The sequence below is a fragment of the Capra hircus genome, chromosome 7 (assembly GCF_001704415.2).
Source record: "Capra hircus breed San Clemente chromosome 7, ASM170441v1, whole genome shotgun sequence".
Classification (NCBI taxonomy): domain Eukaryota; kingdom Metazoa; phylum Chordata; class Mammalia; order Artiodactyla; family Bovidae; genus Capra; species Capra hircus.
Window position 1 is genome coordinate 97,440,409 of NC_030814.1, and position 536,538 is coordinate 97,976,946.

The 536,538-nt window shown below is 50.5% G+C and overlaps 7 protein-coding genes and 1 long non-coding RNA gene across 36 annotated transcripts; 4 read left to right on the forward strand and 4 right to left on the reverse strand.

The window, feature by feature from the left end:
* Positions 80,168–331,142, forward strand: CACNA1A (calcium voltage-gated channel subunit alpha1 A). 18 transcript variants are annotated; one of them, XM_018051221.1, is made up of 50 exons: positions 80,168–81,007; positions 81,420–81,713; positions 128,526–128,631; positions 131,681–131,820; positions 195,734–195,825; positions 197,856–198,008; positions 202,697–202,890; positions 217,456–217,559; positions 218,648–218,763; positions 219,960–220,016; positions 221,681–221,773; positions 233,921–234,130; positions 238,169–238,281; positions 239,492–239,604; positions 239,752–239,883; positions 240,187–240,259; positions 242,509–242,626; positions 242,753–242,820; positions 246,470–246,576; positions 248,482–249,300; positions 257,978–258,441; positions 260,126–260,264; positions 261,827–261,956; positions 266,595–266,654; positions 267,434–267,540; positions 273,973–273,984; positions 277,538–277,637; positions 279,509–279,669; positions 282,430–282,567; positions 284,501–284,702; positions 286,487–286,651; positions 289,851–289,961; positions 294,168–294,251; positions 297,291–297,296; positions 302,207–302,323; positions 302,682–302,747; positions 302,922–303,037; positions 305,022–305,172; positions 308,777–308,904; positions 310,176–310,272; positions 313,573–313,678; positions 323,454–323,561; positions 323,679–323,779; positions 325,103–325,212; positions 325,316–325,454; positions 325,624–325,737; positions 327,017–327,052; positions 328,045–328,231; positions 328,553–328,800; positions 329,546–331,142. In XM_018051221.1, the coding sequence occupies exons 2-50, from the start codon at positions 81,421–81,423 to the stop codon at positions 330,257–330,259; spliced, it is 7,518 nt and encodes a 2,505-aa protein (XP_017906710.1). In that variant the 5' UTR covers positions 80,168–81,007; position 81,420; the 3' UTR covers positions 330,260–331,142. The 18 variants fall into 18 exon arrangements, with proteins under 18 accessions (XP_017906710.1, XP_017906709.1, XP_017906711.1 ...); XM_018051220.1 differs by lacking the exon at positions 80,168–81,007 and having other exon boundaries at positions 81,187–81,713; XM_018051222.1 differs by lacking the exons at positions 80,168–81,007; positions 310,176–310,272 and adding an exon at positions 311,119–311,215 and having other exon boundaries at positions 81,187–81,713.
* Positions 333,280–350,128, reverse strand: LOC108636403. Its single transcript, XR_001918362.1, has 3 exons — positions 350,084–350,128; positions 339,263–339,417; positions 333,280–333,424 (listed from the first exon to the last, which is right to left on the reverse strand). It is a non-coding gene; the product is annotated as an uncharacterized LOC108636403 (long non-coding RNA).
* On the reverse strand, positions 367,332–370,408 carry IER2 (immediate early response 2). Its single transcript, XM_018051239.1, has one exon. The coding sequence runs from the start codon at positions 368,977–368,979 to the stop codon at positions 368,305–368,307; it is 675 nt and encodes a 224-aa protein (XP_017906728.1). The 5' UTR covers positions 368,980–370,408; the 3' UTR covers positions 367,332–368,304.
* Positions 371,834–375,318, forward strand: STX10 (syntaxin 10). 3 transcript variants are annotated; one of them, XM_005682266.3, is made up of 8 exons: positions 371,847–371,998; positions 372,248–372,417; positions 372,585–372,679; positions 372,752–372,814; positions 374,361–374,468; positions 374,563–374,669; positions 374,766–374,860; positions 374,934–375,318. In XM_005682266.3, exons 1-8 carry the CDS (start codon positions 371,964–371,966, stop codon positions 375,008–375,010), a joined length of 750 nt encoding a protein of 249 aa, XP_005682323.2. In that variant the 5' UTR covers positions 371,847–371,963; the 3' UTR covers positions 375,011–375,318. The 3 variants fall into 3 exon arrangements, with proteins under 3 accessions (XP_005682324.2, XP_005682322.2, XP_005682323.2); XM_005682267.3 differs by lacking the exon at positions 374,934–375,318 and having other exon boundaries at positions 371,834–371,998; positions 374,563–374,665; positions 374,766–374,854; XM_005682265.3 differs by having other exon boundaries at positions 371,841–372,417; positions 372,574–372,679.
* NACC1 (nucleus accumbens associated 1) lies at positions 377,667–396,246 on the reverse strand. Its single transcript, XM_018051240.1, has 6 exons — positions 396,073–396,246; positions 382,345–383,322; positions 382,080–382,253; positions 381,514–381,619; positions 381,333–381,430; positions 377,667–380,527 (listed from the first exon to the last, which is right to left on the reverse strand). Exons 2-6 carry the CDS (start codon positions 383,309–383,311, stop codon positions 380,265–380,267), a joined length of 1,608 nt encoding a protein of 535 aa, XP_017906729.1. The 5' UTR covers positions 383,312–383,322; positions 396,073–396,246; the 3' UTR covers positions 377,667–380,264.
* On the forward strand, positions 397,357–406,406 carry TRMT1 (tRNA methyltransferase 1). 3 transcript variants are annotated; one of them, XM_005682269.3, is made up of 17 exons: positions 397,357–397,479; positions 397,703–397,987; positions 398,071–398,126; positions 398,597–398,739; positions 398,913–399,100; positions 400,787–400,902; positions 400,986–401,098; positions 402,993–403,141; positions 403,337–403,423; positions 403,507–403,576; positions 403,666–403,800; positions 403,884–403,969; positions 404,305–404,413; positions 404,498–404,574; positions 405,688–405,807; positions 405,899–406,028; positions 406,233–406,406. In XM_005682269.3, the coding sequence occupies exons 1-17, from the start codon at positions 397,382–397,384 to the stop codon at positions 406,380–406,382; spliced, it is 2,112 nt and encodes a 703-aa protein (XP_005682326.2). In that variant the 5' UTR covers positions 397,357–397,381; the 3' UTR covers positions 406,383–406,406. The 3 variants fall into 3 exon arrangements, with proteins under 3 accessions (XP_005682326.2, XP_005682327.2, XP_005682328.2); XM_005682270.3 differs by having other exon boundaries at positions 397,784–397,987; XM_005682271.3 differs by lacking the exon at positions 403,337–403,423.
* On the forward strand, positions 408,074–414,027 carry LYL1 (LYL1, basic helix-loop-helix family member). 2 transcript variants are annotated; one of them, XM_018051250.1, is made up of 4 exons: positions 408,074–408,951; positions 409,895–410,250; positions 410,334–410,425; positions 411,445–414,027. In XM_018051250.1, exons 2-4 carry the CDS (start codon positions 409,916–409,918, stop codon positions 411,861–411,863), a joined length of 846 nt encoding a protein of 281 aa, XP_017906739.1. In that variant the 5' UTR covers positions 408,074–408,951; positions 409,895–409,915; the 3' UTR covers positions 411,864–414,027. The 2 variants fall into 2 exon arrangements, with proteins under 2 accessions (XP_017906739.1, XP_017906738.1); XM_018051249.1 differs by lacking the exon at positions 408,074–408,951 and having other exon boundaries at positions 409,311–410,250.
* On the reverse strand, positions 412,390–510,565 carry NFIX (nuclear factor I X). Of its 7 annotated transcripts, none has more exons than XM_018051241.1 (11): positions 510,378–510,565; positions 482,077–482,608; positions 435,866–435,928; positions 435,438–435,512; positions 434,941–435,061; positions 433,724–433,860; positions 430,686–430,808; positions 428,382–428,557; positions 423,171–423,318; positions 421,016–421,107; positions 412,390–416,664 (listed from the first exon to the last, which is right to left on the reverse strand). In XM_018051241.1, exons 1-11 carry the CDS (start codon positions 510,402–510,404, stop codon positions 416,650–416,652), a joined length of 1,509 nt encoding a protein of 502 aa, XP_017906730.1. In that variant the 5' UTR covers positions 510,405–510,565; the 3' UTR covers positions 412,390–416,649. The 7 variants fall into 7 exon arrangements, with proteins under 7 accessions (XP_017906730.1, XP_017906732.1, XP_017906737.1 ...); XM_018051243.1 differs by lacking the exon at positions 510,378–510,565 and adding an exon at positions 483,623–483,712; XM_018051248.1 differs by lacking the exon at positions 510,378–510,565 and adding an exon at positions 482,969–483,102.

Here is a 536,538-nt window from a genome sequence, read left to right on the forward strand (position 1 = left end):
CAGTTCAGGGGCCTGAGAATCTGCACTTCTCACACGTTTTCAGGTGATGCTACTGCTGGTCCAGGGAGCACACTTTGAGAAGCATGTATTTCATTAAGTAGTTTCCAACTTAAATGCACATTAAGATCACCTGGGAAGGGACTTCCGGGGAGTCCAGCAGCTGAGACGCCACACTCCCAATGCAGGGGTTCGATCCCTGGTGAGGGAACTAGATCCCACATGCCACAACTAAGTTGTATGCTGCAACTTAAAAAAAAAAAAATCCTGCGTGCTGCAAGCAAGGTCCAGCACAGCCAAATAAATGAATGAATGTTGTCATTGTCATTCAGTCACTAAGTCGTGTCTGACTCTTTACAACCCCATGGACTGTAGCCCACCGGGCTCCTCTGTCCATGGGATTTCTCAGGCAAGAGTACTGGAGTGGGTTTCCAGTCCCTTCTTCAAGGGAATCTATTCAAACCAGGGATTGAACTCACGTCTCCTGCATTGGTAGGCAGATTCTTCCCCACTGAGCCATCTGGGAAATCCCCCTGGGAAGCCCTAAATAAAAAAATATTTTTAAAAAATGGTTACCTGAAATGTTTTTTAAAATTCCCAACACCCAGGTGGTACCCCCATTAAATCTCTCTCTGGGGTGGAGTCGAAGCATGGGCACTCTGAAAGTTTCCAGGGGATTCTCACTGGCTATTATGCTTGAGAACCAAAGGGTGGGTCCTCACTCTTCAGTTTGCTCATGACACACTCACAGGAGGCTCCCGGGTTTACCCACAACTAGCATATTAAAAATCTGTTGGGGGGATAAAAAAAAAAAATCCTGTGTCTAATCCATTCCTCAACGTGGAATTATTCTCCTCTGATCCGTGGCTTGGATTCTTACTCTTCTGGCTTCAGTGATCTCCTCTTTGTGTATTCAGTAGAGATGTTCAGCTGGGAGACATTGGTACGGCTGATTGTTCAAATGTTAGCATAGTTCCATACTGGTTGGTAGATAGCTATTGCCTGGAGCCCCCGAGTCAGTTCCACCTCCAGCCACGTGCCTTCCTGGGTTCTCCTATGCCTCCTGGTAAGCCACACTCCAAGGGTGGTGCCTCTTGAATTTAAGTATTTTGAATTTCTCCACAGTGCATTTGACCTGCTTGCCCATCTCTATATTTTTAGGTTTTTTTTGTCTGAGCAAAGGGGTATCTGGAATAGGTAGAAGGTGGGTTTGCAAACTCAGGAATGCATGAAAGTACCTTTATGTTTGGAGAGGGGGTGGTGCTGATTCCAGTCCTGGCTGTGACCTTGACCTGCTGGGGAAGTCCTCTTCGCTCTCTGTGCTTCAGCTTCCCCAGATGGTTGGGGTGAAGCTCAAACGAATTAATGCATGGACAGGTCTTAGAATGGGACCTGCTCTGTAGTTATCATCATTTAAGTGCTAGCTATTTCTGCTTTATTGACTATGCCAAAGCCTTTGACTGTGTGGATCACAATAAACTGTGAAAATTCTGAAAGAGATGGGAATGCCAGACCACCTGACCTTCCTCTTGAGAAACCTGTATGCAGGTCAGGAAGCAACAGTTAGAACTGGACGTGGAACAACAGACTGGTTCCAAATAGGAAAAGGCTGTATATTGTCACCATGCTTATTTAACTTATATGCAGAGTACATCATGAGAAATGCTGGGCTGGATGAAGCACAAGCTGGAATCAAGATTGCCAGGAGAAATATCAATAACCTCAGATATGCAGATGACACCACCTTATGGCAGAAAGTGAAGAGGAACTAAAAAGCCTCTTGATGAAAGTGAAAGAGGAGAGTGAAAAAGTTGGCTTAAAGCTCAACATTCAGAAAACGAAGGTCATGGCATCTGGCCCCATCACTTCTTAGGAAATAGATGGGGAAACAGTGGAAACAGTGTCAGACTTTATTTTTGGGGGCTCCAAACTCACTGCAGATGGTGATTGCAGCCATGAAATTAAAAGACGCTTACTCCTTGGAAGGAAAGTTATGACCAACCTAGATAGCATATTCAAAAGCAGAGAAATTACTTTGCACAAAGATCCATCTAGTCAAGGTTATGGTTTTTCCAGTGATCATGTATGGATGTGAGAGTTGGACTGTGAAGAAAGCTGAGCGCCGAAGAATTGATGCTTTTGAACTGTGGTGTTGGAGAAGACTCTTGAGAGTCCCTTGGACTGTAAGGAGATCCAACCAGTCTATCCTAAAGGAGATCAGTCCTGGGCGTTCATTGGAAGGATTGACGCTGAAGCTGAAACTCCAATACTGTGGCCACCTCATGTGAAGAGTTGACTCATTGGAAAAGACCCTGATGCTGGGAGGGATTGGGGGCAGGAGGAGAAGGGGACGACAGAGGATGCGATGGCTGGATGGCACCACCGACTCAATGGACATGAGTTTGGTTGAACTCCAGGAGTTGGTGATGGACAGGGAGGCCTGGCGTGCTGCGATTCTTGGGGTTGCAAAGAGTCGGATGCGACTGAGCGGCTGAACTGAACTGAACTGAAGTGCTAGTGTTTGTATTAGTTATCTAGTGCTGGGTAACAAATGGCCATAAACCATGTAACAAATTCCCATAAACTTAGTGACCTTTTTTTTTGTGTGTGTGGCCATGCCATGTGGCATGCAGGATCTTAGTTCCCTGACCAGGGATCGAACCTGTGTCCTGTGCCGTGGAAGTGCAGAGTCTTAACCACTGGACCACCAGGAAAGTCCCTTTAGTGGCTTTAAATAACACATCTTTATTATCTCACAGTTCTTATGGATCAGGGATCTCCATGTTACTTCACTGGACCCTCTACTTTTGGATCACTCACAAGGCTATAATCAGGGTGTTGGACAGAGTTGGGTCTCATTCAAAGGCTCGACTAGGGAAGGATCTGCCTTCAAGCCACACCTGGTTGTTGGCAATGTTCAGTCCTTGCAAACTGTTGAACTAAGGGCCTTAGTTCCTAATTGTTGGTCGAGGCCACCCTCAGCTCCTCCCCAATATGGCAGCTTGGTTTGTCAAAGTCAATATAGAGAGTCTGCTAGCAAGACAAGCTGGAATGTTTTGCAGCCTAATTACAAAAGTGACATCTCTTTGATACATGGACACAATGGAATACTGTTGTTATCTTGTGTTAATCGCTCAGTTGGCTCCGACTCTTTGTGACCCCATGGACTGAGCCTGCTAGGCTCCCCTGTCCATAGAATTCTCCAGGCAGGGGATACTGGAGTGGGTTGCCATTTCTTTCTCCAGGGTGTCTTCCTGACCCAGGGATCGAACCCAGGTCTCCTTCATTGCAGGCAGATTCTTTTACTGTCTGAACCACTAGGGAAGCACACAATGGAATACGGCTCGGCCACAAAAAGGAACAAAATAATGCCATTTGCAGGAACACAGATGCAATTAGATATTATCATACGAAGTGAAGTAAGTCAGACGGAGAAAGACAAATACCATATGATATCACTTATATGTGGAATCTAAAATATGGCACAAATGAACTTATCTACAAAACAGAAACAGACTCACAGATGTAGAGATCAGACGTGTGGTTGCCAAGGGGATGGGGTAGGGAGAGGGATGGACTGGGAATTTGGGGTTGGTTCAGTTCAGTTCAGTTCAGTCACACTCAGTCGTGTCCAACTCTTTGCGACCCCATGAATCGCAGCACGCCAGGCCGCCCTGTCCATCACCAGCTCCCAGAGTTCACCCAAACTCATGTCCATCAAGTCGGTGATGCCATCCAGCCGCCTCATCCTCGGTCGGCCCCTTCTCCTCCTGCCCGCAATCCCTCCCAACATCAGGGTCTTTTCCAATGAGTCAACTCTGCATGAGGTGCCCAAAGTATTGGAGTTTCAGCTTTAGATTGGGGTTGGTAGATGCAAGCTATTACGTTAAGAATGGGTAAACAACAAAGTTCTACTGTACAGCACAGGGAATTATAGCCAGTCTCCTGGGATAAAGCATAATGGAAAAGAATATTAAAGAATGTATAAGGTGTGTGCTAGCTGCTCAGCCTGCATGTGTAAAACTGAGTCACTTTGCTGTACAGCAGATGGCACAACAGGAAAGAGAACTCAGCAGAGCTGTGAGTACAAGCAGGTAGAGTCCATTGGTGCCGTCTTAGAAGTTGCCTTCTGCAGTTTTTTTTTTTTGATTCTTGGATATAGGTAATATAACCTTGGCCTTCCTTGGTGGCTCAGATGGTAAAGAATCTGCCTACAATGAAGGAGACTCAGATTCAGTCCCTGGGTCAGGAACACCTGCTGGAGAAGGGAGTGGCAACCCACTCCAGTATTCTTGCCTGGAGAGTTTCATGGACAGAGGAGGCTGGCAGCCTACAGTCCATGGGGTCACAAAGAGTTGGACACACCGAGCAACTAACACACACACACACACACACACTCTCACACTGTAACCTTAGTCATCATTTTTCCCTCTTGGGGCATGGGTATCTTGGGGCAGTATCAAAGCATCCAGAAGCGCCTTGAACCTCACTGGTTACCTTTGAGACCTTCCCACATCCCAGAATGCAGGGCTCCTTCAAATTGGAGATTCAATGCCTTCTGAGACAAGTTGGGGACCTAGGAATCTTTGGGGTTGCCTAGAATTTTTCATGGGGGTCTAGCAACCCTGGATACTCCATGCATCCTTCCGCTCTTGGGGAACTTTTTGTACATGGGGAATCCCCCAACCTCCAGGTCTTCCACTTGCTGACCCTTCAAGGCATCTGGGGACCTTTGGGCACAGCTAATGTAAGTTCCTCGGTGAGTTCAGGATTTCCTAAGAGACAGGGAAGGTATTGACTTGAAAGCTTTTTTGTCTCTTCTGAGGCAGGAGACCACAGCTTTCTGTAACAGAGAGAAAGATGTTCTGTGTTGGAAGAGAGAGTCATACAGCGAATTTCCACGGGCCATCTATCTTACATAAGTTAGTATATATGTTTCCATGCTACTCTCTCCATCCTATGGGGCTTTTAATGTAATGTCATGTGTTCAGTCATGTCCAACTCTTTGTGGCCCCATAGACTGTAGCCTGCCAGTTTCCTCTGTTATGGAATTTTCCAGGCCAGAATACTGGAGTGGGTTGTCATTTTGTCCTCCAGGGGATCTTCCCGACTCAGGAATTGAACCTGCATTTCAACGTCTTCTACATTGACAGGCAGGTTCTTTACCACTAGCACCACCTGGGAAGCCCTATGGGGCTTCTTTAAGGGTCAAATAAGGAAGTATTTGTAAAACACTTTGTAAACCAGCATTGCCAAACTTAGTTGTCAAGTAACAGATGATTGGAGCAGGCTTGATTTAAGGTGAGACGTCTCAGTGAATTCTCAGCTTCCATCCCAGACAACAGGGAATGGTGAGGCCTGTGGCCAACTGGAAAGCTCCAGCCCTGCCCCCCTCCTCCTCCCCAAGGATACGGCCGTCATTTGATAGAAGCTGGTTGATGCCAGATGGGAACATGGCTCAGTGTGACTAAATCTTCTGATTTTATGAGAAGAGGCAAAAATTTCATCTTTATGTGTAATCTCCTGATTTGTCTTTATATTTATATCTTAAGATGTAGGTAGACCAAGGAGGTTTTGGTGAGCTCTCGTTAGCATCTGCCATAAAACCTAGTACTCTAGATACTAGTTATTAATTTCCCAAGGGTTCGTAAAACTGGAAAGCAAGGTGAGCCAGAGGGAGACCTAGAAGAAGGAGATGCCATGTGGCAATGAAGATAAGGTGGATCTGAACTGGGAAGCAGTGTGGAGAGCAAAGATTGGAAAGACCCAGAAATATTTCAGATGGAGAATCAATACCATTGACTAGGGCAGAGATCCTTCACATTTGCTGAGTTATGGAGCCCTATGGGGGCTTCCCTTGTGGCTCAGCTGGTAAAGAATCCACCTGCAATGTGGGAGACCTGGTTTCTATCCCTGGGTCGGGAAGATCCCCTGGAGAAGGGAAAGGCTACCCACTCCAGTATGCTGGCCTGGAGAGTTGCATGGACTGTATAGTCCAAGGGGTTGCAAAGAGTCGTACATGACGGAGCCCTTTGGAGTCCAGCGAAGCCCAGGAACCCTTTCCCAGAATTGTGGATTTTTTTTGTTTTTTTTGGCCATGCTATGCAGCACCCAGAATCTTGGTTCCCCAACCAGGGATTGATCCCTTGACCCATGCAGTGGAAGCGCAGAGTCTTAACCACTGGACCATCAGGGAAGTCCCCAGAGTTGTATTTAAATGCATAAAATCAAACACAAATAAGACCAATTATATTGAAAATTATTTATCAAAATATCCTTAAGTGGTGGGTTTGCATACGTAACTAGTGTGCTTCTTTAATAACCCATGAGAAGCAAGACCTGATGGCAAGCCCAACAATTTCAAGTAGTGATGAGAAGCCACATATTTTAAGATACCTACAATGATTGTAAGGCAACATAAACAGACACGTTCTGTCTATGACAAAGTCACAGGTGCTGCTAACACTGTTAATACGACTATAATTTGTTACCCCTATTTGTAGTTTCGGCTAGAGGTAGGGAAAATTAAGATGTGACTTTTTTTTTTTTTTCCCAACCAAAGTCACAGACTCCTTGAATCAAAAACAAGTTCAGTACCACTTCGTCCTGGAAGTGAAGGAAGAGGTAGGTTCAGAGGGAACTCTGGGGAAGATCATGGTGGAGTTACCCAGCAACCTGTTAGAAATTACAGGAGAGAGCATAGTGGTTAAACCCGTGGGCTTGGGAGCCTGAGTGCCTGGGTTCAGATCCTGACCCAGTTTCTTACCAGCTTTATAATCATAGTGTGTTCAACAGCACTCCACTTCTGGTACCAAATCTAGACTCCGCTGGGTTGTACCTGCATTACCGGCTCAACCTCAGTGGGGTGATAATTGCACCACCGACTGTCCAGAGGTGGCACAGCATCAAACGAGTGAATTCATGCGTGCAGAGCATTTGGCACACAAGTGCTGTAAGTTCTTGGCACGTAATAAGCGCTGTACATGCATGCTCAGTCACTCAGTCATGTCTGACTTTTTGTGACGCCATAGACTGTAGCCCACCAGGCTCCTCTGTCCATGGGATTCTTCAGGCAAGAATATTGGAGTGGGTTGCCATTTTCTCCTCCACGGGATCTTCCCGACCCAGGGATCAAACTTGCAATTCCTGTGTCTCCTGCATCAGCAGGTGGATTCTTTACTACTGAGCCACTAGGGAAGTCCCCAGTAAGTACTCTATAGACATAGCCATTATTATTAAAAGGAATGGAAGTGGATGTTTATTCATTAATCACGCATTCAACACATATTCATTGGATACTTTTAGACAGAGAACAAATCAGACAAGGACCCTACTTTGATGGGGTTTAAATTCCCTAAGGGGAGACAGATGATATGTAAGTAACCAGATAATGGAATAATTTTAGAAAGTGATAAATGACAATGAAACAAGGTGATGGGTGAAATGTGATCAGGACAGGATCTTTTTTTTTTTTTAAGCATTCTTTTTTCTTTCTTTGGCTATGTCACACACTGTGTGACTGTTCCAGTGAAGTCAATGCTTCAAGAGAGGTATAATCAAGAAATTAGTCACAGCTTTTAAAATTTATTTTTATTAAAAAATTTTGTAGGAGTATAGTTGAGTTACAATGTTATGTTAGTTTCCGGTGTACAGAAAAATGAAGCCATTATACATACGCCTATATCTACTCTTTTTTAGATTTTTTTCCCCATATAGGTCATACAGAGTATTGAGTAGAGGTATCTGTGCTATACAAAAGTCCTTATTATTTACCTAATTTTTTATATAGTAGTGTGTATAGGTCAGTCCCAATCTCCAAGTTTATCCTTCCCTGTTACCCCTAGTAACTATAAGATTGTTTTCAACTTCTGTGACTCTGTTTATGTTTTGTAAATAAGCTCACTTTTCTCTTTTTTTTTTTAAAGATTCCACATATAAGCATTATCATATGATATTTGTTTCTCTGACTTACTTCACTCAGGATGATAATCTCTAGGTCCAGTATTGCTGCAAATGGCATCATTTCCTTTTTTATGGCTAAATAATATTTCACTGTATATAGGTACCCCATCTTCTTTAGTCACAGCTTTCTAAAGGACTCCACAATCAAGACCCAAATCGGGAAACCAACTCAAGAACAGAACGAGAAAGATCACAGAAGCTACCTAGAAGAACCAGCTAAAGAGATCACGATCAGCTCACGAAAAGCAAGGGAAGGCAGTGTTTCGAGGAGAATGGGGTCCTCAGGGTCAGATCCAACAAACAGACAGGTAGAGAGACTGGGAAGAAGTCAGGTATTGGCCAAGTGGGGGATTTCCGGGTGAGCCACGGCTGAAAACCAGGTGGTTGACTCATGTGAGTGGAGAGGGAGTCGGGTGAGCTGGGCGTTCTCTCTCCTGATCACTGAGCTTCAGGATGTAGGAGTCATGTTCTGACTCATCTCTTCCTTTCCGTTTTGGTAATCAGTGTGTCATCAAGCACTGTCCATTCTTGCTGGGAAATGTCTTGCTCATCCATCATTGGTGGGTATCGAAGAACCCCACTTCCAACTCCAAGTTCTGTTCTTCATAACTTCTGTGCCGGTGAATGGACCAACCACTTCACTATTTTCTCAAACTCCTGCCTGCTCCATCCATTCATCTTTTGTACTTTTTCAGTATGCTGGGCTTTCGCTTGCTGCCAAACCTTCCCATTTGATTTATCATCAGACATTTACTCTGCTCCTATGTTGTTCCAGACATTGGGATGGGGGTTCAATATAGCAATTGTTACCATTTATTGAGCACCTAACTTTGCAAAGTCAACATGAATAAGGTTCTGACTCATGAGGAGTTTGCAGTCTGATAGGAAGAGCAATTAGGGAAGTGATCATCAACCTAGTTATTGGTGATATTTATCATTAGTGATATTCACTGAATATTATCACTGGTGCTATTTCTGGTCCTCTGATTCTTCTATGTGGAGGATAGGTATGACCATATGACTTGCTCTGGTTAGTAAGATGTAAGTGAAAGTGACTTGAGTCATTTCTAGGTGGGAGTTTTAAAAGCCAGCGTGTGACATGCCACATTCCCTTTTTCCTGCTGTGATGAGATGGAACTTCTGTCATCCTGGATCCAAATTATAACCTCCTGTCTCCTCTGTTGGGAATGAAGCAGGGGAAAAAGGAAACATTTGTTTTGTTACGTCCCTGGGACTTGGAATTCTTTGTTACAGTGGTGAAATTGGGCAATCCTTTGATCAGAGCATTTGTGACTCACCTAGATATTGCATGCTGGTTTCTCCTTCACTATTATGACCGCATTCTTCCTTTTGCTTCTTTTTCTTCTTAAGATTTTTGTTTTATGTGGATCATATTTCAAGTCTTTATTGAATCTGTTGTGATATTGCTTTTGTTGTTTATGTTCTGGTATTTTGGCCAGGAGGCCTGTGGGATCTTAGCTTCCAGACCAGGGACTGAACCCTAACTCCCTGCATTGGAAGGTGAAATCTTTACCACTGGACCATCAGGGAAGTCCCTTCCCTTCACTTCTGATTCCTTTCCAAATCCTATCAGTGTTTAAAAAACAGTTTCGGTGAAGCCTCCTTTTTTGAAAATTGAAGTATAGTTGATTCACAATGTTGTGTTGGCTTCTGGTACAGCAAAGTGATTCAGTTATAAATATACATGTATATTCTTTTTCATATTTTTTCTATTATAGTTGATTACAGGATATTGAATATAGGGTTTCCATGATGGGAATACCAGACCACCTGACCTGCCTCTTTTTTTAAAAAAAATTTATTTTTTTTTAATTTTTCTAATATGTTTTCTTTTCTTTTTTTTTTAATTTTAAAATCTTTAATTCTTACATGCATTCCCAAACACGAACCCCCCCTCCCACCTCCCTCCCCATAACATCTCTCTGGGTTAACCCCATGCCTGACCTGCCTCTTGAGAAATCTATATGCAGGTCAGGAAGCAACAGTTAGAACTGGACATGGAACAACAGACTGGTTCCAAATAGGAAAAGGAGTATGTCAAGGCAGTATATTGTCACCCTGCTTATTTAACTTATATGCAGAGTACATCATGAGAAACACTGGGCTGGAAGAAGCACAAGCTGGAATCAAGATTGCCGGGAGAAATATCAATAACCTCAGATATACAGATGACACCATCCTTATGGCAGAAAGTGAAGAGGAACTAAAGAGCCTCTTGATGAAAGTGAAAGAGGAGAGTGAAAAAATTGGCTTAAAGCTCAACATTCAGAAAACTAAGATCATGGCATCTGGTCCCATCACTTGATGGCAAATAAATGGAGAAACAGTGGAAACAGTGAGAGACTTTATTTTGGGGGGCTTGAAAATCACTGCAGATGGTGATTGCAGCCATGAAATTAAAAGATGCTTACTTCTTGGAAGGAAAGTTATGACCAACCTAGACAGCATATTAAAAAGCAGAGACATTACTTTGCCAACAAAGGTCTGTCTAGTCAAGGCTATGGTTTTTCCAGTAGTCATGTATGGATGTGAGAGTTGGACTACAGAGAAAGCCAAGCACCGAAGAATGGATGCTTTTGAACTGTGGTTTTGGAGAAGACTCTTGAGAGTCCCTTGGACTGCGAGGAGATCCAACCAGTCCATCCTAAAGGAAATCAGTCCTGAATATTCATTGGAAGGACTGATGTTGAAGCTGAAAGTCCAATACTTTGGCCACCTGTTGCAAAGAACTGACTCATTTGAAAAGACCCTGATGCTGAGAAAGATGGAAGGCTGCAGAAGGGGACGACAGAGGATGAGATGGTTGGATGGCATCACCAACTCAATGGACATGAGTTTGAGTAAACTCCGGGAGTTGGTGATGGACAGGGAGGCCTGGCGTGCTGCAGTCCACGGAGTTGCAAAGAGTTGGACACGACTGAGCGACTGAAGTGAAGTGAGCTGAACTGGTAGCTCAGCTGGTAAAGAATTCACCTGTAATGCAGGAGATCCCAGTTCAATTCCTGGGTCAGGAAGATCCACTGGAGAAAGGAACAGCTACCCACTCCAGTATTCTGGGCTGGAGAATTCCATGGACTGTGTACTCCATGGGGTCACAAAGAGTCAGACACGACTGAGTGACTCACTTTTCTTTCCCTTTCACTGAATGTAGTTCTCTGTTCTACACAGTAGGACCTAGCTGTTTATCTGTTTTACATACAGGAGTGTGTATCTGCTGTTTATCCCTCCCCCTGCCCCCCAACGCAACTCTGTTCTCTACGTCTGTTTCTGTTTCATAGCTAAGCTCGTCTGTACTGGATTTTAGATTCTACATATAAGTGATAGCATATGGTATTTGTCTTTCCCTGTCTGACTTACTTCGCTTGATATGATCATGTCTAGATCCGTCCATGTTTCTTCAGAAGGCATCATTTCATTCTTTTTTTTACGGCTGAGTAATATTCCATTGTATATATGTACCGCATGTTCTTTATCCATTCCTCTTGTCGATGGACATTTAGGTTGGGTGAAGCCTCCTTTTCATGGTCATAACGTTTACAGTCCCTCCATCACTGTTTACCACCTGCTTGCTTGCTGTGGAGTTTTTGCCACTGTTTCATAAGTTAGTCTAATTTCACTGTTAGGGGCTGAATCATGTCCCCTGCCCCCCAAATTTACATGCTGAACTTCTAACCCATAGAACTTCGGAGTGTGGCTGAATCTGGCCTCGAAAGAAGCAATCAATGTAAAATGAAGTCATTAGAGTGGGTCCTCCCCCAGCCTGACTGGGAGCCTTATAAGAAGAGGGGCTTAGGACAGACATGCACCGAGGCAAGGTGATCATGAAGACACAGGGGGACGATGCCAGCAGCCAAGCAGGGAGAAAGGCCTCAGACATACTGATCTCAGGCTTCCAGCCTCCTGAGCCGTAAGGAAACACATTTCTGTTGTGTAAGTTGCCCGGTCTGTGGCGCTCTGTTATGGTGCCTCTTAGAGGCGTTTACCATGGAGAGCAAGAACTTCTTGAATGTTGGGACTTTGAACTTTCTATTTCCTCTTCTTGAAATGCTTTTCCCCTAGATGTTCTCATGGCTCCTCCCTCGCCGCCAAGGCTTTCCTTGGATGTCACCTTTCCAGTGAGGCCTGTCTGGCTTCTCTGTCTATAATAGGAGCCCACGCACTTTCCCTATTCCCCATTCCTTTGAAAATCTTTTCTTTCCTCTCTCTCTTTTTTAAGGTAGAAGAGTTCTTTTTTTAATATTTCTTTTTATTAATTTATTCATTCGTTTGGCTGCCCCGGTTCTCCATTGTGGCACACAGGATCTTCAGCCGTCTTTGGGGCGTCTTCTAGCTGCGGCGTGAGGAATCTTTAGCTGAGGCGTGGGATCTAGTTCTCTGACCAGGGTTTGAACTGGGGCCCTCGGCTTTGGGAACACAGAGTCTTAGCCACTGGGCCCCTAGGGAAGTCCCGAAAAATCTCGAACAGTTTGCCCAGTCTAACGTATTATACACTTTACTTATTTATCCTGCCTATTGTTCGTTTCTCTCCACTTACATTCCAGAACATCGGCCCGCCCTAGGTAGGGCTTTTATCTGTTTGCTGTCTCTCAGCATCTAGAACCGTGCCAGGACTCAGTAGGTATTCAGCACTATCTCTGAATGAATGAGCAGATCAATGAATTAAGAATCAGAACTTTTGTGGAACTTCTTTTGAATCCCTCATATTGCCTTGGCAGTGCCAAGTATATAGTAGTTGCATAATAAAAGCAGGCTGATTGAATGAGTGAAATCACAGCTTCTTGCCAGGAATGTAGGTCTTTAATTTTTTTTTTCTTTAATTTGGAGTATAATTGGCTCAGATGGTAAAGAATCTGCTTGCAATGCGGGAGACCTGGGTTCGATCCCTGGGTTGGGAAGATCCTTTGGAGGAGGGCATGGCAACCCACTCCAGTATTCTTGCCTGGAGAATTCCCATGGACAGAGGAGCCTGACAGGCAGTAGTCCATGGGGTCACAAAGAGTCAGGCGTGACTGAGCGACTAAGCACAGCACACAGCACATAATTGCTTTACGATGTTGGTTAGCTTCTGCTGTTCAACAGCATGAATCAGCTATATGTGTACATACATCCCCATCCTCTCGTGTCTCCCTCCCACACTCCACCCCTCTAGGTCGTCAGAGAGCATCCAGCTGAGTTCCCTGTACTACACAGCAGGTTCCCACAACCTATCTATTTCACGCGTGGTAGTGCGTATATATCAATGCTACTCTCTCAGTTCATCCTGCCTTCTTCTTACATTTTTTTTGAAGAATTCTATCTGGAATTTTAGGTAGAGACGTGCTAACAAAAGACAAGATGAATATGGGCTAGCATAAGGAAGAGAGTCTGCAGGTTGTTAATGCAAACAAGTCTGAGAAATATAGACATAGGAAATCGTGTCCATAGGATTCAGGGTAGGAGAGTGGAAAACTCACGACTTTGGGGTCACGGTTACGAAGTTTTGGCTGTGAGTAACAGAAAACTCAACTCACATTTTTAAAAATTGAAGTATAATTCATTTAATATAGGATGAACCACTAGTCATTTAAAAATATGCAATTCAGTGGCACTTAGTACATTCACAATGCTGTGCCACCATCACAAGACATTTTCATCACCCCAGAAGGAAACCCCATATTTATTATGGTGTTTTGTTGGCTCTCATAGCCACGGGTCTAGTGGGATATGGGCTTCAGGCAGAGTTTGATCAAGGATCCAGCTTTGTCTGTCTGGTATTCTTTCAGCATTCACCTTCCCTGAGAGCCGGTCTTGTTTCCAGACTGGGTACTCTCAGGTTTGCACAATGGTTGTGATCCCAGGTAACAAGGTCCTTGCTTACGTCTAGGAAGAAGGAAAGACTGGCTTCCTGGGATGCTCTCTTTAGAACAAGAAGCTTCCTTACCAGAGCCTCCTCCTGCCCTGTAAATCTTTCCTTGGATCACTTTGACCCTTGCTGTTCCCTACCACCTATCCATAAACCAATTGCTAACAATGAGACTAGGGTTCACTATTGTTATCGTCATTCAGTCACTAAGTCATGTCCAGCGCTTTGCAGCCCCATGGACTATAGCACGCCAGGCTCCTCTGTCCTCCTCTATCTCCCAGAGTTTGCTCAAATTCATGTCCATTGAGTCAGTGATTCTATCTAATAATCTCATCCTTTGCCACCCCTTTCTTTTGCCCTCAGTCTTTCCCAGCATCAGAGTCTTTTCCAGTGAGTCAGCTCTTCGCATCAGGTGGCCAAAGTACTGTAGCTTCAGCTTTAGCATCAATTCTTCCAATGAATAGTCATAGTTGATTTCCTTTAGGACTGACTGGTTTGATCTCTTTGCAGTCCAGGGGACTCTCAAGAGTCTTCTCCAGCACAATTTGAAAGCATCATTTTTTGGTGCTCAGTCTTCTTTATGGTCTGGCTCTCATATACTTTTCAGTAGTACATGACTACTGGGAAAATCATAGCTCTGACTATATGGATTTTCGTTGGCAAAACAAGCATCTTTTAATGTCATGGCTGCAGTCACTGTCTGCAGAGATTTTGGAGCCCAAGAAAATAAAATCTGTCATTGCTTCCACTTTTCCCGCTTCTATTTGCCATGACATGATGGGACTGGATGCCATGATCTTAGTTTTTTAAATTATGGTTGACCATAATCCACCTAAGGGCTTTGCTCATAGCTCAGTCGGTAAAGAATCTGGCTGCAGTGAAGGAGACCCTGGTTCAGTTCCTGGGTTAGGAAGATCTCCTGGAGAAGGAAATGGCAACCCACTCCAGTATTCTTCCCTGGAGAATCCCTTGGGCAGGGGAGCCTGCAGGCTACAGTCCATGGGGTCGCAAGAGTCGGACATGACTTAGCAACTAAACCACTGCATAATCCACCTATATTAACTAGTTAGATGGCTTGGCTCTGACCCACTGCTTGAGATGAGCATGAGTGTGGATTCCTAATCTATCAACTCCTAGCTGTGTGATGGTACACCAATGACTCAACCTCTCTGAGCTTCAGTCTCCTAATCTGTGAAGTGGAGATCATAATGGTACCTGTTCATAGGGTTCCTAGGAGGATAAAGTGAGTGACAGATGCAGAACACCCAGTGTAGTCGCTGACAATTTTCCCCACAACCAACATCCTAGCAGATAAAGGCGTTAGCAGTAGCAGCTATGTGCTGCCGCTTTGCACAAGTCCTGGATCACCCTTTACACGAGCTAGATACGCAGCGGTGCGCCCTGGAATTGTACAGCATGGCCAATTTCCAAAATGTTTTCTAAGGATTCACGTAAGGATCTTAGGACTTCCCTGGTGGTGCAACGGACAAGAATCTGCCTGCCAGCGCACCAGACACAGGTTTGATCTCTGGTCTGGGAAGATTTCACATGCCTCGGAGCGACTAAGCCCTGTGCCACAACTACCGAACCCTAGCTCTAGAGCCTGTGAGCTGTAACTACTAGGTCTGTGTGCCGCAACTACTGAACTGCATGCACCCTAGAATTCGCATGCCACAACTACTGAGCCCCTGAGCCTAGAGCCTATGAAGAATCCGCTGCAGTGAGAAGCCTTCGCACAACAGAGAGTAGCCCCCGCTTGCCGCAAGCAGAGGAAGCCTACGTACAGCTATGAAGACCTAGCACAGCCAAAAATAAAGAAATAATGTTTTCTTTAAAAAGAAATCTTACGACAACTCTGTGAGTTAGGTAGTATCATTGGCCCCGTTTTGCACACGGGGACTCTGAGGCAAAGAGAGGTGAGGTCACTTGCCCTGGGTCACACAGGGCACTTGTGACGCTTGAACCCAAGCAGCCTGTCTCCGGTTCTTGTTTCTCTGTAATCACCGAGCTGTTGGTCTCCAGCGCACGCCTGCATGTTCAGTCGCCGAGTCGTGTCTGACTCTTTGCGACCCTATGGAGTGTAACTCACCAGGCTCCTCTGTCCATGGGATTTCCCAGGCAAGAATACTGCAGTGGGTTACCATTCCCTCCTTCAGGGGATCTTCTTGACCCAGGGGTTGAACCCAGGTCTCCTGCGTGTCCTGCACTGGCAAGCGGATTCTTTACCCCTGAGCCACTTGGGCAGCCCCTTGGTCGTCAGTACTTGCCAGCCATTGTGCTCAGCCCCCAACATTTCATCAGTGAGGCACAAATCATCAATACCATTTATGGGTGCACTGAAACAGAATGCCCTAGTGCTGGGCAGGTCCATTGCCGGAGCTGGGATCGAACTCATGTCTGCTTGACGCAAGCGTGCAGCCTCTTAACCCCTGTACCAGGTATCACAGAAGGTTTGCACCAACCTGAGCTCCCAAGAGACAACCAAGATGGAAATCCAAGTCATTACTGTGATGGTTGCAAATAATTTAGTGAGTGGGTTTCAAACACTGTAAACAGGTTTAGTTGTCTTCCACTTTTTTTGCAGTGAGGCCATTTACTCAGCGCAGAGTAACCCGTGCTAAATTTAACCAACCAAAAAGCTGGTGAGCCAGGGCAGGAGCCTGGAGGAGGGACTACCTAGGCAGCACCACATAAGGCAGCTTGGCGCTCTGTGATGACCTAGAGGGGTGGGGTGAAGGGGTGGGAGGGAGGTTCAAGAGGGTGAGGATATATGCTGGCAAAGACTGAAGGCAGAAGGAGGAGATGACAGAGGATGACATGGTTGATGGCGTCATCGATTCAATGGACATGAACTTGGGCAATCTTCAGGAGGCAGTGAGGGACAGGGAAGCCTAGCACATTGCAGTCAGTGGAGTCCCAAAGAGTCAGACATGACTTGGCGACTGAACAACAAATAGCTGATTCATTTTGTGGTAGCAGAAGCTAACACAACATTTAAAGCAATTTTACTCCAATAATAATGATAATAATAAAAAGGCAGCCAGTGCATCCCAGCGCCTTGGAGCCCAGTTGGTGTTGGGGCAGGAGGGGGGTAGTGCTCCCAGGAACTTAACATGGATTGTAGTCACGCTTTTGGACACTGGGGCAAAACCTTTGGCATCACTCCATCACCAGTCTTTCCCACAACTGTGCCTTGTCAGTCCCATTTTACAGATAAGGAGACTGAGGCATGGTGATTGTAATCACTCTATCTCCTACAGATCCCAGTTTAAAAGTTTTTTGTTTTTTGTTTTTTTTTGCCACACCCCGTGCCTATGTAGGATCTTAGTTCCCAGACCTGGGATCGAACATGAAACACCCTGAATTGGAAGCGTGGAATCCTCACCACTGGACTACCAGGGAAGTCCCATAAATGTATACATTTATCTGAAGTTATCTTTACACACTTGTGGCCTGATCAATAACCCTTATCTCTTTATTAGAACATGAGCTCATCGAGGGCAGGGATATTTATTTTGCTCACAGCTGTATCCTCAGACTAGAACAACATTTGGCATACAGCAGGTGCTCATTTGTTGCCTCTCTGACTGGCGTTTTGATTGAGTGACCCAGATAATTCATTAACGTTCACTGGATTCCACCCTGAAGGGGTCCAGAAATGCTGAGTTTTCAAGTGGGGCAAAGCCTAAAAATATGGCCAAAGGAGTCAGCTTGGCTCATTCAGTGTCTCACCAAGGCTAAGACTCTAATGAGAGCTGCTATGTTCATCAGAGGGGAAATGTCAGCTGTCCTGAGAGGGAGGCTGCTGTGTGCATTGGAAGAGCAGAGAATCAAAAATAGTGTATGGTCTTTCTTGTTTCGTGGGCAATTGTGATGTGGTCCAAGGGTTTTGTGGCTCCAAGCCCAGCTGCAGGATGGACGGTTGGCTGTGTGCCTTGAGCAAGGTCCCGGGCCTCTGTGAGCCCATTGCCACATCTGGAAAATGGGGACAAGAGAGTCTCTCTCCCAGTTTTGTTAGAAGAACCCTAGGGAAGACTCTGGCTTGAGTATCTTGTATGCAGTAAATAAACTGTATCCAAATGAGGCAGTGTTACGTTGCTATTAGAATCAACTAATAATAATTATTAGAAATGAATATTCCTGATGGTTAATGGTATTATCATTAGAGTAATCATTAAGACTGTTATAGACACAATAGTCAGGGGGCAGCCGTAACATAGCAGTTCAGAGACTGGACAGTTGGCCCAAATGGTCTGGGTTCGAGTCTTGCTTCTGCCACTTACAAGCTGTGTGACTTTGGGCAAGTCACTTCAGCTCTCTGGGCCTTGGTTTCCTTATCTGTAGGGAGGGATGGTGATCATATCTGCCTCGTAAGGTGAGTTACTATGTGTAAAGTGCTTGGTATGTAGATAACGCTAGGAAAGTATTTCCTATTTAATCTTTTTTAAAATTTTTTATTTATTTTATTTTTGGCCGTGCCGGGTCTTCCTTGCTGTGCAGGCTTTTCTCTAGCTGCAGCGAGCAGGGGCTACTCTAGTCGCAGTACATGGGCTTCTCACTGTGGTGCCCTCTCTTTTTGTGGAGCACAGGCTCTAGGGCATGCACGCTTCAGCGGCTGTGATTCCTGGGCTCTGGAGCACAGGCTCAGTAATTGTGCATGGTGGTCTTAGTTACTCCACTGCATGTGGGATCTTCCCGGACCAGGGATCGAACCTGTGTCTCCTGCATTGGCAGGTGGATTCTTTACCACTGAGCCACTAGGGAAGCCCCCTATTTATTCTTATTCCTGTTCTTGTCACTACTATGAGACCTGTCAAGTTTAGACCTTCCCTGTAATTTGAGATTTCTTCTTTGTGCAGAAAAATGGGTAATAAAATAGCTCTTTCCAAAGTAACCTCTTTGGATGGTGCCTCCACCCCTGAGTGGCTTCCCTCCTCTCTCCTCCTCTCCAGCACTTCCGTCTCTTCCCCCAGTTCTTGCGTATGTGTTAGTCACTCAGTTTGTGACTCCATGGACTGTATCCTCTTTCCGTGGAACTCTCCAGGCAAGAATACTGGAGAGGGTTGCCATTTCCTTCTCCAGGGGATCTTCCTGACCCAGGGATGGCACCCAGGTCTCCTGCATCACAGGTGGAGTCTTTACCGTCAGAGCCAGCAGGGACTCCCACTTCTTAGGAAGATGCTGAAGGTCAGTGAAAAGGTGAGAGAGAGCCAGCCCAGGCTGGATCTATTTGCAGGGCAGGAAGAGAGACACAGACATAGAGGACAGACTTGTGGACACAACGGGGGAACGAGAGGGCGGGACAAACGGAAACAGTGGCGTTGGCAAGTATGCACTACCGTGCGTGAAATAGACAGCTAGCAGGACGCTGTACAACACAGGGGACTCAGCTCGGCACTCTGCGATGGCCAGGAGGGGTGGGATGCGGGGAGAGCGATGAACCTGCAGATAGGTTCATCAGGACCGTTTTTCTAGATTCCATATATGTGCATTAATATACGATATTTCTAACCTTTACCAAGGTGTAAAGATTAGGATCTTCAACGGGCTTGCATTCACACAGTTGATGTGCCAGGAGGATTTTGGTGTGTCTTGAAATGGTCAAAGCGTCCCCGAAGCATTGCCTCTCAAGACGGCCAGTACCATGGTTCCCACATACTAATGACCAAGGATAAAGGCTTTCTTCAGAATGGCTTTCACACAGCAAACACAAGAAGTAGATGAGCAAGGCAGAGCTGAAATTGCCAAGGGGGTCAACTTGAGAGATGGCAGAGAGAGCATCAATCTTGCCCACTTGCTTTCTGTTTTTTATGGTTTATCAGAGGATGTTGAATTCAGTCCCCTGTGCTACACAGTCAGGACCCTCTTGTTTATCCATCCTATATGTAATAGTTGGCAGCTGCTAAACTCACACTCCCAATCCATCTCTCTCCTACCCCCTCCCCCCTGACAACCAAGTCTGTTCTCTGTGTCTGTGAGTCTGTTTCTGTTTTGAAGGTAAGTTCATTTGCGTATATTTTAGACCTCGCACACAAGTGGTATCATATGGTATTTGTCTTTCTGTATCTGACTTCCTTCACCTAGTGTGATAATCTCTAGGTCCATCCGTGGTGCTGCAGATGGCATGGTTTCATCCTTTTTTATGGCTGAGTAATATTCCACTGTGTATATACACCACATCTTTATCCATTCAGCTGTTAATAGACATTTAGGTTGCTTCCATGTCTTGGCTATTGTGAATACTGCTGCAGCGGATAAGGGATGCATGTATCTTTTTGAAATATAGTTTTGTCTGGATATAGGCCCACGAATGGAACTGCTGGATCATATGGTAGCTCTATTTTTATTTTATTTTTTTGAGGATTCTCAAAAAAATACCTCCATACTGTTCTCCATAGTGGCTGCATCCTTTTACATTCCCACCAACAGTGTAGGAGGGTCCCCTTTTCTCCACGCCCTCTCCAGCATTTATTTGTAGACTTTTAAGGATGGCCGTTCTGACTGGTGTGAGGTGCTACTTCACTGTAGTTTTGATTTGCAGTCTCTAATCATTTTGCTTTGCTTCTCTCTCAAAAGAAACATCTTTGAGGGCGAATGAGGGATGCAGAAAAAACAGCCTTGATGAAGGGAGAGATGAAGCCCCAGGATGGCAGCAGGGGCAGATAAGAAAGAGACCAGTTTCTTGAAGCTTCCTCAGCCTGAACATGTCTCTTTGGAAGGCAGAGAAAGAATATGCAGAAGTGGTTGACGAACCACTGGCCACAAACTTTAAATCATGGAAAATGCCAGACAAGGATTGTCTGGATCAGGGGAGGCAAGTGAGGCATTTGGTTTGCATGCAGAATTTGAGAGGCACCCCAAAAACTCAGTCTTCAAGATACATATTTTAATGCAATATTTGAAAACATAAAAATCAATGCAAAAGTCCTTCATGAGCAAAATACCACCATTGTATTTTTTTAGTGTTTTTTTTTTTAAAGTTTTATTTTATTTTTGGTTGCTGTGTCTTCATTGCTTCATGGGCTTTTTTTCTCTAGTTGCAGCAAGTAGGGTGGAGAAGGCAATGGCACCCTGCTCCAGTACTCTTGCCTGGCAAATCCCATGGACGGAGGAGCCTAGTGGGCTGCAGTCCATGGGGTCGCTACGAGTTGGACATGACTGAGCGACTTCCCTTTCACTTTTCACTTTCATGCATTGGAGAAGGAAATGGCAACCCACTCCAGTGTTCTTGCCTGGAGAATCCCAGGGATGGGGGAGCCTGGTGGGCTGCCGTCTATGGGGTTGCACAGAGTAGGACACGACTGAAGCGACTTAGCAGCAGCAGCAGCAGGGTAGTTGCAGTGCACAGGCTTCTCGTTGCGGTAGCTTCTCCTGTTGCAGAGCACAGGCTCTAGGGCGTGTGTTTGCTGTCACCCTGTTTATTTAACCTATACACTGAGCACATCACAAGAAATGCGGGGCTGGATGAGTTGCATGCTGGAATCAAGGTAGGTGGGAGAAACATCAACAACCTCAGATACGCGGATGATACCACTCTAGTGGCAGAAAGCCAAGAGGAACTAAAGAGCCTCTTGATGAGGATGAAGGATAGTGAAATATTAAAAAATATTTTTAAAAAACTAAGATCACAGCATCTGGCCCCATTCAGTTCAGTTCAGTTCAGTTCAGTTCAGTTCAGTTCAGTCGCTCAGTTGTGTCCGACTCTGTGCGACCCCATGAATCGCAGCATGCCAGGCCTCCCTGTCCATCACCAACTCCCAGAGTTCATTCAGACTCACATCCATCGAATCGGTGATGCCATCCAGCCATCTCATTACTTCATGGCAAATAGGAGGAGAAAGGGTGGAAGTAGTGGCAGATTTCCTCCCCTTGAGCTCTAAAATCACTGTGGATGATGACTGCAGCTGTGAAATCAGAAGACGATTGCTTCTTGGCAGGAAAGCTATGACAAACCTAGATAATATGTTAAAAAGCAGAGACATTACTCTGCTGACGAAAGTCTGTATTGTCAAGGCTTTGGTTTTCCCACTGGTCACATATGGTTGCGAGAGTTGGACTGTAAAGAAGGCAGAGCGCTGAAGAATTGATGCCTTTCAACTGTGGTGCTGGAGAAGACTTCTGAGAGTCCCTTGGACAGAAAGGAGACCAAACCAGTCAATCTTAAGGGAAATCAACCCTGAATACTCTTTAGAAGGACTGATGCTGAAGCTGAAGCTCCAGCATTTTGATCATCTGATGTGTACAATTGACTCACTAGAAAAGACCCTGATGCTGGGAAAGATTGAGGGCGAAAGGAGAAGAGGGTGTCAGAGGATGAGATGGCTGGATGGCATCACCAATGCAATGGATATGAACTTGGGCAAACTTGGGGAGACGGTGAGGGACAGGGAGGCCTGGCGTGTGGCCAGGGGGTCCATGGGTTTGCAAAGAGTTGGACGCGACTGAGCAACTGAACAACAACAACTTTCCATTTTAGAGCTTCCCGGGTGACTCAGACAGTAAAGAATCTGCCTGCAACGCAGGAGACCCAGGTTCAGTCCCTGGGTTGGGAAGATCCCCCAGAGAAGGGAATGGCAATCCACTCCAGTATTCTTGCCTGGCAAATTCCACGGACAGATGAGCTTAGCTGGCTACAGTCCATGGGGTCACAAAGAGTTGGACATGACTGAGTGACTAACACTTAACTTCTTTCCTTCCTCCCTTCCTCATTCTCTCCCTTCCCTCCTAACTTCCTCCCTCCTTTCTTTTAAATAACAGCTTTTAAAATGTGATTTACCATATTATATTAGTTTCAGGTGTACAGCAGAGTGTTTCAGTATTTTTGCAGATTGCATTCCATTATAAGTTATGATAAGATAATGGCTATTAATCCCTGTACTATGCAATATATCCTTGTTGTTTATCTATATGTTTATTTAGATATATCATATGTTTATAGATATGTATATCTATATCATATATGTTCATGTATATATTTATACATAGTAGTTTGTATCTGTTAATCCCATACACCTCTTCTGCCCCTCCCTCTTTCCTCTCCCTTTTGGTAAACACAAGTTTGTTTTCTATATCTGTGAGTCTGTTTCTGCTTTGTATATACACTCGTTTGTATTATTTTTTTAGATTTCATATACAAATGATCTCCTACAGTATTTGTTTTTCTCAGTCTGAGTTTAAATGACAACTTTCTTGAATTCACATCCATAGAATTCACATCCATAAAATCCACCCCTTTAAAGTGTTTAATTCAGTGCCTTTTTAGAATATTCATAAGGTTGTCCAACCATCACTAACATCTAATTCCAGAGCATTTTCATCATCTCCCTAAGAATCCCATATGCATTTTAGACTATTGTCTTCTGGGTTCAAAATAAAAACAAAATGACTTAGCTCAGGTCTTACCTGAGCAGCTCACATAAAGCTGATGACAACGTGAGTTTCCCCATCAAGGACTCATCTCTATGATAATCAGATCGGGCACTGGGGTCAGTCAGTCAGAGTTCATAACCCTGGTGTAGGGCCCTGGGTCTCTTGTAGGTACCCAAATCACCTCTTTAAATGCTGGTGTAAGGGGAGGTCCAGGATGGCTTGGAGGAAGCTCCCAGACAGCAGATGGCAGGCCCTCAGGGAGACTAGAAATAGTAGTTATGTATCAACTGGAATAAAAGTATTTCACAATTGTAACAGCCCCGAGGGTGAACAACAACTGCGATTATAACCTCCCAGTTGGAGGTTTCTTCTTTTAAACACTAACTTCCCAATTAGACCTTGAGCTATTTAAGAGCAGTGATCCACAAATCAGTTATCAGTGGCCTCAGTGCATACCTGGCCATTTCGTGTGTGCTCAATAAACGTTTGTCCAGTTGAAATTTAAAGCCTGGAGAGTAACCAAGTTTGTGGGAGGAAAAGATGATAAGACTGGTTTCCCCCACGATGAGCTTGCAAGAGGAGTACTCCCTTTTGGAGGGGTGCAGCTGGTTGGACAGTGATGTGGTTAAAAGGTGGAATCTTGCACTCATCCGTGTTACCTCCTTACTGTGTCACCTGGAATGGCCTTGACCTTTTACGTTTCCAGGTCTGTAAGTTAGAGGTGATATTCCTCCTCTGGCTGAGTCTGGGGTCTCTGGAGGCAGATCCTGAGATAAGAATTCAAGTGCAGGACTTCTGTGGTGGTCCAGTGGTTAGGACTCCGTGCTTCCAATGCAGGGGACGCAGGTTCGATTCTTGGTGGGGGAAGCAAGATTCCACATGTTGCATGTTGTCATTCAGCTGCTCAGTTGTGTCTGACTTTGTCACCCATGGACTACAGTGTGCCAGGCTTCCCTGTCCTTCACCATCTCCTGGAGTTTGCTCAAACTCATGTCCATTGAGTCGGTGATGTCATCCAACCATCTCATCCTCTGTTGTCCCCTTCTCCTCCTGCCTTCAATCTTTCCCAACATCAGGGTCTTTTCCAATGAGCTGGCTCTTTGCATCAGGTGGCCAAAGTATTGGAGCTTCAGCTTCAGCATCAGTCCTTCCAATGAATATTCAGAGTTGATTTCCTTTAGGATGGACTGGTTGGATCTCCTTGCAGTCCCAGTGACTCTCAAGAGTCTCTTCAACACCACAGTTTGAAAGCATCAATTGTGTGGCACTCAGCCTTCTTTATGGTCCAACTCTCACATCCGTAAGTGACTACTGGAAAAACCATGGCTTTAATGATACGGACCTTTGTCAGTTGAAAAAAAAAAGAAAAAAATCAAGTGCACATGCTTATGTGGAAGGTGATCCCAGGAAACACTAGGAGAGAAAGGGGGAGGGAAACAGGGAGAGGAACTAGCTGGTGGATGGTGTGTTAGCAAACCAGTCACCACTGTGGGAACTGGGCTCTGTTCCAACGCGACCTCCATGAGGCAGCAGACAGCATGCTCTTCAGAGTCATCCCGCTTGAGTAGAGATGGAGCTAGCATATTTATCCACCAGTTCCCATCTGGTATTGGTTGAGGACAGTAATTACTTCTGAGGATGTTAACCACCCAGCACTTCTGTCTGTCTTCCCTCCCTTAAAACTCACCAGGGGTGATGTCATCGGTGGGACGTCCAATAGCTTAGGGTTCTTATGAAAATTTGCTGATACAGTGCATGAAAACCACAGGTCCTCAGCGTTGGGTGCTCTTATCTCTGAAGCTGTAGCTCCCAAGCTCAATGTAAAGAAGGCTAATATAGGGCTAGGAGAGGCTGCTGTAACAGTCGTGTCCGACTCTTTTTGACCCCGTGGACTACAGCCCACCAGGCTCCTCAGTCCGTGGGATTCTCCAGGAAAGAATACTGGAGTGGGTTGCCATTTCCTTCTCTAGGGGATCTTCCTGACCCAGGGATTGAACCCCAGTCTCCCGCATTGGAGGCAGACGCTTTAACCTCTGAGCCCCCAGGGAAGCAGCGCTGTAACAGAAGCCAGTACTAATTCAGTGACTGAAAGAGGGTAGGAGTTTAACCCTCTCTTTTGTTATAGACTGGTTTGACGGTGTGGCTCTGCTCCAGGCAATCATTCAGGGACCAGGTTCCTTCTATTCTCTGGTTCTGCCATTGCAGTAGACGCTATTGATGCTTCACCCATAACTCCCCGGCACTTTTGGACCTGCCATTACCATTCTCAACAGACAGCACCTGCACCTCTTTGTCTGGGAGCTTTTCCTGGTAGCTGGAGCTCACTGGGTGTGCAAGCAAGGTAAGCTTGAAGTGCTGGAGAACTTCCCCTCTCCAGGGAGCAACTCCCACCAATGACCACTGAGGCTTGGTGGATAAATACCACAACTCCCTCCCCCTTGAATGGGATGGCTTTGAGTGTGTTCTGTGCTGCCTTCTAGCACTTCTAGCAGGATTGAATCTCAGGCACCCATGGTGGTAACTGGCTGCTTTCCCTACTCTGCTTCATTTTCCCACTCCCTTGCTGTATTTTTTTCTGGGATCACTTCACAAATAAATATTTACACTTGAAACCTTGTCTCAGGGTCTCCTTTTGGGGAACCCAAGCCTAGATAGCATCATCCTCTAGGTATTGTCATTTGCTGGCTCACCAAAGGTGGCAGCTAAGTGGGAAGAGATGTCCTTTTCCTTAAGGTCCAGAATGCATTTCACTGGTTATTTGACCACACTGAATCACAAGGGTAGCTGGGAAATGTAGTCCATCTCCATGCTAGGAGATTGGTGAATATGACTAATCTCTTCTGCAAAGGTGATTGATGGAGAATGAAAACATGACAACCTTTTTTCATAAAGTGCACAATTCACTTGTGGATAGCATCATGTTCATAATCATGTTTTCCTCCCTGAGTTAACCTAAAGTTTTCTTTTAGACTCATTTCCAAGAGCAAAACAAGTTACCTGCCCTGAAATCTTAGTATAACAGCACCTGAAAAGTGAAATGTAGAGAAATCTGCCTTTTTTTTTCTGATTAGATGATACATCTATGGATTAGATGTCTGGACCCTAAATTACCTGCCCTGATACAAGCCTGCCAACCAGGCAGTCACAGAGCCCCAAAATACGCATGCATTTTTTTTAGTTAGGTTGACCTAGTATTTGTACCCAGTTTTCTTGGGAACACTTCCTGGCTAAATATTCTTTAGAGGGCTTAAAAATATTTTTTAAAGTGAGCTCTATTATCATTTTCTGTGGGGGGAAGGGGAAGTTGCTGGTGAAGCTTAAACATCCTGCCTCTTTTCTCTAGAGGAAGCAGGTATGGGTGGGAATGTCTCCAGCCTGGCAATGCATCCAGAGCCCAGAAAAGCTGGTTCTTCATCCTTTTTGCCTTGGAAGCATCCAGAGCCCAGAAAAGCTGGTTCTTCATCCTTTTTGCCTTGGAAGCATTTTTTTTCCACCACCCCAGCATCTTGCCAGCCAGTTCTTCCATGCTCTCCTTTTCCTCCCCCGACTCAGAGCCTTTCTTCAAAGCTCTCAGATTAAAAAGTGCTGAGGCCAGTGTCTCTCAGTGCTCTGCCATCCTGTTGCCATGGCAAAAGGAGCTGACAAAGTCGCACTAACTCATTCCTCCTCGGGACTAGCAACCTGGGACCATGGTTCAACCTAGGGCTTTGGCCCCTCATAATTCCCAATAGCAGCCCTCAACCAGCTAGAGCGTCACCGTTATTTATAATTTACTTATTTGTTTATTTAGTCATTGCATTGAAAAAGTCTTTAAAAATATGAAATGTGCAAAGCATGTATACTTTAACTTCATAGTTTTGTGAATTCTTTTTAAAAATTTTAATTGGAGGATGGTTGCTTTACAATGTTGTGTTAGTATCTGCCATATAGCAATGTGAATCAGCCATAAGTACACATATGTGCCTCCGTCTTGGGCCCCCCTCCCACTCTCCCCCCATCCCACCCTTCCTGACCATCGCAGAGAGCCGAGCTGAGTCCCCTGTGTGGTGCAGCATCCCATTAGCTGTCTGTTTCACGCATGGTAGTGTATACATGCCAACGCCACTCTTGCCGTTTGTCCCGCCCTCTCCTTGCCCCATTGTATCCACAAATCTGTCTTCTATATCTGTTGTCTCTCTTCCTGCCCTGCAAAGAGGTTCATCAGGACCGTTTTTCTAGATTCCATATATGTGCATTAATATACGATATTTCTAATCTTTACCAAGGCCAACATCACTCAGATCCAGATGTAGAACAACCCTGCCCCCCGCAAGTCTCCTCAATGCCCCTTCCCAGTGCCCCTCATTATTCTATTCTATCACTATTGGTTAAGTCTACCTATCTTTGAACATGGAAACCCCCACTGTGTTCTTACTCTTTGCCATAGACAGTTGTCATTTTCCCAGCTATAATTGTAACTAAAAACATGTTTATGAAACTTTGCTATATTTGATTGACTTATGACAATAATAGCAAGTGTTTTCGTTGTTCTTACTGTGTGCTGGACACTGGTCTGAGTGCCTTGCTTATATCAATTCTTTTTTTAAAAAGCTATTTTTATTTATATGGCCATACTGGGTCTTCGCTGCAGCGTGCGGGTTCTTTAGTTGCAGAGTGTGAGATCTTGTTCTCTGACCGGGGATCAAACTTGTGTCTCCTGCATCAGCAGATGGATTCTTATCCACTGGATCACCTAGGAAGCCCTGAATTCCTATTTAAAACAAAAATCAGTGTTTTGAAATGATTGAATTTAGCCTCTAACTCCCACCCCCACCTCAAGATGGGGCTTCCCCGGTGGCTCAGATGCTAAAGAATCCTCCTGCAATGCAAGAGGCCTGGGTTCGATCCCTGGGGTGGGGAAGATCCCCTGGAGAAGAAATGGCAACTCACTCCAGTATTCTTGCCTGGAGAATTCCATGGACAGAGGAGCCTGGTGGGCTACAGTCCACGAGGGCGCAAAGAGTCGGACATGACTGAGCGACTAACACTTTCCACCTCAAGATAGTACCCATTAGTGATGGTAACGGTGCTGTAGAATTTTTTCAGTTTGTGTACTAAAGGACAGTTAGCATAATACATACCTATGGTTTTGAAATGTGCTCTTTTCCACTTTATAAGGTATGATGACGTTGTCTTTATGTTGCGGGTTAGGATTTCTTCCAAACCTTCACTCCGCATTGTTGAATGAGCACCTCCTATGCGCTGATCTGTGTTCCAGGGCTTGGGATCCATCAATGCCTTCCTTTGAAAATATCTAAGCCCCTGCCTTGTCTCCTGCTTTATTTTGGCTCCCCATTCTCACCTGTAAGTTGGGGATCATGCTAGGACCTACCTCACAGTTTGGAGAAGGATGAATTGCGTTACTCTGTAAGTCAGGTTGTCAGCTAAGTGGCTGACGTACAGTCAGAGCTGTATTTATCAGCTCTTGCTATGATCATTTCTCCTTTATCTTTCCCCTTCTTTTCGTCCTCCATCCATTTCTCTTTTGCGTGCCTTCTCCCTTTTCCTTTGCATAGGGAGGAAGGGTGGTTGAATTCCGACAGTATTCTGTGTGGGTCTGTTACCAGTGGCTGGGAAGAGAAGAATGAACTAAATTAGAAGATGCATTTGGCTAGCTCAGGGAGCAGTGGTGGAGAGTTGGAGCCAGCTGGAATGAAATAGACACATCTTCCTCCCTTTTTCCATCCGATCTCCCCCACCCCCTCCTCAGACAAATTATTTCTCATTGTTTCTGGGGATCCAGAGGAGCTGAGCCTGGCAGGTGGGCACGGGGGGCCGCGGCTGGACACTCACAGCAGAAGATGAAAGAAAGGCCGGCTGCTGGCAAGAGCCACCCACTCCTTTATCTGCCTGTCTCCGAGGTCCCTCTGTTCCCTTCCCACACACCTTGCCTGCTGTTTAATCGGGGAGAGAATGCAAGCCTGAGCCCTGAAGCCACCATCCGGCCTTTGTTTTTCTTTCCCTTTGTAAAAATAAATCCATTGTCAGAGGAAGGCGACACTTTACTATTTAATCATTCATTTACTTGTTCATTCAACACAACAGCTATTTACTGGGTGCCGCTGGGGTCAGCACTGTGAAGACAAATGTAAAAAGGCCCTCATACTTTGTTGCCAAGAGTGAGCAGTCTGGTGCAGCTGAAACGCAGATCAACAGTCACCGCGGTGTCAGACAAATGCTGCGGCGGGGAACACGCAGAGTGCGGTGGGAACCCCCTGGCTTTGCTCTATGGAATCATGGAAGCTTACCCAGGGGAGGCAACGCTGAGTGGTCAGCTGAAGTTTGTTAGGCTGATAAATGTGTTGGTCTCGGGGAGGGCATTCCAGATGGACAGGAAAACCCAGAGTTATCGTTCTTTCGGGGCTTCCCTGGTAGCTCAGCTGGGAAAGAATCTGCCTGCAATGCAGCAGACCCTGGTTCGATTCCTGGGTCGGGAAGATCCCCTGGAGAAGGAATAGGCTACCTACCCCAGTATTCATGGGCTTCCCTGGTGGCTCAGACGGTAAAGAATCCACCTGCAATGTGGGATACCTGGGTTCAATCCCTGAAAGTGAAAAGTGAAAGTGAAGTTGCTCAGTCGTGCCTGACACTTTGCGACCCCATGGACTGTAGCCTACCAGGCTTCTCTGTCCATGGGATTCTCCAGGCAAGAATACTGGAGTGGGTTGCCATTTCCTTCTCCAGGGGATCTTCCCGACCCAGGGATCGAACCCAGATCTCCCACATTGCAGGCAGATGCTTTAACCTCTGAGCCTGGGTCGAAGAAATTCCCTGGAGGAGGGCATGGGAACCCACTCCAGTATTCTTGCCTAGGGAATCCCCATGGACAGAGGGCCCTGGCGGGCTACAGTCCATGGGGCCACAAAGAGTTGAACACAACTGAGTGACTAAACACAGCATACCATTCTTTTAGTTGTAAGAGGTGGAAACACAATGCAAACTGACTCAGGTTAAAAAAACAAGAGTGGTGGGAGTGGTGAATTTTATTGATTCAGATAATTTTAAAATAAGGCTTCAGTGGTTGTATTCAGGGACTGAAATAAGGTCGGGTTTTAGGAATGGCTGCATTTGGGGGCTGAAACGAGGTCCTCAACCTGTGGCATATTAATAATAAAATATATCTGGGCTTTGTCCCCAGTTCCAGAATACAGCTTCTAAAACCTCTGGGATCTTCAAAGTGATGAGTGCTTTTGGTATGCTGATAGGGTGACTTTGGGCTGGGGTCTCCTGTTTGTCAGCAACTGTTCCGAATGGAGCGGGCTGCAAAAGATAAGCCGCAAGATGTCCTCTCAGGAGTCTTACGTTCTAGATGGAGCAAGCAGCCGTAGTGAGATAGGGATACGCAGGGACTCCAGGGGCGACTGGTTGGTTCTGTTGAGAACTGTTGCTAAGTTGCTTCAGTCGTGTCCGACTCTGTGCGACCCCATAGACGACGGCCCACCAGGCTCCACCATCCCTGGGATTCTCCAGGCAAGAGTACTGGAGTGGGTTGCCATTGCCTTCTCTGGATTGAGAACTATTAGAAAAGAATTTATAAAGTGTGGGGTTCTTTTTAAAATTCATTCATTCATTAATTTTTGGCTGAGCTGGGTCTTGTTGCTGTGCACAGGCTTTCTCTAGTTAGACTGAGTGGGGGCTGTACTTCCCTGCGGCTCGAGGGCTTCTCATTGTGGTGGCTTCTCTTATTGCAGAACCCAGGCTTCAGGAGTTGTGGCACCCAGCCTTAGTCGCTTCATGGCAGGTGGAGTCTTCCCAGGCCAGGGTTGAACCCATGTCCCCTGGGTTGGCAGGCAGATTCTTAACCACTGGACCACCAGGGAAGTCCCAGTGTGTGATTCCTGATGTGGGCTGGTACGTATCAGACACTCAGGGAGAGAACGGGTTTCCAGGGTGAAGGGAGATTGGTACCCAAAGGCCTAGAGGTCCGATGCATCTTTGGAACTGCTGCGGCTGTGCTGTGCTCACTCGTGTCTGACTCTTTACAACCCCCTGGACTGTAGCCCTGCCAGCCTTCTCTGTCCTTGGGATTTTCCAGGCAAGAATGCTGGAGTGGGGTGCCATTTCCTTCTCCAGATCTTCAGTACTAGAGGAATAGAAAGTGACTGGGCACAGCTGCCCGCGCTTCACCAAGAAGCCTGCTCAGCTGAAGTTCTGGGAAACCTAAAAAATAACACGCCAGTGCCAGGACCATGCTGCAGACCTAACAAAACACTCTCAGAAGGTAGGTTCTGGGGACTCTAATGGGCAACCAGCATCTCTGGGCTAGAATTTATGGTTCAAGAAGGATGCAGCAAGATAATGATCTGGTACACAGAAATAAAATCAAGGCTTTTGATTTTATCCAGTGGGCAGAGGGCAATCTCTGGTAACAGTGTGGATGCTGAGTGAGAGGCATAGAGACCCAGAGCAAAGCCCAACCATGAAGCAAGAGTCATTAAGTGAATTACCATTTGTTGCTGTTGTTGTTCGTTGCTCAGTCACGCCCGACCCTTTGCAACCCTACGGACGGCAGTACGCCAGGGTCCCCCATCTCCTGGAGCTTGCTCAATTCATGTCCATCGAGTCGGCGATGTCATCCAACCATCTCATCTTCTGTCGCTCCCTTCTTCTCCTGTCCTCAATCTTTCCCAGCATTGGGGTCTTTTCCAGTAAGTCAGCTCTTTGCATCAGGTGGCCAAAGTATTGGAGCTTCAGCTTCAGTCCTTCCAATGAATATTCAGGGTTAATGTCCTTTAGGATTGACTGGTTTGTTCTCCTTGCTGTCCAAGGGATTCTCAAGAGTCTTCTCCAGCACCACACTTTGGAAGCATCAGTTCTTTGGTGCTTATGAGTATATTACCCATAAGAATTGAAAGCAGGGTCTTGAAGAGATATTTGTATACCACGTTCCTTGCAGCACTGTCCACAATAGTCAAAAGGTGGAAGCAGCCTAAGTGTTTACTGATGGGTGAATGGATTTAAAAGTGTGATACATACATGTAGTAAAGTATTAATTCAGCCTTTTTAAGGAAATTCTGACACATGGCACGACATGGATGAACCTTGAGTATATTACACTGAGTGAAATAAGCAAGTACAAAAGGACCAATACTGTATGATTCCACTTATATGAGATCTCTAAATTAGTCAGAGTCATAGAGGCAGAGAGTGTAAGACTGTCCTTAGCCACTGAGCTGTATATTTCTGCATGTCCAACTCTTTGTGACTCCATGGCCTATAACCCTCCAGAAGAGAATACTGAAGTGGGTTGCCATTTCCTCCTCCAGGGGATCCTCCCGACCCAGGGATCAAACCCAAGTCTCTTGCGTTCTCCTGCATTGGCAGGCGATTCTTTACCACTAGCACCACCATACACTTAAATGTACTTAAAATGGTAAATTTTATGTTATATGTGTTTTCCCACAATTTAACAAAAAAGAGAGCACCAAAGAATTGTGAACCAGAGAGTCCTTAGTCAGAGGTGTGAGAAAGAGTCCTCTAGGGGCAGTGTGAGAGATGATGGAAGGAAATTAGTAGGGAGGATACTGCAATGGTCCAGGCAATTGATGTCGGAGGCCTGAACTGACTGGTAATGGGGATGAAGAGGAAAGGATGGGCTAAAGGGGCATTTGACAAGTGCCTGGTTGATTATTTGAACAGTGATGGTAAAGAAGGCTTTGAATCTCTTTAGTTCTATCTGTTGTTCAGTTGGTAAGTCTTGTCCAACTCTATGACCACATGGACTGTAGACTGCCAGGCTCCTCTGTCCATGGGGTTTCCCAGGCAAGAATACAGGAGTGGGTTGTCATTTCCTTCTCATGAATTGACAGGCAGATTCTTTACCACTGAGCCAACTGGGGCCCAGAGAACTATATAACACAGGGAACTATGTTGTTGCTATTGCTAAGTCGCTTCAGTTGTGTCCGACTCTGTGCGACCCCATAGATGGCAGCCCACCAGGCTCCCCCGTCCCTGGGATTCTCCAGGCAAGAATACTGGAGTGGGTTGCCATTTCCTTCTCCAATGCATGAAAGTGAAAAGTGAAAGTGAAGCCGCTCAGTCGTGTCCGACTCTTAGTGACCCCATAGACTGCAGCTCACCAGGCTCCTCTGTCCACTGGATTTTCCAGGCAAGAGTGCTGGAGTGGGGTGCCATTGCCTTCTCCAAGGGAACTATATTCAGTATCTTATAATAACCTATAATGGAAAAGAATCTGAAATGAATATTCTGAAAAGATATAGATCTTTATACTTATATTTATTTGTAGCTATAGATATATATGATTGAATCACTTTGCTGCACACCTGAAACCTTGTAAATCAACTATACCTCAAGAAAATAAATAAAAATAAACACACATGATTTAAAAGAGTCCATTAAAAATTGCAATCACAATGCCATTGTTTCAAAGTAAACTTTTAATTTTTATTATTTTTGGCTTCACCATGTGACACGTGGAAATCTTTGTTTCCTGACCAGGGATTGAACCCATGCCCCTTGCCGTGGTAGCACAGCGCTCCCACCACTGGACTGCTAGGAAATTCCCTAAAACTTTTCATTTTAAAATGATTTTAGATTTACAAAAAGTTGAAAAGAAATTCCTGCATGCCCCTTGCCCAGTATCTGCTAATGTTATCATTTTACGTTAGTGTGATCGTTATAGTGGTACATTACTATGGACTGAACCACAGATTTTATTCAGATTTTACCAATTCAAAAATGACTATAGTTTTATAAAATAATTCTATTTATTTTTTGACTTTGCTGGGTCTTTGTTGCTGCTCAGGCTTTCTCCAGCTGTGGTGAGAGGGCGATATGCTTTGGGCCATGGGTTTCTCATTTCAGTGGCTTCTCTTGTTGCAGAGCATGTGGCACATGGACTCGGTGGCTACAGCTGCCTGGCTCTGGAGCACAGGCTCACGAGTTGTGGCGGACAGGCCTAGTTGCTCTGGGGCATGTGGGATCTTCCCGGACCAGGGATCGAACCTGTGTTTCCTGCGTTGGTCAGCAGATTCTTTACCACTGAGCCCCCAGGAAAGCCCCAACTATAGTTCTTTAATATCATCAAATATCCAGTCATTATCATCACCACCCTCGTTGGCTGATACATCTCATAAGTCTCTTGAAATCTGTAAACTGTTCGACTGCCTTTTTGTCTTACTGTCATTTATTTATGGAAGGAACTGGATCATTTGACCTGGAGACCATTCCACACGTTGAATTTTGCTGATTGTATCATTTGTGTGTGTGCTAAGTCACTTCAGTTGTGTCCGACTCTCTGAAACCCTATGGAGAGTAGCCTGCCAGGCTCCTCTGTTCATGGGATTCTCCAGGCAAAAATACTGGAGTGGGTTGCCATGCCCTCCTCCAGGGGATCTTCCTGACCCAGGGATCAAACCAACATCTCGTATGTCTCCCGCACTGGTTCTTTACCACTAGCCGCCAGCTGGCATCCTTTATAGCGCCGGTTTAGCATGTTCCTCTGTCTTCCAGATGCCCTGTGAACTGGTGCCTAGATCAAGCACAGAAAGACAGTATTACAGCTGCACGATTGAGGATAGCTGAGGAAGAGGGGGAAGTTGAGGTTCCCTCCTCCGTCTCACCCACGAATTGCTTCCCTGGTGCCTGAGTGTGATGCAAAGGCAAGCTCACAGCATCCCACTCCCCTGCTCACCGTCACTTGTCTTTCCCGTGCTCCAGACAGCTCCCTTGGACCTCTTCTTTTTGATAGACACATAACTGTGCCTGTTCCCAGGTGCTCCATCATCACCCCTCCTCCCTGACCTGACTACACACACAGGTGCAATGCTACCCAGCTGTGTAATTTGGGCAAGTTACTGACCCTCTCCAGACCTCAGTTTTTTCACCTGTGAGATGGGTTGGCTGTTAGGGTATATCTGTATGGCTGTTACGAGTTAATACATTGTTGTTGTTGTTCAGTCGCCAGGTTGTGTCTGACCTTTGCGACCCTGTGGACTGAAATGCCAGGTTTACTTGACCCTCACCATCTCCCAGAGTTTGCCCAAGTTTGTGTCCATTGAATCAGTGATGCCATCCAATTTGATTGAAATACAGTTGGTCTACAAAGTTGTGTTAACTGCAGGCATACAGCAAAGTGATTCAGTTAAGCATGCTCAGTTACTCAATCACGTTCAACTCTTTGCAGCCCTATGTTCTGTAGCCTCCAGGCTCCTCTATCCATGGAATTGTCCAGGCGAGAATACTGGTGTGGGTTGCCGTTTCCTCCTCCAGAGGATCTTCCCAATCCAGGGACTGAACCTGTGTCTTCTGCATCGGCAGGCAGATTCTTTACCACTGAGTCACCTGGAAATCCTGCTTCAGTTATGCATGTGTATATATCTTACCTGCCTCCTGAGAAATCTGTATGCAGGTCAAGAAGCAACAGAACCGGACATGGAACAGCAGACTGGTTCCAAATTGGGAAAGGAGTACGTTAAAAGTTATATATTGTCACCTTGCTTATGTAACTTATATGCAGAGCATCATGAGAAATGCTAGACTGGATGAAGCACAAACTGGAATCAAGATTGCCGGGAGAAATATCAGTAACCTCAGATATGCAGATGACACCACCCTTACGGCAGAAAGTGAAGAGGAACTAAAGAGCCTCTTGATGAAAGTGAAAGAGGAGAGTGAAAACACTGGCTTAAAACTCAACATTCAAAAACTGAGATCACGGCATCTGGTACCATCACATCATGGAAAATAGATGAGGAATCAATGAAAACAGTGAAAGACTTAATTTGGGGGGCTCCAAAATCACTGCAGATGGTGACTGCAGCCATGAAATTAAAAGATGCTTGCTCCTTGGAAGAAAAGCTATGACCAACCTAGACAGCATATTCAAAAGCAGAGACATTACTGACAAGGTCCATGTAGTCAAAGCTATATGGTTTTTCCAGTAGTCATGTATAGATGTGAGAGTTGGATCATAAAGAAAGCTGAGTGCCAAAGAATTTATATTTTTGAACTGTGGTGCTGGAGAAGACTCTTGAGAGTCCCTAGGACAGCAAGATCAAACCAGCCAATCCTAAAGGAAATCAGTCCTTTGGCTACCTGATGCAAAAAACTGACTCATTAGAAAAGACCCTGATGCTGAGAAAGATAGAAGGCAGGAGGAGAAGGGGATGACAGAGGGTGAGATGGTTGGATGGCATCACTGACTTGATGGATATGAATTTGAGCAAGCTCTGGGCATTGATGATGGACAGGGAAGCCTGGCATGCTGTAGTCCATGGGGTCGCAAAGAGTTGGACACGACTGAGCAACTGAACTGAACTGAACTGATATATCTTTTCTTTTTAAGATTCTTTTCCTTATAGGTTATTGCAAGATATTGATTATAATTCCATATGCTATACAGTAGGTCCTTTTTGATTGTCTATTTTATGTACAGGAGAAGGCGATGGCACCCCACGCAAGTACTCTTGCCTGGAAAATCCCATGGATGGAGGAGCCTGGTGGGCTGCAGTCCATGCGGTCTCTAGGGGTCGGACATGACTGAGCAACTTCGCTTTCACTTTCCACTTTCATGCATTGGAGAAGGAAATAGCAACCCACTCCAGTGTTCTTGCCTGGAGAATCCCAGGGACAGGGAGCCTGTTGGGCTGCCGTCTATGGGGTCGCACAGAGTCGGACACGACTGAAGCGACTTAGCAGCAGCAGCAGCAGCAGCAGCAGCAGTATGTATATATCAATCCCAGACTCCTCATTTATCCCTCCCTCCTCTTTCCCCTTTGGTAACCATACATTTGTTTTCTGTGTCTGTGAATCTACTTCTGTTTTGTAAATAAGTTCATTGGTCACATTTTTTTTAGATTCCATATGTAAGTGATACCATATATTTGTCCTTACTTCACTTAGTATGAGAATCTCTAGGTCCATCAGTGTTACTGCAAATGGCATTGCTTCATTCTTTTTTGTGGTTGAGTAATGTTCTGGTGTGTGTGTGTGTGTGTGTGTGTGTGTGTGTGTGTGTGTGTGTGTATAGTGTGTATATATATCCATTCATCTGTCTGTGAACACTTAGGTTGCTTCCATGTCTTGGCTATTGTAAATAGTGCTGTTATGAACCTAGGGGTGCATGTGTGTTTTCAAATTAAATTTATGTCCGTATATATGCTCAGGAGTGGGGTCACTGGCTCCTGTGGTCACTCTCCTTTGAGCTTTTTGAGGAACCTCCATACGGTTCTGCATAGTGACTGCACCATTTCACACCTCCACCAGCAGTGTCGGAGGGTTCCCTGTTATCCACACCTTCGCCAGCACTTACTGTTTGTGGACTCTTTGATGATGCCCGTTCTGACCATATAATGCATTTAGAATAGTGCCTGGCATGAAGTGGGTGATACGAATCTGAACTATGATTATTATTTTTGGTGGTGGTCCACAACGCATTAAACCGCTGATGGATACAGGGGTTGTTTCCAATACTGTACCATTATATACAATGCTGCAATGAGTAACATTGTACCTCTGCCACTTTGAAAAGGATGTCAAGTGTGACAGGGACATGGGATACATTTGGAGACATCGGATTGCTGGTCAAAGAGTAAAAACCTGGCTAATTTTGACCGACATTGCCAAATGACCTTCCATGAGGCCCACACCAATTTCCATTCCCTCCTGCCCGCCTGGTGCCCCTTAGCCCAGCCGGCAGGGCCCATTATCATGCCTTCAGATTTTTGCCCATGTGCTAGGTGGGAAGTGGCATCTCAGTGCAATTTTTGTTTTGTTTTAAATTTATTTATTTTTTAATTGAAGGATAATTGCATTATAGAATTTTGTTGTTTTCTGTCAAACCTCAATATGAATCAGCCATAGGTATATATATATCCCCTCCCTTTGAACCTCCCGCCCATCTCCCTCCCCATCTCACCTGTGTAGACTGATACAGAGCCCCTGTTTGAGTTTCTTGAGGCATACAGGAAATTCCCATTGGCTGTCTGTCCTACATATTGTAATGTAAGTTTGCATGATACTCTTTCCATGCATCTCACCCTCTCCTCCCCTCTCCCCATCTCCATAAGTCTGTTCTCTATGTCTGTTTCTCCACTGCTGCCCCGTAAATAAGTTCTTCAGTACCTTTTTTTTAGATTCTGTATACATGCATTAGAATATGTTGTGTATCATTCTCTTTCTGACTTACTTCACTCTGCATAATGGGTTCTAGGTTTGTCCACCTCAGTAGAACTGACTCAAATGGATTCCTTTTATTGCTGAGTAATATTCCACTGGGTATATGTACAAGAACATCTTTATCCATTCATCGGTCAATGGACATCTAGGTTGCTTCATGTTCTAGCTATTGTAAATAGTGCTGCAATGAACAATGGAATACATGTCTCTTTTTCAATTTTGGTTTCCTCAGGGTATATGTCTAGGAGTGGGACTGCTGGGTCATATGGTGGTTTTATTCCTAGTTTTTTAAGGACTCTCCATACCATCTGCCATAGTGGTTGTATCAAGTTACATTCCCACCGACAGTGCAAGAGCTTTCCCTTTTCTCCACACCCTCTCCAGCATTTATTGTTTGTAGACTTTTTGATGATGGACATTCTGACTGGTGTGAGGTGATATCTCATTGTGGTTTTGATTTGCATTTCTCTAATAAAGAGCGATGTTGAGCATCTTATCATGTGTTTGTTAGCCATCTGTATGTCTTCTTTGGCGAAATGTCTGTTTAGGTCTTTTTCCTACTTTTTGATTGGGTTGTTTGTTTTTCTGGTATTGAGTTGTATGAGCTGCGTGTATGTTTTGGAAATTAATCCTTTGTCAGTTGTTTGATTTGCTATTATTTTCTCCGATTCTGAGGGTTGTCTTTCCACCTTGCTTGTAGTTTCCTTTGCAATGCAAAAGCTTTTACGTTTAATCATGTCCCACTTGTTTACTTTTGTTTTTATATCCGTTACTCTAGGAAATGGGTCATGGAGGATCTTGCTTTGACGCATGTCATCGAGTGTTCTGCCTATGTTTTCCTCTAAGAGTTTTATAGTTTCTGGTGTTACATTTAGGTCATTAATGCATTTTGAGTTTATCTTTGTGTTTGATGTTAGAAAGTGTTCTAATTTCATTCTTTTACATGTAGCTGTCCAGTTTTCCCAGCACTGTTTATTGAAGAGGCTGTCTTTGCCCCATTGTATATTCTTGTCTCCTTTGTCAAAAATAAGGTGTCCATGGGTGCATGGATTTATTTCTGGGCTTTCTGTCTTGTTCTATTGGTCTATATTTCTGTTTTTGTGCCAGTACCATACTGTCTTGATAACTATAGCTTTGTAGTATAACCTGAAGTCAGGAAGGTTGATTCCTCCAGCTTCATTCTTCTTTCTCAAAACTGTTTTGGCTATCTGAGGTCTTTTGTGTTTTCATATGAATTGTGAAATTTTTTGTACTAGTTCTGTGAAAAATGTCATTGGTATTTTGATAGGTATCTCATTGTATCTGTAGATTGCATTTGGTAGTATAGTCATTTTCACAATATTGATTCTTCCTACCCAGGAACATGGAATATCTCTCCATCTGTTTATGACATCTTTGATTTCTTTCATTAGTGTGTTATAATTTTCTGTGTACAGTTCTTTTGTCTCCTGAGGTAAGTTTATTCCTAGATATTTAATCCTTTTTGTTGCAATGGTGAATGGGATTGATTCTTTAATTTCTCTTTCTGATTTTTCATTGTTAGTATATAGAAATGCAAGTGATTTCTGTGTATTGATTTTGTATCCTGTAACTTTGCTAAAGTCACCGATTAGCTCTAGTAATTTTCTGACACTATCTTTAGGGTTTTCTATGTACAGTATCATGTCATCTGTAAACAGAGAGAGCTTTACTTCTTTTCTGATCTGGAGTCCTTTTATTTCTTTTTCTTCTCTGATTGCTGTAGCTGGGACTTCCAGAACTATGATGAATAATAGTGGTGAAAGTGCACACCCTTGTCTTGTTCCTGATCTTAGGGTGAATGCTTTCAATTTTTCACCATTGAGAATAATGTTTGCAGTAGGCTTATCATATATGGGCTTTACTATGTTGAGGTAGTTCACATCTGTGCCCGATTTTTGAAGAGTTTCAATCATAAATGGATGCTGAATTTTGTCAAAGGCTTTTTCTGCATCTATTGAGATTATCATATGGTTTTTATCTTCCAATTTGTTAATATGGTGTATCACATTGATTGATTTGCATATATTGAAGAATCCTTACATCCCTGGAATAAACCCAAGTTGATCGTGGTATATGAGCTTTTTGATGTGTTGCTGAATTCTGTTTGCTAAAATTGTATTGAGGATTTTTGCATCTATGTTCATTAGTAATATTGGCCTGTAATTTTGTGTGTGTTATCTTTGTCTGATTTTGGTATCAGGGTGATGGTGGCCTTGTAGAATGAGTTTGGAAGTGCTTCTTCCTCTGAAATTTTTGGAAAGAGTTTTAGAAGGATAGGCATTAGCTCTTCTCTAAATGTTTGATAGAATTCTCCTGTGAAGCGATCTGGTCCTGGGCCTTTTTGGGGGGGGGATTTTTGACCACAGCTTCAATTTCAGTGCTTGTAATTGGGTTGTTCATAATTTCTATTTCTCCTGATTCCATCTTGGAAGATTGAATTTTTCTAACAATCTGCCCATTTCTTCCAGGTTATCCATTTTATTACCATATAGTTGCTCATAATAGTCTCATAATCATTTGTATTTCTGCGTTGTCTGTTGTAACCTGTCCTTTTTCATTTCCAATTTTGTTGACTTGATTCTTCTCTTGGTGAGTCTGGCTAAAGGTTTGTCAATTTTGTTTATCTTAAAGAATCAGCTTTTAGTTTTATTAATCTTTACTATTGTTTCTTTCATTTCTTTGTCATTTATTTCTGCTCTGATCTGTATTATTTCTTTCCTTCTACTAATTTTGGGAGGGTTTTTTTTTGTTCTTCTTTTTCCAGTTGTTTTAGGCATAAGGTTAGGTTGTCTATTTGATGTCTTTCTTGTTTCTTGAGGTAGGATTGTATTGCTATAAATTTCCTCTTAGAACTGCTTTTATTGCATCCCATAGGCTTTGAATTGTGTTTTCATGGTCATTTGTTTCTAGAAATTTTTTGATTTCCCTTTTGATTTCTTCAGTAACCTGTTGGTTATTTAGAAACGTGTTGTTTTATCTCCATGTGTTTGCGTTTCTTACAGTTCTTTTTTCTTGTAATTGATATCTAGTCTCATAGCGTTGTGATCAGAAAAGATGCTTGATATAATTTCAATTTTCTTATATTTACTGAGGTTTGATTTGTGACCCAAGATGTGGTCTATCCTGGAGAATGTTCCATGTGCACTTGAGAAGAAGGTGTATTCTTCTGTGTTTGGATGGAATGTCCTGAAGATATCAACAAGATCCATCTCATCTAATGTATCGTTTAAGACTCGTGTTTCCTTATTAATTTTCCGTGTTGATGGTCTGTCCGTTGGTGTGAGTGGGGTGTTAAAGTCTCCTATTATTACTGTTACTGTCAGTTTCTCCTTTTATGTCTGTTAGTGTTTGTCCTATGTATTGAGGTGCTCCTATGTTGGGTGCATAGATTTCACAATTGTCATGTCTTCCTCTTGGACTGATCCCTTGATCATTATGTAGCGTCCTTCCTTATCTCTTGGAATCTGTTTTAAGGTCTACTTTGTCTGATTGCTACTCCATCTTTCTTTTGCTTCCCATTTGCATGGAATATATTTTCCCATCCTCTCACTTTCAGTTTATATGTCTTTAGGTCTGAAGTGGGTTTCTTGTAGACAGCATATATATGGGTCTTGTTTTTGTATCCATTCAGCCAGTTTGTGTCTTTTGGTTGGAGCATTTAGCCCATTTATATTTAAAGTAATTATTGACATATGTGTTCCTATTGCCATTTTCTTGTTTGGGGTTGATTTTGTATATATTTTTCTTCTTTTGTATTTCTTGACTATATAAGTCCCTTTAACATTTGTTGTAAAGCTGGTTTGGTGGTACTGAATTCTGTTAACTTCTGCTTGTCTGAAAAGCTTTTTATTTCTCCATCAATTTTGAATGAGATCCTTGCCAGGTACGGTAATCTTAGTTGCAGGTTTTCCCCCATTCAGTGCTTTAAATATATCCTGCCATCCTTTCTGGCCTGCAGAGTTTCTGCTGAAAGATCAGCAGTTAAATGTATGGGGTTTCCCTTGTATGTTACTTGTTGCTTTTCCCTTGCTGCTTTTAATATTCTTTCTTTGTGTTTAGTCTTTGTGAGTTTGATTAGTATGTGTCTTGGTGTGTTTCTCTTTGGGTTTATCCTGTATGGGACTCTTTGTTCCTCTTAAACTAGATTAACTATTTCCTTTTCCATGTTGGGGAAATGTTCAACTATAATCTCTTCAAAAATTTTCTCATGCCCTTTCTTTCTCTTCTTCTTCTGGGACCCCTATAATTTGAATGTTGGTGCATTTGATATTGTCCCAGAGGCCTCTGAGACTGTCCTCAGTTCTTTTCATTCTTTCTACTCTATTCTGCTCTTCAGAAGTTGTTTCCACCGTTTTATCTTCCAGCTCACTGATTCATCCTTCTGCTTCAGATATTCTGCTATTGATTCCTTCTAGAGTATTTTTAATTTCAGTAATTGTGTTGTTTGTCTCTGTATGCTTATTCTTTAATTCTTCTAGGTCTTTGTTAATTGATTCTTGCATTTTCTCCATTCTGTTTTCAAGGTTTTTGATCATCTTTACTATCATTATTCTGAATTGTTTTCCAGGTAGATTGCCTGTTCTTCATTTATTTGAACTTCTGTGTTTCTAGTTTATTTCTTCATTTGTGTAGTATTTCTCTGCCTTTTCATTGTTATTTTTTTAAATTTATTGTGTTTAAACTTATTGTGTGAAGTCTCCTTTTCTCAGGCTTCAGGGTTGGATTATTTCTTCTTTTTGGTTTCTGCCCTCCCAAGGAGAAGGAAATGGCAACCCACTCTAGTACTCTTGCCTAGAAAATCCCATGGATGGAGGAGCCTGGTGTCCATGGGGTCGCAAAGAGTCAGACACAACTGAATGACTTCACTTTGACTTTGACTTTGAAGGTTAGTCCAGTGGTTTGTGTAAACTTTGTATAGGGTGAGATTTGTGCTGAGTTTTGTTTGTTTGTGTTTTTCCTCTGATGTTGAGTGACATTGAGTGAGGTGGTAATCCTGTCTGCTGATGATTTGGTTCGTATTTTTGTTTTGTTTGTTGTTTAGATGAGTTGTGCTGCACAGGGTGGTTGGGTGACACCAGGTCTTGTATTCCAGTGGTTTCTTTTGTGTGAGTTCTCACTGTTTGCTCCTCCCTAGGGTTAGTTCTCTGGTAGTCTAGGGTCTTGGAGTCAGTGCTCCCACTCCAAAGGCTCAGGGCTTGATCTCCAGCAAATGCTTGTTGCAGGGTCCTGGCCCCACTGGGTAACTGGTCACCAACTGGGTAAGCCTTGGACTATGGTTGTCTTCTTGGATATTTCCCTATGCACAATTCTGATATGAATTCTTTACATCTCTCAGCTGTGGTTTTTTTGTTTTTGTTTTTGCTCATTGGCTTTATTTCCTCCAGATGGTGATCTTTCCTGTACCCCTAACACTGGTGGAGATGGCTGAACCGGAGCTCCAGAATAAGGCTGATTATCCAACAGGAGGGCCTCGGTGCCATTTTAATTGCTTTTCTCTTATTATGAGTGAAAATGGGCCCCTTGTCGTCTATTTCGGGGCCATTTGTATTTCCTTGGGCACCTGGGGAAAGTGATTACTAAAGCAAAAGGCAGGACATGCATAATAGGTTGACTGGTCTATTTTTAAATCCCAGCCTCTGCTGCCAGTCAACAGTGGCAGCCCTGATTATCATTTGGCTTGATTTTTGGCATGGGATTGGCATTCTCACCTGCTTGAGTGCCCGAGGCCTTGGATTAAATGACACCTCCCCAGAACATGTCTTGTGTGTCATCTTCTGGTGCTGCCCAGTTTATTTGTATGTTTTCTATTGTCTTTGCTTGCTCCCTCACCCTCATCTGCTCGCCCCCAAAGAGAATGCAAACCCCATGAAAACGAAGATGAAGGAGGATGTGGTCTCATGGTTTTAGAGTAGTCAAAATGACAGCTGTCTCTGGTTTCCTTTGGTCTCACAGGTTCAAACTCAGCATCTTGAGGAGAAATCCATCCATCCACCTATCCATTCATCTATCCATTCAAGCATCCACCTGTCCATCCATCCTTCCATCCAATTATCCATCCATCCAATCATCCATCCATCTTTCCCTCCAGTCGTCCATCCAGTCACTCATCTATATTTATTAAAACATATTAATACACCTGCTAAATGTTACGTGCCATACTAGACCCTGCAAACACAATAATGAGCTGTACAGACATAGTCCCTGCCAGCCAGCATCCTAGTCAAGCAGGTAATTGGAGTTCTCTGAATGAAGGACAAGGTTTATAATTTCAGGGTCAAATGTAGTTTAATGAGTGAAAAAAAAAAAAAAAAGCTTTCTTGGAACAGTGGTTCAGTTGGTAAAGAATCTGCCTGCAGTGCTGGAGACTTGGGTTTGATCCCTGGGTCGGGAAGACCGCCTTGAGAAGGAACTGGCAACCCACTCCAGTATTCTTGCCTGGAGAATCCCATGGACAGAGGAGCCTGGCAGGTTACAGTTCATGGGTTCGCACACGACCTAGAGACTAAACCATCACCACCCAAGCTGAAGCCTGGAGTGAGCAGAAGCTGGTTGGGGAAGGGAGAAAGTAGGGGAGAATGCTTCTGACTATGAGGATGGTATTACAAAGATGAGAAAAAGTGATGGTGCATTTAAAGAACTGAAAGAAATCCAGGGCAGCTGTTGATAGAATGTAGTGTATGAGAGAGAGGAGGCTGGGATGGACAGGAGGATGTAGGGGCCAGATCATAGAGGGTCATATTAATGGAATTGGAATTCTTGCTAAGAGATGATGGTGGCCTGGAATTTGATGGAAACAATGGTGATGGAGAGAAATGGATGGATTTGAGAGACATTTGGATATAGAATCAATACCTCTTGGCAACTGACTGAACAGAGTGGGATAAGGAAGAGGGAAGAGTTTAAAAAAAAAAAACACACATTACCCCCAGCTCTTCATTTCAGTAACTGAATTACCTTAAAAGCATACATTCTTGGTTTGCTTAGTGGATAGAGAACATTATCTCCAAGGCCAAAGTCATAGATATGTTGCTTCCAACTGGCTTTTAATCTGGACTATAGCAGTAGACAGCATCTCTGCCCATTTAGACTGAAACACATGCTTCAGAGTGAAATTGTTAATCCCTCAGTTGTGTCTGACTCTTTGTGACCTATGGACTGTAGCCCACCAGGCTCCTCTGACCACAGAATTCTCCAGGAAAGAATACTGGAGTGGGTTGCCATTCCCTTCTCCAGGGGATCTTTTTGATCTAGGGATTGAACCTGGGTCTCCCGCATTGCAGGCAGAGTCTTTACCATCTGAACCACCCAGAAGCACATGCATGGTCTGCCGTATGTCTTTTGTATTCCAGGTGGTGACTAGTGCAGGGGCAAAGACACAGAGGTGAGAGACCGGTTGGAGGGGATTGTGACAGAGATGGGGATACCTAAGAGAGGTGCAGGTGCTCCAAGGATGGTCTGAGTCTTGAAGGAGGATGGATTCTCCCTCACAGGGAGGAAAATGAAGGTTGAGAGGCAGAATTGAAGAGAATGTCGACTCTCCTCAAAACCTGTTGGCTACCTACACTGTTATTGAAAAGGTGTATCAGTCATGATAAGTAATGCCGCCTGCTGTAACAAATAAGCCCTGAATGCTCCATGGCTGAATACAGTGGAAATGGCCTTGCTCACTCAATCATCCAAGGTGGATGGTTCTCGTATGTAAACCAGATAGCCAGTGGGAAGTTGCTGTGTAAAACAGGGAACTCAGTCCAGTGCTCTTTGACAAGCAAGAGGGGTGGGATAGGGTGGGCAATGGGAGGGAGGAGACGTATGTATATATGGCTGATTCATGTCGGTGTATGGCAGAAACCAACACAGTGCTGTAAAGCAATTATCCTCCAATGGAAAAAAGAAAAGGTGGATGGTTCTCTTGGGAAGCTTTTATCCAGGTGGTGACTCAGGGATCCAGCGTCCTTCCATATTGTGTTTCTGCTTTCTCCTAGGTGAGCTTTTGAACTCTCTGGTGGGTGCTTTTGTATTTGGCTGGCAGATGAGTAAAGAGAAAGAAGAATCTGGGGGATTATGCTGGGCATTTGTTAGGAACCAGGCTTAGAAGTGGTTTATGTTATTTCCGTTTCAACATTATTGGCCAGAACACAGCTCCAGAGCCCTAACTAACTGCAGTGAAAGTTGGGACATGTAGCCTTGCTGTATGCCCAGGAGAAAAAGGAAATAGGATTTGGCAGATGTGTAGCTTTTTCTCTGCCACAAATGAGACTAGCAAGAGACAGTTGCTGAATAAATAAAAATCCATCTCCATAATTTACTAAACTTGGAGGAAAATGAGTACATACTCATGGTATACAGTTGGTGGTGAAGGGTCAGGAACATGTCCTGTGAAGATAGATAGCACTTAAAAAAAAATGAAACACAGTTGATTTACAATGGTGTATTTGTTTCAGGTGAAAGGTTAAGTGACTCAGTTATACATATGTAAATACATCTATTCTTTTCTTGGATTCTTTTCTATTATAGGTTATTACAAGATATCAAGGGATTTCCCAGGTGGCTCAGTGGTAAAGAACCTGCCTGCCATTGCAGGAGACACAGGAGACCTGTGTTCTATCCCTGGGTTGGGAAGATCACCTGGAGGAGGAAATCGCAACCCGCTTCAGCATTCTTTCCTGGAAAATCCCACAAACAAAGGAGCCTGGTGGGCTATAGTCTGTGGGGTGGCAAAGAGTCGGATGTGACTGAGTACGCACAAGATATCAAGTATAGTCCCCTGTGCTATATAGCAAGTCTTTGTTGGTGATGAATAGCACTTTAGGGTCAAAAGCCTTTTTCATCCTACCAAGATCCCACTGAATATCAGAAACTACTTTAGAAATAGCTTCTCCCTATTTAAATACCCACTTCCTTCCTGACCTCAGAGTCTATTTTGACAGGGCCTTCAGAATATATATATATATTTTTTTTTTCACCAATGCCTAGCTCCTAGGCTGATTTTCCTTTCAAATGTCTCCTTAAGCCCTTGGTCGTTTCCCCAGTACAATTGATTATTTTCTTTGTCAGCCCCAGGCAAGAGAGAGACTGAGCAGTTGTATACTAATTACTAGGCTATTACTGTTATTATTCAGCTGTGGAAGAGAGCATTCAGAAAGCTCCAAATATAATTCACCTTATTGACACCTCTCTCTGTCTCTGTCTGTGTTTGTCTCTCGTGCCCATTCTCTCCTCCATCTTCCCTCTTTTTCTCTGACTCTCTCTCTCTCTGCCTTTCTCTGTGTATTTCTCTGTTTCTCCATCTGCATCCCTCTCCTATGCATACATGTGCGTGCTAAGTCACTTCAGTCGTGTCCAACTCTTTGTGACCCTATGGACTGTAGCCTGCCAGGCTCCTCTCTCCATGGGAATCTCTAGGCAAGAAGACTGGAGTGGGTTGCAGTGCCCTTTCTCCAGGGAATCTTCCCGCCCCAGGGATGGAACTGCGTTTCTGGTGTCTTCTGCACTGGCAGGCGGGTTCTGGGAAGCCCCTCTCTCCTGCACCTCCTGTGACACACTTGCTTCCATCACATGCCATCCTTTCATTACCCTTGTTGTATGATTAAACCAGTGAAGGAACTTTTATTAGTCGTATAGTAGATGAGATTATGATTGGAGAAGAAACTTCTCTACCGTGGAGAGCAAAGAAAATCTGGGGATGAGAAAAAACAAATCTGGGAGTAATAGAAGGGTTTTTGACATAAATGATTTTATTTTTCATGATAACATTTTTATTACTTATTGGAAATTAATTTTTGTTTTGTTCAAAGCACAGAAAACAGAAGGGAAAAACCACCCATAAATGGGACAGTGCTAAATTCTCATACTATTATTGTAATGGCTCTATAAGTTTCGTTTCCTTAGAACCTACCTAACAATTCTGCTATTTGGGGGCCTGCTTTGACATTATAAAAAAATGCTACCACAAAATCTCTATGTACCTTTCCTTTCTTTTTGATTATTTCCTTTGTGTAAGATTTCTAGGAGCATTTTTACTGGGTCAGAATAAAGAACCTATTTAAATTATTTCTGATACCTATGGCCAAATGGTTTCTCTAAAGGCCATTGTAAATTCTCTAAATTTACGTATCTACTACTGATGCCCGACTCTCCTGATCTGAGTGTGCACTGACCAGCACTCAGGTAACCAGCTGACCCCTGGACAATGCAGGCTTGAGTGGCAGGGATTCACGTGTATGAGAATTCTTTCAATAAATAGGTACTACAGTGCTACAAGACCTGGGGTTAGCTGAGTCCGTGAACGTGGACTTGGAAACTCGAATAACAGTGTGGACTGTAGAGTCATACAGGGATTTCTGACTTCCAGGATCAGTGCCCCAACCACTTCTGCGTTGTCCAGGGTCAACTGTATTAATGTCTTAAAATATTTTTGATAATTTAATAGACAAAAAGATATCTCCTGATAATTTTTTCTTTCTAAGCATTTTTTAAAAAATTCCTGGGTTCATTTTATTTTATTATTTAAAAAAAAAAAAAAACATTTTGCCTGAACCCTGCAGCATGTGGGACCTAAATTCCCCAACCAGGGATTGAACCCTTGCCCCCTGAACTGGAAGTGAGAGTCTCAACCACTGGACTGCTGGGGGAAAGTCCCTCCGTATTATTTCCTAACTCTGATATGTTTGATGGGAGGTGAGGTTAGCTATTCCACGAACGGTTGTTAGACTTCTCCATGCCTGGCCAGGTTCTGGGAATGGGGAAATTGATGAGTAAAACAGGTGTGTATTCTTTACTTTCATAGGAGAGAATTTACTGTGGTAGAAAATTTACACGGTAAATTTTCAGGAATTTACCACCTGGTAGGAGTTTCTTTCAAGGTTCACAGAGGAAACAGAATTCCCTTCCCTGCCCATCTCCAACCTCACACCACAGTTCAAGTCAAGAAGTTTAAGGAGGAGTTTCCTTGAGGAGGGGCATGTGTGCGTGTGTGCTCAACCACTCAGTCATGTCTGATTCTTTGGATCCCGTGGACTGTAGTGCGCCAGGCTCCTCTGTCCATAGGACTTTCCAGGCAAGAATGCTGGAGTGGGTTGCCATTTCCTTCTCCAGGGGATCTTCCCGACCCAGGGATGGAACCAGAGGCTCTTGCGTCTCCTGCATTGGCAGGCGGATACTTTTCCTCTGGCGCCACCTAGGAAGCCCCTTGAAGAGGTGTAGACAGAGTTAAAGGGGACCCACAAGGGATGGGGGAGTACCCAGTTGCTAGCGATAGCAGAGAGCCTTGAGTTGAAGAAATGGCAGTGCTGGAGCCGTTAAGAGTTGGAATCACGGAGGGACTTCTCTGGCGGTCCAGTGGTTAAACATTTGCCTTCCGATCCTGGGGGATGCAGGTTCAGTCCCTGGCGTTCTGGAGCAAGTGAGCCACAGTGAAGAGCTTGTGTGCTGCAGGGAAAGATCCTGCACGCCTCAACTAAGACCTGAAGCAGCCAAATAAATAAATAAGTAAAAATGTTTTTTTTAAAAAGGAATTGGAACGATGGAGGAGGAGCTGCTTCATAGGAGCCGTCATTGTGACCCAGCACTGACCAGAGATTGTGACACCAAAGCAAGGAGGGAGTGGGGAAGAAATACCGCGTTCTCTTTCTCCTCCCCTATCCTGAGTTCCTGCTGGTTCCTCCAACTGGCTGAAAGCCGCAGAACCCAAAGGACCCGGAAATTGGATGATGCTCAGAGTAGAAAAGAGCGGAGAATGGGTCTGGCATGGGTGGGGTGGGCAAATGAAGAACAACTTTCTCAGGTGAAGATGCTTGTAAAGTGAATAAATATAGTTGTGCCAAGGACTATGAGGGAAACCAATGAGGTGTTGAGATGTAGAGCAATGATGGGGTTCCAGTGTGGGAGGTCAGATCTACTTTGGCTAGGGCTGGTGGGGTTCATGGGGTCCCAAAGAGTCAGACACGACTGCTCAGAAGCGCACACATACATGCACACTGGGCAAGAATAAGAGCAAGGGCAGAATTTAAGTAGCACTTAGAACAGAACTGTTAGCATTCTTGATCTTTTGGTGACTAATTTGACCCTCACAGAAAGTCCGTCAATAGATACTGCTGCTGCTGCTAAGTTGCCTCAATCGTGTCCGACTCTGTGCGACCCCATGGATGGCAGCCCACCAGGCCCTGCCATCCCTGGGATTCTCCAGGCAAGAACACTGGAGTGGGTTGCCATTTCCTTCTCCAATGCAGGAAAGTGAAAAGTGAAAGTGAAGTCCCTGAGTCATGTCCAACTCTCAGTGACCTTCTCATTGCACAGATGTGGTTTTCCTAGGCTTTAGGAATTCACTGTGGAAGCCTGGGGTAGGAGAGGTCTCAGATGGCCTCCCTGTTTGTCATTCAAAATTTGTCCTGTTGTTTTTTAATTGTAAAAGTAGAGTTGCCTTGCTCACTCAGTAATTCATTCAACATTATTTTTAGGTGACACTGGGCACAGCACGTGGGATCTTAGTTCCTTGACCAGGAATTGAGCCTGTGCTACGGTGGAAGGGCAGAGCTTTAACCACGGAAGCACCAGGGAAGTCCCTTCCTTTGATATTTCTTGAGGGCTTGGAAAGCTAAGTAAAACTAGTTTCTGGACTCAAGGGGTCTTAAGAGGAACAGGTCAAAATACAGCTTGTTCAGGCTGTCTGTATGTATCAGTCAAAAATTTTATTTGTCTATACATAAAGTGCTATAGTAGCCCAAGTATGTCACGGCTGAGGTACTCTTTACCTTCATCTCATGATCAGTCTCAGAGTGGCTTCTGCAGCCCCAGACATCACATCTGCATTCCAGGCAGAAAAAAGATCAAATGGCAAAGGATACTTGGGAACAGTGCCCGTGTGTTTCACTGACTAGCATCGTTAACAGGGCCAAACCTCCCTGCAAAGGAGTCTAGGAAATGTAGTTCTCTTTTATGGCTGGATTCTGAAAGCTAGAGGAGAGTGGATAAAGTGTGGGCAACCAGCTGTCAATGAGACACTCTTATTTCTGTCAATAAGATACTCTTATTGCAGTGCCTGGAACATAGTAGACATAAGTCAATGAACAAGCTAGAATATGGCAGGACCATTACTATATAATACAAACAATAATAGAAATAGAACTGGGGACTCTAATCCAGTGTTGGCAGAGGATAAGAGAGAGAGAGTGTGGCTGCCAGTGGGGGGAAGTAGTTTCCTTTCATTTTCTCCTAGGTTGAGAAGTCCTTATCCAGTCTGTCCTTAAATTGCTAAATATCCATCCCTGTAATTATTTTCTTGTTTTCTTCAGAAAATATTTTCTAGTTCTCTTCAGCTCCATTCGTGGTCTTACAGAAGAGTGGATGAAGGAATGATAACGTTAGATTTCTTTCTTTTTCTTCTTTTTTTTTTTTTATTTTTGGCTGCACTGCACCTTGCAGCATTTGGGATCTTAGTTTCCCAGCTGGGGATCAAACTCATGCCCCCTGCAGTGGAAACACAAAGTCTTAACCACTGGAGCACCAGGGAAGTCCTGATAATGTTAGATTAAAAAAGATTCTCACACGAGGCAGAGACTGCTTTTCTCCATATTCTCCCTGATGGCACTTTATTGGCTTTGATAGCTGTAGAGCTTAGTTTGGGATTCTTCTGGCAAAATTCCCAGAGAGAAGGGTTTATCTAAACTACCTAATATGCAGCATTTGCAAATAATTATTAATAGATGTTTGCACTTTCATTCTTTATGAATGCTGCTGTGGGGTGATTCTGTAATTCAAGGGGGACGTGGCAAGTCAGTGTGAATTGCTTCATCCCTCCCGACACCCGCCCGCCCGCCCCCCCCACCCCGTCTCCTCCATCTTAGCCGATAGCAGCTGTGTCCTTAGGCTGTTCATGTTAAAGTCCCCGAGGCGTCCTTGGCTTCTCTCCGCCTCTCACCTCCCCACGTCTAATCCATAAGCAACACCTGTCTGCTCTGCCTTCATAATAAATGCAGAAATAACTCTGCATGGCACACACCTGGTTCCAGCTCCCATCATTTCCCACCTGCACCAGTGCGGCCGCCTCTCTAGTCTCAGTTTCTGCTTTGCTCTTGCTCTGCTCTCCTGGTCAGAGGGAAATCATGAATGCCTGACTCAGGGCATGTCCCAGCTCTGCTCAGAACCCTCTATAGCTCCCCAAAGCCAAAGTCTTCACTGCAATCCGCAAGACCCTGAACAGTGCACCCTCACCGACTTATCTGTATACATGAAGCATGTGCCTGCCTCAGGACCTTTGCGGTTGCTGCTCCCGTAGCCTTCCCATACCGTCTTCCCTGGTGGCATGGACAGTGAAGAATCTGCCTGCAACGTGAAAGACTGGGTTTGATCCCTGGGTCGGGAAGATCCCCTGGAGAAGGGAATGGCTACCTGCTCCAGTATTCTTGCCTGGAGAATCCATCCCATGGACAGAGGAGCCTGGAGGGCAACAGTCCATGGGGTCGCAAAGAGTCGGACATGACTGAGCCACTAACACTTTCACTTTTTAGCCTTCCCATAGATTTTTAAAAATTAATTTTTATTGGAGTAGAGTTGCTTTACAATGTTGTGTTGGTTTCTACTGTACCACAAAACGAATCAGCCACGCTTATGCATACATCTCCTCACCTTTTGTCCATTAAGTAAAATTCCTTGAGCTATACAGTGCTTTCTCGTTGTTTAGTCACTGAGTCTTGTCTGACTCTTTTTTGTGACCCTCCTTGGAGTGTAGCCTGCCTGGCTTCTCTGTCCATGGAATTCTCCAGGTAAGAATACTGGAGTGGGTTGCCATTTCCTTCTCCAGGGGAATCTTCCTTACCCAGAGATTGAAGCTGCATCTCCTACCGCTGAGCCACCTGGGAAGCCCCCATGTTCTCATTACTTATCTATTTTATACACTGTATCGATAGTGTACCTGTGTCAATTCCAATCTCCCAATTCCTCCCACTCGCCCTTCCCCTTAGCATCCATGTATTTGTTCTCTCTATCTGTGTCTATTTCTGCTTTGCAAATAAGATAATGTACACCATTTGGGGCTCCCTTCCTCACCTCCTTCAAGTTTCTTCCTGAATGTTACCTTACCAAGGAGGCTCTCTGAATCTTGTCTCTCTACCCCACCCTACCTTTACCACCATGCCCTAGTTCATGCTTTGCTACCACATCTGCCATATTAAATGATTATTTATTGTCTGAAAGTGAAAGTGTTAGTTCCGCAGTCGTGTCCTACTCTTTGGGACCCCATGGACTGTAGCCACCAGGCTCCTCTGTCCCTAAGATTCTCCAGGCAAGAATACTGGAGTGAGTTGTCATTCCCTTCTCCAGGGGTACTTCCCGACCTGGGAACTGAACCCACGTCTCTTGTGTCTCCTGCATTGCAGGCAGATTCTTTACCATCTGAACCACCAGGGAAGCATGTTTATTGTCTTCAGTTCAGTTCAGTCGCTCAGTCGTGTCCGACTCTTTGCGACCCCATGAATCGCAGCACGCCAGGCCTCCCTGTCCATCACCAACTCCCGGAGCTCACTCAGACTCACGTCCATCAAGTCAGTGATGCCATCCAGCCATCCCATGCTCTGTCGTCCCCTTCTCCTCCTGCCCCCAATCCCTCCCAGCATCAGAGTCTTTTCCAATGAGTCAACTCTTTGCATGAGGTGGCTAAAGTACTGGAGCTTCAGCTTTAGCATCATTCCTTCCAAAGAAATCCCAGGGCTGATCTCCTTCAGAATGGACTGGTTGGATCTCCTTGCAGTCCAAGGGACTCTCAAGAGTCTTCTCCAAAACCACAGTTCAAAAGCATTAATATTTTGGCGCTCAGCCTTCTTCACAGTCCAACTCTCACATCCATACATGACCACTGGAAAAACCATAGCCTTGACTAGACGGACCTTAGTCAGCAAAGCAATGTCTCTGCTTTTGAATATGCTATCTAGGATGGTCATAACTTTTCTTCCAAGGAGTAAGCGTCTTTTAATTTCATGGCTATCTTCCCCCAATTAAGATATCAGTTCTATGATGGCAGAGATTTGAGGCTCTGTTGTTTAGGGTTGTGTCCTGGGTGCCTAGAACAGCTCCTGGCACACAGTAGGGCCTCAACAAATATGTCTAATATACAAGGAGCAGAATCATCTCAAATGTTTCTCTATGGCCAGGTACATTTGTGCAGCCTGTTTAGAGAAACACTGGAAATATGTATCAAGAATTTTACAAATGCAGCAGTTCCACAGAAGGGACATATCTTTGTGTTAAAAACACCAGGAAACTACATCACTTGTTGCCCTATTATATTTAAAAGCCCCTGAAAGTGAAAATGAAAGTTGCTCAGTCGTGTCCGACTCTTTGTGACCCCATGGACTATACAGAATTCTCCAGGCCAGAATACTGGAGTGGCTAGCCTTTCCCTTCTCCAGGGGATTTTCCCAACCCAGGGTTTGAACCCAGGTCTCCCACATTGCAGGCGGATTCTTTACCAGCTGAGCCACAAGGGAAGCTAAAAGGACCCAGTTGGAGACATTATTAAAAGCCAAGTGGAAATAAGTAAGTGTAACCTTTAAAATGATAGTTATTGTAGGGTATTCAGTGAGAAAGTGATAGAGGAAGCTTCAACTTCAGAATACTTACTACTGGCAAAAGCTTCATGGAGACTTCCTTGGTGGTGCAATGGCTAAGACTCCTCTCTCCCAGCGCAAGGGCCCAGGTTCAAGCCCTGGTCAGGGAACTAAATCCCACATGCCACAACTAAGAGTTCACAAGATGAAACTAAAACCTGGCGCAAGGGCCCAGGTTCAAGCCCTGGTCAGGGAACTAAATCCCACATGCCACAACTAAGAGTTCACAAGATGCAACTAAAACCTGGCGAAGCCAAATAAGTTTGTTGTTCTTTTTTTTAAGCAAAAATCTTCTTAGAGTGAACCCAGTGAAAATAGGAATCCAATTGGGACTTTGTCCTGTACAAGAAATCCAAACTTCATAAACCTGAATTTATTTTTAGATCCTGTTTAACAAAATTTAAGTAATAGTTGCAAATATGCTCTAATTCATCAATTAACAAAGAATGAGTCAAAAATTGATATTTTTGCATGTATATCATTTCCTACTGAAAACTTGTATGGCGGATAATGGAACATCTTTCATTTCATCTTTGGCTTTTGGGAGGTGTTCCTTTTGTTTTTCATTCAAAGTCTGACTCTTTGACTCTTTGCGACCCCATGGATTGCAGCACGCCGGGCTTCCCTGTCCTTCACCATCTCCTGGAGTTTGCTCAAATTCATGTTCATTGAGTCAGTGATGCATCCAACCATCTCATCTTCTGTCATCCCCTTCTTCTCCTGCCCTCAGTCTTTCCCAGCATCAGGTATTCCTTCAGGGGGTCTTTTTTTTTTTTTTTTGGCTCACTTATGCAAGATTTTCATCCATTTTCCCACAGGGCGTTTAAAATCGTTTGCTTGTCAGTTACTGCTCTTTGGAGCATCACTGTTGTCTCTTGTTTTCTGTCTTTCCACTGGTGGGACTTCACAGTTCCTCATTTGTCAGTGGAGTCCTCTGCATTGCAAATGTTCCTCCCACATCACTTTCATCGACTTCAGAAATCCTGCTGTCTTTTGCAAAGACTTCCAATTTTCATGTTACAATCGATTCCCATCATTTTGAATTGTATTGTAAAATTTCAGACAAACATCAACAATCAGGGGTAAACACTGGCAAATACGTTGATTGGATAGGCTCCAAAGTGGTGTTTCTGTTAGTCCAGAATGAATTGTTGTGAAATTGTAAGTTTATTTGTGAATATTTTTATGTTAGGACAATGTTTGCTTCCCGAAACTCATAACTATGTGGGTATCTAGATAATGAATACTCAGATGATAAGGAACTATTGTATATAAAATATCTTTTCACTATAATTACCTCTATATGTAAAATAAAAACACGGGGGGTGAGAGAGAAACTAGACAGAAATACAGTAAAATTCCCACTGTGTTTGTTGTGTTAAGGGTAGTCTGGGATAGAGGCTTAAAATTTTTTTAATGTGAAAATTACTTGACTTTTGAAAACTGTTTAAAAACAAATTATAATTAAGAAAAAAAAAGCATCACACTTATTTGGAATCTGTTTGGTAACAAAAAAAGACTCCAAGTTGAAGGCAGGGAGAAGTAGGTTCTGAGTTTAACCCAGGTTAGACATCCAGGTTCTAACATGATCTGTGGATTATCTCATTTAATTCTCACAACCAGCAATTAAGTGAACACTGTTATCAGGGTTTTCTCGGGTGGAAGGGCCATGCAGTTTGTGGGATCTCAGTTCCCTGATCAGGGACTGAGCCCAGGCCATGACTGTGAAATTGCCAAATCCTAACCACTAGACCATCAAGGAACTCCCTGAATGAACACTGTAATTTCCCTGTTTTACAAATAAATATGCTGAAGCTAGAGAGGTTGGACAACTTGTCCAAAGTCACACAGCTCAATCACACATTACACTGCCTTGAAACAAATCTGTGAGCCCATTTAAACTTCTTTTCCTGGCTTCTGGTCCCAACAGGGTGACTTGGGTTTTTTTTTCTTGATTTGAGACATGTTTGAGACACAACCCTTAAGTGAGTATCTCAGATATATGAGAGTGAAGTTATTTCTCTCAGCATGGGAAAGTATTTTCCACAGCAAAAGACATGGGTGATGCCAGAGAAGGGAATAAAAAAGGCCTAGAAAAGAGGTTTAATGTTGTGTCAAGTCAACCCTCAGTTGGTAAAGAATCTGCCTGCAATGCAAGAGACACCAGTTCAATTCCTGGGTCGGGAAGATCCCCTGGAGAAGGGATAGGCTACCCACTCCAGTATCCTCGGGTTTCTCTTGTGGCTCATCTGGTAAAGAATCCACCTGCAATGTGGGAGACTTGGGCTTGATCCCTGGGTTGGGAAGATCCCCTGGAGAAGGGAAAGGCTGCGCACTCCAGTATTCTGGCCTGAAAATTCCATGTCCATGGAGTCGCAGAGTCGGACACGACTGAGCAGCCTTCACTTTCAAGTCAACCTTTAGGGTGTCTCTATGAGACAACAGACGTTCTAGAAGCCTGAACACAAATACAATTGTGTTTCTCCCTGAGTGTAGTTCTTAGATGGAACTTTGATTGTCTTTTGATGACTTGTTGGGCTCTGTTCCCTGTTATTTTATTTGTCTGTGACTTTGGTGGGTCCTTCCCTGAATTTTGCCTGTCTTGTTTCTGAGGCCTCGGATGCTTTCAGGGAATACTTCCTTTTGACCCAAGGTGCAATTTCACCTACATACAGAAACTGTTATCATCAACACAGCCAACATTCATTCTCTGCTAATCTGTGCCCGGCCCATCATATACAAGGTGTCATCTCTCTCCTGATCACGTAGGGTGGATACTGCCTTCATTCCCATTTTGCAGATGAGAACACTGAGGCTTGGAGAGATTCAATGATGAGTCAAGCCCACAGTAGAACATAGCTTGGACATTAGTGTGGAGAGGTGGTATTATTACTTTGTTATTGTTGCTGTGTTGTTCCTAAATGAGGAAACCCTCTTGATGGGATCAAATGTCTTTAAAAATAATTTTATTTATTCATTTGTTTATGTATAGCTGTGCTGGATCTTCATTGCTGTGCAGACTTTTCTCTAGTTGTAGCAAGCAGGAACTGTTCTCCCATTGTGGTGCGAGAGCTTCTCTTGTTGCAGAGCAAAGGTTCTAGGGTGCTCAGGCTTCAGTAGTTGCAGCTTGCAGGCTCTAGATCACCAGATCAAAAGCTGTGGCACATGGCTTAATTGCCCCGAGCAAGGCATGTGGGATCTTCTGGGACCAGGAATGGAACCCACGAGGCCTGCATTAGCAGGCGGATTCTTTACTACTGAGCCACCAGGGAAGCCCCGGATTAAATGTCTTGCCCTAAGTCATGGAGCTCCGAAGTACAGAGCTGGGTAATCATCCAGGCAAGCGCTGTCCTGTAGAGATATAGCGTAGTCACCTATGCAATTTTAAATGTTCAAGCAGCCACATTAGAAGAGGTACAAAGAAACAGGTTAAGTTAGTTTTAATAATATATTTCAGATAACCGAACATATTGCAAATGCTATCGCTTTCACCTATAATAAATATAAAAATTATTGAATGTTTCACACATTTTTCTTATACCAAGTTTTCAATATCTGGTGTGTATTTTACTTTATTGTGTTTTTTTTGGGATCACACATGTGTGAGGTCTTAGTTCCCTGACCAGCGATTGAACTGTTTGTTGCTTGCATTGGAAGCTCAGAGTCTTAACCCCTGGATTACCAGGGAAGTCCCCTGGTGTGTATTTTATTCTATTTTTAAGTGAATTGTGTCTTTTAAATTTATTTATTTTATTTTATTTTTTGATCTGAAGCCTTAGCTGCACCTTTTATTTATTTTTTTAACAGTTTAGTTTTTTATTTTTTTAATTTTAAAATCTTTAATTCTTACATGTGTTGGGCTTTAGTTGTGGCAGGCAGCATCTTCTTCCTAATGTCACATGGGATCTTTCATTGTGGCACAAAGACTCTCTGGTTGGGGTGCGTGAGATTAGTTGCTCTGTGGCACGTGGGATCTTAGTTCCCCGACTGGGGGGTCCCCGACTGGGAAGTCCCCCTTTGGGAGTGTATTTTAAGACAGCTCATTTTGGACCAGCCACATTGCCAGTACCCAGTGGTCACCTGAGGCTTGTGGCTACATTTGAAGAGGGTGAGTCCAAATCTTCTGACAAGTGGTTCTGTGTGTTTTTTCTCTATGACACAGTGAGGCCAGAATAGCACATATATTGAGGGGTAACTAAAAGTTTGTATTCAAATTTTATCCTACAAGGCTTTCAGACCCTTTTTTGAAGAAGGAAGAGTGGCAGGGGTGGGGAGGGGAGCGAGAGCGAAAGGGAGAAGAGGGAGAGGAGAGGACGGAAGAACGGAAAGGAAGATTTTCCTGTTGCCTAAAGATTTTGAAATAACTAACAGACTCTGTCCAACTCCATTGTCATAGTTTGGATTCCCCCCAGAAGCCGTTTTGGAAGCAAGGATTCACTTGTTTTGTGGTGAGGTCACAGGACACAGTGGCAGAGAAGCCAGGAAGGGAAGAACCAACCAGTAATGAATGGATGTGCCCTCAGACAAGTTATTAATACTGCATTCAATCACTGCTGTATTCTGTATACTGTATGAATACTGTAGTGAATCACTCCTGGTTTTTCCAGTAGTCATGTATGGATGTGAAAGATAGACTATAAAGAAAGCTGAGCACCGAAGAGTTGATACTTTTGAACTGTGGCGTTGAAGAAGACTCTTGAGAGTCCCCTTGGACTGCAAAAAGATCAAACCAGTCAATCCTAAGGAAATCAGTCCTAAATATTCATTGGAAGGACTGATGCTGAAGCTGAAGCTCCAGTACTTTGGCCACCTGATGCAAAGAACTGACTCATTGGAAAAGACCCTGATGCTGGGAAAGATTGAAGACAGGAGGAGAAGGGGACGACAGAGGATGAGATGGTTGGATGGCATCACCGACTCGATGGACATGAGTTTGAGCAAGCTCCAGGAGTTGGTGATGGATAGGGAAGCCTAGCATGCTCCAGTCCATGGGGTCTCAAAGAGCAGGAACCGACTGAGCTACTGAACTGAACTGAGCGAATCACTGGGACTCGGTACCGGTGGAGACCTCTAGGGGGCAGCAGAGAGCACCTTGCTCAGAGTTATCACACCCTAGGACCAAGAACTGATGCCAAAGAATTGATGCTTTTGAATTGTGGTGCTGGACTTGCTTGGGGCAGGTGCATGGGGATGACCCAGAGAGATGTTGTGGAGAGGGAGGTGGGAGGGGGGTTCATGTTTGGGAACGCATGTAAGAATTAAAGATTTTAAAATTAAAAAAAAAAAAAGAACAATTAGTTAATATCAAAAAGAGCTAACCAATGATTTTAAAGTTTGTGAGTTTTTGAAATGGAAGTGAAGGCAAATGGACTTGTTTCTTCAGAGCAAGATGCAAAATGCATTTAAAATTTTTTAAAAAAATATTTTTCAGAGTCTACCATCATGTCTCATATTAAATAAATAAATATTATCTGACAGAGAAATGTATAATAAAAAATGTTGTGATATTAAAAAAAAAAAAAGAATTGTGGTGCTGGAGAAGATTCTTGAGAATCCCTTGGACTGCAAAGAGATCAAACACTCAATCCTAAAGGATATCAACTCTGAATATTCATTAGAAGGACTGTTGCTGAAGCTCCAATACTCTGGGCCACCTGATTTGAAGAGTTGACTCATTGGAAAACACCCTGATGCTGGGAAAAATTGAAGGCAAAAGGAGAAGAGAGTGGCAGAGGATGAGATGGTTGGATGGCATCATCGACTCAATGGACATGACTTTGAACAAACTCCAGGAGGGAGATAGTGAAGAAAGTGTAGCCTGGCGGACATGCTATAGTCTGTGGGGTCAGAAAGAGTCGGACTTGACTTAGCGACTCAACGACAACAAAGACCAAGGGAGCTGAGGTATTTATCCACCAGCGTCCATCAATCACAGGTTGAAGGATGCTCCCAGAGAAATTCCCCTGAGGGCTGGTAGTGGGAAGCCTCTCCTGTGTGCACGGAGGTGGCCAGATCAAGGCTGGACCGTACCAGCGACATCCACGACACAGCTACCTTCTCATAATTCAGGAGGTTTTCTTTTTCATTGCAAACTCTCTTTAACTTCAAGTGCATTAACTTGGTGACAGTCGGGGTGCCATATGGGACATGAAGTTATTTAGCTGTTGTCATCTCAGTGACGGAAAAGCAGAGCGGCTATGGAAGGACATCACAGATGTATGCATATATTTACGTGTAACCTCGTGAACACGTGTACATGTTCCCATTCATGTTGTCGCTAAGCTTAACTCTTACCACCTTCTTTGTTGCGTGTGTGTGTTTCCTGCTCTTTTTTAGTCACTGAGGAAAACAGAAGAAAATAAAAGGAGTAATTCCACATTTTCTGGGGAAATAATTCTGCTTTGATTCTAAGCAGGTGCCAGGATTAGACTTCCCCTCAGCTCTGCCTTCATTCCCCTTCCTCTCCCTTTTGGGAAGTCATTTATATTGGTCTCTGGTTTCTTTTTTAAAAAAATACGAACAAGCACCTTTTATATCTTCATGCATTCCGTCTGTTTATCTCATAAAGACTGTTCACGTTCTACTTCTCTGTAACTTGCCCTTTTCATTGATGAAGACAGTGGGTTTCTTTTTTTAAATTATGCATTTGTTTTTTGGCTGTGCTGGGTCTTCGTTGCTGTGGGGGCTTTCCTCTGGTGGTGGAGAGCGGGGCTGCTCCCCAGCTGCAGTGTGCAGGCGCTGCGCTGCCGTCGCTTATCCCGTTGAGCACGGGCTCTAGAGCACGTGGGCTTCAGTGGTTAAAGCATGTGAGCTCAGTAGTTGCAGCTCCTGGGCTCTGGAGCACAGGCTCAGTAGTTGCGGCACACGGGCTTAGTTGCTCCTCAGTATGTGGGGTCTTTCTGGACCGGCAGACTGTGTCTGCTGCATAGGCAGGAAGATTCTTTATCACTGAGCCACCGGGGAGCCCTGGGTTCCTTTTCCTGGTTTTAATATTTATTTGTTTATTTGGCTGCACTGGGTCCTAATTGTGGCACGGGATCCTTTATCTGGCATGCAGGAACTTTTTTTTTTTTTAAGAGTTGTGACATTCGGAATCTTCTGGCTACAACATGTGGGATCGTTAGCTGCAGCATGCAGAATCCCATAGCTGGGGCATATGGGATCCAGTTCCCCAACCAGGGATGGAAACTAACCCCCCGCACACACATGGGGAGTGTGGAGCCCAGCCACTGGACCACCAGGGAAGTCCCGAGATGGTGTGCTTTAATTTTGACCTTTCTCAGTTGCTGAGGCTGGAGCAGTGAACAGGTTAGGCAAGACCTTGTTGTTCAGTTGCTAAGTCGTGTCCAACCCTTTTGCAACCCCATGGGGTGTCCATGGAGTTCTCCAGGCAAGAACACTGGAGTGGGTTGCTGTTTCCTTCTCCAGGGGATCTTCCCAACCCAGGGATCAAACCTGTGGCTCCTGTCGCATCTCCTGCATTGCAGGTGGGTTCTTTACCGTGAGCCACTGGAGGAGACTTTATATAAAAGGCAAGACCTTGGGGTTCCAGAACTTAAAACACTTTAGGAGCCATGAAGTGACTTTACAAGCGGAAAAGTCTTTTGGGCACGTGTCATAAGATAAATGCATTAACCATGTGTGTTGTAAGGCTTTGGTATCTGGGTGACTCTGCAGGGACTGCTTCTTCCAGGGTTAGCCTATCCTCTGAGACAGGAAAGGATTCAGCCATGAGCATGCATTTCAGATACAAACACACCAGTCCAGAGCTTACACCCCCACAACCTCCTCTATCAGACTCTCATATTCAAACAGGAAGAGCCCCTATGCCCCATAGCCTGCTAACATTATTAACACCAGCCAGTCCTAAGCCTGCTTACCCTGATTTACCCTTTCCTTTCTGAAGAAGCTACAGTGAAGTTTCTTGTCCACTTTCTCATCCTGCTGTCACTGGTTCCTGACCAACCGACCCTGGTGCTTCCCCGATCTCCATTTTGGGATTCTTTTTTTTTTTTTTTAGCTGCCCCAGGTATGAGTTGTGGCATGTGGGACCTTCAGTCTTTGTTGTGGCATGCGGGATCTTTTTTTTTTTTTTTTCTTTTCCAGTTGTGGCATGCAACTAGTTCCCTGATCTGAGATTGAACTCGACAGGCCCCCTGCACTGGGAGCATGGAGCCTTAGCCACTGGACCACCAGGGAAGTCCTCTCTTGGGGTCTCGGAGTAAGACAAGCTGTTTATTCAATGGCAGTTGACTCTTGATCTTTCGGCCTCGTCATGCTGTGTGTTGTGCTTACTCGCTCAGTCATCACCACACCTGAAAAATAATAAATTTTGTTGTTCAATTGCCAAATCACGTCTGACTCTTCGAAACCCCATGGACTGCAGCACGCCAGTTTTCCCTGTCCCTCACCATCCCTGGGGTTTGCCCAAGTTCATGTCCATTGAATCAGTGATGCCATCCAACCTTCTCACCCTTTGTCACCCTCTTCCCCTTCTGCCTTCCATCTTTCTCAGCATCAGGGCCTTTTCCAATGAGTCAACTATTTGCATCAGGTGGCCAAAGTATTGGAGCTATACTTTAAACAAAGCTACATAATAACAGCTGTGTTTTTAAACAATAAAGCCCCAACTGGGCTCCCTCCACCTCCCTTATCTCATCCCCTCTCACCTCTTCACTCTGGCCACGTGAGCCTCCTTGCTGTTTTGAACACCCCAGTCACTGTCTTCACAAGCTTTTGCTGTGGACACTTCCTCAACCTGCAGACTCCTCCCCCGGCATCTGCATCTTTGTCCCTTTCTCTCCTCCAGTCGCTGCTTCAATGTCACCTTCACAGAGAGGTCTTTCCCACATCATTCCCCTTCCCCCTCTAGCTTGACCCATGCCTGCTCCCATTTTTCTTATGAAAACGATCTCTACTTGACACATGCTAGAGCTATCCACGTTCTTTTATTCCTTGTTTCTCTGACCTAAAACATGAGTTTCTTATTTGTTCTATTCATGGGTGTATCTATCCTCAGTGCCTGGGGCTAAGGCCTCGTATTGAGCATAGGTACTCAATAAACATTTATCAAAGGCTCACAGACATAGAATGGGAAAGGGGGAGAGGGATAAATTAAGAGTTGGGGATTTGAAATATACACCCCATCATATACAAAATAGATAAACAACAGGACCTACTGTATAGTACAGGGAACTATACTCAATATCTTGTAGTAATATATAATGGAAAAGAATCTGAAAAAGAATATATGCATATGTATACGCACACACACACACACACACACACACACACACACACACACGTGGGGCTTCCCTGGTGGCTCAGTGGGTAAAGAATTCACCTGTAATGCGGGAGAGCCAGGTTTGATCTCTGGGTCGGGAAGATCCCATGAGAAGGAAATGGCAACCCACTTCAGTATTCACGCCTGGAGAATTCTATGGACGGAGGAGCCAAGCCTGGTGAGCTATAGTTGTTCATGGGATCACAAAGAGTTGGACACAACTGAGTGACTAACAATCTCACTTTCATATATATTCATACACACACACATATATATCTGAATCATTTTGCTGTACACCTGAAACTAACACAACATTGTAAATCAACTATACTTCAGTAAAAGTTTAAAAAAAGAATAGATATTTTTAAAAGCTCATTTGTCAAATGAATGAGTAACTGAACAGATGAAGCTGATTATTTTTCTCAAGTGTGCCAGGTGGAATGACATGCTCTGTTCTGTCACCTGTGACTTTGTCTCTGGGTGTGGTAAACTTATGATTTTGCCGATTGAGGGGATCTAGCTCAGTTCTCACGGAGAAGGCGATGGCACCCCACTCCATTACTGTTGCCTGGAAAATCCCATGGACAGAAGAGCCTGGCAGGCTGCAGTCCATGGGGTCGCGAAGAGTCGGACACGACTGAGCAACTGAGTGACTTCACTTTTCACTTTCATGCATTGGAGAAGGAAATGGCAACCCACTCCAGTGTTCTTGCCTGGAGAATCCCAGGGACGGGGGAGCCTGGTGGGCTGCCGTCTATGGGGTCGCACAGAGTCAGACATGACTGAAGCAACGCAGCAGCAGCAGCAGCAGCAGCTCAGTTCTCAAGAAAAACGGAGGCAGGAGTTTCTATAAGCAGATGTAGTTCATTTGATTAAATTTCCCTTGCTAACTTCTCAGGATACATAGGAATATATAAGTAAGCATTTAATCAAGCTTCTGACTTAACAGAGGGGTTAGATGCTGAATATAATTTGTAATTGCCTGCAAATATAGTAAGCTTAGTACTTTTGTTTCCATAATTGTGAGGTTCTTGTTGCAATATGAATCAAGATTATTTCAAGTACTTTATATGAAAAGAAACTCTTTTTTTTTCCTTTTGGAAAAGCTCAGAAATATACAGAAGAGAGAATAGAATAATGGCCCTCCACGGTGCTATCTTCCATCTTCAACAATTATCAGCTTAGGGTATATCTTGTTACTGTATCTCAACCTTTAGCATAACCTTACTCTGGAAATCAAAGCAAACCTTTTATTTGCTCTATAACCCTGGGTCATGTTAAAGCAAATCTCAGGCATCATGTGATTTCATCTGTAAATATTTTGATACGTACTTCTAAAAGCTAAGGACTCTGCATCTACTGTGGAAAATGGTACTGGGATTCCTCAAAAAATGAAACATAGGGACTTCCCTGGTGGTCCAGTGGTTAAGAATCTGCCTGCCCAAGTAGGGGACGTGGGTTCCATCCCTGGTCTGGGAAGAACCCACATGCTGCAGGGCAATTAAGCCCATGAGCCACAACTACTGAAGCCTGCACACTCTAAAGGCCACATGCCACAACAGGAGAAGCCGCTGCAATGAGAAGCTCACTCACCACAGTGAAGAGTAGTCCTGGATCGCCACAGCTCACAAAAGCCCAAGTGCAGCCACAAAGACTCAGTGCGGCCAAAAGATAAAGAGGTGCTCAGTTGCTCAGTTGCGTCCGACTCTTTGTGACCCCATGGACTGTGGCCTGCCAGGCTCCTCTGTCTGTGGGATTCTCCAGGCGAAGAAGGCTGGACTGGGTCGCCACTTCCTCCTCCAGGGAATCTTCCAACCCAGGGACAGAACCACAGCTCCTGAGTCTCCTGCATTGGCCGGCAGATTCTTCACCACTAATGCCACCTGGGAAGCCTCCCAAAATAAATAAATATTAAAAAAAAAAGAAGTATTAAATTACCATTTGATCCACCAATCCCAATTCTGAGTACATACCTCAAAGAATTGAAAGCAGGGACTCAAAGAGCTATTGGTATACCCATGTTCATAGCAGCATGGGGCAGAATAGCCAAAAGGTGGCTGCAACCCAAATGTGTGTTAATGGATGGTTGGATAAACAAAATGTGATCCATTCAGACAATAAAATATTATTCAGCCTTAAAAAGGAAAGAAATCCTGACACATGCCGTGACATGGGTGAATGTTATGCTGTGAATGTTCACTTATGCTAACGAGTTCACTTATGCTAATGAGTCCATATGGTAATGAGTTCACTTATCCTATGAATGTCCACTTATGCTAATGTTCACTTATGCTATGAATGTTCACTTATGCTAAGTGAAACGGGTCAGTTACAAAAGGACAAGTATTATATGATGCCACCAAGGCAGGTATCTAGAGTGGTCAGATTCATAGAGGCAAAGTAGAATGGTGGTTGCCAGGTGCTGGGGTGGGAGTGGGAAATGGAGAATCAGTATGTAATGGGCACAGAATTTCAGTTTGGGAGGAAGACAGAGTCCCCGGGTTGGCTGGTGCCGCTGCTGTGAGCACTAGTGTGCACGTGTCGTTTCAATTTAGAATTTTCTTCTTTTCTGGATATGTGCCCAGGAGTGGGATTTCTGGATCATATGGTAGCTCTATTTTCAGTTTTTTTAAAGAACCACCATACTGTTTTCTACAGTGGTTGCACCGATTTATATTCCCACCAACTGTGTACACAGGTGACGGAAATGTTCTTGATTGTGCTGTCCCACGAGATGGCCGAGAGACACGTGCGAAGAGTCGACTCCTTGGAAAAGACCCTGATGCTAGGAAAGTTTGAAGGCACAAGGAGACGGGATAGGCAGAGGAGGAGATGGTTAGATAGCATCATCGACTCAATGGACACGAATCTGAGCAAACTCTGGGAGAGAGTGGACAGGAAAGTCTGGGATGCTGCAGTCTGTGGGGTCGCAAGGAATCAGACACCATTTAGCAACTTAACAACAGCAACAAGACACGTGTGGCTTTTGAGTTCTAGAAATGTAGCTTGTATAACTGGGGGCTGGGTTTTCCATTTGTTTAATTATAAGAGTCACATAATAGGCTAGGCACTGCAGCACCAGAGAGATTTACCCTGGCCACTAAATGCTCCAACTTGGAAGCCACCCACTTCCTTCCCACCAAGAGCTTATTGGCCAGAACTAGTTGCATGGCCTCAGCAAACACAAGGGGATCAAGGAATGCCATCTCATCATGTGCTGGAATATGGCAAAAGGGATATAGCTGATGAACAGCTCTAATGCCTCTGCCTGAGGTTAAGATTTTTTGGAAACCAGAAGAAGAAACACAGTTTTTAAAATTTTAGGATGAGAAGGTAAACTTCCCTGGTGACTCAGACGGTAAAGAATCTGCCTGCAATGCAGGAGATGCCAGTTCCATCCCTGGGTTGGGATCCCCTGGAGGAGGAAATGGCAACCTGATCCAGTATTCTTGCCTGGGAAATCCCATGGACAGAGGAGCCTGGTGGGCTGCCGTCTATGGGATCACAAAGAGTTGGACGCGACTGAGAGACTAACACTTTCACTTCACTTTCAGTGTGATAGTTCTCTCTTGCTATGTCACCAGTTATCCAAAACTTAGCATCTTTAAAGAGCAATCATTTAGGACTTCCCTGGTGGTGCAGTGGTTAAGAATCCACCTGCCAATGCAGGGGACATGGGTTCGATCCCTAGTCCAGGAAGATTCCACGTGCCATGGACAGCTAAGCTCATGCACCGCAACTACTGAAGCCTGTGCACCCGAGAGCCCATGCTCTGCAGCAAGAGAAGCCGCTGCTGTTAGAAGCCCATGGGCTGCAACTAGAGAGTGGCCCCTACTCACTGCAACCAACGTGTACCTGCAGCAGTGAAGATCCAGCACAGCCAGAAAGAAATAAAAAGTGAAACAGCAGTCATTTATTACCTTACAGTTTCTGTGGGGCAGGAACCAGGGTGTAGTTTGTCCTCTGTCTCAGGGTCTCTCATGAGGCTGCCAAGAAGGTGTCAGTAGAGGCTTCATCTTCATCTGCAGGCTTAACTGGGGAAGAGTTCCCTTCCCAGCATGAAAATGTGACAGTTGGCAGAATTCAGTTTCTCATGGGCTGCAGGACTGAGGGTCTCTGCTCCTCACTAGATGTTTTCTGGACATTGCTCTTGGTTCTTGGCTACGTGGAGCCCTCCATAAGGCAGCTCGCAGCATGGAACCTGGCTTCCCTCAGAGTAAGCAGTAGAGAGAGCTAGAGAGGGCATGAAATGTGCAAACCACAGTCGCTTTGTAACTTGATCTCAAAAGTGCCATCCCATCACGTTTTCATCTTTTATTCATTAAAAGTGAGTCACGAGGTTCACAGATACAGAAAATGAACTAGTGGTTACCAGTGGGGAGGGGGGAGGGGCAACACAGGAGTCGGGGAGTGGGGGGTATAAACTACTAGGGGTTAAGGCTCAAGGATGCATTGTACCCCACAGAGGAAGGGACTTCCCTGGTGGTCCAGTGGTGAAGACTCCACACTCACAATGCAGGGGGCCCAGGTTCAATCCCTGCATGTTGCAGTTAAGATGCAGCGCAGCCAAATAAATAAATGATTTTTAAAAAAAACCATGGGGGAAACAGTCAATATTTTGTAATAACTGTAAGTGGAAAGTTACCTTTAAAAGTTGTATGTGCTGTGCTTAGTCACTCAGTCGTGTCTGACTCTTTGCCACCCCATGGACTGTAACCCGCCAGACTCCTCTGTCCATGGGATTCACCAGGCAAGAATACTGGAGTGGGTTGCCATGCCCTGCTCCAGGGGCTCTTCCCAACCCAGGGATCGAACCCAGTCTCCCGCATTGCAGGCAGATGCTTTACCATCTGAGCCGCCAGGGAAGCCCTTAAAGTTGAAAGTGGAGTCGCTCAGTTGTGTCCAACTCCTTGCGACCCCATGGACTGTAACCCACCAGGCTCCTCCCTCCATGGGATTCTCCAGGCAAGAGTACTGGCGCGGGTTGCCATTTCCTTCTCCAGGGGATCTTCCTGACCCAGGGATCGAACCCGGGTCTCCTGCAATCCAGGCAGACGCTTTAACCTCTGAGCCACCAGGGAAGCCCTGGTTATATAAAAAAATATTTAAAAAAAATTTTAAAGGCAAAGAGTTTTAAAAAAGTTACTGGGTCCCACTTTCAAGGGGAGGGTGTTGCACAAGAGTGTGAACACCAAAAGGCAAGAATCATCACAGGCCTTCTCGGAAGCTGCCTTCTATATTGAGAAATCAGAATTTAAGTGATGTTCAGTTGACAAGCTCTTATGGGAAGCATATAGTATATATTGTGTGCACGCTTTGTATAAGGTGGCCCAAAGATCTCTTTGACTCTAATTCCCAGTTCCTGTACTCTCTATTCCCCTTTCCTGCGTGTTCTTCTCCTTTTAAAAATATTTATTTATGTATGTATTTATTGGCTGCAGCAAGCGGGATCCTTTGTTTTGGCACTCAGGCTCCGTAGTCGTGGTTTGCAGACTTAGTTGCTCTGTGGAAGTGGGATCTTAGTTCCCTGACTAAGGATGAACCCACATCCCGTGCGTTGGAGGGCAGGTTTTTTAGCTACTGAACCACCAGCGAAGTCCCTGTCCTACTTAGCACTTAATACCATCTGACAAACTGTCTTTCTTTCTTTACTCCATTCCCCCCCCCCCACCACTGTTTCCACCCAGTTCCACAACTGTAGGGTTTTTGTCTGTCTTGTTCTGTGCTTGGAAAAACCACCTGGCACATAACAGGTGCTCAACAAAATGAATGAAGGAATGAATGAAACTTGTACACATGTAACTTTTTGTAGCCACTTGTTTATTTATTTTGACTTTTTGTTTTGACAGAATTTCAGACTCACCAAAGCGTTGCAAGCACGGTGCTAAGAATTCCTGTGTATTCTTCATCCAGATTCCCCAAATGTTGACATATACCGCTTCCACTTTATTCCCTCTCTTTCTCTCTCTCCTCTTGAGCCATTGAGAAAAATTCATAGATGTGATGGCCCTTCAACCTTATATACTTCAGTGTATTCTGAAGGGCAATTGCTTCTGTAACACAGCGCAATGATCAAAACCAGGAAATGGGCATTGATACACTATTGTTATCTACAGAGCTTATTCAGCTGTCCCAACAACATCCTTCGCAGCAAAAGAAGATCCTGACTTCCTTGTTAGATTCAGTCGTCATGCCTCCTTTAGTCTGGAGAAGTCCCTCAGTCTTTATGTGAGCTTCCTGACGTTAACAGTTTCAAAGAATATAGAAAAGTTACTTTGTAGAATGCCCCTCATTTTGAACATGATGGAATTCAGTTTATTCAAATGATACAGTCACGGCAGGAAATCCCCAGAAGTCATGTTGTAGCCTTCGACTTCCCTGGTGGCTCAGATGGCAAAGCGTCTGTCTGCAATGCGGGAGACCTGGGTTCGATCCCTGGGTCAGGAAGATCCAATGGAGAAGGAAATGGCAATCCATTCCAGTACTATTGCCTGGAAAATCCCATGGACAGGGGAGCCTGATAGGTTACAGTCCACGGGGTCACAAAGAGTTGGACACGACTGAGCGACTTCACTTTCTTCACTTTCCTGAGATCACTAAACATCATTCTTCAATGAAAGGAACCAGGGATCCTTGGAGAAATGGCTGATTCTAGTGGTTGGCAGTGAGGGATGATCCTGGAGCCTCGTACGATGCCAGAAAGTAAGGAAGCTTTTTTAAAAAAATGGGAGCACGTCAAAGGAACACAGGAACCAGTCTGAAGGAACTCCCAATGGCCAACAGGAATATTTCAAGCAACAAAATAAGTAACGGTTTGGATGGATAATCCAAAGAAAAAAATAAATATATGAGTCTGTATTGATATAAATAAAAGATTAAATAAGTGGATAAATGAATATGGGAGAAGAGACAAAATTTTTTTACAAAAGAATTCTAAAGAATATAGAGCTACCATATGATCCTGAAATCCCACTCCTGGTCATATACCAAAGAAAACCATAATTCAGAGAGATACATGCACCCCAATGTTCATTGCAGCACTTTGCACAATAGCCAAAAACATGGAAGCAACCTAAATTGATGAATGGATAAAGAAGATGTAGTACATACATACAATGGAATATTATTCAGCCGTAGAACTGAATGACGTAATTCTATTTACAGCAACGTGGATGAAACTAGAGATTGTCATACTAAGTAAATCAGACAGAGAAAGACAGATATCATTTGATATCACTTATATGTTGAATCTAAAAAAAAGGTACAAATAGATTTATTTCCAAAACAGAAATAGACTCACAGACATAGAAAGCAAACTAACGGTTGCTAAAGGGGAAAAGGAGGTAGGGAGGAGGGTTAAATCAGGAGGTTGGGATTAACATATACGTACTACTGTATATAAAATAGGTAGTCAGCAAGGATCTACTGTGTAGCATAGGGAACTATACTCAGTGTTTTGTAATACACTGTAAGGGAGACGAATCTGAAGTGTATGCATGCGTACAGGCTCCGTAGCTCAGTCGCATCTGACTCTTTCATGACCCCACGGACTGTAGCCCGCCAGCCTTCTCAGTCCGTGGGGTTATCCTGGCAGGAATACTGGGGTGGGTTGCCATTTCCTTCTCCAGGGGATCTTCCCGACCCAGGGATCGAACCCAGGTCTCCCACACTGCAGGCAGACACTTTAACCTCTGAGCCATCATACACCTGAAACTAACACAATAATATAAGTCAACTATGCTTCAATTGGAAAAAAAAAAGAATATATGTAAATACTCTTCCCTCCAGGAGATGGAGCTTAATCTCCTCTCTCCTAACCAGTTGGGCTTTCCTTGTGGTTCAGCTGGTAAAGAATCTGCCTGCAACATGGGAGATCTGGGTTCGATCCCTGGGTTGGGAAGGTCCCCTGGAGAAGGGAAAGGCTAATCACTCCAGTATTCTCGCCTGGAGAATTCCATAGACCGTATTCCATGGGGTTACAAAGAGTCAGACACGACTGAGCGACTTTCACTCCTAACCAGTATGGGCTGGGGTTAGTGATCATCCCCAAACAGCTGAGTAGGTAAAGGGGAAAATAGTAACTTGACAGTGGAGAAACCTGATGGAGATCGTTTTAACCAAGGGATCAAGGTCAACATCGTAGAAATAAGTCACCTGGACGTCATGACTCACTGATACGATGCAATGAGGCCATCATTTCGTCTCTCTAGACTTATTCCCCCCAATCCATCATCATATTCTAATCATGAGAAAACAACAGGCAAACCCAGACTGAGAAACATTTTAAATAGTGCCTGACCAGTCCTCCTAAAAATGATCAAAGTTTTGAGAAACAAGAAAAGAAACTGTCACAGACCAGAAGGGACTATGGAGAAAAGTTGATGCAAAAGAATGTGGTATCCTGGATGAGATCCTGAAACAGAAAAGGATGTTAGTGGGAAAACCAGGGAAATCTGGAGGGAAAAAAAAAAAGTGTACAGTTTAGTTAATAGAATTGCATTCCTGTTGGTGTCTCAGTTTTAACAAATGTACCTGCTCCAGCATATGCATGGCCTCCCCATTATCAACATCAGAGCAGTGAATTTGTTACAATTGAACCTACATTGACACATCAAGACACATCATGTCAACAACCCAGTGTATCTACAATGTATGGACACTGTGTAACCAAAGTCCACAGTTAAGGTTCACTCTGGTGTGTACATTCCATGGATTTGGACCTTTATAGTCTGGCAACCTCACTCCAGTACTCTTGCCTGCAATATCCAGCGGACGAGGAGCCTGGTAGGCTGCAGTCCATGGGGTCGTGAAGAGTCGGACACGACTGAGCGACTTCACTTTCACTCTTCACTTTCATGCATTGGAGAAGGAAATGGCAATCCACTCCAGTGTTCTTGCCTGGAGAATCCCAGGGACGGGGGAGCCTGGTGGGCTCCCATCTATGGGATCGCACAGAGTCGGACACGACTGAAGCGACTTAGCAGCAGCAGCATTCTCGTACTGAGTAATTTACTGCCTTAAAATTCCTCTGTAATCCACCTATGCATCCCTCCCTCTACCCTAACCCCTGACAAGCACTGATCTTTTTACTGTCTCCACAGCTTTGCCTTTTTCAGAATGTTGTACAGTTGGAATCATACAATATGTACAGCCTCTTATCTTGGTAATATGAATTTAAGTTTCAACCATATCTTTTCATGGCTTGGATAACTCATTTCTTTTAACACTGAATAATATTACATTGGGGCTTCCCAGGTGGCTCAGTGGGTAAAGAATCTGCTTGTAATGCAGGAGTTGTGGGTTTGATCCCTGGGTCAGGAAGATCCCCTGGAGGAAGAGGGCATGGCAACCCACTCCAGTATTCTTGCCTGGAGAATCCCATGGACAGAGGAGTCTGGTGGGCTATAGTCCACGGGGTTGCAGAGTCAGATGCATGCATGCGTGCAATATTCCATTGTCTGGATATACCACAGTTTATCCACTCATGTACTGACGGATGTCTTGGTTCTTCCAAATTTTGGCAATTATGAATAAAGCTGATATGAGCAACTGTGTGCAGGTTTTCGTGTGGACATAGTTTTCAACTCCTTTGGGTAAATACCAAGTGGCACTGTTGCTGGATTGTATGACAAGAGTGAGTTTAGTTTTCTAAGAAACCAAAGTAGCTGTACCATTGGTATTCTTGCCGGCAGTGAGTGAAAGTACCTGTTGCTCCACATCCTCACCAGTGTCTGGTACTGTCAGTGTTTTGGATTTTAGCCATTCTAATAAGTCTGTAGTAGTGTCTCATTGCCTTAGTTTGCGTTTCCCTGATGACATACCAGGTGGGGATTTTTTTCACATGCTTATCTGCCATTTGTATATCTTCTTTGGCAAGGTGTCCTTTAAGATCTTTGATCCATTTAAAAATCAGGTTTGTGTTCTTATTATTGAGTCTTAAGAATTCTTTTAATATTTTGGATAACTGTCTTTTATTAGTATTGAGTTTTCCTATCCATGAACATGGAATATCTCTCCAGACTCTGGTGATTAAAAAAAAAATCTATTTACCGTCATTCCTGGATTGCTTATTATATATTAGTCATTGTGCATGCTTACTGGCTTGGTCTTAATTAATCCTTACAGTAATCTGTGGCATAAGGAGTCATGTCTCCATTTTACGCAAAGAAACTGAGGTTCAGAGAGGTTAAGCACTCTTCCAAGAACACACAGCTAGGAAGTATTAGAGCTAGGATTTTTACCCAAGTCTGCATCCAGAATTTGACTCTATCTCATTTGTTTCTGGAAATACTGCTATGCAATGTTATGCCTGGAGTGACAGCCACATTTCATCTCTGGATTCACTCTTGAGTGCCTACATCATGGCCTGGAAATGTCTGGATTATCAGATTTGGTTTTTGTGTTTATACTCTTCAACTCCCAAAGACCTTGGTACTCACTCCCAGTGAGTATCCAGACCAGAAGTTGGAGACCAAATGTCTTTTGGCTGATCCATTCTTGCAACTCAAAATGACTGGATTAGTTGCTAATTGTTTTAGCAGTCAAATGAATGTGATTTGCAGTTATTTATTTAGGGCATTTATTCAGAGATGCCTGCACAGTTCAATTGAATATAATTCTCAAAGCTAGTCTGGTAGTGTTGCTGCTGATTGATAAATTAAGTCTCCAGCTTGCAAATGTGTTAAAGATTAGAACCAGTGGCTAAGACTGGATTTTAGAGGCCCACTGTTAAACTGCTTCTGTCTGCAATTCTAATGAGTTTCTAAATCTTTCTACTGGGTCAGTGTTTACTAGTTTGGATTAATGGTGGAAAGAGGACAAGGAACTACCTACTGCTCTAATCTGAGGAGTCTATGATGATTTCTTGCCCATCCACTTCCATCTGCTGGATGGTATGTAAGATTCCAATATTAGAAATTCATTCCTTTGGCTATATAGAAATTTTTGGTCTTTGAAAAGTGAACCCATTAGATCCCTGTCACACTTTAGCATGCGTGAGTTGAGTTCTTTCCAGAAAAGGGAAATAGAGCAATTGAGAGGATTGGAAGACTTTGGAAGATTCTGAGGAAAGAGAGAGGAACTCTACCATGTCAAACTTTAGAGTTAAGCAAGCTTTGGGAATACCATTTGGTGAGATGAAAGCATAGACTCTTCTGCCACTTTGACAGGGGGAGGGTGGATTTGGAAATGTGTGGGGGTATTTTTGCTTTTCACAAGACTGGGATGCTACTGACCCTGCAGTGGGTGTATGCCAGGGGTGCTGAATAGCCTAGGATGTACCAGACACTTAAACGCCAAAAACTGTTACATCAAAAAATGCTAGCATTGCCACCATTGATAATTCTTATTGTTCAATCACTAAGCCATGTCTGACTCTTTGCAACCCCATGAACTGCAGCACACCAGGCTTTCCTGTCCCTCACCATCTCCCAGAGTTTGTTCAAATTCATGTCCATTCAGTCAGTAATGCTATCTAACCATCTCATCCTCAGTCATCCCCTTCTCCTCCTGCTCTCAATCTTTCCCAGCATCAGGGTCTTTTCCAATGAGTCAGCTCTTCACATCAGTTTCAGCATCAGTCGTTCCAATGAACACCCAGGACTGATCTCCTTTAGAATGGACTGGTTGGGTCTCATTGCAGTCCAAGGCACTCTCAAGAGTCTTCTCCAACACCACAGTTCAAAAGCATCAATTCTTCGGTGCTCAACTTTCTTTATGGTCTAACTCTCACATCTGTGCATGACTACTGGAAAAACCATAGCTTTGACTGTATGGACCTTTGTCGGCAAAGTGATGGTCTCTGCTTTTTAATATGCTGTCTAGATTTGTCATAGCTTTTCTTCCAAGAAGCGAGTGTCTTTTAATTTCATGGCTACAGTCATCATCTGCTGTGATTTTGGAGCCCAAGAAAATAAAGTCGGTCACTGTTTCCATTTTTTCCCCATCTATTTGCCATGAAGTGATGGGACTGGATACCATGATATTAGTTTTTTGAATGTTGAGTTTTAAGCCAGCTTTTTCACTCTCTTCTTTCACTTTCATCAAGAGGCTCTTTAGTTTCTCTTTGCTTTGATAACTCTAGAGAATGGCAAGATAGGAATAGTAAGTTTGTCCCTTCCAGAGCAGTGATTAGCAAACCTAGATGTACCCCTACAGTCTGGCTGAATGAAAGTCGGGGCAGAAGGAAGGTCCAGGACTCAAAATTTTTACAACACTTTGCAGGCTGTTCTGACAAGCAGCCAGCTTGTCTCCTGTCTAGACTTGGGTCAGGGCATCTTGGAAGACTTGTCTTTGTCTTCTGGTGAAAAGGCTGCCAAAGTTTGTTGTAGGACTTCAAGGTTCAAGTCCACAAGGAGAACTATCACAGATCACTATAATGAGTAGGGCTCCCTGGAATCTACATTCAGAAGCATGCCAAACATTTTCTATTGAGGTAGAGGACACACAGAAAACCATACAACTCATAGGTGCACAGCTTAATAAAATCTTACCAAATGCGCAATATTTACAAAGCGAATACACCCAGATCAAGAAGCTTCCAGAAGGTATCCCTTGTGCCAGTTTCTCCCCAGCCCTCCGGGGTGACTACTACTTTGACTTCTAACAGCATGGATTCATTGTGCCCATTTTGAGCTTTATGTAACAGAGATCCCACACCATGTTCTATTGTACTCCTGGCTTCTCTGGCACAAAATGGTGTGTGTGAGACTCATCCAAGCACTTGTGGGTGGCTGCTGATTGGTTATTCTCATTGCTGCAGAGGGCTCCTTGTGCAAACACTCCACAGTGCATTGACCTATTCTGTTATTGATAGACGTTTGGGAAGTTTCCAGTCTTTAACTAGTATGAATATGATGCCATTCACATCCCAGGGAGTGGACTTACATCTACTTACATCCTCATTCCTCTTGCGTATATACCCAGGAGTGCCAATCCTGGGTCACAGGGTATTCAAATGTTCAGCATTGGAAAAAATGGCCAGTTTTCCAAAGTGTTTCTGTCAAATTCTCTCCACCCAATAGAGGCAGAAGTAGTTTCAGACCCATTAGTGACCTGGGCATATTTTAAAATTCTCTCTTAGCCTCAGTATTTCCATCTGTAAAGTGGGGCTTCTATGAAGACTTGTAGATGCTTCATCTTAATAAGGACTTTCCCAGTGAGGAGTTAACTCTTTTCTGAAAAGCTCTGGGATCTTTAGAAATGCCTGTAGGTAATGCTTATGCTATGAAACTCAACTGTCTTCTCAGGAAAGTCCATCATAACAAATTATGTGCATAAGTTAGCTTTGCAATGCAGCCTTCTTATATGACTGGCTATTTACATCTGTGCATGTGAGATTACTTCTCAATTCATATTAACTACTTGCCTTTGAATTCTGAAACATTAAGTACAAAAATCTTCAATGCTTATTGAGAATCCTACACAACCCATTTCCTTGCAACTCTGATCACTCTTGGTTTAATCATTTTGTCCATACCTTGACAGATAGAAAATCTCGAAAGTGCTACAGGCAACCTGTAAAGGCTTACCCACAGGCACAGAATGGAGAATTTATGTAAAGATGTATCACCTTGTCTAGTATGTTTCAAATGAACTCAAATACTAATGTTCAGTTCAGTCACTCAGTTGTATCTGACTCTTTGTGACCCCATGACTGCAGGATGCCAGGCTTCCCTGTCCAACACCAACTCCCAGAGCTTGCTCAAACTCATGTCTGTCGAGTCAGAGATGCCATCCAACCATCTTATCCTCTGTTGTCCCCTTCTCCTCCTGGAAATACTGATACAGTATCTGATGCAATATTGATACAAACACTGATGGGAGAGCACTAACTAGCATTCGACCAGCTGAAGCTTGGAAAAATATTTATCTTCTTCATCCTCTTCCCTTTCTCCTCCCTCCCCCCTGCCTTCCAGTCGATGTATTGCTTTTGTGAAAATTAGGTGGTTTCTTGGTAGAAAGAAACCACTTTGGAAGACAGTTTGATGACATGTTACAAATCTGAAGATATGATACTAGGGACCCAGAAATTTCATGCCTAAGGCTCTTCCTACAGAAATGTATACTTATCAGTTCAGTTCAGTTCAGTTCAGTCGCTCAGTCGTGTCCGACTCTTTGCGACCCCATGAATCGCAGCACGCCAGGCCTCCCTGTCCATCACCAACTCCCGGAGTTCACTCAGACTCACGTCCATCGAGTCCGTGATGCCATCCAGCCATCTCATCCTCGGTCGTCCCCTTCTCCTCCTGCCCCCAATCCCTCCCAGCATCAGAGTCTTTTCCAATGAGTCAACTGTTCGCATGAGGTGGCCAAAGTACTGGAGTTTCAACTTCCAAAGGAATCCCAGGGCTAATTGGGATTACTCAAAGAAGGAATTTGTTTAAGAGCCTCAACTGGAAACAACTTGGATGTGTATCAACAGGATAATGGGCAAACAGACTCTGGCTTATTCTTTCATTGAAATATTATACAGCAGTGAAAGTGTGATCAGTTGCAGTTACAGGTGACAAAAGCAGATGAATCTTGAAGACAATTTTAAAAAATCTTATTTTATTGAAGTACAGTTGATTTACAATGATGTGTTAATTTCTGCCATACGGCAGAGTGGCTCAGTTATACATATATATCCATTCTTTTTCATATTCTTTTCCATTATGGTTTATGAACTGTATAGTTCCCTGTGCTATACAGTAGGATCTTGCTCATCCATTCTGTATGTAATAGTTTGCATACACTTATCCCAAACTCCTAGTCCTCTCCTTTGCCACCTACCCTCCATCCCCCTTGGCAACTACAAGTCTGTTCTCTATGTCAAAGACATACTGTTGAACCAAAGAAACCAGACATCATAGAGCATATACGGATGATTATATTCATATAAGGGGCTTCCCAGGTAGCACACGTGGTAAAGAACCTGAAGGCCAATCCAGGAGACATAAAGACTTGGGTTGCATCCCTGGATTGGGAAGATCCCCTGGAGAAGGAAAGGGCAACCCACTCCAGCATTCTGGCCTGGAGAATCCCATGGACAGAGGAGCCTGGCAGGCAGCAGTCCTTAGGGTTGCGAAAGAGTCAGACACGACCGAAGTGATGTAGCACGCACACACATATACTCGTCTAAAATCTAAGGAGATGCAAAGTGGAACTGTATTGTTTAGGAATGCACAAAAAAGTAGTAAAAGTATAAAGAATAGCGAGGTTATTAATACCATAAAGTCAGGATGTGGTTATACTGCTGAGGAGAATGGGTATATGTCTGTTTCCAGAGAGGCAGCAAGGTGCCCTTTCCATCTGAACTTGGGTGTGAGTTTCATGTGTGTTTGTTTCACAGCAAATTCTTAAACTATGTATTTATGCTCTGGGTATTTTTCTGTGTGTTTTCAGTTTCACAGCATAAAAAGGGCCCTGTAGTGGCTCTGGAGGGAAGCAAACACCATGGGACGCACATAAGCCAGAACTTTATCCAGCCAAGCAGGACCTGGTTAGTTATCTGCCCCTGGCCGTTCAGATTTGACATCCCTGAGGGTCTGTCCAAAGATAGGGGTCAATATTTCATTCCAGTTTGCAGGGCCTCGGTGATTTGAAACTTTCACAGAAGTACCATCAAACCATGCTCCCGGTTTTTCAAATTGATGTATTGCTAAATAGAGCAAATTTGGGTAGAGGACTCTAGACTTGCATCTCCATCCTTTTCTGTCTTAAGTTTCTTCTTTCCTCCTTCCTTCTCCTTGCAAGATGCTGGGAGCGTCCGGCTGTCTGCAACCGAAATGGAACCCGTTGGAAAACAAGGTTTCCTCCCAAGGGAGGAGAAATCTGTCGTCCCAACTTCCCCCTTGCCACCCGACCATCCGGCTGTCCCCTCTCTCCCCCACAAAACTCCTCGGAGCCAGGTCCCCTCGCGCCTCCGCGATTGGTCGCGGGCGTCATGTGTCCCCCACTTGGGGTGGGTCTTTCTCCCGTTAAACTCATCAAACGCTCCTCTTTGGAGCTTCGCTGGCCAGTGGTTCAGACCTTTGCGCCCGTTTTCCCCACTTCTTTCCTCTTCCCCCCTCCATCCTTCCACACCAGTCTTATTTTAGCAAAATCTAGAGAAGAAGGAGGAGGAGGCACTGGGGCGGGGAGGGGGGTGGTGGACGCTAGGCATTGCAGCATCCGGAGCAGCTATTGAGTGGCTAAGAGAACCGCGCATCCCTCTCCCCCTCTCTCGTTTTTTTTTTTTCCTCTTGTTGGGAATTTTCAGGATTTCATTGCTGCAATTTAACCCCAAGATGAGGCACGGTTGAGTGAAACGCTGCGCGCACACGCACATTCACACTCCTCCTTGGGCAGAAGAGGCAGCCGCTGGTGATTCAGGAAGGAAAAAAAAATCACCGGGACCCTGCGGCTTCAAGACTCCTTAAGACCTCTTCGGAGTGTTTCCCTCCCCCTTCCCCTTCTTTCCTTTCCCGTTAATACTCTTAATTTAATTTTTTGGCTACAGATCTTTCAGCATTTTTAAGGTCTAGGAACTCAAGCAAAACAGAAAGGGTTTTTTTTTTTCTTTTTTAATTTGGGGGCTGCCTTTCCCCTTCCCCCCAGGAAAGACTTGCTTTTTATTTTTTTTAATAAAAATTTTTTTAATGGGCCGAGCGCACTGCTTTTGCAAGATGCCAGCCTGACCCGGACCCCGGAGGGGATTTGAAGCTTCCACTGCATCCCGAGGGGAGTCCTTTGCAAATCCTTCGAGTCTTAAAGGGGGTGTGCGTTTTTTTTTTTTTTAACTGCCTTCCCCCCCCCCCCTTTTTTTTTTTCCGGAGTGGGTGGATTGGGGATTGCCTGGATTCCTTCCTCGGTTATTTTTTGCCTCGCTTCTCTCTCCCCTCCCCCCTTCCCCGGCCCCCGCGCCCCGCCCCCGCACCCTCCTCCAGCCCCTCCTTCTCCGGGGTCAGCCAGGAAGATGTCCCGAGCTGCTGCTATCCCCGGCTGGGGCCGGGCAGCCGCCTTGTGAGCCCCCGACCCGAGGCGCCGAGCCGCCGCCGCCCGATGGGCTGGGCCGTGGAGCGTCTCCGCAGTCGCAGCTCCGGCCGCCGTCTTCACAGCATCGGCGGCGGCGGCGGCGCCTTCCGCATCGTTCGCCGCAGCGTAACCCGGAGCCCTTTGCTCTTTGCAGAATGGCCCGCTTCGGAGACGAGATGCCGGCCCGCTACGGGGGAGGAGGCTCCGGGGCAGCCGCCGGGGTGGTCGTGGGCGCCGGAGGCGGGCGAGGAGCCGGGGGCAGCCGGCAGGGCGGGCAGCCCGGGGCTCAAAGGATGTACAAGCAGTCAATGGCGCAGAGAGCGCGGACCATGGCCCTCTACAACCCCATCCCCGTCCGACAGAACTGCCTCACGGTCAACCGGTCTCTATTCCTCTTCAGCGAGGACAACGTGGTGAGAAAATACGCCAAAAAGATCACCGAATGGCCATATCCTTTGCCCCGAACCCCGGCAGCTGCGCCTCCCCCTCCTCCCTCGCTTCCCCTCTTCCAGGCTGGGAGAGAGACCCGGGGGTTGATGGGAGGTGGTGCTGGGGGGGTCTTCCAGGGGGTGGGAGAGGGGGCACCGGGGAGGAGTGCGGAGCGTCTCTCCACCCCGATCTGGGTTGAGCTACTTGCAGGCTTGGGGTTGGGGGGTGCCAGGGGGAGTGGATTCCTCCTAAGGACCGATTTTGGAAGGAGGGCTGGGCCCTGGGGGTCGTACAGGGGCCTTTAGAGCCAGTTCCAGGTGGGTCAGAGTTCTCCGGAATGAGCGTGGACCTGGCCAGGGCCTGGGCGCTCTGGCCAGGGCAGGGGAAGGACCTGGGGGAAGGCCTTGGCTGGGTTTCCCTAGCCGCCCCTCACCAGAGTCCATGGTTATCTCTAGAGCTGGGCCCAGTCTCAGCTCTCAGGCCTCTCTACCCCTGCTGGCCCCGAGGTTGGGGGCCGCCTAGGGGCTCCCAGGGCCAAGAGCCATTCTGAGACCATATGGCCTTCATACCGAGGGGCCAGCACTGGCCAGAATGAATATTCCCTAGTGGGCCGCTGGCTGGGGAGGGATGAGGGGCATTCATTCTCCCCCGTGTCTGCAGGCTCCATTGCCTTCTACCACTGATTAGGGATCTCATCATTTTTGGGGGTGTAGAATACATCCCAGTTTGCCCCATCTGGGGCCCTGACCTGAAAGACCCAGAATGAGCTACTTCCATAAGAAAGACAGGACAAGAGAAATAAGGTGCCGGGTCTTTCCTGGGGTGCCGTGTCAGGCCTTGGGTTGGAATCGGCTTCTTCCACCCTAGAGACCCAGGAGGGGACACCAGGAGACTCAGCCTCCATGTGGACGTCTCGGGCAGGTAAATGCCTTTTTTTTTTTTTTTTTTAATTAAAGCTCCAGAGGAAGAAGGTGGAGTCCAGATTTCCCTCTGTGGAGATGCTATTAAAATGCAGATCCCCCCGTGTTTCTTTAAATTCGTGCCTGCTTGAAATAAACCTTGAGGAGGGCTTAACATCTGTTGAGATGTAGGCAGGCAAGGATGGGTAATTAGTCGGGCTTTCTAGCAGTTATCTAAGCATGACCCAGATTCCAAGTGGGGGGAATGCACCCTGCTCCCCAGGCTGGCCGGACACCGTGCCGTGCCCAAGTGTGCCGCTCCTCGGCTGGGTTCCAACTGGCTGCCCTCAGTGTAAAAATGAACAGGACTGGTTGGGTCCTTGGGCTTCACTGATGAGCCCCCCCATCCTCTTTGTGTATGGTTTTGACTGTTATACACCCTATAAGGCTGAGCCCTGGGTGGTCCTGGGGTTGCTTATTGGAGGAACGTGTTGGCTGGTGGATTCACTTTGAGCAGGATTTGGGCTTCTGGGCGCCGAAACTGCAACAGAGGGCTCTGAGCTTTTGGAGTGTGTGTGAACAGTCTACTTGGAGGGTGGTGAAAATTCAGAGGTTCAGCGGCTGTCTTTTGGGAGGGGTGTACCACTAATCACGATGTCATTTTGATGGGTGCCCCAGGCAGGAGCCAGGTCTTTGCCTCCCAAGTTTCAACCTTGTGATGATCTGTTGAAATGGTCCGGGGTCTTGTAATCACATTGCTTGTCTCCCCTCAATCCCTGGAGGAGTAGGGGGGGCACAGAGAATGGCAAGATGTCAGTGTGTGCACGATCAGATAAGTCGGGGGTGTCCAGGAAGGATTCACTGGGCTGACAGGTTTCCGGGTTGAAAATGGCTTTAGATTGCCTTCCGGAGCTTGGATTTAGAGTCTTCTAAGAGGAAAGGAAGAAGGTGGGAGTCCAAATGTGTCCTTAGCTCACCCCAGTCCAGCCTGAGTCCTGCAGATCAGAGGACTGTTGGGGAGGGGATGGCAACAGTCCTTTGGAAGGAGGAGTCTTAAAAGAGAGATGCAGGTGACCTGGGAGCACTCGGTCCTTGAGAGGTTTTCTCCGGCTTTCATGCTCTCAGGAGCTTCGTGATGAGTTTGTGCATTTTGCTGTTTGCAGCCAGTTTCTGTTCACTCTCTGGGCCTGAGGCAGCAAACACATTATACAGTCCCGCTCTCGAAGGGTCAAAGGAGAGAGCTCTCCACTCCCCCAATCTGTCTCCAAGCAGAGTCATCCAGGACTGAGCTTTCTGGGGGGGGGGGGGGGCGGGGGGGCGGGGAGGAGAGAGGATGAGAGGGGAGGGGACAGAGAGATGGGGGCTGGGTAAGGAAATCGGGGCCAGTGCAAAGAGACGGGATGTATGGAAATACCGAGGAGTCAGGGTACCGGGGCAGAACATTGGCTTGAGTATCCAAATATTTCTGCCATTCAAAAACATGTTTAAGTACTTATTTAGAACTTTAAAAATAAAGACTTACGTATATGTATATATTTCCCTGTATTTATATATAGAGAGGAAAGTACCCAAGTCAAGTCCAGCTTAGTAAGTGAACATTGATGCCATTAGCATCTGGGCCAAGGAAAAGAAAGTGACCAGCTCCCCAAAAGTCCCCTCCTGCCCCCTTCCAGTTAATCCCCCTACAAGGGTTACCGCTGCCCTGACTTCTGACCCTATGGGTTCATTTGGACTCCTTTTAAGCCTCTTGGAAATGGAGTCAGAGGCTGTGTTCCTCTGTGTCTGGCTTTCTTTTACCCCCGCTCAACAATCTGCCTGTGAGATGGATCCATGTCACTTCAGGTCATTGTTGGTTTTCCTTCTCAACGCTGTGTGATACTTTATTGTTGACTCTCTGCAATGTAGCTCTCCGTTCTATGGTTGAGGGCCATTTGAGTAATTTCCAAACTGTGGTGCTGGGAACATTCTTGTGTGTGTCTTTGGTGGAACTTTGTGGGAAAGGCATTTCTCTTTGAGTTTGTACCTAAGAGTGGATGACTTGTACTTGGAAGTAGCATTTACTGAGGGTCGCAGGTGAGTGGGCAAAGCAGATTTCTCACTGTCATGTGAAGGAGGAGTCATTACACGTCCCGTGAACTTGGCTGTGGGCTCCTAGGGCCTGAGCGTTACCTCCAATGCAAATTCCAGCATGGTACGCTGGCTGAGGGTGCAGCCTTGCATTCTCCATGCTCACGGGCACTTTGCCACTGTGATCCACCCAGCACCCCCCCCCACCGCCCAGCTCCACTTCCGCACCCCACTGTCCTCGGCAGCTCCAGCTTGAAGCCAGCAGATTTAAAGAGATTCTCAGGAATTTCATTTTTCTCTTCCTAAGTCAGAAAAACCCGCATGGAAATCTTTGATGTTCGGGTTTCCATTGGTTTCCTTCACTCTCGAAGGGGTCCAGGCAGCAGAGCTGTCTGGACCATACACCTGGGTTCCGTGTTCTCGTGGATGGGAAGGCTGATTTAAATATGGCTGTGACGGGCTCTGATGATGACTTCTAAAGAGCTCAAATCTGTCAGCTCAATAAGGCGCATCTGTCAACCTTCCTCAAGCCCCCATTTAATGCCACTCACTCTTGACGCTCTCCCCGGCGCCAGTGTGAATGTCATCTTCCTCCAGCCCTGCTGATGCCAGCAGATCGTCCCCTGAGCACTGTGTAGGAATGTGGGCCGCGGCAAGAGCCGCAGACTCTGGTCTCTGTCTTATCCTGCTCCTTCTCCCGAAGCACATGCAGGATCCCAGGTTTTCAACCCTCGTTTTCGAGAATCTCAGTGAGAAACCCAGAGTCCCCTTACATCAGATGCCCACTTTTTTGTTTAATCAAAGACTCTCTAAAGAGGAATGTTCTGCATCGGAAGCAGACGTCGATACCCTGGGAGATGTTGGAGCATTTATCCGAGCCTTGGCCCACCCGGAAAAGGGCAAGGGAGAATGGCTATTTGATTCTTCTAGATCAGCGTGGCAGATATTTCCAGAACAACAAAACTCTGTGAAGTAGAAATTAGTGTGACTTTTCCCTTGGGATTTTTTTTTTCCCCTTCCACAATCCCCAAATCCTGACAAATAAAAGATCAGCTCATTGAGGAGTTAAAAACCTACCTGGAGCTGACCCCACTGTCTACTCTTAATTTACGGTCTTCATTGATTCTGCTTGCTGTGCATTTTGGGCTTCCCAGGTGGTGCTAGTGGTAAAGAACCCACCTGCAAGTGCAGGAGGCGTGGAGATGCAGATTCACTCCCTGGATTGGGAAGATCCCTTGGAGGAAGATACGGCAACCCACTCCAGTATTCTTGCCTAGAGAATCCCATGGGCAGAGGAGCCTGGCAGGCTTCAGTCCATAGGGTTGAAGAGGGTTGGACATGACTGAAGCGACTTAGCATGGTGTGCATTTTGGTATATTTTACTGAAGAAATTGTAGGTATGCTTGATTCTGGGGTGCTGCTCCAGACACCCCACTGCAAGTGTTATTTATACATTGTAGTACTTTCTAGACTTAACTGAGTGTGAGGATTGCCTTGTTAAAATGGTGAGTCTTGTCCAGCAGGTTTGGAGTGGGGTTTGAAGTCAGATGGGGCTTCCCAGGTAACTCAATGGTAAAGAACTCACCTGCCAATACAAGAGGCATAAAAGACGTGGGTTCCATCCCTGGGTCGGGAAGATCCCTTGGAGGAGGGCATGGCAGCCCACTCCAGTATTCTTGCCTGGAGAATCCCATGGACAGAGGAGCCTGGTGGGCTACAGTCCATGGGGTCACAGAGTCAGACACTGCTGTAGCAACTTAGCACACATGCTGGAGTCAGACAGGCTACCATTGCACCATGAAGTCACTGGGGTGGGGTCTTTTCTAACAAGCCTCCAGGGACTGACCATGCCGTTCGTCCACAAGTTATACTTGGAGCATCCGGGTCACATCATAGGTGCATCCTCTTTTTTTTTTTCCTTTTCTCAAAAACCGGGTTTATTGAAGTATTCAATATAAATTCCTTCCAGTGAAATTCACCCTTTTAAGCGTACAGTTCTGAGTTTTGACAGATGCATGCAGTCATGTAGCCAACACTAGAATCAAAATAGGGAATAGTTTCATCAACCTAGAATATCCCCTGGTCCTCTTTGAGTCAGCGCCCCACTATGCAAGCCCTGATCTTTTCTCCATCCTTACTGCTGTTGTCTAGTCACAAAGTTGTGTCTGACTCTTTTCGACCCCATGGACTGTAGACCACCAGATTCCTCTGTCCATGGGATTTCCTAGGCAAGTATACTGGAGTGGGTTGCCATTTCCTCCTCCAGAGCATCTTCTCAACCCAGGGATCGAACCCACGGCTTCTGCATTAGCAGGCGGATTCTTTACCACTGGGCCATCTGAGAAGACTCTTTCTATTCTTACAGTTTTGCCTTTTCTAGGAGCTCATATAAATAGCAGCAGACAGTACGCAGCCTTTGACATCCATTCATGTTGTTGTATGTATCATTGATTCACTCTTTTGAGTGCTGAGTCGTATTCCACGGGATGGCTGGAGCAGAGCGCTTTCTTCCATTTCCCAGGACATTTGGGGTATTTCCAGTTTGGGCGATTATGAATAGAGCTGCTGCAAACGTTGGTAGATGGGTTTTAGTGGGAACATTTGGGAGTATACATTTTATTTCTCAGATAAATACCCAGGAGTAGGTTTGCTGGGTTATGTGGTAAGAATGTGTTTAGCTTTGTAAGAGAATGCCAAACTGTTTTCCAAAGTGGTTGTGCCATTTTGCATTCCCATCCTGTGATCCCTTTAAAAGCACCATGTCCTAAGCTCCAAAGTGCGTCTGGCCTCAAGGGTTTAGCATAAAGGGTTGTGGATGTGTGGAGAGTAGCGGCAGTGATAGCATTAAGTGCCAGTCGGAGAAATTAGAAGGGGTGAGGATGTCATTTGAAGCTACGTGCCTGCTCTGGTTTGAAGTCTAGCAACGGAGTGGGGTCTTCAGTGTGGCAGAAGGGGGTCTCTGATGGAGAGGGGTGCTTTGGTTTGGTGCCTCGGCAATAAAAACTCAGCCTCTGAGGCTGTGAGACCTATGCCCGCCGCCCTCTTCCCCACTGCCACCCCAGCACGTGTGGCACAAAGTAGGTACTCCATAAATGTTTGTCTCATGAATGACAAAAGTGCCTTTCTTTACCCATTTTCCAAATTATAGGGATCTGATTCACCTATGTACCCACGTTTTAGGTTTTCAGTGGGTTTTAGGTTCGGATGGTGGGATGACGGGAGGCATGTTGTGTACGTGAGATTATTAGACCAAAGAAGATCTCTGAAATGTTAGTGCTTGAGAAATCGGGGAGCGGTGGCCCCTTGAGAGTGGAGTCTTCCCCTGGGGCTTTTGAGGGGACATCTGTTGGGTTGTTGTTCAGTAGCTAAGTCATGTCTGACTCTTTGTGACCCCATGGACTGCAGCATGTCAGACTTCCCTGTCCTGCGCTATCTCCCAGAGTTTGCGCGAATTCATGTCCACTCAGTCAGTATGCCATCCAGCCATCTCATCCTCTACCGCCCCCTTCTCCTCCTGCCCTCAGTCTTTCCCAGCATCAGAGTCTTTTCCAGTGAGTCGGCTCTTCCCATCAGGTGGCCAGGTATCGGCGCTTCAGCATCAGCCCCTTTCCAGTGAATATTCAGGCTTGATTTCTGTTGGGTACCTGGAGCTTATGAACACCCTGCCCCGTTGCTCACTCAGGAGCAAGCACACACATGCACTCCTTCAGCAATGAAAGGCACTACTGGGAAAGTGGAATCAGTCCAGAGATATGGGGTCCATCATTCATCCTGAAACCCCAGTTAATGCATTTCCAGGGATGCTAACTCAACTCCTCATAAGGGATGCAGGTGGTACCGTGAAATGTAACAAGAGAGGCGAGGGAGAGCACTGTGAGCTTTAGGTCAGTCAGGCCTGGGTTCAGACGACTCACGAGCTGCCTTGAGCATCAGAGCCTCAGTTTCCTCCTGCAGTTGATGAGGATGTTGCTTCTGAGTCCATGTTCCTGGGCAGACTCTCAAGGAGGTCACAGGGGATCAGGCATGAGAAATGCTCAGCCCATTTTCCCATTATGGAGAAAGCTCCAAAATGCATGAACCATCATATTGGAGAGTACTTTCTTCTCCTTACGTTCTATTTTGGAAACGTTGTCTAGAAACCAGGCTCTCTGGGTAGGAGTGGGAGAGAAGGGCCCCTCTGTTGACTGGGTGGTTTGGATTTATTAATCTGAGCGTGCACCCTTTTCTTTTAAATTGAAATACAATTGATTTACAGTGTTGTTAGTTTCAGATATACAGCAAAGTGATTCAGTTAGGCATATGTGTTTTTTTTTTCAGAGTCTTTTTCCTTATAGATTATTATAAAATATTGAATATAGTTCCTTGGGCTGTACAGCAGGTCCTTGTTGTTTGCCTGTTTTTTTATATAGTTGTCTGTTTATCTCAATCCCAAAGCCTTAATTTATCCCTCCTCTCCCCCTTTCCCCTTTGGAAACCCATTTGCATTCTCCTTTCTCTCTGGAAGCTTTAAGTTGGGGGCGGGGAGGAGAAATACATGGCTACTTGACCTATTTTTCTATTCTCTTTGGTCTGAGGTAAAATTGTCTTCCTCTCCCCTGATTCCTTCCTTTGTGGGTGACAAGGTGAGGGAGTTTCAAAGTGTATAATTAGCTTCCCTGCCCCGCCCCTTCTCCTCCTTCTGAGCCAAAGGGTCCAACGCAGGATGGAGACCGCAGGCCTAGGACAGTTGCTGTGGCCATCCCAGGCGACTCCTGAGAGTTGGGCAGTAGAACCCTGCTCAGCTTTGCAGTTAGATTACATCGCCCCCTTCCCCCAGTGTCTGTCTTTCTTCTTTCTCCCTTCTCCCTCACTTCCTGGGAGCATAGAGGAAGACAAGGAACATTCCAGGAGAGGAATCCAGGTGGGTGGGCTCAGCAACTCGGGTTTCAAAAACCACCAGGCATTAGTCCTTGCCTGGGTAGGGTGACCAGATGTCCCAGTTTGCCTGGCCCTGTCCTGGTTTTAGCATCTTGAAAAGCCCGGCAGTTTGGGGCTAACAAGGACTTTGGTGACCCTACTGTTGAGTTTCTTGTTGTTGTTTTTTAATTGGAGGATAATTGCATTGCAACGTTGTGCTGGTTTCTGCTGGACAACAATGTGAATCAGCCATAGGTATGCATATATCCCCTCCTTCCTGAGCCTCCCGCCCACCCTCGCATCCCAGCCCTCTAGGTCATCGCAGAGCACCAAGCTGAGCTCTCTGTGCCATTCAGTTGCTTCCGGCTAGCTATCGATCTACTGGTGAATTCTTAACACCCCAGGGATGTAGGGAGCCAGAGATGGTGCCAGTGCCCAGGAAAGACGAAGATAAGTAACTTTTTTTCCTCTGAAAAGCTGAGACTTTGTCTTGGAATGAATTGTGCTTTTGGAAGCTACTTATTTAAGGCAGCTAATGCGAGAGAGATCCCAGTTCTGAAGCGCGAAATTCCAGAGTTAAATACGGATCAAGTTTTGTCGTCTCTCTTGGGTCAGAGGCGGCTTTATCTTCTTTTCAGCTTCGGAACATTCTTGGGTCTTCCTATAAGGTGCTCTTTACTCAAGTTGGACCTGGAACTCTGGGTATTAGCAGCCCTTCCCCCAACAACACTATTTAAGAGGCCCACCCCGCCCCCTCCATGGAGCAATGAAAGAAAACGCAATTTCATCGCCCACCTGCCAGTAAATAATATTCATGCTGTTAAGTTCTGTTCTCATTTTAGGTCTGTGCGTAAAGAATTATATAATTTTAAACCAATTTTAAGGTATTTTTATACAAGCAGCGTTTGCAGGAGGGCGAAGTCTGATCTTAAGAATAAAACTGACAGATTCGTCTTAAACGAGACTTGGATACAGACCTAGAACTTGCTCTGTGAGGGGGTTACCCAGTTTCTGACCTTCTAGAACCTGCTATATCCTTTTTTAAAACTTTTTTAAAAAGTAAACTTTTTATTCGATCCTGGAGTATAGCTGATTAACAATGTTGTGATAGTTTCAGGAGAACAGCAAAGGGACTCAGCCATCCCTATACATGTATCCATTCTCCCCTAAACTCCGCTCCCACCAGGCTGCCACATAACCTTGAAGAGAGTGCCCTGTGCTCTACAGTAGGTCCTTGTTGGTTACCCATTTAATTTTATTAAAAAATTTTTTTATTTTGGCAAGGGGATTTTCTTTATTTGAAGAGGCACTCTTGGTTTGTTTGTTTGTTTTAAAAAGACTTCTTATTTTGTATTGGGATATTTCCCTGTCTTATAAAATAGGTCCTTGTTGGTAATCCATTTAAAATATAGCAGTGTGTACCTGTCCATCCCAAACTCCCTAACTGTCCCTGCTCCCCATCCTTCTCCCGCCCTCTGCCTGCAACCATAAGTTTGGAGAACCTGTTGTATTTTTTTGTTCCATTAACCTTTATTATTTCCTTTATTAGTAATAACGGGCATGGGAACCTCTGCTGATCCTTACTTGCTGTGTTTGTGGTGTCCACGGAGGGATGTGCTTGTTTGAGTAATAGCACCAGGGTTGGAGGCTAAAAGGAGAAGAGATTGGGAAGGGAGGTGATACTGGTGAAGGTGAAGCAAAGGGTTTGGGAATAGGTGGCCCCAGCTGTGCATCTTAGCTCCAACTCCCAGTAGCTGTGCCTCAGTCTCTTCATCTGTAAAATGGGCATAATAGTCCTACAACCAGGAAATCGTGAGAAGATTAAAAGATACCTGAAAGCATGTGGTGGATATGATTGTTTTGTAAAAAGCGTCAGAATGGGGGAGAGTATCAGAATGGATACTATAGATCCATGATTGCCAGCGCTAAGTCTGTTGTGCTCACCCCTCTGGCCCTAGCTTGGCACCTACGGTAGCTGAATACATGACTCTGCGGTGTTTTCTTGCACCTTATTTGAACAGCGACTTGCTTTAATCCTGTTCTGGGTTCATAACACATTCTGAATATTGTCTCTCCTTTCGTTTATTTTTCCTTATTTATTTTAATACTATATGGAAACACACTAATGGATGTGCTACCTGAGTCAAGAACTAGAACAGTGGCTCCCAAAGCGTGGTCCGCAGCCCTGCAGCGTCAGCATCACCTGCTGTAGGGCCGAGATGCTTACCCCTGGGCCCACACCAGTATGCCCTGGAGGGCTGTTGAAACACAGGTGGTTGGACTCTGCTCCCAGAGTTTCCGATTCAAGAGGTTTAGGGTGGAACCTGAGAATTTTCATTTCTAGCAAGATCCCAGGAGCTGCTGATCCTGCTGGTTTGGGGATCCCCTTGAACTAGAACATGCTCAGTAATTTACTTCTACCTATAGCCTCTGACCCTGCCTTGGCTTCCCACCCCTCCCCGACTCACTGCCCCAAAGGCAGCACTGTCTCTTGGATTGGGTGTGTAACTTTATTTGTTTATTCGCCTGTTTACTTAGGCTGTGGTGGGTCTTGTTACTGCGTGGGCTTTCTCTCGTTTCAGGGAGCGGGGGCTGCGCTCTAGTTGTGGTGTGCAGGCTTCTCATGGTGGTGGCTTCTCTTGTATCGGAGCTCGGGCTCTAGGGCCCGTGGGCTTCAGTAGCTCTGGTTCCCAGGCTCTGGAGCACAAGCTCAGTAGTTACGACGCATGGGCTTAGTTGCTCTGCACAACTTGTGGAATCTTCCGAGACCGGGGATTGAACCCATGTCTCCTGCGCTGGCAAGTGGATTGTTTACCCCTGAGCCACCAGGGGAAACCCCTGGATTGGGTGTGTCTCATTCCGTTTCTTTCTTTTTAAAGATGTTTTATCACACATTTACATATGCTTTAACTCTAATATTTTACTTTCGTGGTTTCTGAGCCTTTTTAGCCTTCTGGAACTTGCCCTTGCTTTTTTCACGCAATTGTATGTTTCTAAGATTCATCTCTCTTATTTGACTGTAGCTGGAGGTCATTTATTTTTCTCCGTATAATATTGTATTCTGTGATGATACAACAATTTATCCACTTTGCTGGATGATGGACATTTGGGATGTTTCCAGGTTTCTTGTTTTTTTTTGCTATTATGAACGGTGCTGCAGTACTGAATAAATAATTTTGGAATGAATGAATTCAAGGTGTTAATTTTAGTCTGTGTACTTGGGAATGTCGCTTCAGCTAGAATCAGCTGAGATTCATCAGCATTTATGGAACACCAGCCATCTGACAGGCACCGGCTAAGCCATTTCACAGTCTACCCATCCTTCTCTCTAAGGGCTGGGTCAGCCAGACAGCCTCTGTTCTTCCTTGTCTTCTGAAAGTCAGCCTGTGTTTTAGGCGTTGGTGACTGCTGTTAGTAGAGAAGCATCAGGGCTGATTTGAGAGCATGGACTCTGGACCCAGGGGAATGGGGTTCCAGTACTAACTCTTGCTAGTCACTGGCCGTGTGACCTTGCTCAAGTCATTTAAGTGTTCTATGCCTCAGTTTCCCAGTTTGTCTAAAGAGGGTTCTAATAGCACCTATCTGGGAAGATCAAATTAGTTAATATATGTTACACTTAGAAAATAGTGCCTGGAAATTAGCACTATATGTGTTTATATATGGATGGATGGAACAATGGATCGATGAGAGGGAAGAAGGAAGGATGGGCTTATTCGAGTGGCCTTTCTGCCCCGATGCTTGGAATAGTGCGTGACACATAGTAGGTGCTATGTGAAATTGTTCGTTGCTCAGTCATGTCTGACTCTTTGCGACCCCATGGACTGTAGCCTGGCAGGCTCCTCTGTCCATGGAATTCTCTAAGCAAGAATACTGGAGTGGGTTGCTATTCTCTTCTCCAAGGGATTTTCCCAACCCAGGGATCAAACCTAGGCTTCCTGCATTTCAGGCAGATTCGTTACCATTTGAGCCACCAGGAAAGTCCTACGTGCTGCATAGTATTGGTTATTATTCTGCCTTTGCTTGCCAAGGCTCTCAATCCCCTTGATCTCTGTTATTCTTTGGCATCTATCTTGAGACCCCATCTTCCTGGATTATCAACTGAACCACCATTGCTCCAATGTAGAATTCGAGGGGCAAACAATCAGGGGGGTCATGTTACCAACATTTGTAGATACTAGAATTCCATGATTCCAAGGCCCAGGCAGATTTTTTCTCATCTCAGCAATCCTTGTCTATATCCCTGATCAACTTCCTCTCCCATTCCCCATACCCCACTGCCAGGCTCTTTCCAATGCCAGACTCTTTCCAGTCCGCTCACAACTTCCCCTTCTTCTAACCATACCCTGCTTTCTAAGTGTACCATCTTTGAAGACATCAAGGACTTCAAACCAGTGAGAATAGGCCAGCTTCTGTGCAGGTCTTATAAGGACTTGGAACATTTGGGTCTTGCACAAATTAGAATAGTCAGAAATTTTTGGAAGAGTTGTTAGAATGTAGAATTTTAACACTTTGGCCTGTTCCTAATCACAACAGAGTCTAAAGTTTAGGGTCATTGATGAGTATTTGTGATTTAGAGGGGAGAAGAATCTTATGCAGTTAGTGTTGGATGAGTGGATAGTTGGATAGATTTGTGAATGGTTGGACAGATGGACAAATAGGTGAATGGGTTAGATGGAATGAAGGAAAGCAGGATGGATGGATGAGACAAAGAAAAGATGAATGATACTGGATGGTTGGGTTATAAGTGGGTGGATCAGTAGATTGATGGGTTGTAAGTAGATGGGTGGCGGACAGATGGATGAACGGATGAGGGATGAAAGAAAGAAAGGATGGATGGGTAAATATATGAGCGGGTCATAGATGGCCGGTGACTGACTGGACTGGATTAAGAGTAAAAAGATGAATGGGTGGATCAATAGATAGATGGATGGAAATGGATGGATGGGTGGGTGGATGGGTGCTGTTAGATCTAAGGGTGTGTGGAAGGGTGGGTGTCTGTGTCTGGGTCTCTGATATTTGATGTTCTTATTGGCTTGGAAATGACTGAATCCTTCCACTTACCACCCTCAATGCTAAGTGACTCTTGCTTGCTTTGTGAAAAGCAGTAAGATGGTATGCTTGTGTCTTACCTCTAATTGGAAAGCGCCTTGAGGGCAGGGAACGGTGATTAACCTTCCTCACATCTCCCAACAGTTCCCACATTGTATGATCATGAGTGTTTGTTAATTGAGTAGTGATGAGGAAAGTTAACAGTGTTCTTGACAAAGATTATTAAAATTCTGGAAACAGCACTTTTTTTTTTTTTTTTTTTTAATTTCAGTACTTGGGGCTGGTGCACGGGGATGATCCAGAGAGATGATATAGGGTGGGAGGTGGGAGGGGGGTTCATGTTTGGGAACTCATGTACACCTGTGGCAGATTCATGTCAATGTATGGCAAAACCAATACAGTATTGTAAAGTAAAATAAAGTAAAAATAAAAATTTAAATTAAAAAAAAATTTCACTGCTGGGATTAAAAGTAGAATTCCTTGGATTTTGCTCTTTGGTTAATAGTGGTGGGCTAATGGAATATCTCTCTTCCAAGTAGGTTGGGTAAATGTCCCAGATGCTTACTCACTGGTCAGACACTGCAGATTATAGATGTACTAGGTTCTACAAGGCCCCTCATGATCTAAAAAGTCCCTGTTTTGTCTTTGATCTCATTTCTTCCATTCTGTACCCCTTCCACTCTGTCCCAGCCCCACTGACCCTTTTTGCTCAAATCCAGCTTTTGCATCTCTAGGCATCTGCTGACGCTTCCCGCTGCTTGCATCATTGTTTCTCCAGGTCTCCCAATGGCTGACTCCTTCGCTTTGTTTAAGTCTCAGCCTAAAAGTAACCTCCTCCAGGAGGCCTCTCCTCTTCATTTGTTGAATACCTGAAGTACAAAGAATATGAAATACATGTGTGCGCTCCTATCCAGAGAGAATCTCTGATTTTAATGTATTTCATTCCGTCTATGCTTATGCATTTAAGCTTTTATGAACACATTTCCATGCCGCTAGACACTCTTGGACAACAACATCAGGGCTACCGTGTATAGTTGTACAGAGTGCCTGCTGCACAAGGGTATTGTGTCTCCTATCATAACTGTACATTTATTATTTCAATTTCTCAGATGATGAAAGCTTCAGTATCTTGTTCTAGCAAAATGAAGATATTATGACAATTTTTTGACAGATGGACCTAACAACTTGCAAAAGGGGCGTCTTATTTAAATTCACACAGTGGTGCTGTATGGGTTGGCATCAACTCCAGAAAAGACTGTTGCTAATATCTAATGAGATTCCCCTTTATGGATATACCATACTTCCTGTAACCATCGCCAGTCATTTGTTTTGTTTATAAACAACAGCCCAGTGAACATCTTTGTGCGTAAAGCTGTGTCCACGATGCTGATTATTTTCAGACTGAAAATAATCTGATCTAGAGCTTGCATTCAAGTCTTAAAACTGTTGCCGCCTCTTTCCTTGAATCTGAAAAGAGATTTGGAGACTAGGTGACTTGAAATTTGGAAAGTTGAGGAGGAGTATGGAAAGAACAGTGGATTGGTTTGGAATTTTTCCTAGGCTGCATGTGAACCAGTGCTTTTGAACTGGGGGTGATTTTGCCTTCCAGGGGACTTTTGGCAATGTCTGGAGATATTTTTGGTTGTCACGAATGTGGAGGGTAGGGTGCCACTGGCGCTTAGCAGATAGAAGCTGGGGATGCACTGAGCATCCTAAAATGCGCAGGACAGCACACTCCTGCCCCCATCCATGAAAAACTGTCCAACCCTAGATGTCAATATTGCAGAGACTGAGAAATCTTGATGTAAAAGATGTCACGGATTCCTTGGAAGAGAGTGGGTGGATTTAGGGTTTGGGGGTTACTTAAATTTTACTTACAGTTTCTCTTCCTAGCTGGGTGTCTGAGCCAGCTTTCTCTGAACTTTAGATCCCACACTATCAGCAACAGGCTTGCTACTGACAGATTCGTTGATGTAAATATAGATGAGTATATAGAAGGAAGTCTCAGCTGGAGTTGGAAAATGTTGGAATGAAAGCTGCTGCAACCTTCCTTTCTCTCTCCTTCTCCTTCTGTTGCCCAGTTTCTAAATCGTGTCTCACTTCCTCTGGGCTCCTGGCATGGTGAGTACTGCTGGTGGAGACAGTTGTGTTGTTTCTTTAGCCTCCACACCCACGGCTGGCCTCGGGCATGTCTAGGACTGCCCCGAGACAGATAAGCCTGGAGAAGCGAAGGGGGAGAAGAGTGCGATCACGATAAATTCATTCATTCCAGAATGTTTCCTGAGCACCTACTATGTGTCAGGCAAGTGAGGGGAGGTGCAGGGAGGAAGGTGACAGGGGTCGATTGTGTGGACCACAGAGAAGACTTTTGCTCCAGAGGAAATGGCAGCATCATTCCTGTTTTCCACCTGGCTCATGTATACCTTTTGTTCTCCATAACAGAAAATAGGGTCTTTTGTGTTTACACAATGTTTTGCTGTTTTCCCTCTAATACCAGCCACACTACGAGGACCTCACTGTTTCCTTAGGACAGATTGCTGGAGGTGGCATGGCTGGGTCATGTATCAGGCTTTGGGGCCAGGTTGCCAGGAACAGCTAGACTGTGTCTTTGCAAATTCTGAGGTCCTGTTTCCCTGATCGTGTGGCCCAGCTAGCTGTCCTTCATTTTACATCGTAACCAATCAGATAAGTGAAAGAAATGGACCCTCTTTGTGATGCAATATACATTTTTTCAGTTTCCAAAGATGCAGAGTGTTTTCCAGATCCATACGGGCTGTCTGTGTTTCCTTCATGATGTCCCTGGTCCCATCATTAGCTCCATTTTGTCTAGAGACATTCGTCACAGATAAGCTTTTGGGGAAGTGGCGCCAGGTTCCATAGACACTGAGGGGTTCTTTGGTTCTACGTTGGCTTTGAAGCAGTGTAGTGGCAGCCCACTCCAGTGTTTTGGCTTGGAGAATCCCGGGGACGGGGGAGCCTGGTGGGCTGCCATCTATGGGGTCGCACAGAGTTGGACACGACTGAAATGACTTAGCAGCAGTAGCAGTAGCAGTGGTTAAGAGGGAGGGCTGTAGAACCAGGCTACCTGGGTTAAATCCCAGCTCTGCTTCTTTCCAATCTCTTAATGTTGGACAAGTACTTCACCTTCTGGACCTCAATTTCCTCATCTGTAAAATGGGTATAGCATGAGTTCCTGTCTCATGGGGTTGTTATAAGGCTTAAACATCGCTTAATGCCTGGCACATGGGTGCTGAATAAGAGTTTGCCCTTATTATTGTGTGCTTATGTTGGTGCTGAAAACCCTCTTATTTCAGGGTGCAGTAGCTACCACGTGATTTAGAGCAAGCTCTCCAAAGCATTTAGTGCCAGTCACGGCTCTTCCAACTAACCAAACAGGATCTGCACCTCGCTGTCCCCCCAGAAGCAATGGATCATTTGCCGCATCTATGATAGGGTTCGTCTCTTCAGTCCTTACGCTTGTTCGTGCCTGGAATTTCACTGGAGCTCCAATAAAGAGGAAGTGTTTTTCAAGTCTAGTTGGTAGCTTCTCTTTATGGAGAGCTTATGAATCCTCAGGCTGGGTGGGAAGCTCTTTGACTGATTTAATCTTTATATCAGTCCTGTGGGCTTGGTGGGTTTATTTTTGCCCCCATTTGACATATGTTCACACTGAGGCTCAGAGACTAAACTCGATCCCCGGCTCTGAAAGACAAGGACTTGTTCTTGCTGGAAACAACTTTTACTTTCTTTGGGCATCTTCACTCCACTCTGTTTTTCTGGAAGGTGGTCTCCTCCACTCCTGGCTTGCACCAGTGCCCTGCCGAGGTCACGCATCTAACAAATGCGTGGGAAACCTCATGGGACAGCTAATGGCATGGCAGGAACAAAGGCCCGGATGGGGCAGATGCTCAGGTTATGCCTGGGGAGACGTGTGCTTCAGAGAGGTTGGCATGCCTATAGGAAGAGGTAGTATAAGGGAATAGTTAAGAGACATTGAGGTCAGCCAGGACTGGGGCCCTCTCTGATAGCTGGTGTTGCCTTTGGGAAGATACTGCAGCAATCCTCAGTTTCATCATCCGTACAATAGGCAGAATAGTATTTTCTGCCCAGGGATGTTGTACGGATGAAATCAATATGATGAATGAAAAATATCATGCTTGGCACAGTGTAAATGCTTGACAGGTGGCTGAAGCTCTTTGTTTTCTCCTTAGTACAAGCACTAGAACAAAGACACAGACAGACAGACCCAAACCTCTGCCCTGATGCGGCTAACATTCTAGCTGGGGGACAGACCAAGGACCGTATGAAGGCTCCAGTTTAAGTGTGGTTAAGTGCTACAGTGCAGAAGTAAAGCAGGGGAGAAAAGAGGGTGGTGAAGACAGAGGGTGTTGGTACTGACAGCTGAGCTAGGGAGAGACCTGAGGAGAGGTGTGGGCTTGATTTGGGTCGTTCTAGGGAGCAGGAAAGATGCGGAGCAGGTGTGGTGAGGCTGGAGGTCTCTTTCCTAGAGGACTCTGTCTAGATGGTGAAAGGGGTAGGCTGGGGAGACCCAAGGTAGGGCTGATGAAGGGAACAGGCGGGGGTTTCTGAGCAGGTGAGAGATGCTTTGAAAAAATAAAAAGAATGGAGAAGAATCAACTTTCTGGCTCTTGAAGATGTCTTCTCATCCTTTGTGCCAGGTCTTGGGTCACTTAAAGATGCAGTCAGGGACTTCCCTGGCCATCCAGTGGTTAAGACTCCCAGCTTCTGCTGCAGGGTGTGCAGGTTCGATTCCTGATCAGGGAACTGAGAGCCTGCATGCTGTGTGGTGCAGCCAAAAATTAAAAGGAAAAATGACACAGGCAAAGGGAATGAGCTCTGGGTTATTTTCAAGACTCTACGTTATTTATTCAAGTTCGAGGATATCATTTTTTTCTAACCTGTTGGATGTCTTGCATCTTTCTTTCCTTGGAATTTGTCTAGACTTACACTGCCCAGTAAGGTAGCCACTAGCCCCACAGAGCTATTTCCACTTAAAAATTCATTACAATTAAACAGAGTAAACAAGTCACTCCCTTAGTTGCACCAGCCAAATGTCACGTGCTTAGTTACCATGTGTGGCTAGTAACCATTGTATCAGACCTTACAGATGAGAGCATTCCGTCATCATGGCAAATTCTGTGGATGTGCTGTTGCAGAACCTTCCAGCAGTAGCAGCATCTCCTGGGGGGAGCTTGTTGGAAATGCAGAATCTCTATCCCTCAGCCCAGACCTGCTCAATCCCAGACTGTATCTCAGCAAAATCCCCTAGGTGAGGTTGGCTCTAGTTGCAGTCTACCTGAAAGTTTTAAAGATGCTGATGCCATGAGCCTCACCCCACAGATGGTGATGAGATTGGTCCAGGACTATCCCTAGGCATGGGGATTTAAAAAACTCCCCAGGTGATTCTTAAGTTCACCTGGGATTGGCAGAGAGCACTGGGTAGTTAAGAACACTCAGACAGTAGGTGGGCTGGAGTTGGCGCTGTGTGACCTAGGGCAAGCCACTTACCCTCTCTGAGCTGCGGATTCACCTCTCTGTAAAACCAAGGACCTGTTGGCATCTTCCTCCCAGGACTGTGAGCATAAATGGTATGATGGTTCCTAGTGCTAAGCAGGCGGCCAGGGATGTGGGTAGCAAGCACGTCATACATAAATGTGTTACTTTTTAAGATATTAGTTCATCAGCCTTAGAGCTAAGAGTTGGAGTAGAGGAAACAGAACTCTTTATAATGGGTAATTTTTCCATTTTTTAAAGATGGTAGTAAAATTCACATAGAATTAACCATCAACCATTTTATTTTTTAATCTGTATTTTGTATATTATATAGTTGATTAACTGTTAGTTTCAGGTGTATGACAAGGTGTTTCAGTTTTATTAATACATATGCTTATGACTGTTCTTTTTCAAATAATTTTTCCATTTAGATCATCAACCATTTTAAAATGTACATTTCAGAGGCATTTGGTGCACTCACAATGTTGTACACCAGTCTCGTTCCAGGACATTTTCATCACCCTAAAAGGAAACCCCATACCTATTAAGCAGTCAGTCCCCATCCCCACTTCCTTCCCCGGCTGCTAGTCTGCATTCTTTCTTTATGAATTTACCTCTTCTGGCTGTAGACTTTTATAAGTGTCCTGTCCCTGGCTCCATCACCCCTCGGCATCCTGTGTGAGACTGGGAAAAGGCCCAGCTCTCTTTATCTCTGGGTCTTTCTGGCTCTGGGATGAGGGATGTCCCCGCATGTGGCCCCCTCCGGCACCCTGGGTCTCACCCGTCAGCCACGCTTAATCCCAGCAGCAGGCCCCATGTTCTTCTCTCCTGGGGCTGCCACAAATGAGAGGTTTCATCTCAGCTGGGTTCCTCCTAGTTAAATATTTAATAAATAAGACCTACAACTTGTGATGCTGGGAGTGTTTGATAGTGAAATTAATGAGGAGGAGAGAGTTGCAGGCTGCCCACAGGTCCATCCATGCCTGAGCCTGGCCACAAGCGCCCTGGTGGCAGACATCTAGGCCACCACGATGGACCCTGCTATCCTGTGTTCCCCTAGCTATTGCCTCCCTAGCACTGTGTCTGGCACAGAGTAACTACGTGATAAATATGTGTTAAAGAGAGATCATGTGTTAAATATAAATTATGTGTTAATAAATATGTGTTAAGGAGACAGCGTCTTAAAAAGCAAAGATATTACTTTGCGGACAAAGGTCCATGTATTCAAAGCAATGGTTTTTCCAGTAGTCATGTACAGATGTGAGGGATCATAAAGAAGGCTGAGCGCTGAAGACTTGATGCCTTCAAACTGTGGTGCTAGAGAAGACTCTTGAAGAGTCCCTTGGACTGCAAGGAAATTAAACCAGTCAATCATAAAGGTAATCAATCCTGAATATTCATTGGAAGGGCTGATGCCGAAGCTGAAGCTCCAATACTTTGGCCACCTGATGTGAACAGCTGACTCATTGGAAAAGACCTTGATGCTGGGAAAGACTGAAAGCAAAGGAAGAGGGCGGCAGAGGATGAGATGGTTGGTCAGTGGACATGAGTTTGAGCAAACTCTGGGAGACGGTGAAGGACGGGAAAGCCTGGCACTGTTGCAGCCCATGGAGTCGCAAAGAGTCAGACATGGCTTAGCGACTGAATAACGAAGAGAGGTTGTATGTGATGTGTGTTTGTGTGTTTCTAGAGAAGGTGGAGAAGGAAAAGGAAGAAAAAAATGGAAAGAGAGACATGGAAGGGGAAAGAAAAAGATCTGGAGGAAAGCAAGGAAGACCATGATGGGGGTGGGAGAAAGAGACCCAGAGGGAGATGGAGAGGGAGAAAGATAGAGGGAGGGAGAGAAATAAAAAGAGGGAAAACTCGTACAAAGAAAAAAGAACAGAAAGAAGAGAGACAGTGTCGCTTCATGTATCTTTTCCCCTCCTCATTTTCCTTGACAACCCTCTCCCCCCGTATTTCCCTCTGTCTCCCCTCTTTTCATTTCCTTACTGACGCCTCTTGCCAGTCCCTCGTCCCTTTTCATTTCCTGTGTCTCCGTTATCTTTTAATTTTCTGTCTCATTGTTTGTCCCTTTTCTCTTTCTCTTCATAAACCGGCATATGTGTCTTGTTTTTCCTTAGTCTTTGGCTGACTCTGTGTGTGTGTGTGAGAGGAAGGGACGGGGAGAAAACAAGCTTAGAGGAGAATGTTGGAACATAGATTAGCACTTTAAAAACTACCAGTTCAGTTCCGTTCAGTCGCTCAGTTGTGTCCTACACTTTGCGACCCCATGAACTGCAGTACACCAGGCTTCCCTGTCCATCACCAACTCCTCAAGTTTACTCAAACCCATGTCCGTCGAGTTGGTGATGCCATCCAACCATCTCATCCTCTGTCGTCCCCATCTCCTCCTGCCCTCAATCTTTCCCAGCATCAGGGTCTTTTCTGAGTCAGTTCTTTGCATCAGGTGGCCAAAGGATTGGAGTTTCAGCTTCAGCATCTGTCTTTCCAATGAATAATCAGGACAGATTTCCTTTAAAACTCGTGTCGTGATATAAATGAACTTATTTACAAAACAGAAACAGGCTTACAGACACAGAAAGCAAATTTATGATTACCAAAGGAGGGAGGGATAAATTAGGAGTTTGGGATTAACAGATACACACTACTATATATAAAAGAGAGAAACAACAAGGTCCGAAGTATATAGTGAAGGGAACTGTTTCATATTGTATGATAACCTGTAGTGGAAAAGAATCTGAAAAAGAATGGATACATATTTATAGGTATAATGGAATCACTTTGCTGTACGCCCGAAACTAACACAACATTGTAAATCAACTTTATTTCTTTTTCTAATCAACTGATTAGTTGTTGCTGGTGTTGTTGCATTGGGGTTTTGTTGCTGTGCATGGGCGTTCTCTAGTTGCGGCGAGTGGGGGCTGCTTGTCGCTGGAGGGCAGTGGCTTCTCTTGTTTCAGAGCACAGGCCCTGCCGCTCCGTCTCAGGAGTCGTGCTGTGCAGCTCTGGGGTGCTCAGGCTGCAGTAGTTGTGGCTCATGGGCTCCAGAGCACACAGGCGTGAGCAGTGGTGGCTCGCGGGCTCTGGAACATAGGCTCAGAAGCCGCGGTGCGTGGGATTATTTGCTCTAAGGCATGTGGAATCTTCTCAGACTAGGGATCAAACCCATGTCCCCGGCATTGGCAGCTGTATTCTTATCCACTGTGCCACTAGGGAAGCCCAGCTATATTTCAATTCAAACCATTTTTAAATTAATTTATTTATTTTAACCGGAGGCTAATTATTTTACAGTATTATGGTGGGTTTTGCCATCCATTGACATGAATCAGCCATGGGTTTTTTTACCCAGATCAAAAGCCAGGACACCACCATCTCCTCAGATTTTCCCATATGCCCATCTTCCATCACAACCCCTCCCTCCCTCCTGGATGAACCACAATTGAGGATTTTATGAGGCCCTTTAGCTCGCTTTTCTTCATGGTTTTACCATCGAGGTATGTGATATAGTTAAACGCTTTATGGCTTTGAACTTTATACATTTAAAATTCTGTGATATGACTTGTTTTATGTTTTGACTCCTGGTTACACTGGAAAGATCCATTCTTCCTGTGATCTCTGTGGCTCTTTCCTGGTCTGTTTGTTCGCCAATGATGAACGTGTTAGTTTGTTCTCTTTTTGTTGCTAAGGATAAGCAGTGTTGCCAGTTGTTACGGGTTTTGCTGCATGCGTGCAGGAGTCTCTCAAAGGTACATGCCTCTGCAAAATTGCTGTATATTAAGAGGAGTATGTCTTTAATTTGACTAAATACCTCTAAACCATTCTTACAACGCGTTTGTGCTAATTTACACTCCTGCCAGCAGGAGCTGAGCTTTCAGGTTGCTTCACATCCTCACCAACACTTGGTGTCATTTTTTTAACTGTAGCTTTTCTGGCAGATGTGTGTCAATTTCTTGTTTGTGAACCGAGTTTGTGCTACCCGATAACAAAATGGGTGAATGTATTTTAATGCATTTATGGGCTGTTCAAGTTTCTTTTGTGACATGCCTCCTCATGCCCTGTTCATTATCTTTTTTGTTGGGTTGCTTGGTTTCTGTGATTGATATGTAGGTGATCCTTATGTATTCTGAAAACTAGTCCTTCATCATTATATGCTATGCAGTATCTTCTCTTGGCTTGTCTTTTCATCCTTTTTTTATGACATCTTTTGATCAATAGCAGTTCTTAATTTCAATGTAGTTGAATTTGGAACTCCTCTCCTTTATGATGTGTGGGTGTTGTATCTTATTTAATACAATTGTTTCTACCCTGACACCATATTATTGCTAAACCTTTTACAGTTTTGCTCACTGTATGGCTTTGATCAGCGTGGTATTGATTTTTGTGTACAGTGTGAGGTAGGGGTCCGATTTCCTTTTTATTCCATACGAGTTGTCCCCATACCATTTCCCAAAAAGTCTGTCCTTGCCTTAGTGTTTTGCAAGGCAACCTCCCTCACTGTTAACTTTTACCCCTTTTGATCTTGAGTATTTTCATGCTCAGAAAGTCAAGCCACACGTCTTTATTAAGTGCCAACCATGTCCACGGCACTGGGTTACAGTGATGAGCATGGCAGATGCGTGGAGCTTACAGTACTGCAAGGATGACAGGTAAATAGCTGTGGCCGCTTAATTTACAATTAGAAACGCTATGAGGTCTTAGGAGGGACAGATCTTGCTCTGAGAGGAACAGATAGAACAGCTCGTACCCAAGGAAGTGGTGATAAAGCGAGTCTTTAGTGGAGCTTTGATACAGAGATGGCAGGAATGGTGGGAAATATGTTCTGACTAGAGGGAGCAGCATGTGAGAAGGCTTTGTGGTAGATGCTTAAAAGTTTGATGTTTATCCTAAAGGCACCGTCCAGCCACTGGAGCAGCAATGCAATTAGATTATATCTGTGAACAGCCCCACTAACTGCTGTGTGGAGGATAAATTCTGTGGGGGCAAGAAAGAAAGCCATGAGACCAGCGAGGAAATTACTGTAGTCCTTGAAGGAAGAGACAGTGTGTCATACGCTGGGATGATGCCGGTGGAGATGGCCATCATTGGTCAGATTAAAAGATGTTTTGAGGTAATATTTCAAATGGGTAACCAACAAAAACCTATTGTATAACATATGGAACTCTACTCAAAGGTATGTGCCAGCCTGGATGGGAGGGGGTTTAGGGGAGAATGGATCCATGTATATGTATGGCTGAGTCCTTTGACTGTTCACCTTAAACTATCACAACATTGTTAATTGGCTATACCCCAATACAAAATGTTTTTGGTGTTAAAAAATTAAAATTTATATATATATTATATATATTAACTTTTTATATGTAACTTTTAAAATATATATTATATATATAAAAGAGATTCAAAAAAATCTTGATATGGCAAAATTAAAAAAAATATATTTTGGGCTAACATGATTTTTCCTGGGGGCTTCCTAGGTGGCTCAGTGGTAAAGAATCCACCTGCAATGCAGGAGACGCAGTTTGATCCCTGGGTTGGGACGATCCTCTGGAGAAGGAAATGGTGACCCACTCTAGTATTCTTACCAGGGAAGTCTCATAGACAGAGGAGCCTGGCTGGCTACAATCTGTGGGGTCGTAAGAGAGTTGGACACTATTGAGGGATTAAACAGCAACAGCAATGATTTTTCCTTCTCTGCTCTATCTCTGTTCCTTTTCTGGTTGAGTTTTCTGGGTGAGAAAAGCTGTGTTCCTGCCAAAGGTATGTGCTCTGGAGGATATATCTGCCGCAGATGGTCTTTGGAATTCTAGCCAAGAGAGTCACTGGACAGCCCCTGGACCCCAGGGTTTTCTGGAATTAATTCAACAATGGCCACCTATTAATAGCAATATGTTATTTATGAACAATGAGTGGATAGTTCTTTCTTCAAAACACTGATTAGCCCTTGCATCCTATGTCACCCCAGCTAACGCTAACGAGATAAGTAAGCAAGAGAGGGAAGAGTTTTTATCTGTTTTATTTTGCATTAGGGCATGCTTGAAATCTCACCAAAAAATGTTGGTTTGGGGATTGGAATTCAGTACTTTGACTTCTGGCCCAACCCCATTTATATAAGATCACGAAATACTCTTTTGCAAACCATTTCCTACTAGAGTGCTTCAGGGTAATTAATAGGGTATAAGAATACCCACTCCAATATTCTTGCCTGGGAAATCCCATGGACAGAGAAGCCAGGAGGGCTACAGTCCACAAAGTCACAGAAAAGTCAGACACGACTTAGCAACTGAACAACTGGACGTTTAGTCCATCTATGCGTCTAGGAGGTGGAGGCTTGGTGAGCATATTACATTGTCTATTACATAAGCCCAGGTGGCAAAAAAAAAATCTACTTTTCTACTATTATTAGTGGTGATGGTGGTGATTATTGTTTTTCTCTACATGCTAATACCGCCTTCACTCTTTCCTTGCTCTGAGAGTTCTTTCTCTTTTAGTGGAAATCTTTGGGTGTCCTTGAAAGGTGTTCAGTTCTATGCCAGGTTTGAGTGCGGGGCCCTCTGCTTAAGACACATGATAGTTGGGCTGTCAGCAGGCAATCTGTGCCCCTGGCAAGACTCTTGGCATCGTCTCAGGCTGTGGTGGGGGAGGGAAGGTACGTGGATGGAGTCAGAGAGGGCAGCTTCCTGTCCAAGGAAAGTGATCATCTAGCTGGAGGTGAAAGCTAAGGGAGGTGCCTCAGGCTGAGCCAGGGAGGTGGATTACAGGCAGGAAGCAGGAAGCAGCTCCCCAACACCCCCCATCTGCTCCTCCTTCTCTTTGGCAGCCAGAAGTAGGTACACAGGTGAAATTGTAGCCCGGAGGTGCTAACAATGGCTTGTGCCCTTCCTGCCCCATTTTAGTCCAGCTGTATTATCAGTGGATCCCCCATCTCCAGCCTCCTCCGGGGTCAGCCCAGTGGCTGAAACAATGGCCTGTTCCCTCCCAGCCTTGCCCATTTCTTTGAATCCCTCGAGACTCCGTGTTGATAAGGCAGCACCGTCTTGACTTCCTCCATTCAAGCTCAACTGGTTTCTTCCCACCTCGCGGTGAGCGGAAGAGCAGCCCCTCATTGCCTCTGGCAGCCAACCAGCCAGGTCCCTTCCCACCCCCCCAACAACTCCAAGATCCAGGACAACAGTGAGGAGAGAGGTGGTCAGACCCAGGTGTCCCAGGGTGATGTGTGGCGTCTGCCTCTCCTGAGCTCCATGGCTGCTGATTTTCGTCACCCTCCTCCCAGCTTCGCTGGATCCCTGCTTCTGACCATAACGGCAGCACAGGTTCGTATCTCAGCGGGACCCCTGAACCAGTGGGCAAGTGACTTCCCTTCCCTCAGCTCCAGTTTTCTCATCTGTCAACAAAGACGGTCAGAGGAACAGGAACATAAGCACCTCACTTGCATCAGTTAAGTTTGTCCTCTAGATGCCTTAAGGGGTGGGCACCACTGTCATCAGCCCATGTAACAAAAGAGAAAACCAGGATGGGGAGAGGTTCAGTGGCTTGTCTGAGCTTGTCAGGAGCAGCAGCGGTGGGGTTTGAACCCAGGCTTCCTGGTTCCAGTCTGCGTTCTTTATCAACAGCAGCATTAATGATAACGTCCTAATTTAGTGAGCTGTTGAACAGATTTAACGCAATGACATCAGCAAGAAAAGCTTCATCCAGTGCCCAGCACCTGATGAGTACTTACGGTAGATGAGAGTTCTAATCGTAATTACCTCCTTTTATGTTATAGAGTTATATATTAATATAGAAACATATGCTGTAAGTATGTCATGTTTTAATATGTAGTTCTGCCTTATTGTCATGGTTACAGGGACCACCTGACTTTGTCAGCAAAGGGCCAGGTAGTAAAGATCTGAAGCCTCGTGGGCTGTAAATCTCTGTCAGGGCCACTCAGCTCTGCTGGTCTAGCAAAGACACCCATGGACGATATGTGAAGAAATGGGTGTGGCTGTTTTTCAATAAAACTTTATTTATAAAAGCACACCACGAACATCAGCTTCCAGGTGGCACAGGTAGTATGAAGAACCCACCTTCCAGTGCAGGAGACGTAAGAGACATGGATTCGATCCCTGGGTTGGGAAGATCCACTGGAGAAGGCATGGCAACCCGCTGCAGTATCGTTGCCTGGAGAATCCTATGGACAGGGGAGCCTGGTGGGCCACATTCCATGGGGTCACAGAGAGTCGGACATGACCGAAGTGACTTATCACGCAGGCACGCCCACCACAAAGGGCCATACTTTGCCAAGACCCGATATAGTAAGTATTAATATGTATCAGCAGTTTCTTTTCTTGTTCCTCTGTTTAGATCCTTCTTTTCCCTTCCTTTTTCACCAGGCCAACCTTTCTCTCCTTTGTGCTGATCTTTTAGGAAAGCGCGTCAGGCCACTGGAATGTATTTGCTCTCCTGACACCAGGCTCGTTTGTGTGACAGAGACACGCAGGCTGAGGGTGGTGGGAACTCAGCTCAGGCTGCTCTTCCCTCCCCCGTTCCTGAGATGTAGAAGTCACTGTTCCCTAAACCGTCACTGCGCTTCTGTGCCTCAGAGGAGCCCAGGAGGATCTCTAGGCTCCTTTCCCCAAAGCCCTCACTCCTGCCATGCTGGCCTCTCTCCTGTTCCTCAGACCTCTTACTCAGCACCTCAGTAGCTTCCTCAGACACACCAGCTATGCTCCTACCGCTGGATCTTTGCACTGGCTCTTCCCTCTGCCCGGATCCTCCTTCCCTTCCCCCTGGCAACCTCATGGCTTCTCTGTTATCGCCTCCAGGTCTTTACCAGAAGGCCACCTTCTCAGCACCCACCCAATTTAAAACAAAAAAAATTATTTATTTGGCCGTGTCAGGTCTTAGCTGCGTCCCATGTGGGATCTTCCATTGCGATGCTTGGGTCAGTAGCTGTGATACAGGGGCTTAGTTGCTCTGAGGCATGTGGGATCTTCCCGGACAAGGGAATGAACCTGCATTCCCTGGGGTTCAATTCTTAACCACTAGACTGCCAGGGAAGTCCCCACCCAATCTTTACATTGCCCACCCAGCACTTCCCACTCAGTCCCCTGCTTTATTTCTTCCTTTGGCACACACTAGTTATACGGCCCCCCGCTTTACTGTGGCCTCCACAATGGCAGGCGGTTTTATTGGTTTTGTCCACCAATGTGAACTGGAACCTTCTAGAACACGCATAGTAGGTGGCTAATAAACGTGTGTTGGATGAGTGAGCACTGCAGCTTCCTTCATCTTTATTGCTGAATAGTATTCCATGCTACGGAAGTATCTCAGTCTGCTTAGCCTATTGATGGACATTGGTTTTATTCTTGATTTATTTTATGAACAGAGTCGTTGTGAAAGTCTCTAACCTTCCCCAACTCTTCACTTGGAGAATGCTCATAAATGCTTATAAATCTCCCATTAAATGGTACATCCTTGGAGACCTTTTCCTGGCCCAGGCACCACCGCCTTCAAGTCTAAATTAGGTCTCTCCTCAGCATTCCTCAGAGTGCTTATCAGAGATGGAGAAGCAATGGAAACAGTGACAGATTTTATTTTCTTGAGCTCCAGAATCACTGTGGACAGTGACTGCAGCTATGAAATTAAAAGACACTTGCTCCTTGGAGGAGAAGCTGTGACAGACCTAGGCAGTGTATTAAAAAGCAGAGAAATCACTTTGCCGACAAAGATCCGTACAGTTGAAGCTATAGTTTTCCAGTAGTCATGTATGGATGTGAGAGTTGGACCATAAAGAAGGCTGAGCATCAAAGAATTGATGCTTTTGAACTGTGGTGCTGGAGAAGACTCTTGAGAGTCTCTTGGACTGCCAGGAGATAAAACCAGTCAATTCTAAAGGAAATCAGTCCTGAATATTCATTGGAAGGACTGATGCTGAAGCTGAAGCTCCAGTACTTTGGTCACCTGATGTGGAGAGCTGACTCATTAGAAAAGACCCTGATGCTGGGAGAGGTTGAAGGCAAAGGAGAAGAGGGTGGCAGAGGATGAGATGGTTGGGTGATATCACCGACTCAATGGACATGAGTTTGAGGAAACTCTGGGAGGCGGCGAAGGACAGGGAAGCCTGATGTGCTGCAGTCCATACGATCACAAAGAGTCGGATGTGACTTAGCAGCTGAGCAAAAGAAAAAAAAAAGGGTGGGAGCCGTGGAGGGTTCTGAGCGGAGGAGAGACGTGATCTGACCCAGAGGTGCACAAGCTCCTCTGAACGCTGTTGGGGAGGGGAAATCAAATTGTGGCGGGGGGGAGGGTAGAAACTGGAGATTAGGGAGGAAGCGACAGTACCGGTTCAGGCTGATAGGGGGCGCGACTAGCTGCGGAAATAATGAGTGGGTGGATTCTGGCAACAGCTTTTAGTTTTTTTATTGTGGTAAAATACATATAACAGGTTCCCAGGTGGCTCAGTGGGTGAAGAATCCACTTCAATGCAGGAGATACAGGAAACAGGTTCAATCCCTGGAGGAGGACATGGCGACCCACTCCAGTATTCTGGCCTGGAGAGTCCCACGGGCCAAGGAGCCTGGCAGGCCACAGCCATTGTTGGGTCACAGAGAGTCGGACACAGCTGACGAGGCTGAGCATGCACACACACGTAACCTAATATTTACCATCTTGAGGTGTACGATGTAGTGGCCTTTGGTACATTCACAATGTTGTACAGCCATCACCTCTTTTAGTTTCACAGCACCTCATCACCCCAGTAGGAAACCTTGTACCTGTTGCTGTGTGTCCTCAGTCTAGCTAACTTGTGTCTGACTCTTTGAGACCCCATAGACTATAGCCCACCAGTCTCCTCTGTCCCTGGGATTTCCCAGGCAAGTATACTGGAGTGGGTTGCCACTTCCTTCTCCACTGCTTGTTGCTAGTCACTTCCTATTCTCCTTCCCCTCCTCCCCAGTTCCTGGCAACCACCAGTTCCAGATATAATTTGAAGGTTGACCCGTAGGATTTCTGGATGGATGATTGGTGAGGGCTGAATGAATTAATGTGCAGCAAACACATAGGTGGCTGAGTGGCTTCACTTTCACTTTTCACTTCCCTGCATTGGAGAAGGAAATGGCAACCTACTCCAGTGTTCTTGCCTGGAGAATCCCAGGGATGGGGGAGCCTGGTGGGCTGCCGTCTATGGGGTCGCACAGAGTCGGACACGACTGAAGCGACCTAGCAGCAGCAGCAGCACATACTAGGTGCTCTCAGCTGAAATGGCAGTGGAGAATGCTTTCCTACTGCTTTGCTCTAATGCTAAACTGGCCTCCCTATCTCATTAGAATTCTTGCTTGCTGGCTGAGTGCACAGTAGAGCCAAGATCTCTCGCACTTCCAGTCTGGCTTGGGTAGGGGTGGGGGAAGAGTACTGAGAAAACCCAAGCCAGCACCATTCGTTCTGAAACACCATCCAACTCCGGCCCTGATTTCCCAGCACCGTGCAGGAAAATGTCCAGGGAAGGGACAGTGCCACTGATGGGAGTTCTGGCAAGCCCTGGCCTCGGCTTCCTGAGGCTGCTGTTATACCAATGAGTGGTTGTTGGCTCTCCAGCCAAGATGGTGGCTTTCAGTGCGAGAGCAAGAAGCAAACTCGCTCTCATCATGGTTGTGCCCCCACGTCCTTTCGTGGTTTCACACAGATCCCTACTCCATTCTCTGTTGCTGTTGACATCTCTGAAAGATGCGTGAGACTCTTTGTTGTTGTTTAGTCACAAAGTCACGTCTGACTCTTTTGCAGTCCCATGGACTGTAGCCTGCTAGGCTCCTCTGTTCATGGGATTTCCCAGACAAGAATACTGGAGTGAGTTGCCATTTCCTTCTCCAGGGAATCTTCGTGACCCAAGGATTGAACCCAAGTCCCCTGCATCGCAGGTGGATTCTTCCCTGCTGAGCCACCACGGAAGTCGTGAGACTCTTCATCCCTTTCCTTATGTTGGTGATGTGTTTTGGTTTCTGAACAGGAGACCTCTTTGCTTGGGCTCTGTTCTTAGCTTTCTGCCTCCCACCGTCTCTCCTTCACTTGGTGCATTATCCTCCCTTGTCCCTTCTCCCCCTACCTCCATTGATATTTATCCTCCCTGTTATCTAGATTTTATTGTCAGTTCTTGTCATGTGCAGGATAGTAGAGCTTAAAGAACAGGCCCCATAGGGTCCTGAATTCTGATCCCACTTCTGCCACCTTTGAAGTTGTTTCGATTTTGAGCAAGTCATTTAATCTTCCTAAGTGGAATTTATTCACCTTGCTTAGCTAAGATTTTCTGGTTCTTCTCTGGTTACACAATGGGATGTCTTTTCCCCTACCTCCGTCAAGACAGGCATGGCCATGTAACTTGCTTTAACCCATAGAATATGAGAGGAAATCACATGTGTCTCTTCCGGGTAGAAGCTTTAAGAGGCAGTATATGATTCACCGCGTTTCCTTTTTCCTGCCTCCACCATCAGACACACATGGAGAGGGACCCTTCCTGAGACTAGATGCTGGAGAGAGAATGGTGTAGAACAGAGTCCTCAGCCCAGCTGCAGTGGACACACAGCATGAGCCAGAAAACAGACCTGTGATATTTTCAGTCACTGAGATTTGGAGTTTTTGTTACTGTAGGATGATGTAGAATATTCAGGATGTATCTTCATCATCTGTTCACTGGGGCTAGTGTCTAAGCGCAATATTCTCATGAGGGGTATGTAGACTCACATTTAAATTCCCAGCTAACAAAGATGGTTTCCCTTCTGCTTGCTTCCTGTGGGGAAGGCTCCACTTCCTGTCTCTGTTTTTCAGTCTTTTGAAAAATATTCATTTATTATTTGGCTGTGTTGGGTCTTAATCGCGGCACGAAGGTGCACAGACTCTCTAGTTGTGGCATTGGGCTTAGTTGCTCTGCAGCATGTGAGGCCTTAGCTCCCCGATCAGGGATCGAACCCACATCCCGTGCATTGCAAGGCAGATTTTTAACCACTGGACCACCAGGGAAGTCCCTGTTTTTCAATCTGGAATAAAAAACATTGACAAAGAGTTGACTTTGCCTTTGGGGGAGATGAATGGTTTCTAACCCCCTGGGCATTGATTCAGTCACCCTCAACCTCCTTTTTCTTATGACTTCTTTCTCTCTCCTTCCCTAACCACATTGTAACAGTGGAGGGGTGAAGGAATCTCTGTTTTAACTCATTCAGGTTTTAACTCTTACCATCTTCAGCTTCCTTTTCCCCACCTCCCCTTTGCCTGCTCTACTCCTGCTCACCCCACCAGGGAGTTTATCCTCGGGTTCTAGAACCCGCAGTGTTCCTCCACTATCTTTGATTTCTTGCTTGCTTAGCACCCCCTGGGAATCAGCTGTAGTAGCAAATTAGCAAATAGCACTGAGGTACCTCGAGTTTGAAGACACTTCCTTCTGCTCACCTAAGCAGGATGCTGGAGCAACTGCAAATCCCCTGTCTGCTACTGTAAATCCCTCTTCATCATTGCAAGAGAATCCGTCAGGATCACTGAAGACCCGAGCAGAAGCTCTTGGCCAAGCCCTCTTGCTGTTTCGACTGCACTGGGTGTTGTCATATTGATGAAGCTCCTGGGACCGCTGCCAGCAGCCTCTAGGATTAAATCAATAGAGTTTGCAAAAGTAAAAGCTTCTTTTGGAGGCAGGGAATATATTGGTTTATTTTTTTAATGATAAAGCCTCAAGGAGAATCTTCATGGATGGCAGGGCCAGCAGAGAAAAAGGCTGGGAAGACCCAAATATTTGAAGACGTGCATAGGGGAGCAAATGAAGGAGGTTTCACCTGGGACTTGGGGCTTTCCAGAAAATCTGTTTAACTTGGGTTGCCAATGCATCAGCTGGGAGAGTTGGAAGAGAAGGTGGAAGATGCAGAAGGGCCGCTGCTGAGATGTAGAGAGAAATGAAATAGATGAGGATTCATTTACTCATTTGACCAACATTTATTGGGGTCTTGCTCTATGCTCAGCACTGGGAGGGGTGCTGAGGATGTAGTGGTGAGTGAATTCTGTGACAAGTGTTCTTAGAAGAGATGAGGAGGGGAGAAGATCCAGGAGAAGGTCATATGAAGACAGAGGCAGAGATTGGAGTGATTCTCCTGAAAGCTAAGAAACACCTAGAGGCACCAGAAGCTAGAAGAAACAAGAAAGGATCCTCCCCCAGAACCTTTGGAGGGAACTTCGTCTTGCTGATGCTTGAATTGTGGATTCCTAGCCTGGATAACTGCTAGGGAATAAATTTCTTTTATGGGTTTTTATGGGTGGGTTTTAAGCCACTCAGTTTGGGGTGATTTATTACAGGAGCCATAGAAAAGGAATATAGATGTACCCATGAAGTTTGAGATGTCCCTGGGAAGGTACAACAGGACACAACCATTGCCAGAACCCCACTATGGATCAGGGAGGAAATGGAGGATGAAGAAATAGTCTAACTCCCCATCTTTTCCTCCAATCTCTTGCTTCCCATTGGCCAAACCCACCCAGAAGGCAGGAGATGAGGAAGGCTGGATAATGCCGTTTACCAGAGGAAGTCCTGCTTTTCCCAGGACACAGAACAAAGCAATGAGTAGATAGGTGGGAGGAAAGGGCAGAAGGAGACGGCAGAAGACATCAAAATGCATGAGACCCCCTAGAAAGTGGATCTGGGTAAAAAAATGGGAGAAAACCTAGGACTGAGCCCCAGGGAGAACCAACATTTAGAGATTTAGTAGAAAAGGGGACGTGAGAAGGGGAAACAGAAGTGACAAGAAGTTAATAGGAAGACATAAAAGGAGGGCATGACCAAGTCAGCTGAGCAGAGACAAGTGGCCCTGGGATTTGGCAATCTAGAGGAATTTGGCGACCCTCACTAGGAGAGTTTGAAGAGGGACTTAGTTGTGGCACATGGGATCATCTTTCTGTGCAGTGTACAGGACCTTTAGTTGGCCTTTGAACTCTTAGTTTCAGCATGTGGGATCAAGTTCCTTGACCAGGGGTCAAACCCAGGCCCCCTGCACTGGGAGCTCAGAGTCTTAGCCACCGGATCACTGGGCAAGCTCCCAGGAGGCTATAAATCTTGAATGGCCATACAAGGTTTAGAATCAGAAATGCAGCTGGTTGGGTTCATCCAGAGGTGTACTTTTTCTGGAAGTGATATATAACCATCCTACATGAGACTAACAAGGAAGGTGATGAGGTAGGAGAGAGTGCTGGGAAATGGTGGAGTCAGCGGGGTGCAGGACTTCATAGGATGGATGTTGGTTTGCATTTAGAGAGTTGTTTAGCCAGGAGGAGGAGTGGTTAAAGAGAAAGATGATGGGGGGGGCATTTTGGCATTTTGTTGCTTCTGGGTGTGCATGGCTCAAGTGGCTTGGAGTTGACGTTGGTTATTGAGGAGGAGGTAAAGATGTCCTCCAGTGATCAGGGATGGAAGGGATCAGCTTGGACAATGGTCTCTCCACGTGGAAATTGAAGATCATGGTTATAGGCTCTCCCAGAGTCTTGGGACTTCCCTGGTGGCTCATCAGTGAAACATCCACCTGCCAGTGCAGGAGACACAGGTTTGATACGCGGGTCAGGAAGATCCTCTGGAGAAATGGCAACCCATTTCAGTACTCCTGCCTGGGAAATCACAGGGACAGAGATGTCGCGTAAGAGTTGGACATGACTTAGCAACTAACCAACAGCTGGATTTGCTCCCAGCTTTTGTTTTCCTGTGGACCCCAGCATCCTGGGTGCGAAGGCTTTGACCTTGGGCTTCCTGCTGAGCCCAGGAGGGACCTTTGTGGCCTTGTTTGGTTTGGGAGAGGGGATTTCTTGGCCTTGCTGCCCTTCTCAGGGCCTTCTCATTGGCTGCACCTGGTTTTGAGGGAGCCTTCTTCACCTCAACTGGCTTCTTGCATACCTTTCTCACCTCACCTGGGTTGGGAGGGTCCTTCTTTGATGCTCTTGTGGCTCTTCTTAGGGTCATTGCAGATGTCTCCCTGATTTGGATTTTCCTTTTGTTTGGGGGAACTCATTTGAAGCTGCCACTGGCCCTCTGTGCTTGGAGTTAATTGTTCTCAGGATATTTCCAGGTTTGGATTTAAGCCAAAGGGTACATGGAATGTATAGAGAAGATGCCAAGGAAATGGAGGATCTCGCTGACCACTGCACAGGTGTGACAGTACAGCGAGACAGGAGAACAATCTCCCCTCAGTAGCCTGAACATACTGGGGAACGCGGTTGTAAATTGGACCAGGAGGCAGAATTCTCACATCACTCGGGTGTCCCCAGGGAACTTTTCTGTCCTGACAAAAGAGAGAGAGAAAAACAAAGAGAAGTCCTCAGTCCTTTGGAGCCTTCTTTGGAGCCTCAGATTCCAAGAGGCTCCAAAGTTATTATTATTTAAAAATAACCAACACCTCCTGCTCCAGACGTGCCTTAATATTTTTTTTCCTTTTTGTTTTTCATCAAGGGAACTTCATTGTGATGTGTGTGTGTGTGTGTTGTGTTGTTTTCCATGAGTCGTGTTAATTCTTCCACATCTGAACTTTTTGTTACAGAGCAACTTTTACATTTAAATCAGGGATTTAATTTCAGAGTGAATGCACACACTCACCTCACTTGCTAAAAACAGTGTGAAATAGAACTTTGCGAAGCTCCAGGGTTGATTTGGCAGTGTCTGCAACAAGTGTGCGCCTCCCCCCTCTAACCCAGCAATCTAGCTGGCAGGAACAAAAAATCCTGACAAATGCTCAAGGTTGTATGGTCAGATTATTCATCACAGCTTTGCTTGTAATAGCGACAAACTGGAATCATTTAGGGGAATATTAAATAACTGATGATGCATCCGTTCGTGGTAATACTGCACAGCCTTTTATAAGAGGGACATTCAGTGTACAAAATGCGTCCAGTGTGGTGAGGGGCACAGCAAACCATGGGGCATTCTGTGTCACAGAATGCAGTTTGATACACTTGTTTTCACGCGTTTAATGGTATGTGCTGAGCACCTACTATGTGTCAGTGTTGTCCTCCTTGCTGAAAATACAATCAAGAACAAGTTAGACAAATCCTTGGGGCTCCCCCCCACCTCCCTTTAGTTAGGGCTCATGTTCCAGTGAGGGAGAACTCTGTAAGTAAGATAAAAAAAAAAAAATAAGATGTAATTCGTTTATGTGGAAAATTGTAGCAAACTAACAAGTGAAAAACAACCCGAGCAGAGAGGCAGAAGGGTTGACGGTGTTGAGATTTTAGACCTGGAAGCCAGGGAAGGCCTTACTGTGAAGACTGTCTTTTTTTTACCTGAACTCTAGTTGGTTTACAGTAATTTTTAAAGTAATGTATTTATTTTAATGGGAGAATAATTACCTCACAATATTGTTTTGGTTTTTGCCATACCGCAACATGAATTGGCCAGAGGTGTTAGCTTCAGGTCTACAGCAAAGTGATTCAGGCATATATATATATATACACACACACACACAATCTTTTTCAGATTCTTTTTCATTATAATTACTGTAAGGCATAGAATGTAGTTCTCCAAGCTGTTCACTAAATTCTTGTTGTCTGTCTGTTTTATATATTGTGGTGTGTATTTGTTAATCCCATACTCCTAATTTGTTCATTCCCCCACCCCCTTTCACCTTTGGTAACCATAAATTTGTCTTCTGTATCTGTGAGTCTGTTTCTCTTTTGTAAGTAAGTGCATTTGTATCATTTTCTCTTTTTAGATTCCACATATGAACCACTTCATGCACTTGTCTTTCTGTCTGCCTTGCTTCAGTGAGTATGGTATCTGTAGGGCCACCGGTGTTGCTGCAAATGGCATTATTTCCTTTTTTATGGCCGAGTAATACTCCATATGGAATATTACATCTTGCTTATGCATTCCTCTGTTGATGGACATTTAGGTTGCTTCCATGTCTCGGCTGTTTTAAATAGTGCTGCTATGAATACTGGGGTGCATATATCTTTTCAAATTAGAGTTTTCATGTTTTCCAGATATGTGCCCAGGAGTGGGATCGCTGGATCATATGGTAGCTCTAGTTTTAGTTTTTTAAGGAACCTCCATACTGTTTTCCCATAGTGGCTGCACCAATTTGCATTCCCACCAACAGTGTAGGAGGTGTTTTAGTACAGCCTGAAGGAGGTGAGAGAGAGCAGCCAGTGTGAAGGGTGTGTGTGGAGGAAAGTCTGAAAGAGAAACACCAAACTGCCAGCACTGATTGTCTCTGGGAAGTGGGGTGGTGTAAGGACTTTTCACTTTTCAAGTGACGTATTATCAATTTTAAGGACTAAAAACACAATAAACACATATTCCTATTATAATTAAAACCATTTGTTTTCTAAAAGGGATCTTGAAGGCTGTCTGAGCAAAAAGTTAGCTGCAAAAGTCAGTGAGTAAAAAGCATTTGAGGGGAACTCTGAAAATCAAGGGGTGGGGGAAAAGGAGAAAGATAAAGAACAGAGGTTTTTTTAAAAATTAAGATTCACATATCATAACTAAAGTGTACAATTCAGCAAATCAACTGTATTTCACAACCTAAATGTCCATCAACAGATGAATGGATAAAGAAAATTTGGTGCATTTATACAATGGAATATTACTCAGCCATAAATAGGAGGGAAATGGGGTCATTTGTAGAGATGTGGAAGGACCTAGGGAGTATCATACAGAGTGAAGTAAATCAGAAAACTGAATATTGTATATTAGGACACATATGTGGAGTCTAGAAAAATGGTATTGATGATCTTATTTGCAAAGCAAAAATAGAGACACAGATGTAGAGAACAAATATATGGATACCAAGGGAGAAGGAGGGGAGGGAACTGAGAAGGGGAGGAATTGAGAGGTTGGGATTGACACATATACACTATTGATACTGTGTATAAAATAGATAACTAATGAGGACTTGACTGTATACGCACAGGGAACTCTGCTTAATGCACGGTGGTGGCCTGAATGGGAAGGAAGCCCAGTAAGGAGGGATGTATGTACGTGGCAGATTCACTCTGCTGTAGAGTAGAGACTAACAACATTGTCAAGCAACTATACTCCAATAAAAATTAATTAAAAAACATAAAGGGAGGGAGGTGGGAGGGGGGTTCAGGATTGGGAACACGTGTACAGTCGTGGCGGATTCATGCTGATGTATGGCAAAACCAATACAATATTGTAAAGTAATTAGCCTCCAATTAAAATAAATAAATTTAAATTTTTTTAAAAAAGGCATAAAAAGTAAAATGACAGTTCAGTGGCATTTAGTACTTCTCCAACACCACTTTGATCTAGTTCTCAAATATCTTCATCAGCCCAAAAGGAAACACTGTAGCCATTATGCATGCCCCCTCTTCCTCCCCCCATTCTAGATAAACAGAAGATTGAAACAACCCCAGAGTGGGTAAATGGATAAACAAATTGTGATATATCCATACAATGGAATATTTTTCAGCCATAAGAAGAAGCAAATTATGGATACATGCCAGAGTGTGGATAAACCCAAGAACATTATGCTATGTGAAAGAAGCCAGACACAAAAGGTTGTGTATTATAGGATCCCATTTGTATGAAACATCTGATGGATGTTTTTGCAGCATTTATTTTAAGCTTGATATTCAGGGAGTGGACTCACTGTGTTTTGTTCCTGAAAATACATCAGATTTGAGACACAACCTGATCAGCCATGATGAGAGTAGGTGTTTATACTCTTCAGTGAAGGGAGGGGAATGAGACTACATGACTAAAAAAGAAATTGAAAAAGTTGATAATAGTAGTAGCGGCATTTGAAATAAAAACAATAAACATTGATTGCATGATTACAATGAGATGAACCTCATATTATGTTTTCATAAGCATAGAAAGTTTTCTAATCATCACAAGAACCAGAGTAAACAAGAACAAAATACTCAGATTTACTGAATACATACTGGGTTGGCCAAAAATTCATTCAGGTTTTCCGTAACGTCTTACAGAAAAACCTGAGTGAACTTTTTGGCCAACCCAATGCTATATACCAGGCCCTGTTCTGCATGTATTATTGTATGTATCCACTCATTACATTCTCAATCAGCCCTAGGAGGTAGGTGCTACATTTCACATTATGTGTGTATATATATATATGTGTGTGTGTGGAAACTGATGCTTGGAGAAGGAAACTCCTTTGCCCCAGGCCAAAACCATGTCCGACCCTGAAATCCTTTCAACGCCCTGCTCTGTAATTTCCCATGCAGATATATCCAGTTTTCTGAGCAGAAGCATAATTTAACTGCCCTGGGTAGACTTCTCTTTTCAGAACCAAAGAATTGGAAATCATTGTGTACATTAAAAAATAAATAGCACATAAATCTATTTAAATTTTTATTCATTTATTATTTGGCTGTTCTGGGTCTTCGTTGCTGCACACAGACTTTCTCTAGTTGCAGCAAGTGGGGGCTACTGTCTAGCTGCTGTGTGCAGGCTTCTCATTGCAATGGCTTCCCTTATTGTGGAGCAATAGCTCTAGGCGCACAAGGCTCTGTACTTGCCAGACACCAGCTCTAGAGTGCAGGCTCACTATTTGTGGCATCCTAGCTTAGTTGCCCTGCAGCATGCGAGGTCTTCCTGGACCAGGGATCGAACCTGTGTCCCCCTGCATTGACAAAAGGATTCTTAACCACTGGACCGCCAGGGAAGCCCCAAAACGTTTAGTGTTGGGATTTAAATTTTCTCTTAGATTTTCCTGCTGACATAAAGAATCTTTTGTGTGTGTGTGCCTGTACTGTGTATGTTAAAAGTAGGTCTTTGCAGTTGTCTCCGAGACTTTATTTGCCATGTAATTAAAAGCCCGCCTCGTGCCGCTGGCCATGGTGCTGAAAACATTCTGGGCATCGCTAGAACTGCCCTTGTTAGTGCTTCACATCCATCGGTCTCAAGCCGATCCGCTGGTGGAGAGAGTTCGAGATGTCTGCGATTTCGAGAAAGACCCTTTGGATTGTTGGAAGTTGATATTGATTGATATGATCCATTGGTTGATAATTACTATATTAGATTGTGGAACTCAGGTGAAGACTGATCCAGTTGGCCTCATCATGGTTAAAATCCCAGGTGTACCCCGACTCCAGTTTTTAAGTAAAGGCCAAAACATCCACCTTCTAGCAAGTAGGCGTAAGCTGTTGAGTGGTCTGTGGGGACCCCCCACCAGCATGACTTTGAAGTGAACCCTAGCATATATATGACCTTGAGCAATTTGTTTAGCCTCTCTGAGTCATAATTTTCTTATCTGGAAAGTGGAGCTTGCAGTAGAACCTACCTTGTAGAATTTTTGCAAGGAATTAACTGAAACAATGAGTATATAGTGGTTAACTTGGTGTCTGCCCAACAAAGTGCTCAATAAATTACAGCTGTAATTATGATTGTTGTATCTGTTAATGGCCTCATAATAGTTAATCATATTTCTGAATTAAACCGTGGCATCTGTTTAGTGGAGCAAGAAATATGTGCTATACCCAAGGCCTTGGTACCCCCTACTCTTTTCCTGGTAATGGTGAAAAGCATGGAACTAACATGAAAATAAGACTTGCTTGGCTTCTCCCCACAATCTCAACTGCCTGATTGACTCATTGAAGTATCCGTTTCCTCAGAACACCCCCATCAGGCAGCCCCCGTAGTAGAGACAAGACTTTGATGGCTTAACAAACCTGATTTGATTTTTCACACTAACTGCGGAAGCCTGGAAATGAGATGGGAATGGGGCAAGGTACCACAAAGAGAAGGGTGGATCATTTGGACATTCTGCAAGGTCTTGCTAAGGGGCTGGGATCATCAGCTATGCCAGCTTTACAAATTGATTTTCCTTGGTGCTCTGGCTCCCAAGAACAGCTCCTATTCACAGACACGGCCCTTGTTCCCCGTAAAGAAATCACTAGGTCATGTCCTGTGTACACACAGCCCCTCTCTGGGGCCACTGGGGGCCCTGATCTAATTGTGGGGGAAGTTCTGTGTATCTGTATTCGCCTGCAGGGCTGTTTGCTAGTCTGACTTCCATGAGCCATTTCAGGAGCCAGCTTTTCCTCCCACCAGGGGTGCGTCTCTCCTCCTCATCTCCCTCCCTCTTCTCTTGGCCTCTTCGGCTGGCTGATTAGTCTGGATCCCGCTGACACAGGTGTTTTCTCCCTGAACCAATCTGGGAGCAGGAAGGCTCAGCTCAGCTCACAGAGGCATTGCTCACCGCAGCTGTGAGTTAGAACCCAGGCTTTCTAAATAGGGAGGATCAGGCACAACTCAGGGTTGGGCTGAAAAAGCCTCATCTCCCCCTGCCTGGACAATCTTTGACCTCTACCTGGGGAAAGAATCTCCTGTGCCAAGAACTCAGTACCCCATCTTGGTGTCTATGCACCAGCCACATCACTGCACATTTCGAGTTGATCTGTGTCCTTAACGTGCCTACGGAGACTTGGCAGATGATGAAGTGAGGGGAGAGATGTTGACAGCAGGACCCACCCACCCTTCCTTTCTTCCATAGGTGTTTACTGAGCACCTACTCTGGAACAGATGCTCTCTTAGGTGCTGAGAACAAAGCATCAAACAAAAGAAAGTTTTTTGCTTGTATAGGGCTTAGAGTCTATTAGGCAAAAGAAAAGAGAAACCAGGTAAAGGAAAAAAATATAGCAGGTGTTTGGAGGCAAGGGCCAAGGAAAAAATTAAGTAGGGAAATGGGGTAAAAGGCCTCACTGAGGATGAGAAAAGAGAAAAGACCTAGAAGAGAGGGAGGGAATCTTGTGGGTCTCTGGGGAAAGAGCATTCTAGGAGAGAGAATAGCAGGTGCAAAGGCCCTGGCAGTAAAAGGTGCCTTGTGTGTTTGAGAAAGATGGAGAGGCCAGTATGGCTGTAGGTAAGTGAACCAGGGGGAGAACGGAGGAGATGGCAGCAGGTCGTGCAGGACTGCTGGGGGGACTTTGACTTTTCTTCTGAGTGAGGTGGTAGCCATGGGAGGGCTGTGACTCTTTCTGCGTGCAGTAAACCAGAATTTTTTGTGCTGCTTCTTCATCTCATTCCAACATCACTCTTGTTCCATGAAGGTCTTGGGTTTCACCTTAAGTGGAGGCAGAAGACTGGTCCAGGCCTCGTGAATTCTCCTCCTCTGGGGTCAGAACATGGAGGAGAAGGCTTGGAGCAGAAAGGCGAGCCCCACTTCTTTCTGGATGACTCAAAGCCACAGTAACCTGGGCTCCTCCTTCCCCCTGAAATAGATCTAAGGCAGCACTTTCCAAACTTCAGTGTGCACACAGGGCCCCTGGAGATCTTGCTGAAATGTGTGTTCTGACTCAGCAGGTCAGCATGGGGCCTGACGCTCTGCTTTTTTACTGGGTGTTGGCCTCTGCTGTTTGGTTCGTCGACCACATGTTAAGTAGCAAGGGTGTGGACCACATCTTAAGTAATAAGGGTGTAGGGTCAGTGTTGCAGGTTCCCATTTGGGGTGTGTCTTTGGACACTGGCAGGGTGCATGGAGAGAGAGAGGGAGGTGACATTTGATAGCAGTGTATCTATGCATGCGTGCCTGCTAAGTGGCTTCAGTTATGTCTGACTCTTTGCTACCCCATGGACTGTAGCTCACCAGGCTTCTCTGTTCATGGCCTTCTCCAGGCAAGAATACTGGAATGAGTTGCCATGCCCTCCTCCAGGGGATCTTCTCAACCTAGGGATCGAACCCATGTCTCCTGCATTGCAGGCAGATTCTTTACTGCTAAGCCACCAGGGAAGCCAGTGTATCCATATCTGACCAAAAAAATAAGAATAAGAAATAAGATGGGCATGGGCAGCCTCTTTCTGTTGGTTTGCATGCTGACTAAGACTTCATTGTCATACTGGAGAGCTCTGGGTCTGAAACCCAGGTGACCACGGGCAATTGAAAGCCTGATAATGCAGCCCGTGAAAGTGCAGCTTGCTGCTGGTCTTGTGGGACTCTTCCTGGAACCTCAGCTCGAATCAGATACAAAGGAAGTCACATCCTAGCCATTTAGGGGCAGGAGGCCAGGGGGCCCCAAGAGTGAGGCAGCAGCTTGGTGCAGAGGCAAGCAAGGAGCTAGTTGGCAGAGAAGGAAAGCGAAATCATCAGATTCAAATCATGCCTTCAGAAGCCTCGGCGAGGGGAAGGGCTTGGCATTGCTTCTTTGTGTACAAATATTGTCTCTTATTTTCTGGGCTGCAGGGTGAGGCAGAATGGAGTATTTGTGCAACACAGCCCAGCTTTGTTCTCTGTGCTCCTAATGACCGTCAGCTCGGAGGCAGGAAGCCAATCAGAGATGACCGTCAGCAGGAATGGCTTTTGTTGACTCCCCAAATTGCCCTGAGTCTTGGATTTGCTTTTCAAAGTGTGCGTGGAGCATGGCTCGACCGCTTTCAGCTGGAGGCAAAGGCTGAAGCTGGTGACAAAGAAGACCTGCTTTTCCTTTGTTAGACTCTTACTCCCAGGTTGCCTATTTCAGACTTCATTTTCACACCTGGAAAGTGGGTATATATTCCAACTCCAGCCTGTAAGATCCCTTGGTTTTTATGAAGCTTCCATGATGCTAAATGTAACTCTAGGGCCAAACAGGATACTGAGGCTAGTTAACTTTCCAAGAGAGAAAGCTGGGAGGAGGGCGGTAGTTCATCAACACGGCCAAGTTCAAGAAATGCTATTTGATCCTTCGGCACAACAGTGAATTTCAGTGTTCCCAGGGGACACTGGACAATATCTGGAGATGAATTTTGGTTGTCATAAGTTTTGATTCTCTTAACTGGAGAGGAGGCTGCTATTGGCATCTAGGGTAGAGGCCAGGGATGCTGGTCAACACCCTACAATAATGCAGGACAGCTTCCCTGAAACCCCACCCACAGAGAATTGTTATTGTTGTTGTTCAGTTGCTAAGTCATGCCTGACTCCTTGTGACCCCATAGACTGCCTCATGCCAGGCTTCCCTATCCGTCACTGTCTCCCGGGGTTTGCTCTAAGTCATGTCCATTGAGTTGGTGATACCATCCAACCATCTCTCCTCTGCCATCCCCTTCTCCTTTTGCCTTCCGTCTTTCCCAGCATCAAGGTCTTCTCCAGTGAGTTGGCTCTTTGCATCAGATGGCCAAAGTATTGGAGCTTCAGCGTCAGTCTTTGCAGTGAATATTCAGGATTGATTTCCTTTAGGATTGACTGATTTGATCTCCTTGCTGTCCAAGGGACCCTCAAGAGTCTTCTCTAGCTCCACAATCAGCCCCTCATCATGTCAGTAGTGTGGAAGTTGGGAGACCCCGCTCCAGAGTAACCAATACCCTTTGGTTACTTTCTCCCTCTAGTATCCATTTCTCCACACCTAAGCCTCCTTCTCAGAAATTTCCAGTTTTGTGGTGTTAGTGTGTTAGTCGCTCAGTCGTGCCTGACTCTTTGACACCCCATGGACTGTAGCCCACCAGGCTCCCCTGTCCGTGAGATTTTCCAGGCAAGGATACTGGAGTGGGTCGCCATTTCCTTCTCCAGGGGATCTTCCCAACCCGGGGATTGAACCCGGGTCTCCTGCACTGTAGGCAGATTCTTTACTGACTTTTTTATTTAAAGTAATTATTGATATGTATGTTCTTATTGCCATTTTGTTAATTGTTTTGAATTTGTTTTCCTAGGTCTTTTCTCTTCCTCTTTTGTTCTCTTCCAATATAAAATTTTAAAAATTAAATTAAAAAGAAAAGAAATTGCCTATTTTGTTTATTAAGGCTGTTGGCCTGAGGATGCTTCTGCAGATCTGGCCGGGGAAGCAGGGATATTGTGGACCACCTGCTGATCAGCAGAGCAGGTCCTGATATGAAGTGAACAGGACAGACCCTCCCCAAGGGCAGACCCTCCAGTGGGACTGTCTGGTGGCTGGAGCAGTGTTCCAGGTTTCAGGGAGGTGCTTGTGCCCAAAGAGAGAGGGAATATGCATCTAGAAATAGCCATATGACCTACACCTTCTCTCCTTTGGATCTTGAAAGGGCTGATTCTTGGAGGCTTGACTACCATGTTGTTTTTTATTGAAGTGAAATTCACATAACAGTACTAGCCATTTTTAATTCCTTGGTATTCAGTACATTCGGAATGGTGTTCAGCTATCACCTTTATCTAGTTCCAAAACATTAAGGAACCACTCACCATCGCCCCCTCCCCCAGCCCCCTCAGTCCTTGGCAACCACCAGTCTGCTTTCTGACTGTGGACTTGCTTGTTTTGGACATTTCATATCAATGGAATTCATACGATGCATGGTCTTTTGTATCTGGTTTCTTTGACTTAGCATGATGTTTTTGAGGCCCCTCCACACGGTAGTGTGAGTTGGTGCTTCATTTTTATGGCAGAATAATATTCCATTCTATGGATATATCATATATTGTTTATTCATTCCCTGATGGACGTTTGGGTTGTTTCCACCTTTTGGCTCATTGTGAATATTGCTACTGTGACCATGTATCTGAGTACTGGTTGTCCAGTTCTTTTGGTGTATACCTAAGAGTGGAATTGCTAGATTTTTATGGTAATTCTATGTCTTAACTTTTTGAGGAGTCATCAAACTATTTTCCTCAGTGGCTGCACTGTTTTACATTCTCACTAGCAAAGTACAGTGGTTCCAGTTTCTCACAATCTCACCAACACTTTATTTTTCAAATAAATCAACCCAGTTCTTTTTTTTAAGATTTATTTATTTATAGCTGCGCTGGCCTTTATTGCTGCGTGTGGGCTTTCTCCAGTTGCAGAGAGTGGGGGCTCCTCTCTTGTCGCCAAGCACGGGCTCTGAGGACGTGGGCTTCACTAGTTGCAGCTCACTGGCTCAGCAGCTGTGGCATCCAGGCTGGCTTGTCCTGAACTGTGTGGGATCTTCCTGGACCAGGGATCAAACCCGTGTCCCCTGCATTGGCAGGCTGATTCTTTACCACTCAGCCCCCAGGGAAGCCCACCAACACTCACTGTTTTCTGGTTTTTTCATTCTTATTATCCTACTGGATGTGAAGTGGTATCTCATTGTGGTTTGATTTGCATTTTCCTAATCTTCTTTGGAGAAATGTCTTTTCAAACTCCGCCCGTTATTTAATTGGGTTGTCTTCTTCTTGTCAAGTTGTAAGTGTTTCTTTATCTATTCTGATACTAGACCCTTATCAGATATATGATTTGCAAATATTTTCTTGCATTCTGTTGGGTTTTTTTCATTTTCTTGACAATGTCCTTTGAAGCACAAATGTTCTAAATTTTGGCAAAGTCCGATTTGTCTGTTTTTACTTTTGTTGATCATGCTTTTGATATCAAACCCCATCACTGTATTTTATTTTTTATTTAATTTTTATTTTAAATTGGAATGTAGTTGATTTACAATGTTGTGTTAGTTTCAGGTGTAAGCAAAGTGAATCAGTTATGTACACACACACACACACACACATATATATATGCATTCCTTTTCAGATTCTTTCCCCGTACAGGTGATTACAGAATGTTGAACAGATTCTCTGTGCTATAGAGTAGGTCCTTGCTGATTATCTATTTTATATATAAGTTAATATGTTAATGTTATATATATATTATATATAATAGTTATATGTTAATCCCAAACTCCTAATTTATCCCTCCCCAACCCCACTTTCCCTTTTGGTAACTGTAAGTTTGTTTTCTGAGTCTGTGAGGCTGTTTCTGTCTTGTGAATAAGTTCACTTGTATCATATTTTGGAATCCATGTATAAGTGATATCATATGGCATTTATTTGTATTTATCTGACTTACTTTATATGATAATCCCTAATTGCATCCATGTTGCTACAAACAGCATTATTCCATTCTTTTTCATGGCTCAGGAATAGCCCATTGCATTATGTACCCCATCTTCTTTATCTATCCTTCTGTGGATGGACATCTAAGATGGGCATTTTGTTATCAGATCTGATCACTGTATTTTAAACTGCAACCACCAACCTCCTTTCCTGCGTTTTCTCTCTGCAGCATTCGCCATACAGTACTGTATGCCTCTCCTCCACAAGGGCAGAAATTTCTGTCAGTTTTACTCTCAGCTGTGACCCTGTGCCCAGGACCTGGCACACAATAGGTGCTAAATTGATATTTGTCCAGTGAAGGTTGGAGGTGAGATGGAGGAAGAGCATCTGCATTTTCCTTACGGAATCATCTGCTGGGTTTTCATGGCAGTGAAACTCCTCTGTATGAAGCTGTGTTGGTAGATCCATGTCACACTCACAGAATGTACGACACCAAGTGTGAACCGTAAAGTAAGCTAAGGACTTTGGATGATAGTGATGTGTGTAGGTTCATCATGGGTGACAAATGAACCACTCTGGTGGGGGACGTTCATAACGGGGCAGTCTGTGCCTATGTGGGGCAGGGGACATGTGGGAAACCCCTGTATCTTCCGCTCAATTGTGCTTTGAATCTAAACAAAGCTGGAAAGATTTTCCTTAACTCTGTGATACTCCCTTTGAATATATGATTTTAGCCACCATCATAGCAAACTGCATCGTCCTCGCCCTGGAGCAGCACCTACCTGACGATGACAAGACTCCTATGTCTGAACGACTGGTAAGTGACGTCTCTCTACCGGGGTCTCTGCTTTGCTGGCACGCTGATGTGGTTGTGGGATCTGAGAGCAGACTGGGCTCTTAGCCTTGTTTCCAAGCACCAGATCCTGGGCCCCCTGCCTGTTGTTGTTTAGTTGCTGAGTCCTGTCCGACTCTTTTGCGACCCCATGAACTGGAACCCACTAGGCTCCTCTGTCCATGGGATTTCTCAGGCCAGAATATTGGAGTGGGTTACCATTTCCTGCTCCAAGGGGTCTTCCCAACCTAGGGATCAAACCCGTGTCTTCTGCATTGCAGGAGGATTCTTTACCACTCAGCCACTGTGGAAGCCCTGGGGAACCTAAATTTCATGAATACCAATAATCTGGGGAGAGAGAAGTCCTCGCTGCCCGTCCTCCACTCCCGCCCCCCCCCCCAGCAGACCTCTTGTGAATCTGGAGAGGGATGGAGGGGTCACGTTGTCCATGAGAAGTCACATTCAGAACAAAATTTTGGGGAATTCTCTGGCAATTGGGTGGCAAGACTTGATGCTTTCACTCTTAGGGCCCAGGTTCAATCCCTGGATGGGGAGCTAAGATCCTGCAAGTCTGGTGGCACAGCCAAAAGAATTTAAATACATAAATAAATTTTTAAAAAATAAAAACAAACCAAAATTCTTGTGAAAAATATTGACCATACATAAATACATGGAGAACAGTACCATGAACCCCTCATGAACTCATCATCCAGAGACAACAAATATCAAGATTTTGACTCACTTCACGTTTCCTTTCGTTTTTTATTTCCTTGGTTTGTTTTTCTTGGCCAAAGTATGTTAAGGCAAATCCCAAGCAATACATCAATTCATTGCCATATACTTAAGTCTGGATTGCTCAAAATTTGGGCACTTTCTGGGACTTACCTGGTGGTCCAGTGGTTAGGACTTGGTGCTTTCAATGCCATGGCCTGGGTTCAAACCCTGGCTGAAGAACTAAGATCCCACAAGGCACATAGAGTGGCCAAAAAAGGCGCTTTCTTACATCACCCCAGTGACATGTTGACATCCAACACGCCAGTGGTTCCTGGGAATGATCAGAAACCCAGCCAGTAATCAAATATCCACAATTCCTTCAGAAATGGCATCTTACAGGTTGTTTTGTTTGAACCAAGATCCGCACATGGTCTAGATTTGATGTTAAGGCTTCTAATCTAAGGCAGTTATCTTCTCTCTTGCCATTGACTCTGCAGAAACCAGTCCAGTTGCCCTAAGGAAGGTCCCACATTCTGACTTTTGTGCGGTTGCTTGCTTAGGGTATCATTTAGCTGGTTTCTCTTTTCTCCAGCTTTACTATACATGAATATCAGCTCTGGAGTCAAAATCCAGTCAAAATCCAGTTTGATCTGGTGGAACTCTGCAGAGCTGTAAAGTAGCACTAAGTTCACTCTTGATGCCCCAAGCCATCCCCCAGCCCCCTGGTTTGCCTCCTGGCATTCTGACAACCCCAAGAAGGAGAACTTTTTCCTTCCCATCACCATTTCAAAGCCAGTTTTCAAAACTCAAGTGTAGGGAGAGAGAGAGATGTTAGAAGTCACTCCTTCCTAATCCACATAATATTGATGATCTCAAGGCTCTTACATGTTAATAACTATGTACTGGGCTTCCAAGGTGGTGCTGCAGAAGAGCCTGCCTGCCGATGCAGGAGACGTGGGTTTAATCCCTGGGTCGGGAAGATCCCCTGGAGTAGGAAATGGCAACCCACACCAGCATTCTTGCCTGGGAAATCTCATGGACAGAGGAGCCTGGTGGGCTACAGTCCATGGGGTCACAGAGTCAGACACAACCCAGCACACATGTGTATTATAATGTGTTTCCTAAAAATAGAACTAGTCCAGAAAAACAATGACTTAAAACTTTTTTGTTTGTTTTTGCTTAAGATCAGGCTAAGTAAAAAGCGTTTGTTGAAAGAATAGTGAGCAAATAGTAGTAGCGATGGTGAGCTGGTATGGGAAAGCTCGTGGAAGGAGAATGAAAATGACTGAAGCTTGAGAAGCATTGTCATTAACAAATGAGGGAGACAGCAATGGAGGGGCTCTGATGGAACAAAGCTTGTAGCTTAATTCCAAGTATTAATACTATAGAGTGTCAGCTGGAAGCCAGACATGGCCGGAGGTCTGGCAGGGAGCTGGGAGCTGGAACATTAGCCATTTACCAGCCAGTGCAGAAGTATTCATTCCAATATTTTCTCAACCTGAACTGCTGTACTGGTGCATACCAGCTTAGAATCATCACAAGTGTCAGATTTGGGGGCTTGGAGGAGAGACCAGTGCACAGCGACCAACCCCAGGGTCCTCGATGATGTATGTGATAAGTAGATATTCTAAACCGACGCTTTCTTGTGGAACTTTCTGCAGTGGTGGAAATATCCAACATCTGCACTGTCCAATACGTTAGCCACCAGAAATGGGACTAGTGTGGCAGCAGAGCTGAGTCTTTCATTTTATTTCCCTTAAATTTATTTTTTATTGTATGTTTACTATTCTTGGCTGTGCTGGGTCTTTGTTGCTCTGCGTGGGCTTTCTCTAGTGGCAGTGAGTGGGGGCTACTCTTCATTGCGGTGCACAGGCTTTTCATTACAGAGGCTTCTCTTGTTGCAGAGCAAGGCTCTAGGTGCATAGGCACCGTAGTTGCGGCCCTCAGGCTTAGTTGCCCCACGACATAGGGGATCTTCCCCAATCAAGGATCGAACTCATGTCCCCTGCATTGGCAGGCAGATTCCCAACCACTGGACCACCAGGAAATCCCTTCATTTCAATTTAAATAGTCACACATGGCGGCCTAAGTAGTGTGTAAAGTTGGCCAAATGGAAAGGAGTCGTCTTTTCCATGCTTCTGTTTTTCTCGCAGTAGCCTTTGGACAAGGTTACTCCAGGCAGGATGCCGTGAGGCACGGTAAGGGCTGGAAAGTCTGGAGAGGTGAGGGGAAGTGGGTAGAGATTCTGGGTGGGTGGTTCCCTGTTCATGCTGCCCTCTGCCCAGCCAAAGACACTAATCTTACCTTCTCCCTCTTCCAGGATGACACAGAACCATACTTCATTGGAATTTTTTGTTTCGAGGCTGGAATTAAAATCATCGCCCTTGGATTTGCCTTCCATAAAGGCTCTTACTTGAGGAATGGCTGGAATGTGATGGACTTTGTGGTGGTGCTAACAGGGTAAGTGGCCTGTACAGTGTTTCTTAGAAGTATCTTGAAGGATGAGAACTCTGGAAATGTAAGGATTGGTGTCATCCAGGCTGGGCTCAGAAATGCTGAGCCCCCGTGTTCTTCAGCGTGCTTCTGCCCTCTTACCCAACCCCCCTCACCTCCTCATCTCGGCTGGAGATCACAGCAGATGCTTTCTGTTACAATTAGAATAATAGCTTATTAGAACTGACTGCTTCCAAAGTGCTTTACGTGCATTCTCTCATTTAATCCTCACAACAATCCAATGAATTAGGAAACATTAATATTCCCGTGTGAGCGCTGAAGAATCTGAAGCATAGAAGGAACTTGCTTGCAATCGCCCAGCTAGTAAGTGATGGAGCTGGGATCTGAACCTGAGATGATATCATTCCAGAATTCAAGTTTGTAACTGTTGTGCACACGTGGTCCTTTTGCTTTGCTTGGGGGAATACCCTGCCTTTATTTTAAATTGGTAAATGCTTTTTGAGGACTTCAGGGTGCGAGAGATTGTGGTGGGATTATGGAGAAAACCAGTTGAAGTAAGGTGCAATCAATGCCTCTGAGGAGGTTTCAGATCTGATACAATGAGCCAGAGGTAAAAGGTAAAAGGTGAAAGTGTATACACCGTCCACCTTGTATAAGGTAACTCTAGCTGCTACAACGGCAACAACAAAATCCAAAACTAGGTAATGACTTAAACACAACAGAAGCTTTATTTCTTGCTTGTTGAAAGATCAAAACAGTTGTTTCTCGTTGGCAGGCTTCTTTCCTCTGCACAGTGATTGAGGGACCCAGGCCCTCAATATACATTGTGGCTCCCTATTGTTGACTCACAGATTGGGTCTACGTGTCTACAGGAAATCATAGGAGAGACATGAACGTAGATGGTGATGCTTGGGGCAGGGAGGCGGTTGTGGAGTCTTGGCTAGAACCTGGCTCATAACCTCTTTCACTCATACAGACCTCTGCTCGAATTCAGGCACATGCCCATACATGGCCCAGGGAAGCTGGGAAACAGCACACCATGCTTAGAAGGAAATGGAAATGGATTTGGTGGCTAGTCAGCCAGTCTCCATTACTGACCCCAAAGCCCTTTATCCAGTCCCAGTATAGGCTTTACCATTTTGTGATGATTTCGGACTCCTTTGCTTATTCACTCCTCCCCTCCGAGCTAAGTCTTTTCCTTCTCTCCCAAGAGCCGTATTCACTGGGAGACATTCCTCATAGTTCTCCTATATGAGAGCCCAGTTTTCCTCTATGGGATTATAATCCTCTATGGGATCATTTTGGGGGGGGGGGGCTCCAAAATCACTGCAGATGGTGATTGCAGCCATGAAAGTAAAGGACGCTTACCCCTTGGAAGGAAAGTTATGTCCAACCTAGACAGCATATTAAAAAGCAGAGACATTACTTTGTCAACAAAGGTCGTTTTTTCCAGTGGTCATGTATGGATGTGAGAAGTGAACTATAAAGAAAGCTGAATGCCGAAGAATTGATGCATTTTGAACTGTGGTGTTGGAGAGGACTCTTGAGAGTCCCTTGGACTGCAAGGAGATCCAATCAGTCCATCCTAAAGGAGATCAGTCCCGGGTGTTCATTGGAAGGACTGATGCTGAAGCTGAAACTGCAATACTTTGGTCACCTGATGTGAAGAGCTGACTCATTTGCAAAGACCCTGATGCTGGGAAAGATTGAGGGCAGGAGGAGAAGGGAATGACAGAGGATGAGATGGTTGGATGGCATCACCAACACAATGGACATGGGTTTGGGTGAACTCCAGGAGTTGGTGATGGACAGGGAGGCCTGGTGTGCTGCGGTTCATGGGGTCGAAAAGAGTCGGACACGACTGAGCGACTGAACTGAGCTGAACTGATGGGATCATTTCTGTGTGGGAATCACAGTTCTCTCTCTGTTGTTTAGTCGCCAAGTCGTGTCTTTGTGATCCCATGGACTGAGCTCTTTGTGACCCCATGGACTGTAGCCCGCCAGGCTCCTCTGTCCATGGGACTTCCCAGGCAAGAGTAATGGAGTGGGTTGCCACTTTCTTCTCCAAGTTTTCTTCCCTGGGATTCTATTTCTCCTCTGGGCTCTGTCACTGCTCCAGGTCCTTTCTCTCTTGGCAGACGTCGTGGGTCTTAGTGTCCATGCTGTGTTGGCTGGCCTCTCATAATTCAGGTTTTAAATGTATCTGTCGTTTAAAGCAACGTTGCTTCTCACAGAAGGAGCTGTGTGAGTTGGGCTCTTTTGGTAGAGGCTTTCAGGTTTGAGTGGTCTGTTATGAGGGCCAGCCCTAGTGCTTTCTGACGGGGGCTCTCTTTGCTGTGCCCACTGTCCTTTGCCTCATGACCTTGGAAGGTTCCTTGGACATATCATGGCATCGAGCACTTTTCTCTTTGCTTACTAGGAAACTTGTGTGTGCAACAGCTCAATGGTTGACTTTGTTGTTGTTTAAAAATGTATTATGAAAAAAGATGTGATAGAAATAATCATTTCTAAAAAGGTGTAATAGAATAATTCTAAAAGAAGTGGAGAACCATATAGCAAATCATATAACAAATATTCGTTGGATGAATATTTGCATGAACAATATTGAATGAACAGTAGTCATCCAATGAATATTTATTGGGCAACTACTATATGCTCTGGAACACAGCAGTGGTCAAAACAGACAAAAATCCCTCCTCTTGTAGGGCTAACATTCTAGTGGTGAAGAAAGGCAAGATGCATGAATGAATACAATATCTAGTGTGTTAGATGTTGATGAGATATTTTTAGAGAAAAAATAAAGCAGAGAAGGGATGGGATGTATTATGGGCAGGAGGGCTAGAAGTCAGGGAAGACTAGCATCGGGGAGGTGGTATTTGAATGAAAACCTGGAGGAAGTGAGTGAATAAGCCATGAGCCGAAGGAGGAGCGTGCCAGGCAGAGAGAGCAGCAGTGCCAAGGGCCAGAGGTTGAGCTGCATCTGGTGGGTTTGATGAACAGTGATGAGGCCAGCATGCCTGGAGCAGAGTGAGTGAGGGGGAAGTGGAGGAGGTGAGCACAGGGAGGTGATGGGGCAAACTGCCATCAAAATGAAACCTTTACGTGATTAAGAATTTGATATTCCATTCAAAGACTACTTGTTCAAGTAGATTGATTAACCTTTACACAGATTCAACAATACATCATTTGATTTTCTTTCATCTTTTCCTTTTTTTTTTTCCAATCAGAAACTTTAGGAATATCCAGTAAAAAGGTCTTATCCATATTTCACCGAAGGTTCTTTTTGACTAAGAAAACAGTATATTTCAGCTGTTCCTGAAAGCACAGGAAGTTGCAGTAGAATATACAACCAATAAAAGTAAACATTGGTGACCAAAAAAAGCACACCCTTTATGTACAGCATAGAGAACTCTACAGGCAATACTCTGTAATGACCTATGTGGGAAAAGAATCTAAAAAGAGTGGATGTGTGTATATGCAAAGCCAATTCACTTTGCTCTATACCTGAAACCAACACAGCGTTGTAAATCAACTATACTCCAATAATAACTTTTTTCTTAAAAAATGCAATCTTTTTAATACTGTCTAAGGCCCTGCATTCCCTTTCCTGGCCCCATTCTTTTCTCTCCATCCAGAAGCACTTTCCTGAATTTTGTGCTTATCGTTTCCGTTTATATATTTACACATTTATATAAGAATATAAGAAGTATATGATACTTATGTTACAGCTTAATTAGATAAGTATGTAAGAAGTATGAGCTTAATCTGCTTGACAAGAATGGTCCCATCCATCCGTTTTCACTGCTTCATGGTACTCCGTGCTGTGAACATTCTACCATGTATTTATACATTTGGGTTGTTTCCAGCTTTGTGCTATTTTGGACAAAGCTGTCCCCTCATTCTTGTGAGTGCATTTCTCTAGGGCATATGCCCAGGAGTGGAATTGCTGAGTTGTATGCTCTATGCATTCCCAGCTTCACTAGATCCTGCCAAATTGCTCTGCAAAGTGGTTGTACCAACTTATGCTCCCTGGGGGCTGACTTCTGCTGCTAGAGGCTGGCTTGACCTTGATGGCAGGAAGAAGCCTTCAAAACCCCTGTTTTCTGTAACATGGTTCTTGAAACACCTAGGGAAGCTCATATACTGTTGAGCATATAGTAAGTCTCAATAAGTGATTAGTAAGTTCTTCCTTGGTGGTTCACATAGTCAGGAAACTGCCTGCAATGCAGAAGTCCCAGGTTTGATCCCTGAGTCGGGAAAATCCTCTGGAGAAGGGAATGGCACCCTGCTCCAGTATTCTTGTGTGGAGAATCCCATGGACAGAGGAGCCTGGCAGGCTACAGTCCACGGGGTCGCCAAGAGTCACACACGACTGAGCGACTAAGACACACAGACACATACAAGTTGAAAGGCAGCCATGGGATAGTCAGTGTGCTGCCTGCATGTCTCTGTCCACTATGCAGTTACAGCAGGGTGATCTTTTATTCTCAGTTCCCTGATACTTGATGAGCCTCTAGAGGAGAAAGTCTTCCTCTGGGGCAGATTGGTCCTAAGGATGCAAGCTCGTAGTTGGAATTAATGGGATCCATGAGCCATCTGAAATTTCATGCCAAAATTGTGTGTGTGTGTGTGTGTGTGTGTGTGTGTGTGTGTGTTTTCCTGGTCTGTAGTTTTCAGCAGAGTCTCAGTGGGGTCCTGATTTGAACGCTACCAGGAGCCCCTGCTGTGGATTCTATTCATTTCTTAACCCCTTCTCCTTTCCTTCTTTGTCTTCTCTTTTCCTTTCTCTTGCTTTTGTCTTAACTTCTCCAGTAATCAACCCTTCTTTCTTACTGTCTGGTGGTTCTGTCTCCTTCAGATCGGGCACATAGCTCAAATTTTATTACTTCAAATTCCAAGGGGCTGTTGGATCTCCTCTTGGGTTATAAGTGAGGAACAGAGAGAGAAGACTCTAGTGTCCCTGCACACCTAGACTTCTGTGCAATGTCAGCAATGGGAAATGCAATAAACTCTTAATTTTGTGTTCTTGGGGGAAGGGGACTCAAGTGTATTAATTTGACATTGAAACAAAGATGACTTGAATGTGCGCTTTCTGATTAAAACATTGTGTTCTCATATTTCAAAGCAATCTGCAGCATTAAAATACCATTCACTTTTCAGGGATTACCAACGTTTTGGCCATCTTTTGGTGTGACATTTGGTGAAAAAGATCTTACCCATGGATTTTTGTGTGCTCTGTGTAGCTCAAAGCCTCAGAGACATTTTAACTTTGTAATTGATCAACCCTATTTATAGCATCCTCCACGTATATTTGGAATTTGATCATTAAACTGAAAATATATAAGAGGAAGATTTGAGAAGCTTGGCTATGTTTCTGAGATAACAGAGTTCTTGCTGTAATGTTGAAATATATGTATACGTCAAAGAAGTCAGATAATACACTTGTGCATGTTAAGAAAAGAGACTGCAAATGCTTCCAGGGTAGGAGCAAAGATGATTGTTTTCTTTATTCCTGGGCTTAGCCCTGTACCTGACATATAGCAGGTGGTCAGTAAAATAAATGTTTGCCACGCTGGCAGGTGGTAACATTTCTGATAATCAGAGTGTTCTGGAAAAATCTGTTTTTGCTGTTTAGTCGCTAAGTCATGTCCAACTCATTTGTGACCCCATGGACTGAGCCCCACCAGGCTCCTCTGTCCGTTGGGTATCCCAGGCAAGAATACTGGAGTAGGTTGCCGTTTGCTTCTCCAAGAGATCTTCATGACCCATGGATTGAACCTATGTCTCCTACATTGGCGGATGGATTCTTTACCACTGAGCCACCTGAGAAGCCCTCTGGGAAGTTTACCAAGCTATTTAAGGAGATGGGGACCCCTGCATTGATAGAAATAGTAGAACAGTCCAGGAGTCTAGATACCCTGATAGCCAGATACCCAGTGCAGATACCCTGACATTAGCTAAGGCAGACAAGGGGCAGTTGAGTAGGTCTTTACCTGCTCTCATATTTTGTGACTATAAGAAAACAAAGGTTCCTTTTTTGAAAGGTCCTATGAACCACCCCAGGCTTTGAGCAGTTTTGTGTTAAGGACAGAGGTGAGGAAAAGACTCAAGTACTTGGAGACCAGCAGGAAAGGACGTTGACTTTGTTTTCATAGCATCATTGAATGTTAGGACTCAGTGGACTGTGGCAGGTCCAACCCCTTTATTTTACTCACAGGAAGTAAAGACACAGAGGGAAGAAGTAATTTGCCCAAAGTCATGTTGAGATGGAGGGTGATCAGAAGTCTTCCAAAATCAGAAGATAATGTTCATGTCAAGGAATCTTGGTGTCCCAGTTTGGAGGTCAGTGGGGGTAGTATAGGTAGCTAATGCCACCTCTTGGATTCCACCATCAGAGCTTTGCCTTTTCTTTCCCTCGTCTCTCCAAATACCCAGCCTGTGATCCCTTTCTAGAGAAATAGGGAGCCTCAGAGAGTAATTCCAGTTTCCCATTTTTTTCCTTAAATAGTTAAAGAAACTGAGGACCAGAAGGGTCAAAGTAACTTGGCCAGAGTCACACACCTCTCACATTCTCTTGCTTTTTTGACTAATTGAACAGCAGATGTAATTGTTCCTCGGCCTCTCCTGCATTGCCTGCAAATGAAAACATTCCAAACAACAACAACAAACCACAACTAGCATTCTGACTCACAGGACCAACTAACGGCTCCTATAAATGCCGGCAGCATTTTATTTTAATGTGTCTTTGTATTAATCCCCACCCCACCCCCCAGCAGAGGATCAGTCAGTCACCCCTGGTACCAGAAAGATTCCCCACTGTGACACAAATGCTTTTTATCACTCAAGAGAGTTTTGTCGTTGAGAGAGCATCGATCTTCTTAGTGTTCAGAGCATTTGGTTGTCATGATATTTGCTGAACCGTGTTCCATCAAGAATCGCTTCACTTCCTAGCAGCAGGAGCTTGTTTGTCCATCTTGGAGTGACAGTGATGATAATGATGCTGGCTGCCATGATTTTTGTTCTCATCATTTATTGAGCACTTACTGTGTGCCAGCACTATATTAACAATTTCATGTGTGTTATCACTTTTCAGTTCCACAAGACCTTTCTTTAGAGGGGAATTTGAGGCTCAGAGAGATCAAGCTACTTACAAAGGGTCCCACAGTTAGTAAATGGCAGATTAGGATCTCAGCTGCCCTGCTAGGACACATCCCTAAGTCTAGGATATCCCTGAGTCAAATTAAGTTTAGACAAAGAGCTATATTCAGCCCAGGATCCTTATGAACATAATACTTGTTATTAAGAACAATGATAATATCGACACTCTAGAACTTACAAGGCAGTTATAACATGATATACTGTATATATATAAATATATGCTCAGTTAAGTACCATTGTTATTCCCACTTCACAGATGAAGAAACTGAGGCTCAAAGGACTTCAATAACTTGCCCAAATTCACCTACCTCAAAATAGTGCATCCAGGATTTGAACTCAGGCAGATACGAATCCAGAATCCATTTTTCTTGAGTCCATTTTCCCTAAAGTCAAGTTTTTCAGGGAAGTCGCCAGGCAGTCCTTCATTTTCACCCTCATCTTGGGCTCCATGGTGGCAAGAAAGAACTGGGCAATGTAGGTTTCCAAAAATGGGAAATTGGCATAGTCTACATAGCTAAGACCTGGGCCTCAAAATCATGGGACTGACTGTCTGCCACTGATGAACTTGAGAATGTGAGCTGACCTCTCTGAACCTTGGTTTTCTCACCTGGAAAATATGAGTCATGAGAGTGTCTACCTCTTAGAGCTGTGGCAGGGAATTGTTGTTTAGTCACTAAGTTGTGTCCAACTCTTCTGTGACTCCATGGACTGTAGGCTGCCAGGTTCCTCTGTCCATGGGATTTCCCCAGGCAAAAATACTGGGAAGAGTTATCATTTCCTCCTCCAAGGGACCTTCCCAGCTCAGGAATGGAACCTGCACCTCCTGCTTAGCAGGCAGATTCTTTAACCCTGAGTCACCTGGGAATAGAGGAGGCAAAGTAAGTGGCAGATACTGTGACCTGTGCCCCTGAAGCTGTTTGAGTGCTTCATAAATGGGAGTTGGTGAACTGAAGGGAAAGTTGAAACAGATTCTTTTGGTGGAGTGTGGTTGCTGCACATGTCCCACTCTTCATTAGTTCATCTCACCTCTGGGTTTACTTGCAGCTGTAGTGGGCAGTTCCTATGCAGCTCAGCTCTTTGCACCTCCAGTACACTCATCTTTCTGCATCTCTGATGCAGAGTCTTCTCCAGAATCATAGGAGTTTGTTCAGCCCGTATGACAGACATTGAGCACCAGCCAGGAGCAGCCCTCAGCCAATGAGCAAGGATGCTGATGTCTAAATACCCTCGCTTTCCCATTGTTCAGTGAGAAAACTCAGAGGTTTGTTCTACAGCTTCTTAAAGAATCTTAGCAGGATTGAATTCCAGGTGCTCACAATGAAACCTATTCATTGGTACACACTTTACCAACTTTTTGCTTCACTCTCTTGTAATTCTGTGGCCTCCCAAAAGTCCTTGTCTTGGATCTCCTTTCAGGGAATCCCAAAACAATACAAGGAGTAATAGCCAGACGCCCAATGGGTTAGAGATTTCAGCACCCGGGACAGCGCCCAGCACACTTGCTTGTCTAAAAGTGTCCTCTTTTCTCGCTCTGCCCCCACCTGGGGTGGGGCAGGATTGAGAGAAGGCCAGATGGCCAGGTGACGTTGTTCTGTACTGAGCTTCTTGGCCATTTTCCCTGTGTGGCTGGAGAAGACCTTGCCATCCATCTCTCTGCAGGTTTGGGGGCTGATAGAGGTCTTGTCCTCTTGAATTGCTGTGACAAATGCCAGCCGGCCTCTGAAGAGGCATCTGGTCACTGCTTCTATGGTTTTCAGGGCTGATGACTGCTCTCTTCTCACCAAGGCAGGGAGACAGCTGTCCTGCGGGCAAAGGAAATCTCAGTGGAACAGGAAGCAAGTGGGTGCCTGGGGCCAAGGTGGAGGCTGCCAGCTGAAAAGACACTGTGCTTTGATTTATGCCGGAAGGAACTATAGGACCTGCTGATGCCGTGTTATGACAGAGGTTGTAGGAGCTGGACAGCCTCTCCTCTCTCCAAAAACCTGGGCCTGATCCAGAGACAAAAGGCCGTCACCTTCAGTGGGGTTGTGTAGTAGAAGGATGAAGCTGAGAACTTGGGAAGGGGGAGAAGAAATCGAGGGAGGGGGGTCATTTAAGGAAAACAAAGAACCCATTTTCATGACTTCTCTGGTTACATTCAGCCCTTTGGCTATCTCACCCAACTTTAAGAGTTTAAATACTCCTTCTAGGGATGTCCCTGGTGGTCCAGTGGCTGAGACTCTGTGCTCCCAATGTCAGGGGCCTGGGTTTGATCCCTAGTCTGGGAACTAGATCCCACATGCTGCAACTAAGATCTGGCACACCCAAATAAATAAAAATCTTAAAGTGTTTTAAAATAAATAAATACATACTCCTTCTATGTTGCTGTTTCCCAAACTTACATCTCCAACCCGGACCTCTCTCAAAATCCCACTTTGGAGGAGGAGTTCACCATCCAAAACCAAGCTCCTGATCATCCAGTATTGTCCCTCCATCTCTTCCCCTGACAGTGAACAGCAGCTCTGTCCTTCCAGGAGCTCTAACCAACAATCTTGATGCCTTCTGGCATGGAGATGGCAGTAATGTCTGACTCTTTGAGACCCCACGGACTGGAGCCCACCATGCTCCTCTGTCCGTGGTAAGAATAGTGGAATGGGTTGCCTTTCCCTTCTGTAGGGGCATCTTCCTGATGCAGGGATCGAACCCGAGTCTCCTCTATCCACGGCAGATTCTTTACCGTCTGAGCCGCCAGGGAAGCCCCAATTCTATAGGTTCCAACTTTAACACGCATTCAGTACTTTTTCTGCCTCTGCTGTCTCCACCCTGGGCTGGGCCGTCATCATCTCTTGCCTGGGTTGTTAGAGCAGTGTCTGCCCAGGGCTCTCTGCTTCTGCCCTCTTCCCCACAGTCTGTTATCAACACAAGCAGCCAGAAGGATCCTTTTAACACCTAAATTAGATCAAATCACTTTTCTGCTCACTTTTCTACTCTGGCTTCTCCACTGAGTGAACCATCCCTCCTGTGGTTCACTCAGTGGAGAAGCCACAGTCCTCAGCCTGGCCCACAAGGACCTACCTGCATCAGCTCGCAACCTCATCACTCCCTGTTCTCCTTCTCACTCACTTGGCTTCAGTTCACCAGGCTCCTGTTCTTACTGTTCCTTGAACACTTCAGGCAAGTTTGAAAACTCAGGGCTTTTGCACTTCCAGTTCTTCTGCCTGGTATGCTCTTTGCCCAAATATCTGCTCTATCCATTCTCTTATCTTCAAGACTTTACTCCAGGGTTCTCTGACCCTTTACTTATAATTTTAAAATTCCCAACACTTTCTGTCCTCTCATTTATTGATTTTTTTCCACACACTTGGCGCTTTCTGACAAGTTGAATACTTTACCTATTTATTTTTTGCCCATCTTCTTCACTAGGTCAAACACCGTGAGGCAGGGATTTCATTTCTTCTGCTCAAGGTTGTATTCCCCAGTGCCTGGAGTAGTGCCTGGCACACAATAAGTGCTCAATAAATGTTTCTGAATGAATGAACCAATCAATGGTTCTTATGACCTACCACTGTTAAGGGAAGTTTCGCTGAAAAATAAACTGATCCAGAGGTCACAAAGTCCCTACCTGAGTGCCCATGCATGTTGGCTGGTCTAGATAACGTGGTGCAGTTTTAGAGGTCAGTGGGAGTGTCAGCTTCATTAACCGTTGCATGTACTGGGGGCTGGAATATACCTACACCTGGTTGTGGTCCTACTCCAGGAGTTATGGCATATCTTTTGTGTCATAGCTCTGAATGGGCTAAAACTCCGTTGAAATCAGCTTCGTTAGCTATCTTGCATCAATAAAGTGGTATAAGTATGAACAGATTTGTGCAGAAGGGGAAGAGCCTGATCAAGGGTGTGTTCTCAGGCTTACTGTGTGTGGTTTTTACACAGAACCAGGCAGCTGGAGTACATTTTCTTTTTTAAAAAATTTACTTATTTATTTGGGCTGGGCTGGGTCTTTTTTGCTGTGCGAGGGCTTTCTAGTGAGTGGGGGCTACTCTTTCGTTGTGGTGTGCGGGCGTCTCATTGTAGTGGCTTCTCTTGTTGCAGAAGAAGAACACTAAATGGAACAATAGGAAGAACTGACCTCGCTATTCAGTTGTTATGTTCTTCCTTTTCTTTTTATATATGTGCTGATTCCATATTGATGATTGCACGCAGGCTTCAGTGGTTGCAGCTCTTGGGACCCAGAGCACAGGTTTAGCAGCTGTGATGCTGAGGCTTAGTTGCGCCGCAGCCTGAGGGATCTTCCTACACCAGGGATTGAATCTGTGTCCCCTGCATTGGTGGGTGGATTCTTATCCACTGTACCACCAGGGAAGTCCTGGAGTACATTTTCTAAGTGTGTGATTCACCTATGTGTAAATCTCTTTTGGGGTCATCATGACTAACGAGTATCGAATACTTTGCTCCCAAGAGTGCCTTCAGCCTTATGAAGCTTTGATTTCAGAAGTCAAGTGTGTTTTAGGTGATACTGGAGGGACATAGGCTGTGGGTTGTTTTGTTTTCACTGCTCATGGGCACATGTGGAGACCACCCACCGGATTTCAGGACATGAAACTCTGGCATCAGGGACAGAGGCAGGAAGGAAACCCAAGATTCTCAAGTCTTGCTCTGGGCCTGAAAATGTGGCTGGTGGTGTTTCTTTCACTTCATGTTGGTATTCTAGAGATTATAGGATATTAATAAGATTTAACGGACAGAAGGGATCAGACTGGGAGGTCTTCATAAACTGAACTGAGGAGTTTGTACTGGTAGGAAGTAGCCTGGATGTTTTCAAAGAAGAAACTGCAGAATGGGTAGCAGAATCACATCTTATGCAAATCTGACTTTCACAAAGTCATTGATATGTAATTAGCACATATATAAAAAGAAAAAGGAAGAATATAGTAACTGAGTAGTGAGGTCATTTCTCCCAGTCATTCCATTTAGTGAACTTTTTCCAAAGAGTCAGCCGAAACCATTCATAGATCCTAGTACATCGGTTTGGAATGCTTTTTTTCTGAACGTTAACAGTAGAGGCAACTTTCTCATTAGAGGCTTTTGTCACCTGACTTAGAAATCCACAAGTCAGTGGACCCGGACTAGTGAATAGCCCAGTGATGTTCTTCTGCCTTCCTCAGTGTGTTGTAGTTTTACTTCAGGCTGTCTTTCCTCAAGGTTGCAAAGTGGCTGTCTCAATAAAATACAGTCAAGAGGAAGAGGGAGAAGGGGGAGGAGGTAGAGAAGGGGGAAAGGGCAGAAGAGGAGGAGGTTCCTGATTGTGATGGACTAAGTCCCTTGAGATGACTCTAAGTCTGGGATGATTTGGGACTCACTTAGAATAGTGGCAATAGAAAGGAAAAGATGGACTTAAGGTCTGTTTCACCAGGAAAAAGAACATTCCAGAACATGACTATCAACTATTTTTAAAATTTCTTCAGTTGAAATATAGCTGATTTACAGTGTTGTGACTGTTGAGTTTTTATGTATTTATTTTGGGCTCTGCTAGGTCTTCATTCCTTCACTCGGGCTTTCCTCTAGTTGCAGTGTGTGGGCTTCTGATTGTGGTGGCTGCTCGCTGTGGAGCTTGGGCTCTGGGGCACACAGGCTTCAGCAGTTGTGGTGCATGGGCTCAGTAGTTACGGCTCGAGGACTCTAGCGTGCAGGCCCGGTAGGTGAGGTGCACTGGCTTAGTTGCTTCGTGGCATGTGGGATCTTCCCGGACCAGGGGTGGAACCCGTGTCCCCTGAATTGGCAGGCAGATTCTTTACTGCTAGACCAGCAGGGGAGTCCTCAGCTGACTGTTGACTGGTATGATGGTGCTGCCATTGCAAGGGTACAGGGAGCTTCTAGTGAGAAGAACTTCTTTCAGTCATGTTGAGGTCCCTGCAAGACATCAAAGCAGAAATACTGCTTTGCAGACAGATGGGGATATGTTTAAGGCTTGACTGCCTGTCCAGATTTGAGAGTCATCCACAGAAAAGGTTGGCTGAAGCTGAAAGTGACTGAGCCCTGTAGGCACGATGGTGTCACAGACGGGAACACAGGGTCAGAGAGGCACCCACAGCTAGGGAACAGAGGGCGAAAGAGGAGCAGAGAAGGAAGCAGACGTGGTAGACGGGTAGAGAGGAAGACAGACCAGCTGTGTTGATTGCAGCAGAAGAGACAAGAAAATCCCTAGGGCTTTGGGGCTTTCTACTGACATACCTCGGAGATATCGTGAGTTCGGTTCCAGGCCACCACAATAAAGTAAATAGTGCGGTAAAGTGAGTCACGTGAATTTTTTGGTTTCCCAGTACATATGAAAATTATGTTCGCACTATACTGGTAGTCTATTAAGAGGGCGGTAACATTCTATCTTTTTTTTTTTTATGTTGTTGAATGTATCAGAGCTTTTTAAATTTTTAACATCTTTATTGGAATATAATTGCTTTACAATGTTGTGTTAGTTTCTGCTGTACAACAAAGTGAATCAGCTGTGAGGATACATATATCCCCTCCTCCTTGAGCCTCCCTCCCACTCTCCCCATCCCACCCCTCTAGGTCATCACAGAGCACGGAGCTGAGTTCCCTGTGCTACACAGCAACTTCCCACTAGCTAGCTATTTTACACATGGTACTAAATATATGTCAGTGCAATGGCATTCTATCTTAAAAATGTACATACCTTAATTTAAAATATTTTATTGCTAAAAAATGCTGACCATCCAAGTAGTAACATCAAAGAGCCCTGATCACAAATCCCCATGCCAAATATATTATATTAATAATATTGTATGTGTTATTATTAATAATGAAAAGTTTAAAATACTGTAAGAATTAGCAAAATGTGACACAGAGGCATGACGTGAGCAAATGCTTTTGGAAGAAATGGCAATAGATTTGCTCAAAGCAGGGTTCCTACAAGCCTCCAATTTATAAAAAATGTAATGTCTCCAAAGCACAATAAAATGAAGTATGTCTGAAAATGAGCTTCCTCTACAGCTCAGCAGTAAAGAATCTGCCTGCCAATGCAGGAGACATGGGTTCAATCCTTGGGTCAGGAAGATCCCCTGGAGAAGGAATTGACAACCCACTCCAGTATTTTTGCCTGGGAAATCCCATGGACTGGGGTGCCTGACAGGCCTCATTCCATAGGGTCGCAGAGTCAGACATGCCTGAGGGACCGAGCATACACATATATGCCTAAATATGAGAGAAAAAGAGGGTTGTTTATAGGGAATTTGGAGGTGCATGAAATTTTGGCAGCAGATGTCTGATTGAAAGAAAAGTAAGCAATAAGTCTAACTCATTCAGGAAGTTTGTCAAAGACAGGAAGAAGGAAAACATTTGGTCATTCCTACCGTCTCTGCCCAAGATACGATGAGTTAGGTGGTCTCATTGGAGAATAGCTCAATTTCCTGGGCCTTTTTCCTCTCCTTAAAATTTTGTATCAGAAGTGTAAGATCATGGGCATGTTTAGAAAGATGAAGAAAATGAGCATCAAATATGTATTGTGTGCTGTGTTAAGTCGCTTCAGTCATATCCGACTCTTTGCGACCCCCATGGGAGTAGCCTGCCAGGCTCCTCTGTCCATGGAATTCTCCAGGCAAGAATACTGGAGTGGGTTGCCGCTTCCTCCTTTAGGGGATCTTCCCAACCCAGGGGCTGAATCCACGTCTCTTTAGTCTCTGGCATTGACAGGCGGGTTCTTTACCACTAGCCCCACCTGGGAAGCCCATATTATTATATATCTCTTCATAAATAAAATTCTGGTTATATTATACCATAGTGATTAAGACCGCGGGCTTTGGAATTGGAACAGATTTAAAACCCAGCCCCATTTTTTCCAAGCTGTGTGGCCTTGGGCAAGTGACTGTATGTCTCTGAATGTTAGCTTCTTCAAATGAAAACCAGGAGTAATGATACTCCCTTCCCATGTAGAGTTGTTTCTAAAGGTTTAATGTGTTAATGTCTGACACAGTGTGCATTGAGTGTATGTATGGTATTTACCAGTGGATGGTCTAAAGAAAAAGGAAGGGATATGATGCTTCTTTGGACCTCAGCTTCCTCATCTGTAAAATGGGAATAATGATTGTACCTACCTATCAGGTAGGATTCAATGAGATAATAGTTGTAAAACACTTAGAAACTGGCAGAGAGTAAGTGCTCAATATTAGCTATTATAAGACTAATAACTATAATTATAATGATGATAATAGTTATTACTACTGCTCCAGGCCCAGTTCCATAGACTAGCAAGTTAACTATAGAGAACATTTGCTCTTATTAGTTGGGGACCCAAATTCCAACCCCTTCTTCAATCTGCAGAGACCCCCCTTTGTGTGTCATCCTACTGAACCACGGGGCCTCATACTCACAAGTTGAAGGTTGAAGCGGGGGGATGTCTTCCTCTCTCCGCCCCTTGGCAGTCAAGGCATGTTAGTTAACCTCAGCCAGTCCCAAGCTTCCTCACTCAGGAATGTGAAAATGGAGCAAGTGCTTACCCAGTGGCTCAGTGGTAAAGACTCTGCCTGCAGTGTAGGAGATGCAGGTTTGATCCCTGAGTTGGGAAGACCCCTGGAGAAGGAAATGGCAACCCACTCCAGTTTTCTCGCCTGGAGAATCCCATGGACAAAGGAGCCTGGCGTGTTACAGTCTTATAGTCTATGGGGTCGCAAAATGAGTTGGACATGACTTAGCAACTAAACCACTGACTCAGTCATGAAGGATGGTTCTGGATTCCTTCATGGCAGCCTGCTACAGTGAGGGTTAGTCTGGCAGTATTATTCCTGCTGATTGTCCAAGTCCCCTCCTCTGGCCTCTTGATAGTTACCATCTGAGCTTCCTAAAAATCCCTTTTATGCCTCAGACATCTGGTCAGTTTCTAGGTTTTGCAACCCAGAACCCAAACCAACCTTGAGACGAGGATTTGAGGGCCAGTGGTTGTCTGTAGATGCCAGGAAACGAAGGAGAGGAGAGGGCTCAGATAATGAAGGTGAGGCAGCCAGTGGAACAGATTCACAGATCTCAGAATCAAACTTGTGGTTACCAAAGGGGATATGTCGAGGGAAGTGATAAATTAGGAAACTGGGATTGATGTGTACATACTACTGTATATATAATAAATAACTAATAATGACCTACTGTATAGCACAGGGAACTCTATTCAGTATTCTGTAATAACCTATATAGGGAAAGAATCTGAAAAAGAACATACATATATGTATCATTGGACTTCTCTGGTGGCTAAAGAATCCACCTGTAATGCAGGTTTGATCCCTGGGTCGGGAAGATCCCCTGGAGAAGGGAATGGCAACTCACTCCAGTATTCTTGCCTGGAGAATCCCATGGACAGAGGAGCTTGAGTGGCTATAGTCCATGGGGTGGCAAAGAGTTGGTCATGACTGAGCGGCTAAGCAGACACACACATCTGATTCACTTGCTGTACACCTGAAACTAAGACAACATGATTAAGTCAACTATACTCCAATAAAAATTTTTTAAGATAGAGGACTTCCTCGGTGGTCCAGTGGTTAAGACTTTGCCTTCCAGTGCAAAGGGTGCAGGTTCAGCTCCGGGTTGGTGAGCCAAGATCCCACAGGCCTTGTGGCCAAAAAACCAAGACATAAAACAGAAGCAGTATTGTAACAAATACAATAAAACTTTTAAAATGACACACATTTTTTAATGCTAAAAATAAAAAAAGTAAAGAAAATAAAAATAAACCAAAAAAAGGTTGGATTAGCAAACAAGTTAATATGGGCAACTGGGCTTCCCTGGTGGCTCAGCGGTAAAGAGTCCACCTGCCATGTAGGAGATACAGGAGATGTGGGTTTGATCCCTGGGTCAGAAAGATCCCCTGGAGGAGGGCAGGGCGATCCACTCCAGTATTCTTGCCTGGAGAATCCCATGGACAGAGGAGTCTAGCAGGCTGCAGTCCATAAGGTCACACAGAGTCGGACATGACTGAAGCAACTTAGCTTGCACATGTGGGCAACTAGCTCTTGTTTAATCTCTCTGGACAACATTGAGAGGCCAAGTGGAACATGCCCCACAGAGTCAGCCCACCAAAGAAGTGAGGGAACTGGACCTTGGGAGGCCTTCTAGGGTGTGAGCTCTCTGGTTCTCCTGGCTTACTCCGCTTTTGGGTTGAGCATGCTCCTGTGGCCAGGAAGTCCTAGCTGTTCACAGTGAAGTGTGGGACACAGGCATGGCAGCCCCGGTTTCTGCCTTGCTGGCCACACTCTCTTCGTCCTGCTGTGAATTGTCGCTCAACTGCTTACGTCTCCTGGTGAAATGGTTGGAGAATCAGTTCATCCGTAAGGCTCACCCGGTTGGCCCCAAATAGGAAGTGAGAAACAAGGTGCTGCTCTGTAGGGAAGGGAGAAATAAGGGGTGGCTGAAAGCCTGACCCTTGTTCTTTGGGGAGTTTTGGCTCCATCCATATTCCTGAGACAGAGCACTCCCTCTCCTTCCTGGCCTGGGTCACAGGATTTCAGTGCAGAGAACAGAGGCCAGCGTGGATTAAAGGCATGGAAATTCAAAGCAGAAGAGTCCAACAGGATTCAGGTGGGATCCAGGACCCAGGATTGGGGATGAGTTAGCAGTGTTTTTTTTAGCTAACTTTGGCTGGCAACAATGAGAAGAATTTGTCCCCGGAAGGGAGAAATGAACAAACTGGGCTTCTGTCACTGGGAGGTGAGAATTGCATCAGCAGGGTAGCCTCTGCACCAGAGATGGCACAGCAACCTGTGTCTTCATGCCTGAAAAAGGAAGAAGTGTGGGTCCTCTGTTCCTATTGTGGCATCTTATGTGGCCTAGAAACAGGGCCACGTTTGAAGGCTGTATTAGGAGTGCATTCAGTGACATGGAACAGAAAATTAAAACTTGTGGAGGCTTAAACAAAGCAAACAATATTCATTCTTACCTTACAAAATGTCTGGATTGGGTACTGGTTGGCATTGGTTGGCATCTCTAATATGCCTGGCCTTTGCCTCGTGGTTGCAGAATGGTTGCCAGAGCTCCTAACATCATGTCCACATTCAAGACAAGGGAAGAAGCAGGCTGGCAGTTTAGGTGAGACTCAGCTGTGTGCTTTACCTGGTCTCAGTTGAGCTCACTCAAGCCTCTGTGGTCCACTGTGGGGCAGCTGGGTGGCTGTCCTGTTTAGGTGTTGGCTGGCTGTAGGGGGACCTTGGCTGGGACCACTGTGCTCTGCTCCACATGGTCTGGTCCTCCCATAGGTAGCTTGAGCTTGTTCACACGGAAGAAGCAGGGTTCTAGGAGAAAGAGGAAGCACATGGGGTCTCTGGAGGGCTAGTCTAAGGAATGGACACCCTCGATGTGGCCACTGTTGGCTAAAACAAACAGTGAGTCTAGTCCAGATTCAAGGGGTGGGGGGTGGGGGGAAGTTGAGGGAAGAAGTAATACATAATATCACAAAGGGTATGTATCCAAGAATTTACTTACTAGGACCATTGTGGCCCCAATTCCTGTCCCCTGAGGTCTTCTGTCCCCTTTCATTTCGTTCCTGACTCTTAGCGAGAAATGAGGATGATGTACTATTATTACCATGTCAGTCTCCTTTGCAATGTAAAGGAGAGAATGTGCCAGCAAAGACTGTGCTCAGAGTCCAGGGCCTGTCATACAATCACCTGGGAATTAAAGGTGGGGAAGATTACAAGCCTCTTCAGATTCCTTCTGCTTTTATCAAATCTCAACTTGGTATCTGAGTTCTGAGCCCTCATGGGTGGTTAAAGCAAGATAAAAGATTTCTTGCCTGCCACGTTGACCTGGCATAGTTCACAGTCATGCAGCCCAGCTCCCTATGTCAGCGGGGGCTTTTGATTTCATTTTTCCTTTTAAATGTCACTCACTGCTGATTATAGCTGGATGGAAAGCTTATTCTGATTCTGTCCGCTCAGAGGGACAGAGGTCAGGCTGGTGAGCATCTACTTGGAGACCTTTTTGTCCATCCCAATGCTTTCTTTTGGTTTCTGTCTTCTTTTTTATAACTACCCCACCTCTCTTTCCTCTTGCGATTCTAGCTTTATGAGAAGCCAGGCCAGTGGGGGAGATCAAACTCAGAGAAAGGAAACTGGCATTAATTGAGCATCAGCTGTGTGCCAAGCCTTTTACATACCTTATCACCTTCAAGCCTCCCTCCAACTCCATAAGTATTATCGCAGGTGAGGAAAACTAGATTCAAGAGAGGTAAAGTCACATGTCCAAAGTAACACAGATCGGAGGTCCTAGAGCCAGGATTTTGAATGCAGATCCACCCCATTGCAGAGTTAGGCTTCTTTCTGTCCACTGTTGCATGTCAGAGGGAGAAAATAAGGAAAGGAATGCCAGCCTCCTCCATCAGCTGTACCTGCCCAGTCACCCCAGGACCTTTGCACATGCTATTGCCTGTGTCTGGAATATGTTGTCTTCTCTGTGTCTGATTAATTCTTACTCAAACATGATATTCCAAAGGGGAGGGTGGGACAAATTGGGAGATTGGGATTGACATATATATACACTACCATGTCTGAAATAGATGGCTAGTGGGAAGCTGCTGTATAGCCCAGGGAGCTCAGCTTGGTGCTCTGTGATGACGTAGAGGGGTGGGGTTGGGGGAGGCGGGGGGTGGGAGGTTCACGAGGAAGGGGCCATGTGGATACATAGAGCTGATTCACTTCACTGTACAGCAGAAGCTAACACACCATTGTAAAGCAGTTATATTCCAATAAATAAAGTGTGTAACATCCAGAGTGGCTGAGCCCTGACCAGTTAGAAGGGAGGCTCCCTTTTTGTGCCAAGTGTGGACCTTTTGTCTGCTGCATCACGGGGAGGTCCAGGAGACTTAGAAAGGGGCTGAGATGCTGGGGAGCACTCACAGGGCTCAGGGAAGTGCACATTTAGTGATATAAACTGTCTCTTCCTGGGACTTCCCCTGGTGGTCCAGTGGTTAAGAATCTACCTTCCAATGCCAGGGACACAGATTTAGTCCCTGGTCAGGGAACTAAGATCCCACATATCACTAGGCAGCTAAACCTACGCTCTACAGCTACTGAGCTCCTGCGCTCTGGAGCCCACTTGCTACAGCTAGAGAAGCCCCCGTGTACCATGACTGGAGAAAGACCACACACCGCAACGAAGGACCTGTGTAGCAAAAAAAAAAAAAAAAAAATGTCTCTTCCTTTAGAAAACCTTCCTGGCCTCCCCACCTAACGTCCACCGTGAGGCCAGTTCAGATCTCTTCTTTATGGGCATCTGATGGTCTCTGTGTGAAAACCCTCACCAGTAATCACCTATCTTCTTCCCCTGGAGGACAAACCTAGTACCTAGAACCTAGAATGCAGCACAGAACCTGTACTAGAACCTAGTAGAGAACCTGAGACTGAGGCTCGGTGAACACCTACTGAATGAGTAAGTGATTGAGTGAATGAATGAATGAATTTATAGCTGGTGTTAGAGAGAACCACACCTTTAAAAAAAATTCATTTTTAATTGGAGAATACTTGCTTTGCAATGTCCTGTTGGTTTCTACTGTACCACATGAATCAGCTGCAAATGTGTCTATATCCCTTGCCTCGTGAGCCTCCCTGCCACCACCGCTCACCCACCCCTCTAGGTCATCACGGGACGCTGCGCCGGGCTGCCTGTGCTACAGAGCTGCTGCCCTCCAGCTGTCTGTTTTACACCGGGCAGGGAATATATGTCAGTGCTCCTCTCAATTTGTCCCACCCTCTCCATCCCCCACTGTGTCCACAAGTCATTCTCTGTGTCTGTATCTTTATTCCTGTCCAGCAAATAGGCTCGTCAGGACCATTTTTCTCCATTTCATTGATCAGTTAGTCACTCAGTTGTGTCCGACTCTCTGGGACCCAGGGACTGTAGCCCACCAGGCCCGTCTGTCCATGGAAGTCTGCAGGCAAGAATACTGCAGGGGGTTGCCATTATATATGTTAATATATGTTATTTGTTTTTCTCTTTCTGATTTGCTTCATTCTGTATAAAAGAACCTAGGTTCATCTGCTTCACTACAACTGACTCAAATTCGTTTCTTTTATGACTGAGTAATATCCCATTGTCTTCCCATGATGGCTCAGCAGGGAAAGAATCTGCCTGCAGTGCAGGAGACACAGAAGACTCAAGATTCCGTCTCTGGGTCAGGAACATAACCTGAAGAAGGAAACGGCAACCAGCTCTAGTATTCTTGCCTGGAGAATCCCATGAACAGAGGAGCCTTGCGGGCTGTGCTCCACAGGGTCTCAAAGAGCTGGACACAGCTGAAGCAACTTAGCACGCACAGTGTGTTTTCTGTCTGCCAGGGGCTTGTCCAAACCCTTTGCATAGATCCACTCATAGGTGCCTCGTGCTGATTCTGAAATTGGGGCCATTAGTATCCCTATTTGTGCCTGAGACCCCAGGGATGAGGTTAATGATCTTACCTGCACCTCTCAATCAGACCAAGGTCGATCTCAGCCCAACTCAGGCCCTGATCCAAGGCTGTGGGTACAAGCTAGTTTCCACGTCTCTAGGAGTCCATCTTCAGCTGATGTAGGATGTACTGAACTGAGTATGACTCTGACAGAAGAATTCTGGTCATTGTTGCCCAAACCAGCCATCCTCTCCATCTCGCTTAAGACAGCTTCATCATTCCAAGTGCTGGGGCCCCAAACCTCGGGGTCTTTCTCTTGTCTCGTTTTTCCCAATCCCCTGCGGCACACGTGTTCAGTCACGTCCAACTCTCTGTGACCCCGTGGACTGTAGCCCACCGGGCTCCACAGTCCATGGGATTCTCCAGGCAAGAATACTGGAGTGGGCATTCCCTTCTCCAGGGCATCTTCCTGACCCAGGGATTGAACCTGAGTCTCCTGCATTGGCAGGCGGACCCTTTACCATTTGGGCGGAAGCCCATTAGCAAATCATGTTGGCTTCTGCTTCAGCATCTACCCAGAAATCCGCCTGCTTCTCAGCATCTTCACAGCCCCACCCTGGTTGTGCCGCCGTATCCTGGTCTCTTCACGTGCCCGACCACCCTTTCCCCCATGATCTGTCCCTCTCCCACCCACCGTAGAAGCCAGAGGGCGCCTGAGTCGGTCCATGTCCCTCTGCTCAGGAGCCTCTATGGCTGCCACCTTGCTCAGAGAAAAAGCCCAGGTCATCCTCATAACCCACAAGGCTCTGCGTCCTCTCGCCGCATCCTTTGCCCAGCTTCACCTCCCCCTACTGTGCTCACTCACGCACGCAGATCCAGCCACGTCGGCCTCTTCCTTGTTCCTTAAACACACCAGTCATCATCTAGCCTCAGGGCCTTTGCATGAGCTGTTGCTTCTCTCTGGTCTCCACATGACTCCTCATATCCTCCGGGTCTTTGCTTCCATGTCCTATGACACTGTAACCACCCCACCCCTCTTTTGATACCCCCTCTCCGCCGTCTCCATTTCACTGCTCTGATTGGGTGGCAGGGTGCCCAATCCTGCCGGATACTCCAAGGCACTCTCCTTCCTCCGCCTGCACACCCTGTTCTGTCTCCTCCTGACCAGCTTGCCTCACTGTTCTTTTTCTTTAAAAATTTTAATTACAGTAAAGTACATAACAAAATTTACCATTGTAACCATTTTAAAACATTTATTGACATATAGGTAATTTACAGTATCTTCAGGTGTACAGCGTGGGGATTCAGAACGTGTGTGTGTGTGTGTGTGTGTGTGTGTGTGTGTGTTTAGGCTTCCTAGGTGGTGGTAAAGAATCCATCTGCCAGTGCAGGAGAGGCAAGAGACTCGGGGTCGATCCCTGGGTCGGGACGACACCTTGGAGTAGGAAATGGCAATGTACTACAATATTCTTTACCAGCTGAGCCACAAGGGAAGCCTTGGCTTGAAAATCTCACAGACAGTGGAGCCCGGTGGGCTACAGTCCAGGGGGTCTCAAAAGACTCGGACATGACATGGTGACTAAACAACATCTGTAGTCTTCGCAGGTTCTTTTTATAGGTTATGACAGTATTGAGTAGAGTTGTATAGTGCTGCGCTGTATAGTGGGTCCTCACTGGTTACCGATTTTATACGTAGTGTTATATATATGTTAATACTGACCTCCTAATTTATCCTCCTTCCAACCCCTTTTCCCTTTTAGTAACCATAAGTTTGTTTTCCATGTCTATGAGTCTCTTCCTGTTTGAGACTCCTCATATATGCAGTATCATTTGATATTTGTCTTTCTCTGTCTGGCTTACTTCACTTAGTATAATCTCATTTTAACCATTTTTAAGTGTACATTAAAGTTCAGTGGCATTAAGAACACGCACATTGTCATGCAGCCACCACCACCATCCATCCCCAGAACTTTGTCATTTTCCCAAACTGAAACTCTGTCCCCATTAACGCCAACTCCCCATTCCCCTCCCCCCAGCCCCTGGCAACCCCCATTCTACTTTCTATCTTGTGAATTTGATGCCTCTAGGGACCTCATATGAGTGGAATAACACAGTCTTTGTCCTCTTTTTTGACTGGCTTATTTCACTAAGGGTAATGTCCTCGAGGTTCATCCATGTTGTAGCGTGTGTCAGAAAGGCTTTCCTTCTTAAGGCAGAATAATATCCCATTGTGTGGATGAACCACGTTTTACTTATCCTGTCGTCCATTAATGGACACTTGGGTTGCTTCCCCCTCTTGGCTATTGCAAAGAATGCTGCAATGCACAATGGTTGTGCAAGGATCTATTTAAGTCCCTGCTTTCAGTTCTTTTGGGTATATACCCAGAAGTAAAATTGCTGGATCATTGTTCTTCCATTAAAAAAAAAAAAAAACACGCACACAAGATTTTTTACTCCCTGGGGCCCTAGAGGTCTCATTAGCTAAAGCTTTCCTCCGACATATTGAAACTAGAAATGGGTTGAGGGGTACAGTGTTGGGGGAGGGGAAGCGACAGCTCTTGTGTTAGCTTTTTTTTTTTAAACAGACCAGGAGGAAGACCTGTGAAATCTCTCCCACCTCACCCGCTCCAGTATCTCAAAATACCCGCCCTGCTTTAGGAAATGGCGGTGGCATCAGGAAGGCAGCGTGTGGCATCTGAGACACAATATCGAAAGTGGCTGGGAGCCCAGAGAGAAACCAGGACAGACGCGCTGGGGACACGGGCTGGAGATGGAGCTAATTTTAGTGGCTGAAGAGGCTGCGAGAAGAGAAGGCTTGTGTGCACACGCGCGCATGCACGGCACACACACGCGGTGTCAGGGGCCTCCTCAGGGAGGAGCTGCTGAATAAGTTAGCTTGGGGAAACTTAAGTTGACAGGGGACCAAGACCCAGCACACGGGGCTAGTGAGGAAGTCCCAAGGTGTGAACCCCAGGATCGTGGCGATGGGAGGTGTTAGTGGACACATGGAATAGAGGCGTTTGCATTTATGGAGACCTGCTGTATGAGGCACTTTTCACTCACATTATCCTCATGGTCATTTTTTTTAATATTTATGTATTTATTTGGTTGCACTGGGTCTTAGTTGTGACATGTGGGATCTAGTTCCCTGACCAGGGATCAAACCAAGGCCCCCTGCATTGGGAGCACAGAGTCTTAGCCACTGGACAACCAAGGAAGTCCCATGATGGTCCTTCTGTGAGGAAGACACCATTATTATCTTGGATTTGTGATCAGGGAAACTGAGGCACTGGACTATGTAACTTCATAAAAAGCAGGGAATGGACCAAGAGGAGGCGGGGAGATACAGGGTCAAGCGAGAGACAAAACCGTAGGAGCCAGCAGGCTCTCAGAGCATACTAATTAGCTATGAAATCCCTAAGGATGATCAGATTGAAGGGAAAGTTCGAGGTGACTGAGCACTTAGGATGGAGAAGGCAATGGCAGCCCACTCCAGTACTCTTGCCTGGAAAATCCCATGGATGGAGGAGCCTGCTGGACTGCAGTCCATGGGGTCACGAAGAGTGGGACACAACTGAGTGACTTCACTTTCACTTTTCACTTTCACGCATTGGAGAAGGAAATGGCAACCCTCTCCAGTGTTCTTGCCTGGAGAATCCCAGGGACGGTGGAGCCTGGTGGGCTGCCATCCATGGGGTCGCACGGAGTCAGACACGACTGAAGCGACTTAGCAGCAGCAGCAGAGCACTTAGTTAGGATGGAGGTGGTGGAAATTCTGGCTCTTCCACTCACTGGCTGTGGGAATCTCTCTGACCCTCCGTTCTCTTCTGTAAAATGTGATGGTGCCACCTGTTTCCCAGCGTTGTTGTGAGGATGTAAAATGCCCAGCAGGGAGCCTGCTCCAGGCAAAATTCTCTGTAAATGGTAGTCATGGGAATGATATTAGCAGGTAAAGGAAAAATCCTCTATTAATTCAAAAATCGCTGAGTTCCTACAATGTGCCAGGCCCTGAGCATGCAGTGGTCAGTAAGACAGATATTGTTCCTGCCCTAGGGAACTTCAGTCTAGCCACACTGCACTCACTAATCAACCTAATAATTCTATTTAATTGTGGTAAGAATAGCAACTAGCACTTAGTATGAACCAAGGACTGTTTTGAGCCCTTTTCAAATATTAGCTCATTTCCTCTGTGACAACATAGAGGGGTGGGGTGGGGTGGGGGGTGGGAGGGAGGTTCAAGGGAGAGGGGACATGTGTATATTTGTGGCTGATTTGCGTAGTGTGGCAGAAACCAACACAACTTTGTAAAGCAGCTATCCTCCAGTTATTAAAAAAAATTAATAAAAATAAAAATAACTCACTTAATCTTCACGAAGTTTCTGTAAAGTAAGAGCTGTTATTCTCCACATTTTATATGTGAGGAAGGTGGGGCCCAGAGAGGTTAAGTAACTTGCCCAAGGTCACACAGCTCGTGACCCACACCCAGGAGAGTGTTTGCAGCGTCATGTTCTTTACCACTGTATTTTCCTGCCCTTCTGATAGAGTTAATCTTCAGTCACATTGAGCTATTGCTGTGTGCTGTGCGCTTCACACACATCTCGTTAGATCCTCTCAGCAATCCAGTGTGGCTGGTTCTCAGGGATTCCCATTTTACAGAGAGGGAGACCGAAGCACAGAGAGGTTGAATAATTTGCTTGAGATCTCACAGCTGAGAACTCTGGATTTGTAAGTTAGGTGTGCTTCAGACCCTGCATCTGAGGCTTCTATGGCTCCTGGGGGAAGGCTTTTCTAGGTGCGTTTATTCCATTTTCTCCGCCTCTGTACAAAGATAAACACCCGGAGTCCCTTCACCATAAACTGTGGGACGTAATTATTTAATGGAAGGTAAATGCTTTAGAGATGGAAATTGCTGTGCTTTTTTCCTTAGGCATTGTTGCCCGCATACTAATGCAACACAATGTGTCTTTTTTTCTGTCAGGCATTTTAGACAAATTCTATTTGCCTCAAAATATTTTACCAGAGAAAATAGCAAATAGGAAAGAAATTCAGAGACACAAGCAGGGAGAGGAAACCATTCTCTTGGGTTTAAATAAAACAGCAGAGAAGTTAAGAGTGTGGATCTCAAGTTAGGGAGAAGCTACTTTTCAGCTTGCTTTCTCCCTGCAAGGGAGATGCTGGTTCCTTTGTGTGTCTCAGTTTACCCATTTGTCCAGTGAGCAAAAAAACTGGACCCGCTTCTCGCCGGTTCACCAATTCCCTCTCTAGCTGGATCTAGTCTGCTTTTAACCATGCCCTTTGCTTTTAGTCCATGTATTAAAATGTTCATTTCTGTGAGTTGCATCTGGTCCTTTTCAACCTACTTCATCTTTTGAATTAATAGTAAACTTGTTTCCCTGTGGCAGGATTTCTCAACCTAGGCACTACTGATATTTTGGACTAGATGGTACTTTACTCTGAGGGGCCACCGTGTGCACTGCCCAGGGTCCCCAACTTCCAGCATACAGTGCACAATAAATGTAATGCACTTGAGTCATCCTGAGACCATCTCCCTGCCCCAATCCGTGCAAAAATTACCTTCCTCGAAACTAGTCCCTGGTGCCAAAAAGGTTGGGGACTGTTGCTGTAGGTGTTTAGCAACATCCTTTTATCTACCCGCCAATAAATGCTAGTGATGCCCCCAGCCCAGTAGTGACAACCAAAAGTGTCTTCAGATATTACCAAATGTCCCGTGAAGGGTAATTCTCATTGCCCCTTGAGAATCGCTCCATAGGTACTTTCAAGCTCACATCTTATATTTCCTTAAACATAATATGCAAAGAATTAGCTTATCATCAGTGACTGATAACTTAAGTATTTAAATTATTTTTGGCTCTTTTCCTGCTGTCTCTTGCTTCCTTGAGTGTGTTATTATTCTTTTCTTTTCATAATTTTGTTTATTTGTGGCTGCACTGGGCTTTCTTATTTTGTGTGGGCTTTCTCCAGTTGGGGTGAGCAGGGGGCTACTTTTTGTTTTGTTGTGCTGCGGGGCCTTCTCTGCATTGGCTTCCTTGTTGCTGAAGCACAAGCTCTAGGCGTGCGGGCTTCAGTAGCTGTGGCACATGAGCTTAGTTCCTTTGTGGCATGTGCAGACTTCCCAGACCAGAGATCGAACCCATGTCCCCTGCATTGACAGGCAGATTCTTATCCGCTGCACTACCAGGGAAGTCTCCAATTTTTTTTTTTCTTATTCTTGATTGTGACATGCTCATTTTCTTTGGGACGTTGTTGGAGGGATTTCTCTGAGGCCTGAGATGAAGGTGTATCTTTCCTGGACATTATGCACTTATTTCATCCGGAATGCCTAGGGCACTCCCATTCTACGGTCACCTTAAACTTTTGGACCTCCCATGTGTTGAGAATTTAGGATGCTGGTGTTTGCAAAGGCCAGCTTATGGTTGTTACTTTCTAAAGAACTTTAACTTTTATTCTCCTTCTGCGCTAAGTGTGAAAGTAACTTTCCTAAAATGCTTTTGGAATCGGAGGATGGAATAAATTTACTCCAGATTTCTTACCCTGAAACGGCAGCACTTTGGGGTCCTGTCCTAATTTTGGGGTGCTCCTTTTGTGTGTGTTCAGTCACTCAGTTTGTCCAACTCTTTGTGGCCTCATGGACTGTAGACCACAAGTTGTAGGCCACCAGGTTCCTTTGTCCATGGGATTTCTCAGGCAAGAATACTGGAGTGGTTTGCCATGCCTTCCTCCAGAGGATCTTCCTGACCCAAGGATCGAACCTGAGTCTCCTGTGTCTCCTGCATTGATAGATGGATTCTTTACCAGAGTGCCACCTGGAAAGCCCTCCAAAAGGCTCTGTCTTAAGTGGGTCCTGGGCTTTGCCTTCTACTCCTGTTCACCAGGAAGCCATGAAAATTCAATCAGCAGTTCTCTGAGTTAAGCAGATGCCCTCAGAGCAAGTGTGGCTTTGATGCTCTGCGTACCTCGCGGAGGTCTCTGATTTCACTAAATGTGGGACTGATAATTACCTACTAAATAATTACCTACTAAATTGTCCAGACTTGAGTGCTTCAACAGGAGGGCCTTAGGATTTCATGCAGAATTCATGGTTGTTTTTGGCAGGAGGGTCAGTCCGATTACCCAGGCTCCTGTGTTACCGAAACAGAGGTCTGTCGTGTGGATTATATAAAATGGCAGGGCATCTTGTGCAGTGCTTAATGTGTGTTGGCAGTTTGTATTGTTACTGAGGATAGTGTGAAAAGGAATGAAGAATAGTAAGGTCTTGGTTAGGGGCATTCCCTGGATGGCGGGGAGAGGGGCTGTGGGGTAGAAGAGTCAGAAAGTGCGGTACAGATCCCCTTGGATGATATTTCAGATTTTAGCCAACGATGGACAAGAGCCTCATTTATTTCTTCGAGTAGCTTTGAGTACCCAAAATGCTGCATTGTTCCAGTTGAAGTTTCTGAAAGAAAATTTTCTCTGGGGTTCAATCCTGGCTCCTGCAGCACTGGCTGCTCTGTTTTACCTCCTCCTCACTCCGAGATGTACAACACACACACACACCCATCAGTTTAATCCATGAGCTGAGAGCTGCTCCTTGTCCCCATTCCTGGCCAGGAGTTAAAAAAGAAACAAACCCACTCACCTTCCATCACATATTCTGCCATGAAAGAACTCCACATCCTTTGTACCTTGCCCTCTATCTTCTGAGCTACTTGTAGACAGGGACCAGTTTGGTCTATTTCTAGAATTCACGAAAGCTCTGTGCCAGGCAAACGGGCAGAACTTCTCAGATGTGTCAACTGGCATTGCTTTCCCGTGAGATGCAACTAGAACAAGGATCTCATTGCTCTGAAGCACCCTTAAGATGATAAGACCATGTGTGATGGGTCCCCAAGACCACCTTCAGGTTTGATGACTTGTTAGAAGGGCTCACAGGACCCAGAAAAGCTGTGATACTCATGGTTAGTGTATTACAGGGAAAGGAAAGTCTATTATAGCTGAAAATCTGCAAAGCAAAAGGCGCTTAGGGCAGAAGCTAGGAGAGACCAGACACAAGCTTCCAGTTGTCCCCTCCCAGTGGGATCATGAAACAGGGCTCGGTTCTTCCATCATCAGTGTGTGACAACAGGCGTGAGGTGTTGCCAGCCAGGGACAGTGCATGGTGCTGTCCTTGGTGTCTAGAGGTTCTGCTGGGATTCAGTCACATAGACATGGAGCACCCATGTGACTGACTTTAACTGCTTAGTTGCCAGCAGTTCCAGAGACCATACATGGCATAGCCGGGGATCCAGGTGAACACTAATAAGCATTCACCATAAATCACATTGTTACGATTCATAAATAAATTTATATTTATACCAAGACCACAGGTATAAAATGACACTCTTACCAACAAGATATTCCGGGGGTCCAGAGATTATTTCCCAGGATCCAATCAAGAGGCAGTCATTTCTTTGGAATATGCGTGGTTCAGACATCCCCAACCCTGCTGAGTTAACCCTTTACTTGACAAAATAGAGATCTAACCAAGTCGTTCTCCTCGTAAAGTCCTTCCAAGGTGATCCATTGTTCTTAGCAGGGCATTTGAGATCTAGTGTCCTCCGGCCTTTGCCCATCTCACCTGGGTCATCTCTCCTCTCTAACTACATTTCTTTTTCTTTTTGGCTGCACTGGGTCTTCGTCGCTGTGTGCAGGCTTTCTCTCATTGCAGCAAGCGGGGGCTACTCTTCATTGCGGTGCTCAGGCTTCCCATTGTGGAGGCTTCTCTCGTTGTGGAGCATGGGCTCTAGGCACACGGGCTTCAGTAGTTGTGGCTCTCAGGCTCTAGTGGGTAGCCTCTATAGTGTGGTACTTGGGCTTGCTGCCCCAAGGCATGTGGAATCTTCCCAGACTAGGGATCAAACTTGAGTACCCTGCACTAGCAGGCAGATTCTTAACCACTGGGCCACCAGGAAAGTCCCTGACCTTCTTTAAGGTCCTCTAGCAACCTGTGCTTTCTCTCACCAGGCAGCCTCAGTAGTGGTTATCCTTTTTCTTGAAATGTTCTTTCTCTCTTGGCCTTCAGATCTCAGAATAGGCACCATTTCCTCCAAAAGTCTTTTGCTGAAACTCAAGTCTGGATTAAGAAACTTCCTTGTGCTCTGAGAGTGCCCTTGTGGTTATATCAACATTGAGATTTTCATGGTCTACTTTCCCCTGTCTGTCTAGACCGTGAGGTCCGTGAGAGCAGAACCCTTCCTGTTAAGTTCATTGTCATATCTCCAATGTCTGGAACATCTTAAGTGTATAATCAATATTTGTTATATTATGTGGTAAAGCTATGTTGCTATAATAAGAGACCTAAAAAAAAATCAGGGCCTGAAAACAATAAAGAATTGTATTTCCCCCTCCCATAATGGCTTCAAGATGAGCTCTGCATGTTGGCAGAGGAGCTCTGTTCCAAAAGTCATTCAGGGATCCAGGTTCCTGGACGCCTTCTTGCTGCCAAGGGGGTTGGCATCGTTTGCACAATCAAAACCAACTGGCCTTATGAAGGCAGAAAAGGGAATAGAGAGGATATCCTGGTCTCTTAAATCTTAGACCAGGAAGTAGGATGGTACTTGTGCTCACACGCCATTGGTGGAAACAGTCATGTGATCACACCTAGTTGCTAAGGATGGTGGGAAATGTAGTTTTGCTGGGAAGCCAAGGGCCCAGCTAAAATTCCATTACTGTAGAAGATAGCAAGGGGGAGGATGGATTTTGGTGGGCATCTGATGGTTAATGCCCTATTTATTGAATCAAATTGTCAAACAGGATCTATCTGATAGGAAGACACTTCAAAGTAAATGGATAGAATTGAGGGCATATCGCCTCATTTTCTCTGCTTATATTGGTTTCCTTGGGCTGTATTTTTCCCTGGTGGCTCAGACAGTAACGCGTCTGCCTACAATGCAGGAGACCTAGGTTCAATCCCTGGGTCAGGAAGATCCCTTGGAGAAGGAAATGGCAACCCACTCAAGTACTCTCGCCTGGAAAATCCCATGGACAGGGTCGCAAAGAGTCGGACACGACTGAGCGACTTCACTTTACTTTAGGGCTGTATTACAAAGTACCGCAAACTCAGTGGCCTAAAACAACAAACATGTATTTTCTCACAGTTCTGGAGGCTGTGAGAAACCAAGGCTTTGGCAGTGCTGTGCTTCCTCTGAAGGCTCTAGGGGAGAATCCACTCCTTGTCTCTTCCAGCATCTGGTAGCTATAAGTGTTGCTTGGCTTGTGACCACATCAGTCCAGTCTCTGTCTGTGGGTCACACATCCTCCTCTTCTCTCTCAAAACTCCCTCCTCCTCCCTCTTTAAGGATGCATATGACTGCATTTAGGGTCCACCCAGATAGTGTTCTGATGAGCCCTTCCTCTTATTTAAGCCCTTCCTCTTAAATCATCAGGGCTTCCCAGTTGGCTCAGTGGTAAAGAATCCACCTGCCACAGGAGATGCAGATTCAGTCCCTAGGTTGGGAAGATCCCCTGGAGAAGGAAGTGGCAGCCCATTCCAGTATTCTTGCCTGGATAATCCTATGGACAGAGGAGCCTGGTGGGCTACAGTCCTTTGGATCGCAAGTCGGACACGACACAACTTAGCGACTACACAACAACTCAAATCCATAATTTAACTACACCCGAAACGACCCTTTTTCCAAATAAGGTTAATTCACAGGTTCCAAGGATTAGGACATGGACCTACCTTTGGTGGCAGGGGATGGGGGGTGGGACATCACCATTAAGCCCAGCACACCTACAGTGCACTTTAGAATTCAACCTTAGACCTCCAAGGGTCATCTTGCATTTAATATCTGGGGCATCCTGCCCGCAGCCCAGAGGCTTCATTCCACTGGTGACATGCCAGTCTGTTCTACAGATTTTACATACATCAACTGATTTCACTCTCTATGTGGAAGAAACCACAGAGAAATCGAGGCACAGAGGGGTTAAGTAACTCCCCCCAAAACACACAGTAAGTGGCAAAGCCAAGATTCAAACCTGTGTGATCTGACTATAGATGTGTGCTTAAGCCACGTAATAAGTGTTACCCCAAATACCTTTTGAGCTTCCGCTGTGCTAAGTGCCAGGAAGAAAAAGAACAGGCGGCCAGGAGAGCCCATGACTGACCTGGTGATGGGGCTCTGTGCCTTGATCGAAGATGGTCTGGACCTTGTTTAACTTCTTGGGCTGAATTTATCGGAGAAACCCACACCAGTTCACCTCAAGAAAGCCAGGCATCTGCATGCAGAGCTCAACAGGATCAGAGACAGTGCTGCTGGCTGATTGAAACCTGCCTTCTCCCCTCTACCACGCGCTCAGGTGGACTATTCCATTCGGGGAGCCAGACACTCCCACTCTCAGCTCCTGGCCACTCTCTCCTGCTGTCGCCGCAGCTGCTGGGCATGCAGAAACCCAGGCGTGACAGCTTTTTCTCCCTGTTCCTGCCCGGTGGAGTGGAAACCCCCCGGGACCTGGACACCAAGCGTGTGCGGCGGCAGAGAGCCGCACAGTTAATGCAACACTTCTCCTCCAGCCCTCCGGATGCAAGCTGACAGATTGGCAGCTGGCTGCCTGCCAGTCCAGCAAGTTCTTGGCAGTTGCTTTCTGACCTGGACACATGACTGTTCCCTCCTGGAGCACCTGATTGCCTCCTGGAGGAGGGGATGGTGGTCTCTTTTGAAAGACTGTGAGCTTGGAGGTTGGCATCAAAGCCTACCTTGGAAACATTAGGGTTGTATCTGTTCAATTCAGTCTCTGCTAGCCATACGCGGATTAAAATTTTCTTTTGCTATTTTCCAAGTTGAAGTAAAATAAGCATGACACAAAATTTAATGTTTTAACCACTTTTAAATGTACAATTCAGTGGCACTAAATGCATTCATATTACTATGCAGCCATCACCACCATCCATTTCCAGAACTTTTTGATCTTCGCAAATTGAAACTCTGTCTCTATTACACAAGGACTCCATGTCACCTTCCGGAGCCCCTGGCACTCACCATGCTACTTTATGTCTCTGTGAATTTGACTACTCTAGGGACCTCATGTAAGTGGAATCATATAGTATATTCCTTTTTTAATCTAGCATATCTCACTTAGAATGTCCTCGTTTCATCCATGTTATTGCCTATTGTGCGCCTTCTTCCTTTTCGAGGAGAATAGGCTCTCATGATGGCTATACAAGATCCTAGCTATAATCAACAAGAACTGTACACTTACAAATGTGATAAGAGGCTGTATCTCATGCTAAGTATCTCATCACACTGAAATACAACAATTTCTTAGAGCAAAAAAGAAAGACATGAGCCAGGCTGATAAGAGGCTCATCTTCTAGTTGCAGGCCTGTCGCTCACTTGCTAGATGACCTCAGGCAGCACTCTCAGCACCCCCCTGAAACTTTTTCCTCATTGGCACAATCAGGAGGTTGGCTTCGGTCACTTTTGGGGCCGCATCTGGTTCCCAGAGTTTTATCGCTCACCCAACTCTGGATCTAGAGAGAAGAATCTTGTCTGTCCATTTCTGACATATGGGCACCTCTCATCTTCTCCTTGCAGTATGATGAAGGCTGGTATGTTGCTGAGGGTTTGTAGTGAGCTCACAAGGGCCATCAAGGATGGTGTCTAGTCCTTTCCCTATGCACTTTTCCCTGTCTGCACCAGCTACCTCTGTCCCGTCACACACATGCACGCATGCACACATGTACACACCCTCTCTCCGTCTCAAAGAAAGATAGAATTTTCAAGGCCCCCAGTCCTGCAAGGGCTGGATTGTTCCTGCTTCCTTCTCTAGCCAGTGCCCTGACTCTCTCAAAATTCCTGAGAATGTGACCCACTTTCTTTCTCCTCACCTCAGCAGACTCTATTCCCACTTTCCCCCCAAATCACTTCGGGAATGCGAGAAGTCCCCAGTGTGTAACCAAGCTGTCCTGTTCAAGCATCCCAGAGCTCATCTGTCTGTACATGCTAAGGCATGTTGGCACTGTCTCCTTTCAACTCAGTGCTTCTTGGCTTGCATTTCTTCTTTTCTGATTACTCCTTCCCAGTCCCCATTTATGGGGTCATGAGGGTCTTTGGTCCACTAAGAGGGTACCCTTCTCATGCCATGCATGATTCCCAAGCCAGGAATTTTAAACCTTCCATTGCTGTCAACTGTTCAAAATCCTTCACATGACGTGCAGAACCACCCTCACCTGCTCTCCCAGTGCTCGCTTCTTGCGTTATCCCAGCTCCACTGGAACCTCTATGCATGCAAGCCTTCTCATACTTCCAAGCCTTTGCTCATACTGAGCCAGCCCCCTAAATCTCCCTTCCCGCTTCTTTATTTCATAGTCATCTCCACTCCCCCAAGCTAAACTCTGCTCCCTTCATCATGCTTCCAAAGCAAGTGATAACATACATACATAGAACAGAAGTTAAAAGCCCATATTCTGATACATGCATACATCTGCCTGAGTCCCTTCACTGTTCACCTGAAACTAAACATCATTGTTAACCCAGATGTACCCCTGCGGCTGCTGCTGCTGCTGCTAAGTCACTTCAGTCGTGTCCGACTCTGTGCGAGATATACCCCAATACAAAATAAAAAGTTTTTTTAAAAAAGCACCCATATACTTCCTGGCTCCAAATCCCAGCTCTGCCATTTACTACCTGTGTGTCTTTGGGCACATTTCAAGCCCCTGTGGGTTTCAGTTTCCTCATCTGTAGAATGGAAATAAATACAAACAGCTTCCTCATAAAGTTCTGTGGAAGATTAAATGAAATGATATGTATAATAGTGTTATCTATTGTTGGAAAGGAAGAGGATGGTGTCATATTTCTATCTGTGACTTTCTCTGAGACTGAGAAAAATGACTTGACACATAGTGTCAAACTGTCACCTATGTGCTGAGGATGCTGTATGAGGATAGGCTAATTGCTGTAACAAACCACTCCCAAATTTCAGTGGCTTGAAGGATTATTCCTTGCTCATGCCACAGTCTGATTAAAAGGGGACAGCTGGGTTCTGTTTCACACAGTCATGCAGGGACCCAGGGTCCATGCTTCTTGTGGTTCTGCCACCCTCAAGTCCTCCACTGGGCCATCTACAATTTGACACTGGACAGAAGAAGAGAATGAGCGTGGGGGATCTTGCAGGTAGTTTTAGGTACCTGGCCCGGGAGTGGCTTATGTCGTTTCCTCTCCCATCCCATTGGCCAGTAGTCTCCTGACCCTGTTTCAATGCAAAGGGTGCCAGGAAATGTAATCTAGCCATGTGCCTGGTCAGACAAGAGCATGGACATTGGAAAAAACCCAGTCTGTGCTGAGCTGCTCATCCCCAAGTTTTCTCTAGGAGCTCTGAAGCTTAATATCTAAGCAACCCCAAATCACCAAAAACTCAAGCCTTTTCTCCTCCCCTCCCACTCAATGACACTATGTCTGCCCCACTCACCCAAACCAGGAACCTGGAAGCCATCCCTGCCTTCTTTCTATCCCTCCCTCCTTTTATACCAATAGTCATTACATCTGTTGAGCCCACCTCCTGAATGTTTCTTAGAGCCATGCTTCTGTGGGGTTGCCTAAAAAGTTCACTTCAGTTTCACCTGTAAGAACGAACTTTTTGGCCAGCCCAAATATTTTTCTCTATCCCCTGTCTTTCCTTAGTTCAGGGTTTATCATCCTTCATCTGGACCACCTGATCCTATGGTCATCATCACATTGGGCTTTTACCTCCAGCATCCACTCCTAACCCACTTTCCAAAGTTCTAACTAAATGAACTTCTAATATTTAATCTAATATTTAAGTCAAATTGTATCATATCCCACTTTAAACATCTAAACAGTTGTCTTCAAACCGTTTGAAAGCAAAGGAACCCTTTCTGCCAAATCAGCCTTATCTTGAAATAAACTTGTTGATTTGAGAATAATTTTAGACTTAGAACAAGGTGGCAAAGGTAATGTAGAGAGTTCCCACATACCCCTCTCCCATTTTCCCCTCATGTTACCCACAGTACTCCAGGCAAAACTAAGTACAGGGCTTCCCTGGTGGCTTGGTGGCAAAGAATGCACCTGGAAGTTCAGGAGACATGGATTTGATCCTTGATCAACCCCGTGTTGATCAGGAAGATTCCACATGCCACGGAGTAACTAAGCTCGTGAACCATAACTGCTGAGCCTGTGCTCTAGAGCCCGGGAGACACAGCTACTGAGGTCCAAGTGCTTGGAGCCTGTGCTCCGTAACAAGAGAGGCCACCGCAACGAGAAGCCCACGTACCACAGCTGGAGGGTAGCCCCTGCCCACTGCAACTCGAGAAAAGCGTGAGCAGCAACAAAGACCCAGCACAGACCAAAACAGATGAGTGAGAAATGTAAAAAACCTAAGTACGGCACAGGGAACACCACTCGGTGCTCTTTGGTGACCTAAATGAGGATGAAACTCAAAAATGAGGAGATACGTGTGTGCATAACGCTGATTCACTTTGCTGTACAGCAGGAGTAACACAACCTTATAAAGCAACTCTTCTCAAAGTTATTTTTAAAACTAAGAAATAGACATTAGTACATTACTATTAACTAGACTTCTGGAATCTTATTTGAATCCCAGTGTGTAAAGCCATCAAAATGAAGCTTTGAACCAGAAAAAAGGCTTTCCAGAAAGTCCCACGTGGTGGCCTCAACCCCACCTCCCCTTTGCCCATGAGTTAACTCCTGAGACACGTCTGAGGAACCCAGTTTGAACTCACTAACCTTAGGACACAAGACAAACTGTTTGTTGTGGCCACCTTCTCTGGCCCTTGTCCAGCTCACTAGCCTTCCTTCGCACTGTCCTCTTCATTCAGTCAGTCAGCAAACATTTATTGAGCACGTACTAGGTGCAAGGCAGTTTTCTAGGGGACAGGAACAGGATACAGATAAATTTCTAAAACTCATGAAGGCAATTGTCTAGAAGAGGGGAGGCAGACCACAAACAATCAACTTAATAAATAAAATATATAGTAAATAAGGGTCCCTGGTGGCTCAGTGGTAAAGAATCTGCCTGCAATTCAGGAGACCCGGTCCGATCCCTGGGTCAGGAAGATCCCCTGGAGAAGGAAATGGCAACCCACTCTAGTATTCTTGCCTGGAGAATCCCATGAACAGAGGAGCCTGGTGGGCTACAGTCCATTTTTGTGATAAGTGCAATAGAAAAAAATAGAACCAGCAAAGAGCAAAGGGAATGCAGGGGTCAGGGAAGTGAAAGTCACTTAGTTGCCTCTGACTCTTTGCGACCCCGTGGACTGTAGCCCACCAGGCTCCTCTTTCCATGGAATTCTCCAGGCAAGAGTACTGTAGTGGAAAGCCATTTCTTTCTTCAGGGGCTCTTCCTGACCCAGGGATCAAACCTGGGTCTCCCGAATTGTAGGCAGATTCTTTTACCAACTGAGTCACCAGGGAAGCTGGGGTCGAGGTGCAATTTTTAAAAGGATGGTCATAGGAATTCCCTAACTGGCCAGTGGTTAGGACTCCATGCATTCACTACCGAGGACCCAGGTTTGATCCCTGGTTGGGAAACTAAGATCCCACAAGCCATGTGGCATGGCCAGAAAAATAAACAGCATAGTCATGGAAAGCCTGACTGAGGAAATAGAAGGATTATTCTGCCTGCTTAAGTATCAAGAATAGACTGAAGGCAGAACATATACCTAATATTTTGTAGTAACTTACAAGGGAAATATATATATTTCTATCTGAAACATATGCATATCTATCTAAAAAAGAATAGATATATTTATGTATGTTTGGGTTTCCCAGGTGGCGCTAGTGGAAAGAACCTGCCTACCAATGCAGGAGGCATAAGAGATGCGAGTTCAATCCTTGGGTCGGGCAGATTCCTTGGAAGAGAGCATGACAACCCAGTCCAATATCCTTGCCTGGAGAATTCCATGGACAGAGGAGTGTTAGGGTCACAAAAAGTGAGACAGGACTGAAGTGACTGAAGGGGGAACTTACACTCAATATTTTGTAATAACTTATAAGGGAAAAGAATCTGAAGAAGAATAGATAAATACGTATGTATAACTGAATCACTTTTTATACACCTAAAACTAACACAACATTGTAAGTCAACTATACTTCAATTAAAAGAGAGTAGGCTGGAGGGTTTGTGGAAGCAGGGACATTATTTGGGAGGTGACTAGAAGGATGAATTTACCATTGACCAAGATGGGAAGGAGATGGCATTGGGGGGTGGGTCAGGAGCTCAGCTTCAGACTTGCTAAGTTTTACCTGCCCAAGTAGAGATGTTGTATTGGCCACTGAGTATGTGGAGCCTGAAGTTAAGAAGAAAAGACAGGACTGGAAGTACAAATGTGGGAGTCATCAGCCTGCACAGCTTATTTATAGACATGAAACTGGATAAGGGAGTGGATGGAAAAGAGCACCAAGGACTGAGCCTGGGGTTGGCTGTCCATCATTAAAGAGGTGGGGAAGATGAAGAGGACCTAGCAAAGGAGACTGAGATGGAGCCAGTGAGGGGAGTGTGGGTCCCCGAGGCTGAGTGGATAGACATTTCATACAGTAGGAGGGAATGGTGGGTGGTGTCAGCTGATGCCAGTGGGTTACTCAAAAGAAGAACGAGGACTTCCCCGGGTGGTCCAGTGGCTAAGACTCCACACTCCCAATGTAGGGGGTCCAGGTTCAATCCCTAGTCAGGGAACCAGATCCCATATGCTGCAACTAAAGACCTGGCACAGTTGAATAAATAAATAAGTAATAATAAATGTGTTTTTTAATTTTTTATCAAAAAAAAATTAGAATTAACTGTTAGATTTAGCAGCATGGAGGTCTTTGATGGTCCTGGCCTCAGTTGCTTGGGGAGAGGAAGCAAAAGGCTGTTGGAAGGATTACTAAGTTCTCTTTTTTGAAGTATAGTTGATTTAGCATGTTGTGTTAATTTCCGGTGTACAGCAAAGTGATTCAGTTACACATATATAATTCTTTTTCATATTCTTTCCCATTATGGTTTATTGCCCAGGGTTCCTCCCTGTGGCTCAGATGGTAAATAATCTGCTCCCAATGTGGGAGACCCAGGTTCGATCCCTGGGTGGGGAAGGGAATGGCTACCCACTCCAGTATTCTTACTAGAGACTTCCTTGGACAGAGGAGCCTGGCGGGCTACAGTCCATGGGATCGCAGACAGTGAGTGACTAGCACTTACTTATACATGTGGTTTATTGCAAGATATTAAATATAGCTCCTTGTGCTATACAGTAGGACCTTGTCCTTATCAGTTCTTTTAAACAGTTTTGCTGTGAAGGGTGGAGGGGGGAAAGAAAAGGTGTTAGCTGGTGGGGAAATTGGAATTGAAAGATTTCGTCTCTCAGAGAGCTAACATCAGAGTTTATGATGATGAGAATAACCCAGGAGGAGGCAGAACGTGATGATGTCATAGAAACAGGAGAGAGTTGGCAGGACGGACATCTCTCAGCTTCCAGGAGAGGGTGACATTTGTACAAGTGGAAGGTTTTGTTTCAGATAGAAGCGTATACAAGCAGTCTATAGAAATATAAGGGACGGTACTATATGGGCTGAGAGCTTGGGAGTAGATGTGGTGGTGGGTGCTTGTGGAATTTCTTGTCTAATGTTTTTAGTTTCAAGGACAGGCTTGTGAGCAACAAATGCAAGTATATTCAGTAATTATTTGTAGGATGTTGACTCTGTATCATGCACTGTGCTGGGAGTTGGGGTATAGCTGCCCACAAAGGCACGACTAAGTGCCTACTGTATTTCTGCTTTGGGTCCAGTAGAAGACACCAGACATACATACGAGACTGTTTAGGACCAGCAATTTCAGGTGTCAGCCTCGGAAAGCCTCGTCAATTCCTCTCCCCTGTCTCTCGCTACCTCATCTTAATCTTGCTAGATTTTAAGTCTTTTAGCCTTCTCCCAACACATCCCAGAGCCCTCTTGACTCTACTTCTTGCCACGGTCCCATCCATTCCCCCAAGGCCAAAGCTCTCTTTCAGGAAAGCAAAGTTCCAAAGAATCAAGATTGTATCAATGGGCCTGTCTCCATGGCAGCAATCATGAATGAGCCAAGCAAGGTAACCCTGGAGATAGCATGAATGAGAAGTGGTCTGTTGCCACGGAGATGTGCTGAATGGAAAGGCCCCCACTAGCAGGGATATGTCATCGAGATGGAACAGTCAGCGTGAAGTCGGCGTGCCTATTTTCAACTCAGAGTTATAAAAATACATTTTAATAAAGCTCACGATCTACCTCATTCCTCCCCACTCCCTCCTCTTCTTCACCCTTCATCCTGCAGCTCAACCCAGGCTTATCAGGTCTCAAGACCTTCAAGTCCCTCAAGGACACCCCAGGTGGAGGCTGTTCCTTCACCACATAACTTCCTCTCCTGGGCCAAGTTGGTCCCCCTATGACGAACTACTATCTTCCCTTTAGGAAATAGCACTATCCTCAAAAGTCATGACTTGATGGGAAAGACATTAACTACATTCTTTGGGGGCTTCCCTCATGCCTCAGTGGTAAAGAATCTGGCTGCCAGTACAGGAGACGCAGGTTTAATCCCTGAGTCGGGAAGATCCCCTGGAGAAGGAAGCAGCAACACACTCTCCTATTCTTGCCGTGGACAGAGGAGCCTGGTGGGCCACAGTCTATGGGATCACAAGAGTCAGACGTGGCTTAGTGACTAAACAACAGCAACAACATTCTTTGGGGCAAGAGCAGTTGAGAAACTGAATCAACTCAGCTCATACCTACAAGGATTCTCTCACTGGGTATACCAGTTCTCTTATCTGGAAACTGACATAATACCCCATGTACAGTGGTATTGTCTAATCATCCTGGTGGTGCTGGACATATACCCTTCGTACCACTTGGAAGCAATTTGTAAAAGCCCCGGATTCATTGCCTGGGAGGGTATCTTTGAAGAGCTTTGAAGCTCTGAAACTCACCCAAGTGCTTTCTGTCCTACTCAAAGTGCATTTCTTCATTTATCTCTTTATTCACTGGTTCTTCTCCTTGTTCAACCATATTTATTAAGCATTGTTATAGCAAAGAGCTAGAAGTAACTCAAGTGTCCAGTAACTCAGTGTGTGTGCTCAGGTGCTATGTCTGACTCTTCGTGACCCCCTGACTATAGCCCACCAGACTACTCTGTCTATGGTATTCTCCAGGCAGGAATACTGGAGTGGGTTGCCATTTGCGTCCCCAGGGGATCTTCCCAACTCAGGGATCAAACCTGCGTCTCTTGTGTCTCCTGCATTGGCAGGAGGTGTCTTTACCACTGAGCCACCTAGGAAGCCCCCAGTAACTCAATAGGAAACTATTACGTACTTTATGATACATCCATCTTACGGGACTCTATGAAGGCATTAAGAAAGGAAGAAACAGATGTTTGGGTACTATTAGGAGCTTAGTACTTACAAAGCACCTGCCGTATAAAAGGCACCATTCTAAGTATTGTAAAGTGACTATTAACTCATGAATCCTATAATAAGCTTGTAAGGTAGCTCCTGGCCTGTTCCCATTTTACAAATGAGGAAACAGGAATTTCCATATCCAAGTTATATTGTCAAGTGAGAAGAGCAAGTTTCCTTGTGGTACATATCCAGATACCATTTGCTCATAAATGCACAGACTATTTCTGGAAGATTCCATAAGAAACTAATAATTGTATTTGCCTCTATAGAGGGACCTTGAGAGACTTGGAAATGGATATCCAGAGAAAACTTACTTTCCACAGTAAATGCTGTATGTTTTCTGAATCACATACCACGTATGTGTATTATATTTCACAAAACCTAATGGAAAATGGCCATTCCCTTAGCCCATTCAGGCTATAACAAAATGCATAGACTGGGTGGCTTAGAAACAATAAAGGTTTATTTCTCATAGTTCCAGAGACTAGGAAATCCAAGATCAAGGTGAGGCAAGATTCAGTATCTGGTGAGATCTGATTTCCTGTTATGTAGACAAATGTCTTTTTGCTATATCCTCACACAGGGCAAATGAGCTGTCTGAGGTCTCTCATAAGGGCACTAATCCTATTCGTGAGGGCCCCACCTTCATGACCTAATCAGTTCCCAAAGGCCCCCATCTCTAAAAACCATCACATTGGGCATTAGGATTTAACATACAAATTTTGAAGGGACAAATATTCAGTCCAGGGCTTCCCAGGTGGCTCAGTGGTAAAGAATCCACCTGCCAGTGTAGGCGGTTCAATCCCTGGGTCAGGAAGATCCCCTGGAGAAGGAAATAGCAACCCACTCCAGTATTCTTGCATGGGAAATCCCATGGAAAGAGGAGACTGGCAGGCTATAGTCCATGGGGTCGGAAAGAGTTGGACACAACTTAGTGACTGAGCGTGAGCATGAAACATTCAGTCCATAGCAGTTATTAAGTCGTATTACGGGCCAGATGCTCCTAGATTCTAGAAAAACGTGGATGAGCAAAATAGTTTACTGATGAGGAAGATGAGGTACATTAAGTAATATGCCCAAGTGGCAGAGCTGGGATTCAAACCAGACGGTCTGGATGGAAGATTTACGCAGAAAGGGAAGAGTGTAACAGGAGCTCTGTGCGTGCATATGTGTGTGTGCATACATGTATGCACAGAAAAGCTCACACACAGGCGTTTGTGTGTGACCGTGTGTGCACGTTGTCTGTGAGCGTGCAGATGTGCATGTGTGTGTCTGTCTGTGCATACTCGTGCTTTTGTACTCGGGGAGGAAACTGGCAACAGTGGACTCTGTAGAGGATCAGGCCATGTTTTGAGGATTTGGACATTTATCCTGAAGGTACGAGGGAGCCATGTAAGAATCTAGACAAGGGGGTGGATATGATCAGATTTTTATTTAGAAAGATCACTCTGTCTGGAGTGTGTGTGTGGCCAGGATACAAGTGGACGTGAAGGACTCCCCCGCCCATCTCAGTATGAGGATGCTTGCCCTCCCTTCCACCCAGCACAGTATCTAAGAGCAGACTAGACACGGGAGCTTCCAGTGAAGCTGAGCAACTCCACTCTGAGGTCAGGGAGTAGGTATCAAGTGTATCAGCTTCTTGTCCTGCTCAAATCCTGAACTGTAGCTATCCCACTGATGTGGGACTCGTAAGCCTGGCTTGAGGATAGAACATCCATCCAGTGGTGCTGATGTGGGCATTGAAACAGAAAGGCAACATGGATTAATCTAGACTCTGTCACCTGATGACTGTGTGACCCTGAGCAAGTCAGCCAGCCTCTCTGTGCCTCAGTATCCTCATCTGTGAAGTGAGGCCCATAACAGCCAACCTCAGGGGGTTGTAAAATATATAGAGCATCGTTATAACAGTGAGGAGGAGGAGACTATGTTACCAGAACACCATCTAGGTTCAAACTTGCCCTGCCTCTTGTGTGCTGTGTGACTAAGAGCAGATTCCTGAACCTGTCTGAGCCTCATTTGTTTCTTTCATCTCTTCAGTGGAGATAATAATAGTCCTACTTCCTAGAATTGTGTAGGTAATTGATTGAAAAAAATCCATGTACTTAAAACAGCTCCTGGCTCCCTGTAAGTGTTCAATGAATTTTGTGCTGCGGTCAGTCACTCAGCCATGTCTGACTCTCTGTGACCCCATGGACTGCAGCCTGCCAAGCTCCTCTGTCCATGGGATTTTCCAGGCCAGAATACTGGAGTAGGTTGCCATTTCCTATTCCAGGGGATCTTCCCAACCCAGGGACCAAGCAGGCATCTCCTGCTTGGCAGGTGGATTCTTTACCACTGCACCACCTAGAAGCCCAATAAATATTATAGACCATTATTTTCATCCTCTTCCTCATCTTCTTCATCATCATTTTATCATCATCACTGTTACTGAGGGCCTCTCACTCTGCCATTTTTTCAGTTTTCTCAAAATTCCACACATTTCTATTAGGATAGCCATGTTCATTGTCAATGACCCATCCCTGGGGATTTATTAGCTCATTTCTGGAAAGCACTCAAGCGCTTCATGTGCTTTGCAGCCTGGATACTTTGCTGGGCTTGGACGACACCTAAGCCAACACCAGTTCCTTCGACCTGAAGGAGCTGAAGGACACAAAAGAGATCTCTCTTGGCTTCTCTCCCTGCCCATCTCTGCCCTGTTCTGGGCTGTTTTCTGTCTTGGCGTGGTGAGGAGCTTGCCGTTGCCTGAAGAAAGCAAGAAAGGAGATTGTCAGGGCTTGCATAGAACTTGGGGTGCCTGTGGGTCTGTGTAAAAATGAGAAACAGAGGCACAATCACTAGAGGGTTTGGCTGATTGGCCTTGAGATGGGAATTCGGGGACATTCTTCTAAGACAAAGAATAAAATCACTCAGGTTTGGTGTTTTGCTGCTTGCTCTCCAAGCCCTGCTTCTTTTCTGCTTTTTTTTTCTTTCTCAATTTTGGATCCAGACTTCTGCTGACTCATCTCTCTGAGCAAGGAAGGAGGGAGGAAGTCAGAATTGTTCATTGACCGTTTTCTTTCTTCAGTGACTCAGCTGTGAATCACATTTTAATTAATGAAGCAGAAAAACCCGATCAGTTCTAAGGCATGTGTCCAATCACCCATACCTCCAGGCTGGATATATTAATAAGAATCCCCCCCCCAACCAAAAAAATGTGGGATGCCCTTAATTAAACTACAGCTCGTTCCGTCTCTTAGTCATGAGAACTCCACTAGGCATTCCAAATTCTGGGTCCCCACTGGACCTCCCTGATTCGCAGGCAGCTGGTCTGAGCCCCAAAGCAGCATGGCTAATTCCTGCAGAGTTAGTCTGAGGTCAGAACTGAGAAACGGCGTGTTGAGCCCTCTTGGGATGTCAAAAGGATCATGGGAATGTAATAGCATTTCTTGAGTTGGTCTTTGGCTATAATCCCAGGCTCAAGCCCTGATTCTCCCCTCCCCCTACTCCCAATACCTTGGGGCCTGAAATTTGTCAGAGTCAATTGCCAGGGCAGTGTCTGAGCTTTTGGTTTGCCCGGAGAATGAGAGAAGTTCAGATCCTCGTGACCGCTACTTCCTGAGGGCTTACTATGCATTAGGCAGTGTGCTCAGCACTTTTCATGAATGGTCACATTTAATCCTCCCACTGTCCACAAAAAGCTCTTATGTAATTCTCCATGCCCCCCCTCCCTGTGAGGAAACTGAGGCTTGGAAATTTGCCCAGTGTAGACAGATTAGTAAATAATGGGGCAGGATATAAACCCAGCCCCTTCCCACCTGAGAGCCAGAGCTCACATCTGCTACACCTTTCTGCCTTTCACTCAGCTGGAAGAAAACACTGAAGCTTGTGGCACATTGAATAGATACTTACTGAGGCCTCGCGTATACTGGGCATTGAGCAGTGGGCATTGAGGTTTTGGCATTGAGCACTGGAGGTCCATCAGTGAACAAGAGACAGATAGGAGTCTGCATAACTTCATGCACCTTTTTTTTTGCCATGAGGCATGTGGGATCTTAGTTCCTCAGACCAGGACTCGAACCCATGTCCCCTGCTGTGGAAGCTCCAAGTCTTAGCCACTGGACTGCCAGGGAAGTCCTAGCAGCCCAGTGTATCAGTCACTGTGTATTAAGATATTAGGAAGTGTATGGAAATTCCCTGGTGGGACAGTGGTTACAACTCCACGATCTCACTCCCATGGGCCTGGGTTTGATCCCTGATTGGGGAACTAAGATCCCACAAGCCACCTGGCACAGCTAAAAAAATATGTACTAGGAGGTGTCTTAGATACTCCTTATTGCTGTAACAAAAAAACCCCAAAGTATAAGGGCTCAAACACAATCAAAGTTTAGTTCTTGCACAGACAATATCCAAAGTGAATAGTCTAGATGTATGGGCATCTCTGTTCCAAGTACAGAGGCAAAAGCCCAGACTCCTTCTGTATTGTGGCTCCTTGTCTTCAACCCAAGGCTTCCAAGGTCTTGCAGGCTCCTTGGCATGAAGCCAGAGAAGGGAAACGCATATAGAGGAAAGCACCTGGGAAACATTTCTGGGCCAGGCAACCTCACTTCTGCTCACCTTCCACCTGGCCACACGTACCTGCAGACAGGAAATGTAATCTAAGTGCCCAGGAAGAAAAAAATAAATAAAAAGCAGTCTGCTATGGGTTTTCGCAACAATCAAGCTCCACGTCTCCATCCATGTCACCTCTTTACAAGTCCTACCTTAGGACAGCTTTAAGAAACACCCTTATCTTTTTCCACCCAAATTCCTCTGTTTCTTTTTTCAGTAATCTTTTTATTCTTTACATTTTTTCAGTTTATTTTTATTTATTTTTAGTATAATTGCTTTATAATGTTGTGTTAATTTCTGCTCTACAACAACATGAATCAGCTACAAGTGTATCTATATCCCCTCCCTCCTGAGCCTCCCTCCCACGCACCCCCCATCCCAGCCCTCCCAGTCATCACAGAGCACCAAGCTGAATTCCCTGAACTAGTAATTTTATTATTTTAGTCATGTACTCAGGGTGAATTAACCCCTGAGCCCTAAAACAACAAAAATATATTAGTTAGATATTTTATAATCTTGGTGCCTGAGATAAAGACAAACAGAAAACTATGTCAAAACATTAAAAAGTTGCACATTTTCACTAAAAGTATTTACCTTTGTATTCTAATGCAAAATTTATACAAATAATCTCCTCTGTTTCTTGGACTTCCTGTAAGGGATTGTCCTTGCCTTAAACATGGTGAGGCAGAAACCTCGCAGAATGTCTTTCCCCCAGTCTGAAGTCTTATTTGGAAAAAGCGGCTGAGTATTTCTGCCCCCTGGGGTAAAGGAACGTAGACTTGAATCCTGTTTCTCCAGAGACTTGGTCTTAGAAACGCCGGGCTTCTCAGGCCAGCCATTCCCGCCTTATATCAGTCAAGGTCTCAACAGGAGACAGAATTCACCCATCAAGTGGTTTCTGAAACGCTGTTGTTCACCTGCAGTTGCCAGAAACCCCTTCCTGACATGGAACAGAATAGATTAGTCTTGCTTATTCTTTTTGTTTGGTTGGTTGGTTGGTTGTCTTGGGCGTTTGGGGTTTAGCTGTGCCACATGGCTTGCGGGATCTTAGCTCTCTGACCAGGGATAAAACCCATGCTCCCTGCAGTGGAAGCGCAGCGTCCTAACTACTGGCCCACCAGGGAATTCCCTAGTCTTGCTTATTCTTGTGTTGTAAATACATAGGGTTATACATCTTGCTCTCATTGGCTTCTTTCTCTTGACCTTGTGTGTGTGAGATCCATCCATGTTGGGACTTGTAATACGGCTGTGAGTCTTTCATCCTCATGGCTGTGTTTGTCTGTTGCACTGGTGATGGGCATTTGGACACTTTCCACTTTGGGGCTATGACAGAGAAAAGTGCTGTTGACATTCCTGCTTGTCATTTGGTGACCACAGTTCCCATTTCTCTGGGAGGTATTCCTGGGTGAAATTTCTGGGTCGTGGGGCAGAATCTGTTTAGCTTTGGCCAGAAACCACCTAACAATTTTCCCAAGTGGTGGAACCAGTTGCAACTCCCATGAGCTGCGGGCGAGAGTTTAGCTTTTGCTGTTGTTTTGCTCCCTTGAGTGCCTCTCCCGTAGGAGATGCCCACTGAATGTCTGGGAATTCAATTAAACACATGGTTATCCATTTCTTCAAGAGCTTTACTCCACCAGATGTCTCGTTCGGACCTTCAGGCTCTCCTTCTCCAGGGACACAATGCCCTTCTCTTGCAAACGTGGACAAATCTCCTCTACCTAGAAGAATACTCTGTCTCCACCCCGCTCAGGTGGTCACCACACTTGCTTCCCACCTCTTCTCATCCCAGTCTCTCAAGCAGAGATTTCCCTTCCATTGCTTCCTTCAGCCTTGCAATCAGTAAGGTAACGCAGCAATGCCCCTCAAGCCGACCTTCACTCAATGGCCATCCCTGTCTTGTCCCCCACAAATGCAGCTCTCTCAGGGGTCTTGTCTTTTCTAGAAATCACTTACCTTGCACCTTCTGGGATTTTTTTTTCCACCTGCGCCTTCTCCTTTTTATTTAAGAAAACACTGCACTTCAACAGAGCTTCAGGAATCACCCGAAATAGCAACGTGTCCTTTGTGCCGTCTTCTACTTTAGAAGACAAATAAGAGAAAGAACTGTTCCATGCAAAGGTCAAGGCACTTGAGAGGACCTTGGATGAGTGGTAAGAACTTCACATGAAAGGAGGAAAGGCAGGAGGATATCTGTGCAACCCCAGGAGAGGGGGGAGGACTTCTTAAATTTAAAAGCCAAAACTCTAAGGCGAAAACAAACCACCACCACCAACAACAACAAAAAGTTGATTATGTGAAAACTGAGATGGGGGCAGTTTGATTCCCAGATCCGGATCCTGGCTGTACCATGTCCTACGAATCCTTGAGCAAGTTACTTCACCTCTCTGTGCCTCAGTTTTCTCATCAATAAAATGGAAAGAATAGCATCAACTAACAGGGTGTTAGGAGTCTGAAATAAATTAATATTTATAATCTTATTTCTTTATGTAAATTTTATTTTATTTTTATTTTGGTTGTACCGGGTCTCCATTGTGGTGCAGGGGCTTCTCTTGTTGTGGAGCACAGACTCAGTTGCCCCACAACATGTGAGATCTTGGTTCCCTGGCCAGGGATCGAATCTGTGTCCCCTGCATTGGAAGGCAGATTCTTAACCACTGGATCACCAGGGAAGTCCCTTACAATCATTTAAAATAACACCTGAACTTAAGTGTAGTTGAAATATAGTAACCGTATGCTGTCTTTTTGTAATAATTTAATTTAATGCCAAAAGGATTTCTTGACTCATGGTGTAAACCATGTTGCTGGGTTCTTAAATCCTGAGTGAGTTAATGAGAAATGACAGTGCTGTTTTCTTCTTTCTTGGATACTTAAACATTTAAGATTAAGTGACAGTGGTACGTGTTACTTTAGGTCACAAGTAAATGCAAAGAAATTTTTTGTTGAGGTGGAGTTCATTTATAATGCTGTGTTGGTTTTGAGTGTACAACATAGTGATTTGGTTATACATATATGGTATATATCTATATTCTTTTTTTCAATTATTTTCCACTACAGTTTATTACAAGATCTTGAATATAGTTCCCCGTTCTATACAGTAAATCCTTGTTGTTTATCAGACACATTTTTAACTAATTAATTTATTTATTTTAATTGAAAGATAGTGACTTTATGGTGGCTTCCCTGGTAGGAAAGTAAATAAATAAATCAGATAGTAAAATACCTGCCTGTGATGCAGGAGACCCAGGTTCAGTCCCTGGGTTGGGAAGATTCCCTGGGGAAGAGACTGGCTAGCCGCTCCAGTATTTCTGCCTGGAGAATTCCATGAACAGATGAGTCTGGCGAGCTAGTCCTTGGGGTCACAAAGAGTCAGACACAACGGAGTGACTAACACTTGACAATGTTGTGATGGTTTTTAGCATACATCAGCATGAATTGGCCATAGGCAGACATGTGTCCCCTCCCTGCTGAACCCACCTCCCTCCCCACCCCATCCCTCCAGGTTGTCACACAGCACTGGCTTTGGGCTCCCTGAATCATACACATCGAACTCCCACTGGCGATCTGTTTTACATATGGTGATGTAAATGTTTCAATGCTCCTCTCTCAAATCAGCCCGCCCTCTCCTTCCCCCATTGTGTCCAAAAGTCTGTTCTTTGTGTCTGTGTCCCCTTCACTGCCCTGCACATAGGATCATCAGTACCGTCTTTCTAGCTTCCATATATATGCATTAATATATGATATTTGTCTTTCTCTGTCTGACTTACTCCACTCTGTATAACAGGCTCTAGGTTCATCCACCTCATTAGAACTGACTCAAATGTGTTCCTTTTTATAGCTGCGTAATATTCCATTGTATGTATGTACCACAACTTCCTTATCTGTTCATCTGCCAGTGGACATCTAGGTTGCTTCCATGTCCTGGTTCTTGTAAATACTGCTGCAATGAACCCTGGGATACATGTGTCGTTTTCAATTCTGATTTCCTCAGGGTATATGCCCAGTAGTGGGATTGCTGGGTCATATGGTAGTTTTATTCCTTGTTTTTTAAGGAATCTCCACACTATTCTCCATAGTGGTTGTATTAGTTTGCATTCCCATCAATGATGTAAGAGGGCTCCCTTTTCTCCACACCCTCTCCAGCATTTATTGTTTGTAGACTTTTTGATGATGGCCATTCTGACCGGTGTGAGATGATACCTCGTTATAGTTTTGATTTGCTTTTCTCTAATAATGAGCGATATTGAGCATCTTTTCATATGTTTATTAGCCATCTATGTCTCTTCTTTGGAGAAATGTCTGTTTAGGTCTTCTGCCCACTTTTTGATTGGGTTGTTTCAAATAAATTGTAATTAAGGTTATTTTGACCCTAAATGTGTATGCTCAGTTTTTTAATATTAGGTTGTTTTAAGATGATTCTGTCAGAGCCATATTTAAATAAAGTATTTTTGTAGACTTTTAAATGATTACAGAATAGGGACCTCCCTGATGGTCCAGTGGTTGAGATTAAGTCTTCCAACACAGGGGGTATGGGTTTGACCCCTGGTCAGGGAACTAAGATCCCACATCCCTTGCAGCCATAAAACAGAAGCAGTATTGTAACAAGTTCAATTAAGACTTAAGAAAATAGTCCATATAAATGATTACAGAATAAAGGTTATCTCAGTGATATATTTTATACTGCTTTCTCCCCAAAACATCTGATAAAATGTAATGCTTGTTTTATGAATTTAAAAGTAAAATAAAATTGAGTCTCTTACTCCCTCAAGGAAATAAAAAAACCTGACATGCGGTAAGAACTAAAGTAGTGTTTCTAAATAGTGCATAGGATGATAGGGAAAAAGTGAGCAGCAATTAATAGCTAACAGCTCTTCGGTATGATAGTTCCTAGGCACATGCAACTATTTAAAATTTTTTTTCTTTTCCATTATGGTTTATTACAGGATAGTGAATATAGTTCCCTGTGCTATACAGTAAGACCTCGTTTATCCAGTCTATATGCAATAGTTCGTGCTTGCTAGTCCCAAGCTTCTTATCCATCCCTCCCTATCCCCACTTCCCCAGCTGCTGCTGCTGCTGCTGCTAAGGCGCTTCAGTCGTGTCCGACTCTGTGCGACCCCTTAGATGGCAGCCCCCCAGGCTCCCCCATCCCTGGGATTCTCTAGGCAAGAATGCTGGAGAGGGTTGCCATTTCCTTCTCCAGTGCATGAAAGTGAAAAGTCAAAGTGAAGTCGCTCAGTCGTGTCTGACTCTTAGCGACCCCGTGGCAGTCACAAATCTGTTCTCTATGACAGGTGACTATTTTTAATGGAATGAATTGAAAGTAAATACAATTTAAAACTCAGTCCCTTAGTCATAATGGCCACATTTTAAGAGCTCAATAGCCACATGCAGCTAGTGGCTACCATACTGGCCAGTTGTCAATAAGACTATAGGAGGGAAATGTTGTTTAGTTGCTAAGTTACAACTGACTCTTTTGTGACCCCATGGGCTGTAGCCCATCAGGCTTCTCTGTTCATGGGATTTCCCGGGCAAGAATACTGGCGTGGATTGCCATTTGTTTTCCAGGGGATCTTCCCAACCCAGGAATCCAACCTGGTCTCCTGCATTGGCAGGCAGATTCTTTACCTCTGAGCCACCTGGGAAGCCCATGGCGGGAATTGTCAACGACAATAACACAGCAACCCTGCTAAGCCTGCTAAGGAGGGGTGGGCAGGGGAGGGTTGGATTGGGAGTTTGGGACCAGAAGATGCAAACTATTATACATAGAATGGATAAAGGACAAGGTCCTACTGTATAGCACAGGGAACTATATTTAATATCCTGTTAAAAAAAAAAACAAAATGGAAAAGAATACAAAAAAGAATGTATATATTTATGTTTAACTGAATCACTTTGCTCTACAGCAGAAATTAACACAACATTGTAAATCAACTCAACCTCAGTAAAAATACAAATAATAATAATAATGAAAAACAGAAATAGCACAGCAACCCCAAGAGGAAAGCAGGCAAAAAATGTGATCAGACCGTTTAGGGAATAAAAGTCTGGAAAGCTAATCAGTAGATGACATGGTATTCAAAACCACTTGTAATCAGAAAGATGAAAATTAAAACAGTGAGTGTCTCTGTATGCCTCTTAGAGTGGAAAAAATTAGAAAGGTGGTTAAGGGAAGGGTCAGCCGGTTGTGGCGACAGAGGAAGCTCCTCCCCCTCATGGGGGCGTGGCCTGAGCGGCCACTGCGGAGGATGCTCAGTGGTGATTGGTCCAGTTAAGTCCAGACCCAGGGGCAGTTATGCTCTCAGGCACGAAAGTCTCCGTGAGACTTTTATTTGTTTTATAAGGAGTGGGTATGAGGTTTTTCGCTCCAGCACCATCTGTGGAGGATGAGCTGAAGGCCACCTGGTGTCTGTGCCTGGGGGACGGGCAGGTGGGATGTGACGGGTGCACTTCGGCAGCTCCCGGGCCCAGCGAGAACCCCAAACTGCACGTCTGCTGTTCTGGGTGAAAATAGAAAAAAGAGAATAGTCCTGACAGTTGCCGTTGATGTAAACTTAAAATACATGCGTTCAAAATAAAGCGCATGTTTTACAAGAATGCACTCCAATAAGACCAAATTAAACGTATCCGTTTTCTCGGGGGCGGGGGGGGGGCGGGGGAATGAAAGTAAAACGTGGGGATGAAAGGATGAATAAATGAACAGTGAACAAGAAAGGTGCATTGCACAGACCAAATCTTGACTCTGCATTTGAGGGTTTAGAAAAGGAATTTTAGAAATAGTTTTTCCAAGAGAAGCTAAAAGCCAGGTGATATAAGAATAAACTTGAAGAAGATTTGCAAAATCTACCAATAGCAAGAATATAGACTGCAGGGGAAATAGTTATGCTCCGAATACTTACCTCAGGGATTGGACTGGATCTATGGGGCAGATGCTTCTTTAATTTATGTTTGTATAAAGCAAGTCTGTTTATTTTAATATTTTCTTTTATCTGCATGGGTTTTTCTTTTTTATTGGAGTATAGTTGCTTTGCAATGTTATGATAGTTTCTGCTGTCCAGCAGAGTGAATTAGCTATTCAGTTCAGTTCAGTTCAGTCACTCAGTCGTGTCCAACTCTTTGCGACCCCATGAACTGCAGCACGCCAGGCCTCCCTATCCATCACCAGCTCCCGGAGTTTACCCAAACTCATGTCCATTGAGTCAGTGATGCCATCTAACCATCTCATTCTCTGTCATCCCCTTCTCCTCCTGCCCTCAATCTTTCCCAGCATCAGGGTCTTTTCGAATGAAAAGACTTTCGCGTCAGGTGGCCAAAATATTGGAGTTTCAGCTTCAATATCAGTCCTTCCAATGAACACCTAGGACTGATCTCCTTTAGGATGGACTGGTTGGATCTCCTTGCAGTCCAAGGGACTCTCAAGAGTCTTCTCCAACACCACAGTTCAAAAGCATCAATTCTTCTGCACTCAGCCTTCTTTATAGTCCAACTCTCACATCCATACATGACCACTGGAAAAACCATAGCCTTGAATCAGCTATACATATACATATATCCCCTCTTCCCTGGATTTCCTTTTCATTTATGTCACCACATAGCACTGAGTAGAGTTCTGTGCTGTACAATAGGTTCTCATTAGTTGGGCTTCCCAGGTGGCGCTAGCAGTAAAGAACTCACCTGCCAACGCAGGAGGCATAAGAGAGGTGGGTTCAATCCTGCGTCAGGAGAATCCCCTGGAGGAGGGCGTGGCAACCCACCCCAGTATTCTTGCCTGGAGAATCCCATGGACAGAGGAGCCTGGTGGGCTGCAGTCCATAGGGTTGCACAGAGTCAGACACGACTGAAATGACTTAGCACACATGCACATTAGTTATCTATGTTATATAGCAGTGTATACATGTCAACCCCAATTTCCCACTCCATTCCACCCTTACCTCCCTCTTTGATATCCATATGTTTGTTCTGTATGTCAAGTTTTTAAAAATTTTATAGAATTATAGTTGATTCACAGTGTTGTGTTAGTTTCAAGGATACAGCAAGGTGATTCAGTCATACATATATATGTACATACGTATATTCTTTATCAGATTCTTTTCATTTAGAGGTGAACAGCAACCCACTCCAGTATCCTTGGCCTGGAAAATCTCACGGACAGCGGAGCCTGGTAGGCTGCAGTTCATGGGGTCGCAAAGAGTCGGGCATGACTGAGCGACTAACACTAAGACACACATAAAATACTGAGTATAGTTCCTTGTGCTACACAGGAGGCCCTTGGTGGTTATCTGTCCTATGTATAGCAGTGTGTATATGTTAATCTCAAATTCCTAATTTATCCCTCCCCTCCTTACCCCTTTGGTAACCATGTTTGTTTTCTATGTTGGCGGGTTGATTTTTGTTTTGAAAATAAGTTCATTTGTGTCATTTTTCTAGATTCCACATATAAGCAATATATGATATTTATCTTTCTGGCTTAATTCACTTAGTGTGATCATCTCTAGGTTCATCCATGTTTCTGTAAATGGAATTATTTCATTCTTTTTCATGACATGAATCTGAGTGAACTCCGGGAGTTGGTAATGGATAGGAAGGCCTGGCGTGCTGCAATTCATGGGGTTGCAAAGAGTCGGACACGACTGAGCGGCTGAACTGAACTGAATAATCCATTGAATCCATTGTGTATATGGACCACAGCTCCTTTATCCATACATCTGTCAGTGGGCATTTAATAAGGTTGCTTCTATGTCTTGGCCCTTGTGAATAGTGTGGGCAGGTGCTTCCTCTAAATAAGGTCCGGTGGGTGAGGTCAATGAGGCCTCCATCCTCTCCCCTGTTTTCTAGCCACACTAATATCATCTCATATTCTGTCCTCTGCCCCTCCCCCTCATCTGGTAACCCCGCTCTTTACCGTACGTTCTCTCTAGCCCCAGGGCCTTTGCACGTGTTCCCCTCCTCACCCACCCGGCACAAAGTAGTTGCTCCTCTGCAAATATTTATTGACATTCTGACTTCCAGGCAGCTAGAGAAAAATCTAGATCCTTCCTATACTTGGGTTAACAGAGACATAAACTTGGCTGAGATCCTGGGAGAGGGTAAGTGGGGTGGGGGAATTAACCAGGGGCAGCACAGTGGAGGCGGCAAAGCCAGACTCGGGTTACAGGTACCACATGTTAGCTGTATGATTGTGGGCAAGTAGTTAACCCCTCAGAGTCTCAGTTCCCCTGTCAATTAGCTGAGTGTAGAACAATCACCTGGTAAAGATACTGAGGCATAAAATGAGACCTCAGTATTTAAAGCCACAAGCATATAACCTGGCAAAGAGAATAAACTTAATGAATGTTGGTTCCTTCATCAGTCAGTTCTGGTATGACTTAGGGGCAAGTAATAAAACTTTAAATGATGATGATAGCAAACATTTATATGTTGTTGTTTAGGTGCTAAGTCGTGTCCAATTCTTTTGCGACCCCATAGACTATAGCCCACAAGGCTCCTCTGTTCATGGGATTTCCCAGGCAAGAATACTGGAGTGGGTTGCCATTTCCTTCTCCAGGGGATCTTCCCGACCCAGGGATCAAAACTGCATCTCCTGCTTGGCAGGTGGATTCTTTACCTGGGAATCCCAAAATAATAAATGCAATTTAATAAGCAGTATAATCTCAGAGAGTTCTCTTTATCTAGAGGGGGACATGGAAATCTTCTCTGAGAAGAAAAATTTAAACTGCAGCCTGAAAGATTTGCAGAGGGCCAACTAGGCAAAGGAGGAAGAGGGTTGAAGGCAAGTGTTAGCAGGAAAAGAGATGGCCGTCATATGATTCCATGGTAGAAAGGAAATTTTCCTGTTGGAAGAACAGAAAGCCAAAGTGCCTGGAGTGTAGAAAGGGTAGTCGGGGGAAATCAAGTCAGGCAAGGTCTTGTGGTCACGGTATGGCCTGGGTTTTCTTCTAAGCTTGATGGTAGCCGCTGGAAAGTTTTAATGAGGGAGTTACAGAAAACTGGCTTCCCAAACTCAGTGTGTCCACAATCGAGCTCTTGCCCCACTTTTTTATTAGAATTTAGTTTCTTTACAATGTTGTGTTAATTTCTGCTGTACAGCAAAATGAATCTGCTCTCTCTATATATCTCCCCACTTTGTCACCGCGGAACTTTGAGTAGAGTTCTCTGTGCTATACAGAACTTTCTCAGTAGTTATCTATTTTATACAGAGTAGTGTGTATATTGGAGAAGGCAATGGCACCCCACTCCAGCACTCTTGCCTGGAAAATCCCATGGATGGAGGAGCCTGGTAGGCTGTAGTCCATGGGGTCTTGAAGAGTTGGACATGACTGAGTGACTTCACGTTCACTTTTCACTTTCATGCCTTAGAGAAGGAAATGGCAATCCACTCCAGTGTTCTTGCCTGGAGAATCCCAGGGATGGGGGACCCTGGTGGGCTGCCGTCTATGGGGTCGCACAGAGTCAGACACGACTGAAGCGTCTGAGCAGCAGCGGCAGCAGCAGTGTGTATATGTTAGTCCCAATCTCACAGCTCAGCTCTTGATCTTCCTTCAAACCTCACCCTTCCTCCACTTCCCCATCTCAGTTGACAATTCCATCCTGCAGGTAGCCCAGTCTTAATTCCTCTTTGCCACCACACACTCCATCCTTCCATTGGGAGCACTGGTGGCCGCCGTACTGTTTTCCATAGCACGACACACTGTGTATCGTCCCATTGTGCCAAAGTGATCCATTGTCACGTTGTTCATGGTGGCATCCTGAGGTCCTCCCTGAGTGGCTGGTGCTCCACAAAGCCTTGTGAATAAATGAATGATCATCACTTGGTGGTCCATTTATAACCAGAAAGCCATCCTTCCCTTTCTTGTCTTTCCCACCACTGGCCCTGCCCCATCCAACAAGCCATGTGAGGTGGAAAACTGGGGTTCTGGAGTCCTGGGGTCCTGGGTTCACATTCTCACTTGGCAGCGTGGACCTCCATGCCTTAGTAACTTCTCTGGGCCTCAGTTTCTTTGTCTGTAAAATGGGACTCCTCCTAATGATGGCTTGGATGCAGGGAGCACTTGGTGAGCCCAGGCAGGTTTCCTGGTGCACAGCAGTCGATGGCAGCTATATATAAACTGGGGCCTCCTTTGTACTCCCACTGCCTTTTGCCCTAGCTCTAGTCCTCATTACGCTGGTCTGCTCCTGCGGCTGCCTCCTAACTCTTGCCTCCATCACCACCAATCTGTCCTTTCAGCTGTCAGGCTTGTCTTCCTAACGCCAACCCTAATCACATCCCTTCCCTGCTCCGAAACCTCACATGACTCCCACTGTCCACACAGCAGGACCCACCTCCTCCGCCTCCAGTTCACAGCCTCCAATGGTCCAGCCCACCCCGATTTCCCACCCGCCTCCCATCATGTTTCCTAAGGGACGTTTTCTGCCTCTGTAGGGCATTCTCAGTCTGCGAAGCCTCTCCCTCCTCCCGTTCTGCTCCTAATTCCCTGTCATCCTTCCAGGGAGGCGCACAGGAGATAGTCCGTCTTAGGTGCCCACTAGGATTGCACTGGGCAGGAGGGAGGTCAGATTAGCTGCATTTCAGAGGCTCAGAGAAGTTAGAGCAAAGGCTAGGTATAAGAAGATGCAGGGTCAGGGTTTAACTCCAGGTCTAAGGTTTTGTAAGATCTTGTGCTTTGCTGCATTTTCAGACTTGGGCTCCACAGTGACACTGTCCCCCGCCCTCCTGTCTGTATTCATTTCCTCCTCCTTCCTGCCTCCGACAGCCCTGGGGCCAGAAGGACTTGTACTTGAATCTGTCATCGACTTACTTGCATGGTCATCTAAGGGCAAGGCTGAGTTCATCTCAGTGTTATCCTTGGGTCCAGCACAATGAGATCTAAACCCATCATCTCTCACCTGGACCTCTGTGGTCATCTCCGCCCCCTTCCAGCCTCCCAGTTTCTGGTCTTGACCCCCAGAGGGATCTTATTGTAATATGTAAGTCAGATCATATCCCTGCAATGCTCAGAACCCTCCTTGGCTCCTGCTTTACTCAGAACAAAAGTCCAAGTCCTCACCATGGCCCACCAACTCCTGCACACTGCTCCGTCAGCTCCCTGCCCTCATCTCCTCCCACTGACACCCTGGTTCACTCAGCTGTGTGGCCTCCTTGCCATTCCTCAAATGTACCAGGCATGGTCCTGCCTCAGGACCTTTGCACTGGCTTTCTGCCTAGAGTTTTCCTCTGGTATATTCCTGTGACTCACTTCACTTAGAGATTGCATAGATAGACTTCACACAGATTGCACTTCCCCGCTGACTCTTTCTCTGGTACACTCAGTGCTGGCCATGCGTGGCCATCCTACACCTGAGTTGAGATGTACCTTAAGTGTAGAGTATGCTAACCAGATTTCAAAGACGTAGTCTAAAGGAAAGACTATATAAAATGTCTCATGAGTAATCTTTCATAGTGACTGCCTATTTAAATCGTAATACTTCAGATGTTGTTTAGTCACTAAGTCGTGTCCGATTCTTTGTGACCCCATGGACTATAGCCCACCAGGCTCCTCTGTCCGTGGGATTTCCCAGGTAAGAATACTGGATTGGATTGCCATTTCCTTTTCCAGGGGACCTTCCTGACCCCAGGATTGAACCCATGTCTTCTGCTTGGCAGGCAAATCTTTACCACTGAGCCATCTGGGAAGCCCAATACTTCAGATATACCTGGTTGAATAAACTATATTATTAAAATTAATTTCATCTGTTTCTTTGGACTTTAATGTAGCTATTGGCAAATTTTAAATTTCACACGTGGCTCTTCCTTTTTTTTTCCTTTTTTCTTTTCTTATTGAAGTATATAATTGATTTACAATGTTGTGTTAATTTCTGTACAGCAAAGTGATTCAGTTATACATATATATAATTCTCTTTTTTATATGCTTTTTCATTATGGTTTATCATAGGATATTGAAGAGTTCTCTGTGCTATACAGAGAGTGTTTATTCATTCTATATATAACAGCTTACATCTGCTAACCCCAACCTCCCACTCCATCCTTCCCCCAACACGCCCTCCTTGGCAACCACCAGTCTGTTCACTATGTCCAACATACGGTCTTCTTGAAGTTTTACTGGGCGATGCTGGTCTGAACATCCTTAACACTGAACTACTACCCAGCCAGGTGGGAAAGAGCAGTTGGCCTTTACTAATTGAAATGGGTGTCGTCGCTTCCCTCATCCTGCCCCACTTTGCCAGCATGCCCTCTTCCCTGCCCTGCTGTTCTCCCTTGCACTCATCACCCTGACATCTGGCACATTTACTGGGTTTATTCTCAGCCTCCCACACACAGATAGGGATTCCTATGACTCGTGTCCCCAAGACCTGGCACATTGTAGATGCTCAGTTAATGTTTTTGAAGTGAGTGAATGAAAACTCAGAGAATGCTTGTCCAGGTGGCTCCGTGGTGAAGAATCCGCCTGCCAGTTCAGGAGACGTGGATTTGATCCGTGGGTGGGGAAGATCCCCTGGAGGAGGAAATAGCAACCCACTCTAGTATTCTTGCCTGAAAAATCCCATGGACAGAGGAACCTGGCGAGCTACATACAGTCCATGGGATCGCAAAGAGTAGGACACAACTGAATGACTGAGCACTTACTCACGCGCACGTGCGCGCAGACACACACACACACACACACACACCCTTAACAATGGCTTTTACCTGCTGAGAGAGAAGAAAGTAAAATAGACTCGTGATCTACAGGATGGAGTTTGAGAAATCCAAATGAAAATTGGGAGAGGAAGAGAAAAAAATATATAATTAAATGAATGAAAATTTCCTTGGAGTTGCTTGGCAAGGCCCCCACCTACACTTCAGCTTCATGGCATCACCCAAATCCCCACCATGCGCCGTTTCCTTCCTTGAATTTGCCTTCCCACCCCAGGCTGTCTGTCTCAGCCATTTCCTCAGCCTAGAAAGTACTTACCCCACTGATCAGATTCCACCTGCTCATCCATGAATCCTCAGCTTGAAGTGGGAACCTCCCTGGGTCCCAGAGGAGTTAACACTACCTGCTGTGTACCATCAGAGCTGTTGTTTCTGCCTGCTCTCTCTAAGAATGCATCACATCCCCAATGGATTCAATCTCTGTGTGCATTTTTTGATTAAACTGTTTCTCTCCTGCATCAGCCCTATGAAGCAGGAAGGGTCTCAAGTATTGCTTTGCCCAGGACGTACAATGTGTTTAGATGTACATTTGATGATGGTGGAAGAGGAGGTTAGCCCAGTCTAATAGACACATCTCTGTCCTAGCCATGGCGTCTCTGGTGGTAAAGAGCCACCCGTGCAGGAGACCTGAGATCAATCCCTGCGTCAGGAAGATCCCCTGAAGAAAGGAATGGCGGGTGGCTCCCCACTCTAGTATTTTTGCCTGGAGAATCCCACGGACAGAGGAGCCTGATAGGCTACAGTCCATGGGGTCACAAAGAGTCCGACACGACTAAGCGACTAGTACTTTAACTTTCTGTCCTAGGAATAGTTGGGAAAGAGCTGGGAATACCCCTGTCTTAGTTTGGAGTGCCCCCACATTGATCCTGAGATAAGGATTCAGGTCCAAGTAGTTCATCTGGGAAGTGACTCCAGGAAATGTGGGTGGGGGACAAGGGTGAGGAGACAGGGAAGAAGGAGGAGTTGAGCAGGTTACCCTGGATGGGCAGCTGGGCTCAACCTCTCTGGGAGCCTGTATGGAACTCACACCTCAGAGCAATCTGGAAGGAGGGGGCCAGGGAGCTGGGGAATTCATCCACCTCTTCCCAGCGATCTGTGGAGGAGGGCTGCTCTCACGGGGGAATTCACTGCCTGGGTCTGTCTTAGCTTCAAAGAAAGTCCTGAGACAAAAGCAGGCCAATACAGTTTATTAATACAGGTGCCAATACAGGTTGTTAATAGATGCGGATACTGATTGTCTCAAAGACAAAGAGATGTACTATTACTATATGTAAAGTAATACATTGTATATTTGTATATAAAACAAATCATCAACAAGGACCTACCGTATAGCACAGAGAACTCTCCTCAATATTCTGTTAAGTAATCTACATAGGAAAAGAATTTGAAAAAGAATGGTTGTATGTATATGTATAACTGAATCACTTTGCCGTACACCTGAAACAGACACGAAGTTGTAAATCATCTATACTCCAATATACAGTGAAAATTAAAAAAAAAAAAAAAAAAAAAAGACAAAGAGGGACTTCCCTGGTGTCCAATGGTTGAGACTCCACACTTCCACTGCAGGGAGCATGGGTCAGTCCCTGGTCAGGGAACTAAGATCCTACATTCTTCATGTGCAGCCGAAAAATAAAGACAGATGTAGATACTGGTTATTCGCAGGCCAAAGTTGTAAGACTCAGACTCCTGGACAAGAATGAAGACACCCCCCAAATTACTTCTGTGGTCTCCATCCTGTTCATCACAGTGCATGCTCAGTAGCCTCTGACTGTTCACAACCCCATGGATTGTAGCCTGCCAGGCTCCTCTGTCCATGAAATTTTTCAGGCAAGCATACTGGAGCATGTTACTATTTCCTACTCCAGGGGAGCTTCCTGACCCAGGGATCCAACCTGTGTCTCCTGCATTGGCAGGCAGATTCTTTCCCACTGGGCCACCTGGGAAGCCCGTTCTTAACCACAGAATCCTCTGTTTTCAGCATTCCGTGCTCATCATCTGAGGTTCCAGTGACAACCTTTTCTGTGCTGTGGTTCCATGGCCATCCCTACTACGTATCTTATTTAGGAAACAGGTCTAGGGGGTTCCTTGGGCTGAGGAAGGGCTGTGGAACCCCTTGTCTCCCTTGTCTCCCCAGAAACACTTATACAAGTGAGGTCTTAGGATGGGGTCTTTATGTAAGGGGTGAGGGAAGGGGGCTTCCTACAGAAGGCTCATCTCACCTATTCCCTGACTCTTACCTGCATTTACAAGAGTGACTTTTTGCCCTGAGGCTTTGGGTCTGTAGCCCTCTCTGGGGCTGATGCCAGCTAGTCCACCCCAGCAGGGCCACACCCATTGTTTGAGGTCTGTTCGTTTGTTTGTTTCATTTATTTCCCAATAGCTTAACACACTTCCTGTGTGCCAGGCACAATGCCTACCACTTCACATGTATTAATTCATTTCATCCTCACATCCCTTTGAGGGTTCAGTACTGTTGTTATCCTTGTTATACAAAAGCGAGAACTGAGGCATGAAGTGGAAAAGTGACTTACCCACAGTCACCCAGCTGGGAAATGGTGGAGCTGGAATTTGAACCCATGCAGGCTGAGGTCTCAGTACTAAGCTACTTTCTTGCCAGTTGGTAAAGTGGCCTGAGCCCAAAGGGTCTCTCACTCCCCTAGTGCCTCCAAGTTTCCCCACTATCCATCCTGATCTTAGGTTGTGAAATACACCGAGTATCACTCCAACCATGTGCCATGAGAAGAATTTCTCTTCTTCTTAGCCCAACATGTATTGAGTGAAAGGAAGTGAAAGTCACTCAGTCATGTCTGACTCTTTGTAACCTCATGGGCTGTGCAGTCCATGGAATTCTCCAGGCCGGAATACTGGAACGGGTAACCTTTCCCTTCACCCGGGGATCTTCCCAACCCAGGGATCAAACCCAGGTCTCCCACATTGCAGGCGGATTCTTTACCAGCTGAGCCAGACAAGGGGAGTGTTTATTGAGTATTAAGACCTATTTGGGGTCTTTGTAAATCATCTTTTATCCTGTGAAGCAGGCACTATTAACACTGTTTTACATATGACAAAACTGAGACCCAGCCTGTGGTCACCCTGCCAAGAAACCAACCTGGTGCTCTGTGACGACCTAGAAGAGTGGAATGGGAGCAGGGAGAGAGGCTCAAGAGGGAGGGGATATATGCATATATATGTATATATGTATCAGTCAGTCAGTTCAGTCGCTCAGTCGTGTCCGACTCTTTGCAACGCAATGGACTGCAGCACGCCAGGCTTCCCTGTCCGTCACCAACTCCCGAAGCTTGCTCAAGCTCATGTTCATCAAGTTGGTGATGCCATCCAACCATCTCATTCTCTGTTGTCCTCTTTTGCTCCTGCCTTCCATCTTTCCCAGCATCAGGGTCTTTTCCAATGAGTCAGCTCTTTGCATCAGATGGCCAAAGTATTGGAGCTTCAGCTTCAGCATCAGTCCTTCCAGTGAATATTCAGGACTGATTTCCTTTAGGATTGATTGATTTGATCAATCAATGATATATGTATAATTGATTGTATGTATAATTATGGCTGATTCACATTGTTCCACAGCAGAAACTAACACAACATTGTAAAGCAACTATCCTCTAATTAAAAAAATTTTTTTAAAGAAACCACAACATTGAACCCTCTACCCACCTCTCTGACCCTGAAACCCACCGTCTGCTTTCTGTTCTGGCTTTTCTTCCAGCATCTTGGCAACAGTTGGGACGGAGTTTGACCTAAGGACGCTGAGGGCAGTTCGAGTGCTGCGGCCACTCAAGCTGGTGTCTGGAATCCCAAGTGCGTGAGTTTCTGACCCTGGCAAGGGGTCTGCTCAGGGGTCCTGGGAGCCCTCCATTTGCCTTCTGCAAGAAGGTCTCATAGGCGCCCTCAGATTCTTCCCTAGCCTGGGTCAGGGCAGCCTCATCTTTGGGGAAGCCCCTTCAGGGACCCCCCACCCCACCCCCAGGAATCTGGCTGCAGGTCTGGGTGAACTCCTAAAAGCCAGCCAGGAGCTTCACCCATCACCACAGCACCCATTTACTGAGCACTTCTCTATCAGGAGCCATGCCAAGCACCACCCAGGACCCCATTCTATAATCACAACCCTGTGAAGTTGATAGGACCAAAGTCTCCATTTTACAGATGAGAAAACTGAGGCTCAGGGCAGCTGAATAATTTGAGCAAAATCATGTGGCTGAGAATGGAAGAATTAGGAGTTAGCCAGTCTGCCCCCACAGCCTGAATAATATTGGTGGCAATGATGGTTACCATTTATTCAGTGCCTACTGCATACCAGGCATGGCAGAAAGAGCGTTTTGTGTATTATCTTTTCCAATGTGTTGGCTCTTTGCATCAGGTGGCCAAAGTATTGGAGCTTCAGCATCAGTCATTCCAATGAATAGTCAGGGTTGATTTCCTTTAAGATTGACTGGCTTGATTTTCTTGCTGTGCAAGGGACTCCCAAGAGTCTTCTCTTCAAGAGACCAGAGGTGCCTACGTCATGTTAAATCAAGTTCTATCCCCAAGCTAATGCTAACAAGAATCTCTGTTTAATGACCATCTATGATATGCCAAGGGCTTTGCTAGGTATGAACCCTCTCATTTAATCCTGAGAGGGAGGTGCTAAGTCTCATCCCCATTTACAGATGAAGAGCCTGATAAATTAAGATTTTTAGTTGGAGTTTCAATATTAAACTCTCAAAGATTAATAGAATGAATATATAGAAAAGTAGAAAGATATAGTAGACCCGAAAAGTACTATAAACCAATTCAACATAATTAAGATTTATATAGTTTTCACCCAACAGTAGGATACGAATTCTGTTCACGTTCTCATAGGCTATAAACTGGGAGACACTGAAGAGTATCCAAGGACATAAAACAAGAAATCCTCATTTTAACCACGTTACTTGTTGTTGTTTAGTCATGTCCAACTCTTTTGTGACCAGGGATCAAACCTGTGTCTCCTGCCTTGGCAGGCAGATTCTTTACTGTTGAGCCACTTGGGAGCATTTTAACATAGACTTTCCTAAAGGTTGGTTACAGACATGGCATTTGACATCAATTCCAACCTGGGTTCAAATCCTGGCCCCATTATTTCTCACACCTTGAGGCTGAATCCTCATTTTTAGCATGACATCCTCTGAGCTTTGCTTCCCACCTCTGTAAAATGGGGATAATTTTGCATGTGTGCCTGCCTCATGGGGTTGTTGTTAAAAGCCAATGAAATAATATCTGGTTTCTCAGGGTTGGCACTAGGATGTTGACTGCTTTCCCAGGCAGAGCTGCAACTAGTGCATACAGCATTGTATGAATTAGGAAAAAGATGCCCCCTCTTGGTGGAAAAAGATTAGAAAAAGGCACCCTGATCTGAATGAAAATTGTGCAACACCCAGGGATGGGGCTCAGAAAGCTATGAATTTCCACCTCTTACTTGCCTCAAAAGTCATCAAACAGGACAGCCTATGCTCAGTACTTTAACAAATATTTTTAAAATAGAAGGTGGGGAATTTCCAGTGGTTGGAACTCAGTGATTTCACTGCCATGTTACCGGGTTCAGTCCCTGGCCAGGGAGCTAAGATCCTGCAAACCAAATGGTGAAGCCAAAAGAAAACCAAAAAAAAAAAAAGTGCTTAAAATATAAGGAAGGATTGTTCCTGTTATTAAAGTGAGCAGCCTCTATGTCTTCCATCCATCTTTGCTCGCCGTTGCCCTGTCTCCCGCATCCCACGTGCTCTGAGTTTCCTCAGGAGGCATCTTGGGGGTGGCGTTTCAGGGTACCTTCTCACAGGCCTCTGGGGCCTCTGTCTCTCTCTGTGTATCCCCAGGTTTACAAGTCGTCCTGAAGTCGATCATGAAGGCAATGATACCCCTGCTGCAGATCGGCCTCCTCCTATTTTTTGCAATCCTTATTTTTGCAATCATAGGGTTAGAATTTTATATGGGAAAATTTCATACCACCTGCTTTGAAGAGGGCACAGGTAGGTCCGAGCAGCATCAAAAATTTTTTTTTCCAGCCTTCCTCCCCTTTCTTTTCTCCTTTGGGGACAAGCTCCTGGATAAGATCTGCAGGACTTTGCTGCTTTTCTCCTGGAAGTTGGGAGAACATCTCAAAGCCAAGGAAGGCAGGGGTTGAAACAGCCCCAGAGATCTTGGTTGTTGCTGGGATGTTACACTGGGTTACCTGAGAAGCTGTCCCAGGGTAAGTGGTTTATTGGGGAAGTGATCCCAGGAAACACCTTCAGGTGAGTGAGAAAGTGAGACGGGGAGGGTCTAGTAACATCTAGGGACGTTATCAAGTAGGTTACCGTCTTGGGCAAGGTCACTAGACCTCAGCTCCATTGGGCACCTAGAGGAAACAGAGTAGGTCACATGCCTTAGACCCATCCCACACGACGCGCATGGGAGCTGGGTATTTATCCACCAAATTCTGTCCAACATTGGCGGGGATTGAGCCCAGGATGGGCATTAATGCCCTGGCACAGCTGGCTGCCCCAAATGCTAGGCAGGAGAAGGCATCAAAGATATTTTCAGTGGGAACCTGTAGGGGCAAAAGACAGCAGAACACAAATGCACTGCCTGCAGCCTCTGCCTAGCTCCCCTGCAGCGACCCCAGGCCCTAGCACGTGCTGAGTTCTGAACCTCCTTGTTGTTGTTTAGTTACTAAGTCATGTCCAACTCTTGGCGATAACGTGGACTGTAGCCTACCAGGCCCCTCAGTCCATGGGATTTCCCAGGCAAGAATACTGGAGTAGGTTGCCATTTCCTTCTCCAGAGGGTCTTCCTGACCCAGGAATCGAACCTGTGTCTCCTGCATTGGCAGGTGGATTTTTTACCACTGAGCCACCAGAGAAGCCTGAAACCTCCTTACCCTGAAGGACGGGAAAGTCAAAGGTGACTCCTCCTAGTCTCACCAAGAAGATGCCTTAACGACTTCCCACTGGGAGTCCTGGCACCAGCCAATCAGCATCAAGCACAAACAGGATCTTGGCTCCTCCCCTCCCCACACTGTGCCGCAGTCAACCCCTTAGCTCAGCGGCTTCCCTAGTGGCTCAAGTGTTAAAGAAGACTCCAATGTCTCCAATACAGGAGACATGTTTTTAATCCCTGCTCCTGTAAGATCCTCTGGAGAAGCAAATGGCAACCCACTCCAGTGTTCTTGCCTGGGAAATCCCACGGACAGAAGAGGCTGGCAGGCCACAGTTCATGGGATCACAAAAGAGTCGGACACAACTTAGAGACTAAACAATAACAAGAAGAAAGGATGGAGGAGGATGACTCAGGAAAAAAACCAGGAAGACCAGAAGCCACAGACTTAGTCTCTGAAACAGCAGCGAAACAGCCTGGGTGTCCCTAGCTGTCCCTATACTCAGGGACCTAATAGCTTCCACATTCATCTTTGACTAAGTCCTCTGGTATGCAAACCTGGCTACTTGCTCTCTGAAGCCAAAGAACCAAATGAAATCAGATAAGAGGGAAGCCTGTATTTCAATACTTGAACCATGGGCCTCCTCACTGTGGACGGGCTGAATGACGGCGTTAGTTGTGGGTCAAGGGAACTGTGAATGGAGGCAGGGGAGCCTGTGTGAGAAGGGAAGGAGGTTTCAGGCCTGCTTTATTGGGAAGATAATTCTTTCCTGGAGTGGCTTCCCATCCGCCTTCTCTTCCTGGTGACCCTCAGGTAACCGAACCCTCTCCCCAGACCTCCCAGAGGGCAGGAAAACCCAATAAAGAAGGTTTATTCAAGATGCTCTTTTTTTTTTTTTTTTTGCTTCCTTTTTTCTTGCTCCTCCCATCTCCTTCTCTCCTGGGCTTGTGAAGTTTGCTCAATATGGGATGTCCTAATTATTTCTTTCCCCAATGAAGAAAGTGTTAATTGAGGCAAAGCTATTTCTGCTCCTGGCCTCGACACCTGGGTGGAAATGCTGGAGGGAGAGACGCAGGGCAGGGCCCCTTGGAAACATCAGCCGAGAGCAGAGAAACCAGGACTCCTGGATCCTGGGTTTTTTATTTTTGTTGGTTCTCTCTCTCTCTCTCCAGCCAAGGGGACAGAGAACTGGCTTGAGTCTAAATCAGGGTTGTAAGGGGACAGATGTGGGTGGGGCAACTGGAGGGTAGGAGGCCTTGATTTAGGGAAGATGACTGAAAAGCTCACAATTAAAAATATAAGAACGTGTGAGTAAGAGACAGATATATACAGACACCCAGGCAGCAGGTTAATTTTAAAATATATTTATAACCAAATTCCTCAGACTCTCTGGATGGTTGCTTTTCTAGAAGCAGCCCCCAGAGTGTTTCGTGATGAGGGGGCTGGCAGGTCACAATCAGGAACACCACTGGGCATAGCTGCTAAAGGCGGTCAGATTTCTCCTGCAGACAGGTTCTCCTTATAATCAGGAACAAACTTCCTGTGTGCCCCGCACTGCGCTAAACACCCAGAGAAATGCAAAGGAAAGGTGGGAGAGCTTCCTGTTTTCCAAGAGCTTCCAAAATACTTTGAGGAGACAAGATTCCTCATCTGGAACTAGTCTATAGCAAGTGCAAGTTAATGCCTGCTTTTATCTCCTCACCAAATGTGAACATTTGGGAGCTACTGTAGCCCTGAGGGGGGAAAAAGGGGCCAGTAGACTGGACTGATCCAAGAGAGGGGAGGGTATTGGTGGATGGGAATTGAGCCAGACTTGGACAGAAGGTGAAAATGGAGAAGGTTTTGGACAGAGGCAACCTTCCCAACAAACCGTGGTTCTCATTCATGATAGGAGACCATGGAATTTTCCCTTTTGCCCCGAGTCTTATATTTAAAAGATTTTGCCTTCTAATCTGTATTCATTAAATCAGCCCCAAGTCTGACATGAAGGGGAAAAGTATTTCCCACAACTTGAACTAGTGATTGGATGTCAATGCTTCTTGAGGTGTAGGTGTCCCTTCTGATATGGCAAATGTCATTTTGCATGGCCTAGAGTTTCTATTTAACAGGAGTCTCAAAGGCCAGTCGGAGAAGGCAGTGGCACCCCACTCCAGTACTGTTGCCTGGAAAATCCCATGGATGGAGCAGCCTGGTAGGCTGCAGTCCAGGGGGTCGCGAAGAGTCAGATACAACTGAGCGACTTCCCTTTCACTTTTCACTTTCATGCATTGGAGAAGGAAATGGCAACCCACTCCAGTGTTCTTGCCTGGAGAATCCCAGGGACGGGGGAGCCTGGTGGGCTGCCGTCTATGGGGTCGCACAGAGTTGGACACAACTGAAGCGACTTAGCAGCAGCAGCAGCAGCAAAGGCCAGTAAGATTCATGCATTCTATGTTGGCTTATTTCTCCCTGTTTCTTGCTAAGTGGAGGTTAAGAATGGTCTGCAAACCCTATATGTGGCATGTGCATTGAGATATAGTTTTGTTTCGTGGGGAGCTTGAGTTTACACACTCAGCTGTTTGATTTCTTATCGGACAATGTCGCTCTCTAAAAACCTTCAAAAGTGTCGCTCGCTGAATAGGATCCTCTCATATCTGTGGCTCTGGTCCAATGGGATGTTCTGTACACACCCAGGATGTTCTGTACTCCCCTGAGTCCATGTTCTCGTGAAGGCATCTCCTCCCCCTCCCCTTCAAAACCTTAGAATTCAGACTCAACCTTGATCACTCAGTCTGAGTTTGCCAGGAAGCTGTCTTTGGTTTCCAGCAAAAGGGGTGTCCATTGACATGTGTCTCTTTCCTTGTGGCATTTTCACAATCTGCCTCTTGCTCTTTGGGGAGAAAACTTAGCTCCTGTGCCTAAGGTGGAGTACTATGTGTACTGGCCTCCCTCGCCCCCAGAACATCTGGGCCCCAGTACTTCTCAAGAAAAAAAAAAATCAGGCTACAGAAGAATAATGCAACACAATTGACAAATTTGTGCTAATGGAAGTCTAGAGAACACTGCCCCAACCGCTTCAAAATGCACACAGCAGATCTACCAAAGTTGACTGTTGTTGGGACCTTAAAGTCCATCTTAACAGATTTCAAAGGACAGAATAATACAAAACATATCCTCTGACCACAGTGCAATTAGGCTAGAAATTGGTATCAAAAAGACAACACTAAAAGTGTTTGGAAATTAACAGACATGCTTCTTATTTGTTGATTAAATGCTAGGATGTCTGAGATTTGCTTTAAAAATATTTTAGTGTGGGGAGGGGATGTGGATGAAACAAAATTAGCCCTGAGTCGATAAATGTTGAAATTGGTGATAGTTACATGGGAATTCATTACATTACTCTATTTTTGTGTATTTCTGACAAATTTTTGATGCTTCTTGGTTATCCACAAATCAAAGAAGAAATAATAATGGAAACTGCTGAATATTTTACTTGAACAATAATGCATGACAGAATTTGTGAGGTGCAGTTAAAGCTGCACTTAAAGGGCAATTTATAGCCTTAAATAACATTAATCTATCTCAAAAGTTTAGGAAAAGAACAAAAAAGGGAACACAACTTAGAGAAGAAATTTATGAAATAGAAAACAATGAATAGATCAACCAAGCCAAGCATTGGACTTTTTGGAAAAAGACTGCTAAGTCCATCCTAAGAGCCATTTTTCTGCAGATTCAGCAGCACTGAATGTTCACTGGCTCCTGTTTCTCAGAGCTGTTTTTGCTGGCCCTTTCCCCTGACTTTGCTCTTCTTCTGTTTCATAGATGACATTCAGGGTGAGTCTCCAGCACCGTGTGGGACAGAGGAACCTGCCCGCACCTGCCCCAATGGGACCAAATGTCAGCCCTACTGGGAAGGGCCCAACAATGGGATCACTCAGTTCGACAACATCCTGTTTGCAGTGCTGACTGTTTTCCAGTGCATCACCATGGAAGGGTGGACTGACCTCCTCTACAACGTAAGTGATGAGGCGTGGTGGAGAGCCAGGCCCAGCCAGCTCCTGAGGCTGAAGTGGAGGGACCCTGAACCAGGGAGGCAGCCAAAGGACAGCTCAATATGGCCCCAGGAGAGCCAGCCTAAGGCTCCGTCCTTTGACGATATGGGCGTCTTGTCCTCAGAACTCTTAATAGGGAAGCACCTTTGCGAGGTGAGAATCTAGAGTACACACAGATGCTGAATAATTTTTAATTGCCCAAGTTTTTAAATATAATTTTAGATTTTTGAATAGGTAAAGGTGGCATGAAGTTAAAAACCAACGTAGAGGAAAGAAAGAGACGTGTCTTGAACACCTATCCAAAGGGTTTCTGTGCTGGAGCGCGTGCTGACCCTCCTCCAGCCGTGCCCCTCCCTGTGGTGCTGATGGGAACCAGTGCCACCACCCCTCCACTTGCTGGATCATATTTTGGGTCACCTGAGATCCTAGAATTCCCTGCCCAAGCCCAGATTCCATAGACTTGGATTCTTCCATGAGTCTCTTCTCTGACTACCTTGCGCATTGTATCCCCTGAGGTCTGAGAATGTCCTTGGGGTAGCTGTTGGCACAAATGTGGGCTGGAATATGGGCATGCAGATTGGCACGTCCAGCCATGTGTGTGTGGAGCCCTCCCTCCCCTGCCCCCAGGTGGCAGGCCCTGGTCAAGGGGCAGGGAAGCCTGTCCCCACCCCGTAACCCAGTGCAGACATCCAGATTCTAAATTCTAGACTGACCTTCCCAGTGCTTATGAAGGTATGTTTGTGTAGGAGAAGCATAGAGCATGTTTTATTTAGTAGTTTTTAAATATTCACACATATTATGTGGGCCTCAGTTGGTTCTCTTGTCCCCAGTCTTGAAAATGTTAAGGACAGGTCTGAAAGGATGTGCATGCTCCCCTGCCTCCCATTCTACCCTGTTCCCTGTCCCCCACCCCTGGACAGTTACGTACGTCACACACTGCACAAGTCACCACGTCTTGGGAGTGTCATTCATATTATAGACCACATAGATTTCTGCCATTATGGCCATGTGTCCATTAGAGAAATCTGAAGAATGTGGGGGAAAGCCACGGTGGCCTAGTTTGCCTAATGACCTGGCCTGAGCATAGCGTCTCTAGGAACAGACAGCAACGTTGAGATCGTCAGGAGCTTTCTTGGGTCGGTTGTGTCACGGGGTTGGACATCCAGAAAGAGGTTCAGAGGAAGACAATGGGCATGTGCTCAGTGGTGGGTGAGGAAGTGTGAGCAGGACCACAAATTTCCAGAGGGTTCTGTAGTAGGAAGCGCCACTGTCTCAGGAGATACTTACCCTGGAAGCTTCGAGCTGAACCACCTTGAGAGACGCAAGCTCAGGGGAAACAGTTGAAAGAACAGAGTCAGGCATCAGGCTGCCTGGGTTCCCCTCCCGACCCCACCACTCCCATGCTGTGCAACCCTGGGCAAGTCGCTTACACTTTCTGTGTCTCCGTTTCCACATGTACAAAATGAAAAGCACAGTCCTACCTCACAGGGCACAAGCCCTGAGGAAAGGTAAATATATGTGAAACATTCAGAACCATGGCCCTAAGTAAGCTCTCTGTAAGCCAGATTTTCCACCCCAACAGGCACTTCTCTTAGAAATGTATGAATTTTTCATTGTGAAAACTCTGGCAGCAACTGAGGAAGTGAGGTGAGCCACTGGGTCCCGCTTTGTTACCTGCTCTCACCCCACTGGTAACTGCTGCAGAGTAGCCTTCTAGAACTTGCCATGCAGTTATATCCCACTTTCATACTTTGGTAGAAACCCGATCAGAAATTTGAGCCTGATGTGAGCCAAGAGCAGTAATAAAGTACCACACTGGTTGGCTTAAAACAACAGACATTTATTACCTTACAAGTATGGAGGCCAGAAGGTGTCAGCCAGGCCAGGCACCCTCCAAAGGCTCTCAGGGAGAATTCTTCCTTGCCTCTCTCATCTTCCGGTGGCTGCCAACAATCCTTGGCATTCTTTGGCTTATTGATTCTCTGTCCTCCTCTTGAATATCCCATCTGCACACGGCCATCTTCTTATAAGGACACTTATCGTGTTGGATTAGGGCCCACCCTACTCCAGTATAATGTCATCTTAACTACTTACATCTGTAATGACCCTATTTTTCTTTAAAAAAAAATTTTTTTTTTCTTATGTGATCTTTTGGCTGGCTGCACTGGGTCTTCGCTGCCGCGAGCAGACTTTCCCTAGTTGCTGTGCTGGGGATTCTCATTGCAGTGGCTTCTCTAGTTCTGGAGCACAGGCTCTAGGGCATGAGGGCTTCAGTAATTGTGGCGCATGGGCTAGTTGCCCCCTGACATATGGAATCTTTCAGGACCAGGGATCAAGCCTGTGTGCCCTGCATTGGAAGGTGAATTCTTAACCACTGGACCACCAGGGAAGTTCGACCTTATTTCTAAATAAGGTCACATCCTGAGGTCGTAGAGGTTAGCTCTTCAACTTATCTTGGCTGCGGGGAGGGTGGTGAGGGGGAATTGCATAGTTCAGCTCATAAATCTCCCAAATAAACTACTTGCACTTGAACCCTTTGCTGCTGCTTCTGCTAAGTCGCTGCAGTCGTGTCTGACCGTGGGCAACCCCATAGACGGTAGCCCACCAGCCTCCCCTGTCCTGAAAAGTGAAAGTGAAGCCACTTAGTCGTGTCCAACTCTTAACGACCCCATGGGCTGCAGCCTACCAGGCTCCTCCATCCATGGGATTTTCCAGGCAAGAGTACTGGAGTGGGGTGCCCTTGCCTTCTCTAGAACCCTTGTCTGGGACTTCCTAAATTAAGACAATCCACGCCCCGTGGGAGGAAGGCTTAAGAGGGAGGGGATATATGTATACTTATAGCTGATTGATGTTGTCATGAAATCAGAAACTAATGAACATTGTAAAGCAATTATACTCCAATTGAAAGTAAATTTATTTAAAAAAGAAAAGAAAACAAAAGACAACTCCTCAACCCAAAATACAACCACTAGGATCACTCATTGCTAAGGGCAGAAGCTAAGGTGGCATCTTTGAGTTTCTGCTCAGCGAAGACAAAGCTGTTGCTTTTCCAGACTCGTTTGAGCCCTGCCCATGTGCTCTGCCATCTGCCAGGCCTGCCCTAGGACGCCCCTAGCTCCATCCAGCCCCAGGCAGGCGCAGTGTCTGAACTCCTTGTCCTTTATATTGTGCTGGACCCAAGCCCGTAGGCATGGCCTTACCAGCCTCTGTCAGGTGAGATCCATGGGAGAGTGCGGAAGCACCTGCTTCAAGCATTTTAGAATCCACAGGCGTGGAGGCTGAACATCTCTTTTCTTTTCTCAACATTGGAATCCATTTGTTTATTCCATAATTACTTACTCTAATTAGTATTTTTTAAGTTTAATTATTTATTTTCAGCCAAACTGGGTCTTTGTTGCTGCACGCGCGTTTTCTCTAGTTGTGGCGAGTGGGGGCTACTCTCTAGCTGTGGGGCCTGGGTTTCTTATTGCGGCGGCTTCTCTTGTTGCTGAGCTCAGGCTCGAGGGCGCGCAGGCTGAGTAGCTGCGGCACGCGGGCTTAGCTGTCCCGTGGCATGTGGACTCTTCCTGGGCCAGGGATTGCACCCATGTCCTCTGCGTTGGCAGGGGGATTCTCAACCACAGAGCACTAGAGGAATCCCATAATTACTTACTGAATGTCCAGTACTTGCCAGGAAATGATCAGGTGATCAGGGATAGCACAGTGAAAAAGAGAGACAAAAGTCTCCACCCTCGTCGGGGAGACAGACGTGACCAGTAAACGCTGATAAATAATAAACTGCTCAGAATGTGGAAGATAGACCTTAAGCAAGTGTATAATGTGGGACATAGTGACTTGACCCGTTGTCCCGTGACGACCACAGCACCATGAGAGGACAAGCGATGGGGTGCAGGGGCCAGTTTAGGCCAGGCAGTCAGGGAGGGCTGCTCAGAGGAGGGGACATTTCCACAGAGAAGAGAGCCAGGCAGATGCTTTAGAGAAGAGCGTTCTTGGCTGAGGGAACAGCAGCTCACCTCGTGGTATGTTGGGGCCCCGTCCAGGTTTTTCTATTTTTCAATTTATCTCATTTCTTCCCCACTTGATTTCCCAGTTAAAGTGCTTTTAGAAAAAGCCTAACCTTAAGTAATCAGAAACACTGTCGAAGATTCATATCAGGATGTGCCCCCCAGCATTATCTGTAAAAATAGAACAAAACTGGAAGCAACTGGTTAAATACCGTATGGTCCCTCCATATGATGGAGTATCATGTCGTCATTAAAAATCATCTGTTGGGAGAATATTTAAGGATTCAGGGAAATGTTCACCGTATATAATGACAAGTAAGGGGAACTGATTCTTTTAAGAAGAACCAGGGTGTGCATGCTGTGCTAAGTCACTTCAGTTGTGTCCAGCTCTTTGTGACCCCATGGATTGTAACCCACCAGGCTCCTCTGTCCGTGGGATTCTCCAGGCAAGAATACTGGAATGGGTTGCCATGCCCTCCTTCAGGGGATCTTCCTGACCCAGGGATCGAACCAATGTCTGTTAGGTCTCGTGCGCTGACAGACGGGCTCAGGCTGACATTGCAAAATACCATAGACAGGGCAGCTTAGACAGAAAAAGTGTGCTTTCCCATAGTTCTGCAGACTAGAAGTCCGAGATCAGGGTGCCAGCATGGCCAGCTCTGGCGAGGGCTCCCATAGTTCTGCAGACTAGAAGTCCGAGATCAGGGTGCCAGCATGGTCCAGCTCTGGTGAGGACTCTCTTCCTGCTTACAGATGGCTGCCTTCTCTCTGTGCCCTCTCATGGTGAGGGGGGAGAGAGAGAACAAGCTCTCTGGGATCTCTTTTCACAAGGACACTAATCCCATCATAGGGGTCCCACTCTCATGACCTCCTATAACCCTAATCACCTCGCAAAGACTCCATCTAAAAAATGCCACTACATCAGGGATTAGGAATGGTGACATAGTTCAGTCCATAGAAGCTTATAATCTCAAGTGTATAATCTTGAAAATATAAGGAAAAAAGAGACTGACGTCCACTGTACCAAGATGGCATCTAGGTAGTGGGACTTGGGAATCTCTTTCTTGATACTTCTCTACATTGACAAACTTGTCTCCAATGAGCACAACTGACTTTTTATTTTTATTTTTTTTAAGATTTAAAATGTTTTATTTTATTTTTAATTTTTTTTTAAATTTTAAAATCTTTAATTCTTACATGCGTTCCCAAACATGAACCCCCTCTTTTTAAAACTTTTTATTTTATACTGGAGTATAGCCAGTTAACAGTGTTGTAATAGTTTCAGGTTGACAAAAGGGACTCAGCCATACATATATGTGTATCTTTTCTCCCCCAGACTCCCTTCCTATCCAGGCTGCTACATAACATTGAGCAGAGTTCCATGTGCTATACAGTAGATCCTTGTTAGTTATCCGTTTTAAATATAGCAGTGTGAACATGATTGCTTTTTATCCTCTTTTTTATTGAAGGATAGTTGATTTACAATATTGCATTAGTTTCAGATGTACAGCATAGTGAGTCTGTTATTTTTTGCAGATTGTATTCCATTTTAGCCTATTATAAAACATTGCATATAATTCCCTGCTCTATACCATAAATCTTTGTTGCTTATCAATTGTATATATAATAGTTTCACAATTAACTTTTATAATCAGGGAATATATTTAAATTTGTCAAGTGTTTAGGAGGGAAAAGAGATGTTTTGGTTACTTATAGACCAGGAGATGGGAAGGAAGGGCAAGAGAGAGCATTTTCTGGGTGCCCACTGTATTCTGGGTGTTCTTATTTATATTACCTGTCCAGAGAGAGTATACACGAAAATAAATGACTTCTTGATTGACATACAGTAATAAGTAATCATCATATTACTTTATTATTAAATTAACAGAATAAGTAAAGAAGAGACAAATCTTTACAGAAGAATTCCATTCCCTTCTCCAGGGGATCTTCCCAATCCTGGAATCAAACCCAAGTCTCCTGCATTGCAGGCAGATTCTTTTATTTGGGAAAGTGAAGGGTTAACTTTTTCAATGCAAATTCAGACTCCTTAGTTTCTGTTCTCAGACCCCAAAGGATTCCCACCCCAGTTGAGACTGAGAGAATCTCACAGAGACTTCTGTGGTTACTGTGGCTAGGAAAACCCTCCAGGGAGGTGATAGTTTGGCAAGTAATGCAAGTTCTTGCATTCTGTGTCTGGCTCAGCCCCCACCACAAGTTACCAAGTCCAAAACGTCAAGAGTGTTGCTGCTGAGAAGCCCTGCTCTAGAGAACCAGGGACCCTTGGAGATGGGCCGCTGGGGCATCTCTGGGGATGGTGGACCCTATCTCCATTAGGATTTTGTGTAGGGCAGGTGCTTATCCAAGCCCAAAAACTGCAAAGGCAGGTATATGTTGAAATTCTGTGCCAAAAGTGTAGTCCAAGTCATTTTTAATTGCTGGAGAATGAACCTCAGTCAACATAGCCAGCTCCCTTGTCCCGGAGCCTCTGAAGGACCCACATGGCTCCAGTGCCCACTGGACAAGCCTCATTGCTGGACCTTCCTGGGGCCCAATCTGGATCTGAGCAACATACTGGAATAATAGTGGATTATCAGACGTTTCATCTCTACCACATTATTCTAGGTGTTTCTCTGTGCACCACCTGTGAGTCCATGGTGGTAGAGCCTTAAATATCCCCATTTTACAGATGAGGAAACAGGCCCAGAGCCACACACATGGAGGTAAGGTTGGGATCCAGCTCTGACTCAGCACTGGCTGCCTTGGAATCTGCCATTTGCCACCTCCTACAGCAAACAGGCTGGAGGACTGGCTCTCTGAGCTCAAGGGGGTGGGATAGGGGAAGCCCAGAAGGGCAGCACTGGGGCCGTTTGCTAGAGCATTGTGTGTTGCTTGAGCGACAGGCAGTCTCATTTCACAGGGACCCCCTCACCATATGCACCTGCATGACTCAAAAAAAAGAAATCACCCCACCCTACGCAGAGGACATCCCCAACATGCTCCTCATCATCTGGGCCAAAGTAGCGTGGGAGTGCAGTGTGGGTGATGGGACCTGCCCTCTCTTGGTTGCTACCAGGGCAGGGAGCTAAAAAGACTGGGGTCCTGGCAGAACCAGTACATCTTAAGTTAACATTTTGCCATTTGCTGAGAGCCTGCTGCATCCACCCCTACATCTTCCTTTTATCATCAACTGTTCCATAAAACAGCTTCATGGGACTTCCCTGGTGGTCCAGTAGCTAAGACTCCATGCTGCCAATGCAAGAGGCCTGGGTTTGATCCCTGGTCAGGGAACTAGATCCCACCTGCTGCATCTAAGACCAAGTGTAGTCAAATAAATAAATGAATATTTTTATTTATTAACTTTTTTTAATTTTTATTTTTACTTTATTTTACTTTACAATACTGTATTGGTTTTGCCATACATTGACATGAATCCACCACTGGTGTACATGCGTTCCCAAACATGAACCCCCCTCCCACCTCCCTCCCCATAACATCTCTCTGGGTCATCACCGTGCACCAGCCCCAAGCATGCTGTATCCTGCGTCGGACATAGACTGGCGATTCAATTCTTACATGATAGTATACCTGAATATTTTTTAAAAACTCATGTGGGGAGATGTTTTTAGGTCCATCTTCCAGATGAGGAAACTGAGGCCCACAGTGATGCAGGGACCTGTCAAGATCCCCCAGTCAGAGTGGTGTAATCAGGATTCAAACCCAGCACTGGGCATTCACTATTACACTCCCCTGGTGTTGCTGTTGAGTCAGTAAGTCGTGTCTGACTCTTCTGAACTCCATGGACTATAGCCCGCCAGGCTCCTCTGTCCATGGGATTCCCCAGGCAAAAATATTAGAGTGGGTTGCCATTTCCTTCTCCAGGGAATCTTCCTGACCCAGGAATCAAACCCTCATCTCCTGCACTGCAGGCATATTCTTTACCACTGAGCCACCTGGGAAGCCGTTACAGTCCCTCCCTCTCTCTGAAAACTCCCTTTCTCTTTCTTTTTCCCTCTCTCTTTGTCTCTCTTCATTCTTGGTTTCTGTCTCTATATCTTTCTCCCTCCCCCTTTCCTTTGCTCATCTATTTCTCTCTCTCCATCCCACCTCTCCGTGCTTTTCTTTGTTGCTCTTACTCTCTGTTACTCTCTCGGTGTCAATTAGGAAAGCGACCAAGCTGTGCTTAGTCGACAGTTAAAATGCCAGTCACGAATGGTAGAAACTAATCCTTGACCTCAGCCCTTGTTAATTCATAGATGTTCATCTTGGCATTAGATCTCGGCGGGGAGGTGGGGAGGAGACACTTTAGATTACACATTCACACAATAAACACTCATTGGATGTATACTGCATACAGGCAACTTTCTGTGCAGCTAGAGGAAGAGACAAAAATCCCTTTTTGGCGGGGAGTTGACATTTTGGTGGGAGAAGCAAGCTGTCAACAAGATAATTAAGAAATGTTTGTGTATATGGCAGAATCTTAAATAGTTTAGGCTTTGTGGGTCATGTAGCCTCTGTCACAACTACTCAATCTGCTTTCATAGCACAAAAGCAGCCACAGAGAAGATACGTAATGAATGGGCATGACTGTGTGCCAAAAAACCTTTACAAAAACAGGTGACTAGCCCGTGGGCAGTGGTTTGCCGACTCTGAGACAAATAAAGCAGTAGACGTGTTGTGGACCCTCAAGGTGAGAGGTTGAAGTTCTTCTAATAAGACCTGAAAGAAGTGAGGAGGGTCCATACAGGTATATGAGGAAAGAGAGACCCAGGGGGACAAGAAAGCCAGTGCAACGGCCCTGAGGTAGCAGTGGTTCTGGCATTTGTGAAGAGCAGCTAGGTGGCCCATGTGGCTGGAAGTGAGGGGTGAGGATGAGCAAGGGAGCTGAAGAGGCCAGGGAAGGTTACGGGAGACCTCAGAAACAGAAAGACCGCGTAATTTACCACCCACACAAGGACTGTTTTGAGAGTAAATGGAGGAAAGGAGGGCTCAAAAAATAATTAGCAGGCATTGCATGATTTAATAGCAGGCGTAAACTGGGGTTTCTCTGGTGGCTCAAGACAGTAAAGAATCCGCCCGCAGTGCAGGAGACCTGGGTTTGATCCTTGGGTCGGGAAGATCCCCTGGAGAAGGGAACGGCTACCCATTCCCGTATTCTTGCCTGAAGAATCCCATGGACAGAGGAGCCCAGTAGACTACAGTCCGTGGGGTCACAAAGAGTCAGTCAGACATGACTGAGCAGCTAACAGTTTTTCAGAAACTGGGACAGAAATACAACCTCCCTCATGGCACCTTGGGGCTCTGGGTCTTTCACGGTCAAATCCACTCCATTCTTTTGTCCCACATCTTTGTCCATTTCTCTGTTGATGGACATTTAGGGTTGATTCCCATTTGTCTCATAATTAGTCACCGACTCATTGTGATCCCATGGACTGCAGCCTGCCAGGCTCCTCTGTCCATGGAATTCTCCAGGCAGGAATACTGGAGTGGGTAACCGTTTCCTTCTCCAGTGGATCTTCCCGACCCAGGAATCAAACCCAGTCGCCTCCACTGCAGTCATATTCTTTACCGTCTGAGCCACCAGCATCTTTTCGTGTGAAATATGGCTTCTTTATTCTTTACTGGCATATAGTTGCTTTACAATGTTGTGTTCATTTCTACTATATAGGAAAGTGAATCGGCTCTACGTATACATAGACTCCGTCTGCTTTGGGTTTCCTTCCCCTTTAGGTCTCCACAGAGCACTGAACAGAGTTTCCTGTGCTACACAGTAGGTTCTCGTTAGTTATCCATTTCATACATAGCAGTGGGCTTCCCAGGTGGCTCAGTGGGTAAAGAATCCTCCTGCCAGTGCCGGAGACACAAGGGACGTGGTTTCAGCCCCTGGGTCAGGAAGCTCCCCTGGAGTAGGAAATGGCACCCCACTCTAGTATTCCTGCCTAGAAAATCCCATGGATGGAGAAGCCTGGCAGACTACAGTCCATGAGGTTGCAAAGAGTCGGATGTGACTGAAACACAGCAATAGGCACAGTGTGTATGTATCACCCCAGTCTCCCAATCCATCACACCCTCTTTTCCCCCTTGGTACCCATACGTTTGTTGTCTAGACCACCCCATCCTTATCCTTTATGCTGGGGAGTGGGGTGTTCTTTCAGGCTGAGAATTGTTTGGTTGTTTGCGGGGGGGGCTTATTTTTGCATCTTCTGCTCTTCTTCTGAATGAACCATGCGCAAAAAAATTAGAGGAAAATAAGCCATAAACCAGAAGGCACTTAAGGATTTTACTGGGACTCGGCCATTAATTTGTTTGATGAGTATTTATCGAGTGCTTGCTAAGCACCAGGCGCCACGCTAGGTACCGACAGTGCTGAGATGAATCAGTATTTTCCCTCTTCTTTAAGACTCTCTTGGGCCAATTTTTATAAACAGAAAATACTATGTAAGTGCAGTGAATGAGTGAGATAGAAAAAAAAAAAATCAGTCGGATGCAAGCCAGAATGATGGGTCTAGTCACAGCCATGCCATCCACACTGTGTGTGAGCCAGGCAAATCAAAGCATCTTCCACAGCCTCAGTTTCCCCCATCCACTGGGTGTGGAGACTGGGAATCAAGGGGTGTTTTGTCAGCTCAAACAAGCTCTACTAGAGTGAGGGAGGTTGTCCCACCTGCCTCTCCAATGCCAGCAGAGCTACACTACCTCTAAGATGCTGGGTAGAATTCTTTTTTGCCTCTTCCAAACCTCTTGTGGTGACTATCAAGCCTTAGCCTTCTTTGACGCACAGCTGCGTCCCTCCAGTCTCTGCCTTCACTGAGACATGGCTGTGTGTCCCTGTCTTCACCTGGTGTTCTCCTCTTCTTTTCTGAATATTATTTTTATTTTGTTTCTTTATTTTTGTCTGCACTGGGCCTTCACTGCTGTGCACGGGCTTTCTGTAGTTGCGATGTGCGGGCTTCTCGCAGCAGTGGCCTCTCTTATGAAGCATGGACTCCAGGCGCGCGGGCCTCAGTAGTTGGCAGTGCACAGGTTTAGTTCCCTTGTGGCATGGGGAATCTTCCCAGACCAGGGATCAAGCCTGTGTCCCCTGCACTGGCAGGGGGGTTCTTAACCACTGGACCACCAAGGAAATCCCTGCTTTCCTCTTCTTAAGAGGACACCAGTCCTCCTGGACTAGGGCCCACGACCATGACTTCATCTTAACCTGATGGCAGCTGTAGAGACCCTGTTTCCAAGTAGGGTCCCATTGACAGGTCCTGGGGGTTAGGATTTCAACATACCTTTTGACAGGATATACGGCAGCCCACAACAGGGATCTCGGACATGAGACTTGACCTCCGTTTGCCTCAGTTTCCTCACCCAGGAAGATGGGAAGGATCACATACCACATTTTGTGAGAGGATCAAGTGGGCTCTGGTAGGCTGAGGCCCTGGCATCGTGAGTGTCTTTTATGCCAGGCAGCATCACGGGGCCAGGTGCTTTAAGTGCATCAGGAAGCTGGGGTGTAGGCAGATCCCGGGATGGAGGGCCTGCCTTGGTACCAAGGGACCTCAGCCACTTCTCCCCCATTCAGGCCTGCCCTCCTCCCCCCACTCCCAACCACTCTGTCTCCATGCCAAACCTGCCTCCTGAGGCAGCCCAGACTTTTTTCATCTGTTGGCCAGCGCAGGCTTTCTCTCCTGGGCTATATTTAGCCCCAAGAAATGGGAACAAAACGCCTCAGCCGCAGCAGTGCTGGAGGGGGAAACACAAAGCCAGTTCTGCCTTCTGTCCAGTCCTTTCTGCTGACCCTTTTCTTTCTTCCAGAACCTTCCACAAGCAAAGCATTAGAACTGTCTTAGAACACAAGGATGAGCCGGGACTGGCACCTTTATTGTCCCCAGAGCCTGTGTCCCTGATGATAAAAGTTGGCTTTTTTGGTTTGTTTTCTTTCTTAATTATTGTGATGAAATAAGTATAACCTAAGATTGACTGTCTAATCCATTTAGGTGCCCACTTCATTGGCATTAAGTGCATTCATTTTGATATAAATTGTTACCACTGTCCATCTCCAGAACTTTCTCACCTTGCAGAGCTGACACGCTGTCCTCGTTAAACACTAACCCTCTGTCCCCCTCCCCCAGACCCTGCCCACCATTCTGCTTTCTGTCTCTGAATTTGACAAATGTGGGAACTTCATATGAGTACAATCGTATAGTTTTTATCCTTTCATGTCTGGCTTACTTCACTTAGTATAGTGTCCTCAGGATTCATCCACCCTGTAGCATGTGTCAGAATCTCCTTGCTTTTTTAAGGAAAAATTTACTTTCTTTGAAAAAAAACAAAAAATCTTTGGGGGAGGTTCAAGTGAAATCAATATACAGAGCACTTCACAAATCATAAGCAAGGAGCCTGATAAATTTTCACAAACTGGACACATGGGTATAACCAGCACCCAGAATCAGGAACCAGAGCCTTCTCAGCCTCAAGAGCTTCTCCTCTTGCTCTCTCCTCAGTCACTACTCTCTCCAAAGGCTACTCCATCTAGACCTCAGATATCATTAGCTTGTTTGCCTGTTTCTGTATTTTACATGAGTAGAATCTTATATATCGGGCTGGCCAAAAAGTTCTATTGGGTTTTCTGTAACATCAGGTGGAGAAACCCGAATGAGCTTTTCGGCTGACCTAATGTATGCTTTTTTCTGTCTGGCTTTTGCTGGATGCCAAGTCTGGAAGGTTTCATGTGATAAATGGCGGTCTTTCATTGCACAATATTCCATTTATTCATTTTCTCTCTTGTTGACAAGGATTCAGATTGTTTCCAGTTTGGGGCTGTTATGAAGATCACCGCTGTGAACATTCTTACGTATATCTTTGGCATAGACAAGTTCACGTTTCTGCTGGATAATATCCCAGGGGTGCCATGATCAGGTCATAGTGAAGGTGCATGATTAATTTTAGTAGAAAGTCCCATCCCATTTCAAAGTAGTACTATGTGTGATGGACTGTGCCCCTTCCCAAATTCACATGTTGAAGCTCTACCCCGTAGTACCTCAGAATATGACTTTCTTTGGGAATGGAATCATTGCAGGAACAGTTGGTTAAGATGAGGCCATTAGGATGGGCCCTAATCCAGTATGGCTAGTGTCCTAGGAAAGGGGAAGTTTGGACACAGAGGCAGACATGCACAGAGAGAGAAAGTCATGTACTGATGAAGATAGAAATCAGGGTGATGCAGCTGCAAGCCAGGGGGCCACCAAAGGTTGTCAGCAAACCCCCAGATACCAGGGGAAAGGCATGGGACATGTCCTCCCTCAGAGCCTCCAGAAGGAACCGACCATGCTGATGCCCTGATCTTGGGTTTCTGGCCTCAAACTATACGCCAGTAAATGTCCATTGTTTGAAGCCACTCGTTCGGTGGTTCTCTGTTACAGCAGCCACAGGAAACTCCTACACCGTGTTACCCTCCACTGACAGCATGTGAGAGTTCTAGTTCCTTCACAGACTCACCAGCACCTGGCATTGTCAGCCATTCTCATTTTAGCCTTTCTGCAGGGCTGCAGTAGCACCGAATGTGCTTTTAAAGGTGAGCTTTTAAAGCCGCATTTGGGGGCCCCCCCATTCTGCAGATGTCTCAGAGCTGATGAAGCACCAGAAGGCTTCCCCCCCCACACCCAGGACAGAGGTTAAGTCCATAGGCTCTGGGGTCCAGCCACCTGGTTCCAATCCCGTGTCCACCACTGTCTAGCTCTGTAAGCTCAGGCTTCAGTTTTGACTTCATGGGCCTCATTTTCCACAATTCATGACAATAACATAAGGACATCATGAGGATTTAATGAGTAAATAAACCAGCATCAGTACTGCTTAGAAGGGTGTCTGGCACAAACAAAGTGCTCTCTAAGTGCTGGATTTTATGTCTCTTTCTTTCTCTAGTCTTGATTTTCTTCCCCTCCTAACTTCCTCCTTGGCATAGTGTCCTGTTCTCCCAGAGAAGAATCTATTTGTGGACAGTCCTCCCCCTTGAAAATTGACCTCGATAGGCTTTCCTGGCAGTTTTTCTGTGGTTGACATTGATGGGGCAGGCAATAGAAGAGGGAGGCACTTGAGGGAAAGGTTCATGGTCCTGCTGTCTAGCTTGGTGATTTAACCTAACCGTCAGACCCTGCCACCATGCACCTCCTCTCAAGGGAGACAGTGTGACTGTTTGGGAGAGAGGGAGGGAACTAAGGGTTTATCTCTACACTTCAGTGGGGTTTTCCCCTCCTGCTCCTGGAGTTTGGTGTGGGAGTCCTCCTGAGTTTCATGCTGGTTTCTGGTCCCCTGAAAACCTGTGAGTTGGAGGGAGCTTTGTCCTTCCAAAGGTACCTCTGTAGTTTCCCCCACTGGTTGATCTTGTGCTCTCTTCCCCTCTCTGGGCTACCAGGACTCTAGGACTCCACAGGCCAAGGGCATTTGAGGACAAAGCCCCCCGAGAACCAGGGCTACCCCTCCACCTTTCAGGTCATACTTAAGTCCCACTCGGTACTCACCTGCTTTCCTTCCTCACCCCTCATAGAGCAACGATGCCTCAGGGAACACTTGGAACTGGTTGTACTTCATCCCCCTCATCATCATCGGCTCCTTTTTTATGCTGAACCTCGTACTGGGTGTGCTGTCCGGGTAAGTCTCTGCTACTCCTCCCATCCCATTCCCCCACGCCATCTTTTCCCCAGGAAGAGGCCATCAAAACTTTGTTTTCATTCTCCAGGCACAGAATAGGTCTCTTCTCTTGCTTTGGGTTATTGGTCCATTATCAGCAATCCATGTACAGATGCTCAGGTTGTGCACTTTTGGGGACACCCAGTGAAGAGATTCATGGGAACTGAAGTCCAACCCAGACTTCACTCACTAAGCTTCACCCCTGGCACTGAGCTACTTCCAAAATGTAGCTCAGTGCTTTTTTGGAAGGTTTTCTCAAATTTTTCAGACCCACAACACAAAACACAAGAAAATTCTATAGAGCTTTAATTTCTATTATTTACATTAAAAAAAAATAACAGGTTGGGTTTTCCCCTTCCCTAATTTTCCAAATATAAAATTGCAGCATACAGTCAAACATGCATTTTCATAACACACATTGTACTCTACCCCCAAGATTGTTTTTCTGGCTTCATCATAAATGAGTTTAATTTTTCTCACTATAAGCCTGGGGATTGGTTTCCTGGCTCCATGGTATCGTGATAGACCCCAGCTTCTTCTAGCTTTCCATGCTGACATCCTTATTAAAGACTTTAAATCTCATGAATTCTTTATGGTGTCAAAATGGCTACTTCACACTCACAAGATAGGCATCTCACACTCCAAACAGGAAGAGGAAAAAGGGAAACCCGAAGGGTGCTATATCATGGAAGTGAGATTGCTGCAGAAATCTTCAGCTTATGTGTCTCTGGCCTAACTTTAAAAAGGGATGGAACTATTCTTTAGCCAAGAGTACAGAGAATGAGAATGGTTTACAGCCAGCAGTGGTTGGCATGACATGGTTCATGGTTTTGTGGGGGTTTTTTTCTCTAACTGGGTATAGTTGGTGGGAAACGTGGGAAGCTGGCAGAAATGCCCACTCCTAAGTATTCTGATCTTCTCCCAGAAGACCTGATTCCTCTTGTTTAAATGCACTGCCCTCCAGGGATTCTGAATCCCCACACACACACATGCGCACACTCCCTAAAATTTCTGAAACAGCCAGACCTGACTCTTCTGCGCTTCTTCAGGGAGTTTGCCAAAGAAAGGGAGCGGGTGGAGAACCGGCGGGCTTTTCTGAAGCTGAGGCGGCAGCAGCAGATTGAACGAGAGCTCAATGGGTACATGGAGTGGATCTCAAAAGCAGGTGAGGCCCTTTCATCCCGAGGCCCAAGAACTGAAATCCCATGTTATGGAGTTCACCGGGAGTCACGCATGCAGTTTGGAGATGGATGAGGGGAGGGGATAGAGGATCTGAACTGGTAGTCCCGATGTTTGGCAACAGGAATCCAGAGAGATGAAGCCAGGACATGACATAACATTATACTCGAGAGCTCTAAAACCAGACATTGGTTTAGATCCCTACTCTGCCACTGCCTAGCAATGCCCTGTGCCTCAATCTCCTAGCCTGTTAAACACAGATCATGATGGTACCTACCTCATAAAGCTGTAATCTAAGCTAAGTGCTTGAACGTCCCTGGCTGTCCAGTGGGTAAGACTCCACACTCCCACTGCAGGGAGCATAGGTTCAATCCCTGGTCAAGGAAGATCCTGCATGCCAAGTGGCCCAGCCAAAAAAAAAAAGAGAGAGAGAGAGAGAGCAGTACCTAACATATAGTAGGTATTGTACATGTTCATTTATTTGGTAATTCAGACAATTATGGGGCACCTGCTGTATGCCAGACAGTGTTCTAGACACTGAGATTTGATCTCTGCCTGCAGGGCTCTGATAGTCTAATGAGAGAGACAGAAGATAACCAAATACACATAATATTGGGTGTTGCTAAATGCTGAGAGGAAAAATAAAACAGGGTAGGAGGCAGGAAAGAGAGACAGCAGGGTGATCAGAGAGAGTCTCTCTGAGGAGGTGACCTCTGAGCAGAGACCTGGAGGAAGTGAATAAGGAAGCCATGTGGATGTCTAGGGGAAGGGCCTTCCCCCCAGAGGGAACAGCAAGTGCAAAGGCCCTGGGGTAGGAGCAGAGTGGAGTCACAGCAGGGAAGCCCGTGGGGCTGGGGCAGAGTGAGGGGGAGAGCAGGAGGAAAGGAGGATAGGGAGGTGACAGGGGTCAGATTAGGCAAGATCTTCTAAGTTGTGGTTAGGAGGTTGGTTTTTATTTTGAAGCAGGTAGGGATGATGTTGGCATTACAACTGTTGCTTAAGTGGGGCTGGGAGTCAAAACAAAGTTAGCAAGCACATCTCTGGCTGATAGAGTTGTCACTCAGCAAGGGGAGACTGGAGTGCCTGGCAGGACTCTTCTCCTTTCCCATCCAAGGGAACCCATCCCCCAGAGAGTCTTCCAGATGCTGGAGTGTAAATTAACTATGTGCTCTTGCTCTTCAGAAGAGGTGATCCTCGCCGAAGATGAAACTGATGGGGAGCAGAGGCATCCCTTTGATGGTAACTGCTCTGAACCTGGCCTGGGGGTTGGGATGGGTCCCAGGGAACACAGGAGGAGTCAGAGCTGGGGAACGGGTTGCTTCTTTCTAAGGGGCCTCCAGGGGATGGATGTTCAGGGCCCAAGTGTTGCCAAGAATTAACACAAGACTGGGTCGGGCTCAGGAAGATATGGAGAATGGTGAGACTCTGTTTCCTCAAGGGATTTCAGGACTTTTGACACAGGGTTCCTGTTTCCTGCCTGCCCTGTCTGCTTTGACCACGTGCCCAGCTTCTGCTTTGTGCCTCCATTTTCCTCATCTGGCAAATGGGCATGATAATTAACATACCTACCTGAGTTGATTGTTTATGACTATTACATTAAGTATGGCAGATAGAATGCATAGGACGGTGTCTGGCTTGGGGTCAGCCCCATCTATGTTCACTAAGTAAAATAAATAATAGTCATTTCAGGGACTTCCCTGGCAGTCCAGTGGTTGAGACTCCCTGCCTCCAATGCAAGGGCCAGAAGTTCAATACTGGGTCAGGGGACTATGCTCTCACATGCCACAAGATGCAGCCAATTTTTTTTTTTAAGTAATTTCAGCAATGGAAGTACCCTGGTGGTTGGTCCAGTGGTTAGAACTCAACGCTTTCACTACAGTGGCCCAGGTTCAATCCCTGGTTGAGGAACTAAGATCCCACAAGCCATGCACCATGGCCAAAAATAAAATTATTTCACCAAGAATCCAGACAGTTGTCTTACATTAGAAATTTGACTAGACAGAGCAATGATTGTGGATTGAAGAAACCAGGAGTGAGAAGGAAGGAAAGGAGAAGGGGCTCCATTCTAAGAGTAACAGGGATTTTACTCTTTGAGAGGAAAGACATTACCCATAAATGAAAGTGAAAGTCACTCAGTCGTGTCTGACTCTTTGCAACCCCATGGATTGTATCGTGCCAGGCTCCTTTGTTCATGGAATTCTCCAGGCCAGAATACTGAAGTGGGTAGCTGTTCACTTCTCCAGGGTATCTTCCCAACCCAGGGGTCAAACCCAGGTCTCCTGCATTGCAGGCAGATTCTTTGCCATCTGAGCCACAAGGGAAGCCCAAGAATAATGGAATGGGTAGCCTATCTCTTCTCCAGTGGATCCTCCTGACCCAGGAATCAAACCAGGGTCTCCTGCCTTGCAGGTGGATTCTTTATCAGCTGAGCTACCAGGGAATGGGGGTGTCTAAATCACTTTATTGGAAGTGTGTGCCTGAACTCACTGTCCCCTGGAGAGCTCTTGGGGTGTAGAACCTAAATATTAAGGAAAGGCTTCCACAGTCCCAGCCAGCCTGGCAAGTGTGCTAAAGGTGGGCCATTTTCATAGGAGTCTACATGTCCAATCCCAGGACTCCTAGAAGGAAAATGTTGACCAAGAGCCCAGACAGATTAAGCAGGAACTTGGTTCTCATCTTTACCTCATGGGCAAAGTCATGTAACCTCCCTAAGCTTCTGTCCCCACATCTGTGAAATGGGCATACTGTTACTTCCCATGAAACCAGACTGCCACGTGGGTGAAATCCAACAACATGGAGAAAGTCCCTAATAGAGCGCCTGGCACCCAGGGACACACGCGGTCAATGTCATTGTTATAGCAAAAAGGGTAACGTCTTTTTCTCTTGCCGTGTTTCCATTGTTGGAGCTCTGCGGAGAGCCACTATAAAGAAGAGCAAGACAGACCTGCTCAACCCCGAGGAGGCTGAGGATCAGCTGGCCGACATCGCCTCCGTGGGTAAGTCCCCCAGCTGCTGCCTGGCCGTCATTTATTACTATTACCTGTGAGATGGAGATGGGGGCTTGGAGCTGCCTGGATCGGGTCTCAATTCTGCCCATTCTCAACTGTATTTCCTGGGGCAGATGACATGATTATGGGAATAACAACAGTGCCTGTCTTCTCGTATTGTTGCAGGGAGAAGTAAAATTAAATAATGCACGTAGAAGTAAAACTAAATAACCACCGGAGCTATGTCAAGTAAAGCTAAACCACTGGACCACACTTCCCTGGTGGTCCAGTAGTTGGGAGTCTGTGCATCCACTGCAGGGGCACAGGTTCGATCCCTCGTCAGGAACTAAGATCCCACATGCCTTTTGGTCAGCCAGAAAAAAAACACATATAGCATTTAGAATACCATGTGACAGAAAAGAAGGTCCCCCTGATGTTGGCTAATATTATTCATGAGTAATGTTATTATTCATTAGTGCTCACTCGGGGGGCTACTGTTACTGAATGCCCAATTGTGAACGGGACCGAGATCAAATCCCTACCCTTGTGAAGCTTGCAGTCCAGTGCAGAAACTAGATATTAGGCAGGTAATTACAGACATAAGCTTGTGATGATAACGACACTGCAGAGGAGATGCTCCTCACTCAGCCTGCTCTGACAGAGTGGAGTGTGGTCAGAGAGGGCTTCTTGGAGGAGGTGACATTGTTCTGAGAACCGAAGGGAAGATAGGAGTTTGCCACAGCAGTGGTTGCAGAGTGAACCAGGCAGAAGGCTGTGCCCAGGCTGTTGTTGGTTATCGCCAAGGACAGAGTTTGAGGAGGGAACGTTTGTCTTTCTTTTTTGCCCCTCTTGGGTGAGCCTGTTGCTTTGACCTTCTCTAAGGAGGTTCTATTATTTTTTGAAACTGAGTCTTCATTGCTGCACTCAGGCTTTCTCTAGTTGCAGCAGGTAGGGGTCTAATCTGCATTGCGGTGTGTGGGCTTCTCCTTGTGGCAGCTTCTCTTGTGCAGCACAGGCTCTAGGGTGCTCAGCCTTGTAGCACACGGCCTCTGTAGTTCCGGCATGCAGACTCTAGGGCACAGGATTAGTAGTTGTGGTTGTCTGGCTTAATTGCTCTGGATCCTGGGTCGAACCTGTGTCCCTGCATTGACAGGCAGATTTTTATCCACTGAGCCACCAGGGGAGAAGGCAATGGCAACCCACTCCAGTACTCTTGCCTGGAAAATCCCATGGACAGAGGAGCCTGGTAGGCTGCAATCCATGGAGTCGCGAAGAGTCGGAAACGACTGAGCGACTTCACTTTCACTTTTCACTTTCATGCATTGGAGAAGGAAATGGCAACCCACTGCAGTGTTCTTGCCTGGAGAATCTGAGGGACGGTGGAGCCTGGTGGGCTGCTGTCTATGGGGTTGCACAGAGTCGGACATGACTGAAGCGACTTAGCAGCAGCAGCAGCAGAGCCACCAGGGTAGTGCCTGAAATAGCTTCCTAAAAATTCCAGTTATGAAGGGGATTCCCTGGTGGTCCAGTGGTCAGGACTCTGCACTTTCACTGCCAAAGATGCAGGTTCAGTCCCTGGTTGGGGAACTAAGATCCGACAAGTCACATGGTGGGGCCAAAAATTAAAAATTCTAGTTTATGGGGCCTCCCTTGTGGCCCAGTGGTAAAGAAACCACCTGCCAATACAGGAGACATGAGTTCGATCCCTGGTCTGGGACGATCCCACATGCCGAGGAGCAACTAAGCCTGTGCACCACAACTTTTGAAGTCTGTGAGCCTTAGAACCCATGCTCCGCAACGAGAAGCCACCACAGTGAAAAGCCAGCAACTCGAGAGTAGTCCCCACTCACTGCAACTAGAGAAAGCTGGTGCAGCAACAAAGACCCAGCACGACCTAAATAAATAAGTGATTTTTTTTTTTAAGTCTAAGTATGAAGAGTGGATGAGAGAGCTTCCAGGCAGAGGAAGTAACAGGAGACTCTGAGAGGAGCAGACATTAAGGCTGAATGGGTATCGTGTGGATGGAGTATAGAGGCAAGGCCGGGGGAGGGAATTCAAAATAAACACGTGTTTTAGGGAATTCCCTGTCAGCCCAGTGGTTAGGACTCCGGACTTCTATTGCAGAGGATACAGGTTTGAGCCCTGGCTGGGGAACTAAGATCCCACAAACTGAACAGCACGGCCAAAAATTAAAATTAAAATGTATTTGTGTTTCTAATCCCTAGGAACCAACTTCTTCATACTCAGGTTGCTTCACTCACCCCTAGTTTATAAGCTTACTGCTGAGTTTCAACATGATTTCCATGCCATCCCACGCCCCAGAGGGTGGCCGCACTGTGGCCTGCTCAGCCTTAGCCTTATTAGATGGTATTTGTTTCCAATTTTTACCTTTACGAGGAGCACTGCTGGGAGCGTTTACGTACAGTGACTCCTCCCACCCTTTGGGAGAATTTCTTTGGGGATAATTATAGGATCAAAGATACTAACAGCTTTTCAACTCATTATTCACAGAGCTGTTCTGAGTTTCAAAAACATTGAACCCATTTATAAACCTGCCAAGTATGCAGACGCTTATGGACTCTCCCACCCTGGCCATTGCCTATTACGTGTTTAATTTCCTTTCTGGATAAATCAATTTGTAATGATACCTTAAAGCTTGTTTTCATTTGCATTTTTAATTTCTAGCCATAACACTCTTTTTCCTCGTAATGATGAACAAATCCTGCTTCCACTTGTGGATACGTCTGCTTCTGTCCTTCCAGAAAATTCAAGAATCAGGGTGCTCCGTCATTGCCCTGTGCGTTTGATTGGTTACATCTGTCCCACAACTCTCCCGTTTAAGTTGCCCAATTTTCTAATCGGTTACGTTGAATTTTGATAGGCAGACATTTTTGTCTGTACCACATTTATTAAATGCCAGGCACTGAAAACATGGGGTACCCAAGTCAAGCTCTCCTCAATGGATGAGACTGAGTTGTTCAGCCACTAAGTTGTGTCCAACTTTGCGACCCCACGGACTGCAGCGTGCCAGGCTTCCCTGTCCTTCACTATCTCTGGGAGTTTGCTCAGACTCATGTCCATTGAGTCGGTGATGCCATCCAACCATCTCCCCTGTTCTTAATTAACAGGGAGATACTATTTGTCATCAGTCCTTCTAGAAAAGATGAAGTATTACTACCCAATGTTGGCAAAGACGTGAAAAAATGGGCATAGCCTTATGCTGTTGGCAGGAATGTAGTTTGCAGTATTTTCTGATGTATGGTTGGGCATTATTTAATTGTTGATGTTTATATTCTTTGACCTAGAATTTCTGCTTCAAAAGATTTCTTCATTTATGCCAAAGATCTATGTACCAGACTCTTCTTAGCAGCACTCTTTCTGGTAGTCAGAAAAGTAAAAATTAGAAACAACCCATGTGCCCCAGAGTAGGGAGGTGGTTAAAGAAATTATATAGCATTTATATACCATCGAATACTCTGCTGCCAGGAAAAAGAATGGAGCTGTTATGGCATGGAAAGATGTCTGAAATATATTTTTTGGTGAAAAAATAGCAAGTTGTACAACGCCGTGTGAAATATGTGGCCTCGTTTTTAAAACAATATTAAGAAATGTGAGAGGTACTTAAAGATGTGGAAACTGAAGGGATTGCAGAGGATTTTCACTTTCTTCATGACGTTTTCCTGAAATGAGTGAATTAGTGACAGGCATTACTTTTAAAATTTTTATTTATATCGGGCCTTAGTTGCAGTACACAGGATCTTTGTTGCATCATGCAGAATCTTCCGGTACAGCACACAGACTCTTTGGTTATGGCATGTGGGATCTTAGTTCCCCGACCAGGGATGAAACTCCCGTCCCCTGCATTGCAAGGCAGGTTCTTAACCACTGGAGCCCTAGGGAAGTCCCCAGGCATTACTTTTGAAATCAGAAAAAAATAATTAGATAAATTTAAAGTTACTTAAAAGAAACAGAGTCTTAATTGTACATGCGTGCTAAGTCATTTCAGTCTTGTCTGACTCTTTGTGACCCTATGGACTGTAGCCCGCCAGGCTCCTCTGTCCATGGGATTCTCCAGGCAAGAATATTGGAGTGAGTTTCTATGCCCTCCTACAGGGGATCTTTCCAACCCAGGGATCGAACCTGTGTCTCTTACATCTCCTGAATTGGCAGGCAGGTTCTTTACCACTAGCGCCACCTGGGAAGCCCACAGAGTCTAATTATAAAGCGTCTAAAGGCTGTACAAGGCAGGGAGGAATTTGTCTGGTGGAAAAGTACACAGGATCTTCGTTGCATCATGCAGAATCTCTCGGTACAGCACACAGACTCTCTCGTTACGGCTTGTGGGCTTAGTTGAAAAGAGGCGTTTTTTAAAACTCGGCTTTGTATGGAATGGGGAGAGTGTTATCAGTTCGCTGGGGTGACCATAATAAAATAGCACAGACTGGGTGATTTAATTGTTTAAAAACAGAAGCTCAACTTCCTCCTTGTCCTGGAGGCCGGAAGTCCAAGATCAGGGTGTTCTGAGGACTGGTTTCTGGGGGGGACTGTCTCCTGCTTGCAGGTGGGCATCTTCCTGTGTCCTCAGTCTCTCCTCCGTGTGTGTTGTGACCTAATCTTCTCTTCTTATAAGGACGCCAGTCATAGAGGATTAAGGCCCACCCTGACAATCTCATTTTAATTGAATTATGTCTTTTCGAACTTACTTATTTGGGCTGTGCTGGGTCTTCATTGCTGTGCCAGGGCTTCCTCTGGCTGCAGCGAGCGGGGGCCGCTCTCCAGCTGCGGTGCGCAGGCTTCTCATTGCTGTGACGTCCCCCTTGTTGCAGAGCACGGGCTCTAGGCATGCGGGCTTCAGTAGTTGCAGCTCACGGGCTTAGTTGCCCCATGGAATGTGGAATCTTCCCAGACCAGGGATCGAACCCTTGTTCGCTGCCACTAGACCATCAGGGTAGTCCTAATTTAATTACTTCTTAAAAGGCCCTATCTCCAAAGACAGTTGCAATTCAGAGACACCTGAGGGGCAGGCGGGGGTTGGAACTTCAGTCTATGAATTTAGGGGATGATATGGTACGGCTCCTAACGAGGGGATAGTGAGAATGACCCTGAAAGCCACGGTGGATTCACAGAGGGTCTCTCTGTGGCTGACCTAAGAAAACTTGGAGAACCCATGTTCAAGGCTGGCATTTGATGAACATGTGATAAAAGGAAGATAAGAAACCAAAGTAGAAAGCTGTCAGACTGAATAAGGACCAACGCTGTCCCGCGGCACCTCTGTTAAGAAAGCAGCTGAGGGCTTCCCTGGTGGCTCAGTGGTAAAGAATCTGCCTGGCAGTGCAGGAGACACAGGTTCAATCCCTGGCCCAGGAAGATCCCACACGCCATGCAGAACCTAAGCCTGCATGCCACAACTGTTGAGCCTGTGCTCTGGAGCCCAGCTATTGAGCCCACGTGCTGCAACTGCTGAAGCTTGGGTGCCCCAGAGCCCATGCTCCACAACAAGGGAAGTCACTGCAATGAGAAGCTCACGCACTGCAAGGAAGAGTCGACCCCACTCGCTGCAACTCGAGAAAAGCCCCCGCAGCAACAAAGACCCAGCATGGCAAAAAAATAAATAAATAAATAAATAAACTTATTTCTGAAAAAGAAAGAAAGAAAGCAGGTTGACTTTCAACTTTGTCAATAGGTTTAAAACACAGGCCAGTGGCTTGGTCTCCCAGGACAAGGTTTGCTACAGGCAAACCCACCTAAAGCCAGCTCCCTTGCCTGGTAGCTCAGAAATCCACAGGAAGGGGCTCCTATGCTGGCAGAGACTTCCTAAAGAATCCTGAGAGAGACCTCTGAAATTCCAGGGCTCTGGCAAGGAGACACCTTCTCCTTTATTTCTCTCTGTAAAATAATAACGTGTTTCAAAGTCAGGCGGGAACATGTGGCATTTTGCCCTCGTATTATTTTGCCCAGTAAATGCTGTCTTTAAGATCTTTTTTGTATAGTTCTGTGTATTCTTGCCACCTCTTCTTAATATCTTCTGCTTTTGTTAGGTCCATACCATTTCTATCCTTTCCTGTACCCATCTTTGCATGATATATTCCCTTGGTATCTCTAATTTTCTTGATGAGATCTCTAGTCTTTCCCATTCTTTTGTTTTCCTCTATTTCTTATAATTGATGATTCTACCATGCTATCAGTTGGTAAACATATCACAAAACGGTCTCATATAGGGACTTCCCTGGTGGTCCAGTGGTTAAGAATCTACATTCCAATGCAGGGGACACGGGTTCAGTCCCTGATCAGGGAACTAAGATCCCAGTGCCACGAGGCAACTAAAACCCGAGTGCTTGCAACTGGAGAAGCCTGTGTGCCTCAATGAAAACCAAGAGAAGCCGAAAAATAAAAATTATCTCATGTAGAGTTCATCAGCTAAACGTGAAATATGGACCTAGTGCCGTCACTAGGAAAAGTTGAACCATGAATGGAATCTGCCATCACGACACCAGTACTTCAGGAAAATCAGATTCCCTGTAGGTATTTTAAGGACAGAAGTTCAGTGTGGGCTGTGTTCATTTGCTAGGGCAGCTGTCACAAAGTATCACAAGCTGGGTGGCTTAAAACAACAGAAATGTATTCTCTCACAATTCTGGGGACCAGAAGTCCAAGTGGAGATCAAGATGTTGGCAAGGGCTGTGCTGCCTCTGAGGACTTCGGGGACAATCTGCCCCCATGCTTTTCTTTTAGCTTCTGGTGTTGTCGGCAGTCCTGGGCTCCCTTTGGCTTTCGCTCACCTCGTTCCAGGTTCTGATCCTGTCATCACGTGGTCCTTTCCTGCGTGTCCCCTTGTCTCTTCTCCTCTTATAAGATTACCAGTCGTTGGATTAAGGCCCACTCCAATCAGGTCTGACTTCATCTTAATTTGATGGCATCTGCAAAGACCCTATTTGCAAAAAATGTCATATTCATGGCTACGGGGGGTTCAGACTTCAACCCATTACTCGAGCTCTCTTTTTTGTTTTTTAGCTGTGCTGGGTCTTCGTTGCTGCGAGGGCTGGTCTCTTGTTGTGGCAAATGGGGGCCTCTCTCCAGCTGCAGTGTGAGGCCTTCTCATTGCGAGGGCTTCTCTTTGCAGGGGCTTCTCTGATTGTGAACCACAGGCTCTAGAGTGTGAGGGCTTCCGTAGTCATGGCACGTGGACTCCAGAGCACAGGCTCAACAGTTGTGCCACGTGGACTTCGTTGCTCCGCAGCCTGTAGGATCTTCCCAGACCAAGGACCGAACCTGTGTCCCCCGCACGGGCAGGTGGATTCTTTCCCTCTGAGCTATCAGAGAAGCCATCGACACACTTCTTCAATGGACAGTTCAACCCACAACTTGGGAAGCACCTATTCCAATTCACCAAGAATTCGAAGGGCATATAAATTGCCAAAAATCCTGTAACTAAGCCTTAGTGGTGGCCTACTGCTATCCCCACTGTGAAATATTCCGGACTAAGACTGGCCACCTCTGACTTTTGGCTCTTTGAATGCAGCTGATCTGAGCAAAATGTATTCCACACTCACACATTAGATTTGAAATACTTTAGCTCCAATACTTTGGCCACCTGATCCATAGAGTTGACTCATTGGAAAAGACCCTGATGCTTGGAAAGATTGAAGGCAAAAAGAAAAGGGAGCGGCAGAGGATAAGATGGTTAGATAGCATCACTGAACTCAACCAACATGAATCTGAGCAAACTCCAAGAGACAGTTAAGGACAGAGGAGCCTGGCGTGCTGCAGTCCATGAGATCTCAAAGAGTTAGACACGACTTAGTGACTAAACAATGTAAAGATTTGGAATACTTGGTACCAAAAAAAAAAGAGTGTAAAATATATTTTTAATAGACTTCTGTACTAATTCCACATTGAAATTGATATCTGAGATATATGGTGTTTCATAAAATAGTTTATTAAAATTATTGCCTGCAAATTTTCAGACCATGGAAGAAAAGTAGAGACAAGAGTGTACAGAAAAAGGGGACTTTTCTGGTGGTCCAGTGGTTAAGACTCTATGCTTCCACTGCAGGGCACAAGTTCAATCCCTGGTCAGGGAACCAAGATTCTACATGCCCCGAGGTGCGGCCAAAAAAAAAAGGGGGGGTATTGACAAAGGGAGCATGGGTCAGAGGGAGTATAAGATGCAGTGGATAGAGGAGACAGCACAGAGCTGGCACAGGGCCTGGCACAGAGCAGGCATTCAATTAATAGTCACCTTCCTCTCCTTTCTTGATGCGTGGATGCCTATTATGGGATGTGTCTCCAGGCCCCGTGATCAGGAGAGACTTCCTCCATGAGTTGGCATGTGAACAGTCTTGATTTTCACTCTTGCAGTTGTAGAAAAAGACTTTTATGTCCAATAAGCATGTGCCAGCATCGTGTTGGGGCTTCCCAGGTAGCTCAGTGGTAAAGAATCCTCCTGCCAAGCGGGAGACGCGAGGTCAATCCCTGTGTCAGAAAGATCCCCTGGAGAAGAAAATAGCAACCTACTCCAGTATTCTTGCCTGGGAAATCCCATGGACAGAGGAGCCTGGCAGGCTACAGTCCATGGGATCGCAAAGAGTCGGATAGGACTTAGTGGCTGAGCGTGCATGCAGCGTCGCCTTAGGGTTAGTTTTAAAATATTTATTTACCTATCTGTTCGTTTGGCAGTACCAGGTCTTAGTTGCCCCATGCAGGATCTCTTAGTGGAGGCGTGTGAACTCCCAGTTGTGGCTTGTGGTATCTAGTTCCCTGACCAGGGATCAAACCCGGGCTCCTGCATTTGGAGCTCCTGCATCTTAGCCACTGGACCACCAGGGAAATCCCTGTTAGGGTGCATTGACTCATTGATTTTTCCCAATGGCCCAGTGAGGTGGGAGGCACTGGAGTCCCAGGACACATGGTAACTTGCCCAGGGTCACCTGCCCAAGGTCACTCTGTGGTTGGTGATGGAGCTGAGCTTTCACGTGGCTCCAGGAGAAGGTCAGGGACCTCCTGCCCCATGTGATTGCCAAACCTTGTGGACGCCTGTGGATCTGTGTACATCTTTGGGAGCCCAAAGAACCAGAAATGTCTCAACTGGGAAGGGCTGTGAAGAGCCACCTTGGGGTTCCCAATGCCCATGGGATCACACAGGGGATGGACATGAAGGGAGAGTCCAGCCACCAAGCCTGTCCAGCTGCCGCTGGGCAGGCGTGTGGTTGCTTGCTCATGGCCACAGGTTCCAGCAGTGAGTGCAGTGTGGTGGCTGCAGGCCAGAGTGCAACAGGCTCTAAACTGACCTGAAGCTTCTTAGTCAATTACTGGGCTCCCCTCAGCCTCTGTTTTCTTGGGGTATAAATGGAGGTTAGTGATGGTCCCTATTTCCTAAGGTTGTGATGAGGAGCTTACTGTGTAAACTGCACCCCCCACAGTGCCTGTTAAATGTTCGATAAACGTCAGCCGTTATTTTCATTCATGAGAAGCTGAAATCCATATTTGTATGGAAAGTCTCCCAGTTTTTAAATGCAGACCAATAATTTCAACCTTCACAAGTCTCAGATGAACCAGTATGGCCCCTGGGGTGCCAACTCACAACCTCTGTTTAGAATTTTGCTAATAGGAAGTGGCATCCTGAGAGATGTCTTCTGGGTTTGGCTGGTGTGAGGGTGATGAACAGTGCTTCATGGATTAATGTGTAAATGAGCAAATGAATGAATGGATGGATGGATGGATATGTGAATAAATGATGAAAGACGAAGTGAATGGATGGGAGCCTCTCTGGTGGTACAGTGGTTAAGACTCTGCGCTTCCATTGCAGAGGCCACGGGTTCGATCCCTGGTAGGGGAACTAAGATTCCACATGTGGCATAGTGTGGCAAATTTTAAAAATAAATAATTTTTAAAAAAACAGAAATGAATGAGCACACTAATGAATAAATGAAAGAATGAATGCGCCCGTGAAGAATAATACACTAATGGGTGCAATGGAAGGTTTTCAAGAAGAGATGTTTTAGAACATAAAATCAATCTATGTGAAACTGAGCCCTGAGCCTCCCCCACAAACCTGTACATTCTCAGTGGATGACAGCTTTCTCCCTCCTGGGGCTCAGGCCAAAAACCTTGGCTTCTCCCTCTCCTCCACCCACACTTGGTCCATCAACAAATGTTGAAATAAACCTTAAATAATAATAACCCCAGGGCTTCCCAGGTGGCTCAGTGGGTTAAAGAATCCGCCTGCCAATGCAGGGAACATGGGTTCGATCCTTGGTCCAGGAAGATCCCTCATGCCTTGGAGCAACAAAGCCTGTGTGCCACAACTATTGAGCCTGTGCTCCACGGCAAGACAAGCCTGCACACCACAACGAGGAGTAATCCCCCACTCGCTGCAGCTAGAGGAAGCCTGAGCCGCAATGAAGACCCAGCGCAGCCAAAAATAAACAATAGATAAAACTGAAGATAATGATACACCCCACATCGGCCCAGCCTGCCTCCTTCTCAGCCACCATGGAGTCCAGCCCTGGTTATCATCTGTCTGGACTGGAGCAGTCATCCCCGCTCTGCTCCTCCCTTGCCTTCTACGGTCTGTTCCACGCCACAGCAGCCAGAGGACGCCTGTGAACCCCTGAGTCAAGTCACGCCCCTCTTGCCTCCATGTCTCCCGCTTCACTCAAAACAAAAGCCCCAGTTGTCCCTGCGGCCCCCAGGGCCCTTCAGAACCTGCCAAGACCCACCCCCCTGCCCTCACCTCCTCCTTTTTCTCACCTGAACCACTTCACTCCAGCCATACTGTTCTCTTTATGCTGTTCCCCAAATCCTTCAGGCAGGCATATTCCTACCTCAGGGCCTTTCCACTTGCTGTTTCTTTCCTCTGCCTAAGACACTAAGGTGACTCAGCCCAACCCCTTCACCTTAACCCCTTGGTTTAATGCTGCAGCTTGCCCAGTGGTCCCTCCTAGGGCTCCAGGTCCCCTTATTTGGCTCTGCTTTCTCTTTTTTCCAAAGCACTTTGCACCTTCCATCACACTATTAATTTATTACTTTTATTTATGTTTGAGTTGCACGTGGGCTTTCTCTAGTTACGGTGAGCAGGGGCTACTCTTCATTTGGTTCGGGGGCTTCTCATTGTGGTGACGTCTCTTGTTGCAGAGCACAGGCTTCAGCAATTGCAGCAGGTGGGCTCTAGGGTACACGGGCTTCGCTAGTGGTGGCACACGACTTAGTTGCTGTGCAGCATGTGGAATGCTCCCGGACCAGGTATTGAACTCAAGTCCCCTGCACTGGCAGGCGGATTCTTAGCCAGTGGACCACCAGAGAAGTCCTACTTATTATGTTACATTTGTTCTCTGGCTCCCACACTGGAGTATCCCTCCCAGGAGTGCAGGACTCTGTTAACATGTATCCTGAACACCTGGGACAGAGCCTGGCATAGTAGGTGCTTTGTAAATGCTTAAGAGCAAAAATACATGTGAGCAGAGGGCACAGCTGGCTCATTCTTTGGTGATTATTTTTAAAGTGAAGTGTCCATGGTAAACCATACCTCCTCCTGGAGGCTTTCCAAGAACGGTGCGTGCAGCTCTGCCGCCTGCCTCTGCACTGGGAGTCCTGAGCAGAGGTTCCAGCCTTACCCCACCCTGTAGCATGACCCCTAGAGTGATCAGACAGTGCCTGGAGAGGGAGGTACAGAAAGATGACTCCAGCAATAGACAGCCATCAGCCTCCCCATTCTGAGCCGTGCCATGCCATGCTCAGTCACTTCAGTCATTTCTGACTCTTTGCAAGCCCGTGGGCTCTAGTCCACCAGGCTCCTCTGTCTAAGGCATTTTCCTGGCAAGAATACCAGAGTGGGTTGCCATGCCTTCCCAACCCAGGGATTGAACCCACATCTGCCTTCCTTGCAGATAGTTTCTTTACTCCTGAACGACCAAGGAAGCCCCCCAGCCACCACATCCTGAGCACTCATTGGTTATTTCTAGCACTGTTATTTTCAGGGACATCACCTTCTCATAAGTTCCATCTCTGGAAAGCTAAGCCCATGAGTCATAATGGTTCCCGGGGGCTTGCCTGCTGGGGAAGCTAACGGGTTCCCTGGCCAAAATCCGTGCCTGGGCCACTCATCGGTTAATTTCCTCTGCAGGAACACCCTGACATTCTCCATCCTTTCCCTGGCAGGGTCTCCCTTCGCCCGAGCCAGCATTAAAAGTGCCAAGCTGGAGAACTCAACTTTTTTTCACAAAAAGGAGAGGAGGATGCGTTTCTACATCCGCCGCATGGTCAAAACTCAGGCCTTCTACTGGACTGTGCTCAGTCTGGTAGCCCTCAACACGCTGTGTGTCGCTATTGTTCACTACAACCAGCCCGAGTGGCTCTCCGACTTCCTCTGTGAGTACCGCCTGGCCCCGCCCCCACCAGCTCCCTGATCCCTTCCTCACGCCCTTTCTCTGGTTCTCTTTCTTTGCCAGTATGTGTTCCCACTTTCCCCTTTCGCTTGGGCCTGTTTATAACTGGAGATCGGGCTGAAGTTCCTGCTGCCTCAGTGACAGAACCCAATTTGCAGGAGGGGGGTGCGCCTGAGAGCTGGAAGCTGGAATTTGGGCCATCAGACACATGATCGCTTTCTAGGAAAGGCACATGGAGGTGCATTGAAATAAAGACAGAGAGGGTCAGACTGCAAGACAGCCAGAGAGAGAAACATACATAGAATTTCTAGGTGCATTTCTGGGAATCAAATTTATGGTTGAGAGATGAAGGTGCATTAGAGACAAAACAAGTAACCTGTATGTTGTACTCATCCCTTCTTCTCATTTCTCTCTGCTGCTTCTCTTTTCTTTCAAACCTTCTGATTCTTTCCCCTTTCCTCTCCTGTTCTTTTTGACGCCCTTATGTCTCGGATTCATTCCTAGACGATAGCCACCAACAACTGTGAGATCATCTTGCTCCTGCAGTGAGAACCAGGATTTCCAAGACTTTGCCCTTCTGGGCCTATTCCCAAATTTCAGGAATTAACATGAGATAGTGTCAAAATTGTTGACCACGTTGGGAGAGAAGCAGGAAAAGAGGGGTGATCTATGAGCAGGGCTTAAAAAGTAAAGAGCTCTGAGAAATCAACAAGAGTAGTGGCTGGAAAGTGAGGAAGGCAATTTGTTGCCTTGGCTCTGGCCTATGGGCCCCAAGTGAGGACTCCTCAAAACCTTTTTGCCTGCTGGTTGCCCTCCTCCTGCATCTTTTGGCTTGTCTGAATTAGGTCTGTAGATTCTCTGCCCTTCTGACCTGGTTCAGAATTGACCCACGCAACCACTGGAGAAATCAAGTCCTCAGCCTCACGAGGCCTGGGTGTCTGGTCCAGGTCATCGTCTCCTTGTAACCCTTATTGTTCCCAGTCAGGTTGGCTGACCACCCCCCCACCCAGGACACTCCCCAGGGGCCAGTTCTCCTTCTGAGAGCCCTGACCTAGTTCCAACCTTAGTAATTGCATTTGGTCCCCCTGGAGTCTCTTATAAATGAGAACTATTTACTTTTTGTCTTAACCTCCTCGGATAGCCTATTTTTAATCTCCCATATTCTCCCCACTAATCACCTTGCTCTGTCTGTCCTGGTTCGGGAACAGGGGGTTGAGACTTCCTGCCTGGGGCCTCTCTGTCTATAAACATCCTTTAATTATCAATTTCCAGTTGAGAAAACTGTGACACAGAGAGGTTAAGTAACTTGCCCAGAGTCACACAGCTACTTAATGATGTAGCCAGGATGTGAACCCAAGCTATATCTGATGGTCCCTCCCTGCCACGATCATCAGGTAACCTGGTTCTCAGTGCCTGCCCTGCCCCCCACTCTCCATGTGACCTTGGACAAATTATTACCATTATCCATCAAATGAAGACATCTTCAATTATCGCTGCTGCCGTTTAGTTGCTAGATGTGTCTGACTCTTTGCGACCCCATGGACTGTAGCCTGCCAGGTTCCTCAGTCCATGGGATTTCCCAGGCACGAACAATGGAGTGGGGGCTTCCCTGGTGGCCAGTGGTTAAGAATCTGCCTTCCAATGCGAGGGACACGGGTTCCATCCCTGATCAGGGAACTAAGATCCTACCTGCCATAGGGCAAATAAGCCCATGCTCCACAAGTAGAGAGAAGCCCCCACACATAACTAAGACCTAGCACAGCCAAATAAATAAGTAAATAATTAAAAAAAAAAAAAGAACAATGGATTGGGTTGCCATTTCCTTCTTCAGGAGATCTTCCACACCCAGGGATTGAACTTAGGTCTCCTGCTTGGCAGGCAGCCTCTTTACCACTGAGCGACCTCTTCAATTATATGGCACTCTTGTATTCTTATTTTATGTACCAGTAAGAAATGAAACAATGCTGCCATCTAAACTAGGGCATGCTGATTTTAAGTTACACCCCAGTTTCGGAGATGTCAAAACATGAACAAAAATATGTGTCTTGTAATCGATGAAGTGTAGTCGTTTCTCTGGGTCTCACATTTGTCTTCTATACTTGGGAGAAATTGGATTTGATGACCCTAAAACTTCTTCCAGATCCACCAGTGCTTAGAGATCAGTAATTCTCTCAGGTCTTGTGCATCACCAACTCTCATGATTCCATGGTAACTGGGGAACAAGCATCTTGGAAACTCTTACGTCCTCCTCGAATTTCTTCTTGGGGCTTTTGGAATGCTTCAGATGTTACAGACAGATTTCCTCACTGACATTTCAGTCTTGAGGGCCCTGGAGACCCTGGAGTTTCCCTCAGACACTGAAAGCTCCCTGGGGTCCTAAAACTAAGGGAAAGCTCAATAATCGGGAATGAGTGGGAAAGACCTTGACAAGTCAGTTCAAATCACCTCTTAAAAGAAGGATATAGAGACTTCCTCGTTGGCCCAGTGGCTGAGACTCGGCACGCCCAGTGCAGATGGTCAGGGATCCAGATCCCACGTGCTGCAACTAAGACCCAGTACAGCCCAGTAAATAAGTAAATTTATTGAAATCGACTTAAGAATGATATACTGCGGAATTCCCCGGTGGTCCAGTGGTGAGAACGCAGCAGTTTCACTGCTGAGGGCCCAGGTTCAGTCCCTGGTCAGGGAACTAAAGTCCCACAAGCTGCGCGGTGCAACCGATAGAATAAAATCATAAAGAACTAGAAAAAAGTCTTATGCCATTTTAAAAAAGAGTGATATGAGTGATATAGCAAATACTCTTCACCTTCAAACAGAGCTAGCTATGTGACCAGAATGGAATTCTTAGAAGTTTGAGGCCTCTGTCTTCGATTTCTGTATGCTTTCTCCCTCTCAGACTCTCTCCTTACCTCTCCTTCCCCTTCGAAAGGTGACTGCTCATGCCCTTCCTGACCACTCATCTTCCTACCCCACCAAGAAAGCCCTCTCAGAAAAGGAACTGCTATTAACCATGTCTTTGCTGGAGCGAACAAATACTCATAGTTTACTCTTCCCAAGGCAAAATTTTCACCATTATGCATTCTCATCAAAAAAACAAAAGGCTTTGTCTGACATCAAGACTTTTAGACATTAGCAAGACAGGATTTCTAGGGGACATCCAATGAGTTTTCCTAGCTGGGAGAAAAGCCATGCCTTAGATTGGTTGCCTGTGGCACTCCCAACTAAGTCCCTAACACAAGGATTACAAATAGGACACTGTTATGATTTCTATTAACAGTTCTATTATTCCTTTGGAGCTCAAGCATATAAAAGCAGTTGAGTCATAATTCTTGTGTATTATTACATACTTCTTAGTAATAGCACTTTGTTAGTTATCGAGTTAGTCAATTATTAGCCAGTTAGTTCATTTATTCATTTCTTTTTCATTAATTTTTATTGGAGTATAGTTGCTTGTTCATTTTAAAAACATAGTACATGTATAAAATAAATAATGAGGATCTATCGAATAGCATAAGAAACTATATTCAATACCTTGTAATAACCTATAATGGAAAAGAGTATCTATTCACACACACACATATATATGTATGTATAACTGCATCACTTTGCTGATTCAATTATATTTACCTGGAATAAGCGTGCATGTACAGTTGCTCAGTCATGTCCAACTCTTTGCAACCCCATGGACTACACTCCACCAGGCTTCTCTGTCCATCGGATTCTCCAGGCAAGAATACTGGAGTGGGTTGCTATTTCCTTCTCCGGGGGATCTTCCCAACCCAGGGATCAAACTCGCATCTCCTACACTGGTAGGCAGATTCTTTACCACTGAGCGACCTGGGAAGCCCATACCTGAAACAACTATACTTCAATTTTAAATTTTCTTAATTAATTTTTTTAAAAGCATATAACCACCCAGGAACCCACCAGCCAAGGTTTCACTTAATAGGAACGTCAGAGCCAGCTGGAAGTTCCCTCCACAAATCTAATCTCCTCTCTGTTTCCTCCCCTCCCTTTCTAGACTATGCAGAATTCATTTTCTTAGGACTCTTTATGTCCGAAATGTTTATAAAAATGTACGGGCTTGGGACGCGGCCTTACTTCCACTCTTCCTTCAACTGTTTTGATTGTGGGGTAAGTGCTCTGGTTTCTAAGGAGTTCATTCCTCGGCTGATAGGCTTAGAATGGTTGATACCTAGGGGCACAGGAGAGAGAGAAGTAGGGTCATCCCTGGGTATGACAGATCCTGCTGCGTGCAAAAGGAATCAGAGGATAATCCCCAACTTTGATGAGGATACAGAGTTCCCAGAACCTCCCCCCCCCAGCCACTGCCAGTGGGAGGGGAAATTTACAGACCCATTTTGGAAAGTGAGGGATGACCTGGCGAATCCACTTCTGGGGATTCACTCTAGAGAAACTTAGGCGGACACCTAAGAGACACATACAACAATGCCTTCAGGGGCTTCGCTAGTCCCAAACCAGATGACCCAAAGCTCCCTTCGCAGTAGAGTGGATAAATAAGTTGTATATAAATAATGCAATTCCCTGCACCAGCGAGAGGCAGCCAACAGTAGCCACACCCATCAGCCGCACGATATTGCGCAGGAGGCAGACAGGGGCAAAACTAGTCCACACAGCATGATTCTGCTCGTGAAAGTTCAGACAGACGAGACCAAGCTGTATGGATTTCAGAGGAGCCTTGACTACATTAAGGCAAAGACCTCGAAAACATAAGTCAAAGAAGCCAGACATAAAAGGTCACGTATTACATAATTCCATTTATATCCAGAACAGGCAAGTCTCCAGAGTCAGAAGGTAGATTAGTGGCTGTCAGAGGCTGGGAGGAGGGGGCTGGAGAGTGACTGCTCATGGGTCCAGGGTTTCCTTTGGGGGCAATGGAAATGTTTCAAGAGTAGAGAAGGGTGATGGTTATACACTGTGAACACGCTAAATGCTGCGGAATCATGCATTATTTTAAGTGAACCATTCTGGTTAATTTTATGTTGTGTGAATTTCACCTCAATTTTTTAATGCAAGGAAATAGTTATTATAAAATTCAGGGTGGTGGCTATGTCTAGGGTTCCCCAGAGGCTTTCAGGGTGCTGACATGCCCTATTTCTCGACGGAGATGGTGATTGCATGGGCATTCACTTTGTAATTATATGTTTCAGGAATTCTTTGCACTCATGTTAATAAGTGAGACAAGAGAAGGGATAAGAGGCGTGTGAGACCCTCACTATGATTTCATTTGAGGTGGGGGGAGTTGGACTGGGTTCCTGCAAGGTCCAGACCCGGGGCACATTTGCAAGGAGAATGGACACAAGACCGGGATCCTCTGTTGTAGGTCATCATCGGGAGTATCTTTGAGGTCATCTGGGCTGTCATAAAACCCGGCACATCCTTTGGAATCAGTGTGTTACGAGCCCTCAGGTTATTGCGTATTTTCAAAGTCACAAAGTAAGTCTTTGGGTTCCCTGGCCTCCCAAGGCAGGGCTGGGGGCTGGGGTGGGGCCACATCCTTCTCATGTTAGGAAGATGGGCTCAGCTGCCGCTACCCTGGCCCCAGCCTGACCCCCATACCCCAACCCTGGCCTCTTTTGGCAGGTACTGGGCATCTCTCAGGAACCTGGTCGTCTCTCTCCTCAACTCCATGAAATCCATCATCAGCCTGTTGTTTCTCCTTTTCCTGTTCATCGTCGTCTTTGCCCTTCTGGGAATGCAGCTCTTCGGCGGTCAGTAAGTGCTCAGCAGCTTCTCTTGACTTCTGCTTCCCTGGGGTCCAGCCCAGGGCCTCCCACCCTTACCTTGCTCACTGCATCCAGAGACCCAGGCCCACCTGCATCACACAGTCTCCCTTCCTCATGGCCTGGATGATGCCCCGTGTACCCACCCAGATGGGTGGGGCCCTGGGTACCACTTAGTATGTCTTTCTAGGGGAAACAGAGATGCTGGAGATGTTGCCCTGGAAACAAGATACTGAGCCAAGCCTTCACACACCTAGGGTGGGACCAACGTGAAATGTTTGTGCCCTCTCCACAGGTTTAATTTCGATGAAGGGACTCCTCCTACCAACTTCGACACTTTTCCAGCAGCAATAATGACAGTTTTTCAGGTACAACCTTCACCCAGTCCCATGAATGCAGGGCCCCATGGAGAAGCACCAGGGTTCATTAGAACGGGGTAGAAAATATGGGCAGGAGCCTTTACTGTGGCTCTTCCGCAGGAAGAAATGGGTAAGGCAGGTTAAGCAGGCTTAGCATTGGCTAGTTTGAATAATTTCGGCAGGCCCTGGAGCTGTCTTAAGTTGTATGGAACCTGACCCTGGGCTAATTCCAACAGTAGAATATTGGCCTAAGTGTAAGAGCCCAGTAGTGGAGATGGTTTGGAGAGTGGGCTCTGAATTGGTTGGTTTTCATTTTTTAAACCACACCCACAGGCAAATTGTTTACTAACTCTAAGAATTAGCTAGTCCTGACTCCCCGCAGGGTTAGCAAGACCCCTCCCATATGTCAAAGCATCAGAAAAAAAATAGACATCGATAATACACCATCTTCCCCGTGACTGGAAGACGCCGATTCTGTATTCCAAAGCAAACATATTGACTGTGGGTGGTCCCGCCAAACCAACTTCTGCACCCATGTAGGCACATGCCCCAAGGTTTAGAACTGGCCAAGCTGGGACTTCCAGAGCCGTTCCATGTGAGTTCTGTCTCTTTAGAGAACAGAAAGTTTATGGGAAAATGTGACTTCACTCTTCTCTTCTCCTGGGGGAAGGGGAACTTCTGAATGAGACCTGTAGACAGGGGGTTGGAAAGGGAAACCATCCATGAAATTCTGAGCCTTTACATCAATGATTATCGATAGTAATCATCACCACCCATAGCACAGGGCTTGTTGCCCAAGAGGGATTTCATCCCCCAAGGACACCTAGAAGTATCTGGAAACATTTTTGGGTTATCACAAGTGGGGTGTGGGGGTGTTACTGGCATCTAATGGGTAGAGCCCAAGGATGCTGCTTAACACCTGCAGTGCACAGGGCAAGAGGAGGTTCCCGAATGCCAGGAGTGCCAATACTGCAAAACCCTACACTAATGGATTAACCTCTTTGGAGTTCTTTCATATTTACTTTATCCTCATGAAAATAATGGGGCTTCCCTGGTGGCTCAGATGGTAAAGAATCTGCCTGCAATGCAGGAGAGACCCAGGTTCGATCCCTGGGTTAGGAAGATCCCCTGGAGAAGGGAATGGCAACCCACTCCAGTACTCTTGCCTGGAGAATTCCATGGACAGAGGAACCTCGCAGAGCACTGGACTTGACTGAGCAACTAACACTCACTTTTTTTCACTTTCATGGAAATAATGCAAAGGAGGGAAGCTGGATATTTTTTTTAACAACCGTGTAGATCCTGCATACAAATCCCTTTAGCCCTTCCCATACACATCAGCATCATGTCTTTTTGCCAGCACTTGCATCTCTTTACCTGAGGCTTCCTCTGATCACCTGTACCACCACCATCCCCACCCCCAGATACAGCAGTCCAGAAGTACCAGTGGATATATAGCAAGAGAAAGTTACATCTCACAGTTCTGAAGGCCGGAGGTAGATCAGGGTGCACCCAGGGTTGATTCCAGGTGAGGACTCTCTTCTGGCTTGCAGACGACTGCCTTGTCACTTCTCTCACACACAGCAGGGGGAGAGAGGGAGACAGAGAGGCAGAGAGAGACCAAGTTCTCTGCTGTCTTTTCTTGTAAAGGCACTAATCCCCTCATTGTAGCACTAGTGGTAAAGAACCCGCCTGGCAGCACAGGAGATGGTAAAGAATCTGCCTGCAATGCAGGAGAGACCCAGGTTCGATCCCTGGGCCGGGAAGATCCCCTGGAGAAGGGCATGGCAACCCACTCCAGTATTCTTGCCTGGAAAATCCCACGGACAGAGGAACCTGGCAGGCTGCAGTCCACGGGGTCACAAAGAGCTGGACACAACTGAGCGCACAATCCCCTCATGAGGGCCCCACAATCATGTCTTCAGCTAATCCTAATTCCCTCCCATCTCCAAATAACATCACATGAGGGTTTAGAGCCTCAACATATACAACTCAGCCTATAGCAAAATTTCCCTATCACATCAGAGAAAGCCAGAAAGATCTGAAACTCCTCTTCCAGGGTCACTTTTTGCTAGAACAAGTTGAGAGCTCCTCCACGTAAGGACAGCCCTTTCCTCTCGCAAACAGCCAAGACCGTCCCCACCCAGAGACAAGGGCCAAGAAAGGGCCCACACGGCAGGTTCCAGCTCCACAGCTGCATCTCTGAGGGGCCCAAGGTTGAGGGGGGGTTGGCTGTGTGTTTCTCCCTCCCCTTTCAGATCCTGACGGGCGAAGACTGGAACGAGGTCATGTATGACGGCATCAAGTCTCAGGGGGGCGTGCAAGGCGGCATGGTGTTCTCCATCTACTTCATCGTGCTGACGCTCTTCGGGAACTGTATCCTCTGGGGGGCGGATGAGTCCGGGGCCTCAGGGAGAGCAGAGGAAGCACAAGGGAGGGGTTCAGGAGTCCCAGATATCAGGGTTCACGTGGCAGTGCTTTCCCTGACTCCAGCGTTTGCAGACACCCTCCTGAACGTGTTCTTGGCCATCGCGGTGGATAATCTGGCCAATGCCCAGGAGCTCACCAAGGTGGAGTTGGTGGGAGAGTGTTGCTGTGCAAAGTTGCCACCTGCTCATGGCAGATCAGGACTGTGCCAGGCGGGGGGCAGGGTAGGGTGGGGATCGGAGCTGGGGTCAGAGCCTTTGTCCTGGCTTCACTGCGCCAGGGAGAAAGGCGCCTCCTCCCCCACTCCCAAAATAGACTGTGCCTCATCAAGTGGCTTCTACAGCAAAGGAGGGCAGAGGTGGGGGGTGGTTAAGGCAGCAGGGTGCCCGTTTATAGGGAGTGGGCAGTGTTGAGGGGCTTCCAAGGAATGTGGCAGCCTCCAGGCTAGCAGGCACTGTCAGCACCCTAAACCCGGAAGGAGGGGACAGATGGAGAGTAACCCAGACAGGGTTCTGAGGCTCAGTGTGTGTCCCCGTGAGCTTGGGAACTGGCCGGACTTCACCACTGAGTGGCAGCAGTAAAGAATTATATGATGCTCGTGGTTCCCGGCGTAACTGTCATTTCCCTTTGGCAGAAGAGGGAGCTGAGGTTCGGAAAGGCAGAATCACGGACCCCAGATGGGATGATGACAGCTGCTATTATTCAAAGCATCATGCTATACATGTCAGGAGCTCAGCGTAATTTGGGGCATATAGGAAGTGATCAATAACAGGAGCCTTTGTAAGTCACTTCGCATGACCAGAGATCCAGAGCTACAGCTCTTCATTTTACAGAGCTGGGAAAGGGAAGGCTAGGATTCAGACCCAGACTTGGCAAGTTCCAGAGCCTGAGTTCTTTACCCACACACCCTGCCAACTTTCATTTGAGCCCCAGCTGAGCAGGTAATGATCAAAATAAAAATTAACAACAGCCAAAGGAAATGTGATGGCCCCTCCGTATGCCAGACACCAGAAAGCATGAGATGAGGAGTAACTGTTATCCCCATTTTGCAGATGGGAAAACTGAGGCCCAGAGAAGCCAGGACCTTGCCACATACCTAGGAATTGAAAGAGCAGAGCACAGGAAATGAAATTAGAAAGGAATTTGGGGTGTGGGGGTATGAACTGTTCGTGTGAGGAAGAAGCCGTTTTCATTCATGGTCAGTGGTATTGGATTATTTGGGCAAAATCTTATGCCAGATACCCTTAGGGCAGCCCTGTACTCCCTAGGATTCAGGTCCACCTCAGCTAGGCACAGAGAAGGCAACATTGCTTGCAGGAACACAGCTTATGCCCTTGGGATAGCCCTTGAGCAGGGCTGCTAGGAACGGTTGAATGGGTACTGCACTGCACAAGGGAAGCCGAGCACCTTTTTGTAGTTTGAGGGGAAGATATCTGGAACAAAGGCATGTTAGGAGGTGGTCGTGGTCTAGCCTAAGTCTTTCACCTGCAGCCCTATCACATTAAGAGAACATATGCAGAATCATTCAGGAGGGCCAGGCCTGGGGCCTGCCTCAGCTTCACCGCCCCATCCCCCATGCCTTAAGGTACACAGGCCATATTCAGGGAGCTGAACTGAACTGAGACTTTGCCAACCGTCCATCTGCCAGCCATGGCAGGAGGGAGAGAGAGTTTCCCAGACCCAGCCCTGACTGGGGGAAAAACGGAAATCTCTGCCACCCCCTAGCATACGGCCACCGTCCTGGCCACCGTGGGGCTGACTGGTGTCACTGTTCCAGGGGCTGATTTCAGCCATGAGCTCATCTAGGTTCCAAGACCCCGTTCTCAAGGGCTGTCGTGGAGGAGGGGGTGCCCCAGGAGGGTGGGAAAAGAGGGAGAAAGCTCATCTCCTGTGAAATGTCGTCCAGACCCTCATTCTTCCCTTTGTTTATTCCACAAGCATTTCTTGGGCATTTAAAATGTGGCAGGGACCCCACTCAGCCCCTGATGTGGTTAATTTTTTTGATTGAGGTATATTTGATTTATAATGTATTAGTTTCTGGCGTACAGCAAAGTGATTCAGTTACAAACATGTTATTTTTCATATTTTTATTATAGTTTATTAGATAGTGATAGATAGTGAAGTCGCTCAGTCATGTCCGACTCTTTGCGACCCCATGGACAGTAGCCAACCAGGCTCCTCCATCCATGGGATTTTCCGGGCAAGAATACTGGAGTGGGTTGCCATTTCCTTCTCCAGGGGATCTTCCCGACCCAGGGATCAAATCCGGGTCTCCCACATTGTAGGCAGACGCTTTACCGTCTGAGCCACCAGGGAAGTCACAAAGTTTATTAGAAGGTATTAACTATAGTTCTCTGTGCTACATCATAGGACCTTGTTGTTAGACAGGTTTTTATCTCATTTAGTCCTCTCAGAAAATCTCATAGGCAAATTCTCTGAGCCCCATTTTACAGACTTTGTTATTCACTGAAAAGCATTTATTGAGCAACTGCTGTAAACAGGGCCTGGTCTAGGGGCCGGGGAAATAGCCAGGAATAAAACAGACAAATCTCTGCCTTCGTTGGTATTCTAGCAGAAGAGATAAATGAGAAGGAAACTTGTCAGCTAGTGATAAGTGCTAAGGAGAAATATGAAGTAGGGAAGTCTAGGAGTTGAAATTTTAGCTGAAGATTGTGAGGTACAAAGAGAGACTTCATCCAAGGTAAACAGAAAGTGGAGGAGCTGCTATTTGAATCCAGATGGATCCAGAATTTGTGCTTCTAACCATATGCAGCACGGCTTAAACTTGAGCGTGTTTCAGACTCACCTGGGAGCTTGTTGAAAACGCAGATGCTGGGACCCAGGCCAGGTTCTTCAGGAGGCCTGGGGATCTGCATTTGTGCATTTGCAGTGTATCCGAGGCAAGTAGTCCAGGGACTCGGCTCTGAAAAATGGTTGGATGCGATGCCAGGAAGAGGGGTGGACTTGGGAGAGCGGGGTGGCCAGTCGAGCCCCACCCCTGTGTTGTCACTGACACAGAGCGTCCTGATCTGACCATTTCCAAGGTGGTAAGGTTGCTTCTTGCCCCAGAGATCCCAGCGCAGTGGGAGAGGTGCCCTGCCATCGCATGATCTTGCTTACTGGCGGGTTTGTCTCTGGCCATTTCCTTCTCGTTGCTTTTTCTTTGTTGGCTTTTCTGTTTTACAAATGAGGCCCTGCATGAAGGCTGAAGAAGGATTTAAAGCCCCAAAACGTCTTTTTCTGTATGTATTTTATAAAACATCTTCCCCCATTCTCCTCCTCTCTGAACCTAACCAGCTGAGAATCTAAGTTCCTCTCCTGATTCCCCTTCTGGAGGCTGTTGGCAGTGCATGGGATGGGCTGTGGGTGCCAGACTTTTCTGCACGTGGGGGCTTGTTGGTGTTTTATTTAAAGTCTTGGTTCAGAGAGCTTAAATGACCCAGGAAGTAGAATGAGAGGGAAATCTCTGCATTAATTTCCAGCTCATTGAGAGAGTTCCAAAAATCTCCGTTGTGGAAAGGGAAGGCAGTCTTTTTCCTTTCCTTTTCTTCTGTGTGTTAAAATAGGGTTCAGAATGAGCTGGGTATCAAGCCTGGACATGAAGGGGATAGCAGTACACTCAACCAATGAGTATACATTCCGATTAGGGGGCCTCAGCTCTGATTGGTTGATACTCAAGCCAGACCTGCTTGTAAATATCTCAAATGATGCCCCTGGTTAACAGTAGGGTCAGAGATGAGGCCCCAAGGCCCAGTTCATAGTTTGTGAACAGGGATTCTATGTGCCTTTTAGGATGAACAAGAAGAAGAAGAGGCTGCCAACCAGAAACTCGCCCTCCAGAAAGCCAAAGAGGTGGCAGAAGTGAGTCCTCTGTCTGCAGCCAACATGTCCATAGCTGTGTAAGTGCCGCCGACTGAGATGCTCTCTGGGCTCCTCGGCCTCTGCACCCTCCCAGTCAAGGATTTGGGGGCAGGGAGCAGTCCCTGACTGGGTTGAGCCTTAGGAAAAAGTACTTCTGCCCTCCCACCCACTTTCAGTCAAGAAATAGTTAATAAGCACCTACTATGTTCCAGACACTGTTGCTGGAAATACAGCATTAACAAGAGGTTGAGGGGTATAGGGAGGGCTAGGAGTGGTGAGTGTTATGATTTAAGTGACATTGTCAGGGACGGTCTCAGGTGACAAAGCCTGAAGAAGGTGAAGGAGGAGCTCATCTCAGGCAGTGGGACCAGCATGTGCAAAGGCCCTGAGGCAGCAACGTGCCGGTGTGGTTAGGGTGCATGAAAGAAGCCCATGGAACTACAGTAGTGAGTGGGGGTGGGGCAGTGGCAGGGGGTACAGGCAGAGAGGTGATGAACAGATCCTGCAGGGCCTTTGGGGCAATGGGGAAGACGGAGCATTTTGTTCTGAGCCAGGGGAGACGCATGGACAGTTCTTGAGGAGGAATAGGGACTCAGGTGCCCTCTAGGTACTATCAGGGGAGCAAGGGCAAGAGACCAGGTCGGAAAGGACTGCATTGTTCCCTGCAAAAGAGACAGTAAGGAATGGACCAGGGTGGTGCCAGAGCAGGTGATGGGTATAGCTGAATTTTAGACAGATCGTGAAGGTAAGAGTGAACAGAATTGCTAGTGAATCAGAGATGGTAAGGTGGTGAGAGTTAAGGTGTTTTGATTAAAGAAAGATTCATTAACACTGCTGCTGCTGCTAAGTCACTTCAGTCGTGTCCGACTCTGTGCGACCCCATAGATGGCAGCCCACCAGGCTCCCCCGTCCCTGGGATTCTCCAGGCAAGAACACTGATACACCGATATTCTGAATCATGCCTTTGCTGGGTAGTCCCGGGACTTTGCAACACTGTGGGGCAGTGCGTCACTGGACAATGTAGAGGGGGCTTTCTTTCCCAGAATGCAAGGAGGTGGCTGTGAAAGGAGAACACAGGGAGATACATGCTCAGACATGGAAGCCCGTAGGAGATGATGGTCAGTATACAAATATAGATACACACAGAATACCTGGAAAAATCTGAATGTTCGAGGGCTTCAGTTGGCACCCCCAGCAACAATCCCACTGGTGTTTTTCACCATTGCATAGATAGACACTGTCTCGAGACTCCCAAGTGCCTACGCGAGGGCTTCCAGAACCTGCTGCAGGTCAGTGTTTGTTATGATTGGCTGTCTCAGAGATTAAGAGTATTCTGAACATCAGGACCACCCCCAGGGGCCATGTACTACAACTTGAAGAGGAATAGAGAGGTCAGTCAATGAACATACACCTGACTGAGACCCCCATTAGACGAAATGCCCAGCCAGGCCAGGATACCTTACTGGACCAAGATGCCCACCTGGGCTGAGACTCCTGTAAGGCTGAGATGACCAGCCAGGTTGAGTTTTCCACACAGGTTAAAACACCTAGTTGGGTGGAGATACCCAGCCAAGCCAAGATATCCCACCGGGGCCAAAAGACCTCCCCACTACTCAGGTCAACGTGCCTTTCTGGGCCAAGGTACTGACACAGGTGGAGATGCCCAGTGGGCCATTATACCCACCTGGGCAGAGATGCCCACTTGGGTCAAGATGTCCGTCTGGGCCAAGGTACCTACCTGAGCAGAAATGCCTACCTAGGTCAAGATACCCACTGAGGTAGGTATCTGGGTGAAAATGCCCACTTGGAGCAAGACAACCACCAAGGTGGAAATACCTACTGAGCTGAGATGTCCACCTGGGCCCACACTCCTGTTGGCCTGAGTGGTCCTTGCAGGCCACGACGCCCAGCAGTTCCATAACCCCGGCGCGATTTCCTTGCAGGAAGGAGCAACAGAAGAACCAGAAGCCCGCCAAGTCGGTGTGGGAGCAGCGGACAAGCGAGATGAGGAAGCAGAATCTTCTGGCCAGTCGGGAGGCACTCTACAACGAGATGGACCCGGACGAGCGCTGGAAGGCCTCCTACGCTCGCCACCTGCGGCCCGACATGAAGACCCACCTGGACCGGCCGCTGGTGGTCGACCCCCAGGAGAACCGTAACAACAACACCAACAAGAGCCGGGCGGCCGAGCCCACGGTGGACCAGCGCCTCGGGCAGCAGCGAGCCGAGGACTTCCTCAGGAAACAGGCCCGCTACCACGACCGGGCCCGGGACCCCAGCAGCTCCGTCGGCCTGGACACCCGGAGACCCTGGGCGGGTAGCCAGGAGGCCGAGCTGAGCCGGGAGGGGCCTTACGGCCGCGAGTCGGACCACCACGCGCGGGAGGGCGGTCTGGAGCAGCCGGGGTTCTGGGAGGGCGAGGCGGAGCGGGGCAAGGCGGGCGACCCGCCCCGGAGGCACGCGCACCGGCAGGCGGGCAGCCGCGAGAGCCGCAGCGGGTCCCCGCGCACCGGGGCCGACGGAGAGCCCCGCCGGCACCGGGCTCACCGCAGGCCGGGCGACGAGGGCCCGGAGGACAAGGCCGACCGCAGGGCCCGGCACCGCGAGGGCAGCCGGCCGGCCCGGGGCGGCGAGGGCGAGAGCGAGGGCCCCGACGGCGGCGGCGGCGGCGAGCGGAGGCGGCGGCACCGGCACGGCCCGCCCCCCGCGTACGACGCGGACATGCGCAGGGAGGACAAGGAGCGCAGGCACCGCCGGAGGAAGTAAGTGGAAGCGACGAAAACCGAGGAGTGGCAGCTACCTAGTGCTCTCCCGAGCCGCTCGTTTCAGCTTCTCGCCAACCCGCAAAGATAGATGGCATTGCCATAGCCCATTTCAGAGATGGGGAAACTGACAGAGCTGACTTGCCCAAAGTCACACATCTAATAAGTGGCCTTGAACCCAGGTCATCTGGCTCCAGAAGCTGCACTGTCACGCCCTTGTATCAGGGAAACTACAAAAACTCTCCCCCAGAATGGTATGGCTCTTCCATATGCTTGCGGGTTGCCTTGGGCAAGGGACAACATGTCTCTGGGCCTCAGTTTTCTCAATCTGTAGAATGGAGACAGTGGGATCTAATTGAGTCACTGCGGGAATTCAGCGATGTAGTAGATGCAAAGGGCCTGAAAGCAACCGACACTAAGTGCTTGGGAAATTTAGATCCTTGTAGCTGTTACCGAGTCAATCGTTTTTCACTTTACGTTATTCTGCCGGGGGCGGGGCTGGGCGGGGGCGGGGGTGGCAGTAGGGAACGGTTGTTGAAAAGCCACTTGGGTCAGAATTGAAGGATGAGCGAAGTTCAAGGCTTTTGGAGGCATCTCCCAAGCCAGAACCTCACCCAATCAGAAATGACACCCTCTTTTTTATAACAATATTCCATAACACTGCCTAGAAGATCCTACAGTGATTGTACATTGAGGAACCTAAAAACTTAAATGTTGAAACATCCAATGATCTTTTATTAGCATCCTCTTCTTTTCTATCACCTGCCACTAGGACATCATCTTGGTGGTTTCTTCTTTAAAAAGAAAAAGTTTTTCTAAGTGTTTGTGTTTGCTTTTTTCGACATTACGTATTCTTTTTCTCAAGTTTTATTGAGATATAATTGTCAGGCAGCGTGGTTTAACTGTTAGGTTTCCCTGGTGGCTCAGATGGTAAAGAATCCGCCTGCAATGTGGGAGACCCAAGTTTGATCCCTGGGTCAGGAAGATCCCCTGGAGAAGGGAATGGCAACCCACTCCAGTATTCTTGCCTGGAGAATTCACTAACACTTTTACTTTAATGGTACAAGTGTAAGGAGTATAGCATAATGATTTAATTTACATACGTCAGCACCATACTGGTGTTTAATAATATGTTTAAATGCTTCTGTTATACTCGGTATATACTAAGCTGGTACTTCTCAAAATTAAATGTGTACATGAATCCCCAGGGGTCTCGTGAAAATACAGATTCTAAATAAGTAGGTCTCAGATGCAGCCTGAGATTCTGCATTTCTAAGGAGTCAGTGCTGGTTGGGGGACCACACTTTGAATAATGAGACTCTAGAGAACTGAATGAAGCAATTCTTTTTCTTTTTTAATATTTATTTATTTGGGCTTCCCTGGTGGCTTGGTTGGTAAATAATCTGCCTGTAATGCAGGAGACCCAGGTTTGATCCCTAGATAGGGAAGATCCCCTGGAGAAGGAAATGGCAACCCACTCCAGTATTCTTGCCTGAGAAATCCCATGGACAGAGAACCCTGACGGACTACAGTCCATGGGTTCCCAAACAATTGGACTCGACTTTATAGCTCAGTAAGTGAATCTGCCTGCAGTACAGGAGGCCCGGGTTTGATCCCTAGGTTGGAAAGATCCCCTGGAGAAGGAAATGGCAACTCACTCCAGAATCCTTGCCTGGAAAATCTCATGGACAGAGGAGCCTAGTGGGCTGCAGTCCATGGGGTCGCAAAGAGTCGGGCACGACTGAGCAACTAACACTTCCTTAGTGACTAAACCACCACCTTTTATTTATTTGGCTGTGGCCAGGGCAGGGGTGATGGTGGAGGGGGAGTCTTCCGTTGCAGTTAGCCAGCTTTTCTCTTGTGGCACACGGGCTCCAGAGTGCTCGCGTTCAGTCGTTGCCACGCACCGGCTTAGTTGCCCCGTGGCACGTGGGATCTTAGTTCCCCAACCAGAGATGGAACCCACATCCCCTGCATTAGAAGGTGGATTCTTAACCACTAGACCGCCAGGGAGGTCCCCCAGAGTGAAGCAGTTCTGATGCGGGCACCTAGGCACAGAATCACCGTGAATGCAAATGGCAGCTGCCTCAGGGTGCCAGCAATTCAGGTGACAGGAGGGAGTTACCATCAGTGTTGAGATGTTCCAAAATGGTGAAGTTCCGTGTGACTTAGCCTACTCTTCCTTCAATTTGTCTAATACTTGCCTTCCAGGAAGATGCAGTGAGTATTTAAAACATGCAGCAGGACCTCCCTGGCGGTTCAGGGATTGAGAACCCGAGTTTCCACTGCAGGGAGAAGAGGTTCCGGCCCGTGGTCAGGGAACTAAGATTCCCCCAGGCCGCACGGTGTGGCCAAAAGAAAAAAAAAAAAAAAACTTTATGCTGATCTGTGAAACAGAGTTAGGTTAAAACTCAAGGCTCAGGGACCTGGTGGTCCAGGGTCCAGTGGCTAAGACTCTGTGCTCCCAATGCAGGGGGCCTGGGTTCACTCCCTGTGGGGGAACTAGATCCCACATGCTGCAACTAAGAGTTCGCATACCACAAGTAAAGATCCCACATGCCTCGACTAAGATCTGGCAGCCAAATAAACAAGTGAGAAAGAAAGGTGCCGATCATTACAAGCAGATCTTTCACCTGTGTGAGGGACATTAGAAAGTTGGGAAGGAAAAAAATAATTCTTCCCCAGTGAGACTGCCTTGCACATGGTAAGATGTTTATATACCTGCCTCTCATCTCCTAAATGCTCACAGTGCCCCCTAATTATTATGGCATTAGTCCTCCACATAGCTCCACAGCAGCCCTCTGAAAAACCATTGTTCCCTGAAAGGGAATAGTGTTCTAGGCTAAAAACGACATATGCAAAATCCCCAAGATAGAACAAAGGAGGCGAGTTTGCAGTTTGGAGGGTAAGGGAAGAGTGGAAGAAACTGAAGGGACAATAATAGGTCAGTAGAATCTTGAGTCCTCCCTGGGAAAGAGGAGGCCACTGAGGGGGATTTAGGTGGAACAAAGTCTAGCATAGGATTCCATGACTAAGACCTGGAGAAGAAAGTGGCAACCTGGCCAGTATTCTTGCTGGGAAAATTCCATGGACAGAGGAGCCTGGCGGGCCACAGTCCACGAGGTCGCAAAGCGTCAGACGCAACTGAGCACACGCACACCATAGTCAAGAACCAGTGGGTCACTGGTGCTGTTAATATGACTGATATTCCTGTTGTTACCACCCTCATATTTATACCTCCTCCTATCACTGAAGGAGGCAGAATGACAAGAACAGAAAGGGAACACAGCCTGGTGGTGAAGGGCAAGGGTCCTGGAGCCAAGAGGTCACACTGCTGCCCCATCGCTTGCCAGCTGTGTGACTTTCGGCATGTTACTTCCCCTCTCTGGGCCTCCATTTCCTCATCTGTAAAATGGGGATAAGCACGGTACCTTCTGGGACTTCCCTGCTGGTCCAGTGGTTAAGACTCTCTGCTTCCACTGCAGGGGGTGAGAGTTCTACCTCTGGTCAGGGAACTGAGATTCCACATGCCTTGTGGAATAAATGAATTATATTTTAAAAAATGGTACCTACCTCCTAGCATAGATATAAACTTCAAATGAGTTAATACTTGTAAAATGCTTTAAATAGTGCCTGGCTTATAATCAGTGTTCAGGAAATATTAGCTCTTATTAGTATGAATATGATTATTCGATACTCAAATTTCTTAGTAGTACTAGTAATAAGCATTCAATAAGTTTTAGCTCTTTCTATTGTTATATCGTCATTACTATTAAGATGCTTGTATCAATTGACATAAAAACCAACTTTAAATCCATAGCCTTTAGATTGTCCACTCAAACTGCCTCTTTTCACAGATGGGGAAACTGAGGCCCAGAGAGGGAAGGTGTTCCTGAATGGGGGGAACCAGCCGATAGTAGAAGTGTGATGACCCAGCTTTCCTGAGTCCCACAGGTGGCCCTTACTCCCCCTTCTCTCCAAGTACTTCCCCACCTCTACCCCTAAAACCACACCAGGAGGGCTCTGCGCACTCCTTTATTAATAGATGTGTCAAAGGCCCTGGCCAGGAGAGGCGTTATTCATTTGGCTGATAAAAAAAATTTTAATGCTCACTGGAAATAAAATTCATAAAAATTCAGGCACTTTTAAAGAGGAAAAAAAAAAAGAGCCATTCATCTTGGAAAAAAAAAAAAAAGGGGTTTCCCTGGTGGTCCAGTGGTTTAGACTCCGTGCTTCCACTGCAGGGGACATGGGCTCCATCCCTGATCAGGGAACTAAGAGTCCACACACCATGCAGTGCAGCCAAAAAAAAAAAAAATCCACATATAGCATTTAGAACAATGCGTGGTAGAGAATAAGGGCTCAACGATCTCAGCTAATATTATCCTACATGCCGCACGGCATGACCAAAAAAAATAAGAATGGCGAAGATAAAATTTTATTCAAGGACGTAGCATACTAAAAAGGCATTTCAGTTCTACATTATGACAAAGCCAGTGATCCCAACAGTCCTGCCTCGTGCATTTCTGCTCTTGTCATTTCTTAGGTCTTTCCCCAGACATGCCGTGTTTTTAGTTCTCTAGAGCATTGACAGTAAGTACAATTGTGTTCTTTCTGTTGCCCCAGGCTTCCCCCCCCCACTCCCACATTTCTACTTTCATCTCTTCCTCTTCAGCTTTAAATGTCCCCCTCCTCTGAAACTTTAAGTGGCTTACCCCAGTGAAAAGTGAGTGGAGCACATTCTATTTTGTATTATTAAACAGTTGCTGGCCCTTGATTCCTCATACCAGGCAGCTGAGCCCAGTATCACCCCAGGACCACCAAAATGAAAATGGAGCTTTCTCTGAATTGCTGCAAAAATCTGTGGATTGCAGGGCACCCGCCACTCCCTGATAACCAGGCAGTGCCTCCTGCTTGATTTGGCTGAGCCAGAAGACATTTTGCCAAGACCTGTACCACCCGAGAATTAATATCTCAGCTATTTGCATACTAGTTCCACCTGCTCCCATCACCATGACAACCTACTTCCCAAAAGGAGCAAGAAGAGAGGGGACTGGACTTCTGAGCCTCACAGTTGATCCTTCATGGGATGGGGTGAAAGGAGGGGCTCCATCATTTAATACTGATTCTTGTAGTATCCTCAATTTGCTTTGGCCAATCTCCTCAGCACCTCTCTCCCATGCAACCCAAGTCATCCATTGCCCCCATGGTCTTCACTGAATGGTGCTGTAGCTTAAGAGCTGTAGGACCAGAGTCCAGCTCAGCCTTTTCCCAGCTGGGTAACACCACGCCTTTACCTCTCTGGGCTTCATCTTCCTCATCTGTAAAATGAGCCTAATCCTAATAGCAGCATCTCAGATAGTGGCTGTCGTGGGGACTGAATGAGTTAATAGGTGCACGTCTTAAGGACAGTGGAGCACCAGGAAGCAGGCCCATCCATCCTCTGGACCTAGGGACTAGAGCATGCCCGGGGCAAGCTGTCCGTAATCCTTAGCAACCAGATGCTGAAGTGATTAGCTGGCAACGGGATGCGGGCGTTATGCAATCAGCTGCCTATTCCAGGCAGATGATGGCAGATCCCCAAGAGGGAAGGGGGAAGGGGCCTGACTTCAAAGTTTCTGCCCCTTTTGAGTTCTCCTTGGAGACACTTGGAAATAAAACATCCTGGAGACTGATATTAGGCCTCTGCAGGCCTTGAGCTTGTTAAAACTCCACAGCAAGCAGAGCCAACAGAAGAAACAAAAGGAGAAACAAAAGACCCTCAGACCCCCCTTCCATCTGAACAAGGGGCTCTCGGTCCCGTGCATGAGGCTGTCCCTTTAACAAAAGGCACGCTGTGGTCTCAGCTGCTGTGTTATTTAGTACCGTCTCTGTAGGTGGTGACCAAAGGATTCAGATCCTCTTTGAAATGATAACTTCACTGAGGCCGCTTTTGGGTAGAGCTCGACTTAAAACAATACATAAAATGATGAGAAAATATCCCCAACCAGCTTTTCGACTGATGTTCAACTTCTAAAAAGGTACTGGGAGGGGATTAGCATTAGCAACCTCTTTGTGGGCTGTGGAAGAGGTTGAGGAAATATTGGTTTAAGATTTATTTCATTTAATCCACACCTTCAGAGCTGATGCTCAGTGTCCAGGGATCAGTGTCAGTTTCCCAGGGCTGCTGGCAATCCCTGGTGTTTGCGATCCCTCGGCTGATAGGAGGGCCACTCCAGTGTCTGACTTCACACTGGCCTCTCCTCTGTGTGTTTCTCCCCTTGTCTTCTAAGGACACTTGCCATTAGATTTAGGGTTCACCCTTATCCCAGATGCTGTCAAGATCCTTAATTACATCTGCAAATACCCTTTGTCCAAAAGATGGGTACGGGGAACTTCCCTGGTGATCCAGTGGTTAATAATCCGCCTGCCAATGCAGGGGACGTGGGCTCGATCCGTGGTCCTGGAAGATCCCACATGTGGCGGAGCAACTAAGCCCGTGTGCCACGACCACTGAGCCCAGACACTCCATAGCCTGCGCTCCGCAACAAGAAAAGCCACCACTGCAATGAGAAGCCTGCACACCACAACTAGAGCAGCCTCTACTCGCTGCAGCCAGAGAAAGCCTGCCCACAGCAGCAAAGGCCCAGCGCAGACAAAAATTGAAGCATAGAAAAGATGGGGAAACTGAGGCTCAGAGAGGTTACTCAAGCTACAGAGGGTCACACAAGCTAGTAAAATGGCCTTGGTGAGACTCAAAGCCAAATCAGTCGGTCTTCTGAAGTGTCAGCCTAGCACCTGCAAGTGAGGAATTTGCCTGGGTCTGTCCTTTTCCCTGTGAGGCCTCAGAGCTGCTGCTGCTGCTAAGTCGCTTCAGTCGTGTCCGACTCTGTGTGACCCCATAGACGGCAGCCCACCAGGCTCCCCCATCGCTGGGATTCTCCAGGCAAGAATACTGGAGTGGGTTGCCATTTCCTTCTCCGGTGCATGAAAGTGAAAAGTGAAAGTGAAGACGCTCAGTCGTGTCTGACTCTTAGCAACCCCGTGGACTGCAGCCTACCAGGCTCCTCCATCCATGGGATTTTCCAGGCAAGAGTACTGGAGTGGGGTGCCATTGCCTTCTCTGAGGCCTCAGAGACACAAACCCAAAAGTAAATTACCTCATCTTTCTTCTGCTTGGTTAAAAACACCATGGACTTTTGCAAGTTAAAATCTATAATTAAAACAAGGAAGATGGTAGCGCTGGTTTAGCCAGTAGAAGGACCTCCAGGGGAGGTCAGCTTTTTTTTTTTTTTTTACGAATTTTTAAATGGAGGATAATTGCTTTATTTTTTATTGAAGTATAGTTGATTTACAGAGGCCGACTTAAAAAAAATTTTTAAGTGTTAGATAGATTCAGGGTTCCAGACTGGGCCTTGGTTCCTGTGATTGCATCTAATCTCCCAGGTGTTCCATGAATGGATACAATCAGAGGGCTGTCTTTTGCTCGTTTGTGGTCTCTTGAGTGAGTGCGTGGTGGAGATAGCCTGACAAAACCATTTTCTAGTATACCTGACTCAGCTTCTTTGGGCCTCAGTTTCCTCATCTCTGTAATGGACACAGTAACCATTTGGGCCTCATAAGACTGCTCCAGAAGTTAGTGAGTTGAAATAGTAGAGACGCTGGCCCACTCTGTTGGTGGTTACAGAGAGTGTCAAAGATTCCCCTGCATCCAGCGACTGTGGGCTGAACCCCCTGGGAGATCTCAGACTGCTAAGTAAGAGAGCTGCAGGGTCAGGTGGGGGTTAGCATGGATGCTGGAGCCATGCGGTCTGGGTCCAGGCTCTGTCTGCCACCAACTAACTATGTAGCCTGGGGCAGGGCCCTTCCTGTCTCTGGACCTTGGTTTCCTCATCTTAAAATGGGGATAATAGTACTGCCCGCTCCCTATGGCTTTTTGTGAAGATGAGCTGACATGGGTCATGTCTGGCACACAGCAAGTACTCAGTGAGTGTGAGCTCTTAGGAGGAGACATGGAGGGCATAGGGTACAGAATTGGGGGTTGCCTTTCAGAAGAGCCAGAGGGAGGGACTTCCCTGGTGGTCCAGTGGTTAAGACAGCACTTCCACTGTAAGGGCTGCGGATTTGATCCCTGGTCAGAGAACTAAGATCCCATATGTGACGTGATGGGGCCAAAAAAAAAAAAAATCTGTAGGCATTTCCACCACTAGAGAGGTGATATCTAGGGGTCTGCTTTAGCCAGCCCTGGAAGCAGTGTATGTCCTTATCCTGCCAAGGAGCTAATGGGAGACACACAGACAGGAGCAGGAAGGTTTGGATTGGAGAGATGGAGGCTCTGGCAGAAAGTTCTTTTCCGCTCTGATTTCTCCGTGAAGGAGTAACCTCATCTCCTAGGAAGCAGCCCTGGCAGGAGAAACCCCACACTGAAACCTGCAGGGAATGGGGCGCTTACATCCCCATGAGGTCTTTTTTTGGAAGCACAGAGCCCTAACCACTGGACCACCAGGGAAGTACCCCCCTCAGCCCCCCGCCCATGGCATCTTGATCCCTAACAAGAATGGACCGGGCACAGGAGCATTTCAGAACACAGCCCCTTGACGGCCAGTGTTACATGGTGGAATCTTAGGCAGGATCCAGACATGTCTCTCTATGTTCTAACTCACTCACGGGTTCTTTTTTGTTGGCCTGCCTGCTGCAGAGAGAACCAGGGCTCCGGGGTCCCCGTGTCGGGCCCCAACCTGTCGACCACGCGGCCGATCCAGCAGGACCTGGGCCGCCAGGACCCCCCGCTGGCCGAGGATATCGACAACATGAAGAACAACAAACTGGCCACCGCGGAGTCAGCCAGCCCCCACGACAGCCTCAGCCACGCCGGCCTGCCCCAGAGCCCCGCCAAGATGGGGAACAGCACGGACCCTGGCCCCACGCCGGCCCCCACCACCGTGGCCGCCAACCTCCAGAACGCCGCCAGCCGCCGGACAGCCAACAACCCGGGGAACCCCTCCAACCCCGGCCCCCCCAAGACCCCTGAGAACAGCCTTATCGTCACCAACCCCAGCAGCACCCAGGCCAACTCAGCTAAGACTGCCAGGAAACCCGACCACACCACGGTGGACATCCCCCCGGCCTGCCCACCCCCACTCAACCACACCATCATCCAAGGTACGAACCCCAGTCTCACACATCCCTGGGCAGGGGAGCCGGCCTCCTGGGCTTCCTCCCCAGAGGCGCAGCCAAGGGACTCCGGACAATGACTCCACCTCTCTGGCCTCAATTGCTTCCTCTGGAAAATGGGTAGAGACATAGTTCCTGCCTCCACAGGGCCTGCTAGGAGAATTAAATGAGATAGTATGGAAATGATGCCTGGCAAGTACACAACAGGTTAGCAAATCTTCCTGTATCCCAAATTTCTACAGGGGAGCCAGGAAGCCCCCATATCTGAGGGGTCAGCAGATTCCTCTGATGGAAATTTGGGGGGAGTGAGATAATTCTCTAGGCCAGCGCCATCCAAAAGAAATGTGATGCAGGCCACCTGTGTAATTTTTTTTTTCACCTGTGTAATTTTAAACCTAGTAGCCATGTTAAAAAAGAAAAGGAAGGAAAAGAGAGGAAGCAGGGCGGGGGAAGAAGGAAGAAAGACATAAGTGATTTAAAACATAAAAAAGAGGGACTTCCCTGGCAGTCCAATAGTTAAGAGTCTGTCTTCCAACACAGGTGGCAGAAGTTCGGTCCTTGGTCAAGGAACTGAGGTCCCACATGCCGCAGGGTGTGACAAAAATTTGAAAAAATAAAAAGAAGCAGATGAACTGAACTTTAATAATAAATTGTATTTAACCCCAAATGCTCTTGATTTATATCCAAAGTATTAACATTTCCAAGTGTCAATAATGTTTTTTACATTATTGTTACATATGTTTACATTCTTTTTCTCCTACTCAGTCTTGAAAATCTAGCATGTTTCACACTGCATACCGCAGTTTGGACTAGCCATGTTTCAAATGCTGGATAGTACAGGTCTAGGACCTTGAGGAATTGGCTGTTTTTGCCTTTTCCCAAAACCTCCCACATGTAATACCACGATCTGAGAAATTTGGAAATTATCCAAACTGGAAATTTGGAAATTATCCCCTGGGTTTATTATTTTTAAGATGATAGCAGTAGCCCAATTCTATGTAAGAGCTGTCCATAAGTTTACCCTGTAAATCCTTGCCACAGTCATATAAGGTAAATCTTGTCACTGTGCCCATTTCATAGATGAAAAAACTGAGGCTCCGTTAGGTTCAGCCTATCCATAGACCCATAGTGCAACTAGACTGCAGGATCAGTGCTCAGGAGGGTGGCGGCTCGCCTCAGTCAGGAGAGGAGTGTTAATGGGGGGAATCCTGCATTTTGACTATGGGAGGGGCTCAGTATTCCCATCTGTAAAGTGGGGCTTTGGGGACTCACCCTGCCTGCCTCCAAGTGACAGTATAAAGGTCATCAGGGCCTGAGGACAGGTCTGTATTAATATCCAGTAAAGGTCACAGCAGACTCAAGGCTATAGAGTGAATGAGAGCAAGCTCTGGGGCCAAGCTGCCCAGGTTCAAAATACAGCTTTGCCACTTCCCAGCCGTGTGACCTTAAGCAAGTCTCTTCACCTCTCTGTGCCTTAGTTTCCTCATCTGTAAAGTGGGGATCATAAAGTACCAACCTCATAGGGTCAAGTGAGGATTCAATGGCATAATAGGGTGCCTGGCACATAGTAGACACTTTGTGTCAGCTGCTTATTGCCTGCTTTGGGCATTAGGCAGGAGATCAGAGGTGGGAAACCGTGGAGGGAGCCCTGTGTTGGTTCTTGTCCCAACAGTGAACAAAAACGCCAACCCAGACCCACTGCCAAAAAAGGAGGAAGAGAAGAAAGAGGAGGAGGAAGACGACCCCGGGGAAGACGGCCCCAAGCCCATGCCCCCCTACAGCTCCATGTTTATCCTCTCTACGACCAACCCGTGAGTATGGCCCAAGGCCAGGGCAGGGGCCCAGGGCTGCCACTGGGGCAGTGAAAGGCAGGCAGAGGGCAGACCCAGACAAAGGGTAACGGGGGAGAGTCACCTCTAAGACCATTAGTCCATAGAGAACTTTTGAGCAATTAAAAAACGATGTCCCTTTCTTAAGTCGTATAAGATAGAAACTTATCATAAAGTACTTATTTCAGAAAACTGATTCCGACTGGTTTGTTGGAAAAAACCCCCTCCTGCCACCAGCTAGAAAATCATTATCATAAATACCCAAATCTACACCGTCTGTGCTGTGAGAGGTGTCCTGTAGAAATGGCTGCTTTGTACAGTGCACAACATTTACAACCGTACATGACAGCCCTGGTTCCTGAGCTCTGCTCCTAACTTACGCTCCATGAGGGTTTGGATTCTGGGTAGATGGTCTTTGAGTTCCATGGCCCTTTGTCTTGGGAGGGCCTTGAGGAGGCCAGATTATTTAGGGGAGAAATTTACCACATCTATGTCTTGCTGGCTCAAAGGTTGTTTTGGAATTGCATTTTTCTAAACAGTGTTTCTTGAAACTCTGGTCCCTCAAAATGCTTCTTGACACCAAGAAGAATCACGTCAAATAAGCTGCAGGGGAAACGGCTTTCTCTAACCTGCCTCTCGGAGACTCAGCCTGTGTGTTTACTTTTTTATTTGGTTGCCATTCTCTATTTTAATAAAGAAATTCTTATATGGCACTCAGCACCAGACATGGTTCTGAATGCTTTACAAATTAAAAAAAAAAAACTTTCTCATAATAACCCTATAGGGGTTGGCACTCTGCTTATCCCCATTTGACAGATGAAGAAACTGAGGTCCAGAGAGATAAAATCACCTGCCTAAAGTCAAACAGCAAGCAAGTGGGAGAGCCCAGACAGAGTGACTCCAACATCCCTATTCATACAATCTCATGATATTTTTTATCATTATTAATCTAAAGTTAATTATCTCATTATTGTCTCATTAGTGTATTAAAGGCACTGATAAGGCCTGCAATTCATAATTTAAGTAACTAACTTTTGGGAGCCCCTACCATGTACCAGGCATATATTAACTCTTTTGATCCTCACATTCTTATTAGTTAGACACGATTATTATGGTCGTTTCACTGATGAGGACACTGAGGTACAATAACTTGCCTAAGGTCACTCAACTAATTAAAAAAAAGAAATCTACTTAACCCAGAATTTCCCAGTTTGGTTAGACTATATGACATTTTATGCATAGAAAGCTTTTTCATCTCTTACAGATTCAAGGACAGTATTCAACTCAGTCTGTGAGTTAAGATGTTCCATCCAGGAGGGTGGTTTGGAAGTGAGAGGAACTTATAAACAGAGGTGGGAATTATCTTCCCCTGCAGAGGGCTCCCCTGCTCCCCCCAGGGGTAGGAGCCTGACACTCTGCTGGGTGTGGGACCTCGGGAGTTAGAGATCTCAGATAGTGGTAAGTGACGTAAGGAGGCGACAGAACACAAGGGCTCAGGAGCCTGTGCCTGAGCGGGCCTCTGCGCGTCTACCTGTCCTCAACAGCCTTCGCCGCCTGTGCCATTACATCCTGAACCTGCGCTACTTTGAGATGTGCATCCTCATGGTCATTGCCATGAGCAGCATCGCCCTGGCGGCCGAGGATCCTGTTCAGCCCAATGCACCGCGAAACAATGTGAGTCTCACCCAGCAGGCTCCTCCCCAGCCCAGCTCCTCTGTCACTGTCTCCTGCCTCGTGAAAAGCTGATAGCTGGGGTGGAAGGAATGTTAGGGTCAGCCCTGGGCACAGCCCCCGTGGCCACTGGTTGGGAGGGGAGGCCCTGATTCTGGGCTTGATGAAGGATGTTCCTTGAGACAGTGGTTCTGTGTGTCTGGTGGCGGAGAGATGGCCCAAGAGTGGCTGGGGCTGGAAACTGCTGGAATCTCTGGTGAGGAGAGTGAGGCTGGCAGGCTGTGGAAGGGCACAAGCTCTGCATGGGATGCGGGGGAGTCCGAAGGCAGAGGGTGCTCCAGCGGTATCCCCTGTGTAGCCAGGTCTCACCAAACAGACTTTTTCATTCTGACTTGGAGCTTTGAAAGAAAGGATTGTTTTGACTCAAAAAAAGTGAAAGTGTTAGTCTCTCAGAGGTGTCCAACTCTCTGCAACCCCATGGACTGTAGCCTGCCAGGTTCCTCTGTTTATGGGATTCTCCAGGCAAGAATACTGGAGTGGGGTGCCAGTCCTTTCTCCAGGGATCTTCCTGAACCAGGGATCGAATCCACGTTTCCAGCATTGCAGGCCGGTTCTTTACCATCTGAGCCACCAGGAAAGCCCTTTGACTCAGTCACAACCTAAACTTATAGTTAGGCACAGCCTAAACTTTGAGATTTTAGCAGGCTAAGAGCACTGAAAAACTCTCCTTTGGGGGCCCAGGGTCTGCTAACAGCCCCCGTCCACTGAGCACTTGCCGAGTTTCAGGCACAACCCCAGATGCTAGGAGTATCCCCATCGGACAGATGAAGAAACTGAGGCTCAGAGAGGTTAAGTGACCTGTCTGGGGTCACACAGCAGAATTCCAGTTCTGCCCACCCTAGATCTCCCAATGCTTCCCTCAACGGTCTCCATATCAAGCGCTTCCTGTGTGCCTATCCCTGCTTGAGTCCTGCCGGGCAGAAATGAGTGTGGTTGAGAGCAGAAACCAAGGCACCAGCAGGCCAGGAGGTGACAGAGGCAGGACTGACGGCTGTACCATCTTCCCCAGCTCCTCTCTCTACGCCCATCACCCCCCACACATAGGAACCATTTTCCACTGGGAGCCAGGCCCGCCGCCCTCGCTAAGTAGGTTAGGAGCCTTGGCGAGGCTGGCAAGTCCCATAAATCAAGCCCGTCTGCAGCTTACTTTGCACTTTCCCTGCCTTCACTGGCCTGGCAAGCCCCTTGGGGACCTGATAGGGGAGATGGAAGGAAGTAATTAGAACAAGGCTCCCAGAGGAACCTGGTACCAGGGCAGGGCTGAAGCTGCACTCTGTTATCTCCTGATGCCCACTTCCCCCACCCCCCAGGACCCAGGGAGCCAGGCTCGTGGAGGGGGTGTCCCAAGAGAGGTCAACAGACCCCCTGTCGACTCTAGGAGACTGGAGCAGGCTTCATCTCTGGCAGGGAGAGGATGGGCAAAGGGGGTCCAGGGGAACCCCTGAGCTCCTGGGGCTGAAGAGAACCCTGACAGGGCTAGGAGCAGCCCCCCGTGGAGCAGTTGCAAAGTTCTGGCTCCCCAACCCCTGCCCCATCACACTCCATCTCCCAGTTGAAGCATCTCTCCCCAAAGCCCTCCCTCTTCCGGGCTTCCCTGGTGGTCCAGGGGATAAGATTCCACACTTCCATTGCAGGGGGTGTGGATTTGATCTTTGGAGAACTGAAATCCCACATGCCTCATGGCACAGCCAAAAAAAAAATTTTAAGCCCTCCCTCTTCAAGTGCATGGTGGCCCCTTATTGGCAGCTGACACCCTGGGACCCCTCCCCTAGTTCTGTTCATTAGCTGATCTGGAACAGGCCTCAGAAAAATGAACAGAACACATACAATCCATTCATTTATCAAGGATTTTAAAGTGCACACACCCATGTAAGCACCACCCAAGGCAAGAAGTATTAATAGAACAAAACAGACCTCAACCACAGGCACCTCTTCGATTCGTCCCTCCCCGTGAAGTTGGGTTCACAAGCAGGATCAAGGTCTGCAGACATGTTCAGGGGTCGTGAGTTGGAGCAGGCAAGGGTGTTGCTACTAGCATCAAGAGGGTAGGGATCAGGGGCAGCGGTCACCCTGCAGTGCCCAGGGCAGCCCCGCCACAGAGAATAATCTGACCCCTATTGTCAACAGTATTTAGAAAGCCCTACCCTAGAGGTATCTGAACCCTCACTTCTGGAAAGAGCATTTCTTAGCTCCTCTCATTCTCCCAGCTACACGTGCATGTTTAAACAGAAGAATTGACTTCTTCCTGCTTCTAACACTGAGCAGATGGAATAATTCTGTGCATCTGTTCTGTCGCTCAGCCTTGAGATGAGTTCTTATTTTCTCGGGTCATTCCTTTCCACTGCTGTGTAATATTCCATTCTGTGGCACTATTTGTTCATCCGTCTTCTAGCTGACATGAATTTGGATTGTCTGCAGCTTAGAATGCTGTCACCATACCCCCTACTCCTGACACGGGGCCCCTGGGCTTGACTCTCTCCGGGGTATAAAACTGGAAATTGAGTTTCTGGATCATAGAACTTGCATATGGTCAGCCCCAATTTGCAGCCTGAATGTTTACTGAGTGAGGCGGCGACACACACCAGCAACGTACAAGGCTTTCACTGCTCCACAGTCTTGCCGACGCTTGTGCTGTTGGTTCTTTCATTTAGCCAACCTAAATGAGTCTTATCAGGACTTTTGATTTGTATTTCCCTATGATAAATGAGACTGAGAATTTTGGATTCCACTGAGTCACAGAAAATTGCCATTTGTAGAAGTCAAAAGGATCTACACGTTAGGTATGGTTGACCCTAATTTACTGGCCCTTTGATTTCCTCCCGCTCCATTCATTGAGTTCTCCAGAATTTGATTCATCTGACCACCTGGCCTACCTTTCTTTCCATTCATTGCTTTATTTAGTAATTATTTAATAAGCAACTACCATGTGCCAGGTGCTGAGCTAAATATCAAGGATTGACAGGGTGTACGGTAGTCCCTGCATTCCCAGAGCTCGCAGAACACCAGACCTTTATGCGTGTTGTTTCAGCTGCCTGGTACACCTCAAATGCTCTCCCACCACCACCCCTTCACCCTTCCCAGAACCTACCGAGCCCTTGCACCTGCCACCCATCCCAGGAAGTCAGCTACCCTGGCCACTCCGGTCTCGGAGGGCCCTCCAAGCCCCACACATGATGAGAATGAGAATGTGACCACACAGGTCGCAGAGCCCAGCTCCTGCAGGACCCAGTGTAGCCCCAGCCTCATGCATTCAGTCAGCAAGCATTTCTTGAGTATCTACTGTATGCCTGGCCCTGTGCTATAAGCTGGACATAGCACAGGGACAGGCAGACATCCCTGCCCCCGTGAGGCTGACATGCACGTGGGGGAGATGGACAGTGACGTTATTAATAACTATAACAAATAGTTTGCCAGGAAGTGAAAAGTGCCAGGGGTGAGGGATGTGGGGGAAGGGGTAGACTTGGTAAGGAAGGTTGCAAGCTGCAGGAAAATGAGATTTAAATCAGGCGGTCGGGAATGTGATATTTGAGCAAAGCCATAAAGGAGGAGAGAGAGAATATCAGGTGGAACATGGGGAAGCGTATTCCAGGCCGACAAACCCGTACAAAGGCCCTGAGCTAAGACTATCCAGGGTGGCAGAAGCAGAGTGAGCCAGAGGAGAGCGGGACAAGGTGAGGGAAGGGAGGTGGCCAAACAGACTTTCACCCTGAGTAAGGTGGGAGCCATAGAGGGTTCTTGAGCAGAGAAGGGGGCAGTGATCTGACTTGTGTGCTCACAGGCGCCCTCTGGTGGCCTGCTCAGTAATTAGCAGCCCTCCCTACAAGTCGGATCTGAGGCCAGCCCCTCGGGTTACCGCGTGCTGGGCCCTTTGCCAGCATCCTCATGCCACTCACCATCCCCACGCCAAGGTCACACAAGGGATGTGCTGTGGTTTGGCCAGGAACGAGGCCAGAGTGCAAGACATTGCCCGTTCAGAAACCGCTAGTACTTGGTCTTGTGTAGGGTAGCGGGGAGAGGGAGAATCAACCCACTCTGATGAGGGTATGGCTGTGTACTTGGGAGGAAGTGGATGCCGCAGTGAGGTCGGTCCCCAGTGTCTGTCCTGGAGGCTAATCATGTTTAGGAAACTCTGTGCGGGAACAGTTGCTCACCCAGGAGACCAGAAAGTCAGAGACACTGGGGAATCAGACTTGTTGCCAAAAGAGGTAAGAGTCTTTCCTGAACTTCCCTGAGGCCACCCTCTAGTCCATCTAGGGCTTTGGGCAAGTAAAAAAAGGCACCCTTCCCATTGGTGAGCAAACTATCCTTAACAATGATTTTGTTAGGACTTTGCTGCCATCTGCTGGACACTTTCATTCACAACATACAAATCTGCACCGAGACAGGGTGGGAGGGGCCCTTGTGCAGTGCAGGACCTGCCCCACTGTACATGGCTGCAGCATTTTCTCATGTGGGTGGAGACTCTGTCCCTTGGGGACTTTGCTAGAGGCCACATACCCCAGTGGGCCATGGCTAGGTTCACGGGGGCTCTGCTGGAGCAAGCCAGTGATCCACTGCCCCGCTTGCTTTTATCCCCTGCAGGTGCTGCGATATTTTGACTACGTTTTTACAGGCGTCTTTACCTTTGAGATGGTGATCAAGGTGAGTGCCAGGGCTCCACAGGATTCTGCACTCTCAAGAATGCCACCTTGGTGCAAGAGGCTCACCCCAGAGATTGGAAATGCTTGGTGTGTTTGAGGAACAGCGAGGAAGCTGATGTGGCTGAACGTGAGAGAGGAGAGTAGGGAAAGGAGAGCAGGGAGATGAGAGCGGCGGTGACTCGGACGATTTGGGCAGGGACGTGGGGGCCACGGGGCGGTCTTGGGCTTTTATCCCGAGTGAGGTGGGAGCCATGGAAAGGTCTGAGCAGAGGGACGTGAGGACTCAGGTGTTCACAGGCACCCTCTAGCCTCCGTGGGAGGTCAGACTTGGAAGGAGGAGCAGGGTGGGAGGGGGGAGTAGGGGACCCAAGAGAACTGGGAGCAGATGATTGCTCTGGTCCAGGCAGGAGATGATGGGAACCAGTCAGGGTGGTGGCAGAGAAGGTGGTAAAAAGTGGGCAGATTCTTGGAAGCTTTAGAAAGTAGAACCAATGAGGTTTGCTGATGGATCTGATGTGAGGTGAGGAGCCGGGGGGACCCTGAGGTTTTGACCTAAGAACCAGCAAGTCAGAACTACCTTTCCCAAGGTGGGAAGCGGCTTTGAGCGGGGGCTTCTCGCTCCTCTCCCAGGTCCCCTGGCCTCTGACCCACCCCCTCAGAATGAGGGGGTCCCGTTGGCTACCATGCTTCCTCCTGTGGCCCCTCCGCCAAGCCTAAAAGGGTAGATGCTGCTCCCCAGGGTGGAGATGAGGGATCAGAGCTCTGTCTCTTCCTCCTCAGATGATCGACCTGGGGCTCGTCCTGCACCAGGGTGCCTACTTCCGTGACCTCTGGAACATTCTCGACTTCATAGTGGTCAGTGGGGCCCTGGTGGCCTTTGCCTTCACGTAAGTCTCCTCTTGAGGACTCCGCTTACGACTTTGTCCCTCCACCCCCAACCCATTGGATCAGGGGACATGTTCTCGAGGTGTAGAGATGGGAATGGGGGGCCCTGGGGTGGCAGGAGGCATCCGCATGCTACCAGGAAGAGCTTCAGTTGGCTTCTGCATGATGGCCACCTTGGAGGAAGAAGGAGAAGGGCCCCACCTTCTACCTCCTCACACAGCCATGCCACCAACCCCTTGCTATGCTGCTTTCTGTAGACTAGCCCCACCAGGACATCTCATTTTCCTTCTGTGCTACAAGCTCCGCTGTCTCTTTGGGGAGCCCCTAAAAAGACAATCAGGAAATGAATGTGCATGAGAATTTGGACCCCCACCCTCTGCCTGAAGGCCCTGTAATTCTAGGCCTGACGACTCCCCTCGTGTGTCTTGAACTTCTCCTGGCAGTCCTAGGACAGCCTGAAAGGCCGTGTCTCATCAGCCCACTCCAAGATGCTACCCACACTGTGGGCAGCCATTCCAAAATAGCACCCAAGGGTTGAGAAGCCATTCCAAGATGGCGCCTAGGTTCTGGGCAACCATGTCAAAGTGGCAGTTGAGTTCTGGGCAGTCATTCCAAGATGGCACCCAAAGGCTTAGTAGCCATTCCAAGATGGCGCCCAGGGTGGCAACTCCAAGATGGCGTCTAAGGACTGAGGAGCCATTAGCTCTTAGGGTCCTGGGAGCAAACTTAGCAGTACATTCCTCAAGTTGTAGATGTTTGGGGTCAGAAAACCTAATCAGCTCCTAATCCAGAAGCAAGCCTTTTTACAGACCTTGTCTGTGTCCAGTCACAGTGGATCATTCCTAGAAAGGCGTCTCAAAAGGACTCAGCCCCACCTCACCCACGTAATGAGAAGCCAGGGGCTTCCTCTGCGCCGCTGCCTCCTGGCCCCTCTCAGCAGGCCTGGAGGAGTCCTTGAATGGCCCCCGACCAAACAATGAGGGCTTGGCTTGTCAGGAGGCCAGCGTGGTGGCCCATTTCCAATTTAAGGGCTAAAGTGGGCCACTCCTGGGACCACAATGAGGTCAAGTTGTGTCAGAAGAGCTAGAAATCTCCAGAGTTTCTGAACACCTCTGAGCTGGTGGAGATGTACCGTGAAAGGAGGCTGAATGTGTTTCTGAGTCCAGCCGGACTTTCCGCCTCCTTCTCTTTATCATCTACTTTCTCCTCCTCTTCCGGTCCACTCTCCTTCTACCCTCTCTCCTTTTCTTTCTCTTGTTTTCCTCCCTCCCTCCCTCCTCTCCCCTTTCTTCTCTCTCTCCCACTTTTTTAAGTATTTGAGTATTTGATCATCAGTGATAGCGATCGTCTTAAAAATTCGAGAAGTTTGGCTCCATTATTATTACGATGTCCTGTAGATTTAATAGTGATAATAGTCAAAGTGAAGTGCACAGCAAATTAGAGGGGAAAGATTGCCACAAATAAAACAAGGCATCCATGGCCTTCACATATAAAAAGCAATTACAAGTCAGTAAGAAACACTGAACCTCAACAGTTAAGTGAATACAGGATGTAACATAGAAATTTCACAGAATGCTGATTAATAAAAATGACCAAAAAAAAAAAAATTCAGCCCCATTGGAGTTAGATGTGTAAAATATAAACAAGGTACAATTGGTTTCTTCTCGAGTGAGCACAAATTTCTTCCCCCGAAAAAAGATTTTAAAAGGCAATACACTATGTGTATGAGAATGTAATTAAATATGCTTCTCCCTCCATCCATCAGTTATTTGAGCAACTCCTGCAAGGTCAGTTAGGAACCATGCTAGGTTCTGAGAAAGTTTCAATTCTGAAAAGCCTGGGGTGAATCCCTCTCAGATCCCCTTCCCTCCCTTGCTCCTGTTTCTGTTTTCTCCCTCTTTCTCTTTGCCCCTTTTCTCTCTCCTTCCCTCTCTCTGACTCCCTCCCCTGCCCCCTCTCTCTCTCCCCCCAGCCCCTGCCTCCACTGCCCCTCCCCTCCCTTCTTCCCCTCCCCTCCCCCTCCCTTCTTCCCCTCCCCTCCCCTTCCCTAGCCTCCCCCATCCTTTCTTCCCTCTCCTTCTCCTCCCATCTCTTTTTATCCCTTCCATCCTCTCCCTTGCCTTGACCTTCTGCCTAACCTGGCCACAGGGCCTGGAGAAGGCAGGCACTCCACCATTCACTCTGGCATCAACGACCCAGTCCCCACCATGTTCCAACCTGGGGTGGTCTCCAGGACCGGGGAAGGCAAGTGCAGGGAGGCACCCCCTCCCACACTTCCTCCAGCCCTCCAGGATGACATCTGCCCAGCAGCTCCCAAGTCCCCCAGGGCTCAGGAAGAGACCACGTCCATCTCCACACACAGCCCCCCTACTTTGCCCGCTGTGGCCTGGCCTGGGTAGTGGGTTTCGCCCTCTGTCTTACCCGCCTAGGTGTAGCACAGTAGAAGTAGTGTCTGCTACGCATCAATTCATCCTTGGAACTTTCCTTCCAGACCTCTGTGGGAGCCAACAAGTTTCACTGTCAAAGAGGGGGGCCCCCACCATTGCCCTGTCCCACCTCCATCCCCCATTTGACCTCGCAGTTTGGGAAACAAGCCTCTCAGTCATAAAACTTTGCCATGATGGGCCTAGTTTCCCTGAAGCTACAATTAGACTCAATTTGAAGCAAACCTAATCTGCAAAAAACAAAATTATTTTTCCACCCAGAATCAATCAGCAAAAGGATTCTTTGTGTTTGCAAAAGAATCTGCCGCAGGGAGCTGATTTTGTGTTTTTAATTTTTTGAGTTTTCGCTTTAAATATAAAGTTATACAAGGGCATTCAAAATGAGCCTACAGCTCACAGAAATCTGGCAGCATGTTTGCAGAGTCAACCTTTGAAACTGGTTTTATGAAGTTGCTACAGGCAGAAAGCCAGCCAGTCCATGCCCTTGAAAATCCCTGTTTCAAATTGTTTTTTAAATTCCTGTTTGAGGAAAGGGTCTGGAAAGGGATTTCAGGTCATCCCTATGAGTCTCAGTGAACTTACATGTCTTGCAGGAACTGGGATGTGTAGTTTTGCCAGTGGGATCCTGACGAGTGTTAGGAACGTTCTTGGGGTTTTAGAAGGGCTGACAACCCAGGGAGCACCTTTATGTGATGGTCACAAGGATGGAATAGGTAGGCTCTGAGACCCCACCCCTGCCACACCCTCCCCACCTCACTGCCAAGAATCCATCTGGTCCTGCCAGTTCCCGTCCAGGGCAGGGCTACAGGCCAGGCACAGCTGGTGGAGTGCCTTGATCTAGCAACTCCCGCATGCCTGAGGCCATTCCACCAGAGAAGGAGCCGTCAAGCTGCTTTTCTTTTCCCCAGAAAAGTTTCAGAGTCCTCCCTTTGGCTTCAGGTTCCTGGCCTCTCTTACCTGAGAAGGTCTCTGGCCCTACAAGGCCTTTCCTCGTTACCTGGTAGATGTCATATAGGCAGGAGTAAGGGATGCTCTGAGAGCCTCCACTTGAGTGCCCAGTCCCAGAGTCCTTTGCTTCCTTTCTTTCTGTTCCTTTAATTCACGTTTTTTGTCCTGTGTCCCTGGTTCCTCATAGACAAAGCTGCGGTCCCCAGCAAGTATGAAATAAACCTGATTGTTTTTAAAAAAGGTTCCTGCAAGCCTGTTTGGTTTCTCTCTATGTCCAAGTCCCTGAACCTCTCTGTGCCTCGGTTTCCCCATAAATTTGAGACACTTGACTGGACAATAATGATAGTAACAGCCTCCATTTACTTAATCTTTACAGCCCCATGCAAGAATTTCTCTTATTATTCCCTTTTTTGTACATGAGGAAACTGAAGCCCAGAGAGATTGTGGGGGGAAATGAGTCTAGCAAGATCACTAAGGGCTTAATGGCCCAGTGGTTGAGAATCCGCCTGCAGTGCAGGAGCTTCAGGAGACACAGGTTCAACCCCTGGGTTGGGAAGATGCCCTGGAGGAGGAGATGGCAACCCACTCCAGCATTCTTGCCTGGAGAATCCCACAGACTGAGGAGCCTGGCAGGCTACAGCCTGTGGGTTCGCAAAGAGTTGGACATGACTGAGCAACGAAGCACGCAGGCAGGATCACTAGGGTTGAGTTCAACTGTCAGATTCAAGGTTGCCGCCCAACTCTCAGCCCTGAATGTGGACAGTTTCACGAATCAGGAGGATGAGACCTGACAGCCTGGCCTGGCTGGGTTCCTTGAGTCTCCAGCAAAGCCTAGAAGTCCAGGGGAAGAGGCTGTGAGACTATTCCCTTCTTTGTTGAAAGGAATCTTGCTGTTCTGGCCTGTTGGGGTGGAGGCAAGGATTCTGCAGTGCTGTGATTGTGGCCCCGTCTGGGATATGGGAAGATGATCCCTGTGGTCTTCCGAAGGATGTGTCGAAGCTCTCGTGTTGGTTTCTACTCCTCCTGCACCTCCCCCAAATATCCGTGTGCGTGTGCGTGTGCGTGTGTGTCCTGCTCCATCCACTGACTGTGTGCCGTGTCCATGCGACCTCCATTAACACACCATTTCATGAGTCACCACACATGACATCACGCTCTGTGCCCATGCATCGGGGTGGCCAACTGCCACTTCTCAGCAGCTGGGGGCTCGTGGTCCTGCCTCGCTGCCAAGAGTCCATCTGGAGCTGCCACTCCTCCCGCAAAGCAGGCCAGCACAGCTGGCCGAGCACCTGGGTCAAGCCACTCCTGCATGCTCAGGAGCCCAACTGCAAGGAAGCCGAAGGAGGAAGCCATTTTTTTTTTTTAAATTATCCTCCTCAAAACAGGCCCTACCTTTGAAGGCATTCTTTTGTGTGTGTACAATGAAATGGAAAGAAATAGAAGATTAGAGTGCAAGATATACAAACCTGGGTTTGAAGCTCAGTCTGTCTCTTGCTGGCTGTGTGACTCTGGATAAATCACTTTCCCTCTCTAAGTCTCAGCTGCCTCATCTGGAAAATGGGTGTAATGGTACCACCCTCCCACAGGCAGACACAGTGACATTCAGAAGACTCCCATATTACACCTTATGTCATCCATCAGACTGAGCAGAAATCAGTTGTTGAAACATTTCTCCAGGGACTTCCCTGATGGTCCAGTGGTTAAGATTCCAAGCTTCCACTGCAGGGGGCATGGGAACTATAATCCCACAAGCCATGGATTAATGATTTTAAAAGTTAAAAAATAAATTTGAGAAAACCTTCCTCAGTAATCCAAAAAGGAGAGTCTATACCATTCTGTCTACGCACTAATTCCTAGATGCACTGAGCTTTGAGCACTGCTGAGGTTTCATGATAAGGCAGCAGGAGGAGGAAGGCTCCAGTGGGAATATCTGTAGACATTAAGCCATCATAGTTTCAGAAATATCACCAATTTCAAAAGAGGGTGGGGCAGGTGGGAAATTCTGAAGAGTATCTGTCTGGCAGCTGCACTGTTCTGTGAATAACAGCATCAAGTGTCTTACACCTTGATCTCCAGTCATGGTTGGAGGGTCATAATAAGACTGAGCCTTGAGTCCAAAGACGAGTTGTGCAAGGGGCCGCTGCCAGATGCGGAGAGGTTTCCCAAAAGACTCTTGAGAGTCGCCCCTTAATTTCATCCCAAATCGGAACTGCTAGCGGCCTTCTCTCTTCTTCATAACTTAGGGAGTAAAGTCAGGGCCATAAATGTGTATCAAACCTCAGCATCCCCAAGGGCTGTTTCACAGAGGAGGGCGATAGTTAAGGGCACCTCCAAGCAGCTGGAGTCTTTCCTCCTGCTTTGTGAATGGGTACTTTCTGTTTATCCGTTTGCTTTATTCCAGCACTCATCAAGCGCCCATTCGTCCCGGCTGAAATCTATTAGAAAATTAGTGCAAAAACGAACACACAATAAATTAAAGGCAGTGCTGGGATTCAAACCCAGGTCTCCCCAACTCCAAAGCTCATCCCCTTCAAGACATTTCAAAGGACTTCCTTGGCCGTCCAGTGGTTGAGACTCCGTGCTTCCAATGCACCTAGAGTTGCTGGTTCGGTCCCTGATTGGGGAACTAAGATCCCACATGCAGCACAGAGTGGCCGGGGCGGGGAAAAAAAGATATTCTAAAGTCTTCCCGTCCCAGAAACCCTGGAGAAAAGGGTTTTTTCTCCAGCTCTTGGCAGTGACCTTCAGTGGCAAATTCGCCTTCGGTAGCTGATAACTTTGGCTGTCCTGCGACTTGAAAATCTGGCTTCCTCGGTGCTGTTTGGCAGTGCCGGGAGCCTGCCAAGGGCAGGGGTTGGAACGGAGGTCTTCCAGATGGAAGGATGGACACCATCCGGAGCCGCGGGCCCGAGGCGGCGCCTCCTGGTGCCCGGGCGGGGCAAGGGCGCGCTCGGGTGCGCGTGCGTGTGTGTGCGCGTGTTCTGTGTTCTTTCTTCTGAGGCCGCTTACGACCTGTCTCTCCCTCCGACGCCACCTCACCAGGAGCAGCACACGGTAAAGTGCCTCTCTCTCTCTCGTTCTGTCTTGTTCTCTATGCCCTGACGCAGCCGTGTTGGTTCTGGGCCTGTCTCCGTAGCTTCGCGTCATTGCTGCCGTCCTGTCGCTTGCAGTGACCAGAGCCCCTCGGCCTACTCTCCAGGGAGCCTGAGCCTGCAGGGGTCTTGGCCACTGCCTGTCACCATGACCCACCGTTTAGCCCAGTTCTTGGCAGAGAATGTAACGGGCATGGAGGGCGTGTTCCCCATGATCTGACTTCAGTAGGACAGACAAGCCGGATGGGTGGTTATCAGGGGAATGAATGTCTAACTTCCCAGGTGGGAGAAGCGTGGACATTCCAAACAATGAGGGCTTGCGCTTTAAGAGGAATAACTCCCCTCCTCCAGGAACATCTACAGTCTCAACAAAATGATTCGAAAATCTGGTTGTTTTCTGTGAGAATACCTTGATCAAGCCTTTCCTGCATGCTCAGGAACCAAACTGCCGGGAACACTCTCCTTGGTGTCTCAACAAAGAGGATTATTTCAGCCTCTCCCAAGGGAGATGTGCCTCCTGGGAGAGAGACATCCCCACAATGGCCACAGAGTCCTTTTTAGATGAGTAGATGTGCCCCGAGAGGTGTGTTCCCAAATGTCAGCAGTTTGGTACATCAAGATTTTAGCCAAATTCGATGCTGATGTACGGCAGAAACCAACACAACATTGTAAAGCAGTTATCCTCCAATTAGAAATAAATTTTAAGAAAAGAAAAATTGTTAGCCAGTTCTGCATACAACCTAGATGTCCACTTGCTTGACTTTTTCCCCACCAACATAGAGTCTGAGCTTCATTGCGGTTTGCTAGAAGACCTTATGTCATCCCCATACAACCAGTATCGTTGACCTCAGATAGAATGGCAGCTGCAAAAGTGAATTCAACAGAAGTGAAACAGTTGCATTGCAAGCTGCCGCATTCAAGCTAGGTTCTTTGTTGAAAGGGAGATTAGGGAGTGCTAAGAAGACATTAGCACCCCACTCCAGTACTCTTGCCTGGCAAATCACATGGGCGGAGGGGCCTGGTAGGCTGCAGTCCATGGGGTCGCTAGGAGTCAGACACGACTGAGCGACTTCACTTTCACTTTTCACTTTCATGCATTGGAGAAGGACATGGCAACCCACTCCAGTGTTCTTGCCTGGAGAATCCCAGGGACGGGGGAGCCTGGTGGGCTGCCGTCTCTGGGGTCGCACAGAGTCAGACACAACTGAAGCGACTTAGCAGCAGCAGCAAGAAGACATTAAGGAAATCCCTGGTGGCTCAGAGATAAAGAACCCGTGTGCCAGTGCACGAGACTCAGGTTTGATCCCTGAGCCAGGAAGGTCTCCTGGAGTAGGAAATGGCAACCCACTGCAGTATTCTTGCCTGGAAAATCCCATGGACAGAGAAGCCTGGCTGGCTACAGTCCATGGGGTTGCAACGAGTCGGACATGTCTTAGAGCCTACACCACCACCACCAGGGAGGCATTAGACACATATGAACACTTACCAGAGATTTCCTCTCTGACCAAAGCAGAAAGCCTGGAAGATAACTTGAAGAAGACGTAGCTGTTTCCCTGTGCGATCCTGTTACTTGTGTCTGGGTTCTGCCTAAAAGCATCTCAGCGACTCTCCTGATGTGTCTCGTACTTTGGGGACACAGCTTTGAGATCATAAAGATGACTTCAGTTTAGATAAAGGAAAAAAGCGTGCTCAGACTGCTGAATCCTGGAGCATGGCTGTGCCTGACAGGTTAAAGTCCAATTCTCTTATTCTCTGAAAAGTGAGAGAAAGACACCCTTTTTTAAAAAGTCATTAAAAATGATTTTGCACCTGGATAGAGAGGCACAGCATGGAGGAGGTCTCTGAGGCAGCTCTATTCATGACCCAAAAGGTGACTGTAGGCAGGTGTTTGCTCACTAGTCCCCAAAGAACTCCAGTCTGGATCCATTCACATGTGTCCTGAAACTGCACACCAGGCATGTGCTGGGGGCAGAGACAAGAACCAAGATTAAAGGGAAAATGAACATGTAGAAGGATAAACCACAGTTCTGCCTTGGAGGAATTTTCTGGCTAAAGCCAGGGCTTCCCAGGTGGCTTAGTGGGAAAAAATCTGCCTACCAATGCGGGTGATGCAGATTCCATCCCTGGGTTGGGAAGATCCCCTGGAGAGAGAAATGGCAAGCCCACTCCCGTAGTCTTGTCTGGAAAACCCCATGGACAGAGGAGCCCAGCGGGCTACAGTCCGTGGGGTCACAAAGAGTTGAACACGACTGAGCAACTGGGCACACACACACACACACAAACACACACACACTGTCTAAAGCCAGAGCCAATGACAGAAACAAAAGCGGTTCTGAATAAGCACTGGGGTTTGGCAGAACCCAGAGGCAGTCAGCAGAGACTGTCGCATGACGGGACATTTACATTGGGCTTTGAGGGCTGCATAGTTCTGTGAATGGAGCAGTGGAGGAAGGGCAGTTCTAGCTGCAGGAACAGAAGCCAGAGCACGTGGCTGGGGTTTGGGGTGTGTCATGATCAATGGGGATGCAAAGGGAAAGGTAAGTTGGACTAGATTTTGAATAGCCTTGAATGCCAAGAGATGGCACTGCTAGGAATCCAGGTGCTCCAGAGGCGTTTGGGGCAGCAGAGTGGCGTGATAGTTTGGGTCGCTGTGGGCAGGAAAGGTGGAAGAAGAGAGAGACATAGAGTGGGGGGGGAGTTGGGAGGTGGATCATGGGGGTCTGACCTAGGATGGTGGCCATGTGTAGGAGGGCGACCTGTTGGGGACGAGGATGAACATGACTATTGGGTTTCCGGCTTGGGCAGCTGGGTGGGTGGTGAGTTCCATTCCTCACAAGCCTTTGGTGGCCACACGTAGTGCCCTCCTCATTGAGGGGGGTGGTGAATTATGGTTGGCTAAGGGTCTCATGGCATCTACAATGCTAGGACTCATGCCCAGGAGACCCTGGGCTGGACTTTCATGCAGCAATCTGACAAAGATGAGCTAAGAGACCCTGAAAGAATGAAGCAGTGATTCAACATCAGCATCTGATGTTCTAGTTCTTTTTTGCTCCATAGGTTCAGGGAATATTGGGGGAGGGGGAGGGGAGGAGAGTTCTTGTTTAAATGCCACTTTAAGAACTTTATGGATCCTGTTGGAAATATGGGGGGGGGTGGGCATCGGTTTTCTAAAAGCTCACTAAGACCAGCTCCGAGGAGACCATACAAGGTTAGGGTAGGGGCTAACTCCTTCAGGCTGGATCTGAGGGCCCCCCCATGCAGTTGCTCAGGCCCAGCCCAGCAGTGGAGGGCCCTCAACAACCCCAAGAACCACAGAAGGCCATCTGCTCACTAACCCTTGAGTCCAGATGTAGCAAGGGAACTGACTGCTCTTCAGCAAGGCAAGGTTATGCCAGGTTTACCCCAGATTCCTAAGCCTGGGAGGCTGGGCTCACGTGTGGCTGCAGGCCACCCACCACCCAGCCTGACCTTGGCTCCCTCTCTTCCCTTGTCCCCATCCTAACATCCCTCCACAGTGGCAATAGCAAAGGAAAGGACATCAACACGATTAAATCCCTCCGAGTCCTCCGGGTGCTACGACCTCTTAAAACCATCAAGCGGTTGCCAAAGCTCAAGGTGAGATCGGGGTATATGGGAGATCTACCATGGTTGCCAGGTACAGTTGGGCAGTTTGCACACTGCTCAAGGACACCGCGTTCAAAGGGATGCTGCTACTTTTTATGTTGGATTTACTTATTACTGCAACTTTCCAGTAGATGGCAGTAAAGTGAATTAATGGAACAAAATCTGTATATTATGGTAATTTTCCATTAGGTGAAATGTCTCACGCAAAGTTGAGGTCCCTTTTCCTAATTCCCATGAAGGCATCATGTGGATAAAACAGGGCATAACCCGAATCTGGGAAGCAGGAAACTAGGTTTCTGGTCCCACATAACCTTAAACTTTTCACTTGCCTATTCTAGGCTCCAATATCTCCTGTTTCAAAAGAGCATGAAGCAGCATTTCCCAAACACTTGTCATTGCAAATTTTAAAAAAAGGAAAGAAGAAAGGATATGAAGCTTATTCATTCAAACACCCCGTTTCAATTTATGTTGCACCTGTATTATCTTTCTGAATGTTTATTCAAGTCACTTTATATTTTTTTTACTTAAGTGGATTTATTTTAAAAGGACATGGTTGTCAAGTTTCTCAAGTTGGGAAAACCAGAATCCACTGTTCATAGAAGGTAAAATTAAATATCTGTTTTTTAAAAATGAGATAACTATTCTGAAAATCTAGCCCAGAAGAGTTGCCTGATAAAGATTTTGAGTATGGATGCTTGTTCTTTCTTGCTTAAAAAATGAAAAGTATAGGGACTTCCCTGGTGGTCCAGTGGTAACGACTCCATACTCCCAACATAGAGGACACAAGGTTCCACCCCTGGTTGGAGAACTAAGATCCTGCGTGTCCTGTTTTGGTGGGCCAAAAGCAAAACCAAAAAAAAAAAAAAAAAAAACCCACCTAAGCATAAAAAGGAGAAGTATAAATGTTATTAACACAGCAAAAGCTAAGGAAGACTTTCTCCTTCACTCAAAAGGATTGAAAGAATTAGAGACAGAATAACTTTGCTACCGTGCGATCAGTGTTACTTGGTTTGTAGCTCCTATAAGGACCTAAAAGTATTGTCTGATATCACTGGTGGTGGGCTCCCATAGTTTGGGAAATAATGATTCGACGCCCCCTTTTTGTTGATGAATTATTCAAAGAGGAAATGTGGCTACCTTCCGGACTTGAGAACCGGCCTGCACTGAAATACGTGGAATCCAGCAGTAGTCAGTTCAGTGGCTCTTCCCGATTTTCTGGGTCACAGCCCCCTTTGAAACCCCCATGAAAGCTATGCACTCTGTCCCCCTGGGGAAAGCCAGTAAAAGCTAACATGCGATTCCAGTAGGTTCGATGACCCTTGATGCTTACTTGTAGTTAGGACCCGCTGTGATTCATAGCAGAATGGGGCGGGGGGTGGAGGGTGGGGGTTGGCAGGATGATGGAAAGATTGCATCTTACTCAAGGCAGAATTTCCTGCGCACGTGAAGTCAACTCGCAAATCCAGAGCGCCCCCTAGTGATCGGTGGGCAAAGAAAAGGAGGCGATCGCACAACTCCAGAAGCTGGGAAAGAGTGACCCAGAGGCAGGGACACACAGAATGAACAGGAAATGACCTCTCCACCGACAACCTCTGCTCTTGCCCTGAAGAGCCATGAGCTTACCTTGGAGAAGCTCGGAGAAGTGGCCCCCGTTCCCCAGGGGTTAGAATTGGGGGGTTGGGATGCATAAAAACTCAGAACTAGATGCAGCCCCCACCCTTACTTCTCAGAACTGCGAGGCCGTGGCTCACGTCCTTCTCCGTAAAGTGGGAATCATGTACTTTGATATTATGAGCTGCTGGAGGTGGAGGCTGGGCCAGCTCCCAGCCTCCTCAAGCCGACTCTCCCGCCCGACCCACCAGGCCGTGTTTGACTGCGTGGTGAACTCTCTCAAGAACGTCTTCAACATCCTCATCGTCTACATGCTGTTCATGTTCATCTTCGCCGTGGTGGCTGTGCAGCTCTTCAAGGGCAAGTTCTTCCACTGCACGGACGAGTCCAAGGAGTTTGAGAAAGACTGCCGGTGAGTCTTGGCTCTCCTAGGCGTCCGCGTCGGGGCTGGTGGATGGGAGATTAGAGGCACCAGTCTCTCTGCAACCACAAGTGGGGATCTGGCTGCCTCAAAAGCCAATAAAAATGCAAAGTTGGTGTAGGAAAGTTTGCTTTCTTTTGGATGCCAGCAACGGGGGGGTGGTGAGCCCTGTCCAAAGGCCAACTACCCCTTCTCTGCTGACAATCAGTGGGTGAGAACTTTTACAGATGGAAGGAGGGAGCTACATGTAGCAACAGCACCGCCAGCTGTGATGGTCATCTTCAAACTGGTCACTTACTTGCTCAGCGTCATCTTAATCGTTTTAAGCACAGTTAACCTTCAGTGCCAGGGTCAGTTTGTTTGCATTTCCTTGAGGCCCATTCTCAGAACCCCGCAGCAGCTTATGTCTCATGACTACAGTCTGGGTATCATGTAGTTAACGTCTTCCACCTGGGGGGGATTTCAGTATCTACAAGACAGCTCACAGGATATGGCTCAGGATATTGGCCCTTGATTCTGCTTAATGACTAAACTATCATTAATGTAGTCTTCTTTGACTGTTTTCCTTTGCTTCTGCATTTTCTCACTCCTCTGATTAAACTTATTCTGTGGCTGAAATTTTTCCACAGACAAAAGGCAGGCTGAGGATACGGTAGGAGGGGGAGGACTGTAGGGTCCCGTTCCGTTTCATCTTGGACCTGGAAACCGAGGGCTTGGGCATTGAGGGCATTGGTTGTATTGGTTACAACCAGCCTGGATCTGCAAGTAGAACATCAGTTGTAGAATATGAGTCCCTGCCCCATAGCTTCAGCGTGAGCTGTAAGCTGGTTGCTCAACTTATGAGTCGCCACCTTTGTCAAGTAGGGGATAGCAATACCCATCTAGTTCCTTGTAGGAAACCTTTACAGCTGGATAAATTCAAAATGTGTTGAGATTTTTAGAAAAATTGCTAGGTGCATGTCCCACATAGCACCTCACACCTTCAGTTGATTAAAACAGCCTTGTGATCAAATGCAATACTTCTGCTGGGAAACATGCAACTGTTTGCACCAAATGGGATAAATAACAAGTACAGAGCCTCACGTCCAGTTGGGTCAGGTGCATTAGATCAGAAATGGGCAAATTTTGCCAAGGGCCAGATAGTAGCTATCTTTGACTTTGCATGCTTCCATGAAACTCAAAAGCAGCTGCAGACAGTAAGTAAAGGAATCAGAATGGCTGTGTGCCAATCAAACTTTCTTTCTGGAAACTGACTTTCTTTTCATTTTTATCTCATGAATGAATTCCTTTGATCTGGTCTCAACCATTCAGGCTTCCTTGGTGGCTCAGATAAAGAATCCACCTGCAGTGCAGGACACACGGGTTCGATCCCTGAGTCAGGAAGATCCCCTGGAGAAGGGAATGACTGCCCCACTCCAGTATTCTTGCCTGGAGAATCCCGTGGATAGAGGAGCCTGGCGGGCTACAGTCCACAGGGTCACAAAAGAGTCGGCAACTAAAAACGACATTTTAGCAACTTAGCGACTAAAAAACATTTTAAAACGTAAACAACCACTGCTTAGCTTACAGGCAAGCCAGAGACAAGTCTAGATTTGATCTGCAGGCTGGAATTTGCCAACTGCCATTAGGGAAAAAATGTTAGGTTTTCAGAGCTTTCTGGATTTGGGAATTGTAGCTCAGAGGTTGTGGACCTGAAATCCCCCCATCTTTGGGTCATCTTCCTGATGGGATTTTCTAGACTCAGTCCAGGAAAGTGCTGAGCCTCTCACTAACCAAATGCTCAGTCAGTGTTGCTTTCGTCATCAGTATAAAGGGTCATGCACGCATGCATGCTAAGTCATGTCCAACTCTTTGTGACGCTATGAACTGTAGCCCAGCGGGCTCCTCTGTCCATGGGATTCCCCAGGCGAAAATACAGGAGTGAGTTGCCCTGCCTTCCTCCAAGGGATCTTCCTGACCCAGGGATTGAACCCACATCTCCTTCAGTTCCTGCTTTGCAGGCAGATTCTCTACCACTGAGCCACCAGGGATGCCCATTTTACTATGTGGCAAAGGACTCCCAGTTGTTTTTTTGTTGGCTGAAATTGGAAAGATCCCAGGCATTAGGCTAAGAGTCTGGGCCTAACCCTTGTATCCTACCCTGAGAAGGAGCAGCAGCTGCCTACCTTGGTCTGATGAACCCCAAAATGTGCCTTTCTCCTTCCTTGCTCTTAACCACCCCGCGAGCCTGACGCTCCTACCATTGGGGGTAGAAGTGTTCAAGTTAGAAAAGGATGTGAGTATCTGAGTCCTCTCCCCCTGGACTCAGGCTGTGGCACTCGCAGATTTGTCTCCCAGTGGATGCACACACACTCCAGGGAGAAACGGGGTGTTGCTGCTTTGCAGGCTGTGACAGGCAGTGTGGGCTGGTGTTCCCCTCCTCCTCCTCCTCCACCTCCTCCTCCTCCTCATCCTCTCTCTCTCTCTCTCTGGAGCCAAAGATGGGTTTCCCTCTGTTTGCTTGTTATTGTCGTCCAGTCACTAAGTCATCGCCGACTCTTTTGCAACCCCATGGACTGTAGCCTGCCAGGCTCCTCCGTCCATGGGATTTCCCAGGCAAGGATACTGGAGTGGGGTGCCTTGCCCTCCTCCAGGGGATCTTCCCAACCCAGGAGAGGAATTGAGGTCTCCTGCATTGGTAGGCAGATTCTTTACCACTGAGCCACTGGAGAAACCCCTCCACTTACCAACGGTCCCCATTTTCCGTGGCAGCGGCAAGTACCTCCTCTATGAGAAGAATGAGGTGAAGGCGAGGGATCGAGAGTGGAAGAAGTATGAGTTCCATTATGACAACGTGCTGTGGGCGCTGCTGACCCTCTTCACCGTGTCCACGGGAGAAGGCTGGCCACAGTAAGTGGACCAGGCAGAGAGCCCCACAGGAGGAGCTCGGAGGGGCGGGGGGCCTGGGAGCAGGAGAGAGAAGGGTCTGAGAGTCCGGTGCTGAGAAAAGTCTTGGGGAAGGAGAGGTTCATTCCTGGCTTCCGGAAGTGGGGACAATGCAAGATACAAATGCACTACAGCGGCAGCCCCCACCTGTGGTTGGGCTTCGGAGGGTAGAGATCCAGCCATCTCTCGGCTTGCCTAACCCTTGAGTGTATGGGCCTTCATGCTCCCAGAACAAGCACTGTTTCTGATTTGCAGAAAGGCTGCACGTAGGTACACAGGTGGTCACATCCCCTTAAATCTCCAAGACGGGGCTGTGGACGCGACATTCTCCAAGTCAGGACCAATCCATCCCAGACAAGGTTAGAGCTAGGGTGATATGGGTGAGACTAACTCATGCCAAAATTAAAATTGAAGCCCAAAATTTAAGTTTTTTTAGGTTGGTTTTTTTTTTTTTTTTGACCATGCTGCACACAGCATGTGGGATCTTAGTTCCCCAATCAGGGATCAAACCCACACCCCCTGAAGTGGAAGCGTGGAATCTTAACCACTGGACCACCAGGGAAATCTCCAGAATTTAAATGCTTGATATTTTGTTCATCATGGGCTTTGGGGCATTTCTTTTGACTTTCTAAAATATTGCAGGAATGGGACTTCTCTGGCAGTTCAGACTTCCCTGCTGGTCCAGTTGTTAAGACTTTGCCTTTCAATGCAAGGGGTGCAGGTTCAGTCTCTGCTTGGGGAGCTAAAATTTCACATATCTCAAGGCCAGAAACTGAAAGAACATAAAACATAAGCAATATTGTAAGAAATTTAATAAAGGCTTTAAAAATGGTCCACATCAAACAAAAAAAATCTTTTTTAAAAATTGCAGAAAATACTAGACATTGGGGTAAAATGCTGTTTATCTCAATTACTGGGGGGTCTGACACTCCCTGAATTTGTGTCTCAGCAAGTGCCTCGGTCTCCTCACCTTAGTCCCGGTCCCCCTCCCAGAGGTCTCTGCTGAATGCAGGTAGACGGTTTGGTAAGATTCCAGCTTGTGTCTTCAGCATCCTCATCTGCTTCCCTTGCTCACCAAATGCCCTAACCAACACATGCCTCTCTACTCACCCACACACAGTACCCACACACGTGGGACCGGTGCTTGCCCATTAGACACCTTTGAGCGAATTTTTAGATGCCCCTTCCTCAACAGACGTCACTTCCATCTGTCAGGAAAGCATTGCAGTAATATACTTAATGATCTCGCTCAAAGAAGGCACTTGAGGGCTCCCTGCCAAAAAATTATCATCATTAACACACACGAATCTGAACGGTGCCCCTTAGGTGCAGAGCCCTTGAGCAGTGCGTGACCTGTGCAACTGCACGGAGCAGCCAGATACACTCATTCCCATGTGCATTCTCATTGCACCTCCTCAGTTCCCACCACCACCTGTGCTTAAACACACACACACACACACCGCTGCCTCCATGACCCCCGACCCATTCCCATACACGACTACAAACCCGTTTTCAAATCCCAACCCGACCCCATCTCAGTGGGTGATCGACAGCAAGTCACTTTCAATTGCTGAACCTCAGGTTCCTTGTGTGCAAAATAGAGCCTGTAATAACCTCCCTGAGAGGGTTACTGGAAAAATAAATAAAATGTTGAATATCTTTTCTAGCACATAATAAGCCCTCGATGCAGGGCAGTATGACAACAATACTGACGTTGTTGTCAGCACTCCCCAAAGACAGAGAGTGTTGGGAAGATTATGGCTTCATAAAGCAACCACTGGGACCGCCGTCAGACACAGTGACTACTCTTCCTTTCTGGTCTGTCTCCTCTTGACACTGTCCTGCATCCCTGCTCCCCTGCCTCACTTTGTCCCGCTCCCCGCCCTGGTCCTCACAGGGTCCTCAAGCACTCCGTGGACGCCACCTTCGAGAACCAGGGGCCCAGCCCCGGGTACCGCATGGAGATGTCCATCTTCTACGTCGTCTACTTCGTGGTGTTCCCCTTCTTCTTCGTCAACATATTTGTGGCCTTGATCATCATCACCTTCCAGGAGCAGGGGGACAAGATGATGGAGGAGTACAGCCTGGAGAAAAATGAGGTACCACTTTCCAGTTGCATCCCCACTTAAAGACTGACATCCCGCCACTCACACACACACACACACACACACACACACACACACACAGAGGAACCAGTGTCTGGGGGCATCTGGGGAGGGCACAGCAGCATTCTCCAAGCAGAAGCCACTCTGCATGAAGGGTAGCTTTTCTTGGGGTTCCCAGAGGAAAGAGGGATTGTGTGTGTATCAGTCAGTTTGGACTAGGCTATGTTGCAGTAACAAGCATGCCTGGAATCTCAGCGCCAGATATGCACAAACGGATGGGACTGCATATCCAGGCTCCCTGTCGTCTTTGTTCTGGTTCCCCTCTGAGAAACTTCAGATTAAAAAAAGAGAACAGCAAAACACGTGTCACATCTCAAATTTCGTCAGCCAGAGCCAGTCTCATGTCCATATCTGATTTCAGTCGGAGCAAAGAGGTACAGTCTCTCCCAGAGAGGGGTGGGGAACATTAATGAAAGAAAATCCAGTCCACCATAGAGTATAAGCATGACTGTTTGCCCTTCTGGAATCATGCAGGCTAGGAAGAGGACCTAGAATGCATTCTTCCTCTGCTCCTTTGCCCCTTAAGACTAAATAATCATTATTCTTCCCTGTCTGCCTCCCTCAAAGAGAAAGAGAAGCTAAACATTTGGTAAGAAGGAGTGGTTAGTCTTCACCACATGGATGGACCTAGAGATTATCATACCAAGCGAAATCAGTCAGAAAGAGAAAGGCAAATATGATATCACTTGTAAGTGAAATCTAAACCACAAAACAAATGAACCTGTCTACAAGACAGAAACAGATTCACAGACAGAGAGAGCAGACTTGTCATGTGGGGGAGCGGAGGGAAGGATTGAGAGTCTGGAATTAGCAGAAGCAAACTATATAGAATGGATTAAAAAAAAGGCCTGTTGTATAGCACCGGAAACAGTAGTCACCATCCTGTGATAAACCATAATGGAAAAGAACATGAAAAGAATGTTGGCAGTGGTTTTGTGGCTAAATCGTGTCTAACTCTTGTGACCCCCAGGGACTGTTGCCGGCCAGGCTTTTCTGTCCATGGGATTTCTCAGGCAAGGATACTGAAGTGTGTTGCCATTTCCTTCTCCAGGAGATCTTCCTGGCTCAGGGATCGAACCAGGGCCTCCTGAATTGCAGGCAGATTCTTTACTGATTGAGCCCCCGTGGAAGCCCATGCAAAGAATATATATATGTATAACTGAGTCACTTTGCTGTGCAGCAGAAATCAATACAATGTTGTAAATCAATTATACTTCAATAACAATTTTTTAAGAGAAAAAAGAATGGTTAGGCTTTTAACCATTCAGACTCTGGTTGAAATTTGAGATTCGCCCAGTTGGTAGCTGTGCCACCCTAGGCAAGTGACTTAACCTCTCTGAGCCTTTATTTTCCTCATCTGCAAAGTGGGGCTACTTTTTTTTTTTTTACTTTATTTTACTTTACAATACTGTATTGGTTTTGCCATACATTGACATGAATCCCAAAGTGGGGCTACTGATAGTACCCACTGATCATGTTTGTGGAGGGGATTCGATGAGTACCAGCATAAGTTTTGGCCCATGGTAACTTCTCAAGGAGCCCTAGCTGTCGGGAAGAGAAAGCATTCGTAATGAGTTTATGGGAACAGGAGAGGGTAAGAGAGGTAGACGTCTGGGCAAATGAGCAGGAGAGCTGTGTTGGGTGAGTTGAGGGCTGCTTAATGTGCAGCCACCTCGCTCCTGCCTCCGGCCCTCACGCCACCGGACTCTCTCCCACAGAGGGCCTGCATTGACTTCGCCATCAGCGCCAAACCCCTGACCCGGCACATGCCGCAGAACAAGCAGAGTTTCCAGTACCGCATGTGGCAGTTCGTGGTGTCCCCGCCTTTCGAATACACCATCATGGCCATGATCGCCCTCAACACCATCGTGCTCATGATGAAGGTGAGCCCTCCTCCCCGCCGCGAGGCTTAGCCACGCCCCCTGCTCCCCTGCCCCACACACCCGTCCTCCCCTAGCAAGATGGAACCCACTAGAAGTTTCCCAGACAGACCACACTCTGTTACCACCAAGCCCTTGTTCCCACTGTCCCCTCTGCCTGTCACACGATGCCCAGCACTCCATCTGGCCAGCCCCTTCCTGCTGCCCCTGCAGAGCCCTTCCTCTGGTAAGCCTTCCGTGGTCTCCCAGGACCATATGAGGTCTTAGCAAGCATCCTATTTGGTGGTTTTTTTAATATTTATTCATTTGGCTGTAGCATAGTATCTCTTAATTTTGCATGTGAGATCTAGTTCCCTGACCAGGGATCGAACCTGGCACCTACTACTTTTTTGGGAGCTCAGAATCTTAGCCTCTGGACTGCCAGGGAAGTCCCATCCTATCTGTTACCGCACATGTCACAGTATCAGTATTGGGTTGTCTGACCATCTGCCACCCACCTGTGAGCTCCAAGGGGCTGAGACAAGTCCTGATCACCACTAAATTCCAGGGGTTCAGAGAGGCCATGACTCCAGGGGAACAAGAGCCCCCTGATAAATGTGTGATGAATGAAATGAGGAGGAAAGGACAGGTAAGGACCTTGTAACCCTTAGAGCCAAGGAGCCTCTTCAGAGTGAAAAGTTAGGACCTTTGACCCTGTGCTTCGGAGACCAGAGGTCTGAATTTGAGCCCAGCTCTACCGTTTAATTCACCACTGAACCTTGAGATGCACTGGTCATCTCCAAAGCCCCTGGTTTCCCTGTCAATGAAATGAGAATTATTTAAAAAATAGCACCTTCCATACGCCTGGTGGGGATTAGGGTTGAATGAGAAAATTCCTGCAAAGACATTAGCACATTTCTAGATTCTTAAAAACACTCTATAAATTTAGCTGTTGATTTTTTTTAACTCGTGTTTTCTATTTTTGACTGTGCTGGGCCTTCACTGCTGCGCACAGGCTTTGTCTAGTGGCAGCAAGTGGAGGCTACTCTTCACTGCGGCGCGCGGGCTTCTCTGCGGTGGCTTCTCGTGTTGCGGAGCACGGGCCCTAGGCATACAGGCTTCAGTAGTTGCGGCTTGCAGGCTCTAGTGCGTGGGTTGGGCTTACTGGCTTCTCGCCATGTGGAATCTTCCCGGACCAGGGATCGAACCCATGTCCCCTGCATTGGCAGGGGGACTCGCATCCACTGCACCACCAGGGAAGTCCTGACTATTGACTCTTTTTGAATAGGCAAAAAAGCAGTGTCTGTGTTCACCTGAAAACTCCTCTCTACAAGCAAGTGCTTTTGTCTTTCCATTGTTAAGATCATGAACGGCTGTAAACAAACAAAAGAGAGAAGGATAGAATGGCACAGCCCTTCTCAGCCTGCTCCCAGATCATCTGGGCATCTTGTTAAAATGCAGATTCTGTTTCAAAAGGTCCGGGTGGGCCTGGGACTCTGCATTTCTAACCAGTATCCCAGTGACGCTGACGCTGCAGGTCCCTGGACCACATGCTGGTTATCCAGGCTCTTGTAAACACCCAGTCTCCACCCTCAGGGGCACCCACGGAGAACTTCTGCTGTGTTTGCTTCACCTGTTTCTTTTCTCGTTTTTTCAATTGAGTTGAAATTCACATAACGCAATTACCCATTTTTAAGTGTACAGTGGCGCTTATTACGTTCATCATGTCTGCAGCCACCACCCCAATTTCCAGAACATTTCCATCCCTCCCAAAGGAAGCCCATCCCCATTAGCAGTCACTCCCCAGCCCCCTTCCCCCAGTCCCTGGCAACCACTCATCTGCTTTCTGTCTCTATGGGTGTACCTATTCTGGATATTTCATCTATTTTTTTAAGTATTTTATATGACAGCACGCTATTTCACCCTTAAATTCTTCGGTATGCATTTCTAAAAAATCAGAACATTTTCCCACATGTTCTTATACTTGACAAGATTAGTGTTAACACCAGAAGATCCATATTGAGTTGTCCCCAAAATGTCTTTTACAGTGAGTTGTTGAGCCAAGATCTAAGTGGCTACACATGGTCTCCAATTTTTTGTCATTTAAATTTCTGTCTTCTGCCCCTCCCCACCCCAGCCATTCCATGCCCGCCCCCACTATTAAGCTTCTGAGGAAAGCAGATGAATTAAATGAAAACTGTCTCACCTCTGGGTGCATTGGTTTCTTCCATCTTCCAGATTTCCTGTAACCTGGTGAAAGTGAAAAGAAAGTGAAAGTGTTAGTCACTCAGTTGTGTCCAACTCTTTGCGACCCCACGGACTGTAGCCTGCCAGGCTCCTCAGTCCATGAAATTCTCCAGGCAAGAATACTGGAGCAGGTTGCCAATTCCTACTCCAGGGGATCCTCCCAACCCAAGGATCAAACCTGGGTCTCCTGCGTTGCAGGAAGATTCTTCACCATCTGAGCCACCAGGGAAGCCTTTACATGCAACCTGGTAGTTAGACGTAAAGGCTCTGGATTCCACGTGAAAGTGAAAGTCTCTCGGTCGTGTCTGACTCTTGCGACCCCATGGACTGTAGCCCTCCAGGCTCTTCTGTCCATGGAATTCTCCAGGCAAGAATACTGGAGTGGGTTGCCATTCCCTTCTCCAGGGGATCTTCCCAACCCCGGAATCCAACTCCAGTTTCCAGCATCACAGGCAGATTCTTTACCATCTGAGCCACCATAGCTTCCATATGCCACAGGGCAGCTAAGCCCTCAGGCCACAGCCATTGAGCCCTCGTGCCCTAGACTCCATGTTTGGCAACAAGAGAAGCCTCCACAATGAGAAACCCACTCACCACAACTAGAGAAAGTCCAAGCAGCAGCCAAGACCCAGCGTAGCCATAAATAAGTAAGAAGTTTTAGAAATTACAAAGAGGATGCTGGAGACATCCTCCTGCTTCACAAGGAGCCCCATCCGGCCAGGCTGTCCTGGGTTCTTGACTGTTAAGACAGGGCTCAAGAAAGGAATTTTTGCTTTGATGTGAAAAGATGAGCCGAGCCAGTGAAGAGCTGGGCTGCAGCTCAGGCTGGCTCCACAGGACATCAAGAGGGAAGCCAAGTGTCCCAGCCCTGCCTGCCCTGAGGAAAAGACAGCCATGAAGCCACCCCTGCACCCCTACATGTGTTCCCCAATACCATGCCCGCTGACCCCACCTCTCTTCCTCCTTTCTCATCTAGTTCTACGGGGCCTCTGTGGCTTATGAAAATGCCCTGAGAGTGTTCAACATCGTCTTCACCTCCCTCTTCTCGCTGGAATGTGTGCTCAAAGTCATGGCTTTTGGGATTCTGGTAAGTCCAGCCATGGGGCTAGAGCTGTGGGTTAAGGGAAAGCCCAGAGGAGCACTGGGTGCTGGTGGTGGTCTCCCCACCTGGCCCCTCTGCCCCCAACCCCAGTGGTGACTTGAGCATCCCTCCAGTGCACACAGATCCCATATACTTAGGTGTTCTCATACTTACCAAGTAACACCAAACTGTGCATATTATTAAATGATGTGATGACAGAAGGTAATTATTATTTTGGAAATAAGGAAACGGAGATCCAGACAAGCCAAGTCCATAGCATTCAAACTGCTCTAGCCACAATCTGCCGTAAGAAATACACTTTGCAATGAAGCCATGCATGATTGCATCCTAAATCGCTTCAGTCATGCCCGACTCTTTGCGACCCCTGGACAGTAGCCTGCCAGGCTCTTCTGTCGGTGAGATTCTCCAGGCCAGATACTGGAGTGGGTAGCCATGCCCTCCTGCAGGGGATCTCCCCGACCCAGGGATGGAACCCGCGTCTCTTAAGTCTCCTACGTTAGCGGGTGGGTTCTTTACCACTAGTGCCACCTGGGAAGCCCGCACAGAAGTGCAGCCAACCGAAATGAAATTGTGTCAGAACCTGTATCTCCCGTTAGAATATGCCCTGTACTCTGAGGTTGTGTATTGTCTTGATTCCATGTTCGCACCCTACCCCGTTTTTATTTGCCGGTCCCACAGCATATGGGATCTTAGTTCCCCAACCAGGGATGGAACCTCCACCCCCTGCGGCAGAAGCAGAGTCTTAACCACTGTCCTGCCAGGAAAGTACTGCCCCCTCCTTTTTATAATGTAATTCATGACCCACTAACAGTGCAAGTGGCCTTAACCTGAGGTCTGTTGACTCCCAAAGGGATCTGTGGATAGGGGACAGATTTCTGTGCGGGGACCCATGAAATGAGATGTGAAAAAATTACACTTGTATTTTTCACCAGCCGCTAATTGGACTTTAGAGTTTCCTTCTGTCTTAAAAGTAGACAGCAGACCGCCCCCCCGCCAGGGTTACCAATATGATCTGTACCACTGATACAAATCATGTGTTCTCATACTGCATCCAAGAGGTTGCAGGTAAGTCAGCCCTCTATATCTGTAGGTTCTGCATCCGAGGACTCAACCCATTTGATTTGCAGTTGGTTGAATCCACAGATGTGAGACCTGAATATATGGAGGCCTACCTGTCAAGCACTTGAGAATATGCTTAGCCCACCTCCCTAAGAAGAATTACCTGCAGCTTATGGTGTTAGGAGACGGAGGCTGGGTTCTCACCTCAGCTTCCCGAGGTGATAAAAAGTGTCAGCTTTGGCACAAGACAGACCTCGAGTCTGATTGTATTCAGGCTGTGTCATCTCCCCTCTCTCCTCCATCACAAGAAAAGCCCATCCTCTGTGTCTCCCTCAGAAGAGCTCTTGCAAACCTCAAACGCAAAGAATGCGAGTCTGGAGACTGAGGGAGAAGCCTGGCATGTTTTGAGCGCTCAGTTGCTTCAGTCATGTCCGACCCTTTTGCAGCCCTATGGGCTGTAGCCTGCCAGGCTCCTCTGTCCATGGGTTTCTCCAGGCAAGAATACTGGAGTGGATTTCCATGCTCTCCTCCAGGGGATCTTCCCGACCGAAGGATCGAACCTGTATCTCCTGCGCTGGCAGGGGGTTCTTTATCACTGAGCCACCTGGGATGTCCTGGAGCACCCATACTTGAGCACTCAGCCCCTTTCTAGAAGTGTGACCAAAAGCAAAGCATTCGGCCTCTTTGCTCCTGTGTCTACCTACACCTACAAAATGAGAGAACCACACACCCAGCCAGAGCTGAGGGGATCATGAGCTTGGACCCAACTGCCCAGTGCAGCTTGTGATTTTTTTTCCCCAGTCATTGTTCTGGTGGTGAAGTGATGCAGTCTGCCAGGGCCTGGAACCCCATCTCCTCCACCCCTGATAATCCTGCACAGTTCTGCACTGAGCCTCCCCCTTCAGTCTTAGGTGAAGCCCCAAGTTCCCCATGTGGAATTTAAATGATAGAAGGGGACCTTCTAGTCCATGGGGCTTGAAGCATGTGGCCAGCCACCTAGAAAGTTGTATTTGTGGCCCCGCATAAGTAGAGCCTGAGACAGAATTGAATGCAAGGGATTTATCTGGAAGGTGACCCCAGGAAGCCTCACAGGGGAGAGAGTGACTGAGATAGAGAAGGGAAGGCAGCCAGCACAGGGTGTCGTGCTTAGCAATGCTGGCAACTGGAGTGCAGTTCCATGGAGGACCTCTGAGAGGCAGCAGAGATCACATACTCTGGTCACCTCACCCATGGTGAGGGAGCTGGGGTATTTAACCCCCAGGGCTCATAAGCCATAATGAAGAGCTGCTCCCAGATAAGCTGTTAATTACCCCAACAAGTATGCTGCTACAGAACAGCCCTGGGAAGAATGACAAGGTTGCACAGTCAAATATGAGGACATCTGGGTAGGACCCTAGCAGCAGCTATATAAATACCCAAAAGTGCCAGTGGAACCTGAGTTCCTGTCAATCCTAAAACAGCATCCATCTATTGGGAAGCTGCATGCACGCATTCTCAGTCATGTCTGACTCTGCAACCCCATGGACTAGCCCGCCAGGCTCCTCTGTCCATGGGATTTCCCAGGCAAGAATACTGGCATGGGTTGCCATTTCCTCCTCCGGGAGACCTTCCCAACCCAGAGATCGAACCAGCATCTCCTGAGTCTCCTGCATTGGCAGGCAGATTTTTTACCACTGAACCACCTGGGAGGCCCTACTGTATACCAGACCCCACACTCAGTGACTCACATGCATTATCAGATTGTTATTATACCCTTATGTTCCATAAAAGGGCCTTGAGGCCAAAGCAGTCCAACTCCGAGGACATTTGATTCATACGTGCTAGACTACTTTGATCCTGAGAAGCACGGCTCCAAAGCCCGGGTCCGTCTCTGTGAGGCAGAGGGGCTGCTGCTGTGTGAGATGCTTAGGGGAGAAGCTGACTGCTTAGAATGGGGTCCAAGCTCTGTCGAACCCTCTGCTTTTGTGAGAATGCTGGGAAAGCCTGTGTTTAGCGTGGGTCCCACTGAACCTTGAGAGAAGAGCTATTTGAGCCACACCCTTAGATCCAGGCAGAGGTGCTTACTCATTGTGGGCTCAAACTGTGTGAAATATTTCAGTGTTTTAACAACAGCATACTATACTTGTGTGTCCCAGTTGCACCAAAATCCAGCCCAGGGATGTATCAGTCATGATAGATCAAATTAAGCTGCAGTAACAAACAACCCCCACAGTTCAGTTGCTCCAGTCAACAAAGGGTTTGTGGACAGCAAACCCAGCAGGAGTGGGGAGGGGATGCTGTTTGCCTTCAGTCACTCAGAGATCCAGGCTCACGGAGCAGCTGCCACCTAGAACACTGCTGGTCACCAGGCCCAGGGTGAAGAGAGTTCTGGCGAGTACTGTGCTTGCCCAGAGGGGACTCCTGCTGCCTTTTGTTCACAACCCATTGGCTATAACTAGACTCACAGCCTTGTGTGTAACTAGATACACAAGGTGACCAGGAAACGGAGGCACAGAGAGGTTAAGTCATTGACCCGCAGCCACACAGCCAGATGACAGTATAGCCGGGATGTGAACCCAGAGGCCATTGTCTTCGCGAGTTTGCTATAAGCACAGTCCTGATTCAGCGTGGTCCTGTCCAGAGACCCTGGACTTGCACAGATTTGGCTTCAAATCCTGTCTCTTCACCTCTCTGATGCCTGGGGTGAGCACCTTTGCTCTCTGAGCCTCAGTTGCCTTGTGTAAAGTGGGCGATAAGCCTTCCCTCTGACAGTCTTTGCAAGGATCCCAGTGACGTCAGTTATGATGCATCCGCGGTCTCAGGGGACCCTTGGAACTGTTGGAGAATCAAGGCACAGCCCAGAAGGGCAGCCCTGTTCCCCCCAACCAGTGAGGCTGAAACAACACCTGGAGGGGGCCCCCTCTGGGATCAAGCAAGCCATGGGGAGGCAGAGGGGGTCTCAGGGAGGGAGGGGGCACTCAGAGTACATGGTATCTGAGCAGCAAGATACATTTTGCTATTTGATTGACTGTAACTGTTCCGGGCACTCAGACTGGTCTGCAGCTGTGCCTCTAATGGGCCCCCTGGGCTGGACATGGGGGCCAGCCCTGGAGCCCTGTGTTGGCATCTCTATCTTGTGGGTCCCCATTCTAGAATTATTTTCGCGATGCCTGGAACATCTTCGACTTTGTGACTGTTCTGGGCAGCATCACCGACATCCTCGTGACCGAGTTTGGGGTAAGTGTCCCGCCAGCTTCCCTCCGGGCAGTTCCTGGCTGGGCTGGGAGAGGTGAGGAGGAGGTCACAGAGGAGCAGAGGGTCCCAACAGCCACTCAAGCCAGCACTTGACCTTGACCAAAGAGGGATAAGCAGGGGGGCCCCAGAATCAAGGCAGTCCCTCAGGGGGGCTATGTGGGGAGACAGGGGTGTCCAAAGCCCCCAGCACTGCAGTGTGAATTCCCTGCATCTTGGCTACTGATGAATGGATAGATACTGTGGATAAGCTCATTGAGAAAATGGAGACACTTAAAGGATCTCAAGGCTGAGCCCTGCCCTCCAAACAGCACACAGTGTTGGGGGTCCAAAGGGAACCAGCTTCAAGTCTATCCTGCTTGAACGAACCATCTTCTGGCTCATGGGCAGGAGGGAGCCACAGCCCTCAGGTTAATGGGGGGACACCTTTCCCAGGGCTTTAGGAGGGTCCCCAGGACATGTGTCTTCCTGTATCCCCAGGCCTGGCAAGTTCCCAGTGTGGGGGAGTCTCTGGATGTCAATGTGGTGGGCTGTGGGCCACATCATCTTTCCCCCTTGTCTGGAAGATTCAGGGTCCCAGAGCTCCTGTCTCAGACCCCTTCTTTGGCTGTTTGCCAGTGAGCCCAGGCTTGAGGGCGCTTGGGAGGCTGGGGGGAGGGTAGGAGATCCTCGCAGAGGAAGCAAAAGGGCAAAGAATGTCAGAGCCAAGGGCCAGGGGTGGTATCAACCTTGTCATGTTAACAACAAAAATGAACAATAGGAGGCAAGAATCATGCACTCGCTGCATGCCAGGCACTGTGCCAAGCGTTTTATGTGGATCAACTCGTGGTTCAGGTTGGGGGGTTGAACATATAAAAGAATCCCTTTTGTGGGTTCAGCTGAAGGGATCTGAAAGCAGAGACCACCCACCGAGCACAAGGGAAGGAGCCCAGTCACCGTGGGGAGCTGTTGCCTGCCCAGGTGCTGAAGTCAGAGAGGGGCTACCTGGTAGAAACCGTGGACACAGAGGGATGGAGCACCCGCCAGAGGCAGGCCAAAGCAGGCACAGAGCATCAGCGGAAATACCCTCCCCTTCTCTCCTCCCACCCTTTATCTCCTGCCAGCCACTTCCACTGGCCAAACCCAGCCAGAAAGAAGCCAGGAGACCAGAAAGCCAGGGCGACGCTCAGAACAGGCAGAGAAGAACAGAGAGTAGACCTGGGTGGGGTGAGGCCCAAGGAGGAGGGTGTTGCCCCATTTCACAGATGGGGAAGCAGATGTTCAACGCTCAGGAAAATGAGGGACACACCTGAGGGCCTGCAGCCAGGCCTGGTGACTCCTGAGGGCACACTGGTGTTCCCTGGGGTGTCCCTAACTGAGCCCCTGGCAGAAAGGGATCATTTGGGCCCCTTTTCTGCCCTGTGAGCCTCGTAGAACTGGGAAGCTCCACCGAAGAGGCACCATTCTCTGACTCATCCGCCAACACCCCCACCCAAGTGGTATTCTGGCCATAGTTCTTTGCCTTCAGCTCCAGTGAACCCAAAGTTCCCCCTTCCCTCATCTCAGCCCTGACACTTTCCTCTAGAGAGGCCATGCCCAGCTAGGGGCTATCCCCATTGGGGTACTTCCAGGTACTTCCATCTGGCCACTGTCCTCTCCCTGGCAGAGAGCCAGAGCTTAGACCTCACTGTCTGTCTTAGGTTTTTAAGAGGTCTGGGCTCCTCCTGACAATCAAAATTATCCTACCACCCACCCAAAGACAAGACAGCCTTGAACCAAAATCTCTCTGGATCAAGAGCTTAGAAGAGGTGACCCACCACCCCAGTAGGGCAGGTAGAGGAAGTTGATTGAAGCTCTAGTTACCAGTAAGAGATCTGTAGGATTGGACCTCAGTGGCTTGTTCTCCCGACTACAAGATGTGGGAAGGAAGGATGGGGCATGGGATCCAATTCAGGGATGTCAAGACTATTGTAGTAGTCAAACAGCCCTCCGTACAAGCTGTTTGACCTTGGGTAACTTATATTACCTCTTCTCGTCCTGAATTTGGGACTGACCTTCAGAACCAACCTCATCAGACCCTTGCAAGCCTCACATTCACCCATGCATTCACAGAAGTGCAATTAGGCACCTGCTGCATGCCAGGCACTGGTAGAGGTGCCGAGGACAAAGCAAAACAGACAAGAATGCCTGCCCCCAGTGGGCTGACCCTCTAGGACAGGAGAGGGCAACTTTGAACAAATCAGACTGCTTGACGTAAAGTGCTTGGCACAGAACCAGCCAGGAATTAGTTCACGAATGGTGGTTATTATTATTGTTCTTGCTGTTATTACTGTGAATGAACTTGGGGTTGAGGTCTGTTAGGCAGCACCCCAGCCCTGAATTCTAATCACTTGGTGGGAAAGATAGAGGGTGGGCATTTGGACCCTTTTACTTTTAGCAGGATAAACTCCAAACCTGGAGGCAGGGTGGGGATGGGGTGGGGGTGGGGGTGGGGGTGGGGGTGGGTGGTCACTCTACTGAGCAAAGAGCCCTCAGCAGCCCCTTTCTGCCTCCCAGGTAAGCCCACGAGGTCTGAAGGCAGAGTTCAGCCAGGCTGAGGCAGGGGGAGCCAGACCATTGGGAGGGCAAGTCCCCAGGGTTTTGGGGGAGGGGGAGAGGGTGTGAGGCCCATTGGGCCTCAGCTGCGCCCCCAAGTGGCTGGGGTGAGGTGGGTTTGCCCTGCGTGCGATGGATAATGACTGTGTTTCTTGTCTTGTCTCTTTTCATGCCTGCTCTTTAAACTGTATATTGGCACAACGCCGTCTGAAAAACTCATCCAATCAAAATGCACTATGAAATTCATTTGTTCATCCATGACGTGGTCTGTGTGTTCATACACCAATGACTATCTCCCAACCCACCACCACCACCCCCACTCCCCGCCCGGGAACCGAAACCCATTGGTTTTTTGGCACTGGTTACAAATCAACCTAAAAAACGCTGAACACGCCTCCCCAACTGCCCCCGCCCGCCCGCTCCCCCTCCATCTTCAACATCTGCATCTAGAATCCGGTTGGTCTTACTTCTTTCTGAAGTCTAATGCCTTACATCAACTGTGAACGCATCTTCTTGCACCAGCATTGCATGCCACGCCCTGGGCTTTTTAAACTTGGATTGCCTGATGCACCCTCCTATCCCCTCTGGGTCTGTGTCGTTCTCTCCAAACCCTCCTGACTCCCCTCCTCCCCTCATTCCCACAGTCTCTCTTCCTCTGGTTTTTACTGGGTTTCTGAGTTGAGGTTTCCTGTTGGGGTTGGTTTGTGTCTTCTGCAAAGAAAAGGATGGGTTTGCCCCCCAGGCAGCGCCTCCCCTAGGACAGGCTGGCTGGCTGGGTCTCCCACCGCATTGCTTACACACAGCCCTGTACTCAGAGCCCTCAGCCACTCTCTCAGCGCTCCTGTCCCAGTTCAGCTCCACGGAGCCCCGGGGCCCCAGGAAATCTCCACCAGTCCCTCACCCCGTTCCAAGCCCACGAGCTCTTCGGGCTTGAGGACCAGTGATGTGCATCTCCAAGTCTGATGGAAGAGATCTGAGAGACCTGCAGTGTGTGGGCAAAGAGGCTCAGGTGAGGCGGACACAAAAGAGCCAGGACTCAGGTCTGGCTGCTTCCAGATGGGCCAGCCAGCTGACGACCTCTCCGACCTCTCCGGGAGCCCTGAGATGCAGCGGCTCCTGTCCCCCTTCCCCCACCCAGACACAGTCCCTGCACACATGCTGTCTGCTCTTTCCTGTTCAGCCTCTGACTCTCCTCCTCTCTTTCTCTCTCTCTCCCTTTGTCGCTGTCTCTGTCTCTCTCTCTCTCTTTCCCTTTCTCTTTTTTGCTCTTGCAGTCTTCCTGTCTTGATCCTCCCCCACCCAACACGCGCACACACACACACACACACACACACACACACAAACACTGCCCCTCCCTTCTGTTATATCCATCCACCCTGCACATACCCGCACCCCCACCCTGGATGCACCGTCTCCAGACACACACAAACACTGTCCCTCCCTTCTGTTATAGCCATCCACCCTGCACACACCCGCACCCCCACCCCGGATGCACCGTCTCCATCTCTCCCTCACCTCACTTATTCGGCTCCCTACATAGCTGCACACTCCTCCCTCTGTTAAATCCCACCTGGGGACTTCCCTGGTAGTCCAGTGGCTAAGATTCCGTGCCCCCAGTGCAGGGGGCCTGGGTTCAGTCCCTAGTCAGGGAACTAAGATCCCACGTGCCACAATTGAAAGATCCCACAGGCTGCAGCTAAGAACTGGTGCAGCCAAACAAATAAATGAAAATAAGTATTTTTAAAAGAGAGAGAAGAAATCCCACCTGCCTCTGCCCCTCCCCCACCCTCCCCTGAGCCCCTTTGAAGGATGCCCCTGAATGGCATCTTTGCACCAGGATCTCTTCTCCCCTGCTAGTTAGCCATACATAAGCACTCGCTCACTAGACACTTAGTGAACCCCAAGTCAGTGCCCCAGGTGGGGGGTGGGATAGAGGCAGACACCATCACTGCCCCCTCCCCCACTGCATCACCTACAGTCGGGTGGTGGGGGAGGAGGGTAGGCATTGGTCATATAAGCCCCGAAACACACTTGAAATTTAACTGTGTTGCACACTGAAGTATAAGTAGTGTTAACAAGGTGGAGAGGGGGAGAAAAGGGCTTTGGAGGCCCAGGATAGCACATGCAAAGGTCCTGGGGCAGATGAGAGCATGCAGGGGACAGGGTCAAGTGAAAGGCTGTGGCTGGAGCAAAGAGTGGAGGAAGGCTGACCTAGAAAAAGTGAAGAGGTCAGAAGGGGACAGGACTCTGGGCCTTGTTGTGGGGGTCTGGGAGGATCTGGAGCAGAGGAGGTGTGATAGGAAGTGTGGTTACACCAGACGCTGCAGCTGCAGAGCCGGCAGTAGGCAGGCAGGGGGCGGGGCTGGAAGTGAGCACCAGGAATCCCGGTGAGAGATGACATCGAAAGAGGGAGGGCACAGTGGGAGGACTGGCCATCTGAGCAGGCGCCTCTCCAGGACCTGGAGATGGGTCGCGTCTGGGCTGGGGGTAGACAGAGACACCTGGAGGGTTTGAGTCTGGCTTGAGCCATGAGACAGAAGTTAGGGAATGCCAGGAAAGGGTCAGGTAATGGGAAGAGCTCGAGTGTGGGCACAGTAGGCTTGACGGGCACCCGGGAAGAAGTCAGGTAGGCAGGTGGTTATGGGATCTGGAGTCCAGAGGCAAGATCTGGGCTGGAGATGGGGTCTTCAAGTGGCAGGATTTCTCTGGAGCCCTGAGGTCAGTGGTTCCCACGTCCTTCTAAGCACTCACATCCCCTGCACACAGCAAGCCTTCCAGGGCCCGCATCCCTCCCCTTCAGCCTAGAACCAGGAAGCACTAGGCAGGGTTGGAGGAGAGGACTGTTCCTTCGCGGCTGTGGACAGAAAGATGGAACTAGGAAGAAGGAAGTCAGAAGTTCTGCAGGTACTTGAAGGACTCTATGCAGACCCAGGGGGAGATGGAAGGATGGATGAGGGCAGACTAGAAACTTCCCCTGCCCTGTCACCCAGAGCTCTTTCACCTCTACCCCCTACCCACCCCACCCCACCCCACCCCGGCCCCGTGTATCTCCTCTCTCCCTGGCTCAGAGAAGGGCAGCATGCTCTCTGCACGCATCCCCCGCAAAGCCCCCTTGCTTCTCCTGCATGGTGGCAGCTCCCACCCCCTGCTCTGCCCCAAGCCCCCAGAGGCTGCTTCCAGGGCCTGTCTGCCTTTGCATGAATCCACATGTTATGCCCCGCCCCATGAAGGGATGGCTCGTACTCTGGGGGGGTGGGTGGGAGGGGACTGGGGACACCTGGGCCATTGGCCCTGGTCCCAAATGGGTGGCCGAGCAGGGCTGGGAGTCAGGTCCACAGGGCACGGAGGGTGACAGTCAAGCTGGGTTGGGAGGGTTTATTTGAGGCACTCAAGACATTCTCATTGTGGTTGGGCCCAGTGTGGTCAGGGTAGGAGCCCCACACCTCTCCTCCATCCTAAATGTCTACCTAAGGGTCAACTGATATGTTCCAGAGAGCATCCTAGACTTTTCTGGCAAACCCAGAGGCCTCTTGCCATCTTCAGAAATTCTTTGAACCATCCCTCCCATTCCTGCCTCTCATCTCCCAGGCCAGAGTTAGCTAGATCCAGTGTCTGGGAAACCCCCAAGAAGCACTAGATAGATTGCCCATACAATTCATTGTCCAAACTTCTGAGGCCAAAAGGGTCGCTGTGACTGTGGGGGCAACCTGAAGGACCACCCCTGTGCCATCTGTGAGGTGAGGGCTAGGCCAGTTTTAACACTGCTACATGGCCTTATCTAGAGCTTCTCCAAGTCCCCTGGTGGCCCCTCTGCTTCCAACCCACTGATCAGTAGTGGTTTCTGGCCCTGCCTGAAATGCCTCATACCACAAATGCCTCTGGTCCCCAGGCAGATATCAGAAGCCAGGAAACCAATTCCATTTCTAGGATGCAGGAACCTTGGTGAACTGGAGGACACGTGGCCTGCTTCAAGGCAGGCGGCCACATCTGAGCCTCAAGTAATTGCTACCAGCAGATGCAGCCTCAGGGTGGCCCAAAAGGCAGATTTGAGGGCGAAAATCTGACTTTAATGGGCAACTATTTTTAATTTCTAAAAGAAAGCTCATTGGGCCCAACAATAAGTTTCCTTGGCCAGATTTGGTCCATGCGTGACTTCCAGTCTCTGGTACCCCAACAGCGTCCCCTGAAGCCCCAGCAGGCAAGCCCCTGGACAGTCACGTGGGAACCATCTAGTCACCGAGACCCAGCAGCCCTGTCTCCCCACCCCATCCCCAACCCCACCCGGGGTTCTGGCTCGGGAGGGAGGAACTAGAGGCAATGACTAGACAGGGGGCCTTTGAGCAGAGGCAGGGTCCACCCAGGGAGGTCCTGGGGGCAGGGACAGCCTCACCTCCCGGCCCCCAGCACCGGCCCCTCGGTGGACTTGGGCTGACGGCGAGCTCACCCACCCACGGGCGCTGCGTACTTCCTGCTTCCCGCAGGCCTGGTCCCGTGCTACTCCGCCCAGTCCCAGAAGCTGAGAAGCCATCCCTGAGAGGGGGGAAAGGGCCCCAAATGCATCTTCTCCGACTCAGCGGGCAGCGAGGACTCGCCCTGCAGCCGAACAGCCCCAGCTCCCTCCCGTCCTCCCCATTCCCGCTCGCCAAGGGGGTAAGAAAAGATGCTCTTCCGCTTCTCCGATTGGCTCAAGCAGCTGCTCCTCTTGGCCGTGGGGTGAGGTCAGGGCGGGCAGGAGCGGGTGGGCAGCTCGGCAGGGCAGGGTGCCCGGTGAGTCCCACGACAGATGCATTTCTGGCCCGGAGCATAACATGCCCTCGGAACCCGCACATGTCCACCAGGCCTGAGCGTGCTGGCTGCCCCCACCCCGCCCTGGTGTTTGTGCATCGTATATGTGTGATGGATTCGGCAACTTGACCCGCTTGTGTCCTATCGTCTCAGTGCATTTGGTTGTTGGGAGAAACAAAAACCATCTCGATTTTTTTCCTGATTGGATGATTCGGATATATTTTCTTTCCTTGTTCTTTTGTTATTTCTTCCCCACCCCACCCACCCCCATTCCTTTCTCTTCCTTCTTTTTTCTTTCCTTTCCCCTTTGCGGGTGGGGCTGGCAGGGAGGGTTTATGCTTTTGAGTTGATGCCTTTTCTTCCCTCTCACCCTTTCTCCTCCCCATCCCCTACTTCATTTTTTTGAGTTTTTTTCCTCGGCACCATTGCATTAATAGTGCTTTCCTTCCTCTCCCTCCTTATTTGGGGTCTGGCTTGCTTTTTCCTGTTGGTTGGCTTCATGTAGGGGCCTCTGTAAGTGGTGACAGCTCTGAGCCCCTGGGGGTGGGTGAATGGTCACCCCTCTTTCTGCATCTCCCCAGAATAACTTCATCAACTTGAGCTTCCTCCGCCTCTTCCGAGCTGCCCGGCTCATCAAACTCCTCCGTCAGGGTTACACCATCCGAATTCTTCTCTGGACCTTTGTGCAGTCCTTCAAGGTGAGCCCCTGCCCCTGCCCCTGCCAGACTAAGAAGAAAAATCAGGATCTCTCCCCCACCCTCACCCCCCTGCCTGCTCTGGTTGAATCTAGAAATCATGTGGAAATGCCTTTATTAATATCATACACCTTACTGGGAATGTGTTATATGCAGGACTCTTTTCTAACTTCCTGCCCCCGGTATGTCTTGAGGGCTCCAAAGGGAATCTCCCAGAGCCACCAAAGATGCCCACCATCCCTGGCACCACTGGCAGCATGCGGCCACCCAACCTGCAGGGGTTGAGCACTGGGACCAGTGAGGGAAACAGCATGGGTAAGGGGCGCCCAGCACTATTCTTCATTGCCTTCCTTCCCACCAGGCCCTGCCCTATGTCTGTCTACTGATTGCCATGCTTTTTTTCATCTACGCCATCATTGGGATGCAGGTGAGTGCCAGCCCCCGAATGTTCCGAGAACACTCCCAAGGAGGGCCACCCCGCTTAGGTAGGGGTGGGTTAGGGGACCCCGTTTCAGAGAGGCATCACTGTAGGTTAAGTGGAGTTTTTCTGAAGCTTCTGGCACCCATTGCCACCCCTAGTCATCACTATCTAATTCCCCAGGTGTTTGGCAACATCGGCATCGACGTGGAGGACGAGGACAGTGATGAAGATGAATTCCAAATCACTGAGCACAATAACTTCCGGACCTTCTTCCAGGCCCTCATGCTTCTCTTCCGGTGAGGCAGGGGCACGCTTTTATCCTTCTCTTCCGGTGGTGGGCGTGTCCTCGTCTTTCTCTTCCGGTGGGGGTGTGCCCTCCTCCTTCTGTTCCAGTGAGGTTTGGGGTGGGTGTGAAGCGGCCGAAGGACCCTAACAGGGCAGAAGCTGAAAGCCCTGAGATGCAAGCATGAAGGCATTTTTCAGGGATTATCTCATAGAATCTTCTTGAGCATCCTGTCAAGGGATTCTTGGCAACTGCACGTGACAGATGAGGAAACAGTCTTACAGATTCTGAATAGACCGCTGAGGCTTGATTCTTAATTCTGATTGCACTTAGGGCCCCTTCCTTCATTCATCAGAGGTTTATTGAGCACTTGTTTTATTTACTGTTGTAAATACTGCGAACAAAGCACAGACAACATTCTCTGCCCTCTGGATGCTTATATTTCCACAGGGGAGGCAGACAATCAGTAATCTAATTATAGAAGGCAGGAGGAGAAGGAGAAGACAGTGGATGAGATGGTTGGATGGCATCACCAACTCGATGGACATGAGTTTGAGCAAGCTCAAGAGAGAGTTAGTGATGGACAGGGAGGCCTGGTGCGCTACAGTCCATGGGGTCACAAAGAGTCAGACATGACTGAGCTAGTGAACTGAACTGAATTATAAAGGATATTATGAGGGAAAGAGGATATTATAAGATTAAGAGGGAAATGGAGGCATGAGAGAACAAGTAATGTATGATTGCACTTATATGAGGTACCCAAAATGGGCAAATTCTTAGGGAAAAAATGATTCAATATCAGTATTGTCAGGGGCTGGGGAAGAGGAGCAGTGTAGTGTTTAATGGGATGTAAGTTTTCAGCTTGGGATGATAAAATGGTTCTGGAGATGGATAGTGCTAATGGTTGCACAGCATTCTAAACGTGCTTCAGTTCATTCAGTCACTCAGTCCTGTCTGACTCTTTGCAACCCCATGGACTTCAGCACGCTGGGCTTCCCTGTCCATCCCCAACTCCCAGAGCTTGCTCAAACTCTTGTCCATCGAGTGGGTGATGCCCTCCAACCATCTCATTCTCTGTTGCCGCCTTCTCCTCCTGCCTTCAATGTTTCCCATCATCAGGGTCTTTTCCAGTGAGTCAGTTCTTCTCATCAGGTGGCCATAGTATTGGAGCTTCAGCTTCAGCATCAATCCTTCCAATGAATATTCAGGACTGATTTCCTTTAGGATGGACTGGTTTGATCTCCTTTCAGTCCAAGGGACTCTTAAGAGTCTTTCCAACACCACAGACTCTCAGTCTTCTCCAACACCACCCAGTTCAAAAGCATCAGTTCTTCCACATTCAGCTAAATGTGCTTATCACCATTGAATTATACACTTAAATGTTTAAGATTATCATATTTACGTATATTTTGTCACAAATATTTTCTCATTTACTAACAAAAAGAAAGAAACGGAGGGATAATAGGTCTTGCCTCCCTTGAAGGAGATGATATTTGAACAGAGTAGTTGAGGAAGGGAGCCACGTGGATAACTGGGGAAGGGCAGTTCAGGTGGAGGGCATGATACGGGCAAAGGTCCTGAGGCAGGAGCACAGCTGTCATGTTGGAGGACACGGAACCCAAGGTTACTCTGGAGCAGAGTAACCTAGGAAGAAAGAAAGAAGAAATGACAGTCACCTAGAGAGAGGGAAGTTTCTAAAAGATACCTGTGTCTCCAAGCCAGGTCACTTTAATACCAAGTCTGTGGGAGTGGGAGGGCATTGGCATCAGCATTTTTAAAAAACATTCTCCTTGGGCTTTAATGCACAGCCAAGCATGAGAACTCCCCCCGTCTCTAGGCTCAAAGAGGAAAAAAAGTGATTTACCTGGGACTCAAACCCACATCAGTCCAGCTCCAGAGCTTAAGTGTTTAACCTTAGCGCCCTGCCTCCCTGGGAGTGGGTGTTGGTTGTCCAGGGCTGCATACCCAGGTCACTGATGCCCCCTCTCTCCCCTCAGGAGTGCCACTGGGGAGGCTTGGCACAACATCATGCTTTCCTGCCTCAGCGGGAAGCCCTGTGATAAGAACTCTGGCATCCTGACTCACGAATGCGGCAATGAATTTGCCTATTTTTACTTCGTTTCCTTCATCTTCCTCTGCTCATTTCTGGTGAGTCCGTGGACATGTGTAGGAAAGCTTCCTAGACCTCAGGGATGTGAATTCTCTGGAATGTGGCTGTCACACACTTTTTACCTCCAAGACTTCTCTGGACCAGTCCATGATTAGGTTAACCAGGGTTTCTCACCCATGACACTCGTGACATTGGGGGCTGGATCATTGTCCGATGAAAGTTGTTCTGTGCCTGCTCGCATCCCTGGCCTTGGTCCACTAGGTGACAGTAGCCCATCGCTCTCCCAGCTGTGACAACCAAAGATGTCTCCAGACATTACCAAGTGTCCCCTGAAGGAGGGAGCAGAATCTCCCCCTTTTTTGACCTGCTGTGTATGCTGAGAGAAAAACTAATGGAGCTCAGAGCTTTCCCCAGGTCCCATCTAGGTGAGCTGTAGGAGACTCCCACCTGCCCTCTGAAAGGTGTGTGCCTTCCTCTATGTGATCAGGAGGCAGGAAAGAGTCAGCCACGTGAACGTTCTCAGGAGGCTGTGGGGCTTTGCAAAAAAACTGAAAGGTTTTCACTAGTAAAACATGAATTTGTTAAAAGGAGGAATCTCCTCAGACCTGAGACTATAACTCACTGTAAGACTGCAAAAAGGAACCAGGAATGAAAAAATATATATCAGGAACCTCCATCCTGTTCTGTTGTTCTCTCTCACTCTCTCTGGGGTCTCATCTCAGCAAATCTTTTTTGTTTTCCACTCTTCCTGGAATGGTTTGAGCACAGTCAGAAGAACTGAAACTATCTAGGTATTTCAGGCAGAGGGGATTTAATGTAGGGATTGGCTACACAGGGTTGAAAGGGCAAACAGACAACGCTGAAGTCACCAGGGATTAACTGCAGCAGGAAGGCCAGGGCTGGGATATTAAAAGGAAAAGAGGGTGTTGACAGCCAGCTCAGCCACCACTGGCATCCCTGCCCTGGCACCCTAGCTGTATGCTGCCCCTGAACAAAACAATGTTCCGTGGCTGCTGTCACAAAGAACCACAAACTTGATGGCTGAAAACAACAAAAATCTATCCTGCCACAGTTCTGGAGGCTAGAAGCCTGGCCGTGGTGCTGGTGGGGCCATGATCCCTCCAGAGCAGTTAGGAGAGGATCCTTCCTGGCCCCTTGTAGCTTCTGATGGCCACAGGTGCTCCTTGACTTGAGGCAGCATCTCCCCTGTCACTGGCTGTGTCCTCACACGGTCGTCTTCATGTGTCTGTGTCCAGACTTCCCTCTTATGAGGACAGCAGTCATACAGAATTTAGCCCACCCTGATCCAGTGTGACAATGAGAGTACAGAGACCATTTTTTCCAAATAAAGTCACATTCGCAGCAACTGGGGGCCAGGATTTGAATGGATCTCATGGGGACACAGTTCAGTCCACAACACAGAGCCACGTGAGAAGCAGAAGGAGTCTCCTCTCCTCCTAGTCTCTCCTCCCCAGATTGGCCTCCCTCCCACCCGTAGCTCCTGCTGGCAGGATGTAAGCTGCCCAAGGAGTATGGGAGCTATTGTTTTCAGACCTCAGCCCAAGCACCAGTATCTCTCAGCAAAAGCCCAACACATCCACCCTCTTCAGACCAGCAGCCTCACATTGAGATACTTGCAGCCTAGGTCTCAAAGCATCCCCCACCCACCCTGAGCCCAGTGTCAACAGCCATTGACCTAGATGGTCCACTGTTGTCTGGTTGCCAAGCTGTGTCCAACTCTTTTGCAATGCCATGAACTGTAGCCCACCAGGCTCCTCTGTCCATGGGATTTCCCAGACAAGAATACTGGAATGGATTGCCATTTCCTTCTCCAGGGGATCTTCCCGACACAGGAATCAAACCCACGTCTCAGCATTGGCAGGCGATTTCTTTACCACTGAGCTTCCAGGGCCCACAGGGACCATTGCCCAGTGTCAAATTCCCAAAAGAGAGTCTGAATGGGACATCCTAGCTCCTGGTCAAATAGCCACCATTGTCTTAGTAGCTGTGGGTTCATATGGAGACACATTCATACTACAGCCCATCTGGGAAGGGCAGGCACCCTGGAAGACATCTACTACCATCAGCCCCTAAGAGGCAGGAGTTTTTGTTTTGTTCATTGCTGCATCCCCAACACCTGGACAGGGACTGGCACACAGTAGGTGCTCAATTAGTGTCATGAAATGATGAACTGAAGTTAGGGACACCTAGAAATACAGCTTTTTTAGTAAGCACCTACTATGTTTACATCTGCACATTTGCTTATTACCTACTATGCGCCAGGCCTTATGCTAGGTACTGGGGCTATAAGGAGAGAACACGTTTCTCTCAGTTTGCAGGGGTGCTGAGCAGACAAGTCAGCAGACAGCAGTATAATCTGATATGTGGTTTGATAGGGAAGACAGAGTGAGAGAAGGAAGATTTCTCCCCCTGAGGGCCACTCAGGGATGGTGTGCAGGACTTAGATCACATATTGATCAAATTGCTTGCATATAGGGACTTCCCTTGTAGTCCAGTGGTTAAGACTTCACCTCTGTACTGCAGGGGATGCAGGTTCAATCCCTAGTCAGGGAACCGTGATCCCTCATGCCTTGCAGCCAAAATTCCAAAACATAAAACAGAAGCAATATTGTAACAAATTCACTAAAGACTTTTAAATGGTCCTCATCAAAAAAAAAAAAAAAAAAAAAACTTTAAAATTGGCTGCAAGTAACAGAAATTCAACTGAAACTGATGTAAGTGAAATACACAGTTCACTAACTTATACCGCTGGAAAGTCCAGATGAGGCTGGGTCCGGGCAATAGCAGACTCTGTCCTCTTCGCTGTTTTCCTCCACACTGGCTTTATTCTCAGACTTTCTCCCTGTGGAGGGAAGATGGCTGCCAAAGTGCCTGCAAAAATCCCAAGGACGTCTCCCATTCGCTAGTCTGGGTCACGTGCCCCTCCCTAACCAATCACAAGCCTGGGTTATGTGAGCACCACCTATGAAGCCAGCCACATCCAACAACAGCATATAAGTAAAAAGCGGGGGCGGGCTCCCCAGATGCTATTACTGAAAAGGAGAAAAAGGATGTCCACGGAGGGAGCAACATCTACAAAGGGCTGGAGGCAAGACTGATGCGAGCTCCCCACGTACTAAAGGCTAGAAGAGCATGTGACAGGCTGCCACAAGATGTAGATGAAGGCAGGAAGATGCGTCCGTCCATCCATCCATCCAACTAATATTTGCTGAGGAATTACTTTATGCTGGGGATGGAGACATGATAAGGTTCTGGTCCATGGAGTATGCATTTTGGTCTTGTTGGGGGTCAGGTGTGGGAGGATTTGGGGTCATGGCGGTCCCCTTGGAGTTGGCTCCTATGTCGCATAACCTCTCCACCTCTCTCTCCAACTGTATCAATCTTGGTCTCTTTCTCTGCCTCTGCCTTTGACTCTCTCCCCCATCTCCATTTCTCCACATCTGTGTTTCTGGGCTCCGTCTGTGAGCACGTATCTTTCCTCTATCTCCCCCCCCATCTCTCTCTCTGACTTCCTTTTCCCATTTTTATCTCCCTCCCTCTCTCCCTCTGGGCCTCTGTGTATATGTGTTTGGATGTGTCTCGCTCTCCCCAACCCCACCTTGGCCCCTGGGGTCCCCACAGATGCTGAATCTTTTTGTTGCCGTCATCATGGACAACTTTGAGTACCTCACCCGAGATTCCTCCATCCTGGGTCCCCACCACCTGGATGAGTACGTGCGTGTCTGGGCCGAGTATGATCCTGCAGCGTGGTAAGCAGCCGCCCCAAATCCTCCAACCACATCAGCCACCTTTCTCGGTACTGGAGCATAGTCTAGGTCAGGCTCCAGACCTTAGGCTGTTGTCTCCCTGGGAAGCTAGCAGGGATTTCAGTAGGATCAGTCAAAAGAAAAGAGATGAGAATCCTGGGTTAAATGATTTGGGTACCACCGCTGCCCTTACTCGAGGCTTACTGGGGAATGAAGGAGAGACTCCACCATGAGTTCATCTCCTGTGAGTCTCCCCTGTCCCTGACTGTGAGGCCTCCGGATGGTGAGAACAAGTTAACTAAGCCCCAGGAAGGAAGCCAGAGGCCTCTCAGCCTCATTTCTCCTGGGAGTATGGGGAGAAGGGCTGGTTTAGTTCCCTTGGGAGACAGAATTAGCTACAAGATCAGAGTGGCAGAACCTAGCTCCCATTGGGATTCCAGGACCCTGGAACATGAGGTCACACAAGGCCAGGGGAGAGAACACAGAGCCTTGGTGGTCCTTGTATGTTCGTGATCATGAAGGGAGTAAGCTCTCCCATCTCCATGAACAGGGGAGTGCCCCCTCCTAGTTGGCAGGTGATGGTTCCCAAGAGTGATCTCCACCCTGCTCAAGTGTGTTGAGTACCTTCTCAGCACCAAGCCCTTGCTGGACACTCAGATGTGCCAGGCTGATGCTCAGAGCCCAGCAATCACAGACTGAAGATTCTAGTTCAGGCTGAGCTTGGGGGCTAAGAAAGAGTTAAATAGAGGCCCTCAGGAGCCTGAGCACTGGAGGGAAGGCCTCATGAGGAAGGCAGGGAAGGACCAATCCTTGCCACTCTTACAGCCCCAGACAAGTCCTCCATGAGACCAAGAGGCTGGGGTGAGCCACGGGGCTGGGGCTTGACTTTCAGCTGGTTCCTAACTCTTCCTCTTTTGATTTTAGGTCACAGCAGTTGGATGCTGTCCCCCTGTCCTCTATGCCACGAACCCCTCCATCCCCCAGTGTAGCCATGTAGATTCTGGAGGAGGGAGATACAGAAAGCCCTGGGGGAGGTTCTCCCAGCCCAGAGTTCCCAGCCCACTCCACACAAAACCCTCTGCCCACCCCTCACCCCCAGGGTCTGCAAGTGTCTGGGACCATCTCAGGGACCTTTATGCATCCTATGTCTCCCTCACTCCTTCAAGCCGGGGGTTCCCAGGCCCTGGTATCGTGACCTCACTTATGAGCACGGGGAGCCAATGTGATGCAGCTTGACCCCATGCCTCCACTAATCCCCTCTCTTCTCCTTTCAGCGGTCGGATTCATTATAAGGATATGTACAGTTTATTGCGCGTAATATCTCCCCCTCTCGGCTTAGGCAAGAAATGTCCTCATAGGGTTGCTTGCAAGGTTTGATTTCCACTAAAACCTGCTAGCATCCATGGAATGAGTGTGGCTTGGGGTTCTTCAATATATATATTTCATATATATATATAATCTAAAAAACAGAGCCATCTCTCTCTTTTGCATTAAACTAGAAACCTCTCTTAGCCAACAGAATGCAGTCACGTATCACGTAGACTTGACGAAGCATGGAACGTTTATCTCTCCGTTCCCTTCAGCCATTTCTGCTTGCTCTTAGCTGAAGCTGCCCATCCCGGGGTCTCAACGGCACCCCAAAATCAGACACATCCGAGGGGACCGTAACTTGGCATTGACCCCCCACCACCATCTCCTCCACTCTCTCCCTCTCCACCCTTCGCCTCCCGAAGCCCCCAGCCCTTCTCCCACTGTCGTGGCCCCTCTTCCCCATCTAGGCCCCCTCAGAGACCAGCCTCAGCCAAACCAGAGAACTTGACCCAGTTTTTTTAAATGACACCAAACCAAAGAATTGCTCCAGACCCTTCTGAGTGAGAAGCACCCCCCACCCCCCGCCTTGCCCATTCTATCCACATTCCACCAGAACTAGAGCTCAGAGTCAAAAGTGAATCTGACTTTTCTCTTTTCTCTCTCTCTCCCTGCTCATAAGCAGTGAAATAATATTTTTTAACTACCTCTCCCATTTTTTTCTCCTCTTTTTTATTTGTTTGAAACACCTCTTTTATTGTTCTCTGCATCTTTCTCTCTCTATTTTTTCGGCTCGTGTGATTTTTTTTTTCCCTTTGGTTTTTCCCCTTCCTTTTCTTCCCCTCCCTCCACCCACCCTTCCTTTGGTTCTCCGTTCCCACCTCCATTTTTTGTTTTCGGTGCTGCCAGGGGCCGCATGCCTTACCCGGACATGTATCAGATGCTGAGACACATGTCTCCGCCCCTGGGTCTGGGGAAGAAGTGTCCGGCCAGAGTGGCTTACAAGGTAGTTTAACCCTTGCCAACCACCGACATCCAGGCACTGGGGATTTTTCAGTGCTGACCAGGAACAGCCAGCCGAGTCTCTTTTTCCAGCGTTACTCTTCTTTTTTTTCCTTTTTCTTTTTTCTTTTTTTCCCCTTTCCTCCTCAAGTAAATGGATCCTGACCGTCCCTTGATTCTAAGCAGTTTCCTGTGTCCGTCCTTTCCGATCAGTGTGTCTTGGTGTTTTGAGACTCTCTTATGGCCAACACGCCGGGGTGGGGAGGGGGGGGAGCCCCCAAGTTCCCTCGCACCTGGTCCCCCAGGAACCAAATTGGACACAAACACTTTGAGAGGTGGTATTGCCGCTGAGCCCAGAGTGGCCCCCATTGCCCAGACCTGGGCAGGCACCTTGCAGAGAGGGGCTTGGACCCCACCTTTTATATCTCAAGCCCCCAGGTCTCATGGTCCCCTATACACACCTGAAGCTGATCTCTGACCTAGGGCCTTGGGGCATCTGAGACCTTCCGGGGAGCACCCAGAGCCTCTCCCCTCTTCCTTGCCCGCTGGAGTTGCTTCCCAGTCTTCTGTCCCTAAGCCACCCATCTCCCCCCAAGACACCCCAACATGCCTCTCCATTGTTCCAGAGTGGGCAGGCGGGCCGCAGCTGGACCCCTGGACCGTGGCACCCTGACGCAGGCCATGCACGCTGCCTTGGCGGGGGCCTGGGGCGGGCAGGCACCATGGCCGACCTGGGGGGTGGTGCATGCTGGCTGAAGGAGCCGCCAGGCGGCTGGGCCGGGCCACCCCTCTAGACCCCTGTCCCGGAATCTCCCTTGGCACCCAAGGACAGATGCTCTGTTCCCCACAACTCATCCACACGAAGTTCAGGGGATGACTTTGACAGTCAACCCCTCCAAAAAGTATGGTCCCATCATTCCGTTCTCCTATCCCACCTTGGCCCCCGCTATGTCTGAGAATCCTTCCTCCCCTTCTGTGCACCTCACTTCCTCCTGTGTCGCGTAACCACCTCCCCACATCCTTACTCCTCCTCCTCCCCCTGGGCACCCCTCCTTCCCCCACCAGCCCTCCCTGCACCGGTCCCTTTTCTCCTTGTCCTGTTGTCCATCTCTCAAGCTCTGCTTGGCTGAGTGTCGGTGTGTGTGTGTGAGCGTGTGCAAGAGAGAGGAGAGTGCCCTCTCCTTCTTGGTCTCTGCGCAGGGCCACCACGGGTTCATAAGCGCCTTGGTGCCAATTTGAAACAAGCGTCCTCTCCACAGAACACTGTGTCTGTGGGGAAAATATTGGAATCCACCCATGTGGGGACCACCCGATACTTTTCCACTGTCAGCTGGGAAGGTGTCCTTTAAACACGAATCCGTGATTTCTGAGATGGGGAGCCGTTTGTGCAGTGCACCGCTGTGCACAGTGGCCCAGTGTGTCTCTCTGTCTACCGCCTCCCTCACCACCCTGCCCCAACCCACCTTTTGTCTTCTGCTCTGAGTTTGCCATTCCCATCCCCGTCTCCAACTCTGTGCTTCCCCGTGTCTGCTCCGGTGGACATCAATCTTCATCTCCATGCCACCTTGTCCTGGGCTGGTGCACACCAGCCCAGCGTCTTCTCCCATGCCACCAAGCATGGGGGACAGAGCCCCTGCCTGGGATACAGGGAATTTTTTCTTCCCTGGGCCATGGGAACACCCTCTCAACCCCTTCCCCATGCCATCGCACAAAAAGCCAAGACCTGGACATGCCCCTGAGATACACTTTCCACGGAGCTATGAATGAGTCTCGAGATTCCGTCTGCATGCGCCCCCGTCCGCCGTTCTGTGTGTCATGGCCTCACTGCATGTCTGAGAGGGGCCCGCCCCATCTGTAGTCGGGGAGCCGCCTGCCTGCCGCTTCTCGGAGGAATGAAGTGGTCTGTGCCCATCTGGTCTGGTCTGGGCCGAGCCGGGGGGGGTGGGGGTGGGGAGCCGGCGGCCCTCCCAGCGGCTGTGGCCATGGACCCCTCTGCCTGGCTGCTGCATGTCTGCTGCGATCTGGCTTGTGCTCTTCTTCTTTGGGGTCAGAATGGAACGGAGCTGTCCAGAAGAACTCTGGGGCAGGGCAAGGATCCGGGCCAACCCTGGAAATGCCACTTCTAGGGTCCAGTAGGCGGGTGAGGAACGGGCAGCATAGGCGAGTCCCCAGTGCGCCCCCTACGGGTCACCAGGGGCAGTCAGGAAATGGAGCGCTGGGACAGGTAACCTGAGGGGTGGGGGGCACCCTAGCCGCTGCCTTCAGAGTTCTTCCTGGGGCTCCCCGGGTAGGGTGGGTCTGGCTTACGGGATCGCGGAGGGGTCCCTGGGAATGACTGCCCTTGCCTTTGGTTTTGTGCAGAGGCTCCTGAGGATGGATCTGCCCGTCGCTGATGACAACACCGTCCACTTCAACTCTACCCTCATGGCTCTGATCCGCACGGCCCTGGACATCAAAATTGCCAAAGGTAAGGGCAGGAATGGGAACTGAGGGGGGGGCGGGGTGGATGGAGCCAGGGCCTCAGAGGACTTGGCAGATTCACCTGCTTCAGTAAATATCCGTGTGCTGAACACCTCTCTAAGCCTGGAGGACACTGACACTTCCGCAGGGGGCAGGGGGAGACCTCCGTAAGGAAGCTGTGAGGGAGTCACGTGGATACCTGGGGAGAAAGCACTGCGGGCAGAGGGACCAGCGGGTGCAGATCCCTTCCGCAACTCCACCCTGAGCTGTGTTGCACTGACTTGCACTTTCCGCATGGGGGCGCCACGCTGTCTCGTGAGCAGAGGCAGGCTCAGCTCCCTCTAGCCACAGTGGAAAGGCCTGAGCTAGGAGAAGGTGGAAGTGTCAGTCACTCAGTCGTGTCTAGCTCTTTGCCACCCCATGGACTGTAGCCCACCAGGCTCCTCTGTCCATGGAATTCCCCAGGCAAGAATACTGGATTCGGTAGCTATGCCCTTCTCCAGGGGATCGTCCCTACACAGAGATCCAACCTGGGCCTCCTGCATTGCAGGCAGATGCTTTAGCATCTGAGCCACCAGGGTAGACCCGTGGGCTAGGAGGACCCCTGACATAAATCAGGGGAACACAGGATAGGGGCTTGGAAGGAAGGCATATGAATTATTTACATTCTGGATATTTCCTGGGAGTCAAAACGACCAGATTGCTGATGGATGGATGTGGAGCTTAAAGAAAGAGCATAAAGGCCAACCCCAAAGCGTGGGGCCCCGGCAACTAAAGGACGGACCCAGCCCCAGTTGCCTGAGAGAGAAGAGATGGGAGGAGCAGGTTTGGGGCCAAGGGAGGGCAAAACATTGGTGTTGACAGTGACACATGGACATGGGGGCTAGAAGGGGCCCTCCAACTCACACTTCTGGCATTCCCCCCACCCCAAGGTTCTGAAGGAAGTGAGATGGTGAGTCCTCCTGGCTTGACTGGAGATGTAGAGTCAGGAGGCATCAAATGCTGACAGGTGTTAAGCCAGGAGACTGGAGGAGCTCTCCAAGGGGATGAGTGAACTGAGAGACCCCCAAAGACTGAGCCTGGGGCCACCCCAGTATTAAAGGCGGCAGAGAAAGAGTGAAAAGGAGAGGCCAGGGAGGTGGGTGGAGAGCAAGGCAACACTGGCTCCTAAAAGGCATCTCCAGCGTTTAAGCACTGCCTGGGACCAAGAGTGACCAAGAGCGAGAACCAAGAGTAACCGATGGATTTTGCGCCAGGGCACCACAATCACTTTGACCAGGGCAGCTCTGAAGACTGAGGACCGTGAGCGATCAATGGATTTTGTGCCAGGTCACCACCGACCACTTTGACCAGGGCAGCTCTGAAGTAGACTGCCCAGAGTGGGTTTCAGAGGCCTAACAGTAGACTGGATGTGACTTGGCAGCTCATGAGACAGCAGGGCAGGGACAGAGGCGCATGGATCACCCAAGAGAAGGAAGTTGGGAGAGTCGCTGGTGGGGAGCTGGGTCCATCGTCCAGCAGAGGGTTGGAAATCTCAGTGGGGCTGAAGAGAGAGGTCAGGGCTGCACCCAGCTGAAGCCCCTGAGAGGTCACCAGGAAGGAAGGCCACACCGCAGACATGTGTTCTTTCCAGGGCCCTGAGGAGAAGAGGGGAAGGAGGCTCCAAGGCCGGAAGTTGCTCAGAAGGAGGACATTTAGGGAGGGAGACCAGCAGGTTCCAGTGAGACAGTGCCTGGTGGGGGCGGGGCAAGGGGGAGGGGCACGTTGAGGACAGACATTGTTAGAGCCAGGAAGCATGGGGATCCAAGTAAAGAGAGCAGGAGGTGCCCCCAAATCGAGCGAAAGAATCAGGGGTGAGGCTGAGACTCGGAACAGCATAAGTGGAGAAGGGGAAGGGTCAGGGCTCAGGCCTTTGACACACAATGTTAATTTCTTTCTCATGCAGCAAGTCAGAGGCAAGTGGTTCGGACTTGCCAGGCATCTCGGCACATGTGTCTAGTCTGGACCTGGGGCCTGTCTGTGTTGTGGCTCTGCCTGCCCCAGACTGTTTGTTTATCAGCATAGTTGAAACTGAATCTGCCTGCAGTGCAGGAGACCTGGGTTTGATCCTTGGTCAGGAAGATTCCCTGGAGAAGAGCATGGCAAACCACTCCAGTATACCTGCCTGGAGAATTCCATGGACAGAGGATGTGGACTGGCACAGTCCATGAGATGGCAAAGAGTCAGACACGACTGAGCAACTAACTGGACCAGTGAGACAGAAAGTGGTCCAGGTCCCCACACAAATAGTTGAAACTGGTCTGGGTCCCAACCCAGGGAGGTGAGGAAGCAGAAGCATGGGCAGCTGCTTTCTTATAATCATGTGGAAAAGTGGACTCAGCTTGCCCACCTACCTGCCCTGTCCTCAATTGTAAACTTTGGCAGAAGACCTCACCTGCTCTGAGCCTCAGCCCATGCATCAGCTAGCAATGCCAAATGACCACAAATTTAACAGCTTAAAACACAGCTATTTATTAGCATATAGGTATGTAGGTCGAAGTCCAGATAGACTCAACTACGCTCTCCATCCGCAGTCTCACAAGCCCAAAATCAAGGTGGCCAGGCTGGGCTCATCTTTGGAAGCTCTGGGGGAAATTTTATTCCAAGGCTTATTCGGGTGTTAGCAAAATTAAGTTGCCTGTGGCTGCAGGACTGAGATCCCCATTTCATTTCTGGCTTCTCGCCAGAGTTTATGCTTAGCTCCTGGGGATGCATCTAATTCTTTATGTGCTCCAAGTCTCTCTGACTTCTCTGCTGCCAAGAAAATGCTCTGCTTTTAGAGGGCTCACCTGATTAGATAAGACCCACCTAGGTCAGCTCTGAAACTTACAGTCAACTGACTTGGGACCTTAATTACGTTTGCAAAGTCCTTTTATAGCAATCCCTAGACTATCGTTTGATTGAATAAGCAGAATCTTGCTGAGACAGAAGGGTAAGCTTTAGAATTATGCCTGCTACCATTCCCGCACCTGTAAAATGGGTCTAACAGTGCACCCACTCTTGGTACATGCATGCATGCAAAGTCGCTTCAGTTGCGTCCAACTCTGCAACGCTATGGACTGTAACCCGCCAGGCTCCTCTGTCCATGGTATTATCCAAGCAAGAATCCTGGAGTGGGTTGCCATTCCCTCCTCCAGGGGATCTTCCTGACCAGGGATCGAACCTGCACCTGTTATGTCTCCTGCATCAGCAGGCAGGGGCTTTGCCACTAGCACCATCTGGGAAGCCCCTACATAATACCTTTGTATCCCAGCTGCTGTTTTCCTCTGGAGAACCTGTGTTTGGGGGTCCCAGGATAGCCCAAAACAAAGATTCAAAAAATGAAAAAAGGCTTGGATTCAGTGATTTGATAGAACCCAGAACTGAGAATTGTTTTACTCACAGTTGTGGTCTATTACAGCAAAAAGATACAGATTAAAATCTGCAAAGGCAACAGGCACCTGGACAGGGTCTGAAAGAGACCAAGAGGGAGCTTCCACTCCCTCCCAATGGAGTCACATGCACAAATCTTTCAGCGATGACGTGTGACAACATGTATGAAGCATTGTCAACCACCCAAGTCCACCTGAACTTTGAGTCTAGCATGTTTATTGAGAATTAGTCATGTAAGCCTGGCTGACCTCTGTTGCTCAGCCTCTCGCCCCTCTAGGGGTCACACTGATACTGCATGGCTCAAGACCCCCACCATAAATCCCACTGCTAGGATAAATTACCTGTGGATGGCGACTGCAGCCACGAAATTACAAGATGCTTGCTCCTTGCAAGAAAAGCTATGATAAACATAAACAGTGTATTAAAAAGCAGAGATGTCACTTTGCCAACAAAGGTCTGTCTAGTGAAAGCTATGATTTTTCCAGTAGTCATATATGGATGTGAGAGTTGGACCATAAAGAAGGCTGAGTGCCAAAGAACTGATGTTTTGAATTGTGGAGCTGGAGAAGACTCTTGAGAGTCCCCTGGACTGCTAGAAGAGCAAACCAGTTAATCCTAAAGGAAATCAATCCTGAATATTCATTGGAAGGACTGATGCTGAAGCTCCAATACTTTGGCCACCTGACGAGAAGAGCCAGTTCATTGGAAAAGACTCTGATGCTGGGAAATACTGAGGGCAGGAGAAGAAGGGGGCGACAGAGGATGAGATGGTTGGATGGCATCACTGACTCAATGGACATGAGTTTGAGCAAGCTCCAAGAGATAGGGAAAGACAGGAAAGCCTAGGGTGCTGCAGTTCATGGGATCGCAAAGAGTTGGACACAGCCTAGCAACTGAGCAAAAGTTCTGCAAAGTTTTGAAAGGGTGGGATTGCTGACAACATTAGAGTGTGTGCAGGGTCTCAGGTGGTGGTGGTGGTTTAGATGCTGAGTCATGCTCCTCTATCCATGGGATTCTCCAGGCAGGCATACTGGAGTGGGTTGCCATTTCCTTCTCCAGAGGATCTTCCCAACCCAGGGATCAAACCCAGGTCTCCTGCACTGCAGGCAGATTCTTTACCAACTGAGCTATAATGGGCTGCTGCTGCTGCTGCTAAGTCGCTTCAGTCGTGTCCGACTCTGTGCGACCCCATAGACGGCAGCCCACCAGGGTCCCCTGTCCCTGGGATTCTCTAGGCAAGAACACTGGAGTGGGTTGCCATTTCCTTCTCCAATGCATGAAAGTGAAAAGTCAAAGTGAAGTTGCTCAGTCGTGTCCGACTTCGCCACCCCATGGACTGCAGCCTACCAGGCTCCTCCATCCATGGGATTTTCCAGGCAAGAGTACTGGAGTGGGTTGCCGTTGCCTTCTCCGGAGCTATAATGGGAGCCCTCTCCTAATCTTGATGAGTTTCTCCAGCCCCTTTAATCTTGCTTCAGGGGGTTTCCTGGCTGCTGATCCCTTGATTAGCAACTGTTGGAATCCACCCTTTGGAATTCAGGAAAGGTCAAGGAGGCTGGAGTCTTGCCCGGAAGACAGGGGGGAGGAAAAAGGCCTTTGTGCCTGGGTGTCCCACAGGGCCCTGCTCAGCATTAATCTGACCTGCCTGTGTTACTACCAGCTCACTGAATGAGAGCCCCATTGGGCACATGCTGTGTGCCCAGCCCTGTGCTCAGCAAGTGGGTCGTGGCAGGGAAGGACAGACGAACCTCCAGCCCTAAGGGGCTGTGGGGAGACAGGCAACAAACAAATAGGCCACTGTAAATAGGTAGACTCTGTAACATGTTCAAAGGCCAGAAATGTTGTGGAAAGGAAAGAAAGAGCAGGGTCAGAGGGTGGGGATCCTGGTCAGGGGTTTAAACTCTAAGTCAGGGGTTCTCAGCCAGGCATGATGCTGCCTCCAGAGATCACTGGCCATGTCTGAAGACAGCTTTGGTTTTGTTTTTTGGCTTTCTCTTTTAGCCTGAACAACTTTTCATAGTAAGGAGCATATGGCAGAAGCGGAAGCTTTTGATGAACTAATAGAAATTGTTGTCAGTTCTAACAGACCAAATTAACACAGAGATGGCAGCAGGAGCTCCCATCTTATCTTACCACCTCCTTCGCCCGTTGCCTTCAATACCCTACAGAGAAGAAACCTTCTTCCTATCTGGGTGCTGGCAGTTCACCCCAGGGAAGGCTGAAGACAGTTTTGGCTGTTGAAACTGGAAGTGGGCTGGCCCTTATGGTACCTGGCATGCCAGGGAGGCTTTTTTTTTTTTTTTTAATGTTTTATTTATTTATTGGCCACATGACATATGAGATGTTAGTTCCCCAACCAGGGATTGAACCCAAGCCCCCTGCTTTGGGAGCATGGAGTCTTAACCACTGGACCACCAGGGAAGTCCCAAGAGAAGCTCTTGAATGTTGCCACGTGCATGGGACGGACCCTGCAACAGAGAAGGCGCACCAGGGGTGTGTAGAGTGATGTAGGGGAGGGGAAGATGCTGGGACACAACTGGTTTCTGGGGGACTGGTGCCCAAATACAGGGGTACCTTCTGTCTTTGAAAGTGAAAGTGTCAGTCGCTTAGTCATGTCTGACTCTTTGAAACCCCATGGACTGCAGCCTGTGAGGCTCCCCAGTCCACGGAATTCTCCAGACAAGCATACTGGAGTGAGTTGCCATTTCCTTCTCTAGGGGATCTTCCTGACCCCTAGACCAGGGATGGAACCCAGGTCTCCTGCATTGCAGGCAGATTCTTTACCGTCTGAGACACCAGGGAGGCCCTGGGAGCCCCAGTATTAACAACTCCGTCCCTGGAGGGGCAGTATACCTGAGATCCAGCCTTGAGTGGATCCCATGACCCCAAGGGAGAGCTGCCTTGAAATCCCCTAAGGATTTTCCCTTCATAGTAAGTCCCCTACATATGAATGAGTTCTGTTCCAAGAGCGTTCATAAAACCAGTGTGTTCCTAAGTCCAAAAGACTAGCTTAGGTACCAAATGAACATAATCAGCTATATAGTACTGTACTGTAATAGGTTTATAATACTTTTCACACAAATAATATATAAAAACAAACAAAAAAGAAAGAAAACATTTTCATTCCTACAGTGTAGTACCTTAAAAAGTACAGAGTATAGCATAACAGCTGGAATACAGGGGCTGGAACTGAGTGAGCAGGCAAGAAGAGCTGCTGACCGGCGGAGGGAGAGGAGGCGGGAGATGGCAGAGCTGGAGGATCTCAGCAGGAGGACATGGAGGGAAGCTGCGGTTTAGCTCACGCCTGGCCTGACCCTGATGGAACGCACGTTCTCATCTTTGAAAGTTCTCAAATTAAAGATTTCATAGGCAGGGTATTTACTGTGTTTCAATGTGAACAGCAATCCTGAATGAGAGATTTCCATTTGAATTGAAGCAGAAGGAGTCTAAGGTGGTGATTCTCAACCGGAGGCATTGTGTCTACCAGGGGACACCTGGCGATGTCTGGGGACGGGCTTGGTTGTCAGGACTAGGGTCAGGGGGTGCTACTGGTAACTAGTGGGTAGAAGCTGAGGATGCTGGAAATCCTGCAGTGCACAGGACGGCCCCACAACCAAGAATGATCCAGCCTCAGTGTCTGACAGTGCCGACAGGGCAAGAAACCTTAACCCTGCCTAAACCATTCACCAAGAACAGGTATCCTTGTCAGCTCAGGCTTCCATAACAAAATAGCAGAGACAGTACGTAAACAACAGAAGTTTACTTTCCCACAGTTCTAGAGACTGGACGTCCAAGATCAAGGTGCCAGCAGGTTAGGTTTCTCCCGAAGGGCCTCTCGCTTGCAAACGGCCGCGCTCTTCTCGCTGTGCCCTCAATGGCCTGTGCTCTGTGCCTATGCACCCCTGCTGTCTGTCTCTCTTAGGGGCCACCCTCATAACCTCATATGACTTTAGTCACTCCCTTGAAGGGCCCATCTCCAAATGCCATTACATTGGGCATTCGGGCGTCAGTGTGAATTTTGGGAGGACACAATTCAGTCCGTAACAATAAGTGGCTTCCTTTTCTCCACCTGAGACAGGAAATACGTAAGTGGCTGGGCAAAAGTGACTTTTCACAGGAATGTCACGTTCTCTTCTTTCCCTTCCCATGTCTCTGAAAAGGAACCAAAGAGGCCCCAGGCACCTCACTTAGCTACAGTGGATGGGAGATGTAGCTATTAATTCCAACTGCTTTCCTAGAGGAAAGAAAATCTGTTATAGGTTGGTGTCAAGGGTGTTGAAAGGCCAGCTACAGAACAGACGATTATTTGAAGGGTCTCCCATAACCTGAGTCCAGGCCCACCCATCAGCCCCACCCCCACACAGCTTGGCCCCAGTGATCTCTGCACATTTAGACCCCGCAGATCCCCGAAGTGAGGAGGTGAGCAACAGCATGAGGTGATAAGTACACAGTGGAGAAATAAAGCCAGGAAAAGGCATAGAAGAGGGGGGCTGCTTTAGGTTGAGAGGCGGCTAGAAGACCTCTTTGATAAAGGCTCTGGGCAGGGACCTGAAGCGGATGAGGGAGGGAACCACACCGATACCTGTAGAAAGGACCGTCCTGGCAGAGGAAACAGCCTATACAAAGACCTGGAGGCAGGGCGATGCTTGGCGTGGTTGCGGAGCACGGAGGAGGTTGGTGTGGCTGGAACAGAGTGAGCAGAGGGGAAAGTAGAGTTGAAGGCAGATGGTTGAGGGTCTTATGGACTTGGGGAGATCACCCTGGGTGAGGTCAGAGCCTTGGAGGGCTCTGAGCGCCGGAGACATGTGACTGATACAGGTGTTCATGGGCGCCCTCTGGTGGCTATGGGTGGGCTATGGGAGGTGGACCTGGGCAGAGGCGACTGCCCTCAGGTGTTCACGAGCGCCCTCTGGTGGGTATGGGAGGACTTGTGCAGAGGCCACTACACTGGTCCAGGCGGTTCAGCTCCCTACTGCCTCCAAATCCTCACTGTGGAACAGGACCTGTGCTTGACTTGACAAAAGACCCTTCTGAAAGGAATTTTCTCAAAATAAAGACACCTGTCTCTGGAGTCACACAAGGAAAGATGAGTGAAAGCACAGAGTGCCTGGCAGATGTCTGTGCTTTGACCCACATCTGCTGAGAAGGAGAAACTGCCCAGGAGGTCCAAAGACAGTCCTAGGCTGGATCCGGAAAATGGAGGGGGAGAAGGAAGGGCCATGAGGACAGATGGTGGGCGACAAGAGGTGGACAGGGAGTGGAGGCAAAGGGGCTTCTTGCGGCTGCCTGGGTGGGTCAGCTATTCAGCCAGCAGGCCCCCACAGATGGTTGTTCAAACACTGAAATACTATTCAACTGACTGAGAGCCGGCCCCTGCCCTTCCCCCAGATCTCCTGAACCTCCTCCCATAATCCAGCAACCACAGGGTTAACATTTGGCCCAGCAGAAAGCCCTCAGACCCTTTCTCTAGCTCTGTCATCAATGTCCCTAACTGCTGGTAAATGTTAGGACAGCACCCCTGTGCCTAGTGTTGGGGGCTGTGAAACAAGAGTTGAAACAGGGTCCAGGCTGATGTATCAGTCAGGATGAATGAGAATGTGCCGCCGTAACAAACAGCCCCAAGGTCTTGAACCAACAAAGATTCACTTCCCACTTGCATTATGTGGGAATTTCTTCCAGGGTCAGCAGGGTCTTCTGTTCATTAGTCACTTAGGGACCAGGCCTGAGTGGGCAACCACTGTCCCCAATGCTACCAGTTGCTGTGACAGATGGAATGAGAACCCAGGAGGGTTCTGCACTGGCCATTAAATGCCCAAAGTGGCACCTCACTCTGCTCACACTTTATCGGCAAGAACTCATCTCATGGCCCCAGCCAATCCCAGGGAAGGCAGGAAGGGCAACTCTTGCATGTACTCAGACAGAGGGGACAAGGAATCACCATGGCTGGGGTGAGGGGCCAAGCGTCAGCTAGTTCCAAGGTCGGCATTCATAGGAGGGGAAACTTGGTTGAGGGACAAACCTCCTCTATCAGGACTATTCCCTGAGGCTTACCCCAAGCTTCCTACAGCAGCCATAGTTCTAATGCTGAACATCAACTACTTTGATCTTCAGACAACTCACTGAGGCAGGTACTATTGCCATCATCCCCATTTCAAAGATGGGCAAACAGGCACAGCACAGTAGACTAACACCCATGTCACACAGCTGGTAAGTGGGAACCAGTCGGTCCCTCTGGATGCTGGACTGTCTCCCACACAGTCTTTCAAAGGCCCTGGCCCTGCTAGGCCCCGCCCAGAGCCTGGGTCAGCAGGAGCCTATGGCTTTGCAGCTTCCCCAGAGGCCAGCTGATGCCTCTCTGTTCCCACTCACAGGCGGAGCTGACAAACAACAAATGGATGCCGAGTTGCGGAAGGAGATGATGGCCATCTGGCCCAATCTGTCCCAGAAGACGCTGGACCTGCTGGTCACCCCCCACAAGTGTAAGAGCCAGGCCCGGCCTGGGACAGAGAGGGGGGGAGGGAAGAGGAGGCCTCGGGATGGCGGGGTTGGTGCATACTGAGGCCCCCACCCATGGTGAGCTCATCCTGTGCCCCCAGCCACGGACCTGACAGTGGGCAAGATCTACGCGGCCATGATGATCATGGAGTATTACCGGCAGAGCAAGGCCAAGAAGCTGCAGGCCATGCGCGAGGAACAGGTATGGCTCCAGCCCTGACAGCCGCTCCTTCCGATCTCCATCACTCTGGGGACACCCAGGCTGGGAGACAGTGTCTCCCTTGTCGCTGTGAGGACCAACCAGAACAGTGGGATGACGTCAGGCCCCAGGACAGGTCACTGAGGAAGGAGGGCAATGGGACAGGTCACTGAAGAAGGAGGGCAATGCCAAGGAGACATAGCCTGGAGTAACTCATTTGCTCCACCAACGCTTACTGGGCGGGGACTTCCCTGGTGGTCCAGTGGCTAGGGTTCCACGCTCCCAATGCAAGGGGCCCAGGTTCGATCCCTACTCAGGAAACTGGATCCCATGTACTGCAACTAAGACCCAGTGCAGTCAAATAAGCCAATAAGCAGAACAAATAAACTTTTTTTTTTTTAATCATTGGGCACCTATGATGTGCCAGGCACCTTTCTCAACTCTGGGTATGCGTCTGTGAGCAAAACAGACCAGAATCCCTGCAGAGCAGACTTTCCAGTTGGCAGAAGGCCAGCAATGATAGATGATGAAATTATATAGCACTGCAGAAAAAAGTAAGTGTCATGAGAAAAAGCAGGGGGTGGGCAAGGGAATATGATTTGGAAGGGGTAGTTTGGGAGGCATTGCTGAGGTAGTGACATCAGAGGAAAGACTTGAAGGAAGAGGAGAGAGAGCCAAGCAGACACCTAGGGGGAAATGTTTCAGGCAGAGAGAACAGTCAGTGCAAAGGCCCTGAGGCCCATGAGCTTGAGTGAGAAATAGCAGGGAAGTCTGTATGGCAGAACAGAGTAAGCAGAGGGGCAAGGGAAGGAGACGAGGGTGGGGAGGCGACAGGACGGATTATTCAGGATTTGTGGGCCTTTGACTTTTGCTCAGAGTGAAGTGGGAGCCACAAGTGTGCCTCAGGAGAGGTGGGAAGTGATCTCTTGCAGCTGCTCACTGGTGCTCTCTGGCAGCCTTGGAGAGTAAGGGCTGGAGCTGGGAGCCTGGGAGGAGGCAGTGGTCCTGGACAAAACTGATGAGAACCAGGATGGGGGTCATGGAGCGGTGAGAAGTGATCTGGTTATGGATGGATTTAGAAGAGTCTAGAGGACTCGCTGATGGATCAGACTTGAATGTGTGTGTGTGTTTTAGGGTAGGGGTGGGTTTCAAGAATGGCTTCTAGGATTTCACCCCCGGGGTGGGCTAAGCATACCTTCCATAGCCTCCCCACTGCAGTCTTGAAACCAAAGCCTCAGCCTGGGACACCCTCTTCCATCTGTCCCCTCTCCCCCCACCCCCCCCCCCGGCCACCTTGTGTACACACGCTGCTCTCTGCTTCCCCAGAACCGGACACCTCTCATGTTCCAGCGCATGGAGCCCCCATCTCCAACACAGGAGGGGGGCCCTGGCCAGAACGCCCTCCCCTCCACCCAGCTGGACCCAGGAGGAGGCTTGTGAGTGTCCCTCTTGGCCAGAGGCAGGGGAACAGGGCTGCTGGGTGCCAGGTGCAAAAGCCACGAGTGCCCACCATCACCCTGGCCTCTGTGCCCCACACAGGATGGCTCACGAAAGTGGCATGAAAGAGAGCCCATCCTGGGTGACCCAGCGGGCCCAGGAGATGTTCCAGAAGACGGGCACGTGGAGCCCAGAGCGGGGCCCCCCCACCGATATGCCCAACAGCCAGCCCAACTCTCAGGTACCTCCACGGCCCCGCCGCCCCCTTGGCTCCCCGGCCTGGGCAGGACAAGAAGGAGGGGTCTGGGCCCCTCACCTGCAGCTCTGCACACACTCGGCCAACTCTCCCCCCCCGGGGTCCCTGGCCAGGCGGCCCCAGGGCTCAGCCAGCCTCGCCATCTGCCCCGCAGTCTGTGGAGATGCGAGAGATGGGCAGAGACGGCTACTCCGACAGTGAGCACTACTTCCCCGTGGAAGGCCAGGCCCGGGCCGCCTCCATGCCCCGCCTGCCTGCCGAGAACCAGGTGAGAGCTTTCACCCACCACCCTGGGGACTGGACTTGGCCTCTGGAGTCTCAGCTTCCCTGTGCAGCCCAGGGACCCAGGGCTGGGTGGGACTCCTGCACCCTTGGCTGCAGCAGGCAGGGTCCACACCTCTGGAACCTGCAGAGGCCCCAGTCCTCTTAGTTTCTCCCTGACGGAGGGCTGAGAGGGGTCGAGGTTCCTCTGGGGCAGGGCACCATGGTCACCGCCACGGGGTTTGTCTCTGCTCCGTTTGGGGATGCTGAGGCCAGAGGATGTGGAGGACACCAATCAAGGATGTGGAGGGGGGGTGGGAGGGGATGTGTCAGGCCCCCGTGAGAGCTGCAATCAAGAATATCCATGCATGCGCAGAGGCGCATGCACACAGGGATGGGTGTGCTCATACAGCGTACATGCTCTGGGGAACTTGGCAGGTCCCAGGACCTGGTAGCATGTCTGGGGTGGTGCCCGGGAGTTGTCCCTCTGTCTGGTCTCTGTGAGAGCCGCTGGGGAGAAGCAGGTGTGTGTGCCTGACGCGTGTCTGTGTGTGGCTGCTTTACCCAGCTGTGGGCTTGGTTGTCGGGGGGCAGGGTCCCACCGCCCCCGGCCCCCCAGGACAGAGGGGCCAGAAGCATGGCTGGGCTGCCCACCCAACCTGAGAGGCAGGGCGGCATGTCTGACTGTGGCAGGCTGCCCATGTGCTGTGCCGTGGCATCTGCACGGGGTGGGCGTGAGGGGGGCGGGGCTGTGCTGTGCCTGGCCGGGCCAGGGTCGCCCAGGGGCGTGGCCTCTGGCTGCTGGGAACTTGGGTGGGAGGCACCCAGCCTGCATGTGACTGTCCAGTCCCATCCCGATGGGCCCCCCAAAGCCCAACCAGGACTGAGCTTCCGGGCCCCAGGAGAAGGGGGGCCCAAGCCAGCTGACGGTCATCCCACCCCACCCCCGAAGCTTGAGTGTCAGCGGAGCCAGGGCTGGGGCACGTTGCATGAGGCAGCGTCCAGAGCCAGGCGCCTGCGGCCACGTCGCCCCTCTGTCGGTCTCGTGCCTTTGCCATCTGTGTGTTCCGTCCCCGTGGGAGGAAGGCCAGCCGGGCCTGGGGTCGCCCACGCACCGGGGACATTAACCTCTCTCTCCCTCCCCCTCCCCCCACTCAGGTTCTTCTCTCCCCCCGACCCTGGCATTCTCCTCCATCTCCCACACCACTCCCTCTCCCTCTCGGCTTTTATATTTATTTCCTTCTTTCTGTTTTTTCTGTGTGCACCATCCCGTGGGGCTGTGACAGAGGAGAAGGGGCCGGCCACGTGGGAATGACCTCAGTGTATGTACCGCGCCCGCCCACCGCCCAGCCGGGCTCCGGCCCCCTCTTCCCGCCCACCCCCCCTCGTGGGAGTTCTGTCATCTCTCCGGGTCCTCGGACCCCACCCTTTCCTTGCAGACCGCACCCCCTGCCCCCTACCCCGTGGAGCCCCATCCTCATGTGTTGTGTTCTGTGTGCCCCGTGTGTGCCCTGGAGGGGTGACCCCGCCCTGCCCCCCCAACCTCCCACCCTCTCTTCAGAGCCCCCCAAGCCTGGCAGGCGGGCATCCATTGTTCCAAGAAGCCTGACCTGCAGCCCTGCCTGGCTCACTCTTTCTTGGGGGCTCTTTCCCATGACACCACCCATGAACCTCTGGGCCCACAGCCCCGCGTCCCTCAAGACTCCACTCTCAGGCAGTGCCACTGGGCCAGGCCCTGGGCAAGACTGCTCTGTCTTCCTTCTCTCCTCTCCCAGCCGCAGGGAACCCAGTTCCACCCAAGGGTGCAGCGAACACACAGGCCCCCAAGCTGCAGGCCAAGGATGAGGAGAGCAGGTCCCTCCGGGGGTCTCAAATGCCAGGCCAGTCCCTCAAAGGCTTCCCATAGAAGCTGGTGGGCAGGAAAGTCCCTTGGCCAAGGAGGACTGTGTGCTGGGTGCCTGGCCCTGGGCTGATAGGCCTGGCAGCAAGGAGAGGCTGAGGCTCCTCACCCGCTTTGGAGAGCAGGCCGGGCTGCCCAGGGCTCCCAGGTTTGTACTCCGGATGGGAGAAGCTCTGCCCTTCAGCCAGCCTGCCTGTCCCAGCAGGAGGTGGAGAGAATGGGGCCTCCTGGTGGAACCCAGGAGGAGCTGGGGAGGGGACAGAAGAGTCCTGGAGCCTGAAGCCCAGGGCTCCCCCCACCAGACCCCACCTCTGGATGGTCACACCCCCATCACTGATGGCGGATGGGGCAGACCAGGACTGCTGTGTCCCGGCCACTGACCCCGGCCCGCCGGCCTGTTCCCCTCCACCCCAGACCATCTCAGACACCAGCCCCATGAAGCGCTCGGCCTCCGTGCTGGGCCCCAAGGCGCGGCGCCTGGACGACTACTCCCTGGAGAGGGTGCCGCCCGAGGAGAACCAGCGGCACCACCAGAGGCGCAGAGACCGCGGCCACCGCACCTCCGAGCGCTCCTTGGGCCGCTACACGGACGTGGACACAGGTGGGTCGCCCTGCAGGGCCCAGGGACCTGAGGCTGTGTAAGGGGACAGAGCAGGGGGAGATAGGGGGAGAAGGCAGAGCAGGGTAAACACTGAGTGAGGAAAGACAAAAGGGCCTGGACAGGACCCAGGGGGACCGAGATGCGCCAGCTGCTGCTCACACCCTGGTGACCAGCTCTCCCCCACACCCCCACCAGGCCACCCTGGGCCCAAGGGCAGGTGCCCGCAGGGCCCACAGCCCTGCTTGGAAACTGCCCACATGCACGTCCCACGCCGCCCTTTCCTCACAGCCATCTGTCTTTTCTGACCCCATGCGGCCCCAGGCTTGGGGACAGACTTGAGCATGACCACCCAGTCTGGGGACCTGCCATCAAAGGAAAGAGACCAGGAGAGGGGCCGGCCCAAGGACCGGAAGCATCGGCACCACCACCACCCACACCACCACCACCCCCCGCCCCCTGACAAGGAGCGCTACGCCCAGGAGCGACCGGAGCACGGCCGGCCCCGGGCCCGTGACCAGCGCTGGTCCCGCTCACCCAGTGAGGGCCGGGAGCACATGGCCCACCGTCAGGTGGGTGTGGCAGGAGGCACTGTGGACCCCTCCGGGAGAGGATGGGGGGCCACAGCCCACAGCCCCCCCTGGGCGGGGTTCCCCACTCCCTCTGTGATCTCTGACCTGCCCACCATGGGGTTCCCTGAGCCAGGGGGTTGGGCTCGGGCAGGGGTGGACACTGCCCCCTGCCACTCTGGCTCCCCACTCTGCACCCCAGCCCCCTGCCCGCCTGCCACCCCGCTCCCCGCCGCCCGCAGCTGCTTCCTCTTTGGTTGTGGATCACGTTTGAGTTTCGGGCCAGCAGTGGTCTTTACGACTCACGCCCACCCTGGCTACCTTCTGCCTTTTGCTTTCCTTTAACCCGGCTTCCGTTTTTTGTTTCAATTATGATTTCTGTCCTCTGGACGCCTGTGAGTAATTTTTGAAACTTCTGCTATTTTTAACCCCGAAACTTACAAAACTCCATTTCTCATTTCTCTTTTCACTTTGTTGTGTTGGTTTTCGACTTCCCCCCACCCTCCTTGTCTCTCTCACTCTCCCTCCTCCTCCTCCCCTCCTTCCCCTTCCTCCCACCTGTGGCTGTTGCTTTTTTCCTTTTTTTCCATTTGAACGTCCTGTGTGTCCCCCCTCCCCCCCTCCTCCCCTGTCCTCTGGATTTTCCTTCGCTCCCCACCCTCCGATCCTCTGTGTCTCCTCCCGTCTCCTTCTGGTTGATTTTGTTGTATCTTTTTTTTTGATTTCCTTTGTTTCAATTTTCGTGTAGGGCAGTAGTTCCGTAAGTGGAAGCCCAGCCCCCTCAACATCTGGTACCAGCACTCCGCGGCGGGGACGCCGCCAGCTCCCCCAGACCCCCTCCACTCCCCGGCCGCGCGTGTCCTATTCCCCCGTGATCCGTAAGGCCGGCGGCTCGGGTCCCCAGCAGCAGCAGCAGCCCGCGGCGCGGCCGGGCCGAACGGCCCCCAGCGGCCCGCGGAGGTACCCGGGCCCCGTGGCCGAGCCCCTGGCCGGGGAGCGGCCGCCCACGGGAGGCCACGGCAGCAGCCGCTCGCCCGCGATGGAGCGGCGGGTCCCGGGCCCGGCCCGGAGCGAGTCCCCCAGGGCGCCGTGTCGCCACGGAGGGGCGCGATGGCCGGCGTCCGGCGCGCACGCAGCTGAGGGCCCCCCGGGCCCCCGGCACCACCACGGTTACTACCGGGGCTCCGACTACGACGAGCCCGACGGCCCGGGCGGCGGCGGCGGCGGGGAGGAGGAGGAGCCCCGGGCCGCCGCCTACGACGCGCCGCCCCCCGCGCGCCACGCGTGCTCGCCCAGGACTCCCCGGGCCGCGGGCCCGGCCTGCGCCTCGCCTTCCAGGCACGGCCGGCGACTCCCGAACGGCTACTACCCGGCCCACGGACTGGCCAGGCCCCGCGGGCCGGGCTCCCGGAAAGGCCTGCACGAAGCCTACAGCGAGACCGACGACGATGACTGGTGCTAAGCCCGGGCGAGGTGGCGCCCGCCCGGCCCCCCCACGCACCCCACGCACACGCCCCCCTCGGGGAGGAGCCGCACCGGCCGCGGGGCCACCTCGCTGCCACCTGCCCAGCACACGGGGGCGGGGAGGCCCGGGAAGGCCCAGGAGAGGACCAGCCGGACGACCCCGGACTCTGGAGGGAGTCCCCAGGGCCGGGACACACCAGGGTGTCCCGAAAAGACCCTCCTGGGCAGCGACGGCGCCCCCCCACCCAGCCCCGATCCCCCACGACGACGGCGGGGGGCCCTCGGGGGCAGACAAACCACACAGCCAAGGGATTCGAATTAACTCAGCCATTTTTGGAGAACCTTGGGGAAAATGGAAATTTCAAAAAAAAAAAAAAAAAACATTTTTAAAAGAAAAACGGGGAGAAAAAAAATTGCTTCTATTGATGAGTTTTATCATCTCAATTGAAATCTTTCCTTTCCCTGGTGAACGCGTGCTGGTGGCCCGTGTGTGTGGCTAGAAGCCGGAAGCGAAGAGGAAACCCAGCGTCCCACACAGACCTCCACCAGACACACTCATACCCCACACACGTTCTCAGACACACACAGGAGTGCTTGCTGGTTATACCAAACCCTACTATTACTGCCTGCAGAAATCAATTTAAAAAAAAATAAACAATTTTAAAAAGGACAAAAAAATTAATGATTGAGAAAAGAAGCATTTTTTTCTGACATTTGGTCCTGCTTGAAATAACAAAAGAAAAAAGAAAAAAAACACCACCACCGAGTTCCTTTGCTTCTTTTTTCCTTTTTCCTACCTTGTTTGAAAACTGTGGGCTTGGGACTGTGAATTATTGCATGACATTCAAAAAGAAAAAAAAAATAAAAAAAGTTGAATCAAAGGGCTTCTGTATTGGAGTGGTCTTTATAGCTTCTGCAAAGTACTCCCCAGGTCTCTTTGGGGGGACCTTGGTAGGAGGCACTTGGAAAGTCATTGAGGATGAGAAGGTGGTAGCTCTCCAGCCAAGACTCTTTGCAAGAAAGTTAAAACCAGAGACACTGGCTGGGTCTTTACCTGGTTGTCCCGGATGGGGGACAGCAGGGCAGTAGAGCCCCACCACCACCACCCCATGCCTCCACCCTCAGACCACCCCCACCACCACCTCCCCCCCCACAGCTCCAAGTCTGCTGGATAATATTCCTGCATGATCCAGCCAGTGAGGCCCCAAGGAAGATGTGTGAGGCCTCAACTATTAGCAAAATTCCTACTGGAAACACCCTGCAAGAGATACCTGGAAGCCTAGCTCAGGACCCCCGAGTCCAGTGGGAGGTGAGACCCCTCCGAGGCCTCTGGTGGTCCCACTCCACTCACCGGCACCCAAGAAGCTGCTTCTGAAAGGCTCCACCCCAAGCTGTATCCTGTTTACAGACTTTCCTGAGATGCCCCTGAATTACCCCAGCCGTCGGAGAGTCTTAGAACCTAGAGGTCAAGGTTCAGAGCAGCCTGTAGGTAGCAGAAGAGGCTCATGGCCAGTTCAAGGTGAGGGCAGCATATCAGTGGTGGGGGTGGGGTCTTAAGAAGGGACTGACAGCCTGCCCTCCCTCCACCCTCAGCCCCATCCAGTGGGTCTGCCCATCAGCCCACAGTGTACCTGCAGGCACCCTCCCACTCCAGGCTTCTAGAAGCTGGCCACATGATGAAGGGGCTAGGGCACCTTCCATCCCCAAGGTCTTACCTCCCTGCCTATTCTGTGAATGTTTCTGTGAATATAGTCGACAGCCAAAAATCATTGTTAATAACGTTAGGAGGTCAGAGAGCTATGTTGATTTAGGTGAGCAAAAGACCAGTTATACCTGTTGTTCAGGGGCTTCCCAGGTAATTCAGTAGTAAAGAATCCACCTGCCAAGGCAGGAGATGCAGGTTCAATCCCTGGGTCAGGAATATCCCCTGGAAGAGGAAATGGCAACCCACACCAGTATTCTTGCCTAGAAAATCCCATAGACAGGGGAGTCTGGTGGGTTATAGTCCATGGGGTCACAAAAGAGTCGGAAATGACGCAGTGAGACATACATCCCTTGTTCAGGCTGACATGAAAGGCCTTTGGTCTGAAAATGCAACTCCTGGTTCTCCCAAGAAAGGGCTTCAGAGAATCACGTAGAATGTGCAGATAGGGAGAGGTAGATGGTCTTCAAGGAACAGCGGAGTACCAGATGAAGGGGAGTCAGAGGCCAAGAAGGGGGACACTAACCAAAGACATCTACCACACCCCAACTTTGGGGTCAGTCATTTGACCCCGAGGGGCTTAGCTCAGCCCCAGCCTCACTGACTGTGTGACCTAAGGATAATGACTACCTCTCTGTACCTCTATTTTCCCATCTGCAAAAGGGAAACAGTAATAGACCTGTTCATGAAGATCAAATGCATTATTCTACATCAGTCCAGCACACTTTCTCTTGAAGGATCAAAGAGTAAATATTTTCAGTCTTGTAGCCCAGATTGTCTCTCTCTCTTCAGCTCTGTCATTGCGCCAGGAAAGCAGCCTTATGTAAAGGCGTGGGTGTGCCTGTGTTCCAATAAAACTTTATTTATAAAAACAGGCAGAGGGCGGGATTGGACCATTCTTCTACATCCGCAGTGTTCAAACATTTTGGTCTCAGTACCTCTTTCCATTCTTTAAAAAATATACTTGAGGGAACTTCCCTGCTGGTTGAGCGGTTAAGATTCCAAGCTTCCAATGCAGAGGCTATAGAACTGTTCAGATAACTAAGATCCTACATGCCACAACACCAAAAGAAAAAATAAACCATATATATATATATATATATATATATATATATATATATATATAATGTGCAGCATGGCAAAAAACTATATATATATACATATACATCTGTTTATATGGGTTATAGCTACTGATATTTGCCATTTGTAGATTAAAAAAAATAAAACTGCTAATTTTAAAAACTGTTTGTTAGTTTTTAAATCATAATCCATCTACTCATGATAACAAATAGCATTTTTAATGAAAAATAGCCACCTTTTCCAAAACAAAAATATTCCATAAAAAGAGAGACATTGTTTTCCAGTTTTGCATCTCTTCCATGTCCAGTGAACAGAAGACAGCTGGATTCTCACATCTGATTCTGCATCCCACCTGTTGCAACAGCGAATCTCCCCTGGAAACTCCACCACACACATGTGAGAGAAAAAAAAAGTGACAGAGGCAAAGGAAATTTTAACATTGATATTAAAAATAGTTCAAAGAAAACATATTTTTAATAGTTTGGGGACTTTCCCGGTGGTCCAGTGGTTAAGATGCTTTACTTCCAAAGCAGGCTTCTATCCCTGGTCAAGGAACTAAGATCCCACAGGCTAAAAATGTTTTAAAGTAGTATCAAATATTTATTAAAAAAAATAAAACAGTTCAGTCTGATGGACCCCCCTGGAAGGGTCTCAGTGGCCCCCATGTTTCTGAACCCAAGAACTGCTGTTCTCAGAACAAAGGGTACCTGGCCCATAGTAAGTGATTTTTTACTATGGCCATTATTACTATAGCATCAAAACGGAGGGTTCCAAAAGGTCTTGCTCCAGCCCCCAAGCCTTCAGGTTGCCTCGGGTAGAGGAGGCTGAGGGACTACTAATGCAGGGTGGGCTGCGCTCCCTCTATAATAATAGCATCTAAGAAGAGAACAGGGGAATAAGAAACTAAAGGGTTTTTATTGTTATCAGTATTAACTATAGTTGATACTGCTCTAATGGCAGAAAGCAAAGAGGAAGTGAAGAACTTCTTGATGAGGGTGAAGGAGGAGAGTGAAAGAGCTGGCTTAAAACTCAATATTAAAAATACTAAGATCATGGCATCCAGTCTCATTACTTCATGGCAAATAGAGAGGGAAAAACTGGAGGTGATGACAGATTCCCTCTTCTTGGGCTCTAAAATCACTGCGGATGGTGACTGCAGCCATGAGATCAGAAGATGCTTGCTTCTTGACAGGAAAGCTATGACAAACCTCGACAGTGTGCTGAAATGCAGACATTCCTCTGCCAACAAAGGTCTGTATAGTCAAGGCTAAGGTCTTCCCAGCGGCCACATACAGTTGTGAGAGCTGGACCGTAAAAAAGGCAGACAGCCAAAGAACTGATGCCTTCAAACTACTGTCCCGGAGAAGACTCCTGAGAGTCCCTCAGACAGCAAGGAGATCAAACCAGTCAATCTTAAGGGAAATCAACACTGAATACTCATTGGAAGGACTGATGCTTAAGTTGAAACTCCAGTATTTTGGTCATCTGATGAGAACAGTTGATTCACTGGAAAAGTCCCTGATGCTGGGAAAGATTGAAGGCAGGAGGAGAAGAGGGCATCAGATGATGAGAATGAGATGGCTGGATGGCATCACCAATGCAATGAACATGAACTTGGGCAAACTTCTGGAGATGGTGAGGGACAGAGAGTCCTGGCGTGCTGCTGTCCATGGGGTTGCAAAGAGCCAGACATGAGTGGACGATTGAACAACACCAACATAGCTGATTAACAAGGTTGCGTTAGTTTCAAGTGTACAGCAAAGTGAATCAGTCATATATATACACTCAGGAGAGGTGTTTTTTGTTTTTTTGGCCACGCCGCACAGCATGCAGGGTCCTAGTTCCCTGACCAGGAATCGAATCAACCTAGAGATTGTCATCCTGAGTGAAGTAAGTCAGAGAGAAAGACAAATACATGATATTGCTTATACGTGGAATCTTTAAAAAAAAATGGCGTGAATCAACCTATTTACAAAACATAAATTGAGTCACAGATGTACAAAACAAACTTATTAGATTTCCTCAGTAGTCCAGTGGTTAAGATTCTGCACTTCCAAAAAAATAAAAAATAAAAATAAAAGATTCTGCACTTCCACGCCAGGGGCTGCTGCTGGGGCATGGACTCAATTCCTGGTTAGGGAGTTGAGATTCTGCATGCCACCCAGCATGGCCAGATAAGAAGACAAACTTTCGGTTTACAAAGGGAAATGGGGGAAGAGGGAGAGGGATACATTTTGAGATTGGGGTTGACATATACATTACTATCTAGTTAACAAAAATATCTAGTTAATAAAAATCTATGGTATAGCACAGAGAATTCTATAATGACCTATATGGGAATAGCAGTTAGAGAAGAGTGGATATATGTATATGTATAACTGATTCACTTTGCTATATACAGCAGAAATGAACACAACATTGTAAATCAACTATACTCCAAAAAATTAATTTTAAAAAGTAAAGGCTGGACTTCCCAGGTGACTCTTGTAAAGAATCTACCTGCCAACGCTGGAGACACTGTTTCAACCCCTGGTCCGGGAAGATCCCACATACCATGGACCAACTAAGCCCCTGAGCCACAGCTACTGAGCCTGTGCTCGAGAGCCCAGAAGCTTCAGCTACTGAAGAGAGCACACTCTAGAGGCCACACTACAACTAGAGAGTGGCCTCCACTCGCTGCAACTAGAGAACTGCCAACCTAGCACAGCCAAAAATAAATAAATTTTTAAAAAACTTATGTCTAAGAAAAACTTATGTCATCGGAAAAGCAAAAGAGTTCCAGAAAAACATCTACTTCTGCTTTATTGACTATGCCAAAGCCTTTGACTGTGTGGATCACAATAAACTGGAAAATTCTTCAAGAGATGGGAATACCAGACCACCTGACCTGCCTCGTGAGAAACCTATATGCAGGTCAGGAAGCAACAGTTAGAACTGGACATGGAACAACAGACTGATTCCAAATAGGAAAAGGAGTATGTCAAGGCTGTATATTGTCACCCTGCTTATTTAACTTCTATGCAGAGCACATCATGAGAAATGCTGGGCTGGAAGAAGCACAAGCTGGAATCAAGATTGCCGGGAGAAATATCAATAACCTCAGATATGCAGATGACACCACCCTTATGGCAGAAAGTGAAGAGGAACTAAAAGCCTCTTGATGAAAGTGAAAGTGGAGAGTGAAAAAGTTGGCTTAAAGCTCAATGTTCAGAAAACGAAGATCATGGCATCTGGTCCCATCACTTCATGGGAAATAGATGGGGAAACAGTGGAAACAGTGTCAGACTTTATTTTGGGGGGCTCCAAAATCACTGCAGATGGTGACTACAGCCATAAAATTAAAAGACGCTTACTCCTTGGAAGAAAAGTTATGACCAACCTAGATAGCATATTCAAAAGCAGAGACATTACTTTGCCAACAAATGTCCATCTAGTCAAGGCTATGGTTTTTCCAGTGGTCATGTATGGACGTGAGAGTTGGACTGTGAAGAAAGCTGAGTGTTGAAGAATTGATGCTTTTGAACTGTGGTGTTGGAGAAGATTCTTGAGAGTCCCTTGGACTGCAAGGAGATCCAACCAGTCCATTCTGAAGGAGATCGGCCCTGGGATTTCTTTGGAAGGAATGATGCTAAAGCTGAAACTCCAGTACTTTGGCCACCTCATGCGAAGAGTTGACTCATTGGAAAAGACTCTGATGCTGGGAGGGATTGGGGGCAAGAGGAGAAGACAGAGGATGAGATGGCTGGATGGCATCACTGACTCGATGGACGTGAGTTTGAGTGAACTCCGGGAGTTGGTGATGGACAGGGAGGCCTGGCGTGCTGTGATTCATGGGGTCGCAAAGAGTCGGACACGAGTGAGCAACTGAACTGAACTGATGTCTAAGAAAAAAAAAGGGGGGTGTTGCTGCTGGCTGGAGTAGAGTCTACAGAAGGAATGGACACAGAACTAGCATCATTCCACCCTGCTCTCGATCTGCCATGTTAGTCCCCTCTGCTATACATGACTCCCACTTTTCACTGGACCTCTGGTCTCTGCCCAGAATGGTGGCCCATGCCCTTCTGCAGTTCCCCATTAAGCCCCTGGACCTAGGACCCTGCGAGCTGCTCAGAGATGGGCCTTCCTCCACACCTCCCCCACAGTCCAACCCACACCCAGCCACTCCCCACCACTGTCACCTTCACCCACCCTGCTCCAGCTCTTAAACAGGAGAAAGGCTTCACCATCCAGTCAGTATCTTCCAAGACTCCATTTGCTCAATAGAAAATCTGGAGATATGTACAGCCAGCCATGGACCTGTGATGTTTACCTCTGAAGAGGGTGGGGAAGGTCCTCAATGGACGGGGGTGTTGTACTGAAATAATTTCACAAATACACATGCTCACTTTTGTAATCAGGATATAGTTTTTAAAGGCATCCAGATGCCTTATTATGCAAAAAGGGCTTTCTCTGGATCTCCAGATCGCCCAGGCCTATCAAGGACCACATGATAATAACCAATCCCGTGGACAACCAAATGAGACTCAGTGCCTCCCCAAAACCAAGGCCCGGGGTTTGTTCAAGGACTAGTGCCCAGCTCCAGGGCCGCGGGAGGGCCCAGAGGGCGTTGGTTGGCCTAAGAGGTTGCAGAGGCTGTATCGGTCCAGGTGCACCAGGCAGGCAGCGCCACCTAGAGGCCAGATGGTGAATGGCCGAGCACGTGACTGCTGTGTACCTAACCGGTCTTACAGTCAAAGCTTTGGTTTTTCCAGTAGTTAGGTACAGATGTGAGTTGGACCATAAAGAAGGCTGAGCGCGGAAGAACTGACGCTTTCCAACTGTGGTGCTGGAGAAGACTCTTGAGAGTCCCTTGGACAGCAAGGAGATCAAACCAGTCAGTCTTAAAGGAAACCAACCCTGAATATTCATTGGAAGGGCTGATGCTGAAGCTGAAGCTCCAATACTTTGGCCACCTGATGTTTAAGAACTGACTCTTTGGGAAAGACCCTGATTCTGGGAAAGATCGAGGGCAAGAGAAGGGGGCAACAGAGGATGGGATGGTTAGATAGCATCACTGACTCAGTGAACATGTGTGTGTGTTAGTCACTTAGTCACGTCCAACTCTTTGTGACCCCAGGGACTATAGCTCACCAGGCTCCTCTGACCACGGAATGTTCCAGGCAAGAATACTAGAGTGGGTTGCCATTTCCTTCTCCAGGGGGTCTTCCCGATCCAGGGATTGAACCCAGGTCTCCTGCATTGCAGGCAGACTCTTTACCTACTGAGCCACCAGGGTAGACCATGAACATGAGTTTGAGCAAACTCTGGGAGATAGTGAAGGACAGGGAAGCCTGGCATGCTGCCTTCCATGGGTTCACAAAGACTCAGACGAGACTTGGCAACTGAACAACAGCAACAGGGATCGTGGGGGTGGAGCCAGAAGAGAGGGCGTGAGACCACCCCTACCACCTGCTCCAAGGTCAGAAGCAGGACAGCAGGACATCAGGCAAGAAAATCCCTGGATGCTCTACGGAAAGAACTTTCTAACAACTCCTCAGAACAGAGCAGATGGTCCAGGGAGGCATCCAAGCCTGTGGAGGCGGGTTGAAGCTGGAGGTCCCAAGAGCCTCTAAGTTTCTGCCTCCACTTTTCTGAAGAAGAGCGCACTGGAGAGGAGGCCAGCAGAGAGGCTCTGGGGAGCATTGTGAGAGGGGCTGGGTAAGAGATGTGGGAGGCATTTTCAGATCAAAAACTAAGAGTCAGAAAGTTCTGATATTTTGTCAGAGCTCACATGGAAGGCGGAAAGGGCGGACCTTCAATCCGATGCAGTTGGGTTCCCTCCAGTCGGCCTTGTTGCCCTCTGCAGGGTGAGGACACGCCGCTCCTGGCTGGAACTGAGCTGCTCCCTCCCCGACCGCCCCCACCATCTCCTCCATGCTGTGTCCCCTTTTCTGGTTCTTCCCTTATCTCATCTTAAACTCGGGCTTCCCCCAGTGGCTCAGTGGGCAAGAGTCCACCTGCAATGCCCAAGACAAAGGAAATCTTGGTTCAATTGCTGGGTCAGGAAGATCCCCTGGAGAAGGAAATGGCAGCCCACCCCAGTATTCTCCCCTGAAAAATCCCATGGACAGGGGAGGCTGGAGGCCTACAGGCCGTGGAGTTGCAAAGAGCCAGATAGGACTGAAGCAACTGAGCACACACACATCCGACACCGTTCCTGGATGACGCCTCCTTACCCACCAGGACTGCTGCGGGTGCAAACCACCAGTCGAAAGGAACAGCCTGCAGGTCTTTGGGATGTCAGGTGGTCAGAAGGTCAAGGTGGTTCAAAGTACTGCACTGCAGTGTTGTCTCCAATCCTCTGGCCAGCCAGCAAGGGCACGTTCCCTCACTATCTGAAAAATGCATCACAATTGCCCTGGTGGACAGTGAGGGATGGCCATAGCTCCCCTCCCCTCCTCCTCAGCCCTCAGGGCTACGGCTCCTTCCTGCCCTGCTCTGAGTCAACGGTGGTCCAGGGGTTTTGCACCTGGACCTGGATGCAGGTGTTGACTCCCCTGGAGGCACACTGATCTAGACCAGCCACGACCAAGGGCAACTTGAAGTGAGTCACATTTGAGTTTTCTAGCTGCCACATTAAAGAAAGTTAAAAAAAAAAAAAGGAACAAGTTTTTTTTAACATTGTTGTATTTTTTTTATTGTGTTGAAATTCACATAACATAAAATTGACCATTTGTGGTGTACAATTCATTTAGTACCTTCACAATGCTGTGCAACTACCGAGCATGCGTGCTTAGTCGCTTCAGCCGTGTCCGACTCTTTGTGACCCCATGGACTGCAGCCCTCCAAGCTCCTCTGTCCATAGGATTTCCCAGGCAAGAATACTGGAGTGGGTTGCCATGCCCTCCTCCAGCGATGGGTTTGATTCCCAACCTAGGGATCAAACCCAGGTCTCCTGCAGCTCCTGCATTGCAGGCAGGCAGGTTCTTTACCACTAACGCCACCTGGGAATCCTGGGCAACTACTACCTCAAGATAATTTCAAAATATTTTATCATCACTCCAAGATAAACCCCATCCCCGTTTAACAGCCATTCTCCATTTCTCCCTCTCTCGGCCCCTGGTCACCGTGAATCTGCTTTCAGTTTCTGTGGATTTGTCTCTTCTGGACATTTCACATAAACGGGATCACACAATAGGTGGCCCAGCCTGTCTTCCTTCACTCAGCATGTTTTCAGGGCTCATCCATGTTGCAGCATACGTCACCACCACATTACTTTTAATGACTGAATGCTGTTCCACTGTGTTGATGGACATGTGGCTTGTTTCTACCTTTTGATGACGGTCAGTGGTGCTACGCTACACTTGCACACACAAGTTTTGGTTTTTACACCTGTTTTCAATTCTTTGGGGTATATACCCAGGGGTGGAATTTCTGGGTCTTAAGAAAACTCTATGTTTAGCTTTTTGAGGAAAGGAAGTTTTTTTCACTATTTATTTATTTGATTGGCTGTGTTAGGTCTCGGTTGCAGCATTTGGGATCTTTGCTCTTCGTTGCGGCATGTGGGATCTTTAGTTGCAGCAGGGGAGATCTAGTTCCCTGACCCAGGATCAAACCCAGGCCCCTTGAATTGGAAGCATAGAGTCTTAGCCACTGGAACACAAGGGGAGTGCCAAAGGGAGATTACTTTGAAAGATATATTTATTTACTAGTGCAACATAGCCAAAATACAATCATTTCAACGCGTGATAGATATGATTCTCATAGTAATCTTTCACGATCATTTTTTATACTGAGTTTTTGAAACCCAGAGGATGTTTTTCACTCAGATCACATCTCCAATCAGATCAGCACCTTTTAAGCACTCGATAGCCATGTGCAGCTCATGACAACTGTCCTAGACAGCACTGGTCGACCTCACACTCCCGGCATCATTCTCGAGCTCTGTTGTTCCTGGGGGTCACCCCCATCACTGCCCACTAGTGTCCAGATGCAAGACCCCACTCATCTGTGGGCCTCAGCACTGGGGTAAGAGGGTGACCCCAGTGCTGACCTACACAGTCAGGTTGGACAATTCCTGCTCTGCCACATACACATATAAATCCTGCTATGCTCTGGGCATTTGTGCCCCCACAAAATTCACATGCTGAAGCCCTAACCTTCAGTGTGATGGCATTATGAGGCCAGGCTTTTGGGGTGATCGGGTCATGAGGGTGGAGTCCTCGTGAATAGTATTGTTGTTGTTAAGTCGACCAGTCGTGTCCAACTCTTTGTGACCCCATGGACTATAGCCCTCCAGGTTTCTCTGTCCATGGGATTCTTCAGGCAAAAATACTGGAGTGGGTTGCCATTTCCTCCTCCAGGGGATCTTCTCCACCCAGGGATCGAACTCACATCTCCTGCGTTGGTGGGCGGATTCTTTACCACTGAGTCACAAGGGAAGCCCATGTGAATGGTATTAGTGCCCTTATAAAAGGAATCCTGGTGGTTAAGACTCCGAGATCTCACTGCAAGGGCCCAAGTTCAATCCCTGGTCCCACAAGCCTCAAGATGTGTCTAAATAAATAATTTTTTTCATACCTTTTAAAAAAAGGAACACCAGAGCACTGGCTTGTCTTTTCTGCCATGGGAGGACTCAGTGAAAAGACACCGGGACTCAGTGAGCCACACAGCCCTCACTGGATACCAGACCTTGAACTTGGACAATCCAGCCTCCACGATGTGAGGAATAAATGTCTGGTGTTTATAAGCCTTTCAGTCTATGGCATTCTGTTATTAGAACCCAAAGATACATTCCCCACCCTGGACTCAGCCTTCTGATCAATAAAATAGGAGCATGGTAAGAACAGTGTGTGCAGGCCCCCGGGAGCTGCCTGGCACCACATGTGATATGGTCCCAACCACGGCAGCACATTGTGATCCTGTAAAAGCGAGAAAAGATCACTGCGCATCCTCAGGAGGATGTGGATGCCTCCGGAATCCTGCAGGAATTATGCAGCTACATGTATGCTAAGTCACTCAGTCACGTCTGACTCTGTGTGACCCCATGGACTGTAGCCTGCCAGGCTCCTCTGTCCATGGGATTCTCCAGGCAAGAATACTGGAGTGGGGTGCAGTGCCCTCCTCCAGGGGATCTTCCCAACCCAGGGACTGAACTCTAGTCTCTTATATCTCCTGCATTGGCAGGCGAGTTCTTTACCACTAGCACCACCTGGGAAGCCCGACGTGGCTACAGAGGCCACTGAACAAGCCCAGGGAGCAGCGCTGGCCCTCAGCTGCCTGTGGGTACCCCTGAATCAGGGGGTCATTCCTTGGGCTTCTCACGTGGCACAGAGCTGGGGTAGGGGTCGGGAGGGAGACCTGAGCAAGGAGATATCAGAACAGTAGGGACCAAGCAGCAGGGGCTGCTACAGAATTACTTCTTGAAGAGTTTGCTCCCAGCTTCTCAGGGCGGACCCAGCCAAGCCTTGGGGGCCACACCAGCCCTCCCTCTGACTCATGCATCCTGGTGGGAACCCCATAGTGGAGGCAGAGAAAGCAGCCTTTAAATAGAGCTCTGAACCATCTGAGAGTGTGGGGCTGATGGAAGGAAGCCAGCAGCCGCCCCTGGCCCAGCCACAGGCCTGGAGAGGCTGGGCTCTGATAACCCCACCTCTCTGCCTTCTCCTCCCTCCCCTTGCAGCCTCTAACAGCCCACTGCCACAAAACCCAGGCTCAGATGTTTTGGCTTTCTGAAAATGCAAGATATAAAAAGAACCATGGGGCGGATGGAAGGGTGGGGAATGGCCACCAGCTTGCTAAAAGCTACCACCCCCAGGCTGGCCCTAGTGCAGCAAGCATCCTGCTCTCCCCAGCCATCACCCCTAGAGATGCAGGCTCGTGCTTGTGTGCAGACACATTGTGACAAGCCAGCATTTGGAACTAGGGATAAGGAGGCCAGCCAGTTGGGGGGAAGCCAAGTCTGACTTTATAAAGGTCTCTCTCCTGGGCCAGAACTGGGCGCTGGCCATTGTAATTCATGCAGATGCTCCCAGTTGAAGCAAGTCAAGCCTGCCCCAGGAGCTTACCTCTCAGTGTGGGGGTGAGGGGGCACATGGACAATGCGGGGCTCTGGCTGCTGGGCCCAGCCTGGCCTCCCCAGGCTCTGAACAGTGCATTCAAAAATGGCCACCTGTCAACAGCTTCATCTACCTGCTCCCTCAGCCCCACCTCCTCCGGATCACGCTTCCGGTCCGCACTTCTGCCCCTTGGTCCAGATCTTCATGCCCGCTGCTCAACTTCTGGAGATCCTTGCTCCGGGGTAACTGCAGCCCCCAACCAACCGAACTTGCTCCCAACCCCTGGGCTCTCTGCTCATGCAGCCCACCCCACCTGCAGCCCAAACTCCCCGCACCACTCGGAGCTCAAGATGTCCACCACCTGCCTCGGCCCATCTCTCCCTCCCTTGCCAGGACTTTGTGCTGGTCCTTTCACTATATACAGACAGGCTTTCCAGGTGGCTCACATGGTAGAGAATCTGCCTGCAGCGCGGGAGATCTGGGTTCAATGCCTGGGTGGGGAAGATCCCCTGGAGGAAGGCATGCAGCCCACTCCATTATTCTTGCCTGGAGAATCTCATGGACAGAGGAGCCCGGCAGGCTACAGTCTGTGGGGTCGCAAAGAGTCGGACACAACTGAGTGACTAACACACACAATCCACTATACATAGGGCAGGGTGCCAGGCCAAGGCCAGGAGCTGGGAATGCACGGCAGTAAGAGGGGCGCTGTCACACCCTCACGGACTCCTAGTCAGACGGAGAAGGCAGAGGGCACATCAACAAACCTACACTAACAAACCAAAAAGAAAAGGCAGGGAAAGAATGAATTACAACTGGGATGTGTCCTTTGAGGGAACAGTGGGGAGCACCGTAGAGAGGTGGACCTTCCTCAGAAGGGGAAGGGAACATGTACACAAGGGTCCCATAGGAGAAGAGGGAAGAGTGGGGACTTTTTATACAGGGAAACAAGCTCTGCTGTTGATGTTGTTGTTTAGCCCATAAGTCCAGTCAGACTCTTTGCAACTCCATAGGCTATACCCCACCAGGCTCTTCTGTCCATGGGATTTCCCAGGCAAGAATACTGGAGTGGGTTGCCATTTCCTCCTCCAAGGGATCTTCTGGACACAGGGATTGACCTGAGTCTCATGCTTGGAAGGTGGATTCTTTACCACTGAGCCACTGGAAAGGCCCTAAAGAAGCTTGGAGAAGAGGAAATTGAGATCAAGATGCCATGTGCACCCCCTCGGGACTATTTGGTCTCTATCTTGAAAATAGTAGGGGCCTACTGAGGGTTCAGGAGAGCTGGCATGCTCAGACTTCAATTTGTGAAAGCTCACTGACTTAGAGGCAGAAAGGACAGTGATTACCAGGGATTAGGGTGAGGCGAATGAGGAGTCACTGCTTAATGAGGACAGAGTTGTTTCATTTTTGTTTTGGCTACGCTGACTGTCTTGAGGGATCTTGGTTCCTGGACCCGGGATCTTGCCTCCTGCACTGAAAGCTCAGAGTCCTAACCACCAGGGAGTTCCCAGGGACAGAGTTTCAGTTTGGAATGATGAAAAAGTTTAGGAGATGCATGATGGTGATGGTTGAGTGACAATGTAAATGTATGTAAAACCAGGAACTTTCACTTAAAAATGGTTTAAAAATGATAAATCTTATATATATCTTACCACAACTTATAAAAGTTTAAAAAGGCAAAATTTAAGTGAGGTATATTTATGTCATAAGTTAAGGTGGAAGTTAACCGACATGTCCCTCCACAAATGAATGGATTTTAAAAATTGCGGTACATCCATACAGTGGAGTATTCATTCAGAAAAGGACTGAACTTTAGATAAGCTGCTATAAAGTGAATGAGTTTCAAAAACAAGCTAACAGGAATTCCCTGGTGTTCCAGTTGTTAGGACTCTGCACACTTTCATTGCCGAGGACCTGGGTTCAATCCTTGATCATAGAACTAAGATCCCACAAGACATGCAGCATGGCCAAAAACAAAATAAACAAACAACATCCCACCAAGCTAACAAAAGACCACCTAGTGTCTTTCATTGATATGAAATGTCCAGAAGAGGGAAATCCATAGAGACAGAAAACAGACTACTGTTGCCAGGGACTAAAGGAAGGGGGATGGGAGGGTTTCTTGGGGTGATGGAAACTTTCTGCAGATGGGTAGGTGGTGACGGTTACCCACCCTTGTATTTGTCCTAAATGCCAGGGCATTGTACACTTTAACATGGTTAACTTTATGTTCATATATTTTGTCTGAATTTTTTTTTGAATGGAAAGAAGAAAAAAGAAAGATAGGAAAGTTAAGTGTGCTGGCTACACTGAGAAAAGAGATGAAGGGTCAGGGACACTGAAGCATGAAGTTGGGGCACATCTCCAGACCCACACAGTAACAGATGATGGCACCAGGGAGGGTCAGGGAAAAGCAGAGGGAAGGGAGAAACAGGAGGTAGGGTCCCATGACTGGTTAGATGACAAGGTAGTGGTGGTTCGTGGGATGTTTCTATCTCATCTGTCAGCTCTGGTGGGTGGCCAGGGGTGGGGATTACTCGAGGCAGCTCTAGGCTTCCTGTCTGTGATCCTGCTGTGCCTCCATCAGCCTGCCTATCTCAGCGCTCAACCCCATACCACCTTGAAGACTAGAATGCCCCCTCCCCGGGGGATATCCCCATCATCCCCTCCCTAGTGTTAATCATCAGAACCTTCTGCGTGTCCCCGTGCCCCTGCAACACCGACTCCTTCCAACCTCTTTGCTGTTCCAACCAGGAAACACCCCAGAAAGCCCCAAGTCAGCATCAGCTGACATTCAGGCCTCAGGCTCCTTTAGAGCAGGGGTCTGCAAACATCTGGAAAGGGCCAGACTGGAAATATTTTCTGCATCAAGGGCCAGGCTGTCTCTGTTGCAATGACTCAACTCTGCTTTGTAGCATAAAAGCAGCCTGGGATAATAGGTAAACGAATGAGCACAATTGTGTGTCAATAAAACTTTATTTATGGGACTTCTGTGGTGGCCCAGTGATTAAGAATCTACCAGTTCGATCCCTGCCGAAAGCCACTGAACAACTAAGCCCAAGCTCCACAACTACGAAGCTGAGGTACCTAGAATCTGTGCTCTATTATGAGAGAAGTCACCACAATGCCCCCGCTTGCTGCAACTAGAGAAAGCCCATGCACAGCAATGAAGGCCTACCAAAGCCAAAACATAAATTAAATTTTAAAAACAACTTTCTTTATGGACTCTGACTTTGCAGATAACTATTTATTTTCTTTTTTATTTATTTGACTGTGCCAGGTCTTAGCCGCAGCCTCTGGGCTCTTCCATCTTCACTGCAGCATGAAGGATCTTTTAGTCGTGGTATGTGGTATGTTTAGTGGCTGCATCCAAACTCTTAGTTGCAGCATATAAACTCTTAGTTGGAGCATGTGGGATCTAGTTCCCTGACCAGGGATTGAACTCAGGCCCCCTGCCTTGGGAGCACAGAGTCTTAGCAAATGGACCACCAAGGGAGTCCCAGGGACACTGGCTTTTTAATTGACATATATTTGACATGTAACATTGTATACATTTAAGGTGTTCAACATTTGGTACATTTATATAGTATAACTGACATATATTGTAATATGGTTGCGACTGTATCCATAATTAGCACCTCTGTGAAAGTCTTCATGGCTCAGTCATGTCCAACTCTTTGTGATCCCATGGACTGTAGCCCACTAGGCTCCTCTGTCCTTGGAATTCTCCAGGAAAGAATAATGGAGTGGCTAGCCATTCCCTTTTTCAGGGGATCTTCCCAATACAGGGATTAAACCTGGCTTTCCTGCACTGCAGACAGATTCTTTAACCTCCGAGCCACCAGGGAAGGCCATTAGCACCTCTATGATGTTATATAATCATCATTTCTTTTTAGTGGTGGAAATAGTTGCTAGTCTCTTAGCAAGTCTGATGATTATAATATAACATTTTATTCTATATTTACTCTTCGGTGCATCTGTGGAATTCTAGGATTTATTTACTACTCAGTCCAAGTTTATACCCTTCAGCAATGTCTGTTCAATCCCGCCGCCACCCCCACCCCCCCACCCCAGCTCCTCGGCCACTGAAATTTGAATTGCAGATCATTTTCAAGTTGTGAATTGTTTTTTCCAGCCATTTGAAAATGAAAAGTCCATTCTTAACTCACTGGCTGTACAGGAACAGGCAATAGGCTGCATTTAGCAACCAAGGCTGTGGATGACTCCCAACTATCTCTTGCCCACACTTGCCCCTTATAATAGCGTATATCAGGGAGTCTTGGGTATCTTTATAAGGGCACTAATCCCATTCATGAGAGATGCACCCTCATGACTTCATTCCCTTCCAAAGGCTGTACCTCCTAACATTATCACCATGGTGGTTAGAATTTCAATATAGGAATTAGAGTGAGGGGGTAGAGACACAAACATCCAGACCACAGTTGTGAGTATCCAGGGTTTTTAAAAATTATTATTATTGGGAATTCTCTGGTGGTCCATTGGCTAAGATCCCACACTCCCAATACAGGGGGCCCGCTTCAATTCCTTGTCAGGGTACTAGATCCCACGTGCCACAACCAAGACCCACTGCAGCCAAATAAATTAAAAAAACACAACTGCTCTGAGACACTGCCTTGACACCTGGGATACCAGGTCTCTTCATCATGGCCACAGTCAGAAGACAGAAAACTCCTAAGCACTCCCAGGGTCCCCAGCTGCCCAGGAGGAACAGGTTGGCAGAGGCCAGATGAGGGGCTTTCCAGCAACAAACACAGACCTCCCTTCCACACCTCCACAGGGAAGAATATTCAAACATGTCCCTGACTATCTTTCCCAATTAGCCATCACGCTGCTCTCCCCCAGCCCTCTCTCCTTCTCTCCTAACCCCAGTGTATTTTCTTAAAGGTGTTTATCTTTTTCAGAGCTTATCAGTGTATTTAAGCATCAAATATTGCCTGTGCCCACCTCCTCAATGGAAGGACAACCATCTGTACAGTCCAGAGAGCAGTTAGGAATAAGTCTGGGCTGGGGTTCTTGTTGTTGTTCAGTTGCTCAGTTGTGTCTGACTCTTTGCAACCCCATGAACTGCAGCACGCCAGGCTTCCCTATTCTTCACCATCTCCCGGAGTTTGCTCAAACTCATGTCTATTGAGTCAGTGACGCCATCCAGCTATCTCATCTTCTGCTGCCCCCTTCTCCCTCTACCCTCAATGTTTCCTAGCATCAAGGTCTTTACCAATGAGTCAGCTCTTTGCATCAGGTGGTCAAAGTACTGGAGCTTCAACTTCAGCACCAGTCCTTCCAATGAATATTCAGGACTGATTTCCTTTAGGATGGACTGGTTTGATCTCCTTGCAGCCCAAGGCACTCTCAAAAGTCTTCTCCAACACCACAGCTCAAAAACATCAATTCTTCTGGGTTGGGTGGTCATAACAATTTCACTCTGCCTGTGTAGTGAAAACACACACCTCAGATTGGGACTAGAACCCATTTTTAAAAAATATATGGATCATTTTTTAAACTATTTCTTGAATTTGTTACAATATTGCCTCTACTTTGTTTGGGTTTTTTTTTGCTGAGAAGCATGTGGGGTCAGCTTCCTGACCAGGGACTGAACCACAACCCCTGCACCAGAAGGTGAAATCTTAACCACTGAACAACGAGGAAGGTCCTTGACTGTCTTTTTTTACTATTATTTTTATTTATTTTGCTGCACTAGGTCTTAGTTGCAGCACACGAGATCTTCAACCTTCACTGAGGCATGTGGGATTTTTGTTTCGGCAGGTGGGATCTAGTTCCCTGACCAGGGATCAAACCAGGCCCCTTGCACTGCGAGCCACCCCCATTGTCATAAGGAGAGGAAACCAGTCCATCCTAAAGGAAATCAACCTTGAATATTCATTGGGAGGACTGGTGCTGAAGCTGAAGCTTTGGCCATCTGATGTGAAGGGCCGACTCCTCATAAAAGACCCTGATACTGGGAAAGATTGAAGGCAGAAGGAGAAGGAGATGATGGTTGGATGGCATCACCAACTCAAAGGACATGAGTTTGAGCAAACTCATGGGAGATGGTGAAGGACAGGGAAGCCTGGTGTGCTGCAGCCCGTGGGGCCGCAAAGAGTCAGACACGACTGAATGAACAACAACAACAAATCTATTACAGTGAGCACATAATGAGGCTCAAGCTCCACTGGAAATCTCATCTTCCACCATCCTACATCTAATCACTCCTAAAAAGTGTATGTTGTAGCCTCAGTGACAACATCACTCTTTTATTTTATAATTGTATTTAATTAATTTATGCTCTGGCTGCTGCAGGCAGGCTTTCTCTAGTTACACTGCATGGACTTCTTATTCATGGGCTTCTCACTGCAGTGCCCTCCACACACACACACTGCAGAGTGTGGGCTCCAGGGCACACAGGCTTGGGAGTAGTGGCCTGTGGACGTAGTTGCCCCCAGACACACGCGATCTTCCCAGACCAGGGATCAAACCTGTGTCCCCTGCATTGGCAGGCAGATTCTTAAAGACTGGGCCAGCAGGGAAGTCCTATGTCACACTTTTAAAGGCTGTGCCCTGCCCCCCTTCCCTCCGGTCTCAAGAGAACAAAAGCAGCTGCAGATATGAGGATGACTGCTGTCATGAAACAAAACAGAAAACAGCAAGCGTTGATGGCGACATGGAGAAACTGGAGCTCCTGCGCATTGTCGACAGGAGCGTGAAGAGTACAGTCACTGTGCAAAACTGTACGGAGGTTTCTCAAAAACTTAAAAATAGAATTACCACACAACCCAGCAATTCCACCCAAAAGAATTGAAAGCAGGGTCTCGAAGAAATACTTGTGCACCCATGTTCACGGCAGTATTGTTCACAATAGGGAACACATGGAAGCAATCCAAGCGCTTGGAATTACCTAAATATGTTATATCCCCACAGTGGCATATTATTGAGCCTTTAAAAGGAAGGAAGGGGTTCCCCAGTGGTGCGCTGCATAAGAATTCACCTGCCAATGCAGCAAACACGAATTCGATCCACGGTCCAGGAGGATTCCACGTTAGATCCCAGCAGCTAAGCCTGTGCGCCACAACTGCTGAGCCTGTGTGCCCCACAGCCTGTTCTCCACAAAAAGAGAAACCACAGCAATGAGAACCCTGATCACCATAATGAAGAGTCGTCCCCACTCACTGCAACCAAAGAAAGCCTGCGCAAAGCAAGGGAGACCCTGCACAGCCAAGAATTTAAAAATTAATTAAAAAGAAGCTATGTCTAGGGACTCACCTGGCAGTCCAGTGGTTAAGACTCCACGCTTCTCCTGCAGAGGGAGTGGGTTCCATCCCTGGTCAGGGAACTATTAATAAGATCCTGCATGCTGCAAAGTGTGGCAAAAAATTTTTTTTAAATAGTAATAATAGATACATAAAAAGAAAGGAAATTCTGACACATGTTACAACTTGGATGAACCTTGAGGACATTCTGCTAAGTGAAATAAACCAATCACAAAAAGACAAGTACTGTATAATTCTTATAAGCACTTATACCAAGTACTTAGATTAGTCAAAACCATAGAGACAAAAAGTAGAACGATGGTTTCCAGGGGCTGAGGGGAGGTGAACAGGAGAGTTAATAGGTATAGAACTTCAGATTCACAAGAGTTGTGGGGGTGGGACTTCCCCGGTGGTCCAGTGGTTAGGACTCCGGGCTGCCACTGGAGAGGGTAGTTCAAACCCTGGTCAGGGAACTAAGATCCTGCATACTGTACAGAACAGCCAAAAAGTAGGGGGGAAGTGGGCGGGAAAAAAAAAAAAAAGAGTTGTGGGGATAGATGATATAATGGTTGCAGAGCAATATAAATGTATTTAATACCACTGATCTGTATGATTAAAAAATAGCTAAGATGGTAAATTTTTGTCAAGTGTATTTTAACTCAATTTTTAAAAAATGGCACATGAGTCTGAACAAAGTCCAGGATAGAGCGAAGGACAGGGAAGCCTGGCATGCTGCAGTCCACGGGGACACAATCGAGGACTGAACAACAGCGGCAAAGCAGCCAGACAGGAATGGGCACGACTGTACACATGTAATTTACGAGGGTTGAAATCATCATTCATATGATTTTATGTTTCAAGGAACAATCTTTTGTTTTCAACTGCTTAAAAAGTATCAAAACTAGATTTCCTCGGTGCTCCAGTGGTTAAGACTCAGAGCTTCCGTTGCAGGGAGCTCAAAGATTTGATTCCTGGTGAGGGAACTTCAATGGAACAATGCCCCAGGCTATGCCCTACAACCAAAAACAAAAAAGAAAGAAAAGCAGAAAAAAGTATCAAAACCATTCTGAGCCTGAGGGCTGTGCAGAGAAGAGGAGCGGATGTTCTCCCCATCCCCTCTCCATCCCCAACCCTGCCACTCCCCGCTCTGAGCCGGGTTGTGGTTTGGGGACTCAGGCCCAGTTCACCTCTTGCTTTCCTGCACATCTCACGTCTGACTGAGAACAGACTAGGCTGTACAGAAAGCTGCGTCGATGAACACACGTGCGCACGAATATGGCAAGAGCACACTCCTGCTTTGCAGCCAGCCAGACCGGCAGGCAAATCCTGGTGGTGCCTTCTCTTCTTTCCTGAGCAGCCTCAGGAAAACCGCTTAACCTGTCTGGGCCTCTGCGTTTTCAACTGCAGATGATCCAGCATGCTGCTGTGCAGGACACGCCTCCACTTCTAGGACCTCCCTGGTCCTCCCTGCTTCTGCCCCTGGGAAACCTGGGAGCTCTATGGGAGGGGGCTCCCTCTCCACACTGGCTCACTCCTCACTGCCACCAGGCCAGTGCCTGCGACTGTGCCCCACCACACACTCTCTCATCCTGGCCTCAATATATTCCAACCGTAGAGATATCCCAGGCCCCACACACATTTCTGTTTTCCTGCCATAGCCTAGTGCCAAGGAAAAGAAAAAGAAAAATCCCACCGGTGGGGAGCAGGGAGGGAAGATGGTGGTGGTGTGCAGGGGAGTGTGAAATGCAGCCTCAAGGGTCCTGGTCTTAATGGGGGTGCTGGGAAGGCTGGATGAGGGAGGGGGACACCCCACCCTGCACCCTGTTTCTCTCCTGGGCTCTGCCGCTCTGAGTCACCACTCTGGCAGTTGCTGGCCGGGAGCCAGGGCTGGGTGGGATGTGAGGGCGGCAGGCCTACTTCAGCTTCTGGTTTCTTCACACCCACGAGGGCCCTTGGGTCTCAGAACACACACCCGGGCAACACCCAGTAAATCTGGACGCCAGGTCAGGGCTCCCCACGCCTCCTGGCTCCTGGGGTGTGTCTGGGCCATCGCCTACCTCTGGGAACCAGGAAGGAAGAAAAGCTGGCCTGTCTCCACCCACCAGGACCTGGGGAACCGGCACCCCATGGCCTAGGATGACAGTCCCACTGAATCTCTCCCCAAGATGCCAGAACCTACCAATCACCTCCATCCTCAGAACTCTATACCTGTTTGGGGGAAAAGACAGACAGACACACACACACACACACACACACACACACACACGCACACACGCACGCACGCACGCACGCACACACACACACACACACACAGTGATACTTTGCAGGCAGGCACCTATGTAAAGAGGCAAGGCAGTCAAAAGCGCGTGGTGAGCCTGCCCTCCACCCCACACCAACAGGAAGCCGCATCTGGGGACATTATTTGTTGCCACGACTGTAGGAGGTGGTGCTCTAGTACCCAGTATAGGCAGATAGGATTGGGGCGGGGGGTCGGGGGGAGCCTGAAGAAAGAGAACCAGACTTCCTTGACAAACGTGAAGTCATTTTTAGCTTAAGCCATTTGGGGATTTTAGCCTGGCCATAATACTTGTTCTTGAACAGGTCTCAGTAATCAGTGATCTCAGGGGAAGTGAGGGAATGTAAGAACCCAGGAAAAGCAGTCAGGAAACAATTGTTCAGCCCTAAAACAGTCCTAGTTCCTCCTGAACAATCTGATACAGGTCTGAGTTCTGCAGGAACTAAGCCCCCCTCGCCCAAGGTGGAGGACAGAATGATTTTGTTGACCCTCCTGACTTGAACCAACTAAAGCTTGGACTCTATTTTGTTTAGTCCCTCATTCCTGTCCGACTCTTTGTCACCCCATGGATTGTATGGAGCTCAACAGGCTCCTCTGTCCGTGGGGTTTTCAGGCAAGAATACTGAAGTGGGGTGCCATTTCCTTCTCCAGGGACTTTCCCCACCCTGGGATTGAACCCAAGTCTCCTGCATTAGCAGGCAGGTTCTTCAAAGCTGAGCCACCTGGGAAGCTTTGGCCCAATTCTATGCTGTATTCTCCTCTGCTCAAGCCAGCTCCTGAATATGCATGTATTCTTAGCTTAAAACTTCCCCAATTTTGCTGGTCTTGGAGACATGGCTTTGGGAAAGCTCGCTGGTGTTCTTCAGTTCAGTTCAGTCGCTCAGTCATGTCTGACTCTTTGCGACCCCATGAACCTCAGCATGCCAGGCCTCCCCATCCATCACCAACTCTCAGAGTTTACCCAAACTCATGTCCATTGAGTCAGTGACGCCATCCAACCATCTCATCCTCTGTTGTCCCCTTCTCCTCCTGCCCTCAATCTTTCCCAGCATCAGAGTCTTTTCAAATGAGTCAGCTGTTCGCATGAGGTGGCCAAAGTATTGGCGTTTCAGCTTCAACATCAGTCTTTCCAATGAACACCCAGGACTGACCTCCTTTAGGATGGACTGGTTGGATCACCTTGCAGTCCAAGAGACTCTCAAGAGTCTTCTCCAACACCACAGGTAAAAAGCCTGGTGTTCTTACTTGCTGCCAAGTATTAAGTCGCTCCTCCCCCTGATCTTTGACTTGGTTCTGTCTTTCTTTTTTCTAAATATTTGTTTGTTTGGTTGCGTCAGGTCTTAGGACCCTTGTTGCACGTGTGAGGTCTTTTGTTGCTGCGTACACTTCTCTACTTGCAGCTTCTCTCTAGTTGTGGTCCATGGGCTCCAGAGCAGGGGTGGGGGGCGGGGGCTGTTATTGGTTGTGACTCAGACTTAGTTGTCCTGCGGTATGTGGGATCTTATTCCCCCCTCAGAGATGGAACCTGAGTCTCCTGCATTGGAAGGCGGATTCTTAACCACTGGACCACCAGGGAAATTCCTTGGTGGTCTCTGGCTTGATGCCCGACCAAGAAGTGAACCCAGTTTTCAGGTAACACTAGTGGATGGAAGCCAGGACAGCAACTCAGCATTCTAAGATGCACCAGGCAGCGCCCCGATTGTTTCCAACAGGGAACAATCCAGCCTCAAAAGTCAAGAGTCAAGAAACTGGCACTTTTTTGCTATCTAGTAAAGACTACATATTAGCAGGCAAGCTATCCAAACTCACTATGCCTCAGTTTCCACAATGTGAAACGAGGATAAGGCAAGAAATCTTTGTGATGACGACTCCAGAGGTGAAGTGCCTAAACTAGGAAGCAACAGCTGCTATGATGATTGTCATTCTTAAGACCTACAGATCTGGGCTTTTCCTGGTGGTTCAGTGGTTAAGAATTCACCTTGCAATGCAGGGGACTCAGGTTCGATCCCTGGTCAGGGCACTAAGACCCCACATACATCGGGGCAACTAAGCCTGTGCACAACTAAAGAGAAGACCGCAGGCCACCACTGGAGACACCTGAGCACTGCAGCGAGCGATCCCACACGCTGCAGTGACGGTCTCCCACGCTACAGTGGATTCCACATGCTGCAGTGACGGTCTCCCACGCTGCAGTGACAGTCTCCCACACTGCAGTGACGATCTCCCACGCTGCAGCCAAGACCCAACGCAGCCAAAAACTTTTTTTAAAAAAAAGGCAAATGACTATTTAAAAAAAAAGAAACCTTAGTCTCCAAGTCTCTCATAGATCAGAGTTCAAATCTGAAATTTGTATAAGTGCTATCACTGCCCGTCTCAGAGTCATGGGAGGAGAGACAGATGCGCTGCTGGAGCACACAGCCTCAGTGAATGTGGGGGACACAGGGGACCGAGTGACTCTCGCTGAGCTCAGAAGTGTCTGAGCCTAGAAGGGACATCAGGGAACAAAAGACCACCTGGCTTCTGGGTACAACAGATGCCATGGCAACGGGGCAGGATGGGCTCTGCTCCAGCAGGAGAGAAGGTCTGCAGGAAGAACCGTGCTGGCCTGAGCACAGGGCGGGGAGCATGCCTGAGAGCCCGGCCCGTCTGATGGGTGGCTGGCAGGAGGGTGGGTCCACTGAGGATCTTTCCCCAGCTTTCTGGAACGTATTGGTAGCTGCAAGGAGGAAAATGCACAAAGAACAGGGATACTAGGGTAATTCCAGACAATCAGAGGGAACCTGGGCCATTCAGAGGGTGGGCAGAAACTTTCCCAGAGCCGTGTGTGTGTGTGTGTGTGTGTGTGGTGTGTTTGAGTGTGAGTGCGTGTATGTATGTAACCTGCTGGGCCCAGACTCAATCTCAACTCAGGGTGTTGAAAAGACCCATCCTGCCCGCCAGTCCACCCGGTCTGACCGGAAACCCAGGTCAAGCTTGGGACATGTGGCCCTGTGGGTGCACCCTGGCTCCAGCCTCCCAGCCTCCAGGGACAGGGCTGGCTTTAGTCACAGTATAACCACTGGGAGATTGGGCAACAAGTATGCCCCACCCACAGATGTCCAGAGAGTCGTGAGAACCGGGATAAGGGAGAGTGGCCGGGGACACAGAAGAATGCTCAGGCTGAAGACAAACGCATTAGTGCCTGCTGCCTGCAGAGTCCCCAGCGGCCCCCTCTTGCACACTCCCTCCTCCGTGGCCCCATCTCCCAAGCAGCAGCCCTGAGATGCACAGTAGAGCAAGGGAGGGGAAGTACCCCTCCCCTGGTGAAAAGGAAGGCTTTGGAGATTTTGGGGTGAGCCCCATCTCACAACCTCAGTTTCTCCCTGAGAGGGACTTTGCTGGCAGTCCAGTGGTTAGGGCTCCATGCTTGCACTGCAGGAGGCACAGATTCCTTCCCTGGTCAGGGAACTAGGATCCTGCAAACCCCCCAAAAGAGAAAAAGAACTGGTTTCATCCCCTCCCTTCTCACCAAACAACAGGCGAGCACTTCTAAAATCCAAATATCTGTTTATAAGGTGATGTCCATGGGGCTTCCCTGGTAGCTCAGAAAGTAAAAGAATCTGCCTGCAATGCAGATCCAGGTTTGATCCCAGGGTCAGGAAGATCCCCTGGAGGAGAAAATGGCAACCCACTCCAGTATTCTTGCCTGGAAAATTTCATGGACAGAAGAGCCTGGTGGGCTACAGTCCATGGGATCATAGTAAAGAGCCAGACACGACTGAGCGACTAACACTTCATAAAGGGGAGCCAGAAAGCAGCAGGGGATTATCTGAAGGTGGAAGCTGCACACAGCCTGGGGGTGGGTCGGTGGGGGGGAGAGCTCCACCCCCTGCCCCACGTTGAGCATCCGAGAGGAGCGTCAGCCGGCAGGGTCCCGGCAGTGAGTAATTGCAGGCTTGTTTTGGCCTTCCCGGTGGCCTGAAGCCAGAACAAGGTTCTTTCCGGAAGGGCGGGCCACAGCAGGGGTGGGGGGGGGGCGGGGGGGGAGTGGTGGTGGGGAAGGTAGGAGGGGAAGGGGAGGGGGGAAGGGAGCTCAGATAGAAGCTGCTTGGCGGGGGTCGGGGGGTGGGAGGGGACGAGATACTGGGGCCAAGGGCCAGTCTCCTGTGGCCTCCAACATGCACCTAACAAGGCTGGCAGCCTCTGATGGCCCTCCCTGTCCGCCCTCACCCTCGGGTCTAAACAGTGAAGCGGTGAGCCATTTCCTGTCCCAGACACCAGGGAGGGGCCCCACCCCCAGCCCGAAGCAGCCTTTCTAGTCTAGCAGTGGTTTGGATTTGCTCAGTTAGTAATAATCATCAAAAACGTGAAACAACAATAAACACCCAAACTCAAACCCAGGGAATTCCCTGGTGGCCCAGTGAGTAGAGCTACATGCTTCCATTGCAGGGAGCATGGGTTCAATGCCTGAACCCAGGTCAGGGAATTAAGATTCTCTAAGCTGCAAAGCACAGCAAAACAACAACAACACACACACAAACCACCCAAATACAACTTCATCCTCATCAAACCCCTGGGCCAAACATGCACAAATTGGCCCCCAGGGATGTTTTCATCAAAAGAAGCAGGAGAAAAGATGATACAGAATTACCCAGCAAGTGGGTGTGAAAAAGCTGAAGAAGGAAGCTGGTGGGTGAAGCCAGTGGGCGTCAAGCACAGGAGGCCAGGAGAGGAAACACTGCCTGGTGGTGGGCGAGACCTGGACAGCGGATCTCACCGCCCTGAGCTCTCTTCCTTATCTGTGAACCAGAGATAAGTTGCTGGGTATATACAAGAAAAGTCCACCTAACCATCCACTCCGTCCTCCACCCCCAAATCTAGGAGAGAAAGAAGAATAATGGGCTTTGTATTACTAGACATATTTGCTTGGTGGCTCAACTCCCTCATCCATAAAATGGGGTTAGTGAAAGTGCCGACTTTAATTCTGACCCAAGTTTGGGGTAGGGTTTTGTGGTTGTTCAAGTGCATTCAACTCTGTGACCTAAGGACTGTAGCACACCAGACTTCCCTGTCCTTCACTATCTCCTGGAGTTTGTCCAAACTCTTGTCCATTGAATCAGTGATGCCATCCAACCATCTCATCCTGTCGGACCCTTCTCCTCCCACCAATCTTTCCCAGCATCAGTCTTTTCCAGTGAGTTGGCTCTTCACATCAGGTGGCCAAAGTATTGAAGCTTCAGCATCAGTCCTTCCAACAAATATTAAGGTGGCACAATTTAGCTAAGTGAATATGTATACCCAGCAAAGCACCTGGCTGGCAGTTAAGTATCAGTATACACTGTCTCTTCATAGAATAGGGCATGTTATCTGGTCTTTAACCGGAAGCCCCTGGGGTTGGATGCAGAGTCTCTGAAGAGCCCCACAGAATCATCTGAGAATGCACCTCAGGTTAGCTCTGTAAACACGGTGGACTTTGCATGAAGCCTCAATGAACACAATGGCTAATTCCCCAACATATCTTCCCAGGGCTCCTAGGAAGAGCAGTGTTTCCAAGACCCTCGGCTCAGCTCACTGCCACTCTGGCCCCTCAGGACCACCCGGTGCTCTGGTCCAATGCTTGGGAGAAATCCTAAACTGAAGGAAACCCAGGCCCAGCCCACCTCGGGAATGGCTCAGGGGCTGCAACCTCCAGCTCACCTAGCGAGGCAGTTAGAACCATGGTTGGCAAATACAGCTGCACTTCGGGATCACCTGGGTCCCCCACAGGGCTAAGTCCAGCCCCAGAGATCTCGGGATTTCTAACCATGCCCCATCCCCTGGGGGCACAACCCCCAGCCACAGAGGGGAAAAGAAAGGCCCAAAGTGACTCTGCCAAGGAGGGCAAGGTCTGCATTCGCCTCACCACTTCCTGAAACTTTCACAAACAAGACGAGGAACAAGAAAAAGCAGTGCATTTGCTGACTTTGTCAATCCCCTTGCCCCGCTGCCCCCCTGCAGCCGGATCCCCAGGGAAGGGTTTAACAGGAAGTGCCTGGCGTCCGGGAGCCACAGAAGACCATTGTTCTCCAGCTGGTCCCCTCCCTCTTGTCCAGGAAGACCCTCCAGGGAGCCCCTTCAAAAGGGCCAGGCGCAGTGTCTCCAGACTGCAGGCCAGCCTGTCGAGAGAGCAAGCACCGGAAAAGGAAACCCGCCGGGCGCGGGCTGGGGCACAGCTGTCACCGCAGAGTCTTGGGGGGTTTCCGAGGAAGGGGGGGCGCTCAGGCTTACCCGCCCCCGGGGGGGGCAACCCTCCCCCACAGCCCCCATCTGGAAGGCAGACGGCTTTGATCTCAAGCTTTTAGGTACAACTTAAGCTCCTGTCTCCCTCCACCCATTTCCCCCACCCCCAGCATCTCTCTGTTAGAAAGTTTCACACCCCACCCCTTCTCTGATTTCAGATCTCTCTTCCAGGCACTAGGCTAGGACTTTTTCTGATTAGCAGATTTGGATGGGGGGCCGGGGAGGGGGGAAGGTTCTGCTTTGGCGGGGCAGTCTGGATTTGGGGGTACAGAAGGAGGCAGAGAGCTGTGAGCAATTCCGTAGGAGACCCTGGGGGGCATGCAGGGTGAGGGCGAGCAGCTGACAACCAGATGTGGGTGGACAGGCTGAGGGGGAAATTAAATGGTGCCAGTCAGGTGGTGGGCAGAGAAGACAGGACCTCAGGGGGCCCCCCGGAGCTGCCTAGGTATAGAAGGGAGGGTGGCCAGACTGTGAAGGCTGAGATAGCTTCTCAACTGTGAGTCAACCATGTGCTGGGGAGGGGATGCTGACCTGAAGCCAGTGGGGCCCGGAGGCTGGAAGAGAGAAAGGAAAGCGCAGAGAGGGGAGGCGGAATGGAGGCCCAGGGGGAATTTCTGCTGGGAGAGACTGCAAGAAAGGGGCAGGCCGAGAGCTGGTATTGGGCCTGGACGTGCAAGTGGAGAGCCTTAGTCCCTAGGCTGAACTCTCCAGAACACAAATTTCGGGAGACCTTCCCCCAACACAGGTGGGCCGAACACCCCTCTAGGCTGAGCCTCAAAGCAAACAGATATGAAATGACCTAGGGAGAGTAACCCCGGACACGGATGGGAAAGGCCTGGGCCCCCCTGAACACAGGTGTGTGGATCTGAACTCCACTAGACATTACTGGTGGGGTGGGTGTGTGTCCTGGCTTCCCCTGATCACCGGTGTGGGAGTCTGGGCTCCTCTAGGCAAACATGGCGGGGGGGAGGGTTTCAGTAGCCCGTACGCCAAGGGCGAGTAGCTTGAGCCTCAAACTCTGGCAATCCCCATCCCCCTTCAGCTTTCGGTGCCATTTACCTGATTCCGAGCAGACCCCCAGCCCCAGGAGCCCTCAGCACGGCCTCCGCCTTCCCGCTCGGCTCCTAAACCCCGCCCCTATATCCGCGGGGCGCTGGGATAAGGGGATGGCTCAGCGCCGACCTTGTGGGCGGAATCAGGGAGGGACGAGCTTGGGGGAGGGGCGGAACCGCCTGAACCACCGACCGACACCGGGAGTTTAGGAAGTAGCCGGGTGCAGCGCGGAGGGGCGGGGCCCAGAGAGAAATGGAGAGTGCTTAATTTGCATGCCCCGCCCATGTACGTGATCGACACCCGGATAACCCCGCCCTCTGCCTTGGCTAAACCACTCACCCCGAGGGCCCCGCCTAGGACTCAAAGTTCCAAGTGTAGATCAAGCGCCCGCCCGGAACCGCTGGCAATCTGGTCAAGGTCTGCGTCTTAACCGCCTGGGGCGGCTGGACCTCGCCCGAGCTCCAGGAACCGGCTAAACCGGTCTGGGAGCCGCTTCTGGGCTGGTCTTGACCTGTGGACAGGCCCTTTCCCAGCTCAGCGGAGTCCAGAGCTGAGGCTTGTGTTCCTTGGGTCCCACACAGTGGAGGAAGTAGGGGTGGGTGGGGGTGATAGCGAATCTCTAAGTGGGGGAGAGGCACCACTAGAGCTATCCCCTACTTGCTCTCCCTCAGGGCAATCCTCTCTGGACGTTAGTTTCCCAGTGTGTGAAAAGTGGGCATTAAACGGACCGGCCTTAAAACAAAGTAGGAAATGCATCATTCACTCACAAAAACCACTTAGCAAGCGCCTACTGGGTTCACCTCTGCCCTCATGGAGACCGCAAGCTAGGAGACAAAACCAAAAGCAAATGTAACATTGAAACTGTGATAAATACTACGACCACCATCACCAATAGGACTACAAAGTAGCTCGTGATCAGAATGGAAATTAACATAGGGGTCTTAGACCAAAAAGGAGGGCAGAAGGAGAAATTCGGTGATTATTTGCCCTTGGGCTAAAATGAGTTAACTAGGTGAACAAGGAGGAGAAGCTGGCCTGGTGGCTTAGTGGGTAAAGAATCTGCCTGCAATGCAGGAGACCTGGGTTCGATGGCTGGGTGGGGAAGTTCTTCTGGAGAAGGAGATGGCAAGCCACTCCAGTATTGCCTGGAGAATCCCATGGACAGAGGAGCCCGGCGGGCAGGCTACAGTCCACAGGGTTGCAAAGAGTCAGACACAACTGAGTAACTAAACCACCATAGGGAAGAGAAAAGAATCTTAGGCGATAACAGCATATACAAAGGTCCTGTGGCTGGGAAGATTGTGGAAACACAAGAAACAAAAATAGGTCAGTGTAGCCAGAGAATGACGCAAGATTAGCCAGGGATGGGCAGAAATCCAGAAGCATCTTTCAGTCTAGGAGTTTTGTCCCTCTTCAAGAAGCAGAATTTCCCTAATTCTGGGACAGGGGGCAAAGTGATTCAATGTTATTTAAATAACTTAAGGAATCCCTCAGGGTCTCTCCCTTTTCAGCTCGTCTAAGGACCTGCATGCATGCTCAGTCGTGTCAGACTCTTTGCAACCCCATGGACTGTAGCCCGTGAGGCTCTTCTGTCCATGGAATTTTCCAGGCAAGAATACTGGAGTGGGTTGCCATTTCCTTCTCCAGCGGATCTTCCTGATCCAGAGATCAAACCTCACATCTCTTACATCGCCTGCATTGACAGGCAGATTCTTACCACTGCCACCTGCCAAGCAGTAGTCTAGGATAGTCTTCCTTTGGCAACAATGTCTTTAACCTTCTTAATCTTCCTTTGTAACAAAGAAAGCTGTCTGGAACCTCAAACTAACTGTTTCAGCAGGGTCTTGTGATATTGTTTCATTTTCATTGTGACTTTTTAAACTGTTACCTTCCAGGCATCATGTTGTTGTTTAGTTGTGTCAATTATAAATTGGCACTTTCCATGGGTGCTTGCCATACTGCAGCTGCTGACCTCCAACACCCCGTGAAGGAGTTTAGGGTGGAGAGCAGAAATGAGGCATTCTGCGCTGGGGGTTGTGGTGGGGGCTGGCAGGACAGGTCTTCAGACAGTTCGATATTCTCAGGAGCTGATTTTCTGAGCCTAACTCTTGAATCTCCCCATATCGAGAAAAGCACTAAAATGCTTCATGGTGATGACTAGCGGAAACTTCAGAAGACCAGGAAAAATCTACAAAAAATTGTTTGCTTGATTGCATGTACTCCCCCTTTACCAAAATCATACCCATCCTGTCCCTTTCCCCTACATCTTTGGAATTGTTTCTCAGCTATCTGAGATGCTGTCTCCTGGACTGCAGTTCTCATTTTGCCCCAAATAAAACTTAACTTGAAACTCTCGTGTTTTGCTTTCTTTTTTTTTTAAAGTCGACAGTTCTTAACTCACGTCTGACTCTAGTGAGTGATTAACAAGTGAGTTAAAAGTTAGAAAAATACATATTACTTAAATAACAATACATTTGTTAAGCAGATGTGACAAAAATCCTGACCCTGAAATTTGGGAAATTCAATTATAAGGGCCATGGGAAGCCAGTGAGTAATGGGATAGTAAGTATTAAGCCCTTAGCACCCCAGACAACCATATTGACTCATTCAGGCCTGGGCTAGGCATTTGTGGAAGTGACATTTGAATGGGGGCATGGATGCTAAACCTAACCTAAACATAAGGAGATGAGCACTGCTTTGAGGAAGGCTGAGCAGGATGCAGGAGCAGAGTAGCACAGTGGGGTGTTATTGTTATTTTGGATCAAGTAGCCAAAGAAGACTTCCCCAAGGAGATGACATTTCAGCAGAAACCTAAAGAAAGTGAGGATGGACTTGTGCATATCTGGGAGAAGAGCATTGTAGGCATAAGGAACAGCAAGTGCAAAGGCCCTGGGGCTGGAATACACCTGTCCTGTTCTCCAAGCAGAAAGGATGTCAGTGTACTTGAAGCAGAGGAAAGCTGGGGGAGTCATATGATCCAGTTTGCATTTTATAAGATCAGTGCAGCTGCTGCATAAAATAGATTGTGGGGGTCAAGGGCAGGGTGGAAGCCACTGCCCGATCCCAAGTGAGAGGTGGGATCCCAGCTCAAGCAGGGTGGGAGCCATGAGGTCGGGAAAAGCTTAGAATGAGTGGGATGGGAAGTCTAGTTGACAGCACCTGATGGAAGGAGAAAAAGGAAGTCAAGAAAGATTCCTCCTCAGTGGAACTGCTGGCAGTAACAGCAAGAATCCTCTTTAGTTCCTGCTAGGTTTGGAATACCTTAGACCCTCAAGGGGAGACAGAGAGAGAGAGGGTTTGGCCAGACAAGTCTGGAGGCTGGGGAGGGGAAGTGCAGGGTGGAAAGTGACATTTGGGATTCAGTATAGAGGTGGGCTTCCCTGGTGGCTCAGACAGCAAAGAATCAGCCTGCAATGTAGGAGACCCAGGTTCAACCCCTAGATGGGTCAGGAAAATCCCCTGGAGAAGGGAATGGTAACCCATTCCAGTATTCTTGCCTGGAGAATTCCCTGGACAGAGGAGCCTGGTGGGCTACAGTCCATGGGATTACAGTCAAACACGACTGAGTGACTAACACACACACACACACACACACACAGACACACAGACACACACAGAGTTGGCAGTTAGGGCCTGAAGACTTAATAAGCTTGAGGCTTCCCTGGTGGTTCAGTGGCTAAGAGTCCAGCTTCCAGTGCAGGGGGCCAGGGTTCCACCCAGGTCAGGAAACTAGATCCCACATACCACAATTAAGACCTAGAACAACCAAATGAATGAATATTTTTTAACAAGAAAAAAGACTGAAGGAGCCTATCTAAGGTTGACTATAAATAAAGACCAGCGTAGGGCCTGAGGCAGGAACTGTTGGTGAGGTGGGGAGTAAACCAGGACTGTGAGTGTGGGGGCTAGGAGGAAGAAAGAATTAACCCTGTCAGACCTTTAGTATTCACATTGGCAGAGGGAGCCATTCCTCCAGCTCCCTGGGCTTAGTGCAGCGTCTGTACCCACTCTCCCATACATCATACTTGTATTGCTGCACGTGCTTTTAATTTTTTTCTCAAACTTTTTATTGAAGCATAGTTGATTTACCATGTTACGTTAGTTCAGGCGTACAGCAAAATAATGCAGATATACAGATAAATACTATTTTTCAAATTCTTTTCCATTATAGGTTATTACAGATATTGAATATAGTTTCCTGTGTTATACAGTAGGTCCTTGTTGTTTCCCTATTTTATATATAGTAGTATCTGCCATATGTGCTTTTATTTATTTTTTAAATTTATTTTACGTGTTTATCTGGCTGTGTCTGATCTTGGCTGTGGCATGCCGGATCCTCATTGCTTCACGCGTGATCTTTCGTTGTGGCACAGGGCCTCTCTAGTTGTGGCTTTTGGGCTTAGTTGCTCTGGGGCATGTGGGAGCTTAGTTCCCCAACAAGGGATGGAACCCATGTCCCCTGCGTTGCAAAGCAGATTCTTAACCACTGGACCATCAAGGAAGTCCTTGTATGTGCTTTTATTTTAAAATTTTATGATGGGTCTTACTTGAGGAACGCAGGCTTCTGTCTCGTTGAAGAGTGCAAGCTCAGTTGGTCTGAGGCATGTGGGATACTAGTTCGGCCAGCGATTGAACCCATGTCCCCTGTATTGGAAGACAGACTCTCAACCACAGGACCACCAGGGAAGTCCCCTTGTATGTGCTTTGAAATGAACTGTTGCCATTCCAGCCTCTAACAATAATAAAGTATTAACAATAAATAATTATAATTAGCCTCTAACAATAATAAATCATAAAGTGGCATACTTGGCATGCCAGGCACTTTACTAAGCACTTTATGTATATTATCTCACTTAACTGTCATAATAAACCCAAGAGATAGGGACTATTATTGGCCATTATTTACAGTCAGGGAAACTGAGGCCCAGAGAGATTAAGTGACTTGCCCAAAGCTGCACAGCAAGTACAACTGGTCATCTGGCCCTGGGATCTGTCCTCACCCTGCAACTTCCACAGCGGGGCTCTGTCACTCAGCATGTCAGTTCTGAGTTATCTTCACCCCACCCCCTACTCCCCAGGAGATCTCTCAGGCTGAGGCCTTTCATCCTCTAGGGAGGGAAAAGTGGACAGTCCGCATTCTGCCAGACCAGTCCAGTAGGATGGGCATGTAGGTTGCTTTTTTAATTTGTGCCCACTTTGGACAACACTGTAGCGAACACTCTTCTGGAGCCTCTTTCTGCAGGTCTGAGGTTCCCTGGGGTATCCGCTGGTGATACTTTTAGTTTTCACAGCTGTGGTCCAATCGATCACTGCCCAGAGGCTTTGTCCCAATAACCCAAGGCCATGTAATGGCCTGGACACCAAAGCCGATTGTTGTGACAAAATTTTCAATTTTGTCTATTCTTATGGGGCATGAATACACATTCCTTACAGGGAGGCCTGGCCAGCTGCAGTCCTTGAGGTCGAAAGGAATCAGACAGGACTAGGTGACTGAACAACAACAATTCTTATGGTGAAAGAGGGCTTTCCAGGTGGTTCAGTGGGGAGAATCCTCCTGCCAAGGAAGAGACCTAGGTTCCAGCAGATCCCTGGGTGGGGAAGACCCCTTGGATGAGGAAATGGCAATCCACTCCAGTATTCTTGCCTGGGAAATCCCATGGACAGAGGAGCCTGGATGGAGGGTTACAGTCCATGGGGTCGAAAAGACACGACTTACAGTCTAAACTCATTGGAAAAGACTCTGATGCTGGGAGGGATTGGGGGCAGGAGGAGAAGGGGACGACAGAGGATGAGATGACTGGATGGCATCACTGACTCGATGGACGTGAGTCTGAGTGAACTCCGGGAGTTGGTGATGGACAGGGAGGCCTGGCGTGCTGCGATTCATGGGGTCGCAAAGAGTCGGACACGACTGAGCGACTGAACTGAACTGTCTAAACAACAATAAATGGGTGAAATGGGGTCTTAGGAAGGGGAACGTATTAAGGGGATGTATGTGTGTAGGGGGGTGTTCGTCCTATCTCCCACGGCATCGTCTCCAGCCCTCAGCCACCCCCCCCCTCCGCGACCGGGCGCCGGAAACCCCTAGGCGGCCCGGGCGGGGGCGGGGGTCGGCCTAGCAGCTTCCCGCGGAAGGAAGCACCAGGCGGTTCCTGCGACAGGATGCGCGGCGATGCCCCCTCCCCAGTCGCCGGGGACTTCCCGGGCCGGGCCAGGTTCGCGAGGGAGTTGCTCCCACGAGGACGCACTGAGCTACCGCCAGTAGTGTGGGGTTCCAGTCTCCCCCGCTACATCCCTTTGGGGAGTTGTGGGTCGGTTCCCCCGAGTGGGCGGCAACTGAAGTCTCATTTCCCGGGAGGGAGGGCTGCGGAGGAGGCGAGGTTCCCTTGGGGTGAAGGGTGGGAGGTGGGGTTAGGAGGGAGGAGGCTGAGGGACACAGGGAAGGGGGGTGCGGTGGGTGAACGAGCCTGGAGGGGAGCCAGGGGCGGGCGTTATGGGGCAGGGCCGCCCCTCCACCTCGCCCTCCTCCTCCTCCCCTCCGACCTCGGGGTCAGGTCCCCCGGGTCTCAGGAAGCCCGCAGTGGCGGGGCCGGCCGTCTGGAGGAGGGGCGGGAGCTTTCCCGGCGCCTGCCCCCGCCTTCACTCCCCGCACCTGCGGCTCCTTTGTCCTCCCCACAGCCCCCGCCCCCACCCCCTGGGGCAACCCCGACTGTCACTCTCCTGAACTGGCGTTGGGGAAATTGTCAGAGTTTTCTCTCGGGGTGGCGAACCTGGGGATGCGGTGGGGCCAAAGTCAACGAGTGCTCCCGCGGGTATTTCTAAACCCACAGTCTCGAAGGGAAGTTGCTGGGGCCCATTTCGCGTATGAGGAAACTGAGGCTGGAAGCTCAGGTCCTTGCCTGAACCACACAGTTACGCTGCCCGAGACTGGAACTGGGCGTAAAGGGCGCTCCGAAGCTCACCAGTCCAGCCCCACCCCAATCCTGGGAACCCTGCCGATTCAGTTAATCAAGTGGGGGGAGGGTAGCTATCCTTCCATTCTCCAAAGGAGGCCTGATACCCAAGTCGGCTAGGGGCACTGTACCCAGCAGTATCCCCCAAACATATGAACTCGGAAAGCCTTCTCACCCAGAGTTGTAGGGAGGGGGTGTGTGTCCAAGATCCCGCCAAACGTGCGACGTTTAAGAAAAGGTCGGAGCGCCAGGCGCCCAGCACTTATGCGCTCTGGCAAAGAAAAGGGGTCGGCCCCTTCCCGCCCACTCTGCCCACGTGGTAGCGGTCAGACCGGTTTCTGGGGCCCCAGCAAGCCGCCGCCAGCTCTTGACCCTTTAACCCTGCCCCTCCCCCACCAGGGAAGAAAACCAGACGGGCTGCACAGACTTTGTATACAATTGGTCTTTATTTTCCTATCTGGCGATTCTAGCAAAAAGGCCAGATAGAGGGAGTTACCAGAATCCACCAGTAAAGGCAAACAGAAACCCAAAATGCCCTGGCGAGAGAGAATCTCCCGCCTCCCCCAAACTGGCCAGTCTCGCCCGCCACTGATCCCAGCTCAGCCCTACAGCGCTACCCCCATTTTTGTGATTCAGACCAGGAACGTCCGGGTTGATCGTTTCTGTGGGTCAAGCTTGAGACGGTGAACAATATTCCCACCTCTAATGCACCACATGAGAAAAAATTTTAAAATGAACTTAGATCAGCCCTCTACCTCCGGAGGCGTAGGGGCTTCGGGCAATAACCCGCAGGAAGGCGCAGTGACTCAGGCCGCCCTCCTCCCATTCCCCAGGGCGGTCCACACCCCAGGTCCTCCTCCCGGCCCCCACCCACGCACGGCAGCAGGAAGCTCCCCACGTCTGCCCCATGACGCAACGATGACCGCTTGCACAAGTATGTCACTGGAGGGGGAAGGGGAGTGCCTGGAATTCTCTGAAGTTAGAAACGCAAACACCGACGATTGAAAAACCTTATTGAAAGGGCAGCATAGTCCCCAGTTAAAAAAAAAAAAAAAAAAGTCCGACCCTGAGGAGTTTCAAGAACCAAGCCTCCCTTCTCCCAGTTCCAGGAGTCGGTGAGGTTCACCTCCCAGTCCATTAAAACAGCACCGATGGGAACAGCAGGTCTGGGGGGAAGGCGCCCGCGCCTCCGGCTCGGGCTCCTCGGCGTCGCCGCTCCACACAGGTAGCGACGGCTCCCCGGGGGCAGAGTCCCTCTCGGGGCCTCTGGGCAGCCCGGGCGACGGCTCCTCTCCACGGCTTTCGCGAGCGCTCCCCCGGGGGTGGGCCTCGCCTCGGGTCTGCGTACTCTGGCCGACGGTTCGGCGCTCTGGGCTCCGGTAGCGCCGCCCTGGAACCCTCAGAAGGCCACCACGGCCCGCACCAGGACGTTGAGCATGTTGTCGGCCGGGCGGCAAGCCGGCTTCGCCTCGCACGCCGGGGACGCCGTCGGAGGGCTGGCAACAGAACTGCAGTTCAGGAGGCCGGAGAAGCGCCTCTGCAGGACGCGCGCCAGGTTGGGGAAGGCGCCCTCCGCTTGCGCCGGAGCGGGCTGCAGGCGATCAAGGACCTCCGAAGACGCCCCTTCCTCTTCCTCCTCTTCTTCTAAGCGGGCTTTCTTGCTCGGGACCAGAGCGGCGTCCGCACCATCGCTAAGGCTGCTGCTCCGCCGCTTGCGGCTGATTTTGGCGGGGAGCTGGACACAGCGGGCAGGGCTCTCCTTGGCTCTCGGTGCCTCCTGGGTGTCCATGGGTTCCGGAGAGGGCTGCTCACCGTTGCCGGTCGCTGCCTTGGCTGCGGCTTCCGCTTCCCGAGGCGGGTGCAGGCGAGGATCAGGGGAGCGGACAGGCGGCAAGGGCACCTCGGGTTCCTGGGCTTCCACCTTGGCCGAGAGGTAGAGCTCCCGGGCGCTGCGCATGACCAGCGACAGCTGCAGGCTCCGGTGCAGCCGCAAGCCACCGCGCTGCATGCGTGAATGGTACATCTTCCACACAGATAGGGTCATGATCCGTTGCGCCTCCTTCTGCACTTCCATAGCTGCTCGAGGGAGAGGGCGAGGGCGGCAGGGACTCCCGGCTGGGAACGGCAGGTGGCAGGTGCACTTCGGACAACGCGCTCGTTCACGCCACTCTCAGCAGGACAAGCCACGCGGAGACACTGCCAGGACGCTCTGCCCGGGCGCCCGCCACCCGGGCCCTTTTGTACCAGGAGTGAAGTCACCGAGACGCCCCGCCCAATCAGAGAGCGGCATCCGGGCTTTCCGCGACGCCTCGCCGAGAGACTCCTTAAAGCGACAGAGTGGGATTTACTGAGAGAAAAGGGACCCGAACTCCTGTGAGGAGAAGCGTCCCCCAGTCCAAGCTGAACTCTCGGGATGGTCTGCTTTTTCAGAGCCCCTCACTGAACCCGCGCGCAGGCCTCGGGGCTGGGGGGGGGGGGCCGTGGGTGGTGCTCAGGGCCCACCCACCGGTTGTGTCTGGAGACCCCAGCGGGTCCTAGGCTGCACCTTCCCACCTGAGAAAACTTGAGTTCCAAACGGTAGATCCCCGGTGGAAACTGTGTCTACCATCCACCAGGAGCCTAATTAATGTGTTTAAAAAAAAAAATCAACAATGGTGCTAACAATTATTAAGCACTTGCTAAGTGCCAGGCGCTAAAGGCTTTCCTATCATAAACATCTCATTGATCTCTCTCTTCCACTGGTAGAGTAGTTGTATCTTACTTCTTTAGGCGAGTGACTCGTCCAATATTTGCTAAAGGAATACTTGAGCCACTGCGGTGAAAGGGGACCAGTGCAGTCTCCAGCACTCTCGTCTTGCCAGCCTCCGCCCACCCTCCTCACTCCCCTTGTTTGGAGGCGGTAAGAAGGCGGGACACACCGCCTGGGTCTAGGGCAAAGTTGTCCACTTCACGGGAGGTGGATGTCTGCAGACAAGAGCGCAGCCTAAGCTACAGTCTCTGTGCTCCGCATCGAACATCCCTCTCAGTTTCCCTCCGCACGAAATCCACCGTGGGCGTCCATGCCCTAAGGCAGAGGACCCGGCAGCAACACAGGCCGAGTGAACACGTGGCTGTGGCCCCCTAAAAGACGCAGCGGAGCTCCGCCTCTGCTCCCGGGGAGGCGGAGTTGGATTAGGACTTGGAAACAGAGATAGAGCAGATAGAAAACATCAGCCCCACCTTCTGCTACCCACTAAGATTCCAAGAAATATTATTTCCAGTTCCTCAAAAACCGCGAAATTGTTCGAACAGCTCCCTTCATTCGTAGTGCGGGCCCTTTAAGGGCAAGCTCCCCCGCCCCCTCCACACCGGTGCGCGAACCTTCCCGCCACTCTATCAGCCATACTTCCACAACTAAATTTGGAAGTAGTGACGTAGGGCAAGCTCGAGCCGCTTCCGGATGCCCTTATAAAGACAAGGGCCGGGATCGCTGTACGTGACCGTAGCCGGCCTCTTCCGGATGAGCGGGGGTGGTGCCTTAGCCTCCCTGCAAGCCCCACACCCCGCCGCTCCCCCCCGGCCCCGCTCTCCCTCTACCGGCAGCTAGAGCTGGCTGGAGCCCCCGGTTTCCGGAGCAGCGTCCAGCGGGGTCGGCGCAGAGTAAGAGGAAAGTTTCTCTTCCTTCCCTCCGGAGGCCAGAAAGGTGTGGCACCTTTCCGGGAAAGCCCCCTGCCGGTGGGCTCACTTTGAAGCCATCTCCCAGAGACCTACACAAAGACCTTGCCAACACAAGCAGCTACTCCCTAAGGACCTAAGGGTCACTACATTCCTGTCCTCGCCACCCCTCCTATGGAAACTCCCAGACCCCTTTTCATGTATTTCGGCACCTCCACCAAAGACTGATCTCATGCACCTTTGGAGCATGCTCAGATCCTCCACACCCAACCCCGGCACAGGGAAACTCAGCAAGAATTCTCTCGTCTAGAAAACTCCCCAAACTGTCTCCATTCAGCGATCCTTCCACATATTATGGCAACCTACTGAGGACGCCCCCATTTTTTGTCCCTTCCCTCCACGAAACTTCACAACGACATCTCCAGCTTAGATGCTCTCCCTGACGCACAACAGGGGCAACCCTCCAGGGACTTCTTCAGACGTCCCGCTCCAGAAATCCGGACCCTACACAGGGGACAACGGCTTCCCTCCTATAAAAAACTGATTTTCCCAGCGACCCCACACAGAAGGGCTGTGTCACATAGACGGCAATCCTATGAGTCCCTCGCCAGACTTTCCCGGCCCTGCCTCACACGCAGAGGACTTCCCCGCAGATCATTCTCAGAGCCACCACCACACCAGTTCCGGCGACCCCAAGGGTCACACCGAGAAAGACCTCACCACCCCCACCCCCACTCCCCGAAGCTTCTCTAGGGCCCCTGCTCAGGGCCAACCCGCCCCAGGGCAATCTCGAGGCTTCCCTCCTCCGCAGGAAAAAAGAGGAGGGGAAGAGTCTATGCAGAACCTCACATAGAATGCCCGCACTTCGCCTGCCCCAAAACCTGCCACTCCGACCCTGGCCTGGGACCATCTCGCATCTCCTAGGACAGGATCTGGGTGCAGGCTCAAGGAGTCCATAACGATGGCCCACAAATGAATGAGCCCCTTCCCCAGCCATCATCTCGCCTGTTTTGAAGGAGACATTATGTACATTGCTTGGAAGGGAAAAGTGAGGTTGCGCAGCAAAAATCCGAGGGGCTGGGTCTCGAACCGATGGATTCGGAGCTCTTGGGTCGAACCCAGCCAGATAGAACTGGGACACTGCTGGGGACCGGGAGCGAAGGGGCGGTCCGTGCAGACAGGAAACCGTCTCTGCCCACAAGCAAGATGACGGAAGAGAGAGCGGATGTTTCCGCACTTCGGGCCGAGGGCCACTCTTTCTCCCCTGGCGGCCCCGCTCTCGATGGTGGCACGGGCCACGTGACGGGGGGCGGGGTGACGGCGCGTCCCGCACCTCTTGGAGGGAATTAGCTTCCGAGGCCGAGAAGGGAGGGGATTCGGCCTCGGGCGGGTGGGGGGCGTGACATGTCTCTCGAAGATCCTTTTTTTGTAGTCCGAGGGTGAGTGACAGCGATGCGGGAGGACACGGGGTATTGTGTCCCCTTGTCAACCAGTGCCCGCGTGCCAGCCGGTGCATGTCAGGCATTCTGGGCACCGCCGTCGGGATCGCCCCGTGGCCATGTGGGAGGGGTCCGCAGGGGTATATGAGGGTCTCCTGAGCTCCCAACCTGTTTGGGGGCGTAATGGTGGGCCGAAGGACCGCCTGCTCCCCACCCCGCCAGCCGCGCCCGCTGTGCCCCTGCCCGCAGCGAGGTGCAGAAGGCGGTGAACACGGCCCGCGGGCTGTACCAGCGGTGGTGCGAGCTCCTGCAGGAGAGCGCGGTGGTCGGACGCGAGGAGCTGGACTGGACGACCAACGAGCTGCGGAACAGCCTGCGCAGCATCGAGTGGGACCTCGAAGACCTGGAGGAAACCATTGATATCCTGGGGGGTGGGGTGGCAGGGGAGAGTCCATTGCAGGGGCAGGGGGCGCTGAGAGCCAGCACTTGGAGGAGGCTGCACACCTAGGAGGTGTTGAGGACTTTGAGGCGTAGGAGGGCGCACATTCTGTTGGGCTCTGGCCTTGACTCTTGACTCGCCGCATACGCATAGTGGAAGCCAACCCCGGCAAGTTCAAGCTCCCAGCCGGAGACCTGCAGGAAAGAAAGGTGTTTGTGCAGAGGATGCGGGAATCAGTGCAGGTGAAGAGAGTTTCCGATGGGGTGAGGAGGGTTAGGGCGTCTTTTACTCTCTGATGCTGTCCTTATCTGTAGGAAATGAAGGACCATATGGTCAGCCCGGCAGCCGTAACCTTCATGGAGAGGAATAACAGGGAGGTAAGGCGTTCCAACCTAGTGCCCTCACACTCCGTGTCTCAGTGTGGTCCTCTGAGTGCAAGCCTGGCCCCTCCGTGCATTTGCCTGTCTCCTGGGGACCCGTGTGTCTGTCCCTCCGCGTCGGTCCTCATCTTCGTGCACAGTTGTGTCCATGCTGTCTACCTGCCTGCTCTTTCTGGATGAGCACAACTGATTTCTCTCTGTGTGTATAATCCTTCTGCCATCTCCTGTGGGTCTATACAGGTCTTCTGTGTGTATGGCAGCCTGTCTCCTTTTCTTGCTCTCTGTGTTATTGTTTCCAGGATATGTGTTTACCTTTTTTTTTCTCCTTTTTTTGGGCTGTGCCCAGCAGCACATGGGATCTTAGTTTGCCCAACCAGGGGTCGAACCCTTGCCCCTATGGCCCCTGCATTGGGAGCTTGGAGCCTTAACCACTGGACCACCAGGAAAATCCCTGTGCTTTTTTTTTTTTAATCTGTGTAGGCACTTGACCTCTCTGAACCTGGCCCGAGTGGGTCCCTGTTGGCCTTGGGTAGATCCACTATTTCCCTTTAGTGAGTGCAGTTGCCCCATGTGTGTGCCCACTCCTGCCTTTTCTGTGCATTCTCTCTGCTGCCTCTGTGTGCACCTTTTCCCTCTGTTGAGTGTTCATTCTTTGCATGTTGTGTAACAGCAGCCTCACTCGATATGCCTGCATGGGATCTGGAAGGGTGAGGGGCTGAAGCCTGCAGCAGCTTGGGGTCCTATGGCAGGATCCACATACCTTCCAGGTGTGCTGTTTTGGGGATTAATGTTCCAATTCTTTGTATTTATTTGTTTGGCTGCATCAGGCCTTAGTTCCCCCACTGCATGTGGGATATTTTTTAAATTAATTTTTGACTGTGCTGTGTCTTTGCCACTTGACAGGCTTTTCTCTAGTTACAGTGACTACTCTCTGGTTGTGATGGGGCCAAACCTTGAGGGCTTCAGTAGTTGCAACATGTGGGCTCAGTAGCGAAGTTCAAGGGCTCTAGAGCACAGGCCCAGTAGTTGTGGCACATGGGCTTGCTTGCTCCGTGGCATGTGGGAATCTTCCCAGACCAGGGATTGAACTCATGTCTCCTGCATTGGCAGGCGGATTCTCTACCACGGAGCCATCAAGGAAGCTCTGACATGTGGGATTTTAGTTCTCCAACCAGGGATTGAACCCATGCCCCCCGAATTGGAAGGCAGATTCTTAACCACTAGACCACCAGGGAAGTCCCTTAAGTTCAGATTCTTAAATACCTGTGTTTATAGGTTTATAAGCATGCCAGGATTAATTTATTAAATTAAAACAGGGTTTATAGCCCTCCCCATTTTACAGATGAGGAAACTGAGGTACAGGAAAGTCAAGTGGTATGGCCTTGGGGTCACCTTGCTAGTAAATGATGGCCCTGAGGACCCAGGCCATTCTACTCCTGAGACTGCCTTCCTGAGTAGGCACCATCTAGATTTACCACAAACCTTGTCAGTCTCTGCCGGGAGTGGGCGACCCTCCCTGAGCCTGCTGTATGGGTCCCTACAGATGCTGACAGGCAAGCCGGCCACCCTGAAGTCCTCCAGCGACTTGCTGGACGCCAGTGTGGTCTCGACCACCTCTCGCTACATTGAAGAGCAGCAGGCCACACAGCAGGTGCGTGCAGGCGGCTGGCAGCCCCAGGCTGGAGGAGACTGTGGACAGCTCAGGGCTCCCTGCCAACCTCGGTTCCCACCCCTCCACCCTGCAGCTGATCCTGGACCAGCAGGATCAACAGCTGGAAATGGTGTCTGGGAGCATCTCAGTTCTGAAACACATGTCTGGCCGAGTTGGGGAGGAGCTGGACGAGCAGGGCATGTGAGACTGGGACCCCAGGGGTGGGCCAGGAGCCCATGGTGGCTGCTCTGGTGTGCACAGAGCCTCCAGGGGCTGATGCCTTCCTGGTCTTGGCAGTATGCTGGACGCCTTTGCTCAGGAGATGGACCACACCCAGTCCCGGATGGATGGGGTCCTTAGGAAGATGGCCAAAATATCCCACATGACTAGTGGTGAGTCCCCTGGGGTGGGGGAGTTGGGGGGGTGCTGCCTCCCGTCTGTGAACTCCGACCCTCTTGCCCCCAGACCGCCGACAGTGGTGTGCCATTGCGGTGCTGCTGGGAGTGCTTCTTCTGGTCCTCGTCCTCTTCTTCTCTCTCTGATCCCCGTCCTCCCCAGGGGGTGGCCCCTCCAGCTGCAGGGAGCTGGCAGGGCCCTGCCCCCTGGGAGGACAGGGAGGTCATGCCGGGGGAACTGTCCCAAGGCTCTCATCTAGAGAGGACCCTCAGGGCCCCGGGCTGGAGCCCCTACCACCAGTCTGGTCTTAAGTGCACTTAGTGGGTGGTGGAGGAGGGGGACCTCAGAAACACCCCTCCCCATCTCTACTCCCCAAAGCCATTGCTTTGCCCCTGTGCCTTCTACATGTGCCAACTTGGAAATAAAATCCTACCTTTATTATATGTTTGTATCATATGATATGGTGATCTGAACTGGTGGCTGCCCCTGAATGGGAACTCCTGTTCTAAGACGCCTGCTTGCACACCCTGGGGCCAACTGTGCATGCGTGCCCATTTGTGTTAGGGATTTCAACGGTCGACATTCAGTGCAGAAAAGACTATTCTGGTGTATTTCTCAGATTTCACGATGGATTATTTTATTACCATCAAAAAAATCCAACCACTGATTTTTCCTTGAGTTTTTGAACTTCAGCCTAAACATCTTTTGCTTGTTCCGTGTCTCCAGTAGGTGAATCCTTAGCTGGGGAGCTAAGCTGTGACTTCTGAGGGACCTCTCAGTACCACGGGGCTCCTGTGTACACGAGGTCACTTCCATCCTTTTGTGATGCATTATTCTAATGAGGTGTGAGTGTGTGCTCAGTGGTGTCTGACTGTGACCCCATGGACTGTAGCCCTTCAGGCTCCTCTGTCCATGGGATTTCCCAGGCAAGAATACTGGAGTGCATCGCCATTTCATTCTCCAGGGGATCTTCCAGACCCAGGGGTCAAACCTGTGTCTCCTGCATTGCAGGCGGATTCTTTACTGCTACCTGGGAAGCCCACTACAAGGGGGTGTTTGTAGATTTAAGGACTTTGTTGTAGAGCCTACCTGAGTCAGAAATGATCCCTATAAGCTGGGTAAACTTGTAAGTGAATCTTCACTTACTGTCTTAGATGTTTCCATCCTGAGCATTATGTCATCTGACAGAACCACCCTTGTATGTTTGACACTTTGTTAAGTGTTGTGTGTTACAAGGCTGTCTGTCATCCCATTCAGCCCCAAAGGCTGATTTGTCAAGAAGAACCAAATATGTACATTCTCTTTTTTTTTTTTTTGGCTGTGCCAAGCAGCTGCAGGATCTTAGTTCCCCGACTAGAGACTGAATACAGGCCCCCTCCAGTGGAAGTGCAGAATCTTAACCACTGGACCACCGGGGAAGCAGGGAAGTCCCCCTCTCTTTTTTTTTTTTCTTTATATATGCATTTTATTGAAGTATAGTTGACTTGTTTTTCCCTTTTTGATAGTTGTTTGTAGTGCAAAACCACCACCAATGATGTTATGACTCAGGTTGTCTTGATCCATTCTCTACTTGGTTCTCAATCTTCCTGGGCTTAAAAGCTGTGCTTCTGGGGGTCTGACACCACCTTGCTGGGACTGCTTACATGTTCAGACAGGGCTTTCTGTTCCTTGAGGTGACTTTGGACCAGAGTCACCTCAGGATTTTTGTTGGTGACGCTGTTGGCTCCCCCAAACCCTGCTTTCTGTTGGCTCAAGCTAGGCTTCAGGACTCCAGAGGGGGCTGGCCTTACTGAAACATGCCCAGGTGAATTGTCACCCTCAGTGATCTTCCCTATGGAAGTCTCATGGGGTGGTCGGACCTGGACTGGGCGGAGATGAAACCTGTCTACCTCCCCAGCATGGGTATCTTGATTTGATGGGTTCTCTTAGGATCAGTCAAGTTCTCCCACACTGCTTGAGACATCTCTGAATCCATGGGCCCCTAAGGTATGTTTTGTCTTTTGTTTCAGTTGATAGAATTTTCTTCTGTTCATATCCTCAGGATATGAAGATTTATATCCTCTTTAAAGCCATCCTGACTTATACATACATACATACATATATTTTTTTCCTTCCTGCACCATGCAGCATGTGGGATCTTAGTTCCCTTCAATCAGGGATTACCGAGCCTATGCCCCTCTGCACTGGGAGCAGTCTTCCCTTCTGGACACCAGGGAAGCCCCCCATGTTCCTCTGAATGCACTGGTTCAGGATGGGGTGAGGGGTGTGGATGCAGGTTCAGGACTTGTCTGGGGCTGGGGGTGTCAAATACCATGGGAGGGCAGCAGGTGAGGGTGTCAGTAATCAGCTGATGGAGCTGTTGCCCTTCCGGCTTTGGAGGGGATCCTAGGGGACCCCAGAGCAGGATTTAGGGCTTACGCCTGTGAGGCAACAACCTGGGGTAACCTATTGGCTGCCTGAATCTGAAGCTGTTTCCCCATTTAAAATGGGATTCCCCCTCAAGCTGATTGGAGGAAATGGCACCCCACTCCAGTATTCCCACCTGGGAAAATAATAAATGCCTTGGATGGAGGAGCCTGGAGGATTACAGTCCATGGGGTTTCAGAGTTGGACACAACCGAGCAACTAAACTCAACTGACATTAAGGCATGTTTGGCATGGCTATCCTGAGGGCCCCCACCCTCACTGTGTCAGTGTGACCCCCTGGCATAGGGGGTGTGGAAGGAGGGTGGCTCTGGTGTGCAGCGAGCATCCCTTCCGGGACCCACCACCCCATGCCCGCAGTGAGCAGCTGGCAGCAGAGCTGTTACAAAGGCGTTTAGTTTATTCTCCTCATCAGTATCACTGATATTCTCACGGTTCACATTTCCCAGTGCGGCTCCTCTTCTTACAGTAGTTAATGTGCAATCTCACTTACGGGCCCAGGGGTGGGGAGGGGCTCGGCCCAGGGTGGGGAGGGTGTTGGCACTCCACGCAGACAGACTGTCCTGCGTGAAAGAGGCGAGGGTGAGTGGGCGGCCGGCGGGGAGGGAGGTGGCCCCCCGCCACAGTCTTTTTTGCGTTGGTCGGTGGTTCCCCATGTTCCTTTCTGGCTGCCCGGGCTTGGGGGTCCATGCAGCGCAGCGCAGGGCAGGGTGGGCTCGGGTGGAGGGGGCAGGGAAGGCAAGAAGGAAAAGCAGCAGGCCACCCAGGAGCAGGGGGTAGGAAGCAGGGCGGGAGGGCGCAGGGGTGGCTCCCGGGGTAAGGCACAACCCTGTCTTTGGCTCTCCTGGTGAGGAGTTTCCTCCCCTGCACCCCTGCCCAGCCCCACTCCCCAACCCTCCCCAGACCACCCCGGGGGGTGCCTCCTGGGGTCCCTGAAACAAGAGGGCTCTGCTACCCAGCCCAGTGCTGCAGGGGCTCAAGAAAAAAGGCGAGGAGGGGCGGGACAGAGGCCTGCCCAGGACAAGGGGGTGGGGAGGAAGAAGACCCCAGTCCCAGAGAGCTGGCCCCCACTAAGGCCTGGAAGGAGGGGAGCGCCTGGGGACTCCGGCTTCCTTGTGGAGTCTGGCTGGAGCCCCAGCCAAACCCTTGGCCTTGGTCGGCCCGGCAGCTTGCCAAGTGACCAGGATATTGTGCTTTGGGATCTATGCTGGGGTGGGTGCTGAGACCAACCAGGATTGGGGCAGGGTAGGTGTGACTAAGGTGCTTGTGCTTTAGTTGGGGGTGTTGACACCCCCTACACACTTGAGCCAGCTGAGGCTAGGAAAGCAGAGTCCCAGGACCCCAGCTGGACTGATCCCCTCACCCCTGCAACAAGCAGATGTCAGGAAGGACCCCCCCCCACCCCGGCCCCATAGGCTAGCGGGGGCTCCTGGGGTTTGGGGCGGGGGGCAGGCCTCCAAGTCAGGTTTCAAGGGTCTAGTGGGCCCCTACCACCTCCTGTAGTCCCCTTGCCTTTGGAGAGAGAGGCTGCTGGGAGCAATGGGCGAGTCAGATTGGGGAGAAGACAGAGGCATGAGAACAAGGGCTAGAGACAAAAATGTGAAATTGCGAAGAAATGACCCCCAGTGGGTGTATGTACGGGGGAAGGGGAATAGAGTTTAAAAAAAGAACCCTCTGAGTTTACATGTAGAACTCAAAAACCTGGGACACCCTTGCAATGGAGGCCCATGGGGGAGGCATTGAGGGGTGAGTGGGAGCTGGCCAGACCCAAGGAGCCCAGGCAGAGCGGGGCTTGGGGGGGCCCCACCTTGGAAACGCGCACCCACACTCCACACACATGCGTAGCACATTCAGCCTGCCCCCTGGCCCCCCACCCCGTCCTGCCTTCCACAGCTCCGGGGACCAAAGGGGACATCAGACCCAGTCCCATTGGTTTGAAAAATAAAAGGAATCTTATACTTCAATATTTCATTAGCTAAAAAAATGTTTTAAAAAGTATGTACAGGGGGTGGGGGCTGGGAGCCCTGCCGTGGGGGCGGGGTGGGGTGAGGAAGGGAGGGAAAGGCAGCAGCCCCCTCCCCCTAGCCGGCTCCCCTGGGTTCCACCCCTGCTCCTACTGCCTCTTATGTCTTCATTTGTTAAAGAGCAAAACTTCTACACACGCACGCGCGCACACACACACATGCACACCCACACGCTTCTGCACGCTCTGGAAACCTCTCCTCCTGTCCTCAGAGACCCGAGGTCTGCCCCCAAGGGCCCCCCTCACTCAGGACCTGCCCCTCTCAGGCCCCAGGGGACTGGTGATGGCAAGAGAGGCTGAGCACGGGGAGGGGAAGAGAAGGGCGCTGGGCCTGCCACCGCCCACCACCTTGGATCGGTCAGTTTCTCTGAGCCTCAGTTTCCCCAGCTGTAAAATGGGCAGTCCTCACGGCCTCGCCTACCCCAGCCCCCAGGTGCAGGGACAGACGAGGGAAACAGGAAGGCGCTTTTGGAAACGTGGAAGCACTGGGAGGTGGTGGCGGGAGGGGTCCTGAGAACCCGGGGGCCCCTGCAAGTCCCAAGGGGCTGCAGTGGGTGGGGGGCGGAGGCTGAGGAATGCTCCCGCTTGGTGGCCCAGGGCCTGGGAAGGGGGTCTTCCCAAGCCCCCCCAGGCTGGCCCCTCCCTGTGCCTGGCCTGGTGAGTGGGGAGAGAGTCACTAGGGGTTAGGAGACGGGGAGCACAAGCCCCCCGACTGTGCATGAGTGTGTGCTAGAGAAGGCCACGCAGACCTCGCACCACCTGCCATCCTCTCCCAGCCCGGATCCCCGATCGGCTTGGGGTCAGGGGATGGGACAGGGGAGGCAGAGGGACCGGGAGCATGCAGCACCCCCCGCGGGTCCTGGGGAGGGACAGACAGTAGCTCGTGACCAAGATGGCGGGTGGGTGTGACAGGAGGGGGAGTGTGACGGCCCCGCGGGAGGGTCCGGTGGGGGTTACTGGAGGGCCTCCTCAGCTGAGGGTCCGGCCTCGCCGTCGTGGCTGGCCGTCTCGAAGCCATGATCCACACCCATCATGTCCGGCTCTATCTTGCCCGTGTAGCTGATGAAGGTGGTGTAGGCGTCACCCTCGGCCATGAGCGGCTTGACCTTGGGGATCCAGCTCTTGCGCACAACGCGGCGGGCGTTGGTGCACATGTCGGCCGCAATGGCGTTCATCTCGCTCTCCTTGAAGTTGGGGGCGAAGTTCTGGCAGTAGTCTGCAGGTGGAACGAGCTGCCCTGGGTAAGCTCCCCTCCCAGCAGGCCCTCAGCTGCCACGGCGCCGGCACCCCCCCACCTCAGGGCACCTCTGCCCACCCTCAGAGCTGAGGGGACTGAGCCTTGCAGATGTTTATTGCTGTTGTTTAGCCACTCAGTCACGTCTGACTCTTTGTGATGTCATGGACTGTAGCCCACCAGGCTCCTCTGTCCCTGGGATTCTCCAGGCAAGAATACTGGAGTGGGTTGCCATTTCCTTCTCTAAGGGCTCTCTGCCCAACCCAGGGATTGAACCTGCGTGTCCTGCTTGCCAGGCAGATTCTTGACCACTGAGCCCCTTGGGGAGCCCGAGACCTTGCGGACAGCATGCTACACTGCATCAGTGGGCCCAGGCTGGACCCAGCTGGGCCATGTGTGTGGGATACGTGGATCTGACGCGGGACACCTGGGTGCTCTTGAAAGACAGGCGTCACTTGCCAGAATCTAGAAACTGGGATTTCCACTTGAAAACCTAGACTTCCCTCTTGACACCTGGCTGAGGCCTGGAGGCAGATCCATCACTCCCATGACCAGCCTGCGTTGGAGACCCTCTCCTGTCGGCTCTGTGGCTTTCCTTCAGTGTCCTCCCCTCAAGAAATTTCTAACCAATCACAACTCTCCTCCCAAGAAGCCTAGACTGAACTTCAGAATTCTTCTTAACATCAAAGCCTACCTACTCATCCACTGGGGCCAACACCAGAGAAAAGGACCCCCTGCCCACCTGTCCTGGGCCCCCGACCCCGACTCCAGAATGGCAGGCACTCACACTTGACGGCGTGGAGTACGCGACTGTCCAGTGGTTTGCGGCTGGGGTTGTTACTGGAAGAGCGGATGCCGGTGCCACAGCTGTTGGCCAGTGTGTTCCTGGGTGAGGGCACAGGGGAGGGGAGTCAGGCCCCCGCTGGTGGCGCGCCCCCCGACCCCGGGGGCTCTGGTGGGGGCCTCACCGGTCAAAGAAGGAGGCCAGGAGGCGCCGCAGCAGGACCTTGTGCCGGGTGCCCGCGCTGACGTGGCAGTTCATGAGCTGCGCCCTCGTGATGTACACGTTGGTGCCTGGAGGGGGAGGGGGGCAAGAGGATAGCCAGGGCCCAAACTGCCACATTTCCCACTCGGCCAGCGCCGACCAAGATCCCCCTGGACAACTCAACCCAGAGCTGCCTTCTCAACACTCTGGAAAGGACAGACTGTGGCACCACCGTCCACGGGGCACCCGTGTGCCCACCCAGCCACCAGTGTCAGAAAAGAACAGGCAGAGAGCATGGAACCCTGGCACCTTGAGTCCTGGGGCCAAATTCTTAACTGCTGTGTTGGTCAACCCTGGAACCACCCCCACGAAACCACTGATCTATGCCAATGTGGCTGAAAATGCCAGCCAATGCTTATACCCGCCTCTGGGGTGGAAACCTACAGGCCAGCCTTTGATTCGTACCAATATGAAGGGGCATCAGGGGCCCCGGGACCCAACCCAAATGGGGGGCAGGGGGAGCTCAGGGCAGAGGTGAGGCCAGCCCACCTGTCACCAGCTCCAGCTTCTCTGAGGGGTCGCCCTCGTCGTAGAGCTTGGGGTGGCAGCGGTTGCCAATCTGGTTGATGAGCTCAGCGGGGAGAGACGCGAGGTCCTGCCGCACTCGGATGCGATTCCGAGACTCAGGGGCCACCTGCTCAGGGAGGGCCTCCACCTTCTCGGCTGTGCGGGGGGAGAGAGGTGTGCTGGGGTCAGGGGTGGCAGTGGTGGGGAGGGCAGTGGGGCCAGGCTGGGGGCCGCGGGGGCACCTCACCGGTCTGGCCGACGTTCATCATGCTGTACATGGTGTACATGTTGCAGATCTGCCGGTACTGCTCGTCCGTGCCCTCCTCGCCCGCGTCCTCCTCCTCGTCCTCCTCGTTGTGGTAGGAGCCGGGGCTGTCGCTGGTGTAGGCGCTTGAGGTGCCGGGGCTGGTCCGCTCTGACGTGCTGGGCCCACTCACCACACCGCCTGCTGCTGCCGCCGCTGCTGCCGCCGCCGCCACACCCGCAGTCGGCGGCCCGGCCCCCGCCCCCGCTGCCACCCCGGTGGGCTGTGCCGCCGCCACCACGGGAGCCTGCTGGGCCGGCCGGTTGACAGCCAGGTCTGGCGTGGAGAACTTGGCCATCTTGCGGCTGCCGTTGCCCCCGCCGCCGCCCCCGGCCTCTTTCTGGCCGCTGTCCCACAGCCGCTTGGCCACGGGCGTGCACTGCACAGAGTCCGACTCCTGCTGCTCCGTCTTGACGCGCGACACCAGGGGCAGCGGAGTGCCACAGGCCGGCCAGCTCGACGTCTGCGCCACGGGGCTCTGGGGCTCGGACGAGGGGGCCTCCTCAGAGTGCAGGCCCTGGGAGTCGCAGCTGGGGGAGCTCACCTTGAGGAAGAATTCGGTCCCCTTCTCCATGATCTCCTGGATCTGCAGAAAGCCGGCCGTGTACATGAGCAGGAACTGGTCACCCATGTTCATGCTCAGGCGGCCTGTGTAGCAGAAGCTGAGGATCTGCTGGAAGGACTGGGGCTGCACTGCCGCCGGCAGCTCCACCACCGCGCTCCGGCTGCTGTTGAACAGGTCCCGGAAGTAGGAGCTGCTGGCGGCCAGCACAGCCCTGTGGGCCTTGAAGGCGTGGCCCTTGACCACTACCGAGACGTCACAGTACAGGCCCTGCAGCCGCTGCTCATTGAGGCACTCCAGGATGCTGTTGCCAAAGTTCGGGATCTCCATCTGCAGGGTCTGGGCCATGGCGGCAGCAGCTGCGCGGGCGACAGAGACAGAGGAGCGGGGTCAGGTGGCCAACCCAGCCTGATGCCGGGAGACAGGCTGTCAACAGGGGTGGACTCTGCCAGGACCATAAGAACTGCAGGGGCCGCCCACTCCCGTCCCAACACGGCCTGGCCTTTGTGACAGGCTGTCCAGTCAGCTAAGTTGGGGTGGCCCCTGCTGGACTTCTTTCTGCAGAAAGAAGGGCAGGGACTCCCTGGGTGGTCCAGTGGCTAGGACTCCATATTCCCAATGCAGGGGACCCAGTTTCGACCTCTAGTCAGGGAACTAGATCCCACATGCCGCAACTAAGAGTCCCCATACCTCGACTAAAGATCCTGCATGCTACTACAATAAAAATTAATAATAATAAAGACTCTGCATGCCCCAACTAAGACCTGGTACAGACAAATAACTAAACGCTAAAAAAAAAATAAAGGAGGCTAAAGGCATTCTTATGCACCTGTGCTTGAGCATTAAATGAGATAACACGGCAAGCACCCCATGAGCACTAACCAGCGCTAGCACCACACACACAAGTAACCGGCACACTGACACCAAGAAGATTTTCACACTGCCTTTGCAGGGCTGAGCACGTGATCCAGAACCACCGTTTGCTGAATGACTGAATGACCACTCAAGAAACCCTGAAACTGCATGAGAACATAACAGTCACCAGGGCAATGCAAATCCAAACCACAGTGAGACACCGTTTCATACCCGCCAGGCTGGCTAGAGAATCCAAGGACAGAGGAGCCTGGTGGGCTACAGTCCACGGGGCTGCAAAGACTGGGTCACAAGCGAGCAACTAACACACAGGCTGGCTAGCATAAAAATGATAAATACTCTCAGTGAAGATGAGAAATGACTCGGGACCCTCCTACATTGCTGGTGGGGATGTGAAGTAGTGTAGTTTCTGTAGAAAACTGCTCTTCAAATGGTTAAACCTGAAGCTACCATATGACACAGCGATCCCACCTCTGGGAATTAGACCTGAGAAATGAAAACATACACCCACCAGTGGTTAAGTTTGCTTTGTTTGCTGTTGTTTAGTCACTAAGTCATGTCTGACTCTTTTGCTTCCCCATGGACTATAGCCCGCCAGGCTCCTTCATCCATGGGATTTCCCAGGGAAGAATACTGGAGAGAGTTGCCATTTCCTCCTCCAGGGGATCTTCCTGACCCAGGGATTGAACCTGAGTCTCCTGCATTGGCAAGTGGGTTCTTCACTGCTAAGCAAAGAACCTGGAAGTCCCATGTGAATGTTTACAGCAGCACTATTCACAATAGGCAAAAGGTGGAGCCAATAACCTCAAAGGTAAATGGATCAACAAAATGTGATCCACCCACAGTGGAACACTACTCAGTCATAAGAAGGAGCAAACAACTGATACACGCTACAACTAGGATAAACCCCCAAATGTGCTAAATGCAAGAAGCCAGACAAAAAGCCCACGCATTATACATACTTCATACACCACAAATGTGAAATGTCCAGAATGGCCAAATCCATAGAGACAGAAAGCAGATCTGTGGTTGCCTGGGGCTGGGCCGTGGGTGAGCCGTAGGGGCTGTGAGGATTGGGGAAGCATAAGCACACAGGAGCAGGGTTTCTTGTCCTCGCAAGAAACGTCCAGTGACTGTGATGATGTATGCACAACTATGAACATACTAAAAAGCTCTGAGCCAGCGCGCTTCAAAACTGGGTGTACTGGTATGTGCATCTCAAGCTGTTAAATGGAAGACTAATGTCCCCGGTGCAGAGCTGAGGATGAGACTTGCCACGGCCACTCTTCATTTTGTTGTTTAGTCGCTAAGTCGTGTCCAACTCTACGTGCCAGACTCCTCCGTCCATGGGAATTCTCCAGGCAAGAATACTGGAGTGGGCACAGTCTTAGGGTCTTTCTAAATTTTGAACCTGGTGTATGTATTGTCTATTTACCAGAGTGAATAATATTTAAAAATAAAGTATATGAAATCAAACTGCAAACATCCAAAGGGCTTTAGGGGTGGGTGGAGAAAGAAATGTGAATTTAAGGAACTGCCTAATAAGACCCTGTTCGGGGAGCCCACCGCCATTCTGACCCAGAAGGTACCACCGGAGGGGCTATGGCACCTCTCAAATGTATACACTTCTGCATCACAGCCTGTTCCATCAGTACATGTTGCAGTCCAGGAGGAAAAACTGATCAGGCGAGGGTGGCACAGCTGATACTCTGGGGCAATCATGACCCCCTCCCACCCCACTGGTGACGGTGAGTCCTCTGCCATTCTATTGGTGCGGAGGGCAGTGGTCCTGAAAGGGCAGGTAGGGGAGAGAAGAGAGGCCTGAGGAGAGTCAGGCTGGTGAGAAGAAACAGTAGAAAAGAGTGTGTGCAAAGGCCTGGGGTAGGAACAGGCTTAAGTTTCCCCAGCTAAGAACCAGGGGTGTGAAATCAGCTCCATAGGCTGCTAAGAGGATTCATGCTGACTGCTCTGGTAGCCTGGGTGCCGGGAGGACAGGCCCAGTGTCACCCTCAGGGTCTCCCAAATGGAGCAGCTCCGTGTGTACAGGTTGGCCTTATCAGTGTTCATTTCCAAATGACGAAGCAAAGATAGAGTTCCTGGTCCCCGAAGCAAGTCAGCTCTGGAGCCAGGACTCACACTGGCCCCAAAGTACAGCCCTTGAGCCTATGGGCACATGGCCCCTTCTCTTCCTCCACGGAGCCCTTCTCAATGAATCTGGAGAGGGTCCAAGTCTGCACTGCATCCCCAGTGCTCAACCCCTAGGCAGCTTAAAACAGACTTAACAAACAAAAACTTGAAAGATGCCTGAGTGCTAAGGTGGGAGTGAGAGATGAACAGCCGATGGGGCTCTGGTTAGTTCCTGCCCCGGGGCCTTTGCACATACTCTTTTGGCATCAAAATCAGTGTCACTATCATGAAAAAAAAAAAAGGCCATCAGGGGACTTCCCTGGTGGTCCAGTGGTTAAGAATCTGTCTTGCAATGCAGAAGACACGGGTTCGATCCCTGGTCTGGTGAGATCCCACATGCCAAGGAGCAGCTAAGCCCGCACATCACAACTACTGAAGTCTGCGTGCCCTAGAGCCTGTGCTCTCCAACAAGAGAAGCCATCGCAATGAGCAGCCTGTGCACTGTAGAGAGTAGCCCCGCCTGGTGCGACTAGAGAAAAAAACTCACGCAGCAATGAAGCCCCGCACAGCCACATGATTAGTAAGTAAATAAATTTTAAGAACACTGCGGAGAGAGCACCAAGGGAACAGGTGACTGACTCCTGGCACTGGGGGAAAGAGAAGCTTGGGTGAGGAGGGTAGAGGGCTGAGGCTGGAGAGATATGGATGTGGATGAGTTTGGGGCTACGAAGGGCATTCCACTCCTAACTGCACTCGGTGTGCTGGACAAGGCTGCACACATGTCCCAAAGGAACACCCCGCAGTGAAGGTGAGCAGTGCCCCACTTCACGGGTGAGGACCCCAGCACTGCCCTGCATGGGTCCCAAGATGCTGGACTTCAGGGCCTGTCCCCCCAGTGAGAACTGGTGCAGGTGGCTTTGTGGGGAGCACTTAGCTTGGGAGTGCTAACATTCTCAAGAAAATGGGCAGGAACAAACATGCAAGGAGGGGGCTCCTGAGGGCAAAAGCCAACCTGATATCCAGGCTTGCATCTCCAGGCTTCATGAACCCCATGGAGCCCCAGAGCCAAGCATCCAGGGATTTCAAGGTTTCAGTGAGCAATTTAGTCGGGGGACAACTTGTGCAAAAGGCTGATGTAATCAGTGCACAGGACCACCTCCCCACCTGAGTGACAGGGAGCAGGGTGGTCGCTCTGCCTCACTGCCCCTGCAGGTAGGACAGGATGCGGGGAGGTGGCAGAGGCCCCTGGAGACCCCAAAGACCCACCCCTGGGCTCCCCTCCCTCTTGTGGCTCCCATCCAGGCTACCCGACTCAGAAGAACAATGGTCCATGGTCCTTCCCCTCACCTGTGCCGGCCCGTGAGGGAGGAGGCATGGGCTACCGTTGTGTTTCTAGAGGGAAGAGGGCTCAGCAGCTGGTGCTTGACCTGAGTCACCTGCTGGTGGGGAAGCGGTTGGATGGGGAGCCAGGGGTGGGGGGATTTCTAAACCACCACCAAGTCTGTCCTCACCAACCTGAGCCCCCCACCCACGCTGCCCAGTTCCCTGCAGCTAGACCTTCGCCCATGCTGTGCACCCTGCCCAGCGCACCCACATTGTCCTCGGCCACGCCCAGGTACCTGCCACTCCAAGAACTCTCCAGACTGGAGAAGATGCCCTCTTCTGAACACCTCCACCTGCAGCCCTAGTCCTCATGCTGAGAACATTAAATCCCAGTTGATTACAGTCTCCCCAAGGGCAGAGAACCGTATTTGAACTCTCTCTCCTCACAACTTGGGACGTCAGCCTGTGCATCTGCTGGGGTCTCCAGATCCCCCTGGAGGGGAGGGGCAGCCCCCAGCCACACACAAGGCCAAAAGGACCCTCCTGGCATCGATGCTCCTGGCCCTGAATGAGAGTGGGTTTTCTGCATGAGATGCAAGGCCACAACTCAGTTTCCATCATCTCTCAAGCTACTCAACAAATATTTGCCCAGCACCTGTCTGGGGCAGGAAGTGCCCAGAGCTCGGGGCGGCCATCACCAAGACGGAGCCCTGACTCTGGAGCTCACGATCTGGTGAGAGGCACAACCATTCATCCAGGTCACACAGATCCATGAGCTGCGGGTCCTCGCCTCTGACCTCACCCAGCAGAGGAAACATTGGAGCTGAGATCTGGAGGGCACCAGGGGGTAGACGTGGGACGATCTAATGGGGCAGTGGCGGGCTGGAAGGGTTGCCTTCAAGGTACAAGGAAGGCATGCAGAGCCTTGAGGAAGAAGCAGGCACGATCCTTCCAGAAAGTGGACTCTGGGCTCTGCTGTGAACTAAGTTGTGCGTGCATGCATGCTAAGTTGCTTCAGTCATGTCCACCTCTTGGCGACCCCATGGACTGTAGCCCGCCAGGCTCCTCCATCCATGGGATTCTCCAGGCAAGAACACTGGCATGGGTCGCTGTGCCCTCCTTCAGAGGCTCTTCCCGACCCAAGGATCGAACCCATGTCCCCCACCCCAATTCAGAAGCTGAAGTCCTAATCTTCCAGTGTGGCTGTATTTGGAGACAGGGTCCTATTTGAACGTCATTAAGATTAAATGAGGTCAAAAAAATTGGGGCCCTCATCCAACAGAACTCTCTGTTCTTAGAAGAGGAGGACGAGAGATTTCTCTGCCTCCAAGTACACACTGAGGAAGGGCCATATGAACACACTAGATCCCAACCAGAACCTGACTGCACCGGCCTCTTAAGACTTCCAGCCTCCAGAACTATGAGAAAATAAATGTCTGTCAAGTCACCCAGTCCATATGGTACCTTGTTATGGTGTCCAAGCAGATCAGCATCTATTCACGCCACAGCTCCCTCATGGGGCCCCTCGCCTGGACCTCCCGCCATGGACGGGAGACTGACATGTACCCCAGATGCCAACACAATGCGTCCTCAGTAGAGCCCTCACCTCCTCAAGCCTGCTTGGGTCACGGTGTGCGTGGGCTCCAGTCCTCCTTGCTTGGGTCAAGACTCCCAGATTAGACTTCCCTAGGGGTCCAGCGGTTAAGAACCCACCTACTTCAAGAAGGAAATGGTAGCCCACTCCAATATTCTTGCCTGGAGAATCCCATGGACAGAGGAGCCTGGTGAGCTACAGTCCATGGGATCGCAAGAAACTTAGTGTTAAAAAATCCACCTACTAGTGCAGGGGACACGGGTTTGATCCCTGGTCTCTGGGACGATTCCACATGCCCCAGGGCTACTAAGCTCGGGCGCACTGGAGCCTGTGCTCCATAACAAGAGAAGACACCACAAGGAGCAGGCCTCGCACCGCAACCAGAGAAAGCCCTTCTGCAACCACAAAGACCCAGCGCAGCCAGAAAAATACAAACCCCAGATTCACATCCCTGACTCCTTCAAAAGCAGGTCTCACCACCTGGGCCCCTGTGATGTGTATGGGGGCCCTGCATGGTAAGGCTCACCCACTCTGACCTAAAATGCAGGACCCAAGACGGTCACGGCCCTTCAAACTCTCCTGATCACCTATGTCAAATTTCCAAAGTCAGAGCCTTTCCCAAACCCGATTCCTCTGGTCGCTTCTCCTGCTTGAGTTTTCCTCCTTGGTGCTTCTTACCATCTCCCGACTAGACAAGTTCCTGCTTTGTGTCAGTTCCACCAGGGCAGGGCATCCACCCACCTGGGGACATACTGGGTCCCCTCCCCTAATAACCAGGCGAGCACACAGTGGGTGCACGATCGCTGCTCGTAGAATGAATGAAGAATTACTTCTGTTACTTCCAACTGGCACGTGTGCTAAGTCATGTCAGCCGTGTCTGACTCTTTGCGACCTCAATGAGCTGTAGGCTCTGTCCATGGGATTCTCCAGGACAAGACATACAGGCAGGAATACTGGAGCGGGCTGCCATGCCCTCCTCCAGGGGATCTTCCTGACCCAGGGCTCTAACCGATGCCTCTTATGTCTCCTGCCTTGGCAGGCGGATTCTTTACCACCAGGGCCACCTAGGAAGCCCCGCTTTCAACCAGACTCCTCTTTTAGTTGCGTTATGATTAGAAGAGAGCAGGACTAGAAAAGGTCTCTGAGGCCGGGCAGGGGTGCCACCTGCACTGTGGTGGAGGCTGGTGGGGCTGACGGGGGCGGGTGGGGTGGTGACGTCCTCTGGCAGCCCCGCCAGGTAGCTGACCTGTAGCCAGGGTCCCACCCAGGGCTCAGTGAACTTGGGATTCCCACTGATGGCTCCAGCTGCCCCCTCACCAGATCCTGCTACAGGCTTGAAATGGAAGTGCTTGTGTGGCAGTGCAATTCCTGGGGGTGCAAAATGCCAGCTTTTTGAGGAGGGCGCTCTGAAGTCCCCAGAGGCTGGGACTGTCTCACCAGGCACTGTTTCTTCGAGCTGACCTTCCAGGGAAGCGGTGAGCTGCCCATGGACGTGGAAGCCCATTAAGGGAAACTGCCAAGCCCAAGTGTAAGGACTGAAGACCCCTGGAAAGCTACAGAATCCTTCACTCAGCTCAGCCTGAGGTCAGAGTGACGGCTGGGGGGTGGGGCGCAGGAAAGCCACACACCCCTGGGCTGCTTGGGGGCGCATTCTTGGCCCAAAGCCAGGAGACCGTCTGTGAGGCAGCTTAGGCAAACACCAGCTAGTGAAGAACCAGGTGACAGCCAACCACACAGGTCTTTTTCATGGACATGCACATTTAATTCCTATTCTTTTCCCCTGAAAAGCTCCCATTAACTCCACAGCAGGGAACAGGATGAGCAACCCTAGGTGGCCTGGACGTTGCCCCTACTGTGCGCCAGCACCTGGTAGGCTCAGTTATTCCTCTCGCCAGTTTCTGAGGAAGAAATGAGTCCTCTTGCCATCTTACAGAGGACAAGAGGGAGGCCCAGGATGGCACCCAGGCCCCGTGGCTCCAGTTCAAGGCCAGTCCGTGCTTCCCTGTCCTCCACCTGGCGCTGCCGCTCCCTGGGGGCAGGTGGCCACCGCAGCTAGACCCATTTCTTGACTGGGCAGACTGAGAAGCTGGAGCCAAGAAGACAAGCCACGTGGGGAGCTCCAGAGCTGGGTGGGGTTTGCGGCCCACCTGGAGCCCCCACCCAAGGGTTCCGCGTGCCGCTTCCCGCTCGCCCTCAGGAGGCTTTCTTCCTCCGCCCCACCTCCCCCAGCTATTCTCTGTGCTTCCTCCTCTCACTGCCACCTCCGGGAATGAGCAGTCTAGCCTGCTGCCTCTCCTGCCTCCCTCCTCCGCTCTCCTTGCAGGACTCGGCAATCTGGCCTCCCTGTGCCTGCAGCAGCTCCTAGGAGAACCCAGCCAGGCCCCACCCGCCTCCCACTAGGACACAAGCCCACCTTTCTGAGTTACCTCAGCATGCCTTCAGACCCGGAGGGCAGTGGGCGGGGCGGCAGCTGCAAAGGTCCTGAGGTCACATTGGGCGGCTAACACAATGGATTCGGGTGGTTACTGGGGTGGGGTTGCTGAGAGGTGCTTGGAGACCCTGCAGGGCCTTGGCAGGGTATAAGAATTAGAATCTTGTTTTTCTAGGATCAAATATCCTTTACAAAGTTCCCAGTTTAGAATTATACTTCCCTTCCTCTTAACGCCTAGAAAACATTATCCCTCCCTCTAGCCCCATGTCAGTCTTTCCCAACTATAAAAGGAGCAACCACCTCATAAAGTTGTTTTAAGGATTAAACCACCTTAGAGTAATGCAGGGAGATTTGCAGCCGGTGTCCAGCTGCTGTTATTAGTGATGTCCCCTTCTGTCCCCATGACCCTTCACAAGACTGCAAACTCCCTGAGAGTAAAGGAGGCATCTTCTGCTGCTCACCAGCCCCCAGAACCTTAGGCCATCTCATTAGTCACGGGAATCTACTGAGGGCTCCCCCACTGCCTTCCCAGCACCATCCGATCGCATCCCAGACAGTAGCCTCTCATGTAACTCATGATAACCACGCAGCAAGGAAACCACCCGCAGCCCTGCTGCCGTGGGGCCCAGATCAGTCTGCGGTGGTGGCTGCCCCGTACATTCTATGAGGAGCACTGCCAGTCTCTACTCCCCAGGCCCAGCTGTGACAACCAAAAATGTCACCAGACGATCTTCTAAGTGTCCCCTGGGCAGGGCAGAATCACCTCTGATTAAGAACCCCTGCAGTGCAGGAATGCCTGCTTGTCCCCACTTATCAGATGCAGAAACAGGTGGCAGGCGAGGTCACGACCTTTGCTCAGGCTCTCCAGGCTAAGCAAGGTGGCACTAATGGTCGAATCTGACTCTCCACTACACCGCATATGCCCACTTTTACCCACCTTCTGCTTAATTCAGTCAGTCCTCACAGTGGTAAAGAATCTGCCGTCTGCCAATGCAGGAGACACAGGTTCAACCCCTGGGTTGGGAAGATCCCCTGGAGGAGGAAATGGCAACCCACTCCAGTATTCTTGCCTGAGAAATCCCAGGGACAGAGGAGCCTGACGGGCTCCAGTCCATGGGGTCGCAAACAGTCAGACATGAATGAGCACACACACCCCCCTCAGGGTCTCTAAAGACACTGAGACCTTTGCATCCTATCCGTCCAGAGGAGACGGGGGCAATGACCACCACCAGACCCTGCACACAAAGTGACAGCCACCTGGTCAGTCCCACTCCACAGCTTCTGCGGCTCAGAAAGCTCTCCAAGGGAGACAGAGGATGACACTGTTGGCCAAGGGGAGCCAGGAGCAGAGGCAGGGAGGCGGGCCCACATGCTCATGCTAGGCGAAGGCCAAAGTGAGTTAAAAGTGAGTAAAAGTGCTCAGAGCAGCTTGGTACCCAGGAAAGGGACGGGAGTGATGAGAGGCGGGGAGGACCTAAGAGAAGGAGCCGAGGCTGGTACAAATACCACCTCTCTGTCTTCGAGGCCAGCTCACTGTCGCCTGAAATGTTGCAAGCCCCACCAGAACCTGGCAGGCCATCCTCCAACACAGGCTCTGGCGATGACATTGAGGAGCCGGGTCAGACCTTGCTAGACCAATCTGAAACCCCCTCCAAACCCCGTGACTTCAGGCTGACCTCCACGACAGGGCCTGCCTAATTGACCAAAACTCATCTCACAGCCCGGCTCAAGAACCCACTGGGGCACATTTTAAAAGGCTCTGGATGCAGGCCAAGGGGTCTGGACTTTGCCTCTGGGGGTGAGGCGGGGATCCAGGAGACCCCGAGATCAGGTACTTCTTTTCTGGGAATGGCACTAAGCGTCTCCACCTCCACACCAGGGTTGGTCTCCCTTCACTTCTTTTCCTCATGAAGACAAGGTGTTTAGGGCTCTGAGCCGGAGCCTGGCACATGCTTAATGAAGGCTTTCAATGTGCTGTCCCGTCTGCCTAGAACATTCACCCCTCCCTGCCCCAGCTCCCCACAACCCCTACCCACCCTGCCCCCAGCAGGCTTATTATTCAGAGCTCAGCTCACCTGAAAGCATCAGGACGCCCTGAATCTAATGCTTTGCCCCCAACCCCAACACCATCACTTCACTCCATTTTACTATATTCCTGAACATAGGGCTATCAGAAACACTCTTGATCATTTGTCTGGGGTTGATCACCTTCACTAGAACAGAAGTTGCTGAGAGCCATTCCCTGGGCCCCAGCAGAGAGTTGGCACCCTTGTGACATCAAACTGTCCCCAGGGTCCCTTTATTTTGTGGCTCTCACCCGCCAGGCTATTGTGGCTCTCCTCTGGCGCCATAGGGCTGTGCACCCTACGTCCTCACAGAAAAGTAATTATGAAGAGTGCTTTCTCCAGCTCTAGGCACACAGACTCACTGCTCCCTTCTTGGCCATCCACACACCATGGCCTGCTCCTTCCAGTCTCTGCCCTGCTTCCAGCTAGCTCTGTGACTGGGGGCAGCCCCCCTACCCTTCAGTACCCAGCCTAGAGCCCTGCTGAGGCCCCAGTCTGCAGCCAGCCTCAGCCCAACCAGGCAGGGAGAAGGTTTCATTACGTGGGGCTGCTGGCCCAGTTTCTACCCCTCCCAGAACCAGGAGGCCAGCCAAAGCGGGGAGGAGGGCCCAGCCCAGGTGGGGGCAGTTCTAGGAACTCTGGGGAGATCGGGGGAAGGGAGGTGATCATTAAACCTAGATCTGCCTGATACCACTCAACCCAGCCGTTTGTGGTTCCTGCCTCACGTGCTGAGGATCTCAAGTCAGCGTTCCCAGGACCCATCGGTAACAGCCTTGCAGTCAGACACCCTGAGAGAAGGAACAAAGTAGGGGTGGTCTGACTGGGGACCAAAGTGAGGAAAAGACAGTCCAGCCAGGCTCCATCCTTCTAACCACCTCATTCTGCCAGCCCACAGCTCTGTGATCCCTGACCTCTCGGCTCCCATTAGGAGAATGGGGGTGGGGGATGACCTAGCCTCTGGGAGAGAAGCTTCCACTGTTCTGGTTCCCTGGGACACCAGGAAAACTCGATCCACAGGGGTACGGACCCATCCCTCGAGAAGGGCAAGAGAAAAGTCCTGGACAGGGAAATCCCACCAGGGAATCCAAAATAGTGTGACCTCGTCCCGCCACGCCCCTCAAAGGCCAGCTCCAGGGGATTGAGGGTTGGGACTGAGAGTCAATCAATCCCAGCCCACTGATGTCTAGCTGGGCTCCATGTGGAGCCTCGGTTTCCCACCCTGTACCACGGAGAAGATCTAAGCCGACTTGGTGGTGATGGTGAGCCATCAATGAGCTCATCCAACCAGCAAGCTCAGCACAGGGCCTGGCCCAGGAAATGCACCCTAGAGGCCAAGCGCTGGGACGGGTAGCACCGAAGGTCTGGGTACCTGATTTGAGCCCCTTCTTGGTGAGCCACATTCACCCCACCAGAGCCTCCAAGACACAATGAACAGAGCTTTATAAGCTCACCTCCCAGTAACTCATCTGCAGAGAACTGGTGCCTGAAATGCTGGGAGGTCCCAACCTCTAGGCTTGAGCCTCAAGGGTCTGGTCACAAAAAGTGCAGATAGAATCTCAGGACCCTAAACTACTCAGATCAGGGGGGGTGTGTGTGTGTGTGTCTACCTCCCTGCCTATATCTGGGGTGGGAGTGGGCCAGAGGGTGGTAGACAAGATGCTGGAGCTAGGTGTTCCAGACTATTTCCCAAGCTGTCCACACAAACACCCAGCTGGCCAGTTAGCCCCTTGGAGCAGCCCGCAGAGGCTTGCCCAAAGGGTAGGTAGGGGCCCAAAACCTGGCAGGGATGAGGTATGAGAAAGAAAAAACCCCTCAGGTTTGGCCCCAAGCTAACACCTGGCCAAGAAAAGAGGGGGGCGCACCTTGGCACGTGTCTTTTGATCATACAGGTTTCTCCGGACCTGCTCCCACACCCCCTCCAGCCTACTTAACCCAAAAGCTTGCCTCCCCCTCCCACTCCCAAAGCTCCTACCGAAGTTCCTCAACCTACCTGATCGCCCCTGTATCTGGCTCTCGCCACCTGCAACCCCTCTCTTGGAATCCTAACCGCAAGTGACCCCCGCAAACATCCCAGGGATCTCCTAACCGCCCCCACTCGAACTAACTCCGCCCACACCCACCCTGCCCCACTTCCTGGGCTTCTCCTCAGCCGCCCCCAAGCTTGTAACCTGACCCACCTCCTCCAGCGCCCCGACGATACCTGCAAGCCCGGGCCCCTCCCCGCCCCCCCTCCCCCCGCCTCAGGGCCGTTTCCCTCCGGCCACGCCGCTCTCTCCTCCTCCCCCATTCCGCCGGCCCGAAGCCTGACTCCTCCTCCCCCTCCCCCTCCGGTCTCCCCCGGCGCCTCCTCACTTTCCCTCCACCAGCCTCCCTCCAACTTCCCGGGCCCCCCGGCACCTGCCCCGGCATGGCCTCGCGCCCCTCTCGCGGGGAATGAGAGGAGGAGCTCTGGGCCAGATCCCGACGCCCCCAAGCTCCGCGGCCCGACCCGGAGCTGAACGCTCAAGGCCGCTTGCGGGGGCCGAGAGTCCCCGCACTCGCCGGCCCGGCCACAGTTTAGACTGCTAGCCAGGTTCCTCTCCCGTCGGAGGAGACCCCCATGTCCTCCCCTCTCAGCCCTTAGCCGGACCTCAGATGCCCTCGGGCCGCCCCGGCTAGAGGAGGCCGGAACCGGGCCTGGGACAGGCCGCCTCACCTGCGCCGTGGCCGCACTCCGGGGGCTCCCGGCGGGCTCCGCAGCGGCAGCTGAGGCCGGGCCTGGGCCCGGGGCGCGCCCCCCTGCGCCGGGGCCTCGGCCTCCGCCTCCGCGGCCTCCGCGGCCTCCGCCTCAGCAGCAGCGGTAGCCGCGGCGGCCATTCATTGTGGGCCAGGCCGCCCCAGCCGAGCGCCGAGCGAGCGCTAGGCGCGCCGCCGCCGCAGCCGGGCCCGGGAGAAGCGGCCGTGGCCCCGCCCGTGTACCGCCCCCGGTTCCCGCCCCCGAGGCTAGGCCAGCCGAGCGCCGAGTGCGGCCCTTCGTCCCCCCCTCAGTCTCCTCCCTCTACCCCTCGGAATCCCGGTCGTAACCTAGGCTATGCTGGAGAGTTCGAGTCCCGAGCTCCCCACTTTAGTCCCGCGACCTTAAGCAAGTGGCTCTGTCTTTCGGAACTTTAGTTTCCTGGAAAAAAGCAAAGAGTAATGCCTGCTGTTTATTGTGCCAGGCACTGTTTTATAGGTTCTTTATGGGATTATCTCGTTTAAACTTCACGGTAATATCTTTAGGTAGGAATTATTTTATCAACACACACGCTATAGAAAATAATAATAAAAAGAAAGGCCCAGAGAGGTGAAGAAACGTGCCCAAGATCACACAGCAAGGAAGTGAAGATGGGTGCTAGATTCAAACTCAGGCCCAATAAACAACAGTAAAAGTACGTGTATGATGCTTATGCGACGCCAGATTTTATGCTAAGCATTTAACTCATTTAATTTTCATCACAACTCAAAAACGAACGTTTAAAAAAATTTTGCCCATTTTGCCGACGAGGCAAGGGTTTGCTATGTGAGAGCCTACTCTGCACATTTTCAAGGCATTCTGCCCTTTAATCTTTGCTCTGTCTTGGAAGTTAGGAGTCTTTTTTAACAGGTAAAGACGGTGAAGCCCAGAGAGTTTAAGTAACTTGTCAAGAGCGTGTGGTACTACGGGGATTCAAACGCGGTAAATCTGATTTCAGAGCCTGCGTGATTCCTGCAGGGTCCCCTGAAATGATGTGTTTTACAGAAGCCAGCACACAGGAGACGATCAGTAGGTATTGGATTTCTCCGCTTACCGCCCCTCCTCTGAGCCTCACTTTCCTCATCAGTGAAATGGGGCTAGTGACGGGTCTCCCCCCGGCCCTCTCGCCCCGCTCCAAGGGAAGACGCGGTGATTAAGTCCACCGCACAACACTTTCAGCGCTTTTTGCCATGCCTTTTGATCCTAACGGTCCACTGTAGTCAACCATCACTGATTGACTGAATTCTGTCACATGATCTGCCCGCCCACTGTGCCAACATGTCGGCGCCCAGGTCCTAATCCGGGAAGCGTGCACCGAGACCAGTTCGATTTTCGGTGTCTCGAGAGACGGTGAGAAGGGCCTGGGAGACGCGAGGAGGGATCCGGACCATGGGTGGACCCGCTCGAGAGCTTCTGGCTTCTCAGAGACAATTCTCCAAAGATGGGGGGTGGTGTCAGTTTACCGAGGTCCCGGGGTCTCTCTAGTCCCTACTTTACAGTTGTGTAGGCCACCCGCCCCGGGAACGCAGCTGTCTGATGATTTGGCTATTCCCTCCTCCACCCTTCCAACCAGGATTGGCGGGCAGAGGCGCGAGCGGATGTCCCGTGCGAGGACCGTTCTGTGGCTAAGCCCGACTCTCCGCTCCGTCCTCAGTCTCTACAGAGCCCGGTTTATGGAGGGGCAGCCCCAAGGGCCGCCGAATGCAGCAGCCATGGAGAATGGCACCGAGCCGAACAGAGAAGAGCGCCCTCCTGGGTTTCAGGAGACGACGATCACCGAGGGGGCAGCCAAGATCGTCTTTCCCAGCGCCAACGAAGTTTTCTACAACCCAGTGCAAGAGTTTAACCGGGACCTAACGTGAGCAGGGACCCGGGGTCAGCTTGGCAGAGGGCAGTGGGTCTGAGATAGAGGGGAGTGAGCTGACTCTCCGTCTCCCGCAGATGCGCTGTGATCACGGAATTTGCTCGTATTCAGCTTGCGGCCAAAGGAATCCAGAGTGAGTGAAGGTCCAGGCTCCTGATGGGCAGGGGTATCACACAGAGCTCTCTCGGTGCCCCGCCCCTTCTGTCCCTGACCTTCCAGAAAGGCTCCAGCCTTACATAGCAGGTCCTGGGCTCAGCTCCTTAGCCTGTCTCCAGAGACGATTTTCTTCCCTGCATTTTCTGTATACTGATGAGTTCGTGCATGCTCAGTTGCTCAGTCGTGTCCAACTCTTTGCTACCCCATGGACTGTCCAGGCTCCTCTGTCCATGGGATTTCCCAGGCAAGAATACTGGAGTAGGTTGCCATTTCCTCCTCCAGGGGATCTTCCCCACCCAGAGATTGAACCTTTATCCCTTGCATCTCCTGCTTTGTAGGTGGATTCTTGGCTGCTGAGCCACCTGGGAAGCATGTGCTGAAGAGTAGGGGGAGGTTTCTCAGAGGGCGCATTGATATCCCCTGACTTGTGCTTCTGGGTGGCTGCAGTCAAGGTGCCAGGTGAGAAGGATGTGCAAAAGGTGGTCGTGGACTTGTCAGAGCCAAAGGAGGACAAGGCTGAACCGAAAGAGGGTGCAAACCTCGCCCTGGAAGACCAGCCTCGAACAGCCGCTGTGGGGGAGATCTGTGAGGTGGGGCCCGAACAGAGGAGGCAGCAACCCTGGAGTCTAGTGGGTGATGAAGGAAGGAAGGATCCTGGAGGGGAAGGGCTAGAGGAGGTGGGCGGTGGGGGCTCCTTGAGGGGTAGGGGATCCAGCAGAGGATGGCGGTGTGGATGTGAATGGGGCTCTGCTTACTCCAACAGGAAGGCCTGAGAGTGCTGGAAGGCCTGGCGGCTTCCGGCTTACGTTCCATTCGCTTTGCTCGAGAGGTGCCTGGTCTCCGATCCGTGGTTGCCAATGACGCCTCTGCCCGAGCTGTGGCTCTTATGCGCCGTAATGTGCAGCTCAACGAAGTGGCCCACCTGGTACAGCCCAGCCAGGCAGATGCCCGGTAGGTGCTGGGCATAGAGTGCTGGCCACTGGAACAAAGTCACCTGGGGTCACATCCTGGCTGTGTCATATTCTTGCTCTGTGACCTTGAGAGAGTGACTGTAGCCTCTCTGAGCCTGTTTCCTTGTCTGTGAAACAAGGACAGTAGTTTTATCGGGGTTGGTGTATTGATTATAGTTTGTGCTCACAGGTGGATATAAATACCATTATGGACTCCATTTCAGACTTAACTTCCTGCACTTTTAAAAAATATTTATTTATTTTTCTTTATTTATTTGGCTGCCCTGGGTCTTAGTTGCGGCACCCAGGATTCTCCATCTCCGTTGCGACTTGCGAACTCTTAGTTGCAGCATGTGGAGTCTAGTTCCCTGATCAGGGATGGAAACCGGGCCCCCTGCATTTGTGAGCGTGGAGTCTTAGCCACTGGACCACCAGGGAAGTCCCAACTTCTTGCACTTTTATTCAGTCAAGTGAACCAGCGTATATCCAGTGCCCGTCACCATTCTTCCTGTCAAGACCGCATCAGTAAACAATACAGAGAAAACCCCTGACCTTGTGGAGTTGATAATGCAAGGATCAGCAAACTATAGCCTGCCAGGCCCACAGCCTGTGTGTGTGTGTGTGTGTGTGTGTGTGTGGTTTTTTTTTTTTTTTTAATGGCCTGCTATCTAAGAATGTCTTTTACATTTTTAAAGGTTTAGAAAAAGAAGAATATGTGACGGACCACATGTGGCTCACAAAGCCTAAAATATTTACTACCTGACCGTTTACAGAAAATAAATGAATTAAAAATATTTGCTGGGGACTTCCCGGGCTGTCCAGTGGTTAAGACTCTTTGCTTCCACTGCAGGGGCTCAGGTTCCATCCTTGGTTGGGGAACTAAGATCCCACATGGTTTTCTGACCATATTAGAATCTAATAGGAAACACAGATGATGGCAAATAAGTAAACTGTGTAGTGGTGAGAAGTGCTGGAGGCAGCGGGGAAATCCAGGGTATAAAGGGTGGAGGAAGGGAGGGAGGGTTGCTGTTACAAATAACTTAGTCAGTAGAATTTACATTTTCTCACCCGCAGAGAACAACAATAGTTTCAAATCTGTGGAAGACTGTTGAATTAATACATCTATAAACTGCCTGAAATGGTGTCAGTTATATATGTGCCATGGGCGTCCCAGGTGGCTCAGGGGTAAAGAACCTGCCTGCCAGTGCAGGAGACTTGGGTGCGATCCCTGGGTCGGGAAGATCCCCTGGAGGAGGAAACGGCAACCCACTCCACTATTCTTGCCTGGAGAATCCCATGGACAGAGGAGTCTGGTGGGCTACTGTCCATAGGGTCACCAGGAGTCAGATACAACTGAGCATGCACACACACGTATATGTGCTACATCAGTATTGACTAGCTTTTTTTTTTGGCCACACCAGTCGGCAGGTGGGATCTTAGTTCCCTGACCAGGGATCAAACCCGTGGCCCCTGCAGTGAAAGCGTGGAGTCAGTCCAAACCACTTGTTAGATGAGTAGCAGATCCAAGGAGGAAAAGTTAATACAGTTAGCAAGTGGCTGAGCCAGGATCTGAACCTGGGCAGCTGGCCTCCCAAGTCCAGGCCCAAACCATCACATGGCGTGAGTGTGGGGCTGTGGAGGGGGGTCCCTGGGGCAAGGGGCTCAGGCTCTGCCCCCTTGCTCCCAGGATGCTGATGTACCAGCACCAGAAGGCGTCGGAGCGGTTTGACGTCATCGACCTCGACCCTTACGGCAGCCCCGCCTCTTTCCTGGACGCTGCCGTGCAGGCTGTGAGTGAAGGAGGTGAGGCCAGCCTGCTGCGGGGGTCCGTGCGCAGTAGGGCTTGGGGCGTTACCGAGTCTTCACTGCTCCGTCCCTCCCCACAGGGCTGCTGTGCGTCACCTGCACAGACATGGCGGTCCTGGCGGGGAACAGCGGGGAGACCTGCTACAGCAAATACGGGGCCATGGCCCTCAAGAGCCGGGCCTGCCACGAGATGGTGAGAGGCCTCCGGGCTCGCCTCCCCGCCCTCCAGACCTGCTCAGCTTCCTCCAGGCAGCCAGAGGGAGATCCATCCCCAGACGCTGACCACAAACGTGTTCCTTTTTTATATATATGAAGTTTATTTATATTTATTTATTTATCCTTGGCTGGGTTGGGGTTTCATCGCTGCACGGGCTTTCCTCTAGTGGCGGCAAGCGGGCGGCTACTCCCTAGTTGCGGCGCACCACCTTCTCTTACTGCGGAGCATGGGCTCTAGAGCTCCTGGGCTCAGTAGTTGTAGCTCCCAGGCTCGAGCACAGGCTCGCTACTTGTGACTTGCTCCGAGGCATGTGGGATCTTCCTGAATCGGGGATGGAATCCATGTCTCTTGCCTTGGCAGTTGGATTCTTTACCACTGAGCCATCTGGGAATCCCGACAAGCACGTTATTTCTTTTATTATTATCTTTTAAAAAACTATTTTTATTATGTATTTAGCTGTGCCAGGTCTTAGTTGCTTAGTTGAAGCATGTGAACTCTTAGTTGCTGCGTGTGGGATCTAGTTCCCCCACCAGGGATTGAACCCAGACGCCCTGCACTGGGAACGTGGAGTCTTAGCCGCTGGACCACTAGGGAAGTCCTGACATGCGTGTTTTTAACGAGCATAATTCTTGAGAGCATGGCTACAAATTGGTTGGCAGGGGGTGGTGGTGGAGAAGTTTTGCCTAGGATAAGAGTGGGTGATTACATTCTCCTTTTTCTTCTTCTTTTTTTTTTTTTTAAATATTTGTTTATTAATTTGGCTGCACTGGTCTTAGTTTCGGCATGTGGGATCTAGTTCCTTGACCAGGAATCGAACCTGGTCCCCCTGCATTGGGAGTGTGGAGTCTTAGCCACTGGACCACCAGGAAAGTTCCACATTATTCTTTCTAGTATTCTCTATTTCAACAACCGCCGTCTTTTTTTTTTTTGGCCACGCCTTGTGGCTTGCAGGATCTTGTTTTCCCGACCAGGGATTGAAGCTTGGGCCACGGCAGTGGAAGCCCTAAACGTTAGACCACTGGGGAGCTCCAGTGGTCAGTGTTCTTTTTAAAGGCAGTTTTTCCGGTTTTGTGTTTGGCTCTGAGTTCAGGTCCTAGTTTTGCTTGTGGCTTTGGACAAGTGACTTCACCTTTTCTGGGCCTCCGTTTTTGCATCTGTGAAATGGGTGTAATGTTGGCCCAGAGCCCATGGGTTGCTGAGGAAATTCAAGAAGGCAAGGCTGCCTGTGTCAAGGGGGTGGAAAAGGAGGGCTCCTGTCCTTGGTCTTCAGGAGCCCTGCTGTCAGGCCAGCCTGGGAAGTGCTACCCCCTTGCTGTGTCAGCCTCACTGCAGCCTTGGGCCTCGTCACCCAGCACGGGGCACACATCCAGTGTTAACTGGAAGCCGTTTGGTTAACGGGTCTGTGCTTTCTTTCCTTGGGCTTCCCTGGTGACTCAGTGGTAAAGAATCCACCTGCCATACAGGAGCCACAGGAGACTCGGGTTTGATCCCTGGGTCCAGAAGATCCCCTGGAGAAAGCCATGGCAACCCACTCCAGTATTCTTGCCTGGAGAATCCCATGGACAGAGGAGCCTGGTGGGCTAGTCCATAGGGTCACAGAGAGTCAAGAATGAGTGAAGCAACTTAGCACGCACGCACGCTTTCTTTCCTTAATCGTTTAGTGTCCCCAGTAGGGCCAGAAAGAGACAGACTGGTGTGATTTTACAGATGGGGAAGCTGAGGCTCTCCCTTGCCAAGGGTCACTCAGCGCTGGGCTCAGAACCTGATGAGCCGGTCCTGCCTCTGTACCTGTGAGCCCCTGGTGTGGCTCCGTGTGGGGAAGGTGGCAGTAAGGGCAGGGCTGATGGCTGGCACCCATCCCCGACACCAGGCCCTGAGGACTGTCCTGCACAGCCTGGATCTCCGTGCCAACTGCTACCAGCGCTTCGTGGTGCCACTGCTCAGCATCAGCGCTGACTTCTATGTACGAGTTTTCGTTCGTGTCTTCACTGGCCAGGCCAAGGTCAAGGCCTCAGCCAGGTAGTCTGGGGCAAAGAGGAGTGAGGGATGGAAAGAGGCAAGAGGGTCTTTCCCAAGGTTGGTTGGTGGGTGGGGCCGGACATGGTCCTGCCTCGGGGAAATGTTGGGGGGTTCCCAGAGGGAGCCTAGTCAGTCTGAGGGAGGAGCTGGGAGGTGGCTGTGCTAGGAAGCGGCGGCTGCCCTTGTCCCCCACAGCAAGCAGGCGCTGGTGTTCCAGTGCGTGGGCTGCGGGGCCTTCCACCTGCAGCGCCTTGGCAAAGCATCAGCAGCCTCCGGTGGCCGGTGAGCAAGGGTGAGCTGGAGGGGAAGGGGACAGCCCAGCCAAAGTTGCCCCCCCGACCCCAACCTTACTCCTTTTTGAGCAGGCTCAAGTTCTCTGCAGCCTGTGGTCCCCCCGTGGCCCCTGAGTGTGAGCACTGTGGGCAGCGACACCAGGTGGGGCGAGGCGGGTCGGTGGGGAGCATTTGAAGGTGGAGGGCCTGGCGTTCTTGGTCCCTGCTCATCTGGCCCCTGTGTGTTCACAGCTCGGTGGCCCCATGTGGGCAGAGCCCCTCCATGACCTGGAATTCGTGGGCCGTGTCCTCGAGGCTGTGAGCGCCAACCCTGGCCGCTTCCACACCGCAGAGCGGATCCGAGGAGTGCTGAGTGTCATCACGGAGGTGGGGACCGGGGACAGTGAGCAGAAGGGGGGCAGCCATCCGTCCTTGATGGGCCCCACACCTATCCCGTGGCCCTGTTACAGGAGCTCCCGGACGTGCCTCTCTACTACACGCTGGACCAGCTGAGCAGCACCATCCACTGCAACACGCCCAGCCTCCTGCAGCTGCGGTGAGGCCGGGCCTGGGCTGGAGCCTGTGCCTGACCCCCAGGGTGCCCTTGGGCGAGTCGGGCCCCTCTTGGGCCAGAGTCCCATGGAAAGTAGAGATCAAACATAAAGCAGGTCTAGGGCACGAGGGCTGAGACCAGTTCTTAGAAGCCATGTGCCCTCACCAGGGGGGATGTTAGGATCTTGCGGTTCGGATGGCTGGCATCATGCAGGCGGTGCAGTCCCCGGCAGATATACAGCCATGCGAGTCCCTGAAACTAGGCTCACAGCCCCACACGTGGGTCAGCACTGACTTTCGGGTCCGGCCCTCCCCCTCGCCATCCCTCCTGGTCCCCAGGTCGGCCCTCCTCCACGCCGGCTTCCGGGTCTCCCTCTCCCACGCCTGTAAGAATGCCGTGAAGACAGACGCCCCCTCCTCGGCCCTCTGGGACATCATGCGGTGCTGGGTGAGGCCCGGCCTAACCAGGTGGGATAGGGGAGGCAGGGGGTGGTCAGTGCCAGTGCCCTGACCTCTGACCTTTGCCTCCCAGGAGAAGGAGTATCCAGTGAAACGGGAGCGCCTGTCAGAGAGCAGCCCGGCCTTCCGCATTCTCAGGGTGGAGCCCAGGTACGGGCATGGTTACGGCTGCCTACAGGCTCGGGGAGTAGACAGCCCAGACACTTCCCCTCATAGACACATGCTCATTTTTCAAGTGAGCTCTGGAGTCCATCCACTCTCTGCACCCCGTTCTGTCCTCTCCCTCCTCTGGCCCCAGTTCTGCTCGTCTGGACCAATGCAGTCCCCATCCCCCTGGTCCCCCAGCTCCTCCCCCGTCATCAGCTCTTCCCCAGACAGCAGCCAGAGGGCACCTGTGAGCACAAGTCAGATCCTGGCCCTCCTCTCCTCAGAGCCCTCTGTGGCTCCCACCTGACCCAGTGGAAACAGTTGTGGCTGCAGGCCCTGTAATGTTTTCCCATCACTTCCCCGCTCTGGCCCCCTACCCCCGCTCCTCCACCCTGGCCTCCTCACTCAAACTTGGCAGGCCCAGCCTCTGCAGGGCTGTTCCTTCTGCCTGAGTGCTGCCTTAGGCCCCCCCGACGGCTCTTCCCAAACTTTCTTCCTGTGTCCCTGTTGCCCTGTTCTCACCGAACTCCTTCCCAGACTCCCCGTTGCTCTACCCTGCTCCCTTATGTCCTCACACGATACAATTTGCTAGTCTCTTCCTGTATTCTTTTGGCCGTGTGGGGTCTTCATTGCTGTGCACGGGCATTTTCTAGTTGGAGTGAGTGGGGGCTACTCCCTGGTTGTGCTGCTCGGGCTTCTCATTGTGGTGGCCTTTCCTGTTGTGGCTCTAGGTGCACAGGCTTCAGTAGTTGGAGCATACAGGCTTAGTTGCTTCATGGCATGTGGGATCTTCCTGGACCAGGGATTGAACCACGTCCCCGGCATTGGCAGGCGAATTCTTAACCCCTGGAGCACCAAGGAAGCCCAGTTGTCTGACTTCTGACTTGCCTCCTTGCTCATCTATCTTAGGCATTAGAATGTCAGCTTTACTGGCGGCAGATTTGAGGCCCACTGTAGGCACTTGATAAATGTTTACTAAATAAATGATAGAAGCCCTACACCTGCAGACAGTTTTCCCAAGGTGCCTCGAGCTGCACCGAGGCGGGCAGGCAGCCTAGGTGGTGTGTGCCCAGTCGCCTGGCAGATGCCTTTCAGCCTCCACTCCCATTTCCCTAGGCTGCAGGCCAACTTCACCATCCGGGACGATGCCAACCCCAGCTCCCGCCAGCGAGGACTCAAGCGCTTCCAGGCCAACCCTGAGGCCAACTGGGGTCCCCGGCCCCGTGCCCGGCCAGGGTGAGCGAGAGTAGGGTGAATGAAGGTGGGGCTTAGCTGGGGGGGAGTGGGCACAAAAGCCGATGGAGCCTCCTCTCGTCTCCCTACACAGAGGCAAGGCAGCAGGAGAAACTGTGGAAGAGAGACGTAGGCTGCTCCAAAATAAGCGAAAGGAGCCGGTGGAGGACCTGGCTGAGCGGGCCGCCTGGCTCAAGACATTTCCCTGCAAGAGGTTCAAGGAGGTGAGGTGCCCCCCACCCCTCAACCGAAGCACCCATGGGTTCTCCTCCTGGCCACAGGACTGGGCCAGTGGGCCAGCAGGGCTGGGGGAGGTGGGACCAGGCAAGTGGGGAGGTGGGAGTGAGCTCCCTATCCAGGGAAGGAACCCAGTGGAGGCTGCTGTGCTTCAGAACCGGGTTCATTCACACCCATTGTATTCCTACCAGGGCACCTGTCAACAGGGGGACCAGTGCTGCTACTCACATAGCCCCCCCTCACCCAAGGCCACTGCTGAAGCCACCCCCACTGACTGTCCAGAGGCCCCCAGTCAGAACCCCACTGAGCCTGGGGCTGCTACTGGTCCAGGCATAGAGTGAGCTAATAAAGACCTTTTCACTTTCCCCCGACTGTCATTTGTCTGAATGGGGGGGCTGCCTGGGGTTTCTCTGTCCATCTACCTAAGGGGCTCTGTTCATCTCTTCAGCTCCTTATCTGAGGGCTGTTTCTCTGCCCATCTGTTTTATTGATTTTATTTAAATATGTTATTTATTTGGCTGCACTGGGTCTTAGTTGCAGCATGCAAGATCTAGTTCCTTGACCAGGGATCTCAAACTGGGATGCCCTGCACTGGGAGCTCCGAGCCTTAGCCACTGGACCACCAGGGAAGTCCCTCTGTCCATCTGTTTTAACCCCCTTGGTGAGCTCTGTGCATCTGGCATGTTGGTCCCTGCCTGGTGAGCTGTTGTCAGTGTTTCTAACTGGAGTGTTCTGTCTGTATTAGGGAGGTAGGGAGTTAACGGTTGCCTGCAAGGCGCTTTTGTTTAGTCCCTAAATCGAGTCCAACTCTTCTGCAGCCCCTTGGACTGTAGCCCACCAGGCTCCTCTGTCCATGAGATTCTCCCGGCAAGAATAGTGGAGTGGGTTGCCATTTCCTTCTCTAGGGGATCTTCCTGACCCAGGGATGGAACCCGAGTCTCCTGCACTGCAGGCGGCTTCTTTACCGCGGAGCCACCCATTTGCTGGCGCCTGCGATTCCTAAGGTGGCCACGGGGCGGCAGCCGTGCGCTCACGCCCGCGGGGGCCTTTACCCTCTTCCCCTTCTTCCCATCCTCCAAGCGTGGGCGCGCCCCCAGTACTCAGACCTGTCCTCTAGGCTCTGCGCCCGCATATGGGCTCGCGCCCCAGTGTCTCCTCCTCGCCGCCTGGTTTCTCTGGCCCAGCTGCCCCTGAGGGCCCCAGTGGCGGAAACCGGACCGGAACCAGGCGCATCCTGCATCCGCTCCAGACCAGGTGCTTCCTGCCCTGTGGCCCCTTGGGCTTGCACACTGAGGCACCCAGCAGCCTGTGGCAACCCTTTCCCCGCCAGAGCCGGGGAGGGTGGCAGCATTAAGGAGAGGACGGGCAGAATCCCCACCCTGCCACGTGGTAGCTGTGGGACTGTGCAGGCACCCCTTTTTGGCATCATATCGTCTGTACAATGACCCTAAACCTATTCCAGAGCCCAGAGTTAACTCAAACATTCGGAACTGTACTCTGGCTTCCCTGGACAGGAGGATGGTTGTCTGTGGGGTTCTGGGTTTCACTTGATTCCTGAGTGTGAGCCTGCTCAGTGATTCAGTTGTGTCTGACTCTTTGCCACCCCCATGGACTTGCAGCCTGCCAGGCTCCTCTGTCCACGGGATTTCCCAGGCAAGAAGACTGGAGTGGGTTGCTGTTTCCTTCTCCCGGGGATATCTTCCTGACCCAGGGATTGAACCTGTGTCTCCTGCATTGGCAGGGGCCTGCCTGGGCACTCCTGGGCACAGGGCAAAGCGTGACTGACCCAGGTGGGAGCACGCCCAGGGTGGTAACAGGGTCATACCTTGAGCTTCATCATCATTCCAAGATATTCACCCAATGTCCACCCTGAAGTGGCCCACACTGCCGGACAAAGGCCGGGGCCTCTCAGCTGGGGCCATGTGAGCCTGTGGGGAGAGGCCCCGGATGGTGGGGCCCTGGTGGGCGAGCCTATCAGAAGGTTCGGCCACCAGCACTGGCTGCACCTCCTCAGCTGTGGAATTTTTCTTTCACCCTCCTGGCCCTGGTGTGCGATGTGGAGGGTGCACTGGGGGCCCAAGACACTGGCCCAGGCTGGACACCCAGGGCCAGACTGTCAACACTGCCCTGCAGTCATTGCAGGGTGGGGTTGGCAGAAGAGCAAGGAGGCACTCTTGTAGAAAGAGGAACCGGGCAGGCTGAGGAGGAGAAGCGGGCCCCTGGGTCACGAGGCCCCAGCAGGGCCGGAAAGGACTCTCCACCCCCAACAGCATGGGACAAGGGGTATTCAAAGCTGGAGGACAGACCCAAGTAACATAGGGACTGCTTCGTTTCCGCCTCAGTTTCCCCTCTGCATGCAACTGGGCACCTCACTCCCAAGGGTGTGTGCTGGAGCAGGGATCCTGTAATGCCTGGGGGACAGAAGGTGAGGCCTTGAGGGTGACAGGCGGTCCTGCCTGAGCCGGTGGGGGGCGGGGCCCGGAGGCCCGCGCTGGGGGGATCCCCGCCCGCCGGGTTTCCTCCGGGGTCAGCCTGGCTCCTTATCAGGCGCGGCCAGGCAGCCAGGCCCTTATCTGCACTGGCCCAGCATCCTCCAGCCGCTGCGCCAGGGGTGAGAGGGAGGAAACCGGGCCGCCAGGGGCGGGGAGAGGGTGGGCGGCCTGGAGCTGCTCACTTTCCCTGGAGGGACCTGCCCTGTTGCCGCCACTGCTTCTGCCGCGGTGGCCCTTGGGAGCCAAGGAAGAGGGGCGGCCCGATGCCACAGCCCGGACGGGGCGGCCGACTAACTACCAGGGCCACGGAGCACAGAGGCTGGAGCAGGGTGCTGGTGTCTCGCCTGAACCTGGAACCGCATCCTAGCCCTGAAGGACAGAGTCAGGGCCATCTGCAGGCAGCTGCAGCAGCGCTGGGGTAAGAGTGGAGTGGGCCTGAAAACGGGGGATCCCAGACCCCCCTGCGGTCATTCATTCTTTCCTGCCTTCATGCATCTGGTGGGCCCACTAAGAGGCCGAGCAGCTTCCCCAGGGTCTAGCTAGGGAAGACAGGGCAGAGGGGCTAGCAATCCCTGACGTTGCCGGGACATGCCGGGCTGCGAGGCCAGCAGTGAGCAGGGCTGTGGAGGCAGGGTGCGAAGGGGTGGTTACTGCTTGTGGGTAGGGTGGGTGGGAGGATGCCAGAGCCAGAGAGAGGACTTGTGCATGACTGTGTGCCGGGGAGTAGGGTTAGCATCCAGAGTCATAGTGTCAGCAGTGGAGTCATGGGGTTTGTAAGGGGGAGATTTGGGGGGAGGGGGTCACTGGAGGGATTATGGAGGACTTTCAGGGTCTGACACGGAGACAATGAGAAGAGCCTCAGGGTTATAGCCCAGGGCCCCATGGTCAGCCCGGGGGCAGTGGTAAGTGAAGGTCAGTCAGCCATGGAGAGTTTGCAAGGTCCATAGTGTCAATGAAGGGTCTTGGATCTGAGGGTTATGGGGGCATCCTGTGGTCAAAGGGTCTGTCATGGGTTCCCTGCCTTGCCCCTCCCTCCAGGCTCCAGGCCAGAGATGGTTCTGGAAGAAGGGAAATTTGCTCAGCGGCTCCACAACTAAGGCCTCATGGGTCACAGACAGCTCAGAAGCATCACTGCTGAGCTCAGTGCTGCCGTGCGCCTCAGTGGGCACCCCCTGTCCTTGTGTTGGACCCCCTCCCATGTCCTGGGAGTTTCTGGGCCCACTTCCCATCTGCCTTCGCCCGTTGGACTGCCACCCCACCCCCACCCCAGTCTCCCTCCAGGTGAAGGCTTGCTATGTTGGGCTAAGGGTAGGGGGTGGCATCTGCCTCCTCCCTCCCCACTGGCTTCATTCCTCCTACAGGTGAGCACCCCCTCGGGGTCCATGTGCCCGCCCGAGGCCCAGGCGGAGGTGGGCCCCACCATGACTGAGAAGGCCAAGATGGTGTGTGCTCCCAGCCCGGTGCCTGCCCTGCCCCCAAAGCCTGCCTCGCCTGGGCCCCCAAAGGTGGAGGAGGTGGGCCATGGAGGCTCCGCCTCGCCACCCAGGCTGCCCCCTGGCGTACCAGTGATCAGCCTGGGCCACACCAGGCCCCCAGGGGCAGCTGTGGCCACCACAGAACTCAGCACCCTCCGTCCCCCACTGCTGCAACTCTCTACCCTGGGAACCGCCCCACCCCCCCTGGCCCTGCATTACCACCCTCACCCGTTCCTCAACAGGTCAGTGGGGGACCCGGGCCTGGGGGGAATCCAGGGGCAGGGTCCTTACCCACAAGGCATTAGTGACCCACGACCCCTTACAGCCTCTACATTGGGCCAGCAGGACCTTTCAGCATCTTCCCTAGCAGCCGGCTAAAGCGGAGACCAAGCCACTGTGAGCTGGAGCTGGCTGAGGGTGAGTATGGGTTTATGTCCACCCAACTGTCTCTCCAGGGGCCCACGTCCGCCCTATAACCTTCCACTGGGAAAAGTGATGCCCCTGCACACAAACACACACAGGGGCTCAGTCCTCAGGTTACACTCACGTAGCAAAACCACAGACCCATGGCCAGTTCTACCCAACCCCCGTCACCCAACAAGCCACAAGGATTCACGGCGAACAGCACAGCATGGGGGCTCTGCTCACATGCACAGCCACACAAGAGACAGCCACAGGACCACAACCACACAGGAAGCAGACACACAACCACAGCCACTGAGGTCCGTGGCCACACCACCACAGCCACATGGCAGTGATCACACACCACAGCCATGTGGATATGCAGGAGTTCACATGACCGCCTGAGAAAGGACAGGACCAGTCATGATGAAAGAAACTCTCAGACTCACGAGCACACCCAGCCGCACAGAGGGACCACACAGAATGGGAATCACGAGGACAGCTCCCCAGCCACATTCCCGAGGGAACCCCAGCCGTTGACATAAAGGAGTGGACAGAGGTACAGGAGGCTTCGGTTATCTGCAACTTGGGCCTGTGATAGTCCTTGTCTAGGCAGTTTGGGGGCTTTCCTCCTAGCTCAGTGGGTAAAGAATCTGCCTGCAATGCAGGAAACCTAGGGTTGATCCCTCTGTCGGGAAGATCCCCTGGAGAAGGAAATGGCGATCCACTCCAGTATTCTTGCCTAAAGAATCCTATGGACGCAGGACCCTGGCGGGCTACAGTTCATGGGGTCACAAGAGTCGGACACGACTGAGCACCTAAACCACCACCACCAGGCAGCTTGGGAGTGGGGTGCGGGGGTTGCTAACTGAGCTACACGTGGATTCTACACGTGAACCCGTTGGATGGAGAAAGCCTCAGTCCACTGCCAGTGCTGAAGTCCCCCGAGAGGTGTTGGGAGTCTCAAGTAAGGGTAGATGGGGGTGCCTGCCTCTCTTGGGCCATGACGCCAATCCTGCCACTCCTATCCTCAGGGCATCAGCCCCAGAAGGTGGCCCGGCGCGTGTTCACCAACAGTCGGGAGCGCTGGCGGCAGCAGAACGTGAACGGCGCTTTCGCTGAGCTCAGGAAGCTGCTGCCAACGCACCCGCCCGACCGGAAGCTGAGCAAGAACGAGGTGCTCCGCCTGGCCATGAAATACATTGGCTTCCTGGTGCGGCTGCTGCGCGACCAGGCGGCGGCTCTGGCCGCAGGCTCCGCCCCTCCCGGGCCCCGCAAGCGGCCGGCGCACCGAGGCCTGGACGATGGCGGCGCCCGTCGCGGGTCGTGTCGCAGGGCCGAGGTAGTGGTGCACCCCCAGCCCGCGCCTTCCGGCGGCCCCGACAACAGCCGCGGCGGGACGGGCCGACCCATCAAGACAGAACAAGCGGCTGTGAGCCCAGAGGTGCGATGACCTCCACGGTGTTGCCTCTGAGCTGAAGGGCACTGGAAAGTCAGCCCAGGGCCATCTAGGAAGGGGCGGACGACGCGCTCGCAGGGCCTGATCTGCACCGAACTCCCCCGAAGAAGGACCAGTGAGGAGTCCCCTACAGGGGAAAGGGCCCCGCGGTCCCCCAGGGCGACCGTCGCCCCCAGGGGCTTGAAGACCCTTTTATCGCCCACGGCTCGCTGGAAGTGGCCTTGTCCGCGTACCCCTTACGTGGGGTGAGGTCCGGGAACCAACACTTGAGAGCGGCCATTGGACCCAAAGGGGGCCTAATTTTTCCGAGCTGGGGTCACCGAGGGAGTTAAGCAGGGGCCTGAGAACACGCTCCTTTCTCACTGGCGCCCTCTCCCGGAGACTGAGAGATCCGCACTCCTCGACGGTGGCGGTGGCCAGCCTGGCTCGAGGCTGTGAGGCGGGGAATCCACGCGGCCACCCCATCCCACCGATCCCGAACCTGTCCCGCACGACTGCGTTAGCGAAGGCTCGGGCGCTCTTGCTTTTGTTTTTCTTTATTTCTTTATTTCACATACACATTAGCCATTCAATGGAGAAGCCGGAGAGAGTCAGGCAAAGATGGTATAACAGAAGCGCAGTGACGGGGGCGGGGTGGGGTGGGGCGGGGCGGGGCGGAGAGGGAACGTACGGGCTGGCTGCCTACTTGCATTCCGCTAGGACACTGAAAACCCAGAAAACAAAACAGACAGTAAACTACCCTTGTTTCTTATGTATCTCAGTGCAGAGACGGGGGTGGAGGGCAGAGAGAGGAGGAGACCAGGCTGAAGGAAGAGGAGCGGAGGGACGGGGACGCTAAGGGGGAAGCACACCAAATCCATTAGTACTATATATAGAGATACTCGTATATACTGCGTTTCTTAGCCTAAGAAGAAACTTGTTTGACGGGACGGGCGGCCTTTGCGGTCCGCGATGCTGGTGCTGGTCGGGCGCACGGATCTCCCGGGCCGAAGCGGGACTGGCCCAGGCTGGCTGGCGGGGGGACGGGGGGGGGGGCGCCCCAAGGGTGGGTGGGGGGAGCAGAGGCGGGGCTGGGGTGCCCCTTGGGCTCTCGATTGGGGGACGAAAATTCTCGTGACTTTATTGCTCCTTTATTTTCTCTCGTGTGTGGGGGAGGGTCCGTTCAGCACGGTCGGGGTGGGGAGGTGGTGGGTCGTCTGAGCCACCCGGCCCCTCTGGGACCCAGAGCGCGGCGTCCGCTCCGCCAGCACGGGGGTGAGAACAAGGCACTAGGTCGGCCGGCCAGCGCGGGGGCGGGTGTGTAAGGCAGTCGACGGGGGTTGGTTGCAGGGTGGGTAGGATGGGGCTGTGTGCGGGGCCGTGTGCGTGCGTGCGTGCGTGCGCGGGCCTGGGCGAATCGACCTGTCAGCTTGGCTGGTCCTATCCTGGAGCGTCGAGCCTTCCCCGTGCTCCCCGGAGGGTGACGGTGGTGGGGGGCGGGGGTGGGAGAAGTGATGTCGAGTCGCGGGCGCCGGGGAAGGGGGAGGGTGGGGTGGGGAAGAAACTACCAACTTGCCGAGCGCGCTCCTGATAATGCTGGTGAGGGTCAAGTTGGCGTCTGGCTCAAAGAAGGACGCTTTGGGGACCTCTGAGGGAGGGAGGGGACCTTTGTTCGTTGGCATTGACCTCTGCGGGGGAGGGGCTGGGGACCCGCCGCCGCGCCCCCGGGCCCGGACCGTGGATCGGGCGAGGAGGGGGCGCTGGGCCCCAGGGAAGGGACGCCCGGGGAGACCCGCGGCCAGAGCAGCCCGCCGCCGGGCGCACGCCGCTGTCCCGTTCCGTTAAACTCAACAAAGAAGGGATATGCGTGTTCCTAACAAGTGCAGGATATTTAATTGATTCATAAACTTATGTATAATAGTTTGTGGGTTTTTTAAAACGTACTTTATAATGTAAGAAGCACCAGGGTTTTTATGTTGAATTATCTTTAAAATAATTTTCTCTCGTCCTTTTCCTTTTTGATCTTGTGTTTTTAATGTCGAGGTTTTTTTTAATTTTAATTCTAAAATGTGAACGTTTCCTTCAGCCCTCCCACCGAAACCGAGAACGAACGACGAAGCAAATAAAAACCCCAGATCATCCTCGTCAACGCAGGAAAACGACTTAAAAAAAAAAAAAACTGAAAACGAACGAAAAAAAAAAAAAGGAAAAAACACTCAGCTTTCGTTATCCCCGCGCAGGGCGGGGCAGGCCCGGTTCTTTTAGCGTCCCCAGAGCCGCGAGGACATTACAACAAAAATAGAATTTTTTTTCTTAATCTCTTAACATACAAAGATAGGAAAACTCTCTGATGCATTGCACTTGGTTCAATGAAAAAAAAAAAACAAGTTCATTTCCCCCATATATATTTTTGTGGGTTTTTTTTTTTCTCTTCTAACACGTCCCCACATCTCCTGTCGCCCTCGTCTGCCCCTCACAACGACACTTAGGAAAGGAGCGGCCCCCCACCCCCGTGCCCACCCGGGCAGCCCTACAGGGCGCGCTCCCGCCCCGGCCCAGCTGGCCTGCAGCTTCCGACCTCGCCTGGGCGGGCGCCCCGCAGACCCCCTGCCCCCGAGGGCCCACCGCGCCCGCTGCCCCGATTGTCTTCGAGGGAAGGGGCGCGCGCGGCCGGGCAGGGGGACGGGGTCCCTTCTGCTCCCCTCTCAGCTCTGACCCTGTTTAGCCAACCAAACTGAAAAATCATTGCACTTTGACCGCGCGTCACGCCCGGCCCACCCGGCCCCCCACCACCCCCCGCCCTACTCCCCACGACCCCCAGGCTCCCGCGGGTTCCCCCGTCCCCTGCTTCTCAGACCCGGTCCTTCCCGAGGGCTGCACGCGGATGGGGGAGGGGCTTCACTCGACTTCCAACAAAAGCCACCCCTGGGGCCAGCCACCTCCTTGATTCCAGCTGGGGAGGAGGCGACCGCTCGCTGGCCCCTTTGGCCCCAGGTGAGGGCCCTCCGCTCCTCCCCAGCTTCCTCCCTCCCCTCCTTCCCTCCCTTCGCTTGGGGCCACAGCCTCACAAACTAGATTCACAATAAATAAAGCCCAAAACCCACCCCTATGTGGTGCAATGTTGGGTTGCTTGACTTTCAGAGGATCCTGACCTGTGCTTTGTGTTTTCATACAGTTACGGAGAGAGAAAGAGAGAGGCACAAGGACTCCAGAAAGGGGCGCAGGAGGGAGATGCAGGGAGGAGGGAGTAAGGCACAGAAAGACAAGCCAGCGGGGCCAAGCCACACCCTGGAGGGGGCTGGGCGTGCTCTTGCTCCCATCCCTCCCGGGGGGCTTCTGAAGACCCTCTGGACATGCCCCCAACCATCCCTTGGAGGAGGGGGGGGGGCTGCGGTGGGGAGGAGGAGGGAAGAGCTACTTCTTGCGGTGTGTTATCAAATTGTTCCCAAGTTGCTCAAATGGAGGGGTTCCCAATTGCAACAGCAAAGACCGAAACAATGAATGCCCCACCCCTAAATAAAGAGTAAAGACATTACAGCTGAAATCCAGAGAGAAGTGGCCATGGGGGTGGTGTGGTGGGGAAAGGGGGGTAGGGCAGAGAAAGCTCCAAAACACTTTTTGAAAAAGGACGACACCCAACACCCTCCAAAGGAACTGAAAGTCGGCGAGCAGGACGCCTACCTAGCGCAGGTGGAGGTTTAGCCGACGGCAGCGGCGGCTGCCGCCTCACTCGCTCGACTCCGGGGTCCCCTTTCTGCTCCACTCTCTGGCCCCGCCGCGGCAGGGCTGTCTGCGGGAGGGGCAGGGGCGGGGACCGATGGGGCCGAGCACGGGCACCCGCATGCGGGGCTGGGGTGTGGGCGCCACCTTCGGGCCCGGCTCCCCTCACTCGTGGCCAGCCAGGACAGCGACCTTCCTGGCCTGCCTTGGGAGAGAGGGGAGAGGGTACCTGTCCCGGGCTGGGAGGGGCCGTCTGGGAGAGCATTCCGATTTTTCTCCTATGGACTGTACAGACGGGTTTGGGGCCTGGGGAACTGGCCCTGCAGCTCGGGGTCGGGTGGCAAAACACCCTCCTTTCTGGAAGCATGAAACTAGCTCCAGGAGATGCCCCCTTCTGAGCCAAGGTGGAGGCGGGGGGCACTTCTAGCCCAAGGGAGGGGCAGTGGGATCTCAAGGCTACCCTGCCTTACCCAGTCCAGGCCAAGAAGCCGGAGGCAAAGGCGTGGCAGGGAGGGGGGGGGAGGGAAGGAGGGAGGGGGCGGGAGGGGGTGGAGTCTGCAGGGGAGAGCCCTGGGGATCTGCACCCCATCATCTTTACAAGCTGGTCCTCTGAGCTCCCAAGTGAAGCTCTGGCTGGAGTCAAGGGTGGGGTTCCCCTGGGAAGGGTGAGGGCAGGGGACAGGCCCCTTCAGAATTGTGCTGGTTGCTTTGTTTGGGGATTTTGCTCCTTCCCCAGAAGGCCGGGACGGGATGTGGGGGGAGGAAGGCAGTTCTGCATCCTTTCTTTCTGTCCTCTATTTGACAGAGTCCGTCTTGCATGTTTCTTTCTGCTTGGCTGCTGGCGCACAGCTCCACCGAGACCTCTTCCGAGGCTCTCTGAGAACTGAGCTGCTTCTGGGGGCCTGCAGGGGTCCCCGGGCTGGAGGAGAGAAGGGCTGAGTGGCTGACGACGTCTAATTTTTGCTTTTCGGTGGGGCTGGGCTGGGCTGGGGGATTTTTTTTTTTCCACGTCTCAAAATTTCTTCTCCCCCCGTTTGAGGAACCTCTTCTTTTCATTTTGTCATTTCTTTTGTCGATCTTATCAGAGGAACCAGGACTGAAATAGGACAAATAAAAAAAGAGGTGATATTGAGATGAGCAGGGGTTCGTGCCTTCTTGCCCCTACCTGGTCCTGGGACTCCAGGTTGGTTCCTAAAGCCCCAGGGGGCTTCCAGCTCCAGTCAAGTCAAGGACACCAACACCTCCCGCAAGGGTCCCTCCTATGGGAATCCTATTCCCCCAAGAGACCTGCCTCCAGTGCTAGAGTCCAGCTGGCCTTCCCGTGGGCACAGTGCCCAGCGGGTGGGACCCCCATGGCTGGCGCTGGCACGGGCACAGACCTGGGATCTGGCCATGTTTCCAATTGTTAGGTTTTTGTGTGGGTCTTGGAGCAGGGGGGAGGATGCCAGGCTATAGCGTTTGTCCCCAGAGGGTTTTGGGGAGTGGGGTGGGGCAAGCCCAGCTTCTTGCTGAGTTTTCTTTCTGTCTCTTTGGATTAAAAGCAGAAATTCCCATCTGTATACCTCAGCTAAGGTCCCACAGGCTGAAAGGCTGGGGACGAGTGGGTACCACATGACTTTTGTCCCTCACAGTACCAGGCCCAGGGGAAGGGATCAGTAGCCCAGTGGGCACCACGCCCTGGGGAACAACCTGAGGCTCCTCCAGTGGGCAGCTGCTTCCCTCAGGATGCCAGCAGGGGGCGCCGCCTTCCCACAAACACCCTGGCAGCCACTAAGCACAAAACACACCCAGGGTGGACCCCCAGGACTGGGCTGCCTGGCAGTACCCTGCACAAAAGGTTCTGGCCCCACCTCATGGCCAGAAGGATGGGGCGGTGGGGGGCGGGGCTCCTCTACGGTCTACAGTGCCTGGTGGTACTCCTGGGGTAAAATTGAAGGAGTCCTTGAAAATGCATCCTGGGGTCTCTCCCAGGCACTGGGTCACACACTCAGGTCAGCAGAGGCCAAGCAGAGCTAACTACAGAGCACGCACAGGTACAGACGCATTCTATCCCCACTCCAACCCTGCACAGAAGCCAGGTGAAGGGAGGGCGGCTGTCCTGCCCAAGGCCACACAGCCCACACGGCCAAGCAGGGACTCAATGCAGGGGGCAGCTTCGAGGCCATGCTCCTCACTGCTGCATATGGCGCGTTCCCAGGGAGGCAGGATCTATGGTGACCAGGACACTCACACCTTGCCAAGGCGGCAGCCAAGGCCGCCACATTGGGGTGAGGGCCTAGGGCGGCTAGCTCAGCCAAATTTTCAAAAGAAGCTGAAAGTCCAGACAATTTCATGCGAAATTTTCCAATATTTAAAAGACGTGTTTTAGTCACACAGATTATGCCTCCTGGTCAGGCTCTGGTTTGGAACTGCAGGCCCTTGTCCACTGTGAGATGGAGACTTCGAGTTTTAGAGTTAGAAAGGGCCCTGATTCTATGAGCGAATGGATGTTTACTAGACATGTTGTGGTAGTCATTTCCTGAGGTATGTGAGTCAAATCGCACAATTATGTTGTGCACCTTAAACTTATACAAGACTATCTGTCAATTATATCCCAGTATAACTGGAAGAAAGAAGAAAGAAAGGGCCTCAGAGATCATCTAGAACTTTCTGGGATGATGGAAATATTCTCTAGTTGTGCTGTTCAATGCAGTAGCCACCAGCAAACACATGGCTTCTAAGCACTTGAAATGTGTCTAGTGTGTCCGAGGGTCTCAATTATTCTCTAGTTATTTAAACAGCCATATGCGGCCAGTGGCTACCACACTAGACGGTGCAGATGGGGGAGGACTTGGCCATGTGGGGGTTTGGGGTTGCCACGGTGACTGGGGGCACTGCTAGCATTTACTGGGCAGGTGAAGACACCACGCTTCCTGCCATGTGTCAACACGCACAGGGGAGACCCACCTTCCTGTGGGGGAGACCCTGGAACCCCTACCCAGAATCCAACCCCATCAACTGATTTTAGGCCAGATGGAGGCACAGGGGGGCCTGGTAAGGTGTGGGCAGAAGCCAGGGCTGAGGCCTTCCCAGAGTGGCTAGGGGAGGGCGGCTGCAGCAACAGGCTTCCAGCCCGAGGAAGAGGGGAGCTTCCTGGGCGAGCCCCTGGTCCCTGCAGGCTCAGGTGTTGAGTGTTCCCTGGGACACCAAGGAGGGGGCTACACTGGCACCCTTACACCACCTCCCTGGCTGTAAGCCCACCCCTCCCCACTTCCTGAGTGGGGAGAGGCTGGGACGACGGGGCAGGGAGGGCCTGTTTGGCCCCTCTGCCCATGGCAGGCCAGACCAAGGCTCCAGGCTGTCCCCTGCGGGGGTCTCCTGAGCTGCATGGTGGCAGTGGGGGGTGGGGGGCAACCACCAGTGCTCAGGTTGAGGGGCCCCCTCAGTGGAGGAAAACTCCAGTTCCAGTTCCAGGCCTAAAGCTAGGGACAAAAACGACTCCAGAGGGACTCCCTGGTGCCGCCCCGTGGGTCCCGGGAACGGGAGGTCTGCTGCCAAGCCCGGGGTGGCTTTTTCTGCTCACCCCTCCCTGTTTCCTGAGCCAGGTCCAAAATTGATTAAAACTAAGTAAAAAGCGCTGCCCAGGGAATGACAAAATTGCTAAAATTCTCTTTTCTTCCCTCATTCTATTGTTCTCTCTCCATCTGGTGCTCCAGAGATCGGCTAAAGTCACTGGTTACTGTGGAAACCACCCCCCACTGTACCCCCTGCACCCGCTGCAGCAGCCTGCCTGCCCCCAGGCCTGAGGGCTCCCTGATCAGCTTGTCCGACTCCTCTGGCCCCCCAACCCCCATCCCCAGACACACCTGCCTGCTCAGGGCCCTGGGCCCCAAGGCTCCTTGTAGGAACCAGGGGAAGAAAAAACGTTTCCCAAACTTGCCTCAGATTCTGAGTTGGCCCCACTATCCAACCAAAGTGAGCAGAGAAAGTGAAGCAGGGAGAACATGTGGAGGCGGAAATGGGGTGAACGGGGAGGGAGGGCTCGTGGCAGTGGCCCCCGAGAGTGAGCAAGCACGAACATACTATACAGTCAGAGCTGCAGGGCGGGCAGCAGGAGGAGGCAGGGTGGGCAGGCGGGCACGCTGGAGCCCTGCCGCCTGGTGCCAGCCCCAAGCCAGGAGGGGAGGCCCGCCTGCTGTCCCTTCCTCTGGCACCCCCTCCTGCCCTCTACCAGCAGGGCTCTCGCAGCCTCCCTGGCACAGAGCGGAGGGGGCTGGCTCCAGCCCCTGCTCGAAGCCATTGTTTTTCTTCTCAACACCCCCAAGTTCAAGTTCATCTGGGTGTTACATCATGTCTGGTTGCTCCTGGAAACCAGACGGGTCAGACGTGACTCTGGGGAAAGGGGGTGGGAAGCTGGAGGGGGCTGAAGTTCTCCTCCCCTCCCCTCCTTGCCACTAGGGAGCTCTGAAGTTTGAAGTCTGACAAAGTTTTTGGCTTTTTTTTTTTAGGGAGGGAAAGGAAAAGGGAAAAAAACAAAACCTTAAACCACACACACAAAACTTCCATCCACCAACTTTCTTTGGACCTGGGCCTCAGAGCAAAGAGAGAGTGGGAGCTGAAAGAGGTGGCCCGGGGGCTAAGGAAGCCTCCAAGGCCCTGGGCTCACAGGGCGGTGTTTTTGTCGAATGTGCAAAAGAAAAAGATCTTTGCCTGTTCTCCCTCCACTCCCCAGAAGCCCACACTGTAAATGCTGCCTGGGCCCTGCTCCTGGGGCTGGTCCTGCCTGTGCCCTGAGGGCCCTGGGTTCTACAGGTGGGCGCCAGCCTCCTAGGGACAGGAAGACGGCAGAAGGCCTGCATGCACCAGGGTGCAAAGATGCCTGTGCAAAGCCGGGTCCAGGGGCCTCCAGCAGCGGGGCTGGGGGTATATTTCCTTGTGAGAACCAAGGGCAGATGGGAGCAGGACTGGCGGCTCCAACACCCTGGCCACCCCTCTGATAGGATTCACAGGACGTGGGGGAGGTACCTCTAGGACAGCTTTGGGCCCTGCCTCACCCCCAGTGCCAGAGTCTCTGGGCACGTGGCCCACCCAAATCCAAGGAGAGGGGAGGGCCGGGGCAAGCACATGCCCCAGAGCAGCAGGAAAGCAACCAGGCAGACCTTGTCCTGATGGAGCCTCCCACTTCCACCTTTGCATCCACCAGGCCTGGCCCAGGGCGCTTCCAGCCTTGGGTCCTTGGCTGCCTTCCCCAGGGCCAGGGCTGTCAGAGCTAATTATCCAATTAGCTGATTAGCCAGGGGGCCTGGGCGCTGCCTGGGGAGGCAGGCTCAGCTGGGCGCGCAAAAACCTGAGCCCTCCAGCCCTGCCCTGGCCTCTTCTCCCGACTGCCCCGAGGACCCTGGCCTCCTCCAGAACACCGGAAGGCCCCCACCCCTGCCTGTGTCCACTTAGTGGGCAGGGCCTCCTACCTGAGACTGCTGTGGGATGTTCAGAAAGTTGCCGTCCCGGGGTCCGATGCTGACAAACCGGTTGGCAGAGGAGGCGCCTGTCGTTGCGAATGCTGTGGGGAGCAGGGGAGAGAGGGAGAGACCCCGTGAGGACTGGGGGCCCACCTGGGCACTGCCCGGTGGGGCTGCTGAGAGAGGGAGAGACTGGGTTAGACCATGCTGCTGGGGCTGAGGCTGGCGGCGGGAAGGCCAGGCCGGAGGGGCTCCCTTATCCTCTCACTGACCAGGAGCTCGCGGTCCCCCGGCCCTGGCACTCCATCTGCCGCAGCCAGGGAAGCTCTTTCGTGGCCCTGGAGGCTCTAGCTGTGACCCAGTGGACCCAGTTCTGTCCCCTTCTCCCAGAGCACCTGAAGTAAGAACGCTTGCTTTCCTGCTGGGCCTCTTGGTTTTGGAGAGAAGGGAGCCTAGGAGGCTGGGAGCTCTGGGGACCGGCCCCGCCCTGCTGGGAGAAGGCCATCTCAGCCGGGCTACCCCTGCAACAGGGGCGCCTGGTTGGGTGCTGCACCTCTTACCACCCTGGGCCCAAGGCCTGGGCCCGTGGCTTGGGGAACTTGAAGCGTCCCAGTAGAGAGCTAAGCTGGGTGGGACAGGTCAGAGAGGGTCTGGGAGCTGGCTGCTGGCTCAGGCGCAGGGGAGGCAGGGCTCAGGCCTGGCAGGCATTCTCCTCCTCTGATGGATGAGCCAGCTCCTATGGTCCTGCGGTTCCCAAGGACCAAGATGGGCCCACGTGCAGAGAAGGAGGAGGCCAGAGGGCCTGGCAAAGCCCCAGGGTGTGGGCAGCAGGGGCAGTTGTTCTGAGGCCTGAGGGGGCAAACGGGCCAAACATTCTGGAGCTCTTCTGGGTTGTCTGGCTGGAGCCCTACAGGAAGGAGCCGGCCCTGTACCCTGGGAGGAAGGAAGCCCCAGAAAGGATGAGGAGTGTCACAGGCTAACTGGGAGTACCCCTCCCACCCCTCCCAGCACAGGATACACCCCAGGGACCCCGTGCTCACCAGATTCTGTCCATAAGTGGCACCCAGCCACCCTGCAGCCTGGACCCCCTCCCACCCTGCCCACCTCCAATGACCATGACTTCGTGTCTTGTGGCAAATGCAGATGAGAAGATGACATGAAGAGGATGAAGAGGGGAAAAGAACTCAAACCATGAAAAAAGAAGGTGAGGCAGAGCGCGCGAGGCCGAGAAGAGTGGTGAGATGGGCCGCCCCTTCCGCCGCCATCCCCGCGTCCTGGCCCACAGCCTGCCAGCCCCCAGAGCGCTGCCCACCCCCGCCCACAGTCCCCCAGACGGCACACCGCCCACCCTCCGCCTCTCCTGTCCTTCATGCGTCGTCGGGTCTAGCTGGGGCCTCTCAACTCAGATTTTTCTCTTCCCTTTGACAAAATTTGTCATTGGTTTAAAAAAAAAAGAGAGAGAGAGAGAAAGAGATGAAGTAAGCCAAGGTCCAGAGCCCTTCCTTGTCCTTGGAACATCCAACCTGGGAAGAAATTGAGGGAAAGGGGAGGGATGGGAGGGAGGGTAAAAAAAAAAAGAGGAACAACGAGAAACCAAATGTGAGACTGAAGGCTGGGGGGAGGGGATCAGGGGCTGGCCTGCTGCAACTTTAGAGGCCTGAGGGGCCCAGAATGAAGGTGAGGGGGCAAGGCAAAAAGGGGATGGTGGCGTCGCCTTGTGGTCACATTCAATTTTCTTGGTGTGGGGGGAGGGGCACAACGAAACAACAAAAAATCAAAAAACGAAAAAACGAAAAATGAAAAAAACAGCAGTTAGGCATGAAGATGGCATGGCTGTGCCTCCCCTCCCCCCGCCCACCCGGGCCAGCACCCCTGGCCTGGGTGCCCCCACTGTGCCCCCTCTCCCGCCCCCCGGAGGGGCCTGGGCCAGGGGCCCCAGCTGGGAGCAGTGGGCGGGCAGGGGGGCTCGTGGGGTGCTGGCTGGTGCAACTAAGGCCCCGGAGGCCAGGGTCGGGGGGCTCAGCTCTGTCCTCATCTGGGTGGGAGGCACTCTGGGTTGGGGGGCTTTGGCAGTGAGAGAAGGGGCTCTTCTTTTTGCAGTGGAGACTGTTTGGACGGGCTGGGGACGCTGGGCGTTGTGGTTTCGGTTTCATCGTCCACTTACAAGGTGACGGAGGAGTCAAGGCGGCGCCATCTGGGGCAGTGCTGGTGGATTTGGAATCAGGCATAGGAAGGGGCACAGGTCTGGCCACTGGAGGCGGCGGTGGTAGCAAAAATGACCCCGGGACTTTGCCCTGGCCGCTACCGTTGGGCTGCGAACAACATAAATAGAGTGACGCATGAAGGCACATCACACACAGACACACGCTCCCCTGCGCGGACTCGCCAGCTCGCTCCTGAGAGCCGGTAGCGCTCCCGGGGAAGACGCGGGGTGGGGCTCTCCTCCAGGGCGGGGAAGATGCAGGGTGGGGCTCTCCTCCAGGTCGCGGGCTCGGTGAGGGCGTGAGGCCTCTCTTTGGTCTCTCAGATGTTTCTCTTTTTTTTTTTTTTTTTTCCGCAGTCCTCTTTCGAAGTGGTGGGAGGGAGGAAGGGGGATGTCCGACGGGTGGTTTGTTATTTCTTAGGGAACAGGTTTTAGGTTCCAAAACTTGCCATTTAACTATACAAGCAGCTGCGCTCTGAACTGTCACGGTCTGAAGACGTTCTCCTATGGCAGCAAAGATGCACCAGCTTACTCCCTGTGCGCCCCCAAAACACATACATGCCTCCCCTGGGTGCGCTCCTGGGGCAGGATCAGCTGACCCAACGAAGGACCACGGGCCCACCAGCGTGTGCCCCGTGTCATGGCCTCGGGGGGAAGCCAGGGCATGTGCCTGAGGACAGTGGGTGCTAGCCCACTACAGAGCAGCCCAAGAGGACGTCCCATTGCTGGCAGCCCCAGTTCCCCCCGAAGCTGGGACCAGCTACCAGAGCCACGAATTGTCCATTACTCCCTCTTGTGCCTTAAACTTGAGTTTCCTCCTCCAGGCCCCACGTGTGGCCTTGTGTTCATCAGCCTCTGGGGTTCAGGGCATGCCGGCCCCACAGAGAGGAGCAGAGGTCCCTGGCTCCCGGCCGACACAGCTTCCCTGGACCTTGTACACCCTGCTGCTCCAGGCAGTGCTCTCTATGACCACCTGCAGCCTGGGCTCACAGGGGCCAGGCCAGAACTCTTCCTCCTAAACTGGCCTCTCTCCTGTGGCTCAACCTTTGTCCTCCCAGCACCCCCAGGTTTAAGACCATGGGAGGGTCATAAGCTCTTCCTCCTGCTAGCAAACCCTGCAGAATCCAGCCTGACTCTGTCTCCAGCTCTGTCGTCCTTCGATCCTGACTGATTTCACCTGGACCATGAACCTGAGACTCCAAGGGGCCTCCCCTCTGCAGAGAGTGCTCTTCAGCTTGGCACCTGTCACTGAACCAGGCACCTCACTCAGGCTGTCCAATCCTCCAACCACCTCTAAGGCACTGGCTCTTGTTTCTGCCTGCCCCCCAGGGGTACTGACAGTGTCTGGAGACATTCTGGTTGATACAACTTGAGTGTGTGGAGGCTGAGGATGCTGCTTGACACCCACCCTATAACACAGAGGGCCACCCCCAGGACCAAGGCCCAGTGGTCCACAGGCTAATGGTGCCGAATCCTTAGGAGAAGGGAAGCGCCACTCTCCCCCGTTCGCAACAGAGGAAACTGAGGCTCCTCATGGTTAAGTGTTCTAGCCACGCTGCAATGGGAAAGGCCTGAAGTTCATGGCCATGTCTGTCTGATTCCATGGACCCACAGACTTATCAACCCTCTTCCCAAATCCAAAGGAGTTCAGACACCCCAGTGCCCCAAAACCTTCCATAGCTACGATGACATCTGATGTAAAACGCTGTCTCCCCGGTCAGGCTGTTGGTTCCAAGCAAGAGCATGCCGTCAGCTCTGCAGGGTGATGCCGACACAGAAGTGGCAACTGCCTTCCCTCATTTCCACAGCCTATTTGGTTCCTATCTTGCTCTTCCATCAGGACAGGAAGTAGAATGGTCCCAACCAATCACAGCCTTACTCCTCTCCAGGCTGTCCTGAGCCTGGACTCCGGGGGCGGCCTGGACACAGCAGCTTTCTGGGCAGCCACTGCTCCCGCAGGGTGGCCTCTGCTTCCTCAAGAGCCTGTCTCCCCCGCAGGAGGATCTGAATCACTAATCTCATCTGATAAAACAAATCCTAGCCCGATACGGCCAGACATGGAAAGCTGCCGATTTACAACATTCAGATTCTAGAAGCAAGTCCCAACCAGGCTAGGCTGTCTCCGCTCTGGTTGGGGTACGAGTTGAAGTTTTAAAAATCTCAAGATCTTGGGACTTTGTGGTGCCTTAAGACCTTGTGGGTTAAGAGCTTAGAAGTAAACTAGAAGCTGGGATAGCACCTCCCTTTCATCTGACAGATGATGATGTGGGCCTGGCCACTCTGCAACTGGAGAGCAAGGCTGAGCTGGAACCAGGCTTTCTGCCTCTCAGAGCCATAGCCTCCCATCAGTCCCTGGATCTTCTCTATCGTGCTCACTTGGCGGTCTCTTCTCTATGCCAGAAATACAGCTGCCTGGGCACCCTCTTTCTGCCCTTTGCGTGTCTTCTAATCAGCAGTTCCCAACCTTTTTGGCACCAGGGATTGGATTCGTGGGAGACAATTTGTCCATGGACCAGGGGGAGAAGGGAATGGTTTCTGGATGATTCAAGTGCATTACATTTATTGTGCACTTTATTTCTAACCTAATGCCACTGCTGATCTGATAGGAGGTACTGGTTCATAGCCCAGAGGTTGGGGACCCCTGCCCCAAGTGGATCTCCACTTGGCCTTGGTCTTTACTGACCTGATTTTCTCAGTCAGGGACTTACACTGGGGTCTAAGAGGTACCTGGGAACCATTCTGCACACTGTAAAATTTTGTATGCATGTAATTTTCTGCAAAGATGGTTCATAACTTCAGATTCTCAGGAGGTTATAGTTTACTCCTCTAGTCTCTACATCAGTGGTTCTTGAAGTGGGTCCCCTGACCAGAAGCAGCAGCATCACCTGGGAACTCGAGGAGAAATGCAGATTCTACACCCCACACCAGAGCTGCTGAGTCGAACTTAGATGAGGCCCAGCCACCTGTGTGCCACCTTCAAGTCACTCTCACACACGCCAAGACTAAGAACTGCTACTCTGGAGTGGCTGCGGTGCAAGCACAGTCCAGTACCCGCCCCCCCCCCCCGCCCCCCGCCACCAGGTCAGCTGCAGAGCCCAGGGCCTCTGGCTCCTCCTCCACACCACAGTGCTATCCCTAGTCTCCTCTCAGAAACCAGGCCCCAAGGAGCAGGCTCACTGCAGACTTCCACCCCACACCCAACTCTCGGGCACAACAGGCCACCGAGGAAATCTATAGAGACTGCTCTCCAGCCAAACTAGACTTTCTCTTTAACCAGAGGGACAGTTTGCTCCCCTGTCAATAAATAGCTTTTTGTCTACTCAGAGCAAGCACCTGCCTTGAGAAGAGAACTTTCGAGGCCAAGGAGCCCTTGATCTTTTCTTTGTCTGCCATGCCACGTGGCTTGCAGGATCTTAGTTCCTTGACCAGGGACTGAACCCAGGCCCTTGGCCATGAAAGCGCAGAGTCATAGCCACTGGACGGCCATGGCCTTCCTGAGCCCTTGATCTTGAGTGCTCAAGTCAAGGGGCTGTCAGGATGCCCAGGGATGGACTGACCCACACCCTTGAGGGTCCTGTGGGTCAGCTTTGGTTCTCTGGGCTAAGTCGGTTCCCCAGGTGGGTCACATTTCAATTGAAACCCCAGCTGCCCCCATAGTTGAGAAGCAGGAACAGTAAGATTCCTAGTCCCTCTGATCCAGATTCCAGAACCCAGGACCCCTGGGGCTGGGATACAGGCTGCCAGCTCCTGTAGACTCCGCTGGCATCTCTGAAGGAAGCACGGGAGCTATTGTGAATTGTGTCCACTTTTCCCTCAATGCCCCTACAAGTGGACAGAGCTTGTCCAGAGAGGTGGGCAAAACTCTGCATGTGCCAAGGAGCTGCAGAGTCAGCAAAAGAAACCCTCGCAGGGCAGAGGGGGAAAAAAAGATGAGAAAAGCGGAAAAGTGGAGAAGAGCAGGAGGGAGGGAAGAAGACTGCTCCCTGCCCTGGACAGCAAGAACAAGGGGGCCAAGCCGCAGCCCTGCCCCACATCGAGACGCCAGCACTACGCAAGCACCCTGTGGCAGCATCAGGCTGAGCAGCTGAGGGCCGCGGCCCCTCTCCTGGGGCGGCTTCTGGCACAGGGTTCCGGATGCCTTTCCCTGCCAGGGCACTTTGAGTGTCTGCCACACCTGACCTCTCATGGTGCAGTTCCAGGCTGGACCAACTGGAGAAAAGCAACTGGGCCTTCTTATAGCACAGTATACTGCTGGAGTTCCAGAACATTCCCAGAGGTCTAGAGATCACCATGCCCCAACCTGGAACGGTCTCCCAGGAACTACACAAGGAGAACTGTCCCACTGACTGGTCACGGTTGGCTCACTGCTGTCGGGGATAGTTCTCTGCTCAGTGGATCTGTGTCTCTGCTCTAGGGCTTGCTGATGGAGAAAGGCAGTAGGCCTCAGAGCTCCATGGGGAGCCATCTCTCTCCCAGGCTGAGGAGCAGAAAGACTTTATTCCAGAACCGTGACTGACCTGAGAGCCCCTCATTAAGAGGCCCGCCAACAGGAGTCTCGTGACACAGCCTGTGGAAGGAAGTCTGCCCTCTCCCAAGGGCTTCTCACTAGGGACGAGGAAGGTGCCCCCGAGCACACTGAATCTGGAGACAGTCACAACCAACACAGCTGGACAGAGGGCGCTGTTGCTGGCATCAAGTGAGTGGGGGCCAGGCATGCTGCTCAGCGCCCCAGAGCGCACCAGACATTCCCACAGCACAGAGAATGAACAGTCCCAGGTGTCAGCAGTGGGAATCCTTGGTCGAGAACCTATCGAATCCTTGCATCCCTGAGGTTTAAGAGGGGGGTCAGGAGCTGAGGGGTCTGGGCCCGGATTGGACAGATCACTGGTCCACTCCTGCTACGGGGAAAGACCAGAGGAGGGTAAAGGGCCCAAGCAAGGCGGGCCCAGACACTGCCCCGTCCTCTCCAGACCGGGACGAAGAGGCCCCGGGCGGGCACGTGGAGCCCTGCCCCCGGGCCCAGAAGACTGAGGTGTTCGGTAGTCCCAGCTCTTGGCTGCTCCAGCCCCAGGTGGGCTCCCGGCTTTGGGGCCCTCTCCCCGTGAGCCCTGAGACAGACAGACAGACGCAAAGATGAGCTGGAGGGGGGCTTGTGGGGTCCTCTGGACTCACCTGTCCGGTGGCCTGGCCCGAGCCATCCGAGCACACAAACTGCACAAACTCCTTCAGCGAGTCCTGCCCGTGGTGGTGGTGGTAGCGGATGGTCGGGTGCGTGAAGTACGGGCTCGACTGCTGGATGATGGATGTGGAGGGGAAGTGCAGCGCTGACGCCGTGGCCCGGGGGCTCCCTGCGTGCATGCGGCAGGAAGGAAAGGGCAGCGTCAGGGCCAAGAAGGCCGTGGAGAGGGACATTGAAGACGAGGAGCCCTGCAGGTCAGAGCCCTTTGGGTCCAGAGAACGGGGCAGGAGCAGGGCAGGGACCAGGGTGGGGAGAGTGAGGCGCTGACTGCTAGTGTGAAAGTGTGTAAGATGGCGCCAAAAACACTCAGCAAAATCAAAGTAAATAATATTTGAATGCAACATTTTAAAAAGTTGAATTGGCAAAACTAGGGATGGCCCAGAGACCAGCTGCTTCTCTATAAAGCTTGATTGGAATCAGGGCCAGAGTTAGGGTGAGGTGAGAAGTGTGTGCATGCTCAGTCGCTCAGCTGTGTCTGAATCTCTGCAACCCCATGGACTGTAACCCACCAGGCTCCTCTGTCCATGGGATTCTCCAGGCAAGAATACTGGACTGGGTTGCCAAGTCCTCCTCCTCAGGATCTTCCCAACCCAGGGACTGAACCCACATCTCTTACATCCTGCATTGGCAGGTGGGTTCTTTACCGCTAGCGCCACCTGGGAAGCCCCGTGAGATGAGGCAGGGTCATGCAATTACAAGGTCAGTCCTTTTATTTAAAGTACTGATATTCGCTCATTGTGTATTTTTTGCAATTGTTTTAATTTTTAGAACATTGCGTTTAATATTATTTATAAATTTTGGTGACTCAAATTTCAGGTGCTCCCTGACATTCTGCGTCAAGGTCAGTGCCTCACACACCCCTCCCTGGCGCAGGGCCTGGGCGGGAGCTTCGGGGAGCAGGCAGACCATTCGGTGGGGCTCCGGACAAACACCTGGCCCCGTGCCAGCGTGAGAGGGGCCTCCACGGAGCACACACACGTCCTGCATGAGGCTGGGTGTGCACCTCGCTGCGGCTCCCCAGGTCACATTCTTCTGTGCTCAGGCCCCACGGCTCATACACACTGCTTCGGACGCACGGCTCCCACCCCGGAGCAGGCCCCAGTTCTTCCCCAGCCAAGTCCTCCCTATCCTGTCTGTTTCCAATCAGCTCGCTCTTGCTCTCGGTTTCATTAGGGGCCTAAAGAAACTTGGCTTCTCTCTGGAGTTCATAAAAGCTGAGTTGAGCAGGGGCCTGCTGCCCTCCCCTGCCTGTGCAGAGGGCCTGGGCTCCCCACCCCCACCCCGCGGCCACCACGCCCTGCCCCTCTGCTGGCTCCCAGCCAGGAGGCCCTGAGGAGGAAGCCAGGAGGGTAACCCTCCGTGTTCTCCGTGTCCTATGCAAGAGCCTGGGAGGTGGTGGGCAGACACAGGGCAGTGTTCAGAAAAAGTCCAGGCCTCTCTTGAGAGGGAAGAGGCTCCCACAGTTCCCCACCTGGTTCCATCCCCTGCAGAACCTGGCGGCACCCTCCCCTCAAGCTCTCTCTCTGCCAGAGTGGAGCAGAGAGTCCCCCCCGGCAGGCTGCCGGGCGGCTCCTTTCCTTTCCCCTTGGCCTAGTCCTTCACTTCTGGAAAAGAGCAGGGAGGCCTTGAGCAGGGAGCTTGGGCCCTTGTGAGGGTCCCTCAGAATAACCTGGGCTGGTGCCAGGGAAAACAGGCCCTGGGCACTTTGGGGCGCTGAGAGAGAGGAACTGGAAGGAGGGCAGATGCAGAAGCCTGTGCTCTCCCATCCACAGCTGGCGGGAGGCAAGGAGAGCTGGGAGGAGTGGGCCCAAGGCCTCAGGATAGGCCTGTGCCACACAGCACACACGTGCGCACACGTCATGCACGCGCGCACAGCACACATGTGCACACGTCCGCGCAAACACACGAACACACGTACATCGAATGAGTGCACACTGCACCCTTGCACGAACATAAGCAAACACACATCCTCACACGCACACACGGCGCACAAGCAGGTGTGCACCCCGGCACATGGGGTGTGAGAGGCAAGTGGGAGAGTGTAGGGGAACACGGTGAGAAGGCCCAAGGGCCAGGCTGCTGCTGCGGAGGGAGGGCCCGCCCCACGCCCACCCACTGCCATGCCACGGCCCGTTCAGAGAGCTGGGGCTGTCACTCAGGGTTGCCTGGCCAGCTACCCCTCAGGCAGGGCTCCTGTGCCACCCCCGCTGCCCCCCTCCGGGCCCTCCGTTTCTCACCTGGTCTGACTCCAGCAAGCACAGGCAGCGGGTGGTGAGTGAAAGCCATGCGCGGGGAGCTGCCCTGAGAGGAGAGGGCACTGCAGAAGTCCAGCTTTCCTGACTTCTTTAGGGAAGCCGGGCCTGAGGGGAGGAATCAGCAACACGGGGCAGGTTTAGCTGGGCCAGGGAGGGAGCGGGGGAGGCAGGAAGCCAGCAACTCACTCCTTCTCTCCTCAGCCCCCTCCTGGCTGCCCCCTTTCCTTCAGGGCTCCTCAGCCTCCTCTGCCTGATTGAGGCCCTGTTTCTCAGGCCCTGCCTGCAGACCACCCGCTGCTGACAGGTGAGGGAAATCAGCCCCTTCAGTGTGCTGGGCAGGGCGTGAGCAAACGGGGCCATCCTGCCCCCCAACAAACAGATTAGAGCTCCAGGGTGCACAGAATCAAAGCACAGAGGCAGGGCCAGAGGGCAGGGAAGGTGTGCAGGAGGAGCCCTGGGGAGCAGCTTCAGAGTCAGGGGCCAGGAACTTCCCTGGGGCTCCAGTAGCTAAGACTCTGTGCTTCCACTGGGGAAACTCAGATCTTAGCCAAAGGAAAAAGAGAAGAGTGAGGAGGCGCCTGAGGAGGGGCAGGCTGGGGTCTACTCCATGGGGTCCTGGGCTACAGGTCCCGTTCTGCCAGGAAGAAGCCAGGGCTCCTTACGGGAAGGGAAAGCACACCCATGGGCCCTTCGGACCACGGTGGAGAAACAAAATCCGACGAGGGAGCAGGGAGGAGGCTGGAGGGCCTGGGTGGAAGCTGAGGGTGAGGGAGCCAGGAAAGGATGCCCTTGGTCAGGCACCCAGAGGTCGGACTGTCAGGGGGGTCATTCCTGGGCTTTGCTCTACTCCCAGGACCAGAGAAGGAGGTGGCATTTGGCAAGAGACAGGGATACAGAGAGCGCCCCATTTGAGCTCGTCTCTAAGAGCCTGAGGATGCCAACCAAGCTCATGTCTGCGCCCAGTGGGCTCAACTCCCAACATGCTAAGACAAAGCAGGGCCCCCAGGCCAGGGCCCCCAGGGGAACCAGTCTCCTGTCCTGGGAGGATAAGGTGCAGTCAGGGCAGATCTCCAGAGCTGCCATCTTCAGAACAAGAATCGAATCAGTTTGGGTGGGGTGTGTGTACTGGGGGCGGGATGGGGGTGCTGCAGAAGAGAGAAATAAGAGCTGTCTTAACCACAGAGGGGAGAGGCGGGGGAAGGGCACACTCCTAGTTGCCAGCAGAGGTGTTATCTGGCAGCAGCTGTGTGCCACCTGATAGCTGGCACGATGCGGGGGGTGGGAGCGCCCCCACCAGCTGCGCACAGCTGTCCCCCTGGCCGCACAGCACCTCCCCAGCTGTTCCCAGTCCTGCAGCTGGGCTGCCTAATTGGCGATTTGTCCCAGAACAGGGAAACAACGCAGTGTTGCTGGGAGGAGGGGGTGAGTATGGAAGAAAAGAGGGGAAAAGCGAGGGAGCCGGGGGCGCCACAGGAGGACGTGGGGCCATGCGTGGAGGGACTGCTGGCAGGAGCGGAAATGGCAGGCTCGGCAGCAGACAGCCAGGAAAGAGGGAGCCGGAGCTGGGGAGGGGAGGCTCCCGGGAGCCAAGTCTGGGTGGAGCGACCGGGGAGGGGGGGAGGGTGGCCCACGCCTCAGGAGCCAGCAGTGGACACGGCCCTCCAGGCACACCAGTCCCTGAGGAAAGACTTCACTTCAGCTGGGGATTCTTCAGGGCCTCTCCACCCCTTGTATCTGCCCCTCCAGAGGCTCCCCCAGGGCCACGTCTGTGCCCTGCTGGCTTAGGTGCCTGCTGGCCACGAGGGCGCCCGGGGAGGGGCTCAGCCCGGGGCCTGGAGCTGAGGCCTCCTCCTCCCAGGGTGCAGAGAGCGAAGGCCAGAGGCTGCATCTAGGGCAGCAGGGGAGAAGAGGCTCCTCCCTGCCCTTCGGCCTTGCCTTTCCCCCAGCCCTGGCCCCTGCCCATCTGCTTGGCCCTTCCTGGCGTGGCAACATCTGGAAGATACCAAGGAAAAGTCTATCAGGTCAGCCCTCATCTTCCTGCGCCACAGAGCAAGGCCTCCATCCCCAGGCTGAACCACAACGGACACATCCCATACAGAGATCTGCGCTAGCTGGCCCCAAGACCCCCGAACCTGGAAGCTACACACAGGCTGCACCAACAACATGTCAGGCAGAAGCATTCTGCAGGCAGCCTCCTGACACATGCCTGTGCACCACACACACACACACACACACACCCCTCTCTCCCTCTATTCCACTTGAGCTCTCCAGGCGTGCCCACACCTCCTGTCAAAACAGGAGAGCCCCCCTGGTGAGCCCCTCCTCTCACCCTGAGAGCCCCTCCTCTCACCCTGAGAGCAGCTGGTGAGAGGATTGAGAGGCCTGGCAACAATTCTGCTCACTCGCTACTAGGCTCTGCTCCTCTCTGTGAAGCTGGGCCCCTCCTTAGACCACCGGTTCTCAACTCAGGAAGATTCTGCCCCCACCAGGACACAGCCATGTCCGGAGACCTTCCTGGCCATCATACCTAGTGAGGAGGTTTGCTACTGGCATCTAGTGGGCAGAGGCCAGGGCTGCCACTCCAACACCCCACAGGGCACAAAACGGCCCCACCGCAGACAATGCTGTGGCCCTGGAATGTTCAAGAACCCCCAGTCTGAGAAACTGCCTTAAACCATGAAGACGGTAGAGGGGGGGTAACCTCCCTGAAGAAACACCAAGAGGAGGAGGAAGATGAGGAGGCTCTGAAGAGGAAGCCATGCCCCGCTTGCAGGGCACCAGAGGCTCAGGGACAGGGCTTTCCTTCTGCCACACTGGTGGGCCCTACTGCCCACGCGTGACAACCTGCCCGCTCGCCTCTGCTCTCCAGGCCTGTGCCCTCTGGCAGAGCGGGCTGGGGGAGGACAGGCAGTGCCACCAGCAGCAGGAAGCGCCATGGGAGGCTTGCCAGGGAAACTGAGGGGGAGACGAGGCTGCACGCCGCCTGCACTCCAGGTCAGGCCTTGCGGCGGCGCCCATACCTGCATCCACATCGTTGGGCCAACCGCTGGACTGGCTGCTGCCAGCTGCCGGGGAGCGGCCTGTGCCAGGATAGAAGACGTCGTCAACAGGGCTCTCCATCTCACTGTCATCGATGGACTTGGGGCGCTTGGTGGTGCTGGGGAAGGAGGAGAGGGGTCAGGTGGGCCTCAGGTGAGTGGCTGGACTGGGACCCGGACCCGGGAAGCCTACGCTGATGGCCCTCCGTGTGGCGAGCGGGCTCTCGCTGTCAGCAGCATCTCAGGGCACTCGCTGTGTGCCCTCTGCCCAGGTCAGACTGAGAGCCCCTTCTCAGCCCACAAGACCATCCACTGTCATCTACCCAGCTACTCAAGCCCAAGAAGCAGGCCAAGCCCTCAGCTGCCTCCTCAGCCACCTTCTACTTCCCATCAGCTGCCACGGCCAGAGGTGAGTGAGGTGCTGGCCAGCGGCAAAACACCAGGGGCTGACGGGAAACTCAGTCGTTGTGATACTATGTTATTTTATATTAAAATTCGATTAACTATGGAAATATCACAACCTTTTAATGTAATATTCTAACATATCAAAACAAATACTTGAACCTCACAATGAACCAAAATGCTCATTTTTTTTTTTAAAAGGACAGGATCACACTCTGTCCTGCATGACTGAGCCTGACCGGGGTCCACTGTGCCTACCTCCCAAATGGCTCTCAACTCCACTCCTTCCTCTTAGGCCGATCCCCCACCTGGCTCAGGCCCTCCTACCCTCCAGCCTGGTGGGAGAGCCTCGAACTGACTGTCCTGCCCATGAACACTGCTTCTAGAAGTCTTTCTAGAACACATGTCCCCAGCATCTGTTCCTTGACCCCTCTGGCCTGTGAAGCCCACTGTGGGATAGTCCTGCCGGCCTGCCCAGCCTCAGTTGGGATGGAGGCTGCTCTCTCTGCCTGGAGCACCCACCCCAGGCCTGTACCAGCCCCTTTTTGTCTGGGTTCAAAGGTCACACCCCCAGGAGAGAGGCCTTCCCCAGTCCCCACAGGGAGCACCTTCCTGGCAGAGCCATGGCCTGGCTTGAGCTTGTGTCCCTGAGGCCAGCGCAAAGCTCAGGGGGTGGGCAGCAGAGCAGGCCCTGGCTCTGGAGCCAGCGCCCTCCACAGAGGGTGGTGTGCTGAAGTACGCTGCCCAGAGCACCTGAGGCGTCTCGGGGCTGAGGGAGGCCGGGGCGTGGGACTCACCTGGTGGAGGGAGGGGAGGTGATGGACCGCCGCCCCAGGGTCACCTGGTTGATATTGTAGTAGCTGGGACTCTCCAGGTCTGCCAGCGAGAAGTTGGGCCCTGATGCTGTTGCAACAGGAGCTAGGAAGAAGGGAGAGTGGGATGAGGTCTGGAAAGCATGGGTGCTTGTTTCGTTGCTGGGAGCAGCTCCCCGGAAGCCCTGGGTGAGTTCGCTGTGAAGGCTGCTGAGGAAACCTCCTCCTGGCTGAAACTTGTTGGGAAGATTCCTTGGTTATGATTTTTTTTTCCTCCATAGCAGTGGAGGTCAGAGGTGGGGCTCTCCAATGCCTCCATCCCACCCAGCCCGGTGCCAATGAGGCCAAGCGTGTCCCAGGAAGTCTGCCTGCACCCCCCCACCTGAGACCCCATCAGTGGGGGGCTCCATGGGGTCCAAGTCCCACCTCCTCACCCTCATCCCTGCGGACCCAACCCTGGCCCAGAAGAAGGAAGGACTCACTCTGTGATACTCTCACCAGCTCCGTCACATTCCAGACCCCGGAAGTCACAAAACAGTCCTGGAAACTTAAGTGCCCTGAGGAGGGAAAAGGGCAGGTGAGCAAGTCGAGGCACAGCCAGGAGGGGCTGTCTGCCTGTCTCTCCCAATCCCTCCCCACCCTCAGCTTGTTCCATCCCATGACCCATGTCCCAGCTCCAGGCTGGCCCTCAGAGGCCCTTAGATCTCCATGGATGTGGGGTATGCCCCCATGAGTGCCCTCCCCCACGGAACAGCAGCCTCTGTTCAGTCAAGGGACAGCTGAGTGAAGCGGTTGGCAGGGGCAGGCCCACCCTGGCCCGGGAGGGCAGAGAAGGGTACAGGTTGGAGGCTGTGGTGGACACAGCAGGCCAGGGAGGCTGGGTTCAGGCAGGAGGGCAGGGGGCACTGACCGTTGGGCAGTGGTTTGATGTCCGCATCTCCTTGCTGGTTTGAACTATCTGATTGTCCGGATTCTGCGGGAGACAGAAAGGGTGGGGATGGGTCAAGAAAGTGCCCCACGCTCACCAGGCAAGCAGCTGCCCCTCTAGCCCTATGGACACCTTCTCTCCCACTCCCTTCCTGAGCAGCCCAGGGAGGCCAGGAGAGAAAGAATGGCTGCTGCTGTGGTGAGGCCCTGCAGACTGCAGGGTGCTGGGCAGCATCTCTGGCCTTCTCCCACTAGATGCCAGCAGCACCCCAGTTGTGACAACCAAAAACCAGGCTCCAAACACCGCCTGAAGTGCCCTGGGGGTGAGCAGCCCATGAGTGAACAGCCCTGGCCAAGAGTCAGGGCAAGGAGGCGCCCGGGAGAGAAGCCCCCGACTGTCCCTTTGCACAGCTGGTTTGGACCCAAGGGGTCCCCCGTTCTCTACCCCACTCAAGCTCCAGAGGGAGCAGCCCTTTCCCTCCCTTCATTAATTAGAGCCAATGCTGCCTGCCTGCGCCACCCCCACCTCACCTTTATGCACACAGGCAGTGCCTGGCAACACGGAGGGGGGAGATCTGCCTTGATGCTGTCGCCCGCTCTGTGCCAGCCTGTCTGGGCTGTCTCATGCCCCAGTGCCACAGCTGCTCGGAGGGAGCCCTGAGACAAGGGCCCATTGTGCGGTGGGAGCTCACAGAGGACTGGGGGCAGGGTGGAGTGTGTGTGTGAATATTTTGCTGAGCTTGGGAAAGCCCCCCGCCCCTGCCCCCCAGGTCCTCGAAGCTTTGTGTGCCAGGGGCACAACGGGGACCTCCAGAATGCTTGCTTGGGCACGACAGCTGGCGAGAGGGTGGCGGAGGGGGGCCAGGGCAGGTTGTGGGGCAGGAGAAAGGCAGGCATTCAGTAAAGGATCAGCTGCTCACGGGGGGACCACATGGGGTGGCTTCGGAAAACTGGGCCGTGCCATTGGCCAGGGCTCCGCTCCACTCTTTGGCGCGACCCTGCCTCCCGGGTCTCACCCGCCACCCCACAACCGGCCCAGTCGCCACGGAGGCCATCCTCTACCAAACTTGCGGTCAGACCGCTCACATTGGGGAGTGAATAGCAAGGAGGTTCCTGAAGAGTGATGTGGGCCCAAGAAATAGAAGTGGGGGGATCCTGCAGCCACTTGGGAAAGAAGGAAGAGCTCCAGTTGTTGGGGCCTTCTCAGAGCTAAGGCCCAATGATGGCTCAGCCAAGCTCCTGGCCTCTTGCATCCATGTGGCCGGTGGGAAAAAGACAGGCTGCCCCCAGGATGGTTTCAGGCCCCATCTCCCCCATCCTTTATCTTGTTTCACTTTTTTTTTCTTAACGTATTTATTTGGCTGTGTTGGGTCTTGGTTGTGGCACGCGGAAGCTTCGGTGCAGCGTGTGAAGCTAGTTTCCTGGCATCAGAGTTCCCCTGGGATCTTAGTTCCCCGTCTGGGGATCCAACCTGCATCCCCTGCACTAGAAGGCAGACTCAACCACTGGACCATCAGGGGAGTACCTTTTTAGCCAGCCTCTACTTTTTAAAAATTCCAAATGATAATAATAATGAATCCTGTCACAAATCAAGAAAATGGAGGTTGATAAACTAACAGGACCCCTCACCCCCTTGTGTTTGGGGCGTGTCCTTCCACACCTCCCTTTGCACCCACCCTCACAGCGTTTTTCGTTTTTAGGGATGGCAAATTCCATCTCAGGCCACTTCTTTGTCGTGGTGGCACTCTGCTTTGGAGAGAGCCCGTGGGACTTCCTCCCACACCCTGGGGAAGGGCAGCCTCTCTCTGCATGTGAATTTTCTTGTTGCTCTCTCCTCAGCTCCTTCCCAGCTCTCTGGGTCTGATTCAAGCCCTAGCTGGTCCAGGAGGGAGCAGGCAAGGGGTTGAGGCAGTAGGTGGCCCACCTTAGAGCCTCCGTGGACCAGTGCCCCAAGCCTAATGTCTCTCAGGGCTGTCCTTTCCCAGATTCACAGCCAGAAAGAGCACAGCTGCAGGACTGGCATGTGGAGCCCAGCGAGGGGCACACGGTCAAGGCTTTGCTGCAAAGGCTTTGTCCTACTTGTCCCAGGACCAACTCAGTCCCCACAGAGCCCTCCAGGCCAGGGACAGTGGAGTAGGGGGGGGATGGTAGGAGGCCATCCTATTAAGAGTGGTCTCAGCCCTTCAAACGTGGCCAGGTGGAGACAGAAAACCACGCGCATGCGCACACCCGGCCCGGGGACAGAAAGACGAGAGAACCTGACAAAGAGATGGAGGTGGGCCAGCGATAGAGGCAGAGACAAATGGGGCTCCAGGAGAGCGCGACAGACAGGAAATCCTTCTGAACCAGGACGCTGCCCTGAAACGTTACTGCTGTTATTACCATTAGCGCCATGTAAGGGAGCAGGCAGGAGCGGGGACCGGCGCGCGAGGCCCGCTGCCACGCGCCTGCAGGCGGTGCTCCGGGCGCTGCTGGCAGCCATCTTAGCCCTTGGCAGCCATCTTACGGCTGGCGGCCCCGCCGGCGCCCCGCACTGCCCCTGCCGCCCGCCCCTGGCGAGCGCGGCCCGGCTCCGCGACAAAAGGCAGAGACGCTGGAAGCCTGGGCCCGGGCTCGAGGGCAGGGGCGCCGGCCCGGCCAGCGGGGCAGCTGGGGCCGGGGCTCCACTGTCTTGCCCAGGCGGCGCCCCTGCCCCCTCCTGGCCCGTGCAGAGCAAAAGGGCAGAGAGGCACGAGCCCGCCCGCCTGTGAGCCGCGCAGTGCGGCTGAGCGCCCCTCCTCAGGCCAGACCCGGAGCCGGAGCCTCAGTTAGTTTACCGCCTAGACCCCTGCCCCGATGAGGTGACGCGGGCCTCAGAGGACAGTAAGGGGAGAGATGGGGCAGGCCCTTGATCACTCAGTCAGCTTGGAGGTGGGCACACGGCGGGAGGGGGCCACTGGGCCACTGGTGGACAGGCTCCTGGGAAGGGCGAGGAGATGCCCCCCAACCCAGAGGCAAGAGCCCGCCAGGCCAGCTTCCTGAAGCCATGGGCACTCTGGGGAGCTGTGGCCTCGGGCTGGGGCCTGCTCTGGACAGCCCCTAGGGACCAGGAGCTCGACCCCAGGCTGGCACCCCAAGGAGCATGACACCCCGGTGCCTGACCCCCTTCCCTGTCGAGGCTCCCTGGGGAAGGGAGGGAGTAACCCCAGGCCTTGGGACAGAGAAGGCAGGCCCCTTTATGACACCCCTCCCCAGGCCCCGCCTCATGGTTGCTTGGCTTTTATCTCACAGAATGGGGCTTATCAGAGCCACCAGCTGAACAAACACACAAATCCACGGTTAGTGAGAGAAAACCCTCTGCCTGAACTCTTTATCTCCTGTTCGCAGGCCCCGCGCACTGCCCCCTGCCAACAGCACAGGAGAAGCCCTGACTGCTGTGCCATGAGGGCGCCTCCCCTGGCCACCCCCCTTCTCCTCTCGCCCCAACCCAGCGCGTGGTGGCTGTCCCCTGGCAGTCCCTACCAGGCGGGCGTGCATGAGTGAGCTCCTGCCACACGGGAGCCCCCCTCCAGTGTCTGCTTTCTCACTGGGGACAATGGGCCAGCTGGTGGCCTGTGGGCCGGTGGACGGGCAGAGAAAATGTTGGCTGGCACCAGGCGGGCAGGTGCCCGGCTCCATCCTTTATCCTCTCCCGCCCAGCCCACGCCCCCGAGGCTGTCACTCGGCTTCCCCAGCCTTCCAGGGCCACATCCCCTGGCAACATTTCCGACCTTGGCTTTCTCTCCAGCCTGGTAAACCGAAGCAGTAGGGACCCTAACCACCCACTCCCAGCTCGGGGCCACACTGACTGAACCCCAGCCCCCAGGCCTACAACTCTCTTCAGGGACAAAGACTGCCTTGACTTTCTGGAGAGACTGTAGAGAGGACGGAGGGGCCAGAGGCGCCGCAAGCTCCATTCAGTCCTGAGGTGACATGTTCCTGCATCTTGGTGCCCAGGGCCAGACAGTGCCTCCTGGGCTCTAAGCCTCTTTCCATTTAGCCATCACATGCAGCTTCAAAACCAAGTCCAGCCACTGTGTCTGAGGATGGCTGCCTGGGCGTGCAGGCGTCAGGCCTCTGCCTGGTCCAGGCTTAGGGGATGAAGAGAATTTTGGAGGCTGCCGCTTGTCCTTGAAGCCACCAGGGTGGCGAGGGCTGTGTTCAGGCTGGCTCACGTCACATGTGTGTGAGCGCAGGGTCTGCTGCATGGCTTCCTCTCAGGACCGGGGTACTCGTGCAGTCCACACCCTGGGGCAGAAGGCAGGACTGCGTGGGGGTGAGTGACGAATTGGGCTCTTCCTAGCTGTGGGACCAAGTGGGCTCCGCAGAGCAAGGCTCCGAAATGGGATTGGCACTCAGGTCCCAGGCTGCTCTCCCTTCATCCCCTCACGGCTTCGGTCACCCCCACCCCCGGGTCGGCGCTTGTAGACTGGAGGCCGCGTGCAGCACCCCGCCCTAGGCCAGGCTCAGCCAGAGGTTGGCAGCATGGGACCCTCTCTTCCTCAGGGTTCTTCTGTGTCTCCTGGAACAGCCCTACCACCTGAAACACCGTTCTTCTCGCCCCCATCATTCTCTACCTCTGCTCAGTTATTAAAGCCCCCGACTTCCTCTCTTCAGCTCCTCGCCTTTCCCTCTGGAATCCTATTTCTGGTCTCATGTTGCTCTGTCTTGGCTCCATGCCCCTCTCTCTGTCCTTCCTTCTCCCTCGCTTTCCCTCTCTTTGGGCCCCTTTCATCTCCCAGTCCTGCCTGTTTGCACAAGTGTGTGCGTGTGCACACGTGTGTGCTTCGGAGAGGCCTCTGCCTCTTCATCAGAGCTGTAAGAGGGGAAGCTCCAGCAGCCAGAAGGAGCCCAGAATCACACATAAACTCCAACTGACAGCATGTTTTTAATATATATACTCCCAGCCATAGACAGGGAGATATTTATGGCTCCCGCTAGGTGAGGGAGGGATTCCTGCTCACGGCAGCACACGCTCCGCCTCGGCGCCCTCCCCAAAGAACTTCTCTCCGAGAAACAGGCCACATGCAATTCACCGGTTGGCTGCCCCCACGCACATCACAGACTGAGTGCATTTTTTGGGGGGGCTGAGAGGGGCGCGCAGGCACAACCGCACCGACACATGCGTACCCAGGCACGTGTATGTACTAGGGCGCGCATTTGCTTTACATCCAGACACACACGCACACACGCACACACACACACAGATGCCACCAACCATCTGATGCTGTCCAGCAGGGATGGCGTGAGTTGGTGTGCCGAGAGCGGTGGTCAGCACGCTCACTGCTAAGAGGAACCTCCTTTGGCTCTATCCAGACCATTGGCCTTTGAGGGTTGGTGGGGAGGCCAGCCCTCTAGGCATGCCTGCCCTTCCCCTCCCCCAGCTCTCCCCAGGCCTGAGGTTGGAGAAGCAGGCAAGGGTGTGCTGTGTTCTGGGGGTGCCATACTCTGAAGGACCAGTTCTGGAGCTGATCCCTGGCCCTGCCCAGTGTGGCACACCTCCTCCCCCTGCCCACCTGCACACACACACACACACACACACACACACACCCTCTCTTTGCAACTGAGGAGCATCCAGGGCAGGAGAAACCCAATCTCAAGGGGAGCTGAGGCCTGGCCTGCAGCAATCAGAGCTGGAGAATGTAACTATTGTGTCTCCTGAAACCCAAGTCTGAGAATCTGAGACACCCTGAGGAGGGGAGCAGTAGATGGATGGGGGGCTAGGGGAACAGGTCACAGAGGGGTTCTCCCTGTCTCTGCAAACTGAAGACTTGAGACCGAGGAAGTCCTTGGGAATGCAGGGCAGCCAGAGGACAGAGGAGGCTGGGCTCGACCAGGCTGGGCCCAGGGGCCTTTTCGATCTTCCCCCCATTTCCCTCAACCACCTCCATGAGCCAGCGTGTATGCTCAGAGGACCTGGGGCCGTCCTGGGGTTTTTCCCTCCTCTGTCATCTTAGATCCCACAAGGCTGGAGAAAGAAGCCTGACCAGAAAGCACAGCTCTGAAGCTGTGGGTGAGGGGTGTGGGCAGGGGCAAGGCAGGGAGACTGTCCCTACCCCCTGCCCCATTACCCTCCTCTCCTCTCTCACTTCCCCTCCCCTCATGGAGCCAAAGGGGCTCAAGCTTTTGACTAGGGTCACCTGTTGCGGGGAGGAAGAGACAGTGACAGCAAAGAGAAAGAGACCAAGTTACAGCCTTGACACACACGTGGTCTAGATCCGCCCCAGCTGCCCCTGGGGCCTAGATTCAAGGAAGGCCATTGGGGGTGGGGGTGGGGACAGCAGGTCAGGCCACAGGGATCCGGCAGGCCGGAACCAATAGACTCAAGACGGGACCCTCTGCTCTCATCTCTGACCCGGTGGCACTGCTTTTCCTCCTCAACCCACCCTGCCTCCACAGCTGCCATGGGGGTCCCCTAGGGAGCAAGGGCCGAGTCTGGCTACAGCAGGGCTACGGCCTGGCAGGGGAGCTGGCGGAAGGGAGGAGAAGGCAAGTCCAGGGGCTTATGCGGTGCCCAGAGGAGTAGCAGAGTGGATCTGAAGGCTGGGTTCAGGCAGGTGGCTCCAAGCCCCGAGGCTGCTCCCTGGTGTGAGCTGCGCAGCGTTCTCTGCCCTGCACCTGCCAGGGGAAACCGTCAGCACTGCGCCAGACCAGGGAGAGCTAGAGCCGGGGCCTGGGCACTGGAGCATGGGGGCTGGGGGCCCAGCTGCTCCTCCCCCAGGCATGGCAGAGAATGTGCAGCGAAGGAGAGAGGAGGGACAGCCCGGTGCAGAGCGAAGCACCCAGCGGCTGATGGAGGGAAAGAGTCCAGGACCATCAGCCTGTCAGCTGCCTCTCCAAGTCTGGCCCAGTAGCTAACAAATGAGACGCCCCCACTCACAGCAGCACTGGGGGCAGGGGGGGGGGGCGGGTTGCATGTGGGCCTGCAGGCTCCTCCTGGGTCTGCCCTTCGCAGGAGACCCGACACTGGTCCCAGTAACCCAGATGTCAGGGCTCCGTGGCTGTCTGCAGGGTGGACGTGCACGCCCAGGGCTGAGCAGGAACACCACCCTGGATGTTCCAGAGATGTCCAGGGGCTAGGAAGTCCCATCTGAGCAGAATTCACACAGAGAGGGAATGAAAATGAGACAGCCCCTCCCGTAAAGGGAGGGACCTGGGGTGAGACAAAGGCAGGCAGGGTCCCAGGCCTGCCTCTGCCTCCACCCTGAGCCCTCCACCTCAAGCCACCCTGAGGGCACCCCCTCCCATCCAGGGAGGTATCCTTCTGCAGGACAGAGGGGAAAGGGGGGCACACCAAGGGCAAGGGGAAATGGAGGGAGGAGGGGGCCAGCCCACCAAGTGGAGCAGGGCTCCCTCAAGTTCACATCCATGCTCTCGAACCTATGGGCCCAGTGGTCCCAGCCAAGTTCTGAACTGTCTCCTCATTTGTAAAATGGAGATGCCGCCTGCCCCCTGGGCTTCCTGCCTGAGGAATAAGTGAGAAAATTAGTCCAGGGCCCGGCTCACAGTAGGGGTTCAGCTAAAACCCTACTCTGGGCTCAGCTCAAATGCCAACTCGGTGGGGACGCTGTGGCTAACCCACAGCTCCCCTCCCACTGAAGTTCATACTCTTTATGATTCATCGAGTGCACTCGAGATGATGGTTCTTGATATCTCACCCCAGAGACCACTGCCAGTGGGCAGAGGGGCTCCCTCAAGACTCGACCCATTACCCTCTGCAAAGAGGGGCAGGGAGCCTTCTTGGGAAATAAAGGGCAGAGCAGAATGCCTTCTACACATACATCTCTCCCCAAATACAACGGCCGCAGTCCCAGGACACTCATCACATTGGAAACAGTCAGGGACGGCAAGGCTAACAGGGAAGCAGAGAGAGACTTGTGCCCCAGGATGTTGAGGATGCTGAGGATGCTGAGCGCAAAGCCCTGCCCACCCTAGCTCGGCGCTGGGCATACGGGGAGCTGAGGACACTGGGGCACAGGCATGGCCACACAAGCGGCCGGGTGCCTCTCCTGGCAGCACAGGCTGGTGCCACGACTCAGCCGGCAGCAGGAGCCAACATTTCTGAGAGGGCCTGGGGCCAGGCGTCATGTGATGCTGGGGGCCCAGAAAAGTGGCCCCCCGGCCCTGACGCTTCTCCTCCCTCTCCAACCTGATGGATAGAAACTGATAGTGGAGAATGCCCTCCACATCAAGAGAAGGCAGGGCCGTGGCAGAGAGGCCGTGTCCAGGTCAGGGGCCCGCAGAGCGGCTCCCCTGCCCCGGCCACTCCATTTCCAGTGCTGCCCTTTCTGGCCCTTTGAGCTGCCCCAGCCCGGCCAGACAGCCACCCCCACCCCCAGCTGCTCTTAGGGCTATTAATAGTGTCCCTACCTCCCAGGGCCAGGCGTCACCTTCTCCCCCAACCCCCCAATACACTTGCCCTTGGTCTAATTATTTGTAAAGGGACAGAGTCCTCTGGCTGCTAATGCCAACTGGGGATGAGAAAGGGGAGGCAAAGGCTCCAGAGGTCACCTGAGGGACATTTCTGAGACAAGTAGGAATGTAAGGGAAGGAGGCAGTGGAGCCAAGAGCAAGAAACAGACAAAAAGACAAAATTAAAACTAACAGACAGAGAGGGAGGGACCAAGACAGAAAATCAGTCAAAGCCAAGTAGTTCAAAGAAAGAAGTCTGCTATAGAAAGAATCAGAGGGGATTCTCTGGCAATCCAGTGGTTAAGACTCTGCGCTTCCACTTCAAAGGGCACAGGTTCAATCCGTGGTTGGGGAACTAAGATTCTGCATGAAATGTGCCCCCCCCCCTCAAAAAATCAGAGAAATAGAAGGTTAGAGGAGAGGCAGGGAAAAGGGGGAAAAGCAGAGAGAGAAAGAGGAAGCAAAGGAGGAAATGATACATTAAAAAAACAAAAACAAAAGGGGAGAAAATTTTCCTAGAATTACCCAGGAGTGGCTTCATGAACACAACTGCCTGGTCTGCACCTAGCTACCAGCATCTGTCTGTAGGGTGCTGGACAAGGTGAGGGGCTGGGGAGACTCCAGGCCCAGGAACCCTACCCACCCACTCTTCACAATGTTCTGGGTAAAGGAGGAGATGAAGAGAAGGAATACCTGACCAGGAAAAGAAACTGGGAAGATCAACTCCCCAGGACTAGGAAACCCACTTTCAGCCCTGGGCAGGGGAGGCCTCTGCACTTGGAGCCTCTTCGCCCATTGGAGAGGCAGCTGGGTAGGCCAGAGGATGGTGGAAGTCGGGGAGCATCAGTGCCCCTGGCCTCCCTGCACTCCACGTTCCCCCTCTCTCTCTAACTGTGAGCAGAATCCTGTCCCGCCCCGCCTCCCACCGCCCCTTTCATTGGTTTCATTGGGAGAATCCATCCAGGGACCTGGGGGCCTGGAGAAGAAGAGCCCACCTACTTCTGTTCTCCTCTGGGAAGCAGAAGCAGACAGAGGCCACCTGTTTCCCACCCTCAGGTGCTCTAGCTTCCTCAGCCTCCCGAGAGCACCCAGTACCCAGGCTGGTAACCTTGGAGGAGGCTCCTCTGGCAGGGGCTTGCCCTGTGTGGGGGAGTCAGACTTGGACTCTGATTTTGGACAGCATGAGAGACCTAAGAACCTGACCACCAGATCTTCCAGGCTGGGGATTTCTGACCAGGAGTGCCCCACCAGACCATCAGGCCCTCAAGTCCAAGGCCTCTCAGTGTTTTGTTCATTACAGTCTCCCCCACACCTGAAAGTGTAATTTGAGTGGAAGACTCAAAGAAACCCTCTAATCGTTCCAGCTACATAGACCACGCGGGCTTTCCAGGTGGCTCAGCGTAAGGTCACTGCTAGTGCAGGACACGCGGGTTCAATCCCTGGGTTGGGAAGATCCCTGGAGGAGGGCATGGCCAGCCACTCCAGTATTCTTGCCTGGAGAATCCCATGGACAGAGGGGCACACGGACCATCCAGGAGACAACTAGCTGGCCCCTCGCCTCTCCTGAGAGCACATCTTTTCTGAAGTCCCAAACCTCGACACACATACCCAAGGAACTGATTGGGAACACCTAAAACAGCTAACACTCCTGTAAAGCCCAACTGGGTCTGGATGCAGGGCTGGACACACTGGCCTTCATGCCCGAGTTCTGGACTGACCACAGGAAGAAACAAGAGTCTCCCTGAGAAGGGAAGGGCAGAGGAGCGCTCTCACAGGCCTCCCCACCCTGGAGGCCACCATCCAGAGCTGCCCAGACAAAACATGAGGAATTTGTTAATTTGCCAACCTCCAACTCGGAGCCCTAAGGTCCCAGGCAGGGTTGAGTCGGTGGGCAGGTGGGTGACCTCCCTGAAGGCTGAGACCTCTCTGGCTGCTGGAAGGAGCCCTGGGCTTGGAAAAAGGAGCCTGGGGTCCAAATTCTAGACCTGCTGTTATTAGGCCCCCAGTGTGTCTCCTGGGCCTCCTGTGTTGTATCTGTGCAACACAACCCCAGGCTTGCCTCAGAGGGCACAGGGAGACGTGAGCAGGAGTTTTTACAGTGAATGAAGCGGGAAGGTTTTATGCACTATAAAGCGCCCAAGCACACATAGAGAGCTACTGATGGGGTAAGGGGGCCAGCTTCTGGGACTATATTTCAGGGTCAGCGGGGATACTAAAGAAGAGCGGAGCAGCATCTTCTGCACGGAGTACAGTGGCTGGTGTAGGAGGCAGCTCCCCAGACTCAGGGCTGGGACAATTCAAGCCGCTAAGGGGGCAAAATGATACCGATCCTACAAGCCTGCTGCTAAGTCACTTCAGTCGTGTCTGACTGTGTGACCCCATAGACGGCAGCCCACCAGGCTCCACCATCCCTGGGATTCTCCGGGCAAGAACACTGGAGTGGGTTGCCATTTCCTACAAGCCTGGCAGGTGCCAAATTCCCCACTCACAAGGCTCTGAAGGGACTTCCCAGGGCTGTGGGGCTCAGGGATCCGCACCCCCGGAGAGCGGTGTGCTGCACTCCCCGACTCGGCAGCTAGGTGGCACAGCGAGTTAACACTAGCTGCTCTCGGCAGGCTGCGGCCGGCCCCGAGGCGGCGGCGAACTTGCGCGCAGTCTGCCCCGGGCTGCAGGGGCCAGGGAACCCCTTGCACAACGGCAAGGTCCGAGCTGGCACCAGGAGGACGCGGCCGCGCTTGGGCCCCTCGGACCCCGTGTTGTGCGGCCCGAGGCGGCAGCTCTGGTTGCGGCCGCTGCCAAGCACATCCCGTGATGAGACAGGAGGGCCGAACTTCCCGCGCTCATTGATTAGGAACAGCTTGCGGAGCGGGGGCCGGATGCAAGGGGGCCGGGAATGGGCTAGTGAGGAGAAGCAGGAGGTAGAGGGGGGCCTGCCAGGTGCACGGCTGGGAGGGGTAATCCAGTGGGCTCAGGCCCGCTCTGAGCCGCCGCCGCCGCCGCTCTGAGCCCCGGCCTGCCTCCCCCAGCGTGGGGCTGCCCTGGATGTGGGCTAGTCTGCGGCTGCGTGACCCCTGGAGTGTTCCCAACACGCCCACGACGCCCCCACCTTTTGGCAACACAGACCTGCCTCTGCGCCTGATAAACGTTTGGAGAGGAAGGTTTCTTCTTTTTTTTTTTCTTTCCATCTCTCTCAAAAAGTTAAAAATGGAGACTAAAAGTCAGAGATCAGAAACCAAAAAGAGGGAAAGTCAGAGATCAGAAACCAAAAAGAGGGATAGAAATGGAGAAAAGTCGGGAAGGAAAAAAAAACCTCCACACAGGCCAGCACTCGAGCAGCGGTGGCAGCAGTCGGGCAGGCACACCCTCCCGGGGCAGGCGTGGAGAAAGGCCCCTTTGTTCTGCAGGGAGGTTAGCCGAGGTGAGGCCCGCCTGCCCCCTCCCCCCTGACCCTGGGCAGCGCAGATCGCTTCTCAGGGCCCCCGGACTGGGCCCAGCTACTTCTCTGTCCCCTCAGTCCTCCTCCCAGCCAGTGCAACAGCCCAGCAGATGGGGAAGGGCTGCTCCCTACCCTCTGCCTTGCCCAAGCACCAAGGGTCACACATGTGGGGCAGGGCTGGGCTCCTCCGATGGGCCCCTGGATGACCCTGATGCCCGACATTAGCATCTTGTCCAGGCTGTTCTTTAACTGTGGGGTCCGGGGGACAGATTCTGCACACAGCTGGACCCCCACCGAGGGATGAGCAAAGGAGGTGATTCGTGCTAGAAGATGGTGCTCCAGGAGGCACAGGCTGACTGACCAGGTGCCTCTTACCCACAGCGAGGCCCCAGGGTTTCCTGTGTGCCTATTCCAGATATGAGCACTTTCCAATGCCCTTGGGCTCTGGGAAAGGGTGGCTCCTGCAGGTCTTCCTCAAAGCGAAGGCTGGGCTCTGGTGCTGTGGTTGCCCTCAGAGGAGAGGCAGCGCCTGAAGTCACTCCATCTGATCCCCATGAAGGGGCCGGAGTGGGCTCATAAAGGGGGGCTGCTGATGGAGAGACAGCAGAGGGGTGGGGAGGGAGGGAAAGTAAAGAGCATCCCTTTGCTCTGCAGCACACGTGCCGCACCCCCCCCCCCCCGGCCCCTCTAACAGCCCAAGTTGGACAGGGAACCTGAGGGGTGGCTGTCCTGTGTGTCACTCGATGTGTGCCCACCACGGGCACCCTGACCCTGTCTACGCAGGCTCCCAGCCACTCAGCAGGGATGCAAGCCTCAGACTTTTCAGGCAGAACTTGGCGGCTTTACACTTGGCCAAGAAGTTTCCACCCAGCAGCCCTCTCCAGCTCCTACCCCAGGCCCCCGGCAGCAGAAATCCTGGAAGGAGGGACTGGCTAGATCCTTGTGCTCCAGACAGTGCCCTGGCTTCATGCTGAGGGGGGTACCTGTTCTACTGGAGGCCCCAGACCCGCCCCCACCCCTCAACCAGCAGCAGTGGAAGGCAAGGCAGTGACAAAAGGGAAGAAGAGTAAGGTGTTGCTGACCTCGCCCTCCCCAGGCGAGGAAGTGGGGGAAGGAGAGGGGAGAGGAGCAGCAGCAGCTGGAATCTCAGGGAGCCTGGACTGTCCTGTATGGCACCAGATCGGCTAGAAGAAGCTGCAGCTCAGATACACAGTGTCCTGCCAAACCCCAGTCCTTTAATTCAATTAAGTGCGGGACAGACTTCCCAGATTTTTCTGTGTGTTCGAGAGCATGTGAAAAGCCGAATGTGTTGAATCTCGGGAGCTGCGAGCTTGTGTGCCTGTGTGCACACATGTGGATGTGTGAATCCAGACGGTGGAGGAGGAAGATAAGCGGATGCAAACGGTGAGGGGCAGGACAGGGGTGGGGCAGAACGGCTCAGGGAGAGTGAGTACCTACATCTTTTTAGAAAGCCAAACTCCAGACCAGGGTTCTCAACCCCCACCCCATGGACCCTTCTTGTGCAACAGCAGGAGGTGTCTCTGGCCTCCACCCCCTAGGTGCCAGCAGCATCATGGCCCCCTCAGCTGGGACAGCCCCAAATGCCTCCCCATGGCCAAGCGCCCCCGAAGGCAGTGGTGGAACCCACTGCTCTTGGGCATCTGTTGATAACCACAATCTGTGTATTTACAACCAGGACTTCACCTCACCTCTCTCCCTTGGGGCTTAAGTCCCAGAGTGCTTGGCTTCCCAAGTGTCTCGGGTCTCGTTCTTTCTCCTGAGATAGTCTCCCTACCTTACCCATCTGGCCAGAGGAGGTCTAGAGCTACTCGGGCTCAGCAATGGTTTAATAAAGCATTGGGGTGTTAGGAAGTATAGCAGTGGGCGGAGCCCATGGACAGGTAGAGAAAGCTCAGAGCTTTCACTCTTTAAAAGTCAGGAGCCAGAAGTCATGCCCAGGTCCTGAAAGAAGCCTGAGTTCTACATTGCTGGAGGTGAAGCCCACAGGAGAGATGGGGACTTGCCTGGGTGCAGACCCCTGGGAAGATGCCCTGCTCAGCCCCCAGAGGCCAGCAAAAGTCCTGCACTGCTCTAGCCATCAGACCACCCTCCTGTTTGGGGGTGCCAGAGAAGCAGGAGTTTAGGTGTCCCCAGCTAAACCCCAGCCCAGGTCAACCCCCTCCCCTGTTCCTGGGGTCACCTGTAGCTGTCCTGGTGGGGGTGGGGGGACCCAGTTCCAGCAGCCCTTCTTCCTTCTGACCCAGGAAGCCTGCCTCTCTCCCTGGCCCTCCAGGAACCCTGAACAGCCCCCTTCTGGGAACAGAGCCAAAAAGATGGAAGAAGGATGTTTATAAGCTGCTAAAAGGGAAAAAGGAAAAAAGTGGGAGGTGGGGCAGAGAGGCCCAGGCTTCCAGGTAGTGTGGATGTGGCCTCGGTGGGGAGGGAGCAAGGCCACCCTCCCCAGGGACCCTGCCGCCCAGCTGACCTTCTAACTGGTGAGATGGCGCCCCCTGCCCCACCTAGCTGGGCCACAACCAGGCAGGCCTAACAGTGTGCACACACCGGCGTCTCTCACTCCAGAGCGCATGCGTGCTAAGTTGTTTCAGCCGTGTCCAACTCTGCACAATGCTATGAACTGAGGTCCGCCAGGTTCCTCTGTCCATGGGATTCTCCAGGCAAGCATACTGAAGGGAGCTGCTCTGCCCTCTTCTAGGGGATCTTCCTGACCCAGGGATCAAACCCGGATCTCCTGCATTGGCAGGCAGGTTCTTCACCACTAGCGCCACCTGGAAATACCCCACAGTGGGCTGCCAAATGACGGCTTCTTGACACTCTTACCCCGACCCACAGGACTCTAAGACACTACTGGTTCTAGCTTATGCCCCCCCAACACCGGCCTCAACACACACTGCTCAGCCTGGGAAGGGTCAGAGCCCTGCGGATGAGGGGGCTGGGGTGTGGTGACAGGAGCCTGGCTTGGTGGGAGCGAAAGCCGAGTCCCGAGCTCACAGGGCTCGGCACACAGCTAATGGGAGGCTGGCAGTGGCAAATTGTTGTTTACTTTTAATTAAGTAAACAATGTCGGCTTTCCGCCTCCTCCCCTGCCATCCCAGCCAGTAATTTGGGGGATGACAATGGGGTTGTTTCCTTCCTCCTGCCTTCTTCCCTCCCTCCAAGCACTCCTGCTCTCTCCCTGCTCTTATATAGCAGCCACTGGGACTCGCTAGAGCCAGAGCCGAGGCCCCACACGGTGGGGAGCGGGGAGGAAGGTCCAGGCTGACCCACTGCCTGCAGGGTCCTGTGGTGGCAGGTACTAGCTTAGGGGGCACAGTTCCACTGGCAGGGTCTCTGGAGGGTGGCAAGGGGAGGCTTGCCCTGGGAATCTCTCAGCATGTAAGCTGTAGCCCATTTCCTCTCTGCTCCCTCCCTCCACAGGCCTCCTCCCTGACCACCATCTCTCAAATCCAAAAAATGGGTGATCTAGAGTCTCCGGTGGAAGCAGAAGCAAAGGCCAAAACGAGCTGAGCAGGGGACATCCCCAAAGTCGGATGGGTGTCCCTCACGAGCAGCCACCAGGCGGGACCTTCTGGTCTGCTCAGGCAGAACGGGGTCAGGCCTGAGGCTGGTCAGCCTCGGGGCCAGAGCTCAGTGAGCCAGCCGGGTGCCGAGCAGTGGGCACCAGCTCTTCCTCGAGCAGGGCTGGCTCCACGGCTGATGGTGAACTTCTTAACTTTTGAACAAGGGGCCGTGCGTTTCCATTCTGCTCTGGGCTTTACAGGTTCTATAGGTGGTTCTGCTCAGAGGCCCAAGTGAGTGAGGAATGGGAAGAAGAAATCGAGCTAAGCCAGTCTTGGTCTTTCCCCAACTGGGTCCCCTGGCCTGGGGTGGGGAGGGTTGGGGGCAGGCGCTGGGCTCCCCTGAGTGAAGAGGCAAGCCAAAGGGGCCGAACCCTGAGACTCTGAGAGGCTGAATCTCCAATGACTCCACGTGGGCAGGCAGACAGGCACAGGGCACTTATGTGGAAACAAAATGCTTCACACATCCTTTCTCAGGAAGACTGTAAATGGGCCCACCTCTCCAGGGCGCAGTGGAGGCAGGGGATGGGAAGCTCCTTGTCCCCCTCCAGCCTCTCCTCGGATGGAGCCAGCAGGTCCTGAGCCCAGCCCGGCCTGGAGCTCATTCCTGCCCCCTCCTCCCTGAGAGGCAGAAGACTCCTCCAAGGTGTTGGGGGTTGGGGGACTGAGTCGTGTGGAAGCCCTGCTCCTCCCCCTTCCCCCCTCTCTGCTCCCCAACCTCCCAACCTCCTTCCAAAGGGAAGGGCGGGACTAGGCGGTGGAGCTGGCTGGGGCTGGATGCAATTTCAGCCACGGAGCAGGGCTCCCTGGCTGGAAGCAATTTTCTCATTAGGACCCCGGGCTGCCTGCACGTTGGTTCTCAGCCCTCACTCCCCTCCTGCGAAACCACACCCCACAGGCCTCCCCACAGACCACTCACACGCACAGGGAACCCATGTGTATGAGTCAGGGGGGCGACAGTGGGGTCAGTGCGGCGAGGGTGCAGGAGAGAGGTACTGGCCCAAAACCCCTGCAGGGGAGGCCAGTGGAGAGATCAGGGTTCCTCACCCAGCAGCTGGCCACCCGCTGCCGCCTGTTTAGGGCTCCCCAGCACAGACGCACAGACAGCCGGCCCCTCTTTGCTTGCAGGGAGTGAGGATCCCAGCCCCCAGGACCGAGAGCCCGAAGGCTGGCTTCACACCACACTCCTGACTGCTCAGCCACCTCACCAGCCCATACCCTTCTTGCTCAGCTGGGTTGGGGGCGAGCAGATGGGCTTTGGGGAAGCAGACCCCCTCCCCGAGCTCCAAGGCTGCTCAGAGTAAAGGGTGGTCTCAGGCAAGTAAGGAGGGGGACCGAGGCCCTGTGAGGGGCGGCTCCGTGCTCTCGCTCCGCAGACACATGTGGTTGGACTTAAAAAGCTATTAGGGAGCGAGGCGCTGGCGGGAGTGTGGCCGGCCCTCACACCAGCAGCGGGGAGGGGAGGGCAGATGCCGAGGCGGTGAGCTCAGCACCTCCCGCTCCCTCCCCAGCAGGGCCCCTGGACTCCAGGAGAACTCGGGGACCCTCACTCAGCAGGAGAAGGGGGCGAGCCCTCGGGGGAGGGCAGGCAGGCTGCCGGGCCAGGGGCCGGGCACCGATTCCAGGAGTTGCCGCTATCCGCTATCCGAGGGCTCTAGGCCGGCCTTGGCGACCTCTGGGGTAGGGGGACAGGCCCCCGGGTTGTTCCATGGCTCGGCGGGCCCCAGGAGGGCACACACAGGTTCTCAGCCTGACTTCGGCTTTCTTGGGGTGACAGTGGGCTGGAGGTCTCCTGTGTGCTTGGCAGGGCTGGGGAGGGGTGATGATTAGGAGAGCAGGAGAGAGCGGGAAGGGAAAAGTGAGCCCCACCCATCACGAGGCCAGAAAGGACCGACGGAAAGTTCCCTAGAGCTGCCAGCTTGTAAAAAGCTTCTTTTCTTTCCAAATTATGAACATTTTTTAACAACGGGGCGGGGGAACGGGGTAGAAAACTCAGAGCGGCAATCTAGGACTTCATTAGGACCGTGTGTGACCGTGCCTGGCTGGTGACTGAAGGTGACGGATGCGCATGTGCTGAGTATCCACGATTTCTACTCCAGAAGCCCAGCCAACACAACCTGGGGGCCCCTGCCCCACCCCCTCCTCTCTCCTTGCCCCACGCCTCGCCCAGAGAAGGCTGACACTGCAAGTGGTTATCAAGAGGGGCAAGGGACACTGAGTGGAACCAGGCCTGGGATTGGCCAGTCACTTGCTAAAGATCCAGCTCCGTCCCTGAAGGAGAAATCCCAGGGGTGCTGACCTTAACACCCCAGGAATAGGCCTTCGGCTCTGGGTCCTCCACAGGACTCTAGTGAAATGCTCCCACCCAAGGCTCCTGGTGGCTTCCCTGGTGGCTCAGTGGTGAAGAAGCCACCTGCCAATGCAGGGGACCCAGATTCTACCCCTGGGTGGGGAAGATCCCCTGGAGAAGGAACGGCAACCCACTCCAGTATTCTTGCCTGGGAAATCCCAGGGACAGAGGAGTCTGGTGGGCTATAGTCCACGGGGTCGCAAAAGAGTCAGACATGACTTAGCGACTAAACAACAACAAGGCTCTTGAGGTTCTCCGAGCTGTTCAGCCATTCACTGAGGTCACTGACAGCCCCCCAGTCCCCTGAGGAAGCAATGCAGAAGTGGGGAGCTCAGGTTACACAGTGCCTCTGCTGTGTGGCAGGCAGGACCTGGGTGTTCAGGAGACATTTAATCTGTTTGACACCCCATGGAGTGGCTGTTATTTCCCCCATTTTAAAAGATGAGAATATCAAGGTCCAGTGGAACCGGCTGCGGTCAGCCAGAGCCCGGCTGGGCGGCATCTCCACAGGCCTGGCAGCAGGCTCCCAGGGCCCCTCCTTTCTCACCGATCTGTGAGCTGGAGGGCTGGGAGCCGCGAGGGGACCCCAGGCAGGGCAGCAGAGAGAAGACTGCTCGGAGCCCCAGGAGCTGGGCCGGTGGGGGAGGAGCTGACCACAGAGCTGGTGCCGGATCGTGCTCAGGAAACACGCAAAGAATGCGGCTGGCAAGGGGCCAGTGGGCCAGGACCACAAAGAGGCCTTTGTTTTCGGAGGTGTCCAGGGAGTGGATGGACAGAACAGCAGAGGTGGGGGCAGCACCCCTTGGGGGTTTGCCTGGGGAAGGGCAGCCATGCCTGCACTGTCCCCACACACCGCTGGCTCCTGTCGTCCCCCGCTTCTGGCCCCTGCAGGGCTGGGTTCTCCTATCCGGCCGCAGACTCCAGGGAAGAGAGCCCTTGGGGCCAGGTTCCCGCATTCTCAGCAACCACCACCTTGGCTTGAGGGGTGCTCCATGCTCTATCCCGAATCCACCCTTCTGAACTCCAGAAGTCACTTCCCCTGTAATGTGATGCTGCAGTTCCCTGGAGGCCCGCAGACATTCTCCTCCGCCTCTAGGCCTCCCAGCACTGGCTGCAAGGAGTGAGGATCCTCTGGGTGAGGGTGAGGGGGTCGGGGCAAGAAGCGGGGCCTCTGACCTCCAGGTGGGCCGTGTGAAGTCCTGGAGACCCCATGCCCCCCAGCGGTCCCTCTTTCCCACCATGGGAGAGGGGGAAAAGCCTGGAACATGTTCCCTCCTCCTCCCCTCTCTGCAGTTGCAGGGCTGCTCCAGCCAACCTCTTCTTGGCATCTGGAAAAGTTTGGGAAACTTTAAAAAAATTTTTTCTGGAGTTTGTCTATGGTTCCCCAGCCTTGGGGAGCCACAGCCAAGAAGAACGGAAGGGGGAGTAAGGGGCAGAGCAGAAACTCAACAAGAGAAACAGAGCAAGCAAGGAAGGCAGGGAGACCCAGGGGGAGCCTACTAGCCAGGCTGGCCCCTGACTGGCCTGACCCTTCGGCCTACCCACCTCTCCACAGCCAAGAGGGATCCCCACAAGACCGTCAAGCCCACCCAAGCACCCCAGGCCTGCGACACCAGTCCCTGCTGGGGTCCCACCCAGCGCACTGCTCAGCATCCTCCCCAGGACACCCCCGCCAGACACGTGTGCACCCAGGTGGAGGGGCCACCTGTGTCTGTGACCCCCAGAAAAGGAGAGGGCATCTTAGGATGGGCAGCTAGAGGCAGTAACAGCAGCTGGAAAGGGGGCCTGAGGAGAAAGTGGGTGGGCTTTTCCATCAGCAGGATTTCTATCTAGGTTTCCAACTCCCTGTGAGCAGGAGGAGGGCAACATGGGAATTGGCAGAGCCCCCCAAGGCCCAAGGCCCGAAGTCTCCCTCCTCTGAGGAGTGTGTGGACGGGCAGCTGCACAGAGCAGCTGAGGCAGCGCTGAGGTGGTCTAGGGCTCACTCAAAGGGCAGGATGGAGGGCGTGTTATACGCAGAACTCTAGGTTCATCCCAAGAAAGGGGGCACGTGTGACACGCTACTGTTTCTCTAAGAGGACCCAGGTCATCACATCAGAAGGGTGCCCCCCTCACCCTGACATGGTCCCCACCTGGGTCAGGGTCGGGGAAGGCAGGAAGCTTTTCCTGACCGCAGGGATGCATGGTGGGCCCCTCCTGACCACCCATCCTCAGGCGACCCGCCCTGTGCTCTCAGAATACAGTGGTCACTGGGGGGGGGGGTCGCCCCCATCAGGACAGCTCCCCTTTGAGCCCTCTGCCTGGGTGGCCAGCAGTGTGCGCCTCTCAGCTTCCAGACTGCCTGGAGGACCTGTAGCACCAGGGCACCAGCTGGGAATGCAGATGCTGTTTGGGGCAGGCCCAGGAATCTGTGTGCTAACACGCCATCCAGGGGACTCTGATGCAGGCTCTGGGGTGAGAATCGCTGGCCGAGGGGGAGGATCCTGACTGGGATGGCAAGTGGGGGGAGGAGAGAGAGAAAGAGAGGAAAGGAGTGCAGTGGGGGTTGGGGGGGCATGGGGCACAAAGGCAGCACCACCTGAATGCAAGGGGGCACTGGGTCCTAAGTCCTCCAGGCAAAGTGGAGGGCGGAGGAAAGACAGAGAAGGGGTGGCGGGGGGAGGGGGCAGCGGGCAGCAGGGGGTCTGTCAAGGAAGAGCAGGAAGAGGAGGGGGCAGGGCAGACGCACAGGGGGGAGGGAGCGGCACTGTAGACGCGCCTTCCCACCGCGGCCAGAGCTCCCAGGAGCCACCCCGCCCCCTCCAGGCACCTGCTAAGGCGGCAGCGCAGCAGCGGCGGGTTGTGTTTCTTTAACCCCTGGGGCCTGTTGACACAGATTAGTATCGCTGGTCAGGGGTCAATAGGGAAGGCTCTTGAGGTCAAGACCTGAACAACTGGAGTTGTAATGAGCCACGTGGGGAAGAGGCCCAGGCAGAGGAGAGGGCTGAGGGGGAGGAGGAAGAGGGCTGGGCTGTGCCTAGGAAGGCAGCAGCCGGGCTCCCCGAGGGGGCTCTGGGGAACCCACCTGCACTTGAGGCGGGAAGGAGATCAGACTCGTGATTCAGGCAGAGGAGAGACACACCACGAGCTGCCCAGAGCTGGACCCGCAGCCAAGGAGGTACGGGGTGGGGTCTGTGCGAGGGGAGATGGGAGACCAAGGCGGGCCTCACCTGACCGCCCCCTGCGGCAGACCCCTCAGGTGCAGACAGCACCGCTCTCCCCTCCGATGACCTTCTGTACCCTGGGTGGGTGTGACTCTGCTCCCCCTGAGTCTGTGGTGGGGTGGCTGGGGTGGCGCTGCGCCCACCTGAGCCGTCCGCCCACCCTGGGCCACCTGGTGGAGCCTGAGCCGGGTGACTCATTTGGAGCTCGAGTGAGGCTGGTGCGTGGGCCCTGGTGGGACCGCCTCTGCCCCACCTTCTGTGACAGGAGTCGGGATCCAAGATCCACGGCCCCCACCCAAGTCTGGAGCAGCCACTGCCCAACGCCTCTGCTCGCCCCTGCCCCGGCCTTGGGCAGTCTCAGAGGGCCACAGGGCCCTGAGCCCGCCTCCACTCACAGCCAGCAACACTGGGCCCCAAAGGCCACCGCAGAGCCACCTCCGGAGGGGCTGGTCTGGGTGGGAGGAGTGGACAACGTGAGGCCATGGAGGTGGAGGGGTGAATGGGAGGACACGGACACCCAGGGTGCAGGGGGCGGTGGGGGGCTAACTGGGAGTGGACGTTCTCGTGCATGTCTGCAAGGGCATGGGGATGGCTCACACGCAGATCTGTGACCTGCAGGAGAAGCAATACAGTGCCTTAAGGTCAGTTTGACAGGGTCGTCAAGCATCTACTACCTGCTAGATGCTGTTGGATGAGGGGCCGGAGAAGCTGGCTTGAGTGTCTCTCCCTGCGGCTGGGCTCTGGGCGCACAGGGGACACACTACGAGCCCGCCCCACGCTGCAGAGGGGGACAGGCTCTGGGGGCGGGAAGCGACGCGGCGGACTCTGTACTAAGGGGGCTGAGGCCGAGTTGCGGTGTGAAAGACAGAGGCGTTTGGACAAAGGGGGAAGGAGAAAGGCAGGCTGAGTGGGACAGAGAAGAGGAGCAGCATGGCAAACGCAGGGTCTGCCGAGAGCTCCGTCTGCTGGAATACATGATGCCGGGGAGTGAAGGGAGCTGACGCGTAATGGTCAGTAAAGGCCTGTCAGAGACCCTGGGTGCCTGCCTGAGGGGACAGCACCGCTGGGAGAGAGTGTGGCCAGCTGCCCATTTGAAGGTGGTTATGAAACGTGAAGAGACAGCAATTCCCCTGCCAGGTGTATTCTAAAGAGAAGCAAAAATACGTGTCCACATAAAGACTCATACACAAACGTGTATAGCGCCATTATTCACCACTGACCCAAAGTGGAAATGATCTACACGACCATCAATGGAAGAATGGATACATAACATGTGGTAGTGTCGCACAGTGGAATACTATTTAGCTATGAAAAGGAATGAAGTTCTGACACGCGCTGCAGTGACGCTGCTCAGAGAGAGAAGCCAGCCACAGAAGGCCACACAGCACCATCCGATTGATATGGAGTGTCTGGACCAGGCAAACTCATAGCGGCGCGCATTCAGACCAGCAGCCTCCAGGAGCTGGCAGGAAGGAGGAACTGGGACAGACCGCTAACAGATACAGAGAAGGCGGTGGCACCCCATTCCAGTACTCTTGCCTGGAAAATCTCAGGGACAGGGGAGCCTGGTGGGCTGCAGTCCATGAGGTCACTAAGAGTCAGACACAACTGACCGACTTCACTTTCACTTTTCACTTTCCTGCACTGGAGAAGGAAATGGCAACCCACTCCAGTGTTCTTGCCTGGAGAATCCCAGGGACGGGGGAGCTTGGTGGGCTGCCATCTATGGGGTCACAGAGTCGGACATGACTGAAGCGACTTAGCAGCAGCAGCAGCTAACAGATATGGGGGTTTTTGTTGGGAGCTGTGATGGAGCTGTTCTGGAATTAGACAGTGATGATAGTTGCACTCCATTATGAATGCGGGAAATGCCATTAACTAATATACTGTAAAATAGTGAACTTTATTATGTGAATTTTAACCCAATAAAACACAAATCCAGAAGAGAGGAGAAGAAGCTGAATTCACAAAATCACAGCGGTGAAGAGGCAGGGACACTCTGGAGCCACCGCAGAGCCACAACAGTTTGCTTGCGAGGGCTCGTGAGCTGGTGACACCCCCAACCAGGACTAGGCGTGGGACAGGGAGAAAAGAGGGGAGCTGGGAGTGCGGTGAGGTCACTGATGGACACAGGGTGGGGAATCAGCTGGATGTCGCCCAGGAGCTGGAAAGAAGAGCATGGAGAGTTCAGATCTAAGAGATGCCAGGGGGCCGGGGGTGGGCAGCAGTGACTGGAGAGGCTCCCAGAGGGGATGGGCCCCAGGCTGCCCCTCCCTGGTTCAGGCCAGCAGCAAGGCTCTTCCAGGCCTAACCCAAGCATTAGCGCCTAGTACAGCAGACTGCTGTGGACTTAGATGGGGCTCGGTGACGCTGACCAGTAGCATCAGCGATTACAGGAGAGGGCGCAGGAGGAGAAGAGAAGGAGCAGACCCAGGGGAAACCAGCCTCCACAGGGCAGAGGCAGCAACCGGGCCTGACCAAGCTCCACAGGGCAGAGGCAGCAGGCGGGCCTGACCAGCCTCCACAGGGCAGACGCAGCAACCAGGCCTGACCAGCCTCCACAGGGCAGAGGCAGCAAGTGGGCCTGACCAGCCTCCACAGGGCAGAGGCAGCAGGTGGGCCTGACCAGCCTCCACAGGGCAGGGCAGAGGCAGCAAGCGGGCCTGACCAGCCTCCACAGGGCAGACGCAGCAACCGGGCCTGACCAAGCTCCACAGGGCAGACGCAGCAACCGGGCCTGACCAAGCTCCACAGGGCAGAGGCAGCAAGTGGGCCTGACCAAGCTCCACAGGGCAGAGGCAGCAAGTGGGCCTGACCAGCCTCCACAGGGCAGAGGCAGCAGGTGGGCCTGACCAGCCTCCACAGGGCAGAGGCAGCAGGTGGGCCTGACCAGCCTCCACAGGGCAGACGCAGCAACCGGGCCTGACCAAGCTCCACAGGGCAGAGGCAGCAGGCGGGCCTGACCAAGCTCCACAGGGCAGACGCAGCAGGCGGGCCTGACCAGCCTCCACAGGGCAGGGCAGAGGCAGCAAGCGGGCCTGGGCGGTACGCACGGAAAGAAAGGGCCTGGGATGCCTCAGGGCAGAGAGAGGGCCCTATCGTCCTGGGTCCAGGGACCAACTAGACCACAGACAACCGACTGTGGAAAGCCGGGCCTGGGAGAGGAGGCCGAGTGGTAACTGATCGGGGTCCTTGACCAAGACCTGTGGGAGGTGTTGGAGGCAAGCTGCTCGTCCCCCGAGCCTCCAATCCCCTGCTTCTACCCTCCTCACCCCGCGCGACAGCCTTGCCCATGGTGCTGGGCCCTGCAGCTCAACACATGGCACCACTCAACGGTTTCTGGCACCGGAGAGGGATTTATTTCCTGGACGAAGCAGCCAAAATCGTTCTGCACCTTTGTTCGCAAGCACGGTGCAGTCGGAGCCGACATTTTCTAGCTGGGCTGGGGAAGAGCAACTCAAAATGGATTCAGGGAGGGTGTCGGCTGAGAAGCAGCTGAAATGCTGCCTTCCGTGGTCTGCAAGGCTGAAGGCCAACGGGGGGGAAAGGATGTGGTCACGTTTATAAAGTCAAGTCAAGCAGGGTTTTTAGTGAGCTTGCTGTAAGTCAACTCTGGGGATAGGTAAGCCACCTGAAGCTTAAAAGGGGGCTGATCTAAGGCAACAAGAAGTTTTACTAAAAAAAAAAAACAAGAGTGGCCTTGCAGACTGTACTACCTAAGAGACAGCCTCAGGTCCAGGGGAGAACAGCTCTGATTCATGGGTGGAAGACTGACATCGCTCCGCTCCCAAGAATCTAAAGTGATGCAGAGAATAGTTCCCTCCGGTACCCACCTCTCAGGGCCTCTGAGTCCTGGATACCTGGACATCATGTTCAGGTTCCAGACCTATGGCCCAATAGGGGAAGGCAGGTCCCCTGTCCCACCCCAGCCCTCCGAACAGCCAGCCTGGAGGCTGACAGTGGCTTCCTTTCCGATGTTCCCACTGGCCCCTCAACAGTCTGGGTTTTGGGCCCTCTCCTGATAAGGGCTGGTGATTTAGACCAAGACAATGTCCAGCAAGGCAGAGACCCATCCCAGGGCCCCCAGAAGCCATCTGTCTCCTCTCTCCTCCCTTCTCCTTCCTCTCCTTCTCTTCCCTTTCTCTCCGATCCTGCCATTCACACACGGAGATGTGCACAGACACAAAAAGGCGCTCCCGTGCGCTAGGGTCCACGTAGAATCATCGCCTCACAGCCTATTTACAGACGTTTTACCAAACAAAACATCAACCCCCAATGTTTGACAGGAAGCCCCTCCCCTCTTGTCAGGAGCGATGCCTCCTGAAGGGGGTTCCCAGGCGATGAGCAGCAAAAACCCCAGGAAGGGGAGAGGGGGAAGAAAAGGAACGCGGGGCGGGAGAAGGTAAAATTATAAGGTTGGAGCTGTCAAGGCAAAAAAACGGGGGAAAAAGGCAAAGCAACTCCACTATTAGGGACTCGGTGTGAAACATGGAATTCGCAACAGCCGAAAATCTCCGTGCTTTGTCTGCGGAAAACAGAGGCACAGCGGCCTAAGGGCTGGGAGGGCCTTGCAGCCACTCCGCACACAGCCTGCCTGTAAGCAGCGCACTTGCCCTGAGATGCAGGACTGAGCCCACAGACGCCTCCCCCAGCCCCACAAGCCGCTCCGCTCTGCCTGCTAGTCGCCACCCTGCCCCCTCTCCCAGGGGCGCCCTGGGAGGGACCCGAGTTGGAAACAAAAGTGCAAAGGGGGCAGTACTGCCCTCTCGGTGGACAGGGATGAACGGTGGAGACGCCCATCCAGAGAAGAGCAGACGCAGGGGCACTCAGTTCTGCTCAGCTCCACGCCTCAGAGGAGCAGCTGGGCTGGAGGTGCTTTCTGGAGAAGCCAGAGTGTGCCCGGTATCCCGGCAGGATCAGAACCCTGAGGGCTTAAGCCCTTCCCATCCCTGCACACCTTTCTCCCGACTCCTCTCACTCAGAGAGGCCCACAGGCTGGAGCTGAGGGGCAGCTTCTGAGCACTTCACTCCCAGGTGCCTCGGCGGGCAATGAGGACATGAAAGAGGGGAACCAAGGGCGAGAACCCCAGTCTGGGTCCAATGCTTGCTTCTGGAAAAGGAGGGAAAGGCCTGCCAGAAAAGAGAGTGGGGGTGGATAGAAGAGTGTGTGGCCTCGGGTCCTGACACCCACCACGGGATGAAGCACACTGGGGCTGTCAGCCTGGGGCCCCTGCTTGCCCCTGCCTCCCCAGGAGCAGAGTTGCTGAGCACCCTGGGCCGAGGTCTCGAGAGGCAGCCCCAGGGAGTCCTGGGGGCCCTCTTTTGTGCTGACTTGCCCGTTGCCATTCGCTCCCTCTGCTGTGGTCAGGGTTTTCCTACTGCGACACCCCGGACATCGGGGCAGGACCGCTCCCACTGTGGGACTGTCCCATTCATTGTAAGGCAGATAGCAGCACTCCTGGCACTAAGCCGCTAACTGCCAGTAGTGACCCCACCACCACCACGCAGTGACAACCAGAAAGGCCTCCGGACATCGCCAGCAGTCCCCTGGGGGCAGAGCTTCCCCCACGCTTTATGATCACCCTGTCCCATTCTCCCAGGACCATGCCACATACAGCTTTGGACCCACGCCAGCGGGGGTACCAGGTACCTGTCTATCCAGGAGACAAGGAGTGGCTGTGGAGCTGGCGGCTGTGAAGCCCCTGGGAAGAGGGCTACTGTCTCACCCTGACCGCCACCACGTCCCCTTCATTCGGTGCCTGCAGAGGCCCATCCGTTCCCTAGGCGGCCTGTGAGGTCTGGGTGCCGAGCGGGGGGCGCACCTCTGTCCTCCCCCTCCTCAGCCCTGATGAGCTCCTTGTGTCATGCCAGAGCTTTAGTGGGACCCCAGCCCACCTGCCCAGCACCCCGGCCAGGGCTGTTATGCCTGCACTGTGTCCAGACACCGGGCTTTTAATAGCAGCTTCCTCTGGGGCTGGGCTCCCCCAACCTTCGCCTCTCACTCAGCCCAGCTCCTGACGGGGGAGCCACAGCGCCCTGTAATTATAGCAATTGTAATCTCTTTTACTAACAGGTAGATTAATAGCAAGGCAGGTTCACAAAGAGCCCCAGACAGGAGCTGCTCAGCTGCCGAGAGGGCTGGTAGGGCCTGACACCTCGCAGCAAGGACGCACACCACGGATGCAGTCGCTCACTCCAGGCCTGAGGAGCTCGGGGCCTGCAGTCTGGGCTGGTCATGCCTCTGGGTGACCGGGGACTTCCTGCGTGACCGGGGGACTCACTGGGTGACCGGGGGCAGGTGCTTCAGTGTCCTCACGGGAGCGACAGTTTGAACTTCGTAGTCCTCACCATTTACTCTCACATCCTTGGGGTGTGACATTTATTCACACACTCCAACCCACACCAGGACACAGATACCCACCTCCTGACACTCGGCCACACACGCACAGACACTTGACAGGGTCACACACGCCAAGCATACAGAGTTAAGGAGCGAAGCGAGCTCCAGGAACACAGGAGCCCCACCCACGATGGGATGGCTACGGGCCCTCTGGGAGCTGGACGCCTGCACCGCGGCCGCAGGGAGGAGGGGAAAGGCTTCTGCTGCCCCTCTCTGTCCTGCACCAGCCCCTCCTCTGCTGCAGATCACGGGATTCCCGCCAGGCCTCAGGAGTCCTAGCGAAGCTCCCACTTCACAGGGCCCAAGGATAGTTAAGTTCTGGGCAAGACGGGGCATCGAGTAGAAGCGGTGGGTGTCAGAGGCCAAGACACTGCCACCTTGACGGGCCAAAGAAATGTAGACGGTGATGTGGGGAGGTTCAAAGTGAATGAATACACATGTGTGCACGCAGGCGCCACAGCCTGTGAGTAGAGCCAGTGGGGACCAAGCCCAACCAGGGCAGGCTCGCGTGCGTATGCCTGGGGACCCTGGCGGAGGAGATGGCCCTGGCCTGGGGCCTGCTGTGTGTGTCCCGGCTGTGTGGCCCTGGGGGACCCCATCTCTAGGGCGCTGGGGGGGTGTGTGTGTGTGTGCGTGCGCACAAGTGAAGACAAAGTCCACAGCTTGGAGGGCAGAGCTCACCATCCCTGAGCCTCCCCTCCAGTCACAGGGGGACACACTTCACCAGACAGTCCCAGGGTCCTGGTGGCAGACTGTGGCGCTGGCCTCAGGGATGGGCAACAGCTGCTTCCTCGGGAACTCTTGGGGGCCATGCTGGCGGCCACCTCGGGCCTGCGACTCGGCGGTGGCGCTGGGGGGCTGCTGCCATTAAGGCGCCATGGCCAGCACCTGCTCACTGCCAAGCAGTCCCCGGGCTCCCCTGCCCACTCCCAGCCTGAGAGAACCAGCACCGCCGTGGCTGAGGCCCTCAGGAACCCTCCCCTTCCAGCAGTGCTAACACAGAGAGGCCTGGAAGAGGGGACCTCAGACTCACACGGAAACGCAGGCTGGAGGACGAGAGTGTGTGGGGTGACGTCCAGGAGTTCTTTCGTTGGTCGACAGCACGCGTCCATCAGGGGACGTGTGAGCGGATGTAGCCGACACACACCTGTGACAGGGATGGGAGTGTGGGTGCGTGAGAAGCGTGCCCTCATGTGATGTGTGCGAATGACGGCAGTGTCTTTCTGTGGCTCTTGGTAGTGCGAACGGGGTACAGCTGGGGATGTGGTGAGATGGACCCTCACATGCCATCTGTGGGCATCAAATTTCCAGACAGCAATTTCACAACATATGTGACAAGTCTTATAGACGAGAGTCTCCACCCTATGCCTGGTAATTCAACCACTGGAAAGCCTGTCTGAAGTTCATAAGCAGAGCCACAGTGCTCCGTGAGCCCAGATGTCCATCCCAGCAGAATTTATAACTCAAAGGCCTCCACACATGAGGGACTGCATCAACTCTGGAACACTCAAGCGTCATGAGTTGCTCAAAAAGCATGTCTGTATTTTTAAAAATAATCATACGTTACATTTATAATAAAGGGTAATTTCCTATTTCCAAAATGAAAAGAGAAGTCACTAGAAATGTTGGTAATTAGGGACAGTGCAGCTAATAATGAGATGCTAAACAACCACAGAGTATTTTTTGAAAAATTGTGATATGTTGGAATACACAATGGCATTAAATTTTTATAAGGAGCATGCCCAAGTGTTTCTATCACTTTTTAAAATTTTTAAAGCCAAATTTAAAAAAAAATACAATGTTGTGCATGAATAGGTATAAAAAAATGCAACAAAAGGCTATTCATGGGTAAGAGGTAGAATTTTGATAATTTTTATTTACCCCTTTAGATTTTGTGCTTCTTTGGTATTTTAATGATGGAATGCGCACTAGTCTTATAACCAGAAAAATGCCTTTTCAAAAACAGTAGATGGATGAGAGGCTGTATGTACCTGACTCTCTCCCCCAAATCATAGCAGACAGTAATGAGGTGATAGCAAACCACAGCCCTGTGGGTCCAGCCGCATTCATGTTCCTTGAGCCAGGCAGGCCTCCACCTCAGGAACTTCCATTCCTGTGTCCCAGGCCGAAGGACACAGGGAAGGAAGGGAGGTGACACCCCCAGCCCACCGCCACACTGCAACACTCCTGCAAACCACACTCCTGAGACTACGGGGCACCAGGCCACCCCTCCACTGACAAGGGGGCCTCTGGAAGGGAAAGCAAGTCTTTGAGAAAGCCAAGGACAGTCACAGGGGGCCAGAGGAAAAGAGGCTCACAACCAGGGAGGAAGCAGCCGACTGGAGATTCTTAAGGTGGAGCGAGGACAGCTGGGAATTCACTCAGAAACCAACAGAACTGACTCTACGGTCTGAAACCCGTGAAGGGGCAGCAATGGCAGAATCGGCTCAGAGAAGTGGCTCTGCGTGTGTGAGTACATGAGACACGCACTGTCCATGTGGCTTTAGTAATTCATTGTTAAGAACCAAATCTAGCCACCAGAGCTGGGAGCAAAGCACCAGCTGGGGAGCGGCAGCCATCTCCAACCCAGGAGGCCTGGTCCTGAGGGGTCCCCAGGAGGGAGTGGGCAGGAAGAGCCAGCCCTGTGTCTGCACCCACAGCCGCACAAGGAGCCTGGAGGCCGGGGCTTCCGGGAAGAGGGGCGGGGGTGAGAGGAGACCCCTGAGCAAAAGGCAAACAATCTCCATGCCCTGAGGCTGCTCCCTGCCACCCTGTGCTGCAGGGTGGCCAGCTGGGTGGGGAGGGTCTGGCCTGGGAGGAGTTCCCTTTGCTTCGCGTGTAGGCTGGGAGCTGGGAGCGGTGGTAAGCTGGGGGCACACAGGCCTTGCCCCTTCTATCAGGACTAGCCCCGGAGATACAGGGAAAGCCGGGGTGAGGGTGGGACAGGTCAAGCTGGAGCCTATGACACCCCAGCAGTGGCCCCTCTAACAAGGGGGCCAGGGAGAGGGCAGCTCCTTCCCCATTTTCCTGACACCTCATTCTCATTCTCAAAAAGGGAAAAAAAAACATATTTTGAGAAACCAAGTCCTTTTCAATCCATTAACCCACAGCTTCCCACTTGCCTGCCACATTCATTCCAGCTTTTCAGAAGCTTCCATCACTCCTCACCTGCCTGCATTCTCTCCTCATAATGCCCACACAGAAAGCACACCACCACTCTCCCTGGCCCCACTCCCGTCCTTTATCTGCCCCATCTCTGATTTTTATGCCATTTCATGCCTTTGCATCATCTCAAGGATGGGATGGGCTGTCGGCTGCTTCCCATCTGAAGGTAATTCAATATTCAAAATGGGTTTATGGGGTTGTATAAAACTATACTCTGGGTGACAGCCAGATGCCAAGGCAGATAAAACATAGTCCCAGATCCAAGATTCCAGCCTAGCAAGAGAAACCTACAAAATTAAGTGCAAAGTGTCACAGAGGAGCAAAATAACCCGGCCCTCAGCCAAACCTGGATCCAGTTTGCATTCAAACAAGGCCTCGCCCAGCTGACTGCTCACTCCTGCAGAAGACTCTCCAGAGGTGCCTGTCTCGTGACAAGCCACGTAAAGGCAGCATTCGGCACCGTGGGAATGCCCAGCCCCCCCAGGGAGGGTGCACTGGGGAAGCCAGCACAGGCCTGCAACCACCATCCACAGCCCGGGAACAGGGCTCTGGCCCACCAGGGGCGCCCTGCAGCCGGAGTGCTTGGTTGGAGAGAAACACAATTCAGGAGGCCCTGCCAAGCCAGGCTGGCATTTGAGTAATTATATTAATGAATCTCCAAGTTTCAAAATCTAGTATTAGACGGTGGCTTCAGGACCATCATCCTCAGTTACTGTCCCACACGGCCAGGGACACTCCTGGGCAGCAGCATGGCTACAACAGACTCTGTGTGTGCGTGTATGGTTTACTTTTTTTTTTTTTAATGCATGTATTTGAAACTCTGCCCATGAATAAGTCAGAGAACTCTGGACCATCCCTGGGGCAGGGGCCTCTCATTTGGCCATACCTCTTGGGCTGGCAGTGTCCCGAGAATTACTACTCTTGTGGAGCAATGGCCTTTGTGTTCAAAGCCAGCACCGCTCCCCACAGAGCTCCCCTTGGCGCAGCAAGCCAGACTTGCCTGCAAACCCACGGGCCTTGCTTTCCCACCCGTGCTCATTAGCTGCCCAATCCCAAGTCCACACTCAAAAGTTGGGCTCAACACACACAAGGGGCAGCTGATCCTCCTGCTCCCGCCAACCCAGTACGGACCAGACCACTGCACCGCCATCCTGGCTGCCATCTGCGGGCCCCATCCCAGGCCAGCAAAAATGATGACCTAGTTGGCCATGCTTTACATGTGGTCAGGGCCAGTGGGGACCTAGTAAACTGCAGCCAGGTAGTAAACTGCTGCTGCTGCTGCTGCTAAGTCACTTCAGTCGTGTCCGACTCTGCGCGACCCCATAGACGGCAGCCCACCAGGCTCCCCCGTCCCTGGGATTCTCCAGGCAAGAACACTGGAGTGGGTTGCCATTTCCTCCTCCAATGCATGAAAGTGAAAAGTGAAAGTGAAGTCGCTCAGTCGTGTCCGACCCTCAGCAACCCCATGGACTGCAGCCTTCCAGGCTCCTCCATCCATGGGATTTTCCAGGCAAAGTACTGGAGTGGGGTGCCATTGCCTTCTCCAGGTAGTAAACTAAACAGGCACTAAACACAGGTGAGAAAGAAAGAGTTTGCTATACCCTGTGAGTACAATTCACATACGCCGTGCAAAATGTAATCTGCTCCAAAGGACATCAGGTAGCTTAGAATCCAAATTTCTGTAAACCTCACACACTCCTTCATCTGTTCCATTTGTGAGGTCTCTTTGGGTGGCAGGCTGGCCCTGGTTGCTGGGTCTGGGAAATGGGCTTTTGTGGAGACAAGTTCTCTTCCTGGGACGAGCGCACTCATGGTGGGGCCCACGGCCTGGAGGCTGCAGTGGCCTGCTCAGGTCTATGTGGGAAGCAACTATGTCTTGCCTCTTGGAAACTCTTTGACAGGCAATAGGGATCACTGTTCAAAGATTCTTTCATTACTTTTTTTTTTTTTTTTTTTTTTTAATAACAGGCAAAAGATCCATACTGCCAGATGGGGCTTACTCTCAGCACCATCTCCATCTTAACTGCAAAGGGACTCAGAGCCTTGAGAAGGCAAAAAGACCCTCTTAGGAGCCCCATGATTCCCCCAAAAGGTCTCCCAGCTCCAGAACCCTACACACAACCAATCGAAACACAGACTACAGAGCTGCAAGAAATTCAGAGGGGAGGCCCAGCAGGGTTTGGGGCCTCTGCTAACACAGGCAAGGGAGGGCTGTCATAAGAAGAGACACACAGGCTCTGCTCACCCACCTCCAAGGCAGGGCTGCTTGGTCTCACCACTATAGACAATCCATGACTTCTGATGGTTTGACTCGAGTTTTGACTTTACGTGGTGCAAAGCAATACGCAATAGAAATCATACTTCAAATTTTAAATTTTGATCTTACATGTATAGGTATGGCTGAGTCCCTTTGCTGTCCACCTGAAATTATCACAACATGGTTAACTGGCTATACTCCAATATGAAATAAGAAGTTTTAAAATTTATTTTAATCTTTTCCTGGGCTAGCGATATGCAGTACAATATAGTCTGGTACTCTTGTGATTCTGGGCAGTGGCAGTGAGCCACAGCGCCCAGTCAACCAGTCAGGGGGGTAAACAACCACTACACTTACAACCTTTCTGTACCCATGTAATCGGGCATCCCAGGTGGCCCAGTGGTAAAGAACTCGCCAGCCAGTGCAGGAGTTAAAGGAGACATGGCTTTGATGCCTGGGTCAGGAAGATCCTGTAGAGGAGGAAATGGCAACCCACTCCAGTATTCTTGCCTGGGAAATCCCACGGACAGAGGAGTCTGGTGGGCTACATAAAATCCGTGGCAAAGAGTCAGACAGGACTTAGCGACTAAAAAATAACAACCCAGATAATCACCCTGTTTTTCAAACTGTTTTTTTATGGTATAGTATTCCATAAATTACGAAAGATATTCATCAGTTTATTATAAAATAGGCTTGTGTTCGATGATTTTGCCCAGCTGTAAACTAGTGGAAGTGTCCTGAGCACGTTTAAGGTGGGCTAGGCTCAGCTACGATGTTCGGTAGGTTAAGTGTGTTAAAAGCATTTTTGACTTACAATATTTTCAATTTATGACGGGCTTATCAGGAGGTAGCCCGACTGCAGGTTGAGGAAGATCTACAGTGACATTTGGGGCCAGGTGGTTCCTTGTTGAGAGACGGTCCTGTGCACTCGTCCTGACTCACGAGATGCCAACAGCACCCCCCCCTGGTTGTGACAACCAAAAGCGTCCACAGCAGTTGCTAAATGTTCCTGAGGGGCAAAATCGGCCCTGGTGGAAAACCGCTGTTCTCAGACAACCAACCATCCTGGTTTTCAGGAGACAAAGGGCTTTCCTGGGAAAAGGGACTTTCAGCGCTGAAACCAGGAAACTCCTGGGCAAAGGGGGACAAGTAGGTCACTCACCCTTCCTCCCAAATAACTTCAATCGCTCCACCTGCCATCAAAACATATTTCCTCCTCTATCTTCAGAGATGCAAGCAGCAGCTCTTCATCACTGTGTATGAAACCGCTTCTCATACACCTGAAAAAATGACATCCCACCCCACAGATCCTTCTGGGGCCAAAATATCATCCTTGCCTCCTCTTCCTTTCTGAGCACCATCTGAGCACGACCATGACTTCCATGAGGCTCTCTGAGACATGCGCCGAATTGCTCACATATTTTTTATATTACTAAGACTGAAATTGACCTAAAACCTCTGCTAGGAGCAACGGCCCCACCCTGGTGAGGACAGAACTGGGGTGCAGAGCTCTGGTGGGCGCACATTTCAACTCCCCTTCAGCAAGTGGCCCCAGAGCTGTGGAAAGACCCCCCCCAGGAGGCGGGAGGATGGAGAGAGACCATTTGGCTCCCCTGTTCTCCCCAGCTGAGTCTCACATGAGCTGCTAGACACAGGGACGGGACCTGAGACCCTTTAGAGAGGACATAAAAGGACATGGAATTTTCTCCCTGGTACTGGTTGAACACCTGAGAGTCCATTGCTCCAGGGATCCCACCTGGTAGGCCTCAGGATTAGCATCCCCCCTACCCCCCGCCCCCAAAGCTTTCTATCCATTTGCCTCCTCCCTTTAAAGGCCTCTCTTCATTTGGTCCCCCAGAGAGCCGTCTGTTACTACAGAAACAATGATGTCATGTGGGGGGTGGGGCTGCAGGTCCCTCCCACCCCTCCCTAGCTAGGTATCACGCCTGCCTACATCACGGCTCAGAAATTTATAGCCCAGCGCTGGGTATTTATAAGGTGGCTCTGGTGTGACCACAGATTCAGTGCTGGGCTGGTGACTATTTATAGCCAGAGGATATACACTTATTACATGCCCCCCCCCCCGTATTCTGGGCCACGTGTTATATAACTGCCATTATGCAATAACACCCATTACATAATAATTATACACTAATGGGGATATAATCTGCAGGCATAATAAGGACACACTCCCCAAGGCTGCACTCGGTAGGCCTCCTGCAGGCCGCCTCCAGAGATCTCTGGGTCTCTCCGCACACTCCACCCTGTCTAGGAGTCAGCAGGTGTCACCCTGCTCCCGGCTGTCGTCCACAACCTCCCCAAGGCCATCAGATCCAGCCGCAAAGCTCTATCCAGGCTCCCTCTTCCTGTCTTGTCCCTGCCCCTGGCCTGCAGAAAACACTTCTGTCTGCTGTATCTTTGAGCCCAACACAAAGAATTATGAAGGGGTAATTCCTGGAAGGCTGAGAGACACTTCACTCTCCATTTCAAGAAAGGAAAAAACCAGCAGCAGTCACCCCTGGAAGGAGCCTGTAGGGTCTAGAAAAGCCTCCAGCACGCCAGGCCAGTTGGCAGAGGGTTGGCCCCATGCAGAGGAGCACCCTGGCCCTCCAGAAAAGAGCTGGAAAGAGGCAAAGACTGGGGCCAAGCCAGGCACGGTCAGGCAGGCCTCTCCTCAGTGGCTCCTCCTTCCCTCGTCACCCCGCAGGGGCCAGGCTTTGTGGGGGCCCTGAATGCCACCATCGCCCTCGGCGTTACACCACCGCAGGAATGCCCCAGAGCAGGAGCCTGGCCGGTCGGGTGGCGACACACGCTCTGCTGGTCACCCTGCTCCCAGGAAGGGCGAATAGAAACTGTCATCTCAGGGGAAAGAGGACAGGGACTGTGCACCTGGGGTGACGGGGGACACGGGTGGAACGCACAGGGGACAGGAAAATTTAAGACCGCGATAACACATGATGGAGCCAATTCAATTAGCCCAAACATATCATCCGCTCTTAAAATAGATACCTCTGTATTTAAAAGTGGTCTGATGAGAAGTTAACTGATGAGAAACTAGAAGAACCTACCCAGATCTGGGAAGTAAGTTTCTTTCTGGCACAGGAGACTGGTTTGGAGAGCCTGTCCCTTACATTTCCCTGTTGTTTGAAGTTCTAATAAAGAGTGTGTCTTACTATCATAATAAGAAAAATCAAATACATCTTTTAAAAAGAGTAGTGCCAAGGCGCAGGCGACACTTCCAGTCTCCGCATCCCATGCTGCAGAAACAAAACACCGCTCTCTGGGCTCTGGGGTGGGCCTGATGTGGTTACTGGCTCTCCCCTCAGGCCCGGGTCAGCTGAGCCACACATCCCGGTTTCCGTCCCCAGAACAGCAGCCCGGGCACCAGACAAACTGCGATGTAAAACGTCAGAAGGGACGTTCAGCAGGAGACTCAGAGCGGCACCCGTGGTTCCCAAGGGGAGAGGAGCCCCCGCGTGGTTTTAGTCCAGGGTCTTTCTGCCCAGAAAGGGGCAAATGGAACAGGACAGGAGGGGAACAGCCAGGGCTCAGAGGTTCTGCCGCCACTCGAGAAAACATAAATGGGTCCTAAACTGGAAGAGAGGCAAGAGGTGAATCTGGGGAACGTTTTCTTCAAATCTCTCCATTTCTTATAGGCCAGAGGGTCTCAGCTGGGGCAACTCTGCCCTCAGGAATACTTGGAAACATATGAAAGTGTTCCGGTTGTCGGACTTCCCAGATGGCACCAGTGGTAAAGAACCCGCCTGCCAATGCAAGAGACGTGGGTTCAGTCCCTGGGTCTGGAAGATCTCCTGGAGGAGGGTACGGCAACCCACTCCAGTATTCTTGCCTGGAGAATCCCATGGATGGAGGAGCCTGGCGGGCTACGGCCCATAAGGTCGCAAAGAGTCAGACAGGACTGAAACAACTTGGCAAGCATGTATTTCGGTTGTCGCACATGGGGCGAGGGGTGTGTCTAGTGGGTCAAGGCCAGAGATGTTGATAACCCCTCTATGATGCACAGGACTGTCTCCATGACACAGGAGGATCCGGCCCCAAAGTCAACAGCATCGTGATTGGGAAACCCTGCTCTACGAACCTGATTTCAATGGTTAAGAGGTGAAGTCTCTGTCTTCTTCGCCAGGGAAACAGGAAAATCTTCAGCAGTGAGCTATCCTCTCTCACACCCAACCCCCTTCAACATGTTGGAAGAGTTTTTATATACAGAACCCTGAAGTTTTCAAACTTTCAAAAAAGGGTAAGAGGGAGAGTCTAGGTGAATTCAGCAACATAAAAGGCAATGAAGAACAGATTATTGCAAAACTTCCAGCGATCATCTGGTTAATTAGGATAATTATATTCACTTTTATTTCAAACTGCAATTCCAAGCAGACTCCCAGGAAAAAGGGCGTGACCGAGCAAGGATCAGGGATTCCCAAGATCCAGCCAAGCCTGCCCGGCCGCACACCTGGACCTCCTGCACAGTCTACCGTCCCCAGGACGGGGTGCCAAGAAGCCGAGCTGGCCGAAGCACGATGGGGGTGTGCAGCCAGCCTCCCTGCCTGGTCTGTGCTAGCGTGCAGCCTCTCAGCTCAGGGGTAGGGGGCTGACTGGGAAGCGGAGGCCACTGTCAAGGACGGGCCAGGTCCCCGTGGTCTGTTTCCACCCTACGTGCTCAGCAGCTGGGGGAGCCCTTGAGCTGAGCCACAGGCTGGGCTCCAGCCCCTCCGTCTCAGCTCCTGGAGAGCAAGGGAGACCATGGGGGCCTGCGCAGCTTTCTCCTCTGAGACCTCACCCAGGCCAGCAATCCCCATGACGTTCAAGGAGCGGCGAAGCCCACAGAGGGGAGGCAGGGTGCTCGCTGACCAGAAACCTGGGTCCTTCTGCAAGACACTGTGCAGCCCAAGCGCCCTGACATTGCCGTACCGGGTTCCCTTCTCTGTACTGTGGGGATAATGATACCTGCCCTGCCTATATCACTCAACCATTGTGAGGATGCAATCGGCCCCAGACAAGCTGAAAAGGCTCAGCCAGCTGACAAAAACGAGCTAATTCCTCACTGTCTTTCAAGGTGAAGTTCAAGCAGGTCACCTTCCAGGAAGCCTCCCAGGTCCTTGAGTCTGGTTCCCCAGTTCCTCACTACACACAAAGACCCCTGTGTGTGTCACCTGAGTACACATGCTCACCACTGGGTACGCGGGCTTAAAACCAGAATCGATGTTAAGAATTTGGGTGGTTAACACGGGAACAGGACTCAACACGGTGCCTCGACCATAAAGGACCTTCACTGGAAAAATGGAATTAAAGCAGAGCATGGAGACCACAGGTGTGCCCTCTCCTCCACCAACAGGGCACCTGGACAATAGGAGTGTCCCTTAATTATCGGATGTCCTCCAAATTAATAACAAGCGACGCACAGACATCTCTTCTCAATACTCTGTATTCATCTATATGGAAAAAAGAAGCTAAAAAGGGTGGATATTTATGTAAGCATAACTGACACGCTTTCCTATACACCTGAAACTAACACAATATTATAAATCAACTATGCTCCAGTTAAAAAAAGAAAAAAAGGTGGCCCTGACCCTGGCGCAGTAGCATGCCAGGTCGTCATTAAGACATCAAAGTGAGGAAAAGAGTCAGAACACCCCCCACCACTGAGAGCCAGCCAGCCAGCCATGGTGGCTGCTGGGGGCACAAGGCACTTGGAAGACAGGCCCACAAAGGGCAACCCTGGAATATTTTCTTAAACCTCCCCAAATCAGATATTAGACATGCGTACAAACAACGTAAGGAACCCAGGTACCCGGGTGGGGAGGGGGTGAAGCCCAGTCCAGCCAAACCCCCCTGCCGCCGCCCCTCTGCCTGCTGGGACCCTTTTCTAATGCCAACAACTCTTCGGCTCAAACATGCTTAAAATGGCGACGGCGGCCTGCAGGGCCAGGCGTTTGTCGTACTGTTTGCCACGGTGCCCTCAGTGCCAAGAAAAACCTATCATGAGAAATGCCATCAGCTATATTTATCTATCTCTCAGCCCCCCAGCCTCCTCCTTCCGTCTGCCAAGCAGGCCTGCGGAGCCCCCCTCACCCAGTGGGCACACTTCCCTGTTGCTGACGCCCGTGACCACCTGCCCAAGCCTCGCTTTCCGGCTCTCTCTTCCCCAGCCCCAGCAACCAGGCTCCACACACACACAGCGACCGCTAGCTGCACCCCTTCTCACCGGCACATCAGGTGTGCCCACATGAGCTTAAGGTCATGCACCCGCATAGGTGCTAATCACCACGTCTGTGGTCCCAAACCACGGGCACTGGTGGTCCTCCATCTCCTTTCAGCCTCAGCTCCCTTCTCGTCAGCCAGAACCAGCCTGCCCTCTGTGAGCCATGGGCTGGATCCTCTGGAAGGGGTACCCATGCCGCACCATCTCAGAGGCCAGTCATCATGTGGAGACAAGAGGCGTGGGGTAAACATGTGAGCCTGGGAGGACAGGGGTTCCTCCTGGGCCTGTGTACCACTGCCGGCAGGATGCCAGGCTGGAGGGCAGACCTCTCAGCCTCCCAGTTCCCAGATGGAGAGTGGGGAGCCCCTGCCTGTATTCCAGAGTGCTAAGAGTTTCCAAGGAGTCTACATGTTAAAAGGACCCCCCGCCCCCAACCCTTTCCCATCCATCCAACCAAGAAGGCCTCGGCAGAATGGGGGATGATAAAGGGAAAACGGCAAAGTCAAGGTTCAGGACCTTTCAAATCCTACAGCTGCTGGGGATGCGGCTCACAGGGGGAATGTCCTTCCATGCCAGGCACTTCCGACCTTTCCTTACACAAGCAGCAGGGCTCCTAGCTGATCCTTCCCACCTTCAGGCCTAACACAGAACATGTGAAGGTGAATTGGAGACTGTATCCTAACCCCCCTTGCTTCGGGAGGCAGTGCCCACACCCCGTCCCAGGCTTCTCCCCAGAAGGCTACCTCCCGCCTCTGAGCCCCTCACTCAGAAAAGAGTTCCTGGGAGCCAACTCCTCTGAGAATGAAGCAACCCAAATAAAAATTTTAAAACCCAGAAGCTCTTTCTCTCCTGCCCCCTCCCCCTCCACTGGCAAATGAAAACAAACAAGAAATCAAAGAGGTCTTTTGTGTGAGCACCGCGCTGACACTGCTGGGGCCTTTGAAAGGACTTCTGAATCGGACACTGAAGGATAAAATAACTGAAGCGTGGCAGCTCCTGAGACAGGGGGTGGGGTGGGGGTGGGACTGACGGGGCAAAGAGAAAGAGGGGTGGGGAGGGAGACACCTTCTTCCCAGGACAGAAAGGGGGCCGTTTAGCTGTACCTTCTCTGCTCAGCGGCTGCAGGACGCCAGGACAGAGGGGGACCAGGGCACAGCCTTCTACCCCTTTGGCCTACCTTCCTCAGCATCCCAGGTCCCTACAACTCTAGAAGGTGCTGAGATGGGCCCTGCCTCCCCCTTCACAGCCCACCTGGAGCTGTCCTGTGAAGCCCTGAGGGGTCTCCCCTCGCCTCTGGCATGGATCACTGTTCACATCTATAGGTTGGTGCCTTCTAGAAATTATTAGGGGACCTTTGCTCAAACCTTGCAGACCGCATGCAAGAGTCTCTCATTGCATAGGTTCACCAAGTACACACGTATTTCACGAATAAAGAAAATTCAACCATCTTGCTGCAGTCACAGAAAGTAAGCCGAAGCCTCAGGAAGTCCTTCCACACGTCTGGCCCCCAGCCCTCCTGCTACAGAGCGGCCCCGTTTCCTCTGGGTGGGCGGTGGAGCACAGCTGGTCACCATGCTTGGGCTCCCAGGTCCCCTCTGGCTTACTCATGGGCCGAACTCTGCCAGCTCAAACTCAAACAAAGGTAGTTCTTTTTTTCCCCCTTGAGCTACAGCTTCCAACTCAGCCATGACAGTGAGCACTCCACCAGGACCGCCTGCACATCACAGCCAGTGGGGACCCCTGACTGGCTGGAGGGACATGCTATGGACAAAAGGGGTTAAGAGCAGACGGTTAATGGAGTCCTAGAATGAGACCACTCCAGGGGGGTCTGGGCATCTCGGATCTCTTCTTTGGGGTCACCCCCTCGGAAGTCAGCCTGAACTGTATTACGTCTTCACACCACCCAGATCCAGGGACCCCGTGTCACAGTAAGAGTGAAGGCGGCCTGGGCAAGCTTCTCAGATATGCAGCCTAGGCCGTCACGCAGACCCCATGCTTGGTTTAATGATCTAACTATCGTCTCTTTGTAGCGCCTAATCATTTTGAACCAGGAATCCCTCATTTTCATTTTGCACTGGGCCCTGCAAAATATGTAGCTGGAAGGCCTAGCAAATCGTGTGGCTAACTTGGGATCTGCTCGAACTTGGAGTTTCCACGTCCGGTATAGAATGCTCCAGTTTAAGAGGGCCTCCAGGGGTGATGACCAAAACGGCAAGTGCGCAAGGAGGTGTGTCAAATGTGGGAGGCGTGAGAGACTGGCAGTGTTTGCCCCGGAGAAGCGACCACTTCTTGGGAAAAGGGGTGGAGAAGAACTGTGAACCCTGTCTCCAGCACTTGAAACACTTCTGTGTTACAGAAAAGTAAGCTTTCACCTTGTTCGACCCTTAAGGCAGAAATAAAACCAACAGGTAAAGGTGACAGGGAGGTGTCCTAGGGCTCAGGGAGCTGTAGCATCAGAATCGCAGCAGCCGTCATCCGCTGCTTGCCTGCCATGTGCCAGTACCTTTACATGTTAGCTGGTTCAGTCCCTTTCACCAGCCTCTGAATTAGCTGAACAGCAGACTTTTACAATGATGGAAGCTGATCCTCGAGCCACAGGGACATCTCTTCTGGGACACTCTCAAAGGCACCTAACCCTACACGGGTGTATCTTGCTGGTTTTAGGAATCTGGTAACTGGGCTCCACAGTCTTCAACAGCCCTGGCACCAGATGGTGCTGCCTCAAAAACAGACCAGCGGCCTTTCTGGGCCTGGAAACAAGAGGCATGGGTGAAGAGGCACTGGGGCCTCAGGAGGAGCAAGGCCTCCGGAGAGGGCAGCTGGTGTGCCCTTGGCCACTCCCATGCACTTGCACCAGAGCCACCAGATGGGGCCAGGCATCCGGCAGAAGCCTGGGGGACACCACTGGCACCGACCACATCTTGGCAGGGCTGACATGGCGGGCCAGTGCCCTCCGCTGCCGAGGAAGCCCTCTCTTGGACCAGAGAACCGGCGCTCACTGAAAAGCCCCAAGCTCTGAAGCAGACAGTGAAAACCAGGGAGCTCTTATACTGAGAAGGGCAACTCTGCACTTGAGAAAATTCACTTGGACAGATCCTCGGGTGCTAATCCATTTCCTGCGACAGGTAAGGCCCAGCTGTCCCCAGACCTGGAGGCAAGGAGGGAGGCAGAAGTGCCTTTCGGAGCAGCACATTGACCAACGCAGGGGAACACAGCCTGCTGAGTCTAGACAGGGAAACTCTACAGGAGAAAGCATCAGGTCCCTTCCACAACAACCCAAAAACTGCCAGGAAAGAAACCAATATGAGGAAGGAGGAAGAAGGGGAGGATCGCCTAGAGGTTATGAGACTTCCAAGACGGAGCAACCCACTTTAGTGCGTGAACCTGATCAGAATCTTGACTTACACAAACAAAATTCGGAGACTATTAGGGAAATGTGAACACTGCCCAGCTAAAGAAACCATTTCAGCATGATAGTGATACTATGTTTCCATTTTTCAAAAATCTTTATCTTTAGAAACATGTGCAGAAATATTAACACAGGGGAAGCTATAAGGCCTGGATTTTCTTCTAAACAACCCAGAGTAGGTGGGCATCAGGGGCTGTGGCTGGATCGCAACTAACCATAAGTTGGCACTGGTGATGGGGGTTCCTTCTATCTGTAAATTTCTCTGTAGTGAAAAAGCAGAGATAAAGAAAAGAGCCACCCCCTGAACACCTGGACTTAATGGGCCTCCACTGTGGGCCTGTTGGAGGGATCTGACGGGGAGAAGCTGACGTTTTCATTCAGTAAAGCATTTTATTACTTTCAGATTTTTTTTTTTCTTTTCTAGGATGGAGGCCTAGATTAAGGATGGTCTGAAGATGCCCATTTACCTTCAGATCCTTGCAGAAGCTTTGGGGAGAGTATAGCCATGCTTCCAGACCAGTTCAGCCACCCTTCCTTACACAAGCATCCTTCCGCCTGGCCCCAGGTTCTCCCCTGTCTCCAGCCACTGCCCTGGGACACCCCCTTTGGATGGAAGGACAACGTCAAAAACGTACAGCCTCCTTCCCATGGCAGTGCTCCCGGACCCGGTTCTGCTTCAACATTCCCTCCTGAATGGGAAAGGTACCCAGCAGGAAGGCCACCCTCATGAAGGGTGCAAAACACGCTGAGTGGCCTTTTAGGACCCCGCGTGCTGGGAGCGGGGCTCTTGACGTCACATACACTCGTCCTTTAGTCCCTCTCAACCATGCCACTTCTTAAAGCTTCATGTGAGACAAAACAAGGGCCCACAAGGGCCAAGGATGACGGATGACAATGGCGCCTGCAGGGGAAGCCACACCCCCAGGCTTACCATCACAAGCCTGCTTGTCACCAAACCTGGCACACCAGTTCAGCCCAGATCAGGCTCTTCAGCCCATTGGAAGGGAAGGACAGCATTTCTCTTAGACTCTAAAGTAACGCTTGTCTGAGCCCTCGCTGCCCCAGCCACCAACCCTGGTTTACAGGGAAGGAAGGAACAAGTGGCACCCTACTGAGCAGATCTTTGCATGGACATGGGAGAGGAAGGTTGTCCTATTGGACTGGCACTGTTTGGGGGCTCAGCCAGAAGACATTTGCGAGTAAACTGGAGTGGTTTGGAGAGAAAGCCATGCCCACCACTCCATGCAATCTCAAGCCATCTACCCAAGGCCCATGGGTAGGCCACACCATATCCACTTACCCCCACTCCCTCAGAAAGGTGCTCTTGAGTTAAAGCAATTTCAGCAACAAAATTCCTACCTTCCTGGAAACTATCTGGAGTCCAGGGACCTGAACTGTTGACAAATTATAAGAAAATATCCTCATTTCCCCACTCAGCTTTTGTCAAGGAACTCAGCCTCAGCTGAGACAGAGGGGCCAAGACTACATGTGATGGGCATGGATTTACTCATATTCCTGGGAAAATCTTCTCATTATGTCTAGCGGGCAAGTAGGGGTGCCACCCTTCTCCTTACACCTGCCTGGTCAGTCCAGGAGCCAGCTGGCTGGTCAGGAAACGGTCTCCATCACACATACTTCACCCTACCTTGGCCCCCTGCTAGCAGCGGTAAAAAGTACGACCTAAAATAAAAGAAGTCAGGGAAACAGCTCAGTTACAGGATCCAGCTACAGAGCAAGGTTGAGGAAGCTGGCTTAGGAGGAAGATGGATATTGGTTTCAACTCAGGGGCCCTAGGTCCAAAACTGGAAGGTACAGAAGCCCCTCTGAGAGGAGCTATCTGACAGACGCAAGCTCAAGTCTTCAAGTCTGCCCCAATCCACTTCCAATACCACTACCTCCCATTCTGATTCGCTGGGAATCAGAGACAGAGAAGCAGGGAATAACTTCGATTTTTGCTTTGGTCTCCTTTCCAGAAAGAAAAAAGCTGAACAAGGAAGAGGACCAGCAGTTGGTCATTCTTTGTGAGGGGGCTATGATAGTCACACAGGGCCAGGTGTGGGCCTAGAAAGATCCAATGAGGGAAATACAATGGGGGAGGAGGGAGAGGGGTGGTGTCCACTGCCTCCATCCAACCACCAAAGCCACTTCTCAGAAGAGAGAATGAGCAAGAAGAGAGGCCTAAAATATCACCTTTTCCTCCTCCTGAGTTTCCCAATATATAAACTCTCAGTGCTAATCCAAGTCGAGTCCTCAATCCTGACGCAATACTGAAAGTGCCCCAAAATTTCCTTTTTGGATTAAGTCATCTCTCTCCTCCCAACATCCCAAACAGGCAAGGGGGTAACCACAGCAGAAAAGTGAGTTGCTTTTCTTTTTTGTGAATGAACAGGAAGGAAGATACACACACACACACACACACACACACACACACACATACATATTTGCGGGGGAAAGAACATTCACTAGAGTTGAAGTTAAGCCACATTCTCTTACATTCGCATGAAGAGAGAAAGAAGGGAGGAAAAGGAGGGGGAAACGTTGGAATGGTGGAAAGGAAAAAAAACACAGAAAGAGAAAGGTTTGGTAGCCCTCTCATTACAAGTTGGTTGGGCATAATGTAAACACACTTCTGCCTTGCTTAATCACAGAGTGCCGCCCGTTTAGGTTTCAAAGGCGGCAGTAAATTGGGCGTAGCTGAGTGGAGGCTAAAAATTAACCAGCCATCTCTGTTTCAATTTGTAAGAAAACAAAAGCGGAAAGAAATTATAAAAAGGGAAAGGGTAGGGAGGGAAAAAAAAAAAAAGGAACAGAGGAGAACTGAACCACCACAACCCAAAATGCAGGGTGAAATTGGAAAAGCAAAGAGGAGAGAGAGCACAAAAGGAAAAGGAGATTTTACAGAGTTTTGATTGTTTCTTTAAGACCTCTTCCACAGCAATGCCTGCTCCCCACCACCCCCAGCAGAGGTGTTGGGGCTTGGGGCATCCACTGGGGGAGGGGGTCTCACTACCTCAGCTGAGACCCTCAGGGGAAGGGGCGGTAAAGGGGAAGAGCGCAAGGGAGCTCTGCTCATTTTCACTCTCTATGAAATCGAATGACTTTTCTCCTCTCTGTCAGCCAAATCCCAGCCAAAACAGCTCCCGCCTGGGCATCTGGGCCCCAGAATCTGCTCGCTTCTGCCTTCTTTCCTCTTTTCTATTCATTCTGTTTCAGATCCCAGGGTTTTACACGCCCCTCTCTCCATCGAACCACTGCCCACCCCGCTTGTGCCAAATCTGGCTTTTCCCCAGGACTTGAGGGGAAGCTGCAGGAAAGCCGGTACCTGCCCCCCAATACTTTTTCTGACTCATTTAAAATCGGAGCAAGGAGAGTTTTTTGTTTTTTTTTTTTTTTTGGTGATGGTGGTGGTGTTCCTCACAAACTCTCACCATCGCGGGTAATTCCTGGGTGTCCTGGCCCCAGTCCTAGGACCTGCAGCGTCTTTGAGTCCTCCAAAGATGGAGAAGCAGGAAAATCAAATCGGTAACATGGCAAATGAGCAAAGGAGGAAGAATGGAGCAAGTGGAGGGAAACGGAAGGGAAAGGGGAACATCAAAGGAGCTGCAGGCCTCAGCAGAATGGGTGCACCAGTTAGGCCCCTGGTGTGTACACGCAAGGATCCCTTGGAAGGAAGAGGTACAATAAACAGAACAGATGCCAGCAAGTAAAATAAAATGGGGCGGAGGGAGAAGGGGGGATGGAGAGCAACCTACCCGGAGTGTGGACAAAGTAAGCCAGATAAAGATCCAGTTCTTTGATTGTGACTCCAATGTGATGTGGCTGCACGCACAGGCCGGGGTTCGAGCACTGGGGCGACTTGTAGAGCCGCTCCCCGTCAGTACTTTCCAGGGGGATCCCCTTAAACAAAATCACCATGACCAGGTCCAGCCTCCACACCTTGTCGGCCTGGCGAAGGCAGTCAATCCGCCGGATCTTGCCCTTCTGGTCGGGGTTGGAGAGCACACAGCAGGGGGGCTTCTTGCCCGTGATGGTCAGCACAAAGTCCTCCCGGAACTCGGGCCGGATGTCTTTGCGCAGCTTGGCCAGCAGCCGGGATGCCCACTTCTGCTTGATCTCGGGCTTCTCGCCCAGCAGCTCGTCCTTCACCGCCCGCTCCTCGTCCTTCGACATCCGCTTCTCGTGCTTCTTGAAGTACTTGCGCTTCCGCGCCTGCAGGTTGAACCAGGTGTAGGAGAAGGCGCGGACGTGAGGCAGCAGCGCCTCGATGAACGGGTGGAACTCATCCTGCAGGCGGCAAGCCGGGAGCATGCGGGGCGAGGGGAGACGGGAGGAGGGGAAGACGGGGTGAGGGGGGAAAGAGAAAAGGAGAAAAGAAGCGTTAGAAAGGGGGCACACGGAAAATCGCCTTCGCCTTCTCCTCCTCCTCCTCCTCCCCCCCCCCCAACGACAATTTTCTCTTGCAATTGTTCTAGGAAAGTGTGGTCTGGAGCCGCCACCAGCCTAGCCTGCCGCTCGCTCCCATCTCAGCCTCAGCAGCCAGACAGAGACACCCAGAGCCTGAGCACACACCTATTCTCTCTCTCTCTCTCCCTCACTCACTCACACACACGCGCGCACAGACAACGTTGCCGTCCACACACACACACGCTGCTGGTATCCCCGCCAGGCTCTGTCGCGCCCATGACATCTCCATGTCCTATGCAGCCTCGAACTCGTGTCAGCTCGCCCCGGCACGGAGTCCAGTCTGCACGAATGCCCGTGGATGCACACGCGGGGCAGGCGAGGGCCGCTTCACGCCCCGACACCGGCAGGCTTTTGGCCACCCCCAGAAGAGCGAACATGACATCCGCGAGTCAGCGAGCCAGGAAACGGATTTGGCTTCCCCCTCCCCAGGCTGTTTTCATTCTCTCTTCTGCTCCGATTGGAACATCCACCCCAGCATTTTTTAAATCAGATCTAAATCCTAAATATGTGATTTCAGCTTTGTTATCGACACCAATACTAATGTTAACCACAGTCATAAGGAACAAAACGCTTCTTGTTAGCACAAATAAGGTGGTGGTCTCAGCCACTGTAGGGTTAAAAGCTACGGGGGCATCCTGTGCCCCGTCCCCACTGACCCCTTCACCCTCTTTCCCACTCAGTCAGGTGACAGAGGGCCGGGCTCTCGCTTTTTGTTTTTTGGTTTTTTTTTTTTCCTTTTTTTCTTTTTCTTTTTTGCTTGTTTGCTTGTTTGAAGTTTAAATAATAATTGATTTCTGTTTACAAAAATAAAACTGGAAAAAAATAAATAATTACCATTGATCTGAAGCACCCGGCAAAGCCCAACGCCCGATTCTGAGCTTCTGGACTCAACAGAGTTGTGAGTTGGGGGCGGGTGGGGGGAGGGGGCGGGGGAGGAGCAGGGGAGGAAGGTAAATGTTTTAAAGGGGGTTATTATTGGTGTTCTGGGGACTAGGGGCCGGGCTTGGGTGGATTCTCAAACCCTTCCCCCTCCCCCCCATGCTCCACTGCACAGAAGGGGGAAATTAATATTTTTTTTTAAGGAGCAAAAAGAAAGGTCAGGGATAGCAAGCAGAGAGAGGGAGCGAGTCGATTACCACACACGCCAGGTAAACAAAAGCCAACCAAAAAAAATTTCTTTTTTCAGTTTCACCCCCTGTGCATCCTCTTCCAGCTTTTAAAAAAAATAAATAAATAAAAGAAAAATATACAAAATTTAAAAGTCAAAAACCTACCTCCCACCCCACCCCACCCCCAACACACAACACGCCCTACCCCACCCCTGTGCAAAACAAAAACAAAAACAAAAAAGGGGGTGGGGGGAATCGGCGGCTGAAGAAAAAGGCTTTCGGCTTTGGCAGCGGCACAGGGGTGTAAACTTCGGGCTGCCTCCCTCCGCCTCTGAGCCTGATCGCAGGCAGAGGGGGAGCTCACAGATTCCCGGGGAAGAGGACGAGTTCGGACCGGCTGCAGACCGTCGCTGGCAGAAGCGTGCAAAAGAGGGAGGGAGCGAGGGAGGGAGGGAGGCAAGGAGAGAGAGAGAGGGAGAGAGGGAGGACGTGGATGGGGCTGTGTGTGTGTGTGTGTGTTGTGTGAGTGTGTGCGTGTTTGTGTGTATGTGTGTGCGCTGGTTGGGTTTGGGTTTTTTTTTTTTTTGCTTCTTTTCTCTCTCTCAAACTCCCTCTCTCTCTCCCCTTTCATGCTCAATCCCCATCCATTCGCTGGTGCCAAAGCCAGTAAAAGGGGTGGGGGGGAGAAAGGGGGGAGGGAGACAGAGAAGGATCCACCTATTTGGCAATGAGACATCCTCGAGCAGCCAATGGCTGCGTCCAAGGGGAGGAGGGAACCGGGCGAGCCGAGAGGGTGGGGAGAGCCCCCGGCAGTTGGAGACCAAAAACAATTTGCCCAATCGACAAGTTCACGTCTAATGAACAAGCAAAGTCCAGCAGTTATGAATTTTTCATTCCAGGCTCCTACTCGGGTCTATTTGGCAGTGGCCACCCAGCAAATCTGAAGGGGGTTGAGGGGGACTGGGACTGAGAAAGACACAGAATTTTTTTTTAAGCCAGAAAAATAAATAAATAAAGGCCTGACTCCGGGCGGGCTGGCGGGCGGGAGGGAGCCCCAGAAGGCCTTGGGGAAAGCAGCTGCGCCTTCTCTCTGTGTTTTGGTTTCAGTCTCTTTCTCTAAGACCCGCACACTCTTTTTCTGGTTCTATTTCTTTTTTTATTTATGGGACGCACAGGGGCGAGTGGAAGTTTTCCTCCCCGGCCATACACACGAGCCTGCCTGCCGTGCTATGAATAGAAAGAGCAGAAGAAAGAGAGCTTGGAAAGTGTCGTTGCCAGCAGCACTTCCAGGGCAGGGACCCGGCGCCCAGGGTGCGGCCACCCCTTCCCCCAGTCTGGCGGCGCTCCCCGGAGCGCTCCCAGACTGGGAGGCAGGCCCCCAGCACTGCCCGGCCTCGCTCTCCCCAGCCCCCATTCAGCTCGGTGCCTCCCTCGGCCCACACCCAGCCACACACGCTCCATTAGCGGTGAAGAGGGATGCCAACGCAGTGCAGCTCCGATGGAGAAACTGCAACAGTTTATTAAAATAGCCTCCTGTCACAGCACTCCGCTGACAAGCACGACACTCAGCCACAAACACAGCAGCCAACCCCAGGGGGAAGTGACAAAGGCAGGAAGGTGGACACGACTTCCAGCCCCTGCGCCTTGCCACCCTCGAACCACCAGCACCTCCTCAACTCTCAGTTCTTTGCGCTCTCCAGCTCTGCCTGCTCCACTCACTCAGTGTTTAGAGTTCCTTGGTTGGAGGAGGGTGAACACTCACCTATGCCCTGTTCAATTCAGATTAAAGGGCCCAAACCACAGGGAGCAAGGTATAAGAGCATAAAATAAGAAACTTAATGGAAGGGAGGGAGCTAAGAAAGGGAACTAGGCAGAAGAGAGCCCGGTCAGGAAACGTGAGACAGCCTTGGGGAAACCAAGTCACCCAAACGTGCTCCCCGGAGGCCCCTGCTCTGGGCCTTCCTTCCCAGTGGGAAGAGGGGCGTAGGGGAGGGCAGCCAGGAGTGTGGAAGTCTCCGCGGGGTCCTTTCCGGTAGGGGCTCCGGAGCAGCCAAGCTTTAGGCCTTTGTAAAGCAGTTAAGGAGGAGACAGTTATTTTAAAAAATGGAAGAGCAGAGGAGGAGGTTAACACCGACCGGGAGAGGCTGACCCTACTCAGAAACCAGTTCCTACAGCTGTCTTCTCCCCAGGTGAGGCTCAACCCTCAGCTGGCAACAGAAAGGTCACTGCTCACTCTCGCCCCTTTCTTCCCCATCTGAAACCCTCAGTGGCCTTTAAGCCCAGCGGAAAGATTCGAGGAAGAGGGCCAGGGGTGTGCCCCAACAGAACATGCAGCCCTGAGCATTGCTGGACCCAGACAATGGAGAAGGTGCCACCCAGCACCTGGTACCTCAGGCCAGGCCCTGACTGGCCTGAAGTGAGGTCATGGGCGGCCAGAGAGAAACAGTTAAGAGGCAAGAGAGCAAGAGGCAGGTGTCACTGCAAGACAGGCCTCTAAGGGTGGCATTCAATACCTAACATCACGTTAATAACCACCCTCAGTCCAATTAGCCAAGGATGTTAACTGAGTAACATAAGATACCAAACCTTGCCTCTCCATCTCAAGATGAGATGGAACAAAAAATAAATAAGTGAAGTCAAGATGAAACGGTAGAAACCACAAGTGAGTTTATATTTGGCATGCTGTGTTTCTCTGGTATTTTGATTCATACTAAATACTGGACACCAAACAGAACATGGCCAGCGTGAGCCTCCTGAAAAATTCTATCAAGCTCCCTCTCACAGACCACCCTGCCAGGCACTAAACATGGGTCAACTCTGAATCCCGGTGGCACAGCTGGGCAGGTGGCAGGGGAGATATTTCCACTGGAAGTTAGGGAAATAGGACAAGACCTTGGATGAAGGGAGAGGTCAAAGGTCAATGGAATGGTGGAGAGACTGGACATAAAAGTGGCCCCGGACGACCAGTGGAGTATCTCAGTGGAGCCTGGGGACCCACTGTGCTCCCTCAACTCTCCCTTAACAGGAGGAGCAACCTGGTGCTTCCCAGGGGAGGAATGGGGAAGGAGAACAATCACCATTTGTCCTTCACCTGCCCTGCCGGTGGGGTGGCCAGCAACCCTGAAGGTGGGCTGAGGGACTCCCAGGCAGCACTCCCCTCACCCTGCTCCTTCAGAGGGAGGCCTTCCTGGGTGAGCAGCCAGGGGAGGGTGGTGAGAACATCTCTCTCTCCCTCCTGCGGGGCACACTGAGAAGAATTGCTCAGGTTCCATGAGAAACACTTGGCTTGCCCCACCCCTACAGCCCCCTCCTCCTGAATGCCACTGGTGGCAGCTCTGGGTCCTGGACACGCCCCACAGAAGCCCCAGACAAAAGGGGACTGTCCCCCTTTTGTTAAGAGAGCAGAGAGGCTCCTTCTGGAAGATTACCTGTCCCAGACCCAGCCTCCTTCTCTTCTCCCCTTGGTCTCAGGTCTCGGCTGGGAGTTCAGATACTCTGCACCCTGCACCCCAAAGAGAGCCAAGACACACACACACCAAAAAAACCCCTCTGAGGATTCAAGGCTTCTCCAGGGCTGAGTCACCCATAAATGCAAGGGCTCAGGGGCTGGACGGAACAAGGGGACAGGCAGGCCTTGGAGGAGGAGAGGGGAGGGAAGAAAGGGAATGAGAGAAAAAGCAACGAAGGGGTAAGGAAGCCAGTGATGCTGGTGAGAGAGTAGTGAGCAAACACAGAAAAAGACAACAAAGGAAAAAACTTAAGCAAAATCTGAAGGAGAAGGTATTTTCCCTCATTTAAAACAAAAATCGGAGAAGTCAGAGATTAGAGTTTTAAAATTCACATGAGCTTTTAGTTTGTGGAAAGGAATTTTTCTGCCTTTGCTAGAGAAAGGCCTCTCTCATTACTGTCACGTATATAGAATTTGATTTTTTTTAAAGCAACAGTTTTCACGGAAACATTTCTGAAATACCCGTGCTGGTTTTAGCCATCACTAGGAAAAATGTGTCTCCAAAAGAAAAAGAATGAACAGGCCACAGGGGGCGGGGGTTAAGAGGAATAGGAAGAGGTAGAAAGAAAGAGAGAAGGAAGACCAATCCTGAGAAAGACAAGCTGGGCCCAAAACTGCAAAAAGAGAGGACAGAAAAGGAAGGAAAGAGGACACAGCTGAAAAGGAAAAATGAGCAAGGAGAAAAGATAAAGACTCTAGGACAGGAGCAAAAAAAGAGAAAAAGAAGAGGATGAGGAAGAAGGAAAACTAGCTAAAGTGACTGCTTCTAGCTTGAGAAAGTTAAATGTGTCGGTTTCCCAAAAATCGACAGAACAAATGAGGCCTTGTGGATTATTTGAGGGAAAACAGGGACATGTGTACAGAATCTCACTCATATAGACAGTATTCAAAATCTTCAAGGAAACAAAATAATTTTCCCAGCCTGAGACAGGTTTTGCAATCGACTTATACCTGCCAATAGTGAAACATCTAGAAGTGCAAAAAACTGATATATTTAAAAACAGGGTCCCTGTTTGGAGGTCACCTTATCTTAAAAAAAAAAATTCTATTTGTCTACATCCTGCCTTCTTTAAGGCTCAGATTTATTCTTTCAGACTCTGGACACATACTAATTTTATATCTGTCTGTGTTAATTTGGAGAACTATACGCAAAGAGTGCAAATGACTCACAAAACCTACTTAGGATTTACCAGACATATCAGGATCCATTGTACTACTGTATATCTGCAGCCTAGTAAAAAAAAGACGCAAGAAATTTTAAAAGGCCACAGATAGAGCCCTGATGAGCCAGTTTAATTCCTGGGATTTTATAAGTCAGCCTGGGTCTGAACTGAAAGGAAGCCAACTTCATATCTCTGAGCTCTCCCATCTTGTTCCACTGAAGGGGTACAAGAAAGCAGTGGCCCGACTCCCCGACAGAAATGGAAAGAGAACCACCGTAGGCAGCAAAAGGAAGGGGCTGGCTGCTTATCTGAGAGGTGGGTGGGGCCTCCCCTTGCTGGGGGGGCAGGCAGGAAGGGGCTCTGCAGCCAGTGTAAAGCCATCCAAGACTCTGGAACTGCCAAGCATGGAAACCAGAAAATGCACATTGCGAGGAGGCTCGAAGAATTTGGACAAAGCGGGTTTTTGGCTGACTTGGGCCTGTTTTCCTCTGCTCAGGAATGGCGGACCCGGATGGGGTTTTCTGGCACCCTCAGCTGGCTGAGTGGACTTGCCCCACACCCCGGGCTGAGTCTAGGACCAGGCCTGCCTCAGAATCAGGCTGTGCTCTCCTCTCCTATGAACAGACCCCCACTCCTTCCCTTCCTTTTCTCCTCAGGACTGCAAACCCGGAGCGGTGGCCTGGGATCAGGCCAACAGGCAGCGTCGTTCTGGCTCCGAACGCTACCCTGCTCCAGGCACATCTCCCCTCTCCCTCCTGGCCCTGAATAAAATCGGGTGGGAAGGGAGGTGTTGGGGAAGACAGTCTATTCTCCCTAGTGCAACTGGAAATTGTTTACTTTCATTGTTTACAGAGTAGAAGAAGCAAAACCCTTGTCTTTAATTCACTACCTAGCTTGAAACTTTCTTGTATCACCAAATAGATGCAAAAGCTGGGAGGGTCGGAGCCCAGTCGTCCATCCAGGGGTCTACTTGAGGATAGGAGCCTCCGAAGATAAGAACACCCAGGATAGATGACAGCCGAAGGCTTCACAGGGCGAGGGCAGTACGAAGCCTGAGCCTCACCCACCCACCACGTTGGTCTGCAAAGTGTCACTCCTGGTGACCAAGGGCCCGGGGAAGAAGGAAGAACCCCACAAGCCAACTTTACAACTTCCGCTAAAGGAGAACTGAAAAACTGACAAGAGGCACGGGAAGGGGAGACAAGCACGTGAAGACGAGGTCTGTGCCCAGCACGTTGTGAAAATATCTGGAGGGCAAGAGAGGAGGCCAGAACAAACAGCAAAATGTTGAAAACCCAAAGCCTGGGCCCCAACTACCGACCCCAGAAAAAGCCTGGGGATCCTCCAGGGAAGACAGTCCTCTCCCTTCCCCCACCGTTCGCCCATGCGCTTGGAGGCAACTCCTGTGGCCTTCACAGGTCCTCTTGGTGGGCTCCTGCCCTGACACCCCCTTGTTTGCCGGGTCTATTGCCTCTGCCACAGGAGAAAAGGGCCAGGGCAAGAGGGGAGTTTCTCTGAGCTCCGGGTGCCCTCTGCCTGGTCTGCACTCCCCTCGGCCCAGAGAGAACCTCTTTCTTGCAGTTGCTGTGGCAACAGGCAGTGCCCAGAGCCTGGGGCAGAGAGCCGGTGGCCAGGATGGGAACAGCCCGAGGTTTTCACTGCTCCGAGGGCTCGGGGAGCTGGGCGGGCCCTGTTCAGGGAAGCGGCTTCCCCCAAATGTACAATTTTAGGAGTTGGAAGGAAGACATTTTTCAATCCCTCAAAATGCATTGTCCCCCGCCGCCCAACTATTTTATTATCAGGATCACTGCCAAGGAAATCCGAGAATCCTCATTCCCCTGGTGTGGAGCCCCTTCGGAGGCTGGCACCAGGGTGCTCAGAGCTTAGGACTGTGCCCACCCCTCGGCCACAATCCATCCCTCACTGGCTCCCTTTCTTTCTTACCCTCTCTCCCCCTCTTGTGTCCTCCAGCTCCAACACAAACTGTTTGCATGGGAAGTCTCCCTCTATGACCCGATTCAGCACACACAAGAGAAAACTGTGGGCGACAGACCCGACGTCCTAACGAACTTGAGTTAATTAATGCTAAGGAAGAAAAGAGGCGCCCTCGCTCTGTTGAATCACGGTTCACTAGCCCTTTCAGTTTGCTGTGGGTGGAGGAAAAAAAAAAAGAGGCTTTTTGGTTCAAATATTTTTGGGGGGCGAAGGGAAAACAAAAACACCGCAGAAGGGCCGTGGAGGGAGAAGCTGTCAGTACCTGCCCAAGGGAGCCGAGGCAAGGGTAGCCAAGCGCTCTCCCCCAAGCTCTGGGCCAGAACGGTGCTGGGAAGGCAAGAAAGGGTTGGATAGGGGAGGGGATTATCCACTGATTGCCGGCTTGTTCAAATAAATCGCTCAAGAAAAATTACATTGTCAGACTGCAAGACACAGACATATACATATATATATATATATATATTTTTTTTAAAGCCCAAGCCCAGCAACTCGATTTCATCAGAGCCGTGAAAATGTTTTAACAGTGCAGAAAACCGAAGTACGGATGGCATAAGAACAAAAACTTTAAGTGTGCAGAAAAAAAAAAAAAAGACAAGGTGGTAATGGGGAGGGGGAACAGCTGCAATTTTGCTTTCCAGATGCTGACAGCAAAATGTAATTGGCATGGAACATCTTCCTTACCACTTTTTATCCTTTGGTCCTGAGATGTTAAAATCCCACAGCTAAACCTAAGTCTGCAAACAGTTTCCAGGCGCAGTGCACACGTGGATGGGTCAGGAAGTCTCCGTGGGCCACATGCCTGAGAGTGTTATTTATCAGCCCACTGATTTTTACAAGACCTCCCACCATTCCTTAGTGGGGAGACCTGAGCAAAACAGGCTGGAGAGCATTGTTATTTAAATAATAGTTATTATTATTTTGTAACCCTCGGGCCTTCACTTTTGAGGCTGTACCTTCCTTTAAAAAAATACAACAAACTTTTAAACTTAAGTGTGACACATAGAGAGAAAGCACATAGTTCTAAGGCTTCCACTCAATGTGTTTTCACAAAGTGAACACACCTGTATACCCCCACCCAGATTAAGAAGTAGAACATTTTCAGTACCGCTCAAGGGGCCTTCAGTTTTTCAACTCCAGTGTTCTCATAATTCATATGTATTAGAAATAGATCCTGCCCACACCGGTAGCCTCAAATTTGAGCACCAAAGTATACACGTGTGTTACAGAGCTGAGTGCACTACTCATGTGACCATAAAAATTCATAGTGTAAAGAAGCCTTTTGAATCTTCACTGCTGCAGAAGGTTATCTACACCTTAGTCTGTCTGTCTGTCTCTTTCTGTGCCTGCCCTACTCTGATCCCTTCAGTAGGGCAACCAACTGCACAGTGGGGTTAGCAGACTAGCAGGTCAAATGTGGGAGACATACAGGGCCCACCAAGCTCAACTCAACAGAATAGCCACAGTGACTGAGGGGGAGTAAGCAGGTAGGAACTGGGGGCCCCTGGTATGCGTGGGTCGTAAAAGAAACGTGGCTCTGCAGAGTCAGGGGTTCCTGAAGAGTGAATGAGCATCTATCAGGACAGACTCTCCTCATCCCTGTCCAGAGGAGCCTCCCAGGGAGAGGAACGGGGTGGCGTCGGCAGAAGGGGGCCTACAGTGTGAGGGGGTCCTGGGGTGGCGCCGGGAGGCCCAACTCTGCTGCAGCTGCCTCCACCTTCCCTGAATTCAGCCCCAGCTGGCTCCCCCGTCACTTTCACTCGCACTAAATTTACTTTATAATTTTAAAATTAAATTTTAAAAAAAGCAGGAAAGAGAAAGCACTGAAGGCAAAATACCTCCCACAATATCTCTCCGAGGGGGAAAAAAGTTTCTGCTTATGTAAAAAAAAAAAAAAAAAGAATGCAAGGGATTGCTGAAAAGTCTAAGCACCGAATAACAAGGAAAATAAAAGAGGAACACATTTAATTGAAAACACCTGAGGTAAATAAATAAATAAATAAATAACTCCCTCTGCAACTCAAAGCCATTGTAAAAGCCCCTACCCCCAATTTCTTGCCCACTTTCACCTTTCCTTTCTCGTGGCAGCTGTGTCCTCCCGGAGCATGGCTTGGCGGAAGCCTCTTTTCCTTTCAAGCCCGTCCTTCCCCTACACCTGGGGGAATGACCAAGGCAGCAGCTTCCTCTCTGAGGAGCCTGGAGCAAACCTCTGAAATCCTTATGAAGAGCTTCTTCTTTCTATTCTCATATCTCCCCAGGCTGTTCCCACCACTGCCCTGGACCCTGCACTCCTGCCCCAAATCTAGGCCCTGTGGTTAGCAGCACCATGGTGGGGCTGGACGCCAGGCTCAGCCCAAGCAGGCAGCTCTCCCCTCTACTAAGGGCATAGGGCTGCCAAGGCAAGCTCTCGAGGACTGAATTTTCTCTTCCTATTGCATATGAGGTTGGAAAGAACTGTTCTGCTTCATTTAAAATATGACAAGGGATCTGAGCTCTATGAGCCTACAATCTTTAGAAATATTTGATTACTTGTTTTTTTTGGGGGGGGGGGGAGAGGGGAGTTGCAGGGCAAGATTCTGCATCTGAGACCCTACACCCGACAGCCACCGGGTTTGACTCTCCCACCAGCCAGCGGCCAGGGAAACACGCCCTCGGCTGGCACGGGGGTACCAGAGCCCGGCTCCTTTCTTCCTTTCTTTTTTAAATCGCTCTAGCGAAAACCAGGCAGTGGGTCAGGGCTCAGAGGCGGGGGAGGGACGAGGAGAGGGTTGTCTCTGAAGAGGGGGAAAAAGGAAAGGGAGGCTCCAACTCCGGGAGAAGAACGGCGGCAGAAGCAAGTTTCCCGGCTTGTGCCAGTTTGGGGATTTGCGAATCAGACCAGAGCGGAGGGAAGGCAGTTGAGGAAAAAAAAAAAGCCTGCATTAAAACTAACCAGCTTTGCCTAAAAGTGCGCCTTCCACCCTTAAATAAGACAATGCTGAGGGGAGAGGAGAGACGAGTTATTTCTCACTCTTTAATTATTCCAATGCTTAGCATTATTAAAAAAAAAAAAACCACACACATTAGCCAATGATATATTCTAACCCTCAACAAAGCTGGTATTTTTCTCTGATTACAGACTTTGCCGTGGCAAACCCGGGCTCCGACGACAGAGGCAGTGCAGAAGCGCGCTCCTAAATGAGAGACAATTTTATTAAAATCATAATCATTCCTCGCATTTCTCCAGCGCCTTTTCAGCGGCAGACATCCCAGGTGCCCCACGCCGGTTCTAACCAGGGAACCGGCGACCGAAAAGCTCAGTCGCCAAACAGGCGAGGCTTGAGCTCCACCGACTGCCGGCATATATATCCCCCCCACCCCCCAGCTTTTTGTAAATGCCTGTTTCCATTATCCAGCCTCTGTCTCACGTTAAGAAAAAAAAAGTACAAAAACTCCTTTACAATTTTGAAAATAATATTTTTAGAGAAGAGAGAAAATATGACCCGAAAAATAAAAAGAGAGGAAAGGGGAGCTAAGTGTGGTCTGGAAGCTTGGGGAAGTGGATGCGGCGGGGATGGGGCACCTCTGGGTCAAGAGTACGGAGCACAGTGTCAACCGCTGCCCCGGGTCACCTCCCCAGTCACAGCTGGAGAGGGCTGAGTCATCTGCACGTGGAAAAGGAAAAGGACCTAACACCATCAAAGCGCCCTTAAGTAATTCGGGTGATGAGAAGTCGGGTTTATGACTGGCTTCCGAGAGGCGGATCGGAGCGCTTTCTCTGAATGCCGGGGGCTGCTAGAGCTTGGCGGGGTGGGGGTGGGGTGGCGGGGCGGGGGGAGGCTTTCACTAGGGAGATGCCTACCGGACATTAGCCTCCCCCTCCAACAGGTTAAGTCGGGGCCCACTCGGCGCACGTGTTCTTTCTCCACTTTTCCTCTTCTCCCCCCTGGCCTGCCCAGAAGTGCTGCAAAATGGCTGGTAGCAATGGGTAGAGAGGCCTTAGCGCCCCAAATTCAAGAAGTCAGGGCCCAGGGAAGGCGGGGCGGATCAGAGTAGATCTGGAGGGGAAATTTTGTGTAAAGGTTCTTAGAAGCTGCGCAACTCCCGCGGCCTGAGGGCGGGAAAGAGGGAAAGGGAAAGCGCATTTTCTGCCACTTAGTCACATTTCTTCCCTGTGTTCGCCGGAGGCCAAACGCCCCCAAACCCAGCCAACCCTTGAAACAAACAAAAATGCTCCCCTGCTAAATTTCCCCCGCCCTTATTCACACACAAAAAGAGGCGACTTAAGGAGAGATGGGGAGGCTCGTCCCGAGGCTTAGGGTCTGGCGGCTGAGGCGAGCACAAGGGTTCTCTCCATACTGACGCCCCAAAGTTGCCCTCGGATTCCGGGGCACCTAAGCTCTAAACGTCCTTCGAGCGGCCAAAGAGCAGGAATCATGAATTTCGCATTCTTTGCAAAGCCCTCTCGCGCATTATCGCCCGTTGGATGTCGAGAGGCCACGGGAGGACGGGCAGAGGCCACTGCGGCCCCGAGCCCCACCCCGCGCGTCCGGGGAAGGGACGCCGCCATCTGAGCCCCTTCTGGCGCAGGCCTCCGGTGCTGCAAATGGCTAAAGTCCCAGAATGAGAACCAGGCCGGCCCTCGACGCCCGCGCCGGGTCCCCTTCTGCTGGGCCGCGGGGAAGGTTGGGCCGCGCCCCGGGCGAGAGGGTGTCGCGCCTGCGTCCGAAGGATGCCACAGCCCCCCTCAGAGTCTAGTCGGCGTCATTCTGGGGCTTCGGCTGCGAGGCAAACGCCCAAAGCCTCGCCTATTGCCATTTTCCCTTCACACCCGTTCCCGGGCTCCCCTCGCCTGCCCGCGGGGACAGCGGCCCTCTCACTCCTCACTCAGCGCTCGTTCCGAGCGATTCCGCCGCGGGAGCGACCCAACCTTGTGCCACAGGCGCTTTCCGAATCCGGGGCTTTAGGACACCGCTTCCCGCCTTTTCGCCCGGCGCACGCGCACACCGACTTTGCTCACGGCCCTCCAAGTGTCCCGGCTGCCCGCACCATCGAGGGCTGTGCGCGCCCTTCTACCCTATGGTGTGCGGCCCACGCAAGTGACAACGACAGTCAGCACCCAAGTTCCGCGCACGGAAAACACCCGGCCCTCCCCTTGCCTGAGCTCAGGGCAGGCCTCCCCACCACCCACACCCACCTATGTTCCCCCTATCCAAGCGTGAGCCATTTGAAACGGGTCGGGGACCTGTCACACGAGAAGGAATACCAGGGAGGCGACAATGAAAGAAGCTGTTGGCGGCAGGAGCCTGGCTAGGGGCATACCCTGGGGCTAACACAGAGGCACCGGCGGTGCGTCTCCGCCGGAGTTTCCACAGATATACAAGCGGACTAGGGGGCTTCGAGGCGACGTGAGGGACCGCCTGGATCCTCTCTTCCGGGCGCTTGGGAGAAGGCACGGAAGACGATCTTTCTTCCACCGGGCCCGGAGCATCCGGAGCGCTTTGGTTGAGCAGTGGGGCTGTCTAAGGAGTCCTGGGACACCCTCCCCCACCTCCGTTCAGCCCTGCGCTTCTATTTTAAGACTTCTCCCATCCCTCCAAAACCCACCCACACTCGCTCCTGAGGTCCAAAGTGCGCGCAGGGAACCCGCCTCCAAGCCCCCGGGCGCACCTGAGGGGAAGTCCAGGAGGGCTGGTAGCGCGCGGCCTGAGCTGCCAAGCTGGACTCAGGGGCGGGGGGGGGGCGCACATGGAAGTTTCGCCCGAGATGCCGGGCGGGGGGTGGGGGCGTTAAATGGCCTCTTTGTGGAGAGGAATTGCGGGCCGTCACTCAGGATTAATTTAAGCAGCAACAGCAAACACACCAAAAAGCAATGTCTCGCCGCCAGCACCCACCCCCGCAATTGTGTTTCGGGTAGGGCTGAGGGATTCAGTGATGTAGCTCGGCCTTTCGCGGGAAGGGGGGTCCCTAGCCTTTAAAAACGACGGGCGTCCACAATTGGGGTGGGGGGCAACTCCCGCCTCACCCCACGGCCCCTGCAAGGAGAAATGTGTGTGTGCGTGTGTTTTTTGCATGTTTGGGAAGAAGCCGAATAGGGATGGTAAAACCCAAGTACAAACATGGAGCGGAATGGGGGGGAGGTTCTTACTTGTAAGAAATATATATATAAAGGTACAAATTTCCAATATAAATATAGCACATGCAGGGGCGCCACTGGGCGCCCGTTCTGGGGCGTCTCACCTGAGCCCCAGGGACATTTGGGGAGGCGGGTGTTCCAAGAGAAATGGAAGCGGTGGGAACTAGGCCTCCGGGTCCCAGTCCCCTCCCCTCCAAGCCTGAATGCGGCTTTGCAGCCAGGTGCCCTGGGCGGCCTGGCAGGTGTGCAGCTCACGTGAAATACACGCGTGTGCAGACTGAGAGAGAGGTGCGTGCCCGCGTGGGCCTGTTGGCGTGTGCGTGGGCACCAGCAGTTCCTGCAGGCTCATCTACCCACCTAAGCTCGGGACCCCCAGTGCCGGCGCAGGGCAGTACTCGCGCTCTGAACACCGCTCAGGCTACAAGCAGGAGTGCAAGTGCGTGATGTGTGTGTGCGTGCGCGCGCGCGTCTGTGTATATGTATATGTGCCAGCCCCCCATCTGATGTTGGGCAAGGGTATATATTTATGGAAGGTGTGCTTCCAGCAGTCCCAATGGGGTGTGGGGCCTGCGTATGCGCAGAGCAGGCAGTGCCTGGGATCCCGGCCGCCGGCGCCAGGCTAGGGAACGTTGGCCACTCGGGTCTGAGCTTCTGTGAGAAAGCTTGCTTACGTGCGTGCGCGCGCCCGAGTGTCCGCAGACCCGGGAGTGCGCCCACCCAGGCGCCCCGTCGGGGCCGCTGAGCCGGGTGTGCGCATGTGCTTGCCCTAAGAGCCGACACGTGCGCCGGGGCCGCCGTCGCCGCCACGCTGAGCCAGGATTTGGCCCCTAAGCGGGCCAGGGGGCAGGGCCCGCCGCCGCCCGGCGGGTCTCAGCGGGATGTCGTTGGAGCGGTGTTGGTTTTGGCCGTGGCTGCTCTAATGGGGGAAGCCCCGGGGAGCGGACGGGGTGGAACAAAGAAGGGGAAAGCAAGGGAAAGAGGGCTGCAGAGGAGGAGGAGGAGGAAGCGCACTGGAATGCGGAGGGCCCTGGGGAGTAAGGGTGCAGGGCAGCCCAGGTCTCCTGGGCATGGCTGGGGCCGAGGGACTTGCCTGGAAGCCTAAGGCTGCCACTCCCACCCCCGCCACTCCCACCCCTCACTGTGGATGGAGACAGTTTTGCAGCCACCTCTCTGCCTTCCAGAACCCTGGCCCCAGCCAAAGGCTCTGCAGGCTGCAGCCACCACGGGCCACAAGCAGCAAAGTGACGTTTGGGCATGGTTCGCATATCCTCAGGGTCTGAGAGCAGACCGTTTGAGCCCTTTTAAGCAAGGAACCGGGAGGCCCCTTCCCTTGTTTTTTGCCTGGGTTGCTTAGAACCTCAGTTTTCCCTATCTGGGGAATGGGAAGGGAACTCCCATGGGGAGGGTCAGAAGGAGGAATGTCAGTTGCATAGGACTGGGTTGAAAAGCAGGGTGATCTTTTAAGTCTTGCTTGCCCCTGGGGGCCTTGCTGAGTACTTCCTGCCATCCCACTTCTAGCCTCATGACCTTGGCACTTAACCTTCTGGCCTCTGTTTCCTCATCTGTAAAACAGGTTACTCATACCTGCCTCCCGCTGGGAAGGTTACAGGAGGTCACGTGCACCCACCCACCCGCTGCCCAGGCATAATTGCTCTGGAGTTGCTAGCTGTTATTTTTATTGTGAAGTCTATGGCTGTGACAAGCTGTGACGCTTGGTGTGATCGCGTGAGGCTGGCTGTGTGTGTGACTGTGCCGCTGTGTGTGTGTGCGTGTGTGTGACAGGTTGTGTGTGAGACTGTGCGTGGACGACAGATTGTGCCGGTGTGCGGCAGTGCCTGTGACAGGCTGTCACTGCGCGACAGACTGCGGGTGGCGGGGTGTTGCGCGTACCGACTGTGAGTGGAGATGAAGTGGTGTGTGGGGCTGGGACCAGGGGACCCCCATAAACCTACCTCAGTGAGGGTCTGGCTGACAGATGAGGAGATTCTCAGGGCCTGGGGGCAGGTCAGTCCAGTGTCCTGTCCACCTTGCCCTTTCTATTGTTCAGAGGGATCCCACTTGCTTACAAACCTTGGGAGGTGACCCTATGATGGAGCCCACCCCTCCCCAGGGGGACACATTGTGTCAGCTCAGACACCCGTCTCCACCCCAGGAAGGTCATCAGGAACCTCAGGGCATAGAGGATCCCAGGCCCGGCTGGCTTTGGTGAGGGACACACACCCTGAGCCTGTTTTCCACAATTACCCTGAGCCTGTTTTCCACAATTTCCCTGAGCTCCAGGCCTGGGGAGGGCTGGTGGAGACCCAGAGAAGGAGGGATTTAGGGAAAGACCAAGAAAAGCCAAGAGAGAAATGGAGGAAGAAGATGAGAAAAACAGAGACTTCCCTAGGAACTGGCGAACCTAGAGCTGCTTGAGGTCTGGGCCTCCAGTCAGGGTGGACACCCATCAGGTTTTTGGAAATGCCAGCTGACACCTACAAGCATAGCTTGTACCCCAGGCCCTGTGCTCAGACCCCACTTTTAAGGGACTCACTGCTCCCTTTACTGATTTCAACCGAGTCACTCTTCTAATCCGTGTGGGATTCTGCTTCTTACACCCCTCCCTGGGGCCCAGCGCCTCCTTCTACACTTGGAGAAACTGAGGCTGAGAAAGGGGAGGGGACCCATCTGAGTACCCACTCACAGCCAGGAGACCTGAGAAATCAGAACTCCAGGCTTTGTGTCATGCACTTCCCCAGTATGGAAAAACCTCACCAGCTGGAAAAACCCCAGGGCCTGTGGGTTGGGGGCAGTACCCTCCAAACCCCACCCTGCCCCCCTCGGTGTGTCTGTATGTGTGCGCTGGGTGTATGTTCTGGGGAGTGCTATGATCCTCGGCTGTCACGTGTCTGGTGTCACAAGCCACAGCATGATGTGTGTGTCCCTCTGCTATCGTAGGCCTCTTGTGTCTGTGTGTCCGTTCAGGACCAGCCCCTGCCAGAGAGAGGGGAGAAGTGTCGAAGCACCCCCCCACCCCACCCCGCCCCCCCGAAAGTGTGTCTTTGATACTTGCAGCCTCGGCAGCGAAAAACAAGTTTCCACAGGGCCGCCTTGGGCTGAGGCCAGGCCGTCCTCAAATAACATTTGAAGTTACTTAGCAAACTTTGTTTAGTGCCGAGAGAGGCGGGCACCAGGCTTGGGGGGGGGGGCAGTAAACCGGTTCCTCCTAAGGCCCTTGTCCCTCTGTGGGCACAAGTGCCTAGCGTGGGGCTTGGTTTCCCCCACCCCAGCTCTGGGGAAGGGGAACAGAAATCTTCAAGCCCAGGGTGGGAGGGGGTAGGCTTGGCAGAGGAGGGGTGGGAGCACCCTCCAAACGAAGCCTGGCTTTTCCCATTTCTGTCCAGACCCTGGGCTTGGAGAGAAATGCCCGCCTGGTCTCCCTGGGTCCCAGAGGCTGACACCAGGCCCTAGGGTCAGTTCAGAGGTGGGAGTGTCTGCACTTCTCCGTCACCCTCTTTCTGCAGCCCAGCTCTGCCAACCTCGAGGCTGCTTGCATGAGCTGGCTTGAAGCATGTTTCCTCCTCCAGGTGCACATACACAAGCACCCATAAAGCCCTCCTTGAGCCCATATGCTTGGCCGCCCAAACCCTCTCTCCCAAGGTCCCCAGCCCCAGGCAGCAGAGGCCAGAGAGCCAGCAACGGCAGGTTTGGAAGTGAGGTTGGCGCCTATGGGAGGGGGAGGGGGAGGAGATGCCAAAAATGGTGAGCCATTACAGGCAAGCAGGCGAGAGAGGGAGGAAGCAAGCAGGGAAGATGGAAGCCAGGCAGGCATCCTCTCTGAGCTCTGGGATGCAAAGGGGCAGTGGGAAAAGCAGGCTGGGCCCTTCCACAGAGCGGGCATGGGGAACAAGCCCCAGGTGGCACGCGGCGGGCAGGGGGCCCAGAAGGTGCCCAGCGTTCCCCCACCCCCACCTCAACTTCGAAATGGAGACTGGCAGCAGCAGCCGCTCGGCTCTGCCCGGGCATGGGGTGGGGGTGGCGGGCAGGCAGGACGCCAAACCAAATGCCACCAGGCTGGGCACAAGGGTTGCCAGCCAGCAGTGCCGACCCCACCAGCTCCAGTCCAGAGCCCTCACACCTGGAGCTTTGGGGGTGGAGGGAAATGGGGGTCCAGCGGTGGGAATTGGGGGTCCAGCAGACAAAGCTGGGTCCCCTCAAACCATGGGCAGATCCCCAAGACCCTACAAAGATGGCGCAGCCTGGCACTGCCAGGGAGACAGGCTGGGTAAAAATAAACTGGACCCGCCCCGAGGGAGCTAAATCGAGGGGCCCAGGTGGAAGTGCCACTCCAGGCCACCAGCTGCCCCAGCCCCACCCCCCAGCTCAGAGCAGCCCAGTTGAGAGCACCCAGTGCCCATCGAGTCCCAGTTTTTATAGAGAAGAGGCCCCAGCCATCTAGTCCCCGGGTCTTAGGCCAGCATCCACAAGTACGGATAACGGATGACCTCAGACAGCAGCAACAAGAGGCTGTGCGTTCCAGGCGGATGGTGCAGGCAACCAGACCAAGTCACGTACCCCTGACCTCCGCACCGCCCCGTGGAGAGGGCAAAGGCCCTGGTAGGCCGCACTTGAGCCATGGCAGAGCAACCAAACTGAAAGTCAACACTGAGCCACGAGGCCGCCAGACCACCTCTGCTAAAAACCATAGCTGTCCAGCACTTCCGAGGGCCCTACCTGCTCTCGTTCCCCCATAACACCTATCGCAGTCTCAAATACTGGACACTCCCTTGTTTATCGGGTTCACAGTCTACCCTCCCACCGGGGCTGGCACCTCCACTGATTTTGCTCCTTGCCGAGCCCCCGGGGCCTAGAACAGGGCTGGCACCCAGGAGGTGCTTAGCAAATATTTGTGGAAGGAATGCACAGGCCCCCGGCTGCACCCCCAGCACAAGGGCTCCAGCGAGGTGCCCGGCAAGGTGCCCGGCAAGGTGTGGGAGAGGGCGTTGGGCCCTGCCAGAAAGGTGAGGATAAGCCTGGCCGATGGGTGTGCAGAGAGGGTGGGATGACCGTCCACTCTCATTCTGAGCCCTGGGACAGAAGAAGAGCTGAAGGTCAGAGCCATAACTAGGGTTCAGGGTCAACATCAACAGCTAGGACACACTTTGAATGGGGGCCGAGAGGGCCACTCTGAAATTTCATAAAGGCCAGAAAATAAGCTAGCTTTTTCTCCCATCAGTAAGATTTAGGATAGGGGTGATCAGAGAAGAGAGCGAGGCTCTTCCACCTTCTAGCCCTTGGCCCTGATACAGGACACGTCTTCTCAGAATCTGTTTTTCATCTATCGAATCAAGCACTTCCTTCACATCAAGTACTGTTTTAAAGCACTTGGGATAAACCAACTCCTCTGATCCTTCCCACAACCCTATGAGAGGAAACTGAGGCCCAGAGAAGTTGAACAACTTGCCCAAGGTCACACAGCTACTGAGTAACAAAGCCAGGATTCATACCCAGGAAATTGGCTCAGAGGTCCCACTCTCCTAATAATGTCCAAACGTCCCCAAGGCCAACAGTGCCGAAGTGGAGCAACCCGGTCTAACATACTGTCAGAGACACACATGGGCACAGCTAACCCTTACCATGTCCACCTCGTGTGGAAGGATTCAGGGAGACAAGCCAGGGAGGCACATAGGTCAGGTCAAGACACAGCGCGCATTCAGCACACTTTAGCCATTGCTACGATTCTGAGGACAAACACTCATCCACTTATTATCCTCTGAAAGGTTTTCTTCCTGTAGGACTCCATCAGCCACCTTTCTTCTGCTTTCTCCAGAGTCAGAAATGAGGAGTCAACGGCCAGAGGATTAATGAGACAGCCGCATGGAGAACCAGAGCCTCAGGGGTCAGCCTCGCCTCCATCCTGGACTGTCTCAGTGGCTGCCAGAAGCAAGACTGTGAAACGGGGGCCCAGAGGCAGGGGTGTTGTGGGCAGAGGCGGGCATGTGGCCTCGTAGGAGTATCCCCCAGGCATCTACAAACCAGCACTGGGACTCAGAGCTCTCCGTTCCATCAGGAGAGGATGGAACTGCCACTTAAAGGCAGTTCCATCTTGGGGTGGTTGGATCTGCCACTTAAAAACAGCTGGGAGCAGGGCAGGCAGGTAGAAGGGAAGGTACAAGGAGGGCAGGTCTCACCTCTGAGGCTCCATTTTCAAGCAGGGCCAAGTGTGGCCCAGGTGTGAATGGGTGTGTAGGTGTGACCCTCATCCCCGTGTGCTGGAGCAGCATGGGATTGTGTACATGCCCCACCTTTTGTGCCCAGGCTTGTGTGTCCGTGAGGTGGGGGGAGGTATGCATTTGTTGACAATACCTGGGTCCTGGTGAGCAAGACAGTGTGAGACACTGTGCTAGCCAGACTCTTATCCGGGTGTATTTGTGTGTGTGCATACACGCACTCAGTGGGTGTCAGGGGCTAGCCGGGCTCAGGTGTGTGTGACTGCGTGTGTCTAACAATATACTAGAGCCAAGTTTTTCCACTTCAGCCCAACGGTTGACACGAGGGCTGGATCATTATTTGTGGTTGGGGTCACTTCTGTGTCCTGCGGGTGCTGGGCGCCTCCTTGGCTTCCACCCACTAGATGCCAGAGGCAAACTCTCCTCTAAGTGTGACAACCAGATGTTTCCAAGCATCGCAAGGTGTGTGTGTCTCACCATGTGTCTGAGAGTGTCACTGTGTGTGTGTGCCATGCACTTTTCACCACATGTCTGTGGGGCTGTGTGCTGTTGGGTGGTGGCGGTGCCTGTGTCTCATGGTGTCTCACTGTATACCATGGGTGCCCCAGAGTCAGCACCCACGCACGTGACCCTGTGCACGGAGCCCGAGTCACTGTGTTTGGTGTGGCGGGGGCATCTCTAAGTGTCTGTGTGTGAAGCGAGCCCCTCTGTATGGGAACCCCGGTGTCTGTGTGCTCCTGTGTGCCATGCCTGTGTGACGACGTGATTCTTTGTGCCTGTGTGCCAGTGACCGTGTGCAACTTTGTGGGAGACGGACCCAGAATAAACCCCCAAGATGATTCAACTGAAGCCGATATTTGGATGGACCATCTCGGATGATTAGGCACTCACCCCCTACCCCACCCCCAGCTCCTGGCTGCCCCGGACAGAAAGCTGCTTCCTAGGGCCAAAAGGGTGGGGTGCTCCTCCAGGTTGCCGCTTCCTCCAGCTCTGCTCCTGCAGATTCAGGTGGGGACAGACCCCCGCCTTTGCCTGATATGTGCCAGGAAGGCTGGCACGGAGCTTCCAACTGAGGGGGCCGGGTTCTGGGTGATGGTGGTGGCACTGCCCCCTGCCTGCTGCTGGCCACCACCCCCAGTCTCTGCTCAGGGTGGGGCCCAGTGGGGGGAGAGCTCCCCAGTGCAACCCCGGCTTCCGATTGGCTATGGAGCGCCGCAGTGCCCGCCACCCGCCTCCCCCTCCCCGGCTGGCGCAGCCACATCGGTAGTGATGGCAAATGCAGCTCGGAGTTCTGGGCACAGCTGCGCCTCGCAGAGGCCTGCCAGCCCCACCAGAAGCCAGACACCCCAGCTCCGTGCCCCCGACCCCTCCCCACCCGCCCGCCCACCCAACCAGGCAGCAAAGTCACCCCAGCCACTGCTCGCTCAGGCTGCCAGGCCCAGTCCACCCAGCCCCCTCGCCCGCTGGGCCTGTGCCCCCTTTAGCCCAGCCCGCTTGGGGGCCCAGGCCCCTGCACGCGGCCACTCCCGCCCTCAGAGGGGCTCCTCTGGAGTTGGGGGGAGGCGGCAAGGAAGGGGGGCGGGGAAGGGGGGAGCTAGCCCTTCTTTTAGTGAACGCGCCCAGAGCTGGAGCCAAAAATCGAGGAGGAGAGATATTCAGACAGAGCCAAGATGCGTTTGGCAGGAGGAGAGAGAGGGAGAGAGGGAGCGGGAGGAGGGGACGAGAGAGGGAGGAAAGAGAGGGGGCAGGGGAAATCAGGGAGGGGGCTTCAGTCTCCAAACCATGCTCTCAGAGCCTCCGAGGGTCAGCAGGGCGGTGTGGGGGTGGGGGACCCGGGGCCGACCTGGCCCTGGGGGCAGTGGGCTCAGGCCCATGGAGACAGCCGGACACCCCAGCTGGCCAGGCCAAGACGGACACGGGCAGAAGCCAAGATCAATGTGCGCCGGGCAGACAGAGCGAGGCCTGTGGGCGGCCCAAACATACACCCGCACCTCACCACACAACGGGCTTCTGTCCATGCCGGGCCAGGGGCAAGGGTGGGGCCCACAGCAGGGCCACCACGGCCGCCAGACCTCAGGGGAAGCCTCGGAGAGGCCGGCCCACTCCCAGCCGCTAGATTGGTCGCCATAGTGGGCCCTTCGCAAGGTGCCGAGAGGCCAGGGGAGGCCACGGAGAGGGGTCCCAGTGGAGAAACACCAATCGATGGTCACTGGGACAAACCCAGGACACACAGTGCCATGAAGGTGATACCTGTCGGCCCACACAGGGAAACGGGTATGCCAACACAGGTGGACACAGACAGGCCGCCCCACACAGTGAGACACATTGATACACCACTCGTCATGACGGCCAGACACAGGAGGCTTCGATCGATGATTCGTTTAGTGACGTACCCATAGCGGCGCTGTGACACAAAGACCACATCGGGCATCCTGACACCCATGGTGACACCCCCCCACCCTGGTGTCACCTCAATGCACAGAGACGGAGCTGGGGATGACCCTCAGAGACAGCAGGCAGCATCCACTGACACGCCCTCTGAGACACAGGGGCACTCGGAAAGGGAGCCACACAGACATGCAGAGCCACCTTCCGGGAAACGGTCCTCCACGGCTCGCCATGCCGACGAACGCACACGCGAATCCGGAAGAATCCGGGGAGCTGCTCAGGGGTGTCCCCCTACCTGGTCCCTTCACCTCCACATCCAGGGGTTTAGGGGTAGGAAAGCACAGACTGCATTCTCTCCCCTCCCCCCACCGCGAGGAGGGACAAGCCCCCCCTCCTCAGCGCTGTGCTGGAGGGAAGCACCGACATCCAGGCCTCCTCAGCCTCTCGGTCCAGCTGGAGGAAACTGTGAGACCCTCCCCCGGGCGGCCCCCTGCGCCTGCACTTCAAGAGCACAGGACAGGAACCAAGAGGACCAGAAAGGCCAGGCTCCCAGGGGGCTGGAAATGGAAGCCAGTGGTTCGACACTGACCACCAGGGAGCCTTTGCTGCCGGCCACAGCTGCACGCCCGTCCCCTGCCCATACCCGCAATGCCTACTGGACCCTGTCAAGTGCCCTCATAGGGTCCCGCACAGGCATCCCATCCCCATGATGGGCCCAGGTGACGATATGCCCTGATGCAGACACAGAAATGACTCTGGAGCCACAAGGATGTCAACACCAGGACCCACCAAGATTCGTAGGTTTTTTGACCCACTCACATCTGAAGACTCATGTGTATACACCCTTGCATACTCTGGCCCAAGGCCTCAGAGCCTAGCCTCAAAGCCAGCTTGGTCAAAGTCAGGGAAAGGACCAGGGGCAACTGAAGCCCCCCACGAATGCCATGGTTCCCACAGGGCAGCCCAGGTCTTGGCTCTCTCTCTGTCCCCTCCCTCACCCCCACTATCACCTCTCCCTGTCTTGAACCCCTGCCATCCATCCCCCCAGCACGCCCCCCTGCCCTGCCCGCTCACAGCCCCCCTACCTCGCGCCGCCTACTTGGCCTCCAGTATCCCACCTGAGGAAAAACAGGTGGGCCATGAGATGGCCTATTTCCTTCCCAACTCTTCTTTTGCTTCCTCCTTCCTCCAGGCAGTCCACTTGGATTTCTGTGATTGGGAGGTGCTTGACCCTGCCCTCCATCCTTCTGGAGTGGCCTGCCCTCAGCTAGGAGGGCCTGCGGCTGGCCTAACAGTGATAACCAAAACGACACATCATTCCTTTCCTTGAGCACACGCTAGATGCTAGGCGCAGCCCTGAGCCTAATCTTAGCATGAGAAATCAATATCATTATTACCCATTGAAATATTTTTAATTATTTTTTTTACTGCCAATTTCACAGACCAAGAAAATCCTGTGCTTCCAGTCACAGGATTAGAAGATGCAGAGCCGGAGCTCAAACCCTGAGCTATCTCTGGCAAAGTCTCACACTCAACCTCTGCTTCCATGGCTCCACCTGGGAGCCCTTGAGGTCACATAAGACCTTTTGGACTGGGCCAGGGACCCCTGGCTCCAGTCCCCTCTGTGTTAACCCAGCAGAGCCCTCAGCTCTGAACTCTGTCTATCTGAGCTCAACCTAGCCCCAAGCATGGTATACTCTGTCCCAGCTGGTCACCACGCTTGCCTCCCGCCCCAACCCCCACCCCCAGCAATGGGCACTGAGCAGGCAGGGCCAGAGCCAGAGAAAAAATTTGCCATAACAAGGGGCTCTCATGTTGGCATCAGGATGGGGAGGAGAAGCTTCACAGGGACAGAGAGGTAGCCACAGAGACCCAGGGAGAGAGCAAGGGGACATTAGGGAGGCCCCAGCCCATCACCGTCCCTTGAGGGAGCGTGTATGTGGTTGTGTGGAAATAAGGGTACATGAACATTCTGCTGCTCCTGCGGCCGCGTGGCAGGCAATGTTGGTGAACATGTGTGTCTGTGTACCCACCCGGGTAAGCCAACAGCCTCATGTCTGTGTCAAGGTGTGTGTCTTGTGTCAGGTCTGTGTGAGCAAGTGTAAGGGTGAACACACACTTGAGTCAGCCTGTATCTGAAGGTGTCTGGCCAGTATTGCTGTGTCTCCGTGAGTTTATGTAGAGACACGTGTCCTATACCAACGGGTCCGTGTGTGTTGGTGTGTATGTGTGTGTGTGCTGGTGGGGAGAGAACACAGGTCCACCTTTTTCTGTGTCCATAAGTTCGTCCGTCCATGGCCGTGTGTCTGGACGTCAGCACAAATGCGTCGTTCGTGTCCTCATCTTGGCGGCAGCGGTGGTGTATCTGTGTGTGCACATCCAGTGTGCAGCTCTATTTGTTAGGAGTGGAGGGGCCTGCCATCTACCCCATTCCCCTCAACAAAGGACTCAGGCCCGTGGCTGCAGTGGCTCAAACAGCCCCAGCAAGCACCCACCCAGCCACCCTGGATTTCCTTTTTCCACCAGGAGATTTTTCCCCCCCGCACCATCACGTCCGCCCTTCCCCCTCGCCCACAGTGCCTTTCCCCGCCAGGGCCCCGCTGCTCCAAGCTCGTTCCTGCTCAATCATTTATTGACTTTAAAATCGAAGCCAATTCTGGTTTGGAAAAAAAAAAAAAAAAAGACACACACACACACAACGAGGCCAGGGAGAGACAGAGTCCGAGACTCGAGGGGGAGGATAGAGCAGAGATGGGGCCAGAATCAGAGAGAGACAGGGAAAGACAGGGACAGTCACAGATATAGGACAGTGAGAGAGACGGAAAAGGGGCAGAGAAAGACAGAGATACAGGAAAAGACGAGACTGGCAGAGCAAACTAGGGAAGCAGAACGATTTATAAAAACAGAGACTAGCTCCCAGAAATGTGACTGGCAGGAGGGGCAGGCTGGACTCCGCTGACCAGTCAACAGCAGCTGCCTGCCCAGAGCTGAGGAGCGCAATCCAGCAAGCACATGCCCCCTTCTCTCCCCAGACACCCTGCCACACTCAGGCCTGCCACACAGAGCTGACCCCTTGCTCCCTTCTGGGGTGTCAGAGAGCCAAGGCCTGGCCATTGCCCTGAGTCTGGGGGCTACCCCAGCCCTTCCTCATCTTGTCACCAGTGGGCCAGCTGGTATTTTCTTTCCCAGGGTGCTGTGATGTCTGAGGAGCCAATTTCTCACCCAGGCCAAGGAGGAGGGTAGGCCTGGGAGCTAAGCAGGCGGCTAGTGGGCCAAGGGCCGCTCAAGCATGAGGTCTTGATTCCACTAGGCCCCAAATACCAGCCACACTGGCCAGCCATAGCTCACACCCAGCTAGGTGTATAGAGGTCGTTGTGCGGGGGGCCTAAGATGGGGTGGCCCGCCAGTCAGAGGGGCCACCCTGACTGATGGTGGGTGTGGGGGCCCCCCACACTGCCATCAAGGCCAGAGTGCTTGCTCACACCTGCATACACACTGTGACACACGTGTGCATATGCACCTCACTAACATGTACTCACACCTGCTTGTGTACAGGAAAACCCTCGCTCCTGGACACACACATGTCCATACCATGCAGGGCTGCCCATGCCTGATCCACAAGGCCACACGCAGACCCTGAGACTGACACTCACACACCACACACACGCATCTGTGGATACAAGCATTCTGTTTGTTGGGAGGGGGCTGGCACAAACCCCTGACATACCCTCTAGCCCCTTGCCACAAACCACACCCGCATTGCAGCCATATTCACGTGGATTCCCATTCCCCAGCCTGGGCACACTTGGCACACAGCTGGCAAGGCTCAGGTCGGCAGAGGGGACAATTAGGACCCCAGACTTGGCCTAGAGATGCCCCCTCCCCACAAACGTAGGCTCTGCTGGCAGGCAGAGCTAGGCGGCCCCCAGGTGTCCCTCTGCGGAGTCTGGGTTGCCAGCCATAGTATGGCCCAGGAGACAGTGCTACAAGGGCCGCTGTGGGGCTCTGGGTATCTTCTATGCCCTCTCAGAGCCTGAAGCCACCTCCAGGGAAGGTGGGGTGGCAGGGCAGACATCCCCCCCGGCCTCTTTCGCCCTGCACCGAGCGCGGTGCTGGGAACTTCGCTGGAGGCGGGACGCGCTCTCGCAGCGCGCCAAGGTCGGCACAGCGCCCGCGGCTGACTCGACGGCGTGGCCGCAGCACGATCGGCAGTTGTCCGCGACTCCTTCCCGCCCCTCCCGCCTCCAGGCAGCGGGACGGGATTCCCCAGACCTGCCTGGTCCGCGGCGCCGCAGCCAGCCGGGGTCGCTGGGGCCGGAAAGTTTGCGCTAAGGAAAGTTGTTTTTTTTTTTTTTTTTTCGGGGTGGGGGGGCGCGACTGCGGCGTCCAGGGTCGGCGAAGAGGCGCGGCCTGGGCTGGCAGTCGGCCCGTCCCTCCTTCCCCTCCCCTGCCCCACAGAAATTTGGGAGCCCCGCCATTTTCTTAGCCCCGCTCCCATGTGAGGCCTGAACAAAGACTTTGGGGAGACGCCCGGGCCGCTCGGCCCGCCCCGGGCACCCCGGCAGCACGCAGGGGCCATCGCCACGCATGCCGGCCGCTGCCACCCTGCGGAACCGCTGCGCCCGCCCTAGGGAACGCCGCCAGCCCCACTCCCCGCAAGGCGCCCTGCGGACCACCCCCTGCTACTCTGTCACCCCGCAAACACTGCCAGCGGCCACGCTGTCCGGGTGCACGCCACAGTCGCCCACAGGTCGGCGGGAGTCCCGCTGCCCACTGCACCCCAGTCGAGCGCGCGCGCGCGCACACACACATACACACACACTCACACACACGCACTCCGGCTCCGCGCTCCAGGGGCAGCGCCACGCACGCAGCCAGCCACCCCCGGAACCCCAATAGGAGTCTGCCCCTGGGCCAGGGTCGCACGCGCACCGGGGCGTCCGGACGCGTGCCCGGACTCCCCGTCGCCCGGCTTGCACCCCTCGGCCACCCGCGGGCTCACTCCCCCCAGCCGCCGAGCTCCCCCTCCGCCCTCCCGCCCGCGCCGCCGGCCGGCCTCCTGCGCCCGCTCCCCTCCCGGGTCGCGCGGGGGCGGCGGCCGGTACCTGGGTGAGGCAGTACGGGGAGTACATAGCTGGACGCCCGGGCGGGAGCGCGGCGGCCGGCCGCGGCGAGGGGAGGCCCGGCAGGCGGCGGCCGCGCTCGGGCTCCGGCTCCGGCTCGGCTCCTCCGGCCTCCGCCGCGCTGCGCCCGCCCGGCCCGCGGCCCCGCGCTCGGCCCGGCGCCGCTCCGCGCTCGCCGCTCGCAGGCTCGGCCCCGCCGGCTCCGGGGCCGCCGCCGCCGCCGCGCTCGCCGCTGCCTCTCGCGTCCGCCGCCGCCGCCGCCGCCGCGCGTCTACTCCATGCCGCCGCCGCTCGGCCGGTCACCCTCGCCCGCCGCCGCCGCCGCCGCCGCCGCCGCCGCCGCCGCGCTGTGAAAGTGAAAGTTTAGACAAAGTTTGGAAGCGGCGCACTCCGGGGAGAGGGAGCGGGCGGGCGGCGCGGGCGGGAGGAGGGGCGCGGGGAGGGGCGGGCAGGGCGGGGGAGCGAGGGCCGGCGCGCACACACATACACACACACATGCACGCACGCATGCACACACACACACGCAGACACGCGCGAGCGGGGGCGCACACCGACGCGGCCACCCCGACACGTGCTGGCCGGCGTTCCAAAGCAGACACACGCTGACACGCAGTGAGGCTCGGACCTCTCCATACATGTCACGTACAGAACTCATTGCCGCACGTTCCACATTCCGACAAAGCACACGCAGACACCTACACACGCAGCATAGACACACAATCCACACACATGCACTGACACACAGGCTCACACATACGCAAGACTCGGAAAGCAACCCACGATGCACGCAGACATGCACACAGGGCCCACCATCACGCGATGATGCCCACACACATGCATTTCAACAGCAAATCATGTTTAGACTCCCCAGTACAGGGGGACACACTCCAATACGACCTCAATGGACACACACTGATACCACCAAGACACACATCGGTGCAGGTTGACGCATACAGGTTCATCCTGGTGACACTGGCATGATCATACAACCACATCCTCACACACTCCGGACACACAACTGCTATACACAGACACCCAAAATGCCCCTGCAACACACACACACAAAGGTGCGCCAAAAAACCATCTTGGCAGTTATGAAGGTATACTAACACATTGTCACACAAAGACACACCATCAGACACCAGGACATACATGCCAAACACAGGGAAAGCACTGATACAAAGTGACAGTGGCAGTCACAGCGACACACAGACACACACACCATACCCCTGATGCCCAGCTGCACACAGGTATCACACACAGACACACAGACCCCTCCCCTCACACACACACACGTCCTTAAACCTGCTCATGTACATACACAAATCTTCCAAGGGTCACATGTCCCAACCATCAGGGACAGAAATGGACATGGAGGCCTCAGGTACAGTACTCACACCCCTGGTGAGGCTCCATTCCCCTCGTGCAGGCCCCTGATCCCCCATTTCCGGATCAGAGAGGAATGGGGGGAAGGTTGGTACTGGGGATCCTGGCATGGGGGCAGAGGCAGCCCTTGAATGACCCCCAGGGTGGGCGGGGAGGCAGTGCCTGCAGCCCCCAGGCAGCTCCTGCCCAGACAAAGCTCCCTCCTGCTGCCAGCACCTTCTCACCCTCCTGGGCCAAGAAGCTGTGGCAATTCTCAGCTATGCATTGTCTGCTGGAAGCATGTCGATGCCCAGGTGTGTGTGTGTGTGTGTCCGTGTGGGGTCAACATATACCTGAAGGCATATGTTCCCAGTCACATTGCATCATTGAGGCAAGGTGGCCAGGGTTGTCTCTCAGGACTCTGGGTGGGTCTGGCTGTCCTCTGGGGGGAAAGGAGATGGCAGGTCAGTGTATGTCTATCCAGGAGTCTCTGAATGCACCAGTGTGGTGAAGCAGCAATGCGGGTCTGGCTGTGTCCTGGGGGTGTCTATGAGTCAGAGGTGAGTGTCTGCCAGGCTCTGTGCCTAGTGCTGGGGACACAGTAAGGAGCAAGACAAAAGAGCCTGCGTTGAGTGCGCTGACATTCTAGCTGGAGTCAGGTATATGGGGGGTCTGCTCTTTGACAGGCAGTGCTGGTGATGAGGGTGCCACCGTGTGTGTGTTTTGAGCTGACCCCAGTATGTGCACCAACTCTGAGCCTCTTTCTATCAGAAAGTGTCAGTGAACGTAACAAGTTTGTGTGTGGTATGGATGTGGGTCTCTCTATGTGTCCCAGAGCATGGGTACCCAGTCAGTCTGTCTGTAATCGGGAGCTGTGTGGCAGATAGAGTGAATGGGTGTCCCTAGAAATGTGTTTCTCTCTGCGGGGTCCCTGTGGATCTGGGGCGGTGATGAAGATCTGTGTGTACCAGTGCTGTGTACACAGGTGCCTGTGAGTGTTGCACAGCCAGAGCTCTGGGTCTTTTCAGAGAGTGGGGCTGTGTGTATCAGGCTGTGTTGGTGTGTGTGACTAGGTGTGTGTGCGCGCGACGCGTGGGGCGGGGGAGGTCTCCGTGCGCCTGAGGATGTGCCTGGTTACTTGTGTGTCTGTCACTGCCGTTCTTGGGGGGCTATATCCCAGGGTCCCACCCATCTGACCCGGCCTTCCCGCTCAGCATCGCAGCCGCCGCCGATGCAAGGCCGTGGCAGAGGGAATCGATACGTCCTTAAAAATTCAAGGGCTTCTCGTAAACAGAAACTTTTAACACCGTTTAAAGTTTCAGGGCTGCCGCTGCTGCCTCGCCGCCGCCGCCACCGCTGCAGCAGGAGGGCGTGGGGGAGGAGGCACCGGAGGCGGGGTCGGGAGCCAAGGAGAAGGGGCGGGGCCACATGGGGGATGGAAGAGAAGTTGCGGGAGGGCCTGGGGGCTCTGCGAGGCTGGGGGGAGGGGCAGAAAGGGGATTTGGGGATCCCGGGGGCCGGGGGCCTGGAGGCTCAGGAAAGGATGTGGGGGATAGGCCAAGGGGTGGGGAGCGGGGGAGGGGAGGAGAGCAGGAAATGGTGGGGGCGGGGACGGGTCTGGGGGCCTTTGAGGAGGCCCAAGAGAGGCTGGGACTGGCTAGGAGAAGGAGCTAGGGATCTGTAGGTCCAGGAGGGGTTTGAGGTGGGACTTAGATTACTTAGGGGAGGAGCAGAGAATAGATTTGGGGAATTACCGGGGCCTGAGTGAAGGGGACACCAGAGTAGTGTGGGCCTCTGCGCTGGTGGAAGGCGGTGAGAAAGGTTTGGGGGTGGGGGAAGAAATGGTTGAAGGGTTTGGGAGTGTCTGGGATCTTTAATATAACTCGAAGCTATAACAGCCAGGGGGGCCTCCTTGTAGTGCGAAAGTGTTAGTCACTCAGTCATGTCTGACTCTTTGGCACCCCATGGGCTGTAGCCTGCCAGGCTCCTCTGTCCACGGGATTCTCCAGGCAAGGATACTGGAGTGTGTAGCCTTTCCCTTCTCCAGGGTATCTTCCCTACCCAGGTATCAAACCCAGGTCTCCCACATTGCAAGCAGATTCTTTACCATCTGAGCCACCAGGGACCCTCCTTGCCCCTCTGCAAATAGCCATGAAGCGTTAACCCCTCAGAAGTTCAGGCCCCTTTGGCTCAGGCCTCTCCCTACCTGGCAGCCCGTCCTCCCAGCCCTGTTCTGCAAGCTGTGCCCACTCCCTCCTCACTCTCCTGGTCCTACATCTGGGATCTGCTGCAACCAGCATCCCATACCCACTTCATACATGTATCCCATGCATACACACACACAACAGCCATACACACACACAACATCCATACACACACACAACAGCCATCCTTCCATTCACACACCCCGTCACAGCACAACACCTTTCCCATGCTCACACATACACACTCTTCCTTTCACACTCACACATGTTCACACAAACAGAACATTCGTCCCCATATTCATGCACAGATCCACACTCAGAATTCTCTCCACATGCTTACTCCCATACACACAACACGCCCCCCCTCCATGCACACACACATCCACGCTGCTCCCCCCTCCACAGCTGTCAGCTGGGAGGATTTTTGCAGAGAGGCTAGAGGACACAGTGGTGGGGGAGCCTCCCTTCCCCCTACCCCTCTCCCCTGCAAAGCCCAGGTCTTAGGACCACACCTGGCTTTCAAGAAATCACAGGGGAGGAGGGTACTGCCAGGGGGCTGGGCACAGCTGGAATGCCACAGCTGGAATCCCCCACATTCCTCCCTGCTGGGGCTGCCCACCTGGCTGCAGCTGGCAGCAGGTGTGTTCTTGCAATGCAGGTGTGTGGGGAGAGGAGGAGGGGGGAGGAGCAGGCACCAGGCCCATGGCACTCCCCGGCCAGGATGCTGGGGGCTGAAACATCTAGCCTCTGGCAGCCAGGTCCTGGGCCACCAAAGGTGGGCTCAGGCATGGCTGGGCTCGGTGGGCAGGTGGACAGGCCCTCCAGAGAGGATGACGAACATCTGGCAATACGATCAGTAAAGAGCCAGGCTGCAGATGCTCCCAGGGTCGGGGAGGGGTGCTCTAGGCCCTCCCGTCAGGACTGGGGATCCCCACTCTTTAAGAGGGCCTTATGTCTTCCCTGCCCAGCCTGGAGAGCATGGTCTGTGCCCAGGCCTGGGGTCCCAGCCTTGTGCTCGCTGCCCCCTCTGTGGGCTGGGAACCCCTATTGGGGACTGCAGAATCACAGGTCCCGCTGCCAAGGTGCCTCTGGCCAGGCACCTGCATCCATGTCACACACGCACACATACACACACACACACACACACACACACACACCAGATTCCTACAGTCACATAGGCACAAACTCACAAAGACACATACATACCCAGACACACTAAGATACCGATCCCTCTCCTCCAGAAGGAGGGGTTATATAAATGCCATAATCACACAGACACAGGATCACCCAGAGATGCTGGCGCACACCGTTAGTCCACAGACACACAAGCACACACACAGCCCCAGAGAGAACCCCACATAGACCTCCCCACAGCCATCCCACAGAGTGACACCAGTAACACTCCAGTCACACACAAAGACCCTCACCCTCACATCGCCACCCTCCCTAGAGATGCAGACATACACTGACCCACAGAGACACAACCAGACACGGTTATGCGAACTCCCAGCATCACCTGCTGAGCCCAGTTATGCATACACACAAGGCCACACAAAGTCACACAATGACACACCGTCTTACAGACCTTTTGAGCATACACAGATGCTCTCAAAATCATCCATAGATGTGGCATACACAAAGTCACACAAAGACATACAGATGGCATACACAGGGACACACAGATACACAAGAGCAGCCCTGATCACACAGTTAGTTAGATCACACATTGACACTCAGAGACATACACAGGCACCCCCAGATCACACATGGAGACTCTCAGGCCGGCCCTCAGCTGCATACAAGGTCCCGTAGACACACACTCACACGTGCCCCAGCAGCGCAGCCCCTACTGGGCGAGGACAAGCAGGCGGCAGGGCTTCCGGTGGCAAGCGCTCATCTGGAGGCAAGGAAAGAGCTGGGGAAACATTTCATTTGCAGCCGGCTGGAGACCCACCCCACCCGTCCTGGAAACCTGGCCCTGGCTCCTGAATGGGGCCTCTGTATGCTGCCACCGCCCAGCCGACCAGGGTGTGGGTACTGGGGTGGGGGGGGGGGCCAGCCACACCATGTCCCTGGCCAGGCATCAGGGGCCACCCAGCCACCCAGTCCCTGGGCCACGCCAGGGCCCAGGCTGGAGTCCTTCAGACTGGAGAAGCCCACTTCACCCTCATCCCCTCCACATTTAGAGGCCACTTCCCAAATCCAGCCTGCAGAGGGAAGTCAGAGGAACCAGGCAGGGCCCCAGCTGGCCCTGGATCTCCAAGTGTCCCCTGTCTCAGGCCCACATATGTCCCCAGGCCAGGCAGCTGCCAGTCCCACGCCACAGGGCCACTCACTGCGGCATCAAGGTAGGCACCGCAGGATGTGCCCGTACCTCTCTGTGTGTGGCAGTGTAGCCGGGCCCCCTGTGCTGCCCAGGGGTGGGGGTGGGCCGCCATAGGCCCTTGCCTCAGGTCATCACACACTCACTGTCACACACAGTGTCACCGTCACACCTTCCATCACCCAGCCACACAGCCGCCACTGTCTCGTCGTCAGCCACACTGTCACACCTTGAGCCACACACAGAGCTACGCTGCCACACCCTCAGCCCGCAACACTGCCTGTCACACCCTCAGCCCGCGCTGTCGCCCACAGAAATACCGCCACAGCCTCAGTGATGCTGGTCACACATGCCTTCAACCACACCGTCTCACACCTGGTCACACTGACCCTGACGCGCTGCCCCCCACCCTGTGTCAGCATCACATTGACCAGCAGGGGCGCACTTGCATACTCGGTCCGGGTGGGTGCCCCTGCAGCTGTGCTAGCCACGTGGCCACACAGAGTCACTGCCCTGCTCGGTCACAAGGAGGGGAGGCCAATCTGATCACTTCAGCCCCAGGGTGTGGCACTCAGCTGCCCCCAGAGCAATGTTTGAATCCAACCAGTTACTCCAATAACTCGACAACACACCCTGATTGTCATGGAGCAGGTCACCAGAAGGTACAGGCCACTCACTTTGGAATTGCTTACAAGTATTCTTACAGCCACTCTCCTCTACCCACTGCAGTTGGAGCCTGGGAGCAGGGGGGCTAATGGACACGCAGCTGTAGGCGGTGGGTGCCAGCCCCCCACCTTGTGAATATTCATCAGCCAGGGCTCTCCTGAAACCTGTGAGGAGTCGGAGGTCCCAGGCAGCTGGGCACCCCCCCTTCCATGCCAGGAGGCCCTCAGGTGAGGGGGGGCTCAGCCGAGCCCCAGCAGTTCTTGGAACCCACACCCAGTTATACACGTGAACACATATAAATTTGTGAAGCTGGACCCTTAGACACACAAACAAGCATCACACAAACTCACAACCACACCCCACAACAGGGCCATCCACCATCACACACACATGTGCACGTGCACGCACACACACACACTTGGCATACAAACAGGCACACAGACTATCACATGAATGCACGAACACATAATCACGCCCACACCACAGACACTTGCACCATACACACACACACCAGGCATACAGACATGGACACACACTGTCACATGAATTCATAAGCACACACTCACACCCAACCCACAGACACCCACCACACACACACACACACAGACACACTCCAGGCATGCAAACACAAGGGCACACTGTCACAAGACTGCTATCACACCCAAACTACACAGACACCATCACACATAGGTATGAAAACACACACACAGATACACAGGATCTCACTCTGCCCACCCTGACGTTTTACAGAAGGGGAAACTGAGGCACTGAGTGGCTGAAGTCCCCTTAAAGTAGGATGGCCCCTCCTGACTCCAGGCAGAGGCTGCCTCCGGGCGCCCCCTGCTGGCCCGGCCCCTTCACGAGAGCGCGGTACGGGCACGCGCCTGACGTAACCATGGCATCCTCTTGGCACGAGCGGCCCGCGCGCAGGGAGGGCGGGGCGGGCGCGTTGCCATGGCGCCGGCGGGCCGCGTGAATGGGGCATTGTTCGCCCCGGCGCCCGGGCCGGGCTGTCCCGGACCCACCCGGACCCACTCGAGCCGGCAGAGACTGGGAGAGACAGAGATGGGGAGAGACAGACAGAGCTGTAGATGGGGAAAGACACTTAGAAGCCGAGTGAGAGACAGAGATGGAGAAAGAGATGGGAGAGACCTGCAAGAGAAACGCACAGATAAGGAAGGGCAGAGGGAAGGGGCAAAGGAAGGCAGAGCCGGAGATCGAGACGGAAGATGAAGGGCTCTAGTGGGAGACAGGACCAGTCAGCCGGTACCCATGGAACACGTTTTGCCCGGCAACCAGGGCACGTAGACAAAGTCAGAGATGCTAAGAGGTGAGAAGAGACAGAGAGATCCAGAGAGGACGAGGGTCAGGGGTAGGGAAGGAATGAAGGAAATACTGTGAGCAAGTCTGGTCCCACCCACCTGGGTCCCCTCTCCACTCCCCTTGGGACCACAGGCCTTCCCTGGTCAGACCCTCTCAGAAGGCACACCTCCGTTCTACATGTCTTCACACTCCAGCCAACAAGACATCATTGCCACAGGGACCAAGTCAGGGACACTGCTCCAGACGCTCCGAGACACCCTCATGGGCACAGTGACACCTGCAGATATACACACAGACTCCCAGTGACCCAATCATGGTCCCAGCCAGACACACCCGTATGACAGGGGATAGTACCCCACACTGCCAGAATGACACTCAGAGTTACAGATGTAGCCCCATCAATGTACATCACATGAGGACCCTGCCAGTCTCAGTAACACGTGACCACACACCACCACCCAGGCTCACATGCCATCGGATCACTGTCGGGTGCGCCCACACCAGACACACAGCGCACCCTCACATATGCACTCATCGACGCCTTCGCAAACACACATGCCTTCTCAAGGCACACATCTCTTCTCAATCTGACCCCCTGACTGGGTGCCCTGTCCCCTGGTCCAGACTGCTATCAGTGGGAATGCTGGGCCCCGATCTCCATGCTTGAGAGACTTGGTCACCAGGTAAGATTGGGGGTGGGGGGGGAAGGAGGTGAAGCCTGTCCCTGTACACCCTCAAGGGCTGGGTCCATCTGGGCCAGGGTGGTCCCCTAACTCCTGCCTGGGTCAGCTTGGCCCAAGTCTGAGCCAAGGGTGTCCCCTGGTGGCCATGTATATTCTCTGCACCCATCAGGTTGGGGTGGGAGGTGGTGTGGAGTAAAGGGAGCCCACTGGCCCTGTCCGAATAGAAGGGAAAAGAGGACAGGCCAGACTCAACACACAGAACTCAGAGATGGGAAATCAGGCTCCAGAAGCAGGAACTTAGATCCAGAATTCACAGCCTGGAATCCACACTCCGGAATTCAAAACCAGATCTCAGAATCAAATCTGAATCTAGATTCCCAAATACCAAGATCTAGAATCCAGATCCAAGAACTCAGGACTCAGAATCTAAAGTCCGGGTCCATGGGACTTCCCTGGTGCCTCAGTGGTAAAGAATCCGCCTGCCCGTGCAGGAGACACAGGTTTGATCCCCAATCCGGGAAGACCCCCTATACCACAGGGCGACTACACGCGTCCGCCACAACTACTGAGCCTGTGCTCTGGAGCCCGGGAGCTACAACTGCTGAGGCCACATGCCCTAGAGCCCATGCTCCACAGCAAGAGAAGCCACTTCTGTGAGAAGCCTGCAAACCGCAGCTAAAGGGTGGCCCCTCTCTCCGCAACTAGAGAAAAGCCTGTGCAGCGACGAAGACTCAGCACAGCTAGAAATAATACATAGATAAATAGAATCACTTTTAAAAATTAAAAAATAAAAGTCCAGGTCCAAGGGTCCACAATCTAGAATCCAGAAATCTAGATCCTGTCCTCTAGAATCTAGAATCAAGGGCCCAGTGGGAAATTACCTGGCAGACCACTGGTTAGGATGTGGTGATCTCCCTGCCAGGGCCCTGGGTTCAGTCCCTGGTTGGGGAACTAAAATCACATAATCCGCCAAAAACAAACAAAAAGAGAGAATAATCGAGGACCCAGAATCCAGATCCAAGAACACAGGGCATCCCTTGGAGCCAGCTCCCTGCCTTCTTCAATCCCCCACACTAGAGCATTGGCAGCAGGGGCTTTGAGGACAGGAACACCCTGAAGGGGCAGGAGAGGAGCGCTGTGGCGACCACACAGAGCGTCTCCCAGCTGCTGCCCCTATGCATTTTCAAACATGCACACACACCACTTCAATAGGATCTTCTACACAGACCCACATGCCCAGACATGCGGCCTCTGACCATCAGGTGTACAGCGCCACACACCCTCAGCTATACATGCACAACCACACACACACACACCATCACACACGTTACATCACACATTCACCCTGACTCACACCATCACCCAGAGACACCCAGAACTGCCACACACTCCTCCCAGTACCTGAACACACACCCATCTGTGTACCTACACGATCTTAGTGCTGCCCCCAAACCCTGTCCAACCCCCTAAGCTCAGACACACAACCACCACACCCAGAGACACACAAAAAGCCAGGACTCCTAGCCCTGCACACAGATACATTCACAGAATTGTGGAGGCTGGCATGCACACACACACACACACACACACACACACACACACACACACACACACAAACTCTCCCAGGCACAGAGAAGCCTGTGCCTTGGCAGCCATGCAGCCCCTGGGAACAGGACCCCCGGGACAGGGCTCACCGTGCACCCCCGTGCCCACCCCAGCCCTCCCCCGCCTGGCCGGCTGGCGGGCTTTAATACAGATGCCAAACTCATAATTGTAACTGAGGGTGACAGGGTCACCTTGAGCCCCAGATGCTCGCGCGGTGACAGATGGCGTTGGCAAACCTGATTATCGGCCCCCGTGCCAGCGCCTGTGGCACCTGCATCCCCCGCCCCTCCCCGCTCCCCCAGCACTCATTACCCACCCATTACTGGGCCTGGGGGGTGGGGGTGGGGGCCGGCTGGCATTGCCCAGGAGGGGGCAGGGACTCCAGGGGCCCCCCTGGCACCAAGGTTCCCAGCTGGCTCCCCGGCTGGCAGGAGGTGGGCACAGCTGAAGCAGGGCAGGGAGGGGGAAACAGCCACCTCGTGCCTGCCAGAGGGAGGGGTGCTCACAGTGCCAGGGCCAAGCTGCCCACTCGGACCTTGCTTGGGGTTGGCACAGAACCCTGGAGGGAGGAGGGAGAGCATGCCCCTCTCTGTGGGCCTCAAGTGACCCTCCCCCCACTCAGGGCCCTTGGAGCAGGGCCTTGGGAGCTGCCCGCCTGGCCTGTTCCCACCCCCCTGTGCAGGCCTGTGGGGTCAGAGGTCATAGGCTCCCACGCCCCGCAGGCCCATCTGTTTCCTCGGGTCCCCTCCTCCTGCTCCCCTCACCTGGGGCCTTCCTTCCTGAGGCAGGAAGAGGGCTGAGAGGGGCCTGGCCAGCCCCCCCGCCCCGCGCTCCAGGGGGCATTTGGAGGGAACCCCAACAGCGCCACATGTCCCCGCGTCTGTGCCAGACGGGTCCATCTGCTAGGGCCCTGGTTCCAGCCGCCCAAATCCAGGCTGCCCTCATCCGCTGCAGAGCCTGTGCCCAGCTGAGGAAGGGGCACCCCAGATGCCCACGCTCTAGCCCGGGGCCACCCATTCCCAGGAAACCTGACTGGAGGGACACACACACACACACACACACATATCTACACGCACATGCCATCTACACACACATCTACATAGACACACTACACACACACCACACACATATACACACACCATCTACACACCCAAATCTATCTACACACAAAGACACACATCTACACACATGTATCTACACACATCTACGCACACTCATATCTACACACACATACACACAGATCTACACACACATATGTGTGTTTAGTTGCTAAGTCATGTCCGACTCTTTTGCAACCCCATGGACTGTAACCCACCAGGCTCCTCTGTCCATGGGATTTTCCAGGCAAGAGTACTAGAGTGTGTTGCCATTTCCTTCTCCAGGGGAATCTTCCCCTCTCAGGGATTAAACCCACATCCCCTGCATTGGCAGGCGGATTCTTCACTGCTCAGCTACCAGGGAAGCCCCCACACACACACATATACACACACACAACTAGAATCAGTCAACCTTTATGGTTCCTGTAGATGCCACACTGAGCATGAAGCTGTGTGGAGACTCGGGGTTGGCGGGGAATGACAGGAGGGGCAGCTGGGGGCAGATGGGTCCTGTCTCTGACTCAGGGAGCCCAGGTTTCCCCCAGCAGCTCCATCTGTCTCCTGGCCTTGGTTTCTCGGGAACCCTAGGACCGGGTCAGCTCTGTGCCTCCCAGTCTGGGCTAGGCCATCTGTCCTCCCTGCAGCTGGGAGTATCTCTGACTCATTCTATGAGAAGAGGTCCAGCTCAGTGATTTAAAACAGGAACCACCAGGCCTTGGGTTTGAATGCTGCCTCTGCCACATACTGCTGTGTGACTCTGAGGAAGTGATTTTGTCTCTTGGGGCCTCAGTTTCCTTTTCCATAAAATGGGATGCTACTGGGACTCCTCTGGTGGCCCAGCGGTTAAGACACTGCACCTCCACTGCAGGGAGCGTGAGTTCAATACCCAGTCAGAGAACTAATATCCCACATGTTGAGTGGAGTAGCCTAAAAGTAAAGAAAAATAAATAAAAGGATGCTACTAACCCCAATATCATGGGGCTACTCTGAGGATGCCAGGAGTTGTGAAAGTAGTGAAAATGTTAGCCACTCAGTCGTGTCCAGCTCTTTGCGACTCCATGTACTCTAGCCCACCAGCCTCCTCTGTTCATAGAATTCTCCAGGCGAAAATACTGGAGTGGATAGCCATTCTCTTCTCCAGGGGATCTTCCCGACCCAAGGATTGGACCCAGGTCTCCTGCATTACAGGCAGATTCTTTACCATCTGAGGCACAAGTTAGTACCTATCAAACACTTAAGAGCAGGGCCTGGCAAACAGTGACTGCTCAATAAATGTGCTCTTTGACCCCCACAGCTGGGGCTGGGCCTGGCGTCCCCAAGAGCAGGGAGGACTCTGGACATCCAACTGGCTGCCTCTGCATCCCTGGTTGCTGGACCCAGTGTGCATGGTCCAGGTCAGCGCCTCTCTCAGCCTGTCTTCCTGCATCTCTCCAAGGTGCGTGCATCCGTGTGTCTATCTGTGATGCTCAGCTCATGCCTTTGGGCTGCACTGATACTTCTCATCCCAGGTGGCGCTAGTGATAAAGAACCTGCCTGCTTCACTTGGACATTTCACTTTCATGCATTGGAGAAGGAAATGGCAACCCACTCCAGTGTTCTTGCCTGGAGAATCCCAGGGACAGGGGAGCCTGGTGGGCTGCCGTCTATGGGGTCGCGCAGAGTCGGACACGACTGAAGCGACTTAGCACGCACGCACAACACCCCTGAACTAGCACAGTGGATGTCTTCACCTGCTGCCTGGAGGATGGGCTACTGGTTCACCATGGGTGCCAAGTGCTTGCGAGCAGCACACAGCTGTTGGAGAGAATAAGCAGGGCAGATGCCAAGGTAGGGATATAGAAGGAGCAACAGTAGCCAGACAGAGGTGATTGCGAAGGTGGACAGCCATGCAGCCCAGCCCAGAGAGTGTCGGGGGCCTGAGGCAGAGAGATAAGTCAAGAGCAATGGAGTCTGGACTTTTCTGGTGGTCCAGTGGTTAAGAATCTGCCTGCTAACGCAGGGGACACAGGTTTGCTCCCTGGTCCGGGAAGATCCCACATGCTGAGGGGCAACTAAGCCCACATGCCAAAACTACTGACCCTGAGTGCCGCAGCTACTAAAACCCCACACCCTAGAGCCTGTGCCCTGCAACAAGAGAAGTCATTGCAATGAGAAGCCACGCACCCCAACTAGAGGATAGCCTTCACTCACTGCAGCTAGAAAAAGCCCTCGCATAGCAATGAAGTTAAATAATACATAAATAAATAAAATTTTAAGAGAGAGAGAGAGCAGTGGAGTCTGGAGCCAGGGACTCCATCCTACCTTGCCTGGGTTCAATACTGACTCTGGCATCTGCTGGCTGTGTGAGTTGGGGCAACTTACTCAACCTCTCTGGGCTGCAGTTTCCTCACCTGCAAAATCATCAATGTTCAGCTGGGCAGGGGGGAACTGCTCTAGGCCTTTCAAAACAGAGTTAATGCAGATCAGGGCTGTTTTTCAAAAGCAGGAGATGATGAGGCGGCCTGAGGACTGGCACTTGAAGGAAACTGCTGCCGCCTCTGGGGTGAGGGACAGTGGGAAGGGTGGTATTCCAGGATCCCTGGGTAGGCAAGGTGGATTAAGCAGAAAACCCTTAGCTCACTGCCTGATACATAGTTGGTACTCAATAAATGCTAGTTCTTCCTGTGAGCCTTTCCAACTTAGTGGATCCAGAACTTGCTTCCAGAACATGGTCCTTCTCTGCTTAAACCTTGCACCCCACCATCCCCTCTGCCCACCTCTATATCTCTGCAACCCTTCCCTGCTCTCTCTGCCCCGGCCACCTGGGCCTCCTCACTGTTCTTTTTTTTTTTTTTTTTTTTAATATTTATTTGGCTGCACCAGATCTTAGTTGCGGCATGTGGATCTCAGGTATGGCATGTATTAACAGGATCTAGCCCCCTGTCCAGGGATCAAACCCGGGCCCCCTGCACTGGGGGCACAGAGTCTCAGCCACTGGACCACCAGGGAATCCCCTCTTTTCTGTTCTTTTAACTGAAGTATGTGTGTGTGTATGCTCAGTCGCTTCAGTTGTGTCTGACTGTTTGCAACCCCACAGACTGTAGCCCGCCAGGCTCCTTTGTCCATGGGATTCTCCAGGCAAGAATACTGAAGTGGGTTGCCAAGCAGTCCTCCAGGAGATCTTCCTGATCCAGAGACCAAACCCATGTCTCTATGTCTCCTGCGTTGCAGGCAGGTTCTTAAGCACTGGTGCCACCTGGGAAGCCCCTAATTGAAGTAGAGTTGATATACAGTGTTGTGCTAATTTCTGCTGTACAGCAAAGTGACTCAGTTATACATGTATACACATCCTTTTTTATATTCTTTTCTATTATGGTTTATCCCAGGAGATTGGATATAGTTTCCTGTGCTATACAGCAGGACCTTGTTGTCTATCCATTCTAAGTGTAATAATTTGCGTCTAGTAATCCGAGTTGGACATGACTGAGCGACTTCACTTTCACTTTTCACTTTCCTGCACTGGAGAAGGAAATGGCAACCCACTCCAGTGTTCTTGCCTGGAGAATCCCAGGGACAGGGGAGCCTGGTGGGCTGCTGTCTATGGGGTCACACAGAGTCGGACACGACTGAAGCGACTTAGCAGCAGCAGCAGTAATCCCAAACTCCCACTCTGCTCCTCCCCAACCCCTTTCCCCACTGGCAGCCACAATTTGGTTCCCTGTGTCTGTGACTCTGTTTCTGGTTTGTAGATAGGTTCATTTGTGCTGTATTTTAGATTCCACACTTTCCCTTTCTGACTTCACTCACTTAGAATGATAATCTCTACTGCATCCATTGCGTTATTTCTTTCCTTTTTACGGCTGAGTAGTACTCCATTGTATAGAGGTACCGCATCTTTATCCACTTATCTGTTGATGGACATTTAGGCGGTTTCCATGTCTTGGCCACTGTGAATGGTGCTGCTGCAGGCATAGGAGTGCACGCATCTTTTTGAATTCGTTTGGTTTGGGTCCAGGCCCAGGAGTGGGCCTGCTGGATCACATGGTAGCTCTGCTCCTTGCTGTTCTTTCAGCGTACCAAACTTGTGCGTGTGTGTGTGCTATGTCGCTTCAGTCATGTCCAACTATTTGTGGCCCTACGGACTGCAGCCCACCGGGTTTCTTTGTTCATAGGATTCTCCATGCAAGAATACTGGAATGGGTTGCCATGCCCTTCTCCAGGGGATATTCCCAACCCAGGGACCAAACCTGACTCTCTTACATCTTGGCAGGCAGATTCTTTACCACTAGCGCCACCTGGAAACCCCACACCAAATTTATGCCTGCCTCCAAACCATTGCCTCTACCGTGCCCTCCACCTGGATCTCTCTCCCATCCATCCTTCCCAGAGCTCATTCCAACTCACGCTTCCTCCCTCAGAAGCACATCCAAGACAAATTTCACCCTCCTGATGGTCTCTCTCTTAGCACTCTCATCTCTTTCTTAAAGATTTATTGTTATGTCTCTTTAGGGGATTGCTAATGTTCCTTTCTCTCCCAGCATATCTACCTCCTGAAGACAGAGACTCTCTCCCTCTTGTTTACATCTATAGCCCCAGGCGGTGCATCGTAACAAAATCGAACACCAAACCCTAACACTCTGCCCAGCCCATGCTACTCACCTTCGAGGAACTCACTCCTTCCCACCATGCTGCGAGGCTGGAAGCATTATTATCCCCGTTTACAGATGAGGACAATGAGGCTCAAAGAAGTCCCTTGCTTGCCTGAGTCTATACAGCTGCTGAGGGGACTGCTTTGCTTGCCTGAGTCTACACAGCAGGCCAAGGGGTCTTGGGACACGCTGGTAGGCATGGTCCCCCCAAACTAGAGAAGGAAACGGCAACCCACTCCAGTATTCTTGCCTGGAAAATCCCATTGCCTAGATGGAAGCCTGGCAGGCTACAGTCCGTAGGGTTGCAAGAGCTGGGCACAACTTAATGACTAAAGCACCACCAGGCATGGTCCCAGACAGTTTGCATGAGTTCCCAACTATCTTTTTTAAAATATTTATTTATTTGGCTGGGCCAGGTCTTCATTGCAGCATGTAGACCTTTTTTTACTTGCAGCCCACAAACTTAGTTGTGGTATGTGGGATCTAGTTCCCTGACCAGGGATCAAACCTGGGCCCTCTGCACTGGGAGTGCAGAGTCCTAGCCACTGCACCACCAAAGAAGTCTCAGTTCTCAATTATTATTAACTGTCTTTTGCAAAGGTGGGAACTGAGGCACAAAGGAAAGCCAATCTGCTCCGGGTCACACAAAATTCAGCAGCTAAGACAGAAGTTGAGCTGAAGTACACCTAACTTCAAAGCTTGGGCCATAAATGACACTTGGTAGGAATTACCAGAACCTTTATGGACACCAACTGAATGCAGCTGACAGTGCTCCCTGTACCCTCTTGTTCAGGCTGCCCAATAGCCCTTAGAAGGCAAGTACTACTATTACTTATTCATTTATCCAACAAACACTGTGTGCCTGGCTCTGCTGTGCTAGAGCAGGGATGGGGCTACAGAAGTGATAAAGGCAGGACTTCCCTGATGGTTCAGTGGCTGAGACTCCATGCTGCCAATGCAGGGGGCCCTGGGATCGATCCCCGGTCAGGGAACTAGACCCCACATGCCACAACTAAGAAATCCTTCATGCCCTCTGGCCACAAGAGGGAAAAACAGGCTCAGGGGACAAGCTGGCCATAAGCAGAAGCTGGAGCCAAGATGGTGGCAATTGCACTGACCCAGGTGGGAGAGAAAACTAAAGATTAGAGACATTCAGCTGAAGCATGCAAGGCTGACCCCAATCTGTCTGTTGCCACTGCCTATCAGGACTGAGACCCAGCCCTCTCCTCCTCCTACCTGTACACTTGCTTGCGTGAAGGGCCAAGCCTTGCATAGCTCTGAGGCCACTCCCCGTGGATCCAGTGGAGGAGACACGGTGGCAGCCACATCCTGCTCATGCTGCAGCCTGCCTGTCCCTAGTTACCCAGTTTGGTGCAGTCCAAGAAGGTCTTCTAGCTGTCAAGGGCAAAGGGGGGCACTGGGAAGGCTGAGGCCCCTTGACCCAGAGACGGAGTCTGATTGGCAGCAGCCCTGGACTGAGCTGGAAGATCTTGGGGTCCAGGCTTCCCCAGACCTACGGGCAGCCAGGCCCCGCTGAGCTGGCTGAGGATCATGGGTCTGTCTGTTGGTCAGTCTGGGACCGGGTTCAGGGCCTTAGGCAGCCATCCCTGCTGTCTGGTAATTGGAATCTGGGGTCTCCAGATCCACTTTTTTCTTTTTCTGGCCCTTTTTCAAGGCTTCCAGGATCTGTGCAAGGCTCTGTGAGCAAATCGGAGTTTGATCTGCAGGGATCAAACTCAGGCATAGCAGTGAAAGCACCAAGTCCTAACCACCAGCCCACCAGGGGAGTCCTTCCAGAGCCACTTTGAATGATTTGCCCCCAACTTGGGCAGCCTGGGAGGCACCTCTGCAAACCTACAATGGGGAGAAGAGTAAGACCCCTGCCTGCTGGGTTCTCACACCTACCCCTAGCCTGGCAGGGTATCTGGAGACTGGGCTGGGAGTGTGTAGGCTGTGGAGACCAAGAAGGTTCGGTGTAGAAACAGGGGTTCAAGACACAGTGCTGAACTCCCTAAGGGGCTAATTTACCATTGGGGCCCCATTCATCCTTTAGCAAACTCAGACTTTGCAGTTGGGCTTCTTGGGCTTCACTTTTTTATTTTTGCAAAACACCTCAAATTTTACTCATGGTACAAAAGTATTTAATAAGCGCTATGTTGGTATAGAAAAACACACAGCCTGTAGCTCATCCTTTAAAACCAGAACAGCCGAATAAAAAGTTGGTCGAGATTCTTAGTTTTACTTGAAAAATAAAAACAAACAAAAAACTAAGGTACATATTGGGAACTGAACAACTACAGGTTTTCTTTCTAGAGACATGACATCCATGTTTTCTGGTCAGTGATATTTCTATCAAACACTGTACCAAACACAATGTGCATAACATCGTTAATTGGCTGTACCCCAAGACAAAATGATTTTGGTGTTAAAAAAATATTATTTAATAAATAAAAAGAAGAGAAAAAGACAATGTACTGAATCTAAGCAGACAGATGACCAGTAAAGGGGTTTGCTATCTCCTGCCTGTGCTGAGCTAGACCATGGAACACAATCTTGGTAGTGTCACTGTGTTGGGTTTTTTAAAGCTTTTCAGTTTTTTTAACTTAAAAAAAATTATTTTTGGCTGTGCTGGGTCTTTGCTGCTGGGCAGGCTCCTCTCTAGCTGCGGGGGGGCAGGGGTCATTCCAGCTTCGGTGCATAGGCTTCTCACTGTGGTGGCTTCTCTTGTTGGGGAGCATGGGCTCTGGAGCACACGGGCTCAGTAGTGGTGGCACACGGGCTTAGTTGCTCCGAGACATGTGGGATCTTCCAGGATCAGGGATGGAACCCGTGTCTCCTGCATAGGCAGGCAGATTCTTTACCACTGAGCCACCGAGGAAGAACTTGGACTTCACTCCTGACATTGAAGCTTCCTGACTGTGCAATCTCAAGTCCCTGAACCTCTCTGGGCCTCAGTTTCCTCTTCTGTAATATGGGGATAACAACAGTCCCTACCTGGGGGAATTCCCTGAAGGTCCAGAGGTTAGGACTCTTGTTTTCTCACTAGCATGGCGGGGGTTCAATCCCTGGTTGGGGAACTAAGATTCTGCAAGCTGGGTGCTGTGGCCAAAACACAAGACAAAAGAAAAAGTCAATCTCTTGTTCTGAGGGCTGGAGATAATTCATGTAAGGAGCTTCAAGCAGAGGTTGGTACACGGTAGTACCATGAGTAAGCTATGATGAACACATTGTTGGTTTTTTTTTTTTTCCTTTAGCACAAATTAGAGGCCCAGAATGATTCTGAGCCCTGGGGTTACAGATGGACAATACGGAAAATGGGTCTTCACTGGCACAGGCTTTTTTTTTTTTTTTTTTTTTTAACACTTATTTATTTGGCTGCAGCAGGTTCTATTTGCAGCACTTGGGATCTAGTTCCCTGATGAGGGATCAAACTCATGCCCTCTGCACTGAGAGCTCAGAAACTTAACCACTGGACCACCAGGGAAGTTCCCAGCACAGACTTTAAATTGAACTACAGCAAACAGGCAACACAGGATAAATAAGATGATTTCAGAGTCTTAACTGTTGAAAAGTGAAAGTGAAAGTTGCTCAGTCGTGAATGACTGTACAGTCCATGGAATTCTCCAGGCCAAAATACTCCAGTGGGTAGCTGTTCCCTTCTCCAGGGGATCTTCCCAACCCAGGGATAGAACCCACGTCTCCCACATTGCAGGCGGATTTCACCAGCTGAGCCACAAGGGAAGACCCTTAACTGTTAGGAAGAGACTAAAATGGGATGTGCCTCAGAGGGGTCGGGGCCCCCAGGGTGGTCAGGGGAGGTCCCCCTGTGGAGGTGGCATTTTTGCAGAGACCCTAGGTGGGAATAACAGTGGGGAGTGGTGGTTGGAGTGCTCGAGACAGATAAACGATCGGCCGCGTCGTGTTAGTCTTTGGGACCCCGGGGTCGCCTGGCCCTGGCATCTGCTCGCACCCAGGTGAGGAGCTGCAGCCAGGGGGCCATGAGAAGCGGCGGAGCCGGTCCTCCCTGCGTCTGTGATGGGGTGCGCTTGCCCTCTGGCGGCAACTCTCGGCATTGTATGCCGTCCGTGCCCTGGACGCCGGCCTCATAGCTCCCCACGTGAAGGTGCACGGGTACCTCCCACTTACCCTTCTACATCCGATCCCCTGAGTGCGCCCCCCTCTGCGATCTTCCCTTCCGTTGCCCTCTAGACCGAGCTGATGGCAGCTCCGACCTGCCAGATGCTGAGGCTCCAAACTTGGGAGCATCTTTAACCTCTCTGTGACTCCACTCCTTCCCCAATTCGGTATGACGGCAGGTCCCATCCACTTCAGAATCTGTCCAGAATTCGCCCACTTCTCACTGCCGCCTCTGTCCCGCACCTGGACATGGTCTCCATCACCTCCCACCTGAACTTGAGCAGTCCCTCCGCCCTGGGACCCCAGCTCCCGCCTCCTTCCTCCCCCAAATCTATTCCCCATACAGCCCCCAGAGAGAGCCTGTGAGGACCTGAGGCGGGGCACGCCCTTCCTCTGCTCCTCCCGGTTCAGGGATCCCATCTCACTCAGGAACAGCAAAAAGTTCTCCCTGCAGCCCTTCAGGCCTCGCCCTGTCTGCTCCCATCACCTCCCCACACACCCCGAACCCTCACTCCCCACCCCTCATCCCCTACCCTCACCCCATCCCCCACACCCATCTCTCCACACTCTCTCCCCGTTTTCTCACTGCCTCCAGTCACGCGGTGCTGTGCTCAGCCGCTCAGTCATGTCTGACTCTTTGCAGCCCCATGGACTCCCCTTTGCAACCTGGCAGGCTCTTCTGTCCATGGGATTCTACAGGCAAGGATACTGAAATGGGTTGCCATGCCCTCCTCCAGGGGATCTTCCCGACCTAGGAACAGAATCTTGTCTCTTGAGTCTCCTGAAGTGCAGGTGGATTCTTTATGGCACTCCGGACCTCTTTACTATTCTCTAGACTCACCAGGCATAATCCCATAATCCCATAATCCCACACAGCTGTACAGGGCTGCAACACTCTTCAAAGTTTCAACATGGAAAGAGAGCATTAAAAAAAAATGAAGTTAAGAAAATTTCACAAGGTGCTAACCTTTTGAGGAAGGACGTTAATTTACAGGTATTTGCACAGTGAAAAGAGCAGCAGGATTTTCCTGTTGGGGATGGGCATGTAAATAGGCTTGATGAGATGGGGGGCTTCATTTTAGAGTTTAAAAATTCAATGCAAAAAAATGCAAAGACAAAGACAGACAAATACATACACGAAAGCAATGAATACCTCTGTTCTGCCCCTTGTTTTTGTTTTGCTTTGCTTTTTTTTTTTTTCCTGGCTGCACAGTGCCCCATGAGTAATCTCAGCTCCCCAACCAGGGATTGACCCCTGTCCCTGCAGTGGCAGCTCAGAGCCTTACCCACTGGACAGCCAGGTAGTCCTGCCCCTTGCTTTTTAAATGAAGTATTGATATTTTGGGCATTCAAACAAGTATAGATAAAAATAGATAAAATACATTATAGATATAGATGAATATATGGTAATATGTATATAATATAGGTAATATAAAAATAGAATATATAGGGACGCCCCTGGTGGTCCAGGGGTTTCCCTAGTGGCTCCGTGGTAAACAACTCACCTGCCAATGCAGGAGACTCCAGCTCAGGCCCTGGCTCCTGGGTTGGGAAAATCCCCTGGAGAAGGAAATGGCCACCTACTCCAGTACTCTTGCCTGGGAAATCCCATGGACAGAGGTGCCTTGCTGGGCTACAGTCCATGGGGTCACAAAGAGTCAGACGTGACTTATCGACTAAACAACAACAACAGTTGGTGGTCCAGTGGCTAAGACTCCAAGTTTCCAAGACAGGGGGGCTGAGTTCGATCCCTGATCAGGGAACTAAATCCCAGCAGCCACTACTTAAAGATCCCTCATGCCTCAAGGAAGATCAAAGATCCCGTGTGGGGCAGCTAAGACCCAGTGCAGCCAAGTAAATACCTTATATATTGGGGGAGGGGAGAGAAAGAGATAAAAATACACCAGCACTGTACTCATTACCCTGTACTCATTCATTGGATCATAGAAAAAGCTAGGGAATTAAAAAAAAATCTATTTCTGCCTCATTCACGACGCGAACCTTTGACTGTGTGGATCACAATAAAACTGGAAAATTCTTAAAGAGATGGGAATACCAGACCACCTTACCTGTCTCCTGAGAAATCTGTATACAGGTCAAGAAGCAACAGTCAGAACCTTATATGGAACAACTGATTAGCTCAAAATTGGGAAAGGAATATGTCAAGGCTGTATATTGTCACTCTGCTTATTTAACTTATATGCAGAGTACATCATGCAAAATGCCAAATGCTGGGCTGGATGACTCACAACCTGGAATCAAGATTGTTGGGAGAAGTATCAATAACTTCAGATATGCAGATGACACCACCTTAGTGGCAGAAATGGAAGAGGAACTAAAGAGCCTCTTGGTGAGGGTGAAAGAGGAGAGTGAAAAAGCTGGCTTAAAACTCAACATTCAAAAACTAAGATCATGGCATTCAGTCCCATCACTTCATGGCAAATAGATGGGGGAAAAGTGGAAACAGTGACAGATTTTATTTTCTTGGGCTCCAAAAGCACTGCAGATGGTGACTACAGCCACAAAATTAAAAAAAAAAAAAAACTTTTGCTTCTTGGAAGAAAAGCTATGACAAACCTAGACAGCATATTAAAAAGCAGACACATCACCTTGCTGACAAAGATCCGTGTAGTCAGAGCTATGGTTTCTCCAGTAGTCATTGATGGATGTAAGTTGGACCGTAAAGAAGGCTGAGAACCAAAGAATTGATGCTTTCAAACTGTGGTGCTGGGGAAGACTCTTGAGAGTCCCTTGGACAGGAAGGAGATCAAACCAGTCAGTCCTAAAGGAAATCAACCCTGAATATTCAGGACTGATGCGGAAGCTGAAGCTCCAATACTTTGGCCACCTGTTTTGAAGAGCTCACTTAGTGGAAAAGATCCCAGTGTTGGGAAAGGTTGAAGGCAGGAGGAGAAGGGGGAGACAGAGGATAAGACGGTTGCAATGGCATCACCAACTCAATGAACATGAATTCGAGCAAACTCCAGGAGACAGTGAAGGACAGGGAAAGCTGACATACTGCAGCTGATGGGGTCACAAAGCGTGACTTAGTGACTGAACAACTCATCACCCCAATTGAGAAATAAAAGGTTACAAATATGAGAGAAACTGGCTTTATACTTGTCCTTAAACCTTGAATTTGCCAATTTTAATCCCCAGGACTGGGATTCACAGTTTTACTATGTACCTGTCCATTCAGAAAAGACACATAAGATTGTTTTGTATAAAACAATATATATAGTATCTTAATGTATCCTTTTAACCTTCATTTGTCCTCCCCTTCATGTGCCTTCCTTTTCACTGCTTAAGAGTATTACACTGCACATACATACTCCCCAATTTTTTTTCTCCATTATCCATTTTTTTAACCATCACAAACCATCTTGCAAAGAATATTCTCAAAAGTGGTTCTTCTGCACCCGGCTTTTTGCACTTACTCTATCTGCAAGTTTGCTCCTTATCAGTGGTTCAAGCTCCTGGCTGCATGTTAGAGACACTTGTCCAGACTGTGCTGCAAATCAGTTACTAGACTGGATTCCCAGCTTACAACTCAGCATGCATGCGTGTGTTCAGTCGTGTCTGACTCTTTGAGACCCCATGGACTGTAGCCTGCCAGGCTCCTCTGTCCTTGGAATTTTCCAGGCAAGGATACTGGAGTGGGTTGCCATTTCCTCCTCCAGGGGATCTTCCCAAACTAGGGATCAACTCCCGTGTCTCTTGCATCTCCTGCATTGGCAGGCAGATTCTTTACCACTAGCACCACCTGGGAAGCCCCTGGTCCCCAGATTTCCTGGTGTGGTAGCAAATCAGCTCAGAAACCCACACCTGTCTGCCTATCAGCCCCATTCCAGGAACTTTCTTCCTGCTTCATCTCCACTGTAATTATTTGTAAGTCTCACCCACAAGACTGAGCTGTTTGAGGTCAGGGACTGACCCTACTTCATTTTGTATGTCTTCAAAGTTCCAAGGGCTTCCCAGGCAGCGCTAGTGGTAAAGAACCCACCTGCCAATGCAGGAGACACGGGTTCCATCCTTGGGATGGGAAGATCTCCTGGAGGAGGAAATGGCTACCCATTTCCACTATTCTTGCCTGGAAAATTCCATGGACACAGGAACCTGGCAGGCAGTCTATGGGGTCAGAGAGTCAGATACAAGTGACTTAGCATGAACAAAGTTCCAAGAAGCCAGGGAGGTGTCTGCTGAGTCAAACCTGAATAACAAGGAATAGCCTACCATGGGGGCTTCCTTAGTAGCTCAGACAGTAAAGTATTTGCCTGTAATGCAGGAGACCCAAGTTTTGATCCCTGGGTTGGGAAGATTCCCTGGAGAAGGAAATGGCAACCCACTCCAGTATTCTTGTATGGAGAATTTCATAGAGAAAGGAGGCTGGCGGGCTACAGTCCATGGGGTCTCAAAGAGTCAGATATGACTGAGCGACTAACACACACACACCATGGGACTTCCCTGGTGGTCCAGTGGTTAAGACACCACACTTCCCCTGCAGGGGACTCAGGTTCAATCCTCGGGGAACTAAGAACCTGCATGCCTCAAGGCATGGCCAAAAAAACAGAAGAAAAAAAAGAGCCCACCAGGTGCAGATCCTGGGAGACAGTTCTAAGCTTGGCAGCAGGAAACGCAACGTAAATGCCCTGAGGCCAGCGCAGTCAGAGACCACTCTGGTACCCCTAGTGGGTACTTCTACCTGCTAATGCCCCTTCTACCTCCGAATGGGTCTTCTGCTTCTCTACATTTTGCTCCATCACTGTTTTTCCTCTTCAGAAGCCAGAGGAGAATCATAAGTCATACTCATTACTGCTCTGCTCAGAGACCTCCCGTCCTTTGGAATAAAACCTCCCCATTGTCCTTGGAATAAAACCAGAAACTCTTGCCCTGGCTTATATGTCCTGCATGGCTGGCCACTACCTAACACTATTCACTTCACCTCCTCCTTCAATCCACTTCATTCACTGGACTTCAGCCACGCTGGTTATCTGTCCCTCAGCAAACCTTGGGGACAGACTTGTTTGAGCACCTCAAAGAAAGTTCCCTGAGCGAGCACATGGGGACACAGTAAGGGCAGTTTACTGAAGCACCATTTCTCCAGTCAAGAAAAATTGGAAACGTATGTCCATCAAAACAGCATGACCGAAAAATTATAGTTTATTCATACTATGGACAATATCGAGCAGACACTTTATTTCATTTTAAAAATTATTTTCTCCATGTGGCATGTGTTCTTAGTTCCTTGACCAGGCCTTGAACTTGTGCACCCTGCAGTGAAAGCATAGAGTCCTAATCACTGGGCCACTGGGGAAGTTCTTGAGCAGACTTTTTTTCCCAACCTTTTTAAAAAATCACTAAACACAGTAAGAAATACATTTTATATTATGAACCAGAGGTAGCAGACTGTAGTTTCCAAAAGGGCCTCAATAATATGCCCTGGGACTTCCCTGGTAGCCCAGTGGTTAAGAATCTGCCTTGCAATGCAGGGAATGTGGGTTTGGCCCCTGGTCAGGGCAGTAAGATCCCATATGCCATGAACCAACTAAGCCTGAGCATCACAACTACTGAGTTTGAGTGCTACAGTGAATGACGCTGAATGATACAATGAATATCCCACATGGTACAACTAAGGCCAGATGCAGCCAAATACAATAAATAAATCAATACTTGAAAAAATATGTCCTATCCTACATGTTCTACATACAATCCTTTGTATGCAATTGTGACAATGTGACCCTGAGACTTGTCTGAGCGAAGAGGTCTCTGACCCTACCCTTGAACCTAGACAATGTTGGTGACTGGTGGGACCAACAGAGAGACCACTGGTGGCTGTTCCAGCCAGTACCTCAGCTGAATATCCAGCCAGAAGCCACTGTAAGTCATGAATGAATAAAGATGCTTTCTGATGATTCTAGCTGCCAGGTGTTGAGTCACTCAGCTTCCAATTATTCCCCTTGGGGCTGCAGACAGCATAGAACAGAGACAACCATCCCCACTGTGTCCTGCACCACTGGGGCAGGGCAAATTCCTGATCTACACAATAAGCGTAACAAAATAGTTGTTTGGGGAAGGTCTGTTACCACTGATGACAACTGCATCACCAGTATAT

Excerpts from the sequence above, each read along its gene's own strand:
- NACC1 (XM_018051240.1), bottom strand. The coding sequence starts at position 383,311 with ATGGCCCAGACCCTGCAGATGGAGATCCCGAACTTTGGCAACAGCATC. Across the intron at positions 381,620-382,079 it reads GAAGCTGGAGCTGGTGACAG|GCACCAACGTGTACATCACG; the intron begins GTGGGCTGGCCT and ends CTCCCCCTCCAG. Across the intron at positions 380,528-381,332 it reads CGTACTCCACGCCGTCAAGT|ACTACTGCCAGAACTTCGCC; the intron begins GTGAGTGCCTGC and ends TTCCACCTGCAG.
- LYL1 (XM_018051249.1), top strand. The coding sequence starts at position 409,637 with ATGGGTCACAGACAGCTCAGAAGCATCACTGCTGAGCTCAGTGCTGCC. Across the intron at positions 410,251-410,333 it reads CCTCACCCGTTCCTCAACAG|CCTCTACATTGGGCCAGCAG; the intron begins GTCAGTGGGGGA and ends GACCCCTTACAG. Across the intron at positions 410,426-411,444 it reads TGAGCTGGAGCTGGCTGAGG|GGCATCAGCCCCAGAAGGTG; the intron begins GTGAGTATGGGT and ends TCCTATCCTCAG.
- IER2 (XM_018051239.1), bottom strand. The coding sequence starts at position 368,979 with ATGGAAGTGCAGAAGGAGGCGCAACGGATCATGACCCTATCTGTGTGG.
- NFIX (XM_018051241.1), bottom strand. The coding sequence starts at position 510,404 with ATGTACTCCCCGTACTGCCTCACCCAG. Across the intron at positions 423,319-428,381 it reads CGGGCCAGGCCACCGGACAG|CCCAACGGTAGCGGCCAGGG; the intron begins GTGAGTCCAGAG and ends TGTTGTTCGCAG. Across the intron at positions 421,108-423,170 it reads CTTGACTCCTCCGTCACCTT|CATTCGCAACGACAGGCGCC; the intron begins GTAAGTGGACGA and ends TGCTCCCCACAG.
- STX10 (XM_005682265.3), top strand. The coding sequence starts at position 372,182 with ATGGTGGGCCGAAGGACCGCCTGCTCCCCACCCCGCCAGCCGCGCCCG. Across the intron at positions 372,418-372,573 it reads AGACCTGGAGGAAACCATTG|TCGCCGCATACGCATAGTGG; the intron begins ATATCCTGGGGG and ends TTGACTCTTGAC. Across the intron at positions 372,680-372,751 it reads GGATGCGGGAATCAGTGCAG|GAAATGAAGGACCATATGGT; the intron begins GTGAAGAGAGTT and ends CCTTATCTGTAG.
- CACNA1A (XM_018051221.1), top strand. The coding sequence starts at position 81,421 with ATGGCCCGCTTCGGAGACGAGATGCCGGCCCGCTACGGGGGAGGAGGC. Across the intron at positions 221,774-233,920 it reads GGCCGACATCGCCTCCGTGG|GGTCTCCCTTCGCCCGAGCC; the intron begins GTAAGTCCCCCA and ends TTTCCCTGGCAG. Across the intron at positions 266,655-267,433 it reads CCTTTGAGATGGTGATCAAG|ATGATCGACCTGGGGCTCGT; the intron begins GTGAGTGCCAGG and ends CTTCCTCCTCAG.
- TRMT1 (XM_005682269.3), top strand. The coding sequence starts at position 397,382 with ATGATCTGCCCGCCCACTGTGCCAACATGTCGGCGCCCAGGTCCTAAT. Across the intron at positions 401,099-402,992 it reads GCCGGGCCTGCCACGAGATG|GCCCTGAGGACTGTCCTGCA; the intron begins GTGAGAGGCCTC and ends CCCCGACACCAG. Across the intron at positions 403,424-403,506 it reads TCAGCAGCCTCCGGTGGCCG|GCTCAAGTTCTCTGCAGCCT; the intron begins GTGAGCAAGGGT and ends CTTTTTGAGCAG.